This window comes from Leucopleurus acutus, assembly GCF_964270905.1.
Source record: "Leucopleurus acutus genome assembly, chromosome: 5".
Classification (NCBI taxonomy): domain Eukaryota; kingdom Metazoa; phylum Chordata; class Mammalia; order Artiodactyla; family Delphinidae; genus Leucopleurus; species Leucopleurus acutus.
In genome coordinates, this window is record NC_139147.1 from 95,335,088 (window position 1) to 95,911,803 (window position 576,716).

General features: G+C 40.7%; 4 protein-coding genes across 10 annotated transcripts; all 4 read left to right on the forward strand.

The window, feature by feature from the left end:
* The first annotated feature begins 23,270 nt into the window (after nt 1-23,270).
* On the forward strand, nt 23,271-437,760 carry TNIK (TRAF2 and NCK interacting kinase). Of its 4 annotated transcripts, XM_082840052.1 has the most exons (31): nt 23,271-23,669; nt 116,521-116,586; nt 269,018-269,074; nt 285,707-285,832; nt 300,577-300,687; nt 304,290-304,380; nt 307,203-307,333; nt 322,426-322,480; nt 324,432-324,510; nt 332,478-332,653; nt 336,965-337,031; nt 340,332-340,536; nt 359,095-359,205; nt 361,243-361,431; nt 370,389-370,553; nt 379,378-379,617; nt 382,038-382,144; nt 388,706-388,869; nt 390,901-390,998; nt 397,433-397,617; nt 409,939-410,068; nt 415,493-415,657; nt 417,769-417,880; nt 418,681-418,851; nt 420,644-420,787; nt 423,390-423,524; nt 426,955-427,055; nt 429,536-429,685; nt 431,974-432,133; nt 432,375-432,514; nt 434,930-437,760. In XM_082840052.1, the coding sequence occupies exons 1-31, from the start codon at nt 23,613-23,615 to the stop codon at nt 435,011-435,013; spliced, it is 3,972 nt and encodes a 1,323-aa protein (XP_082696178.1). In that variant the 5' UTR covers nt 23,271-23,612; the 3' UTR covers nt 435,014-437,760. The 4 variants fall into 4 exon arrangements, with proteins under 4 accessions (XP_082696178.1, XP_082696179.1, XP_082696181.1 ...); XM_082840053.1 differs by lacking the exon at nt 370,389-370,553; XM_082840055.1 differs by lacking the exon at nt 370,389-370,553 and having other exon boundaries at nt 379,474-379,617.
* Nucleotides 437,761-458,618: 20,858 nt separating this feature from the next.
* On the forward strand, nt 458,619-493,400 carry SLC2A2 (solute carrier family 2 member 2). 4 transcript variants are annotated; one of them, XM_082840335.1, is made up of 12 exons: nt 458,686-458,703; nt 462,020-464,560; nt 466,521-466,613; nt 470,689-470,951; nt 475,777-475,901; nt 478,538-478,653; nt 479,779-479,941; nt 480,430-480,617; nt 483,056-483,160; nt 487,236-487,337; nt 488,003-488,206; nt 488,294-493,399. In XM_082840335.1, the coding sequence occupies exons 2-12, from the start codon at nt 464,474-464,476 to the stop codon at nt 488,492-488,494; spliced, it is 1,647 nt and encodes a 548-aa protein (XP_082696461.1). In that variant the 5' UTR covers nt 458,686-458,703; nt 462,020-464,473; the 3' UTR covers nt 488,495-493,399. The 4 variants fall into 4 exon arrangements, with proteins under 4 accessions (XP_082696463.1, XP_082696461.1, XP_082696462.1 ...); XM_082840336.1 differs by lacking the exon at nt 458,686-458,703 and having other exon boundaries at nt 458,717-462,088; nt 462,529-464,560; XM_082840337.1 differs by lacking the exon at nt 462,020-464,560 and having other exon boundaries at nt 458,619-458,703; nt 488,294-493,397.
* A 43,773-nt stretch (nt 493,401-537,173) lies between these two features.
* On the forward strand, nt 537,174-550,657 carry EIF5A2 (eukaryotic translation initiation factor 5A2). Its single transcript, XM_082839936.1, has 5 exons — nt 537,174-537,189; nt 537,873-538,072; nt 538,616-538,720; nt 548,922-549,053; nt 549,642-550,657. Exons 2-5 carry the CDS (start codon nt 537,908-537,910, stop codon nt 549,699-549,701), a joined length of 462 nt encoding a protein of 153 aa, XP_082696062.1. The 5' UTR covers nt 537,174-537,189; nt 537,873-537,907; the 3' UTR covers nt 549,702-550,657.
* A 14,548-nt stretch (nt 550,658-565,205) lies between these two features.
* On the forward strand, nt 565,206-568,113 carry RPL22L1 (ribosomal protein L22 like 1). Its single transcript, XM_082839324.1, has 4 exons — nt 565,206-565,234; nt 566,133-566,225; nt 566,384-566,505; nt 567,856-568,113. The coding sequence occupies exons 1-4, from the start codon at nt 565,226-565,228 to the stop codon at nt 567,998-568,000; spliced, it is 369 nt and encodes a 122-aa protein (XP_082695450.1). The 5' UTR covers nt 565,206-565,225; the 3' UTR covers nt 568,001-568,113.
* The last annotated feature ends 8,603 nt before the right edge of the window (nt 568,114-576,716 follow it).

Genomic DNA, 576,716 nt, shown 5'->3' on the forward strand with positions numbered 1-576,716 from the left:
ATTATACCGTAATTTATTTAACTGGGTTCCTGTGTTTAGATTTTTAGATTAAGCCCAATTCTAATTCTTCACTCTCAGAACAACACTACACTGAACTTCCTTGCCTTATTGTTCGTTAAGCAGTTTTTATCTTCTCAAACCCTGCGAGGATTCAGAATCAATCATGTTATTGCCACATTTAAGATGAAATACTAGGACAGTGAAACTACTCTGTATGATACCATAATGATGGATGTATTATTATATATGTGTCCAAAACCATAGGATGGACAACACCAAGGATGACCTGTAATGTTAACTATGGACTTTGAGTGATTATGATGTGTTAGTGGACATTCATCAATTGTAATAAATGTACCACTCTGATGGGGGATGTTGATAATAGGAGAGGCTAGCATGTGTGAGGGTAGAAGGTATATAGGAAATCTCTACTTTTTCCTCAATTTTCCTGTAAGCCTAAAACTGCCCTAAAAATTTATCTTAATTATAAAAAAAAAAAAGGAAATAGAGTTCAAAGAGAGACTCTGAGTGGTCCAGTGTCTCAGGGCTAGGGAGGGGAGAGCTGGGCCTGGCACCCAGGGCTTCTAAGTGCATGCCACTGTTCTAGCCTGTCTCAGTCTCATCATTTCTCAGCTTAGCAGAGATGGCAGTTTGGACAGAATGGAGTATCAAGGGATAACAAGTACGTGTGGAGATACAGCTGAACAGAGCTGCCAAGGCTAGGTTAAGTGGGAAGAGTGCAGGCTTGAGATAACACAGGCAGGGGAGTTGTGAAAGGCTCATGGCCAGCAAGTCAAACTGGGATACCACAAGTCAAAGCAAGGGCAGCTAGTGACAGGGCTGCAACAAGCTCTGAAGGCAGCTAGGATGTAAGGATGGGCAGCGCCCTGCTCCCCAGTCCGCAAAATCCTCCACGGGAACTACTTGCCAGCATGGAATTCCTAGCATCTGGAGTCCACCCCTGTACTATGTGCCAATTTGATCACGAATACAGTAGTTATAATCCTATTTGGGGAACTGTTTTGAACAAATCTAACACTGCACATATTCAGCCACAGTAAGGTTAAGTGGGCTAGTTAAAATTCCAGTCTTCTTTGCTTTTTGGCCCAAATGATGTTATCTTGGTGGGAAAAAACTGGTATTTAAAGCAGATTGTCTTTGACCTTCAAACAATACCTTTTATTATTACTTCATAAATACAATTTTTTTTTTTTTTGTGGTACGCGGGCCTCTCACTGTTGTGGCCTCTCCCGTTGCGGAGCACAGGATCCGGACGCGCAGGCTCAGCGGCCATGGCTCACGGGCCCAGCTGCTCCGCGGCATGTGGGATCTTCCTGGACCGGGGCACGAACCCGTGTCCCCTGCATGGGCAGGCGGACTCTCAACCACTGCGCCACCAGGGAAGCCCCATAAATACAATTTTTGTGTGAGGGAAAAAAAGTAAAACATTAGATCCACGGTGGAAAAATAACAAGGGACTCTTCAAAACAAATAGTTTCTAACTTTTCAACCAGTTAATGCTGACTTTTAGCCATTTTTCATTTATATAATTTTGATTAATTTGGGCTTCCCTGAAACCAGAGACTGGGATGAGGACTTGTGAGCAAGGAGCTTATTTGTGAGGTGATCCTGGGAAGCAGAAGTGTGGGAGTCAGGAAAGAAGAAACGCCAATTAAATGCTTGTTAAGGAGTTGCTTTCTGCTGTGAGCATCTGTGGCTCACTACTGCTGAGCGTTTCTAAGGACCGAGTAGGCCATGCCCTGGAATTGTCCCATCAGGGCACGGGAGGCTGGAGAGTTTGTCCATCAACTTCCAGCCCTATGGACTGAAGGTTCCACCCTCTTACTCTCTCCCTCCCTTGCACTTCTGGGCTCTAGGATGTGACTCAGCATCTTCTGTGGCTGTGGAAAAAGCCCTGAGGCTCAAAACAGACCCTGCAAGGCGTGTACGCTCAAGGTGGGCACAGGAAATACGTACATGGAACTGGCCAACTCAGTTGCCCTGAAGTCGAGTGGGCTGAGGGCGTGTGGTTCAGAGAGCACAAGTGTCTGTACATATTACTTTTGTACTTAAATCTCTTCATTTAAAAACAAAACCAGGATTTCCCTGGTGGCACAGTGGTTAGAATCTGCCTGCCAATGCATGGGACATGGGTTCGATCCCTCGTCAGGGAAGATCCCACATGCTGCAGAGCAACTAAGCCCGTGAGCCACAACTACTGAGCCTGTGTTCTAGAGCCTGTGAGCCACAGCTACTGAGCCCGTGTGCCACAACTACTGAAGCCCACATGACTAGAGCCCGTGCTCCGCAACAAGAGAAGCCACCGCAATGAGCAGCCTGCGCCACAACAAAGAGTAGCCCCCGCTCGCCGCAACTAGAGAAAGCCCACGCGTAGCAATGAAGACCCAACGCAGCCAAAAATAAATAAGTAAATAAATTAAAATAAATAAATAAAGAAAAGCAAAAACAGACACACACACACACAGACCCCTACAACAAGGACAAAGCTTTTGTTTCCAGCTAGTGTAGAAAAGCAAATTAATATTTTATTTATTTATTTATTTTTGGATCTATTCTCCATTTATTCCATAACTAAATATTTACTGAGCACCTACTATGTGCCTGACCCTGTTCCGTTCCGTGTGATACAAGGGTGAATCACATGTGCATCGCTTAGTTTTATGTGGTGCCTAAGTTATTCCCTGAGTGGTGTCCTGATGGCCTGGAAGAGGAAATGCAACTTTCAAAAGTGACAGACACCTTGCAGAGAAACTGTCATGGCATGTGGAAATGACTCTCCAGTTTCACACGACAGGATTGTCAGGAAGAAGCTTCGCCACCCTTCCCTAGGCTAAGAGCCCAGACGTCCAGAGGGGTCTCACTTAGACTTCAATCCCAAGCGCGTTTAATTTCAGATTTGTGTGACCCTGATCAGGCTCCTTCATCAAGTTGCAAGTTAATATTTTAAATGCTATATTAAATTTGGAATGTATAAGATGGCTATAATGAAAGAAATGGACAATAACAAGTGTTGACAAGAATGTGAGCAAACTGGAACCCTCATATATTGCTGGTGGGAATGCAAAATGATACAGCCACTTTAGAAAAGAGGTTGGCAGTTTCTCAACTTAAACTTACACTTCCAACATGGCCACCCAGCAATTCCATTTCTAGTAAGAGGACTGAAAACATATCCTCACATGAAAGCTTTTTACACAAATGTTCACAGCAGCATTATTCATAATAGGCAAAATGGAAACAACCTTAATGTCCATCATCTGATAATTGGATAAAGAAAATGTAGCGTATCTATACAATGGAATATTATTCAGCCATAAACGTAAGGAGGTACTGATACATGCTACAACAAGGCTAGACCTTGAAAATATGATGCTAAGTGAAAGAGGCCAGTTACCAAAGGTCTACATACTGTATGATTCCATTAATATGAAATGTCCAGAATAGGTAAATTCACAGTATCATGCACAAAGATTCTGTGGCTAGAGACAAAAAGTAGGTTAGTGGTTGCTGGGGCAAGAGGTAGGAATGAGTTTTAGAATAAGGCATCCCTGGATCCAACACTACGAGTTTTGAAATCTTGGGCATTTTATTTGAAAACTCCTGCCCTCAGTTTCCTCAGCTGAGGAAATAATAATGCCAAACTCCTGTGGCGATTCAACTGAGCAACTTAATAAGGTATCTGACACGAAACAAATTTAGTAATTGGTAATTATTATTATTATTATTGATAAAGAATACTGAGTGAAAAGAGCATAGGATAAGAGATACAAAGGCTGAAATCCAGTAGAGAATGGGCACAGAACCTTAGAGCAAGATCATCTGTGTTGATAATTCGATCATTTAAGGTATCAAGGACTGCTTTAATTGAATTCCAACTATCAGTATGATAAAATGTGTTCAAAGAAGTATGGAGAAAAATTAAAATTAGTGTGGAGAACTAAGAGGAATATAAAGATAATTTCCAAACAGTTCTGGACTTAACAGGTGGAACTTCGGCCTTATACTTAAGACATATCAACAAGTAACTTTTACCAAGCCTGCCCCTGGGCCAGCACTCAGACAGACATTATTTCATTTAGTCCACATGATAACACCAGAGGTAAGTGTTATTATTATCCCATTTTTCTAAATCAAAAAATCAATACTTAGGTAAATTAAAAAGAGAAAGACAATTACCATATATCACTTATATGTGGAATCTAAAATATGACACAAATGAACTTATCTGTGAAACAGAAACAGACTCACAGACATAGAGAACAGACTTGTGGTTGCCAAGGGGGAGAGGGGTAGGGGAGGGAAGGGTTGGGAGTTTGGGGTGAGCAGATGCAAATGGTTATATAGAGAATGGATAAACAAGAAGGTCCTACCATATAGCACAGGGAACTATACTCAATATCTTGTGATAAACCATTATGGAAAACAGTATGAAAAAGAATGTATACATATGTATAACTGAATCACTTTGCTGTACAGCAGAAATTAACACAACATATACTCTATGTATACTTCAATAAAATAAATTTTTAAAAAACCAACAACGAATACTTAGAAGATTTAAAGTAACTTTCCAAAGGTTGTACAGCTAGGAAGTGGAGGTGTCACCATCCAAACCCAGGTCTATCTAAATCCACATCGTGCACTTTACAAGGAAAGGAGGATGCCAAGGAGGAGGCAGAAACGAAGATGAAGGTGAATCTTGAGGAGGACTGGAGTTCAGCTGTGGGCTTTCCTTTGAATGGCCTCATCCAGGACAGTGACTTTGCATACCTCTGGGCTTCGTTCACACTGTGTTCCCCGTGCAGGGCCTTCACTTACATAGAACACATTGTGAGTGGTGGAAGCCAGCTGCCTCCTCCACAGACTTCCAGGTGACTGTGTGTGGTGAGGCTGGAAGGTAGGAAAGCGCTGGGACCAGAAGCCGGGGAATGTAATCAGGAGTGAATTAGAAATAAATGAAAGGGCAGACTGCAGCAGCCAGTTGAGGTAAGGAGCAGTAAAAGATGGGGTTGGCATTGTCAGAAAAGGAAGGAAAGGGTAATTTTGGCTCTGTATACTTTAAGGAAGAGTAGCCTTGGGGAGCAAAATGTCCTACAAGTCCACAGGCTCAGAATACCTGGGAGGAGCTGGGAGTTCCACGAGGTGGGAGACAAGGAGAGGAAGGGAGAAGAAAGTCATAGAAGAAAGAACCTTGCCTACTTTGCAGTTTCACCAAAGACTGTTTCTGAGTTGTTGATTTTGCTGTAGATGGTGAAGTGGAAAAGAAAATAGGTTAGCAATTGGTCTTTTCACTTAAAAAAGCAAGACTCAGGAAGTTTCGATGACTCAGTTATGAAAGTGATAATCGTTTTGAAGTGTAAAACATACAAGGGGAATTTTCTTTTTGTAGTTGTTTTTTTCACCGTGTGTCCAAAAAAAAATTTTTTTTGGAAAAGGGAGCATATATATCTCATTTATGGAAGATGTGACTTCTACCCACAAGTTAGCTCAGCAATAACGTGGTAGATTTCTCCTTTGACTTTGGATGCCTGGGCTTTAAATGTTTCAACAGACTTCTGGAGGCCATTCTCCTGTTACAGCCATCACAGTGCGGTCTGACGTATTTTCACCAAGTCACCAGGTAAATGAGTAGCAGATAGGGCCAGTCTCGAAATCCCAGATATTAAGGTTCAGTCCCAATGAAAGTTATAATAATATTTTTAAATTATGATAAACCCACAATCATATGTGAAAGTATTCAGAAATTCTAAATAAACTTTTAAAAAAGATTTTAAATGGAATGTAGGTCAGTTCAAAGACATTTGAGAAGATGTATTCATGGTAGTTTAAAATCTCATTATGCAGTTAATAGTGTATTAATAATTAGACATTCAAAAATGTATAGAGACATCACCCTTTACATACAGACTTCAAATCTAAGCTAGTGCCTCCAAACCATTTGAAAGCTATCATGCTTTCCAGGTGCATGAAACATGCCACCAAGGTTGCAGGTTGATTGTAGTAAATATTTTTAAGGAGAAAAGCTCTCTACTTCATTGTCGTAGAGTAATTGCACTAATATTTCCCATCTGGACAATGCCTAGACGTTTACACAGCAGCTTCACATGGTCTTCTTACTTATCCCTCATAGTAAAATAGATATTAACATTATGCCTCTTTTACGGATTTTGGGATTGAACAGTAGAGTGAAATGAAGTGGTTTCCAAATATTTTGGCAGCCTAGCAAATTCTAATTAAGAAATCATATATATATAACCAATGGGCCGAAGGTATCCCTCACCCCACACTGCTAGGGCCAACCATACCCAGGAGGTTCTCTCATGCACAGTTTGAAGACCACCAGCGTAATTTGGCAAAAAAATGTGAGTTTTAAATTCAGACAAGCCTCATGTTGAAACCTGACTAAATAGATACAAGCTGAATATTTCTTTGGATGCATTATTTAACTCTCTAATTCTCGGCTTCCAATTTGTAAAATGGAAATGATAATATTGTAGAGTTTCTTGCACTATAAGTTCCTAGGCTTAAACTTGACCTATCTTTGTCTCCCTAAAGTGATTCGCTCGAAGTATTGAAAGAGCAACTTGGAGAATCTAGGTCTTCTGCTACCAAATCTATGGCATTTTCTACTCTATCATGTGATTACAGATTGTATTGTCAGTCGAGTTTGGAGGCCTTGACAGTAGCACAGTGTGCTCTGGCAAGGAAACATAGTAATGTGCACGTCCTGTTGTAGTGAGAGCAGCAGAGTGACAAATCAGTAGGCAACATTTAAAGCGTGTGTTCTGAACCAGGTCTGAGACCCCTTGGATGAGCTCAAGAGCCGTGTGAACTCCCCTGAAAATTTTTAGATGTGTGCAGATGTGCATTTTTCTAGGGAGATGGTCCATAGCTTCAAATTATCAAAAGCATCCAAAATGTAAGAAAAGTTCAGAACCTGTGGACTACGGTGTCATACCTTGATCATGGACTTTGCTGTTTCTTTTACAAAGAAAGCCAGAGGTTGTTATCAGCTCTTCCAGTCTGTCAAACAGGGGCCCGTGATTCCCAAACATTAGTGAGATTAAGAATCATCTGAAAATAATACAAGTATGACTGGGTATTAGATGATATTAGACACTGTTATTTTTGTTAGGTGCTATTCAAGAAAACTTTTCAAATAATTTAATTAATTTTCAATTAATGAATTAATTTTCAAATAATTTATTACCATAAAGTGTTGCCACCATTCAAGGAAAAAGGTCCTACCAAGTTCATTCAATGATTCACTCTTATTTTATAGAAAAAGAGATTGATAATATATTCAATACAGAACAAATTAAAAAGAAAAACTATCTAAAGTTCATTGGACCTTTAACTGGCAGCCAGCTGGATGGGTCAGTAACTATTTCCAGAACAAGTTTTAATTTCATTAAAGTCCGTCAGAAAAGTGCTTAAGAATTTTATCATGAATGTAAGTATTTTTGCAGAAGGTGGCTATGAATTACATTATGCAAATATGTCTGTCTCTGACCTGGTTTGAGACAAGTTTTCTTTCTTTTTTTTTTTTTTTTTTTTTTATAGATTTATTTATTTATTTTTGGCCGCGTTGGGTCTTTGTTACTGTGTGCAGGTTTTCTCTAGTTGCGGCGAGGAGGGGTTACTCTTTGTGGCTGTGCATGGGCTTCTCATTGTGGTGGCTTCTCTTGCTGCAGAGCACTGGCTCTAGGCACGTTGGCTTCAGTAGTTGTGGCACGTGGGCTCAGTAGTTGTGGTCCACGGGCTCTAGAGCGCAGCCTCAGCAATTGTGGCGCATGGGCTTAGTTGCTCCACGGCATGTGGGATCTTCCCGGACCAGGGCCCGAACCCGTGACCCCTGCATTGGCAGGCGGATTCTCAACCACTGCGCCACCAGGGAAGCCCGAGACAAGTTTTCTTTCTGATGTGATAGTGGCATTGTTGTTCTTCCCCTGCCTTTTTTTTAAACTACGATTTTTGTAAGTATTTATTGAAAGGAACAGATGTTTGTTCCCAAAAGTTACTGTACATTTAAAATGAGAATGAGAAAAATCACAAGAGATTGGAATTACATATTTTACTTTTTATTTTTAATTTCTATTTTATTATTTTCCAGCTTTATTGAGATATAATAGATATATAACATTGTGTAAGTTTAAAGTATACAATGTGATGATTTGATACATAAGTTTATATTGTGAAATGACTACCACAAAAGGTTAGTTAAAACCTCCGTCATCTCTTAAAATTATCTTTTTGTGTGTGTGTGGTGAGAACCTTTAAGATTTACTCTATTAACAACTTTCAAGTATATAACACAGTATTGTTATAGTCACCATTTTGTACATTAGATCCCCAGAACTTATTCATTTTATAACTGGAAGTTTATACCCTTTGACCAGCATCTCCCCATTTCCTCGCCCCGTAGCCCCTGGCAACCATCATTCTACTCTCTGTTTCTGTGAGTTTGCCTTTTTTAGATTCCACACATACATGAGATCATATAGCGTTTGTCTTTCTCTAGCTGACATATTTCACTTAGCATAATGCCCTCAAGGCCCATCCATGTTGTCACAAATGACAGGATTCCCTTCTTTCTTATGGCTGAATGATACTCCATTTTTCTTTATCCATTCATCTGAAGATGGACACTTAGGTTGTTTCTGTATCTTGGTTATTGTGCAATGAACACAGAAGTGCAGAAATTTCATTTCCTTTAATCACATTGTTATTTTTTGTTTTGTTTTGTTTTTTGCTATTGAGTTGTGTGAGTTTCTTATATATTGGGTTGGCCAAAAAGTTCGTTCATTCCATAACATCTCATGGAAAAACCCAAATGAACTTTTTGGCCAACCCAATATTTTGGATATTAACCCCTTATCAGATAGATATTTTGCAAATATTTTCTCCCACTCCATAAGTTGCTTTTCATTTTGTTGATCATTTCCTTTGCTGTGCAGAAGCTTTTTAGTGTGATGTAGTCCTACTTATTTATTTTCGCTCTTTTTGCTTGTGCTTATGATGTTATATCCAAAAATCATTGCCAAGATCAATGCCAAGCTTTTTCTCTATATTTTTTTCTAGGAGTTTTATGATTTCAGGCCTATGTTTAAGTCTTTAATTCATTTTAAGTTAATTTTTGTGAGTAGTATAGGATAGGATCCAATTTCATTCTTTTGCGTATGATATCCAGTTTTTCCAGCATCACTTATTGAAAAGACTATCATTTTCCCATTCTCGATTCTGTTTCATAGGTCTGTGTGCCTGTTTTTATGACAGTACCTACTGTTTTAATTAATAAAGCTTAGTAACATAGTTTGAAATCAGGAAGTGTGATGCCTCCAGCTTTCTCAAGACTGCTTTGGCTATTCAGGGTCTTTTGTTGTTCCATTTAAATGTTAGGATTTTATTTTCAATTTCTATTAAAAATGTCATTGGAATTTTGATGGGGGTTGCAATGAACCTATAGATGACTTTGAGTAGTATGGAGATTTTACCAATATTAATTCTTCTGATGCATGAACACAGGATATCTGTCCATTTAGTTGTGTCCTCTTCAATTTCTTTCATTAAAGTCAATAGTGTTCAGTGTTCTGATCTTCCATCTCCTTGGTTAAACTTATTTCTAAGTATTTTATTGTTTTTGATGCTATTGTAAATGGGATTATTTTATTTCTTTTTCATATATTTTCAGGTATCAGTGCTAGAAACACAATTGATTTCTGTATGTTCATTTTTTATCCTACAATTTTTGTATCCTGCAATTTTATTGAATTTGTTGATTAGTTCTAACATGTTCTTTGGTGGAGTCCTTAGGATTTTCTCTATATAAGATTATATCATTTTCAAACAGAGACAATTTTGCTTCTTCCTTTTTAGATTTGGATGCCTTCTATTTCTTTTTCTTGCCTAATTGCTCTGTACTATGTTGAATAGGAGTGGTAAGAGTGGGCACACTTGTCCTGATCCTGATCTTAGAGGAAAAGTTTTCAAATATTCACTGTTGAATATGATGTTAACTGTGGACTTGCCATATTTGGCATTTATTATGTTGGGGTATGTTCCTTCAATACCTAATTTGTTGAGAGTTTTTATCATAAAAGAATGTTGGGGCTTCCCTGGTGGCGCAGTGGTTGAGAGTCCGCCTGCCGATGCAGGGGACACGGGTTCATGCCCCAGTCTGGGAGGATCCCACATGCCACGGAGCGGCTGGGCCCGTGAGCCATGGCCGCTGAGCTTGCGTGTCCAGAGCCTGTGCTCCACAACGGGAGAGGCCACAACAGTGAGAGGCCCGCGTACTGCAAAAAAAAAAAAAAAAAAAAGAATGTTGTATTTTGTCAAGTGCTTTTTCTTCATCTATTGAGATGATCATGTGATTTTTATCCTTCATTTTGTTAATGTTGTGTATCACATTTATTGATTTGGGTATGTTGAACCATCTTTGCATTCCAGGGGTAAATCTCACTTGATCATGGTATGATGGTATGATTGTTTCAATGTGCTGTTGACTTTGGTTTGCTAATACCAGCAAACTGAACTTTTGCATTTATATATGTCAAGAATATTGGTCTGTAGTTTTCTTTTCTTGTGGTGCCCTTATCTGGCTTTGGAATCAGAGTAATGATGTAAAATGAGTTTGAGTGTTCTCCCCTCAGTTTTTTGGAAGGGTTTGAAAAGGACTGCTATTAATTGTTCCTTAAAGGTTTGGTAGAATTCACCAGTGAAACAATTGGGCCCTGGACTTTTCTTTGTTGGGAGGTTTTTGATTAGGGACTCAATCTCCTTACTCATATTGATCTCTTCAGATTTTCTTCTTCATGAATTACTCTTGTATGTTTCTAGGAATTTATCAATTTCTTCTAGGTTATTCAATTTGTTATACTCCTCCCCTTTTTTTATAATAAACTTAAAATTTTACAATAGTTTTAGATTTACCAAAAAGTTGTAAAGATAGTACATAGTTCCTATATACCCCATACCAAGTTTCCCCTATTGTGAACATCTTATATTATTCTGATACCTTTATCACAACTAAAGAACGAATATCCGCACATTACTATTAACTAAACAACACATTTTATTAAAATTTTACTAGTGCCTTTCTCATTATATCTTGTCAGGTGTGCATTCTATCAATAAGACTTATCACTGATCATGTTAACCTTGATTACTTGGCCAAGGCAGTGTTTTCTGTTTGCTAAATTTCTCTGCTGTAAAGTTACTATTGCCCCCTTTCATATTTTATGCTTTGGAAGCACATCACTAAGCTCAACCCACACTCAAATCCCCCCCCCCTTTTTTTGAGATACATATTGAAATATTTAGAGGTGAAATGAAATGATGTCAAAGATTTGTTTTAAAATATTTTAGCAAAGAAGAAAAAAGCATGGGGGAGGGACAGAGAGATAAGTAACTATGGTGATATACTGTAGAAGCTGGTGATGTATATACTAGAAGTTGCAAAGAATTCTATGCAACTTTTCTGGGCTGTTTTCACTGAGAGATCACCAACAGCATCTATAAATGTCTGGAACCTCTGTCCAACCAGCTTTAGGATACTATTTCTTTTCTTCATAAACTGGAGTCTGTCCTGAATTCCTTCCACCCCTGTCAGCTTTTCTGACATCTGTACATTTAACCTAAGTTTCATTATGTTCATTTTGAAGTTGGATTTTGTCTCATGTTGATATGGACTGAATGTTTGGGTTTACTGCCCCAAAGATTCCTATGCTGAAACCCTAATCTTCAAGGTGATGGGATCTTTGGGAGGTGATTAAGTCATAAGGGCAGAGCTCTCATGATTGAGATTAGTGCCTTTTATAGACGAGACCCCAGAAAGCTAGCTCGCCCTTTCTGCCATTTGAGGACACAAATGAGAAGATGGCTCTCTATGAGGAAGCAGACCCTGACTCTGCCAGCACTTGGATCTTGGACTTTCCAGACTCTAAAACTGTCAGAAAGAAATTTCCATTTTTATAAGCCAACTAATCTAAGGTATTTTGTTATACAGCCCAAACAGACTAAGATACTTACAGAGGTATAATCAATACTCATTATTCCTTTGGTCTAAGCAAAGACCTTACCCATCAAAGATGTTCAATAAATATTTGGGAATGGGAAAAAAAATCATCTGGGAGGGTGCTTGTTTAAAAGTGAAGATTCCTGAGCCTTGCTCCCTCAATATTCTGGGAATCTACATGTTAATTAAGCCCTACTTCTCTTTTTGATACAAGTGCCCATGGACCACGGTTCTAGAAACAATGCTTAAATTATAAAAGCAGGGACCATTTTGATGATCCCTGTATCCAATACACGTTTTTGATAACTAGATATATTAAGTGAATGAATCTATACTCTTTGTGAATAGATGAGAAAGGTGGATCCACAGCTGAATTTTATTATCAGCTTTTGACACAGTCATAGCCATTGTACTCTTGGTTTGTTCTCAGAGTCAACTAGTCACGTAAAATCTAACAAATATAAAAATGTTGACACCTAAAGGGCTCAAAAGACTTGTCCAAATTTTTCTGTATTCAAAGGGCCAGTTCTTTATCAGCTACTTCTTTACACTGATTTATTGATTAATCTTATAAGCACCACTTTATTGCAGGCATTATGCTAGGTACTAGAGAAATAGAGCTGAACAAGAAAAGTTGCTTGTGTTCAACAGCTGAATGGTAGAAAAGAAAACCAACAAAATATAGTATCTTAAGTGTTATAAGAGAGTTAACACATATTCCAGTATAGACCACACAAGTCATCCATGTAATTGCACAAATCTCTATTAAATTAGAGATTTCTATCTTAATAGAAGAAATTAAAATTTTAAATTAGAGAATCTCTATTAGATTAAATCTCTATTAAATCTCTAGAGAGGTTTGGCCTCTGCCTTCTTTGACCAAGTGACCAAAACAATTCCTCATTCCTTGTTTTGTCTCCCGGTTTCTCTGCCTTAAAGAACCCACCTGAGCGAACTTCTGGGCTCCATTTTTGGCACTTCTGCACCCACTAGAGGCAATACCAGGCGTGGCACACCCACTCCTTTAGCTTGGAGATCTCAGGCAGCCCACACATTAAGGGAAATATGATTAGTTGTGTACTTTACAGTTTCTTTTAGATAAAAAGCACAGCACAAGTGGATGGTGTCTGGGGTGCAATATGGTATAGTAGAAGGAACAGTGGATCGGAATCTCAGGGAAGACAATAACAGTAAATACAGCCTTTTTTTTTTTTTTTTAAACACAAAGCCTTTAGTTCCCAAAGCTTTTTCCTGTGTTAACTCTGTGACATTGAGCAAGTCACATACTGTCTCTGGACCTTGGTTTCCTTATCTATAAAATGAGAGGGTTGGACTCGTTATCTCAAAGGTTCCTTCCAGCTTTAAAAGTCTGATAGGAACGTTTATGGACGTTTACCTTATGACTTCATGTAAAGATCCAGCTGGGCTACTTCTCCCCTGTCCCAGCTCCGGGCAAACCTGTGGGCCTACGCCATTCAAATATATGGACATGAACTAAAAAACTGAAAATTATTTTGTGTATGGTGGGGTAAGGGAGGCTTAGAATCTAAAATTAAACAGGATACAGTTCTGTAGAAAAGTTCTGTAGAAAAAGTGGGAACTAATTGAGATAGCCAGCAGGAAGCAACATACCACAGGCTTTTGACATGGTCCAGACAGGCCCTGGTGGTCAGAATAGATGTCCTTTTATCATTTCTATTAAAGTATGTTTGGTCATTGACCAGACATGTATGGAATGCTAACTGTTGCAAGACACTAGGTTAGGTCCTAAAAATATTAAGGAAAAATCAAGCTGGAAACTCCATTATTCGGCTAGAATATAATTCAGCTTACAACTGCTTTAAGATTTAAGAAGATCAAGCACTTCCAAAAAAATTATAAACAAACTTTTACAGTAAATAGTGAAAGCTTACAGCTGTATTAAAATTTCTATACATGTTTGTTGCCAGAAATTTCTCAAAAAATGAAAACAGAAAATGCTGTTTTGAAAGGGCTTGCCAAATTTTTAGTAAAAATAGTTTTCTGTATTTGGGGAAAGTGTAATACTGGTATTTTAGATCAAGTGTTGTGTTTGTCTTTTAGATTAAAAGGTGCTAGATAATTAGGAAAATTGCTCTGAACCCATTTAATACAAAAAAGATACAGTCACTTGGCATTATTATTCTGAGGTAACTAGGTTAAAAAAAATCTATCTATCTGGAACAAGAAATGAGAACTATAAAACAACTGTATTATTTTTCTTTTTTTATTTTGGGATTTGATCTCAGGCAATTCAACTCCAGGGACCAGGCTTTTCACCTCAGATCATACTATATGGAACAGAGTATATGGAATTTCAGCCTCCTAAACACTTTGAGGTCCACCATGGAAAGGGAAGGAAGAAAGGGTAAGAGAGAAAACCAACTAGAAAAGAAGAAAGAATGCCACCAAAGGGAAGATATGGGGTTTCTGTGAGGCTAAAAACAGTGGTAATATTAGCAAAGGCTACCAGGAAGCTCAAAGGATAGGGTGTGTAGTTGAACAATAGGAAGTTGGAGTTTTATTCTCTACGGCAGAGCTGTTTAAGATGATGATAAATTTCTGATTGGATTCCTAGGAGTAAGTTTACTGCCCGGAGAGATAAGTGGGATTCTAGTGAAGAAGGTCCAAGAATTGTGAATCTATTTAGATAAATCTGTGACATGAATATTGATATCTCTTAGTAATGTGCTCTGAGAATGTGGTATCCATAACTGCTGCCTTTTGGAAATTATGAAACCTTGTGCCTTGTAGCCTGGTCAAATTTTATCAATTTCCTATGGCAGATTTGTGTATTCTTGGGTTATTGGTGTTGTTTTGCTTTGCTTTTACACACTCTGTTTCTAATAAGGCAATTTAAGTATTTATTCTTATTGTGATATGTTTGTGCTTACACCTGATACATTATTCTCTGGTTGAAAGCAACAGCATAAACCAACTCTGGTTAACATGAACAAAAGGCAAAGATATTGAGGTCAGAGAATTGATTGTATGGCTGGAAGGATGTGCTAGGCTTTAGTTTCCAAAATTACTGCAACAATTTCTTCTGTCCTACATGGTTTTCTACAATGTGACTTAGACACTCCTCCCATCGAAAGGTGGGATGTTCGTGTCTTCCTCTTGAATCTGCGTAGATTTGTGACAATGGTGGAAATGAAGTCACATGACTGCTAACGCTAGGCAGTCATGGCGCTAGGTGATAGAGCTTCTGTCTGGTTCTCATGGGACGCTTGTTCTTGTAACTCAGCCACCATGCCATAAAGAAGTCTCAACAGCCCACGGAGAGACCAACGTGGAGAGGAACCAAACCTTCCAGCCACCAGCCTTGGTGGCCTCAGTGCATAGCCCAGGACCAAATCTGCTAGGTACATGAGTGAGCCATTTCAGAAATGGGTTCTCCAGCTGTAGCTGATGCTCTGTGGAGCAAATGAAACTTTCCCATCAAACCCTGCCAGATTACAGATGTGTGAGCAAAAGGAAGAACTTGTTTTATTCACTAAGTTTTTAGGTGGTTTGTTACACAGCAATAGATAACTAGCACAGAGACCACGCTTGGAAATGGATTGGAAAAAGGCAACTTCTGAGAAACAGGAAGGAGGAAAGGACACCAGTAAACACCTTATGGGTAGGGCACCACAATTGGAATGAATGGTCACTAACCATTTTCAGTCTGTTGCCATTCTTCTCAACTTCCAGGTTTCTGTGAAGGGGCCTTCTACTGTTCTGATTTCAGACACCTATCACCCTTTGGATACCAACGGGCAGAAAACCCAAGGAACAGCTCCAATATCTGTAACCAAGGGGAAAGAGACAATTATTCAAAAGGAAATATGGATACAGGAAGTTGAGTTAGTTTTTTTTTTTTTTAAATCACAGCTGTGGCAAATTACCACAAACTTAGTGGCTTTAAACAGCACAAATTTATTATCTTACAGTCTGGAGGTATGAAGTCAAAAGGGGTCTTACTGGGCTAAAATTATGGTGTCTGCCGGGCCACATTCCTTTCTGATGGCTCTAGAGGGGAACCCACTTCTTTGCCTTTCCAGCTTCTAGAGCCTCTGCCCATATTCCTTGGCTTCTGGCCCCCTTCCTTCATTTTCAAAGCCAGCGATGTTGCATTTCTCTGTGTCTTTCTTCCATTTCATCTCTTCCTCTAATTTTGATTCCTCTTCCGCCTCCCTCTTTCACTGTTAAAGACCTCTGTGATTATATTGGGCCCACTTTGCTTAGTTCAGGATAATCTCCCCATCTCAAATTCCTTAATTTAAGCACACATGCAAAGACCTTCTTGCCATGTAAGGTAACATACAGGTTCTGGGGACTGGAACATGAACATCTTTGGCAGGGGGAGGGCATTAGTCTACCTACTGCAGGATACAAAAGCAGAATGGATGCTGAATGGGCCCCACCACTCCACAAGCATGTCCTTTACACTACATATTCTGGTTTATATTTTTTCTTTTCTTATTTAACTTGAATTCATCGAGTAATCCTTGTTCCTTTTTTTTTCTATTCAAGTAGTTTATAACTTACACGTCTCATTTATATTTGCCTATATGGTGACACATATTTATCTTGCATAACTGACTTACATTTTTTCTGTGTTTAGAAAAAGTATATATATACATCTCCAAATAAGACAAAAATCTTAACATGCTTTTCTCTCTCTCCTTTCCCTTTATCATGGTGATAAGATTATTGTAGTTTTAGATTATCATTTTTTCTTTTTACTTTATGAATCAGCAATAAAACTTATTAAAAGTTTTAGTTTTTATTTTCCGTAACAGGAAGTGTTCGGTTGCACATAACAAAATATGCAACTAAAGAGAGCTTAAATAAAGAGAGAAAAACTTATGTCACATAAAAAGAAGTTCAGAGGTTGTTCCTGGATTAATTTAGTGGCTCAATGATGTGATTAAGGATCCAAGTGCTTTTCATATTCTGCTTTTTTTCTCAAGCCCATCCTAACCTGGTGATGGTTAGGAAGATGGCTGCTACAGGTCCAGCTATTAGTTATCTACTGTATTAGTTATCTACTGCTGCATGACAAATCAAGTGGCTTATAACAACAATAACATTTATTATTTATCATGGTTTCTGTGAGGCAGGGATTTGGGAGCAGCTTGGTTGGATGGAGCTAACTCAGGATCTCTCATGAGGTTGCAGTTAGGGCCAGCAGGGATTGTAGTCATCTGAAAGCTTGACTGTGCTGGAGGATCGACTCCAAGGAAGCTTACATGGCTGGCAAGTTGCATGAATGTCTGCAGGACATGGTAGCTGGCTTCCCCTAGAGCAGTGGTTCTCAACTGGGGGTGATTTTGCTTTCTAAGGGACATTTGGCAATGTCTGGAGATATTTTTGGTTTTCCCAAATGGGAAGTGTTATTGGCATCTGGTAAGTAGGGACCAGGGATGCTTCTAAACATCCAACATTGCACATGACAGCCCCCTACAACACGAGTTATCAGGCCCCAAATGTCAGTAGTGCTGAGGCTGAGAAACCCTGCCTTAGAGCAAGTGACCCAAGAAGACAAGGTAAAAGCTGAAATGCCTTTTATTACCCAGTTTTTATTACCCAGTTTTGGAAGTCCTCTGTATTCTATGTTGGACGGAATGACACAAGAGCATACGCCAGGAGGTGAGGCTGAGTGGGAGCCACCTTGGAGGATGGCTGCCACAGGCAGGAGGCTTTTCCTGGTCTTCCTCTCTTCTCTTGCTTCCTTCTTTTCTTCTTCTTCTTCTTTTTTTTTTTTTTTTTCAGTTTTTTAAGAGGAAAACCATTCTTATACCCCACTTTATTTACTTAGTGTTGCATGATATATCCATGTCTAAACCAAGCATTAGGAGAGAGAATAGATAACTATGATGAGTGTAGACTAGGTAACATTTATTCTTTCTCTGGGGCTGGGGAGAGCCCATATTCTTGAAACACATGGAGGATAAATTCTCAAAATCAGAATTTTGCCAGTAAGGAAGAATGAGAATGACTTTGAGCGGGTGACAAACAGAGTTTGCTACTTTTGCTTCCCATTGTCTTTTGTATTGCATGTTTTCTTTTGTGATTCAGTTTTCCCTTTGGTGGAATACACTTTTCAATAATAATGTAAGAGATGATCAACCATTTGAATCCTTATGTATCTGAAAATATGTCATTATTTTGTATTCTCTCTGAAATGATAGTTTAGTTGGGTAGAGAATTTTGAGTTAAAAGCAATTCCCTTAGAATACTTTGTTCCATTTTCTACTAGCATCCATTGTTGCTGATGAGAAGTAGGTGATCTGGTGAGAATTTCCTTTGTATCCTTGATGCTCTGAAATTCCTTCATGATGTGTTCAGGTGTGATGCTTTTTACTTATACACTAAACAAGAGCTTTTCACCTGAAGATATTGGAACATTTTGTCTCATGTCTTTGAGTATTTCCTTCCATCCGTTCTCTAGCTCTCTTGTTAGAGAAATGTTGAAACTTCTGGATTTATTCTCCATATTACTTAAACGTTTGCTCATTGCTTTATCCTTTCTCCTGCAATCTAGGAGAAAACTGAGCCCAATCTTCTAGCTTACTAATTTACCCTTCAGTTCAGCCTAAGTCAGTATAGCATGGTGAGTAAGAGCCTGAGTTCAAATTCTGGTTCAACCATTTATTACTGTGTTGCCTTCAGTAAGTTAATTAACCTTTCTGTTTTTCGGTTTACTCATCCGTAAAATGAATATTCTAATAATATTGCCTATTTTGTAAGATTATAAAGATTAAATATGTTAATACATGAATGCTTATAAGAGTATCTGCAGCACAGTATTAGTTATTACTGTCCAACTCATTAAAGAATTTCAATAAATAAATTCTTAATTAGTCCCCTAACTAGTTTGTTTTCATAATAATCTGGTTGTTTTATGAATGTAAGATTCTGTATTATACATCTGAGGGTAAAAAAAATATATATAATAAAATCTATTTTTGCTCCATTAAAAATAACTTGGAGCTTTCAATTTGTTTATTGACTGAAATCAGTTTCTGTCTTGGACTTCCCTGGTGGCACAGTGGTTAAGAATCTGCCTGCCAATGCAGGGGACACGGGTTCGATCCCTGGTCCAGGAAGATCCCACATGTCACGGACCAACTAAGCCTGTGCGCCACAACTACTGAGCTCACGTGCCATAACTACTGAAGCCCACGAGCCTACAGCCCATGCTCCACAACAAGAGAAGCCACCACAATGAGAAGCTCACGCACCCCAACGAAGAGCAGCCCTCGCTCGCCACAACTAGAGAAAGCCTGTGTGCAGCAATGAAGATCCAACACAGCCAAAAATAAATAAATTAAAAAAAAAAAAAAGGGCTTCCCTGGTGGCGCAGTGTTTGAGAGTCCGTCTGCCGATGCAGGGGACACGGGTTCGTGCCCCCGTCTGGGAAGATCCCACATGCCGTGGAGCGGCTGGGCCCGTGAGATATGGCCGCTGAGCCTGCGCGTCTGGAGCCTGTGCTCCGCAGCGGGAGAGGCTACAACAGTGAGAGGCCCAAGTACCGCAAAAAAAAAAAAAAAAAAAAAAGAAAGAAAGAAATAAGTGCCTGTCTTTCATAGTAATAGATTTCCACGAATGATTGGTGATTGGTATACTCAGTGTTTGGAAATCTCACTTGCCTATCTGTGGTACCACTTCTAAGTCTGAGTGCTTGCTTTGCTGATTGCAGTAGGAAGAGGGGCAGGACAGGGCATGGTGGAGGTCGGGCGATGTAAGTATGTATAGTTTACCTTCAGCATGTGTGTGTGTGTGTGTGGTCTCATTTCTCCTGGAAATTGGTGGTAGTCCCTTGGGGTGATACCTTGTTTCCTTGGCCCAAGCACCCATTAGTAACAATCCAGACTGAATGATTCCAAACATTTAGCAATATTTGCTTAAGATCTCTTTTTAAAAATAAATTTATTTTATTTTTGGCTGTGTTGGGTCTTTTTTGCTGCACGCGGGCTTTCTCTAGTTGCGGCGAGCAGGGGCTACTCTTCTTTGTGGTGCACGGGCTTCTCATTGCGGTGACTGCTCTTGTTGCGGAGCACAGGCTCTAGGCCCACGGGCTTCAGTAGTTGTGGCATGCAGATTTAATAGTTGTGGCTCACGGGCTCTAGAGCACAGGCTCAGTAGTTGTGGTACACGGGCTTAGTTGCTCCGCAGCATGTGGGATCTTCCCAGACCAGGGCTCGAACCCGTGTCCCCTGCATTGGCAGGTGTATTCTTAACCACTGTGCCACCAGGGAGGCCCTAAGATCTTTTAAAAAAAACTAAATTAGATACCATTGTTGGAGCCTCCTTTGTGCTTTCCCATTCTCTTTCTCTTCTTCCCTTCTCACTGCCCCGAAGTTCATGCTTCTGTATCCTTCCTATGTCCATGCTTTTTATAGTTACCTATTTATATATATATATATATTTATATATATATTTATATATATTTATATATATATTTATATATATTTATATATATATATTTATATATATTTATATATATATATAAATATATATATATATTTATATATATATTTTTATATATATATATATATATAGTTACATATTTAGACAGACATAAACAGCGTATCATATTGTTTTGCAGGCTTTCAAACTGCACATAAATGATAACAATTCTTTCAACCCTTCAGATTACACCAGGAAGAAAATCTCATTTTGGTCAAGTTTTGAATGCCTTTTCTGGCATTTGCTAATCTCTCTTTCAACAAATTAAAAACTCAGGATAGGCAGTTACTTAGAATTTAATAATTTGTTTTATTTTCCATTGTATTTATTGTAATGATTTCCTTCTATTTTTTAGCAGGTGTTGCTAGCTTTCCATCCACAGTAGTGACTTATGTTTCCTTTTAAGTTAAATATGAGAAAAAAAGAAAAGTGTTGATTTAAAGAAAAATGTTAAGTAAATAACAACTGTCCAGGAGGTTTACAGATATGGCAAAACATTAGGAGTTTTTACAGAAATGGCTGAAATTTGATATACACTCGACCTAAAAAATAAAGTTCAAGTTCCTTAAATGGGTATGCAAAGCTCTACCTGATCTGACCTCTGCTTTCCTCCTCAGCCCAGTCAGCACAATTACTTCACCTCCAGCACAAACTGCCTGGAGTTTCCTCCTTCCCTTACCAGCTGGAGGGACCTTGGCTATTGTAATCTCTCCTTTTATGGTATTTCCTGCAACCAGCATCCCTGCCTCCACCTGACTCTCTTATCATCCTCTCAGGCTCCTAGGAAGCCCTCCCCCACTTAGTACACAGCGCTGTACCGAATGTACGGTTTTCTAATCGGATTCTAAACCCAAGGGTAGAATTTAGTGCCGGTAGCATGACACCCTTACGTCCTAAACAGCTGATTAACGCTAAAAGAAATGACCTATTTGTGATGTTTCAAATAAAATTGGGGGTATAAAATGAAGATTCCCCTTGAAAAAAATGTTTACCTCATTTTTCATATGTTTGGAGTTTTAAAAATAGTTCTGTTCATAGATATCAATACCTGATCTTAATTATTTTCTTTCAATATTGAGACAATACATTAACTTGTCATCTAGATTAAGGGTAAAAAAGGCACAGAGAAAGGAAAAATAAGGACGATGAGAAATGATAGGTTTTTACGTCATTTCGACATTACTTGGTGGCTTAGTTACTACCTCGAGCTGGATGATTTTATTAGTAAATGTGAGATCAAATCAAATGTTTTGAATATGACACATTTAAACGTTTGACGTTTTAATGGCAAAAGCTCCTAAACTGTTATGGCCACTGAGATGTTGGAACAATTTTCAAGTTTCATGATGCACGATGCATATAAATAAATAGAATATTATTAACAAAAACAGCAGACCGCATACCGAATGCTGTTTGAAAGTCCCCTAACGTCTGCAGTCCTGAAGAACTAACTACATTGGGTTCTGTTCATTCATTCAAAAGCATTGTTCTGAAGCTGATATTCATACCACACGACTAAAAAACCCTCAGGACACTTGGCCAGAAGAAAATTCTCATCCTAACAGAGGTGCAGATAATGCTTTCGAAGCTACCGCTGTATTGGGAGAAAAGTTCAATTTTAGCGTTTCATCCTATGTATTTCGCGTGGCCAAGGCCGGACAGGAAGGGCTGTGCGAGGAGGCTGGGGGAAGTGACTTGACACTCCAGATTACAGAATGTCAGGTTTACCACTGTAAACGTACAGCCTATAAATGAGAATACGGGTGGAGTGAAATCGCTCTCACGCCGTACATCTTCTGGGTTGCATCGTATCCGCCAGCCAAACTTTCTCTATCAATCTGGGTAGGTCAGCAGCAGAAACACTGCCGGAAAGGACGATGCAGTGTCCTGAGGCGGCGTGTGCTGCCTTATCCAGTATTGCCTTCCGAATTACCTGAAGCATTCAAGCCATTGCACTCAGAGAACAATCCTCGTTTCAGTTCGGTCGTTTCCGTGGGGGAATTGCGGTACGGGTAGGTCCTGGGTGTGGCGAGGCCAAGAGGGAGCTCAGAGCTCCCAGCTTTCCCGCTTTTCGCAAACCTTCCCAGCCCGGAGGCGGCGAGTGACCGGCCCTCGATAACTGCCAGGCGGGGTCCCGGGGGCCGCAGGAGGACCCGACCCAGCGGCAGCTGCAAATTGCCGAAGCGGGGATCTGGGCGCCCGGCGCGAGTGCGCTTCTCCCCCATTCGTTCCGCGGCTGGAGGCGGACCCCCTTCCTTGCACACAAGTCCTTATATGCACCGGTTGCAGCAGCCCGCGCTACTCCAGCCCCACAAATAATTAATGGGGGAGGGAGGGCGTCGCTCTTTTTCTTTTTCCCTCCGGATTTTTTTTCAACGTTGGAGCATTTGAACCCTGCCGAGAACCCCTCAAAATGCGACTGAAGGGCCATTTTGCTGCAGCGCAAGAATTGGACACACAAAAATAAAGTCCCCTTGTCCCTACGATAAGCACGGCAGGGTTCAGGAACAGCTCTTTAGGTCCAGCCCGATTAGCCCGCAAAACCTGGGCTGAAAGGTTGCGCGCCCCTCCCCCACCCACGTTGGTGCAGAGGGACCGGGTCAGGAAGCGCGGCCTCTCCCCAGTAGGAGACCACGCCTCCTCCGCCTCTTCCCCCCCGCCCCCTTTACTCCTCCCAGGAAGCGGTGATAGACAGTTCTGTGTGGTTCTCCACCCCCACCCCCCCAGCTGAGTGGAGGAGTTGATGTGTCTCATTATAACAGCCAATGCAGCCGCCATCCACGCACAAGCAAAGAAGCATGTCCCATTTAAATACACCCACGCAGCCCCAGCGCCCTTAGCTGCTCAGGGCGCACAGCCCACACGCACCGCGACTCCGGGCTTGGAGATCCGCGCAGGCTGGGCTCCCGGAGCCGGCGGACTGACGCGCTGAGGATCGCGATCAGGCGCTGTGGGGCTGGGGTGGGCGGGGGAGGCTGGGCCCCGGGCCTCTGGCGCGACACCCGCATGAGGACGCGAGTGAAATAGACCGAGGTGGAATTTTCAACGGGGAATCTTCGGGGTGGTTTTGGTCCATTTCTCCCGCGAAGAAGTCGACATGGCGAGCGACTCTCCGGCTCGCAGCTTGGATGAAATCGATCTCTCGGCTTTGAGGGTGAGTGGAACATGTTTTCTGATTTCTTTCCAGTGTTTTGGGTCAGGGTGAATGGGCTTGGTGCGTGGAACTGGGGCTCGGCTGGTAGGCAGAGGCGGGCGAATGCGACGCGAGGGAACCTGGATTCTCGTTTAGATTCGGGGGTTGCTGAGGTGCTCTTGGCTAAGCACCCACAGCAGGGGCTGTGCGGTACGTGTCCTCCTTTGGTGGCAGCCAAAGCTCCCCTGAGAACTCGTGGAGCTTATGCCAGTTTCATCGTAGACCGGTGTAAGAGCATTAAAATGAAAGGCTCGTGTGTGTGTGCGTCCGTGTGTATGTACACAAGCCCCGGGCAGTCGTCTAGTGCCAAGGCTCTAGACCCTACCGTCCCTTTCTGCAAAAAGAATAACAACAGCGCGAATAAAGGCACTGGTCCCTCACGTTTTCCAGCTACCTGCTAGATGACATTGTGAGCCTGGCTGTCCCCGCGACGCCGAACCTGCCGCTCCAAGGGGGCAGTTATTGCTATGCTGGTCTTGTAGCTGGCAACTGCCTCCCCTTCCCCCCCTTTCCTGCCGTCGGCGCCCCGACTCCCTCTCAGCGCTCTCTTAAACGCAGGTCTGCCGCTCACCTTTATTTATCGTTTTAACTCAGCCCTGCCTGTGCTTTCTGACTTTGTGGCTGTGACATTTCAGTTTTATGGCTGAACTTAAGCAGGTGAAAGGGATGTGTTCTCTGCTTTTCCCCAATCAGACCGGAACTCCTGGGAGTGTGAGTGTGAGTGTGTGTGTGTGTGTGTGTGTGTGTTTTCTCTGTGTCTGTGGCTAGTCCTTTGTAAAGCACCTACCTCCACCCCGCTCCAGACCCCCTGGTTTGCATTTACCCTCACGTGAATTGCCTCAGAAGCCGTTTCATTGTATTGACTAAGACATCACTGATATAGAATCCATTTTGCTGTTGTTTTGAGATCGGAATACCAGGAATCCTAGTGCAGCCTCGACGCCTCCCCACCCCCCAAGCCCAACACACTCCTTCGGGGAAGGGGGCAGAGCTTTCTTGAGATGTTAATTAGATGCTGCCTGCCTGGAAGGGGGGGAGGGGTGTGGGTGGCAGCAGCAGCGGGGGTCTGAGAAGGATGGGCTACCAATCTTAGCACGGCTTTTTCCTCTCTTGAACTAAAAATAATTTTTTTTAAAAAAAGCTATTGTATATACATGAGGCAGGGAGGGTCGGTGAGACCGAACTGATGGTGGCTATCAACACAGACAGGCAGGATAGGTGAAGCTTGGAAGTTCCCACGCCCTCCTGAAGAATACATTGTTAGATGCTAAATCTTGGGGTTGTATACCTGAATCTTCAGTACTTGCCTTGACATTGCCTTCTTCACTGTTATTTTAAAGAACTACCTTTATGGTCAAAGTGGTACTTTTTCTTTAGTCTCGTTAATCCTCTCTCTCCTGACCTACCCTCCTCTTTTTAACTCCCCCTCCCCTTCTCCTTAATCCTTCCATCTCAGAGGTGAGGTTTCTGGGAGGCAGCCAAGGGGCTGAGAAGGAGCAGAGATGCCATTTGAAATGGCTTTTTTTGATAGTTGGGTAGCAAAAGCTCATTCATGCGTTATTACAGTAAGCTATTTCCCTGGCACCGAAAGGCCACATTCAGAACCCGCTGCCCCCTGGGCCGCTGGGGGTGGAGGTTGGTAACGGGGTGGGTGCTTTGGCCAAGTCTGTGGCTTCCTGCTTTACTGACTGTGTGTGTTCATTTGCCCTACTTTCTGCGCTGGGAGTTTCTGCCAGCGGGTTAATCAGGTGGATGGATGGCCCAGACTTCAGGGTAGAGAAAAGTGGCAAAGCTGGGGAGGAGGACGGGGCGGGGGGATGGGAGTCTGAACAATGGGCAAGTCTTGCGATTTCCCTGAGCCGGAATCTCAACGTTGCTTCTCTAATGGATAGCGCTCTTATACGATTGTAAGTTGGGCTTGGTCTGGTGGTGTCCCTTGTGGGCTTTTTCCTGGGGAAGGTTTTCAGAGATACCCAGAGCTTGCAAGCTTATGAGCAACCACAAGGGCTCCTCGGCCGACCTGGAGTTCGATTCACACCTGGGAGATCTGCGCTTGGGAGATCAGTATTTTGAAAAGATATCTTTGCACAATTCACTGAAATTGCTCTTTGTGGCTTGGGTTTTAGTGCTTTGCCACTGTATTTCTGCCTGCAGGAGGTGTGGAAAGAGGGAGGGATACAGCTTCCAGCTAGCCCAGGAGATGGGGAACTGCTAGCAGGAGGACTTAAGTGCAGATGTGGGGACAATTGCCTCCCAGAGGTCAGGGGTCTGCGACCAGTCTTGTGGTGGGTGAGTTGTGCAGGCCTGGAGCTGAGTCCAAAGGCCACAGAGGTCATCTCCACAAATCAGAGGGCAGATGATCTTTTTCTTTTTTCCCAGATTAAGAGAGATGGGCTCATGTAGATGAGAGGTCTCATTTGTTCCTAAATCCTCAGGAAAGCCTGCCTGCTGAGAACTTCCTGGGGAATGCCTGACCCCTGAAATGCAGCCAAGGTCAGTGGCATCTAGGAGAATTTACTGCAGCCTTACCAGTCCCTTGCTGTTTTGGTGGCTCTTTACACAATCAATGCCCTTTTTGTAAACTCTGTGCTCAATGCATTAAAAGCAGATCCTGTCTGGAGAGGCCTTTATCCTTTCTCACTTTGGGGGCTTATTGTTCTCAGCCAGTGATCCCAGACTGGACCCAGTCTAAATTTTCCCCAAATAGCAACAATGCATAATTTAAACCAGAGCAACCAGGGAAGCACTGATCACTTAAATTATGCAAGATTTGGATGGTTTTAAAAAGTAAGAAAAGAGAGGATGGTTAGAAAAGAGGTGATCTGAATCCAGTTTTATTAGTCCTGATTTTTAGAGCTGTGGAGAACTAAGTCTTGAGGGAGAGGAATGATTTCATAGATTTAGAGCTGGAAGAGAATTGTTGAACACTTAGCCACTCCTTTCATTTAATACCTGGGAAGCTGTAGCCCAGAGAGGTCAAGTCTATTGCCCAAGGTCACACAGCCCTCTCCCTGCTTGGAGGTGGGGTGAGTAGGGGAGGGGAGAAGGGTGGTTTGGGGAGAGGATATAGGTTTCCTGACTTCTCATTCAGTGCTCTAAGTCACATTGTCTGTGGCTAAATCAGATATCAGTAATACATTTTCTGCCTGAGCACAAAAAAAATGGCCGAGAGGAATTATTTCACCAGGGTCATGGAATTTTATTTATCAAAAATAGAGAAGCTGCTTCATGCAGGTAAGCTCATAAAACATTAAACCATGGAGCCTTAAAGTATCTTTGGAATTCATCTTGTCCAACCCCTTCAATTCCTCCTCTGCAGGCAAATGACTGTCTGAATCATCTAGGACAGATGGTTGTCCTGCATGGTAACCTCTCTCTCCGTAACCCTCTTCCATCTAAACATATCTCAAGGGGTTGGTCTAGACATACACGTTATTCAGATGTCTCTGCATGCAAGGTTTATAGAGTTCTATGTATGTTTTCTATAATCTATGTGGATACTTACATTCTACATAGTTTTACGGATATAAACTCTCCATGTGGGTGTATGAAATGTGTGTGTACATACATAGGCTATAGAAAACAATCTACTCATTCAGATGCAGGGCTTGAGTCATGCTTCCTTCAAGATATGACAGTATTAAAAGAAATGAAATGTGCCACCAGTATGCTTTATTGCATAGGAGGTGAGGTCAGCCCAGAAAGCTTTTTGGAGATTAGCATACATCTGAATCTGAGCACCGTGGCTGGGCCCACAGAGTAAGGCAATCAAGGCCAAGATTGGCCGCTGCTGACTTCATACTCTTAAGTTTCTGCCAGGACTCACACTCACTTTTCTATTTGAACAGAATTGGATGACCTCTGCTTGTCTTTCTCCCTCTACCCCTCACTCCCTGCTGGGCCTAGATATTTTTTTTCTCCATTGAAACCTAGGTTTAAGAATTGACCTCATCTGGAAGACTTGCATGTATTCTTCCTGCTATGCTTTTTACGTCTGTATTATAAATGGTATGGGGTTTTCTTTCTACTTGCTCACTAAACTGTGGGCTCCTTGGGGCCAGAGGCTAGGTCTCGTTCATCTTTGAGTCCATAGTTCCAGTTAGTTGAATAAATGAATGAGTTAATGGAGTGGACTGAGCACGGGGCTCTGTGTCCATGTCTTATTAATCCTGTGACTTTGGATCAGTCCTTTGTCCGTAATTAACTCAAAAATGGGGATGATCACAACTGCTTGCCTTCCTCATACACGGGTTTCAAAAATCAATAAGTATTTATGGCAGTGCTTTGAAAACTGTAAAGCACTACACAGATATGCTATTCCATGATTAAATAGAATTTTATGGGAAACTTGATTCCACCAACATTTGATCCCAGTGATTGTGTGTAACAGAAAATGATCCTGAGAAAAAGATATCAGAAGGTCGTGCATCTTTTTAATAGGACTTTTTCCTTTGAATGTATCAGTATGGCCTTATGTTGACCTTTCATGGTCTCTGTCTGACCTGGGTTGACCTTTGCTCGAGGTGAGTTCAGCCCAGAAACTTTTTGGAGATTAGCATATTTCTAAACCAGTATCAAGTATCAGCATTATTCATTGAAAGCTTTTTCTTTTCTTTTTTTTTTAAGACTTTTTCTCCTCTTTATGGATTAACCATTATGCAAATAAAAACACATATATTGTGCCTGTGCCTTTTCAAAGTTTGTGTGTGTGTGAGGTGGGACAGGGAGTGGATGCCTGAAATGATACACTACTAGTCCAGTATTTAAAACCTTCTGGTCAGAGGTCTCATGGGCTTCAAGAAATCTTGCAACATTAGTAATTCATTACCCCAGAGCAATTAATTAAATTTGGTCTTAAATGAGAATTTAGTAACGTTGCATGAATTGCTAAGATAACGGTATCTTAAAATGATAATAGCATAAGTTTTTTAATTAGATATATGTGCTGTTTTTTAGAGATATTAAACAGGTGTTTTCTTTGCCATGACGTTGCCTCATAATAAAATAGGGTGTAGTGGTAGTTATCAGAACATCAGAGAAATATGTGTAATCATTTTCAGTGTTCATTATTAACTGGAGTAATCTTTGTACAAAAGCTAATATAAGTCATGGTTTGCTGTTTGCCAAATTATTGACTTAGGAGGTCATGGAATATTTTGTTGATGAAAGAATACCCAACACTTTTCTTTTATGGGTATATCATATTTTCCCCCCTTATCAGTAAGGCTCTTTGAAATCTCGTAACTTTGAGTCTTGCTGGTTGGCCCTTTCTTCTTTCTGTGTCTCTGTCTGCCCTGGAATTAATCTTCCGTGCCCTTCTTGTTCTACGCCATTCCTTCTTTCAGTGATAGTGGTTCTAAAGCCCACCCAGCTTTGAGCTACTGTGATCGAGTCATGGCAGCCCTGACCAGCTGAGCAGAATCAGTCTGAGTCTGCGTTTCTCATAGAATTTGGGATAACTTGTGTCTGAAAGATGCTTTCATGTTCAGTTGGTTCTTCCATTTCTGGCGGGGGGTGGGGGGGGAGTAGCTCTGTGAGAAGAGGGCCTGAACTAGCAGCGTGCTGAGAATTCCAAGAAAATCTGGGTGATAGTTTTGTAAGAAATGTTATTCTGCACATAGAAATATGAGGTTCCTAGCGGAGAGACAGGGAGGACTTAAATAGAAAATGTTGGATGAATTCTGCTTATAATTTCTTCCATTCTGGTTGGAAGCTGATTTCCCTCTAGAGAAAGCTGATTCTCTATCCACTTTTTTTACATGCCCAGGCTGCCTCTACTTATCTCAAGGGGGTGCCTGGAAATTCTCAAAACACATTTTATTTTACCCCAACCTTAAACATCTTTCCTTAATATCTATTGCCTGGGTCCCCTTGTCTCCAGCCTTCTCCTGGCCAGTTTCCCTTGTGCATTGCAGCCACGTTAGTCTTCCTAAAGCACAGTTTCAGTCTGGGTATTTATTTTATTTTATAAAAAATTAATTAATTAACTTTTGGCTGTGTTGGGTCTTCGTTTCTTTGCGAGGGCTTTCTCTAGTTGTGGCAAGCGGGGGCCACTCTTCATCGCGGTGCGCGGGCCTCTCACTATCGCGGCCTCCCTTGTTGCGGAGCACAGGCAGACTCAGTAGTTGTGGCTTACTGGGCCCAGTTGCTCCGCGGCATGTGGGATCTTTCCAGACCAGGGCTCGAACTTGTGTCCCCTGCATTGGAAGGCAGACTCTCAACCACTGTGCCACCAGGGAAGCCTGGCAATGCGTATTTTTGATTTTTTTAGGAATCCCACCAGGATGACCTCTGGGGCTCCAGGGTCTGGAAAATGTAGGTTGGGAACGGGAGCAAAGACTGCTGAATTGTTAAAAGTATGTTTAAATTAAAAAAAGCTTTTTGTTGTTCTCATTATAAAAGCAATGCATGATCATTGCAGAAAACTTGGAAAATGGAGAAAAAACAAAGAGAATTCATGATTCCCAATGATAACCACATATATATTTTGGTATATGGCTTAGTAGTTTTTTCTACACATAGCTAAATGGATAGTTTAAAAAAATTAAGATTATGTTGTATATATTATCTACAACCTTTTTTTTTAAAACTTAATAATCAGCCATTTTCCATACTATTAATGTTTTTCTATGGCAAAATTTTTAAAAATTCTTTATCATGGGGAGCTTAAAACTTACGTAAAAGTAGAAAGATTGCTGGAATACTCTTACATTGCTGGTGGGAATGTAAAATGGTGCAGCCACTTAGGAAAACAGGTCGGCAGCTCCTCAAAGTGTTACCATGTGCCCCAGCAATTCCAGTCCTAGGTATATACCAAAGAGAATTGAAAACATATATCCACACAAAAACTTGTACACCAATATTTTTAGTAGCATTATTCATAATAGCCAAAGAGGGGAAACAACCTAAACATCCATGAGTTGATGAATGAATGAACAAAATGCATTGTATTCTTAAGATTGCGTATTATTCAGTAACGAAAGGAAGTGTTGATACACGCGATACCATGGATGAACATTATGCTAAGCGAAAGAAGCCAGACACAAAAGGCCCCATGTTATATGATTCCATTTATATGAAATGTCCAGAATGGGCAAATCCATAGAGACAGAAAGTAGATTAGGGGTTGCTGGAGCTGGAGGAGAGGGGGTGTAGGAAGAGACTGCTCGTGTCCTGGTCGTGGTGATGGTCGCTCAACTCCGTGCATTTACTAAAAATCACTTGTATACTTCAAAAGGGTGAATTTATGGAATGTCAATTAAATCTAAATAAAATTATTTAAAAAAGTAGAGTAGTGTAATGAGCCCCCAGATTAATAATTTTCCACTTGTACCCAATCTTATTTTATCTACACCCCCGTCCTCTTCCTCTCCCATATTATTTTGAAGCATCATCATATCTTTTCACTTGTAAATATTTCAGTATTTCTAAAAGATAAACTTAAAAATCACATAACCGCAATACCATAATCATGCCTAAGAAATGTAATTTTTAATTTCTTCATTCAGTCAGTGTTCAAATTTCTAATCATATGTTTTAAGGACCACTTAGCATTTTACTGTGGGGATGCATCATAATATATTTAACCAATTCCTACTGATGAAACCTTTGGCTATTTCCAACTTTTCAACTCATGCAAATGGTGCTTTGATAATCAAACATCCTTATTTATAAGTCTTTGTACACATTATTTTTATACATTATACATTATTTATCCTTATACATAAGTCTTTGTATACATCTCTGTTTCCTTTGAATAACTTCTTAGAAGTGCAATTTACAGTGAAAGTTATAAATGATCTTTAAGGTTCTTGACATTGTCAAATTATCTCCCAATTTCCTGTGAGGTAAGTGTACACATGAATGCATGAGGCTTGGAAAAATCAATTAATCTACCAAAGGTCATGAAGCTTCTAAATGGCCGAACTTACGATTGACCTACCCTAAAGTCAGTGCCCGTAGTAACTCACATGGCCAGTATTTGACCTTGTCATGACATCAGAATTATCTGATGTATTATCTCGCTGGGTTCACAGATTTCCCAGAAGACTTTCGTTTGGGGCACAGGATCTCTTTGATGAGCATAGTTGTGTTTTAAGTGTTATTTCCAAAATATTTCTTCCCTTGTGATTTTGTTTTTTAAATAACCAAGATCAGCTTAGAGCATGTTAATTGTCCTTTTTCTTGTCTAAAAACATGAAAGCATAAAATGTGAACCATTTTGCGATTAGCAGTGGTTTCCTTTTACATTGTATATAAGGTACGTTTATGTTTAATCTGCCCTTCTCTTTGGAGAAGTATCCAACAAGTGTGTTTGGAAGGCATGTGGAATCAGGCTCAAAGGTTTCCATTTTTTAAGAATTGAAGACCACTGAGTTTGCGATTATCACAGAAGATAGCAAGATGGGAAGACATGTTAGAACAGGAGCCATTCTCAAGCTTTTATCTGCCAGATAATTATTAAAATCAAAATCTGGAGTTACGCTTTTTTTCAGACAGATATAGATATTTAAAGATAAGAATGGAGAAAATGGAAGACGGAGCTGGCAGCTAGAAGAGTAAAGAGCCCTGTGTTTTTGACCACAGTCTACTTTCCACCTGGTTTATAAGTAAGAAACTTATAAAATCAACATAACTTTGTGGTTTTCAGTCTTGTGGAGGCCAGCTGCCTTGATCTCACTAGATTTTACAACCTAACCCTCCATTTAAAATGCCTATGAATTATTTATACCTAGGGTAAAAATCTGAGCTTCACGTGCACATGGTTTCATCATTTCTACTTCTAGGTGGTTTTTTTTTTTTTTGGGCTTCCTGTAATCCAATTATAGCAGTGTGGCGGGTGGAATAGGTTGTAAGCAGTAATTGCAAACTGTATTTAAATAATAATATTTAGCATTTATAGAGCACTTTATATCTCAAAGTACTTGCAAACAATATCTAATTAAATACGCTTTCTGATTATAATCTGGATATAAATGCACTTAAATCCAGAACAGGGTCATGAGAAAAGTGTGCATTTGAAGTTAATGCTTTAAAAACCTATGCAATAATTGGAGAGTTAGAGCTTGGGCATCTGTTGGACTGTTTGCGCACATCCTTTTGTTCAGCCTGATGGCAGGTTTAGATTATATCTGCACCTTATCAATGCCTCTGCTTGATTTCTGACCATTAAGGACTGAGTGTTGATCATGGCTTTGGTCCTTACAGACACTAAAATATTAATAATATAAATAAGCTTTAAAATGGGCTCCTTCACCACATTTTGTGCCCTGGCCTCAGATGAAACTCCCATTAGTAAGTGAAATGAAGTGGGGTAGTGAGTGGGAGAACGGCTATGCATTGTGGTTTAGTAATTTCTATCTGAGAAAAATACATTAAACTGCGCAGTAGGATACATCATAAAGAAACGCACTGGAGAAATGAAACGTCTTTAGTCTCACCATAGTAATGATTTCTTGCTGTTTTGGGCATGTGTCTGTGTATTGTCCTCCTGCATGTACGTCCTGTGTTGGCAATTTTGAGAGTGTTTGGAGCAAGGACTAGCATGGCTTATCCAGTAGATAGAAGAGGCTTCTGCGGCTGGTTGATTCTCAGTAAACGTGATCCTGTGCATTGTGATTTTCTAAGAGCTGCTTGACGGGCTAATTGCCTAAACAGTGGTTCTCAAAGTGAGATCCTCGTTTCAGCAGCTTCCACATTGCCTGACAATGTTGCAGAGTAGGAAATAGTCATTTATATAAGGTAACTGCAACTTTTTCTTAAGGCTTGTGGCCTCAAATTGTGGAAGGCACATACTTTTAAGAATGTGGACTTTAAAACTTCACACTAATATTTTATGTGTATGAATTGTTCGTAAGAAAGGGGAATACTTGAAATGGTATCGAGTGTCACCTGATACCATTTCAGCTGATAATCCTGGACTGTTCTTTGCATTGCCATTTTTTTTTTTTTATTAGCAAGTTTATTCAGGGGCCAGAAAAAGCCCCATCTCCATAATCAAGAAGATGCATCCTTCTGGTGTTAATTTCCTGTTTTTCCCTATGGATCTGTAGGGATTCTGTTTAAAGCCCCAGAAGGTGCTGACATTTGCCTAGAAGCTGAAAAAAAGAGTTGTATTCACAAACTCTTTCATCCCTTCTTTTGTTTGCAGTCTGAAATCTTTGGGTTGTTTATTTCTTGAGGCTTGGAAAATGGAATGGACGTTTGGAATCTAGACAGCAGGTTAGAGGATTTCCTTACAGAGAAATCCCACAGACATTCCTTGTAACAACAATCCGTAAACATCTCTGACCTAGCCACAAAGATGCCCTATGTTGTTATTTAATCTACAGTTCTTAGATAAACACACTGCTTATATTGCATGTCTTTCTTTTGGGGGGAAGGTTGATGATGATTAAGGTTGTTAAGGCAGCTTTGTACACAACTTGATAATGAGCATGTATCAACATTTTATTTCATACTCACTGCTGGGGAAGATGCTTTTGAAAAACTGAATTCAAAGAGCCCTCTTGGAACATCTATTTTTAAAGGAGAAAGATATGGTTAGATAATAATCGGTAGACTGGCTATAAAAAATATCTGGGGCTTCCCTGGTGTCGCAGTGGTTGAGAGTACGCCGGCCGATGCAGGGGACACGGGTTCGTGCCCCTGTCCGGGAGGATCCAACATGCCGCGGAGCGGCTGGGCCCGTGAGCCATGGCCGCTGAGCCTGTGCGTCCGGAGCCTGTGCTCCGCAACGGGAGAGGCCATAACAGTGAGAGATCCGCGTACCGCAAAAAAAAAAAAAAAAAAAAAAAATCTGGTTGAAGATGATTATGTTTTTTGCAGTATTGACAATTAGGGGGACATATCCAACTTTCTTAGGAGAGGTTTTAATATTATTAAAATATCAGGGAATTGTACAGCATTTAAATCAGAAATGTTAGTTACTCTTTAGATGGGGGAGTGAATTAATTGCATTTTTCAAGGTGTTCTGTCTGGGACCAAGTTTGGGACAGTTTTGTTTCTAGTACTGGTGGTGTCTTATGTTCTGGGGAAACTGTGAATTTGAAATGGCTTTTTTGCAGCCATTTGCACGGTTGAAAGTGTCCTTTAAGTTTGGGAGTGCTGTGGTTTTCTATTTGAACCCCTAAGACTCTCTTAGAGGCCAGAGACTGGGTAGTCTTATGTTTCATAAGGTCAGAGCCAAGTGTTTGCTGTTCCTAAAAGGCCACCCCCTCTTCTGTTTTCTTTAACTGGTAACTCTAGCACCCGTCAGAGAGAATACAGTTTTCTTTCCATGCAAACAAATAAATAAAAGCACTGCTGAGCTCTCCTGCAGTTTTATCCCCAGGTGCTGCTCTGGGAAGAAACTGCACATGCTCTTTGGTGGGAACAATATGTATGTTCTCTCTGTGAGTGTTTCAAAGATGTAACTCATGCTGGTATTGTAGTCAGCATTTCTTGAATATAAACAGCTTTTATTTTTGGAGAAGAACAGATGTAAAAGTGTGAAATACAGAAGTCTACACATCTTGGCAGGGGGAAGGGAAGGAGGAACGGGGTTTCTTTAAAATCATGGTAACCCAATCTTAGTTACTCCTTTGTTTTCCTGAATGACTGAAAATTAGCAGGGGAAATCTCCTGGAACCTGACCAGCTGGGTACCTAAACCTCCACTTAGCTGATTGCACCAGAAAGAGGGCTAGCGGGTAATTAGCATAGGTCCTCCTAGGTCTTCATCTCTAGGAACAAAACGGGTGCCTCCAAAGGAGGAAACCTGTAGGTGAAGAGAGGAGATCGTACACATTCAGTGAAATTTATATGACACTTTAAGTAAAATGTTAGAGAGACAGAGATCCAAGCCCCAGACAGGGGGGGTGGTTTTCTAGATAGGAAAAGTGTGTGTGGAAAGTGTTTGGTGTCCCTCTGTGGTCTCTGAACCAAAGCTCTTGCCAGTCCTCTGGGTGCCCACCCCCTCTTTTAATTTGTGAGTACAGTATGTTTGTAAGAGGTACCTGGGGTTTTCAAAGCAGCGGGGGCATTCCTGTGACTCTTCTGTGTTCCCTTTAGGCCAGGTCTGTTTCTTTCCTTTGCTGGAAGCAGGGTCTCATCTTTGCAGTTCATCACCTGATACAATGCAAGTTGCATCAGATTTAAAGAAATCGTTCCCTGACTTTCTTTCGGGTTCCTGGCTGTGATGGCTGCCTTCTGCAAGTTTCTGCTAGTTTGTAGGATTGACAGTTAAGATTTTGTCCCCTGGGAAACTCTGTTTAGTGTGGGAAACACATTCTCATTTGTCATGGTTCTTGATAACTCCCCTCTGACAAATATTTTTGTCAAATGTTCTATGATTAGGTCTATGTAGTTTTTTTTGGTATTGTGTTTTGATACTAAATGTTTTCAAGCATGTTTCAAAAGAACATCTCTGATCATTTCTTTTCTAAATTTCAGTGAAATTTGGAATGTGAATAAATTACAAGGCCATAGGAACTCCCCAGTTCACAGAGATGCTAGTTCCAACCTTATTCAGGCTCTGCTTCATGCTGTAATAAATGTGAATCTGGATTTTAGAATATACTTGAGAATGTGGATAAACTGGAATGCTCATATGTTGCTGGTGAGAATGTAAAATGGTTAAGCCATGTTGGGAAACAGTTTGGCTGTTCCTGAAAAAGTTAAACATAAATTTATTATATGACCTAGCAATTCCACTTCTGAATATCCACCCAAGAGAAATGAAAACATATGTCCAGGCAAAAAAAAACTGTACATAGCAGCATTATTCATCATAGCCCAAAAGTAGAAATGACCCAAATGTCTAGCAACTGATGAAGAGGTAAACAAAATGTGGTGGAAGATGATGGAATACTCTTGAGCAGCAAGAAGGAATGAAGTATTGCTTCATGCTACAACATAGATGTGAAAGAAGCCAGACACAAAAGATCATATACTGTATAATTCCATTTAGATGAAATGCCCAGAAAAGGTAAAGCTATAGAGACAGAAAGTAGATTACTGGTTGGTTAGGGCTGGAGAAGAAAGCGGGGAGTGATTGCAAATGGGCATGTGGGATCTTTTTGAAGAAACAGAATATGTTCTAAAATTGGATGGTGGTAACATGAGTGAATTATACCTCAATAAAGCTGTTAAAATGTAATATGCCTGAGACATTACTTCATAGTTGGACCAGCTCCATACACTATGAGGGCAAATTCCCCAGTCTGGTTACTCTGGTGTTTCTAGGAAGTCCTTCTCTTCAATACCTTGAGGGATGGGGACTCTGGTCCTATCTTCTGCTTTCTACTTACCTTCATGTCATCCCTTCTAGAGCTTTATAATTGTTACTGTAATAATTTTCTTCAAGATAAAGTGGATGAGGCCCAGATAACTTATCTCTCCTTCCAAAGAAAGGAGAACTTTGGAGCCAGGACTAGGGTAACTACAGTAGTTCTCTCTTATCCATGGGGGATACATTCCAAGACCCCCAGTGGATGCTTGAAACAGCAGGTAGTACCGAACCCTATGTATACTATCTTTTTGCCTATACACACCTACCTATGACAAGTTTAATTTATACATTAGGCATATAAGAGATTAACTACAATAAGTCATAATAGGCTCAAAGTGAGAGATTGGGTCAAGATGGCGGAGTAGAAGGACGTGCGCTCACTCCCTCTTGCGAGAGCACTGGAATCACAACCAACTGCTGAACAGTCATCGGCAGGAAGACGCTGGAACTCACCAAAAAAATACCCCACATCCAAAGACAAAGGAGAAGCTGCAATGAGACAGTAGGAGGGGCGTAGTCACAATAAAATCAAATCCCATAACTTCTGGGTGGGTGACTCACAAACTGGAGAACACTTATACCACAGAAGTCCACCCATTGGAGTGATGGTTCTGAGCTCCATGTCAGGCTTCCCAACCTGGGGGTCCGGCAATGGAAGGAGGGATTCCTAGAGAATCAGACTTTGAAGGCTAGTGGGATTTGATTGCAGGACTTCGACAGGACTGGGGGAAACAGAGACTCCACTCTTGGAGGGCACACACAAAGTAGTGTGTGCATCGAGACCCAGGGGAAGGAGCAGTGACCCCATAGGAGACTGAACCAGACCTATCTGCTGGTGTTGGAGGGTCTCCTGCAGAGGCGGTGGGCAGCTGTGGCTCACCGTGGGGACAAGGACACTGGCAGCAGAAGTTCTGGGAAGTACTCCTTGACGTGAGCCCTCCCAGAGTCCACTGTTAGCCCCACCAAAGAGCCGGGTAGGCTCCATTGCTGGGTCGCCTCAGGCCAAACAACCAACAGGGAGGGAACCCAGCCCCACCCATCAGCAGGCAAGCGGATTAAAGTTTTACTGAGCTCTGCACACCAGAGCAACACACAACTCTACCCACCACCAGTCCCTCCCATCAGGAAGCTTGCACAAGCCTCTTAGATAATCTCATCCACCAGAGGGCAGACAGCAGAAGCAAGAAAAACTATAGTTCGCAGCCTGTGGAAGGAAGACCACATTCACAGAAAGACAGACAAAATGAAAAGGCAGAGAACTCTGTACCAGATGAAGGAACAATATAAGACCCCAGAAAAACAACTAAATGAAGTGGAGATAGGCAACCTTCCAGAAAAAGAATTCAGAATAATGATAGTGAAGATGATCCAGGACATCATTCTGGAAAAAGAATGGAGGCAAAGATCAAGAAGATGCAAGAAATGTTTAACAAAGACCTAGAAGAAGTAAAGAACAAACACCTAGAAGAATTAAAGAACAAGCAAACAGAGATGAACAATACAATTACTGAAATGAAAAATACACTGGAAGGAATCAATAGAAGAATAACTAAGACAGAAGAACGGATAAGTGACCTGGAAGACAGAATGGTGGAATTCACTGCCATAGAACAGAATAAAAAAAAAGAATGAAAAGAAATGAAGAGAGCCTAAGAGACCTCTGGGACAACATTAAACGCAACAGCATTCGCATTATAGGGGTCACAGAAGGAGAAGAGAGAGAGAAAGGACCCAAGAAAATATTTGAAAAGATTATAGTTGAAAAGTTCCCTAACATGGGAAAGAAAATAGACACCCAAGTCCAGGAAGCTCAGACAGTCCCAGGCAGGATAAATCCAAGGAGAAACACACTGAGACACATAGTAATCAAAGTGACAAAAATTAAAGACAAAGAAAAATTATTGAAAGCGGCAAGGGAAAAAGGACAAATAACATACAAGGGAACTCTCATAAGGTTAACAGCTGATTTCTCGGCAGAAACTCTATAAGCCAGAAGAGAGGGGCACAATACATTTAAAATGATGAAAGGGAAGAACCTACAACTAAGATTACTCTACCGGCAAGGATCTCATTCAGATTCGATGGAGAAATCAAAAGCTTTACAGACAAGCAAAAGCTAAGAGAATTCAGCACCACCAAACCAGCTCTACAACAAACGCTAAAGGAACTTCTCTAAGTGGGAAACACAAGAGAAGAAAAAGACCTACAAAAACAAACCCATAACAATTAAGAAAATGGTAATAGGAACATACATATCGATAATTACCTTAACCATGAATGGATTAAATGCTCCAACCCAAGGACACAGGTTTGCTGAATGGATACAAAAACAAGACCCATATATATGGTGTCTACAAGAGACGCACTTCAGACCTAGGGACACAAACAGACTGAAAGTGAGGGGATGGAAAAAGATATTTCATGCAAATGGAAATCAAAAGAAAGCTGGAATAGCAATACTCATAGCAGATAAAATAGACTTTAAAATAAAGACTGTTACAAGAGACAAGGAAGGACACTACATAATGATCAAGGGATCAATCCAAGAAGAAGATATAACAATTATAAATATATATGCACCCAACATAGGAGCACCTCAATACATAAGGCAACTGCTAACAGCCATAAAAGAGGAAATCGACAATAACACAATAATAGTGGGGAACTTTAACACCTCCCTTACACCAATGGACAGATCATCCAGACAGAAAGTTAATCAGGAAACACAAGATTTAAATGACACAACAGACCAGATAGATTTAATTGATATTTATAGAACATTCCATCCAAAAGCAGCAGATTACACTTTCTTCTCAAGTGCGCACGGAACATTCTCCAGGACAGATCACATCTTGGGTCACAAATCAAGCCTTGGTAAATTTAAGAAAATTGAAATCATATCAAGCATCTTTTCCAACCACAACGCTATGAGATTAGAAATCAGTTACAGGGAAAAAAACGTAAAAAACACAAACACATGGAGGCTAAACAATATGTTACTAAATAACCAAGAGATCACTGAAGAAATCAAAGAGGAAATCCAAAAATACCTAGAGACAAATTACAATGAAAACACGACAATCCAAATCTTACGGGATGCAGCAAAATCAGTTCTAAGAGGGAAGTTTATAGCAATACAATTCTACCTCAAGAAACAAGAAAAATCTCAAATAAACAATCTAACCTTACACCTAAAGGAACTAGAGAAAGAAGAACAAACAAAACCCAAAGTTCTTAGCAGGAAAGAAATCATAAAGATCAGAGCAGAAATAAATGAAATAGAAACAAAGAAAACAATAGCAAAGATCAATAAAACTAAAAGCTGTTTCTTTGAGAGGATAAACAAAATTGATAGGGCTTCCCTGATGGTGCAGTGGTTGAGAGTCCGCCTGCCGATGCAGGGGACACAGGTCCGTGCCCCGGTCCAGGAAGATCCCACATGCTGCAGGGCGGCTGGGCCCGTGAGCCATGGCTGCTGAGCCTGCGTGTCCGGAGCCTGTGCTCCGCAACGGGAGACACCACAACAGTGAGAGGCCCGTGTACTGCAAGAAAATAAAAAATAAAAAAATAAAAAATTGATAAACCTTTAGCCAGACTCATCAAGAAAAAGAGGGAGAGGACTTAAATCAATAAAATTAGAAACGAAAAAGGAGAAGTCACAACAGACACTGCAGAAATACAAAGCATCCTAAGAGACTACTACAAGCAACTCTATGCCGATGAAATGGACAACCTGGAAGAAATGGACAAATTCTTAGAAAGGTATGACCTTCCAAGACTGAACCAGGAAGAAATAGAAAATATGAACAGACCAATCACAAGTAATGAAATTGAAACTGTGATTAAAAATCTTCCAAAAAAAAGAAAAAAAGGTAGCTGCTGCTGTTAATTTTTAAATAAGCATATATATGTGTGTGTGTGTAACTGGATCACTTTGCTGTACACTTGAAACTAGCACAACATCTTTAATTAACTATACTTCAATAAAAAAAAAAGAATCATCTATATTTTGAACGTAATGGGTTGAACCTGCAGAAGGGGTACTGGAAGGCCTCTGCCAGGGATTCGTGTTGGCCATAACATGTTTGTTTTGAAGGTGTAGCTTGGGTTGTAACCGTTTTTAAGAAGGCACCTGGGGACTTCCCTGGTGACACAGTGGTTAAGAATCTGCCTGCCAATGCAGGGGACACGGGTTCGAGCCCTGGTCTGGGAAGATCCCACATGCCGCAGAGCAACTAAGCCCACGAGCCACAACTGCTGAGCCCACATGCCACAACTACTGAAGCCCACGAGCCTAGAGCCCATGCTCCGCAACAAGAGAAGCCACCTCAATGAGAAACCCATGCACCGCTATGAAGAGTAGCCCCTGCTCGCTGCAACTAAAGAAAGCCCACGTGCAACAACAAAGACCCAACGCAGCTAAAAATAAATAAATAAATATTTAAAGAAAGAAAACATAAAAATCATAATAAAAATAGAACAATTCTAACAATATACTGAAACAAAAATTACGTGAATGCGGTCTCTCTCTCAAAATATCTTGTTGTAGAAATTTAATGCCTTTTCCATCTCAACTAAGCACTTATCACACACTGTGGCCATAACTTTTGCAGTCTGAGGTGCACCAGCAAAACTAGTATGAATTTCTTTTTCCTTCTTTGCAGTTTCACAGGTAGAGGATTTGTTCTTACCATAGATCTTAGCAACCTCTGCATACAATTTGTTTTCTTTCCTTATTAAGTTGAGGACTTTCACCTTCTCACTTAAAGGAAGCACTTTAGGGCTTCTCTTTGGCAGATGTGAATGACCACCATGACTAATCTTGCATTGTGGGGCTATTATTAAGTAGAAAGGGTAACTTGAACACAAACACTGTGATAATGTGACAGTTGATTTGATAAAGAGGTGGCTACCACGTGACTAAGGGGCAGATACACTGGACAAAGGGATGATTCAGGCCTCAGCAAGATGAAGCAGGACGGCGAGATTTCATCATGCTACTCAGAGGGTGCAGAATTGAAAACTTATGAATTGTTTATTTCTGGAATGTTCCATTTGATATTTTCAGACCATGGTAGACTGCAGGTAACTGAAACCACAGAAACTGAAACTGTGGAGAAGTGGGGACTACTGTATTCCTGTCTGAAACCGTTCCGTACTGAACGACTTTCAAAATGTTTCAGGCCGCGCCTAGTCCCTGTGCTGGTCCCTCTGCCTGACTTCTCCTCCAGTCCCTACAGTTGACAGATAATCTGTCTTCCCATCCCTCCCCCAGAGGAGACTGTAATCTCTACAAAGACAGGACCTAGGTTTTGTTTTTTCTCATATCTAATTCTCAATGAAATGATTTCTCATGACTTAACAACCCACGGCCAAACTCTTTAATTTAGGAAGGCCTTCTATGATCTGACCATTCCTCACTTCTTTACAATATCAGCAGTCACCACTCCCTCTCTACACACTAACCCAGTGATTTTCAAACTGTAATGAGCTGTGGAGTCACTTCAGTGGGTTACAGCCAGCTTTGGAAAAGAATTTATTAGAATGGAGTAGACAAATATTACTGTGCATGTACTGTATTGTATATGTATGTATTTGGTCACAACTTAGAATTGTAGAATGTATTTCTTACAGGGTACCAGGACCAGAAGTTTGAAGTTCACTGCTCCAGCTCAGTCCATAGGAATGCATGAGACCTATTAGAGGGATTTTCATTTGTAGGTTCTAGTTCAGTAGTTAAGCCGGGGGCCCACAGATCTGTACCTCTGTGGCCCTCTCATAATTCAGATGTGTGTGGTCTGCATTCTAAGAAACTGTAACAGACCGTGGTTGCTAGTTGCTAGTTGATTTAGACCTCTTGTTCATTTATTAAACACCCAGTAGGAGATAGGAGCAATGCCATGGCCCTGGACACAGTGGTGGGACACAAGAGCTACAGTCCAGCTGAAAGATGGAAGAGTGTAGGCTGTGGCTTCTTCTGCTTGGGAACCCCCCACCCCCATCTTTGCTCCATCAACTCTGTGATTTTTTTAAAAAACATTTATTTATTTATTTATTGGCTGCGTTGGGTCTTCGTTGGTGCGCGTGGGCTTTCTCTAGTTGCGGCGAGCGGGGGCTACTCTTCGTTATGGTGCATGGGCTCTAGGCCCACGGGCTTCAGTAGTTGTGGCATGCAGGTTCAGTAGTTGTGGCTCACGGGCTCTAGAGCGCAGGCTCAATAGTTGTGACGCACGGGCTTAGTTGCTCCGCGGCATGTGGGATCTTCCCAGACCAGGGCTCGAACCCGTGTCCCCTGCATTGGCAGGTGGATTCTTAACCACTGAGCCACCAGGGAAGTCCCTAACTCTGTGATTAACAGCTATTCGTCTTTCAAATTTCAACTCGGAAGAGTTAGACATGACTTCTGCTACTTTTTATAAAGTTCAATGACATTGGTATCTGGGTAGAGATTCAAGGAAGATGAGAAGCTGAAAGGAGCTGTGATCACTTGAGAAAAGGGATCCATGAGACCAGAGAAGCTGAGCTCTAGGGGTGACAGTGGGGGACTGAAAGGGTCACTTGTCACAGAGGAATGAGTTGCTGGAAATGACAGTAGCCACTATAGCCATGGAACAGCCTCTGGGAAATGTGGGAAAGGAAAGAGACTTGGGAATGTCCCAGAAATAGAAGAACTGGGAGGGGGCTCAGAGCCAATTATCACTGTGGTCATCCCCCAGGCTGGCATGGCCTTGATCTCAAACAGAGACAGAGGAGGAGCCGTGGACACCATCATATTCTGCGTAGGAAACCTGTAAGGAGAAGCGTACAGGCTTGTACCGTCTGGTATGCGCCAGTGAGGTTGGGGAGAGTACGACCCCTCCTTCTGAGCAGCTGGGATACAGGCTGGAATGGCCATGAAACCAGTGGAAACTGAGCGGAGGATTAGCGTTTGGTGGCTGCTTGTGCCAGGTGTTGAGCCGGGGGCTGGCAGGCAGGTGGCGCAGGCTGGTGGCTCATGCTGGCCTTGGTTAGGGCAGAGATTTGGTCCTCAACTTTGCAGTTCCCAGATGTGATGTAGTCAGGGTACCGAGTTCCAAGTCACACAAACACGTGGATGCACCTGACACTGATCTGGAACACGATTTATATAATAATAATAATAATAGTAATACCAATATTAAGGTCTAATACCTTTTTAGACCACTTGCCGTGTATGGGGCATGGGCTAATTATTATAAAAGTCTGGTCTTATTGATGCTTTTTGTGATATGTACTATATTATTCTTCTAATTTTACAGATGTGGAAACTGAGGCTTAGGTTAAAAGACTTGTTGAAAATGATGGAGCCTGGTTTTGAACTCAGGTCGGTCTGATGTTGAAAAAAAATTAATTAATTGGTTTACATTTGTATCCTTTATTATACCTATCGCATAATTCATTGATGGGCACACTCTTGGGGTTAGCCTGTTTGGATCCTGCAGCTTCACTGGGCACCGAATGGATAGGGGACTTGTTTTACCATTTAGTGTTTTTAGCCTGTAAGAGGAGAAGTTGTGATATTGGGAAATGAAACCTTAAGAAAGTGCAGTGGCTCCAAAGATATTGAAAAACCCATGTACCAGGCAGCTGTGAGACCTAATGTTGCCATTATTTGAACCCTCCTAGGGTCTTAGGAAGTTCAGTGGGAAGAAGCAGAAAGGGGTTTTGAGATGGTGAAATGGCCTTTAATTATTGCTTTTCTATCTCCTCTCAGACTTTAAAGTGGTTCATTAACACAGCAGACTATAAACCTCTTTATAAGCACAGGCCCGGTAAATGGGACACCAGTGAATTTTTATTGGTGACAAGTCACAGTGAATGTACAGCAATTATAGTCCCTATTTTGTTCCATGGACTTTAAAAGGCACTGCATGTGGGCCAGCTTCACCAATGACTAGCAGGAAGGCAGGGTAAAGGACATTGTGTTACATCGTGGTACTGGATAGCTAGCTCCTAATCAGCTGGGTGTCCATCCCCTGGATTTCCTCAGCACCTGTCATTTGTGGCACATTGTGGGCACTCGGATATCTGCTGAATGAAGTCATCTGAAACCTTCTAAGCTTACTTTGGAGAAGTGTATGAAAGAGAAAGATTCTCTCCCTAACCCAGGGGCATCAGATGAAGTTCCAGGATTGCCTCTTGGTGTGGTCAGCAGATGAGGGGTTTCAGTTACCTAATAAGAGCTGGGAATGATGGGGCCAACCCTGGCAGTAGACTCACTGACTGACTGCTGTGGGAGAGAGTTCTGCCCTTGGCTGGTCTGCTCTGGGACAGAAGGAAGGACTGAGCTATTCTTCGTTGGCTAAGGTGCTTGAGTATCTCATGCAGCTAGCTATAAATCCCAGAGCATCCCAGAAGCAGAGGGGTAGGTATTAGCCTAGAACTAAGTCTTGGGGGCATAAGAAAGAAGCTCTTTTCCTTTGTCTGTGCTGAAATCCGTCTATTTTGTTTGTTTTATTTTCAACTTCTAAATATTGATTAGCTTGAGTGAGTGCTTTCTGGATCTTGTGGTCCCTTTCTTACAGATGTAGGGGGATAAGGCCCATGGCAGTTAACTGGCACTCAGCGAACAGAGCAAGCTAGAGGGGGAGCTTTTCCCATCAGGTCTGCAGATTACAGTTCAGCAACAAGCCTATCCCCATGTCTCCATGTTCTCTACCGGGTATTGCCTGTTCAGCTTGGATATTTTTTTGTTTTACAAATGCAGACTGCTGCACTTCACAGTAATTAGCCGATATGACTGTAATGGAGTCTGGCATCATTGGATAGAATCTTTGAAATCAAGTGTCTTAAATTGACTCTTGCTTTCTCGGGTAATAATGAGTAGAAATTCCTGCTATAAACATAGAATTAATAGATTCTAAGCTTTTATAGGCTTTGGGGCAGTAATAAAAGGAGAGGGGAGGGACTTCCCTGGCAGTCCAGTGGTTAAGACTTCGCCTTCCAATGCAGGGGTGCAGGTTCGACCCCTGGTCAGGGAGCTAAGATCCCACATGTCTCGTGGCCAAAAAGCCAAAACATAAAACAGAAGCAATACTGTAACCAACTCAATAAAGACTTTAAAAATGGTCCGTATCAAAAAATTAATTAATTAATTAAAAAAACAAAAAAAAGGAGAGGGGAAATGGCGTGTATACAGCCGCACTTGATTTCATTCTTTTTGAGGTGTGTTGAGATTCTTAAGAACCTGGCCGAGTGATACCAAGGGGGCAGGTGCACCAAGGGCTCTGTGTGAGGATGGGAAAGGATGGCGAAGTGGACCCACTGCCTATTCCGATGCAGATGTGTGCTGGAAAGGTCAAATCTTCAACTTGTTCTCAGCCCTTCTAAAATCAGGGAGTGTCAATGAATGATGGTGGCCCCTGGCATCTGGTTAGGATTCTCCAGATGACACCTTGGCAGTGAATTCAACCGGAACATTTTTGGCAGTTCCACGGAGAGTAACCTGTATGAGAGGTGTCCATGACATAATTTGGGCTTATCTCATTTGTTTTCAGTCACAAGAAGCAGAATGGCTTAGAGGTTACATCAGGGATCAGACTCTGGATTTGAGTCCTGGCCCTACAGCTTAAAAGCTTTGCAACTTGGGGCAAGTTGTGTAAATTCGCTAGGCTTTCTCCACACCTGTTAAATGCAGATAATAATACTATACCTAGGAATACTGTAAGAATTTAAAAAACATATTTCATTACAGCAGAAGTTAACACAACATTGTTAATCAATTATACTTGAATAAAATGAATTAAAAAATAAAAAAACTGTATTTCATATAAAGTACTTAGGACAGTGCTTGCCATATTATAAATGCATGATAAAGTATTCAACACATTCAATACCAGCAGCATTTTTTCAAGTAATTGGAAAGCCCACTATGAATCTGGAGCAGAGAAAGCAACTGGGGGTATGTAGGTAGGTTCACAAGGTATAGGTTCTGCTCTCAAGAAGCCCAAAGTGAGAGTTAGAGACAGATAGAAAAATAGATATATTCATTAGGAGCGCTGGGGTGGATGGTTAGTTGTGTAGAGGCAAGGAATGTGGGGGAAGTGGAATAAGATGGGCACTGAGATGTCCAGGGAGCTGAAATACCTTGAAGAAATTCACAAGGATTCTGTGGTGGGAGTGCCAGTGATACAAAACATTGATGTGGATGAAGTATGGGTTGTTCCTTAGAAGTAGCCTTTGCATCTTTCCTGTGCTCTTCTGCCTTGCTATCCCCACCCCAGAACAAGCTCTCTCTCCTGCTTGCCACCCTCTGACTCCAGTCTTTTTCTCCAGTTTTTCTGTTATAGGATATGAAAAAAAATCATACGTGTACGAAGCGTTGTTTATTAGTAAGCAGCAGTGTATGTGTCCTGCTTTGTATGAGAAAGTCTAAAAATTGCTAATCAGTATGGAACTGAAAACTTAAAGAAAATAATTAATTAATTTGGCTGTGCTGCGTGGCATGTGGGATCTTAGTTCCCCGCCCAGGGATCGAACCCGTGCCCCCAGTAGTGGAAGCACTGAATCTTAACCTCTGGACCACCAGGAAAGTCCCTGGAACTGAAAATGTTTAAGCTTTAAAATATCCTTGCTTCGGTTTCAGGAAATCTGTGAATACAACATATTAGTAGGCCAAAGGATATTAACTCTGGAATTATTTCAACTGCCATAAAAGATATGGGTAAAATTTAGTAGTCATTCTTGATTTAAAGACAAAACAAAACAAAAAACACTACTCTTATTAAACTAACTCTTACTTTCCCTATTACTCTTATTAATAGGGGGATTCTTCTTAACTTGATAGAGAATGTGTCTGAAACCAACAGCCCACCTCACATCTAGTTGTTAAAAACCAGAAACTCTGTGTGGGAGACACTGTTGATTACCAGCCTATCAGCCATTCCCATCTCCTTTCTTGCTGTCAAAACTCTGAGTTTGTTTCGGTTTTTACCCCTCCCGTGTTCTCAGGGGAGTGGACCCCCTCCCCAGCCCCAGCATAGAGGGGGTGGAATAGATTGAGCCAGTCCCTTGGCTTCCGTTTTTCTGTTGTTGATGATGAGTTTAGGCAAGGCACATGACACAACCCTGGCCAGTGAGGGGCCTGGGGGAATCCTTCCTGGGAGCTCCTGGGAAGGCTTTCCTCACTTTTACAAATGGGTTTGTACAAACGAGACTTTCCCTGTCCTGGACTTGGAAATCGTCTGTAAGACTGTGATGCTGGAGCCATCTGGTAACCATGAGGGGAGAGCTTGGAGAGTCACAGAAAAACGGACTCAGGTCCCTACATGTTGGACAGCTGAATTAATCAACCCTGGAACTGGCCTGATTCCAGATGTCATATTATACTAGCTAACAATTTCCTCATTGTTTAAGCCACTTATAGTTGTGTATTCTTTTACTTGAAGTTGCAAACATCCTAATTGATATATATTTCTTTTGAAATCAGGGACCACAGAAGGACATTAGGGTTAAGATAAGGATCAATAATTTTATATATATATATATAGTATGTTCTGAAAATTCTAGCCATTTGAAATAAGGCAAGGCATAGAAGAAACAAGAGTTATAAGTATTAGATGATAGGGACAATATCGTCATTTTATACAAATGGTGCCTTTAAAACTTAGGAGAGTCAACTGAAAAAAATTATTAGAACAGTAATAATTCAGTGTGGTTGGTTACAAAATAAGTATCATAAATCAGTAGCATTCTTATTAGCCAGACAAAATAACCAATTAGAAAATACATTTGAAAAAAATGATAGCTTTAATAACAAAAATGGCAAATATATGGGAATAAATTTACCAAGAACTCTGTAGGACCTATATGAAGGAAAATTTAAATCACAGCAGGTATACAGAAGACTTGAGTCAATGCAGAGATACCCCATGTTCCTGGATAGCAGACTTAGTAATGTAAAGGTATCTATTCTTCTCATGTGAATATGGGATTTCAATAAAAATATCAAGCAGGAATTTGTTTTAGGACTTGGCAAAATGATTCTAAATGTCATCTGAAAGAATTATCAGACAAGAACAGCTTCCAAGCCTCCCGGTAAAACTTGTTTCTGTCATTTGTGTTTGTGTGTGTTATAAATGTCTATATTGTATTATTTGCTGTATAAAAGTTTTAACAGTTATAACTTCATAGTAGATTAAGATTTTTATTAATATAAAAGCACTCTGTCTTAGGTAATGACTTTTTCTAGGAATTATTTTTGGTTTCTTGACTTTTTCTTTGTATTTTTGCTTGATGTACTTGATCTTCCTTTTTTTTTTTTTTTTTTTTTGCGGTACTCCAGCCTCTCACTGTTGTGGGCTCTCCCGTTGCGGAGCACAGGCTCCGGATGCGCAGGCTCAGCGCCATGGCTCACGGGCCCAGCTGCTCCGCGGCATGTGGGATCTTCCCGGACCAGGGCACGAACCCGTGTCCCCTGCATCGGCAAGTGGACTCTCAACCACTGCGCCACCAGGGAAGCCCTGATCTTCCTTTTTATTTCTAGACTTTGTCTTGATTTATTTCATTGTAGGCAACATATAGTAAGATTTTGTTTTTGAACCTAATCTAAGGGTTTTCTTTTGTTTCTTTTTGATTTTTTTTTTGAGTTTTCAAGAGAGTTAAACCATTTGGTTTTATTGATATGTTTGATCTGTTATGTTTTTAATTCCACCTTCCTTAGTGTCTGCTTTGTTTTTCTATGTAAACTGTTTTCAAACATACAATTTAAATACATACTTAAACCTGTGGTTCTCTAATTATGCAAATTAATAGTAAAATGAGAACCTTTAATGTCCTTGTTGCATAATAAAGAGTGAAACCTTATTTCCCCTACTCTGATCCGATGCTTCTCCTGCACTTCCCAGTGTTTAATTCAACCTGATATTACAGATTGAGATCTTCTTTGATCTCAACTTAATACTATATCCTTCTTATTTTTAAAAGATTACATTTTAAATTAATATTTGAATATATTAAAACAAAGTATTGTTTTTCAAGGATGCTTTTTGTGATTTGCATTAGATTGGTTACACTAAATTGGTTGTTTTTTTTCTCTATTATATTCTTGTGTTCCGAATTATGATTTATCAGTTAGCTGGAATGTACTTTCCTTTTATTTTTAAGGAATATTATGTATGTTTGATATTTTATGAGTTCTGGCATAGCTTAAAATTTTTCTTTTCCCTTTCTTCATACACAGCAATTTGGGAATACAATTATTTTATCACAACACTTTCCTCACCAAACTTTGGAGGTGGATCATTGGCTTGTGGTGTTAAATATTGTGAAAGAGAGGTTTGGGGCTGGTGATATTACTTTATAGTTAACCCGATTTTCTGCCTCATTAGTTGTATGAGTTTTAAAAAGTACTTGAAATTACTTTTTTGGGGCACAGGTGGGGTCTGTTTTCAGTTATTTTGCTTGGAACTGAGTGCATTTTTGCTTCTGGGAGCTGGTTTTGGTCAATGCATAAATATTTACCTTTACCATTTTTATTATTCTCTGTTGAATTTCTTCCTGTGGAATAAATATCTATTTGCTTTGTTTGGATCTCTGTCCCCTGTGGTCCCTTTATGTCTCCTTTCCTATCTTCATTTTTTAAATCTGCCTTATAAAACTGCATCTGGTAGTGTTTCATGTTTGTCTTTCACAGCGTGGCTGTTATTTCCACAGTGTTAGTTCTGTCTGTACTACCTCCACTTTTCCATTTGCATTTTAGACTTCCTTGTGTTCTTATTTCATTTCTGTCCTCATCTCAGTCTTTTCTTCCCTTTGGCTGCTTGCTTCAGTCTTAAGGAGGCCATCTCCTCTTGCAGTTCTACATTTTGGGGACACCATGAAGGTGCATTCTAAAATTTTTATATGTCATATGTTTTTTTTGTTTTCTTTTAAGTCATCAGGACGTAATGCAGACTAAGAGAAGTGGACTAATGTCCCAGTGTCACAGAGCTATTATTGCTGTTGTATTTTCTGTTAATACATTCCCTAAAAGAGGTGATGAACGAGTCCCAGGATTTGCCAAAAGGCAAGGTGGAAGTTGCCAGCCTGAGTGACAGCTTCCCGGTGTGTGACTTTAGTGAATTTGAATGGCAGTTTGCATGTACTTGAATCCTGTGTACAATATACTTATTTTCTCTGTGACTCAGTTTTCTTATCTGTAAAATGGGGATAATGACTTTACCGATCTCAGGGCTATTTGGAGGGTTAAATGAGATGATAGATATAAAAATACTAATAAAAAATTATCCTAATTATAGAAATAAGCTACTGTACTATTGCTTACATAAAATATAAAATATGTCCTTAAAAGTGTTTTTTTAGATTTTAAAGTTAATATATGCAGATTGAAAAAAATGGGTGTTACAAAAATAATAAAGAAGGAGTGAAAAAATTATGTGTAATCCTCTCTGAGATGTAACTCCTCTTACTATTTTGGCATTGCCTTTTCCAGTCTTTCTGTTCATTTAAAAAATATATATATATAAATATATATAGTATATATATACACACTATATATATATATACTATATATAGTATATATATATATACTATATATAGTATATATATATACGTGTGTGTGTTTGTGTATACATACACTAAAAAGACTGTACTCGTATGGAACCCTGGACTTTTTGGCAATAAAACTCCAAAGAGACTAGATGTACAAAAATATGCTAAGATCTAATACCACAGTTCACAGTAGACATGAATAAAAGAGTATTTTTTTAGGGATTAAATTGAACATATTGTAATATTGCAAGATATTTTTTACTGTTATTTTTTTTCTTTTTTCCAGGAGGAAAAAAAAAATCATTCTGGGCCCTTTTAATTTAATTGTTCTTAAATATGGTTGTCTAAATAGCCAAAACAAGTAGGGTAGACCAATCAAATAAGTGTTACTCATTATTACTGAATTCCCTGAAAGCATATTAAACCTGGTTCAATTTGACTTGGTTCTACTTTTCATCTTATCTAACATACAAATTGTTTAAAATTATGGTCTGATCATCTTGTGGCAGGTAGTTTTTATTTAGCTACCTTTTCCTGTATTCATCATTAAAGTACAACCTCAGGCCTTTGGAACTATTTTTCCAAAGTTGATATATAAAAGAAGATTCTCTGTTTATTTACTTAATATTAAAATATTTAGTGTCAGATAAAATAATTTATTTTCATGCTATTTAATATTAAATTTAAAATATTTAAATAAGCTCTTGAGTAAAGCAACATTAATTTATTTTCTTGGCTCATGTTAAAAGCTTGCACACTTTGGTTTTTTAGTCTAAATTTTTTCCCTAAAATTAGGGGATGGGAGCAAAATTCACCTGATATTTAATGGGACGATACTTCTAAAACAGTATTGCAAACTCAAGTTTCTTGAGAGACGGCTGTACACTAGATAGTGTCCTTGGTATTTTGCATAGCATTCAGTTGGTAAAATAAAATAATGTAAGGCAGTATTTTATAAGTCAGTGGTTCTCAAATTTCAGCCTGCATTAGCCTCACCTGGAGAGCTTGGTAAAGCAGATTGCTGGACACTAGCTCTAGAGATTCTGATTCAGTAAGTCTGGGGTGATGCCCAAGAATTTGCATTTTAACAAGGTGACGCTGATTCTACTGGTGCCAGGGCCACACTTTGAGAACTAGTGTTATAAGTGACATAGGAGTGGTAAGGTCAGTAAATTCTAGGGGAGGAGTATTGCAGACTGTTCTTGGTTGGGATGTGTGTGTGCAGTTCTAGGGCAAGATAAGGTAGATATGAGCAGGACCTTGATGGGTGTATATGAGAGTCCACCCTCTGTGTCTGCTTGTTCCCTACCTGTGGATTCAACCAACCTCTGATGGAAAATACTTGGGGATGGAAATCCCAGAAAGTTACAAAAAGCAAAACTTGAATTTGCCCCATGCTGGCAACCATTTACATAGCATTTGCATTATATGTACAACTACTTATATCTCATTTATGTTGTTTTCGGTATTATAAGTAACCTAGAGATGATTTAAAGTATATTGGAGGATTGTGGGTAGGTTATATGTAAGTACTATACCATTTTATATAAGGGACTTGAGCATACATGGATTTTGGTGTCTAAGGGTGGAGTGGGGTGTCCTGGAACCAATCCCTCAGATACCAAGGGTTGATTGTACAGGGTACAGAAGAGAAGCTGGAGGAGAGAACAACCAGAGAGTGTACTATGTGAGCAGTGGTGCAGAGGTGAGAATGGGTAAGGTTTGCCTGAGGGGTAGAGAGACCATCTGAAAGGAGAAAGTGTTTTTTGCGGGACATTTGTAAAAATGATAGTAATAATAATAATTGGAATAAAATTGGACAGCTCGGTAGAGACTGGATTTTTAAAAGTCTTTAATATTTTTAATATAAATTTATTTATTTTATTTATTTTTTTAGCAGGTATTCATTTTTTAAAATTTATTTATTTATTTATTTATTGGCTGTGTTGGGTCTTCGTTTCTGTGTGAGGGCTTTCTCCAGTTGCGGTGAGTGGGGGCCACTCTTCATCGCAGTACGTGGGCCTTTCACTATCGTGGCCTCTCTTGTTGCGGAGCACAGGCTCCAGACGCTCAGGCTCAGTAGTTGTGGCTCACGGGCCTAGTTGCTCCACAGCATGTGGGATCTTCCCAGACCAGGGCTCGAACCCATGTCCCCTGCATCGGCAGGCAGATTCTCAACCACTGCGCCACCAGGGAAGCCCCTGTTTATTTTATTTATTTATTTTTGGCTGCGTTGGGTCTTCCTTGCTGTGCTCGGACTTTCTCTGGTTGCGGCGAGTGGGGGCTACTCTTCCTTTTGTGGTGCGCAGGCTTCTTACTGTGGTGGCTTCTCTTGTTGCAGAGCAGGGGCTCTAGGCACACGGGCTTCAGTAGTTGTGGCATGTGGGCTCAGTAGTTGTGGCTCGCCGGCTCTAGAGCACAGGCTCAGTAGTTGTGGTGCACGGGCTTAGTTGCTCCGCAGCATGTGGGATCTTCCTTGACCAGAGCTCGAACCCATTGGCGGGCAGATTCTTAACCACTGCGCCACCAGGGAAGTCTGAAAGTTTCTTTTAAAAGAAAAGCAAGAATAACCAAAATCAGGCCTCCCTCATATACTCTTGTGCTCCCCCCTCCTTCTTCCTTCCTTTCTCTTTCCCTCTTAACTTCTGAAGTAATGTGGAGCCAGTAAATATCATTGATCAGATCAGCAGCATGAAGGAAATTGTTTAAGAAAATTAAGATGGTGGCCTTGTAAAATAAATTGAAGAGGGGAGAAGGGAAGATCTTGTAGAAATCCTAGGCTTAGGAAATAAAAGTTTTTATGCTGGGATTGTTAGATCCTTAAAGTGAACAGGGCAGTTAGAATAAGGTGGAGTGTTTGGTTTGGGCCTGGGGAATTTGACGGGGCAGCATGACTTCTAGCAGGAATGTGCAGTTCCTGGCTGTGGATACAGCGCTGGAGCTTAGGAGACAGGTGAAAACTAAATATAGAGATATGACAATTGATGGATGGATTGATTGATTCATTTGTCTAATCACCAGTGTTCCAGGCACGGAACTGGGACAGTCTGAATAGCTGTACGTGTAAGGTCCCAGTAGTGTGGCTTCAGAGGGACAGAGAAAAGTCAGAGGCTGTAACATCTGAGAGAAATAAAAGGAGTCAGAGAGAAAGGGGAGAGTGTGGAAGGAAGATCACAGCCACCACAGTAAATCAGGATACAGCATCTTCCCGAGGTGAGAATCTGAGGAAGGAGGGGGTTAGGCAGTGCCAGATGCTGCAGCTGTAAGGGGATTGCAGCTGCTGGACTGGATGCTTGGAATGTCCTGGTGACCCTGCAGGAGTGTTGTAAGGAAGGGGAGAGGCGGTGTCTTTTGTGGGAGAGGAGGGAGAGTCCTTAAAGGAAGGCATTGGTTACGGTTCAATTGTGCAGGAAATGTAGGGTCAAGCATTAGGACAGCAGAAAGCTAATGTGCTTTCTTTCCTCTTCTTAAAGTGAGGAAGACCTTTGGGTGGTTGATGACAGGGGCCAGGAAGCAATGGTAGGGGAGAGATAAAGGCATGATCCAGCTGTCTCACCCATTTCAGTAAAGGGCCACTCTGTCCTTCCTTGGGAGTCATCACTGGCTCTTCCCTTTTCCTACACCACACATCGGATCTATCAGAAAATTCTTTTGGTACTGCATTCCCTTCAAAAGTGTATCCAGAATCGCAACCTCTCATAACTACTGACCACCAGCCACTGTCATCTTTCTCCTGAATTGCTGAGATAGTCTCCTAACTGATCTCCCAGCCGCTTCCTTGACCTTGAGTCTGTCCTCGACACAGTGTCTGGAGTGATCCTAATGACGATTACGTTGGATCATGCCACTGCACAGATTTCACCTGGGGTTTCTTCTCTTTTACTAGATCAGAGTAAATGCTGATTTCCTTACAATGGCCTACAGGGCCCTGGCACCTCCCACCCCGCGTCCCCATACACACCTCCCTCATTGTTCTGCTCTCATCTGCTGCCTTCCCGTCACGGGTGTCAGCCACACTGGCGTCTTTGCTATCCCTCAACCCTTCCAGGAATGTTCTTTTCCAAGTATCTGCTTGGCATCTCGCCTCTTTGAGGTCTTTGCTTACACACATGCCATCTTTTAAGTGAGGGCTCCCAGGACCTGCTTTCATAAATTGCACCTCTGTGGGGCTTAGCATCTTCTAACTCATGTAATTTACCTCTGTGTTTTATTTATTGACTGTCTCTGCCTACCTGGCTGTAAACTCCATGAGGGCAAGGATTTGTCCCTTGGTATGGTTCATTGCTAGATTCCCAGTGGCTAGAATGCCTCTTCGAAAGTTGGCTCTAAGTGAATTTTTAATTAATATGAGAGAACGTGTGCGTGGTAATTGAGGGAGACAGGCCTTAGAGGGTAATGATAACAGCTACTATTTGTTAAGCACCTGACTCTGTTGATGTGTTACTGTATTTAAATTTTACAACTGCCTTACACAGTGGGCATTATGTTCCATTTTAAAGCCAAGAAAGCTGAATATTGGCGAGATTAATAAACTTTCATAAGGTTAATAAACTTGTACAAGTTCTTAGATTGTGGAGGCATTGTAATATACCTGACTAAGAAAAGAGGATCAAAGGCAGAGGATTTAGTCTTAGAAATCAAGAAGAATTTTTCTCAAATTAGGAAGAAAGGTAGAGAAGATAGGTGAAGAAATTTAAGAGCTGAGATTGAAAGGAGAGTGTGTGAGCAGTCTCTTTTCTGATGACCTTGATTTTTCTTAGTAAAGAAGGAAACCAGCTTATCTATTGAGATACAGAGGAGGTGACTGGGGATTTCAGGAGGGTAGGGAAGGTATGAAAATAGATCTATCTGGGCAGTCTGCTGAAGGATCTACAGGAGATCAAACAGTAGGATTCTTGAGATGTATTTAGGGCCCAGTTAGAGTAACCAATCAGTCAACAAAAGAATGTTAGCAGTGAATGGCATCTTTGAAATTATTTAATGTAGCTCCCGAATTTTATACTTTATCACTCTGTATCCCTTTTGTCTGCTATCTACCAAGACCAATGGTCACTTCCATTCATCTTTGAAGATCTTACATCAATCAGTTTTCCTTTTTTTTTTTTTTTGGTTTGTTTATTATCTTCATCAAGTCTTTATTTTTATTGAGTTATAACTGATATAACATTATATTAGTTTCGGGTGTACAACATAATGATTCAACATTTGTATATATGCAAAATGATCACCACAATAAGTCTAGTTAACATCTGTCACCATGGTTACAGTTTCTTTTTTCTTGTGATGAGAACTTTTAAGATTTACTCTCTTAACTTTCAAATATGCAATACAGTACCATTAACTATAGCTACCATGCTGTACATTACATCCTCATGACAATTATTTTATAAGTGGAAGTTTGTATCTTTTGACCACCTTTACCCACCCCTTCACCCCCTGCCTCTGGTAATCCCCAGTCTATTCTTTGTATCTGTGAACTTGTTTTTTGTTGTCTGTTTGTCTTTTAAGATGACACATACAAGTGAGATCATAGAGTATTTGTCTCTGACATTTCATTTAGCATAATGCCTTCAAGGTCCATCCATTTCATCGCAAATGGCATGGTTTCTTTTTTATTGTGCGGTAATATTCCATTGTGTGTATATCCATTCATCCATTGATGGATACTTAGGTTGTGCCATGTCTTGGCTATTGCAAATAATGCTGCTATGAACAAGGGGTTGCAGATATCTTTTCAAATTAGTGTTTTTATTTTCTTTGAATAAATACTCAGAGGTGGAATTGTTGGATCACATGGTAGTCCTATTTTTAATTTTTTGAGGAAACTCCATACTGTTTTCCATAGTGGCCACCATTGTCGTCATCATTCTTGAGTAATTATTTGTCCAGGTTGACTACCATTCGACACCTGGATCTTGCTCTTCATTGCCCTGCCCCGCTCCAGTGACCATAACCTTTCCCCTCCTCAGTCACCGGTATCTGTGGCTGGACTTGAATAGTCTATGGCCTTATAAGGAAAGCAGTGGATGGTTGACAGTAGTCGGGTGTTGTGAGAAGGGGTTGACAGATAGATACCAAGGAGGGGAGGAAGATTTGGAGGGTCTAGAGAGAATGGTGCTCCAGTCAGAGTGGGGAGGGATTTGAGGCCAGATAGAACTGAATAAAACTCATTCCTGTTTAAAATAGGCTTATATGTATTCCAAGATGATTTTGATGTTTAAAAAATATGCGTTTTTACATTTATGGTGCTGTCATTTCTTATCTTTTTGATGAGTAGAACCCATTGTTCACATTAAAACTTTTTTGTTTAAAAATGGAAAAAGTTACCAATGAGATGTTTTCTGCATAGAATTAAGGGTTAATATTTACTCTGTAGGTCTGGGTAATAAATATAGCATGAGCGTTAAATATTAATTTCTTAAAATTAGAATTTGTAGATAAATTATGCATACTTATCTATATCTAGCCAAAGAGATGCTAAAAAGTTGGCATTTATATTTGTGTGAATTAGTGTTACTATATATAACATTATGAACATCTATTTGAGAAAAATTGTTAGTTTGTGTAACCATGTTTCGGTATTTGGCAGGTTGCTTAAATTGTGGTTTTCATGGAAGTTAGTACATGCACATTAAAAACAAATATTAACTTCATTGCCTTCTTCTAAAGCACACAAATCAATCATATATATAATTGAATGAGAGTGCACATAAATGCAATATACCAGTTTGTATGAATTCAGATTATGTTTTAATATAAAGAGTTTGGTTTTAAAGGATTTACGTAATTGTAGTCATTTCCTCTATTTAGTAACAGGTGCACAGGTTTATATAGCTGTGCAATAAGAAACTATTCACATATTGACAGGATGCCATGCATTGACTGATTTGCACATTGGCCAAAACGTCTGCCGCTTTAGCCATGGAAAACAGATGGAAAGTTCAGCCTGGTTTAAAATGGCAGTTAGAATCACATATTCTCATTGGAGAAGGGATGTGATTAGCTTCTTAGTCTGCCTTCTCATTTATGCAGAGGAGGATTGCAAAGTTCTGAAGATTTCAACTACTCAAAGCCAACCCATTTGGGAAGTGTTAGAGCACTAACAAGAACTCATTATTATGTCAATGAAGAGAATTAGTTTCATTAAGAAATTTTTTTTTTTCTGGGGCTGAGTGGTGGGAGAAGTGAAGAGATGTTGGTCAAAGGGTATAGAGTTCCAGTTAGAGGATGATTAAGTTCTGGGGATCTAATGTACAGCATTATCGTATTTGAAATACAATAATGTATTTGAAAGTTGTTAACAGAATAGATCTTAAATGTTCTCACCACAAAAAGAAATGGTAATTATATGACTTGATGGAGGTGTTGGCTAATGTTATAGTGGTAATCATTTTGCAATATGTAAGTGTATTAAATCAACAGGTTGTACACCTTAAACTTGCACAATGTTATATGTCAATTATATCTCAATAAAGCTGAAAAAATACTATTAATTGAAAAAATTTTTTTTTAACCACAGTTTCACTAGACTGAACTCTTCAAGGGTTAAAGCTAACTAGGGTCCTCATTACTTACTCATCTTTGTATCTCAGTGTGCAGTACAGTTTCTGGTCCATATTAGGTATTTGATGAATGGATAACTACCAAAAATAAGTTGATTTTCCTTTTTTTAGTTTGAATTTTATTTATTTATTTTTACACAGCAGGTTCTTATTAGTTACCTATTTTATACATATTAGTGTATATATGTCAGTCCCAATCTCCCAATTTATCCCACCCCCACTCCCCCACCCCCACCTTCCCCCCTTGATATTTTCCTTTTTTCTGACAACAGTGCTTTTAAAAAAGTAATAAAACAGAAGAAGATATTCTGAGAAAGTAGAGATTTTGAAAAACAATGAATAATTATTGAATTAAAGCAGACACCATTTAGCTGTTTTTTAAAAGCTATATAAATATTGTTTTCATGTTTATAATCTAATTTACTAATTCACAGAAGTAGATGGCCCAACTGTAAACAGTGTGTGTATATGATTGCATGTATATAAACACATATGTATTTGTGTGTACAATCAAATGGTGGGTGGGGCGGTGCCTATTTGTGGTGTATGACCATGGGCACCAAAAGGCTGATAATACTATGACCTCTGACAGAGAACATGTGTCAAAGTTGAACCCATAGCATCACTTTATACACAGTACCATGCAAGGGCCATGGAAAGAAGTGTGTGTTTTCTAGGTGATAGGCTGGTAGGCTGTCTCCTGAGAGGACTTGCCTCACATGGGTGAAATTACCATGATGGGTCATTTCTGCCATTCAGGCTCAAGAATCTCACTTTGTGTTTTCTGGTGTGTGTGTGTGTGTGTGTGTGTGTGTGGTGGAGTGTTCTGCATCTTGTACAGGATATTGTACCAATTTATTAATTTATACTGAGAACTAGAATGGTCACTGGTGCTCAGTTTATGTACAACTAGTGATGGACGTGTTAACTAACCTTACCGTAATCACTTTGCAATATATACATGTCAATTCATAATAAACACCTTAACTTATACACCTTAAACTTGTGCAATGTTATATATCAATTATATCTCAATAAAGCTGGAAAAATGTATGTGCAATAGTATAAGCATTTTTTTGACCTAAGTGGTGGAGATACTTACTTTACTGTCTAGGCTGGGCCCTTTGTATTTTAGTGAGGGAAACAGGCACAAAGGCTGAAGTGGTTTGGCCTCATGGCCCTTCCGTGGTGGAGCTGGGAGCTGGGGATTGATCTCTGACCTCTCACCTCCTGGTGTGGAGTTCTTTCCTCTGGGTTCGCAGTGGAACTAGGCCTCTATGCTTGGAAAGATGGGCACCACCTTGAGTGTTGCTGCCCTTTTCGCTACCTGCCTTTGTACAATAAGCAGTTTTACTGTTTTTCGTATGGAGAGCTGGCATAGTGGCAAAATTAAAGTGAAAGTAAATTTTTAAATTAGTTTGGGACTGAATGCTAGAATACAGACTCCCTGAAGGCAGGGACCTGCTCTCCTCCTTCTTTGTTGCCCCAGAGGCCAGTACTGGGCCTGTCTTACCAAACACTTATTAAATGCTGGTGGAAATAAAAATGTTCACAAGTCAGGCATGAATTAAGTCAGTCAGCAAATATGGGGGAATGAGTTCTGGGCATAAATCATTGAAGTATTTTGACCACCTGGAAATTTGTTGTTATTCCCCATTGGAACTACCTATGCTAAGGGTCATTTTGATTTTACTGATGTGCCTCTTCTTGAGTCACAGATGCACTCTCATAGGATGGTCAGCTTACGGGTAAGTGGCACTGATTACTGTTGTCAGACAATGGAAAATGAGTGTTTCTACTTATGCACGAGCTGCTAAAAACTTACAGTCACATTTAGTGCCCGAGCTTTGAAATAAATTCATTTCAAAACATAGGTAGCCTGGTCTTCTACTGATGAAATCATAATAAAATCCACAATAGCCATCATTTATTAAGTGCTTGGTGTATGTTGGACACTGTGTATCACCTCATTTAATTCTCATGCCAACTGAGAATGACTGCAGTGCTTTCCCCCACTTCACAGATTAGGGGAACTGGGGGTTAAAAGACTGGCCCAAGGCCACACAGCTATTGAGTGAGAGTGGTGGGATTTAAACCCAGGGCTTTCAAAAAGTCTTTATTCTTTCATCTTTAAGTAGTAATCTGGGGCCATGATTATTTATTTTTTAAAAACAGTCTTATTGGGATATAATTCACATAACATACAATTTATCCATTTGAAGTGTGTAATTCAGTGGATTTAGTATATTCATAGAGCTGTATAGCCATCATCACCACCAATTTTAGAACATTTTCATCACCCCAAAAAGAAACCTCTTACTTATTATAGTCACTCCCCATTTCCCTCCAGCTCCCTCCTCACTCCAGCCCTAGGCAACCACTAATTTACTTTCTGTATCTATAGGTTTGCCTATTATGGACCTTTCATAAAAATAAGATTTATATAATATGAGGTTCTTTGTGACTGGCTTCTTTAGCATAATAGTTTCAATATCCATTCATTGTTGTAGCACATATCAGTATTCCATTCTGTTTTGAATAATATACCATTGTACATGTATACCACATTTTGTGTATCCATTCATCAGTTGATGGACATTTGTCTTGTTGTCCCTTTTTGCCTGGTATGAATAATGCTGCTATGAACATTTGTGTGCAAGTTTTGGGTGGACATATGTTTTCATTTCCCTTGGTTATAGACCTGAGGGTGGAATTGCTGGATCATATGGTTTGGGCCACGTTTTAACCTCTATGGTTACGTGTAGATCATTTTGGAAGTTGCCAGAGTACCCAAAATACATTCAGGTAGCAAAATACGGAAGAGCTACCCAAAGGTTTATGCGGTATTTTTGAAGTTTGATAATCATGTTCCCTTCTCTGTCCCACATAGGAGCACTCAATGGAATTATGGAACCTTAGAATTGGAAAGCAAGTGAGAGGTGACCTAGTCTAATCGCTTTATTATAAAGATGAGGAAGCTTCAGCTCAGAGACTCACTTCTCAAGATTGTGCAGCTGGCTAGACCCAGACCAAACACAGTCTATTTTTCTCCCAGGGCTTGATTTCCACTGGGTTAGCCTCTCAAAGAGGGATTGGTTCTTAGAAATGAGGCTCAGTTGCTGAAGGAAAGATGCTTCATATATAGTTTGCCACTGGCTGAAATCTATCTGGAGTGACGTTCTAGAACTAGGTCATTGTAATTCTTCGGGATGTGCTATGTGGCCTTGGAGAAAACTTGTCTTGCAAAGCATTTTGATTATAGGAAGGGGGTGCATGAGGCCCCAGCAAAGGTAGTGGTCTTGGAGGTTGACACAAAAGAGTGTTAGTATAAAAGACATATCATTGTTGAAGTTCAGTGAGCAGTCTGATTTCAGTAAGGTAGAATGTGAATGTCTCAGAGCCTGATGATCCAAGAAATTTACCAATGTCAAGATTCACAAATGGAAATGGAAATGAAAAAAGCAAGGTGTGAGATGAAAAGCAGAAGGTTAAATGATTTTTAAATGTTATAACACCTTTCATAATACCGGAATCAATTCAATACGTACAAAGAAATAAGCAACTGTAAAATTTCTCATTGAAGAGGGTGAGTGAAGATGCAGTTGATGTGAATGGAGAAGGTGTATAAATCATGATGTGAGGATGATTTGGTGAAACAAGCCTTGTTAGCAGAGTATTCAAAAGAACATACTAAATATTCCTAATGCCATCTCAATTTGAAATAAGGTGTGATACTGACTTACTGAGTCACTTATTGAATTTTTTATACATGGAAAGAATGTTTTGATTTTCCAGTTTCTTCAAAAAACATTTTTTTGAGATGTGAAGAATAGTTTCATTGTTAAACATTTCATGAAATATATAAGAGGCTTGGCAATTGAATGTACGCTGCAAAGTATGAACGATGTATTAGTTCCTCGGTACCTTTTGTAGCACAGAGAGATGCAGGGTCATTTAAAAATTCAAGCAAATAAACAGTCATTACACAGTCTAAATTCAAGAATATTAGTTAAAAAAATTCAACAACCTATGTACCTGTGAGCTAGGTACTCCACGTGAGGCATCGTGTTAGCCTCAAGGAATGCCAAGATGAACCAGGTATCACTTCTACTCAAGGAATTTACAATTTAATGGTTGAAGTAGTATTTAACGAGAAGTATACTAAATGTTAATGGTGAGAGAGACAGAGAGAGAGAGAAATACACAAAAAGAATAATAGAAGTACAAAAGGCAGACAGGCTTAGGAAATACATGTTTCATAATCATCTTGTAAATAAGGATTAACAAGCCCTGTCTCCTCCAATTAACATTAAAGATGCCCTGTGGAGTCTAAGCCCTGTTGAGCTCAGGATATAGATCTTATTGTGACCAGATGTATGTAACTGGAGAAGGACATGATGTATGTGGAAAATACATAATAATTATTTGTGGGTGACTAATGATAAATTGTATCTTGACTTTAAATAAAGCAAATAGGTGTACCTGATAAGGCTTTTGTAACCTATGCAGTCCGTATTCAACTTTTCAGTTCCTCAGTTTTATAGCTATATTTTCCCAATCCAGGATCCAACCTAGTATTTTTATTTTTTATTTTTATTGGAGTGTAGTTGATTTACAGTGTTGTGTCAGTTTCAGGTGTACAGCAAAGTGAATCAGTTATACGTATACATATATCCACTCTTTTTTAGATTCTTTTCCCATATAGGCCATTACAAAGTATTAAATAGAGTTTCCTGTACTATATAGTAGGTTCTTATTAGTTATCTATTTTATATATAGTAGTGTGTATATGTCAATCTTCCAATTTATCTCTCCCCTCCTTACCACCTGGTAACCATAAGTTTGTTTTCTAAATCTGTAACGCTATTTCTGTTTTGTAGATAAGTTCATTTGTACCTTTTTTTATATTCCACATATAAGTGATATCATATGATATTTGTCTTTTTCTGCCTGACTTACTTCACTCAGTAGGACAATCTCTAGGTCTATTTGTGTTGCTGCAAATGTTGCTGCAAACATTTTGTCCTTTTTTATGGCTAAGTAATATGCCATTGTATATACGTACCACATCTTTATCCATTCCTCTGTTGATGGATGTTTAAGTTGCTTCCATGTCCTGGCTGTTGTAAATAGTGCTGCAATGAACATTGGGATGCATGTATCTTTTTGAATTATGGTTTTCTCCTGATATATGCCCAGGAGTGGGATTGCTGGATCATATGGTAGCTGTATTTTTAGTTTTTTAAGGAACCTCCAAACTGTTCTCCATAGTGGCTGTACCAATTTTCATTCCCACCAACAGTGTAAGAGGGTTCCCTTTTCTCTACACCCTCTCCAGCATTTACTGTGTGTAGATTTTTTGATGATGGCCATTCTGACTGGTATGAGGTGATACCTCATTGTAGCTTTGATTTGCATTTTTTTTTAATCTAGAAGAATCTTCCTGTCTTTTTTGATTTTCCTGACATTAATTTTTTGGGGATTCCTGACCAGTTGTCTTGTGGGATGTCCTGCATTCTGGACATGTGATGATTTTCTCATAATTCCATTCAGGTTAAATACTTTTAGCAAGAGTACACTTCATGGCCTGTGTTGAGTAGTTCTTATTGCATCAGATTGGAGCTTGTGATGTCACGTTGTTCTCCTCTCACTTGATGAATGCCAGCTTACTGTCATACATGCAAAACCCAAGAAATAACTTGGCCCTCTTTCCAGAAGGATAGCCTGAGACATGTGATATTGCCTAAGGCACTTCTGAGAGCCCAGTTGGCTGGGGTAGGAGAGGTGTGTAAGTCATTAATCTGTTCTTATCAACTGAATGGCATTAGCTCCAGTGATGTAACCTGTTTGTAACAGTTGAAATTGTGGTTGTTCTGGTACCAGGGATTCTGCCTCCTTGTGCTGTGTCCCATGCATAGCACTCATTGTTCTTTGCATTTATCTTAGTTGTGAGATTGGGTTTTGTTCTTTTGGTTTCATGCATAAGAATCCTTTCAAATTGGAAGAAGTAGAGGTTTTAAACAGGGAAGTTTATAGGCTGCCTTCCTTTTATTCAACACATTTTTATTGGGAGCTTCCTATTGTCGGACACCATTCTAAGTGCTGGTGAACTATACAGAGATCTGCCCTCATGGGGGAGACCACTGATAAACACAGAGAGAAAAAATTTGTCAAATGTCACATAGTGTTAAATACCATGATGAAACGTTACAGAAAGTGTTAACAGAGTATGTGGGGGGATGCTGATGAGATGAGATGGGCTGAAGGCCTCTTTGAGGTGACATTTATGCAGAGGTGTGAATGAAGTAAGGCAGCACGCCATGCAGTGGGGTGGTCCCTGAACAGGTACTCACAGGGAGCATCCTCTGTATGTCTGAGGAGAGCCAGGAGACTGGCTGGGCAGCTGGAGGGCTGTGAGTGAGGGGAGCCTGGTAGAAAACTGGATGTAGGAAGAGTATTTAAATGCAGTCCCTGCTGAGTGTGGTAACAGGAAACTCCTGCAGGTTGGAGCTGTATGCACCTACTTTACTGCAAGAACAAGTATGGAAGACCCTGAAAATGGCTAGTGTAAAAATAGACTTTAACTGAGGTCCCCCACTTAGTCCCATGTGGTATAAACCTGCATTAAATGGCATTTGACAATTTTGCTTTTCATTCCTATCTCCAAGGTACAAGGTACAAGTACTTTAGCCAAAATACAGTTACCAGTGGGTTCTGCTCCTTCCAGCTGGGCATCTCTTTGTAAAGATGTGCAAATAGTTTTAAATCCTGTGGTACCATAAAAGGAGCATTGAACTAGGAGTTGGAAGATTTGAACCAACAAACTGGCATGAGGGAAAGCTCTCGAACCTTCTCTAGCATTCCCATTTATCACACTAAGATAAGCCCTCTGGGTGTCTGACGGGGCTGCTGGAAGGGGATGATGGATTGGATGTGCTTTATAAACTGTGGTGCACTCTGCACGTCTAAGGTATTATTATCATTTAGACCTTTCTTATAGTTTTGCTAAACAGCAGCAGTCTATTATCTACCTCTCATTTGAGAGGGGAATGACAAATAGTTACTTCAAGGTAAAATGCTTCTCAAAGAGCAGAGTCTGATCAGTGCACCTTAAAGGACATAATGAATTATTCAGCTGTTCTTCAAACTGGCATATCTGAAGTAAGGAAATGATCACTTTTCACTCCTTTTTCAACCTCCTGGAAATCAGCATGCTCAGTATGAGATCCTATCTGGAGAATCTTCTTGAGTTTCAATGCCAGATTAATACACTAGAAACAGCTTTGTGCTTCTTGGAGAAATGGAAGTTTGAGAAGGATTCGTGCATCTAACTGAGGCAACTGGCAAACATTCATTGAACGTCTAACATAGATAGATGCATGGATGGATGGATGGATGGACGGATGGATGGATGGATGGATGAATAGGTAGGTAGACAGAGAAATAGATTAGATGGTTGATGATCTGGGGGAGAGAAGAAATGTGTGAGAAATGGATATTGATAATAATTGTAGCAGACATTATTAAGCACTTATATGTATCTGCATGAATCCTCCCCCAAGCCATAGAAGGTAACTAATATTATTATCCTGTTTTACAGGGGAGGAAAATACTATTTAGAGAGGTTAATTTGCTTGCTCAAGGTCATAGAGCTAGAAAATTGGAGAGCTGGGATTTGACTTCAGATTTGCCCGTTATAAACCTATACCCTTAACCATATATGCTCTCTCAAGCTGCATATGGTAGCACTGGGGAGAGAAGAATTTTCTCTAAGGGTAGTTACGTAACAATACTGAACCATGCATGTATGCAGTGGAGAGGAGAAGGCCACACATGTAGGACTTTAGAGGAAGAAGAGAATAGATTACTGGGAGCTGAACTGGTCATGGGAGGTGTCTTAGTTTGTTCAGGCTGCTATAACAAAATACCACAGGCTGAGTAGCTTATAAACAACAGAAATTCATTACTTTGAGATCAGGGTACCAGTATGGTTGAGTGAGGGTCCCCTTCCGAGTCACAGACTTCTAGCATCTTTAGGTGGCGAAAGGGACAAGGGAGCTTTCTGGGCTTTCTTTTTTCTTTTTCCCCTTTTAATTAATTAATTATTTAACATCTTTAGTGGAGTATAATGGCTTTACAATGATGTGTTAGTTTCTGCTGTATAACAAAGTGAATCAGCTATACATATACATATATCTCCATATCCCCTCCCTCTAGCGTCTCCCTCCCACCCTCCCTATCCCACCCCTCTAGGTGGTCACAAAGCACCGAGCTGATCTCCCTGTGCTATGCGGCTGCTTCCCACTAGCCATCTATTTTTACATTTGCTAGTGTGTATATGTCCATGCCACTCTCTCAGTGGGCTTTCTTTTTATAAGAACACTAATCCCATTCGTGAAGCCCACTGTCTTGACCTAATCACTTCCCAAAGGCCCACTTCCTAATACTATCATCTTAGGAGTTAGGATGTCAACATATGAATTTTGGGAAGGATGCAACCATTCAGACCATATCAGGAGGATTGATGGAAGAAGAGGCCCTTTAGCAGAGACTTAAAAGATTGAGGGGACTGGAATGGGAGAAAATGAACAGGAGCTGGTGCTCAGGGGAACGGGCCGGTGCAGATACAGGAGTGGGAAGGAGCAAGGTATATACAGCCAGGGGCAAGTGGGCTGAGGGGCCCCATCCTTCCTAAAAGGAGAATTCCACATGAGGCATTAGGAGAGATAGGATTAGAACAGAAGCCTGCATCTCTGCTGTGAGGTATAGAGGTGGCCAGGCAGCGGAGCCTGGGTTTTACTCCATTAACATTAAAGATCCTTTCACAGCCCTGAAGCCAGCTAGTGATTTAATGAGAGCTGTGTCTGAAGAGGACTTCACTTGGAAGCAGATGTAAGGACCTACTAGAGTTGAAAAGTTTGGATATGAGTAAAAATATATTTTTGTATGATGTTATTACATATTTATGTATCTCTAGGGAAAAGGAAAAGGAAAATGTGTACTGATTCCTTGCGCTATGAACACAGGCTATACAGTCTCTCTCAGAGTTATACTCAGTCCATGTTTAAAACGGGGTCAAGGCTGTAGAGAGGGAGCCCTGCCTAAGGTACAGTCTCCCTGCTGGGCTTGGCAAGGGGTGTTCGTGTTCCTGATGATTCTAGGTTTCCTTCTCTTTCTTGTGATTCATTTGTGTGAGGCTAATCATTTTCCCTCTGGTCTGCATAATAAAAATAGCTATTATTTGTTGAAAACTTATGTTCTGAGAATTCACAGCAACTGAAAGAATTAAGTGTTCTCTGTTTTGCTGATTAGGAACTGAGGCTCAGCGAGGTTAAAAACTAAAGTCACATGACTAGCACAGTAATTGGTGGCGTTGGGAATGATACTAGCTTTATGTAGTCAGAAAACTCCCGTTTCTTCTTCCATCTTTGCGGTAGTTAAAGAGTATGAACTTAATTGTTGACCATCCCCGTCCCCTTGCTTGCTAAGTGCTCTAGGGCAGGTTATTAAATGTATTCGCGCCTCATTTTCCTGATCTGTAAAATGAGGATAGTCATAGTATCTACCTGGCATGTTATAAGGGCTCAAGTAATAGCTCTTTCATGATTAATTTTTAAGTATTATTTTCTATCACCAAATCCTTGTGTTGGCTGTAACTCTCTGGTGCTCGGAAAAAGGCTCCAATTCTGACACAAAGGAAAAAGGAACATCTTTGAAAATTCATTCCAGTTTGTGCATATTAATTTGAAAACTCTAATTAGCTGTCTATTTTTTCCCCGGGATTTTCTTAACCCAGTTTCCATGTCGATGCTGCACACCCTCTTCTCTGTACCCACCACAGGGATCGTCAGCTGCTGCTCCGTGGTGGACTCTGGATACTTAAAGTTGGTGAAGCAAGAGGGAACTTGATGTTGCCTCACTGTCAGTCTTGCCTTGTCCTCAACAGGGAAGAACTGCCTCTCGCCAAAGTGAAAAGGGTTATTCCAGCTGTCCTACCTTATTTGGACCTTGCGGGGCAAGGACGAACTCAAGTGCCTTCAGGATGGTTTGAGATTTCTAGAGAAGTTCCTCAGCAAATTTCTGGCTATTATGTAAACAGACAAGCCAGGCAAAAAAGCTACCTACCTGGTAGCAGTTATCAGGAGAGGGGGAAGACAAAAGATTCAGAGAGTACCAATTCCCACAGGGCTTACTAGTCATCTAAAACTGAAAACTCATCTCCTTGTCCTTTGTGTGTTCTTTAGGGCCTAGAACGCCAGAGATATTCATTCATGAGTCACTGGTAGGGATAAGCTTTGGTGTAATTGCTAAGTTGGCCTTTCCAGGAGTTACTTCTTTCTTGCCTGACTTTAAGGAGCAGTTTTATATACATATGTATTCTCCAGTACTGGTAGTATTGATTTCTGGGTCTAATTTAAAATAACCCAAAGTATTCCTGCTCATCTCAATGACTGTTCACAACAAGAATTCAAACACAAGTTTGCATTGCTAATGTTCTGAAAATCTGTCCAGTACTCATTATCCATTCATTTCCACTTGGGAGACCAGCAGAAGAAGATGAGCAGTGAAATCTTAACAGCAATCAAAAATTGAAATTAGGGCTTCCTTGGTGGCACAGCGGTTAAGAATCCTCCTGCCAGTGCAGGGGACACTGGTTCGAGCCCTGGTCCGGGAAGATCCCACATGCAGCGGAGCAACTAAGTCTGTGCGCCACAACTACAGAGCCTGCGCTCTAGAGTCCGCGAGCCACAACTACTGAAGCCCATGTGCCTGGAGCCCATGCTCTGCAACAAAAGAAGCCACTGCACCGCGTTGAAGAGTAGCCCCCGCTTCCCGCAACTAGAGAAAGCCCGCGTGCAGCAACGAAGACCCAACGCAGCCAAGAATAAATAAAAAAGTAAATAAATCCTTTAAAAAAAATTGAAATTAAACCTATTGCAGCTCCATGAAAATACTAATGGTATTTTTTTGCCCAGAAGACATGATAACACTTGCAAGAGGTATGTAAATTTGATGATTGTCAGTGATTAGAGCCAACTCTTCTACTTCTCTTTCTTTCTAATAACTTGCCCAGCCTTGGAGATCGGCAGTGAAATGAAAACACTGTAAATAGCTAACTCGCATAATTCACCAATACCTCTTTTTATTTCCCAGCAACAAGATTGTGATAACCTGGGGGTGTGGGTATTCACATGTGCAGAAATCTGATCCACTGGAGCTCACTCTGCCATCAACCCTTTGTTTGTGATGGAGACCATGCAAGACTGAGTGTAGTGTGTTAATGCTGGCTTCAGTTCTCCTGTTGAGAAGTAGGGTCTGTACCTCCTTCCCTTTGGATTTGGGTGGGTTTGATGACTGCTTTGCCATGTAAAATATGGCAGAAGTGACTCTGTGTCAGTTTCCTGGGCAAAGGCTTCAAGAGAATGCAGCCTCCACTTTCTGTGTATTGGAACACTTGGTCCACCTAAGAAGTCTGAGTACTCTGAGACTGCCATGCCGTGAGGAAGCTCAGGACACTTGTTTGCAGAGGTTGCGTGGAACAGAGATGCCAATCAACCATCTCAGCAAGGTGCCAGACATGTGGGTGAAAAGTCTTCAGATGATTCCAGCTTTAGCTGGGAAGTGAGAGCCCCTAGAACCATGAAAGATAATAAAAAATGTTATTTTAAGCCATTAAGTTATGGGGTGGTTAGTTATCCAGCATTAGATAACCAGAACAGGGGGATGTTTTATTCTTTACTGTCAGAGGAGAAAAGATGCTTTGGATGATCTAGAATTGAGTATTTCTGTTTCTGTAGTCAGATGCTGGGACCTCTTTAGATTGATGTTATCAGGGTTCTTTTGAGTTTCCTAGAGGACCAAAGAACCCTGTATAAATTTCTGCTCCTTATTGCTGGATTCTAATTTCTTTTTATTTAACTTCACCTTACTTGTTTGTACAGAGTTGTGGTGAATATAAGTTTCCATTCCTCTGGCGTAATATCCGTGAAAAGCTAGTGTTGCACTGGCCAGAAGAAACACTGGAACAGGTAGGAAGAACCTAGAAATTGGCAGAAAGGAGAGAGTAAAAATCATTGAAAATGCTGCTTGTACTAAAAAATGGAGAGAGAGAGAGCAAACTCCAGAAGTTTTGGTTTTGACTTTTTTTAACATTTGGCATGAATGAGAAGACAATTCCAAGTGACTGTTTCCTCTGAAACCCCATGTGGCGTGTATGGTGTTTAGGGGACCAGAAGACACGGTCCCATCCTAAGCTTTGTGTGGGTCCATCCAGTGCATCATCTTCTCAACCATATGGGTAATGAGGGTCGTGGAGACCTTTGTTTGGTCTGTTTATTTTCAACAGCTTGGAATTGAAGACTATATATTATATCTAAAGTTTATATGTGGCCCTTCTATGAATCAGTTAGTGGAAATACATATCAGTAAAATAATGTTAGCGCTTTTCAGATTTAGTGTTTAGCTTTCTCTTTTCACTCATAGGTGATGGTAGATTGAAATCCTGTTTTCCTCCAGATAGAGAAGCCAAGCACTTTGCTAGGTATTGAGGATTCTAAGGCAAGTTTCACTCCAGAGGAACTCACAGTGCTTTTGTTTTTGACGCTTGTTTTTAATTCCACTGTCTGTTTTCCAAATATCTAACTCCTTTTGAACATTGGTGCAAGGATAAACAGATGTCAACTTGCTTGCTGCTAATATTTGTCTTTAGCATTTCAAATTCAGGTTTTCCCAAATTTTACCCCAGAGTATGAGCACAGAAATAAAAGCATTAATTAACAGCACAAAATGAAAATGAAAATAGCTACAAAGCATGGTTTAGTTTCCCTTGGGGGATACTAATATAAAAGTCTATCAACATGTAACAGTAAACAGTGGGTTAGAAAGATGCTTCTTACCCTTATTCCATGAAATTCAGTTGTGTGGGAGAAGTACTGATTGGTACTAATAACTATATTTCTTAATATTTGTATATCAGTTTAAAGCTTTCACATACATTAGCCTTTGTCAGTTTGCAGTCAAGAAAAGCGAAATTTAGAGATGTTTTGCTGGGCATACTACTGGTCTGGGGCTCAGCCAGACGGGAAGTTAAGAGAGAGTGGAAGAGACCTGATAAGTGTTCTATGTCTGGTGCATACCAGAATCTTTAACATGTCGTTTCATTGAATTATCACGACAACCCGCTGAAGTAGGTACTGTTATTGCCATTCTCATCTGACCATCGAAGGAACTAGGGATCAGGTAGATGAACACAACTGAGGCAGCTAATGAGGGCCAGAGCCTGGGTTTGATCCAGATCTGCCTGCTTTCTGGTGTCTTCTGTCCCAAGAGTAGAGAATCTCTGTCTTGGGACACTTAGAGGCAGAATGAGTCTGACACTCCTTTCCCCAAGCTCCCTTGTTGTAGAGGTGTCCTTGGTCTCCTTGTCAAAACTTCCTTTCACAGCTAAATGAGCCACTGTGGTCTTCTTCCTTCCTTGAAGCTAAAGCTTTCCTTATTAAATAATATGAGAAAGATTAGGGCTTCCTTAAATGAATGATCCACTTTTGCAAAATTTTCCAAATTGAGTGGGGGAAGAAAAACCCCTACTGTAGGATTTTAGTTCTCTATGTAGACTTTTTCTCTCCCTTCTGTTTAATGAAGAAATAGAATTTATACCAGGTACAGGGCAAAAACATAATGTGAGAGATGTTATGTTCACTTTGTCCTTTTTTTTAGAAGAAGCTGCCACCAAAATGATTTCAATGGAAATTGTATCTTGTTGTGATTCTTATCATACTGTTAGGATTTTCTCTTTCATCTTTAGTGGTTCCTGGGCATTGTTGTATCAGAACGAGTGCTTCAGAGTAGGTGTGTCCTTCACTGCAGGTTGTGAAAGCTGACTCAGAACCATAGTGGCTGAAGGGGTTGGAGACAGGAAGCAGCCGTGAGGCACCTGAACTGCTTCCTTTCGGAATGGTCAGATGACACTGCGGATGCTCCCATGGGCCTGATGAGACGGGTGGGTGCAGCTCATGGCTCTGGGATGCTCATATGTGTCCCATACTGGGAGATGCGGGTGTCTGAGCGTGCACACTTAGGGGAGCTGAGCCACAGCAGGAACCACACAACACTTGTGAGCGTAAAGTTAAAAACATTAAACCTCTGGATGTTTCTGTTCCCTTGGAAAATGGAGATAAAAGTTCTCCTCTTCTGCTGAAGGGCATTTACTGAGTGCTGATTTGCAGAGGGGAGGCGCTGCTTCCCTGCCTGCCTTCTCTCTTCGGCCAACGGAGAACAGAGTTTGGGAGAGTATCTATCTCCCAGACTGTTTAAGAGTCTATGAACCCAGTAAAAATTGCTGTATTTATAATGGTGGCCAATTGTCCCCCTAACTGCATTGCATTAAAAATGAGGGAAAGTGGACCAAAGCAACAAGGCAATTTTCATTTTACAAGTAAAAGAGTTTCTAAATTTGGAACAGAACTGTGGAAAGTTAATAGAGTCTTAGTGGTGTTGAAGGTCATCTGGATGGATGCTTGCTTTTTTTTTAAAACTTTTTATTTTATATTGGAGTAGAGTTGATTAACAATGTTGTGTCAGTTTCAGGTATACAAAAAGTGATTTAGTTATACATATACATGTATCTATTCTTTCTTTTTCTTTATTGGAGTATAATTGCTTTACAATGGTGTGTTAGTTTCTGCTTTATAACAAAGTTAATCAGCTGTACGTATACATATATCCCCATATCCCCTCCCTCTTGCTTCTCTCTCCCACCCTCCCTATCCCACCCCTCTAGGTGGACACAAAGCACCAAGCTGATCTCCCTGTGCTATGCGGCTGCTTCCCACTAGCTATCTATTTTACATTTGGTAGTATATATGAGTACATGCCACTCTCTCACTTCGTCCCAGCTTACCCTTCCCCCTCCCCATGTCTCAAGTCCAGTCTCTACATCTGTGTCTTTATTCCTGTCCCGCCCCTAGGTTCTTCAGAACTTTTTTTTTTTAGATTCCATATATATGTGTTAGCATACGATATTTGTTTTTCTCTTTCTGACTTACTTCACTCTGTATGACAGTCTCTAGGTCCATCCACCTCACTACAAATAACTCAATTTTGTTTCTTTTTATGACTGAGTAATATTCCATTGTATATATGTGCCACATCTTCTTTATCCATTCATCTGTCGATGGACACTTAGGTTGCTTCCATGTCCTGGCTATTGTAAATAGAGCTGCAATGAACATTGTGGTACAGGACTCTTTTTGAATCATGTTTTTCTTAGGATATATGCCCAGCAGTGGGATTGCTGGGTCATATGGTAGTTCTATTTTTAGTTTTTTAAGGAACCTCCATACAGTTCTCCATAGTGGCTGTATCAATTTACATTCCCAACAGTGCAAGAGAGTTCCCTTTTCTCCACACCCTCTCCAGCATTTATTGTTTGTAGATTTTTTGATGATGGCCATTCTGACGGGTGTGAGGTGATACCCCATTGTAGTGTTTTTTTTTTTTTTTTGAGGTACGCGGGCCTCTCACTGTTCCGGCCCCTCCCGCCGCGGAGCACAGGCTCCGGACACGCAGGCTAAGTGGCCATGGCTCACGGGCCCAGCCGCTCCACGCCACGTGGGATCCTCCCAGACCGGGGCACGAACCCGTGTCCCCTGCATCGGCAGGCGGACTCTCAACCACTGCGCCACCAGGGAAGCCCCATTGTAGTTTTTATTTGCATTTCTCTAATGATTAGTGATGTTGAGCATCCTTTCATGTGTTTGTTGGCAATCTGTATATATCACACACATACGGTCACCTTATTTTTTTTTATTTTTTTGGGGGTACTCGGGCCTCTCACTGTTGTGACCACTCCTGTCGCGGAGCACAGGCTCCGGACGCGCAGGCTCAGCGGCCATGAGCTGGGCTCACGGGCCCAGCTGCTCTGCGGCATGTGGGATCTTCCCAGACCGGGGCACAAACCCGTGCACCCTGCATGGGCAGGCGGACTCTCAACCACTGCGACACCAGGGAAGCCCTGGTCACCTTATTTTTGATAAAGGCGGCAAGAATATACAGTGGAGAAAAGACAGCCTCTTCAATAAGTGGTGTTGGGAATACGGGACAGCTACATGTAAGAGAATGAAATTAGCACACTCCCTAACACCATCCACAAAAATAAACTCAAAATGGATTAAAGACCTAAAGGTAAGGCCAGACACTGTAAAACTCTTAGAGGAAAACATAAGCAGAACACTCTATGACTTAAATCACAGCAAGATCCTGTCTGACCCACCTCCTAGAGAAATGGAAATAAAAACAAAAATAAACACATGGGACCTAATGAAACTTATAAGCTTTTGCACAGCAAAGGAAACCATAAACAAGACGAAAAGACAGCTCTCAGAATGGGAGAAAATATTTGCAAATGAAGCAACTGACAAAGGATTAAGCTGCAAAATTTACAAGCATCTCATGCAGCTCAATAGCGAAGAAACAAACAACCGAATCCAAAAATGGGCAGAAGACCTAAATAGACATTTCTCCATGTATCTATTCTTTTTCGAATTCTTTTCCCAGTTAGGTTGTTACAGAATATTGAGCAGAGTTCCCTGTGCTATTCTGTAGGTCGTTGTTGGTGATCTGTTTTAAATATGATGTTTGCTTTCTTTTTATGACATTCCTGCCAAGATAGTCATCATCCCCTGTGCCCACCTTCCCCCCTTTTCATCACTCGCCACTGTAGACAGCCACCCTAGTTCTCTTTGACTTCTTTCGCCCACTTTCTTCAGCTCAACGACTCTTTCTACTTTTCCTTACCCCACTAAACACCAGTGGAGACCCCTTCCGCCAGTCAGGAGGTCAGGCTTCCTGACCTTTCCTCCCCGACCCGTCCTGGAGGGGCCTCTCCCTGTCCTCTTCTCCTTCTCCCCACTTCCATCCCCTCCACTGAGCGTGACTGGGAGGCCTCCTCCACTCCCATTCTGCCTCTCTCCCCCGCTTTGCTCTCGGTAAAATCTTTTGCTATCTATTATGATCCCTGTCAGCAGTCACTGTGCTATCTAATGTGTTCAGTACAGATTCAGTGAATTGAGGACTATCGCACTTCTGCATGCTTCCATTTTCCATCTGTAAAATGGGGGCGTGGCCACTTACTCTGGCCAGTTAATTGGTGGGATGTTTTCTGGAGAGTCTTTGGCCCATGATTGCTCTGTGTGCAATGTCTGCTGCATGCCTCAGAGCTCTGGGTTCTGTTCAACCCCCGACTCTCTGGCCATCTTGCTCCAGATCCCTGCCAGGTACGCACCCTGGCATCTGATTTCTGTCATCTCGGGAGGCACTGTAATGGAATAGCCATAACGTTCTGCGATGAAGGACTGTCTGCTGGGAGCAGGGACCACCGCCGAACCAATAACAAGTGACTGCTGTGTTGTTTTCTTCTAGCTCTTCTTTGGTCATCCATCACTGAATACCTGATTATTAACTCGGCTGTGTGCTTGTGATCCTAGTATTATATACCCCAATATACTAGTCAACCTATGTTGTAGCATCAAACATAAATTATCACAAAGTTTAGGCCGCACAGTTTTACTAACGGCTGCGTTTTCTCCAGCCCTTTATAGTCTTAGCTCTGTAGAGCTATGGTTCTTCTGAGGAGTCAGATGAATGATTTCTTTGGCTGTAGCTCAGGGTTTTCCTTAAATTCTTACTTACCCTCAACTTGGCCTGTATTTTTCAGCATGAGCATGACTCTTGCGGTGTTCTACTAAACTAGTGCTATTTGACAACTGTGAATTTTTATTTTAAGTAGTGTTTCCTAGCAGGGTATCATACTCTTACTTCTGGAGATTAAAATTGGTTTAAAAAAAATAGAATTTTGGGATGCTGTGGAAGCTGTAGAGGAGAAAATCTCTGAGTCTTCTGCACTGGTTATCAGTCATGGCCAATGTAATCTGCTACATGGAGTAGAGTAGCGTCAGCTTCTCCATTTTCTATTTTGAGTTGTTTGAATTAAATGGATCTATTTTCTCCAGATTCCTGTTTTACCCAGCGGTTGCCTGTATATCAGTGTTGCTCTGATCTTTCACCAAATTGGTATTTGGGAGTTCTTTGTACATTTACTACTTTAGTCTTTTCAAGATATACACTGGTAAACTAAGAGTAGAAAAATTTTAAGACCGTCACGCCGTCCAAACAAGATGGTCAAGTGTCTTATATGATTATTTCAGGGTTACTTTGTTTCCACAGAAAACAAGGGGTAGAAAATTGATAACTTATTAAATGCCCCTTACTTGAGTAAGTAAAGTACTGGTTAGTTCGGCAAAGGACTAGTTATAGGATAGTTTCTATACTGTGAGATCACTTTTACAAATCAACAAAATGGTTATATGAGGGATGCTGACTTATATGTCATTTACAAAGCTAAAGAGAACATTTCTTTGTTTATCTAAAGCATTCCACCTACTGGTTTTTCGGGTGATTTATCTCTTTTTTCATGATTTATCTTTCAATTTAATTGATTATAAGTTTTTCCTACAAAGTTAGACTGCCTGCATTCAAATCCCCGCACTTACTAATGTGTAACCTTTAACACATTGCTTACCCCTTTCTCTGTCTCTATTTCCTCATGTGTAAAATGGAATAATGACTCTACCTACCTCTACCAACCCGTGTGGGCTTATAAAGTCAGCTTTATTGATTATTTTTTTTAAATTGTACTGTTCTGAGGACCATTATATCTGACCTAATGATTTAAAAAGAAGATGCTGGGTTTCTAATTCACATTTCTAATTGTGTTAAAGGTTTGAATTGAGCTGATATGTTATAGGCTTGGCATAGAGAAAATACTATCTAGAGTAAGTACTTAGCTGAGTGGAGAAACTGCCGGCCTGGCAACCAAAAAGTCCTGGTCTCCACCCTAAGTTCTGTCAGTTATGTGCTTGGAAAAATCACTGCTCTGAGCCTTAGATTCCTTGTCTGTGCAAATGGGGAAAATAGTATTTTCCTTGCCAAGCTTACAGGACTCATAAGAGAATTAATTAGCATAATCAATGAGAGAACATATAGGAACTCTTTTTTTAAATTAAACTGTGCACTCTGCAGTTGTGAAGTAGATTTGACTGAAGGCTGGCAGGAATTCGAGATTCCTCAGATTTTCTTTAGCTCGTTTAAAAAAAAACAACTCAAGACTCAAACTATCTTTAGTAACAGCCAAACATGTGTGAGATCAGATTGCTCATGATTTCTTAATGAATGTGTTATGAAGATTCATTAAATTAATGAACTGATGAAAATTAGTTGCAGTGATAGGAAATAAAGTTGGCAAGTTTTAATTTTTATTCTTTTTACTTATTCCTTGTTCCTGAGAACAGTGGTTCTCAGAGGCTTTTGGAAATATGGCATGTGGGAGGGGGTAATTTTTGTTGTCATGATGAGTGGGGCATCATAATGGCATTTGATGGGCAGTGGCCAGGGATGCTAACCTCCATGCAATGAGCAGGGCAGTCCAGCTTAACAAAGAATTGCCCTGCTCAAAATTCTAATAGTGTCCCCATCAAAAACAACTTGTTACCTGATTTCTTTAAAAAAAATTTTTTTTAAATTAAAAACTTTTTTTTAACTTTTTAAAAAAATTAAAAAATGTTTTTTTGTTTTTCTTTGTTTATTTTGGCTGCATTGGGTCTTTGTTGCTGAGTGCAGGCTTTGTCTAGTTGCGGTGAGCAGGGGCTACTCTTTGTTGCGGTGCGCGGGCTTCTCATTGAGGTAGCTTCCCTTGTGCCGAGCACGGGCTCTAGGCGTGCGGGCTTCAGTAGTTGCTGCATGCAGGCTCTAGAGTGTGCAGGCTTCAGTAGTTGCGGTGTATGGGCTCAGTAGTAGTGCGGCATGGGATCTAGGGTGCGAGGGCTTCAGCAGTTGTGGCGCGCGGGCTCAGTAGTTGTGGCACATGGCTTAGTTGCTCTGCGGCATGTGGGATCTTCCCCGACCAGGGGTCAAACCTGTTCCCCTGCATTGGCAGGCGGTTTCTTAACCGCTGTGCCACCAGGGAAGTCCCTACCTGGTTTCTGTATCCTTACATAGGTCCTACATGTGACCTTTTAAAGTAGTACCCAGCCAGTGCCACTTTACAGGAAACAATGGCTGCACTTCATGTTTTCATTAATTGGAAATGCTTCTCTCACTTCTCTCATCCTCACTGATTTCATTTTCATTGCTGTAGTCATGTCCCGGGACGTTTTACCTTTGAGTCTCTGTAGGTGTGCACAGTATGAAGGCCAGGTATAGGTCAACAGTTGTTGCTGTGAAAAACAAAACCAAGTAAAGCTACTGGCCTATCAACACCTTTTAAAAAATATTTAGAATTTACTTTCTTTTATTTATTTTTTTTACTTTCTTTTATTTTTGAGTAGGTAATACACCCCCATGGTTCAAAAATGATAGCAACTTAAAAGGTATACTTTAAAAAGTCTCACTCCTATTCTTGTCCTAATCCACCCATTGCTTTCATCCACCTCCTATAAGAAGCCATTTTTATTAGTTTCTTACTGTGCTTCCATTGTTTCTTTACTTGAGCAAATGTGAATATATAGAAATTTACCTCTCTTTCTAATGCAAAGCTCTTATCTGTTTGTTTCCTTAGTTTCTTATGTGCTCATCCCTGTGTATCCCTTTATTCTTACTCATGTGAGAACTGCCAGTATATTTAGCTACAGCAGGTGTTTAGCTCCTTCATCGGCCTGGAGTCATTTCTTTTGGAGCCTTGAATCACCTCCAGTCCGGATGGCCTGTTGTCCTGCTGTCCTGGGCTTTCCTTTCCCCTTCATCCTTTGGCCCTCTCTGTTGGATCTCCTTTCCTCAATTCCATGTCTACTCTTTCTTAGTTTACTCCCTTATTTTCAAGGTGAGCATCTTTCAGGAGGTTTCAGAGAAAGGGTGGAAAATTTCAGACACTGCGTATCTGAGTATGTCTTTATCATACCAAGCAAAACTAGCCATGTTTTCTGGCTAGTTTTGCTTGGTAAAGAGTTCTAAGTAGGAAGCCATACTTTATTTGTAGATGTGTGAATATATAGGTCATGTGAAAGTGTGTGACTTTATTTCCTCTAAAAGGTGGGAACATTAATTGATTTGAGCCGGATATATTTCAGTGTGATTCTGCCTACCCTGGAACAAAAAAGACTAATGAACAATATAGAAAAAATTGTGAATTTCAGAGAGCTAGCCTTTGATTCTAGTACCTTGTCTCTCCTACTAGGAATTAAGGGTGTTTTTTGAGCATGAAGGAAGGGTACTTTTAATTAGGTGATTAAGTGTTGCTGTAAGGATGTTATTGTACACATTGTTCATTGTATTACTGTCAATTTATGAGGGAAAAAAATGTTCATGCTTCAGTCACAGCAGTACCAGTATTTCCCCTTAGTTTTGGAAACCATCAGTTATTCTGCAGATCCTGTTTCACTCTTTGCATTCACTGCTCTGTGATCACAGCCAAATTTGAGACCCGCTACCAGGATTAAGAAAAGGGACCTGTTTGCATGTCCATTCATTTCCACTGGGCACCAAATAAATTTTCCCCTACCCTTTAGTTCTCTTTAGACTGATGGCCTCACTTTCTTATTTTTGGTCTGTTGTCTTTGCCAACCTCCACAAATCCTTTTCAAATGAGGTGGGAGCAGCGATAATGGAACACACAGGCTCAGAATGTCTTACCCTAAAACAGCCTCACATGGGCTTTCTAAAGGGAGCATTATTTTACACTCTTTTATTTTAAGTCTTTTGGCAGTAGCCATATTTATAGTAAAAATGGTACCAGTTATCTTTAGTCATTATCCCAAGAACGCTCAACCACCAACTATTCAAAAGTATGAATGGAAACCTATAGAAATATATGGTCATTAGCATCTCTTGTTTGGGAGCTTCAACACCCAACATAGTTTGTGAATTTTCCTTTTAACTGAGCGCTAACTGCTGACTTAGATTTCACTAGTTCCTAAGAAACAGGGATCGCTTCACTTGTTTGCAGAAATAAATAACAACAGCAGTAGCAGCAACAACAGTAACAGCTAATATATTGAGCTCTTGTTTTGTGTGAGACACTGGGCTACGTTTAAATGCATGACTTAATTCTTCCAACTGCCCTATGAGGTTGATATTAAATTGCTTCTTTGCTCTTTCATGCCAATTTCTCCTTAACCTCCTACATTTATATTCATCTGACCATCTGCTTCTCATTGGTCTCTGCGCTACTGAGCCCTATGGGGGAAAACGATTCTAGGGTGGACATTGGTGTTCCTAGATGTTCCATAAAATGGTGGTCCCCACCTCTTGCCCTCAGATGTCTTGCCCTGAGCAGCGCCCAGAGACCGCGCTAAGATTTTACTGCTCCTAAAGTCCTCTACTCTTGCCTTCTCTCTCTGCATGACCTTATCCCCTAATTAAGAGAACTTTGAACTCTTTCCTCCTTCAGTTTCCTGCTGTTATGTCTATGAATGTGTTTTCTTCTGTACTCAGCATCCCTTCCTTTCTAACTAGTGATTCTTAACCAGCACGGTGCACCTGAATCAGTTGGGAACTTAAAAAACAAACAAACAAACTCAGCCTGGCCCGTGTCCCCGAAGATGATGGTTTAACAGATCTTGTGGGGTTCAAGTGTGTGGTGGTTGTAATATCTTCTCGGGAGATTGTGAATCTTACCCAGATTCTCTCCCTGGGTAAGAATCAGTGGGCCGGGCTCCCCATGATGGAGTGACTCTTCTGTTTGACAGTGGTCCTCACTCAGGTTTTTGTTCCTAATCCCACCTTCTGTTAGACCTGCCCCACTCTTATTCCCTTCTGTCTTGAATTTTCGTTGACCCCCCCTTTTCCTTATATCCCTCACTGTAACTTCAAACACAGATTGGATTCTTTTCATGCTTTGATGACTGGCCTGTGTCTCTCCTGCCATTCTCAGATAAGCCCTTAAAGAGTAGGTTATATTTTTTACCCTGTGTGGTTCTGACTTCGGTCCAACCTAAATCATTCTGTTAAAGAACATCAGTGCTCACTAGAAGCCAGATCCAGGGGGCAATTTTGGGATCTGTCCCATAGCAGCTTCCTTGGGGCATGTCATGCTCAGAAGACTCTCTTCCTTTGCCTTTTGTGACACCATCCACTCCTAGTTCTCCTAATTCTCTTGCTCAATCTCTTCCTTGTTTTTAGTGTTTCTAAAAGAAATATTTTTTTCAGAAAGATTAAGAATAAAATAGAGGGCTTCCCTGGTGGCGCAGTGGTTGACAGTCCGCCTGCCGATGCAGGGGACACGGGTTCGTGCCCAGGTCCGGGAAGATCCCACATGCCGCGGAGCAGCTGGGCCCATGAGCCATGGCCGCTGAGCCTGCGCGTCCGGAGCCTGTGCTCCGCACCGGGAGAGGCCACAGCAGTGAGAGGGCTGCGTACCGCAAAAAAAAAAAAAAAAAAAAAAGAATAAAATAGAATTTTCCTTTATTTACAGAATGGGGTAGTGGAAGAGCGTTGTTGGGTAGGAACAGTCTTTCTGGCAGGGGTCTGGATCTAGTATTTTTTTGTGAGGAACATGAGGACATCAGGGGATGAATTTGGCATTATTTCTTAAAACCCCTCTAAATCAAATTCAGAAAACTTAAAGTTTTAGGTTTTTGGTTTAATCCTAGGATGACAAGAGAATTGTGGGTACAGAGGTTGGTTTCCACAATTCACGAAAACCAGTCAATCCCTAGATCATTTTTGAGTCTGGTAAATTTACTGGAAGCTAAGTTAGATCTAGGGCACCCTTGTGTGTATATGTGTTCTGGGACCCCGTCAGTGGACCTGCTTCACAGAAACCTGCTGCGCAGTTCCGTGTAGCCCAGAGCAGGACAACCCATCGATCAGCACTCTTCACTTCCTTATGCTTTGATTTTTGTTGTTGTTGTTGTTCCTTCCCTCTCTCCTCCACACAAAAGTGAAGCATGCTTCGTGTAGCAAACTTAGAAAATATTGAAAAAAGGATGGAGAATAAAATAAATTTTATTATCACTCATTATTTCATCACTCAGATATAGACACCTCTAAACATTTTGGTATATTTCTTTCCATTATTCTTACTTATGCAACTACTCATATGCATGTTTTTATCGATTAAATTTGGATCAAACTCTATAGAGTGTTGTTTATTCTGTTTTTTGGTAATGATCTTTATTAGGTCATGAAAAATTCTTATCAACATGATTCTTTTTTTTTTTTGCGGTACACGGGTCTCTCACTGTTGTGGCCTCTCCCGTTGCGGAGCACAGGCTCCGGACGCGCAGGCTCAGTGGCCATGGCTCACGGGCCCAGCCGCTCTGCGGCATGTGGGATCTTCCCAGACCGGGGCACGAACCCGTGTCCCCTACATCGGCAGGAGGACTCTCAACCACTGCGCCACCAGGGAAGCCCCAACAACATGATTCTTTTCATGGCTGCCTAGTATTCTAGCATTGAGATGTTCATAATTCATTTAAGTAATCCCCTGTTGTTGAACATTTAGGCTGTTTCCAATTTGTGCTCTTATAAATAATGCTACACTTAATAACCTTGAACATAATTGCTTGTGCATTGCTGATTATTTCTTTAGGATACCTTTCTAGATGCTGAATGCTGCTGGGTTTCCGGGTAGGACCAGCACTCTTACGATTGATTGGCCTCCAGCTAAACCAGCCTCCAAGAGGGAGGGAGGCTCAGGGGCTGAAGGCATTTGCCTGCTGCTTAAATTTGTTCACATTTGCTTGAGGGCTTCTAGACTGCATGCTGGATTTCAAAATAAAGAATTTTTTCAGGAATCCATAAATGGCAGTTTCTTCAGGAATCCATGAATGGTAAACTTTGTCACAGGTGAAATTGAATACATATGCTTCAGAATAAATTCCTATTTGCTAGAGACTGGGTCTGAATTTTCTCTGTTCTTTGCGTGCTCTGGGTGAGTTCTAAGCTATTTCAAAGAAGAGCAGTAGAGCATCTACTGTTTGTCAGCCAATGTGCTTACCTCCAGGGATACGGAAGTAACTAAGCCCTTAAGGGGCTTACTCGCTGTGCAGGGACAGACAGAGCAAAGGCTTATTGTGGGTAAGAATCGTCGTGGGAGCACAGAAAAGTCTCTGATTTGGGGGGGCTAACAGGGCCAGGAAAGCCAGCAAGGGCCTGGAGTGCAAAAGTGATGTCTGAGCTGAATCTTGATGAACGAGAAATGTTTCTTGTTGCAGAGAAGGTAGACGCTCCAAGGGGAGGGAAGGGCATGTGCAAAACCATGGAATTGTGTTGGTGACGTGACAAGGCAAGGGAACCGTGCGTACATTCCCATAGGTGGCATCTAAGCAGAACTTCCCAACCTTTGTGCCACACGAGGCGACAGGTCTGCGTAGACAGTGATCCCATCAGTCTCAGGGCTGAGCCCCTAGGCCCTGAGCAGGTTCACCCATTTACCTCAGTGCACATCATTGTGCATTGTGAAAAAGCTTAGGTAACATGGTTTGGGCACATGGTACAAGGATAGTGGGGGATAGGCTAGAAAGTTGGGCTGGGAACAGATTGTGAAGGGCTGTGTGGGCCGTGCAAGGAGGAGTTTGGATTCCTTTGTCAGCTATTTTGGGATGTCCGTCTATTACAGGCCACTGTGGAGGTAGAAGATACGGGTCCTCAAGTCGCTTAACAGCTGGCATCCTCTTTTGCTATCTTAGCAATTCCACAATATGCATTCTTTCCCCCAAATAACAATTTGATGCCATTAGCTCTGCACACTGACCTGTTTCACGCCTCTCTGGGGAAAATATTGCAATGTTGGAACTACACGGTGGAAATTTGCAGTTGTGAAGTCTGTTTTGAGCTGGCAAAAGGGGACAGTCTAAGGAGGAATGATTGGAAAAGTGCTAATAGTAAAACACCAGTTATTTTGGTATCTGCAAAAGCTCTGTGCTATTTACTGTGACTGGTGTGAAAAGAATCAGTAAATGGGAAAATTGTGTTTTGGCCAACATATATTAAAGCTCCACATATCACTGCTGTATTTTCTTTTTCCAGCATTTCCTATTCATTACATCGCACTTCATATCTGAGGTCTAAGAATTCCTCAGCAGTGAGGTTAAGAAAAAAAAAATGTTAAGATTCCTAAAGGGATATTAGATAGCCCTTTGCTTTACTATATTTTTGTTTTGTAGATATTGTGAATCTAGACCATAGAACTAAGCAGAAAAGAAAAAAAATGTGCTTATGTCATGTAATAGAATAGTTTCAATAAATAGTTTGATAAACTCTACACACTAGTGTCTGGTGTACATGGATCATCGGAATGAATTTGGATTTTAGGAAATTATATAAGTCTTTGTATATGTATTTCCTTTGAGGTACAAATATATGACAGTGATATCTCTGTTTTTAAAAGTAAATATAACTTTTTGTAAGTTGTCATTTTGCAAGTTTAATTGTTACTGCATGGAGGGATTTCATTTTTTTTCTCCTGTTCTTAACTAATTGCACTTCAAGATTAGGGGAGTAGGGAGTTCCCATGAGTAGCTGAGCAGTCAGCGTATTTTCATAGCACTTGCCATGGGGTATTTAGAATCCTTGCCTTGTGGGACCGACCCCACATCATTCTGAGCAGCGGTATGACGTGAGTCTGAGACACTCAGAAATACCACATTAAAATTCAGAGGCACTTCTGTATTGGCCTACTCAACATAGATAACATAGAGGTAAGTAATGTACTCCTTGGTCTGTCACCTCTCTGTGTCCATCATTCTGGACACGACTCACAAAAGAGGCGTGCGGTAGACCGTGGAAAACAAGGCAGGCATTCAGTAGGAAAACCAGAGACAGGTGCCCTTAGCACTCTTGTATCGAAGGCTTTAGAGACTGACACATCAGACCCACACTGATTGTTGAGGGTGTGAATAGATTTTCCAGATGCCACATTTCAGGGACTCTGAGATGAAGCTTCTGCACTTTAATCTCTCTCCTGCCACCCCCTGCCCACTTTCTGGTCATCATATGATGACAACATACAATGTCAGCATATTCCTGGCAATATAGATTCTTGGTGGGAAGTAGATTTATCTTAATTTTTATAAACATACTCGCTGGAAAATAAGTCTGAAAAAATAGACTATGCCTAATGGGTTGAGATTTCTGTAGGTCTACAATATTGGTCCACTTTTATATTCCCCCTTTAGTGGTTTCATTATTAAAATTACAAAAATGGTGGACCGGGTCTAAAAGAAAAATGCTTTTAAAAAGATGTTTTGGGAGTCCAAGGAGTGAACCAAGAATGGTTAGGAAGTGGGGACGCCTTGATTCTGTTAAGTTCAGTTGTCTTCTTGATCCTGGCTGTCCTGAACAGCTAGAGAATTTCAGTTCTTAGAAGGTGGTGTCTGCACATATGCGAATACTTGATTTGTAACTACTTATAAGGTTGATAAAGCTTGCCACTGCCGTTGAGCATCTACCTTTGGCTGAATAGGTTGCTTTAGCCCCATACGTCATTAATGTCCTTTTATCTTTTTGTCTCCTGGGAATCAGTATAAAAGCTGGTGAACCCAGTTCCTCAAAAGGTTAAACAGAGTTACCCTATGACTGAGCAATTCCACTTCTAGGTATTATATTCCCAAGAGAAATGAAAACATATGGCCACATAAAAAGTTGTATGTGAATGACCATAGTGGTGTTATCCTTAATAGCCAAAAGGTGGAAGCAACCCAGATGTCCAGGAGCTGACAAATGGATAAACAAGATTTGGCATCTTCATGCAATGGAATATTATTTGGCCATAAAAAGGAATGAAGCATGGATACAAGCTGACACGTGGATGAACCTTGAAAACATCATGCTAAGTGAAAATGGCCAGTCACAAGAGGTCACATAGTGGATGATGTTATTCATATAAAATGACAGGAAAATCTACAGAAGCAGGAAGTAGATGAGTGGTCGCTTAGGGCTGAGGGTGGAGAGGATGAGGGGATGGGGGTGATAGCCAAAGGGCATGGGGTTTCTTTTTGAGGTGATGAAAATGTTCTAAAAATGACTATAGTGACGGTTGCACACATCTGTGAATATACCAAAACCCCCTGAATTATACACTTCAAACGAGTGATTGTATGGTTTGTGAATTATATCTGAAGAAAACGGTTTTTTGAAAAATGTAAGAAATGATAAGAAACATAAAATTCAAGGTAGCAGTTGCCGTGGGCAATGGGAGGAGCATACCTCAAGGAGGGTGCTTTCAAAGAGTGGTCATGTTCTGTTTCCTTAGCTGGGTAGTGGCTACATGGATGTTCACTGTGTTCAATTTATTATAATTTTTTTTTTTTTTTTTTTTTTGCGGTACGCGGGCCTCTCACTGCTGTGGCCTCTCCCATTGCGGAGCACAGGCTCTGGATGCGCAGGCTCAGTGACCATGGCTCACGGGCTCAGCCGCTCCGCGGCATGTGGGATCTTCCCGGACCGGGGCACGAACCCGCGTCCCTTGCATCGGCAGGCGGATTCTCAACCACTGCGCCACCAGGGAAGCCCTATAATTTTTATTTAAACTGTACACAAGTATCATAAGCACTCCTGGCATCTATTATATTTCATAAATAAAAAAATCTCTGATGCAAAAAAGCTGGTAACTCATAGAAAAGATCTCTTTTCAATATATAATTTAAAAAAATCAAACGTCATTCCATGGATACTTACTGCTTCATTTGACTGCCGCCATCATCATCATTGTCGTCATCACCATCACTGTTTTCCAGTTTCTTGAGTAGCTGGTGCATCTCCAGTGTCCTATGCAATGTAATGGAGCGTGTAATGAGATCTCTGTGATTGGAGAAAGAGATATTAATAATGCTGGTTGTAATAATAGAGACCATTTATTAGGGGCCTGTTAAATGCCAAGCACTGTTAGAGGAGCTTTATATGCAATATTTAATTTAATTCCTAGAATGACCCTAGGAGATGTGTATGCTAATCCCTGTTTTACTGATGTCAAAACTAAGGCTGGGAGACATTAAGTAAAGTGTTCAGAATCACAGAGCTAGTTAAGTAGGAGAAAGATTTGGAATTTTAACTCAAAGTAATATCAGAGTCTGTACTCTTAACAACCATTCCATGTTAGCCTTTACAATACCAGTGTTCTGTGAGCTTCTAAAACCCATGCTCCACTTTATGAAAATATCATGCCCTCTCTTCCATTGAGAATCACTATCTTTTCTTTCTCCATCTGCCAAGATCCCTTTGTCAAATCTTATATTCTTTAGTTCAGTGAAAAAGGGAGAGTATTTGTTTTCTAGATATAAAATTGTACTGAATATGCATTTTCAAACGACACATTTCCCCTGGACTTTTAGACATACCCTCTCCCTGCAACACACAACCTTGAAAGTTTTGAGCTCAAGGCTCTTTTGCTAATCTCAGAATCCGTTTTCACACTGGAAAGTAGTACTGGATCAGGGCCACATATTAGGGTAGCAGGTAGCTTCCACTGGAGAGTAAATAACAGAATTGTAGACTGTAAGAGAACTTAGAGATAGCAGTCTAAAATTTTCATTTTTTGGACAAGGGGGACCTGAGACTTTAGGAGTAACCAAGAAGACGTGAAATCCTATCTGATTACTGATGACCTAGAAAATCATGAACTTTGTGAACTTGTGAGTCACCCTGTGAACTGAGGAAGACAGTGTCATGAGGTTTGTTCATCCATCCTTTCAATAATTTTGTTTTGATCTCAACTCCATACTGGGCAGCGTCCCAAGGGCTTTGTATCAGAAACATGCAAGATGCAGCCTTTGCCTTCACAGAAATCATGGTCTGTTGGAGGATATAGAGAAAGAACTCCAAATTATGGTATGATAATGCTATAATAAAGCAAGGAGGTTGTGGGACATCAGAAGACGGACATTGGGCTTCCCTGGTGGCGCAGTGGTTGAGAATCTGCCTGCTAATGCAGGGGACACGGGTTCGAGCCCTGGTCTGGGAGGATCCCACATGCCACGGAGCAACTAGGTCCGTAAGCCACAACTACTGAGCCTGCACGTCTGGAACCTGTGCTCCGCAACAAGAGCGGCCACCATAGTGAGAGGCCCGCGCGCCGCGATGAAGAGTGGCCCCCGCTTGCCACAACTAGAGAAAGCCCTCGCACAGAAACGAAGACCCAACACAGCCGAAAATAAATAAATAAACTACCCCCAACATCTTCTTTAAAAAAAAAAAAAAGGAAGGACATTTATTCAGCCCTGGGGAAGGGGAGTTATCAGAGAAAGAGATTTTAGGTAGTCGATACTTGAGCTGAATCCTGAAAGTTATATGGAATTGAGAGAAGTTTGGTACATTGAGGAAAATGCTCATAATTTGGCAGGAGGCAAGAGGAGATGATGCCGAGAAAGTAGCTCTGGGACATGTCGTGGGCCTCTTACTCCTTCCTTACCCACAGCTAAAGGGAATTCATCGGCTCATTTAAATTAGGGGAAGGGTCACATGACCAGAGAGATTGCTCTGATGGCAGTGTCCAAGGATGCATTGGGGAGGAAGGACAAATTCAAGGGGAAAGATGGTTTTACTCTTGAGAAGTATTAAACAGTTCTGTGTGGTGCATATAATTGATTGTCAGATGCTATTTTATGTCCTAAAAGAAGAAAACCAGTATTTTAATTTTCAGCTGTATTTCAGTTCCAGAGATGATACAATGTGAAAACAAAAAAATATATTTTAGAATTGATGAAAGGCAGTCTTAAGTACCTAATATATATTTGTCAAAGAATGGCTGAATGATTTTTTTTCCATCAGTGTCCTGTGTAGACTTGGAATAAAATAAAATACCTGAGTAATGAACAGTACATTTGGCACATGAGTTGACACATTAAAATTATTAAAGAAATGACGGATTTTTTTCCTTGCACACTTGTCCTTTTGTGGGTGTAACAGTCACTCTTGATAGAATATTTTGGAAAAGAGATTTCAGAATTTGCTGAATGAGGAAGTGCTCTTGGTGGGGGGTGTGTGTGACATTATTCCATTTAGATTTCAGGTCAAATAGTGAAGCTGTGTTTGTGGACCTACAACTGTCTCCCTAGGGGACCATCATATGGTTCAAGAGGTAGTGTTTAAAAATCAGTGATAAGGTCCTGGCATGATTAAAAAGAAATACCCAAGGATAATTTACAGGTCTGCCCTTGGGGGCACTCCTGGAGGGAAATTGCTGTTTGTATGCTTAGCTTATGTTTTTCCATGATTGTTCTCTCTTGCTGCAGCTGGGTGTTTCCTGATCCTCAGTCCGTCGTGTCTGCTCTTCCCCCACATTTGCTCAGTGGGATTCCAGCCAGGAATGTCTAAGAGACAAGGGCAGCTGGGTCTGCACTGACCTCGAGATTGCATTTTGCTTCTGTTGCTGTTTCGGCTCCGTTCACACCATTTGGGGGCTCTTCTCCAGGCAGAATGCAGCGAGGCTGCCAAACTTGGATACATTCTTCACATTCTCCATGTGTTTGTACTTGTGCAACCCGAGAAAGCACACTGAGCCTGGAGAGAAGGGGTGAGGGAGGTGGTGGAAATGCTGTCCGCCCTTAGATATACTGATAAGGGGGCCCTTTTACGATGGTTCCTAGAAATGTGACTTATATGGGCATGCCGCACCGTGTAGAAGTGGCGAGGACACTGTTTATTGGAAAAGAAGACAGAAAGGTTGTGGAACCTCTTTCTTTGGGACAGACTAGGATGGTTATTCTTGTGCCCAGTGAAAGGGTTGAAAGTTTCCTCTCTTAGGAGACTAAAGAATGCTTTTAAAAGATCCTTGTATATGACAACTGTATTTTCTTCACAAGGAGTTAGAATAATTGCTGACTGTTTCGGGCAGATCAAGGATGTGCTCTTTTCATATACTGAAAATGCCGCGCGTTAATATGTCAATATGCCTTTCCCTTAGGTGGAGCCCCTTGGACCTTTTGTGGGCGTTTCTGTCACTACCTTTCATCTGGTCTTGCCTACACCAGCCCTCTCCTCCCTCTGCTCACAGCCACCCGTTTGGATATTGTGACTAGAACTTGCTTTAAATGTCCAGCTCTCCACCAGGTCCCTTCATGTGTCCTTCATCTACCCCTGCGCTGAACCTTCCTGCCCAATTTTTAGTCCTGCTGGGTGACTCCTACCATTTACCTTTGTCCAAATGCTGCCTTTCAACATCTGAGCCCAAACTCAGGCTCCTCAACAAAATATTCCTTGCTTGTTGCCTATTGGAAGGAATTTCTCCTTGCTCTGAACTGCCATGGCTTCGTTTGTACTTTTTTGTGTACTCCTTAATTAGTTTCTGCCTTGCATGATGGATACAGGCATTAATTTTTCCTGGAAGCCAGACATTCTGTTGAAAAACTACCTGGGGCAGATTTCCCTTTCTTTAAAAAAATGAGAAAAATGATAATATGTTACATGTTAACTCCAAGCCCCAACCAATTTCCTAAAGTGTAAATAAAACACAGTAGAAATATCTGTAAGTAAGCTCCTTTTTAGGATATAAAATGCTTAAACCTCACTAAGGATTGTTTTGTGCATAGATATGCAGTCAGCAGCCATCCCAGACCACTCTTTGTGCTGACTGAGTTTGGCACTTTCCAGAATCTTCTACACGTCACTCTGATGTTTCACCAGTTGAGTTTGAAGTATAAGTTAATACTTATCTCAGATTGTATTTTGTTTAAAATATTCTTTTGAGTTTTGCAGTAAAAAATTTTTTGTATGTATGCATTGGCCAAGATACTGTTTACTGAGGTGTGTATAGTCTCTGAGGCTTTAGAATTGAAAATCAAGAGGCATCTAGACATTTAGGTTGCTTCCATGTCTTGGCTATTGTAAATAGTGCTGCAACATAAATGTCCACTGACAGATGAATGGATAAGAAGATGTGGGGGGTGTGTGTGTGCACATGCACGCACGCACACGCACACGCACACACACACAGAATGGAATATTACTTAGCCATAAAAAAGAATGAAATAATGCCATTCGCAGCAACATGGATGGACCTAGAGATTATCATACTAAGTGAAGTAAGTCAGACAGAGAAAGACAAATATCATATGATATCACTTTTATGATATGTGGAATCTAAAAAAATTACAAAACAGAAACAGACTCACAGACATAGAAAACAAACTTGTGGTTACCAAAGGGGAAAGGTGTGTGAGGAGGGTTAAATTAGGAGTTTGGGATTAACATACACACACACTACTATATATAAAATAGATAATCAATAAGGACATATTGTATAGCACAGGGAACTCTACTTAATATTCTGTAAAAACCTGTATGGGAAAAGAATCTGAAAAAGAATAGATATATGTATAACTGAATCACTTTGCTGTACACCTGAAACTAACACAACATTGTAAATCAACTATACTCCAATATAAAATAAAAATTAAAAAAATAACTTACTCTAAAAAAAAAGAGGCATCTGGGAAACTGTTAAGGAGGGAGATGGTCTGCAGGTACGTCTGTTCTTGTGTCTCAGTCTCCTCTCCCTCTGTAGTCCCTAAGCTCACTGAGGGCAGGAGGCATACCCGATTGATCTTTGTGTTTTCTGTAAGACCAAGCACAACTACCCTGGGTAGTTGCTTACCATATTTTGGAATGAATTAGTTGACTTTGTGCAGACTTGAAGGGACATTTTGAGCTGTTACTTTGTTAGAATTTTAGTCAGTTATCTTCAGCAGTTATAAGGTGTTGGGAACTTTTAGATCTTGAAGTTCTTTTCTCTCAGTCATCGAGCAGATTTTTCTTGGTGTCTGCTATAAGTTTGTCAAAGTCTTGTCGCCCCACATCTTATGGCCTTATATACAGACATTAAAAAGTTGTCTTACAAGCGTCTTGTGACAGAAAACAGAAATAGATAGTTATGAAATGGAAGGTGCTTTCTTTCAGTTGACTGATCATGGTTATTGTTATATACAAACACCCCACCCCCTAATATACACACATAGATAATACAAGACAGATAAAAAAGATAAAAATAGTTTCTGTCCTTAGGACTTAGAGTCTAGATGAGAGTGAGTCATCCCAGCCAAGGTGATCTGTGCGAGATGAGTCTTAGAGATTGTGGCTGCATCCTGTGGAAAGTTGTGGCTAACGAGCAGGAGGGCCCCCTAACCTCTTCTCAGGTGACTCAGGCGCATAGGCAGTTCAGAGTTTGTTCTTCTCTTATGAGATGCGGGTGAGTGTACCACTAACCCAGCTCATGTTGAAGGATTATTGAAGGATCAACCAAGATTCTGGATATTAGAGCCCTTTCAGATGATCAAATGTTTGGATTTTCTTCCTTCAAAAATTCACGTGCTGGGCTTCCCTGGTGGCACAGTGGTTGAGAGTCCGCCTGCCGATGCAGGGGACGCGGGTTCGTGTCCCAGTCCGGGAAGATCCCACATGCTGTGGAGCGGCTGGGCCCGTGAGCCATGGCTGCTGAGCCTGTGCGTCCGGAGACTGTGCTCCGCAACGGGAGAGGCCACAACAGTGAGAGGCCCGCGTACCGCAAAAAAAAAAAAAAAAAAAAAAAAAGCACGTGCACAATACATGGACTCTGGTTCCAGGAGGTTCACAGGCTCTAATGGACACAGGTTAAGATCTGTTTGATAGATTATAGGGTAGAGGAGGAAGAAGAATTTGTTTCCTCTACCCATCTTAGGTCTGTTGGGGGGGCCCTACAGATGAGATTGACAAGAGAGATTAACAAGACAAAAACATATTTTTAAAAAAAAACATGTACATTATGCATACATTCGGGAGAACTCAATTATGAGTAACTCAAAGGGGTGGTTATAACTTGGGTTTATATAGCTTATTAACAAAAAAGCAGTACATTTGTAGAGAAGAAAAAAGACAAAGAAAATGGGTTTTAGGCTTCCAAGAGCTGCAAACTCTGGGAAGGTAAATATACAGGGCAAGCCAATGGCAGTCAAGGGTCTGTTAGATTTGTTATTTAGATTCCCCTGGTGCCGTCTCTGGGCCAAAAGAATCTAGAGTTGTTTCTGGGGATTAATAAGAATCACATTGCCCTTCCTGGTAGAGTGGAGAGGGCAGAGAGAGAGAGAGAGAGTGTGTGTTTGTGCGTGCCTGCTTCTTCAGTTGTCTTCAGCTCAAAATAATCCTTATGTCAAAGTGGCATATTTTGGGGTGGCATATTCTGAACCCCACGAAGCAGCTACAAACTAGCATACTCATGAAGGGCGGGTGTTAGGTTAACATGCATCTACTCAGCTAGTCAGGGAAGCAGGTTGATGGTCTTGGAGTTTCACCTGAAAGATGCTGGGGTCACCAACATCACCCAGCATCAAGTGCTTCGTTGGAAGCAGAGACCAAGTGCAGTGCGGCAGTTTGTTGGCAGCTTCTGCGAACCTAGCCGAGGCACTTAGTTTTATTAATTGAGTGACTATGTGGGAGACCCTGTGAAATAGGGGCTGTTCAGAGGGGTGTGTGAACCATAATTGCTCAGCCCACGAGGGAATGATGGTGAGAACTGAAGGCCTAGAAAAGAGATCAGATGTGGTTACGGTGACAAAAAACATAAAGTGAGGCTGCGATCTTGCTCCATTATTATTTATTATCCACTTTCAATCCTATCTGTGTTGCTTTCAAAGGTGGCGTGGCAACTATTAACATGGAGTTAACACCGAGTGGGGATCTGGCAAGAGTATATTCAGTTGGGTGGCGTTTTAATTAAAGTGCTGAGAATAATTACTCTTATATGTGGCCGATTGTGTGCACTTTGGGGCAGGAAGAGAGGCACCTTGATCTTCAGGCTTTTCTTGACCTTGGTCAGTCAGTACCAGAAGGGGACAGTTAACTTCTCACATGTTGCCTGAAAGTTGGATTTGCCAGTCATGGCTTGGCCACGGAAGGTGCATGGAAACCTTAACTCCCTTGGTAGTGAGGACCACTTCTTGCACACCATTCACGATGTATTCCTGTTAGGTTGTGTTGTGCTGGGGCGCCGTTCACATAGGACGCCAAGTGAATGGTGCCTTTTGGGGTTGTGAGCAGAGGTGCACCAGGTTGCCAGTCTCAAGATGGACATAATGGGTTGGTGGAAACAAGAGGTTCCTCCAGGGAGGGGTTGGCGGGACATGTGTGATAAAGTCTCAGTGATGGATGACTTTGATGTCTTGATGCTCACTGTTTTGCTGGATGGCAGTCATATTGCTGTTTCATTGGAAACCCTGAGCAGCTCTCTAAGGACTCATTTCAGTACCCCAGGAGGTAGGAGTCCACATGTGGGCTGCTCTTCAATTGTAGCACGAACATTATCTTTGTAAAAGAATCTTCTGCGGCCACATACGTGGCACAGAGCAGGCTGCTCAGTGTTCCATTAAATGATTCATAGGTCCCCTAATGACAGACTTAATGGGCGTGCAACATCTGCCCATTAAGAATATGTGCTCGGAGACACTCAGAAGTACCCACTGCTGGTGCTCTACAAATGCCGGCACCTCCCGGTGTCTGCTCCTGGAAGACTGGGATCGTGACTTTTCATCCGTGGCTCCCCCAATGCACAGTACAGAGCTGGCGTAGAGCAGGCGCTCGGGAAATATTTGGGGAATGATTTTTTCCAACGTGCCATTGAAAAAATTGTTCGTGAGTGTTGATGCAGAATTTGTTGAAATGAGCTTTTTGTTTCAAATTTCCTAAGTTACAGCGCTGACCGACAGAAGTGAACGTAGTTTCTGATACTGCCTTCCATGACTGCAGTCACATCCTCTTTGTTGTTTGAGCAAAAGGAAGGAAGATGCCACTTTCTGAGGCCCTAAAAAGTGCTAGGTGTTCTGCTAGATTCTTTGTAGGCAGGCTGTAGGTCAGTCCAGTCCTGACTTTAGTCACTTGTTTGCTGTGTTTGGGCTTCAGTTTTCTCATCTGTAAAACTGAAATACTCAGGTCCACCTTGTAGAATTCTTGCCAGGATTACAGATAATACATGTAAGTGCTTTTAGCACATAGTAAGTGCTCAAGAAATGAAAACTATCATTCATTCATTCATTCATTCAACACTTACTGAGGAGCTCCTGTGAGTTTTGACACTGTTAGAAGTTAGAGATACCAATATGACTCAGAACCATTTCAAGTAGCTCACTCACAGTTTAGAAGGGGGAGTCGGACGCTTGAGCACATAATTACAATACATGGCAGGTGCTGTAGTCATTTTCTAGAACAAATACTGTGAGAACAGAGAGGAGGAGCACCTAAGCTCTTCTGGGGAAAGGAAGTGGGTTTTAGGGAGGGCTTGGCGGACATGATGCTTAATCTGATTTGAGGGTGGAAACCAGCTGGTGAGGAAGATGCTTGTGAACAGACTAACTGAAGCTGGTTAAAGTAGAGCAAGGGAGTGGTGTGTGTGTGAGGGTGTGTGTGTGTGTGTGTGCAGAAGTGGTAGGGGAAGGAGTGTCTTCTGTGGTAGACACACTTTCTTCCCAAGAAATTTAGGAAACTCCACAAAATAAAATAGCGCATTGAAACTCACATGGGTAGCAAGTAGGCTGGCCTAAAATTGGAACTGAAATGATTTGTGCAATGCCACTACTCCTTCCTCCTTTTTATACCTCATTCTAAATATATGTAAATTACGTTCTTAAGTATGTTTCATATTACTTCTTAGAGCCCCAACCTTTTCAGGAGGAGAGTATCCCTAGTTAATAATTTGTGTCAATGGCAAGTCCTGTGTTATAAAGATGAGGTTCTAAGCCAGACCTTTCAGCAGTGGTTGTTTGGGTGAGTGAGATCTGCTGCGCTTCTCCAGCAAGCCAAGCAGCCACCTTGTGAGGAGGAAATGAAGACCTGGCTTTGTGGTCAGGAGGGATGAGATGGTACTAAAGGATGGAGGCTCAGGGCAGGTTTGCCAGCTCCGCCCCTGGCCAGTATTTCCATTGAGTACTTTAGGGCATATAGAAATCACAAAAATGCACACATGCTGTTTATTTATGTTATATTATTCCTGGAGAGGGTTAAAGTAAGTAAACATATTAAATACCCACGTCGTTCTCTGGTAGGAACCCTTTCTCTACGTTGGAATGGTCTGCCCCATCCCCCAGTCCTCTGCTGTCATTATTGATTAATAATGATTGTACAGTCATTGCTTTGGTTCTCCTGGAGTCCAAGTTCTGAACTACTAAGGCACGTTAACTGTACATTTCACCTGTGGAGAACTTAAAATTATTCCACTTGCACCTATAAGATGCAACTAGTACAAGAATTAGTGTCTTCTTGCCAGTTCTAGCTAGAACTTCACATGCCTCATTCTTAGTGGTTAGACTCTCCTAGTACTACAGTGGCTTTGGTACAAGCCAGATGGTTCCACTCAAGAGGGAAAATTTAATAACATGTAGACTTTTCAGTTGTTTTCATTTTAAATTCATTGTTTGACTTAATAATCAACTGCACAAAATTCTACTTCTTTCTAAAAATATCTTCAGCCACATATTCCCCAAGTCTCTTGTCTCAAATAAGCATTTGAATATAGTGGCTGAGAAGGGCACATGAGAAGGCTGTTTGAAAGAACTATCCCTAGAAAGATTTGGAACAAGTGTGGAAGATGTGAGAGAGAGCTGATATCAGGTTTTGGGGATGTTATCACAGGCTCATTTTAGGTACACATTCACTGGCAAACAGTATGTCAATGAAGTGGATACTCTGTCTACAAATATTATATGCTTAGCATTGTGCTGTATGGTATGGTCACCTACTGAGTGGAATTCTGTATCAGGGTGAGAATTTCTGCACGTAACAAAGGATGCTTACCTACTGGGGTTTTTTTTTTTCTTGCGGTACGCGGGCCTCTCACTGTTGTGGGCTCTCCCGTTGCGGAGCACAGGCTCCGGATGCGCAGGCTCAGCGGCCATGGCTCACGGGCCCAGCCTCTCTGCGGCATGTGGGATCTACCCGGACCGGGGCACAAACCCGCGTCCCCTGCATCGGCAGGCGGACTCTCAACCACTGCGCCACTAGGGAAGCCCCCTACTGGGTTTTAAGTAAGCCTTAGTTTACTGATCTCTGCAGCACTCCTCGGACAGGGAACTGGTATTTTAATTGTTGGATGGCTGCTTATTCTTCAAAATAGAATCTGCATTCTTCTTGATTAAATTATTTTAAGCCTTTTAATTGTGAAATATATACTGAAAAGTGCACAGAACAAAAATGTTTAGCTCATTTAATAAACACCTGTGAGATCATCTTTCTATTTGAGAACTAGAATCATCCTATTTGCCTGACAGAACAACCTCACTAATCCAAAGAATTGGGAGGAGCAGGGGGCATTTTTATATTGGTGAAAAGTAAGACAATAATAATTTGTAAAGAGTCTTAATCCCTTTTAAGTTTAGATGATACCTGTGAGGTACTAGAATGGCAGTGTTAACACAGGTTGTGGAGTGCCGGCTTTAGTAGAGATGTCTGATTGTAATTAGCCAGTGATCGGATGTGAATGGCACTTGACTGCAATGTTTTTTTAAAAATAAGTATTCCTTTTATTATTATTACTATTATTATTATTTTTTTGCTGTACGCGGGCCTCTCCCTGCTGTGGCCTCTCCTGTTGTGGAGCACAGGCTCCGGACGCGCAGGCTCAGCGGCCATGGCTCACGGGCCCAGCCGCTCCGCGGCATGTGGGATCTTCCCGGACCGGGGCACGAACCCATATCCCCTGCATCGGCAGGCGGACTCCCAACCACTGCGCCACCAGGGAAGTCCCCTTTTATTATTTTTAAAATGTATTACTTTCTTAAACCCTATTCTGTATGAGCAATAGAAAATTAAACTGCTGTCCAGCTGTAACTTAAGTAATTGCAAGTTCTGAATGAATAGAGGTGAAATAAAGCACATTGACTCTATTAGAAAATTAGGGATACGGGTAGTATAGGTGAACAGTATACTTCTGAATACTGCATACCAAAACATCCCTGTAAGTGAAAGAGAGTAAATTTGAGCCCCTAGAGATGCTGGTGGGCTGACTGAAGTACCTCCACTGGAAACCTGAAATTTATTAGAAGCTTTCTGCTTTATCTTTAACATGAACACAAACTTATCCATGCCTAATTTAATATATTAAAATAAATATGTAAGTCCTCAAGGAAAATAGGCTTTCCAGGAAGATACATCGTATTCGAATGTGGATTCACAGATTCTCTGGCTCCTAGCTGTGTACTCCTGAGGAATACATGTCCATATCTTCATGATATATAAAGTCTGCCTTACTTTTTTTTTTTTTCTTTTGCGGTACGCGGGCCTCTCACTGTTATGGCCTCTTCCGTTGCGGAGCACAGGCTCCGGATGCGCAGGCTCAGCGGCCATGGCTCACGGGCCCAGCCGCTCTGCGGCATGTGGGATCTTCCCGGACCGGCGCACGAACCCGTGTCCCCTGCATCGGCAGGCGGACTCTCAACCACTGCGCCACCAGGGAAGCCCTGCCTTACTTTTTATTTCACCAATGAAAAAGTAAATAACGGCTTATATATGTTATCTTATTGTGAGTCTTGGTAAAATTATTTATTTACTTAACCAACATTTATTAAGTGCCCTCTGGCCTGGATACTGTGCGAGTTGCTAAGAATATTAATAGGAAGAGAGCCTGGCCCCTGCTTTTTGGGAAGAGGGAGCATAGTTGAGTGTGGACGGACGATGAATGTAAACAAATTACTACAGCAGTGTAACATATATTTGTTCCTTTGTTGCCTGGGAGAAATAAGGCTTCAAACATGGCATTTTGTTAAAAAAAATACTGGCTTTTTATTTGTTATCCCATGTGTGTCTGCCACTGTGTCATAGCTATGTGGGTCCAGTGCTTGAAATCTGTTTGCCTCATGAAATGCTTATGGACCCAAGGTTTCTAGAAATAATCTAAATCATGCTGAATGAGGGTGCGGTCCTATGAGTGACGTTTCCAGGTTCGGATTATTTCTGACGGAAGTGATACATGCAACTAACGTGTATCCTTTAAAAATAATACCATTAGGGGGCTTCCCCGGTGGTGCAGTGGTTGAGAATCTGCCTGCCAATGCAGGGGACACGGGTTCGAGCCCTGGTCTGGGAAGATCCCACATGCCGCGGAGCAACTGGGCCCGTGAGCCACAACTACTGAGCCTGCGCGTCTGGAGCCTGTGCTCCGCAACAAGAAAGGCCGCGATAGCGAGAGGCCCGCGCGCCGTGATCAAGAGTGGCCCCCACTCGCCGCAACTAGAGAAAGCCCTTGCGCAGAAACGAAGACCCAACACAGCAAAAATAAATAAATAAATAAAAAAAAAATAATACCATTAGAAAAGAAATTTCTCCCCTCTGCTAATCTCTCCCTGCTTGTGCAAATCCTGTGTGTATTTCCAAGTCCAGCCTGGTGCCCACCTTTTCTTTTCAGCCTTCCTTGACTGTGTTGTTTGTATCCATCTTCGCCCCCCGCCCCCCAGCCTTCCCGCATCTGAACTCTCTTGGCATTTCCATTGTGTTCTGCTAAACTCCATCGCGTCTCCTTGAGTCGGGTCCTTGAGAAATGGGTTCCAGCAAATGCTGCCTCCTTATTCCTCAGACCCCACAGTACCCTTCAGTCTCAGGCTTCTGCCCCAGTAGACCTGCCTGGCAAACTGGAATCCTCAGGACTCCCTTAACTGTTCTTTCCTAAGCTCTGGAGCTGAGAAAGCCCCAGGTCTGCTATGAATTCCTTCTCCTACGGCTCATGCTGGCGGCTCCTCCCATGCCTTCCTCAGCATTTTCCAAGCCGTAGGTACCCTCAGCTTAGGTACCTTACCATGACCACTGCCTGAGCAGGCAGAGCCAGCTGCCCCCTTTATCTCTCTCCTCATTCCTTCCATTAAAACTCCATCCTCAAATCCTATAAAATGGAATAAGCTGAACATTATTTTGTAGTGGCCCTAATATGCAGTTTTGTCCTTCAAGGATGGCCACCCTTGAGCGTGGGTTCAGGAGTGGAAAATTTGTGATGGGCATGTTTTATTTTTGTACTAATGGATAACAACCCAACTTCACCCTGGCAAAATTCTTTCATGCTTGTGTTTCATTTCAACTTTAGTACAACCCTGAAAGGCAGGCAGGGAAATGGTATTCTTATTTCTACTTTATAGGAGAAAAAACCAAGAACTAGAGAATTTCAGTGGATTTGGTCAATGTCAGAAAAAACTGTAAATGTTGAAGTCAGGTTCAAAACTATGATCTTCTAAACCACAGTCCTTTCATTTCTCTTCATTTATATTACATTTGTTTTCCTCTGTTATTACTAATTAGACATGCTCCTTAAAGGAAGCTCATGTCATGATATCTGAATCTTCCATAACACCAGACAACTCAATTTTCATTCCATTTTATATTAGGGAATTATTAGTATATTATTAAACGTTAGTATACTCTTATCGTTAGTAATAGTTTCCTCATTTAGTGAGGATCTGTTAGGTATCAGGCTTCTTGCTGGGTATTTTCCACAAACTTTCCCTCATTCTCACCATAATTCTGCTAAGTAGGTTTTGATCAGTACTTTTGTAACATCAATCTTCACTCGAATCACCTGGGATCTCATTAAAATGTTAATTTTGATTCAGTAGTTCTGGGCAGAGCCCAAGATTCTGTATTTCTAACCCCTCCCAGGTGCTGCGGACCCTGCTGGTCATGGACCACACTTTGAGTAGCATCTGGTCGCTAGGTGAAGAAACTGTGGCTGAAAGAGATTAAGTAATTTTTCAAAGATTACACACCAGGAAGTGGCAAAGCCCCACTCAAACCCTGATCGGTTGGTACACAAATTACTACTCATGCTCCCATGTCACACTACTGATGTGTCAGGCATCACTGTTAAACATCTTGGGAGATCAGAGATAATGAAGACATAGACCTTGCTCCCTGAAGAGTTGCCTTCCAGGGCAGTAAGACAGACACATTTCAGGCAGCTTTGGGGATGCAGTTTAATGTGGAGTTTACACTAATGCAATGTTGGGAGGGTCTTAGGTGTGAAATATGACTTGAGTTGGACCTCAAAGGACGAGTAAGACTTTGACAGAAATGGGAACAAAGGACTTTCTTGACAGCAAGAACAAGAACACAGAACGTAAGAGCATCTTCTGGGCCTGGTGAGCAGTTGGCTATAGCTGATGCATGGAGACAGGCTGCCTGTGCTTTAAAGATACAGCCTGGGGTTGGATGGTGAAATAGAATAGGCCAGGGGAGCCACTGGGGTTTGGGGGAGGGGTCTACAATAGAACATTGTACGTACTCAGGAGATGGGCCCTGGTCAATTTAATGTGATCTAGTTGTTAGTAATCCACTGCCCATAATATGCTGTTGACATCTCCATAGAATTCTGTGGCCACTTACAGGTCACTTACTCCACGGTGGCCTTTACTATTGTTTGTATAGAGCCATTTAATAAAATCTCTTTGCCGGTGGCAATAAAGGATATATTACTTTTTCCCCCCTTTCCAAATTTTTCTAGGCTATGAAAATGCTGTTTTTCCACAGTCCAGTAATAAACATTCTTCTTAAAAGAAGCATTGTTCCTTTGGTAGCAACTTGTAATGGGAAAAGTGGAATATAGATAAAAATGCAATCCTGGTCTGAATGGAGACCGGTTTTTCTTTGTGTGAATAACCAGTCAGGTTGCCACGGTGATGCTGAGATTATAACTGTTCATGCCAGCAGTCAGAGAATGTTGCCCAATTAGTTATTCTCAGCTGCTAGGTTACCTTGACAGTGGCTCAAAAAGCAGGTTTTGAGTTTAAAGGCACTCAAATGAGCATCAGAGGACTTGTAGTTCTGCTGTTCTCAGTGTGGTACTAGGACTACAAGCCCCAGCATGCCCTGGTTTAGTCCATACAGGATGTGGTCAGCCACGAGAGCGCAAACTCCATTTTTCAATTCGGTTTCCCCCACCCTCCTTAGTAACAAAGGGTTCCAAGGATTCCTGTGTCACCAGTCAGCTTTGTAAGGGTTTTCATTGTTTCCAGGGCTGCCTTCAGATGTTGCAGGTTGGAGACAGTGGGGAGAATGTGCGTTTTGGCGTTGGACACTGATCTTATGTAGGTTACTCTCTTAGCCTCAGTTTTCTCTCTTGTGAACAATCTACCTTACAGGATCAATGCAGAGATCAAATAAAATAATTTTTGCAAAATGCTCTGTACAATGTCTGTGGTATAGGAGATACCTAGTAAAAAGTGATTCTGCTGAGATATTGTTTCAGAAATCGTAAAACATTATACAGTGAGATTATTATTATCACCGTATTTGGGTCATTTCTGTCAGTCAGAACAGGCTAAGACGTGCTGTGATAACAAATAATCTTAGAGACTTAATACAACTAAAGTTTATTTCTTGACCACGCCACATATCCAGAGCCCGTCAGGAGAGACTCTGTTCATCAGCTACCCAAGGATACAGACTAGAGGAGGCTTCATGTCCACATATGCTTCCATAGTTATCAAAATATCTCACACTAACAATCAGATATTCCCTCTGAAAGTGGCACATCACTTACGCTCACATTGCGTTGGCCAAAGCAAATCATGTGGCCACACCCAACGTAAAGAGGGGTGAGGAAGTGTCATCCTGTAGTGTGCCAGTGGAAGGAGAAGAGGAACGTCTGTTGAACAACTATAATATCTGCAACCTCTACCAAAGCAAAGGCTGATGAAGAAGAGTACTTCAAAGAAGTACTGTTAGTTTAACACAAATAAATAAAAATATCTGAACAGTAAACTTCAAAGTAAATGAATTGTAATTCAGCTGTATTGGACAGAAAACCCTAAATATTAGAGAGTTTAGGAAGATATAAGTTTATTTCTCTCTCAATTTAAAGAAGTCCAGATATAGGCAGTCCAGTGGTGGTATGGTAGTTCCATGGCCATCAGAGACTTAGAATCATTTTATTGTTCTGCCATAACAACCTAGCGTGAGGCTTCCATTTGTAAATTCACCTCAGGGTCAGAAATGGCTGCAGGGCTCCAGCCATCACATCTACATTCCAGGGAGCTGGAAGGAGGAGGTTGGAGTACGAAAGAGTGCTTCTCTCAGCTAAGTCAGCTCCATTTGAGCAACCCTTCTGAAAGTCCCACACAATAATTCTGCTTACTCATCACTGACCAGAACTTAGTCACATATTCACCCCTAGCTTCAAGGAAGCTAGGGCATGTAGTTTTTGATCTGGGTGCTTTGTCTCCCAAATAAAATTGGGAGTTTTTGTTACTAAGGACCAAAGGGAGAATGGACATTGGGTGGCACTGGGCCCTTCCTGCTCTAGTAACTTAAGATGGAAGCTTTGCTTAAGCATGAATGAGAAGGGAAAGATTGCTGTGTACCTTATCATTTTCTAACCTGTGCTCCACAGAACACCAGTGCTTAGAGAGACAGAAGGGTCCCTTAAAAAGTGTTCTACAGCCAGAGAGGTTTGGGAATGTGGAAAGCTTGGCCCTCTCTTGGAGATTTCCAGGGCCTGTTAATACATTAAAGGCTCTGAGAGGCCCTGCAATAAAGAAAGAGCTAAATTGCTAACCTTTTAAACTCGGTGTTCCCAAACCTCTTTGACAATGGAAATTCATCGCCTTTGGAAGTCTGGAGGGACACAGAGAAGTTTAGTTTGAGCTTCTTGGATTTGCAAAACTATTTAGACCCTTGAAAAGATGGTCTAAAGCCCCCATTCAAAAAAGTATCCACCCTGTAAAACAAACAAACTTGTATATCCTTAGTGCTAGCCTAGTCATAGGGACAAAAGCCTTGAAGAAAAAAAATAGACCAGATGCCAGTGAAGCCTTGTCAAAAACAATCTGTATAAGGGTTGTTGTTAACCAGCCATCTGTGCCATTAGTGGCGACACCAAGTGATGCGCTGGGATGGGCTCCCACTGCTGTCTTCCAGATGACAGGCCCCTGCCCCAGGCTGATGTTGATGGGCTCTTGGCTGTTTCTCCATGGCTCTTAGCCGTGCTGCCCCTCTCTGGAAGTGAGAGTCATAGGGGATCCAGCCAGCCAATACTAACCTCCTCATCCCACAGAGAGGGCCTGTTGTCCACTACACACACGGTTGCTTATAGGTGTAGGGAGAAAGGCCGAAAATGCTTTCAAGCAAATGTGTGCTGTTGGTGTGTTGGAAGCAGGCGGTAAATGAGTACCTTTGGGGGAAGGGTTAAGGCTCCTTTTTCCAAAATGGAACCTTGGATGCTTTCCTAATCTTTCTTACTTAATTATTTAGGTAATCAGTTCTTGTCTTTAAAGTCCATCTGCTGCAATTGCTCTCTTTTTTCTTCATCTAAGCATCATTGAAAAGGCAAAATGCCAAAATCTTTGCTAGTCTGGTTCCCATCATTTCGACCTCGTGTTGCTGGAAATGCCGGAAAGTTACCTTGTCCTGACAGGCCTAGAGAGATCCCATCTTTGCATATCTGTAAACTGTATGATACATTTCCCCAAACAGCTGTATAATCTCTGAGACAACCTGATGGTGGGAAGGAAGGGGCCGGGGTGGGAGGCCTTTATGTACATATTGACCTTTAAAGCAACTTAAATGTTTGAGCTGGAACAGACTGTGGGAGAGTTGAGGCAAGTCCTGGAAGGTGGAGATCCCTTCCTTGTCCAAAATCTGCCATGTGACCTAGTATCCTGGAGAATTCTCTCTGGCTGCTTCATGAAGTTATGTGCCTTTCCCTGACTGCAGTTGTGTTGGGAATTTTCCCTGAAGAGAGTGGTGGGTTCTGTTTGTTCCGCATGTGCACAGGCAGGTTTGTGGCCACAGCTCAGGGACTCCAGGTCAGGAAGGGTGAGATGGGCTGGCTGGGAATCCCAAGAGTTGACAAAGAATTACAGTACCCAAATTAGAATAAATTTCCAAGTTACATTATAAGCCTTTCTCAGCTCTCTTTTTAATTCTTTTAAAAAAATTATTTATTTATTTATTTTTGGCTGCGTTGGGTCTTTGTTGCTGCGCACGGGCTTTCTCTAGTTGCAGTGAGCGGGGGCTACTCTTTGTTGCGGTGCGCGGGCTTCTCATTGCGGTGGCTTCTCTTGTTGCGGAGCACGGCCTCTAGGCGCGCAGGCTTCAGTAGTTGTGGCACGTGGGCTCAGTAGCTGTGGCGCGCGGGCTCTAGAGTGCAGGCTCAGTAGTTGTGGCGCACGGGCTGAGTTGCTCCGCGGTATGTGGGATCTTCCCAGACCAGGGCTCGAACCCGTGTCGCCTGCATTGGCAGGCAGATTCTTAACCACTGCGCCACCAGGGAAGTCCTCTTTTTAATTTTATGATCCTAATTATGCATGCCCATTTTTCTGATATAAGCCAGCAAACAACCATCAACAATTATGTAGAATTCGTTGTTTTCTCCTGTAAGGAAATACAGTTGATCCTTGAACAACCTGGGTTTTAACTGTACAGGTCCACTTATAAGCAGATTCTTTTCAATAAGTACCTACTACATTACTACACCATCCGTGGCTGGTTGAATCCACGGATGCAGAACTGTGGCTACACAGGGCCAACTGTAAAGTCATATGAAGATTTTCAGCACCCCTAACCCCTGCATCGTTCAAGGGACAACTGTAATTTGGAACTAAGCTAAATATGAGTGTGAATATACAAGGTCTGTGAACTGAGAAAAGTATATTTTGAAAAATCCCATTCATCTATGCTGATATGTACTTGTGACCTAGTAAATTCATTGTTTCAATGATATCAACTTGGCGATGTGTGATAAATCTTGTTACATTGTTTCTGGGTGTGAAATAAATTCACTTCTCAACACAAGTACCTGGAATTTACACCTGAATACTGGTGCCTACATTCCCCCTCCCCGCAGCGCCAGTTCCTGCTCTCTTCCCTTCTAGGTCCACTGTTTGAAAGACAGTGAGTGATTACTTTGGTTTATCAAAGGATTTTACTGAACACAGAGAAAGACTAAAAGTCAAAGGACTTGGGGTCTTGCTACTAACTAGTTGAGACCTTGGACACGCCACCTAAACTCTTCTTGTTGGAAAAACCTATGATTTTATGAGTATATAGGACTTGCCTGCACCTCACTTTGTGCTTCTGTAAAAAAATGAGGAGAGGGATTTTACTGATACAACCTCAGAAATCCCTGCTCCAGATGTCAGAGATCTTATCGTAAGGTGGCTTTTGGTGGTGGAACTGGTGACACCAGTGGGGACATGATTCATCCAGCAGCTATTTATTAAGTCTATAATATTATATATTTATATTAAGTCTATATTTATTAGGTCTATAATGTCCCAGTCACTGATCTAAGTAGTGGGGGCACTGCAGTGAACCAAACCAGTATGTCTTTCCTTCTTAGAATCTGCATTCTATGATAAGGAATTATTAACAAACACTTTTGAGTACTTACATTATGCCAGACATTGCTTTAAATGTTTTCTATATATTAGTTATGTTGTAGTAATCCTTGGAAGTAAGTACTACTATTATCACTCTTTTACAGTTGAGGAAACTGAGGCACAGAGAGATTAAATAATCTGTTCAAGGTCACAGCTAGTAAAGGGGAAAGCTGGGACCAGAGTCAGGCTTTCTGGCTGTAGTCTGTGGTCTTAACTACTATGGTTTACTGCTTCTCACTGCCAATTGATTGGTTAACTGAAAGTACTCAGTGTTCATCCTAGCTGATGGCAAAGTAAGAAAAAAAGAAACGGAAGGTTTGGATGGAAATCTCAGCGCCCACTTGGTCTCCGTGTCTGGGACTCCAGGCTCTGGTGGGAAGGAGGGGCATCGAGCAGCTGTGGTACATTTTACTTCCGGGTCCCCAGCCACTTGCCTGGTTGTCTCTGCCTGGTTTGAGGTTACTGGCCCTTCTCTGGCTCCATGGTTAAACTGCAAGGCCTTCATCAACCCCACAGCCCCAAGTCAATTTCAGCATTGGCCATTTGTAGAGAAGTGAGAAATAGTGATGGGCTTGGATTAAAAATAATCTGGATTTGAATTCTGCCTCTACTACTGACAGTGCTGTCACCTTGGGCAACTTCTAATGATACCAGCAGCAAGGGCGATAATAGCAGTAGCTTTTTTTGTTAAGCACTACTGTGCATAAAGCTAAATGCTTTATATATGTTGTTTCTGATCCTCCGAACAGTCCTCATGGGATGTATGTTTTTCCTCACTTTGCAGTCTGGCCTTGGCTGCTGTTTCTACCACATACTATTTAACCTTGAGCACGTTAATTCCTTGAAGCTTTTGTTTCATCATCTGGAAATTGGGGTTAGTAATATCTACTTCCCACAGTCGCTATGAAGATTAAATATGAAAACGTCTATAAAGCATTTAGGCCATTGTCTCTCCCAGAGACAGTGATAATGACCATTATAGCTTAAGGTCTCACCCCTATTAATCTGAAGAGCCAGGTTTCAGATCTCATTCTAGAGGCTGCTTCTTGAGGACAGGCGGGAGATGCAGCGTCCCGAGTGGAGCAGGTGAGCCGTGGCAGGCATGGGGAAGCTGGTCCACGGCCGCTGGCTGCTGAGTATGAGTAGCCGGTGGAACTGGGACCCGAACAGGAAGTGGGGAGGCTCCAGTCCCCCTCACCCGAGGGCTAGCAGCTACCAGCATTGAGGGCCGTGTCCCTTGAGGTTTGGCTGGGACCATGTCCAGAACCTGCCAGAGTTAGTACTGGTAAAAGGATGCCAATACTGTCTAGCCAAGCACAGCCGTAAGGGGCAGTGGGCATCCTGGAGTCAGCCTGCACTTAGCACCGCCCTTCGCAGAGGACAACCAAGGACATGTGGCATTGGGGAGGTGCCCAGCTTGTGTGGGATACAGCCTTGCAAACACCGCAGGCCAAGCGGGACTCTCCCATTTTACAGATGGGGAAATCAGAATATGAGAGGTCAAATCACACTAGCAAGGAGCAGAATCCCGACGTGAAATCTAACATTTTTGCACCAATCCACTGATAGCTCTGCAGAGCTTAATTTATATAGATGATCAAGTGAGAAAATTCAGCAACCAGTGTTTTAGCTTTATGTTATTTTTGTATGTATTTTTTACTTGAATTATCTGTCCCATTTGAGAGGCATGGCTTGGGCAGTATGTTAATGAAGAGAAATCTGGGCTGTTTTGTAGATCTCCCAGGAGTATGCTCTCGGAGCACTTTTTTTTTTTTTTTGCGGTACACGGGCCTCTCACTGTTGTGGCCTCTCCCGTTGCGGAGCACAGGCTCCTGACGCCCAGGCTCAGCGGCCATAGCTCACGGGCCCAGCCGCTCCGCGGCATGTAGGATCTTCCCAGACCGGGGCATGAACCCGTGTCCCCTGCATCGGCAGACGGACTCTCAACCACTGCGCCACCAGGGAAGCCCTCGGAGCACTTTTAATTTTTCCTGCATGTCGCTTGTCATTGTAATTTAATGACTGTGTATGTGTAGTTATCTGCTTATGTCTATTCCTTCATCAGCCTGCAAACACCAGGAGGCAGGGCCAGTGTACCGCCTGCTTCCACCCCAGACAGTAGGTGCGTGGGAGGGTGCCGGTAGCGCCCAGGGACTGAATATACCCCATTGTGCAAGGCAAGACCTTTCGCTCCTCAGACCCTCACGTTAGGAGGGAGGGTCAGTGAAAAATGCTTCGAGGGACCTGGCCTGGCTGTGAGTGCAGCACGGACTAGAATTGGGGGTGCTGTGTTGAGTCAGCACGATGGTTCCCAGTGCTCTACTTGCTTTGGAATAACGATGGTGTTGAAAAGCCTGAAGGCTCAAGATAAATACGGAAAGTTCTCCTACTGTTCCTGTTTTCTTTGTCCTGTTTTGCTTTTGTAAGCATATGCTTGTCAGTTAGGGCTGAAAGCGAACAAATCAGCTGCTAAATATGGTTCTAAGAGAAATAACATTTTGGTCTTTTTAAGGCCCGTGAGTTTGGAGTAAGCACAGTCTTCTAGCAGATGTCAGTAGGGAATCTGCGGGGTAGGCAGTCATTCTGGGAGCCGTATCAGCCGTCCGTATTCTGCGAGGGTTTATTTCACCCTGACGCAGAACTGGTGACCTCAAGTGAAAGGTCTGGCACAGAACGGCCATGTCTTGAAGAAGAGGAGTTTGGGAGAAGGGTTGTCTAGAGTCTGTACAAGCTCCCAATTTCTCTCTTGATTTCGTTTTCAGAGAAGGGGGAAAGGGCTGGGAAGGGTATGTATCATCGTTTATGATGCTAAGGAAGTAGCCATCCTAGTTATAGATTTAGGTTTGGCTTTTTCAGTCTTTGGGATTTAGTCCAGAGATGTTATTTAGTATTCTGATAAATCCAGTGTCATTCAGGGGACCTGGAAGAATTAAAGTATAACTCAGTGACTGGGAATATTAACTCCTAGATCTTAAATCACTCCACCCTGCTGAGAAGTCAGACTTGAGCCTGCCAATGCCACCTGAATTTCATCAGCTGACAGACGAGAGAATTTATTCCAGCATCCCAGGAGCCCCGAAAAGTTAACACGTCTTTCCAAATGTCTCGCTGGTTTCTAAAGAGACACTTGTTTGTCCATAAATATCTGACTCTGTGTGTTAAGCACGTGGCGATCTTGGTTAATAAACAATCGGTGTTCTTTTACTGGCTTTATGAGTTGAAAATTATTTGCAACACACCCTGAATTTTTCTGCAGCATATTCCTTGTGTATTAAATGAATTCTTTTTTCAAAGGGAAAAAGAAAAGAGGTTAATATTTATTGAAGTCCTATTAAGTATCAGGCCCTGAGCTAGTCTACACACTTTCACAGTCTTCACAGTAACCCTGCCTGGGACATACTATTGTTCCCTTTTTAGAGACGGAGAAACTGAGACTCAGGGCGGTTTTGAAACTTGCCCAAGGCTGGAGAGCTAGCAAGTGGAAAGTCAAGGGCCGGGAATTCTGATTCCGTGAAGCTGATGGGGTGATGAGTGGTTAAGGGCCTGGGGTTTGCAGTCTGACCCATCCTGGCTCAGCCACCCATTGTTGGTGTGACCTCGACTTAGTTCTTACTTTCTCTGAACCTCCGTTTCCTCCTCTGTAAAACAAAGACGAGGACAGCAACCACTTGATAGAGTTGCGATAATTAAATAATCTCTCCATGGAAAGTGCTTAGAATAGTACCTAGCACATAAGTGCTCATGAAATGTTAGTGATTATTGTGATTTTTATTATTACGACTAATCCAATTTGCCTTCCTCAGTAACTTGCTGAAAAGTTACATTTTCTTTCATGCAACAGCGTGTCTTTTGATATGTCGTTATATTTCATTATGAAATAATGTAACCTGCTCTACCATAGAATTAAATGTTCTTTTCAGCCTCTCAGCAAAGGTTAAGATCTGAATAAAGGCACGTGTAGCCAACAGGGATTCCTGACTTTGGTAAATGTCAATGACTTGCTCATTTCTCCTTGGTGTATGTAACCTTCTTCCATGCTGCCCATCCCGGCTTTACGACGAGCCTCTAAGCAAACATGAGAGGGAGGATTAAGCTGATTCTTTTCTCTTACCCTTCCTGTCTTTGGAACATGATCATTAGGCACAGTGTCTTCTCCTTGTTGCATTGCACGTGGCCGCATCCTGACAGCCTGTCTTCTCCACGTACCGGAGGCACAGCTTACAACAATGGCCCTTATGAATTTTCTTTAGAGCTGGGAAGACCATAGGAGCTTATGCATGTGACAGTTTTGTGCAGTTGGGGGCGGGGTCAGGGGAGTGAGGAAGGGGCGGTGGCTGGGACAGCTATGTCTAGATGGAAAAAGAAATGACGTAAGCTTGTTAGACCTCTGGCTCTACATTCTGATCCCCTTTTTTGCGACTTCCTCTACTTATATTGTGGAGCATTGTGGGACATCAACCTTATTGAGTAAATAGTTATGTCTAGCAGTTGTGTGTTGGACACCATGCTAAGTGCTGGAAACACTAAGATAAATATGCTCCGTGCTTGCTCTCAGGCCATTTGCAATTCATCAAGAGAGAGAAATGGAAGAGGGGACCTCACTGGGTGAGAGCGGTTATCATGGAGCCACGCACAACGTGCTATGGGGGCAGGGAGGCGGGGGCACTAGTTTGAGACAGGCTTCACAGAGGAGGTGTCACAGTGGACCTTCAAGGATGGGCTTTGCCTCATAGAGAATAGTAGAAGGAATAATCGTGGCAGGCAGACAGTGTGAACCGAGGCAGAGCGACATGGCTAAGTGTGATGTGTCAGGGAACTGAGGTTTGAAGCGGTTGGCTGTAGCACAAAATGATGGAACACGAAGCTGGGAGTGAAAGCTGGGCCTAAGAATGACAGGACCTTGACTTTCAATTTGAACCACCTTGTGTAGGATTTTAAAGCGTGGTGTGTTGTGTTTAGAAATGTCTATTTTAGAAAGATTGGTGTGAAGGATAGCTTGAAAGGAGGAGAGAATTGATTGAAATAAACAGTCCCAGCAAGAGATGGTGAGGGCTGTTGTATGAAGAGGGTTGAGTAGACGGATATGGTGGACTTCTGGAGATAAAATCCTTAGCACTTAGTGGACAACAGGAGCATGGAACCTTGGGCTCAGCCAACCTTAAAGGTATGGGCAGGAGAAAGAAAAATCTCTCTGAGAGGCTGGATGACGGAAGAGAAAGGAGGGGGTGGATTTCACCAAGAGTGGCGATGCTCAGCAGTGTCAGTGCCTCAGAGGGAACAACCAGGACAGACTGAGAAGAGACCATTACAAACAAGAGATCGAGGTCACTGGTGAGCCAGGAGAAATTACTTTAGAGTCCTGCAAGAATGGAGCACACAGCTGAATGCTTACAACATTCAAGCTATATCAGTATTCCCCAAGAAAGTCTCTGACATTTATATGCATTTGTGTAAGGGAATATTCACAAACATCCAGCTGTCCAGGTACTTGGACTGGGGGAGAGGGAATAGGGAAGCTTAGAGTCAGTGCTAAGTTCAAGTGTCCCTGAACGACAGCTCTGCCTTGTGCTTTCTAGGGTCTCAGAGAGCCCCCTCCTTGCAAACACCATGACTCTAATTGTGCCGTTTTGTCTTATTACTGTCAGTATACTGTAGAAGGTAGATGCTTGGAGACTTCTCTTCCAGTTCCAAGTGGGTCCTCATTTCTAGCCAGGATGCTTGTAGTGGATGCCATGGTGTGTCACCCAGATTCCCTGTCCACTGCTGAGGTGCTCATTTCCACCTGCTGGGAGTGTAGGCGGCTAGCGACGGTTCTCACCTGGGAATTGTCCTCGGCTGAAGAGTGTCCCTTCACCCAAGATCATAACCCCTGGGACGGGGATGGGGGACAGCCTGCATGCAATGACTAGTCAATGGAGGTGGGGTACAGAGGCCCCCATGCCTCAAGGTAGGGTAATTCCGAAGACTCATCCCAACTCCAGAGCTCCTGTGGGAGCAGGTGAAGTCTTTGTTCCACTGCATTGCATTGACTTCCTTCATCCGCTCAGTCCAGGCCTTCTTCAGTCACTCCCCACTGGCGTTGATTATGAGGCACATCCTGGTTAACCCTCTGTGTAAATCTCGGTGATTCTCAGAGTCTGTTTCCTGGGGAACCACCCTAATTTGACGACTGTTTCCGGTTTGGTTGCTTACCCAAGGCGGGATGCCAATCAAACTCTGTAGTCCCTCTGACTTTTGCTTCTGAGCCCGTTGATGTGTCCAGTGGGAAGAGCCTCTCTCCCAGCAGCTGGAATGAAAGTCTTGGCATTGAACCTTCTTGGCTCCGACTGGCTGGACCAATATGCCTATGAATGGACTATTTGAGGAGAGGAAGGAACCTGGGAGTAGGCTGCCTGGCTCATATTGAGACCTGCCCATTACATCCCAGCCCTGAGGAGAGGTCTGTGAGGTGGGGCGATCCCTGGGTGCAGAAGTGGGTCCCGCTCTGCACCTCCCTCTCCTGCCACCCTCCTTACGCTTCCCGGGCTCCTTATGGCAGCTGGTACTCACCATCCTACATCTCCTTTCTTTTGTTCATATTTTTTTTTTAGTCAAGAAAAATGAATGTTGAAAACACAATTGAGGGGCTTCCCTGGTGGCGCAGTGGTTAAGAATCCGCCTGCCGGTGCAGGGGACATGGGTTCGAGCCCTGGTCCGGGAAGATCCCACATGCCGCGGAGCAACTAAGCCCGTGCACCACAACTGCTGAGCCTGTGCTCTAGAGCCCGCGAGCCATAACTGCTGAGCCTGTGTGCCACAACTACTGAAGCCCGTGTGCCTAGAGCCCGTGCTCCGCAACAAGAGAAGCCACCGCAGTGAGAAGCCCGTGCACCGCAAGGAAGAGTAGCCCCCGCTCACTGCAACTAGAGAAAGCCTGCATGCAGCAACGAAACTCAATGCAGCCAAAGATAAATAAATAAATAAATAAATATTAAAAAAAAGAAAACAACACACAATTGAGATATTTCAAGCAAATGTAGGACCTCTCTTGAAATTTGTTGCAGAAACACCACTGCGCAAACAAACTACTGGGAAGCACAGCTTAGAAACAAACAGCAGCTGCTACCATTTGTGGGCCACTTCTCCCCCTTTTCCTCATTTCCTTCTAATCCCATTCATAATAAAACCTGCTGCTCTAATGGCCTAGTAGTTTAACAAACACGATTTTTCTTTCCCATCTTGAGGCACCTCCCAGGTGGCCTTGACAGTGACTTTTAGCTCTGGGGTCTCCGTCTGCAGAGCTCTAGGTCCTTTTCCCATGTTTTCCTGTCTCGTGGTTCCATCTGGGATGATGTCCACAGCTCCCTGACCAGGTGGGGCATAGCTGGAACTTCTGGCCTTCTCCATCTGTCGGGACATGAGTCTGGAGTGGGGTTTCTTGCCTTCCTGTCTTTATAACAATGGATAATGCTAATTGCAGTCTTTGTGAGTGACTAAGTGCTTCAGCTGTTGCTGTTTTGTCCTATTTTTTTCTTTTTTAATTTGTTTTCTATGTGAGATCTTTGAAGACACAACACAAAGGGCTATTCTTGGGCCTGATTTGCTGAAGACTGTCACTTTAAAGAGCTCTAACTTGTCACCTCCAACTCATTTGTCCCCTTCCCTGTGAATAGCAGCCCCTCTCCCTTTAAATGCTACTAGAGGTGTGGGATTCCTCAGCTTAAAAATGATTCCTGCCAGATATTAGATTTGCTGACTACGTGCAGGTGTGGTGCTAGGCCCTCACTTACTCTTCCCCAGAGCTCTGCTGGGTAGATGTCCTCCCCGTTTTATCTGCGTGGAGACTGAGTTGCTCTCCCAGGGGAGAGATCTGGGATCACGCCGCCAGACAAGGCAGAGCTGGGGCTCGGCCCAGGCCTGTCTGAAGCTAAAATCAAGGCTTTCCCCCCGCCTGCTTCTCAGTCACCGTCGCACCATATGGCAGTGCTCTGTAAACCTGTTGACTGGAGAGGGGAAATGCTTTTTAGGCCAGAGGCTGACGTTTTTTTCATTTGTCCCCCAGAGTTTTTTTTAAAGTGAGTTCGTGCCTAACATTTATAAACGAGATCTCACATGAAACAAAATGTTCAGTTTTTCTTCAAAAAAATCTTCAGACCTGGCGAGACTGTGCTCATAGGTTGACATGACAACGATTGGTTCCAGCTGGCCCCCCGGCCCCCCAAAGGGGACGTGACTTCCTCAGTTTGTCACAGGCCCCTGCGGCCCCCCCACTCTTTTCCGTTACTTGCCCAGCCTCTGTGGACATGGATGTTTGTGATTCGTGAGCTAGGCCTTTAAAGAAATCATTTCTGTCCAGTTAGGAATCAGAGGAGGCCAAAGGCACTTTCTGTCTCTGAGTTGAATCTTATAGGCTTTGATTTTTCTTTTCGACTTTTGGGGATGGTAATTCGGTAATAATATCCACGATTATTGGATATTTATTGAGCGCTCTAACACAGCTGACTCTGAGGGTTAGCAGACACCTGTTCGGTGCTAAGAACTTGCATGGTTCTCCAGTTTCGTTTGCATTCTAGATCCTGCCCGGGACTCTCCAGGTCCTGCAGGAACTGGAGGCCAGGCCGCAAAAGTGTATTTAGCAGAGGCAGCATTGTCGAGAGGGGAGATGAATCCAGAGAAATACTTTCTGAGAGAGGAAGTTAGGTTGATTCCATTTTCTCTTGGAAACTGTTGACTTCTGCAGGGAAGATTGCCCCACAACACGGGAGCACTCCTTTCTGAACTGCCAGTGTTCAACACAATGAGCAGCTCAGAAATGTCAAACAGAAGAATCTTCAAAATTGGAACCCCTTCAGGATGGTGAGCTTTTCAGTTTAGCCCGAGGTACCTACAAGTGTATTTCCATTTGACAGTGAGAAATGCATTAATTCTTTTTTAAAATTGTTTCCACGAAGTCTTCTTTCCTTTTGTCTGATTTAAACACATCTCATAGAAATGTAAAATAGAAACAAATAGATTTTGACTCATCTCATAGCCACAGCTGAATTAAATTTTAATGCTCTTTAATATTAACATATGAGAGCCCCCCCCCCAAAGCTAAAGTTGTTATTTATTTGCTTATTTTAAATGCGTGTTTGCTTTTGATGAAGACAACGGCTAGAATATCGTTTTGACTTTTTATTGTTTATTTTCTTTCAGGACCCTGCAGGGATCTTTGAATTGGTGGAACTTGTTGGCAATGGAACATACGGACAAGTGTATAAGGTAAGTTCCTTGATCTTGAACATGGCTTATGTGTGATTTCGGTTCATGAATGCTGAATAGCAGTGCTGTCTGTTCTCACTCATACATGTTTCATAACAGATTTAAAATGAGATAATATACTTGTTAATTGACTCTCCATCTTTTTAAATGTATCTGTAGTCCCACTGCCTAAACCGGATTCTGGGATTTGGGCATTTCCCTTCATTATATATGATAGAGCTTATAGCTGACACATGCATTCTGATGGTGCATATATGAAGCTCTTTAAATGTTTCCTTTCTTTACTTTAATCACTGCCAGAACTGGTTTTCAAAGGCGCGAAGGATGCTATTTACTTTAGAAATTTAAGCTATTAAAGTATCACAGCTGGAAAAGTAGATTTGTTACTGGCCTAGGGCATGAGTTAAATGAATTTAGTGAACAATGCTAGGAGAAAACTGGCCACCTCACAAAGAAAGGCCTAATGGCAGCAACGACTCTTACAAGATAGGAAATACTTAAAAGTTAAACTTGAGCCGAGATTGAGCTGAGGAATGAAAAGTTCTTCTCTCCTTTTTACTAAATTTTTACTTACAAATTCATTCCAAACATGCTTTTAAAACGTATTTTCTCCCAGAAAATGATCTGAAAAAGTGATTGTTTAGAAAAGTGGGTTGATTCTCCTGATTATCAAAAGAAAATGGAAATTAACTTTTTGGACTAAAGCTCAGGGGGTTTTAGTGAATGAGCTATTGAAATAAATGCCTTCAAAACAAACCAACTGTTTCCGCATGATTATTTCAAGGGAAATATCCGTCACTTTCCAGTGTGGTAGTGATATGGGATGGCATTTTCACTACAAATTCTCTCTTGTTGTTCTATTTTTAAAAAATTACTTCTTTGAGTCCTAAACTTCTCTTAGTTGATTAAAATTATTGTAGAAGTCATCCAGATTGTAATATTTCCGATTCTACAGAATGTCAAAAGTATATGTGTGTGTGTGTGTATATATATATATAAATACTTGAGCCTTTATTTACCAGGAGGTACCCTTTGGTGTCCACTCCAGGGGAAAATTTCTCTCTTGCAAGAAATGATTATTTCCTAAAATGTCAACCCCCTGCAATTAGACAGAATGTAGTCTACTCCAGCTGTTCACTTGACACTGATCCTGTCTGACACAAGAAAGAAAGGTGTCTCAGCAAATGCTTTTAAATACTTTCAGTGAAGATAATCAGGTTGGAAGATTGTGCTATTGCATTTTGAGAAGTTGGATTGAACTTGTGAATTAATGTGAGCTTATGAATTAAGCCCTGATTTAGGTAGAGAATTACTTCTGATTCGCTGTCAATTTGGAGAAGCAACTCTGTATAATGCTGTTGGTTTTATAGTGCCATTCCATTGTCCTGTGCTTCCCACCTGTAGAATACACATCTGGGAGATGTTTCACAGCTTTGTCCACTGATCCAAGAGGTAGACTGTATATACTCTTGCAAGGGAGGATAACAAAGAGATAAGGATTCTCAATTAAGGATGAGAATGTTTGGAAAATCCAAAATTAGCCCTAATTTCTTGTTACTTGAAAAAAAAAGAAAAAGAAACAAGTCGCAGGAGGTCTCAGATCTTCAGAGAGGAAAGAAATTCGCCAAGTACGTTGTTAACACTATTGTTCTAAAGGGTGCCCTTCTCTCAGAGGTTGATACAGAAATTTGGCTTCTCTCAAGCAGAGGGGAGACTGCAAAGATGGCCATGGTGATAACATTGGACTTTGAGACAGGAGGCTTGGTTTCTTTTACCAGCCCTATGTATTGTTTTGTGGTACAGCAGCTTTTCTGCGCATTAGTCAAGTGAGAGTGTTTGCTATAAATGTTTTGGGGACTTGGAATGATTTACCTGAAGGATGAATCCTCCGTGCCCAGTTAAGGGTTTGGTTTCTAGACGACCCAGATGATATTAGGTGGCACCCCCTCAAGAACAGAGACACCTGGGTTTTCTGGGTCACTAATCCAGTCCTGCTGTTACTCTGAGCCCTGAAGGATTAAAGCTTAATAAACTGCAAAACCTGAACTCAAATACACGTGAACCCAAAGAGAAATAATTTAGGAAGTGATTGTCCACATTATAGGTTATATTTAACTTTTATGGAATAGGTATATTTCTAAAATAGTGTAAACATAAATATACATTTTTAAGCCCTAGGAACAGATTTCTATACCAAAAAAGTCTGTGATAAATACTTTCTTTACATTAAATATTAAATCTTTGATTTTAATTTTTTGTAACCCTGGCTTTTGTTGTTCCTGGATTTCATAAAATGAGGTATAATTTTATGTACAATTATACAGATGTAGCCTTTCTTTTCTGGAAAGATTCTTATAAGTTTCTTTTAATAAGCTGTCCTAAGAGAGTCATAATATAATTTTATTTACAAGTAGTTTTTAAGAAGTAGACTTAATTCAATACACAAAAAGTATATGTAGATATTAAGAGAGTATTTCTTGAAGTATATCTTCATATAAGCCACTTAAATCTAGATGTGGAAACATATTTTATATAAAGGTCATTAACAACACTTAGCTTTTCAAAGTTGCTTCTAGCCTTACTCCCAAGTCTAGCTTGGTCTGTCTCTCCTTGGAAGGTTAGATTTTTTTATCATTTTGGTCCCAGGTGGTCAAGTGGTAGTTCAGTATCTGTTTTTTGCTTTATTTTCTAGACAGATTGCATAAATAATGAAGAGTAAAGAGGCTCTGTCAGGGTTTTTTATGAGGAAATCATCTTCTTGGGCCTATGGCTCCCATGAAAAAAATGAACCAACCAAAGGCCACATGCCCGTTTGCTAAAGGCTTTGGCTATGCATTGGCATGCCACTTATTGGGACCTAATGGAATCCAGACACATTTTTGTTAAAATAGAGTAATTATTTTAATAGGTCCAAATAATTGTTTAATGTTTATTGCTAAAACACCATTAAATCTTAGCCACAGATTTTAGAAATGAATGTTAGTCTATCCTGTTTCTTAATTTGCCCTTTGGAACTGTATATTGGTTATTGCAGAGATGGAAATGTACTTTATTCTGGGGTGACAATGTGAATTGGGAATATGGTAGATTCCTCAGTATCTCTCAGGTTTCTCTTAAAACCTCCTCTAAGTTGTAAAGTATGAAGTAAAGAGGCCATGTTGGTGGTTATAGTACTTGTTGAGAGAGAACACTGTGACTGAGTGTGTGTGTGTGTGTGTGTGTGTGTGTGTGTGTATGTGTGTGTTTTCAAAGGGTTTCATAGGTCCTTATAGATCTAGCCCAATCATGCCTCTGCCAGCGTCTGTTGAGCCCATCCTTGATCACCTCCACCTGTGTGGGATTCATTACCTCCCAGTCATTCCATTTGCCTGCAGTTCCCTTTGAATGTTCATTATCATGTTGAGCCAAGATTCTCCCTTCCTAAAATGTTTACCAGTTCAAGCTCCTTTCACTCCCTCGGAGCTATTTAAAAAAATAAATGTAATCTTCTTCCACAAGAACATAGTCCTTCAGATACTTGAAGAAGACTTCTCCCTTCTTCCCCCAAACACATACTTGTGTCTCCTCATCTCCAGGCAATGTAGCCACAGTTGCTGAATTAATTCTTCGTATGACTTAGACTTGAGGTCCTTCATTATCCTGGCTTCTGCCCTGAAACGATTCTAACATATTGATAAAAATAATCCTTCATACTTTAAAATAGTTTTCTATGTCATGAAACATTTTGTGTGTATTATCTGATTTCTGATTTAATTTCAATAATAATTTCATGCGAACCTTTTTCTCACCTCAGGGTCTTTCTAGTAATAGTTTCTTCTGTCTAGAGCACTTGCCCCTCAACTCTCTCATGGCTAGCTTTCTCTCCTTCAGGTCCCAGCTCAAATGTTACCTGCTCAAGGAAACCACTTTTCATCCTTGTATCTAATAGAGCCAGCCACTGCCACTGCCTCCCTCCTCCCAATGACTTTCTCTGTCAACTTGTTTTTTTGTCTTCATGGCATTGCCACTCTCCGAAATTGTTTACTTCTTTGTTTATGTATATATTAAACAATTTAAATGCATAATAAGGAAAAAATAAGGGTAGGGACCTAGTCCGTCTAGCCATCACTGTATCCCCCATCTGGTACATAGTAGATGGTGACCTGTGTGTGGCCCAGAATTGAGCTCTGTTTTCCTTGATAATTCTATTTATATTCATTCCCAGTTTTTTCAGCATTTCCCATAAAATGTCAGTCTGCTGACTTCAGATGTGCATATTTGGACAAAAGTCATCAACAGAATTCTCTCCCTGTTTTTTATGGTAGGGGTGTGGATTTTATGTTAAATTAATTGTTGATAGTCTGTAGAAGCAAGACACATGCTGGAAATTTACAAATGAGGCAAATCAATTTTCTGGGGTTCACCCTCCTGGAAGAGGTTCCCAGAGTTTACTATGCAAAACAAATATTTGAGAAATGATGAAAAATGTAGATTTCCAGACCTAACCTTTCAAATTTTGATTCAGTAGGTCTGGCTGGGGTCCAGGAATCTGCACTTCTAATAAGTGTATGGGTTCCTTCTGATGTTCAGGGCCCTGGGGCCACACCTCCAGAAACTCTGCAAAAATGATTGTAGATTATCCTGTTGTAGGGCCACTTGAGTGAATGTTAATCCTAATGTTTTTTGTAATCATTTACTGTAGGGTTTTTGTGCCGACTCTAACATGCATAAACTGAGAAAAGTAAAAACGCGCAAAGATCTGGACCTGAGATGTGATGCCAGCCAGTTCTGACATACTCATTCTGAGATTTGACTTTTGCTGTTTTTATTTGACATGCTCGTGATTACAGTTTAAGGTGGTTTCTGAGTAATTCAACTCAAGACCTGACAATTGATACGGTCAAAAACTGACCTGGCATAGACAGAAGAATCTGAGCCTGTTGCATGAGATTTCCTTAAATCTATATATTGTGATCTCTTAATAAATTTTCTGTTGAAGTGAGACAAAACATTTTAATAGTAGGTTTATTGATAGTCTTGTTATGGAGGTGATTCTATGACATACTCAGGATGCAATGTAGCTTTTCATATTCTGTTCTAATGAATCATGAATTATACTATTCACTTCTTGTTTGGTAAGGAGTGAGTATGGGAGAATGTTGTGTTTCTTAAATAATAGTGGCATTTGTTTTTTAAACAAAAATTCAAATATAAAGAATACATTATTTCACATTTGTTGAGTGCCCGTGACAAAAGCCCTGTGCTTTGTGTGGGAAGAAGGCAGAGCCAACCAAGGTGGTTCCTACTCTAAAAAGTGTGCAATCAGATTAACTAATTACTTAATGTTTAGTTAGAATGCTTACTGTGTGCTAAAGCTTCTCCTATATGGTGTCTTAGTTACTCCTCATGATTTTATAGGGGAGGAAACTAAAGCACACTTATTAAACCACATTATCCCTTCAAGGCGGGGTTTCTCAGCCTTGGCACTGGGTTGAGAAACACTGGGGTCAGATAGCTCTTGGTTGTGGAGGTGCTGTCCTGTGCATTGTAGGATGTTTAGCAGCGTCCTTGGCCTCCACCCATGAGATGCCAGTGCACCCCAAAGTCCTGACAATCAGAAATGTCTCCAGACATTGCCAGCTGTCTCCTGAGGGGCAAAGTTCTCCGCAGCTGAGGACCACTTCTCTAAGCGTAGGAGAAAATAGCAAAAACTCTTGAAATTGATGTGCAAACAGAGACAGTGGGAGCGTAGACTATAGAGCAATATGAGTCAGAGTGAGGACCTGAATGAATTGTGGGAAGGGGATTTGGAAAAGCTTAGAGGCCTCGGCATGTGCATACGTTGGGGTATAATTTAACATTTTCATAAGTGGAAAGGAGTGTAATGGAAAGGACTTAGGAGCAGGACTGAGCTGGCGTCTAGTCTGTTTCTGCCTCGTTCTGGTTTTGTGAAGATGGCCAACTTGCTCTCTGAGTAACAGTACTGTTAGTAATAGTACAGTGTAGGGTTGTTATGAAAACTAAAGTGTAATGTGTGTGGAATCCCTCAGCCCAGTGCCTGACACAGTGTAGGCACTCAGCAACCTTTTCTTCTTCCCAAACACATGCGCCAGGGGGAGCCTAGCTTACCAGCTCTTTCCTTGGTCTTGGTTTTGCAGAAGAGTTTCTGATGTGCAAGAAGCATTCATAGAAGATGAGGTCAGAAACACACACATCTTTGTGCTTCACCTTCTACCTTTGAGTTCTTGGTTTTTTTAGGTATGTTCAGAATTGCATTATTTATATTAAACCCAATTCTTAATTCTTCTTTATGGCATTGGATGATATAATTGCCATTCAGATACTATAGTTGGTCTTTGTTTAAAGAAAGCCAATTTCTCAATAATTTGTAAGAAGAAGTAGGTTGTAGTTGGTCTTTGTTTAAAGAAAGCCAATTTCTCAATAATTTGTAAGAAGAAGTAGATTATTAGAGGACGTAAGAAGAATTGGGTGTAGCATTCTGGGATTTTACTGAGGTGAGAGTGATTTTTAAATAATTATATATTTTACAAATTTGGGGGGAGAATCGACAGTTCTTCCCCTTAAGATTGTGCAAGATCTAAGTAGAGAGCCCTTTTTATGAGATTCGTAAGGAGAGTGGGGTAGTAAGGACCTCACTTAGGAACCGAGGATCTGTCTTTATGGGTTTGGCTCTACCTCTAACTTGCCGTAGCTTTGAGCTTGCCATATCACCATTTAGAGCTTCAGGTTTTCTCATCTGTAAAATGAGGATAAAAATGCCTTTCCTGGGCTTCCCTGGTGGCGCAGTGGTTGAGAGTCCGCCTGCCGATGCAGGGGACACGGGTTCGTGCCCTGGTCCGGGAAGATCCCACATGCCGTGGAGGGGCTGGGCCCGTGAGCCATGGCCGCTGAGCCTGCGCGTCCGGAGCCTGTGCTCCGCTACGCGAGAGACCACAGCAGTGAGAGGCCTGAGTACCGCAAAAAAAAAAAAAAAAAAAAAAACCTTTCCTGATATATCCCATCAGGTTACTGTGAGATTGAAATGAATTAAGGACTATGAAAGTACTTTGTTAAATTTAAACTGCTATGTCCACTTAAGGTTTGATTATTGCTATTGTCTTTTATTTTATTACAAGGTAGGTGGCAGAGTCCTGTATACAGGGACTAGGGAAGCTTAATCCTGAGTCGACCTTTCTCTCTTCATCCTTGTGCCCATTAAGCTGTGTGTTACCAAGTACATGAAAGTCCCCTCTGGGTGGCCTGACCCCAGCTACAGATTCATTCTTGCACCCCTTCTGTTTTGTGATCTTCAGGCAAACAGGGTCATTGGATTGAGTGGAGGTCTCTCTGGCTTTGCCTTTGCCTCACTGACATTTGTTAGCTAGACAGTCACATTTCTCAAAGTGTGTTCAGTGGAACCCCAAGATCAGCTCTGTGAAAAAAGAATAGAGTGACTAAAGAGGTTTCATAGTGCTCCTAACCATCCCTTACTCTTGAATATTAGCATTTATAGTGCTTTGTTCTACCCAATATTTTCCCAATTTATTTAACTGTGGAATCTCCCCTCTCCTCTTCCTACCCAAGTAACTGCTTTTAATGCCTCTTGGAACTATTCCATAGAACACAGAAAATCAGGATGGCTTATGTCCAGGTACCGTAGCTGAGTGTCCATCTCCCCATTGCTGCAGCCTCCGTTTCATCCTTTGCATCAGGGGCATTTTATATAAAACATGGCTGCAGGTCTATCTTTCCTGTTTCCCTATAAACCAGGCTCTTGGGCCAGGTCTAGTATGTCGATCATACTTTAAAAATAATTTTCATACTGTTTATAGTAACAGATTATCTATTAAAATTGATATAGCCCAAGGGTACTAGTTGGTTTCATTCAATGAAAAAAAGTTGTACCTGCCCAAAATACCCAAGCACTATTTTTCTAGGAGTGCAGAAATTGTGATTTTTGACATCAAATAGACATGTCTCTAAGATGCTGTAGCACACGTGCAAAGCATTGTTCTTAGTCATAGGTTCATTTGACTGTAGCTAAGACTTTAGGATTATTTAGTTATTATTATTTGGTCTCAGAAGGTACTTTCATTGCAGTTGGCCAGAATTATAGGTAACAATTTTACTCCTGCCCGATAAGTAGAATCATTTACCCTTGAAATGGTTTGGCTTGATGAGCTTTTCATAAATCCCCATGTTCTTTGCCTCTACTTTGGCTCAAGACGATGTCACCTCATGCTGTGACCGTTGGGTGTAATGAATCAGATGGCTGCCATGTAAGCACAGAGGGAAGACCTTTGTGAGCCCGTGTGCCATATGCATAAGGAAGGTCACTTTCTCCGCTGGGTGGCCAGACCTCCGGAGTTGCTATTAAAACTTGCCACAGGGGACTTTGTAGGATTTCTTTTTGCTACTAGTGTTTCTCAGCCCTCACTGTTTATGGAAATCATCTGGATAGCTTTGAAAAACTAAACATATCTGGACCCTTCTCTAGAGATTTGGTTCTAGTAGGTCTGGTGTAGGACTGTGTAAAGCTAGTTTCCAGCACTTCCCAGATGCTTCTAATGCAAAGCCAGAATTGAGATCCACTGGGCTAAGGTATTGCCTCTCAGGTAGCTTACAGGATCTTTTTGGTCCTGTAAGGAGTCTCTTTGGGGAGAGAGTCTCTTCCACTCTTATCTCTATCCTGGGGTTTTGTTTACCTTGTTTGTTCATTTATTCAACATCAGCCTTTAGAATAAGCATCTATTATCGGCTTGGCACACGTGTGCCACCTTTCCTTAGAAGTGTTTAGATTACTTTAGTTCAAAATTCTTCCCTTCCATCTCATATCAGTGAATTACCAAATAACTTGGTGCACAGCACCCTGGTGATGTGTCGTTTATAGATCTCGTAACACCCTTCATGATTTGGTGATTATAAGGCAGTCTCAAGTAATTAAACAATCAATAGTTACTATGTAATTATTATTTGGGCTTTTTTGGTAACCTGTGAAATGAAACTCGGTCAGGATTACAGGCACAGAATTTAGGGCCATGCACAGTTGTAACTCTTTTAGACATGGGAAACATTTGAGACTCTCTTAAAAAGAATAATTAATTGGGGCCCGGGATTAAATTTCTTATCTTTGTGGTTTAACCTCAAATATAATTTTATTAAGTCCACTTGGATATTTTGCAAATGCAAAAATAAGTATCTACTCTTTGGCAAGCAAGTATGTGTTCTCTATTAAGTAGGAGCGCTGCTCGGTGGTGAGAATCTGGAATGGGGGAGGGAAGCCTTGCCCGGGCCTCCAAATCGGGCAGACTACAGCCTCTTCTATCGAGTGCTGTGGCCTTGGGCATTGCTTCTGATTTTGGTCCTGTTGCTTACTTTCCCAGGCCATGCACAGAACTGCTGTGTGTTTTGTTCCCATGTACGACAAAGGAAGAGAGGATAGCAGCTGGCTCACCGAGAACTCTTAATAAATACAAAATAGCTACCATAATAATAATGATAATAATGAGATCATCTTTCTAGACTGCAGGGAAGAGTTATGAACTAAATTATGTGAAGAGCTCAGTCTCCTTTAGGGGGAAGGTGCTCTATTGTTTTAGAAAACTTGCCCATGATTACATAATATAGCTGGTTGGGACATATAGTCTTTGGCCACTAGCATGTTCCAGATGATGCTTTTCTTCAGAATATTTCTTGAGAAATTCAGTTTTGTCCTGTGCATCACGTTCAGGAACGCAGTAGGAGGCTCTCAGTTGAATTTGCTAGAAATCTTAGTACTTTTTAGTTTTGCCTCATTCCTTCTCTCTCCCTCTCTCCTTCCCCCACCCTCTGTTATTGTGCTAAAATATCCATGCCATGAAATATTGTTCAGTAGCATTAAGTACATTCACATTGTTGTGCAACCATCGCCACTATCCAAATCTAGAACTTTTTCACCAGCCCAAACTGAAACTCTGTACTCAGTAAACAGTCATTCCCTACTGCCCACTCCCCCTCTTCCCCCAGCCTCTGGTCTTCCTTTTAAAAAGTATTCCCAGTAAACTTAATTGTAGAAGTGATGGTTTCCTGGAGAGTTTCTTGTAACACCTCCTCTTCAACAAGGCCGGAAGGGTCCTGCGCATCTGCGTGTCCGTGTGTCCGTGTTCCTCAGGATGACTCACTGGCTGCTTTATCCTCCAGGTGACTGACTGCCCAGCACCTGCAGAGCAGCATCTTGTTCCAGGAAGCTGAAACCGGCTGAAGCCCTTGACTTTTTTAGCCTGTTTATGTCTAAATAAAATGATCCTTCTCAGGTGGAGGTAGAGTAGAGGTAGAGGTCAGTCAATGTGCGAACATCTTCTATGAATCCTAACACAGGGTTGTTAATGTTTTCTCTATTAAACTGGGCTGTGATTATTTTTATCACACTTTTATAATGAGATTCCCCTTTACCTTTAAATGTAGCACCTGTTTTCTCTTTTAGTAAGTAAATTTTTTTTTTCTTCCATACGAAACTCCAGTATTTCATACGACAGCAGAATGTTCTGGAAGGAGGTGGTCAGGGTGTCCCCGATGCAGCTGTCCTTTCTCCAGTGCGCCACTCCCCTGAACACCCCTCCTGCATCCATCCACAGAGCAGATGAGGTCCCCAGGCCCAGATTCCTCAGGACGCGACCTCTATCTCCCCGTCCAGCCTTGTGTTGGGCGGATCCTGACTCACGCCTGCGCAGTGCTATCACAGTGCTAGCAGTTTCTGTTTATCCGTGCCACCTACCCGACAGCCTTAACCCTTGGCTCAGCGGCAGCCCTCCTTCTCTGCACCCTGGGACACTTGCTGACCTCTCCTCATCATCCTGCCCTCACTGTTTTGTAATGTTCTGTCTGGCTGTTTCCACTCTAAACTCAGAGCTCCTTGAGTTCCGGAACATTACTTTACTTTTTCTCTAGCGCCGATACAGAGTAGATGGTTAAAAGTATCAACTTTAAAAAAAAGGCTACAACTTTCATGTTTCGCTGAGCTTGGAATGCCCTATCTCAGTGGAATATGTGTCATTTTTGCTTAATCTCAACTGTTGAAACATATACATCAAGGAGACTGACCCTCAATATAATATTTAATACTAGCCAACAGCTGCTAAATACTGATAAGTTACATCAAAACAGTGTCCACCTACCATGCATTATAACAGAAAAAAAAATAGGATAAGAAAAAAACTGTTTTGCCTTCTTTTTGAAACTGGTTTCATGGACATGATCGAAAACTGTCCCTGTGGCTAAATGGCTACAGGCTGTTTAAACTTGTAAAGACCCTGTTACACACTTCTGGGAACAGAGGTGGGTTTTCTTAGGTTTTCCTTTTGCTCCCCTGTCTCCAGGACTGTGGAATTGAACATCAATATTGATGATTATAACAATTTTTATAAAACCTTCATCTTCATTATTCTATTTGACCTTCACAGTATCCTCACAAGTGAGACAGAAGGGATATGATTATCCGTGTTTTAACGTTGAAGAAGTTAGGTCTCAGTCTATAAATGACTTTCCTGAGGTCAACAAGTAGGCTATAGAGCCTGACTCGTGGTCACATAGCCTAAATTCGCTCAGCTCCACACACAAGTTCCCCAGAAGGAAATCTGGGGCGGGAGCAGGGGATAGAGAATCCCCCTAGATGTTTGGCAGGGATTGGTTTTGCCCTGCTCTTGCGTTGCATGTTTAGAATTCATTTCAAGTAGATCCCTGATAAGTCTGAATATATAATATAAAGCAGTGATGACATAACTTGTTTCAATATATAGTTGGTCTAATCTTTATATCCAAAATACTGAAAGGTGATTGACGGTTGGGTAATTAATCACTGGTTTCTTACACTACGTTTTTATACAACAAGCAAAATTGCTATTTCCCCAGAAAGATAAGAAGGGAATTCTTTTCCATCTACAAAGAGGAACTTGGGCTTGTTACATTTTACAATGTAAAATGCTGCTGTGCTGGTCATCTGAGGGAGGTGGTTGCTCCTTTTCTCATGCCTTGTTTTTGGTGGGAGGGGGCAGGAATAGCATATTTCTAGACGTCTTCAAAAATCAGCTCCAATATCCAGGTGCGTGATTTTTCCTCCAAAAGACTCTGCAATCAGACCGGAGCTTGATAAATGTTTGTTGAATGGAATTGATTTATTCTGTCAGCTGCAGTCGTGTACTTTTGTGAGCAAATGGATGAAACTTACTGCTCTGGAGACCATGCAAATATTTGCCAGTGCATAATCTGTGCTTTTCTCTCCAGTTAGCTGTAGCCTGGTGTGGCATTGTGGTAGATCGCTTACTCTTTGCCTTTGTGTTTTCCCCCCTTGTAGGGGCCTAGGTTTGTGTGTTTGGGCTTGAGGATGGGGAGAGACAGTGAAACAGAGGATAAAAGGACAGAATTTCTGGGTAATGTAGTAGAGAGTGATCTGGCAACAGTATCAAGATACAAACTATTTGTTGAATCATTTATCGTGAATGCAGGTTGGGAATCTCTCTGTAGAGACTCTCGATTTCTGTTTCCATTAAGGATCACACTAGTCACTTTTTTTTTTTTTTTCTTTTCTGCAGATTTTAAGTAGGTAGCGCCCATGACCCAAGAACTCCAGCAGTGCCTCTAAAGGCTATTGTCAGCTGCTTCAATGAGAAGTTTGACCTGTATTCACCTCATTCTTTCTCTTTATGTGTCAAAAGAGTGAAAGTTAGTGAAAACCAAAGACAATGAGTCTTTTTGTTTGGATGGAGGCAGAGTTGATTGTATATTCTCTTAAAGGGAGTTTCAAATTAAGCAGATTCTGATTTCCCCCAGCTAACCCTTCTGATGATTTTAGCAGAAGAGGAATGTTTTGTCGCCTAAATGTTTAGTACTTTTGGTTCTACAATTTTGTACCCACTTACCCACGTTGAGAGATCCTTCAGAACTTTCAAAACCTTTCATTCCCTGAAGAAGCCTATCCCGGAAGCTAAGCACCCAACCTGCTCCCCTCCCCATACGAATCTGCCCGTCTGTGAGTGGTGAAAGGAGGAGGTGCTGGGCACCCAGCCTGAATGGTCTGCAGCAGGTTGGGGATGGGGTGGGATGAGCAGATGCCTGATGAAGAGCGGAGGCTGCCCTCTTCCTTGGGTCTCCAGCTTACCCGTTGCTCAGGACAAGACTTGCTTGAACAAGACTAATGACTACAGTGAATCATCTGAGTAAATATGTTCTAAATTTAAGGTGTGTCCAAGAAACCAGTGTTGGAGTGTTGGTAGGGGATAAGGAAAAACACAAAATAGGGAGGCAAAAACAACAACAAGGCTGCCAACAAAACCCAAAACAAAAATAGTGGCGTCCAGACAAAAAGCTCGTTGTTTGACCATTCCTTTCCAGTCCAGAAGCAAAGGAGATTTATGAATACTGGTTCAGCTGATGAGTAATACCATGGTCAGTTGTGGTCTTTGAAGTTTGTCCTAAATACTACGTATCGTGGTGTTAGTTCTCCTTCAAATCCATATATTTGTGAACGTGTGAAAGTAAGACAGGTACTGACCGTGCTTCCCATCTCACTCCAGTCACAACTTCCATCACCCCCAGCATTCTGCCGTCTGCATGATCAGTGTTGAAGAGACTCTTTACTCCGTGCATTGGTCTCCAGGGAGTGTCTCGGCATTTCCAAGTCTGTGGTTCTCATGTTGTTGTTCTAACACTTGAATCCAGAGATTGGGTGGGGTTATGATACCCATTTGCTGACGGAGACCATGAACATCCAGAGGTTTCAACGTCTTACTCAGGATCTTGCCTCTCAGGAAGGGTGTGACCCACAGAGCTCACGGGCCCACAGAGCTCTCCTAAGGAGCCCTCCTCTCTGCTCTCTGAGGTCCTGGTCAAAGCCCAGAGGTTTTCTTTCCAGATTTCCTTGAGGAACACAGCTCAGGGAGCTAACCACCTCAGGTCTGTGGGCACATGAGGTTTAACTGACTTCTCTGTGGCTGGTGTCTCTTCCAGAGTAAATATGGGGGAGAAAATCCCCTCTTCACAGTTTGTGTTTTGGGTTAAAATAGAAGCAGTTAAGTGCCTAGTGTTGAATATTAGTTTAAAAAAATGAGTAGATGTACAAGGGTATGTATATCTATTTGGTGTTGGTGTTGACAGGGCTCTATGCTTTATTGGGATTGGATTGCTCCCTAAGAAGAGGTAGCAGCTGAGGACAGTTCCTGGTGGTGCAGTGTCACCCTATGATATGTATGTGGCCAGAAAAGCTGATTTTGTTAGGATAATGGCTCTTCATACTAACATACACTTTGGGGGGGATTTGGAGCTTGGAGGATATTTACAGAACATTCTCCAGAATAAAAGTTGTAAGAACTAACCAATATCAGCTTTGCTTGGATGTAGGACTGGAGCATCTCGATGAAATGCTCAAAGCCTGAGAACTGACTTACAGGTAAGGACACAGCCCAGTGACCTGTGTGCCGTGGAAGGTCACATTGAGGAAGAATGTTTCTCTCTTTCTAGATTTGAACCTTAGAGGTTAGGATGCATTCAGAACTCTTGGTAGTTTGTTAAAGAACAGTGTCCTTATGGTTGTTGCCCTTGGTTCCTCTCTTGTGGTTATAGGAGTTTCATAGATTTAACTTGTGCTTTAGGTGGCAGTATTTTTTTTTTTTTAATTGAAATATAGTTGGTGTACAATGTTATGTTAGTTTCAGGTATACTACATAATCGTTTGACATTTGCATATATCATGAAATGATCACCACCATAAGTCTAGTAACCAATTGTTCCATGCAAAGTTATTACATTATTATTGACCATATTCCTTATGCTGTATCCCTGTGACTTATTTATTATATAAGTGGAGGTTTGGACCTCTTTATCCCCTTCACCTATGTCCCCTCTCCCTCTCTCTGGCAACCACCCGTTTATTCTCTGTATCTATGAGTCTGTTTTTGTTTTGTTTGTTTGGTTTGTTTTTAAGATTCCACATGTAAGTGAGATCCTGTGGTATTTGTCTTTCTCTGTGTGACTTATTTCACTTAATATCCTCTAAGTCCATCCATGTTGTTGCAAATGGCAAGATTTCATTCTTTTTTATGGCTGAGTGATATTGAATTATATATATGTATGTACCATATCTTTATCCATTTGTCTATCCATGGACACTTAGGTTGCTTCCATATCCTAGCTATTATAAATAATGCCTCAATGAACATTGGAATGCATATATCTTTTTGAATTAGTGTGTTTGTTTTCTTTGAGTGAATAGAAGTGAAGTTGCTGGATCTGATAGCAGTTCTATTTTTAACTTTTTGAGGAGCCTCTATATTGTGTTCCATGGTGGCTTCACCAATGTGCCGTCCCAACAACAGTGCACACCTCACCAACACTTGTTATTTGTTGTCTGTTTGATGATAGCCATTCTGACAGGTGTGCAATGGTATCTCATTGTGGTTTTAAGTGGAAGTTCTTGACTTTTCTTGTGGTTCATGTGTCTCTTTAAAGCTCAAGGACTGACTTTGTTCTGCTAACAATACAAGCAGTACTGGTATGTAAATATATATGTATAGTGTATATATATAGTACTCATGCCCATTATAGGAAAGGCTCCATTCCACAGCGTCATGAGGTAGATAACTTAATACTTATGATCCCTGCTCTTCAGATGAAGAGTCTGGCCTTAGAAAGCTTGACTTGCCCTAGGTCACTCCAACAACTGGAAGTTGAACCCACCTACAACCTTTTGACACCAAAGAGTTAAGCAGATATAATTCATTGGAAGAATGAAAGCAAGGTGGGGCTGAACTCAAGCATTCAGTGATTTAACCTTTAATTTAAAAATTTCTGGCTTAACAGAGATCTATGGTCCCCAGTTCTTAGGGTCCCTTTTTTTTTTTTTTTTTTTTTTGCTGTACGCCGGCCTCTCACTGTTGTGGTCTCTCCCGTTGCGGAGCACAGGCTCCAGACCCGCAGGCTCAGCGGCCATGGCTCATGGGCCCAGCCGCTCCGCGACATGTGGGATCTTCCCGGACCGGGACACGAACCCGTGTCCCTTTTAAAATGGAGAGGTAACACTAGCAAGCCATTATTCCTCAGCATTGTTTATATACTTTATTTCTCCTCTTTGATCATTTTAAAAAGGTTAAAGAGAATTATTTTGCTGCTTACAAGTGACCTAGTAATTCTGCTAATATGTCAAAATAAGTGTACTTTAAAATATCCCACTTAAGAGGACAAGTGACTTAATGGTAGAAACCCAGCCAAAACATGTTGCTATTCTAGAAGGTTCTTTGGCTTGGTCAATCAAGTAAGCTTGACATCATTTCTGCATCTCTGAGTACATTAAAAACTTATTAATTTTCAAAGAGGAGATGTGGGCTGAACTTGACCTTTTAAAGTGTCTTACAAGAAAGAATTTTCCAAGTAGTTTCAGACTATAAACAGAAGTTTAAGAAGTTTGTTAAAAAACCTGTCCTTAAGTGCCCTCAGGTATTTAAAAACTGCTGTTTATATATTCCTATTGATATGCTAATCACAAGTTGTTCTTCAATATTAGAGCATTTCCTCCAGAGAATTTGTACTGCATGTATTTGTTTCATTTAACTATACAGTAAAATAGTTCCTTATTTACATAGTGGTACCAACTCTCGCATCCAAAGTAGTCTGAGTTAGAGAGGCTTACTGAGTATTAAACACATTTAGGTCAAGGATTCACCATTTTGGAGAATCTGAAATTATTAGTTGCTTACTCTGTGGATCACTGGGCACTAGAGAACAGGTGGCTCAGTGACGGAAGGGATGCCTTTAGCTTCACGTGTGGAATAATGGTCTCTCTCCCTATCTGGAGTGAGACATCCTTGTGGAGTCCGAAAGCTTAAAAAGTGAATGGATATTTCTAAGGACTGTCTAGAGTTTTTAATGCCACATGACTATAATGGAAATTTTTTTAGATCACTATGGATTTGAACCCTAGGTGGGCCTTTCAAAAATTCAAACAAATATCCACCCCCCCCCCCCCCACCCCCGGCTCTTTTTTTGTGCCTCACCATGTGGCATGCAGGAACTTAGTTCCCTGACCAGGGATCAAACCCTCCCCCCCTGCAGTGAAAGGGTGGAGTCTTAACCACTGGACCTCCAGGGATGTCCCCAGAATCTGCTTTTTAATGGGATTCCCCAGATAATTTGTAGGCACATTTAAATTTGGGAAGCATGAAATTAGGCCACTTCATTGGCCCTGAGAACTGGAGACCACTTGATTAGGTGAAACACCTTTTCTAGATAAAGAGAAGGCATAGATCCAGATTCAGAATAGACTGGGTGCCTGAATGGGCCATCTAGCCTCTGTGTTGAACTCTTCCTCCGGGAAGTGAGAAGGCGAAGGCAAGGCCTTGGTGCCCACTGGTGGCTGACTTGTCACGTCCACAGAGATAAGTCACACACTTGGCTCAGTGAAGGGGAGAAGGCAGATCTTCTTAGCTCTGGCGATAACCGTGATGATGGAGCCTTACAGTCTTCAAGTGCAAAGTACGTACAGATTGGCTGCGTATGTACAGGACATTTGACTGCTACTATGCCTTGGAGGTTTTTACTTGGAACTTTTATAAAGTCAGTGATAGTCCTAAAACTCTGTCCTTTAAGATGTTGCAGAACTTTCTCTGGTGCTGTTATATTTCATATTAAAATGAAATAAAAAGAACAAGAACATGAGAGTAAATGAATTCTATTCTTCTCAAAATAAAGATTCAATCAGATCACCTACTGGAAATATGAGAAGGTGATGCACAATGCAGTTTTTGTGTGAACACTTCATATGATTAATCACAGAGTATCTAAGATGGCTTTCTTTCAAGAGTTGAGAGATTTGTCACATGTTTTAGGGTGATGGGATAGAAGCTAGAATCATTCACACGCACATATACACACGCACATATACACACACCTACTTCTATATCTGCATGCATATATACAATGTACATACAAACACCCTTCCTGTGGTTGTTGGGAATAGTAAATGAGATAATGTACATAAGGCATATACGGCACGTAATAAAGTATCCAGTAAGTGGTAATTATTATTATAAGAAGCAGCAGAGCAAAGTGGTTAAGAGCATAGGCTTTGGCATTAGATCCCTTGAGTCTAGAATCTTGACTCTGCCACTTACTGGCCGTTCGACCTAGAGCTCATTGCTTAACCTTTCTGTACCTTGGTTTCATCTGCTGAAAAATAGGAATAATAATAGTACCTATTATTCATAAAGTTCATAGAGTTCATAAAGATTAAATGAGATGATACATGAAATGCATTTAGAAGAATTTAAAAATAAAATGAGTACTCAAAAAAAAAAAAAGTGTTAGCTACTTTCTATATACAGTACAGTCTGTTATCTGGAGTCCCAGTTAAAGGATTGAGTTTCTTTAGACATTTTTTTTTTTTAAAGGAACAGAACTTTAAGCTTTTTACATGGAAATCTTTCACTTTCTCCTGCTTACTTAATTGTAATAGTTAATTTTTCTCATCCCAGTTGGATTTCAACAAGGAATAAAATCAAATATGATCTTGGGTGGCCTTGGCCTGCAGTGGCTTGAAGCAGGGTTTCCGTTGCTGGCCAGAGATTGAGGTTGGGCCGCGGCAGTGAGAGCGCCGAATGCTAGCCACTAGACCACCAGGACCAGTGGCTAGTGACAAGGCCCTGGCCCTTCGGCTTTGCAGAAAAAAATTCCCACAAAGACGGAAAGTAGTGAAGCACGTAAAGTGTTTATTTGGAGGAAAAGTAGTACGTGTGGATAGGCACATGGGTGAACTCAGAGAGAGCCGTACCCTCGTGGTAGTTTGAATCACTTATATGAGGCATTTCTTCTGGGCTTCCTTTGGCCAATCGTCTTGCTTTGTCTGGTTCTGAGTCCATATTTGGTTCATCTCAGGCTCCTCCCATGTGTGCACGTGCATCTCTTAGCCACGATGGATTCTAGTGAAGAGGCCTATGGGTAGGTTGACATCACCTATTATGGGGTGGCACCCCCTCCCTTGTTGACCTCTTCAAGGAGCCTTTCTGTGTGTGTGTGTAGTTGGGAAGGTCTCCTTGACTTCGAGAATGAGGAATATATGGTCTTTTTTATCTCTTTCCTGGGCAGGGCTCAGCTTCTCCTCCCTCCTTGTTATTTTGGAGTATCTATCCACAGGGGACGAACTCCAGCTGCTCGGCCTGGGGCCCATCTATCTCCTGCCTCAAATCCCCCTTGAGAGACATGAACCCCAAGAAATCTTTATTGGGTGGAAGAAGGGTGGAGGTCTGTCTTCTGTAGCTTCTTTAGACTGCTATGGGGCTCGTACACCCTACCTAGTGGGGTCACACAGCTCTCTCCCTGTCTCATTAAGGGGCCCAGGGTGAATTCTGTGTTGTTATTCCAGTAGGATCTGTTCCGAGGAGTGGCTAGAATCTCTGCATCCCTGTCATCTTGTCTGGGAAACCGTTCCTTAGAAAGGATACTTGAATCTGGTATTATTTAATCTCTTCAGATGTTTTACGGAACTCCTTCATCCTGGGAGTTGAGATTAGCTGTACAGTAGCTCCAGAAAATACTTCAGCATTCTGGGTCAAAAAGACCGGTTCCCTCATCTAGATTCAGATTCAAAAATACGTACTGACTACCAGCTTTGTTCCAGGAGTTAAGAACATGACTTTGGGTCTAAGCAGACCTGAGTTCATATCCTGGTTCTGCTTATTACTAGCTACAATATTTTTGTCCAGATACTAGGTGAGGATGATGGTATAGCTAATATTGGCAGAGCTGAATGAAACAACTGAGAATCTTACTTACTCTCCTCAAAAATGTTTGCAGTAGTGTTGTGTTCTATGTCTTATTTGCTTTGCGGTTCTGCAAATGTTCATGAGAAATATATAGAATTTTCTTTGGGCAGCCCTTCTTGCAGATCCCTGGGAAAAATTTCATCGGCCATTAAAAACAACATAAGGCCTTCTTGCTTTGAGAGTAGGTAAGTCCCTTCCCTCTAAGTTAACAGCTCGAAGACATACAGGAGAAAAAAGAAGCGCTAGAATACTACTTTTCGAAGGTCCTGGATGCCACTGGCTGCTTCGAATTCAGCAATGAGTCTATGCTCTGGGCAGCTAAAGCATGCAAGAATGGATTGATTTCAAGTACTAGTGGGGAAAATATCCTTCCCTACCTCCAAAACATGACTGAAATGGAATGGATTTTTGGAATGTTAGACATACTGGGCCAGAACATTATTCTGACTTTCCATCATTGTATTTTGACAGGGCCCCAGACAGGTAGTTTTGGGAAAATGTGTCAAATTTGTGTTGAGCAAAGGTAAACAATCTAATCATGTGATGCTGCCTCTTGGGAATCAGGAGGTGGCTTCCTCCAGACCCTGGAATGATTAGTTTATGCCCCAAGGCTGTCTGACCCTTGTAAAATGATCCCGGCTGGATGGACTGGACTTGCTGATCTCATTTTTACATGAATGTCTTATTCTTGTGAGGAATCTTTATCCCTTATCTGCTTCTGTCCGTACAATGCAAGACTTATGTAGGACCATTTCATGTGCCAGGAAAAGGAGATGCTTTGTTCCAACCAACAAATATTTCTTACTCTCAACATGGTGACCTACTCATTCTGAAAAACAATTATGATATATGATTTAAAATGGAATTAAGCAATCAGACCATTATCCAAATTTCTAATTTTCCAAAAAGGAAACTTTATTGCTACCATGAATGGGAGATCCATTATTTTTAATTACACTTTAATAGGTAATACATACTTTGCAAATTAAAAATGTTAACCATTGTCCCATCACATCATGGTGTTATTTGTACCACCATACTTTAAGAAATATTATTGTCACCTGTGTTTTGAGGTTTACCAGCACAACAATACCAGCTACCCAGGGTCACAGTGTGATTCTCATGGACCTAGGCTCTTATTTTTCCCTTTGTGGTCTCCTGACTCCATAAAAAACATTTTAAGTTAGATTTTACAATTTCCTTGGCATAAAGACAAACATATTAATATTATATATTAAAACATTTACTTTGACCAAAGAGTTAATTGTTTTCTTCTGATTTTAAAATTCGTAGGACATTTTTGTCAGCTGCAAAAAGCATCGTGGGTCCCAGGCGCTGTACCCACAGTGCCCCGTGGAGGAGTCGGCCTGTAACTATGCATCTCCTGATATCAAGAGGTCTGGGGGCTTCCTTCAAGGTGGTGGTGGGGAAACCACAAAAATGAAATATATTTGAAATCTTGTGTTTTAACTTGAAAATTCGGGTGGATTCTGCCTTTTATACATTGGAATAGTTATTGTTGCTTCAACTTCAAATTATCTGAACTTAATTCTTACAGAAAGGTAAATTTAAAAAAGAGTTTTGTAGTTTCCCACCCCTGCTGGGCATAGCGTTACCAAACCAGGTTCATTTGCGCAACGTGCAGCAAGCCAAATGCAGAGATGCTGAGGTTTGCAGCAGAGAAAGGGTTTATTCACGAGGCAGCCAAGTGAGGAGACAAGTCCCAGGTCCGCCTCCCAGAAGGTGAAGGGCTCCGGATATTTATGAGATAAAGAAGCAGGGTGGCCTGAGGTGTGGGGAGCATGGGGAAGGGTGACTGGAGATAAGAAAAAAGTGAGGTAATCGTCGTTCTGCGCAGGCACAACTAAGCTAGCCACTGGCTTCTTCGTGGGACGCATGTTCAGAATATGGTGGCCTTAGCACGCTCTAAGGGTAGAGTTTTTGGCCCTCTGACCTCAAAAAGTCACCTAGTGGATACTGGTGCTTGCCCAGTTAGAGGGTCAGTGGTCCTAACCAGTCCTAACCAAATGGCCTGAGCTCAAACTGGACACAGTTGACTCCAAATTTCTGAAAAACAACTTGGGCAAACGTTTTATTGTTTAGGCTATGTGATGCTTGAAGGACTTGCACGTTTTTGTAAGAGCAATTAAGGCAAGTTTGATCAGCGAAGGCAGATTACAGTTTATTATTTATTAATGGCTGACTGATGACTACCCTCATCAGTTGCTATAGGATGATGTGCCCCCCAGGAGTACATTGTCTCTGGTTTGGAAACCCAGGCATAAGGCATTTAAGGCTTAGAAAGCCTTTTTTTAAACAAAACAAAACAAAACAAACCTATGGTCAAGGGTAGGAATTGGATTTATGATGGATTTATGTCCAAAACAAGTAAACTACAGGTATTATCCTAATCTGTTGTGACCATAATCAGGTGATCTTAAGGTGAATAAAGTCCATTAGGATTCTTCGACGAGCCTAGAAGAATCTATAAAGCACTGTTTGGCTTCACGCTCATTTGTAAGCACCTGCTTTCTTAGGGCCCCGTGAGTGATTTAGACGCTTAGCTATTTCTGGCAAAGAGGAAGAACAGTCACTCCTGATGACACTAAAATTCTTCTTTTCACCTGCTCCTTTTTAAGAAGTCATTTCCCTAGGTTTCCTTGGTATTTAGAGGAGGACGGTTTTTCTCTTTGTCCTCTCATTACTGTCTTATCCAGGGCAAGCTATTATAAAAGCTTTTTGTTTGTGAGATCAGTTCTCTGATTTCTAACTTCCTCTCTCAAACCTAAATGCCACACTTGAAGTTCTCTCAGATTGCTGCTGCTCAGGTGTCTTTGTGTTCTATGCTAAATGCAAGGGTCTTTATTTAGGTACTTTGCTCTCTGGAAAGAAAATCCTAACGGGTCACCCAATTGGCTGATTTCTCTGTAGGTGTGACCAGCTAAGTGCCACGATAATGGAGTTGAAACAGAGTCATCTGGATCAGGAGCTCATTTGTCCCGAGTCTGACGTAGCCTACAGGCTTCTCTTCTCATTTTTTTTGTGATAGCCCCTTCTCAGCCAAAGGCCAGCTTTGGGGCCACTGAGGACTTGAATACCAGGGATCTAGATACTACTTAGAACCAGCCTGACTGCCAAAGAGAAGAGACATACTGTGCTCTGTGTGATTGGTGCCTGAGATAGGATGTCTTGTTCTTTTTTCTTTCTTTTTTTCTCCAGCAAGAACCAATGAATGAAGGGCATTATTATGACTCCAAAAACCAACTATGAGTCGCCCATAACATCTTAATCTCCTGAATTTGATTTCATCACCAAGCTCGGCTGACTCTACTTTCTTATTTCTTCTCAGTTCCCTCTTCTGTTTTCTGTCTCTGCCACCCCTCTCCAGGTCCAGGCAATGCATATCCTCTCATCCGAGTGCCTGCAGTGGATTCTCCCCTGGTGTTATCCCTGCAGCCCTGCATTCCCACTGTGCAGCCAGAGAGGTCATATGAAGTGTTTACTTGACTCTGTCTCTCTCCACCTAAAAGCCTTCAAATGGTTTCCCATTTGATCAAGACCAAACTTAGCCTACAAGGCCCAGCATGATGTGACTACAGCTTCTTCTCCAAACTCAGTTTTCATTGCTTTGATTAATTAAGTTTTGGCTGCATTGGGTCTTCCTTGCGGTGCACGGGCTTCTCATTGCGGTGGCTTCTCTTGTTGCGGAGCACGGGCTCTAGGCGCGTGGGCTTCAGTAGTTGTGGCTCACAGACTCAATAGTTGTGGCTCGTGGGCTCTAGAGTGCAGGCTCAGTAGTTGTGGCGCACGGGCTTAGTTGCTCCGTGGCACGTGGGATCTTCCCGGACCAGGGCTTGAACCCATGTCCCCTGCATTGGCGGGCGGATTCCTAACCACTGCACCACCAGGGACGTCCCTCATTGCTTTCTTTTAATACAGCTAACCCAGTTTGTTCCTGCCCATCTCAAGGCCTTTGCATATGCTGTTCCTTCTTCCTGGAATGCTCCTTCTCCTCTTATTAACTCCTTCATGTCACTTCCTCACAAAAACCTTTCCTCATCCTCCAGAAGACCCCAGTCCCTGTTTTCGGTTCTCATACCCCACCCCCCAAGTCAGGGCGCTACACTCCGATTACGTGGCATGTATAGTGGAATAATGCCTTTCTCCTTTATCTGACTGCAAGCTCTGTGAGGACAGGGACTTACCTACTTTGCTCATCATATTATTCCCAGTAACTAGTGCAGTACCTCGTAAAGACTAGATGTTTAATCAATAAAAGAATAAGTAGAATGTAGTGCATAGATTATGTGCTTTGTATGTCCATGAATAAAGTGTGACACATATATTGGAGTCATCCGAAAAGATGTAATTATGGACCATATCTCTTACAGGGCAGAGGGTTATATAACATAGTTTCAATGATTTTACTTCATAAATGGTAAAAATCAATGTTTTGGGGCTTAAAAGAGTGGGTATTTATCTACAGTGGCTCGATTCCGCAGAGACTGTTAAGCTTTTAGAGGAATTAGTGATCAACCATGTCGAGCGTGGGCTGACTGCAGTGCCTTTGTTCCTGCTGTCCCATCTGCCTGGCATCTTCTCCAGATACCCCTGCTGCTTGCTCCTTCACTTCCTCCAGGTCTCTGCTCAAATGTCACTTTATTAGGGGCCTTCCAGACCACCTCTTAGAAAGTAACACCTCACACTCTGGACCTCGTATTCGTTGTTCTCCTTACTGTGTTTAACTTTTTCTTCCATAGCAATCATCATTAATCTGCCATCCATTCATTCATTCATTTCAGTCTCTGTCCACTAAACTCTTCCTTGAGGATAAGGACTCTGTTTAATGACTACTCTATCTTAGCATCTAGATCAATGCTAGATACCTAGAAGACATCGAAAGCATTTTTTTTTTTTTGCGGTACGCGGGCCTCCCACTGCCGTGGCCTCTCCCGTTGTGGAACACAGGCTCCAGATGCACAGGCTCAGTGGCCATGGCTCACGGGCCCAGCCTCTCCGCGGCATGCGGGACACCCCCCGACCGGTGCACGAACCTGCGTCCCCTGCATCGGCAGGCGGACTCCCAACCACTGCGCCACCAGGGAAGCCCCGAAAGCGTATTTTTTGAATACATGAATGATCATGGTAAAGAAAACCTCAAAATTTTATTCCTTTGTTTCTAAGGAATAGGGAAGGAAAAAAAAGTCCACTTTCATTTTTGATCTCTTTATGCCCTTCGCAAAAAACTGCGTCTTCTCGGGTTTTCTCCTTGCTGATGCAGGAAAAGCAACTCTGGGTTTTCAGGTGGGCGCAAAGGTCGAGTTCCCCCCCCCCACCCCACCAGATTGTGTGCCCCATTTCATCTCCTGACAGTCTGTTAGAAATCTCTAACTCTTAAAGACTTCTGTTTCTCAGATTTCTTCATGAGCCTCAGATACAACTATAAACACACACTTTTGCCTTGTGGCTAAAGTAAAAGAACTCGGGATATTTTCACCTAAAAAATAGCAGCTTGCTCTTCATTAAGTGGCAGCCTACTGCCTGCTCCTGTATTCAGTCCTTCTCCCGGCAAGAAATATAACAAAGGAGGAGGCTGGTGGTCACAAGCCAGGACATTGCAGGGTTCATTAATTACTTGGAAAATGGTGCCTGGGTTGCAGCCAGAATCCCAAACAAAGAAAGGAAATAGCTCCTGTTCTCGAATTGACAAGTTGTTGAGTGAGGTAAGAATGAAAATCATTTGGGTAAGTTAAGAAGGGAAAAAATCGGATGGAAGCAGTATTTTTGTCCAAGAACAAGGATACAATGAAGATGTATTCCGAACCCCAAGGGGGTTGATTCATATCAGTGGAGACCATGGAAATCATTATCTGCTCCTGGCCATGAGACGAATTCATTATCTCTAATAAAGGGATTGGGAAGTCCAATTTAGGAAAAGTGTTGATGGTGTCAGAGCTGGGGCCCGAGTACATGATCTCTGTACAAATGAGTTATTAATCTCAGCAGCTTCTATATTGGTTGGATCCTTATGGCGACTATGTTGTAAAGATACAGAGTTAAATATTCTTACATAAAATAGTATCCATAATTTTGGTAAGGCTAATAATCCTAAACCATCTTAGCAAATTTGTTGTAATAAAATGGGGATAGTTTCAAGTAGGAGGCAGTTAAGAAAAAGGAGAATTTCTTAATGTTGATGTGGAAAGAGATGATTAAGAAAAATATATTTAGTGGGTTAAGTAGTGGAATTTTGTTGTGATTCTATTTGAGGGCAATGTTCGCAAAGCTCAGGCGTTGGCTTTTATAATTCTGAGCTGTGCAAAATACAAAGGAAGGTCTGATCATCTAGTACTTGCCTGAAATGAGGCCATCAGTAATTCCTTTCTTGGGTGTGATTTACACAGTTTTTAGTACTGATTGGCCATAATATAAAACTGTTGCATTAGAAAAAAAGGAAAATGAAAACACACACACACACAGACACACACACACCACCACCACCACCACCACCACCACCACTATCACCACAAAACCCCTACACCTTCTTGTGGCTGTTTCATAACCTACAAAGAATATAAAGAATACTTGTTTATTCAAAGAGGGAGCTACTTTTGGAGTTTGCAGGCAATCTCAAGGTCAAGCCCTTTGGGAGGAGTTTATGAAAACTGCCCACTGAAGGGTCATATGTTTAACTTCCCTGACATGTGAATGCAAAGTGAAAATTAAAATTGTGCTGTAGTCATGCAGCGAGAAATGCAAACGGTCAAGATTCAGGCGTTAAAGGAGAATTGTTTGGTTTGAGGGTCCTTTTTTTGCATCGGGGGCTTGGAGGAGTTGAGAAATGAAATAGTACTATTTCTAGGAAGAGGCAAAGACTGAGAACTGAATTGAGTAATGGGAGAGGAAGGAAGAAACACACTTAGTTTGAAATGTTGATTTCTGCTCAGACCAGGCATGTTGAAAGCTTGGTCTGAAAATTGGTTGGGCAGATTCATGTGACAAAGGGGCTGCCCTTTTCATTTTACTGAAACGAGTGAGGCATTTAAGCTCATTTGTGCCTTTTGAGTAAACCACCAAACAATTCTTAAATAGCTGACTTGGTTGTGATGAGATACTGGGTCTGAGATACAATCAGAGTAATCATTGAAGAAAAAGACTGGAAATCCCGATTATGATACATAACTCTAGGCGACCCTTGGAGAAGCAGGAGAAAATAGGTGCAGTATAAATGACCTCTAATGGAAACCATGCGGCATGCACCGTCACGGTGTCCATCAGTCTACAGGTTGGCTCCAAAGAATCTGCAGAACAAGGCTTAAGTGAAACAAGGCTTTGTTTCAAAAGGGTGGAAAGCAGGTGTGGTGATAGTCATTACTACTGTTCATCCCCCCATTCGGGGTATGCGGTGGTTCTCACATGTCCTCATCACCTTGTCGGTGGGTGGGGCTATGTGACTAGTTAATAACCAATGAGTTGTGGGCAAAAGTGATGGAGTGGAGCATTTAATTACTGGTCTCAGTGCCTTCAGACTTCTCTTTCCCTCGGTCAAGGTGACCAACAACCTTAGAGATGGTGGATGCTCAGTGAGCCTCAGTGTTTTGTTTTTTAATTAAATGAAGTTGGTATTTTATTCGGTTTTCATTAGTTTTCCCCTAATGTCCATTTTCTGTTCCAGGATCCCAGGCAGGATACCACATTACATTCAGATGTTATGTCTCCTTAGGCTCCTCTTGACTGTGACAGTGTCTCAGGGTCTCCTTGTTTTTGATACCCTGGACAGCTTTGAGGAGTGCTGGTTAAGCAGTTCATAAGATGCCCCTCAATGGTCTGATGTTCTTTCCGTGATTAGATTGGGTTTGGGGTGGGAAGATCACGGAAGTAAAGTACTCATCACATCATCTGAAGGGTTACACAATCAGAATGACTTGTCCCTGTTGCTGTTGACATCACCTGGTTGAGGTTCCTCCAATGTACATTTACTCCCTTTGTTTCCATGTTGTCCTTTTTAGAAGGACATCACAATGCCCAGCCCGCATTTAAGAAACGGGGACGTATACTCATCCTTGAGCACAGAGTATCTGCATACATTACTTAGAATTATTCTGCACAGGGGATTTGCCTTTCCCCCTGACAGTTATGTATTTGTTCATTTATTTAGCTCAGCTTGGACACACGGATATTTTTATATTTTGAGTTATACGCAAATACAACCTTATCTATTTTGTTGCTTAAATTGTTCCAGCTTTGGCCATTGGAAGCTCTCAGTAGTCTGCTGTGTCTCTTTGGCACAAGACACCATTTTTTAGGAGGGGAGCATTTCCTTTCTTTCTGGCACCACAAGATACTTCAGAGCGACTGCAGTATGCAAAGCCTTTCTGTCAACCTGTAAAAAAACCCATGTATTCTCATTAAGAAAACAAAACTCTATCAAGCTAATGAGATTCTAGAGTTGTTTGTTTCAAAGTGTAATGTAGATCAGTGGTTCTCAAACACGCAGGTATTTCTGGGTCCAGCAGCATCAGTATCAGTTGGGAACTTGTTAGATATGCATATTCTCTGGTTCACCCCTTGCTATAATGAACAGAAACAGATGGAGACCCGACAGTCTGTGTTTCACAAACCCTCCAGTGTATTCTGACGCACTCTGAAGTTCAGGAACCTCTGATCCAGACTACATGAATTTTGTGAATGGCAACATAAAAGACACAAACTCAGTGAATCTTTTGGTTGTCTTAGATTATTGTATGTTGTTCCAAAGCAAACCTTAAAAAGCTACTCTAAACCAAGGTGGTTGGTTTTCTTCATACGGAAGATGCAAGAAATCTTGAAAATACACTGATGTGAAGGAATATTTCTTAGAGATGGGATACCAGGGCTTGCTGGGCACTGTGTCCATTTTATAGACCTCAGAAGCAGCTCTGTTAATTTCAGGAATTCCTCCTGATTAGGGTCAAATAAGATGGTGGATTCAACAGTGCTTGGTGAACCAGAATGAATATCTGGGATTATTTTTGTGTTGGGCCTCTCCGCCACTAGATTTTAAGCACCATAAGGATAAAGACTTTGTTTGGGTTGTAGCAATCACTAGTGCCTAGAACAATGCCTGGTCTATACATGGATGAACTCATTGAATGTTTGTGGAATGAGGATTCCTACCTCATCTGCACACCACCTGTACTGTTCTATTAAGTTTTTTAAGAATTGAGGGAGAATTTACATACAATGCAATATACAGTTCTTCAGTGTACACTTTAATGAGGTTTGACAGATTCGTCTATAGTGTACTAATTTTCTTGAAGTTGACAATTTTATTCGATTTACAACTATATCAATAGCCATGAACTTGTGGTTTTGTAATCTTTGTTATATATTTTCTAGTCAACATTAAAATCAATGCATATTTATTAAAAGAGAAATATTAATTCTAATATTACCCAAAGTGCTCACTCACCTAAGCTATTTTGAGTAGCATTGCAGAGAAAGGATTATCTACTGCAATGTGAAACTTCAAGCACCGGTTAGTGGATGGGGAACGTTTGAGCGCCGTGTGGCGTCATGGCAGATTGGGCTCCTGCAATCCCCTTGGCATAGCCTGAATTATCAGAGAAATGTCTTAGTCTGTTGTCTCAATGAAACAACGTGTTTGATACACTGGACCGGAGATACCTCACGTACTTCCATCTGCCTCTTAAACAGCTTTCTTCATTCATCCATCTATCCTTCTTCATCCAACTTTTGTTCTGCCTTAGAAGAGGAGGACAACTTTTGTTTCTGAATTTGTAGTTGTTTTTTATTTCAAAAGACCACGGGTCTCTATGCCATTGTGATGAGAGGGACAGGGGAGGGACTTTTGGACCGAAGAAGAGATTGTTTCCATTGGACTCTGCCTGGTTATTTCTTCCATGATACCTTTGGAAGAAGTTGACTGCTTTGGAACGGTTTGGCACATTCTGAAAATTAATTTGCTCCATAGGCATCTTTGGTACACCAGTTACATGTAGGCTCTGCACAGGCACTCCAGGACTGTCCTTAGGGAGCTGATAGCCTTTTGGGAGAAAGGAGTAGAATCTGCAAGTAAGTATAATTAACAGAGCAGAACGTCAGGCATTCCAGAAGACTTGAGCTGTGTGCCGTGTGATCAGGCTGTACTCTGTTCACTAGCTTGAAATAAGATGGGAGTAAATTAAAATTCGAATAGTATTCATCTTGTTTTATTAAATTAGGCTTACTGGTAACCACAGGCTAGTAATTCAGACCCCAGTGGCTGAAAAACTTGAGCCAAGTGCTGTCAAGATGCAGTTGTATCTGCTTTAGTATGTGTTTGCATCAAGAAATTTACTGAGTTTTCATATTATAAAAGTAATATGTGCTTGTTGGTGATATGTTAGAAATTTAGAAATATGCAGAAAAATGTTCATGAGAAACCTTAATCATTCATAATTCAACTGTTATTGCTGGTATTTTTTTAAAAAATGTGTTTTCCCATAGTTAGGCTCATACTGTGTGTAAATCTTATAACTCTGTAAATATTATAAGCATTTTCTTATGCCGTCAGTATTCTTTATAGTATTTTGATGGCAGAATGCAAGCCCATTGTGTGTATCTGCCACACTTTAACAGTTTTATTATTCATTCCAATTTCTTGCTGTCACATCTTTGAACATACATCTCTATGAATTTTACATGATTTTTGTATATAATTATATAAAAATATTTCTAGATAAAACTAGGCAAAGACCAATTAATACTGCCAAACAAGGCAAGCTGGGAGGGTCTGGAATTCATCCCATGAGCTGGTGTGTGCCAACAAACACACCTTGCAGGTGCTGCCAGGAAGCTTAAGTCTGGTGGTCAAGGCAGACAATCTGAAAATTACAACAGACCTGATTCTGGTTGTCACCTGGCATTAGGGGATCCAGAAAGCTTGCAGACCATCCCAAGTCCTCTTAGATGGTCTTAAGACTGGGCAAGAGGGAGTAAGTATCAGGAGGTCAAGTGGGAAGCAACGTGGCCATCAGTCAGCCTGGGCTTCAGGACCTCAGTCTCATCAACCCACAAACATTATTCAGGGCCTACTGTGTACCAGGCACTGTGCTGGGAGCTTGGGAGACCTCAGTGAACAGACAGACACCGATCTCTGCCTTCATGAAACTTACATTCTAGTGAGGAAAATCTTCCTTGGACAGGCACTGACAAAAGCAAGGTGGAACTCTGGTTCTTGAGGAACCAGCATATTGAGTGTATTCCAAGGAAGTCTCAAGTACGGGGAAGGAACAGAGCTGATTATCAGAATGCACAGCCGAACTCACAGCAAGGGTGACTTATCACTGAGTCACAGAAGAGACGCCTGAAAGTGCACCTTGCTGGTCTAAGGTCACATTGGACTAAACAATGAGCACCTGCCTCAGCCTGCGAATGGGGGTCCAGTGCTGGCATCTGGATGCCAATAGCTGGTTATGGGAGATGGAAGTTAGTGCCAATGACTAAAGTGGAGAATTCAGAACTGTGTTACAGCATCTAGCTTCCTGCCTGGCGTGTATCATAGTAGGTTTTGAATGAAGTGTTGTTGAAGCAACTACGTGAATTTAGGAAAAAAGAAAGATTGACATTATGGGCGAGGCATGGAAGAAAGAAAATAAGACTAAGAGATAGTCGTTAGGAGTCTGGGTTCTGGAGTCAGACAATCCTAGGTTCAATTCTTAACTCTTCCATTTTCAAGGTCTTTGAGATTTGAGCTCATTACTTAATATCTCTGAGTCTCAGTTGCCTCATCTGTCAATTGGGCTAGTAATAGTAATACTAAACACACTTTAGGGTTGTGAGACAGTTCTTATAAAGAGCCAAGCATATTTCTGGGCTCACAGTAAGTGTTCAATAAATGTTAGCTACTAAAAACAACAGTAATAATTTTTAAATGAATGGTTTTTGAGGGGATATTATAAATATATTACACATTCTGTGGTGAGGTCCAACTTTTTTTTTTTTTTTTTTTGTGGTATGCGGGCCTCTCACTGTTGTGGCCTCTCCCTTTGCGGAGCGCAGGCTCAGCGGCCATGGCTCACGGGCCCAGCCGCTCCGCGGCATGTGGGACCATCCCGGACCGGGGCACGAACCGGCGTCCCCTGCATTGGCAGGCGGACTCTCAACCACTGCACCACCAGGGAAGCCCCCAACTTTCTTTTTGATCAGTATCCTGACCTTAGAAGATGGAGAAACGTTATTGTTTCTGTAGAGAAGATGAACTATGATGGAATTTGATACACACACACCTCTGTACATCACCTGTTATTCCTACTGAAATGAGGGCTTCTCCCAGCTTAGAGATGAGGCAAGGAAAAGTAGAAGGATTAGCATGTGTGATATTATTCAAAAATTCATTGTTGGTGGATTGAACATAAAAGACTTGGGGGGGGAAGCCACATGATGCATGTATCTTCCTTCAATCACATTATGATAATAATTACAGAAAAATGGGTCCCTATAGGAGAACCTGGTTGAGGAGGCGGATTTAGCTGCTAAATGCCTCTATTGTCCTCTCTTGTGGGAACAACATCTCTCCCTTCTGATCAGGCTAGGATGGTATGAAAGAAAAAATGACCCAGAGCTAGGGTCACTATTTATTAATGTTGGATTTTGGGTTGGATTCCGCTCGTTGAAACAGTGTTGATCCCGAGGGCATTTTTAAGTTCTCACATTGGGAAGGGTCTAGGAATCTTTGTTGGCACAGAATATCTTGAGAAAGTATTTCTAGAAGTGAATCAAATGGCCAGGCATTTCCTTTGAGCAGGTGATCTTCTACCTTTGACTACAGAGGAACTTGGGCCTGGATAAGAATTCTGTTAGGAACGATGCAATCACAGAAGATGCAGTGAGGCAGGGTGAGAGGTATATGTAATTGGCATCTGTTTCTATGGGTGGGGAACACTTAGGTGGGAATAGGGAGCTGAAGTTTCACAGAAAGTTTTGCCCACTCCAAACTCCAGATTGACATATACGTTGACCCATTCACAGCAACATGGATGGACCTAGAGATTATCATACTAAGTGAAGTATGCAAGACAGAGAAAGACAAGTATCGCTTATATGTGGAATCTGAAAAAAAAAGATACAATGAACTTATTTACGAAACAAATAGACTCATAGACATAGAAAACAAAGTTATGGTTACCAAAGGGGATAGTGGGGTGGGGAGAGATAAATTAGGAGTTTGGGATTAGCATGTACACACTACTATATATAAAATAGGTAACCAACAAGGACCCACTGTATAGCATGGGGAACTATACTCAATATTTTGTGATAAACCATAAGGGAAAAGAATCTGAAAAAGAATATATATACGCACACACATATGTGTGTGTGTGTGTGTATTTATATAACTGAATCACTGTGCTATTCGCCTGAAACTAACCTGACATTGTAAGCACCTATACTTCAATTTAAAAAAAAAAACAAGAAATATGGCATTGTAGCTGTCTCTGCACCAACAGGATGCCCAGATTTAAACTGTTTGTACATACATGTATGCCCCTGTGCCCGGTGTTGCTGTGTCTTCATTCATCCTTTGGACTCCGTGTCCCTTCCTCACGCTTGCATATCGGCGGTCTCTTGCCGCCTCCCAGCTCAAAACCTGTTTCTATTTCTCCCCCTTCCTAGGACTTCCTCCATGTAGGCAGCATGGTGTGTCCCTCTGTTCTCACCATGAGGCTGTCATCCTTCTCTCGATCCAGTTGAAGGGGTATTTGTGTCTTTGTTTTTCTTCTTAGGAGCCTTCTGCCTTGGCATGAGATTGTCGTGGATGGACTCCTGATAAGTCAGGCTCCCCCTGGAGCTGTAATAACAGTGGTCTCCTGTAGTCATATTAACCTTTAGGCAGCGCTGGTACATTCTCTTTCCCGTTTGACTGACGCAAAGTGCTCTGAGGTGGGCAGTACGCACTTTATATTATTCCCATTTTATAGAACAGGAAACTGTCTTAGAGCAGTGAGGTCCCGACTGCTGGAAGGGATGGGGCTGCTTTAGAACCGGAGGCTCTCCCAGGCAGGGAGGGGGCCCATGCTTCTCATCCCTGTGAGGGTTTCAGGGAGCACGAGGCCATTAGAATCAACAAAAAGGAATTCTGGGGACTTATTTTGATACACTGCCCTGGAGCACAATCTCTATTCCTGCCCCAATTTGCTGTCCTTAAACATGATAATATGTTCAGGCACACCTCATTTTATTGCACTTCTCAGACATTGCGTATTTTACAAATTGAAGGTTTGTGACAACCCTGCACTGAGCACCATCTTCCCAACAGCACTTGCTCACTTCGTGTCTCTGTGGCATATTTTGGAAATTGTCTCAATATTTCAAACTTTTTCATTATTGTTATATTATGATGATCTGTGATCAGTGATCTTTGATGTTACTATTGCAAAAAGATTACGACTCACTGAAGGCCCAGTGAGTTGATGGTTAACATTTTTAAGCAATGAAGTATTTTTTAATTAAGGTATGTACTTTTTTTAGACATAAAACTATTACATACTTAATCGACTAAAGTATAGTGTAAATATAACTTTTATATGCACTGAGAAACCAAAAAATTCATGTGATTCGCTTTATTTTGTTATTTGCTTTATTGTGGTGGTCTGGAACCAAACCCACAACATCTCTGAGGTATGCTTGTGTTTTGGTATTGTTTATGGCTGTAGAACTAGAACATTTGACTCAGCGATGCATCAGAGTTGGTTGGTAAGTCCCCTCAAACTTTCTGTGTGTCTGGAAATCCCAGGGACATTTATTAACTGACTCTGCCCATCTCTAACGCAGAGCCCTGACCTGAAAATAAATCATAAAATGTATGTCATCAGGTCCCTTGGAGAAGCCTACAGGCTTGATTCTTGGAGAGGCTTTCAGGCCTGTACTCAGAGCCATATGCTTATTTTTTATTATTTTTTTACTTTTTTGCACGGTACGCGGGCCTCTCACTGTTGTGGCCTCTCCCGTTGCGGAGCACAGGCTCCGGACGCGCAGGCTCAGCGGCCATGGCTCACGGGCCCAGCCGCTCCGCGGCATGTGGGATCTTCCCGGACCGGGGCACGAACCCGTGTCCCCTGCATCGGCAGGCGGACTCTCAACCACTGCGCCACCAGGGAAGCCCCCATATACTTATTTTTTAAGTAATTACAGACGCTTGTAGCTGGTTAAACAGCAGATTACAATGGCTGGCGTGGTGGGCCATTTGAGGGGAACACAGAGACAACTGTAACATCCCTGAGAAGGAGGAAGATAGATAGAAAAACTGTGAAGATGAAATACAGACCTAATTTTTAAAGAAAAACATGTAGTTGAATGGTACGGGCAACACGACTCAGTTTTTCCGCAAGAAAATGGTTAAGAACTCTAAGGAGTTGAAGAAGTGTTTAATTCATCTTAGAAATATTCCATGAAAAACAGAGGAAAACAAAATCCTATTTTGTCAGTTTTGAATATTAATCAAAATGTATTGGAGAAATCTAAATGAGTAATGTAGCTTTACTTTTCACTAAAAATAGTTGGTTCCCCAAAGAAGGCACATGCAACCCGTAAGCACATGTAAAGATACTCAACATCAGTCATCAGGCAAATTCAAATTCAAATTGCAGTGAGGTATACTCTGCACCATGCGTATGACTAAAATGAAAAAGACTGACAATATCAAATGTTGACAAGGACATGTAGCCACTGGAACTCTTATACATGGCTGGGAAGTATGTAGAACGATACAGCCGCTTTCCAAAACACTTTGGCAGTTTCTTATAAACTTATTCATACACTTACCATATGATTAGGCAAGTCTACTTGTAGGTATTACCCAGGAGAAACACAACCCATGCTAACAGAAAGATCTGTATGTGAATGTTCATAGTGGCTTTAGTCATAATAGCCAAAAGCTGGAAATGATCCCAATATCTATCAGTTGGCAAGTGGAAAAACGATCTGTGGTACATCTAAGCAGAATACTTCTCAGCAATGAAAATAAACAAACGGATACATATTGATACAACAACATAGATGAATCTCAAAATCTTCATGCTAAGTGAAAGAAACCAGTCTCCAAGGCTATATACCCTGTGGTTTCATTTCCGTGACATTCTAGAAAAGGCAAAACTATAGAGATGGAGAAGAGATCACTGGACTAGGATTACGGGAGAGGATTTGACTGCAAAGGATCATGAGGAATTCTGGGGGGCCGATTGTCATGGTGGCTACATAACTATTTGGGCTGGCCAGAAAGTTCATTCGGGTTTTTGGTACCATCTTACTGAAAGACCCGAACGAACTTTTTGGCAACCCAATGTGTACATTGGTCAAAACTCATCAAACTGTACACTTCAAAAAAGTGAGTTTATCATATATATATAAATTATATGACAATTTTTAAAAATCAAAAATTTTGGAAACTGAATTACTAAATCAATAGAAAATCTACATATGTTCTTATATTTGTCTAGATTTTTTTTTTTTTTTTTGCGGTATGCGGGCCTCTCCCGTTGCGGAGCGCAGGCTCCGGACGCGCAGGCTCAGTGGCCATGGCTCACGGGCCCAGCCGCTCCGCGGCATGTGGGATCTTCCCGGACAAGGGCACGAACCCGCGTCCCCTGCATCGGCAGGCAGACTCTCAACCACTGCGCCACCAGTGAAGCCCTGTCTAGATTTTTAACAAAATTTTATTTCATGCCAATGTTGGCCAGGTGCCGTGCTTGCCCCTAGGGATAAAAATCTCAATAAAACGTGACCCTGCCCTGGCTACTTTTGCCTGAGTTCCAGAGACCCTTTTTGCATTAGGGAGATTCCCCAGTATAACCCAAGTTTATATAAGGTTGCTAGGGACTGGCTTTTATTTATTTATCTTGCATCTGTTTTACTTTATTTTTTTAAATTAACTTTTTATTGGAGTATAGTTGATTTAAAATGTTGTTTAGTTTCTACTGTACAGCAAAGTGAGTCCGTCATACATATACATATATCCACTTTTTTTTAGATTCTTTTCCCATATAGGTCATTACAGAGTATTGAATAGAGTTTCCTGTGCTATACAGTAGGTTCTTATTAGTTATTTTTTTATATATAGTAGTGTGTATATGTCAATCCCAATCTCCCAATTTATCCCACCTCTCTTTCCCCCTTGGTAACCATGTTTGTTTTCTACATCTGTGACTCAATTTCTGTTTTGTAAATAGGTTCATTGTGACTGGCTTTTGGAAGGAGAACATTTTTGAGGGGACATGTCATCTCTGTCTCTAAAAATTAGACTCAGAAAGTCACCTCAAATGATAGTGATCTGTGGTGGCAGTAAGTAGAATAATTCCTTATCAGAGGGGGTGTGACAGTGTATGGTAAAACATCAGGTATCAGGTATTCAACTGAATAGATCAACTATTCACGACACAGGTTTTAAAATTTAATACAAGCTATGTTCCCCATCATACTTTGCTTCTTCCTAAGGAAATTTTTGGCATGTTAGAGGCCCAGTAACAATATGGTGCTGTTAGACTTGGTGAGTAAACAGCAGCACCTGCTCAGGCTTTCATGGGTCTGTCCTCCACCCCATCCCCACTACCCCTCTCTTTCTTGGCAGCCTTAGTTAATCTTTCTTTCTGTAAAAGAAAGAAGAAGGAATGGCCGGAACGTGGCTCCATGCTAGACTGTGTTTAGAAGGCTCTTCCACACTGCACTTGAACGTCATATTTTTGAGATCCTTGCAGGGCAAGGCTTTTTCCGGATGCCCTAGTGTAACCATGCATCAGCCCTTTGGTCTGAAAAATCTCTGGTGCCCACAGGTCCTAATGGAATTGAACTGCGTTCTGTGCACCTTCTGTTCTCCATCATCCTCCTTTACCTCCCCGTGCACCTCTGCCAGTATTCTACTCCACTCACCCCATCTCCTCAGAGAGCGACCCTCCGTTCCAAACAGTCACAGTGGAGGGGTTATGTGTGTGGAGAGAAAGACAGACCCACTAAAACAGCAAACAGGCGGCAGGCTGCTTGGGTGATCTTTCTAAAAGGCAACTCTGACACCATCCCTCCAGTTCTTAAAACCCTTCTCATTCTGGAAATCCAAGCCCTGCTGTGGGTCCTAGAGTTCAACCCCTGTTCCTCTTCCTCACTAGCACCTGCTGCATTAGTTATGCTAAACGACTTGTATCTTCTCAAAAGCACCTTGACACTGTCTCTTTGTTTGCATGGAGGGCCTTCTGTCTGAAATGCATCTTTTTTTTTTTTTGCGGTACGCGGGCCTCTCACCGTTGTGGCCCCTCCCGCTGCGGAGCACAGGCAGGCTCCGGACGCGCAGGCTCAGTGGCCATGGCTCATGGGCCCAGCCACTCCGCGGCATATGGGATCCTCCTGAACCGGGGCACAAACCCGCGTCCCCTGCTTCGGCAGGCGGACTCTCAACCACTGCGCCACCAGGGAAGCCCTGCATCTCTTCTTTTTGTCTTCTAGGTGAATTTCCAGTCGGCCTTGAGGTGGAACTTAAACCTCTCCTTTTCTTCCCTGACCTCTTGGGCCTCTTTCCTGAGGAGGTAGTCAGTCACCTTCCCTTCCCCGAGCTCCGCTGTGTATCTCTGATAAAGGATTTATTAGACTCAGCGCTAATGGTGTGCTTATATGCTTTTGCCACTATTCTTTGATTTTCTTGAAGTTGTCATTTTGTTCAAGACATCACTGAATAAACAGTGATAAAGGAAATGAACCCATTTGACATCAGAAGTTACAGGAAGGAGCTAATAATACCCTGTACCCAGGGACAGATAAGACAACTGATACTTTATTTTCCCAGGTGCAGCTGTCCAGACAGGGACACGTTACCCTGGGTGCAGGGGAAGTAAAATCATATTATTAACTAACTTCACCTTCGTCTAACATTTACCAAGCTTGTGCATGCCAGGACCCATGAAGGACATTTTCACATTCAAGATCTCATGACAACCTCCTGGGAAGCTTGTGAAGGATGTCTTGTTATCCCCATTTTACAGATAGGGAAACTAGGACTTAGAGGGCCTAGGTGACAAGGCCAAAGCCAAAAGAGAGGTAGAAGCTGAGTCTGGACCAGAGGTTGTGGATCTGTCAGGATCTACTTCTTTGGCAGAGTTTTTAATGCTCTATATGCCTTCTTTCTTCTTGGCCCTGTGCTGGGGTAAGGCTTTTGGGTTTGGAGCTTCTGATGGACCTTGTGAAGGTCCTCTCTAGTTTGTGGAGGTGGGGCGGGATTCTTTGTGGAGGAGGCACTGATGCTTGAGTGGTCCAGGGAGTGATGATGGTTGTAATGGTGGAGATGGTGTGGGGGAAGAAACAAGACCATGGCACTGGAAGACTTGCTCTCAGGCTCCAGGAGGACTTCTGGGTTGTCCGGCTCAGTCAGCCAGGGAAGGAAAGGGGATGGCAATTAAAAGACAAACACACTGCCCCAGGGTAAAAATTACCTTTGGCAGGAGAAGTCCCCTGTGTCATATCTCTCTTGTAACTGAGCATGGGTGCAAGGGGGAAGGGCACTACATGGGGCCTTTGTAGAATTTCCCCAGTCTAAAGAATTGAGGAAACCTTTGAAAGACCTTGCAGGAGGATGGGGCTTGGGGAAAAAAAAAAAAAGGATGGGCTTGCCAGGCAGGTAATTCTAATAAGTAAAACTTGTCAGTCTTCTCAGTCAAAGGGGACTTGGCTACTCATTTCCCACTAGTTATTGCTGTGGGAATTTCGGCACAGTGTTGTCAGATCTTACGATTTTTTTGAGAGAAGCCAGATTTCATGTTAAGTTTCCAAATGATTAAATTTGGATTTAAAATTGAAAAGCACAGGGAACTCTACTCAGTATTCTGTAATAACCTATATGGGAAAAGAATCTGAAAAAGAATGGATATATGTATAACTGAATCACTTTGTTGTACACCTGAAATTAACACAACATTGTAGATCGACTATACTCCAACATAAAGTAAAAATAAATTAAAAGTTAAATTGCATTAGAAAGAGACTCCATCCTCCTCCCTACCCTCCCTCTTGTCAAATGTCACTCTTGTCAAATGTCACATTCAAGAATGTCACTGCCGAACGATTCTTATTTCTATGGAACTCACCTGCATATCACAGATTACCAGCACTACATCCCCTCCCATCCAATATTGCTTTCCTTTGCACATAACTCCTAGGGAAACAAAAAACCCAGCTGAGGTTTTTCCAGTATCATCATAGACAATATCCGGCTATCTCTGTCTGTGTTTCTTTTGCTGGGAATAGTCTTGGGCCAAACTCTTGGTAAACTCTTTCTTTGTCTCAGCCATCTTGCCCGTATTACTCCAATTTCAGTGGGTTTTGTTTGAATAGATGCACCTGGCTTTTGGTTTAGCTGAATCAGGAGGTGGTTTGGCGGGCAGGAGGATTACCCGGAGACATTTGGGCATCTCACACCTTTCTTTGGCTCTAGCAGCCCTGACTCACAGTAGATATTCAGTCCTGAGGCGCTTTCCAGGAAGAGCCATAGCATGTGGAACTGGCAGGGTTCCAGCCACTGTGGAAGGTTGTCATATGTGGCGGCAGCGCTTGGAGCTGAGGTTGGGTGATGCTTGCTCTTCAAGAGTAAGTTAATTTTTTGGAAAGCAGTTTGGCCGTGTCTAAAAATGTGCATCCATCTCTGAAGAAATGATCAGAAATATGCACAAGTATATTGCTTGTAAAACTAATTCCGATAGCTAAAAATAGTAAACAAATTAAATGATTCCCAGTAGGAAAATGATTTAAAAAGTTTGGGCTTAGCCATATGATAAGTAGCCCTTTCAAACAGTGTTTATGAGGAATTTTTAATGACACGAGAAAATGCCATATTAATCCAAAGAAAACAGGATATGAAATACATATACACACAAATTTAGATATACATATACCTATTTTCATAGCTGTTTTTCTTTTCTATATTTTTTTTATTTTCCCTAATATTCCACAGTTTTAAAAAAACTTTTAAAGTATTACTTTTTAAAAATATAAACTTTTTTAGAATAGCTTTTCTTTTTCAAAGAAAAGATAGTATAGAGTTCCAGTATACCTTACCCATTTTCCCCTATACTCTATAGAATTAGAATAAAAGTTATTTTTAAATGATAAAAAAGAGCTTTCTGTGGCTTATAGTATCACAAGCCACATAATTATTTACTTTAAAGGAGGTTTTTAAGGAAAAAATATTAATGTTCTTCATTAAAAGGCATGTGGGACCAGCACTTATTTATAATGCTACATTTAACTGAGATCTCAAGCATTTCACAGGCACTGGATGGAATGTTAGAACATTCAGAGACCCTCTTTAACTTTGCTATCTGTCCTGAAGTGATTTAAAAGAATCTGTTGTTTATCATTGACTTACTTTTGGATTTGATTCCAAAATAGACTTGTATTTAAGACAAAAGAAGTTATTCATCCTGCCTCTTTAAGTATTTATTATTTCTTCTTAAACTTCCTTAGTCCTATAACAGTTTTGTATGGGTCTGTAATGGATATGAGTTTAAGATCCAGTCATCTGAAATTGAATTTACCAAGTGGGTGCTATTTTCATACTTTGTTTTGACTGATCAACTCACCAAAGCTGAAAGCTAAAAATTATAAACCCTGTCATTTTAGCAAGTCATCAGAGAAAACATTAAGAAATGACAGCAGTTGGTATTGAGTAGGTTTTCTTTGCTATGTTGTTCCTGAATGGAAGCTCTTTAGGAAAGGGCTGGGAGAGGCCCTAGATCTGGGGCAGCCCCTTTCTTCACTCAGAAAGGAGAGGAGCTGGTTCACTCAAGGGTTTGGGAACTAGTTAACGATCCCTAGTGCTTTGCTCTCAGTCAGGCACTACAAGATGTACTGCAGTTTCAGAAGATCACAAAATCTTGTTTTCATGTCACAGTTTCAAAGGCTTATATTATTCAATTCAAGAATTTTGTCACAACTGGTACCTGCATAGCTTGAATTTTTCTGTTATTTTATGGGATGATTGTCTATGTCTTTTGTCCCTATATTTTGAAGTGAGGCCAAACAGACCCATCCCACCTATTCACCTGCCATTTACTCTTCTTTGGGTAGGAGACTTGCGGGTGTTTTAACTCAGGGGTCTGTTCAGGTAGGAAGAGGGTGTTGTGATGAATCGGTTAGTTGTCGTCATAATTGGGATGGTAGGTCTGAAGGAAAGAGCAGTGAAGGTTCTCCTTTGGGTTAGGTTTGGAGAATATAATGGCAATATCATTTATCAGATTCTCCCAAGAAGATTTTGTCCCCCACATTCTCCACCTGCAGGTTAAAAATACTCCAATTATGAAATGTCCCCATCGCTCCTCCATTTTATAAGGCAGAATCCCTGGCATGTCAAAAACAAAACCAAAAACCCACTCTTTGTTTTTAGAATACTGGTGCCTTCTCCGTTAACATTCTTAACTAATGGAAAATCTATACATTCTATCTCTAGAAGGCCAGCTGGAGAGGGAGAAGAATAGAAAATTAAGAAACAATTTGGTTGGTTATCATTAATCCTTGTTTAGCCCTGTGGGAAAATAAGCTTTTCTTCTTCCATCTTTGTTAGCGGGTAGATTAAATTGGTTAAGAATACTGCAGCCTGTGAAAGAAAAGACAGTGGCACTTTACAAAGATACTCCAAAGCAGCTGAAAATATTTTTTCCTTCAGCTGCTGTCTAAGATTAAATGGCCCTTAAGTGATTTGGGGTCAGTATCTAATAAGCATATTTTTGTCCCAAATGAAAAACCAGCACAACTAGGCCTTCTCCACAGAGCATAAACCTAGGTGTATCTACTGGTACTTCTTAGGAAAAGAAGATCATTCAGTGTTTTATTTTTGCAAACCTTCAGTTGCTAAGATCTGAATCGTCTATTTGGGGCACTCAGAGCTGCCTAATGGAAGCTGCATACTTGAGGGGAATTAAAAACCACTTTGCTTCCAGCCTCCGCATCCCTCCCCCGTCTGCAACAACCTTTGACACTGCATAGATTTTGAAAGTAACACTGTAAGACTAGTGTCAGGGGTCTTTCAAAGGATGCTTGTAACTGAAAATCTGTTTTCTTATCTCTCAAAGCTGAGAGCCATAAAGAAAAGAAGAGAAAATGCTTTTAATGAACAGTCTTTGCAGAATCAGCTCCTTGTAACTTCCGTGGTTCACGTGAATCAAAAATAGCTGAAAGTAGGTCATATTGTAAAAATGAATTAGGCTTCGCTTCACATTTTATTGACTTTACTAGACTTTTTTTCATTCACAGTGGCTGATTGTTAGCTAATGACTGACCCAAATAAAAACGGATTGAGTCTCTTATTTTCTTTATTTTGCCATCTACTCCTTCAGAGTGTCAGTGGAGCCCACTATGTGCTAGGGGATTTTACTTATTTTGTTTCTCATGCTCACGACAACCCTGAAAGTTGGAATTTTTATCCTCATTTTATCTATGAGGGAACTGAAACTCATAGAGTTCAAGGTAAATGGCCCAGGGACACAGCTCATTAGTAAAAGATCTGAAAACTGGACACATTTCTTTGTCCAGAAGCCCTGATGTTTTCAACTACATTCTCTTTATTGAAAAATTTTTTATATTAGATATTTATTAGTGAGAAATACACTGAAATAAAATTGCCCATCTTAATGCCTCATAAAACAATGAAAAATATTTACCGTAATATTAAATAATTTTTGAAAATGACCATAACAGAACATTTATTTGAATTGAGCCTTAGTTTGGTCCAGGCACTGTTTAACTTTCACAGTGATCCAGAGATTGGGTTCCATTTTCTTGCCATTTTACTGATGAGTCTCAAAAAAGTTAAGATGCTTGTCCAAGGTCACAAAGTCAGTAAATGGCAGAGCCGAGACTCAGACCCTGCTGTTGTTGCCAGAATCCTGGCTCTCTGTGCACCAATGCCAAACAGAAATACGGAGGCAGAGTTATGGAGGAGAAAGAAAGAGCGGCTTTATTTCTTTGCCAGGCAAAGAGGGAACACAGTAGGCTAGTGCCTCAAGAACTGTGCCCCCCTCCCTGGGGAACAGGGAGAGGTTTATATAGTCAGGAGTCACGGTCAGAGGTATGTGATAAGGATTAAGGCAGTAACAGTCTTGCATTCTCCTTTCTTCTGCAAGGTTTCAAAGGGGTGGGGTTGCTGACAAGATTAGGGTGTGTGCAGGGTCTCAGGTGGTTGGAGTCTCCTAATCTTCTTATTTTTTTTCATTTTTATAAGTCTCCTAATCTTGATGAGCTTCCCTGATCCCTTTAATCTTGCCTCAGGTGGTTTCCTGACTGCTCCTCCCTTGAAAGCAACTGTTCATATATACACTAATATGTATAAAATAGGTAACTAATAAGAACCTGACCTAGAAAAAATAAATAAATAGAATTCAGAAAAGAAAAGAAAGCAACTGTTTGAATCTGCCCTTTGGAACTCAGGGGCAGTCATGGAGGCTGGAGTCTTGCCTACGAGAAATGGGGGACAAAAAGCCTCCATGCCCGGGAGCCCCACAGGGCCCTGCCCAGCATCACTGTCTTCATAGTCCAAGGGCTTTATCTCACTCCAGCAACTTGAGTTTAACATAAAAAGTGGTCAGTATAAGTGGAAATGAAATGAAATATTAGTCTTGTGAGTTCATGTCCTTATAATATTTTATCATAGAAAAATAATATTTGGGGGCTTAAGTATCAATAATTTTCATGGGCACATCATCACAGAATGTGTTTTTCTTTTAACCCTCTTACTGTGAACAACTTTTAAAGTGGTCTTGAAGGGTTACCCTTTCTCTGTCTGAAAGACTGGTTGAGGATGAAGTTGGGCTCTTGCAGAGTGGGGACTAAGTTCCCTGCAGGGGTTGAGACTGTGGCCTCAGAAGAGATTAGAAAGATCCTGGTAAAACACTGAAGGCAAACCTAGACTTTCTCTGCTTACGGCCAGTCCTGCACTGAGCTAATAGGGGAAAGGTGACTCTCTCAACCTTCTCCTCCGGCTTAGGACATGCTTTCCCATGTCACGTGCTTGTGATTTGGTGGTGGGGAGGGGTTGCTTCTCTAGGCACCCCGCTGGTGTGAACTGGCCACCATACGACTTTATAACGTCCCTTTGAGGGGGAGCAGGCCCTGAGTTACATGTTTTTAGAACACAGCTCCTATACAAGCTCCAGGCTTCCTATATATATGGTATTTTAGTCTATAAATTTGCAAGTAAAAAACAAAGTATTCAGTTCAAGTATATTTTTCTGAACATGAGAAATTAAACATTTTCAGGGCAACTCTTTTACTGCATCTTTACTTTGGTGGCAGATTCACCCAGAATGAAGCAAAACACCAAGCAGTATGAAATAAAAACTGTCCAATCCTAAGAAAACCCTCTCTTATTTGTGTAACCAAGATATCAGGGCCCAGTCCATACCCATCTTTTATGTAAGGCCCCCCAAATACTCAGGTTATTTAAATTCACTAATCTTTGAGAAGACGGGATTGTTCATTTATTCATTCAAAATATTTATTTAGCACCCACTTATGTGTCAGGTTCTAAACCCTAGGGATACATGGATTTCATATGAGTGAGATAAGTAGACAATATGCACATAAACAAGTAATATTTAACAAGTCAGATGGTGAAGCTGCTATAGAGAAAAATTAAATAGGGCATAAGGAGTGTTGTGTGTGTGTAGTAAGGGGTTCTTGCTTCATTGAAGGCCTCAAGAATAGTGTAACATTTGAGCATATACGTAAGGGACGTGAAGGAGCAAGACTTCAGGCTATCTTGAGAAAGGCCGTGGTAGGAATAGTAAGTGCAAAGGCTCTGAGGTAGAGTGGTGGTATTGTATTCAGAATCAACAGGGAAGTGGCAGTCTCAGACAACTCAGATGGGGCTCTTCTGGCCTGACTGAGAGAGAATCCTCAGGCTGGGCTTCCTCAGTGACTTCCTGTGACAGCCCAAGTCCACCCTATGACTGCCTCTATTCTTAAGGGGCAAAATAACTCCGTTAAAGGGGTTGGGGAAAGGCAAACAGAAGCTATACCCAAGCTGGAGAGGGTGGGAAGCCAACCATTTCCATATTTAAATACTCCCTTCACAACCCATAAAATGCATATCGTTTTAATTGAGCATTTAAATCTTTCTCACTGGTAGGTATTTCAAGCATTTCAGGCTTTATGCCAATTATTGCATCATCTTAAAAGAGAAGCTTTTAAATTAATTAAACCCATTACACTTGAATATCTGATTCTTGCCAATACATAATTTAAAACCTTCACTTCAAAGTAATTTGGTAAAGTTTACTAACCCTATCAAAATGTCCTAAACTATGCACCTGGAGTAACATTACCCAGTTTCTGGATAGGAGCCAAATGGCCCTGTGAAAGGACCTTTCATTTTAGCCCCAGGAAGGCAAGTCTGAGGTGTGGTCTGGCCTCAGTCTTAGAGACTCTGATTCAGTGAGTCTGGAAAGGGCACAGGATTCTTTTTCCAAACAAGTGATTTTCTTAATGAGCCAAGTTTGAGAGCCACTGATCTGGGATAAAGAGAATATGGATTCTGTGTTGTACAGAAGAACACTGTGGGCCATCAATCTGGTCTGGCTCAGATGAGGAAGGGGCAATCATTGCAACTTCTTTCATGTAGCTGTATTAGTTAGGGAAGGCTCAGCTATGCCGCAGTAACAAATAACCCCCAAATCTCAGTGGCTTAATGCTCTAAAGTCTATTTCTTTTTTTTTTTTTCGGTATGTGGGCCTCTCACTGTTGTGACCTCTCCCGTTGCGGAGCACAGGCTCCGGACGCGCAGGCTCAGTGGCCATGGCTCATAGGCCTAGCCACTCCGCGGCATGTGGGATCTTCCCGGACCGGGGCACGAACCCATGTCCCCTGCATCGGCAGGCAGACTCTCAACCACTGCACCACCAGGGAAGCCCTAAAGTCTATTTCTTGATCTTGCAAAGTCCAGGGTCATTGTTCTGATGGGTGACTCTCTTCCAAGCAGTGCACACTGCTGACTTTGATCCAGTCACACTGTCCCTTAGGGCCTTCTCAGAGACTCCTGCAGAGACAGCTGAGGAAGGAGAGTGTCCATCCTTCTGGGTCATTTTAGGGACCAGGCCTGGAACTGTCTAGCCCTTCTGTTCATATTCTATTAAGCAGAACTTGAGCCCTCCTAGATGAAAGGGGCCAGGAAAGGTAGCTTATGTGCTCAGTAGTCAAGAGAAATAGTTGATGTTGGCCATGGCAACACACATAGCATTGGGTCTGCAGCCACAATCTATAGTCCTCTCCCTGATGCAATTTGCTACAGGTTCCCGGTGTTTTTCCACCCAGGTCTGCTGGATACTCCAATCCATTATCTGGATTATTGACCTCTCCGCCCTCAACCCTAGTTTGATGTAGCATGAGGAAGAACCCACCCTGGTTCAAACAAATCCCACTGAGATATAACTGTATAACAGGACTTCCCTCTCCCAACCCCAGCCATTCCAGACATCATTTCCTTCTTGAAGTAGGAGTCTCATCCCAGGGATAGCACAGGTTCTTTCCTTTCTTTACCAAAGATTCTCTAAAAATTCATCATTTTTACAATGCTTCTTGTGTTTTTGGCGGCAGGGATGTTTACGGTCCAGAGCAGACATACTGTAGGAGTGGATGACTCTAAGTATGGTGTTTGTGAGTTGAGGACTTTCTAGACAGTCTAAAAATATAAGCAGATGAGATATGACTCCTAGGAAGGGCTCACTCAAGGGCAGAGATGGTTTGCCTCTACGGTATGACAAAGCATAAGTACTCAATATGAACTAATGAATTAAACGATATCATTACCTATGATTCCACAGATTTAGGTTTCTCAAAGGATGGTTTGAACCGGAAGCATCAGCATCACCTAGGAACTTTTAAGAAATGCACATTCTTAGGCCCTATCCCAGACCCACAGAATTAGACATTCTGGGCACAGAGGGCAGCAACCTGTGTTTTGACAGCCCTCCGGGTGATTTTGATGCACATCAGTGTTTGCGAATCACTGGCATAGATTTTACCTGTTGATTGCAGTATTATCTAAATCTTAGTAGTAATTAAGGAGTCTGAATGGGATTTCTTTTCCTGTGGGAGAAAGAGATGGACATAAGCCTTTTAAGGCACTTGTTAGAGAAACTGCTACTCTTTTAGATTAGATGCCTGCTTCTTTTGTATGTCTGCCTACAATACTCTGTAGTGAGAATCAATATCTAGAAAGCTAGCTTGAGGCAGTTCAAGTGCTTAAGATTATCCATTGTTTTTTACGCGTATTACATAATCAAGCAGAAAAAACAGGATAACAAATTTTAAAAACATTTTAGAAGCAAAACTGATTCAAAACGCCTTTGTATTGGGTTGGCCAAAAAGTTCGTTTGGTTTTTTCCGTAGGATGGCTCCAGTAGCTCTTAGTTGTCTTTAACTTCATCTGAAACAATTTTGTTAGATTGTATTGGGAGAGCTGTCATATCAGTGTGCATTTTTTAAGAAAAACTTATCAACTGGTGAATTTTTGTGTAGCCATTTTAATATTGAAGATGGAAGAAAAAAAGCAACATTTTCGGCATATTATGTTTTATTATTTCAAGAAAGGTAAAAACACAAAAAGAAGATTTGTGCAGTGTGTGGAGGAGGTGCTGTGACTGATCGAACTTGTCAAAAGTGGTTTGCAAAGTTTAGTGCTGGAGAGTTCTTGCTGGACGATGCTCCACGGTCGGGTAGACCAGTTGAAGTTGATAGCGATCAAATCGAGACATTAACTGAGAACTATCAACGTTATAGCACGTGGGAGATAGCTGACATGCTCAAAATATTCAAATCAAGCGTTGAAAATCATTTGCACCACCTTGGTCATGTTAATCGCTTTGGTGTTTGAGTTCCCCATAAGTTAAGTGGAAAAAAAACCCTTCTGGACTGTATTTCCATATGCAATTCTCTACTTAAATGTAATGAAAACATAAAACAAATTGTGACAGGTGATGAAAAGTGGACACTGTACAATAAAGTGCAATGGGAGAGATCGTGGGGCAAGCGAAATGAACCACCACCAACCACACCAAAGGCCAGTCTTCATCCAAAGAAGGGGATGTTGTGTATATGGTGGGATTGGAAGGGAGTCCCCTATTATGAGCATTCTCTGGAAAACCAAACAATTAATTCCAACAAGTACTGCTCCCAATTAGACCAACTGAAAGCAGCACTCGACGCAAAGCGTCCAGAATTAGTCAACAGAAAACGCATAACCTTCCATCAGGATAACGCAAGACTGCATGTTTCTTTGATGACCAGGCAAAAACTGTTACAGTTTGTCTGGGAAGTTCTGATTCATCCGCCGTATTCGCCAGATATTGTGCCTTCAGGTTTCCATTTATTTTGGTCTTTACAAAATTCTTTTAATGGAAAAAATTTCAGTTCCCAGGAAGACTGTAAAAGGCACCTGGAAAAGTTCTTTGCTCAAAAAGATAAAACATTTTGGGAAGATGGAATTATTGCCTGAAAAATGACAGAAGTAGTGGAACAAAACGGTGAATGCGTTGTTCAATAAGGTTCTTGGTGATAATGGAAGATGTATCTTTTTACTTTAAAAACTGAAGGAACTTTTTGGCCAACCTTAGTTTTCCTCTTGCTTTTACTGATTACTTTTGGCCACTCTTCTCTTTGTCGATCCAAAACTCTGGTCATGATGACTTTTTAGGGCCCTGAAATGTGTAATCCTATTTATTGGAAGCATTTCCAACTCTCCTCCTCTCCTGCCCCATAACATGCCATCCTAGATGAACAGTCCCAGGGGGAGCCTAGGACGCGATTATGGACCTCAGTCATTGTGATGTCTGGAGGATGGAGGAGATGAAGCTTGGGAACAGAGTGGACCCAACCCTGCAGGGCTCTGGGAATTGCTCTGGGAATTGCTTTCTGGCACAAGTCCCTGATGTCAGCAAGGTTTGCTTCTTTTTCATACAAGTGGTGGAAGCAGATTTAAAATAAAAATGCCTGACCTCCTGACCCTTCTGCAAACATCAACTAATGAATGAATCAAAACTCAAAATAAGCCCCTTCCAAAGTGGTCTTCTGGCATGTTAGAGAACTGTTGTCTGCTTCCCTGAATCTTTAAAATGCCACTGACCTTGGCTGTTTTTGTGGGCCACCACTAAAGCTGCCAAATAAATTACAGGACACTCAGTTAAATTTAAATTTCAGGTAAACAAAAATAACATTTTAGTGTAAGTATGTCTCATAATAGTAAGTATGAAATATTTGAATGTTGACTACTTGAATATAGAATGTGTGAACATTTGAATTTTAGGTAAACAACAAGTTATTTTCTAGTCTTAAGTATATTCCACATTGCATACTTAGTTATGGGACATACTTATACTAAGGAATTAATTTATCTGAAATTTAAATCTACCCAGAAGTATTACTTGTTAAATATTTTTTATTAACCACAACCCATGGCAAAGAAATACTTGGAGGCCACTAAGATGTCCAGGGCTTCTCACCAATCCCTAGACAGAGCCCCAAGTCAGCAAAGGCATTTGGCCTTTGGACTCTTTGTTTATGAAGCCATTGTTACTTTATCACTGCCACTGTGGTTTTGGGCAAGCTCTCCTTTCTCCTCTCTTAGTGTTCAACTTCCTGGTCTCTGCCTTGTTTGCAGAGAAAGGCTGACCTCTTAGAAACAGCACCAGCCAATCTGAGTTCTTCCCTTCAACCGACTAGTCTCGCCCTGAAGATTAGGTTAATCTTTCCATTTTGGAGCTAGGTACTATCTGGATAGTTGTGGGTCAAAAAGCCTGGTGTTTCTGAAAGCTTAGCTAACTCCAGTTCTTTGGTATGATTTTTATCTTTGGTAAATCACAGAACCTCTCTTAACTCTCAAACTGAGTCTTTGTGTAGGTGAAGGTGGCCATCTAATTACCATCAATTAGATGAATAGAACACCTGACCCCCACCAGCTCAGGTCCTAATGAGAGAACCAGTGTAGATAGTGTCAGATACAAATCGCTGAATGGGACTGTCAGCCTTCTGAGTGAAAACAGAGACCTAGCAGCAGCCATGTAAAGTCATTTTGTTCTTTCTGTCCTAGATTTCAGTTGCTGCTTCTCTCTAGAGACTTTTTAGGCTTGCTTAGTTCTCTATCAAGTCAACAGGAACATAGGACACTGAGGAAGCCTGGAAGAGTGAGAGACTCTGACCCAATTTGAATGTCCCCGTAGTTCAGTTACTCAAAAGAATTCAAGCCTTAAAGGCACAGAACCTTGAAGTCACTAGAGCTTCACCCAAAGTCCTCGCAACACAGGGATTGCAGAATACTGCTGAAATCATCTTTTTCCTGTTCCTCTCCTTCCCTTTCATTTTGTGTGTATGGGAATTTCAAGCATATAAAAACCATAATGTGGATTTATTTTATTTGGACACGGAGTCTTTGCTATCTGGGTGGAGTTCTGCTTGGGAGTGACCAGCTGTCACTGCCAATGGCTGCTAGGATTGCCTTGTGGAATTAGGCAGGGTGGTGTTTTGCTTTTAGTTTTAAATGCCATTGTATGGTTACTAGATGGGTAGTAGTCTCTGTTTTCCATGGAACGGTCTTGGTTTTGGTTACACTAAAACCAAATTAGATTAGATACACTAAAAAAAGAGAAATTTGCACTCACAATCTGTTGATGGTGCACAGCACTCACACTTTGACATTAGTCATAAACTGGATCGAGATCTCATCAGAGGCTCAAATGCTCCCTTTGCTCTAAATCACAGCTTATAAAGAACAGTGTGTGAGAACACAGAGATAGTGAGGTCGTGGCAGTTTTTCTCATTGCTACTTGATTTTGGGGTGGGCAGCAACTACACACTCTTTTAAGAGTTTTCAACATGATGATACTGAAATTATTTCAAATCTTTTCTAATCCCACCCTACCCCTCAGACCGTGTTTAGTCCTCCAATCTATACTTTTGTAATTTCTTACAGTTGTAACGAATATCTTGGACTGGGAATCCCTGAGGGCAGAGTTGATGTCCACCTGTTGACTTTGGAATCATTATTACCCAGCACTGACCGGGATCACAGATGCTCAACAGAAAGACGAATGACTTAGACTTTAGAGCAGTGTAATCCATGTCACCCTGACTTCAAGAGCAGATTGTAATATGCAGTGTTTTAGGACTAATCAAGTTTTAGAATGTCACAAAAGAGAAGCTGGAACTTGGTGCACATGGGAATTACCTATTTGCTGGTTAAGAGCCCATTTTCTACTCCTGCCTCCCTTCCAACTTCTGGTCATCTTTACCCACTGAAAGAGGGTCCACATGACTTATATAAAAAAAATCTTTCATAAGTAAGATATTGGGAATATAAATCTCACATACTAAAAGAGATTGGCAAGCTGTTTTTGTAAATAGCCAAATAGTCAATATTTCAGGCTTTGTGGAAATAGGGTTTTTGTCAGACCTACTCAATTACTGCCCTTGTTACATGAGAGCAGCCGTAGACAATAGGCAGAGGAATGAGCATGGCTGCGTTCCAGTCAGACGGCATCTATGGACACTGAAACGTGAATTTCGTATAACTTTCACATGTCATGGAATGTTATTCTTTAAGAAAAATTTTCCCCAAACATTTAACAATGTGAAATCATTTTGAACTCACTGGCTATTACAAAAAACAGGTGGTAGATTGGATATGGCCTGCTGGCCAGAGTTCGGCGACCCCTGCACTAAAAACAAACAGTACCAAAGTTGAAGCTTTGTTGGGAAAAAGGGACATTTTTGCTCTATCTGCTGTATAGCTTTCCTACATAGCTAATCGCTGAAATGAGACACAAAGGAGCTTTTTCCTACTGTCCTTATTTTTGTACCACTTTTTGTTCAAGTATGCACGCATGCATGCTTGCCTCTGTGCCCACGTATGTGTGTGGTAGAAAGACCAAGTTTTATATTGCATTCGATATATTTCCTGAGCCATTTGGGATGGTGAAAGGGAATTGTGGAAAATACAGTATGATCACAGTTTCTTTTTAAAAGCACATTGTGCAAAAAGTGATGTATTTTATATATGCTTGTAAAAAGTTCTGGAAGGTATTTACTAAATGATAACAGTGGTTACCTGTGAGAATTGAGAGCAGGATTGGTCAAGGGGCAGTACTTGACCTTTTTCTGAATTGTTTACTTGAAAATAAAAATGATCCTTGCATTGTTTGTGGAATTAAAATTAGGTGTTTAATTTAAAATATATATTCATGAAAAAGTAAATGCTGCCTGCTTCTGTGACACTGTAGTCTTCTCATATTGATACTTCTCGAAATACAACTTTTCGGAAGTCCCTTCATCTAGGAGAGAATTGATAAATAGAAGTGTTTAGATTTCGTAGGAGCAAGACTGTCTTCTCAAGGGATGCTGATAATTAAAATGACATGAAAGTACAATAAAATCCCACAATCTATTATACTATGGATCCAGTGCGTATACTCAGAGTTTCAGAACGCATTTCTTACTAACACACAAAAGGCCTTTAAAGCAGGTGGTGTCTTTGTCCCCTGATACCAATGTGTTTTAATAAGCTTCCTCTAGATTTTCAAAGTCTTTGGTCAAATTGGAACTGACATTTATGCTAATTAGCTGGGTTTGGGAGCTCAAAACAGGTAAAATTGAATTACAGCGGGTTCCAAATTATGTTTATTTTCAAAATGATGGCTCTCAAGAATATTTGGTTCCATTTGTCAGTTATTTCCTATCTTGCTACTTCTACCATCCTTTCCCTGCCTGGTGTGTTAATCTGGTAATCTGAAATCTTTTTGTCTGCTTGTAACGTGATAGGCTGTTTTCCTGTGGTCCATCTGTCTCCTACAGGAGGTGAAAGTACTTTTCAGAAACGTCTTGGGTTGATGTTATTAATCTTTATAAGCAGAGAAATTCCCTGAATAATTTAATAGCCAAATGGCATGAGGGGGACTTGGTATGAAAATGAATTTTTCTGTCAGCTTTAAAAATCACAGCATGGCCAGCCTTTCATCCATGCAACTCAAATATCAAAACACTGGATGTTTATTCTCTTTTATGCAGGTTTTTCTATTTTGCAACACCTAAGGTGAGGAGGAAACATTTAGAAAATTTGAGTTTACTTTTCTTTCTGTTAAAAAAAAAACACAACAAACTAACCAGCAAAAAGAAAGGCTTTCTTGTTCTCTGAAGCAACAGATGCTGCCTTTGACCTTGGGATTTAAGGGCAAATCTATTCTTGTTTACATGTCTTGAATTTCTTGGATTTGCCAGTATGAAGGCAGCAGTTGGGAATGAGTGCTTTTGAAAGTATATGAATGATTAAAAAAAAAATTAGCCTGCACAGCTGTTGTTAAAGAAATGGTTGTTCTCCCCTCTCCTTCTAGTTCACTAAGATACAAGTTTAAAAATTATTATTATTTTGTCTTCTTTTCTACTTTTAATTGGAATGATCCTACTTATAGGTGTCACAGCCTCTGGGTATCTGGTCTTGCATCTGACACCCTGCTTCCTAATGAAGGTGTCTATGAAGTCAGACACGTGATTTACAGGGTCCCCTTGGTCCTCCATGTTGGATAAGGACATACAGCCAGTCCTGTTTAGGCAAGCCAGCAGGAGTGGGAATATTAATAACCAAATATGTTTTTTTCTCTCTGACACAGCCTCTTTAGAATGCCATTTGTTTGCCCTCTCTTTTGGAAAGTCATTTACAAAGGTGACAACAGCTTTAGAAAAAAATATGAGGACCAGGTAAAATTACTCTGCATGAGGTATGCCCACTTGGGATTAATATTATTTCATTAGAAGACCATTAGCAAGTTTGTTGTTGTAGTTGTTGTTTGAATCAAAACCAATAGATATGCATTAAATATTTTTGCTTCGTTTTTCATGAATCATATATTTGAGAAGGAAATCTTAATGATGAGAAACTCTTACTTTTGAGCCACAAAGAATTAGTGTCTTTATGCTTTCAGATAGTACTGAGACCAGAAATACTTTTTCCCTCTAAGTGTCATAAAACTCAATCACATCTCTTTCCACATTACCTTTTCAACCTAAGGAAACTGACAGTGACATAGATAAATCAATTTCTTTGTTTCCCTTCGTAGATAATTTTACTGAGTTTTTTTTTTTTTTTTAATAATCTTGTAGATTTAACCTTTTATTTGTGGACCATTACAGTGAAGTCCCTAATAGCAGTTTATATAATTTTATTAGTCACTCTATAGACAGAAGACAAGACATATTAGAATGTCATCATGGATATTTAGCTAGCAAATTTAAATCAAAACATCTTTGTTCTATTAACTCTGCCTGCTAATTAAAGAACAGGTAAGCTGCTCAGGTGTAACAGGTCAATGTGGAAGAAGCCAGGGGGCTCATGGAAGGCCCCCTTTTCTCTGGCTTGATCAGTAGTGAGAGAGCAAATATACCAGGGAGGTCAACTTCCTCTGGGAATGAGGTTCTTTTGCAGGCACTGGGTGTCAAATACTTAGTGAGTAGCCACAGGATTGACTGTCCTTTCCGATGCTTTCAGAGTCATTTTATTCTTAAACTTCTCAGAATCCCTACAAATTTTGGTAAGAATAGCTGTTTGAAATTTCAGTGTTTAGAATACTGATTGTCCTTGTAAGGAGATACTTGACACCTTGTCTTCTCAAATTGATGCTTCTGGAAGGCAGTATCAGAATATCTATTAGGGTAGTTAGCATATATATACAGCAAGGTGGTTATGACCTTCTGGAGAATTTCTTTTCTTTTTTTTTAAAGGTTTATTATTTATTTAATTTATTTTTGGTTGCGTCGGGTCTTAGTTGCGGCATGCGGGATCATCGTTGTGGTGCACGGGCTTCTCTCTAGTTGTGGCGTGTGGGTTTTCTCTCTCTAGTTGAGGCGCAAGCTCAGTAGTTGTGGCACGCGGGCTGAGTTGCCCTGCGGCATGTGGGATCTTAGTTCCCTGACCAGGGATTGAACCCGCGTCCCCTGCATTGTAAGGCAGATTCTTTACCACTGGACCACCAGGGAAGTCCCTGGAGGATTTCTTAATGATCTTTTTAGGGCATTTTCCTTGTTAACTTCTGGTACCTTAAGAAGGTCCCAGTGCATCATTTCACTGAATGCCTTGAGAAACTGAAGCTATAAAGGAGTTTTAAGAAACTTGATTCTCTAATCAACTGTTCAGAATTCCATTTTATTGGTTCAGGAATCCAAGATGGTTGCTTAAAATTTGTTTATCCAACCAGCCAATTACCTAGTCAACCAGCCAACCAACCAAGCTCACTGAATATCTTGCCTTGGAACTCTTTCCTAAAACCTTCCCAAATCTTTTCAACAGTTCCAAGAAAAGATGATAAATGTGTGTTCTATAAACCGTAACAATTAGACTTGTTAATTTATCAATAGTGGGAAAAACAACCCTAACTGTCATTTTAACATGTCTTCATGCTTAATTTTTTCCAGACTGTGGTTAGAGATCAACTGGGGAGAATTCTTGCCCAATAGTGAGATAACATTTTCTTAAAAATTATAGAATGTTGCCTATTCTGTAAAACTCTAAAGTAAAAAGTATAAAGCATTCCTCAAGACAGAATTTATTTCCTGAGGTTTTTTACATGTAATTTTTAACATTATGGGTCTAGTATAAATTTTCTTCTACACTCATATTATTGGGATATTTGTAGGTACAATGTTAATTTTTGGAGTCCACTAGAATGAAATATATTGCATAAGTCCCTAAACTAAGGTGTCTTAATTTGAGAGTTTATAAAAGAAGTCTAGTGCCTTTTAGAAGTTGCTTTTTTCAGTTAAAAATTATTTTGGTCTTTTGGCAAAAGGATAAAGTTCATAGGCCATGGGAGAAACTGCAGTTTAAAAATAATTAGCTTTGAAGAGTTATTCTAATCTGTCTTTGTTTGAGTGAGAACATGGCTGGGAGTTTTAGGAGAATGGGTTAGAAGAGGAAATTTACAATATTTCCTAATAAGAACAAGATTATACATAAAATAGGAATTGACTTTAAAGATTTTTTGCTTTGGGGCTTCCCTGGTGGAGCAGTGGTTAAGAATCTGCCTGCCAATGCAGGGGACATGGGTTCGAGCCCTGGTCTGGGAAGATCCCACATGCTGTGGAACAGGTAAGCCTGTGGGCCACAACTACTGAGCCTGTGCTCTAGAGCCCACAAGCCACAACTACTGAGCCCGCATGACACAACTACTGAAGCCCGCATGCCTAGAGCCCGTGCTCCGCAACAACAGGAGCCACTGCAATGAGAAGCCCGCACACTGCAACGAAGAGTAGAGTAGCCCCGCTTGCCGCAACTAGAGAAAGCCCGCACGCAGCAACGAAGACCCAACGCAGGCAAAAATATAAATAAATAACTAAATTAAAAAACTTTTTTCGCTTTGAATTTCTCTAAAACTTTCTATGTCCACCTAAACTTATGTGGGTTTTTTTTTTTTTTTTTGGCCACGCCGTGTGGCTTGCAAGATCTTAGTTCTCCGACCAGGGATTGAATCTGCGCCCCCTTCAGTGGAAGCACAGAGTCCTAACCACTGGACCGCCAGGGAATTCCCTAAACTTATCCTTCTTAAACAGAAATTTAGGAACATTAGTACCTAAAAATCTATATTTTGGAAAATGATTTCTTGGACTCAGTGTTTGGGATGTATTTGTTTTTGCATATGTTTAAATTGTGCTATGCTTGTATTTTGACTAGACATTAAATAATTGAAACACTCATAGTAGATAGTTATACAGATTGTCTTACCAGGTTGGAGTACAATGGCTAACCTGTTTCCAAAGATATCTTAATCCTTTCACGTGGCCAGGTTTAGGCCAAACAATGTAGTAGGAAAAAGCATAGGTTTTAGGTGGAGACAGACCTAGCTCAAACCTAAGCCTCTTGTTAATTAGCTATTTAACTTCATGTAAGTTATCTAAGCCCACTGAAGCTCAAGAATTATACACTTTCTAAATGTCAGGCACTATACTAGGAATAAGCAAGCACTTTTTCTTTTCTTTGGGAGGTTACTGTTCTTTGGGAGGTTACTGTCCAGTGGGAGAGGTAGAATCATAGGCATAATTTTAATATAGGTAGTGGGTATGCGCAAGGTCAGAGAAATGTGCTCAGAGTACCATGGAGTTGGCACCCTCCTGCCTGACAGCTCGCATTTATTGAACATCTAACTATGTGCTAGCATAGTGCTAAGACTTAAATACCAGCATGAGACAGATAAACACAGTTCTGACCCTGTCTTGGAGCCTAAATAACAGAGAGATGACTGTAAATTAGAAATTCTGGTGCCTGCCTTGTAGGGTTTGAGGATGAAATGAGTTGTCTTTCTCCTTCATGCCGTCTCCATCCTGCTTACGAGCCCCTCTGCACGCACCCGATGCCCCATTTGCTTGAGCAGAACTTGCTGGCTGGGGCAGATTCTCTGCGGGTAGCTGTTTCTCTCGGTTAACAGTTCCATATCATGAACTCCTTTATAGGTGAATGGTTGAATACTTCTATCTAAGAATGTCTGCATTATTACCAAAGACCTTTGGAGGCAGCAAGAGCATAAATAAATATCTCTTCATTTGGCAGAGTTGCAGCCGCTGAACAGATCTCCATGGGTAACTGGGGTGTCTCCTTCAGGTCCCACTGTAGTGGCGCTTGGCTGCTCTCCAGATGTCAGTGGTAAGATGTGGGGTCCCTGGTGCTTCGTGGAGAGAACAACAGATGGCAGCCCCACTCCGTCTCAAATGTGAATGTTATTGGTCTGTGGGCTTGCCAAGCTCAAATGCAAACCAAAGGAAAAATATCAGTCTTGATTCAGAAGTTGGAATGCTTTGCTACAGGTGAAAGGTCTTCTTACTGCTTTGATAGAAAAATCCATCTTCACCTGGGCTTTCAATTCCAGGTTATTGTCCTGAGAGAAGAGGTTTAGGATCTGTGACATCACCCTATTCAAGTACTTCTCAGATATGACCTTTTAATTATAAAAGATATATAATTGTATAGTTTATATAATAAAATAATATAAGTGATATAAGTAATTAATAACTATAAAATGTAATCACTTATGTATAACTCTTAGCTCTTTAGGCAAATAAATACATAGTAGATTCACAGTTAAATATAAAATACTACTTGTAGTAATATAAGAACTATCACTTAGGCAGGAGGATAAAGAGAGAATATAAGCATGAATCATATCTATATATTTTTTTCCTTTTGAAGCACAGGTAGGATTGCATCATTTCCTTTTTAACAAAGATCAGTGGCACCTTATTGCACTCAGAACAGCCTGTGCTCAGAGGCCTCTATGAGCTGCCTTTCATCTGCTTTTCATCCCAAGTACTTTCACATCCTTTAGGCACCCTTGCTTCAGCTTATCTGGTCTATTAGCTGTTCCCCTGAAGACCATGCTTTATATCTCGAGGCCTTTGCTCATACTGTTTGGTCAGTAGAGAATAAATTTTACTCCTTATCCATTTATGAGATTCTACTAATCCCACAAGACTGAGTTTAAATGCCTTCTCTTTCATGAAACCTTCCACAGTCCTACTAATCAGAATCAATTATTTCTTCCTTTCTGTTCCTCATTGTGGGCCTATTGTGTGTATCACTACTACCTGTATAGGCTTCTGTCATTCCTGCTTGTATTTAATTAATTCATTCACCCATCCATCCGTTCATTCAACAATTATTTCCTGAATGCTTACTGGAACTGTGCAAGGAGATGGGAATGTAATGGAGAGCAGAAAATAGACGTGGTACCTGTGCTCTGGGAGCTTACGGTGTTAAGGCAGAGATGGGCAGTAAGGACACAATGAAACTCACAGAGCTAAAACTGCACCTGTGATAAGAGCAAGGGAGATAGAGAGATCTGTATATCTCTGTCTCTCTAGACTGTAATCTCCTTAACATCAGTGACAGCCTCTTGCTTGGTAGAGAAGGCAATAAGATAAGCCAGCTATGACCCTGTAGTGGGGTACACGCTCTCTGTTGTGGTTGAATTGTGTCTCCCCAAAAGACATGTGGACGTTCTATCCCACAGTACCTACGAATATGACTTTATTAGGAAATAGGGTCTTTGCAGATGTAATCAAGCTAAGTTGAGGTCATACCTGATAAGGTTGGGCCATAATCCAATATGATTGGTGTCCAATAAGAAGAGGAGGAAAGACACAGATGCAGAGGAGAATACCATGTGAAGACAGAGGCAGAGATTGGAGTGATGAGTTTACAAGCCAAGGAATGCCAAGGAGTGGTGGCAGCCACCCGAAGCTGCAAGAGAGGCAGGGAACAGATTCTCCTTCAGAAGCTCCAGCAGGAACCAGTTCTGGTGACACCTAGATTTTGGACTTCTAGCCTCTAGAACTGTGAGAGGATAAATTTCTGTTGTTTTAGGCCACACAGTTTGTGTTAAGTTGTTATGGCAGCCCAAGAAAATGAATGTGCTCTCATAGAGGGAAGTTCATATGAACTAGGGCCCAACGCAGTAATGTTGGGTAAACGAATGAATTTGGATGAATGATTGGATGAATGAATAGAGTATTGTGTTTGCTGTGTTCAATGCTGAAAGACCAGGGTGAGTTCAGGATATTTTTTCTGTTCCACCTCTCTTTTAGGAGTAAAAAATGTGAATTCACAGTTAACAACATCATCATCAGTTGAGGAGGCTGAACTGAATTACTTAATTGCCCACAGGGCTCTGTCTTTAGAAATAAAGTGTGTTTTGTCACTGTGGCTAGTGAAGGAACTTATTTATTTTATTTTATTTTTTTAGTAAACTTTATTATTCAGAACAGTTTTATTTACTTACTTATTTATTTTTAATATTTATTTTATTTACTTATTTTATTTATTTGGTTGTTCCGGGTCTTGGTTGTGGCAGGCATGCTCCTTAGTTGCGGCACGTGTGCTCCTTAGTTGCAGCAGGCATGCTCCTTAGTTGTGGCATGTGGGCTCCTTAGTTGTGGCATGCAAACTCTTAGTTGCGGTGTGCATGTGGGATCTAGTTCCCTGACTAGGGATCGAACCTGGGCCCCCTGCGTTGGGAGTGTGGAATCTTAACCACTGCACCACGAGAGAAGTCCCTAGTGAGGGAATATGAAAAGCTAAAATCATTATATGTTGAAATAGTAACTCTACCCCTTCTCCCTCCAAAGTAGAATCTTAGTCCTTATGTCTCCATCCCCTGCTTCCTCAGACAATTTGTGTTTGTCCCTCCAGTTGAATGGCTCACTTTAGGATAAAGCAGCAATTATACTTTTTTTTTTTTTTGGTTATTATTAATGAGTTGTTAGAATTTGTGTTTCATTTTATATTTTCACAGCATTTTACAGTTGTTGTTTGAATTCCATAGTCCTCAGGAATTTATGATATTTTAATTTTGTTTTGTTTTTGAAGGAAGAACAATGAAAGGACCAAGATGTTCAGTGACAATTGAAAGCTATACTAATCAGATGTTCATTAATCTGAAGTGCTATCCCACCTTCTTCTGCCTGGAGGCCCTTCAACTCCTTCTGCCTCCTGAATCCTTCTAACTCTTGATCCATCACAATGCCAAGTCTGTAAAGCTTCCATGACCTTCTCAAGTCTTACACATCTCCATTTCACTTTATTTATTTATTTATTTTTAATTTTGGCTGCATTGGGTCTTCATTGCTGCGCACGGGCTTTCTCTAGTTGCAGCGAGCGGGGGCTACTGTTCATTATGTTCATTATGGAGCATGGGCTCTCATTGCAGTGGCTTCTCTTGATGTGAAGCATGGGCTCTAGGAGCGCGGGCTTCAGTAGTTGTGGCATGCGGGCTCAGTAGTTGTGGCTTGTGGGCTCTAGAGCACAGGCTCAGTAGTTGTGGTACACGGGCTTAGTTGCTCCGTGGCATGTGGGATCTTCCCCGACCAGGGATCGAACCCGTGTCCCCTGCGTTGGCAGGCAGATTCTAACCACTGCGCCACCAGGGAAGTCCCTCCTTTTCACTTTATTATATGAAATTTTGTCTGTGTGTGTTTTCCCAAGTAGATTTTGAGTCCTGGGAGGACAGGTAACCAAACTCTCCCAGTGGGCATGCAGGAACCATCTCTTTCATGAGTGATCAGATAAATGAGTCAATGAATGAGTGAAATTCCTAGAAATTCCTGAGTTAGGCCAGGAATCCCCTGACTTTTAGCAGCCACTTCCCTTTTTATATATCTAGGACCATAACCATGGAACTCTGCGGTGAGTCCCCATGCAAGTCACACAGGGGCAGGGACAGGATGGCAGTGCCAGCCTGGAGAACTTCCAGGTCAGCCTTTAGCTCTACATGGATCTCCTAGTCTTGTTGTCCATGAAGAATCGAGTCAGATATTTTCATAGGCTCTTCTCTTGAGACCATTGCTCAGAGGTGCCAGCCGAAGGTCGCAGGGTCGTATCCAGATGGGGCAAGACTGGTCACCGTTGCGGTTCTTCGAACAGAGGGGTAAGGCTGAAGTCGAGTCTCCTAATCTGGAAATCCCTGACGCCCGGAGCTTACAGGCTGCATCAAGGGGTAGGGTTGTCAGGTGACTCAAGCAACAGAGAACGCAGTGGTCCCTTACTCTGCAGAGTGCGACTCATTTTCCTTATGTTCTTTACTTCTCATCTGCACATCTGCAAGATGATGAAAATACCGTGATAGGACACCAAGCGTTCAGCATTTATTGAGCACCTAAAACATTCAGGATAGGATGTTTAAGTTAACTTGCAGCCAGGGTCTGCCTCCACGTACCCCACTCCCACCCCAGCACCTCCTATGCAGCCTCCCACATGTCAGACGATAGTACACATATCAAATGAAGACCAGTTCTCGGGACCACGGTACAGCACCAACAGAAAGGAATGGTCCTTGAGCAGTTAATTTCGTACAATAAATAATTTATCGGAGGGAATACATTTTCAAGAGAGAATTTCTATCACGTTTATTCTCAAGATTCGGGTGGTGGGATTGCAGCTCTCGGGGATGGATCCGCTCTTTGTGTGTGTGTGTTTTTCCTTATTGTTTAAATGTTGGTACCCTTTCTCTCCCACTTCTCCCTGAAGCCAGAACCCTGCTTTGAGGAAGCATGGCTACATTTTTATTATTTCACAATACGCTAATTTTTTTTTTTTTTTCGGTACGCGGGCCTCTCACTGTTGTGGCCTCTCCCGTTGCGGAGCACAGGCTCCGGACGCGCAGGCTCAGCGGCCATGGCTCACGGGCGCAGCCGCTCCGCGGCATGTGGGATCTTCCCGGACCGGGGCGCGAGCCCGTGTCCCCTGCATCGGCAAGCGGACTCTCAACCACTGCGCCACCAGGGAAGCCCCACAATACACTAATCTTTTATTATTATTAGTGAACATCATGCTGTTGGAATTATTTTTACGTTCAAGAATACTCTCATGGCATATCCCTCCAATGACAAAAGGAGCAAGTCTAGATTTTACTTTCTAGGATCGGTAGATAAGGAAAGCAGCAGTAAGCTGTTTCTGGGACCCTCTCTGCCACTCAGTCTGTGTGTCCTTCATCAAGTCACCTAATCTCTCCACATTTTTTAATCCACAATTTTCCTAATCTTTAAAACGAGCTGGTTGAAGTTGAGGGTCTCTGAATTCCCTTCCAGCTCTACTGTTCTGTGACGTTTTAGCTATATGTAATTCTAGCCTTTTTCTTTTCTTGCTTTTTTGGGAGGGGGAAGCTAAAAGTTGGTAAACAGCACCACAAATAATGACAAAGATAAATTTTTCACAATTGGACAAGCTGAAATCCTTAGAGGCAATATTCCTGGTTTTGAATTTATAAACTACCTGCTGGTAAAAATCTCTTGAGTAGTTTCTAAACATTTGTATTCTTACTTCCTTCATTTTCAAAACACTGTCTCCATGATTGCAAAGCGTGTTTCCTGGAATGTACTCTCTTATTCTGTGTAGCATGCTAGGAGCATTCAGGATCCACTCAGAGAAGTTAAGCACATAAGATCTTGAAGGTCAGAAGTACATTTAATGACACTCTGCTCCAATACCCTCATCTTTAAGCATTAGTAATTGCCATGGATACTCAAGGAAGTGACCCACATGGGAGCTGCTGGATTTGGGCCACAAACCAGAATTCAGGAATATGCATCTTGTGAAAGCCAAAGTAGTTAGTGTTGTCAGAGACACATCGGTGATGCTGCAGAATGAATGCACTGGGCATTGTGCCATTCCTGCTGGAAAAAAGTGGGGCAGTTTATTAAGTTTCAATACCATAGATGAAGGAAACTGGTAAGTTTCCTGGATATATTTTAGAAATGTGAAAATTGACAATGAAACAGAAAGGAGACCTCCAGTAAAGGAAGAGTCCTGGGACAAAAGGTTGAAAGCATTCAGTTAAGAAGATCTTCTGACCCATTGGGTACCCACCAAGAAAAGGGCAGTTTGGGCAAACACATCCTAGGTGGTTTGTGTCTGTAGCAGTTAAATCCTCTGATTGACTTCCGTTTTCTGGGACCCATCACAGAGCAGCTGTTCTAGATAGTCAAGCTACCACCTTCTAGTTCCAGCGTTTTTTAAAATTTGAAAATGGAAATATTTAAAATGCTATACCACATATAGTTACATAGATGTTCCTTGTTATAAAAATAACATTTTCTGATAATTTTGGAAGAAGAAGAAAAATACAGAAGGAACTCACCATTGGTAATCCCAATATCCTGGTATAACCTTTTGTTAACCTTTTGATGTATTTCCTTCTAGTCTTTTTTTTTTAACCCATACTTTAAACATAGCAAATATACAATTGTGCACACATTTTAAAAATCATATATGCCAAGCATTACCTGGCCTTTTTTGATCAGGAGTGGCCTCTAGGGACAGCTGAGGGCGTGCAGATCAGTGCCACAAAATGTCTCCCCTCCCTCTTCCTTTCCCCTCAGCCCAGCGGGTGGTGTGTGGGCAGGTAGCTTCCTGAGGAAGGGCTGCACTCTCAGAGACACCCTGCCCACCGTGTGCGGGCACCTTCCCTCTCCATCCTCTGGGGGAAATCACAGGTACTCTTGGGGGCTTTGGCACTTTCTGGACTTGCATGTACATTAGTTCCTGAAATTTTTCCTGCCCCTTCCAACCCAGCTATAAAAAGCCAGGTGGCTAAGCTTTTGCTTATCTAAATTGCAGCAAAGATGATGAGGAAAGAGCACAATATAAATGATGGGTTTTGTTCTCTAAATTCCTTTGTAAAGAAAAGGTATTATTTCATGTATTGTTCCACTTAACAGAACTTGTTAAAATCACAGGGAAAGCCAGGGGAAAAATGCTTGGAGAACCTTTACAATCACTATTTCTGGGTCAGCTGGTGTCAAGTGACACATGTTTGGTTGTTGGTGTCGACTGAAAAAAAAAAAACGCCCAACGTGATAGTTATGAATTAAGTTTTATTTGGGGCAAAATGAGGACTATAGCCTGGGAGACAGTCTCTCAGATAGCTCTGAGGAACTGCTACAAAGAGATAGTGTGGGAGGTCAGTATATATGTGATTTTAGTGAAGGGGATATATGTGCAATCAGGCACATATTTTGGCAGAAGCTTGCTCTAGTCACGAGGAGCAGATGTCTCCGTTAATGATTTTAGTGCTTTTCTAGATATGAGAAGATGCAAGAAATTCGGCTCATAAAATCTTCTCCTGAAAATATCTATCTATCTGAAGGCCTCTTCTGCAAGTTTTTCCCAGAGCACAAAGTGCCTCATTCCTGATCTCCACCCTGAACTCCTTTCAGGGTGTGTTGAAGGTCAGCGACTACAGTGGCTAGTGACTTTATTCTTGTAGAACCAGATGGCCAGTGACAATTGTTAGCTGGGACTGGGAAGGTTCTTGATATTAAGAGGTTGCTCCCAGGAAGCAGCCTAGTATGGAGGAACCAGCACGAGTCTTGGAATCAGATAGACCTGGAATTGAATGCTGGTTTCCCTTTACTTCTCTGTATGATCTTGAGCATGTTATCTAACTCTTGTGACCTTCATTTTCTTCATCTATGGACCACAGATGGTGAGGCATACTTCCCAGGTGGTTAGGGAGCGGAAATGACAATATGTGTGGAATTCCTAGCACATAGTAGGTACTTACTTAGGGAACTTGTTTCTCCTGTTTTCCCTGGAGGTTTCTGGGAAGTGTGCAGAAGGAATACAATTCATCTTTGAGGCAGTGAATGATGATAATAAAATGCCACATAAACACCTTGCACAAAATATTAATCGGCAGAAAGGTTCTCATCATATATTATGATATGAGTTTTCTTTTTCTCATATTACAAAGATTTGGGTGAGAAATTCACTGAATTGAAAAATATTTTTATCTGCTGTCAGAACGTGCTTTTATATTTGTGAATAAAGCTTGCAGTGTACCTTTCTATTACATTTTCACCACTACCACCCTTCCAAAATTTTCATGAGTGGGAATGGTGAGTGGATGTTGGGATTTGGGGGGTCACTTTGAGTAGAAAGATATACACATTTGGGGAAACATCATGATAGTTGGATGATATGCGTAGAACACGTGTTTCATGAGAGCTTGATATATTCCTGGAAGGAAATAAAAAGGTAAATATTTTTGCTTCGTGCTTGTAACAACCGTTCCAAAGAGCAGCATCAGCCTTTTTTCCCTCTGCTTATCAACATATAAGATGAGGGACTACCATAGGACCCAGCAATCCCACTACTGGGCATATACCCTGAGAAAACCATAATTCCAGAAGAGTCATGTCCACAGTGTTCATTGCAGCTCTATTTACAATAGCCAGGACATGGAAGCAACCTAAGTGTCCATCAACAGATGAATGGATAAAGAAGATGTGGCACATATATACAATGGAATATTACTCAGTCATAAAAAGAAACGAAATTGAGTTATTTGTAGCGAGGTGGATGGACCTAGAGACTGTCAAACAGAGTGAAGTAAGTCAGAAAGAGAAAAACAAATACCGTATGCTCACACATATATATGGAATCATAAAAAAAAGAAAAAGGTCATGAAGAACCTAGGGGCAAGACGGGAATAAAGACACAGACCTACTAGAGAATGGACTTGAGGATACGGGGAGGGGGAAGGGTAAGCTGGGACCAATGAGAGAGTGGCATGGACATATACACACTACCAAATGTAAAATAGATAGCTAGTGGGAAGCAGCCGCATAGCACAGGGAGATCAGCTCGGTGCTTTGTGACCACCTAGAGGGGTGGGATAGGGAGGGTGGGAGGGAGATGCAAGAGGGAGGAGATGTGGGGATATATGTATATGTATAGCTGATTCACTTCGTTATACAGCAGAAACTAACACACCATTGTAAAGCAATTATACTCCAATAAAGATGTTAAAAAAAACAAGTGGGTACTTAACAATTACTTACAATAAAATGGCAAGTCATGCTCATAAACAACAACAACAAAAAAGATGAGGGACTCGTAGATTTTTATCATAATGCTTGAAAAGACAAGCTTTATGTAAGTAATAAATAGTAATATGTAACCTGAGATTGCTTAATAATAGTGTATAACAGGAAAAGGAATTGAGAAAATTTCTCAAAAAATAAAAGAAATTAAGCAAAATTCCTTTTTTTCCATCCTAGCTATTTACCTCACTTTTCTAAGCTCGGTGCATTTCCTCTCAATAAACTTAAGTATGTCTCATTTCCCTTGGTGAAGTAACTTTATTTTTATCATTAAACTCGTCCTGAAGGGAAAGACAGAGGTTGTAATACAGAAAGTCCAAAGTTCAATTCCGTCTTTAGAAATGGGTGACAGAGGTTCCTTCAGAAGTCCCACCTGCCCTGCGGAGCATCTGTAGTGATACCCAATATATCATTGAACAGAAAATTCAAATTTTGTCCCTTGAGAAGAGGCATCAGTTTACGAGGAGTAATTATTAAATGCCTATCCTACTAGATGGGGGAGTGGAACAGATAAAGTCAAACCCCTATTTTCTTTTCTCTCTTAGCCTTCAGGAAGGTCAGAACCAGATTTAATGCAGTATAAGTAGTAATTGTAACTTTATTATTTTGCTCATTTGCTTCCCCTTTTCTGTCTCTCAGATTTTTAATTTCTAAATTTACAGTCCTATATTCATTAACTGATTCAGTCATCAAACGTATTTTCTGTGCTAATTATAAGGGAAGGAAAAAGACCTGTAAATCTCAAAATCATGGTGGGCTGAAACCCTGTATGTAAACAAAAACTAAGTTCAACAGAGTCTGTATTCCATCAAGCCCTGACCCGCCATCTGTCGAGGGAGAAGAAGCATACCAGACCTAACACAGGGCTGCACAGGGGAACCTTTTAGTTTGCCAGGCAGAGAGCTATGGGAAAGACATTATAGGAGAGGCAGTAATTTGTTTCTTTTGTGATAGATCACTTAGCATTTTAAAAAGAGCAGATAAATTGTAAATAATCATGAAAAATGAGTAAAGAAGTAAAGGTGATCATTACAATGGGGACAAGTTAAGTAATAGGCAAGGAGGTATGTGACTATGAGCTTCAGTGAATGACCATGGAGATAGCATTTCAGAAAAGGATTTATTTGTAAGAACAGAATGGAGGAACAGTGGACGGTGAATTAGATGAATGCCTTCTCCCCAAGAGGAGAAAAAGCAGTGCCAGGCAAGGAAAAAGCCAAACAGTGGTAAGAGCTAGAGATCGCTGGAATTCTACCACTTAAAGGACAAAAGTTCAAGGATGTTTACGTTTTTAATTTTTAAACACCAGCTGCTTGTGTGACACCATGTTACTACTTAGATTCTGAATGAAAGGGCTCTCTTAATAAGACTTTTACCCCTTATAAAATTTGGTTTCAGAATCCCTTTACATTCTTAAAAGTTCTTGAGGACTCTGAAAAGCTTTTGTTTATGTGGGTTATACCTGTCAATGTTTATTGTATTATCAAAAAATGGGAACTTATAAAATACAATGAGGAGTTTTAAAGTACAAGAATATGCAGGCAGCCATTTCAAACAACAAGGTCCTGTATAGCACAGGGAACTATATTCAATATCCTGTGATAAACCGTAATGGAAAAGAATATTAAAAAAAAGAATGTCTATATGTGTATAACTGAGTATCTCTGCTGCACAGCAGAGATTGGCACATCATTGTAAACCAACTGTACTTCAAAAAATTTTTTTAAATAATAAATCATTACTTATTATTGATTATTTATTATAGAGTGATGGTATCATCTGGAGGGATGTAGCCTCTGAAAAACTCCATTGTACAATCATGGAAGATGAGAGTGAAAAAGGCAAGTTACACCATAGATAGTTTGACTTCATGGACCCTCCTTCCCCCCTGCCCCTCCACCCCAGACAGGAAAGAGTCTCAGAGACCCTCACAGGTCCCCAAACCACTTTGAGAACCGCTCTACACCATCGACATAATAGCCATTTACACTCAATTTGAGGTGATTGTACTAATTCAGTAAACTATCATTCACTTCTTTTTCCAAAATGAATAACTTTGTATGAAGGGTTAAAAATAAAGAAGGTTGAATTTCACAAATTGCTTTGTGGTCCGGCATTGGAACTGCTGGTAGTCAAAAAAGAAAGAAAACTCAACAATAACAACAATAACAAAAGAAAACAGTTCCATGGTTTCTAACTTTTCAATTGTTTTTAAACATGTTAAATTAGATTTATAAGTCAATTGAGTGGAGAGAATGTATTTTCGTCATATATCATAAGCAACTTCTTGACCCTGGGAGTAAGTGAACATGGAATGTGTGTGTGGTCGCCAGACTGGGGAGTATTTAAGAAGAGGCCTTCCCTCCAAGTCCTGGTTTATGTGGATGAGCCTGGAGGCAGGGTTTGGATTGATCACCGTGGCCTGCCAAGCTCTTCCAGCTTTCCGGGTTCTCCCCAGAGAGATAGCGCGGAATAGCAAGTCTGTCCCCACTGCGCCCTCGACCCGGCACCACGCGTAGACTTCTGTGTCTGAAGAGTTCAAAGGCCAAAAGAAGGAATTAGGAAACGTGGTTTGGAGGTTTATGCAAAGGAAGGTTTGGCATTAGGGCAGATTTTTAAAATTTTATTTTAACATCTTTATTGCAGTATAATTGCTTTACAATGGTGTGTTCGTTTCTGCTGTATAACAAAGTGAATCAGCTATACATATACATATGTCCCCATATCTCCTCCCTCTTGCGTCTCCCTCCCACCCTCCCTATCCCACCCCAAGGCAGATGTTTTTGACACTAGCTGCCTTTTTTCTAGTCGACCTCTGACTGTGGCCCTGATTCCCACTGTCAGTCTTTCTTCTGAAGATGCACAGATGAATCTCCCTAAAACGTGAAGCACACTGTTGACTTTGTTCTTAGGGCCTGTGTCTGCTAAATCTGCCCAGTCAGTTCCCATTGCTGCTGGCCGAGATTTCCCCATCACCACGACAGGAGAGCACACATGCCTTCCCTCTTTAAAGAGTTTGTTATTTCAAGAAAAGCTGAGCATGGAATTGCTGGGAATCACTGCTGCTGGGTCTAACCACCGAGAGCAAATTTTCCCTACTGGTTGTTTTTCTTTCTAGTTTCCTGGGCTTTGGTGGTATTTACATTTAGGCCCTGTCATTTCACTGTTTCATGAAAATCCACTTGAGCGAGACACTTGGCATCCAAAAATAAATTTTTTTTTTTTTGGTTCAAATTGAGTCCAAATGTCTAACAGTCTCACCATTGATCACTGAAATGGAAAGATTTTAAAAATTTCATCTGCTTATTTTTTCTGCTTTGAATCTGATAACAAGTCATTTAGCACGCCCTGAGGGGCACGGCTGGCATCTATAACCTGTCTTCTTAATTTAACAGTTGCTTTCTACTCCACACTATCAGATCTGTGATGCAAAGCTATTGAAAGGGTTTCAGATGAATTTCCAAATTTCCACTCAGTGTGGCCCTTTTCTTCGTGGTCTGGTTGAACAGAAAGAAGGAAAACAAGAACACCATATGTGCTGTATAATGGCCACACTAAAGCAAGGTCACATTTAGCTCTCTAAGACCGCCGTTAACCTAAGTTGTCTTAACCTAAGTTAAGACGCTGTTAAGTGTTTGTTCACGTTGTTCCAAGCCCCTTTCTTACTTAAGCTTGCCCACGGTCCCATCCTTCTTAGCCCCACTGTCGTGCAAACGCCTTTGCTTTCCCAGTAGGGCTCTCATATGGAGCAAGGATTTTTCTCCCACTCCTGCGTGCTCATCCAACTGGGCTTGCCTCCTCCCTGCGGACATCCACGCTGTATTCTTTCTGTCTCACCTTTTACATAATTCCTCTCACCTCGATGCCCCTCTGGATTTCCCTCCTGCAAGGTCCAGCTTAGGCTCCACTTCCTCCTGGGGCTTCCTCAACTAAAACGTGAGTCCATATTGCTTGACTCTTCCAGGTCCTCTGCATAAATCCAGTCTACCCTCTACATCATCCTGCAAGTCCTGGTGCCTTCCTCCTGGGGACGAGACCACAGGCTAGCAATGACATTCTCCTTTACCAGACTCAGGGGGAGCCAGGAAGCCACGTCTAGGGTGTTTACTCACACATGCTAGCTTTTGAAGAGTTGGTCTTAGAAGAATAGTTCCATACACATTCTTGACAGACAGGAGACAGCAAAGGAAAAATGTGTGAGTTGGACCTTGGGGTGCCTGGTTCTAAGCTTTTTGTATGAAGTTTGTGCCATATAAAGCCCCAAATTTTTGATGGAAAGACAAGCATTTAGTCCTGTAATCTGAATGTTTTGAAATGTTATATATTCTATATTTCTATATAGAAACATATTCTATTTACATATATATATATAATGTATTTATGTATTTAGAAAAGTAAGGACATGTGTTGGGCTGTTGACAAAATACTTTTCCTTATGTTGATTGAAAGGATACATTCTAGTCCTACAGTGATATCAGATACTTTGATACCTGAAATGTGTTTCATAATGTTAAGTAAAACATCACAGATTATTCATTTCAAAAATGCTAAAGCCATACATTAGGCCAAATAGAGTCTGGAATTTTGGTGTGGAGAAATGAAGGAGGAGGGCTGACTGTCTCCAGTTTCAAATTTTTTCCCAGTAGGAGCTACCTTTTTCTTTTTATTATTGGACAATAAAAGATGAGGGAAGGGTCATTATGATCATGCTCAATTTTAATAGGAATATTCCTTTTGAGCTGTGTGATAAACAGAAACTTTGACTTTATGAATTTGGTGTTGATTGGTGTTAGCTCCACTACCTTTGTTATAAAGGCACTTTTTATAATGTGAGTACTAGACAACCTGTAAAGAAAAACAGTCACTTCATAAGCTGAATCTGATTTTGCATCATGTAGCTGCAACTGGAAAGACTGGTTGATAATGAGAAGGAAACCAGATGACCTGAGCAAGAGAGATTTGGGCCTGATGTGGAGCAGATGGTGGAGGAGATGGAGATCGTAGGGTAGAAATATCTCGGTGTCTTCTGCAGGTGTAAAGAGTAAAGGGCTTTATGAAAGGGCAGAGAAAGGGTGGAAGGTGGGACCTTCCCAAGGCACCAGGACTTGCAGGATAATGGAGAGGGTAGACTGGATTTATGCAGAGGACCTGGAAGAGTCAAGCAATATGGACTCACGTTTTAGTTGAGGAAGCCCCAGGAGGAAGGTCATTCTTTATGTACACATCACATCTTTCGATTTTTCTCTTTAGGTACCGAAAGATTATTTACAAAGAATTCATGACTTTCCTATGAAACATATAGTGTATTCATTCCTATGTGGACTTCTGCCGGCATTTTAAGGCATTTCGTTTTTTTATTGCGGTACGCGAGCCTCTCACTGTTGTGGCCTCTCCCGTTGCGGAGCACAGGCTCCGGACGCGCAGGCCCAGCGGCCATGGCTCACGGGCCCAGCCGCTCCGCGGCATGTGGGATCTTCCCGGACCGGGGCACGAACCCGTGTCCCTTGCATCAGCAGGTAGACTCTCAACCACTGAGCCACCAGGGAAGCCCTAAGGCATTTCTTATTGACTATTCAGCAGAGAATTCATAATTGAAAAGAAAATTTTAAAGTCTAATATTTAGGTTCCTACCTCAGCCAGGGCTTGGTTGGGAGCATGTTTGAGGGCATAGGCACACTCACCCACATTGTCCCAAAGCTCAACCAACACTGTCCTCGAAGTGGGTTACTGAGCATTTCACACTATTTGGTTGTGGAATTTGCGCAACTTTTCATTGGCCTAGATAAGTGAGAAGTTGTCCCTTTTCTGAAGCATACTTGTTTTAGGTCTGTAGGTACAGTAAAACAGATGACTCTCTTCAGGTACGGCACTTGAAGCATCTTTCAAATTAGGAATGCGCCTGGGGACTGTCCCATCATTCAGATGAGGCCCACCGTGTCACAGAGGAGCTTGTGAGGCCAAGAGCACAGGCTTCATCCAATTGGCCCCTTAGCCTTTCTGATTTCTGTGACCCACAACTGTAACCCAAGCTCAGCAAGCTGCTGTTTCTTACATTTTTCTCCTACTTTATTTATTTATTTTTAAATACATACTTATTTATTTACTTATCTTTATTTTTGGCTGCGTTGGGTCTTTGTTGCTGTGCGTGAGCTTCTCATTGTGGTGGCTTCTCTTGCTGCGGAGCACAGGCTCTAGGTGCGCGGGCTTCAGTAGTTGTGGCATGCAGGCTCAGTAGTTGTGGCTCACGGGCTCTAGAGAGCAGGCTCAATAGTTGTAGTGCTTGGGCTTAGTTGCTCTGCGGCACATGGGATCTTCCCGAACCAGGGCTCAAACCCATGTCCCCTGCATTGGCAGGCAGATTCTTAACCACTGTGCCACCAGGGAAGCCCCCTACTTTATTTTTAATGGAAACTTTCAAATTAAGCAGAAGAATTGCGAACACAGTACAATGCACACCCACATACTTTTCATCTTAATTTATCAATTTTGCTTTGTGTCTCTTCTCACATGTAATTATGTATATTCACACTTTTTTTTTTCCTGAACCATTTGAAACTAAGTTGCAGACACCATGCTCCTTTACCCCCTCAGTACTTCAGCATTATCATCGAAGAGCAAGGCCCTATCCCTGTGTAATCACGAAACCATCAAGTGCCAAGGAATCTGACACCAATATATATCGCGATTTAATACACAGTCCTTATTTAGATCTCCCAAGTGGTTCAAATAATTGTCTGTACAACTGTTTGGTTTGCTCCAGGATCGTGCATTGCCTGTAGTTGTTCTCTTGCTTTCGTTTTCTTTAATCTGGAATAGTTCTCCACTTTTTTTGTCTTTTATAACACTGCGGTGCAGTGTTGAAAAAGTTCTCACCAGTTGTTTGGTGCAAATGTCCCACAATCTGGATTTATCTGCTTTCTTCCTTATGATTAGATTCAAGTTAATTAATTTTGTGAGGGTACCATGTAGACAGTATTTTGTCCTTCCTGTTGCCTCATATCAGGAGCCACATAATGCTTGTCCCATTACTGGTGGTGCTGAGTTCGATCCCTTGGTTAAACTGGTACCCACTAGATTTCCCCATTGCAGAGATTTCTCCTTTTCCTTTTTGTAATTAATAAGTAACCTGTGGGGTAATACTTCGAGAACCGTGAGACTCACTTGTTCCCTTCCAAACTTTGACCCAATGGTTTTGACATCCATTAAGAATCCTTGCCTGAATCAATGATTATTTCAATGGTTGCTGAAGTCCAGAACCTTTTAACTAAGCACTACTGGTTACTGTAAGAACCAAGGAAGCTCCAAGGAAATAGAGCTTTAAGGCATTAAAAGCACCAAGGCATTGATTGACCAAACATGTACCTATTCGTCCTCATACCTTTCTGCCTAGCATCATGCATGGCACGGAGAGAGACCTAGCGGAACCTTCGTGATTGAGAGAATAATAAGAGCCCTTACTATGTCTTTTTAATTAAATATAACATTTTCTGCTTAGAACATTAGTTATTTCTTTCAGAAAAACATGGGTATTTGAGTGCTTTATCAATGTGCTCTGTGGTGTTTACCAGCCTGCAGCATTTCTTCCACCACCATCATTTTCACTAAAAGTACAGATTTCTCCTCACCATTCTTCTCCGAGGATCATCTTTAAAGCAACGTATTTCCAAGTCCTATAAGGAACTAATGTGTCTCTTCCAGAAATAATGCGAGGTACTTTCCCCCTTTCTCTTCCTGAGAAAATCTCTCCCTTACAAGCATCAAAATATGTCATGTTGACTTTTACTCCCAATAGGATATTTGTAAACTTGAGAGGAGCAAAACTATACTACCATTTTCTGTGGCACCACAGGGCGTGGCTATACTGTGTCATTGCCAACAGAGAATGCTGTGCATGGTTGCACCATTTTAATAGGTACAGTAGGTTTACCAGTCGCAAAGTTACTATAAGTCTCCTCATATCCAAGGGCTCAAGCCAGGGTGTGTTTCTGGATCTCAGTGCCGAGTCAGAAATATTGCCTGTCTTGTAGACCTTTTGGTTTACATCTAAAGATGGAATCCTGTTTGTCTTTGTGCACCCTCTTTCTCACACAGTTCCTGATGCCTAGTAGTTAATAAGAGAATTTGTGTTCTATTCAGGTTATTAATATTCAGGAAATTTAGCGTTATCTGATTGTTTAATTTGAAAGGAATGATTCGTCCTTGTGATATATGTTTCTGGCTCATCAGAATGGCAAAAATATGAAACGCCACAAATTGTCTTCTTGCCTGTGAGGTAGTGTACTGACTTTCTTGTATGGACTTTTCACCGAAGTCTGTGGCCACCACTCAGCACACTTCAGACTCTGTCACCTTGTGTTGCCACCAAACATCTGAAGCTGGACCTGGGTTGTTGGAGCTTCCTAACATTTGTAAATCTTCTGCTAACTTTTTAAAAATGTTGAAGAGGCTAAAGTGATGGGAAATCAACCTGGCTCATTTGTTCTCCAACTTCAAATTGGAAAGCTGTTTGATAGTTCTGCGTGGAGCCCCATTTCATTCTTTCAAACAGGAGAGGGATGTCCCCCAGCACACGACTGTCTGAATCTGAGCAGCCACTAGTTATCATAAAGCTACCGTTAAATGTGTTAAGTGGTCAAGCAGTCCCCAAGCAGCAGTGTCGCGGCTAGTAGAGCAGTTACTGCACTGGATCACCACACTTCCATAGATTTGGCTCCTAAGGACACAAGGAGCTCAAATGGCTTCAGACATGTATCCCTTAGACAGTGAAAGTGAGATCAGCGTGGCGTCAGCGCCCTGCCTCCCTGGTCCCATACACAGGATGACACTGAACTGGAGGGGCCAGATGACAGGTGGCACTGGCAGTGGGTCGTTCTGTCCTAGAGGAGCCATCTCTAAATTACAGCCAAGTAGTGTTACAGACGCGGAAGCCTGCAGCTGTGCCCTCCCTGCAGGGTAGGGGCATGAGGTGGGAAGTCCTGTATTCAACTGAAATGAGGGAGAGGCTGGGAAACGGCCTTGTGGCAGGATCCCACCCGACTGGGAGGTGGATGAGGACCTGCCGTGTGACAGCCCCCCACGAGGCTGCTTATCTCCCTTCGTTTCAGCAGGAATTGCAGGGCATCCTACCAAGGCTTGGGTCAGACAGCGGATAAGCTTTGCCCCCCGTGGCCGGTTGGAGACGTGCTCGGTTGCCAGGGTGCCGTGATGGAGCCGTTCCCTACACATTGCCCTCCTTCTCATCTCTCAGTGTGGGAGGAAGTTGCAGAAGTGAAGCATCTGGAGTTCTGTGAAGCTGGTTAGGTGAACACTTTAAGGTTTTTGGACTTGAAACGTTATTTTATTCAGGATAGGAGAGATGGGCTGCAGGAACAAATAATCCCATCTTCCCGTGGCTTAACACACAAAGATTTGGTTTTTGTTCACTTTACACATCCAACAAGAGCTGGCGGTGGTGTCGTACCCCATACAGTTATTCAGGGGGCGCTGCTGGTGGCAGCAGCTTTACCACCTTGTAGCTCTAGTGTCTCAAACCTTCAGTCCCCACAACAAGAAAAAGCTACAGTCAGAAGATCTCGTACCAGCTCTTCTACGCTTTGGCCTAAAAGTGACACAAGTCACTTCTGCCCACAGCTTATAGGTCAGAAGTATCACATGGCCCAACCTAACCGCAAAGAGGCTAGGAAGCGTGGGGACAGACAGATGGAGTATTTGGTGAGCACACTGTCTTTACCACAGGCACCCATCTCCCCAGAGGCAACCCACCAGCCTGGCTTAGCGCTTTCACAGGTAGATATTGACCCATAAAAGTTCCGTGAGTGAATGCTTTACATTTTACAAAGTGTTTTCACAATAAATGCCCAGAGAAAGAGGCAAAGAATCAGAGATTCAGAGAAAGGGGCTTGCCCAACACCCGGACAGCAAACGATGGTGTTCCTGCCCTCGGAAAATACCCTTGGTCCACGTGTACTGCTTGGATGGAAACCAACACACGCTTTAGCCTGTACTGATTTTGGTAGAGGCTAGGAAGATAATTCTGTACTTGTTCATATTGAATGGAAATTAAGAGGTAGATGGACACCATCCTGAATCATCAGAGACACTGCTACTCTTGAAACAGTTTGCATTCACCAGGCTGACCCTGGTCTAAAGCGTAAGGAGGTAAACCTCTCTCTGTAGGGGAAGGAAATGAAATGGTATCTGTATGGCAGGTGCAGAACATTTTCCTCTCCACATAAGTCTAAGCAGAGATTTAATTGCTGCTCTTCAGAAGTGCAGAACAAGAGAATGTAATAATTAGAACTGTCATTATATACTTTCTCTTCTTCTGATGCTGATATTAGCTGGTTTAAATGTATTATTTTATTTTTTTTGCGGTACACGGGCCTCTCACTGCTGTGGCCTCTCCCGCTGCGGAGCACAGGCTCCGGACGCGCAGGCTCAGCGGCCATGGCTCACGGGCCCAGCCGCTTCGTGGCATGTGGGATCTTCCCGGACCGGGGCACGAACCCGGGTCCCCTGCATAGGCAGGCGGACTCTCAACCACTGCGCCACCAGGGAAGCCCTAAGTGTATTTTTAACCTTTACTTCAGTCATCATTATTAAATTTTTAACATAAAATTCAAACTGATTTCATGTTTTTACACTTAAAATAATTTAAAAGAACAGATCCTGGTTAATTTAGCTGATGAACACATATGAAGCAAGTAATAAAATTATATTCAGAGTTCATTTTTTCTCAAAGACATGATGGAAAACAGTCTGAATTTTATATGATCTGTCAGTAATAAAAGAGATGTCCAGATTTTGTTGGGATACAAGTAAAAATGATAATTTGGGGAAAGTGTTTCAAATAGCCTTTCCCTGGTATACACAGTTTTGACATTATCATATTCAGCCTTGACAGAGATCACCCGTGAGTCAGTTATATTAATATAACTCGGGGGGAACCAGCAGTTTATGTTGGCGCTATTGGAGCTCCAGTGGGAAACCATCTTTTTCTCTCAGTGCATTACTTACGTGTGAAAGTTGAGGTGAGGATGAAAAAGAAAAGTATATACTGAACCAACACATCACCTTCCTAGTCTCCTCTCTCTGTGGGTGTGGCATCTGTGTTTTGGTCACTCCAGATGTTGAAGAGTCAACGGGAGAAAAACACAACTGTGTGTTGGTGCTTGAAATGGAATGCGGTACATCCCTTCCCATGTCCTCTCCTCCTCCCACCTCCAATCGCTCCCCTTTTGGAAAGAGGAGGTATCGAGGGGCTGACATCTCAGAGCAAGCACTGAGAATGACACCAAATTATAGCTATGTACAGACACCTAGGATCTCGACTGGCCTGTAAGAGGCAAAGACTGCAGTGAAATACACGTCAGGGAGTTTGATTTCTTCCTAGGTCTGAACAGCTGAATGGTAGAAGGGAAAAAAGGTAAAGTCCTTCTTGTTATATTACTAACATCTGAGAACAGCGAAGCCGAAAAGAAATTGTGCTGCAAAATAAGGATAGAATTCCCAATGTGTCCTCTACCATTTATCTGTGGAATAGAAGAGAAAATTGTTCTGTAAAAGGACTTGGAAAATTGTTTATGCTCTAGATAATAAAAAGTGTCCTTTGAAAATTAGTTATAAAAATTTCAAACAAATATGAAAGTAGATAGAATGAATTACTTATATCTTAACCATCTTCAATAAATCATCAATATTTTGGCCATCCTGCTTCACCTACTGTGTCACCACCCCTGCTTCCCTTTTATTTTTTGGGTAGAAAATTTTAAAGCAAATTCTAAAAATTATGTAAAGTGACTTACTCCAAATCTCATCGCTAGAAAGTGGTGAATCCAGGACTCAAACCTCTGGCCCCAGCACCTCATGCTCTGCAGGAACAGACAAGGCAGCTGAGAAGACCAGTTAGATGGTGTTGTTCTTTAAATCAATGTAGCAAACAAATGAACACAACAAAACGTTGTGGGGAAGCTCCAAACTGTCTCTGAATCTAGGTGCTCCACATATTTTCTTAAAAGGGTGTGAGTGTGAGGAGTGTGGATGTAAGATTCAGTATCAGAAGGCTTCTCCACTGGATAGCATTTTATTGGTACACTCGTGAAAGACTTGTTTATTGCAGGGGGTGCTTCTCTTCTGAAACATATTTATAGAAATGAATGCCTGCTGATGCACTCTGCCAACAGTTCGCGAATTTAAAATAGCGGGTGTCAAGCATCGGTCACATGCGAGTGAAGGCCAGCATCCGTGGGTGCCTTCCGCTGTGCTCTGACAAGTGTGAGGAGTTGACTGTTTAATTACAGCATTTTGGGAATGAACAAAGTTTTCACACTTATTATTCTTGAATATACTGTTTTTAGGGGCTTCCCTGGTGGCGCAGTGGTTGAGAGTCTGCCTGCCAATGCAGGGGACACGGGTTCGTGCCCCGGTCCGGGAAGATCCCACATGCCGTGGAGCGGCTGGGCCCGTGAGCCATGGCCGCTGAGCCTGCGCGTCCGGAGCCTGTGCTCCGCAACGGGAGAGGCCACAAAAGTGAGAGGCCCGTGTACCGCAAAAAAAAAAAAAAAAAAAAATACTGTTTTTAAGGAAGATGTAGGACACAATTTAAATCACTGCTAATGTCTCAGTGGTGATGAATCAGTAATTTGAATTGGATTCAGTTACATTTACTGAGCCCAAGCAGAGAAGTCAGACCCTGAATTAAGTCCTCTGTGATCTGTGGAGGTCAAAGAAAAATCCTGGAGAGGGGCATGTCCTGCTTTTAAAAAGCTGGCACCCTTTCTTGAATGAGGGAGTAGCCAAATCAGAGCAGGCCAGATACCCAAGAAGAGGGGTTGGTGTAGCGACAGCCATCCCATCAGGAAGGTCCCACCCTCCCTGTCAGTCTCCCTCCCTCTCCGGTCCGAGGTGGTCCAGGCAGGAGCCACAGTTGTAGCATCTTACTAGGCCACAATGGAAACAACATCCTGAGCTCCAGGAAGCCACTGTGTAAAATGTTCTTAATTTCCCAGGAGGGAAGGGAGGAAGAGCTTTCAATTACCGTGAACACTGGTTACTTTCTCAGGTTAGCTAATTGGACTCTCCAATAGCAAAGACTTTGTGGAGAGGGTGAGAGGCAGGATTGGTAAATGGTGATTACCAAACTGCTAGGAAGGAAATGGGGGGACGTGAGCCTTGAGCACTGTGGAGCTGGAGTGAGCACCCCAGGTTCCTGTGTGGGGAGAAGTCTGCTGAAGTGGAGAGAACAGTTCTGAGGATGGCCTGTCTGTCTCTGCATTTCTTGGGTAGAAGCCTAATACTGGGGGCTAGAAGGTGAACAGGAAGCGGAGACACTAATATCCAGGGTCATCCTTACAAAAGGGAGGTTTCTGAGACAGGACGGCTCCTTCCTCCCCTCTGCTTTGAAGGAACATAACCTAGTACAGAGCTTCCCAGATTTTAGTGCAGTTTCCCGAATTTGATGTTCACCAAAACCCCAGACTCTCTTTCTCCTGGGCATAGAATTAGACCCATTTCCTGGCTTCTGAGAGTTAAGTGTGGTCATAGACTGAGTTCTAGCCAGTGTAATGTGGGCAGATGCATCTACATTTTTTTCTAAGCCTGGCCAATAAAAACCTGCCATACTCTATGACATGCGTCTTCTCTCTCTTCCCTGACTGCTGGCCAGACATGCTCAAAGTGATCTTAGAATTCATGTGTTGAACTTGGTAGAGACTTTGTCATTCCTAGTCTCTGAATGAACACGTGGACAACTACGATAGATCAGAACATCCAGTTGGAATTTTCATGAGCAAGAATTAAGTTCTGTTGTGTTGAGCTACAGAGATTTGGGAAATGGGGGGATATCTGTTATAGCAACTAGAATTATCCAATCTACTAGAAGTCTTTTTCCTATTCTTATCTGTATATGACCAATACTGTCATTTATTATTTTATAATCAATTCACTTTTTGTGAATTTGACTTTTAAATTAAACTTCATATGATTATCACAAATGGAAAACAGTTATCACTACAAATAGAAGGTAACTCTAAAAATACAGCAAGTGTAAACAAAATAATGTTATTCATTTCTAGCTAGATGCTATTGCCTGGAGAAGGTTCTTCACATGAGACCTGCTGTGTCTATGTTTGAAAAGGGGGAAATTAGCCACTATTAGAGGGGTTAAAGGCATATTAGCGCCAAACAGATTTATTCCTTGACAGAATCAGAAGAGTTGTGATTCAGTGCTATCTAATGTTGTGTCTCGGCCACCTCGTGTCATCTGGTTTACCAGCAATGCACACCCTGCTCTTAGGAAACAAAGACCTACTAAGCAGAGATCAGATATAAATGAAGGCTTGAGGGTGAGCTGAAATGCACAATAGAAGATGCTCATTGGCCATCATAAGTAGACCCAACACGATGTGACTCTTGTAAAGGGTGGGGTCAAATGAGATTCAAGTGGGTAAAGAAAGACTTGGCAGCCTGTGGTTCACCATTTAATGTTTGATTATATACATACATATTTTTTGAGATTTTTAAAAAATTGAGATATTTGTGGTTTCCACTCCTTGTATGATAGAATGAGCTTTGAACACACTAACCTTCCACAGATAACAACTATGACTCAGGACAAAATATTAAAAAGTAGCTACCTGAAAGTTCTTGAGAGTGAAAAAAGGCAAGCAGGTTTTGTAGAGCAGTGGGGCATCTGAAAGAAGGGCATCTGAGTTGTCTGTTTTTGTAGCTTTGACTTCAAAGCATTCTTCAGTTGTTGCCAGGCCCAGAACAGCTGAAGCTCTGATGAAACCTGCTGTCTTTCTTGCCTGGGTTACAAAAGGACGGAGGCTGGAGTGACCATAGCTACCTGAAAGTAAGGGGTGGGGGGTGGGGTACCAGGAAGAAGAGAGTCAGACAAGGAAAGCCCCAGTTGTATGTGTAAACTTTGCCCAAGTCTCTGGTTGACAAGCATTGGACAGACTCAAAGCAGCACAGTGAAAATAAAAGAACTTAACTGAGATTTGATCTGTTACCTACAGCAGGCAAGACAAAGTTTGCAGTTTAACAAAGTTAATTACCATTAACATAAACATCAATACTGTTCACGGGAATATAACAAAATGAAGAGTCTTCACAAAGTAGTGTTCAGTATACAATCCAAAATTACTTGGCCTACAAAGAAGCAGGAAACTATGACCCATTCTCAAGAGAAAATGGTCAGAAGCCAACCCTGAGATGATCTGGTTGTTGGAATCATCAGACAGTGATTTTAAAACAACTATTTTAATTGAGATAAAGGAAAATATTCTTGTAACAAATGAATGGAAGTATAGGGAATGTCAGCAAGAAAGTAGGAAACATAGAAAAGTACAAATGGGAAATTTCAGAACTAAAAAATACAATATCTGAAACAAAAATATCCTCCATATGGACTTCATTAATAGCAGAATGGAAGTAAGAGGGGAAAGATTCAGTAAACGTAAAGATAAATCAGTAGAAACTATCCCTGAAGAAAAAAAGAAAAAAGGGATCAACAAGTAAACAGAACCCTAAGGGACAATATTAAAGTCTAAAATATGTTTAATATCCTAGAAGGAAAGGAGAAAGAGAATGGGGCCAAACAAAGGTTGAAGAGATAATAGCCAAATTTTTTTCAAATTTCATGGAAGACATAAATTTATAGATTCAAAAAGCTCAGTGAAACCCAAATAAGATAAATACAAAAAAAAAAAAAAAAATACACCAAAGCACACTATAGTCAAGTTGCTGAAAACTAAAGAGAAGAAGAAAATCTTGAGGTCAGTCAGAGGAAAATGGCACACTACATACAGGTTAACCGATTCAAATGACTGTGGACTTCCCGCCCAAAGCTGTGAAGGCTGGAAGAGAGTGGAACAGTATAAAGTTCTAGAGAGGGGAAAAAACCCTGTCAAACCAGAAATCTACGTCTAGTGAAAATATTCTTTAAGAATAGAGGCCAAGATGTTTTTAAATAAACAGAAACGTAAGAAACTTCGTTGCCAGCAGATCTGTATTATAAGAAATGCTGAAGAAAGTTCTTTAATCTGTAGAGAAATATTATGAGAAGGAAACTTGAATTTTACAGGAAGTAATGTAAGACATCAGAAATGGTAGATACCTGTATAAATAAGAAAGACTATGTTTCTTCTCAATTTGATTAAAATACTTAAGATTATTTACAGCAAAAATTATATCATTATCTTGTGGGCCTTTTAATATATGTAGATGTAATACATTTGACAACCGTAGCATGAAGTACAGTGCATTGGGGGAGGGGACTTTAAATGGAATATATGGTTGCAGGGTTTCTGTATTTTCTGTGAAATTGGTACTGTATTAACCCTAAACAGATGGTGAAAGGTTAAGGATTATATTCTCTAGAGCAACACTGAAAAAAAATAGTGCAGAGAACATAGCTTAAAAAATCCCAATGGGTATATTAAAAAGGAATTCAAAAAATTAATTGAGGCGTTTGTTTTGTGGATAGGCTAACACAGTTAGAGAGCAGGTCTTCTTTGGTTCTGTGGGCTTGTCATAGAATCATCATATTTGATTTACCATTCCTTCCTTCTGCTTCTCTGGCTGCTTTCATTGAATTAACTCTTCCCATAGAGGTACTGCACTTTGTCACCGTGTTTCCCTATTAATGTGTGAGCTTCAGAGTTACACTGCTGTTCCTTCAACACGTAAGGTGATGAGGGTTAGAAAGTTTCAGATGAAGAAAAATATTTAACACGTGTCTTCTGTAGAATACAGATTGTCCTCTCTTAAAGATAACTTGCTGGCAAGTTACAAGCCAAAGATTACTATGGGGGGCTGAGAGGTAGCTCATAATATTATTAGTAGTGGATAAATGAGGTCTGACGTCCAGAATGTTTGAGTTTTCTAGTCAGATTTTGTTACATAATAATCACTGCCATTTATCACGTACCGGTTATGTGCCAGGTACTATACGGGACTTTTTACCTGTCATATATCATTTAACGTTCAAAATAATGCCAATGAGAAGAATTATAATTGCATTATTTTACAGATGGGGGAATAGATGTAGGGAGGTCAAGTAACTTGTTTTAGACCATGTAGTTAATGATGATTGGCTGGGATTTAAACTTACCCTTCACACACATCGCATTTCTTCCCATGTTACGTTTTCAAATTTAAATGTTGACATGTGCTTTGTCATCATCATTCATCCACAGATATTTTTGAGGACTTGAGAATAACAAGTTGCAACAAGTGACATGATCCAGTGGTGATGGTAGATGGTACGTGCCTTCCCAAGAGCCCAAGATGCTAGAAGCTCTTTTTCCCATATTCCTCTACTTCTATCTTAAAGCCTACTTAAATCTCATAGCATTTGTAAAATGACTTTTTTTCTACTCTACAGAGGAATAAACTGAGGCCCAAATGAATGGTAATGTAAGAGCTAGGTGTGAAATCATATATCTGGGCTCAAATCTGAACTGAAGCCTTCTCTTACACTTTAATTTTGAATCCCTATTCTAGAACTTCAGCGGTAAGGACATGTTTTTTGAAGTGTTCCAGGATTGAGCTGGCTCCTGGCAAAGTCAGGGTAGTGAGAGGATGGGAATAGCATTTATATAAGCCTGTCACATTTTCTCCTGTCTCATGTCTGGACTGTCATGGCAGGATATCAGACCGGTAGTGACATTTATAGGAGATGGCACATTTTTAATTGGAAAGACGAAGAGTTTTTAAGACCTTACTAAAACCAAATTCCAAGTTTACTTAGAAGTCTAGCCTTTTAAAGGTGTGAAGTAATCTTACAGAAAGCCATTCTCATACTCTCTTTGTACAGGTGCTTTCAAGACCAAGAGAGGTTTAATGTCCACTTCAGAGGGAGGGACAATTAGTCATCCTAGAACCAGAGCTACCATTCAGATGCCCTAACTCCCAATTTAGGGCAGTCCTAACCACATTTTATTTCCACTTCCCCTTAACCATTCTTGAAGTAATGAGCTCTTCGAGAGGTTTCCCTTTATTCTTCTTGAACTACCTCTGAAAGGGCACTTATAATGAAAATGTACATGTTACAACTTAAATTTTTTAACCCACCTTGGAACAAGTTATCATTTGAAGGAGGTTCATAAGTTTAAAGAGGGGAAGAACTGTAAAGGAGGAAGTTCACTGACTTTGGTAATCTTGAATGTTTTTATCAGTACTGGCAACACTAACCTTGAATGAAACACTCGACAACATTTAAGGCCTTATTTGACCTGCTGTTGCCTTAGATTTGATTAGAATCAAAACTTGTAATCTTTTAAAGCCATATCACTGTGAAATATAGTAAAATTTCTAGTAACTTTCCAAAATACATCATTTTCACTTAAGTGGAAATTTTTAGAAGAGATGGTTGTCACCAAGCCAATCGTTAAAGCCAATAGGCACATAATCCTGTTAGATTCAGGTTCTGTACAACTGGGGTGACCTTCTTAGAGTTTGCATTAAAACCAAAGGAAAATTCATAAAACGAATTGGTTAGATATACTAAGGCTATTTTTTAGATATAATGAATTTAAAGTTTAGCTGTATTGAATTTGAAAAACATCAATGATAAAAATAGGATTTGACATTATATGCTAAGGTAATAGAGTTGAAAACTTTCTCAACAGTTAAAATGAGAATTTTCATCTAGTTTTTGCTAGGAAAAAAGAAAAACTTGCAACAGCATATAATACCCGGGACTACCCTGATTTGGCTTGAGGACCATAGAGGACGCCCCTACATCTGCCTTAACATATTCCTGGAAACAATAGCGCTGAGTGATTTATCTTAAAGCAGATATGTTTTTCTGTAAGAACAATATTATGAAGAGGAACAGCTTTTCTGAATAAAGACTTGGCATCGTATAAACCATCTTACCAACAATAAGCTATAAAAACAGATATGAAATATAGAGTACAACTCTAGTGTCATAAAGCTTCTACAGTAATTGATTATTACAAGAGATCTCCCTGTACTAGAAAGTGGTACACAGCCTACAAACGACAACACTGTGTCATAAGCGAGATTGTGTAAATGGAAGTACTTTGCATGGCTGTGGCTTGTATTTGGTATCAGGTAATGTTACTTGAGTCAGAACACGTATTAAAACATGTTTGCTTTCCAAGGTGATGTTTTTGCCTTTAAAATTTTATGTCTCAATTTACAATGTATACTTTTTTTTTTTTTTTTTGCGGTACGCGGGCCTCTCACTGCTGTGGCCTCTCCCGTTGCGGAGCACACAGGCTCTGGACGCGCGGGCTCAGCGGCCATGGCTCACGGGCCCAGCCGCTCCGCGGCATGTGGGATCTTCCCGGACCGGGGCACGAACCCGTGTGCCCTGCATCGGCAGGTGGACTCTCAACCACTGCGCCACCAGGGAAGCCCATACAATGTATACTTTTGATATGAAAGATTATGAAAGAATTACATATGATTATGAAAGAATGACCTAGACTTTCTGGAAGACGTAGGCTTCTTCCAGAGATGTCGGAATAGGTTCCCCACCTCTCTTTAATTTCCAGGTAATGAGTCAAGGCACTCGTGAGTTACGTCTTACTCTCAGTTTGTGTTCTAAGTACTTACTACAGGAGGGCCTCCTTAGGTATCGGTTATGGTGACGATGATGGTGATGATGAAGGAGAAGGAAGCACATTTCTGAGAATAACAGATAACTCGGATCTCTGACTTTCCCTTTACCATCTTAGTTAATCCAGATGCGCTATTTCAATGGCTCACCGTCAGCGTATTCCCCTCTCCTCCCACCAAAGGGTAACCAGGAAATATTGAATTAAGTATTTTTTTCTCCTTCATAACCATAGGGTATATTTGACATCTCCCAGGAAACCTAAGGCGAATAAGACTGTGTCCTATTCCTGATTCTTTGGGAATGGAGTGGACCAGTCCACTCAATGACCAAGTCTCCAAATAGCCAATTTGTCTCAAACTGATTTTCATAAAGAATTCTCCTAGAGCAGTGTTTGTCAAGCCTCATAAAGCACCAGAGCCACCAATGCCCAGGCCTCATCCCCGGACATTGTGGTCCAGTTGTTCTGTGGTGGGGATGGCAGGGTTTTTTTTTAAAGCTCTCCAGGAGAATCTAATGTACAGCCAGGGCTGAGAACTGCTGCGATGCGCCTTCTTATCTGCCAAATGGAAGAATAAGGATTAATTTCATTAACATCTGACAAATAGATTGAAAATGAAAATGGGTGCTTCTTAATAATTATTATTATTTATTCATCACCTGCTCTATTACATTATCTCTGCACTCTTGCTTTCTCATCAACTTTTTTCTTTGAGTAAATGCAGTTAAAATTAGGCAGGCTAGGACTTCCCTGGTGGCGCAGTGGTTAAGAATCCGCCTGCTAGTGCAGGGCACATGGGTTCGAGCCCTGGTCCGGGAAGATCCCACATGCCGCGGAGCAACTAAGCCCGTGCACCACAACTACTGAGCCTGCACTCTAGAGCCTGCTAGCACAACTACTGAGCCCACGTGCCTAGAGCCCGTGCTCCGCAACAAGAGAAGTCACCACAGTGAGAAGCCCGGGCGCTGCAACGACGAGTAGCCCCTGCTCGCCACAACTAGAGAAAGCCCGTGTGCAGCAACGAGGACCCAACGCAGCCAAAATAAATAAATTTATTAAAAAAAAAAATCAGGCAGGCTAGTATATTAGCTACTGCTAACAAATTCAGCAGCCTGAATATTGCTGAGGAATTTCAATGGCTGATGTGTTTGTCCCAGCCTTGGGTATAAATGATACATTATTAACAGCTTATAAAGATAACAGTTTTATCAAAAATTTATCTGCTTGAATTTTATCATTGAAGACAGGTAATTCCTGTCTATAGAAGATAAATAGTCTGTATCCTTTAAATAATTTAAGGCATATTTCGCGCTAATATTCTGTGTTTGCCTAACGTTTTTCAATGAAAAAGTGTTTACCTAATATCTTAAAGCCGGGCTATTATTAACTTAGTTCTCAAGGAAAGAAGGTTTTAAAAATACTTTTCCCTACTCTACATTTTTCTTACTGTAAGCGTGTGACAAAATCTTGGCATCTATTCCGAATAACTTTTCTGCTTCCTTTCTGCCTCTTAGTCAACGCGTATTTTATCTGAATTCTCCCCCTTTCACCTCCTCACCCTTTGGTAATCTATAGGAAACCAGACCTTACTAATTTGAGTGTTTGCTCCCCAAAGTACTTATTATTGTATTAGTTCATATTAGCTAGAGTTTGTGGAAGATTTGTATGACTCTATGGGTTATAAAAAATGTGTAAAAGACAGGCCTCTTAAATAATGTGCAATTTTGAGAGAAACTGCAAAGATAGGGGAATTTTTAAAAGACTGGCTATTGGCAATAGATTGCTCATTATAAAAGGCTGCATGAGAGGGGACATTTTTGGCAAAGGGGAACAATTAAGTAAAATAATTCGGGAGTGGAAACCAACTGTGGACAGAGGGGTTTCTTCTATTCATGTACCTATCTATTGCCCACCATCCCTCCAGATGTTGTTTTCAAAGCTAAGTTTTGTGATGCTCTAGGATGCTCAGGGGTTCTGAAACTTCAGTGTGCGTCGGAATCTCTTGGAGAACTTGTTAGTACAGAAACGGCTGGGCCCCTTCCAGAAAGTCTCAATCATAGGTCCGGTGTGGGGCCAAGACTTTGCATTCATGAACGAGTTCCCAGGCGATGCTGATACTTCTGATTGGATAATGAGCAAATATTAGTGAAACCCCGAAAGTTTGGGTCTGAGAGATGAGATGTTGATACCATTCAGTTGAATAAAGTTGTGCCACAACTCTGTCCTGCAAGTAACCCAAATTATGTCCACCTGAAGGAACCTTTGGGGGTGGTGGGAGACCCGAAGATGGCGGAGAGGCCGTCCCCACGTTAATTCTGGGGAGATGGGTCTCCTTGCATCCCCATGCAGCGCCATATCTGCCTGGCTTCCTCTGTAATTTGAGGAACTTCTGGGAACCAATTACTGGTGTTGCAGCGCCTGGCAGTTTACCAAGGCTTCCAGAGCCCTATTTGGGTGGTGGGAATTCCTGTTCCTCAGCTGCCGTCCCCACGGCCCTGTATCTATGAAGTTTCTTCCCGGCTACACAGAATTCTAGTTCCTCCTCTCCTTGGTTTACAGAGGACAGGAGTTATGGTTTCTCCTGAATGGCCAGCTTTGTCTGGTTGCCAAAAGCCACTCTTTATTAAGAGTCCTTAATTGGTAGTCAGCAAGACAGAGGGAGCATTCAGTGATGGTGATGGTTATTATTTTGAAGCATTAGCACCAAAGTTTGAAATTCTCCGAAGTGAATAATTTTGGGGGATCTACTTCCTGTAGTTATACAATTGGCTTTCTCATATGTGCATTGAGGTTGCCAGATCTCATATATAATCCTCATCTCCCATCAAAAAAGAAAAAAGGGTAGTTCTATTTTTGTGGAAAAAGAGGAAAGGATCCAGGAAACATTTCAGAAGACTGTTTTCTTAGCTCCTTTTCCTGGTACATATGAAATTCAAGGAGAATTTGGTCAGTTGCTAACATTACATGAGATTTTTAAAAAGTATAAAATTTAGCTTCCCTCCACTCCTCCACAAGGCACTAAAAAACTTCCAGTTTACACAGTTCAGATAAAATTATTCTTCTATAAAGGCCTCTATTTTCTTATTCATAAGAGTTTCCATAAGAAGGTAGTGTGGAAGGGGACCTGTGTGTGCTAGGGTCCCACTCTCCTCGTGTAGCTGACATAAGCTGGGTCCCAGTGTCTGAGGAGCCCACCTACACCATTCCCCTGGAATAATTAAGAACAGCATTTGTCCAAGTCTGTTTGAAGATGAGGGTTCTATTCACCTCCAGGTGCTGTCTCTCCTCTTCCCTCTCTTTCATGGAGGTTGACATTCTAAGTGTCTGCTTTGAATCTTACAGAAAGAAAGTAGTTTGTCTCTTTCCTGAGATTTTTACATCATTTGTCATGAGCTTCAGAGAATAGTTCAGTATAGCTGTTTTGATATCTCTATTTTTCTTTTCAGTTGCATTTGTTATTTTAAAAAGCTTCAAGATACCATTAGGAGAATCCACAGATAGTCCCTTTGGCAGAGATGGTGGTTAAAAAAATACTTTTGGCCCTGCCTCAAGTCAGTGACCTATAAATACTCCCGCTGGCTCTTCTTTCTCTTCTTTGTGACTCACTGGGATGGAGATGTTGGCCTGATGCTGTGAGCAAAATGTTATTTTGACGATAACCAAAGATTGTAATATGTACCGGAATTGAAGACACCGATTGTGGCCTGGGTGATTTCTTGTAGCCCAGACACTCATTGTCTAGATCACGTCTCAAGCCTGTGCTGTGAGTGGGGCACAAGATGCAAGTTCACATAATCACAGTTTTTAAGTTGTACTGTACAGTGGCGGTGAACATTGCCCTTACTGACCTTCAGGTATGGAAGATCCAGAGGGCTGTCTGAGATGTATATAAGTGTGTATATGTATGTGTCAGAGAGCAAAGTAATGTATAGTTTGTACAATTTTAGAGTTAACTGTTGAGATATCAGAAATATGAATGATATTTAAAATGAATTGTTTGCTCATTTGGACTAGGCAGTGTGTTAAGCACTTTATGTGTATTAACTTATTTAATCCTCACAACAGCCCTATGAGGTAGATTCTGTTACTATCCCCATTTGCAGATTAAGAAGCTGAGACTGAAAGAAGATAAAGAACTTTTCCATTATTTCACAGAGGGTAAATAGCAACACCAGAATTTGAACCCGTATCTATCTGGCTTGAAAGCAAAGTTCTTCTGAACTTTGCTACCCTGAGGAAATTTCTGTTTGTGGTCTAACATGATCAAAGCTTGTTGACTGTGTAATGCCATTCCTCTTCCTCCCCAACTTTGGATTTTTCATATGAGAAAGGGCGTGGGAGGCTGCTGCCTGCCTTTCTTCCCCTCTGTTCTAGTGTTTCACCTTCAGAGTACTTTTATTTTTTTAAGGCACAAGAGAAATAGAAAGTAGCTCCCATCCAAGCAAAATTGGGGGACTAGATCTCATCCTTCTCAGTTTAACCAGAATATTGTATTTCCCAATAATAGATAGGAACTATTTGTATTTAATGCTGTGCATTCTATGAGGGTATTATTAATCCCTTGCTTCTTCATAGGGGTACTTCCTGGAAGTGTGGCTGAGTGTTTATTCAGTAGGTTCCCAGCACCATCTGTTTTACTGACTGTTCTAGATGTCATCAGGTATTTCTGTAGAGCCGTAGTCAGCATTGTAGTAACATGAAATATCTATCTCTCTATTGTTTTTACAGTAATTATTGTATGTGATTACATTAATATTAATTATTATAATTAGTTGACTGCATTAATATTAATACATACTGTATTAATGTTGATACTTCATATTTATTGGGTAACAAGTATTAAAATATTAGCCCTAATTTATAGTAACAGCATTTAAGCTGAACTTTATAGATACCTGATATCTATATATCTTACATCTATATATAAGAAAATTTTATATAATATTATGCATTAATATTGATATCTTTTAAGGTGAAGAATGCTTTTATTTCATCTTTTGATACATCTCTGAAGAATTGTTCTTTTGGAGGCACTTTTAATTTAGAGACAGTTTGGACTATATAACATCATGATAATTCTCAAGGTGGGATCAAAAGGAATAACAAAAAGGAGCTAACATTTGAAATGTCTGGAAATAACAATAATTGCTATTTATCAAGAATTTACTGTGTGTCAGGCATAGTGCTAAACATTTTATAAACCTTTTTTCATATAAACTCTATGAGCTATAATTATTTTTATCCTTACATACAGAAAACTGACGTTCAGAGATTAAGCATCTGGTCCAAGGGCACAAGGGCACACAGCTTCTAAGTGGTGGACCCTGGAAGCTGGGACCTTGCACATGATGCTCAATTGCTTCTTAAAACCCAAGAGTCTGTTACCCTGTACAAAAGTCTCATCTACAGTGATCAGATAGAACCACAGCAGGTGTAAGAGCTGTTGAGGCTCAGTTGATGCTTCCTGTGATTATCTGGATATTGGGCAGGGGCAAGACCATCCAAGAGGTGCAAGGCTGAGGGATGTGACCCACTGGTGCAAACGATACGGAGAGTTAGTGCCTTTCTATTCGTGAGTGTCCTGTATCCAGGCGGGAACAGGCAGGCCATAGGTTCTGATTTTAAAGGGAAGAGAATCCAGATGGGAAGGTCCTTGGCTAGTTGTATTTAAGTAAGCTCACGTCTGTAAAACTGTAGAAACTGTAACTGTTTTCCCAAAGGTAGGAATGGATGTGATCTTTCTAGTTTCGTGAATCTTTTTCCATGTGGTGGATGGGTTATAAGCAGGTATGTATTAATACCTGGAAAGGCAAGGTTGATTCTCAAGGACTCTAGCACCAGACTGCCTGGGCATGAATCCAAATTCTACCTCTTATTAGCTTTGTGGGCTTGGACAATTTACATCATCTCTCTGTGCCTTAGTTTCCTCATCTGTAAAATGGAGAGGATAATAATAGTATCCCATCGTAAAGTTGTTTGTTGTATCAATTAAATTAGATAACATATGTGAAATGCTTAGAACAAAGCTATTGTTCTAAATGTCAGTGGCTGTTATCACCACCACCACCATCATCACTGTTGCTGATGAGAAAGATGTTAAGTGCTTGGATAAAGCAGCTCAGACAAAGCCCTGACCAAATTATGAACCATTTTGAGAGTCTTGAAAACAGCAGTTATGGAAATGAATGCCAGTAGCTAGAGTTGGCAAAAGGGTGACTGTCTGGCACAGTCGTATACTGGTAGTGGGAGGGCAAATTGATATAATTCTTGGGAAGTCAGGAGATCTGTTATCAGAGGTTCTAAAAAGGCGCAAGCCCTTCCACCTAGTTTTGCTTCTAGAAATAATTTGACATGTGTCTAAACTGGGTACAAGGATGTTAATTGAAGATATTAAAGATAGAGATTTATGTTTATGGACATGGAAAGATGTAATAATAATAAAGCGAAGAAAAGCAAGGTACAAATACTATGTATAGGAGTCTCCTATTAAAAACATATGTCTTAGTAGATACCTCCAAATGAGTTTGTTTTTTAGTTTATTTAAAGCCAGAGGTAATAAGTTAACACCCTATTCTCAGAATTGGCTTACCCTTTTTTTTTTTTTTGCTAGTTATACACAGTTTTGGCCATAAATGTCTACATATAAACTTTTCATCCAAATACTAAGAATGATGAGATCCTGCTTTTTTTTATGAGTCTTTTTTTCTCCTGTGGAGGAGAATTATGTAGTACTATCTTTTTCATCGACATTCCTGAGGAATGCTGCAGGTTCTAATCAATACAGTAATATTTCTCACTAACTTGGGAAAGTGCACTTTTAAAAGACTCCTCCTACCCTGAAATTTTGATGCAATTCTAAGGGAATGAATCCTACATATTCTATCATCGCACATCCATTGAGAATCGCTGATATGGAATAAAGATTTTTGTCACAAACGTAAGTTCTTTTGAAGGTCAAATGAGTTCTATGCAGAAAGACCTCCTATAATACTGAAGAGGTATGACTGTTTGATGTTCATTTTAAGTACACAATTTAGGTAAAGTCAGCCCTTGTCATTTAGAAGGAATACTGCTATTTTTTAAAAATGTTTTTATTAGCAGACCATTACTTTATTTCCTATTTTCTCTTCCGATAATTTGGATTTATTTCCATGCAGTATGGCAACTTAAAGAACTGTGATGAAAAATTCCAAGGACATGGCATTCAGACCACTGTATCTTTTAAAAAAAAATCTGTAGTATGTGTTTTGATGCCCAGCTGCTGCGTCTTTGACCTAGAATGCTGACTGCTTGTGTTAGTTGATAGGCTTCATTCTAATATCTACTTTGAGATACAGGCAGAAATTCATTTTTATGTGTGCATGTAAAGGTTGCTGTTTTTTTGACAGGTAATGTCCAGCATGTAGCAATAAAAATGCAAGAGCCAGGTTCTTACTGTTATCTGAAAGGTCAGGAGAATTACAATGTGATGACAGACCCTTCCCATTGCTGTATAATGGAGACAGGGATCTTTAACATGCCCCAAACGAGAAAACATTGGACATCAAGTCTTGGGACATGTCTGTTTCTATTAGGTGAGCTATGCTCATAAGAGAGGCAGCCCCCAACTTAGAAACTGACTCTTCTCTAAAAATTGAGTTGACTGTAGATAACATTTCCCCAGAATATCAGTGTTACAAATCAGGGATCAGTGAAAGTTTTCTGTAAAGGGCCAGATTGTAAATAGTTTAGGTTTTGTGGGCTATGCAGTCTCTGTTGCAACTACTTACCTCTGCTGTTGTAGCAGAAAGCAGCTCTAGACAATGTGTAAATAAATGGGTGTGTGATTGTGTTCCAATAAAACTTTATTTATAAACACAGGCAATGAACCAGATTTAGTTTGTCAACACTTGTTATAAATGACCATTCATTTCCCAGACCAGATCACAGAAATTTATTTATCTTGTAAGTTGTCAATACATTGTACATATACAACAATACTATTTTTTTAATTCATTTTTTACTTATAATAATGCTAGTACACTCACAACAAACAATAGTTCAGGACCAGATGGCTTTACTGGTGAATTCTACCAAATATTTAAAGAAGAATTGATACTAATCCTTCTCAAACTCTTCCCAAAAATTAAAGAGGAGGGAATACTTCCAAACTCATTTTACGAGGCCAGCATTACCCTGGAACCAAAAGCAGACAAGGACAGCACAAGAAAGGAAAATTACAAGTCAGTATTTGTGATGAACAGAGATGCAAAAATCTTCAACAAAATATTAGCCAATCGAATTCAGCACTATCAGACACAATGATCAAGAGTGATTTATTCCAGGCATGCAAGGATGGTTCAACATCTGCAAATCAATTAATGTGATACTTACATTAAAAAAATGACGGATTAAAATCATATGATCATCTCAATAGATGCAGAACACACTTCTGACAAAATTCAACATCCATTTGAGATTAAAAGTCTCAACAAAGTGGGTATAGAGGGAACATAACGTAACATAATAAAGGCAATATATGACAAGCCCACAGTTGACATCATTCATACTCAATGGTGAAAAGCTAAAAGCTAACCCTCTAAGATCAGGAGCAAAACAGATTCCCTATCCTGCCACTTGTTTTCATCACAGTATTGGAAGTCCTAACCAGAAAAATAAATAAAAGGCATCCAAGTTGGAAAGGGAGGGAAACAGTCTCTATTTGTAGATGACATTGATTTTATATATAGAAAACCCTAAAGACTTCACTAAAAATCTATTAGAACTAATAAATGAATTCAGTAAAGTTGTAGGGCACAAAATCAGTATGTGGAAATCTGTTGTGTTTCTATACACTAATACTGAACTATCAGAAACAGAAATTAAGAAAATAATGCCATTTACAATTGCATGAAAAAGAATGAAATACCAAGGAATAAATTAACCAAGGAGGTGAAAGATTTGTACACTGAAAACAATAAGACACTGATGAAAGAAATTGAAGAAGACATAAATAAATGAAAAGATATTCTGTGCTTATGGATTCGAAGAATTAATATTGTTAAAATGTCCCTATGACACAGAACAATCTACAGATTCAATGCAATCCCTATGAAAATTCCAAAGGAACTTTTCACAGACGTAGAACAAGTAATTTTAAAATTTGCGTGGAACCACAAAAGACCTTGAATAGCCAAAGCAATCTTGAATAAAAGGAACAAAGCTGGAGGCATTATGCTCCCTGATGTCAAAATATATTACAAACCTATAGTAATCAAGACAGCATAGTATTGACATAAAACCAGACACATAGATCAGAGGAACAGAACTGAGAGCCCAGAAATAAATCCATACATATAGTCAATTAATTTATGACAAAGGAGCCAAGAATATACAATGGGGAAAGACAGTCTCTTCAATAAATGATGATGGAAAAACTGGACCTTAACATAATAAAGGCCTTATATGACAAGCCCACTCAATGGTGAAAAGCTGAAAGCTTTTCCTCTAAGATCTGGAACAAGACAAGGATGGCCACTCTCACCACTTTTATGCCCAGTCTTGCCACATGCAAAAGAATGAAACTGGACCACTATCTTACACCATACACAACAATTAACTTAAAATGGATTAAAGGCTTGAATATAAGACCTGAAAGTATAAAACTTCTAGAAGAAAGCATAGGCAGTAAGCTCCTTGACATCATTCTTGGTTTTGATTTTTTGGATTTGACCCCAAGAGGAAAGGCAAGGAAAGCAAAAGTAAGCAACTGGAACTACATCAAGCTAAAAAGCTTCTGCACAGTAAAGGAAACCATCAACAAAATGAAAAGACAACTTGCTGAATGGGAGAAAATATTTGTAAATCATATATCTGGTAAGGGGTTAATATCCAAAATATATAAATATCTCATATAACTCAACAACAAAAAAACAAAACTACCCCATTTAAAAATGGGCAGAGGATCTGAATTGACATTTTTCCTAAGAAGATGTTCAGATGGCCAATAGGTACATGAAAAGATGCTCAAAATTGCTAATCATCAGGTAAATGAAAATCAAAACCACAATGACATATCACGTCACAACTGTTAAAATAGCTAATATCAAAAATACAAGAAATAACCAGTGTTGCTGAGGATGTGGCAAAAAGGGAACCCTGTGCACTGTTGAGGGGAGTGTATTGATAAATTGGTGCAGCCACCATAGAAAACAGTATGGAAGCTCTTTAAAAGATGAAAAATAGAACTACCATATGATCCAGTATTTCCACTTCTGAATATTAATCCAAAGATAAGGAAACCACTAACTCAAAAAGATATATGCACCTCCATGTACATTGTAGCATTATTTACAATTGCCAAGATATGGAAACAACCTAAGTGGCCATCAATGGATGAATGGATAAAGATGTTGTACACGTATACAATGGAATACTCTTCAGTCACACACACACAAAAAAGAAAATTGCCATCCATCAACATGGATGGACCTAGAGGGCATTATACTAAGTGAAATAAGTCAGACAGAGAAAGACAAATACCATATGATCACACTTATATGTGGAATCTGAAAAAAAAAAACAAAAAAACCCCAAGATCATAGATACAGAGAAAGACCAGTAGTTACAAGGATATGGGGCTTGGGTAGGCAAAATGGGTGAAAGGGGTCTAAAGGTACAAACTTCAGTTATAAAATAAATATGTCATGGGGATGTAATGTACAACATGGCAACTGTAGTTAATAATACTGTATTGGATATTTGAAAGTTGCTAAGAAAGTAGATCTTAAAATTCTCATCACAAGAAAAAAATTCTGTAATTATGTATGGTGATGAATGTTAACTAGACTTATTGTGGTGATCATTTCACAATATATACAAATGTCAAATCTTTATGTTGTATACCTGAAACTAATATAATGTTTTATGTCATTTATACCTGAAAAAATGCCAGTATGCATCTAAAAGCAACAAACTTCTACTTACTACTTCCTAGACTTGTACCCTAATATAACTGCTTATTTCTCCTTTAGATATTTTTTCTGCATATTGCCTTCAGATCTCAACATCAAGGCTTTTATTGTTGTTTCCTAATTTATTAGTTTTAGACATCCATTGGCTTTCCGCTAAGATAGGTGAGAATTTAGTTCACTGATATTCTCATGTGCCCATTCTTCCATACACACAATGTAATTGTTATTTTTTGTTTCTCTACTTGTTACTAAAATAAATATTCATACCAAGAAGTTCACTTCTTAAGTACACAGCTTGATGACTTTTCACTAACAGAATCTTTTAGATTCCCTATTTTGTAAAATTAGGACCTTAGCTCTCCTGCGTTGCCCACCTCTTTTTACTTTTGTGGAACAAGGCTCATAGAATTTCCTTTCTGTAGCTTTCTATTTTCATGGAATTTCCAAATGCAGTTTTTTCTCCTGCCCTTTCGCCCTTTAATCACACCTTCAATTCTGTGATTCCCACAACAGAGTTTACTTCTGTGTAAAGTAAACTGTGCCCTTTTTCCCCAGGTCCTCCTCCCCAGGGTCTTTCGTCCCTCTGCTCTTTAGGCCTGCTGCTCACCTGTCCTTTGGGCGTTTCCTGCTTCAGATCTACTGGTTCAACAAAATCATCCTGTCTTCATTCAATGGCCACTCCTTCATTCTGGTTGTACATATCGTCACTTACCTTTCTACAAAAAGGTGTCTAGGGCCTAACTTTGTGTTTGAGTGTTCGAAGATGTTTTTATTCTATTCTTATATTGGATTGATTATCAGGATGAATATAGAATTCTAAGATGAATGTCATTTTCCTTTGGCTCCATTCTTAGGGATTGGGAGGGTGACTGGTAAGAATGGGGTAGAGGGAAAGAGTGACTTTTCAGTGGGAATGTGATTTTTCTTCAGTCTTCCAGCCTCCCGAAAAGTCTAATTCTTACTCCTCTGTGATTTCTATGCCCCTTAGAGGACCAGTTTTCCTCTTTCCTTCTTTTTAGATGAAGGCACATTTTGTGATGACTTCAAATTCTGAAATTACATCATGATTTTATGAGAAATGAGAATATTTTTCTGATTCATCCTCTATTTAGTTTTTAATTTAAAAAGTAATTTTTAATTAACAGGATTTTTTCTTGCTTACTCATTCTCCTTTTTCTATAGCATTCTTTTCTTGTTTTATGGATATATTTTCTTGACTCTCATTGGGATATTTGAGGTTCTTTTCTATTGCCTGTTTTATTTGTATTTTCTTTAAGACCGTTTTTCTCCCATTTATTTATCTTGTTTGTGTTCTTCCGTGTTGGAGGTTTGCCTCATTTTTCATGTTTATCCATTCATATTGAAGAGTGACGCCACTATCCAGCGGCTTTGTGATTCTCTATGTGAGCTTCATGTGGAGTCTTTTTCTCTGAGGCATTCCAGTTTCTTCATTGAAGATTGCTATAAATTTCTTTTTTGGGTGGGGATGGGGTGGCATGAGGGAAAGAGGACGTTAGCTGGCAGGATGGAGGGGCCACATGGTGGGGGTAAGTGATTGGTCGTTGCATATACAGGCTTTCAAATAATTTCTTTTTCCTGCGCCTCATCTCACTCTCATCCTTTGTCCTACAAGGAATCTCAGGTGTTGCCAAGTTCTGCAAGGTCAGTTGGGTCCTTTCCACGGATTTCCTCATTGTGGACTATTCTGCCGTATTTCATTATCACTCTTCCATCTTTTTTCTGACTTCTAGACTTGTTTGGATCTCCTACCTCCGCAGGGCCCTTTGCATTTAAAAAAATGTTGTGGATTTATGTGATTTTTAATCTTTTAACTCTCATTTTAGTGGGGTTGATTGAGAGACAACCAACTTGTGTGGTCAGTCAGAAGTCACAATATTGTTTTCTACACCTGTAGTTTGAATTGCTTTTAGACAATATTTTATTCACTGTCCATTTAATATCTGTATACGGATTGGCCTGCCAACTTGGCCTTCATCCGTGTGAGAATTAATTGGAACTCAGGATTCTAGGACCATATTTCTAGACTACATTATAACATTCCCCCTTCTACTTCCCTCTTCTTAATCCCTCCTCTTATCTTGTGTGATGCTTGGCAGAAACTCAGGGGGCTGGAGGAGGTCGCTCCTTATTCATTAGTCAGCCAAGAGCTGTCGGTCGCTTCTGAGATGATTTCTACTCCTTCCTTGGCCCCTATCCCTACACACAAGCTGAGAGAGAGAATGGGTTTATCCATGGCTTTGATAATAAATTGTATTTTGATACGTTAGAGTGGCCTACACATGATTGTGTCTTGCTTTTTGGTCCTGAAAATTCCAAACATCCCAAATTAACTGGAGAAGTACAGAAAATGAGAATGAGGATGTTCATGTGTCTTCTGTGCTTTTCCCTCTGCTAAGGCTTTTCCCTGCATGCTAAAGAACGTTCGCTGGCTGGTCTCCCCGTGGGATATAGGACTTTGGGCTGCTTATTTCACCTTAAACACAGAGTGAGGCATTGCTGATACAGAGCCTGCTAACTCACTTCCTCTCTCCCATTTTCTATCCTGCCGTTATGAATATACACGTCTATGTTTTGCAAGAGGACGGAGAGAAATCGGGGGTCTGGGGTGTCGGTGCTCAGCTCCTTAGGAAGACTTATGTCTTATTGATGTACCAGGCTTCTTCATGAAAGTTTAAAGTAAATCAAGCTGTTAATTCACAGATTTTCTTACTCCAGTTACCCTCCTGAGAAAACTAAACATTACAAATAGTTTCCGTGGTTCATTGTCAGTTGTTAGAAAGTCTCTATCCTTCCCATGCCAATTTCTTTAGGCTCTAGTCACATTTTTTATTACATCAAATCACATTAAATAACAAGTTTTTGGTTGGTTGTTTTTTTAAGTAACACACACCCAAGTGGTAAATTTTGAGCTTCCAGGTTTAAAAAAGTTATTAAAAAGCTGTAGACTTTTGCTTTTTTAACTGAAGGTATTTTTCTAAGCCTTTTTACAAACTCAGAAATTGTCAGACCCAAGGTTCCCATGAGGCTTCTCAGATGTAGTCCTGGTGGTGGCCTGTCACATGGAATTTGAGGCCCCATCTAATTCCACTTGAACCCTTTACTCCCTGTGTGAGTGTGGGCTGGTCTTCATACTTCGCTACATCCACATCCCGTATTTGGGTAAGTGTCCATGTGAGCACTGCACATCATCCCCTTCTAAGTGCTTGTGGATTTTCCAGGAAGCTTGTCCAGACTCATCTTTAGAAACCCGGAACATATTTGCTGTTATGGGAAAGCATCTAAGGGGTGACCCATGTCCAGACTGTGATGGTCTTTCCAGTCCATCCCTCTGGACAGAACACTTCTGTCTGAAATGGGAGAATCTCTTTGAGCACAAAGTAGGCTACTGTGTATATTAAACCAAAATGTAATGAGAACTGCGTGGTTGAACTGCATGGTTTTAACCTTGGGGAATGGTTAAAAGGGAGGCAGAGGTTATCAAGTCGAAATACGCATAATTCTGTTGACTACAGGCTACTCTGGTCCCATGATCTAGCGCTCAAATTTGACCTCCGTAAATAGATGCTGGGAACTCCTCTTGGAGATGGCTTTCTATGACAGCCCTGGCCTTAGCAGGTCCCAATTGTGTGCATTCAGGACCACTTGTGTGTATTTAAAAGGGAAGCGGGACTCATCAGACTTTTAAAAGGGGATTACTGCTGATGAAAATCCAAATGAGTCCCTGGAAAATTACTTTTCCTGTGTATTTACTCATTCATCCCACACTGTTGTGCCCACCATAGAACGGCACTGTGTGAGATGCAGTGGGTAGCTTAGATATGGGTCACAGTCCCTGCCCATCAGGGCACTGACGAGCTAGGGCTGACAGCAAGGCAGGTTTTGAAAATAACTAAATAGATTTAAAGTGCAAATATAATATATTCGAATATAATATGGTATATGTTAAGTATATTATAGTATTTATTATATTATGATTTTATATTAAGGTTGTCAGACCAACCCCTATGAAAATATAATAAAATACGTAATATACTCTAAATATATAATAACTTTAATTTAGTGCAAAAGGGGACACATTTAAATTGGGTGAGTAGACTCATGTGTTACCACTGCTTTCTCATAATTATGTAAACAAATATAAACTGATTTTTGGATAAGGTTTGGCAGCATTCAAAATACAACTTTCAAAAATCTTTAATAGACATTTCCAGCTTGTGAAAATGACATAGGCATAGTTTAAAATATGTTGTTGTTTTATTCACTTTTAACTATCACTTATTATCTGAGCATATGTGCATGTGTTTAAATGCAAACAAATTGTAGAGAAGGTACAGTGTAATCAGCGAGGCATGGAACATTGCTCTGATTCACTTGACCTTCTCAAAATCTTTTCTGATTTCTTCTTCCTATCCTCATGTAGCGTAGTTAGTGTGAAAGTCAGTCTTTAAAAGAAACAAACAAAATATCAACAATAAAAATCTCTCAGCAAGGGCTCAAATTGTAGGCAAGTCAAAATGAACAGAGTGCATTTTGTGAATCAAGAGGCTTGGACTCTTTTAAATTCTTCTTTATCTGTGCCTGGAAATTTTTTTTTCCCAGAGTATTCATGATCCCCAATAGGGACACAGGATCGTGGCAGGTATTGCCACATGTACTGGTTAATATTAGCTGCTAAACAAACAAACCCTTAGATGGCTCATATATAATAGAAGCTTATTTCTTGCTTAAGAAAGGTCCAAAACAGGTGCTCCTTGGAAGAAGAGCAGCTATTTTTCCAAAGGTGATTCAGGGACCCAGACTCCTTCCATTTTGTGATTCTGCCACTTAAAAAATATATCTTGCAGTGTTTGTCTGCTTCAAGCCAGTGGAAGAGAAAATACTTGGTTGGGGAGAAAGAGACTATATTGGTAGGATATTACAGCCAAACCTGGAAAGATTGCACATCGCTTTTGTTCACATTTGATTGGCTAGAAATATGTGTCTAGGCTTGACAGCAAGGACACAGGGTATTGTAGCCAGCTATGCTTCCGAGTTTGGAACACCTAACCAATCTCTGTCTCACCAAGTTTTGTGTGTTTTCAGGCTGTGTACACAAAAGTGGATGGCTCTGAAGGCTTTGGTATTAATTCACAGCTGGCTCTTAACTCAAATTTCCTCTTCCCTTGGAATGTGAGTATGTGTGGTAAAGGTATACTGCCCTCCATAATAAAAATAGAACTTCGTACCAGCAAAGTTTGTGCTGAAGGAGAATCTTTTGATGATATAGGTCCTTCACTGACTTTGATACTGCTGTGGGGAAGAGGTGAAGAGTGTTCTAGCCAGGTGGTACTGCCTGGAGCTGATGGTGTGTGTCTCCTCCCAACTCTGAGTTTATTGACAGCACATTGGTAGTTTGAAATTGGCCATGGCAATAGCATTTACACCACAGAAATTGGCAAGCGCTAGGGGTGTTTCCCCTAGAGAGCTGGTTGTAAACGTTTACCATCACACCACTGTTCATGCTTTAAGACGGCTGGAATGGCTCAAGGGCACTTTGCTGAAGACTGGAAGGGAGCATCGATCAACACAAGATTAAACAAATTAGGTAAACTCAAGGTAAAGGCAAGACAATTGTCTGGCTTCTCCCTCCTCAGCCTGAGAGCAGCCTCTTCAAGAACTGTTTCTTCTGGGCTCCCCAGCTGTCTCCATATGTAGGGTACCATCTTAGGGGAGGCCCCTTAGCGACTCGCAGCTAAAGAACTCTAACCCATGATTGAGATGTGGAAATCCTTCTCGCATTTGCTAAAGGCCTGGCTTCTGGGTCCTGGACTTCCTCAGAGGTTGACACTACAATTACCTTCTCTGTCAGTGAAGCCCTTGGTGCTCACATCTTGCCTACAGACCCTCAGTAGGAGGACTTTGGCAATCCCAACACTAGTCATGGCTCCAGTAGGGTGGAATGAGGGAAAGTAATGGTCAGTTCTGTAAGTCATGCATGTGCTTGCATGGCAACCAGGGACCAGCAAAGGGAGCTAGTTTGTCTTTTCTTTCCTCTTGATGTCATCACGCAGCACCCTTACCATAACTAGATGGCGCCTGTAATCTTGTGGACTCCTCCTTTTGACACATTTGCCTGAATTTTCCAGGGAGAAACAATTCAACAATTAAATTCAACACATGTTTTGAGTGCCAGTTGTGTACAAGATGCTTCAGAGCATACAAAGGAGACTTTGAGTCTTATAATTGAATAGTGGGGTTCAGGCAAGTATCTAACACTCAAGGGTAATTCTGAGAATGAAACTTAATTGGAACTTAATTAAAAAATTTAAATTTGCTTGTAAGCAGATGTGAGTATTAGCATCCCAGGCATCAATTGCATTTTTTCCTTTTTAATTCAATTTAAAAACTATATATAGTAGGTTGTGGAACACTGTTCTAGGCACATTCCTGGATACAGACATGATTAAGACATGGTCTCTGTTTTCTAAGAACTTAATATATACATAAATAACTAAAGTCAAAACAGTCACAAGTACTTTAATAAAAACAGCCTTTCTGTAAAGAGTGCTTTGAAACTATATGGGAAGTAGAGATTAATTCTGGAAAGAATTTTTATGGAGGAAATGTTATTTGGTTTTGATCGTGAAGAATAATATTTTAACAGATGGACACGAGTGTTTCCAGAATGAAGGTCGAGTTTGAGCTCAGGCTTGGAGACAGGAAATGGAAGGTGAGTTAGGGGGTGTATATAGGGCAGGTCGTGGGAAATGACCTTGAAAAGCTGAGTCAGGGTCTTATTGTAAAGGAGTCTCAGTGCCAGGTAACGGAACTTAAACTTGACGTTCATGATCTGAATGAAGCCAGTAACCATTTTCTTTTTTAAAATAATAATCAGATTGGCTTTTACAAAGATTAGTCAGATGACAGGGTAAGAGGATGAAGAAGGCAAATGATAAGAATAATGCAGACATGCAAGTGATGTGTAAATGCCAAAACTATTAGAGTAGGCAACACAGTGGGAAGGGGACACATTTAGAAGCAGAGTCATTACAGGACTTGAAGACAGGCTTTGAAACCAGACACAGTGAGGATAAGATTGTCCTTAGGGGAAGCTAGAACCCAACCCGTCCCTGCTACATGTAGTGTGTCTTGATCTTGTATCACGAGCCATGCTCAGAGGATGCAGGGGAAGTGACAAATAGTCTCTGAATTCATCTTAGTAGAGGAGTCAGAAAGGTGAACGAATGAGTGTTATATTAAGAACATTTACAGGGTCCAGCTGTGGAATGAAATAACAGAAGAATGAGGACCATCATTCCAAATCCACCTATGAATGTGCCATTGTCTATTGCAATCATTTTATACCTATTAACTCAATTAACCTTCCTGATAGCCCTATGAAGCAGGAACTTTTATTACCTCTATTATGTAGATGAAGAAACTGAGGCACTGAGCGTGAGAAAACTTCCCCGGGATCACCCAACTAGAGACAGGGTTCAAACCCAACTGCATGCTCTTGGGTTCAAACCCAAGGAGCAGGATTCAAGCCCAGGTGTAACCACTGCACCCTGTCAGGAGTTTGTGTGGTGGGCAGCTGTAAGAGGAGCCAGCAAAGTTGGGGAAGGGTATTTCAGGAAGTGAAATTAACATGTGAAAAGGCATAGAGAGAGTTCAAGGATGAGGTTGAAGGTTAGAGATGAGTTTTATTTGGGGCACCTTTTGACTGCTGCTGTGATATTTAGATGGGATGTCTCACTAAGGAGATGGGTGTTATTGGAGAAGTTACCAGGCGTCTTCCCCTTGGCCTCTCTCCTGTCCGTGTTGGCAGACGTTCTCTAGTGCATTCCATATATGTTTCATCTCTGTGTGAGCAGGGAAGTAGATCTCAAGGAGGAAGATGTAGCACACCCGCTAGCTCTTTCCTAAGGGGTTCAATTGTTCATTGAGAATCCACTCCAATTTAATAATTGCCCAGTATTTTCAGTAACAGTGGATGCTGCGGGAGTGCTGCCATGACCCACTTGCCCCCAACCCTTGAGGACTCACAATTTGGTGGGTGTCCAGCCCAACTGTGGCAGTACCTGAGTAGCTCCTTCCGAACTTGGAAAGGTAGGGTTAACTAAGAAAAAAACCCTTATCTTCTCAGTTTCCAGGCCAGAATTGAACTGCTTAAAATGAGTGTGAATGTGAGTGTGTGCCTGTGTGTGTGGTTGTGAGTGTATTTTCTATTGAAATACAGGAATCAGCATAGATGATTGATCTCATAGGTGAAGAAGTGAAGATCCTTCTAGATGTTCATTATTTTCGAAGTTCTCTGAAACATACAAAACACATGGAACTCTTTGTGGCCCCTGTCTTAGAACAGTTGCTTTATCTGCCCCTCCTTTAAAATGTTTTCACTCTGATCTTAATACAGGAGTGAGAAAAACCATTTCAGCAGTGACTGTCATACACACCACCTTCTTGCTGAAGACGAAAGAAAGTGGAACTCCAGTCTCTCCAGCATAGGTCATTCAGTGGTCTTCATGTAGGAAGTAATAAAAGAACACCAGCCCGCCATGGCTGTGGTTTGTGGAGTGACGATCCCCTAATAAGAGAGAAATCATATTTTGAGACAACCAAAAAAAAAAAAAAAAAGTTGCCATTGTACCCATGGTTCTGTTCTAAGTGGTACCACTGAATTAAAGCTCTCCAAGAAAATTAAGTATTGAGGCGGAGAGGGGGCATTGTGTGATGTATGTTAGCTAAAATACTAAACACTCCAATATAACATCAATATATAATTTGTGTGGTTACAAATATTACTGGCATAAATAATTCATGCTGTTGCTTTTTATTCACTTGATTCACAGCGCCTTTGTCATTTTTATCAGTCATGATGCCATTGCAATCTTGCACATTGTGTTTAAAGAATACTTGGGGAAATGTTTCAACTGTGTGTCTGGATGGGGTAATGTATTTATTCACTTAGTCAGATGAAACGAAATAGTGTTTAATATGCATGCCTGCATTACACTAGATACTCTCTAAATAAATTACAGACAGTATTACTTTCATTGTAAGAAAAATTATAGTTTGATTTTTTTTTCAAGAAGCCACATGCAGCCATTTTGTACTTTTCATTACAATTTTTTGAAGCTTTTCAAATAAGCGTTGAGTAATCCTGAAACGTTTTGTATTGAGTTGTCAATATGAAAACTTCGGTACCTTGAGTGAGCTATATCAGATGAGTTGAATTAGTCTGAAAAAATAGAAAAGTTTTTTATGCATGGGGTTAATATGCTGGAAAGTGGAAATGGCTGTGACATCGGCGTGCCTTTGTATTTGCAGTGCTCCTTGTAGCAGCTGTCGTTCTGGCCACGGAAGCATTCCTGAGAGCTGCCAGCTCTCGTCACTGGCACAGTGCATTTGGTCCCCTTCCTGCTTTCCTCTTCCAGTCCTCTCTCCAGCTCTCTGGAGCTCTGATCTTCAGCCTGTCCAGCTCCTCCTCTTGTGACACACCACCCAGGTCTTCTCACTGCAATTACCTTCCCCCTCACCTTCGCCCAAAAGAAAACTCCAGTTCTTTCCCACAGCTGGTCTCTGCCTAAGCTTATATCTCAGGGGTGATTGAAGTAATTTATGTTCAGGTTTGGGTGACTGGTGTCAGAGAAAACCAGAACTGGACAGTAGTGAGAGCAGTAAAAACAGATTATATTCAGGACTACGGCAGTAAGGGAAAAGAGCCCTCAGTATAGAACTGGGCTCCCCTCCAAGTACCACAAAAATAAGTGGCGATTTATAGTCGAGGAGCAAAGTAGTGGGTCTTTGGATGGAAAGTTACTCAAAGGGTAGGGTGATTCTCGCTAACTGACCTAACAGGATTCTTGCAGACGGCAGTTCAGGGTCATCAGTTATTAGCTGGGGGATGGTGGTAGGTGAGGCAGGTGATCATATATCAAGGGTAGGGGATTCTGGCTAAACCACTGACAGAATTCTTGCTAAAACTGGGCAGAGATGGACATGAAAGTCCAAAAGTTGAGACCTAGTTGGAAAAAGGATACTGAAGAGCTGGACTAAACTTTAGTCAAGGAGATACTCGTTGTCACGGGTAAGCATATTATTCTTAAAAGAGGGGTTGTATATTAAATGAGGAGCAAATCAACTCGACGTCAGGCTCAAGTTGGAGACAGTCTTCTGAGAGGACTCTTCCGAGTGCAGTCCTGACTGTAATGCCGTGCAGTGGGAGAGTTGTTCGCTTCTTCTGATGAAGAGGGAAAGGGGAGATGAGGGTTCAGGGCCATTGTCAAGGTTTGGAACTGGCAGACACTGGCTGTGCAGTCTATGTCTATCTTGCATGTTGTGGAATCCTCAGCCCCCAGGGACAAACAGGGAGAGCTCAGTAAATTTGTTAAATGAATTAATTTCATGGGGCAGGAAACTGGCACATAGAGAGGTTGGAAAACCTTGCTCTGTTCTCTTACACATTTCAGTTCTATGAAAAATTACCCTTATTTTTCCTGCCCTCTCCAAATGTTATGGTCACGAGATAATTGTCAGTACCTTTCTCATGGGTGGCACTGTATGTCATTCCTGCATACGAGGAGATAGGTTGATTGTCATGTATTTAGTCTCTGGAATCAGAAGGATGAAGACAAAGCATTTTACTGTCATATTAATTTATTGTAGCCCAGAGAACTGCCTTGAGAGGAAGATTTTTTGAACTCATGACCATCTCCCATGACTGGAACATTCAGGCTGTAAACATTTAGCCAGCGGAGGAGGGATAAATTAGACCTGGGAATATCTGACTCTGATTTCAGGCTCCTGTCTGCCCTGCCACACTTCTTTTCTAAATTAAGTGTACTCCCTTTACTAGATCTTATTTCACTTCGGAAGAGCTTGGCCCCTCATCTTCTGATGGAATCTGCTGAGCTAGGAATCCTTTGGTACTGTAGTGAACCAAGCCAGGTGAAGGGAGTGCCCCGCCCCGGCAGCCTTGGCTGCCTCTCTGAGAACCCTCTGGCTCCTCTAACCAAGATGTCAATTCTGTATTTACCGACTCTCACATGGTGACTCATCCCTGCCGCAGAGAGTGAATACCACTGTAACACCAAGATGGATCGATCCCAAACTCTCCTTTAATATACGCCCTGAATAATATTTTTCCCTATTAACCCTTAAAAATGAAAAATAATAAAATTAAGTTGCATCCCAAGAAATATAACGTGGATTTATCTGTGCCAGCTTCTTATCACTAGAAAAAGTCTAGTAAAGCTGAAAATGCCGTTTGCCGTGTCTATAGGCTTGCCGTTCTAAGAGAGGCATGTTAAACAGCAATCTGAGAGTGAAATGTTTTTGGATTTTGCACTGGCCAGGCTGTTCTGAACAGACTCTGAGGGAGAATAGTCAAATATGACAATCCTCTGCTTTGGATGAAGCCCGTTTCACTTAAGCTGCAACTGAGTTTTCAACTTGGAAGACAGTGGCTTCTGGTTTCTCAAAGGCCAGGGGAAGGAAGTGTTTTCAAGGCATTCTCTAATTTTTTTCAGGTTTTTTCCAAATTTCTATTCAGTTCCCTTTGTGTAAAATGTACCCTTTTCCAGCTAAGATCCAGATTTTCCCATGTAACCATCCAGATTTCACAACTCGGTTGGATTAGACTCTTGGCAAATCTCAAAGTGTGGTAGAGCAGGGCTGCATTCTAAATTAGCAGGAGGATGGAATAATGAACGCTGAGAACCCCAAGCAGGGATTTCAGATAAAGAGGAGTCCAGCCCTTGTTCTGTGTGCCATGGTGACGGCTTTGGGGGTGACCTTAGCAAAACTCATTCCTCCTTTCTGTGGGAGAAGATGGAAGGAGACGAGAGGGGGAGATGCTCCCAGAAGCTTGGTAGTGGTGGTTGTTCTTTAATGTTCCCAAGTATTAGACCCTAATGTAGGCTTTAATAGAATTTCAAAATATTTATGAATTCTTTACCTCCTGAGCCGTTATGCCCTGAGAAGGGTGGTGAAATGACAATTCCTAGAAACTTGAGCAGCTTACATTATTTTTGTGTTCACTTGGTAAAATTCATGTCCATGGTCCTTTGTCAACAACGATCAGATGTGTGGGCTAGGAACCCCCTTCTTTGCCTCCTTCCTTCCTTCCCCTTTCCTTTTCTCCGTTCTCTTATCCTCTCTCCATCCTTTCTTCCTCCTTCCTGCTCTCCTTCCCCCTTCTTGCCTTCCTCGCTTTCTTTTTCTCTTTCAACTCTGATAGCTCTCTGGGATCCTGTCCCATTTGCACCTGCCCCCTCCTGATTCTAGACTGCATTTGGAGGTATGCTAAACCAGGAAGTATGTTAAATTCAAGCTGCCAAGACAAGCTGGCTGCCTCTGGAGGCCCCCAGGAGTTGCAGGGTTACTGAACAGGCAACTGTAGCTCCTTATCTGATAGTTCTTGCCCTTTTCCAGACTTTACAAAGGAAAAGGGCTTCTTTACAACAAACACCTAGTGATTCAGGCCAGTCTTTCGTAGGACTCAACCACTGCCCAGTCTCTTTTTTAAAGTCCCCCTTTCCTCCTGTTTTCTAGTTAACCTTGATTAAATTAACATTGGCTTGTTGAGTCAGTGGTAGCATCTTCACAAATGAATCACCTTATGAGGATGCTTTTAATTACCATTTTCCTGTAACCTTTAGCCATTCTTGCATATGTGTTGGTTGGGAGCATCTGCTGGAATTGAAAATGCAAAGAAATTAAACACTTGAAGAGTGGCACTCTTCCAATTTTTTTTTTTTTTTCACAAGACAGTTTTGAAATCTGTGTTTCTCCCAGGATGAATGCAGATCTGAGACCACACAGTTCCCGGAAATACCTGTTGTGTCATTAAAAACAAAAGCATCGCGTTCGACTAAGGAAGCTCTTCTAGCCTGTGGCTTTTCTGAAAAGAAGTCAGTGTAGGTTTTGCAAATGAGCATCCACACATCTGAACGTTCACTGCTTAAAAATCCTATCCACGTTGGTCCTAAGTCACAATTCCTCCAGATTTTCTTTTATTATTTGAAATATTTTCAGTATTTGATTCTTCAGGTGGCAAGCAGCCGTCCAGTTTCCTTGGATTCTGTCATCTGCCAGCTTCGTCTTTCAAAACTACGCTGCGCGCACCATATTCTGCTTCTTGGTGCCCGCATTTCGGGAGAACCGGGGTTCACTCGCACGTTCTCACGTTCCATGAGGAACAGCCGCAGGGGCCTCCCTTCCTCTAGTAAATGTTTAACGGGCACGTGTTTTGTGTGCCCTGCCATGCTAGGCACTGACAAGGTTCCTGGCTTCACGGAGCTTGTGGCCCAGCTGTTCTCAGTAGTTGGCAGCCCCTAGGGCCTCAGTCCACCGCCTCTGAAGGGAACCCCACCCCCACCCCCCTAAAAGCATCTCCGCTGTCTCATGGCAGAGCTCTGAATGCTGTGGGTGAGCCTGGGGACCATTCCACAGCATTTCTGCCCCTCTGTTTCCTCACCTGTAACTTGAGCTGACCTAAACTTACCTCTAAGATCTAGCTTCATTCCTCTGTGTGTGCAGTTGTACTTTAAGCTGTGCTCATTCATTTATTGCACAGTGTAAGCTAGTTTTTGGGATCTCCTTCCAATCTGAGAGCCTCCTGAGGTGAGATTTGCATAAGGAATGGGGGATGGTGGGCTTGGGCGTAGGGGAGGGTGAACACTATTGCAGACAAACTGCCTTTTGTTTCACAGTCCTCCCGAGTGCTAATAAGAGCTCCCACACTCCTTAACACGTCTCATGTGATCTGGCCCTAGCTTTCACCTCCACCTTCACAGCTCTCTGCCTCACACCCAACATCCAGCCTCACTTAAACACTGTGTTCCCACATGCACCAGGCCTCCTCTCACCCCTCACATCGGGCCCTTCTACTTCAAGTCTCAGCTTCAGGGTTGCTTCCATCAGGAAGCCCTCCCTGTACCACTCGCTCCAGGCCAGGGTAACAGCCCCTTCTCTGCCCTCTCTTAATCCTTCGGGCTTCCTCCTAATAACGGCTCGTCAGCAATGTTGTAATATCTTTTTACTTCTCTGTGACCGTCACTGTACTGTTTGCTCCCTGAGGAAAAGAATTGTGCTTTACTACATCATTGCATATAGGCAATGCCTGCCAGACACTAGGTGCTCCATACATGTCTGTTGAACAGGTAAATGAATAAGTGCAGGTTTTAAAAAAATTAACATTTTTGAAATGATTTGTTTCTGAAATTACTTTTAAGTCATTGAAATATGAAAGCCATACTCTTTATTTTCTCCTCAAAAGTGTTTTGCTCGATTAACGGAAACGCAATCTGGCACAGTCAGTGCTTGTATTTGTCCTAACTAAGGCCCTTTCTTAAACCCTCTAGTTTTTGATTCATTCCAAAAATCAGATTTTGCAAGCTTTCAGGCACACATATCTCAATCTGCATCCCCCTACGAACAAAAACCTCTCTGATCCCCTGGCAGGGTTTTTGTAGGGAGCATCACCTACATCATGGCTCTACTACCTAAAACAGTGCTACCTGTGCCTTCCTGAGAATCCCACACTTTTTTGAGCTAGAAAGGACTTTAAGACTTATGTGACACAACTCACTTGTTTTTAAGTCTGGGAGTAGCATGGTGACTTTTCAGGGTGACGGAGCTTATGAATTGGAAGGCTTTCAGCTTGTCTGTAGGCTGATTTACTTGGAGGCTCAGCATGGCTGTCGAAGTTCAGTGTGTCCCATGTAGGTGCGATGACGTCCACCACCTGAGAGGGGCTGTTTCTTTCTATGGGTGTTTCAGCAGCAAGGCATCTTTTCCCAGAAAACCTTCAGTAGATTTTGCCTCCTTTCTCATTGGCCAGAAGCGGTCACACCCACTCCTAAGCCAGCCAGTTGCAAGAGGGCTAGGATTATCAGGATAGGTCAGGATTCATACCTTTACTTGGAATAGTGCCGTTTCATGGAGGGGTAGATATACTAGAACAAAATTGGGGTTCCCTTATCCAGAAAGTAAGGGAGAATAATTTGGTTTTGGTAGACAAGCGACTGCTTAGCAGCAGACCTGGAACTTGAATTCCTTTGTAATTCTCCATAGATGTATTAGTATAACTGCTTTCCACAGTGCTTCGACCACAGGGCTTGGCAAATGCTACTCCCCTTGGAATGCCGGGTAGAATAACTTCAAGGTTAGGAATGGGTGACTTCCATTCTCACTTGTCAGTTCTGCCTGGAGCTCGAGAGAAGCTGCCTCCAGACATTGATCTTTCATCTTCCGGAGTATTTTTAAGAGTTGTGTTAGAATTTTTTGTTTTCCTTACGGGCTCTGGGGGGGGCAAGCAGATAAATTGAGATGTGGAATGCCAGCTTTTGTTCTTTCTGTCAGTGTCCAGATGCATGTGATGAAGAATGGCATTCAGGCTCATCGCAGACAGGAGGTGGAGTGAGGTGGGGTGGGGTGTGATGGGGGGGCACATGAGGAAGACAGGCAGAAGCTGAACCTGCTTGTTTTATTAAAAGGTTAGTGAAATCAAACAGAGCAGACAGTTCTTACAAGCAGAACTAAGGAAATGGAAGCCTCTGGGTCAGTTGGCTCTTGCTCTAGGATGGTTAATCCGCAGCGTGGTGACACATCCCTTCAAGAGGTCTATGGTGAGCGGAGTTAGGCCATGCTCCCGCTGACTCCAGTATGGTCTACCACTGACCCCACTGCTGCATTAGGATCAAAAAGTTTACAAACAGGAATACTCATGTTTTATCCCAGTTATTCATACTGTGTTACCCAGGAATCAGCTCAAATGTTACCTCTTCAGAGAGACTTTTTGTACCCAAACCAATCTAAAGTTGTGTGTCCCCTCCCTCCAAACCATCTTGCCTCTGTGTTTCGACTCCAATTTTATTTTCTGAATACCACGTATGTTGATCTGGAATGATCTTCATTTATGTATTTACTTGTGTAACTTCATTAGAACGAGGACCTTGTCTGTCTCCCCTGCTGCTCCTGGAACAATGACCCACAGGATAAGTGCTCAGTTGTTGAATAGATGAGTCATGCTGTATACAAGGAGGTCACACTTTATCCAATGAAGACAGGAAATTAAGATAGATTTCCTTACCTTTGGTATTATAACATGGCCATTTGCCTTGATTTTTGCAAAAATGATATTCGTTTACCCATCCACCTAACAAACATTTCTTGACTACTAACCGGGAACTATCATTGGTGCTGGGGCCCTTGTTCGAAAGTAGACTGACATTTAGTAGGGAAGACAGACATTTACATGTAAATGTGAAGGTATCATGATTAAAATTATATACAAGGAAAGGAGGAAACAATTGATTGTCCCTGGGAAGAAGTGTCAGGAAGACACCAAAAATAATACTTGGGCTGGATCATGAAATATATATGACTGTTTACCAAACAAAAGTAGGGAGAGCAATCCTGGCAGGGAAATCAGCACGAGCTAAGGTGGCATGGCCTGGAAGGATGGGAGAAATGCTATAGCCCTAAATGGCCAGAGAGGAGCCTTGCAAGTGTGAAGGTTGGGGGGAGAGGACATGGTACCAAAGCTGAGATTTGAGAGCTAGACAAAGGGCCTGTGGGGATAGCTTTGATATTACACTAAGGATTTTGACTCTAATCTGTAAAATATATAAGAATAGAATATGAAGCGCTATCAAGAAATTTTAAACTATGCAATGTACTTATCAGTGTTGTGTCTTGAGACATCATTTATGAAAATATACTGGTTAGATAGAGTAGAGCTGGCTTGATTTATGACTTCTCACACAGTCCTGTGCTGATTTATGGGCCATCATCTATCTGGTAGGAGGTTTCTAATGGCAGCCATCCTCTCCTCTCCTCTTCTCCCCTCCCCTCCCCTCCCCTCCCCTCCTCTCTTTGCTCCTTTCCTTTCCTTTTTAAAATCAGTGCCTTTAATAAAGACATTGGAGGCCTAAATATGGAATTTATAGATAAGACAAAGGTGGTGAGGATCGCTAAACTAGGGGTTGATAAAACCAAAATGATCTAATTGGGGGGAGGTACTGTGAAGCAAGGTGACATTGTATAGGGCCAAATGTAACACCCTGAAATAAAACTGAGCAACTCAGGAGAAGGAGAAGGGGCAGCCTTACAACTAAATCTTCTTATAACTGCCTGGGTGTCCTTCATCTCAGGAGAATGAAGAGCCCTGCTTGTCTCTGCCCAGCACTAAGGTTGTGTTTGGGTCTCCAAATCTTAGCAGGGATATTGACCATTGGGGGGTACTTCCAGTGGAGGAAAACAGCCAAAATGGTGAAGAGTCTGGGATTCATATGATATATAATAATAGTGACAGAAACTAGGGATCATTATTTGGGGGAAAATATCATCTGAAACATGAGATCAATCTCTGAAATGTTTGAAAGACTGTCATGTGTGAGAGGGCTTGGAAGAGAGTTAGGATGACTTAGCAAGCCAGTAGAAAGGCACCGAGTGTCTGCTATGTGTCAGGTGTTCTGCTGTGGAGACTGGTAAGAATCATTCCCTGGTGTTAAGGTGCCCCGCGTCTCTTGGTGTTTGTTGGATGTATGTAAGTGTGTTTCGGTGTGCCTGTTGAATGAAGGAAGTAAGAGAAGAGGAGAGTGGACAAATTTGGGGGCTATGTTATAAAAGATCCCTCATGGCATGGTTGGGATGTAACCCCAAATACCTCAGCTCTGCTGGGTTTAATGAACTAAGTTTCCTTTGTATGTTTACTTTGGAATATAGGGAACATAGTCCTAATTCTGAGTCTCTATATAAGGTTGGAAACGGTGATGAAGGAAATATTATTTATGGTGTCAGATCTTATTAGCATTTGCTACAGAGATAAGATTGTATGTTGGAGATATATCAAGTCCTATATTGTATGCAAGAGATTATATGAAAATCTTTGTTAGTTTTGAGTATTTCCTTGAGAAGAGCTGCATTTATGCAGTACAGAAATGTTGAATCCCTCCAATATGGGTAGGATTATTTGCATGTGATGACTTAGAAAAAAAGAAGAATTCATTTACTTTAAAGTAGTTGGGCCATGTAAATAATATATTTTCATGTTTGCTTGGAATAACTATGCTCCCCTCATCACACCTAAAACTTTAAAATGAAAATACCACAATAAAAACAAATATATGACCATTGGTGGAATTGGTACACAAGAATAAGTAAGTTAACTTCTTTAACATCTCCTTAAAATGTACCTGTCACTATTCTGGGTCCTTTATATGTGCTACTCATTTCATGAACATAGAAGCCCTAAGAAATAAGTACAGCTGAGGGTCTGATGCTCATGGAAGTGGAGTATTTTCCCAGAGTCACAGGGCTTAGCGCCTAGCAGACCAGGAACTTCAGAGCCTTTGTCTTTTCCAGTGCAATCAGGAAAGCTTTAGGGATGCAACTGGGATGACCAGGCTGCACCTGGACCTACTGGAAACTCTTGAGGTATACAATGTTAGTGAAAACAGTCAGCAGAATTATAGTCCAGAATATTTTCCGTTATGTGTCTAGCTATCCTTTGCATTAGCACCCTTTCAAAGAGAGAAAAAGATTAATAGATAGACAGATAGATGACAGGCACATGGATGAGTTTACGTGTGGATGGACAGATTGGCAGAAAGTTGTAAGTATCAGTAGTCGTGGGATGTTAGGTTAAAGTTAAAATGATATATGCTAACTTCCCAAGCTTATTGCCACCTTTGCTTCTCTTCAGCATTGTGTAGAAGGCAGTTTCTTGTATATCATATATTCTTCTGTGAAACTGTATTATAAAGACGTTTTGATTTAAATCCATCAGTCCCCTCCCTATCCCTTTATGAAATATAGTAGGTTAAAGGGCAGGCTGGTCTATTCCTTTATGAAATATGTTAAGTTAAAAGGCAGGCTGGTCTATTCCTTTATGAAATATGGGAAGTTAAAAGGCAAGCCGGTCATCTCCAAGCAGTTTCATTCAAAATGGCAGTGTTGAGGAGAATAGTGGTAAATACTACTGATATTATTATTTTTTTTTTAAAATAATTAATTTATTTATTTTTGGCTGCGTTGGGTCTTCGTTGCTGCACACGGGCTTTCTCTAGTTGCGGTGAGCGGGGGCTACTCTTTCTTGCGGTGCACGGGCTTCTCACTGCAGTGGCTTCTCTTGTTGCAGAGCACGGGCTCTAGGCGCATGGGCTTCAGTAGTTGTGGCACGCGGGCTCAGTAGTTGTAACACCCGGGCTTAGTTGCTCCGCGGCATGTGGGATCTTCCCGGACTGCGGCTGAAAGCCATGTCCCCTGCATTGGCAGGTGGATTCTTAACCACTGTGCCACCAGGGAAGTCCCACTACTGATATTCTTACTCCTACCATTACCTGTCCCACCCACACTAGAGAAAGGGGTTTTGCATCGATCCTTATTTAAATCTCACAAAAACTAAAAGCGGCTAGGTTTACCTTCGGTTTGCAAAAACTAAGCAGGCTGCTCAAGGACGTGCACTGGGGGCAGAGCAGACCTTAGACAGAGGCTCTGAGGTCCAGGGCTCTGCTTGCCTCTCCAGTCCACAACACTAAAGTGGACTGACTGTGTCTTTGTAGCTGGTGAGTCTCCAGCACTTACCATCGTGTCTTCTGCACAGTAGGCCTTTGATGGTGGAAGAAAGGAAAGCAGACAAAATCTCTATAAAATATGATTCATATGCTTTAAAATAATCTAGTATTAGTGGTCCTAGATTTTTATTAAAAACTTAATGTAAAATAAACCCTTAGTCTAGGAAAAGATTTAAAAGTTAAGAATCTGCAATATTTCAGTAGTAACCCTAGTTATACTTAAAGCAGTTGGTTTTGGAAAAACACCTCAATTGACCGAAAGGGATTTTGTAAAGCATTTTAGCCATTAAAGGAAAGGAAAGTTCTACTGAGTTTTTTAAATGCTGTGTGAGCCCATTTGTTTAAACTAAACCCTGAAGTGTCTTAGATTTTAATGAAACTAGCTGAACATTTAGCTAAAAACAACTCATTGGGAACCAGATGGTGCAGCTGCCATTGTGAGCCAAGCTCAACTCTCTTGTTTTCTGAAGTGCATGTCAATTTAGCTGCACAGAACTCACAGGACAAAGATACTATTAATTCTGGGAGCCTCTGTACCCTCGTCACCCTCTCTACCCCATCCCTTCCAAATCAACACCTCCTTCCCCTCTTGGGAAGAGCATTGGGTGAAGCACCAGGGCAATGAAACAGGCAATGACAGAGTTCAGAACGATGACTCCATGATATGATAAAGGGTGCCTGGCTAAAAAGTACAAGAAGTGAGTGCTGCTCAGTTGTGGCTGCCATTTTTCAGTGTTTGACTCAATTTCTGCAAATTCTTGGCCTTTAGCCATTTGGTTAGACAGGTGGTTTGTTCTCTTTCCACTCTTTCTATACAGTAATCTACTGGCTTCTTCCTTTATATTTATGGGTACTTGGGTCTTCCCAGCACTTGAGGGAAGCAAACTGCAAAGCGCAAGAATTATTTCAACCCTCTTTCTTCCGGGGCTCAGTGTTAGAGACTCGTCACATCTTCGGTGGTCATGGCTAGACCCCTTTTAAGGTCAGCTTCTAGGCCACCGGGCATAGCTTTCAGAGGTGGTTATCAACTACCAGTTGACAACTACCCATTCTTCCTTCATCCGCAAACCTAAGGCTTCTTCCATCATCCGTGAGATAAGTCCCTAATGGTGGCCCCTAAAAGACCAACATGACTGAGTCCTGCTTAAAGGTGTCAGCACTGTGCCTGAATGTTAGGCCTTGTCTAAAATGTATTCCCTAAATATTTCTTAAGCACCCACACTGTGTGCCAGGTACACACATACACACTTAAAGCACATAGTCATTTGCAAGACATAAGCTGTACTCGTGGAAATCACAAACACAGGTCATTCCAAGGCTGACAGACTCATGGACATTTGTAGGGAGAAATCAAACTTCAGTGGTGTGTGTGTGTGAGAGAGAAGGTGAACTGAGCAGTCCAAGGAGTAGGCAGGGATCATTGGTTACTGCATCTGTAATGAGATCACCGTCAAAGAAATTGTCTCTGCTTATACTTCACAGGGCAGATAAACACCACTCCCACCGTTTCTGAGAGGACCAGGTGAACAGAAAGTAAAAATCCTGGGAACTAGGCTGAAAGGGCAGAAAAGGGGCAGGACAGGGCATGGTGTCCCTGGAAGAAATGGAGAGAAGTCCTAAATGGGGCTTGGTGTGAAAGAACTTCCCTTTCATCTGTTGTAAGCTGGAACTTGGCTGACCTTCACCGAGAGGAGCCTGAGCCGTGCTTTCCTTTCCCAGCGCCACGGGCAGCTGGTGCCGAGGCTGCAGGCAGTTGTTTTGAGCCCTGGCTCCCCGTTGGCTCTCCTTCCTTTGACTGACAGGGGGCCCTGGAAATAGGTGAGGGGAATTAGAAAACAGCTAGAGGGAGAAATAAATGAGTCATCTTCCCCTCTCCTAGGCCTTTATTATTTGCATTTTCTCTCCGAAAGTTGATTTGGGTCAGCTGGGAAATCACGAGCGGCGTAGTGTGGCTCTTCAAGGGTTCCATATTTATCGATGCCAAGGGCTCTTTGGAATGCGCCTTTCCTCTATTCTGTTCCTCCAGAGTGGTGGGAGTTCTAGATAAAATATTAACCATAAAGTTTTTTTTTATCATTTCCAGTTACACAGAGATATTAAGAGTTATGGCCACGAAGCCTTGGTACAGCTATATTTTACTGCCCACGTGTCTTCCCTGAGATGACACATACGCTTTTCATTTTGCTGCCATTATTCTTCATGAGATCTTGGGGGCATCAGTCATCTCTGTGATGGAAAAATGAAGACTAGGGAAAAAAGCACCGGTCCGTAAGCACGGATGATGCGTTTATCTGCATTGGTAAGGGACAATCTCCGAATGCAAAAACCAAAAAAGGCTCTGACCTGTACCTCTGGAATGAGATTCATCAGCGATGAAACCAGAACCCTGACCAGCAGTTGGTATTGCAGAGGTGTTTGGAGAAGCTGTGCTGCTGTCAGCATATGCAGACTTCAATCCCCACGGGCAGTGTACTGCGATCACAGAGTCTGGGCTGTGATGAAAGAGTAGAGATGCCTGCCCTCCAGAGCATCACATGAAGTGCGGCTTAGTTTATGGCAAAGATGAATAGGGGGTGTTAATGTTCCCAGAGAAGAGGCTCTGGGCAGATGGCCTCCCTGGCTCTCTTGGGTACCCGTGAGAACCCAGGCTGGGCTTTACAGGCGGCATGGGTTCTCAAGTACCTGAGATGCCCAGCTTGCTTTTATTGTCATCAAAGTGTTACGTTCCATTCTGAGAAGCCAGATCACAAGGACAGGGTGCTGTGATGAGCATACGTACAATTAAATTAGGTCTATGGTAATAACAATTGTCATCATATCTTGAGGATCTGCTTTGTATTTCACATGTGCCTATCTCCAAGTGCCTATCTGAGATGGGAGATGCTATTATTCTGAGAAGAGGAGAGACCGAGGGTCGCATGACTGGTAGAGGTAGAACTGGGATTTGCATGCCTGCAGTGCTAAATAAATTCACTTGCTGCCCTAATGTGGACAGGTATATGTAATGGCTTAAATTCCTTTGTTGTTGAGCATGTGGAAGGTGAACTGCCAGTCCTACAGCAGCATGTGCCCTGGTCCTCCCCACACACAATTCCCTGATTCTTCAAACACTCCAGACCTCCACAGAGTGCCACACAGCGGGGAGCAGCATCTTCCTTTGAGACGGAACAGGTCTAGCGCTGCCTCTTTCATGGCTTCATTCTCCTCCTGACCATTTCAAGGCAGCCGTTCATTATGTCCTCCCCACTTTAGAGCTGGAATAAATAGTTCCTTGTGGGTGCTGTTCAAGTTTAAAGAAACATGGAAAGGATGTTCAGACCTGGGGAAGTGGAAGTATCTCTTAGCGGTAGAGTTATTTTTTTACTTTCTATTTTTTTGCGGTACGCGGGCCTCTCACTGTTGTGGCCTCTCCCGTTGCGGAGCACAGGCTCCGGACGCGCAGGCTCAGCGGCCATGGCTCACGGGCCCAGCCCCTCCACGGCATGTGGGATCCTCCCGGACCGGGGCGCGAACCCGGGTTCCCTGCATCGGCAGGCGGACTCTCAACCACTGCGCCACCAGGGAAGCCCGGTAGAGTTATTTTTTTTCCTGATTTTTCACACCAAACTGGAAACATGCACGGTCATGCACCCATTCCTTGGTGAAGTGCAGAGGACTCTCTCTGCAGGAAGGAAGCCACAGTTATTATACTGTCCTGCATAAGCATTTAGTTAATTTTGATCCTTGGCCTCAAACTCCAGTCTTCATCCCAGCTAGGCTTCTTCCAAATGCCCTTCTGGTGTCATACAGAAGCCCAGGCATCAAAATGGGAGGGGTTCTGAATCCATCCATCCCCACTAGTAGAAATAAATGGCTTCTCTTTTGTATCAGTAGGAAGTAAATCAGATGGCCCTTCAGCTATTCACCCTCTTTAAAGTGGTATCTGACCTTGAAGCTTAGAGGAAATCAGCTAGAGGTGAATATAGTATTTCCTGAGGTTTCATGGACTAGCTCCCCAAGAGCCCTTTGTCCTTCCCGTCTGTGGCTTTGGTTTCTGAGTGTTTGTGAAGTATCTCAGAGAGGAGCTCCCCAGCATCTCACTTGGTTAAGAAACTAGAGTCTCCCCAGGGGGACACCCTGGCTGTTTCCCAGCAAAATGCTCCGCCTCCCTGGACCGTAGCACATAAGCTAATCAACCTCTTTATAGGTTTTTTTTCTTCTCCGTATTTTAATTCTCAGCTGGTATATCTCTAGGCCCTGGGCCTTGGGAATTGTAGTCATTTGTTGAATTTCTGGCAGTGTGAGAATTTCTAATAGTCGGCTTTTGGTTCTCATGCATGGTGAAGTAGAGAAAATAACTGAGGAAGGAAACAAGACTTGGAAACATCCTGAAACAACAACCATGCTTCAAACAGGCAAGGCGGTGAGGCTGTGGACACTTTTCCTTTTTGCCTTGTGGGGTTTATGTTTTTCTTCTTTTTTCCCTGCATGGCAACGTAGTAAATATCTGTCTTACGGGCTGCTCAGAATACTTTGTTGTCTACTCCTTTCTGTGGTTCTGCAGAACCGCCTTCCTTCTTGTCCCACCTGGGGACCTAGATAACCCTGTATCCACTCTAAATATGAACCCAAGGAGATGTGACAGATTTCAAACCATCGAGGGCTTAGAAAGGACAGAGCAGACTCTTGTGGTGTTTATGACTTTTCAGTGTCCTTTTAACAGAAGGACATTTCTGAAGCACTAAGCCGCAGCCCCACCTGTGGTGTCTAAAGGTACCCGGAGATGTGAGCCGTGACACCTAAGGATATACAACAAAATCAGCTTTGTTCCTTTGGGCCTGTGACACAAACTCTTCCTTTGCCCGTATTCAGGCTCCTCAGCTTGAATTCATCTCATCGTCTGACTTATCAGACAACTTTGTATTTCCTCTCTGCTGCTTTTGAAGAGTCAGTCGAGTGGGTAAGTGGTTAGGCTACCTGAGAACACCTTCTTTGGAAATTTGCCACTGCGAGATATTTTACAATCTGTTGATGAGCAGGTGATGTCTAGGTAGTGAATAGAAAAATAGCTAAAGCTTGTATCTGGAGCTTGCAAAACAGGGAACTTTCAAAATGATTTGTAGTTTGTTTCTGAAACTGCTTTGGCTCTACCTAAGCCGGGGAGCGTTGCTTATCACCAGACAGCATTTGTCACCCGGATTGCTTTAGAAAAATCTACTGTTTCTTCATGGAGAGTTAGGGGATAGAAGTCGAGGGATCTTTTAGGTTTATTTGAACCTGGGATTTTCCATAAACCAAAGGAGTGATTAATAGCATCTCCATCAGTATCACAGGTGTTGTTGGCAAGATGTTTCTTTCGAGAACTTCACTCGTTTATTTTCTAAATTGAATTGGCATCAAATAAAACACATTGCAACTTCAAAATCAGCTCCAGCCCGGCAGAATAAGATGTAGTTACGAACCAAAATTAGGGGATGAGGCTGAGGTGGGACGGGTGCTGCAAATTCAAAGTGATCTCTAGATACATTAAAATGGCTTTCTCATTTTGAATCTTTGGAAAAGCCATATCATTAATCTACGTACTAAATCCCTTTTCATTTTGCTTCTTAGAACACAATTGTTAAAGCCATTACCATACTCCAAACGAGAAAGTACTTATGTTGCTTATTTGAAAACAGTGAAGAATCATAAATATTTTCCATAAATAACATTTCTGTGCTTATATTTTGCATATCACATTCTGATTCTGAAATAGAATTAAAACAATGGGTCTCTTTGGTGTGTTATCTGCCCACAAACTTTATCACAAAATGATGGATTAATGTTATAAAACTGAGATTTTCATTTAGCCCTTAAATCTTAGTTGGAAAGGAATGGATAGAGTCTTCATCCAGTAATAGAAATTTCATTCATAATAATATTGTTTGTTTTCCACCAAAAAGAGAGGCTTGTGGGTTTATTAATATCAACACAGTGTGCAGCTTCTGGGTGATGCTTGTATCTAACTTAATTTATTTTGGTACTATATATCCAGAAACTGAACTTACAGTTGCAGGGAGTCTGGGTTTATAAGAGGAAGTTGTGAGCAAATGTTAAAACCCTAAGAATTGAGTTCTCCGGTAGTCTGGGTAAAGCCTGAAATTCTGTAAATTGATTAATCACCCCTTCGTCTTGCGGCAGCCTGATAGGGGAAGAGTGTGGGTGGTTTTAGGGGTCAGAAGAATTGGAGAATGGACTTTAAGAAAGTCAATTCATCTTTCAAAGACTATTTGGGGATTTTATTCTATAAAATGCCTTTAATAATGGATAGCCTACATTAAGAAGATCAGTGTTAATGAGCTACAGAATGTCTTTGTTGTGTTGTTATACAAGTGCTACAAGTTACTATCATTTCTTGCTAAAATGAACGTATCCTTATGAAAGAGGATACTTAATGTAGTTACTAGTCATTTGTATTTTGGTGTGAATTGAGGATTTAAGAGCGGATTTTTTTTTTTTTTTTAAAAAGTGAAATATAAAGAGAGATTGAGATGGCTGGTTGTCTGAGCCATGTCCAGATCTTGAAAGTTATGAAACATTTCATAATTTTGCCAGTTGTGTGTTTTTATTTTTTTTTAATTTTTAAAATTATTATTATTATTTTGGCTGTGTTGGGCCTTCGGCTTTCTGTAGTTGCGGCGAGCAGGGGCTACTCTTCGTTGCGATGTGCACGCAGTCTTCTCATTGCGGTGGCTTGTCCTGTTGCTGAGCACGGGCTCTAGGTGTGCGGGCTTCAGTAGTTGCAGCATGCGGGCTCAGTAGTTGCAGCACACGGGCCCTAGAGCACACGGGCTTCAGTAGTTGCAGCATGTGGGCTCAGTAGTTGCAGCGCACAGGCACTAGGGTGTGTGGGCTTCAGTAGTTGTGACACACAGGCTCAGTTGTTGTGGCTCGTGGGCTCTAGAGCACAGGCTCAGTAGTTGTGGCGCATGGGCTTAGTTGCTCCGCGGCATGTGGGATCTTCCCAGACCAGGGATCAAACCTGTGTCCCCTGCGTTGGCAGATGGATTCTTAACCACTGCACCACCAGGGAAGTCCCCAGTTGTGTGTTTTTAAAAAGAGGTTATTTAAACAATGGAAGGCCAGCTGGTTACATCTTTTGTTCTGTTGAATTCTCCGGAAGTACTTATTAGTAGAATAAAGACATTTCCTGCCATTTTCCAATCTTCGGTAACTAGTTTTAAACTTAATTTTATGGATTTTGTTCTTTAAGGGAGAAGGTGGCTGGATTCATTGATCAGATTTCCCTGTAGGGAGGATGGTGGAGAAGGTTTGTCACTCGCCTTTACTCTAGGGTCTTGGTGGCCCTGCCAGCCTACATTTCTTCCTAGTTGTGACATTTGAGAGAATTTAAAAAAATAACTGCCCTTTGGTATCTTATATTCTTGAAATCAGGTCTAAAAGAAGGAGGATTAAAACACCCATATGGTCCCAAGCTCGAGCTCAGGGTTGGGGTAACAGAGAAGCATGCCGAGGCTTCATGGCAGGTTTTGTTTTTAGCTTGATTTACCAGACAAACCAAATCCGAAGGTGGAAGAGTGGAGCCTGAGTGAGGGGCCTGGAATGAGAGGCCTTTGCAGCCTCCCACAGGCTGCCAGAAGGGCTGCTCTGAAGTCCTGGCTTAATATTCCCAGATACTTTTGTTAACTCAAAAAGTGAAGGAGAGTGGCTTACTTCTGCCCTGGTAAAACCATGCATTGTAAAATATGAAATGCTTCACTACCCCCTCCTTCCATTTAAATTTTCTTTAAATGCCCATTTTCTCTCTCTGGCTTGGCAAAATCCCAGCTGTTGATTTTCACGTTCTAAGGGAACTGGATGGTGTCACTTGGACCTAGTGTTCCACCCAACCCACCACGCTTATCCCTTTTTCACTTTCTTACAAAACCCAGATTTGTTTTCTCTCTCCTAAAGAGATAAACTAACCAAACTGCTTTCTTACATCAGAGTTACATTATGAATGTCAAAGAACCAATTCTACGCAATGATAGACAATATTGCTCTGATTGAATTCACGCTGGCAGGCCACATGCTGGCTTTAGTACTTTCCCTTCTAAGTGGGGGGAGCAGTGCAGTGCTACCACCGTTATATTTTAATATGCAGGCTACCTACCTTGAATTATCAGAAGACAAATGGAAATTTATGACACTTTCAGGGACAATATGGTACAAGATGCTGGTTCTTTTCATGAGTTTGTTTCCGTCTTCTCCTCTTCCCCCACCCCCAATGTTTAATATCATCTGTTCGTATAAATGAATGCGTAAATTTTCTACCAGCTGCACAAATCCCTTTGGTTTTCTAGTTCTTATGTTCAGAGTATTTATGTAGAGTTAAAATTTGAAGCCTATTCAGTCATTTATTCAATACCTACCATATGCCTGGCACTAGGCTGGAGCCAGGTGGCGAGCACAGGAAAGGTATAGAGGCATTCTCTCTCCATATACTGCTTCCAGTGAAGAAATTTATGGAAACAAACACACACACAAACTAGAGAGTAACACAAAAGGTTTTACAGGTGACCAATTAAGTAAAGAGAAGACAGGCAGACCCCAAAATTTAACTGTGCAAATCAATGTCCTTCCTTCAGAGTAGAAGACTATACCTTTTTCTTTCAAAAATAATGCAATTGCCTTATGTATTTGAGGGCTACCTTCTTTTGGAGATGAGGTGCACAAACTACCAAGTAGCTTTTTGGTCACTTACCATTTTAGCTTTACAGTGCTTTTTTTTTTTTTTTTTTCCGGGGGGTACGCGGGCCTCTCACCGCTGCGGCCTGTCCCGTTGCGGAGCACAGGCTTCAGACGCGCAGGCCCAGCGGCCACGGCTCACGGGCCCAGCCGCTCCGCGGCATGTGGGATCTTCCCGGACCAGGGCACAAACCCACATCGGCAGGCGGACTCCCAACCACTGCGACACCAGGGAAACCCTACAGTGCTTTTATTCAACATGATCCTTCTCCTTCTTTACCTGTTTGGAAAGATATCAAACTCTTTTAAAAAAATCAAATATGCTCTGTAACAAATATAGATGGGTCGTAATTCTTTTTCAATATTCAGAGGAATGTGGTGAAGGCAGTTTTAAAATGATTTCAACATCAATGGTATTAATGCCTAGAGACAAAATCCATTTTCAGCGCAAGTCCCAGTAGTTTTGTTAAATAAAATTGGACACAATCTTTGTATTAAATATCAAATAGTCTAATAGGAAATTAAAGTTCTTGGTAACTTAGGCCCCAACTAAGCGCATATATTCTGTGGGTCTGAGTTAGATGAAACATCTCATAATAAGGAGTGCCATGCAGTGCCCTTGCACCCTGCTCCCACCCCAGCCCTAGCTGCTAACCTGCCTAGGCCAGAGGAAATTACCCCGAAACAGTGGAAGGAAGGTTGATAACTACTATGGCATTTCCTACTCTTCGCTTCTGGGCCCGGCTATCAGTACAGATCATCAAAATCATGACCCAGACACGTTCAGACATCATCTCAGACCTCCAGCAGCAAGAGTGACAAGCCTCATGCTGGAACGGACCAAAGCAGTCGACACTCTTGAAATCATCATCTTTTAAAGGTGTCAAGAAATGATCACTTTTCCCTCCTACAGTAAGTCCTTACATCTGTGTCCTGGCCTCTACTATTTGTCCAGCTGTGCCCAGGAAAACCATGAAGGTTACAACATGTGCTCTGGTTTATCTTCAATACCCCATTACCCACCTTTAAGTTGTCTGGCAGTCGATGTATATAGGTGATACCTTTTGTTGGGTTTACTGGTTTTCCCGCTGCAGTTTAGGTGAGCTTCAGCTATTCCTTGGTCAAACAGACATTTTCAGATGCATCAGAACACATTATGCTCGTGGTCTTTTGCTAGTTGGTGCCTTTGAATAAGATACACTGTATTTGACAGTGATCCTGGACGCCATCAGTGGATGATTGCTGCAACAGAGAATTGTAAGGAAAAGAAAAAGTTTCCAACACAAGCGTCTGATATCACAAATGTAAAGTAATAATGGAAAATTGTAGCATTTTCAGAGCATCATACATTTTCCAAACTTTCATCTGCCAGCTCCTTTAGTTCTTACAACAGCCTTAGGTATCATTACTCTTGTTTTACTGGTGGAAACTGAGGCCCAGAGAGATCGTAGTGATTTGCTGGTGGTCACGCAGCTGGTAGGTGACAGCGCCTGGTGCAGACCTAAGATTCTCCAAACACGGGGGCAGTGTTCTTCCTTCCTCCCCCAGCGGAAGGAGTTGGAGCCCTTGCTGTTCTCTAAGTTGCCTGCGTGGCCTTGGAGGAGTAGGCTGGAAGGGGTTAACATCATTGCGCACAAATGTCTCTAACAGCTCTAACATTCATTTTTGCTAGTCTTTCAAGTCTACCAGGTTTGAGCACATGAGATTAAAGAAAAGACGTAATTCAGATTTGCAGGAATCCCTATCCCTGAACACCTTGAGGAAGCAGGGCTTGGATTACATCTTAGAATTTTTAAAGCGCTGATGCTATTTAACCCAACCTCATTTCTGTGAAGACACTGTCTCATCTGTCAACACCAGTTTCCCGGCAGACAGGCCCAGTTGGTCTCCCCAAGGCCCTCCCCATGAATGTTAGAGGGTGCTGATGCTGGCACAAAGCAAGGCTTCTATCTGGGCATGAAGAAGCTTCCCCTGAGAAAGGGAGTGACCAGTGTGGATACAAGTAAGTGGGGAGCTTTCCCGAACACGTGACCTCTGAGATGTAGAGCAGAAGTTGGGTGAAATCTGGATGGGGAGGTAGTAAAGGCTGAGGCATGGAGAGGGTATGTGGGAGTGGCTAAGAGCCAGGCCTTACCATCTGTGTGATCTTGTGACTGTGCCCCACTCTCCTCATCTGTAGAATGGGGATGGGGGATGGTAACTGTACCTACTTCACGTGGCTGATGTGTGGATTAAATAGCAGTCCAGGTAAAGTCCTAACCTGGCAAGTAATTACTCAGGAAAAGCAAGCTAGTAGCTACTAATAGGGAGAATAGGAATCCCAGGAACAGTTGGAGAATCTTGATAAGCTGGGTTGGATGGGCCTTGGCTGACAGAGGAAAACCCTGCTGCTTCAAGAGTGGGTGAAATAAATAGCTATGGTATAACCGTATGTGAGAATGTGTGAAGAGTATGTTTTCCTGCAGGCTCCTCCCTTTAATAGATAGTAAAGGGCAGTAATAGCTGATGTCATAGGTAGCAAATTTGACATTTTTTCATTTGCCTTTTGTAATGAATTATTCCAGATTGAATTATGTTTACCACCATCGTTCCATCTGAATATGCCTGTTAACGTATAATATCCTAAGGGCTGCCCGGGATGGGGTTAGCAGTAACTAACTGCAGTAGGGCTCTAATTTGCCATTTATGCCCGCCGCCAGCATCCTTAGCTTCCTTGGATTTTCTGGGCTCCAGTGATTCTTCTAAAAGAAAATGGCAGCCCCATTTACATTTGAACAAATCAGGTGTTCACTTTGGGGTATATACCTAAATATACTTGGGTTGGAAATATGTGTTGTTATATCTCCTCATCTTCCTAAATCATCCTAAAGCAGCCTGGTACTTGATAGCTAGTGGGGTATAGTGTAGTGACATAATGGCCGACCTGCCACTTCAGGCTGGATTTATGTTTCATAAGCTAAAATGGTTCTTAACTATTTTTGTTGCCATGTTAGATAGCTATTTATATTTAATGCTTTTATAATAAGAAAACACTGTGTAAAAAGGTACATTTTAACAGAATTTCATAAGCTTCTACACTAGAGGTAATACAGAATACTGAAAATAATACTGTCACTTTCACTTGCATTTTAAATCAGATTTATAGCTTTCTTTTATTTATAACTTGGTTCTAGACTGAAAGCAAAATCACCGTCTTATTATTTCTTATTCAAAGGTTGGAAGAAAAGAGTACCAAGTGAAATGATTTTGTATGAAAAGATCACAGGATTTGGCAGCAAAGGTCTGGATTAAAACCTTGGCCTTGCCGTTAATTAGCTGTGACTTTGAATAAGTCACCTAATCTTTGGCTCATTAGTGAAATGGGATAATATTGATACTATAATTGTATTACTATGACCTGTAACAGTGCCCCGCTCTTGCGACTCACAGCCTGGACTTATCATGACCCAGGTCTGTTCTGCTTTTAAAATCTTAAATATGCAGCATCCCAATCTCAGAACACAGTCTTTGACTCTCCTGTTTATAGTCCCTCACACCCTGCACACCTGCTCTTTATGAATAAACCCTCTGGTCCCTTCTGTCAGTCTTGAAACTTTAATAACTTGTCTATCCAGCCTTGGGCCCCATGATTCCTTATTTTAATCATTGTAAGCCAATATGTGCTATCTCCTGTGCCCTTTGTCTTCCCGAATATCCACCTTGCAGACACCTTACCTTAGATCAGTCCAACCATTTGCTTCCTTTTTCTGCATTTGCGCTGCACGACACAACTCAGGGAAAAGCACAAAACCCAACCCCAGTGGCACTCGGTACCACTTAATCGTCTATGGTACTTACCTACTCAGTTCCTTCTCCTGTTCCTGGAAGAATTACTCCAAAACTTTTCCTCTCCTCCCTTCTGCTGCCCCTGGCTTCAGTACTCTCTGCAGGTGCCCTTCCTGCCTGCCTCTTGGAGAAAGTAGAGCCAGTGGACAGGTATCCCACAATGCTTCTCTCTCCCTCCACCAGCTCATCTTTGCCCACCTACATTCTTACCTTCTTCCATCCTGTCTTGGTGCAAGACCTTTCCCTTCTTCTGTTCAAGACTGGTCCTCCTGCATGGGTGTAGGCTCCCTTCTCCTGTTACTGGGGCCTCGCTCCTCTCAGCACAGACTTCTTCAGTGAGACCTCAGTATCAGTGTCTATCTCTTTCCAAACTGAGCCAACATTTTTCTACCTTCTTTGTCTCCCCTCGGTCACCTCCCATTTTTTCCCTTCCCTCTGTTTAATCTGGCTTCTGTCTCTGCCTTATAATTCCTGCTTTTACCCCAGAGGCCTCATCATTGCCAGATTGAATGAGCCCTTTTCAGTCCTTATTTCACACGGTCTCCTGTAGCATCCAGTTCTGACTATACCCTCCTTTTAGAAACTCACCACACCCTCCTTTCTGAAATTTTCTCGTTCCTTAACTTCCTTTGACATTGCACCTTTCTCTTTTCTCAGCCTCTGGTTATTTTTTCTTAGTGTCCTTTTGTGAGTTCAGCTCAACCCCCTGAAGCTTAGCCTCCTCTTTGGCTGCCTAGTGGGCACACAAGTCTGGTGTTCATCAAGCCCCTGAAACCTTGTATGTTTCAGACTGAAGTCACCGCCTCCCCTCTTCATGTTTTCCTGTGAGTCTTCTGTCTCAGGGAGTGGTACCCTGACCCATCCAGATTCACACGCCAGAAATGTCAGCTCCTTCCTGTATAAAAGTCCTGTTGATTCTCCTTCTTATTTATCCCTTGGATCCATTCTCTTCTCTCTGCCACAGACTTTGTTTCAGATCCCGACTGGTTTAATAGTCTCCAAATCATGGTAGAGGATGGATGAACTGAGTGCTGGAGCTGATGGTGGTGAGTGAGGAGGTGAGGATGGGGTGTGGAAGACACTGACAGTGTGTCCTTTCTGGAATCCAATCCGATCCTGTGACTCCCAGCATAAACCCTTTAATGTCATAGTCTTTAGTATGGCATGGGAAGTTCTTCTTGACTGGGACCCTGTCTATTTCTCCAACCGTATTTCCTGCTGTTTTCCATACACATATGTTGTCACAGCCATACACAGATTCTGGCTCTTCCTAATACTTTGACCAATACCTGTGTTCAGTGCCTTAAATGTCCTTCCCTGTCTTTCTCCTGATCTAGTCCCTTTGATCATTTAGGACTGAATTAAAGTCTTAACTTTGCTACCATTCCTGTCCAGCTCAATCTGTGTTGGCTGCTCTGGCTCCGATTCTGTGAAATATTTGGGCATCTGTCCATCATAATATCAGTTTCTGAAGCTGAGAGTTTCTGAAAACTCCATTTTGAGAAATCATAGCTGAAAACCCCAAATCTTGAGAGAGTAACTAGTGCTAGAAAGACTAAGGTTGCAAGTAAACTCCTGAAAGCCCTGTGAAATATTCTTTGGTTATTAAATGAAGCAATAAAGAAAATGGAGTAAGTGAAATGACCATCCGTGAGAAGCTACATATCTTAAATAACAGATATTTTGGACAAGGTGTGTAACTGCTTTGTATCTTAGTTTCCTCGTCTGTTAAATGAGGATAATACTAATACCTACCTCATAGTGGGTCATGATGAGTTAAGATATGTAAAAGGCTTAAAACAGTGCCTGACATAGTAAGCACTAAGTAGGTATTAGCTATGAATGATACTTTTCACTTACCATCTATGATGACCACATACTGTTTATTATTTCCAGCCCCCGTATTTTTACTGATGTAATTAGAATCTGTCTTGTTTTGAAGTGTGAATATGAAGACACATTTTCTTTTTTGTTGTTTTGCTTTTTTTAAAATTTAATTTAATTAATTTATTTTTTATACAGCAGGTTCTTATTAGTTATCTATTTTATACATATTAGTGTCTATATGTCAATCCCAGTCTCCCAATTCATCCCACCCCCCCACCCCCCCGCTCTTTCCCCCTTGGTGTCCATACGTTTGTTCTCTACGTCTGTGTCTCTATTTCCGCCTTGCAAACCAGTTCATCTGTACCATTTTTCTTGATTCCACATATGTGTGTTAATATACGCTATTTGTTTTTCTCTTTCTGACTTACTTCACTCTGTATGACAGTCTCTAGGTCCATCCACGTCTCTACAAATGACCCAATTTCGTTCCTTTTTAATGGCTGAGTAATATTCCATTGTATATATGTACCACATCTTCTTTATCCATTCGTCTGTCGATGGGCATTTAGGTTGCTTCCATGACCTGGCTATTGTAAATAGTGCTGCAACGAATATTGGGGTGCATGTGTCTTTTTGAATTATGGTTTTTTTCTGGATATATGCCCAGTAGTGGGATTGCTGGATCATATGGTAATTCTATTTCTAGATTTTTAAGGAACGTCCATACTGTCCTCCATAGTGGCTGAATCAATTTACATTCCTACCAACAGTGCAAGAGGGTTCCCTTTTCTCCACACCCTCTCCAGCATTTGTTGTTTGTAGATTTTCTGATGATGCCCATTCTAACTGGTGTGAGGTGATACCTCATTGTAGTTTTGATTTGCATTTCTCTAATAATTAGTGATGTTGAGCAGCTTTTCATGTGCCTCTTGGCCATCTGCACGTCTTCTTTGGAGAAATGTCTATTTAGGTCTTCTGCCCATTTTTTGATTGGGTTGTTTGTTTTTTTAATATTGAGCTGCATGAGCTGTTTATATATTTTGGAGATTAATCCTTTGTCCGTTGATTGGTTTGCAATATTTTCTCCCCTTCTGTGGGTTGTCTTTTCGTCTTGTTTATAGTTTCCTTTGCTGTGCAAAAGCTTTTAAGTTTCATTAGGTCCCATTTGTTTGTTTTTGTTTTTATTTCCATTACTCTAGGAGGTGGGTCAAAAAAGATCTTTCTGTGATTTATGTCAAAGAGTGTTCTTCTTATGTTTTCCTCTAAGAGTTTTATAGTGTCTGGTCTTACATTTAGGGAGGACACATTTTCTTTGACTGCTTCTCCAATCCAAGTGTTCAGTGGCATCTAATTTATTACTCACAGTTGTGGAGTCATCTTAGTTTCCACTGTTGTCTAAAACAAGTACCTTTTTATCTGACTTGGGAAGAGTTTGGGTGATGTTTATCTAAGCAAGTCCAGCTCAGAGTATCCTAGTACGAATTTCTCAACTCCCTCAGGGCTCAGGATTTGCTCTGTCCCGTGACATCCAGAATGTGGCAGAATAGGCTGATCTGGGTTCATTACCCTCTTCTGCAACATTCTCTCTCTTTCCCTGCCTCCCTCCCTCTCCCTTTCCCTCACCTTCTCTCTCTCATTCACACTCTTTGCCATCTGCCTGAAGTTCCACTCTCCCGTCTCTCTTGCCTTTACTTCCTTTATGGTTTCAAGACAGCCCTATACAAACACCTACTTCTGCTTCTTTTCTACTCCCCACCTCCCATTCTCTTTTTCTTACCATTTCCCACAGGACTTGATGTTCGTTTCCTTAAATTAAAATATTCACAATATTAAAAACGTATAATATAGGAAAGCTGTGACTTTAAATTCCATGAGGGCAAGAAATAGCGTTTTATTCATATTTGTATTAGTAGGTATTCAGAGAAAAGTTATCAATAGCAAATGAGACGATCTATGGGAAAGAAATGTACAAATTGTAAAAAACAAATCACTGTACAGATTTTTAACCCCTAATCTGGGTTTTCCCTTTTCCATTATGGAGTACTATAACACCTTCATCATAGGAAAATTCTGTTTTTGTAAAAGTATCTTAAAAAGATGTCCCAACCTCCCTAGGTAACTCTGACCTTTTCATCAAGTCTACTTTATAAGAAAATTAAAAATTTTAAATTATGAGTTAAATTTGTTGTTTCTTTTATTTTTCATATACAAGGTGATCCACTGTTCTCGTGACATTCATATAGTTGATGCCTGTTACTATATATTTTTCTCAGCCTGTTCCTTAGCCTGTGATATCATGAATGTGTTGACACCTTCCTCCAAATCATTCAGATCACTCTCACAGGAACTTCTAACTTCTCTAACTTCAATTTAGGTTGTGGAGTTAGTATTAATTACATATTTACCTAAGTGCAGTGTTGAAGAGTAAAGGTCTAAGGTCTTTGTTTTGTTTCTTTTTGTTTTGCGATACGCGGGCCTCTCACTGTTGTGGCCTCTCCCGTTGTGGAGCACAGGCTCTGGACGCACAGGCTCAGCGGCCACGGCTCACGGGCCCAGCCGCTCCGCGGCATGTGGGATCTTCCCGGACCAGGGCACGAACCCGCGTCCCCTGCATCGGCAGGCGAACTGTCAACCACTGCGCCACCAGGGAAGCCCCTAAGGTCTTTGTTTTATAGAACCCAAATCCCTACACTGCTGGCTCCTTTGTACACGATGGACGTTGACGTTTCAACAGATCTGAATTCCTGTGTCCTCTTATTCCAACTTCTTTTTTCCAAATCATTTGCTTTAATACTGTATTTCCTAAGAGTATCTGAGAATATTGGTAATCCAGAAAGAAATTTTTCGTAAATAATTAATGGTGCAGTTAAGTGCAAAATAGTTAACAAACTTATACAAATCTTTCTAAGTAGCTTCCTTGCTCCTTTTTCATAATCTCATAGTACTTTCAGGTCTCTTGTTGAAGTATAGTCAAGTTCCTATGATATATATAGAGAGAACCAGTAAGTTGTTGTTATCTTACTGCCATTGAATTAATTTTTCAAGTAATTAATCAATTTCAATTTGATTGAAATATATCAAATAGAGGTGTGTCAATTAATAAAATACAATCATAAAGTTCATTTCCATCTGACCTTTGTAACACATAGGCCAGTAGATTAAATTTCAAATTGAAAAACATGATATTTTCTTAATAGCATCTTCCTCTAAAACTGTGGCAGAAATAATATGTGACCAGACTGGAGAGTGATTCTGTACTGGCAAATATAAACTGAAATGCAGGAAATTCCTTGCTGTCATTTATCAAACTGTTTGAGAAAAGTTTTGTTTTTTCAGGAAAAGTGAATATATTTGAGAATGTATTATAATGTTGACTATTTGAGTAAAAGCAATCTTTGATGAGAATAGTATAGCACTAAGCACAAAGTTAAAATTATATCATGGCCTTTAAAAGACAGCCTCTCTTGTGCTTCCCTGGTGGCACAGTGGTTAATAGTCTGCCTGCCAATGCAGGGGACACGGGTTTGAGCCCTGGTCTGGGAAGATCCCACATGCCGCAGAGCAAGTGGGCCCGTGTGTCACAACTACTGAGCCCGCGTGCTGCAACTACTGAAGCCCACGTGCCTAGAGCCTATGCTTCGCAACAAGAGAAGTCACCTCAGTGAGAAGCCCGCATGCAGCAATGAAGACCCAACTCAGCCAAAAAAAAAAAAGACAGCCTCGCTAAAATCTCAATCCTCTTCAATTTTTTTTTTCTGCAGTAGGGTTGTCCTTGGAGGACCTTGCAAAATAAATTAGAAAAGAATATTCTGGATCTAATAAAAACAGTTCTGTCTCCATGAGATAAGGTGGATTTCTTTCTTGCTATTTTTCTTTAAGGTAATTATTGTGTCTTGTAAGGACCACATATATTAGAGATTTTCTTTTTAATGGTGTCTTCACCAAAATAAGATGCCATGACTTGAGGAAGCCTCTGAAAGTGAAACAAACAGGAAAAAAATCCATATTTTTATAAATCTTCTTTTAGGAGTAAACTCTATTAAAATGAACTTAAATTAGTGCAAGAAATTTTAATAATTATGATTATTATGACTCAGAGACTGACACAGCACTTTACATATATAACAGGTGCTCAGTAAGTAGTCTGTGAATTTAAATTTTAATTACAGGCTGCCATGTTGTTCAACTCCAGGAAATTTCCATTTATATAGAAAAGAATGGGATTGGTGTTTCTTGGAGTTGTGTAACAATGTGGCTTGTGACTAGGGTAAGAAGGTTTTTTTTTAAACTTATTATAATTATTATGCCCATTTTATGTGAAATTAGCTTTCCTTTATAAGACCTTTCTTTGTAAAAACTTGACCACATTCCAATGTGTGCTGAAATCCATTTCCATTTATAGAAATGAGGTTTTTTGGAAAGTTTTTTATGGTCTTATTTTGCTTAATAAGGGAATCTTGTACTGATTGTATTTGTGATACGTCGTGAACCCCTGAACAGAAATTGTCAAGGTTAGACAACTCTATTCGACGTTATCATGAACAACACAATGAAATGTTGACTCAGTCAGTTGAGTCATAAGAACTCACTCTATGTGGTTGCTCTTGTTTGCATTTTTGTCCTATAAAACAGGCATAGCAAGTATTTCTCTTTCCCTTCTTTATAAAATGCATGAAAAGTTAAAAGAGATTTGCCTAGAGCCTTATTGAAAAATTGGAAACTGATCAAATTCTGAATAGAATGTATGTACTGTTACCCTTCAGCTCCACTGCGTTTACTATCTTCCGAGGATTTTTCGTCGATTTTGAGTTTGTTTTCTAAAAGGTATTTTTCTCAAAGAGAAAAAGTAAATATTAAAACATATAGAAACAGAAATATAATGTTTTAAAAGTGTAATTCAAGCCTTTTAAGCATAGTATGTACAGTTCTTATGTAGTTTTCAATGGTCGCATCTGTAAATTGTTGAATGTCCATCAATGATTAATAAATTAATACATTGTATTATTACTGGCATTAAAATACTATCATTTAATGGTTTGCTAAATCTAAGACAGATTTTTCTGGTTAGGAGATCTTGAGATGTCATAAGTCACACTTTAATAATGAAAACTATCAGTTCAGTTATTTGCTTAAATGAGCACCATTTTGATTTTCTTACCATCCTTACTGAAGACAGAAGCCATGGATGAAATAAATCATTAATGTTGCAAATGCAAGACTGCTGGGCTAAATACCAAAGAAATGCAGATGTATACTGATATTTTGGCTAATAAGCAAGTACCTAAGGCCCAAGGTGACAGAAATCAGGTCCTGGCGACTAGGTTTAAATTAGATTTGATATTTGAATCTTTGGCCATATGCCTACACCTATTCCACAACTGGAAATGAGGAAGAGGAGGAAGGAAAGGCAATTCTTCATTCTTTTGTGCAGGTGACCTTAGCTGATTGAGGTCTTACAGGTTTAGGTGAATGTACTAGCTCCATCTTTCCACATTTGTGTCAAGGAAAGTTTATCCAGTGTCCTCTTTGGTTCAAAAGGCACAAACAACCTCATCCTTAATTTCTACCTGTAAGGTTGATCTGTTGGCTGCTGCTAGCAGGAATATAATTTGGAGATGCAGTCATCTCCACTTAAATACTTTGTAATGTTTCCATACTCATATAACTTTTCAATCCATGTTGCTAACATTTAAATAGAACAATTATATATGTTTACACAAATAAATCTTCCTAGACAAAATATACTCTGATTGTCAGGCATTTTATTTTATAGCTCTATTCTTTACCCTTTAGCGTTAGGGAGAATTTTAAATAGAATTAAAAAGGAGTAATACATTTTTGCTTGGTTTACTTTTATGCAAGGCCAATCTGAATGGAAAATATGACCTGCAAAAAGTCTGCTTCTCTGAGCCTCAGTTTTCTCATTTGATGACAGTACTTGTTCTATCAGTTGTTATGCCTCCGAATAAGAGATGCTGTGATTTTTTTTATGAGAACAGAGGGACCTGGACAAGTGTTGCCACCAGGGTTGGGGATTCATTCTTACAGCCCGTATTGATTGAGTGCAGGCACTGATCTGCCACTGAAGACAGAGAGTGAACAAGACAAAGAGAAGTGTCTGCCCTCAAGACACCTCCATTCTAGAGTGAGAGCTGCCCAATGTACAAAATAAATAATAAGACTTATCATTTGTTCGATGACAATAAACAGGGGAGGAGGATATAGTAAGAGCTAGGGTGGAGCTGAATTTTCAGATAGGATGGCCAGGGAAGGACTCCTGAGGAAAGGTGATTTTTGAATCAAAATCTGAAGCAAGTAGAGCAAGAAGGAAATGTAAAGTTCCAGGGCTGGGTCGGGGGTCGGGGGTCGGGGGGAGGTGGACAGCAGGAGGGCAGAACAGAACCTTTTAAGTAACACTGAAATATCATCATCATTTACCCAGGCACTATACCACGAGTGTATATATATATTAATTGAATCCTCACAACAAGCTAGCGAGGGAATAATTTTATACCCAATTCATAGATAAGGAAACTATCCACCAAAAGTAATTCTAGACCCAGGAAGTCGTACAAGGGCTCCTCACACCTCCTTCAAAGCTTTTCCTCTTAATTTCCATACTCATCTCTCAGGTGCTCCAAAGCTTCTGCTCAGTTTGGTGATTTTCTCTGAGACTAGTTGAAATCCCTGCTTGAGATGAGAAGATTGGTCGAAAAGTCAACCAGGTGCTCTCCTTGTCCTTCACAGAATCCCTGATCAGTCAGTCTAGGCTGGAAGCATGAAACTGTGGTGGGAGAGAAGAATTTCACTGGAGTCAGGGGAACCTCACCCTCCTTGAGAGGAAGCTACCTGACAGGTCACAGTTGGATCACAGCTAAATTTAGCTGCAAATCAATGCACTTACTAACTAGTCAGTGACCTGCCCAGATCCTGGGGCACATCATATTTACTTAAGAGCCCTCTTTCTTTCTCAGGTGTCATCACCTTTCGCCCAGCCTTATTGTTCTGGTTGGAGGGTGGAGGCTTCTGAGAGGCACATGAGCAGTTCCTCCCAGCAGCTTGCGTCCCAGGGAGGGATGTGTTTGCTGACAAATTGCTGTAGTCCGTGTTGACCACCACTTTGAAAGATTATAAGTATGTAAGGGCCTTCCTGCCTTTATACAAGGCTTTCAGTTTTCAGATGTCATTTTTATCCTCTTGCCCTCCTACCTAAAAAATGATTTGCCTTCGCTTGGAAAGCATAGTTGCTAGTGCGATCTGTGTTGCCGACACAGAAGACCTCCGTTGGCAGGAGAGAGGTTTTAGCCTTTGCAGAGATGCATGTGGAACCATGACAATGACATAATCATTTCATACACTGTTCTGGATCCCTATTTGCGATGTTTTTCTTTGGCCACTTTCAAGAAACTTGAGCTCTTTAATCTTCAGTTGCCTAAAATGGGAGAATGGTGTCATTAATAGAGAATAATATTGCTCCTCTTATTCTTTCTTTTAAAAAAAAGAAATCTGCTTTCCTTATTTCTTGGAAACAGATCACTTACAACTGCAAGCTCCCTACATCCCTTCATTTGAAGAACCTATGTTGGATAAAGGCAAATATCTTTATTCTTATATAGTTGACCTTTATATTTAAGCATAAAGTTTCATCATGAATTCTATTTTAATCAAACAAAATAATGTATTCCTGAATTGAGCTGCCGATAGTTGAAAACTGTAACTAAACATTGGAGAAGGGGGAAAGAACACACACACACTATGGAGGGTTGAGAAGATCTAACAGTTGTTGAGAAATGAAAATAGGATACTCTTTCCAAAATTAATGTAAGTAGCAAAAATTATACTTCTATGTCCAAAGTTTAAATATAAACCAAATTTTATTTAGCCCCAATATTACTTTATCAGTTGTTTTTTGAAATTTAGAAAATGCTGCTTCATTGGGAGACAGTGAAGATTTTAGAATTGGCCTCCTAACACACACAAAAGCCGGATGGGGAGTGGCTTCACAGGCTATTAGGTATTACCTGTGTTCTAAAAGGCCATGGATGTTGGAATTTGAGAAATATGCCCCTCATTTGTAAGTACTGCTAAGCAAAGAAAGAACGGTGACACCTCCACTCTTACCCACCTCCACTGGAGATCCCAGAGGGCAGGGCCTTCTCTTTTGATCTTTGTAACCTTAGTGCCTCTGGGGACTATGACATTTACCAGAATTCAGCATTCATTGAGCACCTAGATGCAAGAGGGAAGAGATATGGGAACATACGTATATGTATAACTGATTCACTTTGTTACAAAGCAGAAACTAACACACCATTGTAAAGCAATTATACTCCAATAAAGATGAAAAAAAAAGTCAAATTCTTTTAAATCGGGGTTTGTCAGTCTTGGCCGGGTTGACAATGGGAGCCCAATAATTCTTTGTTGGGGGTGGGAAATGTCCTGTACATTGTAGAAGGTTACCATCTCTGGCCTCTACCCACTAGATATCGGTAGCAGCACTGAACACTGGTGACCATCAAAAAATGTCTCCAGGCATCCACACATATCACCTGGGGTGGAGCTAAAATTGGCCCTTAAAAGGTGTGAGGTAAAGAGGTTTTTTTTTTCTTTAAAAGGCTAAAGCATAGATAACTATTCAAAATCCCCACCCTCGCCCCCCATCTATATCTACATACACATGCGCGCGCACGCACACACACACACACACACACATATTCTTGCAGAGTTCTTACAGAGGAAGCATTTGGTTGAGAGCACTCATTGCAGCCTTTCTTTCATGGAAATCATTATGACTCCAGTAAATTGCTCACTAAATTTCATCTGTCGCCTGCGTTCCTGTTCAGATACAACTAAAACCTATTGAAATTGATTTTTGTGTCAGCACCAGAGCAGGGATTCAGTGAGAACATGAAAGCTTCCCTCTCATTACTAGTCTTTTTTCCCCATATTACTTTAGATTTGGTGGGCCCTAATTATATTCCAGTGCTGCTTCTGCTGACACTTCTTTTGTTTTAATTAAAACTTCTGGAGGCTTGAGGACACTGTGGAAGAGGGTTTATGCATCAACAGCCCTGATGAAGAGTCAAATGGGTCCCTATTTGTGTTCCTGCCGCCCCAAGAATGATGTCTGGGAACGCTGTGGTCCTTTGCCTTTGTTTTTCTCTCCACCTCGGTGCGGTCCTTTCTCTTGCCGCACAGCTCTGAGCTTCCAGACCCGCTCTTGCTGCTGTACAGACGTTCTAAGTGACCCAGATGGCGCTGTGGGTGGACTGGTTTCATACTAAAGCCATAAATTAGGTGAAATGAAATGCAGTACTGTCTTTTTATTATTATTATTTATCTGTGCCCCCGTGCCTGTTGGTGCCTCGTGGTGGAACGCCAACCCCGCCCACTCCCGACCCCGTGGTTGTAAATCTGACCGCAGGGGCGGGGGCTGTAATTGACAAACCTATGCAAGGCCTGGAAGGAAGACATCATATATCTCCTTAATCTGCAGCTGGGAGGTGGGACCTACCAGAGGTCCTCAGGGAAAGACAGAGTTGCTTCGTAAAGTAGTCCGTAGAGAGGGAGCTATTGATTGGAAATCTAAAAAAATGAGCTGCCCTTCCCCAAGAGGTTGGATCTGTCCTGCCTAGGGCTAGTACTCTTTCAGGAAAAGTGGGGGCAGAGATGGAGGAACTGTAGCAGGGCAGCATCTGGGCCTTGCTTCTCTCCTGTCATACCTTTCTCTTCCTCAGGTAAACTGTGAGACTCTGAAATGCAGAATGCTAAGGTCTCCTCAGGTCTCCAGGATTACTCCACGGCCCGGTGTGGGTGTTCACACTTGGGAAAGAACAAAAGCGAAAACTTCTTGAGCAAAATACTCACATCGGACCAAGTGGCTTCTTCCTCCAGTCCCCATACCGCGAGCCATTCTTACGGTCTCTCTTCCTGCCCCTCTTAAGTAGGCATTTCCCCCAGTTCTATCAAGCTTCTCCCAGATTAAGCCGTGATGGGTCACTGGAGTCTCTCTTCTCTGTGGTTGGAGGCAGCTTACAGGGTCCACTAGTCGTAGAAACTTAATGTTTCCCACTGTGATTTAGCACCTACTCTTTGTGAGATGCTGTCCTTGACGATGTCAGAGGATTAAACAGACACAAGGCAGAGTGCTCTGAGGAGCTTTCACTTTCGATTCTAGCGTGTAGAAGCCATGCCTGATGGACTTAAGGTCCAATGGCCTTAGAGACTAAGGAGGAAAGAGAAATTGGTCCCCATAGCATTCACATGGGTTATTTATTGTAAGCTGTTGAGCACTGTATACATTGTTACATGTAACCTTTTACGGACAGCATCAAGAGCAGCCCATCTTTGTATCTTCAGGGGATTCCTAGTGTTTCTACCATACTGTACCCATGTGTTCTAAAACACCTGTGCCTGACTCTCAGATTTCATAGAGCACTAACATCTCACCCTGCCACCCCAATGAAAAACAAAAATAACTATTGGGAACCAACATAAGGTTGTTTACTTTTCCTTTAAAAAAATTGAGAACATGTAATTAATGGACATTTTAATGCCCCAAATACTAAGAAGCCTGCTTAAGTTGAATACTTGCGGCTTTCTGGAAAACTTTGTCATGAGGTTCTTATTTTTCTCCTTTTACTGAAGTTGGGTAAAGACTTCTTCCTAGACTGGTGTCCAGGAACCAAGGCTTTTAAATGCCATGCATATCCCCACGTGTCACCTGGACTTGGGGGACAGGGAAGGCTGTCATGCTGGGTGGGAAGAGGTAGAATATTGGAGAGGCCAGGGAGCTGGCCGCATGCAAATATTCTATCCCCAGCCTTTGAACCCTCACATCTAGGGGGCTTTATCCTCCCAGAAGTTAATGTACAAAAGCCACAAATGATTGTGATAATTCTGTGGCATAAATTAGATGAGAGCCAGTAAGATCTTCCGTTTTGTGCTCCTTTGGGGGGTTGAGAGAGGAGGTTATTGGGCAATGTGTTCTTGGCTTATGGCCATAGCCAAGAGACTGGTTCTGCTACTTTTTTGAGCTCTCATCACCCCACACCCTGTCTGCTCGTCACTGCTGTCACTTCAGCTGTGTACGCCTTTCCTCGGTACAGGCATCAGGCTCCCTGCCACGGAATCTGCATACATTAACTATTGTCTGCTAAAAATTGTGACTGTTTGATTCTTTTCTTCTAATCATCCATTTTGATTTTTATAAACTGAGCCAAACTGGCAGCCATGAAGACAGAGGAATGCTAGTTTCTAACAAAGAAAAATGAGACACAGTCTTTTCTTCCCTGCCCTGTGTCTGTGAGCAAGGCTCAATTCTCAGTTGGCCCAGCCCCGAACAATCTTGAAAACAATCCATTTTCTGCTTCTCAGAGGTACCACGCGGAGGAATTCACAGTGAGTGGTGTTGAGATGGAGAGCTGTTGCTTGGGAACTGTCCTGTATTGCTACCTTGCTTCATCTTTGCCACAGTCTGGGAGCAGTGAGGGCTGGATCACAGCTCTGTCTGCGTGGGCAGGAGGATTTTTTAAGCCTCACATGAATGGCACATGCAGGCCAAGGAAAAATAGAGGCCCCGTTAACCTGGGGAGACTCTAGAAGCAGACACCGTGCGAAGCATATTCTGTGAACGTTCTTGTTCCTTGATCATACGGATTTACAAAGTCTTTTCATAAAGTTGTCTTGTCTGCCTCTTTGCCTCAAGACATGTTGTACCAAAGAATGGTAGCATTCCTGAAGATGTTCAGATAGATATCCTAACTATGCTTTAATCTTAACTGTGAGTGGAAAATCAGAGTTCATCTTCACTCTCAGAGGGAAAGCTAAGACCAATTTCTAGTTTCTCTGTGATCTCTGCAGAGGGGAAGTAAATTGGCCTCTCTATAGAGTTTAAGGGAACTTCATCCACTAAAATCATCTTCTAATTTATTTAAGAGTGAAATGATTGTCATCCCTACTTACAACCCCACCTCATCTGCTCCTGTACACTTTGTGGCTGGATAAAAATGTGTGTGTGTGTGTGTGTGTGTGTGTTGGCGGGGGGAGGGGAGGGGAATGGAAGAAACTGATGTGGACATATGGATGGTATTGACCAAGAACCTGAATACGACCCTCAAAGGTCACTACTTCACTCAGTCCGTTATTTCGCAAATGTTTATTGAATCCTTGCTGTGTCAAGCACTCTGGAAAACATGGGGGTAAATATATATCCCATCCATCCCCAAGTCTTGTTGATTTGACCTCCTGAATATCTCTGGACTCTCTCTACCTCTCACCTTCTCCATTATTTCCATCCTAGTCCAAGTTGCCATTAGCTCTCAAATGAATTACCAAGCAGTACTGTGTTATTCTTCCATTATCTTGTCTAGTTTCCTCTATTCCCTGTCCTGCATCCAAAGTGATTTTTTCAAAATGAAAACTTGATGACCCTACATTCTTTCTTCAAACCCTTCAGTGGCTGCCCATTGGTCTTAAGGTAAAGATAGAACTCCTCAGAGTGGCCTGTGAGGCCCTGCATGGACTCACTAGACATGTACTGTCTACTCCAGCCATACTGGCCTGCTTTCAGTTACTCAGATGCTCAAGCAACTATACCACAGGACTTTTGAACATGCTGTTCCCTTTATCTGGAATATATTTCCCAATGCTTGACCTAGTTTTTTCTATTCATCCTTTAAGTCAGAGCTTTTCTAAAAACTTCCACGCCATAGTAAGAAATATTATTTTACATTAACACTGAGAATACAGATAGGTAGGTAGGTAGGTAGGAAGATATAAGGATGATAGATAAATAGATGGATGAGTCTTTGATTGAGTTCCCTAGGTAACAGATTCTCAGGGCAGAGATGTGTTTGTACGAAGTGTTGTGGGAGGTACTCTCAGGATCAACACCAATAAGAGAGTGAAGACAGATTTGGGCAGAGGAAGGAGTTGACGGCAGTTTCAAAGCCCCAGGCAATCCCCCAAAAAGGAGCTCTGGAGCTGGGATGGCCCTTCAAAGTTTTCCACTTTGACATAAATGATGTAGGCTTTTGTATTCCTACATCAGCCAATCATTGAGTGTTTGCTGCCTCCGGGTCAGGGGTATTACCTTAGGCAAGGAGCATGACCTTGGGTCCAACTGCTCTCTTTGACTAAGGGTATTTCCTGAAGAAAGACTCAGAGTAGCCCAGTCCTGAAGGAGGGAGCTGGGGAGCACACCACAGCATCCACTACAGTCAATTCCTTATGATGCTTGGATCCATCTGCTTTGCATAATAAGTTCTGGAAACACTTCCTCTGGGATTCTGGCTGGTCTCTTTTCCCAGGCAAAGTTGTGGGAAGAAAGCCCCCACCATTACATATTGTCTAATGGTTGTACCTGTTGCTCATCATATCCCTCCTCTGCTACCCATTTTAATCTCCCCCACCTTGTTTAGCATCTTCGCTGGTCTATATGGCAATCTTGTTGGGGTGACGCACATATTTATTCCTGAGAAGTCCAAGCTTCTGCTCAACACACCTTTCTCAGTCTTGACTGCTGCTGTTGTCCATTTACCAAAAAAAAAAAAAAAAAAAAAAAATGGGTAGAATATAAAAAGACTCTTATCTTCTGCAGCCTGAGGGTAGAAAAAGCTGAGGACCAGATCCAGGCATTAATTATTAGGGTAAAGCAAAAGTTGAATCCTCAATTCAAGTGTGATTGGGAAGGAATGATCTCTGAAACTTGGAATGGAGACGTCCAAGTTGATGCACTTAAAAGCTTGAAACCTCTCATCCCTGGAATCCTCTGCATCTACAGAAGTGATGTTCCCATCCTTTTTTTTTTCCTTTGGCCATGCCATGAGGCATGCAGGATCTTAGTTCCCTGACCAGGGATTGAACCTGTGCCCCCTGCATTGGGAGCACAGAGTCTTAACCACTGGACCACCAGGGAAGTCCCGATGTTCCCATCTTGATTGAAGACACTGCCCAGACCTTGGAATTTAACCTGATCTCCCTTATGATTTTCACACATTGCATTCAGCTGATCAATCACTGTAGCTTTCCACTGTCTTTCGCTAGTAGTCTCAGCAAAAGCCATCTGATTCTAACTTTTTAAACTACTGTTTCCTCAGGACATCGCAAAAGTCTGAAATATTGGACTCACCAGTGTGTTCCCTGGTACCTGTATCCTACTTCAGTTCCCCACTAGTGAACGTGTTGACAGTGACACTGCTACAGCATGCCAGGGGCTATCAGTGAGCCACCTGCCACCAGTGATGGGAGTCTTATTGACAGCTACTCTGAGAGCCTGTCTCCTCAGGCCATTCCTGGTACCAATTGTCTTAGATGGAGTTTCCCCAGGAACAGATCCTGAGATGATTTATATGTACGAATTTTACTGGGGAGTGTAGGATCTACACCTCTGAAGAAAGTAGCATTGTGTAGAGGAAGAAGTTTAACTGTAATGCAGTCCCAACAAAGACCTCACCCATCCCAAGGAGAGGTCAGGAGCTAAGTGGGCTCTTCAGAATTGCCCAACTCTAAGACTAAAGGCCTGAGCCTTTATACTTCTGTATCAGTCAGAAATTGGATTTGGCTGTCTCCAGGACGGAACATGACCTTGGGCTGAGGGCAATTCCCAGAAAGGGCCTTGGCTGAGAATTCTCAGATACTTCAGTCTTGAAAGGAGAATCGGGTGGTACTCTGCAGTATCAATGATAGATAGGTGATCGATGTAACCGTAACAGTTGATCCGTGAAACAACAGCTGCCATTATTACATGTTCTACACTGTGATTTTTTTTTTTCTATTTCATTTGATTTATTTTCATGGTTCTTATGGTGCACATTTTGAAAATCACAATATTGGATTACGATCAGTAGGATAGTGTAGGATGCTGTGAAAACACACAGGTAAGGGCCTTTGCTTGCAATCAGGAAATTGAAGAACTCTTCCTCAATAAAGGTGAGATCAAATCTAAGCTAAGCACGAAGAGCTAGAAATACTCTACCTGTGTGAGTCCTTGGATAAGGAGGAATGGAGACGGTGGGTGGAGTGTCTGCATTTTCCACAACCCTGGTTTGCTCATGTGCTCCGCTGGGAACAAATGTATTTCGGTGACCTAGAAATGAAAGGACTCTCTCTTCCAGACTTGCCTCAAGCTAGCAGTTCTAAAGCCATCTTGCTGTTCCTTAGAAAATAACAGCAATAGCAGAGCCCAGGCTTGCATGGCTATTTCAGACAAAACCATTGTTTTTCTCTTGTACTTATTTTAGGGAGTAGGTAAAGGGGCAACATAGTCTCTTGGTATCTGTGGTGAAGTGGGGGTCAGGGCTGGGTATTGGTTCCAGGACCCCACTTGGATACCAAAATCTGTGGAGGCTCAAGTCCTTTATATAAAATAGCATAGTATTTGCATATAAGCTATACACATTCTCCCATATAGTTTAAATCATCTCTAGATTACTTATAATACCTCATACAATGTAAATGCTATGTAAATAGCTGCTGGCATGCAAAGGATTTGCTTTTTGGAACTTTACAGAATTTTTTTCCCTGAGTATTTTCTGTCTGAGTTGGGTTGAATGTATGAATGTGGAACCTGTGGATACAGAGGGCTAAAGGTACTATAATCCTTGAAGGTACTATAATCCTGAAACGTGAGGTAGAAGAAAAAAAAGAAGGGGAACAGAGTGTGTGTGTAAATCTGTCTAAGCACTGGAATGGAGTGCGCCCGCCTGTTGTCCAACCCCAGCTCATGTGCCTGATGCACAGTGAGACCAAACAGATCAAGATATCAAGAGTTTGAGCAGAGAAGGGTTTACTGCAGGGGCCCAACAAGGAGAATGGGTGGTTCGTGTTCAAAAGACCCAAACTCCCCGATGGCTTTCAGGCAAGTGTTTTTAAAGACAGTGTTAGAGGAGAGGGTCATAGGATATGTGACCAGCTTGTGGACCTTCTTCTGATGAGTTCCTGGTGAGGTTACAGGGTGGTGTTTCTCAAACTTAACCTTCTGGTTCCAACCAGTCTGGGGTCTGCTTGCTTGTGGTCAGCATGTAGTCACCATCCTCCACTTGGGGGGGCGGGGGGCGGTCTTCGTTTCCAGAGAACTACTCAAAGGTATGCATCAGATTATTATCTATCCTCCTTTGGGAGGAACTAGGTGTCCCATGACTCTATTGTCCTAATCATTAACTTCTTGACCCTGCTCTTTGGAACTCAGGGAAGGCCTGGGAGGACAAAGCCTTTTTCTACAAACAAGAAACGGGAGACGCAAAGGGGCTTTTGTACCCAGGAGGGCCCCACAGGGTCCTGCTTAGTTTCAATCCTCTCTTTTCTTTGATACTCCTCAGTCTTGAGGGGAACAGGTGTAAAACTAGAAAGGGAATAAAGTTTTGGATAGAGAGCTTAATCATAAACTCGGCAGAGGAACTCTGGTTTAGCGACACTCAACTTCACGCCAGCCGAGTGACCCCACAGCTCTGCTTTCCCTGGTTTGATTTGACGGGTTTTTTTCTTCCTTTCTTTCAGAGGGCCTCTTTTTATGCTTGAAGTCATGATTGAGGCTTTGGGTCCCACTGGAATACCAATTTTGTTTTTCTAGATTTAGTCTGTTATTTTTGTTATTGTTGGTTATTTCAGTAGAAAACAAAATCTTACTTCATTCTTTTATTAAGAAATGACTCAGCAATTGCAATGTGATGGGACATTTTTCCATAATTTTTGTGGATAAAAAATTTTAACTCTTTGTCTCCTTTAAAGTTTCTTTTCTCCCAGAATTTCATTTTTACTCCTTGGTTGACTATGTAGTTTAGATTCAAACTAGGGTCTATGATTATGTTTTTAATTTCTCTTTAAGTAGAAATAAGTTAAAATTAGGAGTAGTATTGAATTTTCACCTCAAAATTCTCTTGTAATAATAACATCCTCCCCATTGCCCTCAAATTTAAAAAAAAAATTAAATCCTACATGAAACAGAGATGAATGGTTCATGTTTAATTCAAGTTAAGTGAAGTATGAAAAGGTTTGTTTAAAAAAATTGTTTAAATTTTAGTGATAAGAATTTCTAAGTCATGGGCGATTGGGATTGACATGTATACACTGATGTGTATAAAATTGATGACTAATAAGAACCTGCTATATAAAAATATAAATAAAATAAAATAAAATAAGAATTTCTAATTCAGGAGCTGGAAGGTAGAACTGGAACAGGTGAGAAAGTGTCCTGGGTTTAGGTCCCCATTAGTTGTGAGATATTGGCCTCATCTCTAAAAGAAGGATTAGATTAGGCACCTTAGGGGCTACTCCTACTCAATTTATTTGTGACTTTATGAAGTTGTCGCTTTAAACACTGTCTGGACAATGATATGCCTCAGGTTTCTAGTGATCTTTAGGTCAGCTGATTCCTAGCCATTCCCTCAAAGTCTGCCTTCATCTGGATCCTAATTTGGTTTGGCATTTTCTAGTGACGGAAAAGGCAACTCACGCTGGGCAGCCTCCTTTGTGGCTCCCCCATCGAAGGTTGACAGCTCAGCAGCCTTCCTGTTCCAGAGCACAGGACGCCTTTGCTTGGGACTGAGCTGAGGCTGCTAATTGTTCCACCTCCAGGATCTCATTTAAGCCCAAACTGCCATCCCAAAGATGTATATTATTCAGTCATCTGTCAGACCCATCGAGAATGGTTATTTCAGCTTGGAAGGGAAATTTAAAATGGAGAAGTAGGTTGTTTTCTTTTCTAGTGTTATGTTATAAGCAGTTGCTAAAACAAAAACAAAAACGACCCTGTGTCTTAAGTTCAAAAACGTCACAGCTATTTAATTTATTTATTTCAAACCAAGAGCTGCTCAGTGCCCAATGCCATTTACATTTGAAATGTAAAGTGGATTGTATCCTGTCCATTCCCTCCCTGGCTGCTGATGGAAAGAACTAGGTGTTGACATGTCCTTGTAACAAATTATTCGCTCGAAGAAGATTCCGTGTCACTTAAGGAGTTAAAAATAGAGTGTAACATTTCTCAAACTGTGCTGGCTGAGGTGACTTCAGGAGCTCCCCGGGGCAGTTAGGAGGCTGCTCAAACCCCTGCTTGAACAAGGAGGTTGGATGCCTTTCAAGATTTTTGGTGGGAAAAGGTTCTGCTGCAAATGGAACCAGAGGGGAAGTACAGGAGAGAGGGAAGGAGACCAGCGAGGTGGTGGTGGGGGGATTAATGGTCCTTTGGGCTCAGTGCTGTAGTAGAAACATGGAATGTTCATTACTAGCACAGAGGCCAGGGGTGAATCTACAAAGTGAGTAAGCTTACTGGGGAGCTGGGAGTGAAGGGCATTCCAGGCCAAGAAAACACACCATCAGGGAGACAAGAAAACACACCATCAGGGAGACAAGGAACAATGCAATACCTTTAGAGAACGCAGCTGAGTGTCAGGGACCACAGCATAAGAGCAGGTGGGAGCCCACCAAGGTGGCGTGGCAGACAGGGGGTCAGTTCTTGGAGGTCCCTGCAAGACATACCCAGGTGTTCCCCTTTCCTGGCTGCATGGCACCATTAAAAGAATTTCAAGGTGAATCCGCTGTGCGACATCAGCCAGACCCTCTGTATTTGTCTGCAGTCCCCTACACTCCTTTAGTGCTTTAGTAGAGAAATAACCATTGTTTAAGGTATGATTTGTGGCCCTTACTTTAAAGACTTTCTATTCTCGAAGAGAAGCTAATGACTCCTTTGTTAAGGTCACCATTACAGCATCGCAGACTTAACTGGGACCTGGACAACCCTGGAGGTCATTCAGTGTCTTATCAACAGAGGGCACTGTTGCTACTTCACCTTTGTGGGAGATTGACCCAGGCTCTGCAGGAAGTTAGTATTGCTGGCCCCTGGGTACTAAGTGGCAGTAATACTATTCTCCCCACTCAGTCACTGTGAAAACTAAATTTCCAACTAATTTTCCTAAATTTCCTTGGGGTGGGAAGGGGGGGTGTTAACAGTGACACCTACTCCCCCCCACCTCCGACCACTGAGCCCAGGCTCCCCACGTTTTGCAGATGAGGAAACGGGTCCAGATGGGTTACATAACTTGCTCCCAGTGAACCAGCTGGTCATGGGCAGAACCAGGCGTCTGGAATTCCGGTCCAGGGCTCTTGGTGTGGTAATGCTTCAGCCCCCTCCCTCAATTTCTTGAAAGTTGAAGTATGCCTGTGACCCTATTAGGTTACTGATTTAATGTCTTCTTCTTTGTGCTCTTTTCTGAGTGAGGAGGAAAGGGAGGGAGCAGAATGGAGGTTGAAAGGTGAAGGAAGCACTATTAGAATCAGGTAGATCCATACACAAAGCTGAGAGATATGAGAAGGAAAGGGGCAGGCAGCACCAAAGCTATCTCCTCCAGCTTCAGGTGGACATGACTGCACTACCTGCTGTTGTCGTTCATCCATAAACATGCCACCCCATCGACGGGCTAGGCACCACTGTTCCAGGCACTGGAAATACAATGATGAGACACAGTCCCTTCCTTCATGAAACATATAACTTAAGAGGGAAGACAACACTTAAAATTAATCACAAGACAGGACTATAAATAATTATAGCCAGCATCTGCTGACAGCTATTCTGTGCCAGGTACTGTCAAGCACTTTATATACATTATCTCATTCAATCCTCCTTGCAATACTATGAGTTAGGTACTATCATTATTTCCATTTTTCAGACGTGGAAACTGAGGCCTAGAAGGTTAAGGGATTTGCCTAAGGTCATGCGGCTGGGATTTGAATCCAGCTGATCTTGGAAGGTATACTATACTGCATAATAGCAATGGTAGGTAAAATGTATTGTAGAAGCCACATAGAAGATGCATTTAGAAGTAATGGATAGGGCTTCCCTGGTGGCGCAGTGGTTGAGAGTCCGCCTCCCGATGCAGGGGACACGGGTTCATGCCCCGGTCCGGGAGGATCCCACATGCCGCGGAGCGGCTGGGCCCGTGAGCCATGGCCGCTGAGCCTGCGCGTCTGGAGCCTGTGCTCCGCAGCGGGAGAGGCCACACGAGTGAGAGGCCCGCGTACCACGAAAAAAAAAAAAAGTAATGGATATTGACCATCTTTACTACTGTCTGAGAGTCAGATGTAGACTTTATGTTTCTCAAGGAGCAAGTGCAGAGAAAGCTCCTCTTTGGGACTGCCCCCTCACCACACCCTGTTCTCTTTCAATTCCTTGTGGTTGCTGCTTCACTGTGATTGCAAAGACCAGGGATACCTCCTCTGGGGAAGGAGTTCCTTAGGCTCAGTGCTGTCTCTTTGATCACAGATTCGGACTGATTGCTATCTGTTTTGTTTTAGGCCCCCTTTTAAGATGCAGATAAATTAATAGTCTGAAGTGAAGAGAAGCAGAATCATATCCATTTGAGACTGTTACAAGATATTTTACTAATCGAGGAAACTGAAGTTTCTGCGCATACCAAGTGCTTTCCAACCGAGGAGATGCTTATGTCTCCTCCACCCAGATCTAGCTCCCCTTCCATGTAAATCCTCCTCTCACTCAACCCCTTATCTAGCACCTTGAAGAGGAGGTAAAACCAGATTATTCGACATTGTCTCTTTGATTTACCTTGACAACCACTGTGAAAACAAACCCAACAGACAAAGTGATGGAGATGTTTTACAAAATAAACATTAGATAGAGATTGATCTTCAAAGCATTTAAGATTTCTGTGTGTCTGTCTGTCTGTCTTCCCCATTGGCACTCTGTAACATTGATTTATGTAGTTGTTCTTTACAGTTGCAATCTAACGCTAATATTACTCATCAGAACTGAATTAGTTTTTAAATTTTTTTTACAGGGTCGTCATGTCAAAACGGGCCAACTTGCAGCCATCAAGGTTATGGATGTCACAGGGGTAATGTATCATTAGCTTGCCGTCTCAAACTTATATATTTGTAATAGAGAAGTTAGTGATAGAGAAAAATCACTTTTTGGAAATAGAATTTTTTTAGACATCCAAGACCTTTCCCCACTTGTGCTTAACATAAACATTAAGAGTATTCAGCAGCTGACCGAGATGACCATGGGTAAATCACTCTAATTAAATTAGATACCTACACACTGCCTTATGTAGTCAGAGTGAAGAACATGTGTGCCAATAATTTACATAAACACAGCCAAGGACATTTGCAGGTGAAGACAGAACAAGGATTTGAAGGTATTAAGAGAATAATACTGAGATTACACAGAAGAGGTGGGTCTTAACAGTTTTCCCCAAAGTCCACCTAACACTGGAGTAGACAAGAGTTTGGATAACTCTAAAATCCTAGCAGGATGTGTAACATGGATATTTTCCTCCCCAAAATGTTAAAGACCAAATAATCACAATAACTACAAATACTTATTATTATAGAGCAACACTGAAACAAAATTTCTGGCCTGGATGATCAAAAGCAATCTGAGGAATAGACTTTATTTTAAATACAATCTTATGCTTTCAATCCTTTTTGCTAGGTCTATTTAAAATATTTAATGCCTTTTCTAGAGTACAGAGCAAAAATCAGACTTGAAAGGACTTATTGGAAATCAAAAGCATGTTAATGATTTTCGATTGTCCCCAGGGATTTTTCTAAGATGTGTCAGCTGTACGCAAAAGCTGAAAGACCAAAGTCTTCCGTTTGGCCCAGAAGTGGATTATTTAATGTAAAGAGATGTAGAATGAATGGGTCACACAAAGATATCAAGACCAGTATACAAATAAGAAAAACACACAGTATGTCCGTAGGTCAGACTTCGGTCCGTACCTTCTCTGGTCCAGTTTGCTACCTTTGATAAGTATACATTATATGCTACACTATTAACCATGATACTAATCTCACTAATTTTCATTTATACCACACATTGTACTGTCTTCCTTTCCTTACTTATCTGAATTCCTTTTTAAGTTCTATGCATTTTAAAAATTATATGCATTTTTAACAAGAAAAAATTTTGTTCCCATATGTTTAGAAGAACTTAGATAAAGTAATCCTTCCTTTTATTTGTCCTAAATGCATTATTCAAATTTCAGAGCTTGCAAACCAGTTCACATATTTCATCCCAATTAGTTTATTAATTCACCTGGCCTTTGAGTAAGAAAATACATGTAGATTATATTAATAAGGTTTACGTTCTGCCACTTGCAAGAGAGAACTCAAAATAACAGAGGCTTAAGTATGATGGAAGTGTTATGCTCTCTCATGTTAAAGGAGTCTAGGGGCGACAGTCCAGGGATGTGTAACAGCAATGTGATAGAGTAGGTGGGTGTTTTTATCTTTCTGCTCCATTGTTCTGACACATGGCTTCCACACTTAAGGTCAGTTCTCTGATTTAAGGTAACTGTTGGATTTCCATTGATCACATTCCTTGGCAGGCAAAAAAAAGGCAGTGGGGGGAGGGGCTGGGAGCAGAGGGTACAGAAGACAGCCCCTTCCAGTGAAATTTTTTCTACTCGCATACGTTTCTCTTTACTTCTGCAGTCATTGGCTACCTAGCTGCAAGGAAGCTGGGAAATGTGGTCTTTCATTCTACCAACCTGTCCAGTTAATTTGGGTTCTATTATTAGTCAGGAATGAAGAGGGGATGGATACTTGTATTGTTAATTAGCAGGGTCTGACACAAAAATCAAGATCAGATACTATCAGTCTTTACACAGAAACCCATTAGAAATGTGTAAATCTTTTACAAAGCTCCCAGCACAAAACAAATCAGAATTTATTTTGCAATTCTGCTAAAGTCATACTACTGTATTTTCCTTGAATTGAATAGGATCTCCACATAACGTGATGCACTTGGCAGTTGAACAACTAATGGATGTGGATGGAGCCCAAGACATTAATTCTGTAAAGTTCTGTTGTGTGGGTCTGCAGACTACAGTTGAGTTCCATTGACGTCATTAATCTCAGTGTACAAAGCTGTATATTGATGCACAAAGTATGACTTGAGAGCATTGAGTATCACTTTTTCTGGTTCTGTTTGTGAGATTTTAAATTGTTCAAAGAATCATTTACTATTTCTAGACCACCTTGCTTGGAATCAAAAAAGTTACACAGCAATTTATCCCAGAGTATGTATTTTCAGTTTAAGCAGTGTCAGTTAGCCTCTCTAAACTGGGTTTCACAAGGCAACTGAGACCTACAGAAAATGATTTAGAGTCTATTTTCTCAATTCTCCCCAGCATGGTACAGAGCTAGCACCATTTTCAATGCATAGGAGAGTCAGTCCATTGCTTACAATGGACGCTTTATAGTATTTAGGCTTAATTCTCTCGGGGGAACCTCTGTTGAAAGGGCTGGATAGTTCCTTGATTTAGGCACATCATTGACCATTATGTAACCACTGACCCCTAACAAAGGCAAACATGGCTACACATCAGGAAATGGTTTTCTTATTTCCCATGGTGTATGATCCAGCATCAAATGACTTTTGTATCACCCCCTTACACATCACAGTCAACATAAAATTTCCTTTGTGAAACTCATGTGGTGTCCTCAGAAAACAATCTATTTCATTTTGTCATGTTGTCTTTTGTGTATTATGGAACGCTGCAAAAGCTTCTTACCAATTATTATAATTGTGCTCATTATAGCTGCTCTGAGATGAATTCTCAAAGGTCATCTTTGTTAATTGTTTGCAGTGATCTACTGTGAAGTTACTACAGTTTATCGTAATGAATTTGATAAAACTATAAGCTTGAAATCAATTTTTAAATTATTGTTTTCTTTCTATACCGTTTCCTTTTTTAGAAGAAAATAACCATAGAGAAAACTGGATATAATGCTTATGTTCTTCTGTTTTACAGCTGAGACACTTCCAAATTTGCTAATATTTGCTTCAGAATTAGGGCTTAAACTCAGACTCAGTCTTTGAAGTTCTTTTAGTTTCTGAAATAATTATGAGAATTTCTGCATTTTGTCGCTTTCTGGGGATTTCTTCCCAGCTGGATGTGTGTACTTTAATCATCTAAACAAAATTGGGCCCTCTCAGGTAGTGTTCCCCAAGGTGGACAGCCAGCATTTACGGACTGTCTGCACCCCTTGGGGTGTTCATCAGAAAGGCAGATTCCTGGGCTTGCTGCAGAATTTCTGGGTGGAAGAACCTGCCTTTTCTCCAAGCTCCTCAAGGAGCTTCCTGCACACCAAAGTCAGAGGAACACTTTTCTAGGGATTCGTATTTACTGCTTTCTGGCTACCAAGTATGAAGAGACCATGATTCTTTGATGATCCTGCAAATAATACCCATCTTCATTTGAACCAAAATTCCTGATGTAAACTAGTCCCTTTACAATGATACCTTGAAGCCCATGTAGGACTTAATAAGATAATAACTTACTGTCATAGGCTTTCTCATCTTTACAGTGACTGGTTGTGATCATTACTCAGGACACTTTGGGTTGTAGTACCGAAGCCCCACTCAGACTAGATGAAGCTGAAAACAGACTTTATTGTCTTGTGTATATTTAAAAAAAAAGAAAAGGCTCAGCAAGATCTAGGAAGTCACATGACTGATTAGGAATTTTGTATCTCTCCATCTCTGGGCTCTGCTTTCTTTCTACCAGCGGCTCCAGGCTCATGTTCTAATGACTTCATTACCCTTAGTCCCAGCAAGAGTGCCAGTGTGGACATCAGTGGCCCAGCTTGGGTCACCTCACTATCCGACAACCAAACCCTGTTTCTCTCCAGCCACATCTGGGTTGGGTGCCTGGCCCTGGAACCTACCACAGGGACAGAGAGTTGGAAAGGATTCCTCAAATAAAAAACTAAGAACTGTTAAAGGAAAGGGTAGGATAGATGCTGGGCAGGGAAAAACAAGAGAATTCAGTGTATTACTGTAAGATCAAATCATTTTAGTAGATGTATTTAAAACAGACTTAGTCCTTAAGTAAAGTGCCTCTGTAGTTACATTTTTTATATTTCAGCCTGAAATAGTAATAATGGTAGCTAACATTGATGGAGTGATTATTATGTGCCAGAACTCTTTACAATACTTTCTGTATATTGATTCACTGAATGCCCTTAACAACCGCCAGACTCCATTATTAGTTCCATTATAGAGATGAGAAAACCAGGCATACTAAGTATGCTCAATGTAACATGTAAATGGTGGAGTGAATATTTCGACCTGAGTATTTTAACTCTACTCTTTAAGTCCACTCTGTTTCTCACACTGCCATAGGTCTTCATTTAACATAGAAGGAGATTTAGTGTTTAATTTAATATTTATTTGATAAACATTTACTAAACACCTACTTTATGACAGACACTTGAAATTCAAAAGTGACAAAGTGGTTCTTTGCCTGAAGGGGAGCTGACAATAATACAACCTTGCTCTAAATATTTGTAAGTAAAGCTAATCCATTTTATAATAAAGTTGTACAAGTCATAAATAATGTTACATATAAAGTTTGATGTGACAGTGAGGGGTAGTAATTAAGCCCAGGAGGAAAATCAGATGAGAACGTTCCTGGCCAAGAAAACCATCTGTGCCAAGGCATGGAGGCTGAGAGAGGTGGAACATGTTCTGGAAACTATCACATAGTTTAGTTTTAGTATAAAAAATGTGCTGAGGAGAGAGTGATACAAGGGGAATCTGGACAAGTTAGGGTCAGGTCATGAGCGAATTGAATGCTGTGGCAAGGATATTATAAGGTTTTCAAACTTTTTAATTTTCCCAGTAGAACCCTGAGAGCAAAGAGTCTTAAGCAAAAACCCATTAGATAGAAAAGACACAAGGCGGGTTGTTTTTTACAAGGGGCGGGAGGCTGTCAGTCCTGGCCCCGTCCTCACACCACTGCTAGAGCCAGTGTGGAAGCCAGAAGTTAAATAGCAAAGTAACAGGATGGGATTTGCCTACTAGAAGGATCCATCTTAAGCCCTGCTTGATTGAGTTTCTATTTCTGTCTCACTTACTGAATTCCTGTAGGTGAAGCTTTGAGCCAGTCTCCATCCCTCTTTGACGAGTAAGGAAGCAGCCTTCTCCCAGTAGTTTCTGGTAGAGTGCTTTGCCCAGAGTTAACGGGCTCATGGAATGTTTGCTGAAATTGGACCAAAGGAAAAAAAAATCTTTTCATCTTCGGTTACTGGGAGAAATCAGGGGACATGCTGCTCCATGCACATTTGATGCCTCCTTCCCAAAGGGAGGGCAATTCAGTGGAATGATTGGTAGCATAGAAGGTAATATTAGTAACAGTAATAACAGCAACAACGACAGTCAGAGTCAAAAATAAAGATGGCTATCATTGATTGCTTAATGTGCCAAGCATTGTTCTTAGTACTTAATACAATATACACGAACTCATTTAACCCTTGAAACAATTCCCATTAGAGGAGCAGTGCTAATAATATCCATTTTACAAATGAGGAATTAATTGAAAGCAAAAAATCCTGAATAACTTGCCCAAGCGCCACAGACGGTAAATGGCAGAGTTGGAATTCGAATCCAGCCAGTCAGGGTGTGCCCACCTTCCCCACGGCCCTGTTATAAGAATGAGAGACGGGAGTTGGGAGTTGGGGGGCATCACGAGAGCATGGCCATCAGATTCAGATAGAGCTGGGTTCACACCCAGTCCTCTCCTTACTGCCCTTGGGCAAATTTTTTAAGTTTTCTGAATCTCATTTTTCTTATCTGTTAGATGGGAATACAAACATTGCAAACTTTTTTGAGACTAAAATTATATAATGTCTAGTGCTTGGTACATAACAGTTCCTCACTAAATATTAGTCCTGGTAAGAGACAGTGAATGCCTGCATGGGGCAGGCAATAGGAATGAGGAGAGGATGTTACAATGTGCATTGGACTTCTGTAGCTGGGGATGGTAGCCTGTGCTATGAACCACATGCCGTACATGCCATATGTGTGTTAGTTCATCGTCAATATATGTAAATAGTTTGACTCAGCCCTGTCTTCATTACCTCAGTTACGATGTTATTAGTCTTACCCTGAACAACAGGTAACTGTCAAAATGGCTTAGTGTAGAGCAAGATCCAGGAGAGAAAGTGGGGCTGGATTCCAGAAGCTGAAGACTGAAATCACAATAATTCATTTATTCATTCACTTAAGAATGAATGAATGTGCTATGCTCTGGGGTGATAGCGGTGAATAAGACAGACACAGGCGCTATCTTCTGGAATCTTACATTCCAGTGTCAGTGAAAGACATTTAACAAAGAGTTGAACAGTTATTTGACAGTTCTGATTAACTTTCAAGGACTGTACAGAGAGTATTAAGGGAGAATTTAAGAAGGAAACTGACCTATCTAGGTGGCCAGTACGTTCGTTTCCTGATTAAGTAACAACTACATGAGATCAGAGGATGGGTAGATATTGGTGAGGTTGGTAGGGCCCGAGCGGGGCGTTCCCAGCTGTGGAAGCTTGACTCTCAGCAAAGCCTGGGAATCCCCACCCCAGGCTCTTCCGCTGCAGAGACCCTTCTAGACACCTCTTTGGGACTTTTCAAGTAGATAAAGTTAGCAGAAGGACCGGTCAGATAAAGCACATGATGAGAACTTTTTTTTTTTTTTTTTTTTTTTTTTGCGATACGCTGGCCTCTCACCGTTGTGGCCTCTCCCGTTGTGGAGCACAGGCTCCGGACGTGCAGGCTCAGCGGCCATGGCTCATCGGCCCAGCCACTCCGCGGCATGTGGGATCTTCCTGGACCAGGGCACGAACCCGCGTCCCCTGCATCAGCAGGCGGACTCTCAACCACTGCACCACCAGGGAAGCCCTGAAAACTTTTAACAGAGAAAAGATAAACAGATTTTTTTTTTGTCTCCATAATACCCTCCACCTTTGGGGCTATTTCCAGTGTCTCAATTCTGTGTGTTGTACAGCACGTAGAACTTGGAAAGCTTCTAAGTTCTAAAAATGGACAAGCTGAGCTGCTTACTCCATGCACACTTCAGCATTTCTCCTTACATACTGATGACACCCCTTTTGGTGGCTTATGCGTATCTGGGTCTCTGCACATGTGCATGCGTGATGAATGGGTGGCCTTGTAGTATGTGTATGCATGCATGCTCCAGAAATTGCTTAAGAGCAAAAAGTGGACCTGGAGACTCCTGTCTATACCCCACACTAATGAAGGTGAGCACTTAGGTGCACTAGTTGTTAGAAGTGTTTTTCCATTGTGATGGTTTGTTTTTAGTAGTGCCTTTCATTTGTGTACCTCAAAGTATTTGATCAAAACTACAATTTGTTCTTTTATCCCCCTAGTGGAATTGAGATGCATGAAGGTAAGGAGATTGGCCCACAGAGGTTGGGGTGCCTGGAATCATTAAGCAGGCCATTCAAATCCAGATTTGTTATCAAGTTCCTCAATCGTGGACAGTGGGGGTCTCCTTTCGTAGATCCATGCTCTCCTTTGCCTGCCAGCACATCTTTCCCATCTCACATTTAGGTCCCTCTTTTGACTTTACTTGGTTCCCTCTTGTTGAGTTCTTTTGCAGCTTGACCTCCTCATCAACACATTGGCTTTCTGAATGACGGGAAGCTCACCTTTAGTTTTCCTTTTATGAAGAGTCCTCTCTTTCTCATTTAAAGCCTGCTGACTGTAATGAGCCCAGAACAGGAACTGTGCATTATCCATCTTGGTACCTCCTGCAGAGCCTGCTGACCTAGGACCTGGCACATAGTAGATGCTATACAAAATGATACTATATTTGTAAAAACAAGAGACCAGAGAAAATATAAAGACTAGAAAGCCAGATGAAGAAAAAACAGATCCAAATTACAAGGCACAGGGAATTTGATAGTTATTTTTTTCCGGTAACCAAAGAAAAAAGGGAAGACATTATCATTTACACTGTTAATACCGTCAGAAAAGAAGACCCATTCCGATTCCTGTGGGCTGTTACCTGAATTGTAGGTGGAGGATTCTTGAGGATGTAAGCCATCTCATTTATTTATTTATTTTTATTTTACTGAAGTACAGTTGATTTAACATATTGTGTTAATTTCTGTTGTTCTGGAAAGTGATTCAGTTTTATATATATATATATATATATATACACATATTATATATTTTTTCATGTTCTTTTCCATTTTGGTTTATCACAGGATATTGAATACAGTTCCTTGTGCAAGTAGGACAAGTAGGACCTTGTTGTTTATCCATCCTCTATATAATAGTTTGCATCTGCTAATTCCAGACTCCCCACACTCCCAACCCTCCCCCATGCCCCCCAACCCTAGCAACCACAGGTCTGTTCTCTATGTCTGTGATTGTCTCTGTTTCTTAGATAGGTTCATTTGTATCATATTTTAGATTCCACATATAAGCAATATTTGTCTTTCTCTTTCTGACTTCACTTAGTATGATAATCTCTAGGTCGGTCCATGTTGCTGCAAAAGCTATCTCATTTATCATAGATTTTAAATGAATGACAACATTCCTAGGGTTAAAACCTATTTTTAAAATTCATAGTCCTCTTGGGAGTCATACATCAATGCAGGCTTGGGTGTGGAAGGATGCATGTCACCCTCGTGTTGTCTGCTTCTCTAAGGGATACTACTTCCTACTAAAGAGAGAGCAGGTTAGCCTAGTGGTAAAGAAGAGCACTGCAAACTGTCACTCATCTGGGTTTACCCTACTTTTAACACTTCCTGTTTCTCTTACCCCGGGCATGTTGCTTAACCTCCCCTTATTCCACATGTATAAATATGGATAATATTACTTCTCTCATATGTTTAGTGTGAGAAGGAAATATAGTTATTTATAAAGCATTTGAGGAACTTCCCTGGTGGCGCAGTGGTTCAGAATTCTCCTGCCAATGCAGGGGACTTGGGTTCCACCCCTGGTCCGGGAAGATCCCACATGCTGCGGAGCAACTAAGCCTGTACTCCACAGTTACTGAGCCTGCGCCTCTAGAGCCCTCAAGGCACAGCTACTAAGCCTGCACACCACAGCTACGGAAGCCCGCGCGCCTAGAGCCCGAGCTTTGCAACAAGAGAAGCCACCGCAATGAGAAGCCCGCGCACCGCAACAAAGAGTATCCCCCGCTCGCTGCGACTAGAGAAAAGCCCGCCGGCATCAATGAAGGCCCAACACAGCCATAAATAAATAAATAAATAAATAAATAAATAAATAAATAAATAATAAAATAAAGCATTTGAGAGCAATACGTAGAACACAGTGTTTAGTGCACATTGTTACTATTACGACATCTCTTGTAGACATTTTTCATTTTCTCTCCATGGCACCAACGATTCCCATAGGAGACAATATGCCCTACCCTGTCCAGCTACAGGGCCTTGGTAATCGCTGTTTCTCTGCCAGGAAACCAGTCCCTCCTCAGTCACATCACAGTATACTTTTTCTTTCCCCTAACTGGGTAACCTCCCGCATGGCTTTTAAAATTCAGCTCACACTTGGATTTATCAGCTCTCTCCCCTCATGCCCCTAATTACATCAGCTACCCATACCTCTCAAGTTAGTAATTTTGCATGTATCTGTATCATTTTTTGGTTTCCATTTGTGTTCCCCACAAGACTATAGTAAGTTTCATTGTGGAAGAGCTTGAATGTTTTATGTCCATTGTTGCATTACACTCGGCCCTCTGTATTCGCAGTGTTAGTTGAATCTGAGGATATGTAACCCGCGGATATGGCAGGCCGACTGTGCTCTGCTACTTTACATAAGGGACTTAAACATCTGTGGATTTTGGTATCCATGGAGGATCCTGGAACCAATCCCTTGTGGATACTGAGGGACGACTGTATTATATTATTATTATTACTTAGCATTGTGCCTGGGATAGAGTAGCAGATAAATATTTATTGAATGAATCCATTTAGTTTAGGGTTAACATATACAACAAATCCAAGTGCTGCTTGCAATATGCTGTGGCAAAGACCCAAGTTCTATCAGTGCTGCAATGAAGAAATACGAGCTTGGGCAACTCGTTGAATCATGCTAGACCTGTTTCCTTAGATCTGTAAATATATAGTTTGCAGGTGCTTACCCACCTTGAGATAATTTTAGAGGATCCATACATGCTTAAGTCTCATTTAATGTTTCATATATTTTAATATTTAATAAACTGATTTTTTTAAAAAACCCTCAAACTCAATGTTATATATCAACTTTGAACACACTAGAAAATTGCAACTTCTCAAGGGGGAGTGAGGGTGGGGGAGGGATGGACTGGGAGTTTGGGATTAGCAGATGCAAACTATTATATATAGGAAGGATAAACAACAAGGTCCTACTGTATAGCACAGGGAACTCTATTCAATATCCAGTGATAAACCATAATTGAAAAGAATATGAAAAGAATATGTACATATATGTATAACTGAATCACTTTGCTGTACAGCAGAAATTAACACAACATTACAGTCAACCGTACTTCAATAAAATAAATTAAAGCTGTGACAAAGTGAGAGAGAGGCATGGACATATATACACTACCAAACGTAAGGTAGATAGCTAGTGGGAAGCAGCCGCATAGCACAGGGAGATCAGCTCGGTGCTTTGTGATCGGGTGGGTGGGAGGGAGGGAGATGCAAGAGATATGGGAACATATGTATATATATAACTGATTCATTTTGTTGTAAAGCAGAAACTAACACACCATTGTAAAGCAATTATACTCCAATAAAGATGTGAAAAAATAAATAAATTAATTAAAAATAAAAGAAAACAGCAACTTTTCAATTTGTAATCTGGGTTACTCCATTCATGTGCAGAATGTCATTCAGTATGAATTTTCCACTGAAATTTTAAGGCATGCTTTTTAAGAGTAATTGTTACCACTTACAATTACCTATCTGAGGAAATGTAGATTTCCTCTATCCTTTGGAACCAAACCAAAACAGAAAATTCATAAGATATTGAAGCTGATATATGACTTTTTCTTTCAAAAATTCTAAATTTGTCTTCACTAAAATAGCCCCTTTGTTGTCATTGATTAACTTTATATCGAAATATTACATAGTTTAATTTTTTTAAGAGTTTAGTCATCCTTTGTTTCTTTATTTTTTTTGCGGTACGCGGGCCTCTCACTGTTGTGGCCTCTCCCGTTGCGGAGCACGGGCTCCGGACACACAGGCTCAGCGGCCATGGCTCACGGGCCCAGCCGCTCCGCGGCATGTGGGATCTTCCCAGACCCGGTCGCGAACCCGCATCCCTTGCATCGGCGGGTGGACTCCCAACCACTGCGCCACCAGGGCAGCCCTGTTTCTTTTTTTTAAACTATTTATTCTATATTGGAGTATAGTTGATAAACAATGTTGTATTAGTTTTGAGTGTACAGCAAAATGATACAGTTATAAATATACAAGTGTCTATTCTTTTTTCAAATTCTTTTCCCATTTAGGTTGTTACATAATATTGAGTAGAGTTCCCTGTGCCCTACAGTAGGTCCTTGTTGGTTATCCATTTTAAATATAGCTGTGTGTACTACATATGATAGTTTAATTTATAAAAATAAATGTTTACTGATTTTAAAAGTCTAGTTTTTATTGAGGCTGTATATTGGCGTCCTGAATAAAATTTCTGTTGGAGAAAGGGATTTTAGTGCTACAAATTATTAAGTTTCTTTTTTTAATCACATTTTAGAAGATGTTAGTAATCCCTACAAATTCTAATCGTCTATGATTCTTTAACAATAACTCGTCTTCAATTTTTTATCACATTCAGTCAGCGACGAAGGTGAAAATGGTAGACATGTTAACACAAAAACCTGCCTAATGCCAGCAACCACTGTGGAGAGCAGGACAGGTGAGCAGGAACAGAAGTGGTTCTAGCCAGTGTCCGAACCTCAGGGTGTAGTCGCATTTATGAGTCTCTACACCTCATACTTCCTTGAGAGTTCAAACTGACCAGTCCCTTGGACTGTTGTAAGAATTACACAGGTTTTTTCCTCTTCCATGGGTTGAGAGCTGAACGTTGGGCAAAACCCTTCGTTATAGAGCACACTAATATGAAGTGTCTCGTTAATGCCGTGTTTGAATCCTACTATATTGTAGGTGCTTAAAGTATATTCCCCTGTGTAATAAATATGCAACTTAAAATCCCTCCTTTATCCCCTGGAATCATTCATAAGCAAATATTAGTGTGTGCTAACAAGCTCCTTTAATTGGAGGACCAAAGACAGGTTTCTCTTCAGCCCTGGCTTAAGGTGCTCCTAAACTCTTCTTTCATGATTTAGAAGCTTTGGTTTTATCACTGTAGGTAATTGCCTTTCTTCTGTCTAGGAGTTTTCAGTTTAGAATTAAGAGGACTGGCTTTGAAGTCAGACGAATCTTGCTTTGGATCTTAGCTGTAACATTTAAAATAGGAATAAACTCTCTGAAACTCATCTTCCTTATTTGTTCAATGGGATCGTTAAAAACATGTACTTCATAGAGCTGTTTTGAATATTAAATGAGATGATACACGTACAAACTCTGGGACAAAACGTTACGTAAGGTTGGTTTGGCTATATTTTATGACCACGGTTGTGATCATCATATAGTCATCAGAGGCAGCCGGTGGCTTGAAAGCATTGTCTGGGATCATCCGTTTCCTTGCATTTGAAAAGCACTGTCTCTTCACCTGTTTTATCATCTTCCAGGAGGCTGGTTCTCGTTTTTCACATAAAAGTGTTCTCTGCAAGCAGTAAGAGAAGTCCATCCCTACACGTAAATACTTTTCAAGTCTCTGCTGCGTCGCATTTCCTAACGTCCCGTTGGCCAAAGCAGATCACATGGCCAAGCCCAGAGACAAGCAGAGGAAATGAACTCCACCTCTTCAGGTGGGAGGCTGCCACATATCGGGCCGTTTTTCCTTTTAGTCTACCACAAATAGTAAGCAATAAATAGATTCTCGTCATCTTGAGAAAAGACAGTCTTCTTTCTGTTGATAATAAAGCTGTGCTTACATAAGCACTTAATCGTTTCTAAGCCTTAGGAGGTGACATTGATAGGTATCCTTTTTCCCATTTACAGGTGAAAATAACTGGCATTCGGAGAGTTTAAATGGCCGTGCCTGACTTGACATACTAAGTCAGCTTGGACAAGATTTTGAAGTCTTCTGATTGAGATCATGCTTCTTCCTAGAGTATTGGACTTAGCTTATTAAAATCACTCCCCTTTAACATTTGTGACAATTTGGTACCATTACTTTGTTTTTCACTATGACCCAGTGGTCATTAGTTTCCCAGTGAGCTTGATCCCCGTGCTCAATTCTCAAGACATAAGAATAATCCATTTACAAAGCAGAAGATAAGCTTCTTATAACTTTGTAATCTAATTCTAGCCTTAGTTGTTGTTTTGTCCTTTTGAAAGCATCGTAACCCATCTCCTTCAATGAGCCGTATTGTAAGAGGTTGGACTGCTTATGAAGGGGTTAAATGTGTTCTCATGGTCATAATAAGTGCCTCCCTTTCAGTTTCACTGAGTAACTTAAGGCCATCCTTGCACTAGTCTTGAAATCTGGATGAACAGTAGCCCTGAAGGCCTGATAAATTTCACGCTCACTTACAAGGCCATATAAGATCAAGATCAAGGTTATATTTTAGAGCTACGTAACCATGATCCACAGTGGTTCCATAACTGTGTTTGGAATTTAAACAATTTAAACCTAAAACTCAAGTTACTTACATTCCTGCCCTCTCCTACCTTTGTTATTTATTTATTGGTTGAGAAGATTAATAATAATGTTTATTTTGTATTATATTTTATAACTTTCACATACTTCATTTAATTTTCACAGAAGATTGGGACATAGAATAATATTGATACTATTATAAAATCTGTATCTCCTTATAGATGAGAAAAATTAGGCTCCAAAAGGTAGGCTGCTTTCCTGAGATCATGCGGCCAGAAAGGAGTGGAGCTCAAGCTGAACGTGCACCCCACCTGCCACCCCTCATTTTCCTGACTTAAAGCATATGCTTTCTTCATTACCACGTTGCCTCAGTTTACCTTTGCAAAGCCATGGAGAACATGCTGACTTCATTCTGGTCTCCAGTACTGTTTGTTTTGGATTTAATTATATACTGAATCACACTGTTATTTAACTGTTTCGTAAGTTCTTGTTTCCTTAATGATATGGTGAGCTTTTTTAGGCACTTTTTCCTCCTCTCTTTCTCTGGCATCAGCCACCATCCCGTTGGGAACCTGAGGCAGGCAGCAAATACTTGTAGAACCAGCCCCGCTTCTCACTAAGAATGACCCAAGCTGAGTCTGTCCGGCGGCCGCTGGAAAATGACGGGTGTTTTACTGTCTCATGTGCTTGCCTCTTTAATCGAAAGCAGATGCCAGACTGCCCCAGAAACCCTCAGGTTTGTTTTCTCCCCTTTTATCTAGGCTTCCCTAAAGTACATCTGCTCACATCCTATATTCATCCACGATTATCAGGCCCCGCATGGTGGGTTTAAAATAGCTAACATGCACAATCGTCAGACATTTTGGAGGCCTGCTGCAGGACCCTGCAACAAGTTGAAGGGCTGTGAAGGTCAGTCTCTCCTTAGGCTTGCAGTGAAGGCCTAGGCAGTTTCTGGTAGCCGCAGGGAAGATTTCTTTGGTCAGCATGTGCCATCCCCTGCCCCCATCCCAGCCCCTCACTCCTCTCCTCCCCTCCTTTGTTAAGGCCACGTGCTTCTTCTTAGCTCAGCCTCCCAAGCATACATTCTATTTTGAGACTACCTAGTCTTTGACTTAGTTAAGCCACGTCATATGTAACATACTGCGTTCTCCTAGGTTTGCAAACCTCCATTGCTTTTTACTAAAACTTATTTTTGGGTGGTCAGTAAATGTCAGCGTCTCACCACTCTCCTCCTCTTATTTTTACCAGTTCCTTTCAAGCTGTAAGGAATGCTGCTGTAAGTGGTTGGAACTTTATTAGGTATTCATTCTTTTATTCATATTTATTCACAGGCAGTTTGCTTGATGCTAGGATGTTATTTATAAAGAGCAAAAGCAGGCAGGATCCCTGTGTTGATAGTTTTTATGGATTGACAGGGAAGAGAGGCTTCAATCAAATGTTTAGATAGATAAGCGTGGATTGCCGTTCTGGTAGGTGCTGCAGAGGAAGAGACACGTGAAGATCCCTGGGGCTAGAACCACAGGCAGGCAGATCAGAGAACTTTGCTGGGGAAGGGATCCTGGAACTGAGATCTGAAGGCAGAAGAGAGCTTACAAGCCATGGAGAAGGGAGTCAAGTAAAAGGGCAATTATGACACAGTATGACCCATACCTCTGTTCTAGTACCAACAGATATGTGTGCAGGTTTGGGGGTGGACAGGATATAGTGGGGAGACTTGACATTACCCGAGAGAATTAGGGAAAACATCCCTCAAGAGTGTCCATTAAACTCAGTCAGGAAGGATCAGTAGAAATTACGTGAAGAAGAGGAAGGGGAATGAAGACACTCATGGGAGCCCACAGAAGGGCCCAGCAACGTAGAGACCAAGTAGCTAGAGGAGGTGAGGGTACAGACAGGGACACGCCATGAATGGTCTTTCAGGTAATGGCCGTGTAACATCTTACACGCAGAGATTCTTACTGCTGCATCTAAAACAGTTTTCCTGGGCTAGAAACTTTTTCCACCAACCTCAAGAATAAAATACTATGTAAAAGTCCAATTGATGTGTACATCTCAAAGTAAAATTATGAGGGACTTCCCTGGTGGTCCAGTGGTTAAGACTCCACACTCCCAGTGCAGGGCACCTGGGTTCAATCCCTAATCAGGGAACTAGATCCTGCGTGCTGCAACTAAGGCCCGGCGCAGCCAAATAAATAAATAAATATTCTTAAAAAAAATTATGGGAGGACACACACACTCTTCACCAGTGATATCAGGTTCTCTTAAAAAGGCCCAAGTTAGTGGACTCCAAATTGAAACTGGGAATGAGTGAAATCTGAATTAGGAAACTTACTCTGTAGGAGGGTTCTTTCTTTTCACGATCGTGGCACTACCACCTGTCCCCTTTCTTTTCATGTGTACTTTCCTGAAGGTGAGATGGGTACTCCTGCTTTGTGAACATCCTCAGATGGAGGGAACTTACCTCTGCTCCCTTTCCCATCTGACTTTCATCATCTTCCATCAGGGACTTCAATAAAAGGAGACTTCAAAGAAAATGAACCTAACAAATTTTAAATCGAAGAGGCTGTATTTTTTTTCTTTTCACTTTTCTTAATCTTCCCTATACCAGGTATGATCAGTGATAGGTACTTGATGGACATAGTACCCAGAGGCCTAGAGTGAGTTTTATCTTAATAGCTTGTCTACCTTAATCTCTTCCGGGTGAAAGGATGAGGAATTTTTTTTTTTCCCTAGCAGGTTGCCTGCTATATTGGTTTGCTGTACAAACAGAAGACCCCCTTGGACTGCCAATGTGTTATCTTGTAAATTTTTTCTTTGTAGTCAAGGAAGAAAGTCAAGTTATATGGTAATTATGCTTGTTTGTTACCACAGAAGAAAAAACTTAAGAAAGAAATTATTGCATAGTTGATATAGATGGTGATGAAAAACAGAATCCTACTAAAGACACTGGATTTTCATGACAATATTTATTGTTCTAATATAGGATGAAGAGGAAGAAATCAAACAAGAAATTAACATGTTGAAGAAATATTCTCATCACCGGAATATTGCTACATACTATGGTGCTTTTATCAAAAAGAACCCACCAGGCATGGATGACCAACTTTGGGTATGTAGTGCTGCCCAAATTTGATTTTCTTACATAGAAAACACCCAGGACTGAATATGCATTTCTCTATCCTCATTACTGAAATGCATTTCTCTATCCTCATTACTAGGTTCAGTTGTTCTATGAAATCCTTTACTCCATGATATCCATAAATTGTGTTTTTGACGTTTTCTCCGATTTCCTTGAATAACTCTCTATCTCCTATCCCTTAATGTGGACCGTCCCTAAAGCTAGTTGTTAGGTTCTCTGTTTTTTTTCCCACTAATGACTACCTTTATTGAGTTTTTATTATACTTTAGGTACCATGCTGTTTGCTTTTAATGAATCTCATCATTTATTCCAGCTCTTTGAGGTAGACATTATTATTATCTTCATTTTTTTGTATGACGAAACTAAGGTTTACAGAGAAGTAAACTCATGTCCTGTATCTTGGCTTAAACATCTTTGCTGCACGCAGTTTCACCACAAGCAGTTTCGCCACAAAACTCATTGTCCGTAGACAGTTTTGCTGTAAAAGATAAAATAATGAATATAAAATAAAGGACAAAAGGAAACATGAAAAACTAATAACAATTTTTAAAAGATTTTACTGTGAAAAATGAAAGTTCAAAAAATATTTGAATATGTTTAAAAATGTGTGTAGATCTATGGTTATAGTTGTATTCAGGTATATTTTAGAGAAAGCTGGTATTGGATTCAGGTATATTTTAAAGACTTTTTTGATGTCCGTCATTAAAGATTCAGGATCTAATATTGAATGTAAGTTCTTTACAATATAAAAAATACAGAAAATGCAATAATCAAAGTAAAAAATGCAAATAGCTAATTTAAGAAATATATGATGAGAAGGAATTTAGTAGCCTTTAGAGATGAAGAGTTTTTATAAATCAATAAGAAAATATGTGAAATGATTAATAGAAAGATTGAGTTAAGACAAGGCAGCAATTAACAAAGTAATAAATATCAATTACCAATGAAGTGTAATCTTACTGACAATATAAATGCAAAAGAAAACAAGAATTAGATACCACTTCTTACCCAGGAGATTGGCAAAGGTTTTTTTTAATGATATACTCAGAATGGACATTCACACCCCCTGCTTGAAATGAATGTTGGTACAACTTTACACAAGGACAGTTGGAACACACACACACACACACACACACACACACACACACACACACATATATCTATATCTGTATCTATATCTATATTTAATCTCCCAAAGAAAATGCCTTACTTTTGACCCAGTATTTTCACACACAGGAATGTATCCTAAATGAATATTTGGGTAACTACATAAAAATATATGTAGATGCTAACTAATAGGGAATCACTTAAGTAAATCCATTAAGGGACAATATTCAGCCAGTTAAAATGATGTAGATCTATGTTTACAAATGGATGAACGTGAACGATTATAGTAAGGCTTTTTAAAAGCTTTTTTAGAGGCTATGATTAGATATAGTACATTTTCTTTTTTTGTGTCAAAAAAAGAAAGAAAAAGAAAAAAATATATATATACATATATTAACATGATGGGGATGTCTAGAATAATGTACGCCAATAATGTTGAAGATATTTGTTTCTGGGTAGTAATTTCAGTAATTTAATTTTGGAAACTTTTTTTCATGTCTTTCTTAATTGCTTCTCATTGGGCTATCTTTGCTCCTCATATAGACAGGCTCTGAGGACAAGGAATGTGTCTTTTGCATCTCAGTGTCTTCCTCAACACTAGGAAGGAGCTGGGCATGTGATGCTGACAAAATAGTTGTTTTATGAATGAAAGTGATATTATTGGTACAAACTTGGTTGCTATGATTATGATTATTACTACTACTATTACTGGTTCAAACCAATAATTGCTACAGATACTTGTGAGAGTTCAGTTTCCCTGTGGCCTGCATGTTCAGCAGGATACGAGGAGATGGCACCAGTTTAAATATCTCTGTGTTCCCAAAGGACTTTTATACAGCCAGGAATCTAACATTTTAGCAGTGACCCCTGCCTTACTTCAAGCTGCAGCAGATGACAAGAGGAGAATGATAGCTATTTTGATACTGTCTGCAGAAGCATTTTTCGGTTTGGTCAGAGCTATGGCTCCAGATTAAAAGAAAGCATTAATACAGCTTTGGAATCACCTCTGGCTTATCACTTGAGGTAGTACAACTATTTCCAGATGAGTCACACGTAACTATTAATATCATTCCTTTTGTGAGATGGGCCAGACAGGATAGTTTTCTTATTAGGCTGAACTATTAAAATTTGGGTATCTATATTACAAATCACTGGCTGAGGAAGGAGAGGAGTGGTCAAGCAGGGCTTGACTTTTTTTCACCTTTTTCCTAATGCTGAGATTTTTTTAAGCTGGAAAGAAAATTAGTTGTCATTTATTTTACTGGATCCCAGTGAAGCTAGTTGTCTTTCTCAGAGCCTCTGAGCTCATTAATGGATGGACACATGACAAGAATGCAGATGTCTTGAAATGTGACAGTTTAGCTTGGCCTGAAGTTCTGCAAAAGGCACTGGAAGTTTTGGGGTTTTTTAATTTTTTTTTTTTTTTAATGAGCAAAATCTGCAGTCCATTTTCAGACTGGCACTGGTAGAAAGAAGCAAGCCTGTTTGCATCTGCACGGCACAAACAGGAGCTTTTATGCTCTGGAAACAAGTCACTGCCCACCATTTCGCACCCTGGCCAGTGGCTCTTCCCGTGGAGATGGCTGTGGTTGCTGGGAGCTAGGAGCCTGCATGAGTATGTGTTCATTTATTCATCCATTCATTCATTCATCCAACAAATACATATCAAGCACTTGTTAGACGCAAGGCACTCTTACAGACACTTATGATATATCAATGAACAAAAGTGATAAAAGCCCCTACTTGCATGCAGCTTACATTCTTGCTACAGACCACAAACAATAAACATAATAAGTCAGAAAGCTACTCAGCATGCTGGAGGAGGATAAATGCCTGGAAGAGCGGGAACGACTAATGAGGATTGCGGGTAGGTGCTGCAGTGGCCAGGGGAAGCCCCATTATAGATACCTGGAGGAAGGGCATTCCAGGCCCAGTGTTTTCCAGGAATAACAATGAGGCCAGTGTGACTGGAAGATGTGGGAATGAGACCTGGGGCCAGATCAGGCAGGGCCTTACAGGACATTGGCAGGATGTCAGCTTTTACTCTGAGTGAGCTGGGGGCCACTGGAGGGTTTTGAAGATGAAGGGATGGAATCTGACCCATAGAGTGAAGGGGTCCCTTGGTTGCTGGGTTGAGACTAGACCAGATGGGGGCCAGAGGGGGAGCAGGAAGGCCAATGAGGAGACTGTTTCAGCAAGCTGATCCCCTTCCTGAAGTTCACAAAGGGGCGTCTACAAGTAGTGATCACTTCCAAACCTGTGCCACGGGGGGAGGAACTCTGCCTTCACATTCCATTTTCCCCACCTGCAATTAAATGCTGGTGGCAGAATGCAGCAATTATATGCCCCACATTCTGCTTGGTAGACAGAGAGCATCCCTCTTGTCAGATCTGTGCCCATGCAGAGGACTTTTCTGACTGTCCCCACTAGAAATGGTCCATTAGCTTCTATGTCACTGGGGATAAAAATACAAAGCTATGAAATGCCTCATGGGTACAAGAGCATCATTTCTTTTTCTAGTTGTACTTCTTCTATTTGATGGCAAACTAAGGAGGAACTTAGAAAATTAAAGGCAGAACAGAAACATAATAGTGGGCAAATTAACACCAGATCACAATATTGATGGGAACTTGGTTATAGAATATATTAGTGTGTACTTGTTCCAAGACCTCTGACTCACTAAATTTGGGCCATTCTGTGTTAATAACAATGGCAAGTAATATTTAGCACCTACCTACCATGTGCCAAGTCCTGTATTTGTTTGCATTGTCATATTATTTCATTAGGTCTTCACAATCCCTCTACAAATTAGATATTCTCATTATCCCCACTTTACAGATGAGGAAATTAGCCTCAGAGCAGTTAAGAAGTTTGCTTAAGGATTCACAACTAGTGAGTGATGAAGCCAGTGTATTAGCTAACCCCAAGGTGCCTCATGCTAGAATCAGGCCCCTGAACCCTACATTCTTCTCCTTTTTGTTGTAAAAAATAGTTCCAATAGTTGGGAAAATAGTTTCAGAGGTTGGTGTTCCAAATAGGACTGAAGCTTTGCCTTTACACAAATCTATTTTGAGTTCACCGTTCATCTTCATTTGTCAGTTTCCCCAGCTTTCAAGGAGGACAGCAAGACCTGCTAGCTGCTAGGAAGACAATGTTTCTTAAGTCTAAGAAATATACTTTGAAAAGCACATTAAACCTTTTGGGAGTGTTTTAGCAAATAGTTGCAAAGGTCACAGATAGTTGACTCTTTGGGCTAATGGCATTCTGTTAGGATTACATTTATATAAAAATATTATTATGGATTGTATAGAGACAGAGCCTGTAGCAACCAAGCGCAGCACTCTCTAACATTTATTCCCAGTTTTCAGGTGACAGGAACTATTCCCCAGGTATTTCTTTTGCTGTGGCTGGAGGACAGAGGTTTGCACATAGGCCACCAGCCAATATATGTGCTGTTTCAGGTGTCTGATTGAATTATAATCTGTGTGAATTCTATCAGTCTTGTCGTAGAGATAAACTGTTGTTTAGTACCAGCTCTTTGTGGAAATACAACTACTTCTGATAATGGCCAAGTAATTCTCCCTTATCAACCGCTCAGGGCCTGATCCGGAAATCAAAAAAGGGAGCTCTTTCAATAAAGATTCCGATCTCTCCGAAACAAGGCGAACCCTGACACACAGCATGGCCATCTCATTCTGCTGCATCTCAGCAAAGAGAGGCTCTCCACTTTGCTGCGCCATTCAGACACCGGGAGTGAGAAGGCCTGTCTATTAAATGGGTTAATTTCCTAAAGTTAGAAAGTGAAATCACACATGTTTTGCTACCTTTTTTTGATACCACCTCAACAATCACGGGTCTAGACTACCTTATAAAAGGAAAAACATTTCTGATTAGCTTCCAAAATGTAGGTTGGTCAAGTGACATAGCAGATTATTATACTGAGATGACTCAATAAGCCATTTATTAGACTGTATCCTTGAAGACTTGAAGAGCTAAGCATTAAGAAATTATGTTGTGTGCATTTAGGGGAACCATGCTAGCAGCTGCCTGAGACCTGGCCTGGAGTCCAGAGACCTGGAGTCTCACCTTGAGCAGAGGCAGCATCACTGTCATTGGTTTCTTTCTTATAAAAATGATAAATTTGGACAAGTTCTGAGTTTTCAAACTGGCGACCCCGAGACTAATTGCTGCCCAGGTAAATGGGTTTAGTTTGGCCCACATAAGGTGGTGGTGCTTTAATGATGCCAACGTTAGAAGAAAGTACAGCAGGGCTTCCCTGGTGGCGCAGTGGTTGAGAGTCCGCCTGCCGATGCAGGGGACATGGGTTCGTGCCCCGGTCTGGGAAGATCCCACATGCCGCGGAGCGCCTGGGCCCGTGAGCCATGGCCGCTGAGCCTGCGCGTCCGGAGCCTGTGCTCCGCAACGGGAGAGGCCACGACAGTGAGAGGCCCGCGTACCGCAAAAAAAAAAAAAAAAAAAAGTACAGCAGTTCCACACAAAAGTCTCGATTCCTTGAAAGGTTTTGAAAAATCAGATGATCTGGAACTCTTGGGCCTGAAGTCCTGAATATCAGCAGCATGTTAGAGCAGTAGCTCGGCTGCCTAGAGGGCACGCGCCCACTCCAATTGCACAAGAGGCCCGTCACTGCCTGCTGTCTTCCATGCACGCTCCACCTCATGCACTGACATTGCTTGTCCACGCCCCATGTAAGATCATCTGGAAATGAGATACTGGGATGAACCAAGATGTCTTTCAATCACCAATGGGGGATCCTTTCTAGAATCTGCAGTGATGTTGGCCACAGCCCCCGAAATCCAAGTTTCTTATAGTTTGGATTTACATTGCTGTAGCATCTTGGTTTGGCAAAAAGCATGCCTACTAACATTTTTGGTTGTCTTAAGATTGAAATGTAAAGTGCTGCAGATAGTACCATTAAAAACCCAACCACCTGTAGCTGAGTCTCCTGAACAGTTCATTGAAATTTACTCTTTTCTTAGTTCTATGCATCAGAAATGAGGCTTTCATAGGACAGAGGGGGTTAATTAGTGTTTTATAATTTTATTACTAAACAAGTCTCTTCCTTCATATATACAGCCTAGGTCACTTGTCTGGAGAAGTGATTGATTCTTACTATTTGTGAGTAGAAATTTGTAAAGCTGAATTTGGTAAATATAGAAGCGTGCCTGAAATAGTAGGAGGAGGGATTGTAAACAGTCTCCCAGGCTTGGAGCTGCCCCATTGCATGTGTAGCTGCCCCAAAGCTACACCTGATTTAATACTTTGCAACTGGGCTTGAGTTCAGCTTTCATGGAATCATTTTTATGAATTAATGGGTGATTAATTCTTGTCACAGGACAAGAATGTGAAAATGATTTCTTCTTTTATCCCAATGAATTTCATTTGAACTGTGCTTAAACTGCTTTTCACCTTAGCAAAAGGAAGACTTTATATATGCTTACAGTTACTCTGCTAATGGTCTATACAACCCTCTGGTTCCTATTCTAGATTAATTTTGAGCCAAAGTCAATATTCCTGTTTGTGTTGCACTTCTCAAAATTCTCATCTACCAAGTTTCTTAGTCCGAAGTCCTCTAAAGCCAGTGTTGCTTTTACTTTTCCTATTTTTAACTTTCCTGAAAACTTGCTCCCCTATCCCCACCCCAAATTCTTCTAAAACTAGCCTTTAAGGTTAGTTTCTACGATTGAGTCCATGACTCAAGTGGACATGTGGTGATTTATCCCTAACAGGAAATACCCTCCAGAAGATCTTGCATGCATACTGAGAAATTGGAGCACCAGGTACCAAATCCAAGACGTAGCTAACTTCTCTTTCTTTGAATGCTGTCATGCTGACTCTAAGATGGCTCTCTCCTTAGACATGGGCGACTACTGAGCATTTCTAGTTGTCCTTTGAGCAGGCTTCTTGCTAAAAATACCAGCTGGCTTAGGAGATTCAAACTGTGATTGTCATTCTCAACATATAAAGTTGTTCATATCCAGAAACTTTATTGACAAAACCTGAGACTTCACATCCTTGGGGCTCATCTTTTTATGTTTGGAAGACCTAGAATTTGTGGTTATAAGCATTCTGTTTTCAAGTCCAAGAATATAATTCAGAAGCCAAAGGAGTTTTTGTTTCCCCAAATACATGCTAGTTTAAAAATGAAAGCAAGGGACTTGCCTGGTGGCGCAGTGGTTAAGAATCAGCCTACCAATGCAGGGGACACGGGTTCGATCCCTGGTCTCGGAAGATCCCACATGCCGTGGAGCAACTAAGCCCATGTACAACAAATACTGAGCCTGCACTTTAGAGCCCACGAGCCACAACTGCTGAGCCCAAGTGCCACAACTACTGAAACCCGTGCACCGAGAGCCTGTGCTCTGCAACAAGAGAAGCCACTGCATTGAGAAGCCCGCACACGCCAAGGAAGAGTAGCCCCTGCTCACCGCAACTAGAGAAAGCCCGCGTGCAGCAACAAAGACCTAACGCAGCCAAAAATAAATAAATAAAAATAAACAAATAAATAAAATTTTTAAAAATTAATAAAAATGAATGCAAAAGCCAGTATAGGTTGCTTTTCCAAATTTGAAATTCCCCACAGTTTTGCTTTACCTTTGCATCAGTTAACTGAAATGATAAATGTATACCCACCAATTTTTGTACTTCCATACACACATTTTGTATTGTGCAACTTAAACTACCTTTGGCAAATGAAGCAGCATTCTGTAACAAAGTACTGAGTTTGGGTTCTGTTAACACCTTCATAAATCATGCAGATGGGATCTTTGGCTATTCCCAGCTACACATGATAAAAATATCCTGTGCCTTGCTGATGTTTCTGGACCTTCAAGGTCAACAGGCTGATCCTTTGCAGACTTGTGAATTCTTGGAAGTCTATCTTTCCTCTCCTTTTCTTAGATTGCCCCTGCAATTGCTTGGTGCAGACTTCTTTCATCTTAGGTCGACCTTCATCCTCCCTCTCCCTCCTCTCCCTCACCCCTGTCTCCCACCCCTCCTTTTACTATAAAAGAGAAGGAATCTGTTAGTAGTCATTTTTCCTGTGGGTGACTGACTAGTGACATTTGGGGGGAATATGTTCTTGTCAAGATATTCTAGGCTAGTCCTGCAGTTTTAAAATACCTTAAAGCTTTCTTGCTTGTTATAGGAACTTAAAACCAATTAACTAGCACGTGAGTGAATACTATAGGGACCCCAGAAATCATCCTAAGCCTCTTAGGCTGGCTCTGCGAATAAACCTTTTTAAATTCTTTCAGAGGTGACTCGCGTTGGAGAAAGCAAGTTAGAAGTGACCACATCTGCTGATTCCAAACCCATGCCCTTCCCGGTTAGGGGGTGACCTCAGGGAAGGCTCACATAGTGCTTCTGGGACTCCTTCTGGGATCAGCTGAGGCCAAAGGCTCTTTTCTTTTCTTTTCTTTTCTTTTCATTAATTTTTATTTGAGTATAGTTGCTTTACAATGTTGTGTTGGTTTCTCTTGTGCAGCAAAGTGAATCACGTATACATAAACATAGATCTCCTCTTTTTTTGGATTTCCTTCCCATGTAGGTCACCACAGAGCACTGAGTAGAGTTCCCTGTGCTATACAGTAGGTTCTCATTGGTTATCTCTTTTATACATAGTAGTGTATATATGTCAATTCCAATTTACCAATCAAAGACCCTTTTCTTAAATACCGTCCTGAAGGAGGGGGAAAGCACAGGAGGGCATAATAAGTACCCCCTTACCCCACACAACCTCTAAGAGAAAACATCCTTCTCATCAGACAAAAGTATGTGATAAACAACTATGCAAATTGTGAAATACGTGAGAAGCCTTTGTTTTTAAATTTAACCATTTTAATTTAGATAGAAATAACTACCCACATTCAACAATCCAGGCAAGCTTTTCCCTAACAGTTGGGTTGCACTACACACTGTGCTGCTTTTTAAATATTTCCACCTTGACAAGGTTCCAGGTCCAGCCCAGGCCCAGCCCCCATCGTGCCTGAGCGCAGTTCTGTCCTCACTTTAACTTAACCTTCATCCTTTCTTCCCAAGTGACATGCATGTGTATTTTCATTTTCTGACCCAGTTATGTAGGTGATATTGAATGAGAATTTCAAATATAAGATTCTCTTTAAACCTCTTACACCTTCTTCCAACTCTCCAAATAAAAAGATCCAGTGTTTTAAGATGCACTGCTGTGTCTCCTTGCTGTGTGATACAAGCTTGAAAAAAAGACATGTGTCCTTGGTACTCTTTCATTAACAGAAGTTTTAGAAACACATGTGCACCGTGCCCTTTATAGGTGCTCTTTCAGCCATTTCCTCACCATCCAAGTGAAGTGGACCTTGGGGAGCTATTAATGCTATCTTCCAAGCTGGAAACTTTTTTTTTAATAAATACAAACAGACCAAAGAATGGATAAGTAATAGAGTTTGAGATTTCTGGCTACCAGAAGCTTTCCATTCTGTAGAACACAGTGTTCACATCACATATATAAGGCTGATGCTTTTATTTTGTTTTAATAGTGATGGTGGTGGGGTGCTGAGCCCAGCGGAGTTAGGGAACATGCCCAAGTTCATACAGTTAGTACTTGAGAAAGCATGATGCTTTCAACCCTGCCCTGGTTACTTAACGAGTATATATACCATGGATAAGGCTGCAGACCATAACTAACCTTCATTTCCAAATAAATAAAGAAAAGGGAATTGAGGAGAAGGAGAATTAATGAAACAATAAGTGCAAATCACTCAGCCCAGTGTCTGGCACATGGTAACTTCTCAGTAAATGTTAGCAAGCATTGTTGCCCCAGTGTCAACTCTTTGAGGACTTTCTTTCAGAAAGAATATTAATGATGCATTATTTCTTGCCTGTGAGATGTGAAGTTATTGACTTATCACTGCTGGGCTTGGCATGTTGAGCCCTGTTTCTGTTTATTAATGTGATGAGGTTGCTTGTGGTGAGGGAGTGTCCCCGCTGTGTGGTGGCAGTAATTATCAGTGTTGCTGTGAGGTTGCAGGAACCGATTGCTAGCAAAGGCTGGTTTCTTTCTTTCTTTTTCTTTAAAAAAAAATCCCATTACATAATTTAACAATCATTTTGTTCCGTAGTGAGATGGAAAGAACTTAGCAGCCTTCAGCTGGAGCTGAATGGAGAAGCAAATTATAGAAACCACTGACATTAGTGCCTGGCTAGAGCAGGATTGTTTCCTACTGAATATTTGAAAGTATTTTGTCCAATCTAATTTTGAAAGACCGGAGTCACTGGGCTTCCACTGCTTTCCTTGGGAATTATAATTATGTGGCTAATAGAACTCAATGATGGGACATTTTCTCCAGCTGATACAGGAGCAATGGATGCATTTGTAGGAGGTCTGGTCACTGTGTTTTTCAAGGTAGGATTTGGAGAAGGGGCACAAACATGTTTTGCGCACTTGAGAAAATGTTCTTTTCTTTCTACCCAAAGATGTTTCTTTGGTCCATCCTGCTGCTGTTAAACCACAATTTACATAACTGAGATTTTCTTTAACTTTGTATTTATAGAGAATCTCCAAAATACACAAAAGTAGACAGAACAGTATAATGTGCCCAAAACTAGCCCCAACAGTCATCAAACCAGTAGTCGATCCTGCCCCATCTACACAGCCATCTACTTCCTCCCTTCTATTATTTTGAAACAAATCTCATCACCTTTAAAAAAAAAAAATTCGGGTAAAATACACACAGTTTGAAATTTACCATTTTAATAATTTTAAGGTGTATAATTCAGTGGGATTAAGTACACAGTGTTGTGCAAACATCACCTCTGTCTAGTTCTAGAACTTTTTCATCACCCCAAAAGGAAACTCTGTACCCATTAAGCTGGAACTCCCATTCTTCCCTCCACCTAGTGCCTGGAAACCACTAATCTGCTTTCTGTCTCTGTGTATTTGCCTTTTCTGGATATTTCATATAAATGGATTCATACGATATTTAGCATTTTTCCTCTGGCTTATTTCAGTAAGCATAATGTTTTCAAGATTCATCCAATGTTGTATCATGCATCAGTACTTCATTCATAATACTCTGTTGTATGCCTATACCACATTTTATTCATCTGATGATGGACAGTGGTTAATTCCACCTTTTGTCTATTGTGAACAGTGCTGCTTTGAACATTCATATGCAAGTGTTTGTCTGAACACCTGTTTTCCATTTTGGGGGGTATATACCTAGAAGTGGAATTGCTAGGTCATGTGGTATTTCTATGTTTTAACTTATTGAGGAACCATCAAACAGTTTGTCTCAGTTTACATTCCCTCCAGCAATGTAGGAGGGTTCCAATTTCTCCACATTTTGCCAACATATTATTTTCTGCTTTTTTTTTTTTTTTAATTATAGTCATCCTAGAAGGTGTGGAGTGATATCTCATTCTGCTTTTGACTCACGTTTTCCTAACGACTATTGATGTGGAACATTGTTAGCTATTTGTATATATTCTTCGGAGAAATGTCTATTCAAGTGTTTTGCCTGTTTTTAAATTGTGTTGTTTTTATTTTTGTTGTTGAGTTGTAAGAGTTCTTTATACAATCTGGATACTAGACCCTTATTAGATATGTGATTTGCATATACTTTTCTATGGGTTGTTATTTCACTCTCTTGATAGTATCCTTCAATGCACAAAATTTTTAATGTTGATGAAATCCAATTTATCTCTTTCTTTTGTTGTTTGTGCTTTTGCTGTCTTAGTTAAGAAACCATTGCCAAGTCCAAGGTCATGGAAATTTACCCCATGTTCTCTCCTAAGAGTTTTACAGTTGTTGCTCTTATAGTTAGGTCTTTGATCCATTTTGAGATATTTTTTATATGTGGCATGAGGTAAGGGTTCAACATCATTCTTTCACATGTGGCTATCCAGTTGACCCTGTACTATTTGTAGAAGAAACTATCATCATATCATTTTATCCATAGTACTCCAGTATGTTTCTCTAAAATATAGGACCATTTTTTCAGATATCCACAGTACTATTATCACACTTAAAAAATGTCAACCACATTTCCTTAATGTCAGCAAATATCTAGACTGTAGCCTGTCTCAAAAATTTTAGCAGCATTTTAAAAAAAATCAGTATCCAGAGAAGTTGCATCCATTGCAATTTGTTGGTGTATCTTTTTAAATGTTTTAAAATCTACAGATTTCCCCTCCATCTCTCTTTATCCTTCTTGATATATATTTGTTGAAGCAAATGGGCCATTTACCCCGTGGAGTTTTTATTCTAGGTTTTGTTGATTATATCCCCATGATGGAACATGTTCCTCAGTCCTCTGAATTTCCTATAAATTGGTAACTGGAAGTAGAGGCTTGATCAGATTTAGTTTTGGGTTTTTGTTTTGTTTAGTTTTCTTGTTTTTGGCAAGACTACTCCTGAGGTGATGTTGTGTTATTCTAATCAAGAAGCAAATCATAACTGGTTCTTTCTTTTTTTTTTTTATGTTAGCAGTCACTGATCATCAGTGCCTAAATCCACTAGTTTATTAGAGGTTGTGAAATAATGATATTCTAATTCTATTATGTCTTCTTCACTTATTAGATGGAATATTTGTTTCTCGTGAAGAGAAGTTTTACCTCTTTTATTGTTTAATCACTGTGGTAAAACTTGTATAAGAAAGGAAGTGTAAATTCTTCATTCTTTCCCTTTATCTACCAGTCTCAATATAAGAAGTTGGTTCTTCATTTTCTTCAAACAGTGCCGATTATATTCTTTTTTTTTTTTTGCGGTACGCGGGCCTCTCACTGTTGTGGCCTCTCCTCTCCCGTTGCGGAGCACAGGCTCCGGACGCGCAGGCTCAGCGGCCATGGCTCATGGGCCCAGCCGCTCTGTGGCATGTGGGATCCTCGCGGACGGGGGCACGAACCCGTGTCCCCTGCATCGGCAGGCGGACTCTCAACCACTGCACCACCAGGGAAACCCCCCAATTATATTCTTTTTAGGGGGTGTCTTTATTAATGCATTTAGTTCAGCATATTTAATGTGTTTCAAGATATTGCAGTTCTTATTCTTACCGATGCTCAAATTATCCCATCTTTGGCCAGTGAGACCTCTTAAAGTTGATTCCTCAGTCCTTTCTAACATGACATTGTGGTCTTTGATAGCTTCCTGGCTCTCATATATGGTAATTTTACAACTCTTACTGGGTTGGAACGAGGTCTATTGTGGCATTTTCAAATTTCCTTACAAAAGCTCCTGATCAGTCTCCACCGGTACTCTGGAGAAGATTGGAGGGTTTCATTACCCTTTGTAAAATCATAAGAAGATAAATCAGAACAGACATTAGAAACTCATTCAGGAAACTCATTTCATGAGTTTTGATTGTTTCAACCAGACATGCAGAAAAAAAAGGGAACATTATTTCTGCCCAAAGATCTTACAGCCTGGTGGGGTATCTTTTAGGACCTGGTGACATGGTGCTGAGGTTAGGAATGTACATTTGGACAAAGCCAAAACCACCAATGTGATTTCATTATGGCCCCATTTAAGTTCTGTTTCTAGTGTCAAATCAGAGATTGACTGCTAGTCATCTAAAATATTGTCACAAAAAGATGACTTTTGTGGCAGACTTTTTGAAGAAGAGGGAGAATGTATGGAAATGGATGTGTTTCTCTAAACCTAGAAAATGAATGTAAAAGCAAATGGATAGCTTTTCCTCTTCTAGTCTCTACTCCTCCATTAACTAAGGGAGATGTTCATTTTCTGCCTATTTTATAAAGTTGCTGAGTACTGTAATGAGTTTATATTTATAGAGAACTTGGAGCTTTGGGGATGAAAAGTGCTAAATTAGGGCTTATTGTTTTTATTTGATATGTCCAGCCTCCTGGGAACATTTGCTGAAGTTAATTAAAAGCAGATAGTCCTCACTCTGACAGCTTACAGTGCCACTTACAAGCCAATAACATAAACAGTGTGCACTTGAATTGTTCTGACTTGGGATTGCCTAGACAACCACAGCTCGTTCAGACTGGGGAATGATGCTACTTTTACAGGAAAGTTGAGTTTGACCATTGGATAAAAACACAGGGATATTCTCAACTACATCTGTGCCACCTAACTGCCCTCATTTAAAACAAATACTTAGAATATGAAGATTTTCCTAGTTTTCCAGCTATAATTTTCAGGTTGGAAAATTAAAATTAAAGGAAAAATTAAAATTAAAGGAAATTAAAATTTCCTTTCTTTCATTTTGGGAAAAAATTAAGATAAAAATGTGTTTTAGGGCTTCCCTTGTGGCGCAGTGGTTGAGAGTCCGCCTGCCGATGCAGGGGACACGGGTTCGTGCCCCGGTCTGGGAAGATCCCACATGCAGCGGAGCGGCTAGGCCCGTGAGCCATGGCCGCTGAGCCTGCGCATCCGGAGCCTGTGCTTCGCAACGGGAGAGGCCACAACAGTGAGAGGCCCGCGTACCGCAAAAAAAAAAAAAAAAAATGTGTTTTATATATCGTTTTATGGTCACTTTTTCTTTGCAGGAATGGCATTCCAAAGCAGCCAGGTGGGACACCTTATGCTTTCTTAACTCATTGGAAGCCGTGAAGTGTAATGATAATAATGGCATGTTTGCTTCCTTTGCCAGTTGGTGATGGAGTTTTGTGGTGCTGGCTCTGTCACTGACCTGATCAAGAACACGAAAGGTAACACGTTGAAGGAAGAGTGGATCGCGTACATCTGCAGGGAGATCTTACGAGTAAGTGACAACACGGGATACCTTGGGAGATGTTGAACTTTGCACTGACCTTCCACTAATTTGTAAACGTGTTGGAAACCTCCTTAGAGCTTTATTCTGACAGTGATGGTGGCAGCGGTAGTGTGTTGTGGTCTGCTGTAATGGAAGTGAGAGCCATTCTGCATAGGCGTGTGCACTCTCATTTGGAGGGTTAATTGGGTGATTTCTTTTAACCTGGGATTCATTTCCTATGGGGTTTCCAATTGGAAATCTGATTTTGGATCACAGAGATAGTGTCCCACTTAGGAAATGGATTGTTTAGGGATATTTTGATCACTCATTTGAGTTTTCCATTTGTGAAAGTTTATAACTAATTTAAGGCTTGTGTGACTTTAGCCATTTTAGTACATATAACCTAGTTTAATTGATTTTACCTTAAAAAAATTCTCTGAGACAATATCTAAAACCAGTCAAGACAGTGGACAAGAATGTGCCCATTTGCCCAGTTTTGCCCACAGATCCCACAATCAGACAATCTAGACAATAGTGTCATGTATTTGCTGAGTTCACTTCAGGGAGAAGGAGGTAATTGGTCATATTTTAATTTGTTCAGATTAGTTTAATTATCTCTTGCTACTAATAAGGAGGCTATTATATGTCCACTGAGCATTCTTACTAGGTCTGCTTGGAAGCTATTTATTTACTTATTTATTTACTCTGCCTTCTTAGTATAAGGGAACAAAAGGTAAAACGGTTTGCATGATGTGTCCAAGATATGCCTTTGAGAGACAGATTATGTGCTGGGGAAGAAAGGAAAGGAGGGAGGGAGGAAGGCATTAAAAAACTATGTGTATCCCTTTAATTCAACCCACATTAGGAGAAAAAACCAAATAGAAAATGAAATTTTAAAATGATAACACTTGTATTAGCATAAAAATTCAAATACTTAAAAATAAATGTACAGAAACATGTGAGTGATTTCTACACTGGAAACTACAAAATATTACAGACAAATTAAAGAAGACGTTAATAAATAGAGGTGTATATACTATTTCATGAATTAGAACGCTCAATATTATAATGATGTTATTTCTCCCTAATCTGACCCTTGGTATCATTAAACTGCCTATCAAAATCCTTCTAGGTACATTTGTCGATCTTGACAAGCTGGTTTTTAAAACATTGTATGGAAATACAAAAGGCCAAGAATAGCCAAGGCAATTTTGAGGAACAAAGCTGAAGTATTTATGCTGCCCGTTACCAGGACTTATTATAAAGCTGCTAAGTAATTTAAACAGAGTGGTATTGTCACAAAAATAGACAATGGCCAGTGAAACAGAATGGAGAGTCCATGAACAGACCCACTCATACGGACACCTGATTTATGACAAAAGCAGTGCTGCAACACGAGGGAAAGGGTCTTTTAATCAGTAAATAGTGCTTGATCAGTTGAATATCCATATAAAAACATGAAGTTTATACCTGCTTTATATCATATTTAAAAATTAATTCCAGGTGGATTATGGTTATAAGTACAAAAGATATAAAAGACATAAAGCTCTTAAGAGAAAATATAGGATAATAGCTCCATGGTTTGGAGAAGGCAAAAAGATTTCTCAGAGCACAAAAGAAATTTGAGGGAAAGACAATGAGGTATGCTTGCCGAACTCCTTCAAGTCTGACATGTATCTCCAAGCATTGACGTGCCATTGTGTGAAGTTAATTCGGATTTCTGATGTAGAATTTTACTCATTCAGGAAAGCATGACAGATTATTTAGTTATCCAGACCACCCCATGGGTGCCGAGAACCTACTGCGTCTCCCGGGCTGGTTCTGCCCACTCTGGCTTTCTGCACTCCTGGGTAACCCTACTGGGATCAGTCATGTGATCTCCAGGGTTCTAAAAGCAGCAAGGATGTTTCACCCCATGAGTATCTCTCAATAGCTGGTTTTAAAATGTGTGAAAACATGTTTTCTTCCTTCTTCCAATATGTTCTCCCAAATGATAATACTGGTATTTGAGATACAGTGACTCATTGGAAGGGACATTTGATCACCCAAAGGTCCCTAGCCGCAAGATGTTTCAGAGAAGACCCTCCATGCATTTTATGATCTCATTAAATACAACCTTTGGGGCTTCCCTGGTGGCGCAGTGGTTGGGAGTCCGCCTGCTGATGCAGGGGACACGGGTTCATGCCCCAGTCCGGGAGGATCCCACATGCCGCAGAGTGGCTGGGCCTGCGCATCCGGAGCCTGTGCTCCGCAGCGGGAGAGGCCACAGCAGTGAGAGGCCCGCATACCGCGAAAAAAAAAAAAAAAATACAACCTTTGGCTCACTTACGTGCTGTGGTATCTGCTTCCAACCACTTTGATGGTAAAAGAAGGAAATGGATCTTCAGTCCCTCTTTTAAGGATTCATGGAGTGGTAATATGCTGTGAAAACTATACATTTTAATCTAGTTGATGCCTACCTCAAGCCAAATCGACTAGATAAAAAAGGTAATTTTATAAGACCCAAACTAGTGCCTCAAACTGTCCTGTCTCATGGTTTATGTTTACTGATATTCCTAAACACAAACATGGATCTTTTGGGGCATTCATATTCTCATGCTGGATTTTCTCAACAAAAGGGGATTCAGATACCTAGTTCTCTTTTTTCTCTTTGTTTCAACTTCATATTTCATATGGTTTTGGTATTGTGGAGAAAAAATTAAAACTACAGAAAATCGTAAAGAAAAAACAACAACACTTGGGTATCCAATACCTTGAATTAACAAGTGTTAGCATAACATGATTTACTTCAGTACTCCATTTTTAGATTCTTTTAGATTACAGTTTATCTGAGAAACATGAGACCACCTTAGAACAAGTCTGTAGGTTTTTGAACCCACACCACACACACAAAAAAACACCCCAAATCAGAGTAATTCATGGAGAAATGGAACACAATCAGGTTGAGATGTCACTGAATAATTATTTCATATAATGAGCACAGAGTCACAAATATAAAGCACTAAAAATGACAGTGATGAACATTAACAAAGGAAATAGAAGTTGCTGTTTTCCTTTTTTAATGTGAGACATTGGCTAAAGCCAATGGGAAATTTCTTGGCTGGTCTGAGTAATATGCTATTGTGCTGAATTCAAATTGTATAATAACTTTTAAATTCAAAAACTGCACAAAAAAAGTGGAGGCTTCAGTTAAATCAGACTTCTGTACAGACTCTGTAGATATTGCTGTTACCAACTGGCAAATACAGGTGGTCCTCACTATTCACAGTACTGTTAGCTGAAACATGTGCATGTTGAAACGTGCATGTGTCATGGCCTGTGTGGTTCCTTGTTGCCCGAGATAAAAGCTGATACGCAAGCGTTTCATTTAACACCGTACCAGGCGTTGCAATGACCACCTGTATATTTCAGTTTATATTGATCATTGCCTGAAGTTTAGAACAAACAAACATTGTGCTCCATTTAGAATTATGACCACATGAAAGATATAAATAAAATAATGAAAGTATCTCTGGGTGAGTTTAAATTTTTCGGATCATTAACATCCAAAATAATTTTTTACATCTGGATTTATATTCCTATTAACCCTTCTCAACTCTCCTTCATTCCAGGGGCTGAGTCACCTGCACCAGCATAAAGTGATTCATCGAGATATTAAAGGGCAAAATGTCTTGCTGACTGAAAATGCAGAAGTTAAACTAGGTAAGAACAGAATCCAGTGAGCCTAGGAATTGCAGAAAATGATAGGATTGTTTCAGCTGTTTTTTTTTTTTTAATAATGTAGATTTGTCGCTGTAGATTTGGAGGTCATTGTACCTAGAATAGAAAGGAGAATGTTTCTGTGGCTATTTAAAAAAAAAAAAAAACATCTTCTAGGGCTTCCCTGGTGGCGCAGTGGTTGAGGGTCCTCCTGCTGATGCAGGGGACGCGTGCCCCGGTCCGGGAGGATCCCACATGCACATGCCGCGGAGCCTCTGGGCCCGTGAGCCGTGGCCGCTGAGCCTGCGCTTTCGGAGCCTGTGCTCCGCGGCGGGAGAGGCTGCGACAGTGCCAGGCCCGCGTACCGCAAAAAAAAAAAAAAAAAAACCCAGAAAAAGAAAAACATTTTCTAAAAGCTCTTTGAGGAGTGAATTGATATACAATATGGTAAGCAGATCCATGTGCTTAATCGATGTGTAGAAACAATTGAGTTTGTTTTTTAAGCAAAGACCCTTTAGATTAGAAGTGACTGACCTTGGAATGGTTTCCCCTATCTTACAGTTTGTTTATATTGTTGCTGCTATAACAATGATGAAATTTTTTTAATTAAAAATATCCACAGTTAGACATTCATTATTTAGAAAAATGAATTCCTGCTATATTCCCATATGTTTTAAGTTATATTTACATCGATTTCATTATTATCTAGGGCACCTGTACAAAATGGATGTTCAATATTCTACTTCACGTGCATACTAATTATCCCACTTTCATCTGCAGAGTTATCAGTGAGGGAACCCTTTTCTCTGATCTATTAGAGCCCTTCCCACAATAAGTCTGGGATTATCCAGATAAGGTACAGAATCCCCACACGCATTTGACTACTTGATGTATATGAGTAAGAGCATAGATTGACAAATACTCTGTAGGATATACAATTTGTTTCCTACCAAAGAATCACTGTCCATGTGATTGTTCATTTTCAAAGAGATTTAAATGTCTCCTATGGTTATATCCCAAACACTTGCTCTTGCCTTTTTGTTAAAATATACAATTTCCATTTTTTTCTTAGTTAGAATTTGGGGCCAAACTTTCATCTCATGAATATTCCCTTTTAAAACAAAAGCATACATTAGGTAGGGAAAGCAGTTATATATGTACTGACTACAGAAGCTATCCTCAGAATATTCACTCATCACTAATTAACAGTTACTTGTTGAGAGAATATTATATGCCAGGTCCTGTACAAAATGCTTTTAGGTAGATGATTTCACTTAAACATCAGAGCGACACCATGTGAATCTCATCATCCTCATTTCATGGATTTGGAAAATGAAGCTCAAAGAGGTTGATCTAGTAGCCCTAGGTTGCATCACTAGTAAGTGTCAGAAATGAGATGCACATTTAGGCAGTCTGACTCCAGAAACTTAGGTGTTAACTACTTTCTTTGCATCCTCTAAATACTATCCTTTATGGCCCAAGCTTGACTTTTATTTAACACCTCTTTTTGGCCCCCCATGTAGCACTGATGTAACCAGATATAACCCCCTGTGCTTTTCTCATTGGTACGCTTTATCCATTTATACATGAAGATTAAAAGTATACATTCACTAGAGATTATCATACTAACTGAAGTAAGTCAGACAGAGAAGGACAAATATCATATGATATCACTTACATGTGGGATCTAAAAACATGATACAAATGAACTTATTTACAAAACAGAAACAGACTCACAGACATAGAAAAAAACTTATGGTTATCAAAGGGGAAGGGTTGGGGGAACAGATAAATCAAGAGGTTGGGATTAACATATACACACTACTACATATAAAATAGATAATCAGCAAGGACCTACTGTATAGCACAAGGAACTCTATTCAATACTCTGTAATAATCTATATGGGAAAAGAATCTGAAAAAGGATAGATATATGTATAACTGAATCACTTTGCTGTACACCTGAAACTAACACAACACTGTAAATCAACTATGCTCCAATATAAAATAAAAACTTTTTAAAAAATATATACATTCACAATAGTGAAAAGGAAGAAGCAACCTGAATGTCCAAAAGATGAATGGATAAACAAAATGTGGCACCTACATACAATAGACTATTATTTGGTCTTCAAAAATTCAGAAGGAGGGGCTTCTCTGGTGGCGCAGTGGTTGGGAGTCCGCCTGCCGGTGCAGGAGACACGGGTTCATGCCCCGGTCCGGGAGGATCCCGCATGCCGCGGAGCGGCTGGGCCCGTGAGCCATGGCCGCTGGGCCTGCGCGTCCGGAGCCTGTGCTCCGCAACGGGAGAGGCCACAGCAGTGAGAGGCCCGCGTACCGCAAAAAAAAAAAAAAAAAAAAAAAAAAAAAAATTCAGGAGATTCTGATGCGTGCTGCAACATGCATTAACCTTGAGGATATTATATTAGGTGAAATAATCTAGGCTCCAAAAGACTAATACTGTATGATTCCACTCATATGATGTATCTGTAGTAGTCAGATCCATAGAGACATAAAGTAGAATGGTGCTTTCGGGGGGCCAGGGGCCCGGCGGGGTGGGGAGGGGAGGAGAAAGAGAAGTTAATGTTTAATGGCTACAGAGTTTCAGTTGAGGAAGATGAAAAAGTTCGGGAGTTGGATGGTGGTTATAGTTGCACAACAATGTGAATGTACTTAATACCACAAAACGGTCCACTAGAAAGTTGTTAAAATAGTAAATTTTATGTTATGTATATTTTACCACAGTAAAAAAAAATACTCATTCATTTTATCACTATGTAAGACCTTAGATGATAGACTTTATTCATTTGTCTTCCCTTAACTAGTGGACTTTGGAGTCAGTGCCCAGCTCGATCGAACAGTGGGCAGGAGGAATACCTTCATCGGGACGCCCTACTGGATGGCTCCAGAAGTTATTGCCTGTGACGAAAACCCAGATGCCACATATGATTTCAAGGTATGACTTCTTACTTCTTCATTACGTTTCGAAGCATGCCTAACACCTCACCCTAAGACTGGTAGAGAATTCTCTCATGGCTTTGGGCTTGTGATTTGTATAATCCAAAGGGAGAACTAAAAAACATTACTTGAGTTTAAAATTAGAAGACATCCAAGTGAGAATCTTTGTAATGAACTCATCCATCATATCTGATTGCCTGTTGGTAAAAAATGTTTAAACCATTTTCTGTATTCTTTTGAACTTCTCTTGCTTCTTATTAGAAAACATTTCTATTTTGGTTATAGTTTAGATTTTTGGCAAAGTATATATATTCTGAGAGCTTTTCATGTTAAAAGAAACCAAGATATGAGTTTGTTTTTGGGGATCATCTTTTTCTGATTAAAAATAATCATATTTACTCATTTCTACATTGCTCAAAGTTTAATTATTAGAGTTTCTTTTCAATGAGAGAGAACCAAATGGGATGTTGGTAGCTACTTTATGGTGTTTCTGTAGCCTGTTGCAGTGTTTCATAGAAATCTGACTTATGGCTTGATACTTTGTACCATAAACTAGAAATATGCTAATAAATTCAAAGCAGTGTTTAAGTAGAGAGGTGGAAGTTGTCCCCTTCTCCAAGAAGCCCTCCTCTTTTCCATTCTGTTAGGCAATAATCAAACATAATTTGTGTTTACTATCTCATCGATAGCTGCAATGTCAGGTGACATTGTTGTTGTGAATTACAGCTGAAAGTTGAGACCTTAAGGTTGGAGGTAGATGAGATGTAGGAACTGTGGGTGTTCAGATTATCCAGTAGACATAGAGACACCCTGTGGTCTCTGTGTAGATCACAGGACAACCTTGGGGAAAACCTGATAGTCATTTCATAGGTGAATGGACCTTTTTTTCAATTATTTGAGGTAACATTGGTTTATAACTTAAGTTTCATGTATACATTATAATTCAACTTCTGTATACTCTACAACGTGCTCACCACCAGAAGTCTTGTTTCCCTCCATCACCATACAATTGATCCCTTTTCCCCATTTTGTGCCCCCTTTCCGCACTGGTAACCACCAATCTGTTCTCTGTAACTATGTGTTCATTTTTGTTTTGTTTGTTCATTTCTTTCTTTTTTTCTTAAATTTTTTTTATTGAGGTATAGTTGATTTACAGTGCTGTGCCAATCTCTACTGTACAGCAAAGAGACTCAGTTATACATACATACATATTCTTTTTTATATTCTTTTCCATTATGGTTTATCACAGGTAATGGAATATAGTTCCCTGTGCTATACAGTAGGACCTTATTGTTTATCCATTCTAAATGTAATAGTTTGCATCTACCACCCCCAAACTCCCAGTCCATCCCTCTCCCTCCCCTCTCCCCCAGCCTTGGCAACCACAAGTCTGTTCTCTATGTCTAGGAGTCTGCTTCTGTTTTGTAGATAGGTGCATTTGTGCCTTATTTTAGGTTCCACATATAAGTGATATCATATGATATTTGTCTTTCTCTTTCTGACTTACTTCACTTAGTATGATAATCTCATGTTGCATCCATGTTGCTACAAATGGCCTTATTTTGTTCTTTTTTATGATTGACTAGTATTCCATTGTATATATGTACCACGTCTTTATCCATTCATCTATTGGTGGACATTTAGGTTGTTTCCATGTTTTTGCTATTGTGAACAGTGCTGCTATCAACATAGGGGTACATGTATCTTTTTAGTTTTTAACATCTTTATTGGAGTATAATTGTTTTACAATGGTGTGTTAGTTTCTACTGTATAACAGAGTGAATCAGAAGCTGGGACGAAGTGAGAGAGTGGCATGGACATATATACACTACCAAATGTAAAATAGATAGCTAGTGGGAAGCAGCCACACAGCACAGGGAGATCAGCTCCATGCCTTGTGCCCACCTAGAGGGTGGGATAGGGAGGGTGGGAGGGAGACGCGAGAGGGAGGAGATATGGGGATATATGTTTATGTTCATTTATTTCTTATATTCCACATATGAGTGAAATCATACAGTATTTGTCTTTCTCCATTTGACTTATTTCACTTACCATAATAGCCTCAAGGTCCATCCATGTTGTCACAAATGGGAAGAGTTCATCTTTTAATGGCTGAGTAGTATTCCATTATGTGTGTGTGTGTGTGTGTGTGTGTGTATATATATATATATATATATCACATCTTCTTTATCCATTTATCCATTGATGGGCACTTAGGTTATTTCCATACCTTGGCTATTGTAAATATTACTGCAGTGCATGTATCTTTTCAAATTAGTGTTTTCATATTCTTTGGCTAGATACTCAGAAGTGGAATAGCTGGATCATATGGTAGTTCTAGTCTTAATCTTCTAAGGATCTCCCTACCGTTTTCCATAGTTACTGCACCAGTTTACATTCTCACCAACAGTCTACAAGGGTTCCCTTTTCTCCTCATACTCTCCAACTCTTTGTTATTTCTTGTTTTTGATAATAGCTGTTCTAACAAGTGTGAGGTGATATCTCATTGTGGTTTTGATTTGCAATTCCCTAATAACTAGTGATGTTGAACATCTTTTCATGTGTCTGTTGGTCATCTGTATGTCTTCCTTGGAAAAAATATCTATCATCTCCTCTGCCCATTTTTTCAATTAGATTGTTTGGGGGTTTTTTGTTGTTGAGTTGTATGAGGTTTTTGTTGTTTTTTTTTTTTTGTGGTACGCGGGCCTCTCACTGTTGTGGCCTCTCCCGTTGCGGAGCACAGGCTCCGGACACGCAGGCTCAGCGGCCATGGCTCACGGGATCAGCCACTCCACAGCATGTGGGATCTTCCTGGACCGGGGCATGAACCCGTGTCCCCTGCATCGGCAGGCAGACTCTCAACCACTGTGCCACCAGGGAAGCCCCAGTTGTATGAGTTTTTAATATTTTGGATATTAACCTTCTGTAGGATATATGACTTACAAATATCTTCTTCTATTCAGTAGGTTGCCTTTTTGATTTGTTGATGGTTTCCTTTGCTGTGCAGAAGCTTTTTAGTGTGATGTGGTCCCACCTGTTTATTTTTGCTTTTGTTGCCCTTGCCTGAGGAGACATATTCAAAAAGATATTGCTAAGGCTGATGTCAAAGAGTGTACCACCTATGTTTTCTTCTAGGAGTTTTATGGTTTCAGGTCTTATATTCAAATCTTTAATCCATTTTAAGTTAATTTTTCTGTACCATGTAAAATGGCAGTCTAGTTTCATTCTTTTGCATGTAGCTGTCCAGTTTTCCCACCACATTTATTGATGAAACTTTCCTTTATCCATTGTATGTTCTTGGCTCCTTTGTCTTAATTAGTTGTCTGTATGTGTGGAGGGCTCTCCGTTCTGTTCCATTGATCTGTGTGTCTGTTTTTATGCCAATACTCTGCAGTTTTGATCACTATAGCTTTGTAGTATAATTTAAAATCAGGGAATATGATAACCCCAGCTTCGTTCTTTTTTCCTCAGGATTGCTTTTCAGGATCTTTTGTGGTTCCATACAAATTTTAGAATTTTTTATTCTGTTTCTGTAAAAAATGTCACTGGGCTTTTGACAAGGATTATATGGAATCTGTAGATTACTTTAGGTATATGGACATTTTAACAATGTTAATACCTCCAATCCATGAGCACAGAATCGTTTTCTATTTCTTTGTGTCTTCTTCAATTTCTTGAAACAATGTCTTATGGTTTTCAGTAACAGTTTTCACCTCCTTGGTTAAATTTATTCCTGGATATTTTATTCTTTTTGTTGCAATTGTAAATGAGATTTTCTTAATTTCTCTTTCTGCTAGTTTGTTAGTGTATCAAAACACAATAGATTTTTGTATATTTATTTTGCAACTTCACTGTATTCGTTTATTATTTCTAACAGTTCCTTTAGTAGTGTCTTTAGGATTTTCTATGTGTAAAATCAATAGAAGACCAATGTCATCTGCAAATAGTGACAGTTTTACTTCTTCCTTTCCAATTTGGATGCATTTTATTTCTTTTTCTTGCCTATCTGCTCTGGCTAGGACTTCCAATACTACGCTGACTAAGAGTGTAAGAGTGGTGAGTGGGCATCCTTGTCTTGCTCCTGATTTTAGAGGGCTAGCTTTCAGGTCTTGACCACTGAGTGTATTAGCTGTGGGTTTGTCATAGATGGCCTTTGTTATGTTGAGGTATGTTCCTTCTATATCCATTTTATTGAGTTTTTTTTTTTTTTAACACAAATGGATGTTGAATCTTGTCAAATATTTTCCTTTCATCTATTAAGATGATCATATGATTTTTATCCTTCAGTTTGTTGATATGGTGTATCACATTGATTCCAGATGTTGACCCTTCCTTGTATCCCTGGAATAAATCCCACTTGATCCTTTTAATGTGTTGTTGTTTTGGTTTGTTAATACTTTGTTGAGGATTCTTGCATCTATGTTCATCAGAGATATTGGCCTATAGTTTTCTTTTTTTGTCTGGTTTTGGTATCAGGGTAATGTTGCCCTCGTCAAATGAATTAGGAAGTGTTCTAGCCTCTTCAGTTTTTTGGAAGAGTTTGAGAAGTTTAGGTATGACATCTTTGACTGCTTCATCAGTGAAGCCTCGTGGTCCTGAACTTTTGTTTGGGGAGATGTTTTTGATTACTGTTTCAATCTCCTTACTAGTGATTGGTCTACTCAGATTTTTTATTTCTTCGTGATTCAGTCTTGGAAGGGTGTATGCTTCTAAGAATTTATCTATTTCTTCTAGACTGTCCAATTTGTTGGCGTATAGCTGTTCATAGTAGTCTCATGATTCTTTGTATTTCTATGGTATCTGTTGTAAGAGAAATGAACTTCTCTTTCATTTCTGGTTTTATTTATTTGAGCCTTCTCTCTTATTTTCTTCGTGAATCTAGCTAAAGGTTTGTCAGTTTTATCTTTTCAAGAACATAGGCGAATGGAGTTTTCTTTCTTTCTTTTTTTTTAAAACGTTTTTATTGGAGTATAATTGCTTTACAATCGTGTGTTAATTTCTGCTTTATAACGAAGTACATCAGTTATACATATACATATATCCCCATATCTCCTCCCTCTTGCGTCTCCCTCCCACCCTCCCTATCCCACCCTTCTAGGTGGTCACAGAGCACCAAGCTAATCTCCCTGTGCTATGTGGCTGCTTCCCACTAGCTATCTATTTTACATTTGGTAGTATATGTAAGTCCATGCCACTCTCTCACTTCATCCCAGCTTACCCTTCCCCCTCCCTGTGTCTTCAAGTCCATTCTCTAGTAGGTCTGTGTGTTTATTCCCGTCTTGCCCCTAGGTTCTTCATGACCCTTTTTTTTTTTTTCTTAAGATTCCATATATATGTGTTAGCATACGGTATTTGTTTTCCTCTTTCTGACTTACTTTTCTCTGTAGGTGCATGGACTTTTCACCAAAGTACTTTAATGATCACCTTGAAACACCCTCATCTTACAGCTGTGGAAACTGAGGTCCAAGACCTTTGCAAGTGCACACCTCGTTAGTGATCTTGTCAGAGACTTGATCCCACATCTCCCACTCTCTGTTGAGAGCTCTTTCCAATATATTACCCTGCCTCTCTCTGATGCAATCCTATATAAATATCCAATTTACCAACAAAACAGCCTCTGAAGAGTATATTTGGAGAATTCCTCTATTAAAGAACATTTTTAGTTCTCCACATGTGGGGTTATTATGGAAATCAGGTCACAAAGATGCAGACATTGCAATGTCTTTGGGACCCAGTGTCTCAGGGCATTGACAAAATTATTTGCTTCTTTGGAGAAATGCAAGCTTTTGAAGGTCTAAAAACAAAATAATCTCCTGTAAATTTCCTCCTTCTTTCAGAGTTAGTCACTGTAATAACCTGACACCAATCTGTCTGAAAACAGCTGCCAAGTTAAAAATTAATCTCCTGCCAAAGTAAATGTCATTTATTTAAACTGCTAATGATAAGCACATTTGAATAATTTGATTTGCAAATCCCTTCAGAGGAGCCACTACAAAATATATGTCCCAGACCAGATACGTGTATCGTAATTGGCTATAAGCAATTCTTCAAACAACAGTTATACCTAACAAGTGCTAACTAGTCTACATCTGGGCCACAGATATTTTAGACTGCTTTATAACATACCACGGAGAATCAGAGTGTTTCAAACTTTCAACCTTAGCTTAGCCTTTTAAGTATTTTGGCTGGCTGTTGTATATATGGGACTTTTGTTCTGTGGCATAAAATTGATCCCTGTGGGACTTCCCTGGCAGTCCAGTGGTTAAGACTCTGCACTTCAAATGCAGGGGGTGTGGATTCGATCCCTGGTTGGGGAACTAAGATCTCACATGCCACGCGGCATGGCCAAAAATATAAAATATATATATATATATATATATATATATATATATATATATATATATATATATATAAAATAGATCCCTGTGATGTAGTTGTTTTCAGTAGAGTAACTAGAAGAGGACTTCCTCTGGTGAAGCCAAAGCTTGGAATTAAACTGGTATCTTAAACCTCTTTGTTCAGATTAGGACTAAGAAATACAGTTTGGGGTCAGTGAAAAAAATTTTGATCCTAACGCATAACCCTAGGTGTGGACAAAGCCTGATGTATGAATAACCACAGGGGGCATCATGCTGCACAGGGTGATTTCAGAGGTGCTGGAAGCCCTTGTGATTATGAAAGTATCCTGAGACATTAATAAGTTGAAGATTAATTTCTGTGCCTTTTATTAAAAAATAAAGAATCCTGATGAGAGAACAGATTCAAGTCTATCAGCCATTTTCCACCTTAGTATGAATTAGTTTTTTAGGATCGTCATAAATGCAGGTTGTACAAGAGGAAGAAGAAGTCATGGCAAAAATATGAGCTGCACTGATCACTTGTCCTGGGAGCATGACAAAAGGGTAGATTAGGAAGACCAAGCAGAAAGGAAGATTTGGGGGTTCTTTGAAGATTCATTTTAACTACTTTGTAGTTTTACTGTGGATCAGAGAAGAAGCTATACTTTCATCTTTCTACTTCTTCTTTGGCATCAGATCCTATACTTTTTTCTGTTCACTATTCTTAGGAATGTAGCCGGTCACCAGGAGACAGCTTGACAATATATTGACTTTCAAAACCCTTTATTCATTCACTCAGCGTATATTTATTGAATACCCACTATGCAAAAGGAATTAGCCAAGCTCTATCTGTATGTGCAGTTTTCATCTAGAAAGTCCATTTACGACCCCGTCAAAGTTAAATGGTTTGCTACGGTGTGTTTGGTTGTCCATTTGAGCCAGAGTGTATCCCAGCCTCAGAAACTGATGTCAGCATTTTGGGCTCTCACGTGCTGTAGATACTTTCAGCCTAGAGGGCATGTTTAGAATAAAAGATGACTTGAAGGCCACTGGGCTTTGTTAGGTTTTCTATCACAAAAGCCCTTTCTTTAAAATAAAGACAAAATGCAAAAGAGTATAGTTTGGTTTTATTACAAATATTTGATGATTTCTTAATTATTTATTATTTTATTTGTCTACAATGTCTTTAGAAACTGCTATAATTTTTTTTAAAAAAACTGGAGAAATTCAATAAAATAAGAGCCTCTGTGGAAAGTAGTCTGAAGAGCTCATGCTTTTTTTTTGCAATCTGGTTTTGTCTGATAATCTACTGGGCACAGTAAGTAACTGACTGAAAATAACCCCTATCCTAAGGAGGAGTGCCGGAATCTCATTTGCCTGGTGTGTTCACTTTCCCGTAGAGGCCCTTCCTTTCTTGTTTTCAGAAAATCTGTCAAAACACTTCAAGCAAAAGGAAAGGTTTTATTCTCCTGATAAGTACGTGGGGCAATAATGAAAGCTTTCTCATTTAATAATAAGCATTCAAAAGACTTGAAATTAATAAAACTGTTCCAAATTCCTAGGCTGTTAAAACTGTTATTTTTTTAAACTTGAATTTCATTTCAGTTGGATGGGATTTGCCAAGTATTTTATAGTCCTATGTATTTATCGCTTTAACAGAACCACTCACTAAAGAAAGTTCTCCGTGGCCAAAAGCCCATTCATAGGGAATTGGCTGAATAAAGACTGGCACATCTGTCCACTGGAATATTACGCAGCCATTTGAACAATGAGGTAGTGTATATGTTGAAGTTGGGCAGATCCCAAGATACAGTGTTAGGTACACAAAGCAACTTACAGTATAGTACACATAATAGACTCTTATTCTCCCCTACCCCATGGATAAATGGCATGTGGATGGAGAACTTAAACTTTTTATTTTCTGTCCTGGTCTAATTTTTTACACCATAAATGGTCATGCTTTCATAGTGGTTTAGTCAAGTAAAGGAAGTACAGTGACATGGCATACCCCTCAACCCCACCACCCATCCTCTGGCCTGATCTGTGCTAATATCATTTGTCATTCACCTAAACTCTGTTTATGAGACTGTGTACACAGGTGCGATGGACCATTGAAAGTCATAGGTGTCTCCTGCAGGGTTTGGGTCAGTATTGTGCTCTGGCTGTAGAGCAAATACTCATTCTCCAGTGTTATGGGTAATCGGCTTTATTCATGCAGAATGAAAAGAGCCCCTGTAGGTAAGAGGCTCGACTGGAGATAAAGGGAGCAACCTGACTAGTCAGGGGGGCATCACCAAGATGTATGTGGGGTGTCACGTAAGAGCATGATACTCACATCGCAGAATGAGGTCTACCTCTCACATGAGACCTGGCCTCTGTCTACTGAAATTTCAACAAAGGTCTCATGCCCACGCGGTAAGAAAGAAGGATGATACACACACCGTTATTATTACGAGCGGAAGCAAACTTCTATTAAACAGATTTCTCATGCTCCATGTTCACACCCACCTACACAGCATTCCTTAGTCAGACATATCACCACCTCTTCTGGGCTCCAGGCTGATCCCCACGTGAAGGGAATAAGCTATTCTTCCAGTATTTTCCCTCTGGTCAGATAACAAATGTAGTTGAACAAGGGACTCGGTGGGAAATGGGATTATGAATAACTACTCGTGCCTGATTATCCTCAGTCACCCTGAACTCACCACCCTGGTTCTGTTTATATATAATGTAGTATATAAGTGTACGGCCTAGGGAATAAGTCCGCGTTTTGAAGTTGGACAGGACTGGTTTAAAATGTAGACTTCATCTCCTTGCACTCTATTCCTTCAGGGAAGTTATTTAACCTTTCTGAGTCTCTGTGGGAATGACGATTGTATATTACAACGTTATATTAGAATAAAGGGAGCTAACATATGTAAAGGAATTAATTCAATGCCTATTTGGTAAGTACTCAGTATATGATAGTTAATATTTGTGTTTGTGTGTCATGTGAAGGTACGGCCATTTGGAGCCATTTTGACCTAAAAAAAAACCCCAGCAATATCATAGGATTTGAACTGCCTGTTTGCATTATACACCTCTAATTGTCTGCTTACATTGAGCCAGAATCTGTTTCTCTATAACTTCTATCTCTAGATTAAGGTGCTGCCCTTAGGGACCCATACAATAAATTCAATTTCCTTTTTCCAGCTGGAACATTTCCAAAAAGTGAATAAAGAATAAATTACATGACAAAAGACTAATTTCTGGTCTTGGTAAAATGGCTGATCTCTTGGTCTTGGTAAATTAAAACTTGGTAGAATCCACTGCACCGGTTATGCCTGGTATGAAGCTATTGTCTGTCAACTCTAGACCACCTTGCTACCCTCTGCTGTGGGGTGATGGGGCCAGGATTCAGCTAACCCCATTTCTGCCTGTCCCTCTGGGTAGACTGCAAGGCTGGAGAAGGAAGGACACGCCCTTTCCTGTTTGCTTCCCCTGAACTTCCTGTTTGCTCCTGCATCCTCCCAGCAACTTCTTTGAGTACCAGGGCTCCTTGTCAGCTTACCTGACTCAAGTTTGCTGGTTGAACTGCCAGTCAGTGATAACTGGACCTCAGGATCTGTCTGTGCCACTATTTGTTAAATACCCACTATAGACACTGCGTTGTGTTATGAACTTTGCAGATCTTATCTTACTGAATTCTCGATCAACCCTGCAAGACAGGTGTTATCTTTGGGCTACAGGTGAGGAGATGGGTTCAGAGGAGTCGAGGGGCTCGCCCCAGCTCTGCTGGCTGCGCAGCATGTGTTCTTTCTGCCTCTTGGCGCACGCTGGGGCTCTGCTCCTGCCCTTGCCTCTCCTTCCTTGTATGGCTGAGCACAAGGAAGTGTTATTTTCTTCAAAAAGTGAAGTGTTCGTTTCTTCACTTGTTGAGCAGCCTAGCCCCAAGCGGAATGCTCTATCATTACGTTCAAGTTGCCTTCGTGCCATCTGGCCCCTCACCAGCCAGAAGTTGCGTGCTTGCCTCTGCCTTCTTGGAGGCACTAGAATTTGTCTCTGTTCTGTTTGTAATGCACACAGGACTGGGCTATTAATCATGCCACAGGCCAGGCTGCACAGCACCTCTAGAATAATGAATTACCCAGCTCCTGCCAAAATGAGTCCCACCACGGCCACGAAGGAAACTTATCTCTCCCCGACTCTCTCCTCATCTTGTTCCTCCCACTTCCCTCTCTCATCTCCTGTGATCTGTCTTGACAGTTGTAATTGGAACATTTTCTCCCATATTTAAGTTGTGAAGTGTCTCTGGGACTTGCTAATGTATCCAAAGGCTTAAACAAGGCCCGTCAAGGACGTTTATTGCTTTCTAGCATGGGCAGTTAAGCGTAGCTTACAAGCAGCTCTGGGTATATAGGGCCAGGAATATAAATGTTCCTTTTGGAAAACAAGAGAATCCCAGGGGGGAAAAATGATCTTAATGATGATATCAAATGAAGGCTTAAAGAAGAAGTAATTTCTGGCTTGGTCACGTGACAAAGGATGCAGAGGAGCTGGGATGCTGTGACCTTTGGTTTGAAGGGGTTGTTTGGGAGGTTTGGGGAGAGCAGCCTAAGAGAGGATCTGAGATGCTGTGTACTGAATAAAGGAAACATCTCTCTTCACTAGCCCTTCCCTCTTCCTGTGGGATAAATCCAGGACCACCTAACGACTGGGACCTCTCTTTTTCCTTACTGTCGAAATATGCTTTCTCAAATTATTGCTCTATACATATTATCACTAAGAAATGCTTTTAGCTGTACTTACGTTTCTTATGTCACCGGAATTCTGGAGGCAGGCAGTCCAGGGTTGGTGTGGTGGCTCGCTGATGTCTTCAAAACCCAGGCTCCTACCTTTCTGCCCTGTCATCATTAATTTGTTGACTTATTGCCTCATGGTTGCAAGATGGTTGCTGTAGCATGTTTTTATTCAAGGCACTAAGAAGTAGGGAAGAGGTGTCAAGACACCAGCTATATTTGTCACTTATTTCAGGAAAAGCAAAAGCTCTTACAGAAGCTCCTAGAAGCTCCTAGAAGATGTTTGCCTGAGTCTCATGAGGTCACATCCTTAACTGCCATCCTTAGCTGCAGGGAAATCTGGATAAACAAGTTTAGCTTTCCTATACTCTGAAATGGAGGCAGCAAGGGCAATGAGGGCTGAAATGCCTGTTGGGTTAGCCAACAAACAGTACTGGCCACAACCAAGTAGAGGGAAATCGAAGAAGACTAAACTGGGCAGGCAAAGGCAGTCTCACCTCACAGTAGAGGAGAAGAAAATGATTAATATTCTTGAGCCCACTCTATGCCAGGTTTTGTGCTAGGCGGCATACCTCCATGCATACATGCCACAGTTGAAAGCTAAGCTCTGAGCAGTCTTCTGGATGCGATTCAGTTGGGAACCTGGACTTGAATCCAGGTCTGTCTGACTTGAAAGCCTATTCATGCTCCCTCTAGGAAAAGCTGAGCACTGGTTTGGGGTGTGCCTCATGGAATCTCAGCACCTTCATTTGAGTGGCCACACCTTCAGTTACCTGTAGACAAAGTAGGAATCTGAAGCAATTATTTTATGGGCCCCAAAGGGTTTTTTTAAGTGAATTCTCAGGTCCTTACAGTGTGATGATAGTTAAAAAAAGAACTAGCCTGGGAGGCAGGAGACCAAGCTCTGATTAAAACTTGGTGCTGAGCTGCTCAGTGATCTTGGGTAAGTCATTTTTTTCTCATCTGGGAAATGGAAGGTTGGACTAGATGATCTACGAAAGGTCTATCAGCCTTAAGACACTTAGGCTTTGCTCCTTTCTCTCATGCATCTTTCATGTGTTCATTATTTCAACAAGTATTTATTAAGTGCCTGCTATGTGCCAGGCACTGTCCTGGTACTGTGGACCAGTCAACAAAGCAAAGATCCCTGCCCTTGTGGACTTCATGTTCTAGTGTGTGTGTGTGTTGGGGACAGGGACACAAACAATGAACAAAAAACGTAATAAATTAGTGACAAGTCAGTTACACAGTTTTCAGAAGATGACCAGTTCTCTGGGGAACAAAAGTGGGAATGGGGAAGGGATCTGGCAGTGCTGGGAGAGAGGTGGTCCTCACTGAGAACACAGCATCTGAGCAAAGACTTTATGGAGGGGAGGCAGTCAGCCAGCTCCTAAGTGGGCTTTGGTCCCGCAGGCAGAGCAAGTACCAGGAGTTTGCCTGAGTTTCCTGAGCATTTTCTTCCCTGTCTGAGGACTGGCCTGGAGCCTATCTCATCCCAGTTCCATCATTTCCTTTCAGCTGTGTTGGCTTTCAAACCAGCTCAAGCTTCCTAGACTTAAAGGCCATTTAAATTTGACTTTGCTGTGGCAAGTAGGTGCATAGAGCCTGGCCACCACCTTCATAATTTGTACCTCGGTTCACACTGCAGAAACACTCGGTTCCTCGAGATGTTGGGAAGGTGGTGGGAGAACTACCAAGGCCTGGAGTCTTATCAGAACAGCCCAACCCACCAGTTCCAGACTGTTCTTGCTGCATTTCTTGTTGAATGCTTCCTGCACACTAGTGACTCAGGGTTTTCATCATGTTCCCCAATGATTATCTGTGTCAGTCAACCGTAACGTTCCAGGTACAAGAGAGCTGTGTGGTCATCTTTACCGGTGACTGCTTCTGAGCCAGCCTGTGATGGGCGGCCTGGGCTTTCCCCATTAGCTGCAGAAGGAACCGCAGTGAGAAAGGCCAGCAGCCTGCGGGAAGACTCAGCCATTTGCTGGGCTGTGCTGACTGTGTGTGTGTGTGTGTGTGTGTGTGTGTGTGTGTGTTCAGTGACAACTTTGAATACACTTGAAATGGAAGAAAGAGAAAGGACAACAGTTGACTCCTTGAGTTGCGTTCTATGCAGAGAAGTTCCTTAGAATCTGTGGACAGTGGTTTTGCACAGGTGCGTTGTTATCCCCATTTGGACTGAGAACCTCTATGAACTGTAATATTTATGTGGACAGGTTGATGCCTTGTGAATGAAAGAATCCCCCCTTGGTCCTAGTGTGGGGTTAGCGTGTGCCCCAGCCGCCTGCTCTAAGGTAGATCACACTTTAGGCAAGAGTCTAGACCCCATAGAAAGCCCCCTCTAGGTTGTATGGGCCACAGTCCAAATACTGAACAAGGCTGGGTATCACCCACTGGATATTGAGAAGTTTGGTTCTAGGGAATGGCTCAGGGTGGATTTCATAGTTCTCTTCCAGTTACATATCCTTTCTGTGTGACCTTTACATTTGTTTGATGGGAATAGCAAGGGAACTTAATTTTGATCTCTGAAATCTGAGTGAGGTTGCCGGTGAGAGTTGGGAATTATGTACAAAATGCAGGATACATTTAAAATGAAAGGAGGGTGAAAGTCTTCCTCAGGACTGTGGGCCATTGAACTGAATTTTACATGTGTTTTCTAATGGTTTTCCCATCTTTTGATTTGTTTCCCTCCTATGCACTATTTAGAAACTACTGAGCCGTGGACACAGAGTAGGGGAGAAGCATAGTGCTAGAGATGGAGATTGCACAGGTTGAGGTGGAGACATTAGCCTAGAAAATTCTGATAAGACCATAAAAGTCAGTCTGAGAATAAGAAAGACGATAAGGGTATAGGATTTCTATTTTACATTTTTGTCTACTTACAAGATAAAAGATATTGTTCATTCATTCAACAAATATATCAAACACCTACTACTACTGTGGCCGGCTCTATTCTAAGCACTGAGATACAGCAGTAAACACCACCATCCAAAAGCTTCCCTGTCCACATCTTGCCTGGTTACATGATATGAAATTGCTGTTTCTGTAGGTTAAAAACAATTGATTATAAATACAATATGATCTAGCATTTACTCTATGATCCAGCCATTCCATTCCTAGGTTTTTACTCAAAAGAAGTAAGAGCATGCATCCAAACAGAGACTTGTACGTGAGTATTTGTAGCAGATTTATTTTTAATGGCCTTGACTGGAAGCAACCCAAATGTCCATCAACAAGTGAATGGATAAACAAATCGTAGTATATCCATGTGATGGAACACTCCTCGGCCGTGAGAAGGACTGAAGGACTGATACACGCGGCAATATGGATGGACCTTAAATACATTGTGCTAAGTGAAAGAAACCAGAGGATTTCATTTTATACAACACTTTAGAAGATGCACACTAATCCGTAGTAACAGGAAGCAGATCATTGGTTGCCTTGGAACAGGAACTGGGGTTGGGGACAGGAAGGGCAGGAGGGAGAGACTGCAAAGAGGCAAGTGGGACCTTTTGGGGTGACGGATGTGTTTGCTGTCTTGATTGTGGTGATGGTTTCACAGGTGTATACACACATCAGACACTTTCAAATAGTACACTTTGAATATGCCCAGTTAATTACATGACGGTTATACCTCAATGAAGGTGTTAAAAACAGTGGAACAGCAAAAACAATTTCATATGTTTCAATCAATAGATAAATGTTAGTGCTAAATTCATGTTTGAAACCTTATATTCATTTTTCATACCTGGATTGAAAAAACTCACCATGTGTCAGGCACCGTGAAAGTTATTATCGATGGAAAGCGAATGAGGCTGTTCCTGCTTTTAAGCTTAGCGGGCAAAATCAGTTTGTAAAGAGACAGCTGGACAGCTTTCCCCCAGGCAGTTCTGAAGCAATTACCAGGTTTAACCAAGTTATCCTCTGTTGACTGCATTTACGCATGTGTCCGTGCCTTCCTTCTTTTTCAGAGTGACTTGTGGTCTTTGGGAATCACCGCCATCGAGATGGCAGAAGGTGCTCCCCGTAAGTACCTTCCTCTGGGTGAAATCTGTTACTGGTCTGCCCTGCAGGTACTGACGCTTCCTTGCCAGGAGCTGCAGTGGCTTTATTTCTGCTACACCAAGCCCTGCATGGACTCAAGCTGGCATATTGAGAAAGCAGAGTCATCTTAAATCAACCAGGAATCCATTCATTTCAGAGGGGTGTGAGGATCTTGTGTTTGTGAGGGGGAACAAGAAAGCAAAGGGAAGCAAACTTTGAGAGTCTAATCTGTTTCCAGATCTGGTCTGTGGTTTATTCTTGAGCTACTCTTCACCTGTGGTAAAACTGCGACCAAGGCACAAAGGCTGTAAACGCCAACGTAACAAAAATTCACAGCCGAACAAAAATTCAGTGCATGGGTTATGTGAACACCTGCACTCCATTTCTCTCACTCCTATTAAAATACCGCTATTTAGAGTTTTAGATTTCCCTGCTTATTGGAGGCAGAGTGGCCAGGGCTCTGCCTACCTGGAGAACCTCTCCAATTCCTGGAGATCTTGAGCACAGACCCCACAGAGAATCTCCCCAGCCCTATGGTCACCACGAGCATGCATCTCAGAGACTCCACGCAGGAAGTGCAACTGACCAGGGGCAGCTGTTGCCATGACACCGAGGCTGCACCTCGCGAGGGCCACTCCGCACCAGTGACCGAGCGTGGCAGGGATATAAGGCAGACCCTTTCCTGGAAGACAGGGATTCCTTAGAAGGCAGCTTTCACTCCTTAGTTTCCCTCCTTGGTTTCCTTAGAGTGTGGGACAGCCTAGCACACTCCACCTACTTTTTCTCCCTCCCAGCACACTTCATAGCAATCTGACAACTCTCCCAGCCTTCCCTCACTCCTTCTCTGTTCAGACAAGAATTTCCCCCAGTAATATCCTCTCACGTTTAATACCACCTTGGTGTCTGCTTTCCAGAGGACACGGACCAAAGCAGGCCCCCTGTTTGTATGACGGGTCATTGTGCTCGTAGGACCTTTTACCCTCAAGTTATCATAGTTTTCTTATTTCTCATTCCAGAGTTGGTAGCATTCATCTGTAGCATGACTGGAGTGTTTATTGACAAGATCCCCTCATCCACAATGCTGATAGGCATTTATGAATCAGAAAAATAATCCTGGCAGTCTTGAAACCATATCGTCATTCTTAATGAGTAGTAGAGAGGGCTAAAAATAAATTTCCACCCACCGAATCCTTTAGCTTTCGGGGAGAATAGGTTCTTATTCTAGGCACAAAGGAAAAGATACTCCCAGATGAAAAGTAAACTAGTGAAATATTCTGATTAAGATAAGAATGTATGAGTGTTTTCACTAAATGTCATCTTCACAGTTTGAGATATTTTTATCTCTTCTGCCAGACTTCCTTTGCTTTAATCCTCTGGTCTTCCTGGGGCCATTGAACAAAACAAAACCCCCAAAAAACCCATCATGAAAAGCCACTCAGAGTGTTTGGAAATACAGATAGAAAGGTGTTCTGGTCTAGTGCTTTATACTCCAAAAATCCACGAAGGTAACATTGCATTGCCAGCATCTAAGACACAGATAGCGGATTATCAAATATCTTTTATTTTATGATCTGGGATTTTACTAACTAAAAATAACTTACTATCTCCATTGTAGTTGTTATCTTGATGTTGTTTACTTGGAGTCTTAGATGGTTATTTATAGTAAAGCGAAGGTTGTTGGGCCTCTAACTTGTCCTTAAAAATGAAGTGAAACGTAGACATGTTAACAATGTCTAATTGAAATGTGTTGGATTATATGAGACTCCTATAATCAGCTCATGTAGCTGCTCACCAAACGGAAGCTTTATGATCCTCTGACGCCACTCACTGGCCATGCCTGGACTCAGGGAGCCATTTAGCAGCACAGCTAGGACGGGCTTGGCCTGGGTTTGGCCCCCTAACCCGAGCTGGCCCTTGTTTTGGTCTCTTGCAGCTCTGTGTGACATGCACCCCATGAGAGCCCTCTTTCTCATCCCCCGGAACCCAGCGCCTCGGCTGAAGTCTAAGAAGTGGTGAGTTTGGTCTTCAGTGTTTTACAGGTCTAAGAGCAGGGTTTTCTGTGATTCTCTTTTGGATGAGCTCAAATCCTTAGGTCCTGCTGACAAGATTAGACTGATATGTACTAAGACTCGGTGAGTGATTATGATGTTATTCATCTTAAAGTACATATTGAGGACCTGCTATTTGCACAGTAAGACCTTATCTTCACACCTTCAAGGTAAGGAGGTATTAGCTAAAATGGGTAGCAGAACCCAAGTAATAACATGGAAGCGCTTTGATGTATTACTCCGAGTAATATCTTTCCTGGTAGCGCAGAACATCTCATCAGAAAGGGTGATAGTTTGGAGTCAGCCCATTAGCTTGGCTGACGTTCTTCTGTTCCTTAAGACATTAACTCCCTAAATGTGTCTACACTCTCGGTAGCATGCGAGATGATTTTACTGCTCTGTGCATGAGCATCTATAATTTTTATTTTTGCTATTGCTTTCTCTTTACGGCGGGTGATACTGGCTTCTTACTTGGGGCAGTGATATAACTTTCCATCTAATAAACTAATTCACATAAAAAGGGACTTAATTTAAAGAAAAATGCTAAGTGAATACTTGTATGGGTGGTGAAGTGTAGGGTAAAAATTGTGTTGGTAGCGTATGATTGACTAGAGTTTGGGAACAGAGTTCTACAGGTTAGGCCAGGAGCCGGACTTTTGACTATTTTGTGCACTTACATCAGGGTCTTTGTATCTTGTCATTCTGTGACAAAAAATTCATTGCTCCTCCCCTTCCCCCTGTGGATATGGTATATCCTTCTTGGCACATTCTCAGTTCTGATTCCCTTTGCCCTGGGCACAATTCCTGGACCATTTATGACCTCCTACCCTTTTCTAGAGACATATTCTAGGCAGCTTGAGCCTGAAGGGACAAGACTCTTCTGCCCCTTTTCTTTTTTCTTTTTCTTAAAATAAATTTATTTATTTTTATTTTTGGCTGCGTTGGATCTTTGTTGCTGTGTGTGGGCTTCCTCTAGTTGTGGCGAGCGGGGGCTACTCTTCGTTGCGGTGTGTGGGCTTCTCATTGTGGTGGCTTCTCTTGTTGTGGAGCACGGGCTCTAGGCATGCGGGCTTCAGTAGTTGTAGCATGCGGGCTCAGTAGTTGTGGTTCTCGGGCACTAGAGCACAGGCTCAGTAGTTGTGGCGCGCGGGCTTAGTTGCTCCACGGCATGTGGGATCCTCCCGGAGCAGGGCTCGAACCCGTGTCCCCTGCATTGGCAGGTGGATTCCTAACCACTGCACCACTAGGGAAGCCCCTCTTCTGCCCCTTTTCATACCACTTCGTGATCAGGTCCTTGACCGAGGCCCTCATGTTTCTCATGCACCCACCCACAGTTTCACCCTCCACTATACGAGAGCAATCTTAATTAATACCATCATCCAGGAATGACATAGCGACCCTGGTTGAACAAGAGAAAGGCGTACTGCACAGAGAGAGGGAAAGGAAACAGCCAGAAGAGACGACAGCCTGGGAGTTGGTTGCCGAGGGCTGCACAGGAAGAGAGTGAGAGTTGCTATTGGTAACGAGGAGGCAGAGCATCCCTCCTCCCCTCTCCGGAGGGTCACTGTGGTGTGAGACAATCACTCTCTCCCCAGCAACAGCCTTCCATTGGGCACCACACAGCACGTGATCCGCAGGCGCCCAGAGGCACTGCTTCCTCCCTTCTCTCTGGAACAGACTCCTGGGGAGGAGTTGGCTCGGTCCTGTTCCTTGGGAGTGTCAGTGGCACTGTGCAGCCCTCCACTAGCTTCCTGCTTGTGCTTCATGCCACGCCTCCCGGGAAGTGGGGCGGGAGGGCTGCTGAGTCCAGTGGGCTTCACCTGCCCTGTGCCCTCCCTTCCCCCTCTGCCTTCACTGCTGCTGGACAGAAGGACCGTCCACACGTCTGCTGTTTGTCTGGCACGGTGTGGCCACACACCTCATTCCAGAAGTATTTGTGTTGATCGCCAACTTTAAAAAATCTGGCAGTGGAGCCGTCCATGGAGATTTCTGACCTTTTTTGACAAAGGTGCAGCAACACTGTCCTGCCTAGTGGTTCCTGCTCCCTTTTAAGGTGAGAGCTTGTGCTTCTGCCCCAGTCACTGCCTCTCCCAACCCAGAAGCTGGTACCTGTTGGTCACCCCACTTGTCCTGTTTCCTTCTTACCCCTGGTCTGCACCGCCCATTGTGTGACCCGTCTGGCCCCCAGAAGAGTGAGTGACTGGCCCCAGCACTACAGTTTCTGCATTCATTGACCTTGCTCCAAAAAGGGCAAACCCTGCACTGACCTTGTCTGAGAAATACAGACCTGGGGAGAAATACAGGCTAACTTCTCTGCTGTAAACCTTTGGCAATGAGAGCTAATTGTGATAATGCTGTAGGGAGCTGGATCCGTCCAGGAACAGTGAGACCAGGAAGGAAGGAGACCAGGCCACCTTCATCTCGCCAGCCTAAGCCAGTTACAAGCAGGAGCCCCACACTGCTAGGCAGGGGATGGGAGAATGACTTGACTGTTGGAGAGCAAGTGGGAAAAACAAAAGCCCTGGGAAAATACCCTTTTTCTCTCAGAACCCAGCCTTTATAAAGATAGCTGTGCAGCCTCGGGCCACAGGACCCTTGGTGTGGCTCGAATTTCTCTGCAATAGAATTCCAGTGTTTAAGTGAAAATACTTAGGCACCTCAGAGTACTTGTCTTGAACGACCAGGTCCAGAGTGATTTAAAATAGAATCGGGTTTGAGAGGAAGTGAAATATTTCTGTCTGTTTTCCTTTTCCTTCTTTCCCTCCTCCCCCATCAAAAGAAACAAAACTCTGAAATGTTCTTTTATATCCAGCTCTTCTCTACTTAAATGAGTTACCGGATGAAGTATACTGTTCCTAGTGTATATTCCAGCATATGACCAAAGGGGACGCCATTGTGGCAGAGACGGCAGTGAACTCTTCATTATAAGCATTCATTCAGCTGAGGGTCATTTCCAAGGAACTTGACTGAGTCTACAACATACAAGGCATATGTATGTTGTAGACTCAGCAACTTATATGTATGTATGTGTATTTAAGATATATATAAAAATTTAAACTATATATGTAAAGTATATATTTAATCTTTTTTATATATTTTTTATTGAATGAAGGAGACTTTAAATTCTGTAGTGCTTTACGATTTTCAAAAGTTTCACACACATGATTTTGTATAGTCCCATAATAACCCTTTTTTTTCTTAACCACAGCCCTGCCAGACAGATGCTCTGAGTCCTCATTTTATGGGTGAGAGTCTGAGGCTTATGTAGGTTATCCTCCTTGCACTAGGCTGTACAGTCTTCGTTTGCCAAGTTTGTAACCCATATTCTTTCTACTGTACCATTTGACCTCTTAAAGTTCAAGGTTAAAGTGGTAGAGAAGGAGCTGTACTCGTCCCTAAGTGTGAGCACTTGTTCCTTGAGCCTTAACATTAGGGAAACAAAGGCAGTCACACTGTTTCCCCCTTTTGTTATGGGAGGAAAGGAGAGCATCCCTGCAGCAAGAGCCGGGCCCTTCCTTCCCCATCAGCGTAGTGAGAAGAGGCCTCGGTCTAAGGAAGTCCTGTGGTCGGGGCTCCAGTCAGTGTTCACGTGGCTCAGACCTTTGATTGGGCCTCCAGGAGGGTTACAGCCTGAGTTGAATCAGAGGAGAAGAAGGATGCTCTCACCATCTGTCTCCATGTCAACAAATGACCCAGTGCGGTGGGATTCCCATGTTCCCCTCCTGTCTCTACTCCTGCTCTGTGTGTAGTTGGATTCAACCCACATAGGTAACCATCCCCTTCAAAAGATTTCCTCTCCCTTCTCTTCCCACCATGCTCACCCCGGCTCCCCTGCCCTCACACATATACTCCATGCCGTAGCTTCCCTCCAGGGGTCTCTGGAGAAGGATGGAAATGACTCTATTCCTGTGAAAGATGGTCAGTCTTGTCCTTTTCACATGCCCTTTAAATGTGAAGATTCCACACAGGCAGCACTCGATTGAACTCATCAGAAAAGTCCTAACTGCTTATCACTGGAAAGAGGTATAAGATTCCCGGTCCAAGCCACTCGTGCTCCAGAGGGAGACTGGAGGCCTGGTGTGGTTAACTGGCTTATCCCGAGTCCCCGGTTCATGGCAGCCTGGAACCCCAGCCTTCTGCTTTTACCCCAGAGCTTACAACCATTTCTGTTACTTTATGAAACACCAGTTCTGATTCTTGCTGCGTTATCAAGCACTTTTGTTTTCGAAATGACAGTGCTCTTGGGTGGGCGGGGGGGACTGTAAATAAAATCATGATAATAGAAAGGAAATAGCAGAAAATACTTCAAATAGACTGAATTTACTACTAGTAGTGTGACTTTGGACTTTATTGAAATCAAAACAAAAGTTATTACACAAACTTTTTTTAAATTAACCTTTTTTGGCAGTCTCCTTAGAGATAATAATGATCCTGGTGGCTTTTCCTGCTAACGTGTCTAATCCTAGTGTATGTAAAATAATTCCCGTAAAGAACTCTATACTATTTGGTTCAACCCAAGTGGGGAAAATCACCTTCAAATTTCTGCTCGTAGCCGTCAAGGCAGATCCTCCTGTTCTTTAAGCCTGGTAGTGGTCAGAGATGCTGGGACATTGTCATCGTAGTAATAGTAATAATAATAACAATCATAGCAAACACACATACAGCATTTATGATGTAACAGGCCTGGTTCTAACTCATTTGATCATCACGACAGTCTTTTGAGATAAGTACTAACAGTATCCCCATTTGCAGCCAGGGAAACTGAGGCACAGAAAAGTTAAGGGATCTGCCTAAAATCGCACAGTTAGTAAATGATGGAAACTGAAAGAGAGAAAGAGAGTAGTTCTGGGCAAGTGCAAATTTTAAAGATCAAATTGCACGTAGGGAGCCTGGAGATTACCAAAAACTTTGAGCCCCGCTCACTAAAACATTATAGTGATTAATGTCATCATCGTTCAGGCATTTTTAATTCCTCTAACACAGTTTAATACATAAACAGGAAAAATCTGGGAAGATAAAGTGTTCAGTGCCACTGGTATTAGAAGAACTAGTTTCTCAGACTGTAAGTACCCGTCCCTAACATTTATCTCTCGGTGCCAACCCTTGGGAAATTAGTATTACTGATCTTGAGCTTTTTTTTTTAAAGTGACAGAACTAAATTTCCAGCCGCCAAGACTGAAACAATAAAGTTATAGAAATGTACTTTAAACCCATTAGGCCTCTCGGCAAAGAGTCAGGTGATGCTTAAGGTAGGTGAAGTATTTTTACTTTTAATTAAGCATGTAATTAAGCATATTGATTCTTTGGTCACACTAACTTAAATGGAGACAATGAATCTTTCTTTGAAGATTTGTTTTAAGTAGCATTATTTCCTCTTCACTGAGAACCATTTGCAGATGACATGGGATGGACTGCCAGCTTTGTAGTTGTACACGTCTTGGCCCATCCTTTGGGCCCCAAAATATTCTCTTGAATATTTCTTGAGGTTCCTTCTCACCAGGAGAGATAATGGAAAAAAGACTCTGCTATAGGGCTTCCTAGTGGCGCAGTGGTTGAGAGTCCGCCTGCCGATGCAGGGGACACGGGTTCGTGCCCCGGTCCGGGAGGATCCCACATGACGCGGAGCGGCTGGGCCCGTGAGCCATGGCCGCTGAGCCTGCGCGTCCGGAGCCTGTGCTCCGCAACGGGAGAGGCCACAACAGGGACAGGCCCAAGTACTGCAAAAAAAGCAAAACAAAACAAAGAAAACCTCTGCTATAGCTGTTCCCATTAAACTCCCTGAACACTCTCTCATCCCGGAGATGTCTCTGCCTTTTGTGAGGTGTCAGTATCGGGGAAGGGAATGTACAGCCTATTAAGTCTGGATCTCTTTTTAAATTGGTTATGATTTCTTTTATTTATCATCCCCTAATGAATAGTTGCCCTCTATAAAGAACAAACTTTTTCTTCCAAGTTGCAAGCAGAAAAAAAGAACTTCCATTTGCATTCCTCGTGAATATTTAATAGCTTTCTGTCTTCATTTGTTTTTGTTTTCACCTTTTTAATGCTGATTTTCTACCTAGAAGAGTACTGTGTGGAGTTTGTCTATTTCCTTATGCAGGTTAACCTTATTCTTTTCATTTTATTCCTTAGGACAGTCCATTATTTCATTGTGGTTTTTTGTGTTTTTTTGTTATTTTTTTTTGCAAAGTCCCTCTTTAGATGATATCACATTAGTGCTTCCACAGATTAATCCAATGGATAGAAAGAAAGTGTATGAAGTGATATCTTCTCTCTAAGCCTTCATCTCTGTCCCTCAGAAGCACGCATTTGAAGCCACGTTACAGCTCTCGTCCAGAATTCTCACCCGATAACCATCCACGCATTCATCTGTTTGTCAAGCACGTAGTGTGCTCGTGATAGGAAGGTGACTCAGGCAGCTCCCAACTCTGGGGAGAATTTCCAGTGTCAGGGAGGCAGGGCTACAAGCTGAAGGACTTAGAGGGAGATGCTTAGAATGTCCATCCTACTGTTCCTATGTCTAGTCCTCAGTGTTTCCAATCCTGATTCATCCTGAGCTGACCTTCAGGTGACCTTTACTTCTATGTAAAATAATTTAAAAGCTTGAACATAGCCTGGAAATTTAAGGAGGAAAAAATACCAGTAGTTCAGTACTACTTTAAAAACATGGAGTAAGGTGAAAAACTGCTTTGACCGGGGCAGAAATGGAGAGTGGTACGTATAGCAGTGCCCTCTCCCATTTGAATCTTGAAGAACACGCTCACCATTGTGTTCTGTGTGGTGAGGACACCTTTCAGGCCTGAAGGATATATATATACAGAGCCCACTGGAAAGTTTGGGGAAGCTTGCGGAAGCTTGCTTCGGGGATCTGCTCCTGTAACTCCCCAGTGCTCCACAGGAGGGCAACGGAGTGCGCAAAATGGATTCATTCCTGAGCAGGGTTGGGCCACGAGGAGGGTGAGCAGGGTTCCTCCAAGGTCTCCAAGGGTGATGTGCCCTGCTGACAGTGGGGCACCTCGGAAAGGCATGCTGTAGAGTCATGAGCTTAATTATTTATGATGCTGGACAATTTCTTGGAACTTTCAGACAGAACATGCATGCCCAACTCATGAATCATAGCTCAAGTCATCATTAGTATCTACCACGCTATGGACTTGTGCCCTATTCGCGGGTATCTCTCACAGCTTTCCCCTGCCCCTGTGCGTCTCTGGAACAGGGTTTATCTCTGAGGAAATGGTGCCTTTCTAGAAAGAGATAAATTTGCTTCTGGGTATGAACTTAGTCCCTATAAGTTAAATTTCCAAGTCTGTGGATTGATAGCAAACATACACATACATCCTGTTCTTATTCATTGGAAAACAAAGTTCAAAAGTGATTCAAAACTGCCAGTTAAAAAATTTGCCTAATGTTCATTTTACCATATAAGAATCCTGCTCATTCCTACATAATGTACTCCCCCTTACCTGTCCAACCCTGGTTTTACTTTTCCCAGCTTGCGTTTTCTGCCACATTTAGAGAACTCACCTCAGTGTCCCCTGACATATAGTATGCTCAATCCCAGCCTTAGTTTTTCTCTGATTTTCTACTTCCCTGAACTATCCTTTCCCAAGAGTGATTTTTCTCCTAATTCTTTAAGGCCCAGCTCTGGTTCCCTCATTCCAATAGACCTTCCAGGTGTGATTCTTATCGGGGTCTTTCTCTTCTCTGGTGCCTGTTGGTCTTCTGTGTGATATTATGTACAAACTGTGCAAAAATGCTTTCGTGCTATGACTACCATACACTGCCTGAGTTGTGTGTTGACAGCAGTGATGCCTTTGAACCCCATTGTGCCTAATAAATGGCTAGACCGACTTTGTGATTGGTTGATCCCTAAAGTTTGCTTTTCTTTGGATTATCTTTTAATCTGTGGGTTCATCTCTTCTGTTCGGCAGGTCAAAAAAATTCCAGTCCTTTATTGAGAGCTGTTTGGTAAAGAATCACAGCCAGCGACCAGCAACAGAACAACTGATGAAGCATCCATTTATACGAGACCAACCTAACGAACGACAGGTCCGCATTCAGCTCAAGGACCATATTGACAGAACAAAGAAGAAGCGAGGAGAGAAAGGTGAGACACACGTTTGTATTTCAGCGAGGGAAACAAAAGACCAAGTGAGTCATGGGCTCTTGAGGTATTGGAAGGTCGGTGGGGATTTCAAATAGGCCTGCATTGTTCTTTAGTGTGAAGGGCTGCCTCTGAGATCACAGCCTGCGGGCAACACTAGGGGGGAGGCTGCTGAAATGGAATCTTTCATGAAAGAATAGAACCTCGGGAAATATTACCTTTTCCAGGCACTGAACAAAAAGTCATGTTGAGTGATACTATGAAGTGGTTTAATACGACAAGTGATTTTCTTAATTCAAATGAATATTCATGTTTCGAAGACTCAATATCTACAGAAGACAAGCAACCTTAAAAAAATAAACCCATCTAGTTGACATTTTTCAGTACTGGCACTCTTCACCATTTAAGTTTTAGTGCTCTGAGACTCATTTCTAATTTAGTTATTTGGAAGTCAGAATGACTTTTATTACAGTCAAAGCGATATAAAAGAAGTTGCCAAGCTGCTATATGGAACGTCACATTTTCTTCTTTATAGATTCAAAAACTCTTTTCTCTTATGACTCTAGCTGTTAGACTCTACTACCTTTTCACTGCATCACTGGAAAAGACATGAGTCCAAACTTGGGGCCCTGGGACTGTGCCAAAGTTGTATGAATAGAGATGCAAAATTCCTTAACTAGCATCCTGACCAAGGTGAAAACTCATGTGGTCTGGGGCAGGTTTTATGACTTAGTTGGGTAGGAAGGTAGGGGAGGTTGAGGATGGGAAGGAAAGGGGGGGATGCAGAGAACAGACAAGGTGAGAGCTCCCTGGTGGGAGGAGGAGGAGGCAGCTGGCCAGGCTGACAGTGAGGGGGCGATAGAGGGCTGGCCAGGTGAGCACTGAGCATGCGGGGGGGGGGGGGTGCGGGCAGGTAGAGAGCAGAGGGGGAGGCCAGGGACCGAGGGTGGGAGGTACATGGTGATGTGCTTGGCTCCACTTCTGTACTCTCCATCTTTCTCCTCTGTTCTTCATGATCCAGACGGAATGGGGAGGGTGGTGGGCAGCACAGAAGAGAGGGTGCACTCCTTTTATTTGAACTTCGCCTCTTCTTTGCCTCTGCAGTTAATATCTTCAGGTGGCAAGGTATGAGCAGGGTCCTGGGGGTGGGGTGGTGAGCCCTGTAGGGGTCAGGACTGGGCAGAGGTAAGCTCAGCAGAAGCTAAGGGAGGAGAAATCCTCGGTGAAGCTTCAAGGGAAGAGTTCCTTCTTTGCAGCCGGCCTCAGGGACGCAGGAAAATGTGTGATCAGGTTAGACTCGGGAACGGGAGGTTATGAAGCTAATCCAAAAAGGAGGCTCATCTTCAGTCGTTAGCGGCTGGAGACACATGACGTATCAATCAGGGCCCAAGGGGTTGGGAGGGCAGCCCAAGCTGGAGGAACTAAGCTGGAGAGAAATAGATGAGTCAGGTCAAAAAGTGCCGGAACTGACTTTTCAACTGCTACTTATTAATAGTGGTCTTGGGCCCCCCTCCATGAAGTCAGACTTTTAAAGGGAAGAGTGTAGTGTTAATCAACTATACTCCAATATGAAATAAAAAGTTTAAAAAATAAAAAATTTTAAAAATAAAGGTAAAGGGAATAGTTTAGGCAGTGTGTCAGACATGCAGCCCATTAAAGGCCAACTTTTCTAAAAAGAAAATTTATTTTCCTGTAGGTATATAGAATAGGTTAAGTACTCGGACTCTTCTTTTCAGACTCAAATTCTGAATTCAAATTCTACTTCTACCCCTTAATGGTTATGTGAACTTCACCCCAGTTTTCTCATCTTTAAAATAGGAATGGGGGTGTAATAATAATTAGTATTGTCTGGCATTTTTACAAAGATTAAATGAGATGATACATGTAAAATGCTTAACACAGTGTCTGCACATAGATGTACTGAATAAATGTAAGCTATCCTTATTTAGACAATTCTTATTGACCTACAGTTTTTCAGTACCGTTCAGGGTTACTTTCTGAGATCATGTGACCTCTGCCTCTGACCTGTGAGTAAGAGTGGGTAAAGCTTGTGCCTTGGATTGTTTTCGCATTTGGGGGGCACAAACTCTAGAATGTGACTTAGAACTCACCACCCCATGAAAACAGACTATTTTTAATGTGTTCCCTCTCTGCAGGGTAAAGAGTAAGATCCTTGGGAGTAGGCTTACTCGAGAGTTGCATGATGATTTAAGGAGCCTCATTCTGTTTAGGCTTCGAGCCACCAGCAGCCTTCTTTTTTGTCTGCTCCCCAAGAAGGAGTGTTGCTCAAAATGAGACTTCATTCCAGTTGCTCGGTTTGATTAAATGACTTAACTTGCTCCTTCTAATATTTTTTCATTCTTAGTAGCTCTAAGACCAGCTTCTGGTAGAATCAAAAATTTTTAATATGCATTGCTTTGTGATTTTTTTAACCTGATATTATTTTTTCCTTCAGATATTTGCTAATTTAAGCCACTAGTATAAAAGCAATCACGCTGGATTCTGGTGAAGTGTTATGGTTGAGGAGATTGACAAATGAAATTTTTACCCTAGAGAGGAGAAATAATTAGATTAATTGTGTGCTTCTTTTCCTTGATATAATTTACTTTACTAGATAAAATTTCTGCATTTTACTTTGAACTCTGTTGATTCATTTAAGGAAAGTTTGGAATATTAAACTTTCAATGTGGAATACTGAAACACTTTATGAAGGTTCTTTACATTTTCATAAAATAATACTTTTTAAAAAGTAGCCTGAAAACTTCATACTTACCTAAACATATGAAGCTAATTTTTACATGGTTTTTAAAAATACTCTTGAAGTCATCGTGCTATGGCTTCCTTTCATCATCCCTTTAATGGCTAAATAGTATGGAAAGCAAAATGTGTTTATGATCAAATTCCATAGTTCTCATCATGTGACTGCTGCCTCCTGGTGGTAACATAACCAAATTGCAATTTCAGTTTCTTTTCAGGGGTGTACAAATGTCTTAAAAGTTGTAATTACTAACACATAGCTATCAAGGGATGATAGCCCTGTGACAACCTCCCTGCTTAAAATGAAAAGCTCCTCCAAAGTCTCCCCATTGCCTACGGAAAAGTCCTCAGCATGGTATATATAAAGATCATTAAGCTATATCAGACCTGCTGGGCTTTCTCACTCCATCTGTTTTCTCACACCAGCCACTCACAACTCAGTATTTCCTGAACATTCATGCACTATAATACTGTTAGCCTTACTCAGGTGGTTATGTTGCTTAGAATGCCCCTTTCCCAGCACTTTCAGCTGCCATCTGCCTAAAAAAGGGCTACTGATCTTCCAAGGTCCAGCTCATTTCTTCCTCAAAGACTTCACTGTTGCCTTCCCCCATTATGACCCACGGACTTAGCTGCTTTTTTGTCTGATATCTCATTGCTTTTTTTATGTAATTCTATTTAGTATATAATGTGTTGGAAAGAATGCTAATTATAAAGTTGGAAAAATTCTGGATTGAATTCTGAATCCAAATCTCAGATTTATTAGTCATATTACTAAACTGCTTATAATCTTTGCTTGCAAAACGGGTATTATGTTAAAGGATTGTTATGAGAAATACATGAGAGAACCTAAGTATCTAGCATAGTGACCAGCATGGGCGATACCCAATAAAAATTAGTTCTCTTTCTTCATAATCATGGAGATTCTGATTATTTACTTATCTATCTTGACCATTAGATTCTAATCTCCTCCGAAGCAAAGACTCGATCTTGTTCATTATGGCATGTTAACTTGCTTAATATATTAGGGAATTAAATGAACGTCCCCAGTGGGTCAATCAAAACACATTTAACTCTATATTTTTAATAGCACACATTGTCAAAAGCTTCTGTCTGGTATTAAGATATCTAAAGGCAATTTGTGAGTCTATGTAAGTCATAATAAAATTCCTATGTAAAAAATGATTACTCCTTGTCAGTAAGTTAACAGTGGCCCAATAAAAGATTGGGTTAGGTGGTCCTATAAGTGGAGTTAACACAAACTGAAAAGTTATGTTTCAGCTCCTTGTCTTCACTTTTATGTGAATGCCAGGCATTAGGGAGAGAATCTAGAGTTGGCTGGGGCAGTCTTGGATGTTAATTCCACGTGCTTAAATCTAGCTGGTGGGCACTGTTGGATCACAAGTCAGGAGGCCTGGAGCCTGTCCCAGGTCAGCATTAAGGACAACTCTTTGGGCCTCAGTTTACTTATACATAAAATGAGGGCATGAGCTTTACCGAGCTCATGCATCTTTTTGCATCTTTTTGCACACTAATATTCTGTGGGTCTCTCTTTAGATGAGACGGAGTATGAGTACAGCGGGAGTGAGGAAGAAGAGGAGGAGAATGACTCAGGAGAGCCCAGGTAGGCGAGCAAGAGCTATCTTCTCAGTTTCACATTTTGCACTGTGGTTGTGTGAAATTCACGTCCTTTTGATTTATAGGTTCATTTTTAAGAATCCAGCAGGGTGGTCTTATTTAATTTATTGCCCACAAATGTACTCATTAATTTGGGAAAATTTCCCTAGGCAGACTCTTACAAGAACATGGAAATCAGGATATTCTTTATCTTGTCTTTCAAGATTTATTTCCTTATTTGTTTCCTCACCTGTGTAACATGTAGAATGGGTAGAAGGCAATTATCTGGGTAATAGAGGTCTAAAAGTGCCTAAAACTGCAACTCTCTGGAGACCAAAGTGGTATTTTTGGACTTGAGTTATCCAGTCCATTACTTCATACCTTTGAGACATTTAGGTGGCCACTGTCCTCGTCACATGGCGTGTGTTTTCAACACAGCCTAATCCAAGAGGAAACAGTTTCCAGGAAATCAGATTACACTCTAGAGGTGAACCCTAAATAGAAACTTCCACTCCCATTCCTGTTGTCATACGTTGGCCCCCAGAATCAAGTGCTGCTTTACTAGCGTCATCCCTATGTGCTGAATTTCACTTGACTTTGATTCTGACTTTCTTCTAGTCTGTGTTCATAAGTAATTAATGCCAGTGTGCTCACACTGCCAGGATTTCTCTTTTGTAAGAGAATTCAGCTCATGGCAGTTTGGTGAACAAGGGGCGTGGGCATGCACACCAGGGCGGATGCACTGTACATGTGAAGTGAGATTACTGGGGGAAATGCACAAAGCAGGAGGATCACTGGGGTATATGGGTCCCCATCCTCTAGCCATCCAAGGAAGGGACCCAGTACTCAATAAGGAGCAGTTCTTGTACGACTGAGGCAGAGCTTCTGAACGAGGGAAGGGGCCAGTTCAGCCACTGCTGCTAGAACAAGCTAGTGCACTCCTTTTTCTGAGCTATTTCAGACCTGCCAACCTGGATTATTGCTAAAACTACTGGAAGAGGATGGGATTGAGGTTACAGGGCCATCCGTTTTTTTTCTCTCTTCACCTGTTACGGGAATTTTCAAGGTCAAAGACTGAAAGAGAAGTTTTTCCTTCTATCTGGACACTTAATATGTTTTCTTCCCCTTGTTTAGCTGCATAAATATGGTGACTGCCAAGTAGTGACATGGAAAATGAACATTCTTGTAAAGCAAAGGACCAAATGCCTTGTTTTCAGAGTCGTACGCTATTTTTCCAAAGCTCACCCAGACAGACATGTCAGCCCTTCTGATCACTCCACGGAGCTGAGAACCTCACCTTAACTAACACTTGCTAAACCGCATGTTTGGAGTCACTTAGTGGATGACCTAGCCATCTCTTCACATTTCTATAATTGTCACATGTCTTTATGTCACATAGAAGATTATGTTCCAAGTCCTGTTTTCTGGACACATATAATTAATTTTCATGAAATCCTGTAAAATAGAAAGGGATAGTGGTTATCTCGTTATAGAAATGAGGTAACAGCCCAACAGTAGCAATCGGCTCACACACGGAGTTAATGATTCAGTCAGTAATACATCTCGGGTCACCTGACATTGATTCAACATCAGTTAATATTAATGGATCGTCCTCATGTGCATGGGAAGCTGGGTTCCCTAAGCCCCACCACCTTTGCACAGACCATGTGGCCTGAGTAGATAAGCCCCTCCTTTGGGGGGTTGTTTAAGGTTCTACACAAAGGCTGTTGGTTTTAAAGGAGGCGTATGAGTAGAATCCAAGCACTGTCTATGAACCACGCCTTTTGATGTCATTTTATGGCAGTATCTCACATAGCACGCTACCCACTCTCCAAGACAGAATGATCCCCTTGTCAACCACCAAACCTGCTCCTCCCCTTTCATTCCCCATCCCAGTTTGCGTCACCACCACAGCCCAAACGCCAAGAAAAAACCTGCAAGTCATCCCTCACTCCACACATTAGATCCATCAACAGGTTTCATTGACTCTCTCCCCAGATGCCTCCTCCATCCCCACCTCCCCGACCTGGTTAGTCTCTACCCCAGAGCCACTGTAGTAGCAGCCCAACTGGTGACCCTGCTTGCCCTTGTACCCACTGCAGAACATCATTTATTCAGCTGCTAAACAAATCTGATTGTGTTACTCTCCTGTTAATAAGCTTTCCACGTGTGGCCTCCCCAGCCTCATGCTTTTACCCTCTGCTCTGTCTCTGACTTCCTCTTGTACCCCTCTCCCTCTCATTTGCTCTGCTCTGGGAAGACTGCCTGGGCTTCAGACCCTCAAAGAGGCCACCCCTGTTGCCACGACAAGCCTCTAAACTTGCTTTTCCTTCTGCCTGAAAGGTTCTTCCTCTACCTCCTCGTGTGACGGACTCTGCATCATTTGGGGCCTATCTCCACTATCAGCTTCTGGGAGAGGTCTTCCCCGATCACCCCATCTCAAGCAGAACCCTCATCCTAGCCCCAGTGCCTTGCCACTGTCCGTTTTAAACTCTTACACTTTTTTGTCTTCTGTAGAGCCTATTAATATCTGAAATTATGTTATTTGTAATACTTTGTCTGCCTGTCTAATTATTTGCCTGTCTCTCTTCCCCACAAGAGAATAACTAGAGGGAGAGTTTGTTTAGCTACTGCTGTATCCACTAGAGCCTATTATAGTGCCTGCCGCATAGTAGGTACTCAATAATTATTTAATGGATTTATTTCAAGGGGAAGCTGCCAGAAAGATTAGAAGGGCTAGGTCTGTATGAGTAAGTAGGAACCATGTCCCTCCTCCTTGCTGGGCTGCAGAACCAAGGAGTCTGTAGCTTTGTGCTGTTCAAGGAGGTGATGTGGGTGAAGACGATGTACCCATCCAAGTACAGCAAGCTCGCTCACCGCTCCAGATTATTCATTTTTATTCGCTGGCTTAGCTCTTGCCTCTCTTAAGAGTGAAAATAAGCTGGCCTGGGGCTCAGGGCTTGCGTACTCACTACAGCTTTTAGAAATAGAGGGCGAGGGAGTGGTGTGGACGGTCCGGGAGAGAGGTGATGACTTAAGGCATGTGACATCTCTGCGGCGATCGAGCGGCATAGGCATGCAGTAGTCACACTGAAGGCGAGGCTGGACGCGCGTCTGTTACGTGGACTCTGTTTCTTTTGGGGGGTGAGCAGTGGAATTAATGGAGGGTCTGAGAGCCCGTGCTTGAGCATGTGGCCTCTTTCCCCGCAGGTGGGTGAGGTACCCGCCTGGCTCGCCTCCGCCGGGACCCCCGGTAGCGATGGCCCCGCCCTGAGCGGGAGCCTGATCTCTCTCTCCTGCCGCGCAGCTCCATTCTGAACTTGCCCGGCGAGTCGACGCTGCGGCGGGACTTTCTGAGGCTCCAGCTGGCCAACAAGGAGCGGTCTGAGGCCCTGCGGCGGCAGCAGCTGGAGCAGCAGCAGCGGGAGAACGAGGAGCACAAGCGGCAGCTGCTGGCGGAGCGCCAGAAGCGCATCGAGGAGCAGAAAGAGCAGCGCCGGCGGCTGGAGGAGGTGAGGACCCGCTCGGCCGCCTCTGCAACCCGCCCCTTGTGGCTGCGGCCCCCTTCCTGGGTGTCCGCCGTGGCCCGGGGTCCCGCCCGTGAGGTCGAGGCCATAGCCTGCTTGGAGCGCACACAGCTGAACTGCAAAGGAGGCTGCAGCCAGGCGCTCTTACAGGCGGGGGACTTCCCTTGCTGGGGGTGGTGTGACCTTGGCGTGGTCACATCAGGAAAGCAGGTGAAGGCTGCAGCCCCTTCAGGTCTTGCTCAGGTATCACCTTCTTAGTGAGGCTTCCTTGACCCCCTCACTTAAAATCACAGCCCCTCTCTACATCATGTCCTGTCGCTCTTCCCTGCTTAATTGTTTTTATATAGCTCTTATCACCTTCACACGTGTGTACTTAATGTACTTTCGTATATCTGTCTCTCCGCACTAGAATGTAAGCTCCCCGAGGACGGAAGATTCTTTTATCCCTATGTATCTCTACATCGTGTATCTAGACATTAGTGTCTAAAACAGTGACCATCACACAGTAGGCACCTCCTAAATATTTGTGGAATGAATGAACTAATATACAAGTGAATGAGTCAGTGACCAAGCGGTGAAGTATAGGTGTTGACTAGACCACAGTGAGTAGGCAGAGAAGCGAGACGTCAAATACGGAAAAGCAGGGCCTGCCTATTGCTCCTCCTTTGTTACTCCTCTGAACACTGAAGAAAGCATTTCCCGAGTCCTTCCACGCACGCCTTGGTACCCAGGGCCTGTCCCGTAGCTAGTGGGCAAGACCTGCCTTCACCAATAGGTGCGCTGTCATCTGTGTGGGAACCCACAGTGCCAGCCACACTTTCCTGCATGGCTTACCCTGGGCCAGGCTCTCACCCGTGTGGTCTTACGGACGTTTATTAAAGCCTCTTTCCCAGAACTTTGGTCCAGGGCCTCCTTCCTCTGCCAGATAAATCAAAACCTCTAGACAATTAGGAAACTGAGAGACCATAGCTGTTGGGGAAGTTGGATGGCAGATGAAAGCTTCACTAACGGCATGGTAATGGGGGAGTAATTTTACAGTTCTCCCAAACACCATCTTGCCCCTCATTAACGGTTTACAGCAATTCATTTGCTCTGTCAGGTGGCCACTGCAGTTAGAGGGTGGTGAATTGCAGACTCCAGGAGCGGTTTCCTTTTTAAATCGTACATCCAGGTCCAGCCTTCCTGGATCAGTGAGGGCTTCCGTTCCAGTTTGCAATAAATCCCATCAACCTCATTATGTCCCTAGAGTATTAGTATGCAGACCGGCAGCAGTCATACCCAGCAGTTACAATTACTGAGTGACTTCTGTGTGCCAAATACCGGGTGAGGTGCTTTGCTTACACCCAGGATGTCACCGCTATCGTGGATTTGTGTATATCCGTGATCTCTCGCGCAAAGTGTGCATAGCTCCATTTAACAAAGAGGAAACTGAGGTTCAAAGAGGGGAAGAAATTGGTCCCACGTCACAGAGCCAGTACGTACAAAGCCAGGATTCACACCCAGGTCTCCCTTCTCCCAAGGGCCATGCGGGCCGTGATGCACTAAGGGTAGATATGTAATCAGAGCCGTGAACTGTGATCCTCAGAACTGAACCTTATAAGCGTCTACAAACAGCAGTAGGCAAATGAAGGACTTTCCAATCTAAGTAAGTCAGTCTAGGATGTTGTCGGAGGGACGAATGCTCAGCCCATAAAAGGTTTGAAGGTCACCTACCATCCTGTATTCTCAGAATTACACTATAGTAGACGGAGGCATTGTAGTGCTGAGGGGGCAGAAGCCTTCAAAGCGCAGGCAAAGGCAGGGTGAAGGGAGGTGGGTGGTAATTAGCCAGCTCTCAGAAGTAAAGTACAAAGTGTAGGAGTGGAGGTGCCTGCCTCACCTCCGGTTACTCTCCTGGGCACGAATTGAGATTCTCAGACAGGTCCTTGCAGCTGTGCCTCGGTGTCGTTTCCTCCCGCCCACCCAGGCTGGCTGCAGCCTCTTGGACTGGCCCCCAGCTCAGCGCTGCACCGTTTCCTTCAGTCTCTCGGGTCTCCTGAGGACCATGGCCTCTGCTGTCTGGATCCAAAGCTTACTCCTTTTAACTTCTGATCCAGCCTCTCTCCGCAGCCAGTACCCTCTCAGGCTCTGCCCCCCAGCCCTGCCTTTCCTGCTGCTTTCCTGATTTGTGGTTTATTCCTTCCAAGAGCATTTCCCGAGGCCCTCGCCTCACTGGAGCATCATGCCCTGGAAATCTGGACCATTTGCCTTTCCCCTGTCTGGCTAATGAGCTCCTTGCCTGGTGATTTGCTACACTTAGTTTCAGGCTAAAAGCATTTACCGAGGGCTTCCCTGGTGGCGCAGTGGTTGAGAGTCCGCCTGCCGATGCAGGGGACACGGGTTCGTGCCCCGGTCCAGGAAGAGCCCACATGCCGCAGAGCGGCTGGGCCCGTGAGCCATGGCCTCTGAGCCTGTGCATCCGGAGCCTGTGCTCCTCAACGGGAGAGGCCACAACAGTGAGAGACCCGCGTACCACAAAAAAAAAAAAAAAAAAAAAAAACATTTACCGAGTAACCCTAGAAAATCCCCTTGTCATCCCATAAAACGTTTAACATACCAGAGAATGCAAACACGTGTACACAGACACACAAGCACACTCTTATATGAATTTCCTTCTATTTTTTCTTTTTTTTTTTTTTTTTAATTTTAACACAAGAACTCTTGGCCTTTGAACCTAGATCCTCAGTTGGTACAGTCTTTTCAGAGGATACATTGTATTGTTTCGGTTTTCTTTTTTTAGATTTTCTTCCTCTTGTACCTGGTTTGATCTATTTAAACATTATATGGTTTTTTTTTTTCATCAAGTTGCTTGACTAACAATTTCTAACAGGAAGCACTTAACCATAAGACAGGTACTCTGTTCAGTACTTCATGTGAATTGTCTCATTTAGTCCTCACAAAAACCCCCAGTCTAAAGATAAAGCAGCTGAGTCTCAGAGAGGTTAACAACTTGCTAACGGTCACACAGCTTGAGACAAAACGAGGGTTCAAGCCCAGCAGATTGGACTCCAGAGCCCAGCCAGTCGCTGCATCTGTCCTGCCTCTCCCCCGCCAAGCCAGAGTCAGTGTGCTTTTCCATAGTCTTCACCTGGCCTCTGCTTCTGTGGTCTCTTACACTGAGAATTTAAGGATTTCTGAGCAAGGTCAAAGAAGCTGCACTCAGGGGGGCTCATCTTTGAGCTGGATTCTGGCTCTCAGGCTCCCAGTCAGAGCTCCTGCCAAGGCCTCCTCGTGTCTGTTCTTTTGCTGCACTTTCTGGAGCCTCTATCTGGGATGTTTTCAGGCTCAGTGGGGCACAGGCATCTAGTGGGGCACACCCTCTCTGTCCCCACCCCACGGGCGCAGAAGGCGTGCATGGAGACACGTTGCTCTAGGCATCCATGTGCGTGCGCCCTAGCTTCTCACCAGAAGCAGGAATGCTTGTGACCACAGGGCGTCAAGAGATTTTATCCGCTTTATCTTTTGATCCTGTATCTTGCTTCTATTGCGCAATACAGAAAAAAAGAAATACTGAATACTCAGATGACTGTAAGTTCTGAACCCCTAAGTAATGACTGTCCCCGCCGCCCGGCATTCCTCTCCCACCTCCGGTCCTGCTGGATCCCATCCACGTCTCCTGCCCTGGCCTGTGGGGACCACTTCTGTTTCTGATGCTGAGTAGGAACTTGCACTACATTGTCACGTAGAAACAGTTAAAGCCGGTAGTTAGGCTTGTGAACTTCGCTTCATTGTGAGCCAGGTGGCCTTGTGTAGGCATCCTGGGAAATACATTCCCTTTTCCAAATAAAGGCCCTTCAGACACCCCTTTGGTGACCCAAGGCCGTGTAGGTTGTAGCCTCTGACTTCCTCAGTGATCTCAGATGTCACCCCCGACCAGAGTTTCTAAGGAATCCCTGTCTGCCCTTTGCTGTTTATAGGCAACCACGTGGTTTTGGCTAGGTTCTAAACCAGGAGCTGTATATTCTTAGGACTTTGTACACTGAATGTAGTCATTTACCAGTTTCATGAAAAGGACGTGGCTTCAGGCCAATTAAATGGTAGGTACACGACACCGCTTTTGACCAATGAAAAAGTACAATTTATAACTAAGTTCCAAGAATCGGATTAAACCCAGCTAAGATGAATAAGTCCATCAATAGTGAGAAGAAGTACATAGAGGGCTTCTTCTATTTTTATTCAGTTCAGTAGAAGTTTCTGGCACTTGGCCTAGTCAATGCACAACTTGTTTTACTCTCCATCACAGAGTTAGGGTCCAGGAATCAGGACCCTGAGGTGGTGGGGCACCTACTCTGGTCATCTTTTCAGACCAACCTTGGGCAGAAGATTGGTGGTGATGCTTGATTCTGCTCAAGAGTTTTGAAATGATGTTAGTAATTACTATATATATTTTTCAACTAGCTGAGAGCCTTCTTTCTATACCTTCATTGTGGGGAGAGTATCTTTGAGTCACAGAAATGAATCGCATTGACCCCAGGAGTACGAACCTGCTCCATGGTAGCAAGTTTTACTCTTCGGAGAATTGTATTCAGTTCTTTAAGCCACTGAGATCTCATTTGGTGCCTCAAGGCGATCACAACATCATCCAGTTGTAAAAACAACCAGCTCTAGCTGAAAGATATTATACCGCTTTGGTTCAATCACCAGAAAAAAAAAAAGTTAAATACCACCAGTATCTTACTGGCCAGTCATAGTTGAGCACAGATGTACAAAATGAGAGCCTGGAGTCTAAAATTCCCTATAAGCCTCTAGCTTTTTATTGTGAGTGACTGGGGCTTTTAAGGACATTGGGATCAAGTGTTTGTTTAAGTGTATGGTAGAATTAAAACTTTTGTCCTATTCCTACCGGCAGTCACTTGACAAATTTAGTGCATGCATAGCTCCACTCTGCGGACAGCCATGCTGGACCCTGGGAACGGTCTGCCCTTGTGAAGATGAGATCTGTGAGGGAGACAGGCATTCAGCAAATAATCACCCAAATAACCATTTTCACCATCATTGCCAGACTGCTGTGGTGGAAAAGAATGGCGCACTAGGGGAGCAGACCACGGGGGTGGGAGCCTAGGCGGGTGTGGAGGCCTGTTGGTCAGCGTTCACCTGAAGGCAGTGAGGGGCACGCGGGGGTGCTAGGCAGGGAAGCCAAGGCACTGTGTTGCTGGTCTTCGTAAGCCTGGTTAAGGAATTTCATATTTTGTTCTAAGAATAGTGGGAAGACATTGATATGTTTCAACCAAGGGGATATGATCAGATCTGCTGGTTTTTTTGTTGTTGTTTTTTGGTTTTTTTTATGTGATCCTTTTTTTCTTACTCTGTATTGGAGTATAGTTGATTTACAATGTTGTGTTAGTTTCAGGTGTACAGCAAAGTGAATCAGTTATACATATACACATTTCCACTCTTTTTTTTTTTAGATTCTTTTCCCATATAGGCCATTACAGAGTATTGAATAGAGTTCCCTGTGCTATACAGCAGGTTCTTATTAGTTATCTATTTTATATACAGTAGTGTGTATATGTCAATCCCAATCTCCCATTTTATCCTTCCCCCCGCCATCCCTTGGTAACCATAGTTTGTTTTTTACATCCATGACTCTATTTTTGTTTTGTAAATAAGTTCATTTGTGCCCTTTTCTTTAGATTCTACATATAAGCGATATCATATGATATTTGTCTTTCTGTCAGATCTGCGTTTTTGAAATGAAACTTGGGCTGCAGGGAAAGTGGTTGGAAGGAAGCAAGAGTGGATAGGAGGGACCAGTTAGCCCAGGCCACAGAGGGTGGTGCTTTAGGTGGATGGTGGTTGGGTGGGGATTGAGGAAAGTGGGCACATTTGAGAGAGATGGAGCCTATAGCACATGCAGGATGCGGTGGTTGATCAGATGTCTTCCATGAAGGAGCGCAGGTGGTCACAGAAGGTTCTTCAATGTTAGGCTGGAGCGTCCAGGTGGAGGGCCAGGTTTGGGAGCAGTCGGATAAGATCAGTTTGGAATGTAGTGAGTTAAAGCTGCCTATGAGGCAGCCAGTGGTGATGCCACAGATGCAGTTGGATTATATAGTTAGAGCCAGAGAAGAGGGGTTGAGAATGGGAAGAAAAATGGGAAGTGTTGGTTTATGGTCATGGAAGTAGACATCGAGAGGAGAGTCTAGGAACTAGACTCTCTGAGAACTAGAGTAGGGGAGGAGAAGCAAGCAGAGAAGACTAATAAGGATGTAGGAGAGTTGAATGTTGTTGCAGAGAAAACTGCATATTCAAGCAGACGATGGAGTTACAGGACCAGCTCTGCAGAACGCTGCCCAAAGGAGTAAGCCAACAGCAGCCCATCGTTTCAGTGACAAAGAAGACATTTGAAAGGTAGTTTTAGTGTAGTAATCTCTAGAAATGTATCCATTTCGTCTCTGTTTTGGAGAGAAGGAAGCAACCTGCTCGGGAAATCAGAAGGTCTAGATCTGAGGGCCACCGTGCACCACCTGCCCGCCTGGGCGGCTCCCTAAGTCTCCCCAGAGCCCCACTTCCTAAGCTCTACGAAGAGGCTTCTAAGAAAGCTTGTTCCCACCACCAAAGTTGTTCTGAGGATTAACCAGGAAAATGGATGTAAAAGACCTGGCTTTGTCAACCGCCAAGAGCTAGACAGATCTCGCTTTCAACTGACTTGTCAAATCCAGGTTAAACGTGACTAATAGGCCCCACTTGCGCTTACGTTTGGAGAACTTTTCGTACTTACATGCTCATCCATTGTGGTCAGCTTTGCTCCCATCACTTCTCAGTATTCACTTTCACCCAGGGTGACCAGGCCAGTTTCACAGAAGCTGTGGCAGCTGGAGCCCAAATGCAGAAAAGCCACTGGTGGGTATGGTTACTCTTTGGGACCTCAGTAGTTTCTCCCAGGTGCTTTCAGACCAAAAAGGGGAAAAGGGAGATCAAGGGGAAACTGCAGAAGAGTCAGTGAGCAACAGAGCATTTGGGGAAATTCTGCTGAGAGTAGTATTTTGGCTGACGTTATCTTCCTTATTAGATGTAAGTTCTGTAACTTTCCTGTGCCTCAGTTTCCTCGTCTGTAGAACTAGAAATAACAGTAGCATTTACCTCCCAGGGCTATTGTAAGGATTAAATGAGTCAATTCATAGAAAGCCTTAGAATAGCAGCAACACTTAGAACATACTCAGTAAATATTAGTTGTTAGTATTGTTGGCGTGGGTACCTTTGGCTGAAGTCCGAGGTATAATTTCCAAAAGTTTACTCTTTTACATGCGGCGGTAAAACCTTCTTGAATTTATTAAACTAAATGTACCAACAGGTAAACTTTTATTCATACCTTGGGAAGAATATTTTTTTATAATACTGGTAGGGATTTGGTTATGTCATCAAGAGAAAAAAATATATCCAGTTTTTAAGTGGCTGGCTAGCAGATTAGTGTAGGGGCAAAGCACACCGGCTTTGAAGCTGTGGAGACCAAGGCTTAATCCTAGCTACGTGACCTAGAGCAAATTACTTGCCCTCTCTGACCCTCAGCTTCCTCACATACACGATCAAGATACTGTTTACTTGACAGAATTGTTATAGGGTAAATGTAGTCATAGGTACAGAAGGCTTGGCACAGTGCCTGACAGAAGAACAGACTGACATTGGTGGGTGAATATTTTATTGTTATTTTGCAACCGGTGGTTTCAACGTTGTTAGGATTTTTGTTTTGTTTTAAGGGTTTTCTGAATAGATGGCATCTCCCATTGCCTGTCTTCCTTCATTCTCTAAGGTACCTTCCCTGTTTACTTTTCCATCCCTTTTTGAGGGCTCTTCTCTGAGAGCCCTCTTGCTCTTGTCTTGCTGGGGTCTGCATCTACTGCCAACATAGCTAGCAGTCCTGGCCTTCCAGCACAGGGAGGCAGCCCATTCTTCTTCCTTCCGGATGCACCTCATCTTATAGGATCAGCTGCCACCGTGGAAGCTCTCCTCCTCCCAGCCAAGCCTCAGAGGACCCTCCCCTGGGGAAACTCTGCTTTTGGACGGATGCTCTCATCAGTATTTCTTGTTGTCACTTCCCACACTGGGTAATTATGATCCCGTCGTCGCCACCAGTGGCTGCATCGAGTCTCCCCTCCTACCAGCATCTAAACAAAACCCCTAAGAAGGTAGAGCTCTTGGGATGCCTGAAGAGTAAGCTTCTGGGCACCTGGGACACAGCACCTTGGGAGTGACCCTTTCTCCAGGAAGGTAGAAACAAGACAGTCAGGGGTATAGTAAGAGATTGCCTAGGTTTGAATCCCGGCTCTGCCACGTACTGCCTTTGTGATCTTGGGCAAGACATGACTTCTCTGTGCCTCCGTTTGCTCATGTATAAAATGGGAGAGTAACAGTTTCCAGGATTAAATGTTTCTACATACAAAGCACTTAGAATAGTAGCTGGCACTAAGTACCCGAATAATCAAGAAAAGAGTTGCCCATAAGAGGAGCAGCTTTCTTTCCCATCATCCGCCCGCTGTGGCCGCCCTTAGTCATTTCTTTTCCGGGTGAGGGCTCACAGCTGACTGCGGCCTGAGCAGGCAGGAGACGGGAATGCTGCGTTCCCACGCACAGGCCACACTCCCAGGCGCTCAGCTGGAAGAAAACACCGTGCACAAGAATAACTCTCCCATTTCAGGGCCTGGAGTGTTAATTCGCTGGCACTGCTGAGAAGCGGCCTTTAATTCACTTAATCATTAACTGTAGGCACCCTAATGAGTCCTGCGAGCGGCATCCGCCGGTCGGGGGCAGAGCAGCTCTTTCTTCCTGGATGCTGTTAGCGTTGGCACCAAGATTGAACGCTTACTAGCTGGGCTTTTTTTTTTTTTTAATAACATCTTTATTGGAGTATAATTGCTTTACAATGGTGTGTTAGTTTCAGCTTTATAACAAAGTGAATCAGCTATATGTATACATATATCCCCATATCCCCTCCCTCTTGCGTCTCCCTCCCACCTCCCTATCCCACCCCTCCAGGTGGTCACAAAGTACTGAGCTGATCTCCCTGTGCTAGCTGGGCTTTTGCTCTGTTATTTCAATGACTGAACAGAAATTATGAAACAGATGGGAGGCAAGCTGGCAAAGTGGATGCTTTTACTGTCCAGGGCAGGGCCTGCCCACGGCCTCTGACGAGGTCCACATCGGGCACGCGTGTAATTCACACACGTGCTTCAAGAGGTCGTGTGGTTTGCATGGATGTGTGGAACCCTGCTTCCCAGTGGATCCCAGAAAGGTTCCCTGTTCTAACTTACCTGCCATGCTTGCAGGAGTCTGGCTTTGTCCGCTTGGTCACCTGGGTCCTGTGATGGGAGGGGCTTCCTGCCCAGGTGAGGAGGTTGGGCTGAAATGCCTGTACTGCAGCCTAAAATGCTACTGGTATTTGAAATCCTTTTGCTCAGACCCCTTTCTACACTTTCAAGGACTGGGAAAGATATACTAGTATTTTATATTTATAGCATTTCATACTGGAAGAAAAAAAAAATCAGCATTAGGAAGTTTCTGGCCCTGGGTGTATCTAGGGCAGCTTAGGTGGATGACAGGGGTTGCTTTTAAGTGACAGTGAGGAATGGGCATTACGACTGCCTTCAGTTGTCCGGGGTCTTCATGGAATCTCTTTTATTACAACCAGTCTGCATCTCTTACGTTACACCATCATTATTCTTAGCTGTTCCCAACCATAGAACTACGATAACAAAATAGTTTCACAGAAAGTACTATTTCGCATGACATTTAAATTGAATTGTTTTTATTTCACTCTTGTTTTCTTCAGTCAATGAGCGGCTTCATGGAATTCTAGAGGTTGAGGAACATAAGAGACTTCAAAAGTGGTCTAAGCCAGTTCTTCTCTCAAAGCAAGAACCCCTTTGCCAATACTACTCACAGACATTTAACCTGTTTAACGTATTATCTCTGCTTATGCTTCTAGAGGCTTGAGGCAGCCTATTCTATTTTTGAACAACTCCTACTGTTAGAAAATGTATCCTGTTATTGATTCAAGTCCTTGTGCTATCCCTGCATTAATACAAATTATACCAAACAAAACTAAAATGCCTTCCACCTAAGCCCCAGAAATGGTTGAAGGCAATGATAGTGTTCTCGCCCAGATGTCACCAGTTCCTGCAACCTTGCTATATATGATGTAATTCAGCATCTTCACCATCATCCCAGATGTGTGGGAGTGGCCCTCGCTGTAGACATTGTATTGATAAACTGGTTTATAGTGGGCTTGTTTTCATAGGACTCAATGTGAAAGTCTCATATTGAGTCTTCAGAACGACGGCAGAAGGAGTTTGAGAGTTACATCTGCACTTGACTTTTACACTAACCTACAGAATCATAGGTGCTCAGGATGTCCATTGGGCCATCTTGCTCCTCTATATGATACCCAGGAAAACCAACCATTTTCCCCAGGGAAACTGCAGCTCAGAGATAAGCTCATAAGTACACTGACTAGCACCCAAAGCAGAGGCAGGACCAGAATTCTTCATGAAGCCTCCTCGCAGCTCAGCCTGTTTACAACTTTCTTTCCCCGTACTACCTGCATAAAGACCAGCTTGGCCCGCATTTACCCAGACAGTGCTTAGCCTTGGGGCTGCCTAGTGATCAGAAGTTGGCTAGGGAGCTCAAAAGAAGAGTCTCATTTAAGCTGTTAATTTTCTAGGAAAGCTCTGAACAGGTGGTTTATCTTTTTTTTTTTTCCTTGTTATTTACAGTTCCAGCTCATTTGTTTTTTTTAACATCTTTATTGGACGATAATTGCTTTACAATGGTGTGTTAATTTCTGCTGTATAACAAAGTGAATCGATATACGTATACATATGTTCCCACATCTCTTCCCTCTTGCGTCTGGATGGTTTATCTTTAATAGTGTAAAGTACGTGTAAAAAGGAAAGAATGAGGTATATCTAGCTGGTCTAGTTTTCTCAGTGGTTCTCTGATTACTGTCTCTGTGAGGAAAAGACAGGTAACAAAGTGAAGGTAGAGGGGGAAATGGCCACTTGAAAAAGCATTAATAAAACATCCTTCACTTTGTATATATAGACGTCTCAACCATAGATGTCTTTCAAATCCATAGAGGCAGCATGGCAAGAGCCAGATGCAGAGTCTCGTTCTGGCTTTGCACTTACCAACTGAGTGAACTTGGGTGAGATATTGGCCTGTGTGCGCCTCGGTTTCCTTATCTGTCAAGGGATAATGATGGCAGTACATGCCTAAAGGGTTGTGATAAGAACTAAATGAGTTACTATGAGCGAAGGGCTTAGGACAGCGCCTGGCATCATAGTAGGCACTACCCAACTGTTTGTTCTTATCAGGAATAATTATTATTCATTTTTGTGATTCTGATTACTTTGTAGTGAATTCAGAGGTGCCAGACTGCTTAACCATCATTCTCATTCTCGTCCTCCCTATAAAAAAAAGGCTTGGAATCCCAGTGTTAGTTGCAAGGAAACATACCCTTGCCCTGCAGTGGGTGGTATGCAATGGTCTTTCCAAAGCTGAAACGTTCACAGATGTTAAAATGGGCAAATGGGGTACCCAGAAGCTTGAATGCCTCTTGTCACAAGTATGGCTCCTGCAAAGCTTATACAGAACAGTCCTATTTAAGTGAGGGGGCATGTGTGCTGTGCGGGCGATTCGAGAGACCACGCTGGGGCCTTTCATTTTGAATGTCTTTGAACAGAGAGAGCCCCTGTGTCAAGGGGAAGGTTTGAGATACTTCCCAAGGAGCCTGACTTAATCCTGCACTGGCTGCTGTGCCGTCCTCTGGAGGCCCACTCTGGTCTTCCACAGTCAGTGGGGTCTCCTCTCACCACTTCCAGGAAGTCACCCAGGATGAAAAGAAGCAGAGGTCTCCAAGAGCAAGCCAGAATTCTGCTTCGCTTCCCTTCTCATTCTGAATTGTTAGTCGATTTTTGCTTTGCGATGTAGCATATTCTTGCTCAGACTCTTAGAATGAACAGACTTGTAAGATCGCCTAATCTTCCCCCTCATTGAAGGTTTGGGTTAAGGTGACTCATTCAAGGTCATACAACATTCACTCATTCACTAAACAAATATTTATTGAGACTGTGTGGTATGGTCTGCAGTGTTTGTATCGGTGGCAGGGCAGGACTGGAATCTAGTCTTACTATTTCTGATCCAGTGTTCTGTCCCTCAGGTCCTGTGGCCTCTCAGACCTACTCCCCTCCCCCAGTGATATGTCACTTTGCAGCTGTGGGATATTAATTCTCAGATGTGAGTGTTACCTTTGAGTCTGTATAATAGGAAACACAATGTGGGTAAAAGATAGAAGGGCCCAGAACCTTTACACAAAGGCAACTACCCTTGTTTTCCCCAAATCTACCAGAATGTTGTAAGAATCAAACTCAAATTCAACCTGAACATTCAGCAAGTCAAAAAAAGCAGCAGAGTATCCTATCTGGATTGGGTGCCTCTCCAATTGATAGAATACTCTGCCAGGTACTAGGGACTGGGGGGATAGTAGGGCACACAGTGCTCCCCCATTTTCCAGCCGTGTGACATGAAACAGTATACTTCTCTGAGCTTCAATCTGCTTATCTGTAAAATGGGAATGATAGCAATAAACTTCAGAGTCACATTGTGGAATTTAATGAACTGAAGCATGTAAGTCACCCAGCCCAGCAAATACCCGGCACACATAGACAGTGCCTGTTATGATGACTTGTATTCATTCCATGATTTCCCTCAACTTGTTATGTGGCCACTGACAAGGAATTGAACCTTCCTAAAAGTCTCTAAATGAGGGAAATAAAGAAAATGACATTTGCATCACCCCACAGGGCTAATGTGAGGCTCCAATTAGAATAATATAGAATGAAATACTTCTTTTGGTAAAAAACAAAACAAAACAAAAAGCAGAAAAAGAACACCATACACACAGATTACAACCCTGGGCTTTTTCCAAAGATCCTGTATCCTTAGAATGGTGGGTGAGCTGTACTTAGCCATATTTGCTCTGGTCCATGGTACAGAGTTTTAGATTAGATAGGAGATTGGGCTAAGTTTCCCTGTAGGTCCCAGCCAGTTCTAGACATGTTACTGTAGTTCAGTTTAACCACTTCTCCAACGAGAGGGTGTGGTAGCATCAGAGCAAATTGCTCCCCACTTCTGGGAAAATGACATTAACCACATGCTCAGCTGACAGACACAGAGGTGGCATCTTCATGAGTTTAAAGAACCAAATGACAAGTCTACAGTTTCTCGTTTATCTCCATTTTGATCTTCCCAAGGGAGATTTTGAGGTTTCAAAAGACATGGAGGGCCAAGCTATTGTTTGCCTGTGTATACTCTTCTTTATGACTTTTTTTCGTTCCAAAAAGATGCTTTAAGGTGGCTTACAAAGATTAATGCAGAAACTAAAAATAAAATAAACAAGAAAAATAAAGTAGAAAGGAACAATAAAGTTGAAGAGAAAGCAAGATGAAGCCAGGGTAGGGTCAGTTCATAGAACGCCTATACAATGTGGTGTCTGGGTGCCAGAGGTGGGTCCCCGTCTGACTCTGAAAGTCTTAGCAGCTAAGGAAACAGGCAGACTTGAATGGGTCAAGATTCATGTTGTCCGGATTAGAGTAGACCCATTGCTCAGGCAAGCTTTCCGAGATCATTGAAAACCCGTGCACTTGGGCTTCCCTGGTGGTGCAGTGGTTGAGAGTCCGCCTGCCGATGCAGGGGACGCGGGTTCGTGCCCCGGTCCGGGAAGATCCCACATGCCGCGGAGCGGCTGGGCCCGTGAGCCATGGCCGCTGAGCCTGCGCGTCCGGAGCCTGTGCTCCGCAATGGGAGAGGCCACAACAGTGAGAGGCCCGCGTACCGCAAAAAAAACCCGTGCACTCGCCTGGGAATGGTTGAATAGTGCTAGGAATAATGTCTGAGTTATTTATATGAATAAACTCAGCACTTCTTAGCTTTTTTCCACTCTTCTCATAATACTGTAAAATGCAATTCATGTTCTAACAGGTCATCAAAGTCACTTCTACGAGGCCAGAGCACCCTGGTGCAGTACACATCTTTCTACTGGTTAAACTTAATCCAAAAAGAACATTTAAAGGAATAAAAGGAAAGAAGGAGCAACTCCATGGCCTTTGTGATGAACACCCATGTGTATTATTTCTCACAACTTTAATGCAATTTGAATAGTTAAGGGCTAAGATAATATGCTCTTGACGAGCTGAAGGGGACAGGATTATTTCCTCCATTAAAATGAACATACTTGAAAGTACAGCCACACAGCCTTCACCTGGCCGTGGCCTGGGGGGAGCACCCACTGGGGAAGATAAAAACTGTCCTAAAAGAATCATTCTTTAGGAACACCAGTAGAAGGCAAAGGGACAAAAAGACCCCTTGATCTATTCCATAGATCAAGGCAACAATGATTTTAGCCTGGAAAAGTTTCATAGTAGGTATTATCAGTCATTCCCCAACCAGAAAAAAAATTAAGAAACTTGTAAGAACCTATTGAATGTCTAATTTTATGTGCTGTAATTTTTGGAGATGGCTCCAAGAAGTTGTGGATGAAAATGTACTTCGAGGGAGTTCAGTATATTTGGGGCGGGGGAGTGGGGAGTTCCTGCTAAGAGTTTAGAGTAGTTGGTTTAAGCTATTCTTTTGTGACAGAACCACTGTCATCTTTATGCGTAACTCAGTGACATTTAGACATTTTTTCTGAAAGTTCTTTCGGAATTATTTGCGCTGTGAGTTTTATCTTATTTTATTTATTTATTTATGCTTTTTTTTTTTGGCCACTCTGCGTGGCATATGGCATCTTAGTTCCCCGACCAGGTATCGAACCTGGGCCCCCTGCATTGGAAGCTTGGAGTCCTAATCACTGGACTGCCAGGGAAGTCCCTAGAAAAATTTTTATTTCTTCCCTTTTCTACTCCATCCAGCTTAGACTCCTATTCCCTTATTTTCTTTTCCTGCCTTTCTCTAAGATAGAAAATAAATCCCATGCCAGTGCCAATCGTGGGTGGCTCTCTTTTTAGAAAAACACTCCAAGCCTTGTCTATGCTCAGCATAAAAGAATATTCTGGGCCGGGAGGGCGTCAGAGGGTGAAGGGGTGGTCTGAGGTTCTGTGAGCCTTTCTCCCCTTCTCTTGCTACCCCATCTATAGTATATAAAACAACAAACATCAGTGGTACCAGGCCCTTTATGGGATATAGTGAGAGGTAAAAACCAGAGTAGAGCAGAGACCCTGCCCACGATCTAGATTGCAGAATAAATGAGACATTTCAAATAACCATAACATAAGGCATGGTATGCTATAAGCACTGATAGGAAGGGAAATGTACCCCCCTGCCGAAAAAAAATTAGGATGGTACTGAATTGTCTGCTTTTGCCGCAAGTTTCTTACTCGGTTCAATTGAACAAAATCTCTGCACCTGCCAGGTGCTAGGCGCCCCGTGAGGGGCTGGTGGGTCCAGTGGGGGTCAAGCACAGGCCTTGTCTCAGATTGCTACTTCTAGCAAGAGTCATCAGAGCTTTGTAAAGGTGTCTGCTTGAGGCCAGGGACTTGGTCTTTCTCTGACATGTTTTGCTATGTCCCCTCAAACAGTCCCACAGCCAGGAGGAGAGAGAGCAAACAATTTTCCTGGAAAGGTGATTAACACTGAGGCACAGCAGCGAGACATTGGCGAGGTGCCTTCCGCAAGGTTGGGGAAGTGATTTATTTTTCCAGCCTCACCACAGGAACCAAGGCCCTGGCAGATGCCTCCATGCCTTAGCAGCAGCTGATCCAGATGAGATCATTATTAATTACTAGTCACTTTAGAGTGTCTTTTTCAGAAACTGCAGAGTTCTTGGGAAGCCCAGACTCTCCTGAGTTGCAGTCAGCACTATGTACACCTTGCACAGGGACCTGAGTGGCCTGTAATTATAAAACAGTATCGATTCCTGGAAAGGGGGTTGAAAATGTACAAATCCTTCACATAAAAATCAGCTAAATCTTCAAAAGCCTTGATGATATTTTTTTCCTCAAGGAGACTGATGGTGGGAGTAAAAAACTTGAAATGTTAGCTAAATGAGGGCTGTTTCCTGCCAGGAGCCAGATCTGTACACATAATTATTTTATTCTCTGTGCTGACATTGATTCACTTTGGTTGAGTGTTGGAAATATCTCTGTTTTGGGTCTGTAATCCAAATTATTCAGTCAGTTCCTATGATGATGTTTTCTACTCGCATCTTCCTGTATTATTTTTCTGTAAAACAAATAATCACATGTCTGGAACTTGACTCATCCCTGCCCCCCAGCACACCCCTCATTCCCATCCCTAAACTTGTATATCACACCACCTGCCATGCTCCTGGGCCAGGAACTTCACTCACCACTCACCCTCACGCACCCCATAGTCACCAAATTCTGCCCGTTTTATTTTTGGCCTAATTCTAATTTCTGCTTCTAAGTTGGCGTCCACTACAGTCCTGTTGGAATGACTGGAAATCCGGATAGTTTTTCGTTTTTCTTCCTTTTGACTGCGTCTCAGCGTTACGAACATGGATTCTCCAGCTGCCTTTGCTTAGCTCATGGGTGCCCTGTCATTTTCTGTCTGGATCCATAGAATGGCCTCACATTGCATTTTCAGCTTCTAGTCCTGTCCATCCCGTGGTGGGTAGGAGCCCCCTTGAAAATGCAGGTTTGGTCATGGCATTTGATGGCATATAGACTTCCAGCGGCTCCCCACTGCCTACAATCTAAGATGGACAAACAATTCATCATCTGCAAGCGATAGACATTGAGCTTCAAAAGATGCAGTTTATCTCCCAAGTCTCAGAGACTGTTGGAAGAGAGCGGGTCTGGAGGATTGCAGGCACCAGCCACATCAGGAAGGCCACCTCATTCGTGGGCTTCTTTGGCTCTTTGACTATCTGTGGTTGGTTTAGCTGGGCTTGGGACAGAGAGTTTTTGTCCTAGAAAGCTGTTTCCCAGGTTTTATAGAGCTGACTTCTCAGTGAGATACGGTCACAGCCCATTTTATTTTGGATACCTCATGCTTCCTCAGCAAGGCAGTGAGGTGCTGTTGAGACTGTTACAGGGGAATGGACCCTCTGATCGGCCCCTCCAAACCTTGTATTTGAGGAAGAAGAAATCCTAGTGCCAGTACGGGGCTCCAACACAAAGGGCCTGCAACATTTCTCAAAAGAGGCACTACTGGCGTGTGGTACGGGGAAACACTTTGTAATGTGTGAGTGTCCCACACATGCCAGATGCTCCTAGGATTGGGGAATGGTACCATCCCTACCTAGGAAACCTTGGCTCCAGTCACTACTCCTAAGACATTCTCCTTACTGAGAATATAATGGAGGACTGGATTAATTATGACCTGTCACTCCTGTTGCCTCTTCATCTTCTGTATTAATTGAGTTCAGACTGGAGTCACATTGCCTGTCTTTGAAATCAAGCTCCACCGCTTACTGAGTATGACCTTGAATGTGGGCATGACCTCGGACAACTACTTAATCTCTCTGTGCCTCTGTTTTCTCATTTAAAATAGGAGACAGTAGTATTAATTACATCTACCTGAAAAGATTTTTGTGCAGATGAAATGGGATAAAGCATGAAAGGTGCTTGCCATGACGTCCACTTTCAGAGGCATAATGATAGTATGAGATGATGGTGGCTCCTGAGCTTAACATCGTACTCGAGTGACAAGTTGAAATTGACACTTAAAAGTGACTGCCCCAAAACAGAAAGGCAGCAGGGTCTATCAGAAAGTGGAGTGACCAGGTGGGAGTCAGTAGATTCTGTTTTGCCCACAGTCACAGTTACTGTGCAGCCTTGAACACGTCACTTCCCTTCTCTGGTGTTTGCTTTCTTTTTTCTTTTCTTTCTTTTTTTTTTTTTTTTTTTTTTTTTTTGCAGTACACGGGCCTCTCACTGTTGTGGCCTCTCCCGCTGCAGAGCACAGGCTCCAGACGTGCAGGCTCAGCGGCCATGGCTTACGGGCCCAGCCGCTCCGCGGCGTGTGGGATCTTCCCGGACCAGGGCACGAACCCATGTCCCCTGCATTGGCAGGCGGACTCTCAACCACTGCTCCACCAGGGAAGCCCCTGGTGTTTGCTTTCTTGATCTGTGATACATTTGCCCTACGTGGTGTCCAAAAGACTGAATGGCATGAACATTGCGAATGTACTTTAAAGCCTGTAACATCTCACAAACAGTTTGATGATATATAATAAGTAACTGATTATACATCGGTGTTCTACCTACCCCTGATTTGGAAACCCTCCTCAGCCAGCTGGGAGGACGCATTGAATGGGAACTTCTTGGGAGACGTATAAACCTGGGGAGCCCACCTGCGTGGTAAACACCGAATTGCTCTCTATCAGCCCATCCTGGCCAATGCGTCCCCCAGTGGCATAGGCGAGGAGCCCTCAGGCATGCAGGCATGTCGTTAAGAGCTCACAACCACGGTCCTGCGGCTCTCCCTGCTGGCTTCCCAACACCCTTCGCCACTGCCCGTTCCCTTCACGGTTGTCTGCTTGTCGCCCCACAGCAACAAAGGCGAGAGAAGGAGCTGCGGAAGCAGCAGGAGAGGGAGCAGCGGCGGCACTACGAGGAACAGATGCGCCGGGAGGAGGAGAGGAGACGCGCGGAGCACGAGCAGGTACAGCTGGGGCCCCACAGGCGGCCCCACGGGAGCGCCAGCACCAAGCGCCTCTGGGCTGTGGGTCACCTGCTCTTGGGTCTGCTCAGGTTAAGCAGGTTTTTACTCTTTCTCAAGCAACTATTCTCACCTATTCAAAAAGTCAAACGCACAACCTTGGCAAAGCCCACTCATTCAACCTGGCTTCCTCCCCAGGCCGAAGTCCCCTGACGCACCTGGATCTCGTGATTTTCCCAACCCTGGGCATCTACTTTGAAAGTAGCACTGGAGTGTGATAAACAAGACAAGTGCTCCCGTTTCATGGCTTCAGAAGAGCTTTTCTACTCAGGCAACCCTGGTCTCCAGGACTTGGAGCCGTCGATGCGGGCCCTTTCTCTCTTTGTTAGAATCCCATTCTGACAGTGCAGTGGAACTGCAAGATGGTTCCGTTACAAAGGCAGTGCGTGATGGCATTCAACCATTATTTTACCCCTGCTGCTTGCACAGGAGCCTCTGAACTTTATAGCATTGTTAATTTCAGGTAGCCCCTAGAGAGGGAACCTGTCATGAAAAGTTTTTAAACAGAGCTCGGTTCTCCAAACCAAAGAGTAACTAACAGCAAAGCACTGAGCCATCTCAGTCCGCTGCAGTTGCAGGTAGAGGGCTTGTGCGTTTGACTGCATTGAAACGCTTTTGCTTCGGTGCGGGGTACCTTTCCTGTTTAGCGAGGAGGCGTCTGGGTATTTTTTCCCCTCCTTCCTTCCACACTTCACTTGGCAGCTCTTGTCACCTTTGAAATTACCGGTTCTTTTTCTCTCTTTCTTTCTCTCGTTGTGTTCCCCTGAATTCTCTGCCACCTACCTCTCCAGGAGTACATCAGGCGACAGTTAGAGGAGGAGCAGAGACAGTTAGAGATCTTGCAGCAGCAGCTACTGCATGAACAAGCTCTACTTCTGGTAATGGGAAAGCCAAGCCAGCTGACCTGCTCTGTGTTCATCGCACGAGCGCGCGCGCGCGTGTGTGTGTGTGTGTGTGTGTGTGTGTGTGTGTGTGTGTGTGTGTGTGTGGTCTCCTCTAACTGCCAGTCAGGAAGGAGGGGATCCTCCAAGCCTCATGGACCTGGAAAATCTCCTAAAACTTAATTCGTTTCCTGACCCAGTGTGCTGAGTCAATGTGTTTAATATACTTGTTATGCATTCTTTATTAACTCCAGCTATTTGTGAAACTTTAACATGAATCCAGCCTTATTATAAGTTCAGACTGTTTTTGAGACCCACTGTGTTTATTGCAGAGTAATGTTTGAGGTCATTTGCAACATGCTGGAATACAATCACAGCAAAGCGCTCCTCTTCCGTAAGAACCCGCTCAGCTCTGTAGTCATATTTCATTTGCAGACTATTAGTTTTACCCTTACGATGGGAACATTTTGTGTTCCCTGCTCAGACGGCTTCCACTTGAAGTACTTTTTATTATTATTACTGCACTGCTCTCCAAATGAGCTTCTTGGTGTATCTTTTTTTTTTTAACTGAACTTTTTATCCAGTGGCACTGTGATATTTTTTTAGCCTGTACGTGGTTTTTGCTAATGGTTTCGTTGGTCCAAGTTTTGTTAAACAAAAGATGATTTAGACAGTATCTTTAGGTACTTATTTCGTTTTGTACTTAATTGTACATGTTTGAACGATTTAATTACTAAACCAGGAAGTGGACGGTTCCTTATAGGGGTTGCGTGCTGACCACCCAAATGTCCTCATTATTGCCACTTTCTTGGTTACAGTTCACCAAGGGCAAGTCACTTTGCAAAGGGTGGTATTCTGCAGGGGTTGCCGTTAAAACAGTAGTGTTTTCATTAAATGCCACATTCTGTGCAGACGCTAACCCAAGGCTGTAGTTCATCTCTATGGCACATCCTGATGTCCTCTTGTGGTTCTGTTGGTATTAAGGTCCTTTGTTATTTATCATCTCTTTTGGTTCCATTGCATGCTTCACTGGTACTGGCCAATGGTTTCCGTATGGTGATCTAGCCTTTTCTTCGTTCTCCTTTCCTGATCTGGACAGGAATATAAGCGCAAACAGTTGGAAGAACAGAGACAAGCAGAAAGACTACAGAGACAGCTAAAGCAAGAGAGAGACTACTTGGTTTCCCTTCAGCATCAGCGGCAGGAGCAGAGGCCTGTGGAGAAGAAGCCACTGTACCATTACAAAGAAGGGATGAGTCCTAGTGAGAAACCAGCGTGGGCCAAGGAGGTAAGTCAGCAGGCAAGTACAGCCTGTACCTGTGCTGTATTGGAGAAATTGGCCATAATGTGTTTCTCCAGTAAAACAGAGAGTTAAACTAGTGCTACAAGGTTGAAAAATAATTCATTATGAGACACACATGCTTTGCTTTGGGAAGAACTGTAACATTATTTCTCTACCTTAATCCATTTGTTCTTCTTTTTGTAAGTAACAACAGGAAGTAGAAAATCCTTTTCCTTATTGGAATCCAATTGAGTTTGTGGCAGGAGGATTTTTAGTGACTTTTTCATGGAAGAATATGACTTAAGACTTAAGGAATTCTAGGTAGGATCATTTCCTATCCATACCTAGACCCTAAAAGTGATCATTAGTATTGTCACTAACATTCCATGCTCTGTAGTAACAGTGAACACACAGTTGGACCCAGACTTGTGATTGTGGTTCACTTACCGGGTCAGAGGTCATTTATATTTCTTTTGCAAATACTTTCAAAGTAGTGGTCCTTCATTTGCTCAACTACTAGACTAAGAAAGAATTTTCAGGAACTTGACTCTGTGATGAGCTATTTAAAAATCTCATTAAAAATTATTTGAATAGTAGGAAAAAAAGGGTGGTAACCAAACAAGTAAGGCAAACAAACAAAATAATAATTCTCTCCAAGATCAACAACCCTTCTAGGAAGTCACTGTGTCATCTCATATGCCTGACACCCTGGTTTTCAGTTCTGTCATTAATGTGGCAACTAATGATTTCCTTTATTTTCTTGTGAGCATAACTAGTCATTTGAAAGGGTGATTTATATTACTCTGCATTTTCTTCTAGTATCTTCAGATATTTATAGCTAGAGCTTATTTCAAGTTATCTAGACTACCATATTACCAGAACCCGATTTTTTACGTAAGATCCTATTTGTATAATTTTTAATTTTCTGCTCTGTCTTACATATGTATAGAAAATGCTTGAAATTATGTTGTCCTAATGTTAATAATGGCTGTTTATGGGAAGTAGAAACTATAGAGTTTTTTTCTTTAAACTTTTTAATACTTTTATGTATTATGTTTTATGTATTTATGTTTAAATCCTTTATAATGATTTTATACTATTTTTACAAAACTAATAACCTTGAAAACTTAAAAACTAAATCTGTAGAGAAAAGTCATTCAGTGTCAAGAACGTTTTTCATCACTTTCCCTTAGAGTCTATGAATGCGATTTGTATTTACCTATGTCTGTAACAACTGCCTCTTTCTCCCAGGTCAGTAATTCAATTTTGTGATCTTACTCCCAGGCACAGTGCCAACCCCTTAATAACCCCCCTGTTCTTCCAGCTAAGCACAATCACTATGCTGTTCAACAGCAGCTGATGTGGTTCCTGGCTAGCAGAGATGTGTCACCTTCCTCCACTGCTAAACCATCCTTTAGCCACATCAAGTTGAAACCCTCAGCTAAGCCATACTCACAGCTCATGATCATGGCAGGTATTGAGAGGCAGAGAAACTAGCCTCTCCTAAGCTAATGCCAGTAGCACCTGCAGAAATTAATGATTCCAGATCAAGACCCCTGTTTGAGCATCGCTCATGGAAGAAAGGTGGACCAGCTTATCCTATTAGACTTGGTCTTGAAGAGCAACTGAAGCCTCAGCGAGCCTCAAGGACCACAGTGAGATCAACGAAGCGATCTCGCTCCCAAAGATGTAGCCCAGCTCGAGAGTCAGGACTTAAGGTCATTTGTGTGTCCTCTCCCAGCATCTCCAAAGTGATGAGCCCCCAGTTGTCCATTACAGCAAGTAAGGAGGGCCTTAGAGACTCATGTGTACCTCGGGGCAGGAGGGGCATGAATTCATGCATCCGTACAAGTACCTCGACTCCTCTAAGAAGTGCTGCATCACTAAATGACCTCTCTTTGATGCATGACCACCTGACCTTCAGTGCTCCCAGCCCCAAGCATGAGTTTAGGAAAGGGACGCCAACAGATCCCATTGGAGAAGACCATAATACCTTGCAGAGCATACCAGAATTTCTTCTGTCCCTTGTGCAGCTCCCTCATGCACAAATGTACCAGAAAAGGGGGGGGAACATAAAGCAGTTTCCACTTCCTTCTTTCCACCTCTACCCAGCATGTTTTGATTTGAACTTAAACATTTTGACTTCATTATTTTCTAATTACTATTTGTCCTCATCATTAAATTTCCTGGCCTGTCCTCTCTCTTCAGAACTAATTCACAGTTCCCAAGCTTTCAGAAGCCATGCCGTTCCTGGGGGCAAATCTTTGCAGATATCATCAGGGCAGTTTTGTAGACCTCTTAATTCCCCTGTGCTTCTCAGCCAGGCTCCTAGCAGTAAAGGAAACATAGCCAGTGGGAGTGCAGACAGCATGGCTGTGTCATCAAGCACACCCGATGTGAGGTTCCCGGGCCATCCTAAGTCTGGGCCACCTCTGGTGGGTGACATCTTCCAAGGTCCCTGGCTTCCTGACAGCTGGAGTTCTTCCTTTGGGCTTCATGGACTTTTAGACATGTGGGAACATTCTTTTAGGATTTTAGATTTAATCCTATCCTCCTGGGTGTGTTTAACATAATCCAGCTTCCAACTAACCACCTATCCATGAACCAGTTCCCAAGTCTTAGAGTGGGTATTCATATTTTAGAAGAAAGATGAAACATTTAGATGATAGAATGAGTGACGGTGCTAAATTGGGGATTGGAGCAACTGGTACACAAATAAGTACAAATAGTTGTCTGCTTTAGTTTAATTCATCATTTTTTTAACACTCACGTCTTAAAATGGGAATAAAAATGAGTGTGAGAATCCTTATTTTCCTGATCTCTCAATGATTCTAATCAGCAATGTATGAACTTTTCTTCTAGAGCTTTATTTACAGGTTTCTTTTTTTATAGTAGGAGGTAGATGGGGTTGAAAGTAGCCAGACAGTGAAATACATTTCAAGACTTTAGATATGGACAGAATTTCTAGCTCAGCAGTATCTTAATTATCAACCAATAAAAAGAACCTGGGTTAAACTCTCTTTTGGAGGTAGAATAAAAGGTACCATTTTCTTTTTCAAAGGCATCCTCTGCGAGGATATAATTTGAAAATATCCTCACCAGGGATGGGTAGGCAGCAGCTATACCATGGTCTCCTGTGATAGAGGGTCTGGGCTTTTTTGCCCCATATGCCACTGAAGACACCACCTGGCCATCTTCCACCCACAGCAGCCTCTTCTGTAATCTGCTCCCATATTTGTTTCCTAACTCAGCTCTATACCTTCTCATCAAGGTGGTTTTTCCTTCTTTGATTACTTTTCCATCCACTTACTTTTCCTTATTTCCAATCGACATTTTTTTCATTAGCAGTGTAATATTGTTATAATGTTTCATCCTCCGTGTTTTCGTTGCTTCATTTTGTGAAACATAAATCATCACATTTCTCATTTCCTTTCTTATTAATCTGTCAGTTGTAGTAAGAACAAATGAAAATACTTGGTTATTGGCAAATCTTGAGCTCTTCTCTCTCTCCTTTTACTGAGTTTTCTAGTTGTCCTAAATGTTACATTGACTTTGATTTTCAGATTTCAGCCAGAAAGGACCATTAATGTCTCCATTAAAAGGAGGAGTGGGGGGCATTCTCACCCCTTTCAAATTCTCTGCCGTTTCTAGATTGGAAAGGAAGTCAAATTTGTTTTGTGAAAACATCAATATGATATTCTGTTAAACATCAGCAAAATTTGAAGGTTTTTTTTTTCCCCACTGGCATTTTTTGAAAGATGGATATTCCTTTTCTTATAATGCCCTTTCTTTCTAATGGTACAGATTCCTGTTTCTTATAATGGCCTGTGATTGTCTCGGCCTGGCAATAATTTTTTTTTAATTTTCACCAGCACACAGCAGTGACAGAATGCTCTGTCTACATGAGTGTTGCATGAGATGCCATTTTAATATTTTTTTAACACTTCATCGTGTTCTTTCTCTCTGATGCATGCCAGTCATCTGGCCATGGTTTTATTTGGCAAATGACGGGCCAAGATGTCTCTTTATATCCCATCAGCCCATTGGACTTTGAAATCCTTGTACATAAGAACTCTTCTCCACTTGTTTTCTCTGCTCTACACTGATGGTTTTTTATATGAATTATTTTATATATGAGGTCCCATATTACTATTTAGAGAGTTTATGGCTCTTTTCCTGTCTTTCCTCAGTTTCTGCTTATCTCTCTTAAGATTTAACATGAGAGAGACCTGACAGGAAATAGGAAAGAGCTTGTTTGAGTTCAAGTTCTTCCACTTACAGTCTTTGTGACCTGGAAGTCTCACAGTCTTCCTGAGGTGCAGCCTCCCCACCTGTACTTCCTGTCTCAAGGTTGCGAGGATCCTGGGCAACCATGTATGTGAATGTGCCATTGAAACTGTAGGCGCTGTACAAATGCAAATGAAATACATGATTCAACATATTTCTATTTTGCTCCCAAGGCCATTGTTGCCCACAAGGAATAAGTGTTTTGCCTCTGTTGTTTCTGGTTGGGATTTCACATGAGCAGTTCACATGCATCTCCCATCCCTTCCACTTACCTTTCCCTGGTGATAGATACACACTTTTTAATTTCCCATCTCAGCTTGCCAAAGATTTGCCTCATTACTTTTAAGTTATGTGCTCCATTCACATGAGGATCTGTACTTTTCTGTGCAATCAGTGGTTAGGAGTAGATCTTGGAAAACTAGTCCAGGCCCTTATCTTTAGACGAGATTACATTTTAAGCATTCCCTATGAATGAGAGCCTCCCCTGTCCTCAAAGGTGCCCCAGAGAAGGGAGAGCACCAGTCTTCCTCAGCAGCCGTCTGCCCATGTGGTTTTGCCAAAAGGCAGCGTGACTCAGCTCTTCATGTGCCCAGTGAGTGCAGGGTCAGAGTACCTAACGAGGACTTAAAAATCATTGGACTTCTTTCTCTTCCTCCAACATTGCCAGTAAAGACAAAAATCAAATTGTTTTGTCCAGTTGGGGAAAAAATATTCCCATACGATTGTGTTCAATTCACCACGTATTAGCTCTTAAGGCAGGCCTTCTAAGAGCTTCATAAACCCCACAGACCCTACAGTCATATAAAGTATTATTAAAATGCACCCATGTGACATAGTAAATATATTTTGTTGTCAACATTTAAAAAATTACTTCTATAATTTTGTTTTGAAGTTCCCTCTCAGCAGCTATCATTCATGATTGCTAAGTGAGACACTGGAAGCTATAAATTGTTCTCAAATGTACAAAACAATTTAACAGTTGACATTGATATAATGTTTACACTTATACATGTTTCAATGTATTTTTATTTATTTTGAAATTTTTTCAAATCCTGTAATTGACGTGTTTCTTTTCGGTCGTCTGTATTCATGCAACTTTTATATATCTCAAAGGCCTTAGACATCACTCTCAGTACCCAGTGGATACCACAGTCCTGCCTGGAGCAGAATTTTATTTCTGAGACCACAGTTATTTTTTCTTTCTCCCCGTAATGCTGTAATAAATAGTATAGCATTTCTGTGGAAGTTATCCAAACCTCTCCAAAGTTATTTTAGTTTTGATGTTAAAATGATCCTTTTAATAAGAAGAAAACCTGATTCTATAGTAAAATTGATCAGTCTCTCCTAGTATTGTTCTCTGTATTTATTGATAATCCCGTCAAGTGTGACATCCTTTGTTATAAATGTCTTGTTGTTATGGTCTAGCACCTTGACACTGTTTATCTGATGCTACTAGAACACTCTTTTTTGGTGGTACTTAAGATATTCTACAACTCCTTGGCAGCAGGAGGTTGGAGCAAAGGCTCAGCTAATTTTTTTTTTTTACTATCATAAAAGGCAGACTGAAACATATCTTGATTGTAAGCCAGTTTTTAATCACAAAATATTCTTAATCTGGGGGAAAACACCTTCTTTTTTGTCTCACTCACTGTTCAGTTAGTAGCCATAAGATGTGATGAATCAGGAGACAGGCCTTTGCCCAGTAGCAAAATAAGCAGAAGGGCCAGCTTCCCCTCTGTCCATTTGAAACTGTTATTTGGATGTTTAATTCGATATATTTGCTCCAATACCCTTTGGTGCAAAAGCAACAGGCAGCATTATTCTTCCTAAAGACTTTAGGACCAGATTTTCTTGAGACAAAGTAGCCGGATGCCTCATTGTTACACCTGTCACATAGATTTTCAAATTTCTTTGGACAAACTTCAACCCGGGAAATTTCACCACATTGGACTTATCCTGAAATAATCTGCTGAGTATAACAATAGATTATTCACACCATATATTTATGATGGCACAAACGGAAACATAGTCATGGTAGGATTTAGTATTTAACTTAGAGAAGGCATAGCAAATGTTACTAGAAGTACATTAGTGATAGCTACACTTGACTAATCAAACCCATTAACTGCCTGTGAAAATTAGCACCCCACTTTGTGCCCCATTCATTTCTAACAACAGCTTTAGGGCCTGTGTGGCCCACGGTCCTATTGGAGACAAAGGTGCTGCCTTTACTGGAGCCTTGTTACTGGCAGTTGCCGAAAAAATTCTTTATCTCAAATATAATTTCTTTGTTCAAGATGGAGTCTTGGGGGACAGACTTTTATTTTTAATGTGCTGTTTCTGAATGTGGGTTTAAAACAGTCTGAGGATATTTTACAGCTAAAAAAACAATAATAGCAAGTACTCTTCACTCCCTTACAATATTTGGTTCCTAAATGTCAGGTAATAAGTGGCAATAGTTTGGATAGCCAGGTATTTATCTGAAAATGAGTCCAAACCTCTTGGATTCCTGACCTCAGACAGCAATGGTTTGGATGGTGAGAGTTCAGATAGTGAGGGGTACTTATACATGTGATTTATCTATTTAATGATCTTCCCTGGAAATAAGAAAATGGTTAATATTTGACTAATTCCAGTCATCTGGAAATAGTCACCTTCTTTTCAAAGAGTCTAGTATTTGGAAAAGCAATACCTTGCGTGCCTTGGTCTCAGTTTATCTGTGGTTGTCTTTGCAGGACTTTCTCTTCTTTGTGGTCTTATCTCAAGTCAGGCTTTGTTATTTCCTTTTGCTCAATGCAATAATAGCCCATTGTTGCTGATGTAATACTTTGCACACATACACATACAAAGTATACATGTTCTGGTTTATATTCCTGGCTTTTTGCAGCTAATCTTATTTGGTATGTGGTAAGCTTCTGGGACGTGGAATTTCAAAACCAAAGTCAACTAGATGCCAGTTGTATGTACCCTGCACAGCCACGGTCAGGGAAGAGGTGTTCAAATTACCGCTAAGTAGAGGCAAGAGGGTGGTTTTCTACACTATGGCACATGTTAACATGTTAACATGTTTGTAGTTGATTTGAGAGTTTTAAAAACAGACCTATTTTGTGTATGAGACTGAGTCTGCCTCTAGGAAGATTCAAAATAAAGTAGGGAGGATGGGAAAGAATAGCTCTTTTGAATTTTCCTTTCAAATCAGGAAGTAAAATAGATTAAAAAAAGCTCTTCGCTGAGACATACAAATATGTCTTGAGGACCTGCATGTGGGTTCCATGACAGGCTCTTGCAACACAAAGATAGTGAGTCGGCAGAAGAGAGTTACGGGTCATCAGGGTAGGGTGCATTGCCCCCGTGAATTTGGAAATTACAGCTGTCAAATTGACCCTAAAGAAATAAAGGGCAGGACAAGGTGGACCTGGAAGAAAAGTGCTAAACCTCTTAAAGCTGTCGAAGATTTTAAATCATGTCTTGCAGTGTACATTTTGTTTATCTAAAATTTCCTTTAATTTGTCCTCTGCCACAGTCTGTCTGCAGCAAATAAGTTACCAAGGGTAACTTTTGCCTGTAAAGAGAGCCTTCCCTGTAAAGCACTTCTGATCAGTTATCCCCTCTGGGCTGAGAGAGACTCTGCAGAAAGGGAATGACGAGGAAATGAAGTGTCCAGAAAGGAGAGAGGGTTGGAGGAGGGAGAGGAGAGGAGGAGTAGCAAGAATGAGTGCCATGTGTGGAGAAACAGGCAGGAGGAGGGTAGAGGGAGGTAGTGGAGCCCAGGCTGGAATGGAAAGAAGGCGCTGGGACAGTGTATTCTAGAGAGCCGGGAGAGACACCCGAAAAGGAAGGGAGAAAAAGAGAGAAAAAGAAAATGATACGGGAAGTCAGTTTAAGATGGGCCAGGGCTTCCCTGGTGACGCAGTGGTTGAGAATCCGCCTGCCGATGCAGGGGACACGGGTTCGTGCCCCGGTCCGGGAAGATCCCACGTGCCGCGGAGCGGCTGGGCCCGTGGGCCATGGCCGCTGAGCCTGCGCGTCCAGAGCCTGTGCTCCACAACGGGAGAGGCCACAACAGTGAGAGGCCCATGTACCGCAAAAATAAATAAATAAAAAATAAGACAGGCCATGCTTATTGAGTCAGAGTCCCACTTGCCCATGAGTAGGGCATGTGAAGAAATCAATGGCGGTGAGTACGCTCAGCTCATCCTCCTGCCAGCCCTCCTGTGTTCTTTCCTGCCCTGTCCCATGAGTCAGCTCAAAGCAGTTTTCTATTTTCCCCAAGCAATCGTAATGCCCGCCGTAGTTACCTGTCTCCCTCACTGACCCCTGGCTTTGTGACCGATTAGCAGGACGGTGTTCCAACTAACGCACGGTAAACTCTTAAGCAGATCCCTAATTCCCAGCCAATGGAATAGCACGAGATAATGGGTGATGGAAGGATGATGGCTTAAGTGTTCTGTGAGTTCTTCACACTAGTATTTACTCTCACAGAAAGAGCTTTTTGCAAATTTCTGATGCAGAGCAGATAGGGAGAGCTTCAGCTTTCTAAAGTGATTTGATCAGAGGGATACAAAATGGCTGTGCAGGTGACTACAGAAAATCGTAACTAGGAAGTAAATCAGCTTCCATCCATTGAGGTACTCTTTTTTCTTTCTTTCTTTCTTTTTTCATTTTTTGGCTTCTAGGTAGAAGAACGGTCAAGGCTCAACCGGCAGAGTTCACCTGCCATGCCTCACAAGGTTGCCAACAGGATATCAGACCCCAACCTGCCCCCACGGTCGGAGTCCTTCAGCATCAGTGGGGTTCAGCCTGCTCGGACACCCCCCATGCTCAGACCAGTAGATCCCCAGGTACATCCTCCCTTCATTCCACTGGCTTTTTTCAACAGGTATACAGTAAAGTCTAATAAAAGCCCAGGAAATTGTAACATGGATTCAGGCATGGGTCCAGCCAAGTCATGGCTTTTAATATCAAATCTCTAGTAAGATAGGAGACCCCACTGAATGTGAAAGGCAGCAGAAGGAGTAAGAAAGAAAAAAGCACCATCCTTAACTTTAAGCCAACCACAAAGTCACTTCTTGGTAAATTGCCTCTCTGGAGACCCGGGGGAGTTCCTGCCAGGGTCAGAACGAGCATCCTTTTAGTGATAATTACCAAAACTAACATTTGTGTAGACCTTTGATACGTATAAACTATTATATTATCTTTTGTTCCTTGGGATTTTCGCATGAGCCTGAAACTGAAAAAATTAAATGGACTAGGTTAAGTAAAATTGTGTCTTCTAAGCCAGTGGTTTTCAAAGTGTGGTCACTGGGCCAGCAGCATAGCATCAGCCAGAAACTTGGTAGAAACGCAGATTCTGAGGCCCACCTCAGACCTACTGGTCAGCAACTCTAGGGTTGGGGCCTGGCAGTCTGGGGTTTAATAGCCTCCAAGTGATTCTGATGCACTTTGAAGTTTGAGAACCATTGTTTTAAGCTATTTGGAAAAGAAAAGAAGATATCTCCACTTTTAGATAAGGAGGACGTTTCTGGAAGTTTTAGAGGATTTTATATATACCAAAAATGAAATAGGAATTGAAATGAAGTATGAAATTAGATGAAAAATAAAGGTAATATAGATGTTTTCACCCAAATGTCTTAAACTTCTTCCAGGTATCCACCTGTGTTAACATTTCCACAGAATATTCTGAGGTCACCTTTGAAATATGTAATGCTATTTGAACTGGAGTTTAAGAGTAGATACAATCAAGGAGTCTTGGTTTTAAGTTTGCCTTTAGTATATGAGGTCCAAGATTTTTCAGTACCAGCCAACTTGGTACTTGTTTGTTTTTATTTGTATATGAGTCCAGGCCTAACCTTCCATGGCGTACTTTTTTTTTTTTAATAGAAATCATGCCAGTTATAAACCATGGTTATAAGCAGACTCAATTTGCAACCATAACTGCAGCAAATTTCAAGGTTTCTTAAAATTTAATTTAATTTTTTTTTATACAGCAGGCTCTTATTAGTTACCCATTTTATACATATTAGTGTATACATGTCAATCCCAATCTCCCAATTCATACCACCACCACCACCACCACCCCACTGCTTTCCCCCCTTGGTGTCCATACGTTTTTCTCTACACCTGTGTCTCAATTTCTGCCCTGCAACCGGTTATCTGTACCATTTTTCTAGGTTCCATATATATGCATTAATGTACAATATTTGTTTCTCTCTTTCTGACTTACTTCACTCTGTATGCCAGTCTCTAGATCCATCCACCTCTCTACAAATGACCCAATTTCGTTCCTGTTTGTGGCTGAGTAATATTCCATTGTATATATGTACCACATCTTCTTTATCCATTTGTCTATTGATGGGCATTTAGGTTGCTTCCATGACCTGGCTGTTGTAAATAGTGCCGCAATGAACATTGGGTACTTTTTTTTTTTTTTTTTGCGGTATGTGGGCCTCTCACTGTTGTGGCCTCTCCCATTGTGGAGCACAGGCTCTGGACACACAGGCTCAGCGGCCATGGCTCATGGGCCCAGCCGCTCTGCGGCATGTGGGATCTTCCCAGACCGGGGCACGAACCCGTGTCCCCTGCATCGGCAGGCAGACTCGCAACCACATGTGTCTTTTTGAATCATGGTTTTCTCTGGGCATATGCCCAGTAGTGGGATTGCTGGGTCATATGGTAATTCTATTTTTGGTTTTTTAAGGAATCTCCATACTGTTCTCCATAGTGGCTGCATCAATTCCCACCAACAGTGCAAGAGGGTTCCCTTTTCTCTACACCCTCTCCAGCATTTGTTGTTTGTAGATTTGCTGATGATACCCATTCTAACAGATGTGAGGTGATACCTCATTGTAGTTTTGATTTGCATTTCTCTAATAATTAGTGATGTTGAGCAGCTTTTCATGTGCTTCTTGGCCATCTGTATGTCTTCTTTGGAGAAATGTCTATTTAGGTCTTCTGCCCATTTTTGGATTGGGTTGTTTGTTTTTTTAATATTGAGCTGCATGAGCTGTTTATATATTTTGGAGATTAATCCTTTGTCCATTGATTCATTTGAAAATATTTTATCCCATTCTGAGGGCTGTCTTTTCATCTTGTTTGTAGTTTCCTTTGCTTTGCAAAAGCTTTGAAGTTTCATTAGGTCCCATTTGTTTATTTTTATTTCCATTACTCTAGGAGGTGGATCAAAAAAGATCTTGCTGTGATTTATGTCAAAGTGTGTTCTTCCCATGTTTTCCTCTAAGAATCTTATAGTGTCCGGTCTTACGTTTAGGTCTCTAATCCATTTTGAGTTTATTTTTGTGTATGGTGTTAGGGAGTCTTCTAATTTCATTCTTTTTCATGTAGCTGTCCAGTTTCCCCAGCACAACTTATTGAAGAGACTGTCTTTTCTCCATTGTATATCCTTGCCTCCTTTTTCATAGATTACTTAATCATAGGTGCGTGGGTTTATCTCTGGGCTTTCTATCCTGTTCCATTGATCTATATTTCTGCTTTTGTGCCAGTACCATATTGTCTTGATTACTGTAGCTTTGTAGTATAGTCTGAAGTCAGAGAGTCTGATTCCTCCAGCTGTTTTTTTCCTCAAGACTGCTTTGGCTATTCGGGGTCTTTTGTGTCTCCATACAAATTTTAAGATTTTTTTGTTCTAGGTCTGTAAAAAATGCCATTGGTAATTTGATAGGGATTGCATTGAATCTGTAGATTGCTTTGGGTAGTATAGTCATTTTCACAATATTGATTCTTCCAGTCCAAAAACATGGTATATCTCTCCATCTGTTTGTATCATGTTTAATTTCTTTCATCAGTGTCTTATAGTTTTCTGCATACAGGTCTTTTGTCTCCTTAGGTAGGTTTATTCCTAGGTATTTTATTCTTTTTGTTGCAATGGAAAATAGGAGTGTTTCCTTAATTTCTCTTTCAGATTTTTCATCACTAGTGTACAGGAATGTAAGAGATTTCTGTGCATTAATTTTGTATCCTGCTACTTTACCAAATTCATTGATTAGCTCTAGTAGTTTTCTGGTGGCATCTTTATGATTCTCTATGTATAGTATCATGTCATCTGCAAACAGTGACAGTTTTACTTCTTCTTTTCCAATTTGTATTCCTTTTATTTCTTTTTCTTCTCTGATTGCCGTGGCTAGGACTTCCAAAACTATGTTGAATAATATTGGTGAGAGTGGACATCCTTGTCTTGTTCCTGATCTTAGAGGAAATGCTTTCAGTTTTTCACCATTGAGAATGATGTTTGCTGTGGGTTTGTCATATATGGCCTTTATTATGTTGAGGTAGGTTCCCTCTATGCCCACTTTCTGGAGAGTTTTTATCATAAATCGGTGTTGAATTTTGTCAAAAACTTTTTCTGCATCTATTGAGATGATCATATGGTTTTCCTTCTTCAATTTGTTAATATGGTGTATCACATTGATCAATTTGCATATATTGAAGAATCCTTGCATCCCTGGGATAAATCCCACTTGATCGTAGTGTATGATTCTTTTAATGTGTTGTTGGATTCTGTTTGCTAGTATTTTGTTTAGGATTTTTGCATCTATATTCGTCAGTGATATTGGTCTGTAATTTTCTTTTTTTGTAGTATCTTTGTCTGGTTTTGGTATCAGGGTGATGATGGCCTCACAGAACGAGTTTGAGAGTGTTCCTTCCTCTTCAGTTTTTTGGAAGAGTTTGAGAAGGATGGGTGTTAGCTCTTCTCTAAATGTTTGATAGAATTCACCTGTGAAGCCATCTGGTCCTGGACTTTTGTTTGTTGGAAGATTTTTAATCGCAGTTTCAATTTCATTACTTGTGATTGGTCTGTTCATATTTTCTATTTCTTCCTGGTTCAGTCTTGGAGGGTTATACCTTTCTAAGAATTTGTCCATTTCTTCCAGGTTGTCCATTTTATTGGCATAGAGTTGCTTGTAGTAGTCTCTTAGGATGCCTTGTATTTCTGTGGTGTCTGTTGTAACTTCTCCTTTCTCATTTCTAATTTTATTGATTTGAGTCCTCTTCTTCTTTTTCTTGACGAGTCTGGCTAATGGTTTATCAATTTGCTTATCTTCTCAAATAACCAGCTTTTAATTTTATTGATCTTTGCTATTGTTTTCTTTGTTTCTATTTCATTTATTTCTGCTCTGATCTTTATTATTTCTTTCCTTCTGCTAACTTTGGGTTTTGTTTGTTCTTCTTTCTTTAGTTCCTTTAGATGTAAGGTAGATTGTTTATTTGAGATTTTTCTTGTTTCTTGTGGTAGGCTTGTATAGCTATAAACTTCCCTCTTAGAACTGCTTTTGCTGCATCCCATAGGTTTTGGATCATTTTCATTGTCCTTTGTTCTAGGTATTTTTTAACTTCCTCTTTGATTTCTTCAGTGATGTCTTGGTTATTTAGTAACGTATTGCTTAGCCTCCATGTGTTTGTGTTTTTTATGGTTTTTTTCCCCTATAATTGATTTCTAATCTCATAGCATTGTGGTCAGTAAAGATGCTTGATATGATTTCAATTTTCTTAAGTTTACTAAGGCTTGATTTGTGACCCAAGATGTGATCTATCCTGGAGAATGTTCCATGCACACTTGAGAAGAAAGTGTAATCTGCTGTTTTTGGATGTAATGTCCTATAAATATCAATTAAACCTATCTGGTCTCTTATGTCATTTAAAGCTTGTGTTTCCTTATTAATTTTCTGTTTGGATGACCTGTCCATTGGTGTAAGTGAGGTGTTAAAGTCCCCCACTATTATTGTGTTACTGTCGATTTCCTCTTTTATAGCTGTTAGCACTTGCCTTATGTATTGAGGTGCTCCTGTGTTGGGTGCATACATATTTATAATTGCTATATCTTCTTCTTGGATTGATCCCTTGATCATTATGTAGTGTCCTTCTTTGTCTCTTGTAACATTCTTTTTTTTTTTTTTTTTTTTTTTTTTTTGCGATACATGGGCCTCTCACTGTTGTGGCCTCTCCCGTTGCGGAGCACAGGCTCCGGACGCGCAGGCTCAGCGGCCATGGCTCACGGGCCCAGCCGCTCCGCAGCATGTGGGATCTTCCCAGACCGGGGCACGAACCCGTGTCCCCTGCATCAGCAGGCGGACTTTCAACCACTGCACCAACAGGGAAGCCCTCTTGTAACATTCTTTAGTTTAAAGTCTATTTTATCTGATATGAGTATTCCTACTCCAGCTTTCTTTTGATTTCCATTTGCATTGAATATCTTTTTCCATCCCCTCACTTTCAGTCTGTATGTGTTCCTAGGTCTGAATTGGGTCTCTTGCAGACAGCATATATATGGATCTTGCTTTTGTATCCACTCACCGAGCCTGTGTCTTTTGGTTGGAACATTTAATCCATTCATGTTTAAAGTAATTATCAATGTGTATGTTCCTATTACCATTTTCTTAATTGTTTTGGGTTTGTTTTTGTAGGTCCTTTTCTTCTCTTCTGTTTCTCTCTTAGAGAAGTTCCTTTAGCATTTGTTGTAGAGCTGGTTTGGTGGTGCTGAATTCTCTTAGATTTTGCTTGTCTGTAAAGCTTTTGATTTCGCCCTTGAATCTGAGATCCTTGCCAGGTAGAGTAATCTTGGTTGTAGGTTCTTCCCTTTCATCACTTTAAATATGTCATGCCACTGCCTTCTGGCTTGTAGAGTTTCTGCTGAGAAATCAGCTGTTAACCTTATGGGAGTTCCCTTGTATGTTATTTTTCGTTTTTCCCTTGCTGCTTTCATTAATTTTCTTTGTCTTTAATTTTTGCCAATTTGATTACTGTGTGTCTCAGTGTGTTTCTCCTCGGGTTTATCCTGTATGGGTTTATCCTGCACTTCCTGGACTTGGGTGGCTATTTCCTTTTCCATGTTAGGGAAGTTTTCAACTATAATCTCTTCAAATATTTGCTCGCGTCCTTGCTCTCTATCCTCCTTCTGGGACCCCTATGATGCGAATGTTGTTGCGTTTAATGTTGTCCCAGAGGTCTCTTAGGCTGTCTTCATTTCTTTTCATTCTTTTTTCACATTCACATTCACAGCAGTGAATTCCACCATTCTGTCTTCCAGGTCACTTATCCATTCTTCTGCCTCAGTTATTCTGCTATTGATTCCTTCTAGTGTATTTTTCATTTCAGTTATTGTATTGTTCATCTCTGTTTGTTTGTTCTTTAATTCTTCTAGGTCTTTGTTAAACATTTCTTGCATCTTCTTAATCTTTGCCTCCATTCTTTTTCCAGGATGAGGTCCTGGATCATCTTCACTATCATTATTCTGAATTCTTTTTCTGGAGGGTTGCCTATCTCCACTTCATTTAGTTGTTTTTCTGGGGTTTTGTCTTGTTCCTTCATCTAGTACATAGCCCTCTGCCTTTTCATCTTGTCTATCTTTCTGTGAATGTGGTTTTTGTTCCACAGGCTGCAGGATTGTAGTTCTTCTTGCTTCTGCTGTCTGCCCTCTGGTGGATGAGGCTATCTAAGAGGTTTGTCCATGGGGTACATTTTTATAGAAACTTCTCTTTTAACACACAAACTTCCTCTTTAAAAAGCCCCTAACTTTGACCTTTTAGGATACTATTGCCCTGTAAAAGGGGGAAGTAGAGGGAAAACTTATGAAACTCTATTGAAGTGAGTAGGAAATGAAAATGTAGATACCCTGTGACAGCTAATTGGATCAAACATTCTTCAGGAGCTTCAATTGTTGTTTTTATTTTGGAGGCTCTTTTAAAGTAGGTTTGTGTTTTGTACTACATTTTTTAAAATTTATTTTATTGAAGTATAGTTGATTTACAATGTTGTGTTAGTTTCTGTTTTACAGCAAAGTGATTCAGTTAAACATAAACATATTATATTCTTTTTCATATTCTTTTCCATTATGGTTTATCACGGGATACTGAATATAGTTCCCTGTGCTATACAGTAGGACCTTGTTGTTTATCCATTCTATACATGATAGTTCGCATCTGTTAATCTCAAACTCCCAATACGTTCCTTCCCCAACCCCCTCCGCCTTGGCAACCACAAATCTGTTCTCAAGGTCTGTGAGTCTATTTCATAGATAAGTTCATTTTTGTCATATTTTAGATTCCACATATAATTCTACTTTATTGTATTTGTCTTTTTTTCTTTCTGACTTACTTCACTTTGTATGATAATCTCTGGGTCCATCCGTGTTGCTGCAAATGGCAATATTTCGTTCCTTTTTATGGCTGAGTAATATTCCATTGTATATATGTACCACATCTTCTTTATCCATTCCTCTGTCGATGGACGTTTAGGTTGCTTCCGTGTCTTGGCTGTTGTAAACAGTGCTGCTATGAACATTGGGGCGCATGTACTACATATTTGTAAGATAGGCTTTGTTTTCATATTAATACTTAATATATTTAATGATATTTGCCCTTAATATAAATTTGATTGGTTACAGTTCTATTCTGGTTGAAGCATAACATTCCATTGAACTGGACTTTGAGAATTGCCTCTGAACCATAATGAATAACATTGCAGGTTTCAGACCCAGGATAGTCTGAAGAGGCTGGGGCAGGGCTGCTCCAGGGATAAGACCTCAAGGGCAAGAGGAACGGGGCCAGGCTGGTGGAGGAGGGCTATAGAGATGCTCCCCAGCAGTCTGGGCACTGAGATTTCAATCCAGAGAGGGTCTGGTAGGTCCCTTGTACAAAGCAGACACTAGATTAATGTTTGTGGAATTAACAGTTTAATTTAGAAAGTCTCTAGATGTTTTCCCAGCCAAGATTGACTGAGCAGCTTCACATGCCAGGCGTGGTGCTAGGCTCAGAGATAGGAGGTCAGACATGGCTCTTGTCTCCGAGGAGCTTACCTATGTGATGGAGGGGGACTCGGGCTCACATGAGCACAATGAAGTGTGAACGGTGCTAATGGTAAAGGGTACTCTGAGCTCTAGATGTTCATGATTTGTCTTAAAAAGCCACCCTTCTGCCTAAAGACTACATTTCTTCCCTGCGTGAACAACATCAACACATGCCAAATTGTGAGACTTACCACAACTCTAAAAGAAACATCCTGGTCTCGAGAGTTATATAATGTCCTAGCTGGTAAGAGCCAGTTCACCAGAAAGCAGCATAGTGTAGCAGTTAGGCTGTGGGGTTACAATACCGGAACTACAATTAAGCGTATGTGTGAGTTATAATCCAGGCTCTGGCACGTATTAACTGTGAAATCTAGGTTGTTACTTACCCTCTCTAATCCTTACATTCTCATGAGGAAAATAATTGTGTCCGTCTCATGGTCGATTTAGTGAGTTCATAAGAAGTAAGATGTTCAGAGCAATTCTTGTTTCACAGAGCACTCTCTGAAGTCAAAGTTAGGAGGTTGAAAGGAGGAAGTTTGTAACATTAGAAGAGAAGTGCTTGTAAATATATTGTATTGCTGCTCAGTAAATGTTCACTAAAAATCATTATCATGACACTTATTTCACCGACTTCTTAGCAGTCCCAAGTCAATCATGTAACTCTTTGCCAGGAACGCTGGTCAAGCCCTCCAGCTCTAAATGGGAAATTCGGGGGGGCTTTGAAAAGCATGCTGCAGAGAACGGTGATGGGCTCTGTGTACTGTTTCTTTCTCCCTAAAATTTTATTTTCCCTTCCCCTGAGTGAGGTCCTAGCTGATCTGCTTTTTCTTCTAATAACACTGCTGTGATGTTGGTTTGATGCTTAGATCCCACATCTGGTAGCTGTGAAATCCCAGGGACCTGCCTTGACCGCCTCCCAGTCGGTGCACGAGCAGCCCACGAAGGGCCTCTCTGGGTTTCAGGAGGCTCTGAACGTGAGCTCTCACCGTGTGGAGATGCCGCGCCAGAACTCGGATCCCACCTCTGAAAACCCGCCTCTCCCCACTCGCATTGAGAAGTTTGACCGAAGCTCTTGGTTACGACAGGAAGAAGACATTCCACCAAAGGTAATATTACTGGGGTTTTTATCGACATCACCATCATCGTCATCATTGTTTGTTATTATTCTTATTATTACTATTACTGTTATCATTGTTATTACCCCCGTTCCAGACCATTCATAGTATTGAAGAACCTGGCACCAAAGTACCGTCCATTCTTGCGTTTGTTTTGGTCCCTCCTCGTTCCCAAGCTAAGACTTGGATTGTCGTTTATCATTTCTGATCTCCATTTTCCCCAAAGAAATGGAGGCTCAGGTAGACTGAATGACTTGGAACCATATATCCTGTATCCAGAATTAGAACTCGCAACCCCAAGCATTCCAAACTGTTCTTTTAACTATCCATCTTAAGAAATAGAATAATATGGATATTTTCATCGATTACTTAATCTATGTCTAGACAAATTTAAAATTTCCAGATTAAAAAGTAAGGAATTTTTTTATTCCTATTTTTAATAACCCAAAGTGAAAACAGGTTTCAAATGTTCAGAAGATAGTAATGCTCTTGAAATATTTTAGTTGGCTCCACTTAAGGAAAGCTCCTTCTAGGCCAGGTTGTGATTTAATTCCAGCCTTAATTGATTACTGAGGATTAAACTCTAGGGTAAAATGACCAGCCATTCCACTGGTTTGGTTTCATTTGTTTTGTTTTTGCCTATACCAAGTTGTTGTACATTCCAAAAAATGTCCTAAAACGTGGCCATGCATCTCACTACAGACAACCTGGAAACATCAAAATACTGTAGAAATTTTTGCATCAGATTCTTCCCGGTTCAGGATTCCCCTTTCTCCTGAACTCGGCATAGGAGCTATGACAAATGGAATGTCCCACAATTTCCAGAAATCGATGCCATTGTTGATTCCAGAAAGAAATAAGACCTTTTTACCCAATGATTTTCAAATATTTTTCCTCTCAGAAGGATATTATACCAGGATTTCTATTATTTTGAAAGTGAAATTAGCTGATAATGGCTCTTTTGTTGTTGTTCTCATCTTGTGGAAGCAGAGATGCCATCAGAAAAGGTTATTTATGGAGCAAAGTTCAATCTAGAGAATAGGATGGGCAGAGGAGCAGACAGGAGAGCTGGGGAAACATTTGACGTTATGGGTCCACTCTCTAAAAACACGCAGGCACACACTTATAACTCTGGGAGGAAAAATTTAGATCAATACAAAGATTTTAGGTTTTAATAATTCATTAGACTGTCTCTCTCTACAACTGTTTCAGTTGACCAAGTGCAAAAGGAAAACTAGTGAGAGTAATATTTAATTTGAGCAGGTGGGAACACTGATTCGGTTATTCTGCTTCACTTCACTGACTCATCTTTCTAGGTCTTTATCTTAAAATGTATTATAATAGCCAATAAGATCCGTATTGGTGTTAAATATCATTTAATATACTAAACATAATATTAAAACAAAGCATAATTTAAAAATACCTAGTACAAAACATAAACCTACTTTAAAAGGGCCTCCAAAAATAAATAAAAGTTGAAGCACCTCATGAATGTTTAGCCCAACCAGCTGTCACAGGAGATGTACATTTTCATTTCCTAGTCACTTCTCATAAAGTAAGTTTTTCCTCTACTCTCCCCTCATGTTGGACTCCTTTGGTGCTCTTACCAGTATTTGATTTCGTTAGGAAATGTTTCCTAACATGAGGCATACTTGAATTCTACCTTAGGCCCTTGACAGATAAGGTAATGGTACGTTTTCCTACCGTACCTCACAGTCTGACTGGTATTCACATAGTTTTTTGAGGACCTTCCAGTATATTCAGTATTAGTCCTGTTTTGTATCACGTTTGCAAATTGACCTTCCAAAGTTCAGTGTTGGCGGTTTGTTTTTAATTAGAAATTGCAAGTTGATTAGGAAGTAGAACCGTTCAGGATCTATTGCAGTAGTTTTTCTGAGCTCACTAACATGTGGCTTATGTCCCAAGTTCTAGCCTGATACCCTAATTTCTCACCAGATTTCATAATCTCCTTACCTGTTGATCAGTTGTATTGTGAGTTAAAAATGGAACTCGGTTTATCTGGATGTCTCATCAGATGCAATTTCCAATGATCAGCTGAGTTAATGATACCCCAGAGAAATTTCTGATATCCACCACTCTTGTGCAAATGAAGGGAATCAATTATTTTAGCCCAGTGAATCAAAATAATCTGCTTGGTCTGTTTCTAAATTTGTTTTTAAAATTGAGCACTTGGTACTCCCTAATGGTGGCTGCAATGTGCCTCATTGCCTTTCGTTTGATTTTGTTTAGGGAGTTAACTATTTCTTTGAGAAATGCAAGATGTTTCTTTCCTGTTTCTGATAGTTCTGTATCTCCTGGCAGATCTTAGGAAAGGAGTAGCTTGCTTTTCAGGCGGAACCCTGTGGAAGCTATTTTATGGAAAATATCTCTGAATTCTGGTTTTCTTTCAGGTGCCTCAAAGAACAACTTCTATATCCCCAGCATTAGCGAGAAAGAATTCTCCTGGAAATGGTAGTGCCCTGGGACCCAGACTAGGATCTCAACCCATCAGAGCAAGGTAAGGGAAGGAAGATGGGTAAGTTGAAGGGAGAAGTCCCCACCTACCATTGTCATTGTTGCTTTCCTTAAAAAATGTCTTTGTTCTTTTTTCACTTCAGAGGCATGTTGGCTGGCCACCCAGACTGTACGCTTTGGTGGACCAGACACATGTCTTTTATTTCTTCAGTAGCCTTTCACAGAAATCAGTGTACAGTGAGGGCTCATGAATGAACGAGTCAATGAATCACAGGGTCAACGAATGAATCGGCCCAGAATCCAACCAGGTTTACCTTACTTGGAAGTTTTTTAAACGTGGGAGTAAGACTGCAAATAGAAGTCTGGGTGCAGCGCCCCTGACCGTTACTTCAGAGACCATTTCGTGAAGCCAGCCAAACAAAATGGCCTGATCTGAGTTGGTTTTAGCATCAGGCCAAGAAATGTGCCATGGGAGCTATTGAGACAGTAATTGCCATAGAAATGCTGTGGCCACCAGCTGCAGAACTTCCCTAGTTCGGCAAATTACAGAAGAACTAGTTCTCACGAGGAAATCACCTCTGGCATTAAGGAACATCACTGAAATACAGTGATGCTCCCGCTGTTGCTCTGTGCTCTCCTAGAATTTTCTACCGACCCTGTATATTCCTACAATCAGGAAGTTGCGTCCACCTACTGGTTGGTGTCGAGTGCTCAAGCGAGGAAGCTGGAAAATAAACAATATCCTTACAGTATCTGAGCAGATTTTATGTGGTAACAGATGCTGTTTGCTGCTGTAGTCCATCAAGCTTCCCTCAGATTTTTCATGAAGAGTATACTCCTTTTTAGGATCAACTGAAATAGCAAATGGCCTCTGCTGAGACTATAAAAAGGAACTTGGGCAGGCTGTTTTATCCGTCTTCATTGTGTTCATGAGAGCACTCTTGCTAGTCAAAGAGAAGGAGAGACTGAAAATGAAGGTTATGACCATTTGTACAGATCCTAAAATATGGAATGCCTTTGATCATAAAGCTTTCATTTTCCTCTTCACATGAAAAGCCTTAGGAAGGGGTCAGTCCATAAATAAGATGGAGCTGCACTAAAAACATCCATCCCTTGAGGGCAAAGAAGCTAGCTCGTCTGAGTGGAGTTGCCAACGAGCAGTTTTTGTCCAGTGACTCGTCAGGTTCACGCTGAGCTGGTGCTGGGAGCAGCTGAGGAAGCCTGGAGTGGACTGTGACCAGGGAGCCAAAGGAATGTCAGGCTGGATTGCCGGCCTGAACTTTATCAGTCCCCCTCTTTGAGCGGTGATAAGCCCCCAATTATCAGTGCATCTTGCTCATTGGAACCCTGCCTTCAAGGCTGTGTTCATTAGATCAGTTGTTTAGAAGTTTAGTTGCTATAGATCAAGCATCATTTCAACTTTAAATCTTTTTCCCTCTCTCAACCAAAAAGAAAGAGAACTGTCATTCTATAGCCAAATAAAAAGCAGCTCTTTGTTCCCTCTGAAATGTTATTTTAATGATATTAAGGCCCTAAGATAACTGGTGTTTGATGGTCAGTGGTTTGCAAATCATGTGCTTTTCCCTTGGAACCTCTTAAACATTGTACTTTTTACAAAGAATGCAGACCTTGTGAAGACAACTAATGTTTTTCTGCTTACAGAAAAGGTAGAGAGGAAGTGAGCTAAGAGGTAATAATTATTTACCTGCAATGAAAGTCAGAGGCATTGCAGGGGAGGGGGAGGATGGAGAATCCCTATCTCTGCCTTGTAAAACAATCTGCCCAACAAGCCTGTTCCTTGCTGTCACGTATCTCTAAGTGACCAGCATTTAATATGTGAATCAGGGCTTCCCTGGTGGCTCAGTGGTTGAGAGTCCGCCTGCCGATGCAGGGGATGCGGGTTCGTGCCCCGGTACAGGAAGATCCCACATGCTGTGGAGCGGCTGGACCCGTGAGCCATGGCCACTGAGCCTGTGCATCCGGAGCCTGTGCTCCGCAATGGGAGAGGCCACAACAGTGAGAGGCACGTGTACCTCAAAAAAAATGTAAATCAGACTTTGCAACTCTAGATTGGATTGCATTTTAAAACGTTTTGGGATTTGGAATATTTACTGTGCTAGAGATGGCTTTAGTTCACCTTTGCTGCATAATAAAGCATGCCAAGACATAGTGGCCTGAGATAGTAACAATTTCTTATTGTGCACGATTCTGTGGGTTGGCTGCAAAGTTGTTCCACTGGTCTCACCTGGGCTTGCTTCTGCAGCTGCACTGAGCTGATAGGTCAGCTGTACCTTCACGTGGTCTTTCATCCTGGGCTTCTTGACTGTTTGGTGATTTCAGGAAAGCATCCCAAGAGGGAAAACCCCAATACACAAGCACTTTTGAAGCCTTTGCTTCTATCATCTTTACTGATGTCCCATTGGCAACCACAAGTCACGTGGCCAAGCCCAGAGTCAGTGTGTAAAGGAAATACACAGGGGCACAGACAATGGGAGATGTGATTCACGGGTGGTGGGAGCGGAGTGGGAGGGAGGCTGTTAGTGAACATAGAGACTGTCTTACTTTCTATTGGTTCTAATAAAGTCCTCATAGTTCTTTTTGTACCATTTGTCAGACAACTGCCCATCCATAAAGCCATAAAAAAAAAAGGGTTGCTTTTAAATATTTTGTCCTTTGCAATACTGTATAGACTCCCAAATGCCTTATACTGCCTTAAATGTCAAGGTGAACAGTTGAGTTTAAATCATGATTTGATTTGTTCATTTTTTAAATTTCTGTTTTAAAACCTACCATGCACTTTAACATTTAACTTTGATTCATGTGTTCTTTTAAAGCACATTAAAATTTGATTAAACAAGTACATTCAGAGTATGAAAAGATTTAAATTAATCCAATAACACCCAGTCAAAACCCAGTGACTAAATGCTTAATTTCAAAAAATAATTCTCCACCCCATCCCAAACCTGTCTTCTTATGGCTTGTTTGTCCTCATTTGCTATGTCATCAAAGAACAAAGTAAAATGAATTTTGGTGGGCAGCCAGTTAATTATAGACTTGGCCCTAGTATTTGGGCCAAGAAATCACTTTGTAATCCTAATTTTCTGTTTTGACTTTTTTCTATGACTCAAGTAAATGGAATAATTTTCACTTTACTGTGTGTTTTATAGACCAAACAGCATTCTCTGCAGGATGGCAAATGTCTGAGCTAACAGTTAGCATTTAAAGAAATCTATATGAATGTTTTCAAGTTTTTACACATTTGGATCTCAGTAGGCTCAGTTAGTATATGGACAAGGGAAATCTGTTATTTCATGGAATTCTTCTGAAATTGATCCCCGCTAAGAGCATTTATCTCAGCCCCCTTGGCCCCTAGGCCAGACTAAATTACAACATAATAAGGAAGAGAAAAATATGAACAGTGTGACATTTTCTCAAAACACTCATATTTTACCAAAAAAGCAAATAAGGTAGAAAAGCATTTTAAAGGTTTCCCTCTTTCTATGTGTGGTTACCTAGACACTAAACACTTCTTTCAGACTCCAGCAGCAAAAATAGCACCCTATTAAGATCAGCACCCACACTGGTTAGCTCCAGTTGGAGGGGACTTGTACTAACAAGGCCCAGGTCAGGGATTTAATGCCCATGGGATCCAATTAACTTCACACTGAAAGAGGCCCTTGAGCCCCAGTCAGAGACGCAGGCTCATCCCGCTGGTTCTGCTGATGCCCAGGCCACTCTTTTATGCCAGGACGACCCTGGCCTGGGCCTTATCATCTAACGTGGCAGCAGCCTCCTATCTGGTCAGCCTGCCTCCGTCCTGACCAGGCATTCATAAGCTGGCCCATGTTCTCTGCCAGGCTTTAAGGCCATTGCTGCATAAGCCGCCCATTTCTTCTGATGACCCACTCTTCCGGGGTTTCCTAACGCAGACTTGGTCCCCAGTCAGGGTGGCGTCCTCTTTACATCAACAAGCCCCAGGAAAACCCCAGTCGATGTCTGCTCTCACTCTTCCCCCACCCCTCTGAAGCCTAATCAAGTCCTGTCTCCTTCCTGAACCACTGTTGACCACTCTAGGCTGTGTGCCTTGTTTCCTAAACTCCAACACCATTTGCAGATGCTCGCACAGCACATGGAGTTTTGCCTTGCTGGCTGTTGTCTCCACCGCACATGTCTCACCTCTAGGATTATGTTGTACCTTGACTGTCTGCCCTGTGACCTGTACTCTCCTCCATCCCTCAAACTGGTCCACTGGTCTCACAAAGCAGGTATTTAATAGAAAGGTTTTGGTTAAATGATCAAAGGAGTGCTGTATTTGAGCAAAGGGCTGGATCCTGCTACCACACCACAGCTGCCAGGGAAAATACTCAGAACTCACTGAACTGTATTCTCTACGTAGATTGTTTTTTTTCATACAAAGAACACTACATTACATCTCCACAAAATGAGAGCAACCGCCAGGAAACCTTAGTGTGCCCATCACCCTTGACCCGTAATATAATTTTTAGAAAAAATATTTTTAGAATTTATTAATTATACATAAATAATTCTTGACCACTACTGTTTAATGAAAGAGGGCAGTGGGGAAGAATTCATTATTTGGGAATGAAAGGAGATAGGATTGTTTCTTTGGGGAAAAAAAATGAAAAATTTGAAAGGTGGCATATTGCAGAAGTATCACACATTTATCATTTTAGGTATTCTCCAAACAGGAGGGAGGGTATTTCCATTATGGATCCAAATCCATTTCAATCAATTAAATGCTAACAGTTTTCACAAAAATAATTACTACTCAAAGGAGTGCCATGAAAATATCAAGAATTTTTAAAGTTTTCCTTAAGTTTACCAGCACTCACTTCTGCAGTCAGTTTTACTGTTAGGTTGACTTAGCAACCCCTTTACCATAAAAAAATTTAAGAGGTGAATTTTGTCATAAATTCTACATTTGTATGATCAAAATTAATAAATTACAAGGACATATTTTATTTTCACTTGTTTTCCAAGACCACCAGCCATGTCTTCCAATAACCCAATATTTAAGAATTTTTGCATCTCAACCAAATATTTTCGCCAAATACGTTACTGCAAACCAAGACTCTTGTGTTTTCAGAAAAAAATTATTTGCTTTAGTTGCTGCTTTAATGATGCCATTTTGTGGCCAGATTTTAACAGACCAAACTGCAAGTGTCTCAAGGGAAGGGACCATATTATTTTCACATTTATACATGAAGCATCTGACATCCAACACAGTGCAGAGTACCTGTTACCCACTTAATACTCCTGAAATGGGCAGAGCAAAAGGAAAGCATAGAATTACATTTTTTAATAACATCTTTATTGGAGTATAATTGCTTTACAGTGTTGTGTTAGTTTCTGCTGTATAACAAAGTGAATCAGCTATACATATACATATATCCCCATATCTCCTCCCTCTCGTATCTCCCTCCCAACCTCCCTATGCCACCCCTCTAGGTTGTCACAAAGGATCGAGTTGATCTCCCTGTGCTATGCGGCTGCTTCCCACTAGCTATCTATTTTACATTTGGGAGTGTATATATGTCCATGCCACTCTCTCACTTCGTCCCAGCTTACCCTTCCCCCTCCTCGTGCCCTCAAGTCCGTTCTTTACATCTGCATCTTTATTCCTGTCCTGCCCCTAGGTTCTTCAGAACATTTTTTTTTATTCCATATATATGTATTAGCATATGGTATTTGTTTTTCTCTTTCTGACTTACTTCACTTAATTTTTAAAAACTGCACTAAAGCAACAAGAAACAATTTTTTACAAATTAGTTAGCTGTTCATAATAAAGCCTGGTAAGGATTCAGTGAGATGGATCATCTCATACACTTCAGTGAAAACTGGCAGTATGTTTATACATTCACATACATATACATGTGCACATACATACCTAAGTTCATGCCATTCCACCCAAGAATTCCAGTTCTAGGAGAGATGTGATTGTGAATATTTGTATGCATCTAGATGGTTATTTCACTGTTACGTATAATAGCCATGTATTGGAAGCACCTAACAATAGAAGAATGGTTGAACTAATTTATCTATATTATGGAATACTATGCAGCTATTATTGTTTTTAGAAGCATAAGAAGCTGCTCTCAATGCAGTCTAAAGGGGAAAAAAACAAGACACAAAATTGAATATACAGTGTGCTTCCATACATACAAAAGTAAAAAGACTAGAAGATAATATTCCATCCAGTAAAATATAGTTGAATATCTCTTGATTCAGAGGTTGCATGCATTGCTTCCTTATTTTTATCTTGTAATATTTTCAAGCGTTTTACAATGAGAATAGGAAAAGGGGTTTAAAAGAAAGCCTCCTTTAAAGATTCACCATTTCAGAGCTAATACGTTTGGTGTGATGACCCAGGAGTTGGGTCAAGAGTTCTTCCCGTCCAGATGCAGAATCTGGCCAGGAGCTCCACAGAGGATAGCATGACTGTCATTACCATTGACCCCTGTAATGCAAGGTCATATAGGTACTCTCTTTACCCCTTTGTACTGGGGATGGGACTGGACTATGCTTGTGTCTACCAGTGGCAAGGTCTTGAGAGTGTAATCTCTGTGCTCTGCTGTCCATGCAGCAACCCTGACCTCCGGAGAACTGAGCCCATCGTGGAGAGTCCCTTGCAGAGGACCAGCAGTGGCAGTTCCTCCAGCTCCAGCACCCCTAGCTCCCAGCCCAGCTCCCAAGGAGGCTCTCAACCTGGGTCACAAGCAGGATCCAGTGAACGGACCAGGGTTCGAGGTAACGCTTTCCCCTACCTTTCCAGGACAGCATTCCCTGAGGAGAAGAGCCATGCACAGGGAACCAGATTACTTCCTGACTTCTAGGACTTCTGGTCCTGGCGTGGCCACCACTGTGTGATGCTAAAGAGCTGCTTAACTGCTCTCAGCCTCAGTCTCCTTAGGGGAGTGGACCACCATCCCCAGTTATATGTGTGACATCAGTGTGGACTAAATGCTTTCTAATTGCAGACACCAGTGTTCTCCAGGGAGATCACAGAATATTGGTCTTACTTGAAAATGTAGTCATCAGTCACCCGCATTTCCATTTCCATTTGATTGATTGGTTAGAGTTTCATGGACCCCCAGGTATCCTCTTCCCCTTGTGTCAACTGTGTTCAGAATACAAGGTATTTTTCAAAGGGAAAGTTAATAAAGGCTAATGTAGAATAAATTTACACTTGAGAGAAGATATAAAATCTATGACTTAAAAAGTACACTTGACTCTTCTGGTTTTTCCTATTAGAGAGGTAAAAATTAGCCTCTCTGACCATTTAATTCAAGTCATTCTTCATTGCTTAGTTTTCATTAATGAGGAAGCTTGTGAAAAACATTAATGTGTCCAGCTAATTATACATGATAACCTATTGTTTATAGCTAATCAAAATGTACTCTTTCTGCATAATCTTCTTCAGAAGATAATTTGGCCTCCAAGTAATAAAGACCGGGATTTTTTTGAAGTGCCATTTGGAAAACACTTATAAATTACTCTGCCTAATGAAAATCACCAGTTCTTTATTCTCGCTTAGCCTCTTCATTAGACACAATTATACTTTACCTCCTAATATTTCTTTGAGTAAACTCAAATGTATGTACATTTTGGAAAGGTCGATGTCAGACGTGCAATGCTTGTGTCTATGAATTGGGATAGGAACTGGCCCGTGGCTGCCCCTGTGTGCAGTCTTCTGACATCAGTGGCACCACCCGGAGCTATGTATACTTTTGTTGCCTTGATCCAGATATAAAGTTACTTACTTGGAAAACTGCCATTCCCTTACCTTTTTTCTATTCATAAGCAACTTAATTTGCTTAGTTAGAGCAAATGCTAAAGAAAACCAAACTTAGGTATACCATTTTAATTCTCTGATCTGATTCAGGTTTAATTCTTACCTTCTTTCCTTTGGCCTTTAGTTTTCCTGGGTTAAAAGCACTCATATCCCTGGTGTATTCCTACCCAGGAAAGACCACTTTGAAACCAAACAAAAGAATCTCTCCCACCTTAGATTGCTTCTTCTCTACCTATAATCTCATAAATCAGAGGGATGCTCTTCACTTGTAGCTGTCAGGCAGCCCTCCCCCAGCCCTTGCTCTATAACCTCTATTCTAGGGCCCTTCCGCTTTATCACCAACACTCTCCTTCCTGCCCTCACCCTAGACAACTCCCCTTTCCTCCCCCCATTTAAAAATCGTTCCTCCGAATAAAACAGGTTTCTACTTTTTTCTACAACAGTTCCTCAGAAAAACTTATCCTGATGGGTAAGTGGTAAAGGAAGAAATCAAACATAGGATGCTAACTCAGAGGCTGGTTTAGTATAATAATTGAGAATAGGACTTTGAGAAATCATACAGAATCCCAGCTCTGCACATAACTTCAGTGTAACCTTAGGCTAGTTGTGTCATCTCTCTGTGTTCAACTGTCGTACAGGAAAACAGTGCCACGTCATTGCGTTGGAGCAAGGATTCAACGAGACAGTTGACATAGAAAGCGTTTAACACTAAGCCTGACACAGAATTAGTGCTCGGTAAATGGCGGTGCTGGCTAGTTTTTCGTATAATTACCAGTGACCTCCAGGTTATAAGACTAAATGCGTATGGCTGATTTTGTTTGCCTGAACATTTACTGTTTTTTCACGGATGTGCTTGAGGATTTGCCTAAGTGAATGAGGTGTCCGCTGAGTCATTTCCAAGGCTGACTCACCACAGAACTCCAGAACTTGAGCCAGCACCTTCTGACGGTCATTATCTTTCTTGGCCCTCTGTTTTTTTCCTCTAGCCAACAGTAAGTCGGAAGGATCACCTGTGCTCCCCCATGAGCCTTCCAAAGCGAAACCTGAAGAATCCAGGGAAATTACCCGACCTAGTCGACCGGCTGTGAGTGCTTTTCTCTCAAACAGTTTTGAACTCTTTTAATTTCCCAGAGAACCCGCAGGATAAAGTGGTTGGGGATGCACTCATGACTATGAAACAGAAAATGTTGAAATTAATAAGAACGGATGCTAGGAGCATCTGGAAGGAAGTCATACCTGATTAGGAAAGAAATGAACAGATCTTGGGTTGCTTATCTACTCTTGGTTATTTTGCTGATCATTAGCACTGTGTTACCGAATAAAACAGGAAGAGAAATAACTCACATTATTCCATAATTTCTACTCAGCAGCTTTAGCGAAAAGATGTTGAAAGTAACAATTAAGAATATTTGGGCACTTCCTATGGATTTTTCTTGTATATTCTTTTTACGTTAGCCTTTTCCTATATTATTTTCCACATGAATTAATATTACAATTTTTCTGCTGCATTTCTGCTGCTCTAGGACTGTATTTTCTAGACCAAAACTTGATAAGCATGGTCTGATAGGGGGCTGACAACCTGAAATCTAGCTTCATTGCTGTAACACGTCAGACCCCAAATAGCCTTAAAGAAAGAAATAAGAGGATGGAGGTGGAAATTTGAAAATTAATTTGGAATGAGTTATTATATACTTATTTTATTTAAATTTTCCAAGAATATTTTCTGTGAAATGGATGTGAAGATGTTTTCGTTTACTTTATTTTTTTACGTTTTAAAGTAAGGAAGTACAGTGAGGGTAACAATGAAGGGCATTCACACCATTCTGGGTTGAGGTTCTTCTTGCCCTTTTTGCATTTATCGGTTGTGTACTAACAATTTCCATTTTGTGTCTAACCTGCTGCCTTTCTTCCGGCTTTTCCCCCTCATGTGGATTCTTCTGGATTGGTTTCCTCTTATCTCAGAGCTATAAGAAAGCTATAGATGAGGTTAGTATTACCTATTTGCTTGGTCATGCTTTCACAAGATGTAAATATAAACTGACTTCCTGAGGCTGATATTCAGAAGGGTGGCCAATTGGATCACAGATGAAAGTTCATTCCTTTGGAGTGACCTGCTGAGAGGAGAGCCCTTTCACAGAAGCCAGCCTGAGCCCCTCAGACACTGTGTATAGCTCCAGAGACCTTCCTTCTAGCCAAAATGTCACTTTTCCAACGTTCCAGTCTAGCTAAAGATAAGCATCGGTGCTTTGTTATTGGCACAGTTTCTCATCCTAGTATCTTCCAGTAGCAAAGCCTGAGCTTTTAACCTGCACTCGCCAGCCTTGCTAGGGGATGGCAGTTTTACTAACAAAGAAAAGAGACATCATTCTAGGGTCGTCCACATTTATAGTGTGTGATTTGTGAACAAGGAGTTACCGGGTATTGTTAGATTAATTTGTGGGACATTAACTACAGCGTCAGCAGCAACGTCAACTTTAGTTAATGAATCCTGGCGAGTTAAGTAACTTGATTTCCTTATCTGTGGTGACATTTTTCCATTAGAAAAATATATGGCTTTGCCAATCTTAAGTAGCTTGCTAAGAAGGATGACTGCCTCACTGCTGTTTGTCAGACCTGCATGAATACAGCGTAGTGGAGTTGTTTTGGAAGAGAGAGGCCTTCTGCAAAGAGTCCTAACCGCATGGAATCTGAAGGCTAGCATTATGGCTTTAAGGCTGTGCACCGTTTTTGTGAAATGATGTAGAAAAAGCACAGGCTTTGGGAGTGAACAAGCTGCCTTCAGATTCTGGCTCCCCCAATAAATAACTGGAGGGGCCAGTCTCACAAACTCTCTGGGCCAGTTTCATCTGTAAAATGGGGATAAAAACACCTGCCTTTCCTCGCTCACAAGGTTGTTTAGGTTCACTCAAGATCATGAGTGCGGGAGCATTTTCTGAAGTGTGCAGCGCTATGTAAAGCCAGGGCCTGAGGCGCGGAGCTATTCTGGTGGAAGAAGCTTGTTTCTATGTGTCTGATCTTTACCAAAAAGTGTCACTTTTTCAGAATTGTGACCGCCTCACCATTCAGAGTGATTTAGAAAGTCATTATCATAGTTAAAGAATTATTGCTTATATAAAAAAAAAAGATTCTACACGTCTACAATGTGCGGATGGCATTATAGAAAGAAAAAAGGGAAATGTTTTTAATTGCTCTGTGCTACAGCCTTCAGGGATTATCACAAATTTTATCAGTTTTCTCCCAAACAGTTCTGGTGCTCAGGCTGCCAATAAAATGGTCATGTGTGTGCACAGCTCAAGGTTTCCTCTTATGAGTCCAGAAATTAGCTTGGTGGTGGCTGTCATGAGGGAAAGGGCTCTCGTGGATTTCATCTGGTTAACCCAGGATATTTTAGGCTTTTAAAAATTGCTTTATTTATTTCAGGATATACTCTAGCATACTGGACAGAGATGAGAGGTAGGCAACAGAGGTACAAAGAATTGAGGGGGTGTAAGCTGTACACCAAAATCTCTAGAGCCATGGATGACTGGAAAAAGCCCTCCACATGATTCTTCTAACCCTACCCCTTGAGTATCACTGATCCAAAACACAGGATTCCTTGGTTCTACCTAACCCAGTGGTCCTCAACCAGGGATGAGTATCCCCCCCACAACTCCCCTTCCCTTAGGAGACATTTGGGAAAGTCTGGAGTCAGTTTGGTTGTCACAACTTGGAGGTGGGAAGCGGTGCTGCTGGCGTCTTGTGTGTAGAGCGGAGAGCTGCTGCTAAACAACCTGCAGTGCACAGGAAAACAACCTACAATAGAGACTTATCCACCCCAAATGGCAGTAGTGCCACAGTCAAAAAACCTTGAGTTAAATCTCTCTCCCATCTCCATTCCTAGGTTTTAAGATGGCTTCCATCCACCGTGACTGATATGCCATTTAGATAACGCGAGTTTGAAATGAGCAGTCTTAAAATGCCAAAAATATATTGCTTGTTATTGCTAATTTAATTATTTGAGTTCCATAAAAGTCAGTCTGGGGGAGTGTCCATGCATTTGGCATTCCTTCCTATGGGGCATGAGATTGTATAGCGTAGTCTGTGATTATTTAATACAACCCTCCAAAATAAATATTCTTTTTACTTTAGCACAATTAAATAGATGTCATGAAGATTAGATACATAAGCAAACACTGGCTTTACCACCACTTTTGTGTTGTATGTAGAAATCTGACAAATTCCAGAGCACATCCATAGACTGGACAGAACTGGAGCAAACCTTTTTTCCCTCAGTTGAAGATTCGAAGTCAAGTGACTTCCCCAAGTCATATCTTTAGATTTCCTAAAAAGGAAATGAATTATTTTAATATGTAAAGAGAAAAACAACTTTAAAATCTTTAACTATTATTTTAATAGTTTAAAAAATTGAACTAAAATTTGCATAAACTCTATTGTTTTTAAAAAGATACCCAAAAGAGCACCTTTTAAAGCAGAGTATGCATAATTGTCAGATTAAATAAGCCTTTTTGAAAGAAAAATTATATCAAGTTGATTCTAAAAAGTGTTACATGAAAGAAACCTCTGGGTGAGAGCCCCTTAACTATCTTTACTCTCTAGTCAAAAAGCTTAACATTTTGCCATATTTCTTTTTCAGTTATACATTCTCAAATATTTTTATTGTAAATAGCACTTTTTCCTCTTCTTAATACTTTTTAGCTCCAGGCTTGAGACAGTCAAGCAATAAATTACCACAAAAACTCATTATATGGAGAAGATTGGTATTGTCAGAAAATAAAACATATGAAAATGGATCTGAACACAATGGTGTCAGTTTTAGATCATGTCTCTTTCCTATAACTTCGCTATTCTAAGTTTTTCCAGGGTGAATGGACAAGGAACAAAACTTCAGCTAAACACACAGACTATGGGCAATGGAAGATTAATTTTCTTTGGCTGGGGTATTAGTTTTGAGTTACTCATTATTGGTACCTTGGGATTTTCATATATGTCTCACCTGCCAGGCTGTTACCAATTAAACTTAAAAGGAATTTACGATTATTTCTAAAGTTTCAGGAAACACAGAAACCAAAAAAACCAAAAAAAAAAAAAACAACAAACCTCTAATTAAAAGTGAAATTATAAAGCAGGTCAGAGCTTTAAAAGTGTTCCTAAATACAGTGTTTGGAGAAATTTAGGTGATTTTAACAAGTGAGGGTTACTTTAAATCAATGGACTTTGGACCAGCTAAATATTTCTAAATAGTTTTGATTTTTTTAAATCTTCTTTGTCTTGCTTTGAAATGTCAGTGATAAGACCAACCCATGGGGAAAATGTATTATTAATTTAAATAAATCATAGTTAATATTATTATATTTTACTCAGAATTACTGACATTAGAAATAAACTCTCTTAACCATATTCTCTCTTTAAATTATAATAAAAAATTTTTTAATGACAAGTAACATTTTAGATGCTAGTTGTATTATTTGATGAGACATACATGGTCCTAACATAGAGAAGGAAAAATACAAAATAAATTTATCTAATTTTTAATTATTTTATTGGTTTGGAGGATTATAATGTCCTTTTTCATTAATTGTTTTAACAAATATCTAAACTGTATTTTCCCAATGTGCTCAAGTGTAGCATACCCTTCACTTTCTCGTCAATTTGATAAAGATAAACATTGGCAATTGTCAAGGGGAAATAAGAAGTAAAAAGCTGAAATCTGAGCATTAGCTCTTCTTGTTTTGGCCCATCACCAAAGAAACCGGAAATAAATTTGCCTAAAATTCTGTGTGGTAATTTTCCTCTTCATTCATGGTGTACATTATATTTAAACAGTTTGAGTCTTTTTAATACAATTTTATTTTCACTTTCATGGATGGGATAACTATATCCACTGAGACTGAGGCCATGTGTGTGTGCATGTGTGTAAAAGCCCAGCGAGCATGTTTGGGTGGAAAATGCACAATTTGAATTTTCAAAAGCCTCCCTTTTCCAAGGGCTTCAATTCAAATGACTACAGAACAAATGTAAAAGTTGTCATTGCTGTCCCTTTGATTTTTATGAAATTAGAAAGAAATGAATCCTTCACGTAACACCTTGAACTTTCTAAATTTCTAGACCAAATAAAAAACCTGCAGCATTTTCTGTCCTTAGTCTTAACCAATACATTAAGGCCTCACATATAGGCACCAGTAAAGAAACAGGATGATCTGTTGTCTTCTCAAAATAAAATTATATTTATAATTTAATTACACACATTTATCACAACTTTTCTTCTAACCTATCAGGATAGATTATCAGATGTCATTTAGATCACCTATATTGCTCTAACCTTACATCAGGTGAATTGGGCAAATACATTTCTGGATTGAAATAAAGAGAGAATATGGCCATAAGAAAACTGTGGGATTTAGTATCTTCAAATGAGTTTCTTTCTCCCTAATCCCCTGTCTCTCACTGAATGCTCTGATTCCCACATGGGTCACTAATATAGGGAGAAATGGTAAGACTGATGTCAAATTGCTTTTTCTTCACTTGCATGCTGTGTGCCAAGGGCAGTTTAACCCATGCAAATGAGAGCGGCCATGCTTCAGCAGAACTGCTTCCCTCTGCATTGCTCTGAAAGCATGTACAATAAAAGGTAGTCAGATCTTCAGCACACCGCCTGCCATGTGCCTGGTGATTAAATACCACCTCATCACATCCATAAGGCTAAAGGTTTCATCATACTCATGGAAAACTGAAAGTTTACCTCTTCCTTTTGGTGTTTGCACATTCATTTCAGTATTCTCCGCCAGGGTTTCTGCCAGGTGACGCAATATCAAACAAAAGAAAATGAAACACCTATCGTCCTGGAAGAGAACTCTTTTTTGTTTTTATTTGTTTTATTTTGTTGTTGTTCCTCTTGATTAACTCAGCTCTGTGGCTCTAAGTTTCAGTGGCACTGGGCTTTGGGGTGGGCCATTATTTGATGTGGGGCCTCGGCTGTCCAGGGAATGATGACACACCAAATGAGTCATTGTAGCAGCTGGAACCTTGGGAATTGCTCTGTTCTGTGACTGATGCTAGATTTTGGTACAGTAGCAATCATAAGAGGAGAAAGTCCATGACTATGGCTTGGGCAGGAGTCTCAAAATACTGGGGAATAATTTCTAATACTGTGGGTAATTAACTATGAGGGTGGGTGACCAACTTCACCTTCCCAAAATAAAATGTGAACCCAGTGTTTGTATATATGTGTACACACACAGTGCACATACACATATATACACATGCAGATTCAGAACCGAACAGTCTCAGTCTAGCAATTGGTTGTGAACAAAGTTTAAATTTATTTCATCTTTCTTTTCTAGTTTCTCCGCGCTACAAACATCGTTTTCTTGGTTTCATGCAGTAACTATGTTTGTAACAGTTCTATAGAGAGCTTTTTTTTCTTGTTTATTTCTTGTTGCTTGAGTCGGAGACTTGCTGAGAGACGTCGCTTTGGTCGTTCTATAATTCATATACGCTGGACACGCTTTTCTCTTGTAGGATCTGACGGCATTAGCCAAAGAATTAAGAGAACTCCGGATTGAAGAAACAAACCGCCCACTGAAGAAAGTGACGGATTACTCCTCCTCGAGTGAGGAGTCGGAAAGCAGTGATGAAGAGGAGGAAGATGGAGAGAGCGAGACCCAGGACGGGACGGTGGCTGTCAGCGACATACCCAGACTGATGTAAGAGACCTGCATTTTACAATATTGGTTCTGGTGGTTTTTTTGTTTGTTTGTTTGTTTTTGCGGTACGCAGGCCTCTCACTGTTGTGGCCTCTCCAGTTGCGGAGCACAGGCTCCGGACGCGCAGGCTCAGCGGCCATGGCTCACGGGCCCAGCCGCTCCACGGCATGTGGGATCTTCCCGGACCGGGGCACAAACCTGCATCCCCTGCATTGGCAGACGGACTCCCAACCACTGCGCCACCAGGGAAGCCCTGTTTCTGTTTTTCTATGTTTTGGTTTTTTGGCCCCGAGGCCTGTGGGATCTTAACTGACCAGGGATCGAACCCACACCCCCTGCGTTGGAAGGCAAAGTCTTAACCCCTGGACCACCAGGGAGGTCCCTCCCGAGACCTGCTTCATCATTGTAGGTCAGGAGAGGTTAGGTCTCCAAGACAAAAGGACAGGAAATATGAATTAAATATAAGATCATTTATGAGTCTCGGGCAAAGTTGACTTTGGGGATTCACGTTTTTATTAGAGCATAGTTCTATCTTCACCCCTCTCCCTAGACACAGTTACTTAGAATATGTAGCATTTCTAGGACTGCATATGCTTTGTCTGAGCTGTTGTGGCGTTCACCATCCCTTGGGTGATGCTTTCTTGGTTCCTGTCATCTCTGGGCAAGTGATACTGACAGCCACACCCTAGAACTAAAGAGCAAAATTATAGGCAATGGCATTTAGGGGTTAAAACTGACAACATGAGACGTATATTTCACTGTCACCACCACCACTACTGGTGGAATGCAGGAGGCAGCATGGGTTAGCATCCCAGCAAAACAATCAGGAGTCGAACAAACCTGCAGAGAAGCTTCTGAGTGTTTGACTTAAATACACCCCTGATTTTCTACTTCATCTTCTCCATTGTCTCTTTTATGTGATCCTCTTTGCTGCAGCCTGTGACTGCACCACGTACAGTCTTCTTTTTTAGATATTTATAGCTACCTAGCTTTCCCTTAGTATTTACAGCCTTTACTTCTCTTTTCTTTTCCCTTTTTGTCATCAGACTGGATCCTAGAAAAGAACCTCTCCTCTTCCCCTATTACTTCCCCAATTCAAACAAACATATTCATACAGTCACACTCACATACATCTCTCATTTCCTCTCCCAAATAAACACAAGGTGCCCAGCCCTGGTTTGCCATAACGTTGATAAAGAGCAATGCTAACTTTTCCATCTTCACTCCTCCTTCATTTCCATTTCTTTGACTCAGCTACCACTGTTGGTCATCACACCACATTTACTCCCTATAGAGAAGATGTCATTTCAGGCCACAGATTACAGTCCTGTCCAGCAGAGGTTGGCGAGACAGGGCCTCCCAGTCTGCAGGAAATGTCATCCATTGATTAACGATCGTTACATACAAGCAATTCTGAGAGACAAGTCCAATTATCATAGCTGAAAATCCATACTTGTTATTTTACTGCTGATTACCCAGTTATTGACAACCATAAATATGCTAAAATATGACATTTGGAAACAAATTGCATTAAATTGCTTTTTTAACAGCAAATAAAGTTGTTCTAGAGGCAAAATCACTAATCCAGAACACTGCCACAAAATATGCTGGTCCCTTCAGTTTTTGTCTTAACTCAGCATTGGTTCATTCTTCTAACAGATGTTTTGAATTCCCTTCAAGCACTGAGCATACAGCTATGAGGGTGGATTGTGAATTTAAAAGATTGGTAAGACTTCTACTGTGTGCTAGACCCCATACTGAGGGCTTTGAGACATTCAAGAAGTGCGGACGTGAATTCTGCCTTCCAAAAGTTTACATTCTAGTTGGAGAGAGACAAAATTATACATGGAGAAGTTCAGAGTAATATAAATAGTTGGAAGAATAACCAATAGCCTTGGAAGAGATGTTAAATCGCATTTGGTTTTTAAGCCTCCTGTCATATTTTGTAAGACTCTTAGTGGTATTTACCCTCGTATCTCTAAAGGCAAGTCCATCTCTTCCCCCACCTTTCTAAAATGGCCTAAATATACCATGCTGTGCTGCACTTTCTCTGCTGTCTGGCACTCTCTGGTTCCTTTAGAAATCACCTATCACGGCCCAGCCCATACAGGCAGAGCCCATCCCTTCCTCTGTGCTGCATGGTGTCTCCTGTGCATTCCTGCCATTTCATGGAGTACCTTGAATCAGGTTATTTATTACATGTTGTCTCCCTGTCTGGGCTGTGAGATCCTTGAGGGTGAGGATTGAGCCTTATTTACTCTCTACTCTTAACACCTTGTCTGGTGTCTGGAATAGAGTTGGTCTTCAGTGACTTTGATTTACACTTAACTGCACTGCACTGAAATTGCAAATCCTGGCTTCAAAGTGTTTATAGCCTAATCCAGAGGAAAGACGTGTACACAGATAACTGTCATCAAGGTAGAAAGGAACACGGAGTGATGTTAGAATCCCAGGTTGGGGGAGTTGAAGTAAAGGCACAGGAGGTTACATTTGGTGGGAATATAGATGGTATGACGGGGGGAAAGTCTGGACTAGTGAAACCAGACCGGGATCATGTAGCCAGTGGGGAACCGTCGAAGGTCTCCTGAGCTGGGGAGTGACATGATTGGTGCCACGTTTGAGAGAAATCATTTCATCAAAGTGATTTGGAAAGAGAACAGGCTAGATACTGGTAAAGGCATTCAGAGGCTCTATTACTGTAATCCCAAGAAGTCATACATGGGCTCTCGTTGAATACTTACAGTGGAGGCAAAACTTGACGTGGCTCTCGACGAATTGCTAAATTTTAAACAGATTAACATGACTGTCCATTAAAGAACATTTAAAATATGTAATTGTATATGAAACATACTCAGAGAAGAAACAGGATACAGATGTGTGCATGTGTATGTGTGTGTTTATTCCAATTTGCCAAATATATGCACTTTTGTGAATATAAAATATTGGGTTGGCCCAAAAGTTCGTTCGGGTTTTTCCATAAGAGCTTACGGAAAGACCCAAACGAACTTTTGGGCCAACCCAACATATACAGTCTGTTCTGCTACAGCATGAGAAGCTTCATACTATTAAAAAATCCATTGTTTCTTTAGGAATAAGACATTTCGGAGTTAGAGTCCTTCTTACATACATTCTTATCATCTTTATTGTCTACTGTTAAGGTAAACCATCACATTTTGTGCTGTATTTTTTAAAGCAAAAAATTACTATATTATATTAATTATATAAATATATTGCAACACAGTTCACTATCATGAAGTCTATACAAAAGAGCTTTTTAGAAATAGAGCACAGCCATTCCGACAAGCAGCTGGAGATCCTGATGTGCAAAACAACAGCTTCTTCTACGTACAGTGTTGGGTTCATATTAATAGTATGAGGTTTAACCTATAAGAGTGCACATAACTAAGATTGTATTCCATAACTAACCAACTGCACTATTTCCCAGTGCCTCATGCATAGAAAAATAATGAAGGGGAATTATAATAATGGTTACCTGTGGTTGATTTTGATTTGTGGTTACAAATCAAAAGGATTTTATTTTATGTATAGCCCCAATTTTATGTTAAGCATGCACTATTTTTATAATCAGGGAAAACATAAAAGCTTTATAGAATAGGAGGGAGGGAATGAAAGGCACGTAAGCTGATTTGCATCAGCGCAAGCAAGCTGAAGAGGCAGCCTTCAGTATCAGTCTCTTCCCTCAGGTGCCAGCACGTGCTTCGGATCAGTACATATGAGGCGTGGTCTTCATCATCAGGACCACCTATTGCTATTGTAGTCCCTGAGTTTTGCACAATCTCATAAAATGCAGTCTGGACATTGAAAGCCACATGTCCCCTCTTTCCCAGTCTCACTAGAGAGCCATGGTTCTGGCCCCGTTCACCAGCCAGGCTATTGTTGTGCCCACGCCGCCTCTTGCCTGCCGTCCTCTCAGCCGTCCTGTCCGTTGGTTCAGTCTTTGGTCTGAGTCGTGTTGTAGAAGTGTGTCTGTGGTCGTGCTGTATCCCTAGTGCCCTACAACTCTTTTCATTCCTAGGCCCCATGACTGTCACAGCATATGCTCCAGCCGAACTGACCTTCTCATTATTCTTTCCGAATGCCTTGCACTTTTCCAATGTTGTCTTTTCTTGGAATGACCTCCTCTCCCTCTGTCCCACATTCTCACTTACATCTGCCGTGCATTTGAGTATTTGCATTGTTTTTTATGCTCTTCCAGATGCTAATCTCTGTAGTTTCAGGAACCGTGTCTTCTTCAGCTTTTATATCCACTACCCAGTGCCAAACCAAGGGCCTTTCATGTAGCAGGTGTTCGATAAATGTATATTGAATTGAATTAAATCAATACCTGCAGGAACACTTTGACAAATCCAATTAGAGATTATTGTTCTAAACATGTGACCTAATTACAGTAAATTTTCTATAGTTTTCTTTCTAATTAGTTGATGTGTTTTGTTTTTCACAGTCTTAATAGAAATTCAGACAACTGATTCTTCCTACCCAGACTCTATATCAGAAAAATAATTTTTAGAACAAAGGATTATTTTAACTATAAAATGTTATAGTTGTTTTAGCCTTAGCGTTTTTAAACCGTTGCCTTTTAAAATTATTATTAATAAACTGTATTCTTTAGAACAGTTTTAGAGTTACAGAAAAATTGAGCAGATAGTATAGAGTTCCCATGTTACTCCCTCCACCGACTCCCACCCCCTTACCCCTCCCCCGCAGTTTTCCCTGTTAGTAACACTGTACAAAGGTTATATAGAGTGAAGCAGAATCCTGGGGACCAGTAGCATTTAAGAGGAGCTTATGAAGAAAACAGAGAACAAAGGGATAAAAGGAAAACCAGGGGAAAGTTGTCTCAAAATCCAGAGGAGTACAGAAGAATGGGGCGGAGTGATCAGTCATACCAGACACAGGCAAGAGACCAAACACCATGTCAAAGAGCAATCATTGAAACTGAGAGCTTAGAAATGACTTAGGGAGTTTCCTTAAGGTGCTTGAAGTCGAGTATGAGAAGTAGTCATCTGGGGAGTGAACCAGAGTGTGTTAAGGAATAAACTGGAGAACTTCGCAAGGAGAATTTTAAGGAAACAGAAATGTAAGTGTGGGTAGTAAATACAGAATTAGGGTCAAGAGAGATGTTTTAATGAAATGGGAGACAGGAGAGACCTTGTCTTGTTTATTGATTGGAAGAAGGAGACAGTAAAGAAAGAAAGATTGTGAAAACACAGGAAGGAGAAGGAGAGGAATAACTTCCGACTGACGTTGGTCCTCTGCTCTTCTATTTAAGCCTTCTTACTGAGTTAGAAATACTGCATTGCTAAACTAATTTTTTTGTCTTTTGCCGATCACTTTATGTACCTTATTAGTCTCTCAACCTCCATTAGATTATAATCCTCTGGAAGTTTAGGGTTATGTCTTATTTTTCAGATATTTACTCTAGCGTCTGGTACAATGTATATCACATAACAAACTTCTAACAAGTAAATGAATGAATGAATGCACGAAAGAATTTCTAAGGGGTTGATGAAGATTGACGTGGCAGAGTTGGGAGCTTGGAGCCGTAAAAGAAACATACAGAGACAGAGGATGAAAGAACAACCAAGGGAGTTAAGAAGGACAGAAGGAAGTGATCAACAACAACAGACACAGCAAGATGTCTCCTTTTACGATTTAAAAATGTTCTGCAGTTCCTGAAACACGAACTGTGGGCTGCAGTTTGCCTTTTAAGAGAAATGTGTAGAGAAGTACTTTGGAGCACGCAGAAATTTAGGGAATTTACGACATGGTAGCAGAAAAATTAGTGGTGCGAGCAGTTAATACAAGGTACACAGAATGAGCAGGTATACAGAAGATTCACAATACAACAGACAAATCCTGCACAATAGAACAACCTTAAAGTAAGAGGAATTGCTCACTATTTCAGAAGAAAATTGACAAAGGAAGGAATATAGATTATCATCTTTTAGTCAATCTATGTGGAATATTACTAGTAGAAATAATGTAGAATAAAACTCAAAACAGCCCAAAATGATCACCATAAAAATTTATCATAAATGAAGCAGTTCTGGCTCATAAAATTGAAAGTATAAAACTGACTCAGGAAAAAAATAGTCTCAGAAAAATATTCAGCGAAATGTAAAACTGACAGTGGTTAACACTAACACTATTGATTAAAAATTGACAGTGAATCAAATCTTAATAAAATTTACACCTTTAAAATTGGATCTGGTAGAAGTAGTGAACACAGAGCCTTTGAAAGATGATATGGACAAAAAAGCTGACTGGTGTATGAAATTTTTGCTGTAACATTCACATAGAAAAGGATTGGAATCAGTGATGGTAATTTTAGCAAAATTATGATGAAAATGCAAAAATTGGGGAAGAATTTAACTGAGATATATAGAAAATTAATTAAGGAATTGTTGGATTGGAAAGAGCTCTAGGAAATACCTTTTTCATGAAAATTCATCCATGTTGAGATATTTCTGATTTAAATGTTTGGATAGAATCAGAACACCACACTATAAAACTCTTAGAGGAAAATATAGGGAGAACACTTTTGACATAAATCACAGCAAGATCTTTTTTGATCCACCTCCTAGAGTAGTGGAAATAAAAACAAAAGTAAACAAATGGGACCTAATGAAACTTCAAAGCTTTTGCAAAGCAAAGGAAACTACAAACAAGGTGAAAAGACAACCCTCAGAATGGGAGAATATATTTGCAAACGAATCAACAGACAAAGGATTAATCTCCAAAATATATAAACAGCTCATGCAGCTCAATATTAAAAAAACAAACAACCCAATCCAAAAAATGGGCAGAAGACCTAAACAGACATTTCTCCAAAGAAGACATACAGATGGCCAAGAAGCACGTGAAAAGCTGCTCAACATCACTAATTATTAGAGAAATGCAAATCAAAACTGCAATGAGTTATCACCTCACACCATTTAGGATGGGCATCATCAGAAAATCAACAAACAACAAACGCTGGAGAGGGTGTGGAGAAAAGGGAACCCTCTTGCACTGTTGGTGGGAATGGAAATTGATACAGCCATTATGGAGAACAGTATGGATGTTCCTTAAAGAACTAAAAATAGAATTACCATATGACCCAGCAATCCCACTACTGGGCATATACCCAGAGAAAACCATAATTCAAAAAGACACATGTACCCCAATGTTCATTGCGGCACTATTTACAACAGCCAGGTCATGGAAGCAACCTAAATGCCCATCAACAGACAAATGGATAAAGAGGATGTGGTATATATAGACAATGGAATATTACTCAGCCATAAAAAGGAATGAAATTGGGTCACTTGTAGAGACGTGGATGGAACTAGAGACTGTCATACAGAGTGAAGTAAGTCAGAAAGAGAAAAACAAATATCGTATGTTAACGCATATATGTGGAACCTAGAAAAATGATACAGATGAACCAGTTTGCAGGGCAGAAATAGAGACACAGATGTAGAGGACAAACGTATGGACACTAAGGGGGGAAGGCAGCGGGGCAGGGTTGGTGGGATGAATTGGGAGATTGGGATTGACATGTATACACTAACACGTGTAAAATAGATAACTAATAAGAACCTGCTGTATAAAATAATAAATAAAATTAAATTTAAAAAAAAGAATCAGAACACCATTGGGGTAAAAACAGATGTGGAGCCAAAATATCTTTAATCTTTGAACTCAGGTGAGACTCTGAAAGAGAACTTGATTGTACAGTGTTAGCCTGGTGGCAGCCACCAGGCCCATCTAGCCTCTGACACTGGCAACGAATGCCTGAGTGATGAAGGAAACTACCTCCTGTCCTAGGAGACTTTGGCTCTTGACAAATGCTTCATTTACTGATTTATTTGTTTTACACCACCTTACCTTAAACAAGAATTTAAGGCAACTAAAAATAAACTGCATACAAGATAAAACAAATTTTCAAATAAATGAGTGAAGAAATCAGAGTTTTGAGAATTATTCTGATTTGCCAATCTAGCAATACACCAGGAATTCATTACAACAATTTCTTTTTCCGTGTCTCTTGACCACTATTAATAGCTCCTTTCGGGGAGTGAAATATTGAAAATGCTTCTTTGGAGTTTCTTCCCAAACACATCAGTTCTAACCTGTACTTAAATGTATTCAATCCACTGCTCTAGTTTAGTAATTTCAAAGTAAGTGTCTTCCTGTACATTTTTTTGTCTGGATTCACCTCTTCATATTTTTGCCTCTCCATTTTGGATAAAACTCCTTGACAGGTGTCTTCTCTGTCCCAGAGATGTCATAAGACTGGTGTGTTTCTTGTTTCTTAGAGTGAATATTCCATCAAGTCCTTGGACTTTGATAGGATCCAAGAAACTGAAGATGCCTTTTTTTTTCTACTTTTTAAAAACATTTATTTATTTGTTTATTTATTTTAACATCTTTATTGGAGTATAATTGCCTTACAATGTTGTGTTAGTTTCTGCTGTATAACAAAGTGAATCAGCTGTACATATACATATATCCCAATATCCCCTCCCTCTTGCGTCTCCCTCCCACCCTCCCTATCCCACCCCTCTAGGTGGTCACAAAGCACGGAACTGATCTCCCTATGCTATGCAGCTGCTATCCCACTAGCTATCTATTTTACATTTGGTAGCATATATATGTCAATGCCACTCTCTCACTCCGTCCCAGCTTACCCTTCCCCCTCCCCGTGTCCTCAAGTCCATTCTCTACACCTGCATCTTTCTTCCAGTCCTGCCCCTAGGTTCTTCGTAACCATTTTTTTTTTTAGATGCCATATATATGTGTTAGCATATGGTATTTGTTTTTCTCTTTCTGACTTACTTCACTCTGTATGACAGACTCTAGGTCCATCCACCTCACTACAAATAATTCAATTTCATTTCTTTTTATGGCTAAGTAATATTCCATTGTATATATGTGCCACACCTTCTTTATCCATTCATCTGTCAATGGACACTTAGGTTGCTTCCATGTCCTAGCTATTGTAAATAGTGCTGCAATGAACATTGTGGTACATGTATCTTTTTGAATTATGGTTTTCTCAGAGTATATGCCCAGTAGTGGGATTGCTGGGTCATATGGTAGTTCTATTTTCAGTTCTTTAAGGAACCTCCATACTGTTCTCCATAGTGGCTGTATCAATTCAATCACAGCAAGATCCTTTTTGACCCACCTCTTAGAGAAATGGAAATAAAAATAAACAAATGGGACCTAATGAAACTCCAAAGCTTTTGCACAGCAAAGGAAACCATAAACAAGACAAAAAGACAACCCTCAGAATGGGAGAAAATATTTGCAAATGAAGCAACTGACAAAGGATTAATCTCCAAAATATACAAGGAGCACATGCAGCTCAATATCAAAAAAACAAACAACCCAGTCCAAAAATGGGCAGAAGACCTAAATAGACATTTCTCCAAAGAAGATATACAGATTGCCAACGAACACATGAAAGGATGCTCAACCTCACTAATCATTAGTGAAATGCAAATCAAAACTACAAGGAGGTATCACCTCATACAGGTAAGAATGGCCATCATCAAAAAGTCTACTAACAATAAATGCTGGAGAGGGTGTGGAGAAAAGGGAACCCTCTTGCACTGTTGGTTGGAATGTAAATTGATACAGCCACTATGGAGAACAGTATGGAAGTTCCTTAAAAAACTAAAAATAGAACTACCATATGATCCAGCAATCCCACTATTGGGCATATAGCTGGAGAAAAGCATAATTCAAAAAGAGTAATGGGGCTTCCCTGGTGGCGCGATGGTTGAGACTCCGCCTGCCGATGCAGGGGCCATGGGTTCGTGACCCAGTCTGGGAAGATCCCACATGCCGTGGAGCGGCTAGGCCCGTGAGCCATGGCTGCTGAGACTGCGCGTCTGGAGCCTGTGCTCCTCAACAGGAGAGGCCACAACAGTGAGAGGCCCGTGTACCGCTAAAAAAAGAAAAGAAAAGAAAAACAAAAAGAGTCATGTACCACAATGTTCATTGCAGCTCTATTTACAAAAGCTAGGAAATGGAAGCAACCTAAGTGTCCATTGACAGATGAATGGATAAAGAAGATGTGGCACATATATACAGTGGAATATTACTAAGCCATAAAAAGAAACAAAATTGAGTTATTGTAGTGAGTTGGATGGACCTACAGTCTTTCATAGAGTTAAGTAAGTCAGAGAGAGAAAGACAAATACTGTAAGCTAACACATATATAAGGAATCTAAAAAAAAAGAATGGTTATGAAGAACTTAGCGGCAGGACAGGAATAAAGATGCAGATGTAGAGAATGGACTTGAAGGCACGGGGAGGGGGAAGGGTAAGCTGAGACGAAGTGAGAGAGTGGCATGGACTTATATATGCTACCAAATGTAAAATAGATAGCTAGTGGGAAGCAGCCGCATAGCACAGGGAGATTAGCTTGGTGCTTTGTGACCACCTAAAGGGGTGGGATACGGAGGGTGGGAGGGAGACGCAGGAGAGAGGAGATATGGGGATATATTTATATGTATAGCTGATTCACTTTGTTATAAAGCAGAAACTAACACACCATTGTAAAGCAATTACACTCCAGTAAAGATGTTAAAAAAAATTTTTTTTTAATTTAAAAAAATTTAAAAATCTACAATGAGCTATCACCTTACACCAGTCAGAATGGCCATCATCAAAAAATCTACAAACAAAAAACAACAAGAAAAAATCTACAAACAATAAATGCAGGAGAGGGTGTGGTGAAAAGGTAACCCTCTTGCACTGTTGGTGGGAATGTACATTTCTTTTTACTTTTTTAAATTTATCTTTTATTGAAGTATAGTTGATTTACAATGTTGTGCTAATTTCTGCTGTACAGCAAAGTGATTCAGTTATACATATATATACATTCTTTTTTCTATTCTTTTCCATATGGTTTATCCCAGGATATTGAATACAGTTCCCTGTGCTATATAGTGGGACCTTGTTGTTTATCCATTCTATACGTAATAGTTTGCCTCTGTTAACTCCAAACTCCCACTCGATCCCTCCCCCTTGGCATCCACAAGTCTCTTCTCTATGTCTGTGAGTCTGTTTCCATTTCGTACGTACATAGGTTCATTTCTGTCGTATTTTAGATTCCACATATAAGTGATATCATATGGTATTTCTCTTCAGAGACGCTTTTTTAATGTATGAGAAGCAATTAAAAGAAAATAACAAAATGGTAAAAGATGTAATTAATACACCTGAGAGAAACAAATACTGGTGCCTTTCCTATTTTTAAAAAACCCACTTTACAAGAGAGTTGGCTGCACAGTAGGGTAACAATAGGTCCAGCATTGAAAACTGAAGTCCTGCAAGTGGGCCACATTGCCCGCCTGGTCCTCAGTTTCCCACGGTGCTGTGCTCTATGCCAAGGGCCACAGCAACCCTCATTCTCTGCTCTCAGGGCAGAGATGTCAAGATCCTATTGCCTTCTCCCACTGTATCTTAAACACAAGAGCAAGAGACAAACTGGAAATAAATATACCACAGTGTGGGGTGATTACAGAGGTTTTAGAAAGCACTGGACACTCTTGAGTTAAACAGCCTCGTTAATGGGTGCCTGGTATACCAGAATGCCCTTAATTGATATTCTTCTCTCTAAATAGTGTAAAACCCACTTATGAAATGATTATTTTTTATACTCCTACTCTGTGCCAAGCTCTATGCTGGGTACTAGGTATACAGGAATGAACAAAGAGACAATAATTCTGCCCTCACGAGCATCTGTTCTAATGAGAGAGAATAGAAAAGTTAAAAGAGTCAAAAAGATAAAGAATTACAAATTGCAATGGGAACTATTAAGGAAAAAGGATGAAGAGAAAGAAGAGGGGCTAGTGGGATAAGGCACTGATGGGTGATGAGAGAAGGCTTCTCAGGGAAAGTATCAGATAAGATGAAATCAGGTAAATGAGAGGGAACCAGCCAAGAGCCAGGGTGAGAGAGAGCTTTCCAGGCAGAGGGAACAGCATGTGCAAAATTCAGGGCGCCTGCTGGTCAAAGACAGGGTAGGGAGGGCTTAGAGATCATGCAGAGCCCGGTTGCTCACGCTGGCTGCCGAGTGGAGAGTAGGTCCAGAGGGGACGCTGCAGAAGTGGGACCTCAGTTCAAGCATCCGTGCAGCATTAAAGATGAAAGTGGAATGTACTTCAGGCCACTGACCTTTACACTTAAAATGGTAAATTTCATGTTATGTATATTTCACTACAATAAAAAATATTACTGTGGACAGGAAACAGGTGTTCCCTAAACATACACTGTCGTGAATGTTGTTCCTTCCCCTTTCAGACCCACAGGAGCCCCCGGGAGCGCTGAGCCGTACAATGTGGGAATGGTCGGCACGCACGGGCTGGAGACCTCTCACGCAGACACTTTCAGCAGCAGTATTTCAAGAGAAGGGACCTTGATGATAAGAGAAGTAAGTTGGTATAAAAACTGTAGAAGAAGTGCATTTCTTAATTGGTTTTTATATTAGAGCTTTCACAGAGGATGCTTACTGCTTGTATTTTAGGGAATGGGGTGGAGGGAGGGAGAAGGGCCCGTGTTTCTAAATGGATGAGTGATTTTAATTGTCTTCCTTCTTTCCTGCATCCTTCTGAGCTTAATCACATTTGTCCAGATCCTTCAGTGGAAGCTGTGCAAATCGGAATATAGCATTTGAGCCTGAGGATATAAGACTGGCAAACCCAGATGTTTCCTACCACAGGAAAACAGAAATGAATGGTCTATCCAAATAACATCAGTGGCCTTGTTATGTCTTCTCCTCCCCATCCGAGGTTTTATCCTTGTGGATTTTATGTAGAAAATGCTCGGTAGTTCCAAGAAATGGTGATATCATCTTATCTAGTTAAATTAACATTAAAGACTATTAAGCTATGCTGGTGAAAGAACAAAGAAATCCGAAGATGTACTTAAAAATGCACCTGAGCACTTTGAGGAATTTTGTCTTTTTAAACTCTAGGAACATCATTTGGGGGCAGGGGGCACACATTCCCTTGCACCTGTCCCTCCAGCATGCACAACTTCCCCATTGTATCTGTGCCGATAAGAAGGGCCTGGACACATTAGAATCCGTCTTTTCTTCTTTTTCACTTCATCATCACCGTGCAAGCAGGTCTTTTCTTGGAAGGAAAGTAATGTCTGGTGACATTGGGCAAAAGTTACTTGACCTCTCCCTGCAACAATTTTGTCATCTATAAAATTTCATAAGTAATAATATATGACTCGCAAGATGATCGAGGGGATTAAATGAGTTAATGCATCTAAGCATCCAATAAATGTTACCTATTTTATTTCACCCTCTCCATAGTGTCAAGCTCTCCTTTTACTTGATATCGCTTTCCACTCTTCCTTCTGAAACACAAACCTATATCATCTGTCATTCCCCTTCCTCAGCTAGGGTAGATTGGAAAACAGTAATAGCAGGCTTTGCTCTCCAAAAAGGCAGAGGGCATCTCATTTTTGTTAGAAAGAAAGGAACTGTAGTTTTGAGATGAATAAGGCCTTTGAAATAATAATGGGCAGTAGAGCTATAACTGGAAGACTAGTTCACAAAGCAACTTGCTAGAATTTCGTTTTATGGCCTTGCCGAATCTTTCAAGTAGACTTTAAAGAGTCCTTTCACGGAAGCCTGAAATGAAAAATGGACTTGGCTGCTGAAGTTGACATTGTGTCATGCTGGCATATAAATCTCCCAGCGCAGTGAATGGATACTTTCAATGCAAGTGTAGAGGGCTTCTCTCACTAGACCTTGCCACTTGGGAAAACATGAGGGGAAATGTTCTGGAATGAGTTACTCTCTGACTCCAAATAGAAGGACTCCAATTTCTACTGTGGTTTCAGATTTGCTTGAATCTTCAGGACAGAGTCAATACCTTGACATGGATATTTGGGGTTCAGTTGCCAGCCACATCCAAATGGCTCCATATTGTTTAAAGCATTCCAATACTCTATGACCACAGTCAATCACCTTGAAAACTGCGTTCAGCAGTGTCATATGTGCATTTGATCTATGGCGGGCCCTAAAATCTTTTTGTCCTCTCAGTTTCTAAAGTGTTCTTTTTACAAATGTGGGCTTTTAAAGTAACAGCCTGACCTGAAATCCTGAAATCCATTAAAAGTATTAAAAAGATAAATACAAATTAAAGTATGACAAAAGGATAAGAAAGTAAAAACTCTTTATGGTTCAGTTCCCCAAGATGAACGTCGAGGAGAGTCACTTAACTCATACTTCTTGTTGGAGTAGACCAGATGCTTCTATAGGGGCACGCTGGCTCTCCTACCCATGGTCTTGTCAGAGGCAATCCCCCTTGTAGTGCACACCCGTGCCCCTGTGGTTCCGCCTTTCCCCCTCCTACAGCCCCACAGGACCTTTCTTTACTCTCCTAGAATACACCACACCAGCTGTCATCTACCACTTTGTCCACAGGGACCCATCTCCTGGAAGAGCTCCTCTGCCTCCCCCACTGCAGCCCACTCTTCACCCAGAAGACCCCTGGGGGTCTGGCTCAGCTTCCCTTCCTCCTTGAAGCCTCTCCTGGGACTCCATGGGCCTCTGTCCATAACACCTTCCTTATTGCCCAGCTGGTATCTCTCCAGGGTCTGTCCACCCACTGAACGAGGATACTAGCTTACCGTCATGAAGGCTCTTTCGGTTACAAGTACTAGAAAGAAGAACCCACTTGCATCAGATTAAGAAAAAAAGACGGGGTAGGTATCAGAGATTCAGAGGTGTTTCCTAGAAGGAATCAAAAGGCAGAAACCCAGTTGGGACCCTGTATAGGGTTGAAACCAGAAAGTGAAAAGGGATTAGGAGCTCAGGCAGCTTCTCGTGTGCAGATCTCTGGCTCCCTCACCGCCTGTCTCTCCTTACCCTCATCTCTGTTTCCTCCACTTTCTCCCTTGTTGTCTCTGTCCACACACCAGCTTCCTCTTCCCCCTCAAGCACATGCTCTCACGTCTCCATACCCACCCTCCCAATTGCAAGGCGTTCACCACATCCCAGTTCAGCTGCCCAGCAGAGACTGACCAGTATCTCTCAGGCCTAACTGGAAATTCCAATGGGAATCTGATCGTGCTTGGCTCAGGTGTCCACTCCTGGACCGGTCAATCAGCTGTGGCTGAGAGTGGAGCCACATAGGACAGCAGCCGCCAGAGCTGGGCCCTGCTTCCAGACAGCCTTGGTTCAGACCCTGATTTCACCACTTACAACCCATGTTACATGGGGCAGGTTAATTGAATTCCTTACACTGAAGCTTTTCCATCTGTAAAATGGGGATGATATAAGCTAGCCCCCGGTGGAATTGTGAGGAGATGAACCTAAGGTGTTCAGCACGATACCCAGCATCTACTGATACTCAGAACATCCAAGTGCCCACCGCCATGGGACTGGTGAGGGCATGAAGATCGTAGAGCTCTTCGGGGCTCTGTTAATGAGATCATAGAGGACAGAGCTGCTGTTCATTTATCTTTGTGTTCCCAGCAGAATGGCACACGGAAGGTATTTAATTCTAGAGGGTGCTGGTTGAATGAACAAAAGGGTGATGACTCAGAAGTGGGAAGATTCAGGGGTCACTGCTGAATCCCTTCAAGCTTCTCACTGTCTGGGCCATTTCCCTTCTGAGCCTCTTCAGGTCTTTCTTCGATAACCACTGTGTCTGCATTAATTTTTGGCTTGAGGCAGAACACTGCTGATACAAGAGAGACCACAAAACTCTAAAGAGACAATGTGCAATTTATGCTACTGGAAAGTTGGAGGGAAACGGTAAAAGCTTTTCAGTATTTGAACAGAAGTAAGAAGGTGGGAGAAGCTGCCCGGTACACATAAAATAGAGGATAATACAATAAATTAGGGCAGAACCCCTGAAATGTAATTTAGAAGATGAAATGTTCAGATGAGCACTGTGACAAAATGAGTCCAGAAAATGCCCCTCTCCTGGACAGTCGTGGGCCAGAAGTATTGTGCCCAGAAACACAGAGGGCGCTAAGGCTATCCAGTTATTTCTCAAGCTTCCTAGTAACATCAATTACATGCACCCCTTCAGGAACTTGGGAGTCTGTTTCATCTTTCCCCAAAAAGTGCCTCCTTTCACTTCCAGCCAGAGGCAGGTGCAGAGCTGTAACTGCAAGACCAGGACAGGCTCCGGAAGGAAGAAGCCAGGCCAGTGAGGTGGTCAGAGAAACAGCACGAAGCCTTATTGCCATGCCAGCCCCAAACAAGGCAGGGAGTGTGTCTGCGTTGCTTCTGATTGATTCCTTCACAGTCAGCAAAATGCTTCACACTTAGTAGACACTCAGAAATGTTGGGCAAATGAATGAAAAAGAGAAAAGGCAAAGAGGGAATCATTACTTAATCAGGTCTGCTGTAAGAAACCTCAGTGAGCCAGTCATATAAATGTGAAATCAGAAAGTGCAATACTAGCCAGGACTACAGTATGGGCACTGGCTTTTGGGGAGCAGGATTTTCTTTTAATTCTGTATGTCGGTCCCTAGCATCTTCGAGAGGAGGCTTTGCTCTCCACGGCAATGATTTCCAACGTGTTAGGTCATGCAACCTTATCAGTAAGAATTTCAGGGACTGCCACGTAACACAGTGTATTTATTTGTTTACAAATTATGCATTTGTCCTACTGCACTAACATTATATACTTTATAAAATACCTTTAAAGGATATTAAAAAGGAATGCTATAGGCTTCCCTCCACAGCTCAGTTTATGCTGACTCTGGTGGCCGCCTGGAGGAGATCCTGGAAGGGGAAGGGAGGGGAGAGGTGGGCTCTGGGGATGGGTGCGAGGACCCGACCTGAGGTGGGAGGGATTGGCCCCTAGGGGAGGGCTGACCCAGCTGACTTCGTGGCCCAGAGTCTCTCCCTCGCTCCCAAACCTCAGAGGAAGGCTTTGCCCAGGGCACAGATTCCTCAAGGGCCTGGATGGCTCTGGAGGAAGGGCCGCGGGGCCTGAGGACTGGGTTCCTGCCTCCGCTTGCCCACTCGAGCTTCTGGAGCAGGCAGTGGTGTCCAGCCAACACAGGCACACTCCCGGGCTCTGCTGCCTTCCCTGCCTGCTGCCTTCTCTGCTGTGTGATCTTAGACTGCTTATTTAACGTCTCTGAGCCACAATTAATAAATGAGATAATATTTGTGGGGGGAAAAAAGGATGCTATAAACAATATTTCAGATGCTTTGCCAGTCATGATAACTTCATTTTTTTTTTTAACCAGCTCCTGGCACAAGCCACCATAGTTGCTTACCGAGAGATTCAACATTAGTGATAGTGAATGTAAACCCATATTTTGAAATCATCTTTAGATCATTTCCATGTTTTCTTTGTAACTCTCATCAGATGTGATTAGTTAATCACTGGTTTGACCTTGTGATTTGGGAATCATCTCTGCATTTTCTTGGAGTACACTGGGCATGAATCATTAGTGTTACATCTCATCCTACTGCTTCTTTTCAGCGATATTTTAGGTGATGTTTCTGTTTTGTGGGTTTGTGTCTTTGTGATCTGGTGTGTGTGCACAGCACACACGCACACGATGCACAGCCCCCGTGGTGCCCCTCCACCCGCGGCATTCCCGTCTTCCCACAGGGCACCTCTTCATCGTATGTGACCCCTGACTGCCCTTCATGCAGGAGCATAAGGCCCCAGCGTCAATCCATGTACTAAATATTAGCAAAGCTTAACTTTTTTCTTATTTTCTTAGATAAAATAGAAATCAATATCTTCCCACTCCCCAGCGGGACGGTTTGCAGGCCACCGCAGCTGTGCTGTGTGAGGGGTGACATCGCTCTGTGGCCTTTGCCTTCCCTCTCTAACGACCGCCATGTGTTGTGCCCCCTCAGACGTCTGGAGAGAAGAAGCGATCTGGCCATAGTGACAGCAATGGCTTCGCCGGCCACATCAACCTCCCGGACCTGGTGCAGCAGAGCCATTCCCCGGCGGGGACCCCCACTGAGGGCCTGGGGCGCGTCTCCACCCACCCCCAGGAGATGGACTCTGGGACTGAAGTAGGTGCTGGGCAATAGCCACGACAGCTTTGTCCTCCGGCAGGGGGTTCTGAGACCGCGGGCCCCTCAAGAAGGAGGCTTTGCCAAGCTCCCAGAAGCGTGTTTGGTTGGGTTTTAATTATACTATGTAACTACTTATGCATATGATCAAATGGAACAAATCCTAAAAGCAGAGCAGTGAAAAGTTCTCAGGTAGCATCTGGACCAAAGCCTGTTTTTACAGAAGCAAATAGTGAGGCTCAGAGAGGTTAAGTGCCTTGCCTAAAGGCACACAGCTGTTTTGTGACAGAGCTGGGACCAGAACTGGGACCTCCTATCTCCCAGACCAGGAAAGGAAACTTCAACCTATAGAGATTCCAAGGCCAATAGCTGAGGTTCATAGTTACATTAATTTAGTCAAACTAAGTTTGACTTAGGTGAAGTAAGGTTGAAATGATTTGTTTATGAAAAATAAAAATAGATACGTTCTCAAAGTGTTCATCTTCCTAAACTCCAAATCGCACAAGAAAGGGAGAAGTGGGATATTATCTTTCCTACACAGAAAAGAGTCTGGGGGAAAAAAAAAGCTAGAATAAACAATCTGCCGGGAAGTGCTTGTAGATGTCGTTGACCGAGCTTGACCATTCAGATGAGATCACAGTGCTTGGTCATGTTTCATAAATAGTCCTTTGAATCACACATAGGCCCTACATGTGTTTATAATGCATACAGTTTATAACACTGTGTTTGAGGTTGTCCATGCACTGAGTTTTTATGATGCACCATTTGGATTCTAAAGCTATAGAGCAGGTGAACTTTGCCGCAAGGAAAAGAACGTAGAGCACTGTTATAGCTTCATGCACTGTGGACAGTTGTTTTCTGCCTGACTTTGGGTACCAAGGAGGACTCCGTGCGGTCAGACCCTACTCTACATTCTGCTGCTTCCCCAGCTCTAAGTGGGAATGTCAATACTTGCACACCTCCTTCATAGACTTCTAAAGATCAAAGGAGAGAATGTCTGTGAAAGTGCTCTGTTTGGGAGGGGTAGTCCTACCTTATGGAGGATGAAATGGTTTTGATTTCATAACATGAAGGGGAAATCTTGCATTAAAGTCAGATTGGGCCTTTGTGGTTTTCTCCTTATGTGTTTAGGGGTCTTGGGATACTGGTTTTATTTTTAAATAAAAACCTGAAAAAAAACAAAAAAAATTAAAACTTAAAGACATTTATCCCCCAAAAAGATGCTTCTTATACTGAGTGCAGATCTGTTTATAATATTAAAAGGACTTGAGTGTAAGTAGGAGTGGAGATGACAGACAAAATTGGGAGATGGTTATTGAAGCTCCTTTGACAAAACTCATAAATGGAATATTGGGACATGAAGCCTTGATAGTTTACTGTTCCCTAGTTTAGTTCAGACTTCATATCTTAATTGTGCTCTCTAAGCCCTTGAGATTATTTTTTAAGTAAGCCCTTAAGGTGTATTGCCTGCAAACCTAGTATCTTCATGAAGTTCCCACATAGGACATATAAGTATCCTTTTAAGGAAACGATCATGGAAAGGAAAACTCTTCATTCCCTGGATGAAATTGTCCCTGAATTTCAGATTTTAAGGCTTCTTGAGCCAACACCAATCCACCTGCATCACCAGGCCAGCATGGACGGCCCCAAAGGCCCCAAGAGGGAGTCTTTGGTTGATCATGTGTTCAGGATGAAGGATGCTGTGTAGCTATGCTTACTTAGTTTACTGCCAATTTGTGTCAGCTTTTCTTAAAGCCATTTAGTCAGTAGGAGATTGCTTTTACTTCAAGGGAGAAATAGGCTGTGTCACTATAGCCACCTTATCAGATATGAAGGTGCTACCTATGGTCCATAATATAATTTGCTCACTACAATTCTTGCAGTCTGATGATTAATGAAACCCTGCAAAGACATAATGGTTAGTGAGGGACCAGTATCAGTAGAAGCTGGAGAGAGAAGCACACACTTTGACCTGAAGGTCAGAGTGTGAACAGTTGGATGGTTTGAAGAGTTTCTAACAATTTTAAAGCCCAAGCAAAGTAGTATTAGCGTCGTTTGTTGCTACAGTATTTATCTATCTGCTCTTCTTAATCTTCTTGCTTATTGATTAGTATGGCATGGGAAGCAGCACCAAAGCCTCCTTCACCCCCTTTGTGGACCCCAGAGTGTACCAGACGTCTCCCACTGATGCAGATGAAGAGGATGAGGAAACGTCAGCTGCTGGTAAGCTAGAAGGCCCCGATGTTTTAGAAACAGCTTGGTTTTCCTTTCTGATATGAGCTGATAAAAAATTAATTATTAGTTCACTAGTTAAGCTATTAACTGCTTAGGCCCTTTCTTACAGGGAAGACTTTTTATTACTTTTTTTTTTAATAGGATTCCTCAAACAAAGTTCTTGCTATTTTTTTTCATCTCTTCTATTTTGATTCTGGTAGGAACCCAGAGGTATCCAGGGGCCCTAGGAAAAGCTGCTCCTCAGAGATCTCCAAACTCACCACACATTTCTCAGAAGCAATTTCTGGGTACAGTGCTGTGCACGCAGTAGACAGAATTAATGCGTGTTGAGTTGTGTTGAGTTCTAGGTGTGTGCTTCCCACTTCAGAAGTCTGGCTGATTGAGAGGACAGTCTTGCTTTCTAGAATTCTGCAGCTCACTAATCATCAGACTCAACTTAGGCCAGTTTGTCAGTTGATAATGTGGAATTTCAAAAAGTTAATCTGTCCTGCATATATTACAGGAGATGAGGATGGTGTGTTTCATTTTATGAGATGAATCTTAATTCCCTAAACTACTCAAGTAGTGTCTATAAGCCTGTTTTACTAACGGATAAAACACTACTTTTATGAATGACATACTTTATTCTACTAAAAACGTGTAAAATATTTATAGTTTCAGTGTTTCTTTGCCTTTATCATAATGCACACTAAACAAGGAGAAATCATAGTTATTTGAAGCCCCTTTTCCATATCTGCATTGGTTATATTTTAAGATGCCACTGACTTCTCTGATTCTTTTTCTCAAAGCTCTGTTTACTAGTGAACTTCTTAGGCAAGAACAGGCCAAACTAAATGAAGCAAGAAAGATTTCAGTGGTAAACGTAAACCCAACCAACATTCGGCCTCATAGCGACACACCAGAAATCAGAAAATACAAGAAGCGATTCAACTCAGAAATACTTTGTGCAGCTCTGTGGGGTAAGTTGGTGCTTTTTTTTACCATTCATTAATGAATTGACCCTCAAACAGGAATCTTACTATCAGAAGAGTGCTGATTGAATCATGGGTGTTAGAGACCCGATTTGGGACTGTCTCGGCCTCAAGAGAGACCAAGAGCAATTTTATATTTAGAAAGAACTGATACCCTAACTGATACAATTTTATATTTAGAAAGAACTGATACCCAGGATAGCAATGAGATTCAGAGTGACCTTGTCACATAACAGTGATGGGCTAAAGCCAACAACAGAACTACCTACCACTTATATATGCCCACTCTGTGCCCAGCACTGTGTGATGTGCCCCACGTCCTGTCTCTGTGATCCGTACAACATTCTGCAAGGGCAATAATGGCGTGACCTTCATGTGACAGTTGAAAAAGCTGCACAGACTATCTTAGTGAATTGCCAAAGGCCATACCAGTAGTAGTAGCAAGATAAAACTTGAAAAGGACAACAAATGAAGAGCCTTCCCTTTTAGTTCAAAACATCAACCTGCAGTTCTTGTGAAAAAGATCTGCAGATTTTAGCTGACCTCAGACTCAGTGTAGGTGTGATGAGATTCTGTCAAAATCCTGGTCTGTGTTACCATAAACATGACATACAGATCAAGGAAGGACATGGCTCATCTACACCCATCTAAAATACTACACCTAGTTTGAAGCACCACAATTTTATAAGGGCAAAAGCATTTGAGTTGTTAGCACGGATGAGCACAGAGCCTGGAAACCATTTCAGGGGAGTAAGGCTCTGTCCTCTGGAGAAGAGACAATTAGAAGACAACAAGATAACCCTGTTTCATATTGACTAACATGTGGTTGAAAGAGCAGACATTCACGTTACTTAGAAGACAGATGTGCAGTAAGCAAAAGAAGTGGAAAAGTTACCCGTTCCTAAATATAGGCCATTGCACGGCTGAACTCACAATGTGTGCACGTGTCTGTGTGTATGTTGGGAGTCAGGGGTGTTTATTTGCCTAGAGATGAATTTTCAAGATTGTAGCCATCCAGACAAGACCACTTACCTACCAGAGTTTTTGTAATAGGAATTACTGCATGGGAGGTGGGCTGGACTAGAGTTAGATGCCTGAGAAGTCCCTTACAGCAGCGGTCCGCAACCTTTTTGGCACCAGGGACCTGTTTCGTGGAAGACAGTTTTTCCGCGGGGGGCGGGGAATTGGGGACCCCTGCCTTACGGTCAATATTTCTGTGACTCTTGGGCTATTAATACCTGCACTTGAATTGGCTTATCATTTCCCTAACAAAGAGCAGAACCTTAAGGTATGGGATGTAAATTAAGCTCTGGTGTGAGAAGGAAGAAGGGCTTTTCTTCCAAGAGTATGGGAATGGGGCACTCTATTATATGTAGAAGGTGGGTAGGCTAGAAATCACTGAATGAATAGGAGTGGGGTGAACCTTGGGGAAGTCTCGAGGTGTGATTTATAGAGAGAGCCAAGAAAAGGGTGGGTGTTACAGGAAAGGATCTAGCGGCACATCTGCGCCTCAGGCTCCTCTTGAGAAGAACTCTATTTTAGGTAGTAAAGGGCTAATGAATGCTGCTACTACTTTATAAAAGAAAACTAATTTCATTACCAGAGGGACAGTGATTTAATTACTGTCTCAGAGCTCCTACTTCTACACTCCCTACTGTAGTACCTGCTTGCCCATTAGTTTATATTTACAAGTCACAGTTTCTTAGGTTTTAAAGGGACCCTGGATGCGGAAGAGTAAAGTCCGTAAGAGTCAGTCTTGGGATGCTTCTTAAATTTGCAGGTGTAAACCTCCTGGTGGGAACTGAAAATGGCCTGATGCTTTTGGACCGAAGCGGGCAAGGCAAAGTTTATAATCTGATCAACCGGAGGCGATTTCAGCAGATGGATGTGCTAGAGGGACTGAATGTCCTCGTGACGATATCAGGTATGTTGCTGGGATGACCAAGTCCTCCAGGTCTGCACAGGTGGGAAAGGTGATCACCTCACTTCTGAAGGAATAGTAAGCTCTGCCCTTCCCAGCCAACGAGCAGCACGATAAATTATGGCAGTAGGACCAGAATGACATCACCCACGTTCTGTAACTCCAGAGATTCTGACCTTCAAAGGGAAGTCTCTCACCTCTGCCTGAAATCTGAATCAGACAGAGACATACCACCACAGCTGTGTACATATGGGCCTTCACCCTCTGCCGGGACTCAGCAAGGATCCTTTTAAGGTGTCTGTACTCCAGTCATTGCCATCTACTCTCAGATGGAGAATATAAAAATGTAGGCTTCTGGGTGAATTGGGAGATTGGGATTGACATATATACACTAATATGTATAAAATAGATAACTAATAAGAACCTGCTGTATAAAAAATTAAATTAAATTAAATTAAAAATAAATAAATAAATGTAAGCTTCTGGGAGTGAGAAATTTTGTAAGCAGAAATTTCTCTGGTCTCTTTTCTTATAAGAACTGCTTTAGTTTATAGTTCACTGACATTTTAGCAAGTGCAGCTGGCCCATTGGGTGATTGAGTCTGCAAGGAGATTGGAAGGTAGGAATCATTGCCACCCTCTGCAGCTTTCCACTTCCCAAAAAGAGCTTAAAAAAAAGAGAGAGAGACAAAAGTGAAAGCCTTACTACTGACAAGTTAAAAATGTAACCTGAAGGAGTCTATGTTCTTGAAAGTTTTTTCTTTCGGATGGTGTTTGAAGGAGTTTAATAAATAATACCCCTCTTTTCCCCTCCTATCCCATCCAGTATGAAACTGACAGTACCCCTGCACATTAGAACCACCTGAGGAGGTGTGAAAACTCCAGCATGCACCCCAGACTAACGGGTCAGAATCTGGGAGTGTGGCCCAGGTCTCAGAAGCTTTCATGGCTCCTGAGGTGTCTCCACTGTGCAGCCAAGTTTGAGAACCAGCCATTATCTTGCGAAGAGAAACATAGGGCTCCTCTTGGGTTGAACCTTGAATAAAGTTTAACTCTTCAGCTGTACTTCTGTTTTGAGAAAAGGCCCTCATTTGATGCTACAATTTCCTCTTTTGCCTGTCCATTGAATGCTCAGTTTCATCTCTTTTTATTCTCCCCAAATAAGGGTTCACCAAGTAAATTCTTCTTGTATTATCATTTGAGTTTAATTCAGTGTACTCCTTTATTCTGGGTAATGCGTTCTTGACTACAACACCCCCAAATCAAATTTAAAACCGTACCTCTGCCAGTCACCTACCAAAAGTGGAAATGATATCAGAAAATCCATGTTCAGACTTCATTATGTTGTTAGTGACACGTCCCATTTTTAAAAGTGTAACCATTTCCTATTATCGTGAGGTGCATAGGGAGGGAAAGAAGAAAATGAAAACAGAAGCCAAATTTTCTTGAACTGCCCTCGGATCTGTGTTGGCACAGAGAGGAGAAAGCACCAGCCCTCCTGCCCATCCTAGCTATAGAAATCAATGCATATTCAAGGCTTTGGGTTATAAAAAGGAATAGTAACTGCACGTGGTTCCCTTAATTTACGTTATAAATGTACTCTCCTGTCAAATCCAGTGTACAATGCTTTAATGAATTCTTTTCTTCTGGTATATATCACAGCTGCAAAATACGGAACATTTTTTGACACCTAAGAGAAGTGAAAGGAAAATAAGTACCCAAGAAGTATAACCCACAGGCTTAAATTACTGATCACTTAGGAAAAGCTACCCCAAGGGACATCTTCTTATCTGGTACTCAGATAATCTCAATATATTAAATTTTGCCCCTCAATTTAAAACTCCTCAATGTTTTTAAGATGTTTCCTTATCATACTAAGAATTCTTTAGTCCGTGATCTCTTTCCCATCATTTACCAAAAGGAACTTTTGTGTTTTTTTCCCAAGTATACATCTTTTTCTCCATTCTTTTTTTTTGACACTCCTTTCAGGGATCTCAGCACTGTAAACATGTCCAAGGGTTATTTCCTGAGCCCTGATTGCCGTCATTGAACTTGTTTCTCATATCTCCTTAAGAAATTCCTTTTTCTGTTTGGTAAAATGAAACTACTACCAGCTGTCATCTTTAAAGTAATAGAGGAGGCGAGTAAGGGGGGCTCTGTATTAACATATGCTGTTGGGTAGAAGGTAGTCACACATGAGTACGCTAAAATGTCCAGTTGTCAAAACTCCTTCATGTAATTAGATCTGGAAAGTTTTGGAACACTGATCAACCATTCCGTTACAGAATTAGGTCTTACTGAGCAGACACTGCCCTTTGCACTGGGAGGAGAGAATAAGAGCACCTTGCTCAAATAGAAAGCACCAGAAGGTAAAGAAAAATTATGCAATGGTTATTTGCCCAAAACACTTGGACCTGTTTTGATCGTAAGTTCTGGCAGAGACAATACTTTGACGATTCCGGAGACACTGGTTATTGTGCCTTCACACATACACAGACACACACACAAGTGTAAATAAAAATAAATAAAATAAAATGGAGATGGAGAAGGATTGAGAGAAAAAGCTGTCTCAGGACCTTGAAATTAAAGTTCTATTACTTCAACAGGAAAGAAGAATAAGCTACGAGTTTACTATCTTTCATGGTTAAGAAACAGAATATTACACAATGACCCAGAAGTAGAAAAGAAACAAGGCTGGATCACTGTTGGGGACTTGGAAGGCTGTATACATTACAAAGTTGGTAAGTCTCAAGACATGGAATTGTTTGCTCAATCCAAATTATTCAGTTAAGTTTCATTTAGTTTTTTTCCATCAGATATTGATGATGCATTTGTGACCAGTTTAAGACACTGCTGGAACCTTAAATATACTTGCATTATGTCCCCAAAAAGTTAGATTGATGAAGTTCAAAGAATGCATTCAGAATAAAGTCTTAGGCTCCAGTTTGAACTCGCTCCCAAAGACCCATTAAAATAACCATGAAGAAATAAAAGTGCTGTAAACCTACAAGGACAAAGGGACCAGGAGAAGAGAAAACAGATAAGAGATGTCAACAAAATTGAACAAGAATTGTTAGATGATTAGGAACGGAACTAGCTGACCAGGAAATGCTGAATTCTAAGTCTGCTGTGAGGAAAGTCATCAAAATCAATCCAGTCACTCAACAGAACTCAGAAAGGGCCAGGACCTGAGGTCCCAGGTGTATCTGAGGTGGAGGTGGAGGGTGAGATTGAAAATGGGAGGATTGTTGGAAAGTTGATGAACAACAAATCCTCCAGAACCCAGTCAGGCAGCCACCCTCCCTGACAGCAGCAAAAGATGAAAGGTAGTACAGCCAATCTGTTGATGGGGAATATTGAATTATAAGGACACATTGATACACACACAGACACCTCCTTCCCCTGTTTAGCACCCCAAATGTTGCCAGCCATGCTTATACTCCCAAGCAAGAGATTAAAAGATGGTCTTTGGAGAAACTAAGTGGCCAGCAAGAAAAGATGTTGAGGTACTAATATTTGAAATGCCATGGAAAGAGCATGCTATCTAACCACCTTAAAAGTGAAACCCGTCAGTCGATAAGCCCACTAGAGCAGACAGTGGGAAAATCCACTAGTGGGAAGGAAACTTAAACAGAAAGAAGGGACTTTAGAGGAAACAAGGATAATGAGGAGTGGAACAAAAAAATTTTAAAAGAAACTATCAATATACTAACTTCAGAGAGATTAGAAATACTGTTTCCATAAAAGAAGAATAGGTGTTATTTTTTTTAAAAAGATGGAACAGGGTTGGAGAATGTCATTCAGAGACCAAGAAAAAAAATCTTGGAAATTAAAATATATTGGCAGGAATAAATAATGCAGTAGAAGGGTCGAAAGACAAACATGAGAAATGTCCTAGAAAGTAGAATGAAAAGAAAAGAAAAAAGAGAGAATAGGTAAGAAAATAAAAGTTTCAGTCCAAGTGGTTCAAAATATAAGTTACACGAGTTTTACGAAAAAGATTAAGAAGTGGAAGGGGAAGAAAGCATCAAAGAAAGAATACAAGAAAAGTTTCTAGAATTAAGACCTCAAAATCTCAAATTAAAAAGATTCACTGAGGAGTACCTAGTATAGTGAATGAAAAACGACTCACAAGAGGACATAGCAACATGATATTTCAGTACCCAGGAAATGAGAAGGCTCTTAAAGCTTTCAAATTATAAGTAAATAAATAAACAGTTTACATGTAATAGACACAGAATTAGGTGGCCTGGCACTTACAGCAGTACTAGAAGGTTAGAAGACAATGGAGGGGACTTCCCTGGCAGTCCAGTGGTTAAAACTCCACGCTCCCACTGCAGGTGGTGAGGGTTTGATCCCTGGTCAGGGAACTAAAATCCCACATGCCGTGCAGCGCGGCCAAGAGAAAAGAAAAAAGACAATGGAGCAAGGCTTTCAAAGTTCTAACGGAAAAATTTTTTTCACTTAGTATTTTATAACCCATCTGTATTAGCCAGGGCTCTCCAGAGAAACAGAACAAGCAGGATGTGTATATATATAGAGAGAGACAGAGAAGGAGAAAGAAATTAGTCCAGGCAAAGTGGGACAATGGAGGGTTCAGGAAGAGGTACCTACAAGAAAAATAAAATGTTACTAATAGATTACCTGCCATATTTGACTGTACTGACAGCACTAACAGAAAGTTTCCATGTGCTTAGAGATAGATACATAGAAAATAAGGAAGTGAAAAAAATTTGAAAGCAAGAAAGGAATTATAATAACGGTATACTACATGCCTCATCTATGAACAATAATGATTTAAACACAGGATATTGACTTAACCAAAACCTGTAAATATAACTATATTGGAGGTATGGGGAGGAAGAGATGTGTACGTTTGAAAGAGAGATCTAGAGAGAGGAGATTGCTGTAAGAGACTAGACCCTTTCCATTCTCCAGAGTCAGTAGGTAATATCTACAGCTGAAAAAAGTTGTAAATAACATCATCAGCACGTCATTTAGAAATATGGAGGGCTTCCCTGGTGGCTCAGTGGTTGAGAGTCCGCCTGCCGATGCAGGGGACACGGGTTCGTGCCCCGGTCCGGGAAGATCCCACGTGCCGCGGAGCATCTGGGCCCGTGAGCCATGGCCGCTGAGCCTGCGCGTCCGGAGCCTGTGCTCTGCAACGGGAGAGGCCACAACAGTGAGAGGCCCATGTACCGCAAAAAAATATATATATATATGGAAATAAATCGCTGAAGAAGTATTTGAAAGTACATTAAAGACAGAATAGTAAACAGGAGAGGCATGCTACAGAAAAAGAGCTCAGAGAACAAGAATTTGGTCAGTTATCTTGGGCTAAATTCTTTAGGACACAGAATATTCTGTTTGTTCAAACATTTTATAAATAAAAAGACTGCCATGTGTACTGTCTTAGTCTGTTCAAGCTGCTGTAACAGAATACCACAGACTGGGTGGCTCATAAACAACATGAGTTTATTTCCCACAGCTCTAGAGGCCGAGAAGAGCCAAGATCAAGTTGGTGGCAGACTCAGTATCTGGTGAGGGCCTGCTTCCTGGGTCACAGACAGTGGTCTTTTCCCTATAACCTCACATAGCAGGAAGGGAGAGGGATCTCTCTGGGGTCTCAGGTTAAGGGCACTCGTCCTTTTTGAACTCCTAATAACTGGAATCCAAGTTTGAATAGTAAGCGAACAGCAGCCATTATGTCTCTACCCATTTGTTGATTCTTCTACCATCTTGCCATACGGGCTCTCAGCTGCTTACATGTGGGTGAACATAAAAGCCAGGCAAGGAAACATGAAGGATTTTTATACAGATTCTTCTTACAGTAAGTAATTCACGTCTAGACCTAGTGCTTAGAGGCAGTCCTAAGCCAGTTACATCTTTAGATGAAGAAAAGAGCCTTCAGTATGAAGCAAAAGGCCCCAGGTATCCTGCAAACCAAGTACATTAAAGGAAGTTAAATCTGTATCTATGAGAACATCCCACACCAGAGCATTACCCTGAATCAGGATGATATGTGTGTGTGTGTGTGTGTGTCTATATATATATATATATATATATATATATATATATATATATATATATATATAGTGGTTTACACATTCTTTAATACAAAAACTTGAATAAGTTAATGAACTATTTTAATTCATAATTTTTCTATTACAGTCAAATATGAAAGGATCAAATTCTTGGTGATTGCCTTAAAGAATGCTGTGGAGATATATGCTTGGGCTCCTAAACCATATCATAAGTTCATGGCATTTAAGGTAAGTAGGCATGTGATTACCTAACAAGGGCTTGTTTTTTTATATAGTTTAGGTTCCCATCAGTTAACAGTGGTTAACTTACACGTAACACTAGTACCAATTTTTCTGTATATAATAAACCTCTTTTAAAAGTGTAGGAGCTCTTGTTATTCTAAAAGTAAAGACTAGGTATTAGTAAATACTGTTAATTAGTCAAATTAAAATTTGGGTACACCCTCCTCCATTTCAGGTCTATGCATCATCATCTCTAAGTGGCATTTAGCATGGAATGGTTACCGGGCAAAGCATTCATTATGATATTAGGCAATGAGATTTATTATACACCCACCTAACTAGGGCACTCTCTTGATATTTCGTCTGAAAAAGGCAGACCGACAGCAAGCAGCACTGAATCTCAAGGCCGAACTGAGTCTCTAAATCTTGTAATCCTTGTAAGCCTTTTGGGGAAAAGTCGCTAAAACTCACTTGATGCTCATATATCCCCATTGCTGTTGGACTTCTCTAAAATGAATACTGAATGTAGTCACATATGGAAATGGCCTAGTTTCTCTGCATCCTTCAATTTTCATTGCTGTTTCATTTTTTATCTTGTCTAAGTCTGTACCCACTGTGGTTGGCTTGATAACTCATGAGCTTCAACAGAAGTAGGATGGGGAAATGCTGGTCCCGTTGACTCCAGATCATGAAAGCTGACCCCCAAATGCCAGAAGGACCAGTACTTACAGGCACTCTGATGTTTTCAGAGCTGCACAGTCTACCCATAGCCAGTGTGAATTTACCTTCTGTTCATTCTTACTCTCTGCCTACATCTCTCTCTTTCTTTATATCTCCTTGGCCCTCACTTTTTCTCCCCACCTTTATGACTATTATCTTTCTTTGACCCTTTATGTATTTTCTGTTGCCACATATGCCACGTGAGGGCAGAAGCTGCCTTGGGAACATTACAAAGCCCTCTTCAGGGCTGAATCACCCCCGCTTCTATCTTGTTCCTTTAGCAGGGCAAGGAGTTCATTTGTGATATGCTCAGGAAGATGCGAAATGGGCCCCACTCGTTAACCTCGCTTTTATGGAGAGAAATGTTTGGAATGCATTGGGTTAGTAATAACACTTCAGGGATGACTCCTGACAGCTATGGTGGTGCTGCTGTCCCGCCAAAATCTCTCTTCACAAAAGCTTTTCAGTCAAGATCCTGTTCCTGTTCCGGTTCTGAAGTTACTGTCATCAGTGTACTAGCCAAAGTGCAGGATTGACTGCAAAATGCTTTGTTGAGCAAACCATGGCCAACCTAGAAAGAGGGAAGAGCAAAGGCAAGGACTCGAAGAGGAAAGACTGGAGCTGGCAGGGGGTCGAGCCCTCCCGTGGGACAAGGAGATGAGGCTCGAACCTCCCATATATGAGAATGATGTTAGCAAAAGAGAAGGAGGGAGGGATCTGTTAGGTGACGGTGACATGATAGCCGAGGCACTTGTGGTTTCACAGATTCTCGCCCAGACTTCAAGGCCAATACAGGTGGAGTGTGGATTAAATAATGGCAAAGGAAAACAGAGGAACATTGACAGTTAGCTGGGGCGTAGACTCTGGAGTCTCACACACAGAACTTTGATAAACGTGGCTGGAGCCCTTTTTTTCTTTTCCTTTTAAACACAGCTAGCCAGCGTAAGCCATGAGTCTTGAGATGAATCATCCCCACCATCCTCTGTCGCCCAAACCCAAGTCTCAGATCTCAACGTTAAGTTTAGAGAAAGCGCCAGCCTGATGTGTACTCACTCACCCAGGAGAGTCAGAACCAGAGCATGCCTGTTAACCCTGAACAGGCTTAGCACAGGGCTGGCCCACCTGCCCACCCAGTCTGTCTCTGAAAAGGTAGTAGCCATGCCTGGGCCTGGCTGTCCCTTGGGAAGGAGAGGGGCCAGAGAGGTGACTGGATCTTCTTTTTGGGGAAAAGGCCAGAAATAAACAGGGAAGAACAGCAGCACCCAGACACCAATTTTTTTTTTTTTTTTTTTTTTTTTGCGTTACGCGGGCCTTTCACTGTCATGGCCCCTCCCATCGCGGAGCACAGGCTCCGGACGCACAGGCTCAGCGGCCATGGCTCACGGGCCCAGCCGCTCCGCGGCATGTGGGATCCTCCCGGACCGGGGCACGAACCCACGTACCCTGCATCGGCAAGCGGACTCTCAACCACTGCGCCACCAGGGAAGCCCACCAAACTTTTAATATATGATGACCCTATCAAAACAGACAACTGTCAACCAGCTTCGCTGCCCTGGAGCACAAGGGGTAGAAAAAGGGGAACAAATGGATGCTAGACTCTTCCTCCCAGAGTCAGAATATGAATAGCCCTAAAATTGAAAGAACGATTTCCTAGCTTTTCAATTTAAGAAAGTCAGACATTAACTTCCACAGGAAATGGCTAAAGGAAAAATTTATTAAGGTAACGTCTTTGAATGATGTGGGTACTCATGGGGTGATTTTTAAAGTCTTTTGCAGATCTCCAGCACAAGCCACTGCTTGTTGATCTCACAGTAGAAGAAGGTCAAAGATTAAAGGTTATTTTTGGTTCACACACTGGTTTCCATGTAATTGATGTTGATTCAGGAAACTCTTATGATATCTACATACCATCTCATGTAAGTTCCTGGAAGCAGACTGTCAAGACTCTCTGTTCCACAACCTGTGTGTATAGATTTGTTTTTGTACATTTTTAGTGGAGGTCATGCTAACTTTTACTAATCAATAAAGCAGATGGACTTATGGTCTTCACTAAATAGATGAGGCTTTTAAGTCATAAAACCTGTAACTTTAACTGATTTTTATGGCTGCTTAAAATTGAGTAACACGTAATAGCAATTATTTGCCATTTACTGGACATGTTGTCTCATTGGATTTTACATTAAAATACATACAGTGGTTTTTGTTCAAGGGCATAGATTCTGTTTTTTAAGCAAGACTATAGTAGATGAGCTTCTATTTTTAGTTTTTGAAGGAGATTGGTTCATTTTATGCGGGAGAAGTCCAGTGATCCTTTTTCTGCTATCGTTCCTCTCTTCAAGTGGAGGGCAGTGTCACGTGGCGGAATCAGACACCCTGGAGCACATGCTCTGGCTCTTGCATGTATTCGCTTTGCAATAGTGGACACATTAAGCAGCCTGTCCAACCCTCAGCTTTCACATCTATAAAATGGGGCTAAGAGGACCTATCACATAGGGTTATCGTCAGCATTAAGTGAGGTCATACATCTAAAGTAGTTGGCACAGGGCCCTGCAAATTGTACTATTAATATTACTATACTGACACATTGCCTAAAACATGACTTTTAAGGGACGTGCTGCCCATGGTTTCATGTAGTAGGATGAGTGCAGTGTAAATTTTGTTTCCTCTAACGTATGTAGTCCCAAGGCTAACATACAGTAGAAATTATTCGTCAACAAAGTCTGAGACCTAATCTGTTACTGTTTGGTATTTTGAGATTTTAAAGACTTTACTCCAAAGGAGCACAACAATTGAAAAAAGTTGTTTTGGGGCACGGCACACATACGTCATTGGTTGTTACATTACAGCTTTCCTCGTGTGTATATGTGCACACAGGACTCACAGCCCGTGCTCTTGGTGAGGGGACTGGGCTGTCCCCATCATCATCCTCCATCCCCTCTTTCCTGTCCACCATGTACCCACTGGACGGCCATGACATTCTCAACCAGGGGATCGCAGCAACACCACGTCTCTTTTCCCAGAACAAGTCAATCTACACTTACCTGAATAGTATGATTTTTTTTTAGTGAACGGTAATTTTTAATTTTTTTCTCAACAAGCCATTAATTTGGATTACAGTAAGTCCCCTACATAAGAACGAGTTCCGTTCCGAGAGCAAGTGCGTAAGTTTAGTTTGTTCATAAGTCCAACGAAGTTAGCCTAGGTACCCAACTAACGCAATCGGCTATGTAGTACTGTACTGTAATAAGTTTATGATACTTTTCACACAAATAATACATAAAAAACAAACACAAAAAATAAAGAAAACATTTTTAATCTTACAGTACAGTACCTTGAGAAGTACAGTAGTACAGTACAGCAGCTGGCACTCCTTAGCAGTTCCAGCTACATCACTGCTGCTTTTACTCTTGCTTCCGGACATCCTGGGCTTGAAATAATGATACTGTACTAGTGTACTCTATACAGTACTGTAAAAGTAAAGTACACAAAAGCACAACCGCTTGTAGAGGATGCACGCACGTCACAATGTACACCAGGCACGTGAATATTGGACATGCGAACACACGTTCGCACCTTGGAAAGTTCACACCTTGAAGGTTCATATGTAGGGGACTTATTTAGGCACCCAGATAAACTATCTGTATTGACTGTTCATAGCCTGTTTTGGTCCCACCTTTTGGCCCCACTTGGACTGTTTCCATCAGATCCAACTGGATTGCATTCTCCTCCTCTTTTTTGGAAGTAGATAGAAAACACGAGATTTTCAATGTCCACGGGAATGTGCTCAAATCCCAATTCTACCACCATATCCTAGTGCAGCTTTGGTCAAATTACATAACCCCTCTGAGATGCAGTTGCTTCATCTGTAGACAGGAATATCTAGCATGGGGAGCTGTTTTAAAGGCCAGAAGTTACACATGGAAAGGGCCCACACTTGGCCCAGGGCAGGTGCTCCATAGCTGTAGTTGTTGCTTTTAGAACAGGTAAATTGCATTCTCAACCTAGTGCCTAAGTTTGTATTTACCAGGGTAGTTGACAGGTCGGTGGTTAAATTAAGCAAAACAAAACGTCAGTCTCTAGAATGTAAATGGAAAAGGGAAAAGAAAAAACTCTTTTTTTTTTCTTTGCAATTCTTAGAGATTAATAGCTAAGATACTGTCTTATTTTTTAAAAGAATAATGCCTGGCCTTTCTTTGTCTTCTAGATTCAGGGCAATATTACTCCTCATGCCATTGTCATCTTGCCTAAAACAGATGGAATGGAAATGCTTGTTTGCTATGAGGATGAGGGGGTGTATGTAAACACCTACGGCCGGATAACTAAGGATGTGGTGCTCCAATGGGGAGAAATGCCCACGTCTGTGGGTAGGTTAACCATTCCTTATCTCCTTCAGCAGTTACACCCCCCAAATGAAACGAAAGTCAAGAAATGTGAAACAACCATTTGATTCCACAAAAAAAAAAGTCTGTGAATAACACTTGTAAGACTTGCTTTGTCTGTTTATCTCAAGTCGTTTGTCATTTTTGTGGTTAAGATGTGAACAGATGCTGTGAGTTATTGCCCATCTAATGTTTTTAATGCAGTTTTGGAAATTCCTTTTGACAGCCTACATTCATTCCAATCAGATAATGGGCTGGGGCGAGAAAGCTATTGAGATCCGGTCAGTGGAAACAGGACATTTGGATGGAGTATTTATGCATAAGCGAGCTCAAAGGTTAAAGTTTCTATGTGAAAGAAATGATAAGGTAAATCCGTTTCAACATTTGCATTAGTGTTTGCATTTTAAGAGACCACCAGGTACCTGTGAAACCTTCATTTTCCTTTATACTGATTTGAATCACATCTGTGTTAAACAATCAATATTATCTTGAAATGGCATTATTTGGTTTGATTCATGTGAACCCTCAAAATATATTATTCACACATCAAAAAAGACATAAGGGCTTCCCTGGTGGCGCAGTGGTTGAGAGTCCACCTGCCGATGCAGGGGACATGGGTTCGTGCCCCGGTCCGGGAAGATCCCACATGCCGCGGAGCGGCTGGGCCCGTGAGCCATGGCCGCTGAGCCTGCGTGTCCGGAGCCTGTGCTCCGCAACGGGAGAGGCCACAACAGTGAGAGGCCCGCGTACTGCAAAAAAAAAAAAAAAGACATAAAAACATCTAAAAAATTTCTTGTAAACTCTTTGTAACTTGTGTGGCTTGCAGGCCTTAAGATGACTCAGCAAATAACCCAAATTCTCCTAAGCACTTAGAAGAGCCGGCCTCTCATTAGTCATCTCACAGTGGGTCAACTTTATACCCCACTTTTAGACGTTTCACAAAATCACTCTTGGGACGTAACCCATCACATTATATTCGATTTTAAATGTAAAACATTTGACGTGTAGAAATATAAACTTTTTAAAAGTGTCACCCATACCTTAAGGAATGCACAATCGCAAACTCAACTAGTGCCATGTCTTGTGTCATTCCAGCCATGTTTCTTCTGAAGTGTCATAGGGGGACTGTTTTCCAGTGAAATCGGCGGTGTTCGTCTGGCATGATCAGTCGCCCAGAAGGCGTGTTCTGCAGCAGTGCTGCTTCTGCCTTGCCCTCCCCGTAGACTAACCCAGAGTTTTTAGTAGCTAAGCTCTACTGTATTTGTGAATTCATCCTTTGGGACTATGGCCAACTTAGAAATGCTGTCTCCAAAACAGCAGACATAAACATCTATAGAAAAGAACGTGACAGGTTGAACAGACCTGCATCTCTTGGTTCACTCCCGTTCCCCAGAAGCCAGGCTGGTCTTAGTCTGGCCCTGGAGTAGCCAACTACTCTGACCTGGTATGGTCTGGTGTGGTCTGGGTGGACAACAGCTGGGGATGGCAAGGATGGTCCCAGGCCCTTATCAGAATACACCAGAAAACAGACCTGACCCCTAGTAAAATTCCAGCCCCCGCCTAGTCTCTGGGAATCATAAGACTAGGAGTGATCTGGGCACGGACACCCACACTCCAGTTCATTGAAGTCCCACCCCAGAAAGCCAACGTCAAGTCACGACCACACCCTCAGCAGCAGGCTGGGACCACACCAGCATCTGGGGCCTGAGGTTTAGAGCCAGGGCTCACAGAACCTGGAGAGAACAGCAGCCCTTTCTTTTCCTCATTGTGTTCCCGTGGGTCCTCTGTGCTTCCCCGTTTTGATTCACTGACCCTAACAGTAGCTTTACTTACATATGTAGCATTAGCTGAAAGATGAGCATTTCCACAGAACTTCCGAAGAAGTTGTTGGGAGAGACAGCAGTCTTCTGAAGAAACTGTGGGAGTGAAGTAGCAGAGACTTTATACTAATGACAAAAGTAAATGCCTTGGACCAAAGTTTGGTGTTGGCTGACTGAAGGACTGGGCCACAGCCCAGAATATTATTTTGCTGGGCAGTGGTTCACTGATGTTCAGCTCAAGCAAGCAGTACCCCAAATTTTGCTCGCTTCTCTCAGTCGTTTGATAAGATGATTTAGCAGACCCAGACCGAAGGGACTGTGGTTCTCCTTACTAATGCCATGATCTCCTTTGGCCTAGGATATGCATTCATCAGCAGAGAAACCAAGCATTAACTCTTGGAATGCCAAAGTGAATAGGCATTAAACACCTTACCCTCTCTGACCAGAACCACTTTTTTTTTTCTTAATTGAGAAATGAAGTTGTATAGTAGTCAGTAGGCCCCAAATTCCCCCTTGACTTTGGAAATGTGAGAGGATTCTCTTCATTCCCAAAGTCTGCCCTCTTGTTATCAGGGGAGAGAAAAGGGGAGCCCCTGTGGCTTTCCAGAAATTAACAAAGGACGTGTTGTGTCCTAGACCAGAAATCCAGCATATTATCCTAGCACGAAACTCCCTTGTAAAAAGTGAGTGCCCAAAGGGTTGTTACAAGTCAAGATATAGCCCCTTCTGGGTCCCTGAAGGCCAATGCCACAGTCCGTCATAGTAACCTTCATAGGAATAAAGGCAGGGATGTTTACAGAGGATGCACTGTATTAAAAGGCACTTTATAAACACCAGCCATTAAGTCTTAAGAGCTGACACATGGCAAGGATAGGACATGTGAGAGAAAATGGATGGACGGTTGAAGAAAAGAGGGAAAGAAACCATGCAGTTGAACTAACTTCTTTTTAATTTCAAACAGGTATTTTTTGCATCCGTGCGATCTGGAGGAAGTAGCCAAGTGTTTTTCATGACCCTCAACAGAAATTCCATGATGAACTGGTAACAGAAGAGCACTTGGCACTTATCTTCATGGCGTTATTTCTAATTTAAAAGAACATAACTCATGTGGACTTATGCCAGTCTAGAGGCAGAATCAGAAGGCTTGGTTGACCATACCACTTTACCCTTTTCCTCTCCCTCCACCGGTCCCAGTACAGTCCATCTTTCAATGTTGCAGCCTGGTTGAGAAGGAGAGAAAAAGGTGGCAGGAATTTCCAGGAGATCCCCAAGAATGCTGCGTTGTCTGTGGACAAAGGTGGACCATGTGCTCTTCGGAGTTAGGGATAGAAACAAATATTGTGTGCTCTTATGATTAAGCTGTGTTCTGGTGGGTTTTTGAGTTTTATTTTGTTTTGTTTTTTTACCTTTTTTCTTTACCCCTTTACTTTGTAAGAATGGGGAAAGAATGCATACTGAGAAAATGTCTGTTTTTAATTCTGTCTGCCTGCTAGCTTTAAGTATACAATGTGTTGTAAAATTTCCAATTTCGAATGGTGAGAGACAGCACAATAAATGTACCTTATCTCTTTACACTGAAGGCCATAACTACATAGTGGGGTAATTGTAGAACTCTCTTGCCTTCACGAACCCAAAAGGTTGCTTTTTGATAGCAACTGCTAATGGATTTTTAAAAGAGAAGAAAAATACTAGTTTTCCCCACTTTCGGGAAATAGATTTTAAATGGCTAAACTACTAGCCTTAGACTAATAAAATCAACTACCATTTTTGTGAGTCTGGCAGGCCCTATTTTATATGGCCCTGTACAGAACAGAGTGTGTTGAATGGGATAGTAGTGCCATTGAGTTGAGTTGGCTCTAGTGAATGAGGGACTCTATAATACAACATTGCCTCAGCGATTATGCAACAGATCAGGGCAAAAGACGGGATGACAGAGGGGGTCAGACAGAAAGAGCTTCTGGAAACAAGCTAAAAATGTATATACACACACACACACACACACACACACACACTTTTTTTTTTTCCAAATGCACAAAACTTCCCAGCTAAGAGGTCACTCTGTTCGGGCTTCGTTAGGAGTTAAGACTTTGTTCTTTCTGGGAATTGGAGAATAAATAAGATCCAGGCTCTGGTCGTTCCCAGCTTTCTCCTGAGGGTGCCACTTTCCCAAGATGAAAACTGTGACTGAAAAAATAATAATAATAAATGTTTCTGAGCTGCCTGTGTTCTCTCTGGGTTGGTGAGAGAAGGGACTAGACTACTAAGCCTGCCTGAGACCCAGCGGGCATCATTGGTTCAGATGTTATAGAACTAGAAAGCAAGGCTTTGGCCAAAATTCTGAGACCCTAATCATTTTACCTTCCTCCAAATTACCCAACATATGGTAAACAACATTTGTGCAGAATTTGTATGTATTTCGTTCAGGTTGACTTGTGTCCTTATAGACTCTTACGCGGATGATTCGAACTTTTACGTGACTGTCTGGGATTTTTTTTTCCAAAGCTACCAGCATGGCCGCCTGTGGTATCAAGGTGTTGCAAAACGATATCTGTGTTGCGCTTCCTGTTTTAACCTACCTCGTTTCGTTTGTTTTGTTTCACTGTTCATCACAGCAGTGTTATCTCCAGGAGACATATAGAGAGCTCAACTGGCAATCTCAGGTGCACTTGATATTTTAAAATAAAACAGTAGTTGACCAAATTGTTCTTCTTGAAAATTTGAAAAAAAAAAATCCAACAACAACAAAACTAATGTGGCTTGTTTCTGGAGAAAACAATGACTCTAAACAGATCAAAAAAAAAAAATCTATGATCCTACTGATTTTGCCTAAATACATGAGCAGCTGATGTGCTATTAATGAGAACGAAATACACGTTAGGAAAATGGCGCCATTTCAATCTGGTGGCTTGGGCAAGGGGGGAACAGGGAAGGGGAAATATTCTAGTTCTGTTATAGATGATTCTGCCCCTCCTGTAAAGGTGGTTGTCATTTGCATTTATTTTAAGCAGGTAACACAGGAATGGAATTGAGGATTATCTTCAGGCAATCACCAAGATGTCCTCATCGTGGTCCCTTTAGTGCTCAAAAGCAATGATATCCTCCCGTTCTCATTTTTACTGCTAAGGTTCTGCTGCTGAACAATATTATCTTCACAAATTCCGTGCAACAAATTCAGCAATAACGTTGTGGATTGAATTTAGCAACTACTGTAATTGGATGCTGACGTGGACAAGATATATTGATTTGGGTCTCATCCCCGCATGTGATTGCCACCAGCTCTTTATATTGCTGCTGTGGTATTTTAAACCAGAAGCTTCTTTAAATTACGTTGCAAACTGATCTTTGTTTTTATGTTTTGTTTTGTTTTGATTTCTAAGTGGTAAGTTCGAAACACACAGCTTTAAATGATTTTTTTATTGTGGGATTTGGGTACAGTTAAGAAATAAAAGGGAATCATTGTGTTTAAACATAAGGTAGTTTGTGAATGTATTTTTTAAAGCCTAGATTCATTGAAACAAAAAATCATAAGAGAACAATATTAATGCAGTCTTGTTTACAGTATGTACAGTGACATAACATAGAACATGAGCTTTTCTGGTGCCAACAACAATAAAACACAGACGTTAAACATCAAGCCATGCCTTTTATATTTTTGTACAAATATCTTACACAGAGTACAAGGCAAAACCAAATTTAAAAAGGGCCCCCCACAAAGCTGTGCTCCTTAAAAGATTTCTAAAGAATTCTTTGAAGCTTTTATCTCCAAAAATACATTTTCCTCCATCAGGACTGGCCCTAGCCCTGAAATACTGAGGCCTAGGTCATGCAGAATATTTCAGAATAACTATTCTTGGGCCTGTAACAATTCCCAACTTTTTGGTTTGCTTTAATTCTTTATTCTTTTTTTTGGGGGGGGGGGGGCAGGGGTGAGGGGGTGGTTGTGCTTTTCATCCCCCTTAATATCATCTTAAAAATAAAATGAGCCAGTTCTAGAGATAAAATCCCCAGCAGGAAAAAATAAAACTAAAAACTGAAACTAGTTTCAAGACCAAAGAAATTTTTATTAAGATTTCTATACAAAGAGAAACTGAGCCCTCTCTCCCTCAAAGTTAAGTTTCTCTAGATCTCTTCCGTCCTTGCTACTCTCAATTGATAATCATGCAGTAAAATCCACTGCAGCTGCTCACACCATCGTCGTGGGCCGGGGTCTGTCAGGTGACTATCATTGCTGAGTGCTAGTCGGTGACGCTAGAGAAGATTCCTCCATGCAGTGGGTAATGGGAACAGCGGACCTGTAAGATCCCTTCAGATGGGGAGAGTACTCTCTCTCCATGCCAATTACATTCAGACCATTGTCCTTGCACACAATATAAGTGAAGACAGCTTGCACCAAGTGCCACATAAAATCTAATGACTCTATTTAGATATTTTTCTTGAAGACTTTCAAACAGTGCTTCAAGAAGGCTTAGAGCTACTGCAACGGTATAGGTTAAGGCACAGATGACATCCCACAAGGCCACTCAAACAGGGACTCCATTTTTCTAACACTTTGACACAGCTTTCCAAGACACGCTTCTTACATATGTTGCATCAAGTACACATTTTTTAAAAGCATCTTAATTCCTGGTTGTCAAGACCTACTAACAGTTTTCTGTCTGCTCTTGTGACTTATTGGTAATTGGTGTCTCTGGTCCCTCCTGTGCAGTAGATTAGAAAGAGATGTGAAATTCAGGCCGGAGCCATTTTGGTTTTGTCCATTGCCAGACAAGAAGCGGCTGAAGTCTGACCTCACATTCCATGAAGTTTAAAAAAAAAAAAAAAAAATGTTTTCCCTACTAGTATGTGTCCCACTTCCTGTCACTGTATTCTTGAAATGTTGAAGAGCTATTTGTGTTAATAGTGTGTGCTGTCTTTGAAAGTCTGCTTGAACAGGCATCACTTGCATTTGTGCTGACTGCTTTCAGGTATAAGATGTGCTACATTATTTTTAAGAAAGAAGATGAAGTTACTGGTCAAACTTTTTTTAACCTTCTGGAGGAAAATAGGAGAATACCCATAACATGCTGATGGCAATTCTGAATGACGCTGCCATTCTCCCGATGTTCCCAAGTCTCCTGATTCTATGTTCTGACCATCTCAACAGTTTCTGTGAATTATGAGTTACCTTTTAGTTCATCCCGCAAAATTTTAAATCTAACTATATCAAAGAGTAACAAACACATCCAAAGCTGGCTTCCCTGAGACTATACAGTTACAAAATAAAATCCAAAAAGTCTGAATTTGATTTCATTTACCTGCCAGCATTTCTCATAAATACCATTACATTTTGGCCTTGATCAGGATTGCAAGAGAACCATAAAATGTGCTGCTCTCCTTTTATGGGTCCCAAAATGGGTATAAACTGATCTTCTTTCAGAAGCTCCAGCAAAAAAGAAAACCTCCTGAGAATTTGCAAGTTCATAACTGACCATTTGTACATGTCTACCAAATATTTTCTAGTGTTGTTTGATTTGCATACTGTATCACTGTTCTGGGACTTTTTCCGTAGACAATTAGAATATTCAAAAATTTGCATAGCATCAAACAGTATGAGACCATAACTCTCTGCTTTGAACTTCATTCTTCTAGGGCTGTCATTCCAGAAAATGCCAGAATGCACCAAAATAAAACTCATAAAAGCATTTTAAAAGCAAAAATCCCTGGATAAGTTTCGAGATATTCTAAATTCAGACCAAAATCTTTGACTCTGTCCATGATGCCAAACATTTGGATGAAGACTAGAAAATACAGTTTAAAATAGAAATGCTCCAAAGTTTCCAGATTTTTGCTTTGTGTAGATATCTTCAAACTAACTCAACTCTTTGCATGATAGGGTTTGGTTTTGATGGTTTGTTTTTATCACACTAAATTGCATTGCACAGTTGAGGCTGGGCAAATACTGGAGGAAAGGTGAGTTTTCATTTCCAGCAATGGATCATTGTTTGTCCATAGCAAATATCCATGCCCCAGCTGCCTCTTCCTCCTATCTCTTCCCCTGGGGTTAGTATTAAGGAATAGTAATTCTGTATTATGGTTTATTTAAAAACCTCAGACATCACCCTGAATCAGAATTTCAAGTGTTAGGTGACAGCAAGAAATAAATCTGCAGCAGGAAAAAACAAAAAAGGATGACAGCTTGGATGAAGTTTAAAATTGGATGTTGTGAAACTATTTTTGTGCGTTTTAGCTATCTTTTTTACAATGTTAACATAACTGTAGAAATGCCAAATTTATAATATTGGAAGGGAAAACTATCATTTCGCTATGCCTACAAGTGTTTACATTGTTTAAATCTCCAGTTTTCTAAAGTGTTTTAAATTGTCAAAAACGTGCTGAAACTGGCTAAGTCTCACCTGTGTCAGGGTATAAAAGAAGAAAATCTTCTTGGCATATTTTCTAGTCTGAACCTTTTGGTTACTTTCAAGTATTTTTTTTTCCCTGCATTCAAAAAGCCTTCAGTTACTGTTGTCTAAGTTTGTTCCAAGCTGTAGTTAGAAATGATCTGATAGGTTCTAAGCCGGGGTTTTCCCATACTGTGACTGCCACACCCTGGAATATACTATTTTATGTTATCTCTATCAAAATGTGAAAAATAAAATATTGATAGTAGTAGGACGCCTGCTTGTTCTTCATTGCCACTTCCAAACTGTTATCCCTTCTTCCTTCTCAACACTTCAATGCTTTGAAGCTCTTGCCATCAGCCTATAAGTTCTCCAGTTACCTTCGGTCACTCCCCCTCTTTGCTTCAGTATCTTGGTTCTTAGCTCACTGTCACCATCTCCAACACCACCCTTGATTAATTCTTGGTGATTTCAAGAACCACTTAGAGAATCTCTGGCTTCTCAGTTTCCTGATCTTGAACAGTGAAACTTACCAATTACCTCACCACCTCCTAAACTGGTAGCAGGCAATTCTTCCCCTTTGCTCTAGGTGGATCCCATCCACTGTCACCAAATAAAGGTCATCACCCCAAAAATCTTCTGTGTCACCAGCTTGACTCATTCTGTTGGAGGGCTGCACTGCATTCATGCAGCAATCTCTTGTGTTATAAACACCCTGGGCCCCACTACCATCCCTAACTGCCATCTTACTTATCTGTTCCCCTTCACACAAAAAGAACAAATCAGCTTTCCATCCCCACCACAAGCAGCTCTTGCTAAGGACACCAGTTATATCCACACTGTCAAGTGCAATGGCCAGGTCTCTGACTTCGTGCCGTTTAATTTACCTGCAGTCTTTAACACAGGGAATAACTCCTTCCTTCTTGAAGTATTGAATCGTTTCTCAGCTCTGGGACATCCCTCTCGTGTTCTCTCACCTCTCTGACCATTCCTTATTGGTCTCCTTTGCTGAATTCCTAGAGTGCCCAGCACTGGACATCCCCTTTCTAAGTGATCTCTTCTAGTCTTGGGGTTTGAAAAACCATCATATTTTTATCAATACTCATATTTTTATCTCCAGCCCTAATCTCTTTTCTGAGAGCCCGATTTATATGTCTAACTACTTACTTGGCATCTTCATTGGATGCATAATTGACATCTCAAACTCAACATATTTAAAACTACACTAATTTGCACCCCACCTACAGATCTACTCCCATTACAGTCTTCTCTATGTCAGTAAATGGCAACTTTGTTCCTCCAGACCAGAAGATCTTATCATTTCCCTTCATTTTTCTCCTTCACATACCGCATGCAATCCATTAAAAACAAAACACCTTATTCCCCCGCACCGGCCCACTTTAGAAAATACCCATAATCCAAGCTGAGACCATGCCACATTTTACCTGAGATGACACTTTTAAAACATCCACTAATATACCAGTTTAGGCCACTTTTCTGCTCAAGTGGTCAGTGTCTTTCCATCTCACTCAGAATGTCAACGTCCTACAGTGGCCCATAAGGCCCTAATAAATCTGACCTAGCCTTTGCTCCATTCCCAACCACCACTACCACTTCTCTGACCTCATCTACTGTTACCCTAGTTCACTTTGCTCCAGCCACACTGCCCTCCTTGCTTTACCCAGGAGACCCTCAAAGCATGCTCCTGTCTCAGGGTCTTTGCCCTGGCTGTTTCCTCTTTCTGGAAAGCTCTCCATTCATGTATCTGTATCATGTGCTCCCTGCTTCCTTTGGGTCTCTGCACAAATATCCCTAAACTATCAGAGACCTACATAAAATAATTTCCAATCCCCCACTTAGTCTCTGCCTTTCATAGCACTTATCAACATCTAGTCTGTTCACTGGCCTATCTCAAGTACAAATAATAATGCCTGGAAAGTAGTAATCACTCAGTAAGTATTTATCGGATGAACGAATGAATGAAAATAAATAACAGAGTTTGGGGATTTTTTATGAAGGTATAAAACTAAAAGTTCATTTTCATTTCAATATCAAAACAAAAAGCTGTGTCCAGAGTCTATATCATAAAAGCATAGGTCTGTTTTCATGTAGATAATGGAAAACCTAATGGATGTCCTTTCCTGGAAGGCTATTGTGGATGGAAAACACCTCGCTATAATCCTGGCTGTACTTTCTTGCTCCATGAATCATCTTAACAGGCCAAGCTGCAGGGTTGGAAGAGAGGCTGTCATATAGAACCTTGAGAAAAATGTATTTCAAAACCATTACATTTATACAGATAATGATCCATTTTAAGCTACTGGCAGTGCAATAAGTACAGAGTTACTAGAAGTGGGAAGAGGATACTGAATTTTGTTTTCTGGTCTAAATGTTTAAAAATGATAACAACAATTTTTTTTCTAAAACAAGAAATAAACAACATTAAAGGTATTCTGCCAAATGCAGCTTCAAGAAAGCCTAATGACATTCGGGTCTTATGATTCTTCCAAGTGACAATAGTTCTGAGGCTTCCCTGGGCAGCCTCTAACATCTGTATATATTTAGCTCCACTGAATGTTGTTGCATGAAGTTTTGTTGTAGGAAATTGACACATGCCTTCTGACGAATTTATTGTTTCACTCAGTCTTGTAAAGGTCACAGCTTGTAGTTTCAATTTGTTCAATCATGTATTTCCCTGCTCACTTAATAAAAGAAATATTTTAAAAAATAAAGGAAGAAGATAATGAAATGATGTAATATGAAGCAATATAACAGTGAAATAATTTTTTTTGTTCCTCTATTATTTTCCATGCCTTTTCACAAATCTGTTGAGATGAAAGATAATATATAATTCGTGCTAAATAGCATGGGTGATGGTCTTAATCAATCTTTTCCAGAACCAAAGCCATTTCTGGATTCCATGGTACTTAGCTGTAGATTCCTGGAGTCCTTTACAGAAGATACAAAGCATTGGTTCCAGGTACAGGTAGAGAATGTGGAACAGACGCTGAGAAATGCCCAAGGTGTCAGTCGTTGTGAACAATCTAAGCATCACAAATTCCAGTTGTATAGACACCATAAATGATTTTAAAATGAGTTCTCAATAATTTATGTGAAAATATTTGAGTGCTGGTTTTCTTTAAAATGGAATATCACCAGCTTGAAAACATGTTTTTATACATCCATAAGCAACTAAGTTCATGTCCCATGACAATAACAATTTGAAAGAAGATCACCTCCAGCCAAGAAAAATAGTCATCTTGGTTTCCAAAGTTCAAAGTTAATTTACCAGATGGTGTCGTGAGGACATGGACTAGCAGCATCATGGTCTGACCAAATGTTTTAGCCCTACACCCAGTGCTGCATGATCTCGGGTCATCTTGGATTACTAAACTCCTTTAGTAAAAGAGATGCCAGGGCTTCCCTGGTGGCTTAGTGGTTGAGAGTCCCCCTGCCGATGCAGGGGACGCGGGTTCGTGCCGCGGTCTGGGAAGATCCCACATGCCGCGGAGCGGCTGGGCCCGTGAGCCACAACTACTGAGCCTGCGCGTCTGGAGCCTGTGCTCCGCAACAAGAGAGGCCACGACAGTGAGAGGCCCGCGCACCGTGATGAAGAGTGGCCCCCGCTCACCGCAACTAGAGAAAGCCCTCGCACAGAAACGAAGACCCAACACAGCCAAAAATAAATAAATAAATAAATAAAATTAAAAAAAAAAAAAAGAGATGCCAGTTAAGATTGAGGAATTTAGGGCTAGAAGGCATCACTGGACCAGAAAGAAAGAGCATAGCCTTCAGGTCAATCTGACGTTTTCCCCTATCTCACCCTTCCTCCTCACTAGGACAGCCATTCATAATTGGAGGCCCATCAATCTGGGCAGGCCAAAGTTATCACCAGTCCAAGACAAAGGACAACACAGTGAGCTTTCCATAAAGCTCATTTAAAGACAGTCTTTAAGGAGGCAGCATGTTCTCACTGTATAGTGAAAAGATGTATTTGAGAGTCTGGTGATGATATATACACATTCATTTCATTAAATGTTCTAGTTTGGTAAAATTAAAAATTGGCAGTCTTTTTGTTGGTCCCCACAGGATTTGGGGTTGTATGGGGTTTTGTTTTTGAAATTTTCCTGCTTAGTAAAAAGTTTTTTTAATGTGGTAATAACTGCTCTAGAGTACTTATAGAAGTCCAGATCTTTGTTTAGTATAGAAATGTACTGCCCATCTCAAAAATTGAAGGGATAAATATAGAAAGGGGGGAAAGGGGGAAGAGCATGATCCAGCATCAGGAACAAAGCAGATGCCCGCCCTGGTGTCCATAGTTAGACTTCTGACGCTGGCTTTATCCAGGTAAGTGGTGGTTAATTTCAGGCAGAATTCAAACAGCTTCCACAGGCCTAAGTACCAGTGCAGAGTGAACATGCTGTGACAGAAGACATTGCACAACACAGAAGTCATCAACTAACTGCGTCCCAGCCACCTAATAAGCCTGAGTTTCCCAATCATTTTAAATATGATGACTTCCCATCGTAACCACCTACGAAACTAAAAAGCAGCAAAAAGTTCAGTAACACTTTTAAGTGAAACTGCAATTTATAAGCCACACTCATTTGAGAAAAAGTACTTATACATGTGAGTCATTTAGTCTACAAACAATGCTTGGTATATGCTTGGATACTGGACTCTTTGTTATAGATCCACAACCCCAAGCCCTGCTGAGGTCCCTGGCCCATAATTTGGAAAACGTAACTATAAGCATTTTCCCTAAGAATCTTCATTTGTATATTGGTTGTGTTTTATGGCAATGTTTAATGTGTATATATTAACAGTCATTGGTTCAGTTCATCGTAATAAAGCTGCCTTATCACCTTCAAGTATCAGAGAGCTCAAAAAAATTCATCATAGTATTTTTATTTTTTGCCTGTTTATATGCCATCTTATTTTTTAAAGTGTTTGAGACAGCCATGATCTGACTTTTGACAAGCCACCAACACAAACCCACCTGTGTAGAGAAAAGCAAAGCAACCATTTATTTACCAGCTGCTCTATACATAGCAAGCCTCACCACTGGACGCTAAGGCAGAAACAGCAGACGAAGAAATGATCCCTGCCCCTAAGGTGCTGCAGTCTCCTTTTGCTCCAGGGCAGCTGGGGAAGGCAGGGGAGGAATACAAACAGGCACAGAGGCAATAGCAAAAGAAGCAGAGCCCAGCGTTTGACAGAGGAATGCAGGGGCTACTATGGGACTGAAGAGAAGGGACCCTCTGCCTAGAATGGTTACAGAGGGCTTCCAGGAGCAGGTGGCCTTTACCAGGTTGTGGGACAGGAAAAAGGGAGAGAGGCATTCCAACAAGAGGGAGCGGCTTGAACAAAGGCACAGAGGAATGAAGAGCATGTGGGCCTGGAAATGGCAAGGAGTTCAGCATGACTAGAGACAGTGCTGGTGGAGCAGGAAAAACAATCACCTGAGTACATGAGTGTGGAGCACAGTCTTTACACCCCTATGCCAGTCCTCTAACATAGGCCCCAGGGCTTTCAAATTCCTGATTCAGCCAGCTGCCTGGCCAACGTGGGCAATGTTTGATGAATGAATCACGCCGTCAGTTAAGAACGCAGTGATTCCTGTGTGTTTGTGGTGAAACCCGTGAGAATGGATCATTTCGTGCATGTAATTCCCAGCATTCTTTTAGTTGCTGTCTGTAGGACTAAGTCCCCAGATTTCTTCACTGAAGCCCAGCTTTGAAGCATGAAGCTGGCCCGGGCCCTACTCGCCCAAACTCTCCTGGTCATAGGAATCACCCGCATGCTGGTTACTCAGGCAGACCTTCTGGAACACCCCAACCCTGCTCTGAGCAGTAGTCTGTAATTTGGGTGCCCGTGGTCTTGAACCACCCCCAATCCCACACTTTGAGAGACACTATACTTCTGGAGTTTTCCTTTCTTCCCCTTTGAACAATTCTGCATGTTTCCAGTACGTCTAAACACCAAAAGTGCGTGCAAACAACCACCCTGTTGCATGTTGTGCAAGCGTCTTGGTACCATCTTTCGTCCCAAGTAGGGATTGCAGAAGTCTTGCCCAGGTGCTGCTGTGACCAGCCGAATGGGACAAGCTATCTGGGCCACCGACCTCACTCCTCATCTACCATGCTACTTCCCTTCGTCACTGGTGCACACTCTTCCTCACAGCCGGGAGCTTTGCTACCCACGGGGGCCTAAGCCTCCTACTTGGAGACGCAACATTGCAGCCCATGGCCTCAGCTCAGAGGGCCTTGCCGAAGACACAGGACGCCTACCTGCTCTCCTACTCGGGTCATTTTCTTCTTGTTTTCTTGAAGTTAATAACACCTTTTACTTTAAGATATACCCTTTTAAAAGTACATTCTATTGCTATTATTTTTGCCTATTTGCATACACTTTGCTGTTCTTATATGGCTTTGAACTGCTTTTCTTTTTTCATGCTGACCCTCTTTCTATCTCAAAATTTCAAACCTCCATTGACTTTTACCATCTTTTTTATTGTCTCTTAGATTTAGGTTGAGATAAAAAATTTCTATTGCTACTTTAATACTTGTCTTTTTTTTGTTTTGTTTTGTTTTTGTTTTTGGCGGTACGCGGGCCTCTCACCGTTGTGGCCTCTCCCATTGCAGAACACAAGCTCCGGATGTGCAGGCTCAGCGGCCATGGCTCACGGGCCTAACACTTGTCTTTTTATACTCAACTTCTAATTTCTTTTACTTAGCTATTTACTTTTTTAAAACTTTTTATTGGAGTATAGCTGATTTACAGTGTTGTATTAGTTTCAGGTGTACTGCAAAGCTATTTATGTTCTATTTAACCTCTCCCTGTTATTTTTATTTTATTTTATTTTATTTGGCTGCGTTGGGTCTTTGTCGCTGCGCACGGGCTTTCTCTAGTTGCAGCGAGCGGGGGGCTACTCTTCGTTCCGGTGCGCGGGCTTCTCATTGCGGTGGCTTCTCTTGTTGAGGAACATGGGATCTAGGTGCGCGGGCTTCAGTAGTTGCAGTGCGTGGGCTCAGTAGTTGTGGCTCGCAGGCTCTAGAGCGCAGGCTCAGTAGTTGTGGCGCATGGGCTTGGCTGCTCCGCGGTATGTGGGATCTTCCCAGGCCAGGGATCGAACCCATGTCTCCTGCATTGGCAGGCAGATTCTTAACCACTGAGCCACCAGGGAAGTCCAACCTCTCCCTTTTATTCGGCAGTTGTATTGATTTCTGCTTCTTTGTGACTTTAAATCCTTCTTACTTTGCTTTTCTCCTTTGAATATTCTTATGCTTAAATATCTCCATTTACCTTTGTATGTTATTTGCTTTTACGCTTTTTCCTCTTTTTATTTACATTTTGTGCTTTAATCTACATTTATATTCTCTCATTACTCTTAATTTCTTGGTCTCTTGGTTTGTTTCATTGGTCTTGCCTACTTTTTATATGTTCTAATTATTTGTTTCATTATGCATTTTAATTTTTTCCAACATATTTAAAAATTTTCCCTAATTTTAATTTAGAGCTCATTCTGTTTAACCCCCTCATTTTGTGAATGCAGACACTGAGCTGCAAAGAGAAGAAATAACTTGCTCAAGGTCTTAGGGTGGGCAGTGGTGGAACCTAAATAAGAAGCTGGCTCTTTTGGTGACCAGTCTGGTGCTCTTTCGACCAAACCACTCCATCAACAATGACCCTGCAAAGCGCACCGTCCTCTTTAAAATAAAGAACACCTGAGTAGCATCTCATCCAAGAGCATTTGGTTCCTGAGACATCAGAGTCACGACTGTGATTCAATGTCAGTGATCACCCTGGGAGAAGGTTTTCCTTGGCCTTTCACTAAAAGGACATGAGAAAACAATAGGAAAAAGGGAAAGCTGAGAACTGGGACTTTATTTGTAAAATACATGGAAGAACAGAATCTAAAGTCAGAACACAATGTGTGAGCTGGGGGACCCTAAGCAAACAGACATCTCTGAGCCTCTGTTTTCTTATCTCTAAAATGGGGATCATGAAGCCATTCCTACCCTTCTCACATTTGTGTTATGTTGATCAGATCAAATCACCGATAAAAAAGCTCTTTGTAAACTTTGTGCATCATTGTTATTATAATGCCCACAAAATTCAAGAGAAATGTTAGAAGAATAACTACATTAAAAAGAATACCATTTTTACTTTTTAAATATGTATATTGGTTTATCTAAAGAGGGAAAGACTAAGGTGCCTTTGCCACTCTCAATACCCAAAATCATATTTTTCCCCTTTTTTCCTTTTTTAAAAAACCAAATTACCTTTTTTTGACGTTCTGTTGTTTGATGCACATTTCCATTTGGTGCTCTTGGGTTTATAGTCCCGTGTTATATGCCTGCTTCATTCCTTAAGTTTCAATGGTTAAAAAAAAGTGAATAACGCTACCTTAATGAAAGATACTTTATAAGAAAGTCTGTCTTTAGACTCAGATTTGATCTTACTAATCAAGCAGTGACTTCTGTGGCAAACTCACGGTTTCTCCCCCGATCTAGTTCTCGCTTCCACCTTCCCAACAGCACTCTGCTACAATCTTTGTGGAAGTTAACGATGACAGTCGGAAAAAGCATTACCTTGTGCATCTGGTGCTTGAGATGCTTTTTGATTTCACTACTCAGTAAACTTTTCAGACAGCAATCTTTCAGTGCCTTGGCATCTGGAGCGGTGTTCTCCTAGGCAGAGCTGGCTCTGCAGCAGCAAATTAATGGATTAAAATGCTAAGGGAATTCTCACTGGCAAGAAATCTGTAAGGACAATGGATGAGTCAGGTCAGGTGCTACTGATAAGGACAAAAGGATCACGGACATTCTCGTGTTGGGGCCGCCTCCTAGCCAGTGCTATAACCACCAGAAATGAACTAGAATTTGTCACACAGGACACTTAGCTATGGGAACACTCGACCATCTCTTTGCCCTTCATTATGAAGCCATCGGCAAGAAACCTATCCCTATCCTTGCTGCGATCTTACATGTCTTGGAAGGACAAAATTTCAGGGAACTTAGAGCCTAACTCTTCAGAGACCACGGCTCCAAGTCCCTGAGTGGTTCAAGGTGGGCTGGAGGGCTGCATCAGCAGTGCAACAAGAAGGCTCCTAGGACAGCACTCTTTCCTCCCCACCAAGCCACATCCCTGACCCTCTTCATCTTGCTCCCATCAGTGGCAAAACAAAGGCAACAGAGCACACTGTAAGGCTTGGTTGGAATCTTACAGATGGGTCAGGGTGAGAGACCCTGTGCTCTTGCTGTAGCAGAACAAAGCAATTTCCCCCTTCAGCTCAGCATAGGCCACCTGAGGAGCCTTTGGGAAGAGAGAAGAAAAAGGAGCGAACAGAAGTGAGAAGAAAGGCAGGACGCAAACGTGGGGTAGACTCCAGTTGTGAGGGGAGACCGTGGCCACCACAAAGGAGGGCTCCATTCCGCAGCTGCCTTGGACATCCCTGGAGGCTCAGAGGATTGCTTCTAGGACAGTGCACACTGTGTTTTCTACTGCATGGAGGCACCAAGGCCCTGAGCTTCCATTTTTGATGTACTCATTTGACTCACTGATGAAAAATGAAAACAACTTCCTCTCCCCACCAACCACCACAAAGTGCTTCCCCAAACCCAGTCGCCCCGTTCAAAGAGGGAAGATGATATCAAGTTGTAAGGGAGCGAGAAATTCTATTTGGGTTTATTTTTACCAGTCTTGCCACTGACTCTCCAAGTCTCTGAACAGATGCCAGAGCCCACACTAGGTGTTGGTAAGCACTGGGGATTTTCCGAGGAGAATGGGGCTAATAAATTGAAGCTGATTATGTCTCTTAAAGATCTACAAGACAAAAAAGTACCTGGTCAACAACTCACCCATCACCGAGTTGCACCATCTGCTTGTTACAGTACATTCCTGGAACTCCTCTATGTCTGGTAAACAGCTGTCACGAGAACCATTTCTCCCTGACACTGCTTCTTTTATTGGTGACCTATTGGTCAATAACACCGAGCAACATTGTTTGTTATACCTCAGTGATGACCTCATGATCTTCACTCCCACTTTTTTATGTCAACCACATAAGCCTCCCTTAGTACCCCGCAAGCTAGCAGCAAAAGCTACTGAAGGCAGTGGTAGAAAATAGCACACTGTCGGAAAATGATTAACCCACAGACATTAAAGAGACACAAACTCATGAACAGAAAGATGCCCTGCAGAGAGTACTGTGGCCGTCGAGGCACACTTGATTGAAAAATGGTTAGGAACAGAGAATTTTAATTGACTTATTTTAAACTGAGATGACTCAAGAATGGCAAACAAAAATTTTCTGCATGCAGTAGCACCATCCAATTTAGACTGAACTGCCCAATGATTAATTAATTTGGGGCAGAGCCCACTGATAAATTACCATAGGTGCACATCTGTCAAAGGAATTTGTCACAAATTGTCAAACCTTCCTTACGTGAATGGCACAAATCCAGGGAAGTGGCCACTCAGTAGGTGGCCCCTTGTTCTTTTAATGAGCCAAATAACACAAACTCCAGGCTAAAAAAAAGGGAGAAGAGCTCACATAGCTAGTCAACCCTGGGAGTCACAGGACCCTATACTAACTTTTGGAGAGGATGTTAAATTAAGAACAAATCATGGAAACTGACAGCAGAAAAATAATGACAGCTGACATCTACTGAGAGTTTACTATGTGCTGGGCTTTATTCTAAGCACTGTATCCATACTATCTTATTTAACCCCCGCAAAAATCCCATGAATCCAATACAATCTCCGTCTTACACATGAAGAGACAGAGATTATCTAGTTTGTTCTACAGATGAAGTCTAGAGAAGTTAATCAAGACTTACCCATAGTCAAAAGGCCAAACGCTCTGGAGAGGGAGAACCCAGAAAACATCTTTTGACCCCAGTCCAGTGCTCCAAACCCTTGTGAGAGGGTGGCATGAATTCATTTTACAAGGTTCCTTGGGTTCCGAAAAGATATAAAACCATTTCAGGAAGGGAAAGTTTTTCATCCTTTCTAAAGTGATGGCCACCAGGCTGAAGGGGTCAGCCAGATATCATCTGGTCTAGCAGAAGTGGTGACACAGCTGCTCTTCTTCTCATGTTCTCTCTCAGACAAGCATAGGCCTGGGGTGCTGGAAAAGGATATCCAGACACCTGAGGAATTGTGCATCACTTGTCTATGGCTTCTGTGCCATACCAAGGAGGGCAAATTAAGAGGAAGCTTTTTTTTCCTTTTCTTTTTAATAAGTTTGTTTATTTATTTATTTATTTTTGGCTGTGTTGGGTCTTCGTTGCTGTGCACGCGGGCTTTCTCTAGTTGCGGCAAGCGGGGGCTACTCTTCGTTGCGGTGCAGGGGCTCCTCAATGTGGTGGCTTCTCTTGTTGCAGAGCATGGGCTCTAGATGTGCGGGCTTCAGTAGTTGTGGCTCGCAGGCTCAGTAGTTGTGGTGCACGGGCTTAGTTGCTCCGTGGCATGTGGGATCTTCCAAGACCAGGGATCGAACCCATGTCCCCTGTATTGGCAGGTGGATTCTTAACCTCTGTATCACCAGGGAAGTCCAAGAGGAAGCTTCCTGAGGAGTAGTAGTTAAATTAAAACTTCATCCTAACATGGCAGAGAGGACAAATTTGGAGAGGAGACAAAGTGACAGAAACAATTAAGAGTAGAAGATTCAAAGGGGATGGTGGATTGGAAAGACACCTACCAAACTGAAAACAGAGACATCTCTGAGGAGCTATCTTGGTTGAAGGTGGTGGTAGAGGGTTATTTCACCTTTATCTGTATTCTACAAAATTTTCTCAAGGACAGTGGTCTCATGTATTTATGTTTAATTTGCTATTAAAATGAAGTAAATATTTTTGAAAGGAGAAAAAGAGACAAAGGAAAAGTGAGGACAGTGCCTAGACTTGTACAGCTATTGGGTAGCTTTTCATCTGGTACCTGAGACTCCCAATGTGGGTCATTGAAAGGCTGTTAAGGTCAGTGTATCTGTCCAAGAAGCAGACAGTCACAGCCCCAGTGACCAGGGCTACTTCCTCTTCCCTGCACCTGGGGCTAAAGGTTTGCCTTTGGGAGGGGGTTAAGAGGTCCCACAGGCCTCTGTGTACATTTGGGTTTATCACCTAAGATTGTCTGAGTGTCTCCAGGTGACCACTGAGCTAGCCAGAAGAATCTACTAATCCCTTCTTATCCACCTATAGATTCATTGAATTGACGCATTAACAGGCAAGTTTAAAAGAAAGAAAAGAAAAGGAATAAAGGAAATAGGGCAATTTATTGGCTGTCACAGGCAGAACTGGCACAAACAACCTGCCCCATGTCCTTCTCTCCTAGTGCCAGCACAGGACACTCTCCTTAAGATCCTAGCAGGCTCCCCTAGCCATGGATATGGCTGAAGATAGAGACCATCACTGACCTTGGACAAAGACTTGACCTCGCTGGACCTCTGCCAAGGCTCATTTCCAGGGGAAGCCCAAGAGGTCAGTATGGGTCCCAGAGCACGATCGGGAACCATATGCCAGCCTCAGCAGGCCTTCCTGGAGACCTGGACTCCGTTCCTTTTAGCGTCCTCCATCTTTCCTTTTTCACTCATTGTCCCACCCAACCCACACTCACATTACTGTCTGTCAGAGAAATATCTACACTTAATCAAACCCCTCCCTCAAGTCTATTACATCAGAGCTCAGACTTCAGTGCTCATTGGATTATTTATTCCTAAAACCTACTCTAAGAAATAAGGGTCTAATATTATTGGCCCAACTGTCTCACATTGCTTAGGGGCACAAAGTTTAATGAAGGCTTGAATTTGAAACGTTTCGTGGCCACTAAATTGTCTCCAAACTATTTACTTAAATTGTTTAGGGTCTTCTAAAATTAAATAATCTCAAATCCTTATTCTCAATACATTCAGTAAAGTCCTCGTTTTATCTTTTCACAAGGAAAGCTATCATAGGGATTCTTATTAAATGGGTATTCTCCATATGACAGATGACTTTCTATTTGGATTGTAGGTAGAACTGAAAGAAGGAGTGAGTAGGCGTGAGGGTCTCTAGACTGGGCGGAAAACATGACAATGCTTTTGTAGTTTAAACAACTGTTCACTCTTACCCTTAGTGGTCAAGAATCCAGTTATTAATTGTTGAATAAGTTGGGCCATACAGCATATGAATGTAAAGAGAGCCAACGTTCACTGTGGAGTAGATCACATGATGACAAGCTTCAAAAATGTCTTGCAGAACAGTAACAACGATGGTGGGCTATAGCAGAAAGAACTGAAGCTAAAAATCTGGGTTTATATGGAACCTAATAGGTTGTCATTTGGGAAAGTTTGAGCACTCTCAATGTAGGCTCTAAAACTTGGATCCCAATCCCTATAGCATGTAAATTCTTGGAAGACAGGAATCTTATCTGATGGGTTCACTGTTGTCTCCAGTTCGGGCACATAAAAGATAATCTACAAACATCTGTTGAAAGGCTGAGTGAGTAATCACAGCTTTTCCACTGATTAGCCATGGAAACTTGGGATAGATCCTTCAATGCTCTGAGGCTTAGTCTTCTCACAGGTAAATGAGAATATTCTATTTAAATGGTGCTATAGGGATGAAGTGACAATGTGTGAAATTCTGAACCATGGTAGGTGTTCGATAGTTTAGAAAGAGGTGGTAGGAACTTGATGGTTAATTATTTTTCTAACTCCTAGTTCATTTGTGAAGTTGCCTCTTGCCTTGCTGGTTGTTTGTCTAAAAATTGAAGATAACCTTCACGCTCAAAAGACCCAAACCATCCTGAAACCTTTTGAGGAAGGGTTTTTTTTTTTTTTTTTTTTTTTTTGCGGTACGCGGGCCTCTCACTGTTGTGGCCTCTCCGGTTGCAGAGCACAGGCTCCGGACGCGCAGGCTCAGCGGCCATGGCTCACAGGCCCAGCCGCTCCGCGGCATGTGGGATCTTCCCGGACTGGGGCACGAACCTGTGTCCCCTGCATCGGCAGGAAGACTCCCAACCACTGCGCCACCAGGGAAGCCCGAGGAAGGGTTTTTAAAGGCAAGGTGAGGAAGAGGGTCGAAAGGTGCCGGATCGGCTTGTGGACATTCTTCTGATTGGTTGGTAGTGCGGTAACCGGGTGGTATTTCGGGAATCAACATCATCAACCTTCTGGTTCCAGCTAGTCTGGGATCTATGTGCTTGCGGTCAGCATGCGGTAAAGGGTAACTTCTTCCACCTGGTGGGGGTTTTAGTATCTGCAAATCAGCTCAAGGGTATAGCTCAGGATATTACCTATAACCCCCGAGGAGGAACTAAAGGTCCTTGACTTTGTTTTATGGCTAAACTATGATGATCTTCTCTTGCTTGACTATTTTCCTTTGTTTCTGCATTGTCTCACTTCACTGATTAAATTTGCTCTTTGGAACTCAGGGACGCTAAAGCTTTTTTACAAACAAGAGGGAGAGGACACGGGGTGTGTTGTGGTTAGGAGGGGAGTCTGTTCCCGGGAAGGCCTCGCAGGGTCCTGCTTGGTTTCAGTAGGACTGAGTAGCTGAAATTTAAATTTTTAATTAACTTAAGTTGAAATAGCCACATGTGGCTAGTGGCAACTATATTGAACAGCACAGATGTAGGATATTTTTATCATCACAAAACATTCTATTGCACAGGGCTAGTATGGATGGTTCTTAAGGCCATTATATCTGATGAGTTCATCTACAGAATGGATGTAGATAAAAAGAAGAACAGGCCAAGGACTGAGCCCTGGACAACAATACCATTTAGAAGTCTAGGAATAAAGAGGGAGTAAGATAATAAGAGGCAGTGGCCGTTGAGTTCAGGTGATCTTATTGTCATGAGAACAAGAGAAGAAAAAGTTTTAAGAAAAAGGATAGTACTCCAATGGATACAGAATTGTCCATTAGCCTTAGAGAGATGCAGATTTTGGGGAAACCCATAAAAAGCTACTTCAGAGGCACGGTGAGGGACAAAAACCCATTTAAGTTAGATTGAGGAGAAAAGGATGGTGAGTAGTGAAGTGAGTGTAGACAATTTTTCAGAAGAGTTCTGCCATGAAGGGAAACAAAACAATAATTCAATTAGAAGATGAGCAAAAGATATGAAGAGACATTTCACCAAAAAGGATATACAGATGTCAGATAATTAAATTATATGCCCAACGTCATTAACCATTAAAGAAATGTAAAATAAAGCCACAGTAAGATATCACTACACCTTTCAGAATGGCTAAAGTAAAAAATAATGACAACATCAAATGATGAGGGTGCAGAGAAACTAAATCACTCATCCATCCCTGGTAAGAATGTAAAATGGCGGTTTCTTAAAAGCTAAATGTGCAAATACCATCTGACCCAACAACTGCACTCATGGACATTTATTCCAGAAAAAGAAGACTTAATGGCTACACAAAAAGGTTTTTCTTTATTTACATGAATATTTATGGCAGCTTTATTTGTAATAACCCAAAACTGGAGAGGACTGAGATGTCCTTCAAAGGTTAATGATTAAACAGGTTGTGGTACATCCATTCCATGGAACAATACTAAGCAATAAAAGCAAACAACGGATACATGCAACTTAGATGCATCTGGAAGGAATTATACTGAGTGAAAAATACCAACCTCAAAGGTAGCATGCTGTGATGATTAATTTGATGTGTCAACTTGGGGCCACAGTACCCAGACATTTGGTTAAACATTATGCTGACTATTTCTCTGAGGGTTTTGGAGGAGATTTATATTTAAATCAGTGGACTTTATAAAGACGCAGACATAGGGAATGGCCTTGAGACACGAAGGGGGAAGGGTAAGCTGGGACGAAGTGAGAGAGTGGCATGGACATATATACACTACCAAATGTAAAATAGATAGCTAGTGGGAAGCAGCCGCATAGCACAGGGAGATCAGCTCAGTGCTTTGTGACCACCTAGAGGGGTGGGATAGGGAGGATGGGAGGGAGATGCAAGAAGGAGGTGATATGGGGATATATGTACATGTATAGCTGATTCACTTTGTTATACAGCAGAAACTAACACACCATTGTAAAGCAATTATACTCCAATAAAGATGTTAAAAAATAAAAAAGAAGTAATCAGAATGTGACTTGAAGGGTTTACAAAGTGAACTCTAAAAAAACAACCACACAGAGCTGTTTCATGCAGCCCAGAGAGGATCTCTGGGTGATTCTGGACACTGGCACACCTCACTGAGGGACCCCCATCCGGACAACAAAGCGAGAAAAGCCTGACTTTATCCCACAGCCAGGGAAACACGAAGACGCCTTCATGCAATCGGACCCGCAGCTCCTCGGGTGGGCGCTAAGGCAAACTCTCCTGAGAGGTCGAAATGCATTATCAGTTCTCCGGAGGCTAAATCCCAATGCAATCACTGGAACAATTCCTCCACCCTACAGCCGGAGATAAAGTTTCAGCCATCCCTAAAATGTGCAGAGATTACTTATTTCTGAGTAAGAGAACAGGAGAGGTCTGGGCTAAACCAGAGGAAACTGGTCTAGGTGGCTTAAGGTCCAGCGTCCCGGTTAAGCGAGTGGCAGGGCGTGTTTCCAATGAAGAAAACAGCTCCCTTGCGCGCTGTGCGCGCAGCTCCAACCCGGCAGGAGAAGTTAAAGGCTCCACGGCCCCACGCAGCACTCAAGGCCATCTCTTAGAAGGAAGATTCAAACAACAAAGGTTGGTAAACAGAGGGAACTATCTTTTTTGACAGCCGCACAAAGACTTTCTGGCAGAGTTTCCTGTCACTGGAAAATGATTGCTAAGGAATCGTCTCCTGATTAAATACGCTCAGACAATTGGTCGTGCGCATCACCAGCTGAAACTGGAGCAGAAAGCCAGGCTGTGCACTAACAGCAGCGCGGCTACCTGGGGTCTTTAAATTCTGATTTCAAAACTGCTCCCCAAAGCTTGACTCTGCAAGGGAGAGTGCCTTATGTTATGATTCAATGGGTTAATCCACGTAAAGCGCTGAGAGCAGCACCTGGCACTAAACAAGAACTCAATAAAGATTAACTATCTTTGTTAGTAATATTCATTCATGCCTTTCCACTCAGAAATTACTGTATTGCTGTTTATGGTTGCGTTTCTCTCTCCTTATGCATTATGAGCTCCAAAGTGTCATATTTATATCATGCATCTCAGAGCCTGGGACTGTGCTGGGCTCAATAAAAGTTTGTGATTTGAATTGAATGATACTCACTTGCATTACCTTGCAGAAGTGATGCAAATGAAAAGAGTGGGGAAATCAAAGACAAATGAAATCTGAGCCTCCTTTACCTCCTCATTCTGTTTCCTCATTTATGGGGCTGTTCGTTACATCTTCCCTGCTGGACACTGGTTCCAGCTGAGCCTCAGTGGAACCAGTAACACGGTTTGCCAGGCACAGTTCAAGCTCAACCAATTTTGATGTCACCTGCCCCCACCCCCACCCCGAGACTGGACATGGTGGAGGATGTGCAGACGGGCACAAGCCCAAGCCCTGGGAGATTTACTTGAGAGCTCCACTACTGCCTCCTTCAGGTTCCTCTTGACATACACCGAACCAGTAACTGTAACAGCAAAAACAAGAGCAACCAACATTTGCTGAGCACCTGTTATTCACCATGCTAAACACTTTCATATATTACCACATTTAACCCAACCAATAAACAAAGTGTATATTCTGTTATTTTCATTCCATCAGGTGAAAAAACTAAGGCACAGAAAAGTCACAATGAGCCACTTGTTTAAGGTCACACCACCAGTAAAATGGTGAGATTCAAACCCAAGTTCCTGACTCTCCAAACGCATTCAGGTAACCACTCAAGCCTACAGTGACCTCTGGCCACACAGTCCAGCTCTGAAGCGCAAAGCACCACAGAACTGTTTCTCTGCAGGGCAGTGCATGTGGCTCCCACGCACCTGTCTTTCTTTTCCCGACGGCATAGCATGGCAGCCCAGCTTCTCTCATTTTCGACAAAAGACCCCAAAGATTTCTTTTTTCACCTGCCCCTGGTTACTGCCCCATTTAGAACGTGCCTTAAAACATGACCGCCTCTGGTTTCTAACTTACGCCTAAGGGACCTGCTCCCATCATCTTTCCTGGTGGAACAAAGGCATTGAAGCCACAAGTCACAGAGGCAAAGCATTTATTGATTGGATTCCCATCAATATTCGCCCTCTGCCCAGGATTAGACTTGGCCTCATGCCTTCTTTGCTTTGCTCCTCCTACTCTAATGTATAACTAGTCTCAGGAAGCTGGAGGAGGACAGTCAGGGACTGGCCACTGTATCTGCCACACTCACTACAGGACTGGGAATTAAGAGGAGGACTCCAACCCACAAAATGACAGAAGATAAGGTACAGTCGTATTGTGTCCATTTGAGGACATGAATAGGGAAATCTGTTGAAGTCAGTGAGCATGTTGAGGATTTGGGGGATGTTGGGTGTAGCTGTCACAGATCAAAGCTACTTCTCTTGGCCGATTGATAGTTTGGCTGCTAAAAAAATCATATTTTTTATTCAGTAATTGGGACTTTAAGGATATTTCCTCTCTTTTCTGACTAGTCTGTGTAATGTTTTCTCGAGTGGTACTACATAACCATATTATGGAAGGAATGTGCAAAAAAAGGCATATTAACCCAAATCTAACTAATTGTGAAACGGATCTGAAATCTTCAAAAAGATCAATATTCGAAAAACAAGGGGTAGAAGGCCTGTTTTAGATTAAAGGAGACTAAGAAGAACTGATGACCAAATGCAACAAGTGATCTTAGATGGTGGAAGGAAGAAGAAAACAGCTCTAAGGGACAATATGGGGATAGTGAGAAATTTTGAAAATGGTATATTAGATAATGTTTTATAACTATTACATTCTTGGATATGATAATGGTATTGTAATTATGTAGGAGAATGTCTATGTTCTTAGTGAGTACATGCTGAAGTATTTAGGAGTGAAGTGACACAACTATCTGCTACTTATTTTCAAATGATTCAGCCAAAACAACACACACACACACACACACACACACACACACACAGAGAGTTAAACAAATGTGGTAAAGGTTAACCATTGGTGAACATAGGTGAAGGTTATGGAGTGTTCACTGCACTACTCTTTCAATTTCTCTGTAGATATACTTTTCAAAATAAAAACTTGAAAATAAAAAGGGTATAGTGCTGTTGCTGTCTTCTAAGTATCCCCCAACCAAATGCACCCACCTCTGCACACAATCATACAAGTGGGTAAATGCATGTTAGAGTAGGACCTCTAAGTTCTGATCTGGTGTAACTTACTCTGCTGAGCCATCTTTCATGTCAGTAAGTGACAAGGCTAGGAGCACAGGCTTTGCAGTCAGGGACCTGGATTTGGAGTGTGCTGATACTACTTACCTGCTGTGATACTGGGGTTAAGTTATTTAACTGGCCTATCCACTAATTGAGATTTTAAGGATATTTTCTCTGTTTTCTGAGTAGTCTGTATGATTTTCTCGAGTGCTTTTCTCTATTGCAACAAATTAAGAACACATTGGGATATAACATAAGGATATAGTATGGGATATACAGGGATTATAATAGTTCTCTACTGTATGGGTGTAATTAAATGAGATAATATTAGAGAAACTCAGATGACAAACATTTTAATGTCAATAGTTATGTATTTATATAATGTGTATTTAAGGAATAACTAGGATTTCATGATTTCCTGTAACAGCCCAGGATACAGCTAAAGTAGTTAAAACTTTAAAAATAGTATAAAGACAAATATTAAGTTAATAACTATACAGATGGTATGTAGATTTGGCAAAAATTATGAAGGTAGTGTTCAAACAACTGAAGTTTGGTAGATATTGCAAAAAGAAAGGTGCTTAACCACAGTGCCTGGCACATAGCCTATGATCAAGTTTCATATAGAACTATCCTTAAATTCTCTTAGGGGCCTTTAGAAATTGTGTTGTAGTACTTCTCTTGAGAATTAAGGAATTGCCTAAAAAGGGAACCCAGAAAGAATGAGAACTGATGTAAAGCACAATGTTATAGCTTTGTAAAACCACCCAGACTTTGAAAGAAGTGACCTAAGCATGAGACTGAGGGTTAGGAGACCTGGGTTCTCACTCTGGATATACCCAGTAATGCACTGTATAATTCAAAAGACTTGGACTCAGATTCTTCAACTGAAAAAGGAAGAGATTAGCCTAGAATCCATTGCTCTCAAAGGTCCCTTTCAGCTTGAAAATTCTATGGCTTGAGAAGCTCCTGGACTTTTCCAAAGTTGGGTGCAAGATCGCCTTTGGGTTGGTGTACATAGTATTTTGTAGAGGAAAGAGTACAAGCTCTGCTCCCTACCTAGTCAATCAATAGATGCTGAAAATCTGCCTTTTTGTTTAGCAGTGGGAGTTTAAGATGAGCTCTGGTTTCCAATACAAGAGTATCTGTTATTCATCAGCTATGTGTGTTGGGCATACCACTTCATCTCTGAGCCCTGGTTTCCTCACCTGTAAAATGGGGATAATTTCATGTACTTTGCAGTAGTGTTGTGAAGATTATTGGTGATTTCTAAATATTTGACAGGTGGTTGTTTGGCAAGAGTGATAAATGAGATGATAATGATGTGATTAAAGATCAGTTGGTTTTTAGCCCTTTCACTATTTATAGGAAGACCACAGTATGTATCTTATTCAGCCTTTGTAACAAATCTATGCATTAACTATTATTATACCCGTTTGCGGGGTAAAGAAACTGAGATTTGGGGATGTTAAGGGCCTAGCTGGGACTCTTCCAGGTTTTCTGACTCCCAAGCCTACTTGTTTTTCCTAATAGACTCCATCTGATTTCTAAGCCACAAAATAAACACCACATTTGGGTTTTTTTTGTTGTTGTTTGTTTGGTTTTTTTTTTGCGGTACGCGGGCCTCTCACTGTTGTGGCCTCTCTCGTTGCGGAGCACAGGCTCTGGATGCGCAGGCTCAGCGGCCACGGCTCACGGGCCTAGCCGCTCCATGGCATGTGGGATCCTCCCGGACCGGGGCAAGAACCCATGTCCCCTGCATCGGCAGGCAGACTCTCAACCACTGCGTCACCAGGGAAGCCCCACATTTGTTTTATGTTAAGGTTCAGCCACTTGCCCATTCTACTCTTCTACATTTATCCAGCAGCATATTTTTAATTGGATATAGAACATAGTTTCTTTAACTTAAAATTATTAAGCTCCAAATGAAGACAGTCTTTCTAAAAGTGCATGCTTAATACCTTGTTACCTATGAAGAAGTTGAGAGAAAAGGCTTGAATATCTTCTGCCACTTGGTGGATATATGGCCTTTAGATGAGTTCATTACCCTTTCCATATCATTACCTTTTCCCATATGTAAAATGGTATAATAATTTCCACCTACAAGGTTGTTGAGAGAACAGGCAAACCATTTAGAACACAGAGCCTGGACAAGAGTAAGTTCCTCTCTAAGTTCTCACTGTTTTCACTAGCTCCTGTGTACCTATCCTTGAGTCAACCTTTTGGATATTAGATTGAATGAATGGAGGTTAATGGGCCAATTCAAACTTAGTTGTTTAGTAGTTTTCAGAAATTTTCCCTCTCATAAACAAAACTTTCTTTGACCAAGTCTAACCACAAAGAAGGTTAACTACAAATGTTATCTCTTTTTATTTCACAATGGAAAAAGAAATGATGGGAAGCGAAGAGCCAGTTCAAAATGGAGTTCAGAGAAGGAAATCAAACCTGAAAATAAGAGGTACAAAACAAAAAAGAAAATGCAATCAAACAGTTCCAGAGACTTTGATATTTGGTATGATCACTTTGGTTGGGAATTCAAGTGGCCCGATTAACATAAATGAGATTGCTCCTTATCTGACCAACTGGGTGAAATTTCTATGTCAAGGAGTTAAAGTGGGGAACTTCAGGCCATGGGTGGCAGTACCAGAGCCAACGCTGAAAAAGAAGCCAGGGAGACCGGAGGACCAAGACTTTAAGAACACCCTAAGATTTCTAAATGTTTAAAACCTCTCTTATCTCCTTCACAGTGGCTTTTTTGTTATCTCTATAATGTGAGAAAGTGATCTTAGGGGCAGCTCCAATATTTCTATAGCAATGACTTAGAACAATTTAATTGGAAGGTAATGGGACAGGAGTTCCAGAGATCTATGTTTGAAAATTAACTTACACTTTTGTCAGAGCAATGAAGGAACAGCTAACACTGTTGTGACTGAGACTGTCATCTGGAGTGGAAAAGGAAGGCTGATGGAGATCACAGGGGGCCAGATCTGCTGCAGACGCCACCCTCAGCCCCAACTTCCATCTCTGTAACACCGCTGCTCACCATTGCTCACCAGTTGGACTCAAAATAAGAAGAAAGGAGCTATATGCTTGTCTGGTGGGGACAGGAAGAGAGAGCCAGCAGAGAGCAGAAGCCCAGGGATGGAGTGGGAGGGGCAGTCACTAAGACACCAAGTGCTGGGAGACTCTGCCACGGAAGAAAAGGAGATGCAGGGATGAAACTGGGCAAGTATGTCGTAGCCCTGGGCTTGGTGTTGGGTAGGACCTGAGGTTCTTCTTCAGCTGAGCTACAGATGAGCAGTTGTGTAGCCTTTGTTTGCCCTTTTTGATTTTCATCAGAAACCTCACAAAAGTTTTTTATTTTATTTTATTTTATTTTTTGCGGTACGTGGGCCTCTCACTGTTGTGGCCTCTCCTGTTGTGGAGCACAGGCTCTGGACACGCAGGCTCAGCAGCCGTGCCCAGATCGGGGCACGAACCCGTGTCCCCTGAATCGGCAGGCAGACTCTCAACCACTGCGCCATCAGGGAAGCCCTCACAAAAGCTTTTTATGGGTGTGTGAGGAAGGAGGGGATTTGTGTGGTGAGTGGTGGGAAAATGGAAAATGCACTTGGAACTGGTCATTGTTTGGTGATTTGCTTCAGCATCACAATCGGCAAATCCTATAAATATGTGCACTCTTAGTTGTTTTTTTTTCAATTTAGAAAGATTAGGATCCTAGAGTTTCAGACCTGTTTGGCTTGTGAATGTTTGTTTCTGATCAATGAGAAATGCAAAATAACCAAGTAATTAAAAGCGTAAGTTCTGGATCCAAATCATTATTCTATCAATACAAGTTACTGGCTGTAAGACTTTAACTAGTCTAGTTATCTATAAAATAGGGATACTAATGGTACTGTCATGAGGAGTGTGGTTGGCAGAATAATGGTCCTCAAAAGATGTCCACGGGACTTCCCTGGTGGTCCAGTGGGTAAGACTCTGTGCTCCTAATGCAGGGGGCCGGGGTTCGATCCCTGGTCAGGGAACAAGATCCTGCATGCATGCTGCAACTAAGAGTTAGCATGCTGCAACTAAAAGATCCCGCATGCCACAACAAAGATCCTGGGTGCCACGACTCAGACCCAGTGCAGCCAAAATAAATAAATTAAAAAAAAAAAAAAAAAAAAAAGCTGTCCACAACCTTGTCCCCAGAACCTGTGAATATGTTACCTTACATAGTAAAAAGGGCTTTACAAACGCCATTACCGTTATGGACCTTGAGATAGGGAGATTCTGGCTATGAAGATGGAGGAAGGGCATGACTAAACAAGGAATGCTGTAAAGCTGGGAATGGCCCTTGCTTTACAGCTAGCACAGACCCTGGTCCTTCAACCACAAGGAACTAAATTCTATCATCAACCCAAATTTTCCCCTACATCCTCCAGAAAGGAACACAGCTTGCCAACACTTTAATTTTAGTCTGATGAGACTAGTGTCAGACTTCTGATCTACAAAAACTGTAAAATAATAAATTTGTGTTATTTAAGCCACTGCTTTGTTTGGTTATTTGTAATAGCAACAAGAGAAAACTATTTCAGGTAAATGACATAATACACATACAGCCATGAATGGCATGCAGTAGGCAAAATAATCAGTATTAGGCATTGAAGCTCTGTTTGCATTGCACCTAACATCAGATTGTCCAGATTGTAGTAATGGAGATTATCAAGAAGGGGGTTAAAGCCTGCTTAAGGCGCTTCTTGGTCCCCTCATTACTAATGATGCTATCTGTAAATGAAATTCTCTGTCCTTGGAAACAGCTTAAAGGGAAAAAGGATTTAAGGAGAAATCACCAACCAAGTGAATGGAACCTCATCTTAGCTTTGGCTGCCTGAGCCACTGCGTTTTAGATGTCTCCAGTTCCGTTTCAGAGGATAATTCAAAGTCTCTGGTAATCCCACACACCATAACCATACCGTGTGTGTGTATTTGTGTGTGCAAGCACTCGCACATGTGCACTTTTTACATATATTTTATTTATAATTATTTTACTATTGATTATGAATAAATAACTATATATGTATATATGATTTATATCTAATAAATACAAATGTGAATTATATAATTATATGATATATAAGGTATTATATATATGCTTCATAGTTATATGATATTATATGGTTCTTTGGAGATATATATATATCATATTAGCATGTAATTTGGGTCAGCTTTGATGTCTTGTCTTTCAGGGAACAAAGTTACTGGGAGGGAAAGTCTATATAGGGGCCACCTGCAATTAATTCTGAATTAGTAGAAAGAGAGGGAACATACAGATTCCCAATCATCACCCCAGAGATTCCAATCCACTAGTAGATCCGAGGTGAGCCCCAGGAAGCTACACATGTAATAAGCTCTTCAAGTAAAGTCTGGTTTTAGGACCACTAGACAGTAACTTCAAGGGCTCTCAGGGTGGTACTGTGATAATACTTTGTTGATGATGACACTGTGAAATTTCTGATCTCCAGAAATTTAATTGGGGAATAAGGAGGTCTGGTTAATTAGCTATTCTTCATGCTGGAGTACGGGGATTTACAATTATTTGCCAATTGAGAGAAAAACTGAAGATTAAATAGGGAAAGTGGCTTGGGTCACATACCCACTAAGTATCAGAGTGGGAACTGAACGCTGTGTTGATATGACTCATTAATTTATTCAACAAAGTTCCTACTACATCTCATGTCATTTACTTTAAAATTTCAAATTACATAATTATACATGAAATATTTTCCTTACAAAGTGTATAATAATATAAATAAAAGAAAAATACTCTTTTACCCCACCTCTCTAATCTCACATTCCTCCTCAAAGGTCAGCCTTTTGGTGTTTGTTCTTCAAGAAAATATTCTATGAGTTACATAAAACACACACAAATCAAATAACACTTAGGTTTAAGTCTTCTTTTTTTTTTTAGGTTTAAGTCTTTTTAAAAAAAGAATGAGATTTCACAATTTCCTTTGTCACTTAAAAAGTCAGTATATAACAATCACATTATGCTAACTGCTGCATAATGTGCTGTAAGTTTCATGATGTATTTGAATCTATTTGGCCATTCCGTTGAATGACATTTAGGTTCTTCCCACAATTCTTGCTATAACATGCACAAAAATGCATCAGATATCCTTACATGTGACTCTGTATGCATGATCTGATTTCTCTAAGATGGTCAGACATGTAATTATAAGTTGAAAGGGATGGATGCTCTGCCACTTCCTACAGTTTTTTGTAGCTGCGTGAAGTTCGGGAGAAAATAATATCCCTTAATTCACAACTCTAGGTTCAACAAGTTGCAGATCCTGAAAAGTATTTTACCTAGATGTTGATGTGGGTTGTGATGCCTCTTAGATGAGTTTTGAGGTGTTTCTGAATCATGGCAATGTCCAGAAGAGCTCCCTATCTCTTTGTTACTGGTGTCTTATTTGACTTTTCAATGATTTTTAAAATTTTATTTTAAAACTGTTTTTAAAAAACAAAACAAAAAAAAAAAAACAAACTGTTTTTATCTTGGCAGTGTCCTTTAGTCAGCAGCAATTCTAGTTCACAGTCCTGATTTTGAAGCTTAAAAGAATATATACATATATATATATATATATATATATGGAAAAGGATGTCTGATTCCTCCCCTGGACGAAGCTGTCCCAGATTTTTGCTGCTTTAGCAGTGTAGGGGAAATGAAAGGTGCCCACAGTCCCATATGAATGAGCCCTGCCAGGAGCATAGGGCACACAGTGAATGAGTATCAAGGGGCAAGAACCAGCCAGTGGAGCCTGTCAGAAGTCCAAGCTGCAGAGTGATGGGGCGATGGTAATTGGAATTGCCTGGTGTTTCCCAACCCTGTCTTTCATTCCCCACAGGTCACCAGGACCTTGGTTTTTACTGTCTTCACTGCCGTGCTGGGTTCCTTCCAGTTTGGATATGACATTGGCGTGATCAATGCACCTCAACAGGCAAGTGAAACATGCCCAAGTTCTCTTTTTGGTAATTTCTATCAGTGACAGAAAGGTATCTTCTCCACATCCAGAGAGATAAGGTGTGTCCACGCAGGGAACACGGGATAATCCTGGTCTTCTGTCAGGTTCCACATGTGTGGTTCCAAGGCTGATAACTTGGCCTTGACTCCTCACTTTAAAACCCTCACAGAAAAAGAAAGAGTAATAAATAATCCTTGATCTCTGATTCAGCTATTCGCTGAGCTCACAGAAAACTCCAGCTAGAATACCACGTGCCTAAGGATTTTTTTAAAAAAACTTAAGAGCTGATTGAAGCATACATTCAGAGCTTCCAGACGCACAGATGAAAATGCCAGGGAATAAGAGGAAACAATGGAAGGATAAGGTTGTTTCAGTGCACAAACATGTATTGAGCACCAACTCACTGTGAGTCAGGCACTAACATATGCTCTCCCCCATTTGACTCGCCAAACAACCTTATTATGCCCATTTCTTGTCCAGATTAAAACATTTTGGAACCCTGCAGGGGTGGGGAGTAGGCAGGGGAGGGGATGGAATTGGATGAAGGAGGTCAAAGGTACAAACTTCCAGGTATAGGATAAATAAGCACTAGGGATGTAAGGTACAACATGGTAAATATAATTAACACTGCTGTATGTTATATATGAAAGGTTTTGAGACAGTGAATCCTGGGTTCTCATCACAAGAAAAAAAAACGACAAGCAAACAAAAAACACTTAGGAGCTCTAAGACTAACAAGATTCTAGTCCTTCCCCCTACTCCTGTGTCCCATAGGTGATCCAAAGTAAAATAATACAAAACCTTTAAATAATAGTCAACAAGGCCAACAAACTTTGGGTTTTCTCCATGTTGACTATTTGAATGGGTATTTTTTTAAAATACTGAATAATTTCTATCATTTTTCTCATTTACTTTGTGCATCCCTACTCTGGTTTCCAGTGAATAGACAGGAGAAGGATGTCATTTTTCTCAGATCCCACAGCCTGTAAGTGGGGAAACCAGGACTTCGTTCCCTCTGCTCTGAATCAGACTGTCAGGTCGTTTAGGGTGGGATTGATGTCTTATTCTTCTTCCTAGCACCAGTACCAAGCACAATGATTGATGTAAACAAAAAAGCGTTTAGTGAATGAAGAAGAGAGAGAGAAAGAGACAGAGAGAGAGAGAGAAGAGAAGCTAGGGGAAGGGGTGGCATAAGGTGATGGTACAAGCATTTGTTCAGTGCCTTCTATGAATCCATCATATTTCATCTGCTTCTCTTACGACACTGGACTCCAAGGAAAATGTAAGAGACTACAGGGTGTGAACGTGTGAAATGTGTACTTGCCACAGTCCATCTGCTGAAAAGCGTTGCTCCTTGAACTAAAAGATGTGCTCTGGTTAGGTACCACATAGCATCATGAGTGTGGCAGCCCTTCCCAAGGCTGAGAGACTTGGGGAATAACTCTGGGGGCCATATTATTTTGTCTGTGGGTGATGACAACACATGCTAATTTAACAGGATTCTTGAAATTTGGAATTGGTAGAACCTTTTCTCTTCTTGTGGGAGAAGTTTTCAAATCCTTATTTAAAGCATCCTCTTCAGTCTTGGAGGGAAAATTAATCTAAGGTTTCCCCTCCTCCAATCCAAGTCCTAGAGCCAAACCTAAACACAGAGATCCCCCACCGGCATCCGGCTTAGTGCCCTCTCTATAACCCCTTCCTTCTGTATGGAAAGAGCTGCTTAAACACTATTACGCAAGAAGAGTCATTCAGGCCCATTTGTTTTTATTAGCAGAATGACATTTGGAATTGTTTTAGGGTATTTTAAAGTCACACTTTTTTTACAAATATGAAAACTATGCATGCCTGTTGCAGAAAGTTTTAGAAGAAAAAAATTCATGATTATTCATGTAGAGCAAACTGCTGAGAACATTGGGGATAGTTCCTTTCAGCCTTTCTTCTGTGTATATTATCCATATAGAGTGGCCTTCCATGAGGTAAATGTCTGGATCAGACTTCTTTTATTGTAAGAGGATATCATTCTCTCCCTCATCAGCTGATTTTACCACATAGGACTTTGCCCAGGACTGACAACCTAGGGCAGCTGCATTCCGGGTCCTTGTCAGAGGTCCTCCCAGCTCATTGCTGCTGAATAGTGACCAACTCATCCAGAGGAATGACACAGATGGAAGAGAGCCTGAAGGATGTGCCTTTACTCGATTATACTTTTGTTTGATCTTTACCTCTACTGAAACACATTATAAAATATGGCACTGCGAAATCTAGTTTTGAAATTGTTTATTCTGTTACATACTGAACTCTGTGAGGACCTGTACAAGAAACTTCCTTCAGGTCTCAATACCTTCTCAGGTACTACTGAGTTGTTTTTGATCTTCAGAATTCACCAGTATATATGACTGTTTTCCTCTCTTTTCACTGGCTGCTAGGAAGCTTATTAATAAATTTAGCGCTCACCTAAAGCTAGGATACAGCACCTAGTGTTTGAATTTGTATACCAACTTTATTTTGGGCCTCATCTTTCCCAATTTTTATTCTTATACCTACTTTTATGTTTCTATTAAAATATTTACAGAAGCCAATTAAAATCCTGCTATGCAGGGGTAACAGTGGAGTGAAAATATATCTTTTCAACCTGCAGGATATTTTCAATTTGGATAGTTGCCAACCTTTAAAACTTGAAGAATTTTACATAAAAATCCAGATTTCTGGCTTCTCGTTAAAAATTAAAGGTCATAAATAGACATTTCTCCAAAGAAGATATACAGATTGCCAACAAATAGATGAAAGGATGCTCAACATCACTAATCATTAGAGAAATGCAAATCAAAACTACAGTGAGGTATCACCTCACACCGGTCAGAATGGCCATCATCAAAAAATCTACAAACAATAAATGCTGGAGAGGGTGTAGAGAAAAGGGAACTCTTTTGCACTGTTGGTGGAAATGTAAATTGATACAGCCACTGTGAAGAACAGTATGAAGGTTTCTTAAAAAACTAAAAATAGAGCTACCATACGACCCAGCAATCCCACTACTGGGCATATACCCTGAGAAAACCATAATTCAAAAAGAGTCATGTACCACAATGTTCATTGCAGCACTATTTATAGTAGCCAGGACATGGAAGAAACATAAGTGTCCACTTACAGATGAATGGATAAAGAAGATGTGGCACATATATACAATGGAATATTACTCAGCCATAAAAAGAAACGAAATTGAGTTATTTGTAGTGAGGTGGATGGACCTAAAGACTGTCATACAGAGTGAAGTAAGTCAGAAAGAGAAAAACAAATACCATATGCTAACACATATATATGGAATCTAAAAAAAAAAAAAAAAAGGTTCTGATGAACCTAGGGGCAGGACAGGAATAAAGACTCAGACGTAGAGAATGGACTTGAGGACATGGAGAGGGGGAAAGGTAAGCTGGGACGAAGTAAGAGAGTGGCATGGACATATATTCACTACCAAATGTAAAATAGATAGCTAGTGGGAAGCAGCCTCATAGCACAGGGAGATCAGCTCGGTGCTTTGTGACCACCTAGAGGGTGGGAGGGAGGCGCAAGAGGGAGGGGATACGGGGATATATGTATACATATAGCTGATTCACTTTGTTATACAGCAGAAACTAACACAACATTGTAAAGCAATTATACTCCAACAAAGATGTTAAAAAAAAAATTAAAGGTCATGCAACACTAGTCTCACATTGCAACTTCCTCCTTCAGATGGGACAAATAAATTCTGCCAACTCACTATTACATTCTCAAAATTACAGACAGCATTTCAGTCCTCTAGTCATCAAGATCCTTCTTGCCTCCTTCACTTGTTTGTTCCTGTCTGGTTCCTGTTGGCACTGGAATTTGTGACCTCTGTTTTATAGGATATGGTCAACTGAGACAACTATATGCGTTAGTATGTGCATAACACACATAATTGAGATAATCCTGTTTAAACACCTAACAAATATTTTAAAGGAAAAACAAACAAAAAATATACAGAATGTTTGAAATATTGGAGCTATTTTTCTTTATTTTATCTCCTTAGGTAATAATAACCCATTATAGACATGTTTTGGGTGTTCCACTTGATGACCGAAAAGCTATCAACAGCTATGCTATCAACAGTACAGAGGAACTACCCGCAAGCCCATTCCTAGGGGTCCCAACACCAACCCCTTGGGCTGAGGAAGAGCCTGTGGCATCTGCTAGCCTCATCACCATGTTCTGGTCCCTGTCTGTGTCCAGCTTTCCAGTTGGTGGAATGATTGCCTCATTCTTTGGTGGGTTGCTTGGAGACCAGCTTGGAAGGTAGGCAAATTTCATAAACAAGCAGAAACACAGAAACTTCAGTATTTTGGGTGTCATAATTTGTTTAGAAAGAAATCATCTTTCCTTTTGTGGAATAGTTTCAGAGTTGTTTTTTCAACTCACGACCCTATGAGTTAGGTTGGTATTGGACAAAATAATGGAAAAATCTGTTGCAACCATTGGCTTAATAGTGGAGGCATTTGCAGCAAAAGTGAGTTTGGTGTGTATTTCTAGATAATCACTCTGATTCTCTGACTTTGTAACTTGTAAAACATATTGAGAAACCACCGCACAAATGGTTTACTCAGGAACTCAGTGGGGAGTCAAGCGTGGAATTTTTAACCTGGGAGTCGATTGCTGGCTTCATCAAATTGCTCCATTTCTCAGACATCCAGGTTTTCATTTTCAGATTAGAATTTGACATTTGGATCAGTCAGGTCCTAAGGTCCAGTCAATATTCCCAGCTCCCAGTTGCCCAATATACTTGGCGTGGGGTTTTTAGCTGCTGCTCCTTTTATCTCAAAGCCCCAACAAAGGGCTGAAGCAAGTGGTGTCTCCATTTCTCTACTCTCGTTTCTATTATGTGTTTTGGATTAAAAACATCAGTGGAACTCCTTTACACTCAAATTTCATTTAGTCATGTGATGTACTAAAGCTCTTGGATCCCCCCCACCCCCACAGAGAGGAAGTAAAACAGAAAATAAAACGGTTATTTCTTTAGATTTATTTTCTGCTCTTTGCATCCATCTTTTATCACTTTTTATCTCATGATAAAAACATGCAAATATGGAAAATTTAGAAAATGCAAAACCTTTAGAGTTCTAAATGATATAGGCAACTATCTTAGTAATACTGGATTACAATTCGTTTAACTATTTTTTAAAATATTTATTTATTGTATTTATTTTCCTTTTTTTTGGCTGCGTTGGGTCTTAGTTGCGGCACACAGGATCTTTGCTGAGGCATGTAGGATCTTTTTTGTTACGGCACGCAATCTGCTCAGGTTTCTCTCTAGTTGTGGCGTGCGGCTTTTCTCTCTCTCGTTGAGGTGCGCGAGCTCAGTAGTTGTGGCGCATGGGCTTAGTTGCCCTGCAGCACGTGGGATCTTAGTTTCCCGACCAGGGATCTAACCCACGTCCCCTGTATTGGAAGGCGGATTCTTTACCACTGGACCACCAGGGAAGTCCCTCATTTAATTAGTAAAATCCCTACTTTTTGTTTTCTTGGCCACGCCACATGGCATGCAGGAATCTTAATTCCCTGACCGGGGGTCGAACCCGCACCCCCTGCAGTGGAAGTGCAGAGTCTTAACCACTGGACCACCAGGGGAGTCCTAAAATTCCTACTTTAAATTATAGTTTTCCCTCTTTGGTTATTAAATTCTGATAAGTTCTTCCTCTTGTACTGGAGCTTTTATATAGCAAGACTGTAAAAATTTCTCTTAAGTAATGGGTAGCATGGTAATGCAAGTTTTATTCTTACTCTTATTTGAGAGGGACTTCCTCTACCGTAAAAGAAAATGGTCAGTTCTTCAAATTTTTGTCAACTTACTGGTGTTTAGCTGATCTTTAAATCAGTATCCATAAATTATGCAGGTCATTAACTGGCTTTAATTATTTAAAAAATTTAAAAATCATTTCAATTTGCACCAAGTTGGTTTAAGCAATAGTTGGAAATTTTTCTAGATTAATTATGTCTAAAATAAATAAAATTAAGCAAAGCTAAGTTAAATTTTTAAATATGGATAGACCAACTCTTTTAGCAGCTATTGACGTTTTATACTTCTTCTCATCACTGAGGAAAAAATTTAAGCCCTTGTCCCTCATTTAGAGAAGAGATTCTAACAATCCAGTGACTTACTCTAAAACATTTAATTAGTGTCCTGGTGATGGAATCAGGATGCTTGTCTTCTCAAGTCTTAGGATTTAGGGGCGTCCCTGGTGGTCCAGTGGGTAAGACTCTGTGCTGCCAAAGCAGAGGGTCCAGGTTCAATCCCTGGTCGGGGAACTAGATCCCACATGCATGCCACAACTAAGACCCCGAATGCCTCAACTACAGATCCCGCATGCCGCAACTAAAACATGCCACAACGAAGATCCTGCATGCTGCAACTAAGATGAAGCGCAGCCAAAAACAAAAACAAAGGTCTTAGGATTTAGCATCAACAATGTCAAACGACCAAAACAATGTCAAATGACCATTTATCAAATTATTTATTGTGAACTAAAAGTGAGGCTTCCTCCAACTCTCAGTAGAAAAATGATCCTCCTTGAAAATAGCCCTAAAACTCATCATTTTAACTTCAAGATTAAGACAAAATAGTTCAGTCTCTCTCACAAAACTATTTTTCTAGGGAGATTCACTGAGAACTAACATGATGGTCCTTATTGCCAGGGTCATTGCTTTACTAGTTAAAAGGAAATAAAAGTGTACTTTTCCGTTACTGCTTTAAAAAACATCTTTCCTTGTAATTGTGTTAATAGTCAATAGATGTCTATAGCCACTATTTTATAGATTTGGGTTCTCAAAGTGAAATTTTACTTAAAATTTAAGTACCAGGGTAAGGTAGGGGAGACCATGATCTGGGCAATCCACACTACCATGAGTGAAGGAAGGTATACACAGCTTGCCTTTGAATATGTTCTTTCTTTTGTATCAAAAATGGAACTCACCAAAATAAAGCACTAACCTTTGGTTTCACACAGATCAAATCCCAGCTCTGTCACTTAATAGCTATGTGAAAATGAGCAAGTTACCTCAGTTCTCTAAGATGTTTCCCTCCATCTGCAATGTGGGGAAAAAAGTACCTCCCTCGTGGCATTATTGTAAGGATTAAATTAAAGTGAATATAAAAGGTTTAGTACACTGCTTGGCACAAAGTGAGCAGGCAGCAAGTGTAGATGATGATGATGATGAAGAAGCCTATGCCTACAGAAGTATTTAGAGCAAGATTTAAAGAAATATACTTAGACATATATTTCTTTCTCCCTGCTTCAACCATTTCGTGTATTTTTAGATTATTTATTCTTGGCCATTTCTCACGTCTGAGCAGAAGTTAAAATCCTTTAAGGTGTATAGAGTGCTCCAGCATCCACTGGTGGTAAGGAAGAGGGACTTTAGAACAATCCGGCATCAAAAATACTTTCAGGCTATCTATCTCTTCTACGACTTTTTATCTTTTCCCCGCCTAATGGAATATACTGTTAGCTAGCTAGTAACAGTTTCCTAGGGTAAATTATTGAATTTGCCTGCCCTCTGTCCTTGTGTAGAGAAAAAGCACTTCACAGAAGAACACCCCTGTCTTTTTCTACTCTGCAGTTCTGAAGCTGGTCAGCTCTAAAGCACTCTATTTACCTGTCTTTGGGTAGCTGATAACTTGCATATACTAGCTTGCCGTTACTGCTCTAATGAATTACTACAAACTTAATGGCTTAAAACAACACAAATTTGTTTTCTTACCGTTTTGGAGACCCAAATTCAGTTTCAATTGGCTGAAGTCACAGTGTCAGTGGGGCTCATTCTTTCTGGAGGCTCTGAGGAAGAGTCCATTTCCTTTCCCTTTCCCAGCTTCTGGTGGCCACTTCTGTTCCTTGGCTTGTGGCCCCTTCCTCCATCTTCAGAGCCCATCACTACAAGCTTTATTTCTTTCATCACATCACCTTCTCTTCTGCCTTCCTAGTATAAGGATAGTCGTGATTACATCATTGGGCCCGACTGGATAATCTCTTCAATTCAAAATCCTTAATTTAATCAATCTGCAAAATCCCTTTGCCATATAAAGTAACATATTCCCAGGGTCTGAAGATTAGGGTGTGGACCCTTGTGGGGTATTATCCAGCCCAAAAAGCCCATGTTTTTTTGGGCAATCATTGCATTATGAGATTATATAGTTTTATTTTCCACAAAAAAAAAAATCTGTTTGGTGTTTAAGATACTTGCTTAGAAAAAGCTCACCTATTAAAGTTTGAAACACTGACATAGAGCATAACAAGATACTTACATTTCTTTGTGGGACAAAAATTTTCACACCTGTTCACTCAAATTCTTTTATTGGCCTTAGCATCGACTGAACTTTGAAGAAGGTTTTTGTGTACCTCACTTTCCCATTTAACAGGAGGAAGAGTATCAGATACCTGCAAATGTCAATTTTCATATGATTAATTTTGAAAATGATGTTTTTGTTGCTATTGTCAGCTTTATTACATATTTTACATTGGTTGACATTAACTCATAGATTCTGGAAATATGCTGGCATACAATGACAAAATACGGATAACTATAGTTCTCTGTGATAAGGCTTAAAGTAAAAGCATGTTTTAATTTACTTCCAAATAATTCATACTAGAGAAAACTTAACTTTGAAAGTTCCTTTCATGATCTATATCAACTAAAAACTTGTACCATTAAAAGAAAAGAAAAGGGGTGTCATAAGTTACAACTCCAGAATTAAATTTAGCTATCACCAGGCAATTATTCTTTAAAACAATCAACTTCTAGAAAACTTAATTGTTAACTATTTGAAAAGGTGTCAGAAGTGTTATCTTAAAGCAAACCAGTCATCATCACAATTGAATCATCTCTATCAAAATGTGGAGATCAGGTACCTGCAACCCCAATTCTCCCATTATATATATATTACGTATTGTGAATGCTTTAACCCACAGACAGATCAAAGTAGCAATCATGGTTTAAGATTCCCCAACTAGCTCCATCAGCAAAATTAAAATATTCAGTCTTAGGTTAAAAATCTCAGCATGCTCTGAAAGCAAATAATTTCATCAAGTTTTGATGCTAAATTTATAATCCTTGCTTTTCAAATTTTCAGAATCAAAGCCATGTTGGTAGCAAACATTCTCTCAATAGCTGGAGCTCTCTTGATGGGGTTTTCGAAATTGGGACCATCTCACATTCTTATAATTTCAGGAAGAGGCATATCAGGACTCTACTGTGGTAAGTCATGCACACGCACACGCACACACACACGCACACGCACACGCACACTCCCACACAAACACATACACACATCTGAAAATTATTCTGAAGGCAGATGTGGTTATATGTAGAGAATTTTTTTGAGCCTCGAGTGACATCATGAAAGGGAAAGGCAGTAGCATAAAGTTGCAGTCCTGAGTCAGGGAGGTTTGGGACCAGTAAGTGGAGTTGTAAGGGTATGTTCTTATCCACAGCGATGACAACATTTCTAGTCGTACGATCTAAGACAAATTATTTAACTTTGTTTCCTTATCCAGTAAGTGAGAAGGATAACGGTATCTACCTCCTGGAGATGCTTGTGAGAATAAGTGTTCGGCATAGAACGTGACTACAGCAAGCTGCCAAATGTGCTAGCTGTTATCATTACTCCCGTTGTTCAGCAGACAGAGGAAGACTGCTATGCCCAGACCCCTAACTCTACCCTTAGGGCCTACCTGGCCACTGGTGTCTCTGTCTCTCCTATCTGGAAAGACCCTGACATCCTGGCCCATCTCTCAGACCACATTCCCTAGCCCTAAATGCTTCCACATGTAGCTGGTTGAAGGGTTAAAGTGGTGCTGACCATATAGGGAGAGGGAATCAGGCAGAATCAGTTGGTAGAGGAGTTCAGAATGGAGGAAGGGTGCTCCTCCTAAGAACTTCACATCTAAACAGCTGAATCACTATTTCTTAGAGACAGCTTTTCAAACTACCTGAAGCGACTTATCAGCAGAAAGGGAGGATCATGCATTCTCTAAAATAGTCAAATCTTTTGCTTCTCAATCCCAGTGACACCCATTGTCCCAAATCATAGCCACTAATAATATCCATTGGGGGTGGGAGAGGAAAGGTGAGGGCACAAAACGGTATATAAAATATTTTTAACACCTTTACCTGCAAAGAGGAACAGACTATAATTCCATGAGTCTTCAATGATCAGTTGAAACAAAAGTCTAAGATTACTTGTCTCTCTTTGTTATTTTCAATGCTAATAAAAATAACTGAAAGGGTAGCTTGATCAAGGTCAAGAGTCACCCCACTTGCGGAAAAAGCTTTGGATTCAGAGTGAATCGATTCTGGCACTGTCTTTGTCTGGCCTTAGTAACTGAATGTGAGACTCAGTTTCCTCTTCCGTAAAATGCAAATAATAACACAATCAAAGAAGTCCAAATCATGATTCTTCTATCTTTTCTCTCTATTTTTTAAAATATAGCAAGAAAAAAATTACAAAGTATTTTTGGTAAAGTTGAAGATAAATGCTGTAAACATAACATGGAACAACCTATCACTAGCATAGCCAAGTAACTTGTACTCTCCAACCACCTTTCAAAATTATGTCAGATCCTATTATGTGCATTAAAATTGCTAAAAATTATAGGAAATACAATTTGACTTCAGGTTCATGTGACTTCAGACCTGTGAGCTTATCTGCATTTTCTGTTCTTGGGGTATAATGTTAGGCATTACACAAAAATAGTACAGCCTAGAATAGGATCAAACAAATGGGTTTTTTTCCCCTTCTTCTTTAAGATCAACAGACCACTCATTAGAGTTACATGTAAAAGCAGAAATTCAGATGCTGTATCAATCATGCAAATGTTCATGTGATATTAAGAACAATTTGAAGCATTAAAAAATATTGAAAAAAAATATTGAAACAATTCCTCAAAGCATCTTTCATGCATTTGATAGGCAGGCCGTCTCTCTAAGAGGAAGCCTCTGACAAATCTTACTTTTAAATTCTTAAGAAAATGCCAAACATCGCATTCAGCCTTGCTCATTGATAGTCTCTGACCGTTTTATGCACTCAGCAAATGGCTAGATACTCCGCCATTTCCAACATGACTGATTGCATCTGCATCTAGGAAAACTATAGAAGGCAGAATGGCCTAGAGCTTTTCAAATTTCTGTATTCCTTTAAGCACCAGAAGTCTTTATGCAAATAAAATCTTTTCTGAAGTCTATTATTTGGAGAGAATAAAGAAGCTAGGTTTGCTCTGGTTGGAGTGATTGGGGGAAGAGCCTCTGAGTTCCTCAACCCCTTCCACCTTCCCCCTTGGCCTGGCCAACTCAACTGTGACCTTGAGGCACCTCCACAGTGTGGAAACTCAGACAGGGCTTGTAGTTCTCCACTAACACTCTATTGCACTGTGATCTTGGCTAAGTCATTTCTCACCTTTATCAAGTAAAGAAGTTGGCCTAGATAAGTTCTAATTTCCTTTAATCCCACAAATCTATAGTGAGAATATTATTGTGTTTTTAAGAATATTGTTAAAGCATTCTTCAGTCTCTTTTCTGAAGATAACCTAAGGCATTGTGATACAAACTCAATATTAACATGGATTTTTTAACTAAATAAGACAATGCTATGAATAATTGCCAAATGCATGACTAACCATTCCTTTCTATTTGTATATCCAACTACAACTTCATTTGGAGTCCCATCAACAAACATTCTTTGCGTAAACTGTGTGTAATTGTTGGTGACAAGGGCTCTTCCTTCCAATGAACTCAGGAAGGGAGTTTCAGCAGAATATTGACTGTACTTAAACAGAATTATTGTTATTGAGATAGTCCTGGCTACACTTTAACATTTATGTTCATGTTTCATTCAGGGTTAATTTCAGGCTTGGTTCCAATGTACATTGGTGAAATTGCTCCAACCACGCTCAGGGGCGCTATTGGCGCCCTTCATCAGCTGGCCATTGTCACAGGCATTCTTATTAGTCAGGTAAAAACTCCCATCCCCTACCTCACCCATCCTCTACTTTACCCAACTTCTCCTTCTCTGATTGTCCACTCTCACTGTAGAACGACACAGAGGAAAAAGGCAGTTCCACAGGTGGTAGTGGAGGTGGTATAGAGACATAGGATTTTTAGCTCAAAGCTAGAGTACTACTACTCCACTCTTCACTTTTCCCCTTGGAGTTGTGGTAGGGTTGGCACTGGAGGTGACCTGGTAAGCCAAGTCTTGAACTGCTGGAGCTATTCTAGAATTAAATTACTCCATTTAGATTTCAAGGAATAAAAAATTTCAAAATTTTGCCTACCCAGGTTTCCTTTGTTCTGAGCATCTTACCTGCTCAAATTTAATATGCAGATGCTTACAATAGCAGTTCTTGTTCAGCTGGCTCTATTCTTTCCTTCTGTCCTACATTCTCAGAGGGAATCCTAGAACCTCAAACCTATGGCTTTCCAGAGGATAAACTACTTGCAGTCAGGATCACAAAACTAGTTCTCATCAGAGTAATTGTTTTATCTATGTAACCCCATTCTATTTAAGTTCTGGGTAATCTAAAAAGAAATTTTTTTTTTTTTTTTTTTTTTTTTTTTGCGTTACGCTGGCCTCTCCCTGTTGTGGCCTCTCCCGTTGCGGAGCACAGGCTCCGGACGCGCAGGCTCGGCGGCCATGGCTCACGGGCCCAGCCACTCCACGGCCTGTGGGATCCTCCCGGACCGGGGCACAAACCCGTGCCCCCTGCATCGGCAGGCGGACTCTCAACCACTGCGCCACCAGGGAAGCCCTAAGAAGAAATTTTTTTAACAAAGGTCCAAAGATGCATGATTTTTGCTGTTGTTTTAGATATCAAATGTGTGCTTAAAAGTTTGGTTGATTCGCATCCTAAATGTCCCATAGGAGTTAATGAAAACAAATCTAGGTGAATTCTTTGTAGAACAAAGAGTCTATAATTCAGTTCAGATGAGACACACTAGCAGTAGTTTTCATCTTGTGCATACGTGAGTCACAGCTGTCAGGGATTACTATCAAATAGCCAATGTGCTTTTTCAACAAACTGTTCCAGAAGGCAGATCCAGAGTGATGTGCGGTTGACATGCTTCCTCCCTGACTTTTCAGATCGTTGGCCTCGACTTTATCCTGGGCAATCATGAGCTGTGGCACATCCTGCTTGGTCTGTCTGCTGTGCCAGCTGTTTTCCAATCTCTGCTGCTCTTCTTCTGTCCAGAAAGCCCCAGATACCTTTACATCAAGTTGGATGAGGAAGCCAAAGCAAAGAAAAGTAAGTCTATGGGTGGTTTTACTTTCTTCCTATTGTTTTGGAACCATCAGCTAATGAGAAAGAGTGTGCATGAATGGATACTCATGAAATTGATACCAGCGCTTTCCAAATGAAGTCAGTGATTATATGTAAGAAGAATATGCAAGATCACTTAATATGACTGGTGTATGCCATTTTGCAACCATAAACATTCACACAAACCCAAACAGAAAATCCACATACAGAGACTTCTAAAAGACCTTTCCTGCATTATCCTTCTATGATAATGAGGATCACAGTTTTGTTTGTCATAAGATGAAGCGAAATGTTCTGCTTTTTTGAGAAATAAAAAAGCAGGATTTAATTTAACAAGAAAGAATTTCCAACACCCATGCTATTAAGTAACAGAAAGGGCTATGCAGAACTGTAGCTCTTTCATTAACATAATACAAATAAATTTATTTTTGTTTTGACCTGAGTTGTGTCAACCTGATCGTTTTGGGGGACAGGCTTGAAAAGACTCAGAGGAAGTGATGATGTCACCAATGACATCACTGAGATGAGAAAAGAAAGGGAAGAAGCATCAAGTGAAAAGAAAGTCTCCATAGTTCAGCTCTTCACCAATTCCAGCTACCGACAGCCTATTCTAGTGGCATTGATGCTGCACATGGCTCAGCAATTTTCTGGAATCAATGGGGTAAGTTTAAGAACGTCCCCTAACTCTTAAGAGCAAAGTGAATTAAGATAGATGAGGAAAGGGGTTTAAGTTTAAATAACTAAAGGATACTTTAAAATGTTGACGTCACATGTCTTACTGCAACAAATATATTGAATGAGCATTAATTTTTTGTCTTGACTCATCTGCTTCTAAAATCAACTTACAGTTTTTTAAAATGTCAATAATCAATGGTCTGCATGTCTATTAAGATGAAGGTTAAAAGGCAAGTCATAATGAATACAAAAGAGGGAAGAGGAGAATAAATATAACTAGAAGACTAAATTACAAGGGGTTTCCAGAGTTGAGTGTCAAATTTAGGATTTCTGATAGCCTAAGCAAAAGGAGTCCATGATTCCCTCTGTCTATTTAAATGAAGTATACCAGATAGCCTTGTGCAAAGAAGTTTCCTGCCATCCAAGAAACTTTCACTCTATTTGGGGAGATAGCACACAAAATAAACAATAGAGTGAACTGACATGATATTGGTGAGTAAGGGTAATAGAAAAGAAATGACTGAAAAACATTCTGAGTACTAAACTAGCTAGCATTTAGGTTTTGAATTGAAATTCTCGTATTATGCAGACTAAAATTGTTACTGACAATTAGCTACTAGAAGAAAAAAATTAAGTATTTGTTAAGAAACTAGATAAAGAAAATCATTTATCCCCTTTCATTGCTGTTAAAAATGTGGTTTGGGCTTTTATAGTGAGCCAATCCTAGATTCACAAAGACACTTTGGGGGTGACTGATGAATGGGCAGAGACTTGGGGCAAGCAAAGAAAGCAAAAGTTGAAGCATGAGTTGAAGCAAAAGAAGACCTGAGCCTCACTCCACAAAGTGAATGCTGCTCTGCTGTGGTCTCCATCCTCCTTTAACAGGTCCCTGATACTCATTTTTTATCTCTTAACTCTTTATAACTTTGGGGCTCAGAGACCAAATCTGTATCCTCTCTCTCGGCTCTGCTTGTATATCCAAGAGCACAACACTTAATCTCTCTAAACCTCCCTGCTCTAGCTTCCATCCCTGTGCCTGACTTAGAGACACTCAGGAAGTGTCGAACCACACGCTGTCAGGCAGCCTAAAATGGTGGGCTGGTGTGCAGTGAGTAATCCTCTCCTCACTGAACACAGTCTGAACAGTCCTCCTGCGTCAGCCATGTCTGCAGGAAGAGGCACCAGCAGCAGGACATGTTATGTGGGAAAGGAACTGATGGAAGATGATAGAACAAAAAAGATGATGTAAAAGACTATTATAAACATAAGGACATAACCAAATAATAAAGCCTATTAGGGAGGTTGTGAATCAGATTTCTCCATCCACTGAGATTGGTGGAAAATTTTGGGTTACATGCAATGACAACCAGAACTCTATACACACTGGTGAGAGTACAAATCGACACAACTTTTTTTAAAAATTTTTTATTGAGGTATAATTGATTTACAGTGTTGTGTTAGTTTCAGGTATACAGCAATCTGTTATACAAATACATATATCCACTCTTTTTTTAGATTCTTTTCCCATATAGGCCATTACAGAGTACTGAGTAGAGTTCCCTGGGCTATACAGTAGGTCTCCATTAGCTATCTATTTTATATATAGTAGTATGTATGTGACACAACTTCTTTGGAAAACTGTTTGGCAGTATCTATCAAAGCTGAGAACATGCATACACTACAACCCAGCAATTCTATTCCTAGGTGTAAATGTATACATATTTTACCAAAAGGCTTGTACTAGAATGTTCATAGCAGCACTATTCATAACCACTCTAAATGATAACTACCTAAATACTCATCAATAGTAGAATGAGTAACTAAATTGTGGTATATTAATACAATTATACACTAAACAGCAATGATAATGAACAGCCTGAAAATACAACAATATGGATAATTCTCATAAAAGTAATGTTGATGCCAGATACAAAATACACACAAAATATGTGGTTCCATTTATATCACGCACAAGACTAGGCAAAATTTATAAGGATAGAAGTTGAAAGAGTTTCCTTTGAAAAAAGGGTGACATTCAGGGGGCTTCTGGAGGGCAGGAAATGATTTATTTTTGATCTAGACTATACAGGTGTGTTTAGTTTGTGAAAATTAATTGAGCTGTACACTTAAATGATATGTGTACTTTTTTGCATGTATTTTATACTTTAACAAAAAAATAAAGTGCAGATGTACAGTTTCCAGCTAAATATAAGGAGAACTTTTAAGTGACTGGAAGCTTTACACACTGAAGGAAGATTGTGGTTTCTCCTTCCCTGGAGGAAGAGGGTGGATAAAACCTTTTGAGAGTTCTAGGGACCCTGGTTCCACTGAAACACCTAAAAATAAACAAACTAAAATAATTCTTGCTTTAAAGCCATGAGTGCTAGGCTTCTTGATTAAGGCTAAACTATTATTATTTTGCAGATATTTTACTACTCAACCAGCATTTTTCAGACAGCTGGAATCAGCCAACCTGTTTATGCAACCATTGGAGTTGGTGCTGTCAACACAGTTTTCACTGCTCTCTCCGTAAGTAAAATACTCTATATAAATATTCTGCTTGCTCCTCAGTCCAGAAATGGGAGTAAAATAACCTTGTAATATAAAAGTGACCTATGACTTATTGTCCACGTGTGGTGGGTATGTAGATAGAACCAAGTGGGTCACAGGAAGAGTCCTATATGTGAATAACCAACCACTGTATTGAGATTAGGCATAACTGAACAGGTGATCACTGGTTCTCCTTATCTGCTGAAGATGTCATTTGTCACTCATTTGTGAATTAGTAACTCACTTGGGGGCACAGACACTTGGTATTTTTGTGTAAATACCTGGGCTCTTTCTCCTTTGCTCTGTACTTAAGCCCCTTGATATTAGCAAACAGCTTGTCATTTCTATCAGCATTGGATCCTAGATCCTCTCCTTCCATGGTTGAAAATTTTTATCCTGATATCTTAGAAAAAACATTTTTAAAATAAGCATGGTCCTCTCAATTAGATAGCTAAGCCTCTAGCAAAATTAAACTGATTCAGTAAATTCTTATGATGTTAGGCCATTGGGCAGAACTTCCAGGTAGTTCACAAGGCCCTGGCTTCTGGTGATGTATATGACTGTGATATTATGAGAGGATGGAATAGAAGCAGTTTATAACTTGAAATATTATTGCTATTTTTGAAATGTAACTTTTTCAACTGTCAAATGTTATTATACACTTTTGAAAATTTTTCTCAACAAGGGAAGAGGTCATATACTCTTCTTAAGATCAAATACCTTATCTAAGGAACAATTCAGTATATTGACAGTAATAATATTTAATATAACAATCTAAGAATTAAAGTAAACAAAAAACAACAGCAAAACCCCCCATACATCCCAACTAACATAACTCACTTTAAAATGAGGATAATTGAGTTTATCTTTGAATGCAGATGTTAAAAAAGCTTGTGCTTTTTAATTTTGGTCACAGTGCTATATACTCAATATACTTTAGTCACTTGTTTTTCATTCTCTGCACATGGACTTTTAACTATTACCTAGAGTAGTCAATAAATTACAGCCTGGCTACCTAGATCAAAAGGCAGGTTTGTCCAGACCACATTAAACAGAACTGGACCTTGGAAAGAGAAGGAAGAACAGATAATAAGGGAACACCAGTGCTTCCGTAGAAATGCCTTTAGAGGCATTTAAAGGCATTCATGGCCTGTTCAATCCAAAAGGCCACTCTAAACCAATAAAGGCCTGGTACTAGGATGGAATCCAAGGGACTATTCCCATTCTTTTGTCTCCTGAGATAATATTTTTGCAAATCCCACTTCAACATATTTTTTTCATATAGAGACTATGATTAAAACATTTTATGTGTAACAGGATTTGCTATGTAAAGCATCATGTTATCAAGATCAGGGTAACCCAAACTCTAAGAATATCTAACGAGAAAACGACTGCAGAATTCCATTTTTGTCCTCCCCCCCCACCAGCCAACCCCATGGAGTGGGAAGAGTTGTTCTGAAAATAGAGCCTTGATTATTTTGAATCTACCTTTTTTGAACTCATCCTTTTATTCTGTGAACGTTTTTGCATGACTGACATAATTTTTTTTTTTTTTTGCGGTACGCAGGCCTCTCACTGTTGTGGCCTCTCCCGCTGCGGAGCACAGGCTCTGGACGCACAGGCTCAGCGGCCATGGCTCACGGGCCCAGCCACTCCGCGGCATGTGGGATCTTCCCAGACCAGGGCACGAACCCGTGTCCCCTGCATCAGCAGGCGGACTCTCAACCACTGCGCCACCAGGGAAGCCCCCTGACATAATTTTAAAAAGGCAACTCTAATCAGCTGTCTAATGAACCCTCCAGGACTACAGATAACAGTTAACATTTTTAATTATATTTATTTTTGAAAAGTTGTTTTAAAGTTCAAAGAAGTACATAAAGGACAGCCTCTCAGTCATCCAGTTTCTCTCACCAAAATCAACCAAGGTTACCGAATTCTGTATATCCTTTCAAATAAAGATGTGCAATTAGGAATATGTACTGATAACATATTAATGTTTCAACAGTTTGGAAGGAACATAATCAATCTTTTTTTTCTGGATGAGTACTTAGAGAAAGAGATAGACTTTCCCAACTCGATGCTGAATTATGTTCCACATTTCCAGATTTTCTTTTAAACTAATGAGCTGGTAGAAGGGAGCCTGTAATCTTGAGTAAGAAAACAAAACAGGAAGAATATAAAGGGAACTGGAAGGCAGCATAGGTCCAGAGGAGAAAGAGTGGCTCCAAGTAAGCATCCAGGATCTGAGTGATGTACAGTGTCTGCAGCGAAAATGAGAATTAAGATCAGGTAGACATCTCTGGCCCCTGACCAAATCTCACCCTGTATCACACCCTTTCCTGAGTGCTCACCTAGCCCCAAGGAGGGAGTCCAACTCAATTTTCAAGGCATGTAGTTTTAGAGTTTATAATCCTATTAGCAATAATTGTTCAGAAATAGAAGAAACAGACACAGTAAAAGCCCTTATTCCTGAAGAAATCCTCCAGTTTTCTTGGCAGCTTGACATGGTGTCATCAAATCAGATTTAAAAGTCATAATTAAAGAGTCAAAATATATAGAGAAATTTTATGAACTTGAGAAAGGTTTGTTTTTCCCACTTTCTTCTCAACAATTAAACGTGGGCTCCTTGCTTCCCTGGTGGCCCAGTGGTAAAGTGGTGGCCCAGTGGTAAAGTGGTGGCCCAGTGGTAAAGAAGCCGCCTTCCAACGCAGGGGACGCGGGTATGATCCCTGGTCAGGAAACTAAGATCCCACATGCCACGGGGCAACTAAGCCCATGAGCCACAACTACTGAAGCCCGCACGCCCTAGAGCCCATGCTCCGCGACTACTGAGCCCGAGCGCCTCAACAAGACAGCCCACGTACCGCAAACTACAGAGCCCACACGCTCTGGAACCCGCACGCCTCAACTAGGGAGAGAAAACCTGCACACCACAACTAAGAGAGAAGCCCACGCACCACAACAAAAGATCCCGCATGCTGCAACTAAGACCCCACAGAGCCAAAAAAATTAAAAAAAAAATTTTTTTTAATGTGGCTCCTTGCTTACCACCCTGAAGTGATTTGAAACTCTAATACGAAATATCTCTGAGATGAAAGGGGCTTTCATTGTAGGTGAAAAGAAATGTTTCTCAGATATTTTCAGAGCCAAAGCTCACTATACTAAGGGTATTGGATTGCTGTTGCTTTACTGATAGATTTATAAGCCTAACCAATTTACTCACTGAAGTGAGAAATTATGACAGGTAGTTTTTGTGTGTGTGACTCTCCAACCTTGGCAGTATTCCAAGGATCAAGCAAGAGTCTATTCAACAAACTCTGGTCCTGGCTAATTGTAAATCTTAACCATTAGTGCAAAGATCCGCAGACCCACAGGAATCGACACCAAATCTCCCGAATTAGGATAAGGAAGCACTTTAACCTTTTGCTTTAAAGTCATACCTTTTCAAGTGGATAGTTCATTACCAGCACCAGGTACATTTAGGCTCACCAGAAAAATGCGGACCTGACCATTTTGGTAAGGCCATCAAACTCTGTATGCTGCCCCTGAGTGGACACAGTTTGACTTTATTTGCAGTAAGAAAGCTGGATGAGAATAGTTAACACATCAACAGTTGTACTGTTTCAGGGGTCTGCAGTGCTCAAACCCTTGCAATTATAACTTAGGATAATTATCAGAAGGGAAATTAACATCATTTTTATGTAGGACCTTCGTATTTTAAGTCTACAGGAAATATATTGGGAGAGGTCCAAGAGGTCCAGTCTCTAAATATTGCACCCAAAATGATAAACATCAGGTGGTGGTAATGCTATGGTTCTTTCTCTAGAATGGCCTGTTCAAATCAATGTGATGAAAGGAAGCCAGTAGTTGTAAATCACCTCTGTTCACTGAAAACAGCTTTGCCACCCCAGGCAAGAGTCACCCCCCTCCTGAGTTCCACATCTGTAAAACGGAATAACAGAACGGCCTCTTTCCAGCTGTATAAATTAGAATGATCTCTTTGGCAGTAAAAACGATTTAAGTATAAAGCCAATATGTTTTAAATTTTTCCTAGGTATTCCTTGTGGAGAAGGCAGGGCGACGCTCTCTGTTTTTAATCGGAATGAGTGGGATGTTTGTTTGTGCTATCTTCATGTCGGTGGGACTTGTGCTACTGGTGAGTTTGGTGCCTGCACTGAGATTTTTGGTTACCATATGATAGCACTTCTGAGCTGCAGGTTAAACGTTTGAGATTGACTTACGAAATAAAGCAAGAGGAACAGCATATAATACAAAGGAGAAGTGTAAAGAAAAGAGAACTAGTTTAGGGGTTTAAATATAGAACATCAGCAGGTAAACTGTGCTTGTTACCCAGAGAGGCAGTGTATACAATAGTAGAGCACAAGCTCTGGGATTAGCCCAACCAGGTTCTAATCCTGGCTCTGCCACTTGGCTGCCTGTGTGACCTTGGACAAGTACCTAGACCTTTCCAGCCCAGCACCAGCAACCACTACTTTACAGGAGGTCATGCATCCTGTCTAGCAACCTTGGTATGAGTAGAAGCAAAGGTCACTGGATCCTTGCTTTTCCTCTTTCACAGAAAAAGAGTGACTAAGAGTCATGGAAAATCCTAATCCAGAGGATTTCCTATAGCGCAAAAGATTTAAGGATGACTAAAACTCGAATAAACTTGTCTGCGACTAGAATAACATACTTAATTGAGTATAAACACATCAAGAAGGGAGCTGTGTCATCTCTGAGCTCAGTGAGAATCTACCTAGCTGAAGGAAGAAGCAGTCAATGTCAGTTCCACTTTCGCTTTGTTTTTTTTTTTCTCCTCAGAATAAATTGGCTTGGATGAGTTACGTGAGCATGACAGCCATCTTCCTCTTTGTCAGTTTTTTTGAAATTGGACCAGGCCCCATCCCCTGGTTCATGGTGGCTGAGTTTTTTAGTCAAGGACCACGCCCTGCTGCTTTAGCAATGGCTGCGTTCAGCAACTGGACCTGCAATTTCATTATAGCTCTGTGTTTCCAGTACATTGCGGTAAGCAGCCTAATACTGTACAAATTTACTGAACAGAAGATAAGGTTGAAGAGCTGCTAATTGGAACTCTGTTTATTCTCTGTGCAGGACTTCTGTGGACCTTATGTGTTTTTCCTCTTTGCTGGTGTAGTCCTGGCCTTTACTCTGTTTACATTTTTCAAAGTTCCAGAAACCAAAGGAAAGTCCTTTGAGGAAATCGCAGCAGAGTTCCGAAAGAAGAGTGCTTCAACCAAAGCACCAAAAGCTGCTGTAGAAATGGAATTCCTTGGAGCTACAGAGACTGTGTAAAGATAACCTGCTTTTTGACAGGAACAGAAACAGGAAGGAAGCAGTGTTTTTTAAATGACAAGTTTTTTGAGAATTCTACATCTACATCTTGAAGTACTGTTTTATTTTTTAAAGAGATGTTATAGGCTTTGATCAGAAATGTCATCAAATATTACAAAGAAAGTATTTTTTTAACTTCGAGAATCTATTTTGGGTGGTAAGGCTCTATAATTAAGTAAACCAAAAAGTCTAGCTCATTTTGGTACACTAAATGGCAAGTACATTCTAATGTTCTTAGTGCTGTCCTTTACAACAAGAGTATCCTGAAGTTGAAGCAGTTTCAGAGTTATTGCACGTGACTAGAAACACATGACTAGAAACCTGAAGACACAACCAATATTAAGCACGTGACTAGACACAACCAATATTAAGCACGTGACTAGAAACCTGAAGACACAACCAATATTTACATATTTAAATATTTACATATTTAAATACAATTAAGTTGGAATTTTCCTACCTGCAGACCTCATATCAATACTAAGGGAGATATGACTAGTGGCAGTAAGGTCCATGTTAAAATTGATAACTTTTCCAGTTTTTCCCGTCAGCTTTTTTCTTGTGCATTAGAATTTGTGTTGTGCTTAAAAAGTTTTTTCTGTTATTTTTCATGTGGAATAGTTTATTAAGCACATTAAAATATGGTTATAAAGAAAAACTTTTATTTTGGGTAGGCTTACCAAAATCTTTCAGTATTTGGGGAAAAATTTTTTTGTTTGTTACTTTGATGACCAAATGGTTTTTGTAAGATTAAATACTAAAAGGTTTTACCTGGTCATTTAGCATGGGTTATCAGTTAATATTAACAGCTATTATAAGCCCATGTTAATTCCTTGCTGGTTCAATCCTTTGAGCTATAGTTTGTTTTGCATTTTAACTGAGCACAGCTTGGTTTTCTGAGTTGTGTTATAAAATATACTCAAACAGTGATAAATCAAACACTTTGTATATCTCCTCAAACCCCAAATAAGATACAACAGTCTAACCTAGGAAATTGGAAGTAAAAGATTGCTCTGTTTGTTAAAAAATATTTTCTGAATTCTTATGTTTTAAAATAGAGTTGAAAAGGTCAGGTTGGAAGATCCTGAGGGCAGCCTCCTGAAAATTCATGAATGTTTAATTTCAGACTTGATCAATATCCTTTTTTAATTTTCTTGAAAAGACTTGAGTTGCCTAACACAAAACAATCATCCCATTGGACGTTTCTTTTTTTGCCTTAGCAGTATATGGATGCTATCTAAGCTGTTCTCTTGCAATTGCTACCATTTATTGTACACTACCTATGTGCCAGGCACTGTTACAAGTGCTTTTATGTGGACAAATTGGAAATACACAGATAATTGAACAGACTTTCACTTACAGTCAATTTTGCAACTATGGAAATACAGTTCTGATGGATACCAAAGGCTTAGCAGGGAGCTAAAGTATCCCCAGGCTGTTTTCCTCACAAAGCAGAGCACTGAATCAATCTTTTTTACATTTGCTTTAATGTGCATGAAAGAAAGGCACTTTTTAAAAAGTTCTCTTTAAGAGTGGGAAAAACAATACTGAACACTTGGTGGGGGTTGTTTGTTTTTTCTTTTTTTTTTTTCCTTTATTTTTCTTTCCTTTTTTTGACCAAAGGTGTTTACCTTTACGTAATTTGACATTCCAAACAACATGAAATTATTTCTTTTCACTTTGAGTTTTGTTTCCTCTGGGCCAATTTAGGATAAACTACTTTCACTTAGGACTTCAGAACACAGTCACAGTGAGCTTAAATAGTTCAGTAGACCTTTTCGCTAAACTGTGAACTCTGTTAAAAAAAAAAAAAGTAGGGACTCTGAATAGGGCAGGAGCAGGAAAATGGCTCATCTTGCGGCTCCTGTCTTCTTCAGGATGCTGAAGCATCAGCATGCTGATGGCCTTTGAGAAGCCCAAAGTTGCACTGGTAAAGAAATTTAACATATTTATAGGTGATGAATGTGATTTATTCACATTCTTTAATCACTATTCCTGACCTCATTTAGAACAAAGTAGTAAAGGTTTAAATAAAGAACCCAAAAGACCCCTTTTAAGTTTTAATTAATTATTCTGATTGACCACAAATACCAAAAATTCGGACCCTGCAGTTTTCTGCCTCAGAGAAATGTAAATGGCATACATTGTTTCCCTTTCAGAGATACAAGTGAGTTGAAAAGAAACATTAAGATGAAATAAGAGGCTAAGACAAAGGAACTAGCTTAACCTGATAAAAGAAACTCTTAGGTTTTCAACAATATTCATCATAATATATAATAATATCGGCACTAATTAATCAGATTTAATCCCAGGGAAATTAGACGTGTGTTTGAATGTTTAATTTTCATAGTATGCTACTGTTCTTGTGGAATTATTTTCATACTCTAACATCCTCACAAATGTGATTTTCTCTTAGCTTGCTCGGAGCATGATTACACTTCTTGATCTGGCCACTCATCTGCTAGATCTAGTGTTGCCCACTGTCGTGACACCAATGCACGGATCTTCTCTCACTTCCTTCTCCCCACTCTCCTCTACACGATCAGCACAGTAGTGCATGCTGAGTTGAGACACAGTAAGAGAAAGCCCTTCCTCAAGGAGCTCAGTCTATTGAGGAGCTCAGGAAGACCAGGGTATAAACATCCCCATCTTCATCTTTTTCCTTCCATGAACCTCAAACTGAAGGCCTCTTTTGTAAAGAGGGCTCAATCATATACCTACCTCAGAGTTGTTGTGAAGATTAAATGTAAAGTGCTAAGCAGAGTGTCTGGTACAAAGGGGGCGCTCAATAAATGTTACCTAGAATTAGTATTCATGAAGATACTGTTAGGATACAGGACTACCATATATAAGATAGTTCCAATATTTTGCTTTGAATAAAAAAAGTTTTATAAATTCAAGATAATATTTTCTTACTTCAAGCAACAGTCTCATGATGACAAGGGAATGTTAAGAATTAGGGTAGATATTAGGCTATCTAATTCTTAAACACATACCTGATATTTCTAAGTAGGTTGTAAGAGTTTCTATTGTATTTTTTAAACTTGCTTTTGCCTAAGTTATTTTTAAGAGGTCTATATGTAATATTATTTCTTTGGATAATACTAAGTACAAAATAAAATGCTATATATCATATTTAAATGTAATTTAATAGGATTAAATCACAGGGCAAGACCAAATCTTGATAATCCTCAAAAATTGCAAAAGTGTATAAACCAGTATACATGCATAAGCTACTTCTTCTTGCTAGCTTATTGTTGCAAACGTAGCAAATAAAGCAGTATTAGGCAATATCTTGTGCTTACAGTGTCCTAAGCAAAGGTGCTGAGTAAAGTATATATAATTTTTCATTACAATTCTGTATTAGTGACCTGAGGAGAAAAGGTTTATTGTCAACCACTCTGAGCCATCTGCTGGTGTTTTTACTGCTTTCTAATTGAGTGCACATTAGAAAGAATCATCATGAAAATAAATTTGTTTTATTAGTATGTATACACTATTAATATCTATACACATACATAAACTATATGAATGTATACATATTTATAGTATGTATACACTATAGTTTTATGTCAATAAGTATATTTCCAAATACTGTGTTGTTTTATTTTATGTAGAAAATAACCACATTTAAGAAAATTGATATTGGTTTATTGTATATACTCATTTCCTCTCACAGTATCTTTCCTATTCTCATTTTAAAGATAATATGTGAGTTACATTTTAAACCAAAATTTTATTTCCATCAAGCAGTTGTTTTGATTATCAGTAGTAGAAAAAACTAACCTGTAGGCTAGGTAAGAACAATTGAAGAGGAATGAATGACTCCCTTTGATGAAAATAGAAATAATTTAATTCGGTAAATATTGAATTGCACTCCTATTATGAACAAGACACTTTATTAAAGTTTTGTAAAAGAGACAAAGCTTAGAAAACATGGCCCCTATCCTCATTCACCTGCATACTCATAAAGGGGATAAAATTTGAAAACAAATAGTTATAGTACAAAGGAGAGAAAAGGAAAAACTGTAAGTTAGTGGTTTTAAAATTTTTAAGTTAATGTCTAAAATTTTTCATCATATGTTTAAATAGCTGCAAAGGATAAAATTTTTCAAAATATAGTATATATTTACATTTTAAAATTGCTATGCTCTATTTATTCAATAGCATTTAATTACCATAGTAATTTGTTACTCAACATAACCATTTAAAATATATATATAAATATATTTTTATATTTAACAGTTGGAAAATTTACTGCATTATTTTCTATTCTCATATTTCTGTTCCATTTCCCCCAAAGAATTTTATCCTAAAGCAATAAATATACGTGCTTTAAAATATTTTTGATGATTCTAAGTTTCTGCAACAAAAAATATCTATAATTTGAATTTGAATTTTTAAAAATGTCCTGTGTCTACAAATGTCAAAATGTTTAACCTCTTTTTCTTTTCTGGATTGAGTTAGCATTTATGATAATTAGTAGCACATAACTGCAGAAAATTATTCATATTACAAATTTTGATAAAATTATTCATTTTTTATTTTTTAATTTTTTTATTGAAGTATAGTTGATTTACAATATTGTGCCAATCTCTACTTTACAGCAAAGTGACTCAGTTATATACATTTATCATTTTTAAAATATTTATTTTAGAAATTCATCTCAGTGAGAAGTATGGGTTTTCTTCAAGTAATTTAAATATTAATGGATAGGGGCTTCCCTGGTGGCGCAGTGGTTGAGAATCCGCCTGCCGATGCAGGGGACACGGGTTCGCGCCCCGGTCCGGGAAGATCCCACATGCCGCGAAGCGGCTGGGCCCATGAGCCATGGCCGCTGGGCCTGTGCGTCCGGAGCCTGTGCTGCGCAACGGGAGAGGCCACAACAGTGAGAGGCCCGCGTACCGCAAAAAAAAAAAAAAATTAATGGATAGGTATTTCTTATTGCTAATGTGAAACAGTGTTCAACATAAATCCTATCATTACTTTTTGTTATTATAGATGTATTGAAAATCTTGTTTTCATAAATAAGTAGATAGGAATGGAAAGACCAATGTCATTTAATTCCATAACTATTTCTAAGTTATAGCCAAAAAGCACACAAAAATTAATCATCAAAGTAATTTTTAATAAACTATCAGCTAATAACTCAATTGGGCCCTTTAATTTTGTTGAAATCAAAGAACCTGTATTGTGAAAGGACTTGTTATCCAGTTGTTAAAATTATTCTCTCCCTAGTTTCTGGGCAGCATACCAAAAAGGCTTTACCAAGACTTATTAAAAGACTATTAGTTATATTGTTGAATCTTTCACTTAGAGGCAACTTGCTTAACATGATATACTCAGAACGGTTTGGGAAAATTGAAATATAATTAATTTCATGCATTTTCACATATATGTGATGAAATTCTTCTATTTTATCACATGCTCTAGTCACATCAAACCTCAGATGAGAGCTCATATACAGCTTGTTAGCTTGTTCAATTCATGGAAAATGTCTGTCATAACCTAATGGGCAAACTCAGTCCTTATTGTCAAACTAATTTTCTAAATCAGACTTACTTTCTATCTGACTTAACTTTTCACTTCCAATGAGCACCTTAATACTCATTCCTGTGACAGCCATCTCATGTCTGAATTCCAGTGCTTCCACAGGTAAACATAAATGAGTCATGGGTACTGGTCACCAGTCTGTCTCCTGCATTTCTTACAGATGCTTTATATTCTTTACTTTTACTGGTCTTTCCTTCAGGAGCAAATGCACTTTGAAAATAATTGGGTACGGTCTGCTAAACCAAAGTGGTCAGTACCCTGTTCTACAATGTCTGCGTTCAAAATATCCTAACTCAGGCCCAAATATGCTATTTCTTATGCCATCTTAATTAAGGTAGGCGTCACAGTTAAAATCATTTCCAAGTATCCCTTTTTTTGGCACTGCTAGAGGTTTGAGTCTGCAGCAATGCGCCACGGTGAAAGTCAGGATTCAAGGAGGACTATACCTGTCTTTTGTAAAGTAGGAGAAGGATGACTATGAAAAAGGTGTTGGGGAAAGAACTGGCCTAATGCCCAACTGCAGGCACATTACTGAGCATGAAAACATATGTTTTTGTCCATGAATAAGAGATAACGTGCCCAACTCTGACAAGTTATTATCAGTTATTAACAAACTAAATGCTAGGAGGAGGGAGGAGGAGAGGAGAGGAAGAAATGAAACTTAAGAGGATCAGCCCAGAAGATCCAGCATCTAAACAATGGGAGCTCAAAAGAGAAAAAAATACAATAAAATCAAAATAGAAGGAAGGAAATTATCAAAGACAAATCATACTGGAATTTTGCTGAGCTGAAGAACAAGGCTTGAGATTGAAAGTTTATCATGTGCGAAACACAAATAAACAAACAAAGCACAAAATTTCATCATGAAATTTCAGAGCACCAGCAGTTAAAAAGTACATATAAAAGCATCCAGAAAGTAAAGACAGGTCACATACAAATAAACAGGCTTCATAAAAGCATGTCATATCTGAATAGCAACTGTGAAAGCTAAAAGGCTATGGAACAATACCTACAAAATTCTGAAGGAAAATTATTTCCAGCCTAGAATTCTGTTCCCAGACATATTATCAGTTGAGTGTAAAAGTAGAATTAGGCATATTTCCAGACATGCAAGACTCAAAAACTTACCTGTTCTGTACCTTCTCTCATGAAACAAGTGGAATGTGTACTGTGCCAAAAAAGAGAGAGAGAGAGAGAGACATGGAATTCAGCAAAAGGAGAGAATTAAAAATAAGTCTCAAGGCAGGAGTCATAGATGACAGCAAGCTCCAGGGCCTAGAAAGCAACCAATTCAGATTGAAGCAAGAAAAAGAAGGTTCCAGGGAAAAACAAAACTAAAATATTCTCTGATGTGTTTGACCATATGAAGAATAATTTGGAACATTTAGAAAACAAAAATAGTGCCAAGCACATAGAAAACTAAACAAATGCAAATAGGAGGCAATTATGAATTCCTAAGGAGAGAGTGCAGTAGGGAGCAGCATAGAAAGGAAATGTCCTAGTACACTTCTTGGGTCAATGGTGAATAATTATTCACATAATTATGTAAAACACTGGATATTGTTAACAATTCTTACTTTCAAATAAAATTTATAATAGTACTGGACTTCCCTGGTAGCACAGTGGTTAAGAATCTGCCTGCCAATGCAGGGGACACGGGTTTGAGCCCTGGTCCGGGAAGATCCCACATGCCGCAGAGCAACTAAGGCCGTGTGCCACAACTACTGAGCCTGCGCTCTAGAGCCCACGAGCCACAACTACTGAGCCTGCGCGCCACACCTGCTGAAGCCCGCGCACCTAGAGCCCGTGCTCCCCAACAAGAGAAGCCACTGCAATGAGAAGCCCACGCACCACAATGAAGAGTAGCCCCCGCTCGCCGCAACTAGAGAAAGCCTGCGCAGCAACAAAGACCCAATGCGGCCAAAAATAAATAAATAGATTTTTTAAAAAAATTTATAATAGTACTATATTATGAGATATGTGGAGAAGGTGAGAAATTGTGAGAAAGAAGCTCAATTATTATTTATCATAATAAGTTGTCGACACATAACCACCAAAATCTATAAAGCAAAAAATATCCATATAAGCCTATGTGCTGGTAATTTTCCCTGTGCTTCTGCAGATCTGTGTTTACCCTTTCCACCCTGCTCTGTGACTCAGAAGGCTGATCTCTCCAGACTGTATCATCTAGGCTCCTTGTCTTTGGCTTCTAGTTGGGTTTGCTTAATGGGCTGCCCTAGTGGGAAATGGGAGGATAAGAAGAGGCAGAAAGAAGGCTATTGTTTCCTTCACCTTCCAGCCTCCCACCCCCTGGGCAGTGACTGCACGCCTCCACTTAAGGCCACAGCTCCTGTACAGCTACAGCTACAGTTCTTACTGGGTTCTGATAATCATTCCCCCGAATCTTGCCTCTTTTAATCCTAGAGTTGGTAATGGCATCATACTACTGTTAGTTCCACTACTGCTAGTCCCAGGTGCTTTACCATCCCTTGTTGTTTCCTTAACTCGGCCCACTCCTTTGTAAATCATTTCTTCATTAAGCTTTTTTAACACCCCCTTTTCAGGGGGCCATCTGTTTCTGCTGGGACCTGAACAATACAGCATATGAATTAGAACATGGATATTAAAGCTTTAAGAAATAGTTAAAAACTTTTCAAGTATTCACCTCTAAGAAGACTCATGGTTGAAGACGGATGGGGCAAGAAATTATTGTGTTTTTAAACATATGTAATATAAGCCTGTGCTATTCTTTAACCTTTAAATTATAGACATGCATTATTTTATAAAAATTTAAAAATTATTAAATAACAATAAACGTTTTAATTTAAACTATTAAATCAACTGAAAAAATGCTATATAGCACAAATATGGATGAAATTATATATCACAATATATTTTAGATAGACGAGAGAGATTAAGAGAGTAAAGAGGGGTAGAAAGAGAGGGAGAAGAGAGAGGAGGAAGAGAAGGAGAGAGGACAAGAGAAGAATGTACAGTGGTTAGTGGTTATCAATAGGTGATAGGATTTCAGGTAGTGTGTTAGGGTTAGGGTTAGGGTTGGTGTTGGGGTTAGGGTGTGTGTGTTTGTGTGTGAGTGTGTGAGTGTATGGTCCAAGTTTTCTTCATTGTGCACGTATATTATGCTTATAATAGGCTAAAAAAATGTGGGGGAAATTAACCTTCTTTTAGAAATAGATGGTAGAAGAAAAGGGTCTGCAATTTGAAGAACAATACAGGACTTGATTACAATGGGAGAATGTGTGAATATGTTTGTAGACTAAGGGAAAGGAGAAATAGAGAAGGAATTTTAAGATTCATGAGAGAGGATAAGTGAGGCATGGGAAAGTTTGATATAAAAATCACAGGGAGTGCTATTAGAAAGGAGGAGACAGAAAAGTGAGAGAAAAATTTAAAAAGGAAGAATGATATGAAGACATTTTGAGGCAAAGAGTAAAAACGTTGAAGTTTCTTGTATCAGGTTGACTAGCCATTTTCTGCAGAGAAAGTACTAGGTGAGCTCCTACCCTGAGCAGGAATCTTAGAGATCATTGATTCCTGAACCAACTCCTATAAACCAATTGCACCCTAATGCTAACCCCTGATTATAGAGTTACCAGCTGAGTCATCTTGGGCAGTTCACATAATCTTCTAAAGTTTCAGTCATTTGCTCTTAATGTAAAATGAAAATAAAGATAGCACAGATTCTGCTTAAATTATAGGATTTTGCAAGATACAAATAATAATTGTTAAAAAAATTTAATGAAATATGAAAATAATTTAGTTCTCAAATGATGTATTTGTCTGCTTGGACTGCCATAATAAAATACCAAAATATGCCAAAATAAAATGTGTGACTTAAACAACAGAAATTTATTTCTCACAGTTCTGGAGGCTAAGAAGTCCAAGATCAGATGGTCACCTTCTCCCTGTGTCTTCACACGGCAGAAATGGTTCTAGTGCTTCTTCCTCTTCTTATAAGGGCACCAGCTCTATCCAATTAGGGGCTTACCCTTATGACCTCATTTAACCTCCTCACAGGTCCCATCTCCAAGTATAGACACTTTGGGGTTAGGGTTTCAACATATGAATCTGGCAGGGGGGGGGACACAAACATTCAGTCCATAACAACAAATGGTAAAGAACTTTTACCTCCAAGAGAGAAAAACAAAAGACACACCGAGGGAGGGGTAGGGTGGAAAGAGGACCAGCCTGTCTTGGAGGAATTAACATGTTTTAATATTATTCTATTTTGAAGAATGAAAATGAAGCCCATTTTTACTTTCTTTTGCTGGTGTCTTCTTTAATCACACTTAAAAACTTTCCCAAAGCGTCTACCCATCAATTTCTTAAAGGACTCTACTCTTTTTTTAAAAAAATAATGTACAGTGTACATTTTGGAAAAGGAAAAAGACTGGGGGCAGTATGTGTTGCAGATATTGGAATTTAGGGTTGCCAGATAAAATACAGGACACTGAGTTAAATTTAAAGTTTGGAATCTCATGCAATATTTGAAACATGCATATGCTAAAAAATTATTCATTGCGTATTTGAAGTTCAAATTTAACTGAGTGGGCTCTATTTTCATTTGCTAAATCTAGCAATACTAAAAACTTACCATTATAAAATCGTGGCATGTATATACAAATACACAGACTGGCAAAATAGAATTAAAAACTCAGAAACAATCACAACTATATAAAAGTAATTAACACTTGATAAAATGGGTATTTCAAACAAGGGGAAAGTATATATAACTTGATAAATGTTACTGAACATATACATACCAGTTAGAAAAAATAAAGTTAAATGCCTACTTCACACTAACCAAAACAATTTGTTGCCAATGGAGAAAAGTGCTAAATTTAGAAAACAACAACTAGAAGGACCAAAAGAAAATGTGGATGAACACTAATCTAACCTAGGGTGTAAAAGATCTTTCTAAAATAAAGCAAAATTGTAATAATAATAATAAAGGAAAAAAAGATAGCTTTTTCTACCTAAGTGTTAAACATGTGTATGTTTTTAAAAAATAAAGTGGGGGGAAATTGTCAACATATACAACAAAGGGCAAATATTCTTAATGCCTAAAGAATGAGATGTCATTTTTTTCCTGCCAATTTGGCAAAACTATTAAAAATGGTACTACTGAGGCTGGCAAGAGTGCTAAGAGAACACAGCCCTGACACACTGCTTGTGGAAGCATAAATTAGTATTATCTAGAGAAAACATCCTTCAGAGATGAAAGGAAAGAAAAAACATTTTCAGGTGAAGAAGAAATAAGGGATTTTTGTTACCAGTAGACCTGCTCTAAAAGAAATTCTGAATACATTTTCTTAGCATTTCTTCATGCTGAAGTGATAATACAAATTATTATGATTGTAGTGATGGTTTACTTGACTATATATTTGTCTAAACTTACAAAACTGTATACCAAAAAGAGTGAATTTTACTGTATGTAAAATTTATAAAAAGTAAATTTAGTGTTTTTTAAAATTTGGATAAAACAAAAGACAATGAATTTATCATCTCAGGTCACTCGAGGAGAGATTTTTTTCCATTTTGTTCTACCTATGGTCAGTCATCAAAATATGAATCAGCAGAAGAGGAATATGCCAATCATCAAAATCCAGAGATAATCCCAAAGCACGATTTGAGCTTCTCTTCACAGTCTCTGAGCTGACACTCAAAACCTCTTTCCAGAACAGCCAATGAGGCTTGACAGAGTTTCAGCATCATTGCCAGACCTCCCCAGGTGGAGCCATTACCAATCAGTGAAATGGCCCAAAAAGAGAGCACTGAAAGGAACATGAGTTTCAAAAATCTGCTAACTGCATTGTCAATTTCTGAATGATTGAGAACTGAACAGAGAGGCCATGGTACCGCTTTCCCTGGCTCACACACCTACCATGCTCTGTAGCAGAAATCAACTCTGCAACAACAATCTCATGTTACTGTGTAACCCTGAGGAGGCCAGGATGAGGCTGTCTCTGTCTGGAGTTGTGCTGATTGTCACCCGTCAATCTGTACAGTCAGGAATGTCTGCACCCAGAGCCTCTGGCAGCCAGTTCTACTTTAGACTTGTTCCCAAGTGACACTGGTGATTATTTTTATCTCCTAATGTTATTGTTTAACTAATTCACTAATGATTAAGACAATTTTGAAGACTGAGCAAGCCCCACTAACTAAAAGGCTGCTGCACTTTTGTTAACATGCAAAGGGTGTCCACTGCCTGCAGTTAGCTAATAATGCATTATAATTAATAGTACTTGGGGAAAAATATCCTGTCAGCGGGAGCCCTGAGGTTGTTTTCCTAAGGTGCCAAGATGATCTCCATTAGGGTTTTTCTGTTTCATTGGATTAAGTGGTTGGTGCTGTACCTACTCTGATTCTTTTAAATTCTAAAAGTAATTTGGGTTCTGATTCCACAAACTCACAGAATTTTCTTCATTAGCATTTTCTTGAACTGACATGTGGGGTGCTGTGATGATAAAAGTGGATAACCGCCTTCTTATTTACTCACCTCCAATTCTGCCTTGCAAAAGCACATCTATCTCAGCAGGAGGGCATGGGCAAGCAAAACCCAGGGGAAGTCAGAATAATGATTCATCTACCCCATTAAAGATTTCTCCATTTGCTTGCTTCATCTCATGCTCTTCTCACAGTTTTTTTTGTTTTGTTTTGTTTTTTATTCCCCTGTGTATAGGATCTGCTGTGTTCCATTATTCTTACTTGGTGCTAAAAAGTATATTTTGTATGTAGGGAAATCAATCTTGGATGTCTTATACAATTAACTAGTACATCGCCTAACACCACTTTGCTGGAGTAAGAAAACATGTGATGATGGTTTCTGACACCAGAGCTGTTCGGTGAAAGCCAAGAAAAAGAAAAGCAAATAACAGGGTGACAAGATAGCCAAAGACCCGTCCTCATCTCCCACATCATTATGACTGTAAAATAAGAACACACATAGAATATTTTTGGCAATTTAGTGCCCGTCTCCAGATTCCCCTTCCCATCTCTGCCGTCCTCCGTTGCCCACCCACATTCCAGGGGCAGTGGCAGAAGAGGGATGAACAGCATACACGTCCCACATACCACACTTTGCAAAAGCAAAAAGCACCTAATCATGTAAATATGATGGAACTATCAGAAGTGAAAGAATGTGAGATGAGTTATACATACTGTGAAACAAGAATCATTGTTCTTTTGGTTCTGCAATTATATTTCATTTTTATCAAGTTAGAAATTAAATACACAGGAAACCTCTAATAACTCTGGCTTTCAGTCACGTGGTGGTGAGTCTAGTTGTGTAGTGTGTGCTGTGGGGTAGAGTATCCTATGAATGTCAGTCAGGTCAATTTGGTTGATAGTGTTGTTCAGGTCTCCTATTTCCTTACTGATGATTTATTCCTTTACCTGTTCTCTGGCTGCTGAGAGAGAAGTATTGAAGTCTCCAGGTGTAACTGGATTTGCCTAGGTGCATGACCTGTGCCACCATCATACATACACCTCCCCAACATTTTTATTATTCTAAACTCTACTATTATGATGATAACCATTTAAAAATGAGGAAACTGGGGGAAGGGGAGGATAAGTAAATTGTACGAGGGCACTCAAATAGGAAATGTAGTGCAGGATTCAAACTGAGGTAACTTAACTCCAGAGTCCCTGGGACTCTTCAACCCCATGATATTCTGTATCCTGTCTCATCTGTGAATGTCAAGAGCAGGTCAGATGAGGCCATGACTTTCACCGGTTACAATGCATCTGCAGCACAAGTCAACTTCTAGCGAAGCTCAAGCGCCACCCCGCCTCCACACTCTCCCACTTCCACCCCGACTCAACACAATCCAATCCTCCCCTCAAGGAGCATTAGAGGGGAAGCTCTGAAGGTATGTTGTTAGGAGTTGCAGCTTTCAGTGGGCCAGAAGAAAGTAAAAGCCCTTGCTTTGGCATGAAGGGCTCTTTGGGGTTCTTTCCAGCTTCTCTCGGTTCTTAGCTTCCTCGACTTTGGTCTGTTCGGGATGCTGGTGTGGATAGGTCTGAGCCCTGCCTTGAGAGGGGCCTCCACCCCGAAGAAGCCTAGAGGTGGGGAGATAGAGCCAGTACTGCTCGGAAGGGTAGCAATTCACCTGTCTTTGCTTCCTTTTGTCATCAGTGTGGATAAGACCCCAAAGGTCAAGTATGGAGTGTGGGCTTTGAGGAAGGACCTGTTCTCAGATTAGCTTTAGGTTAGAAAGGCAAAAGGGAGTCCTCCTGGTTCATTCACAGTTCACTGAGTTTAGCAAGGCCAGAATGTCTCAAAGGAGTGGGGTCAAAGTAATACAGGAATAAGTAATGTGTATCATCCTGGAATATGGCTTCTGTGTAGAGATCTCCTTGGGACACTGTAATGGTGGGCCACTGGCCACTTCTGTTTTCATCAGAGAAAAACTCAAACCATAAGATTCTCCATGGGAATGGAATATCCACTTCTAAACCTAAGAAGTGTAAATTCCCATTCAGAATGCAGCTGAAGAACTGTTCTGCTGTAGGCCTCAAAGATATTTTTCAGACCTGAAGGCCTTTCTGATGTGGATTAGGGCAAACTTTGGATCCAGTGCAAGACAAGCAGGCCAGTGCATCTGATATCTTGAAAGCAAGAGATGACCAACCACTCTCTCTAATCAGTTGAAGAAGGACTGCGAGGTCTGAACACCAAATCCAAGGCTGCTATCCAGGCACTTTGGGAGACCAGCTGCCAAAGGCACCCAGACAAACCCAGCAAAGCTATCTTGCTGCATTTACCACAGAGTCTGACCTCAGCCTTGTGGGCTCAGAAAATCAGTCCCATAGGGTCCCAGAGCTGCCTGTCTGGCTTCAGGGATGCAATGCATGTAGAGGTAAAGAACAGGGACTCTGAAGCCACAGCACCTCAGTTTGCATCTGGGCTTTACTCTTTACTAGCTGCAAGTTACTTAACTTCCCTGTGCCTCTGTTTCCACATTTAAAAAATTATGATAATAATAGTTAGCTACCTTCTAGGGTTGTTGTAAGAATTAAATTTGAGTTAATATTTGAATAGTGTTAAGACTAGTGTCTGGCACATAGTCGGTGCTTTTTGAGTGTTATTACAAAATTAATAAGAGACTGGTCATAATACCATAGTGGCAAATTATTGTACAGTGAGAAAACAGAGTTGTTGAGCAATCTGGAATTTCATGTTGACCTGACCTGGCTCCACGGGAAGCCAAAGCAGCATGGTTTTTACTGACCATGGAATGTCAGCAAGCAAGGGGAGTTGTTATGACCTGAAGTGTCTAGGAGCATTAGGCTCTGAGATTGCTTCAGATTGGAACATTCCTACTATAGATATGTTAGTATATTTATCAGGCAAGAATTATGGGCCTGGGTGTGTGTGTGGGGGGTCATCTGGTTGCTATACGGTTACCTTGCATATCTCTACATTGATATATTGCAGCAGTTGTAATAATGATGATGATGAGAATAATAATAATTTGGTGACTACTTAGTATGTCCATTATAAACATTTTCTCATTTATTCCTCACAACACTCCTACAAAGTCAACACTTACAGATGAGGAAACCAAGACTTAGAGAGATAAACATGGTCTCTCTGCACTTTTGCCCTTGCAGTTTCCTTGCCTGGAACACACACTTGCCAGTCACCTGGATCACTCCTATTCATCCTTCAAGATTCAGTTCTAGTGTTCCCTATTCTAGAAAGCAGGTCCAATTACCCTTCCTGAAGCCTCCTCTGGGCTAGACACCCTTCCTGTCTTCTCTCAGTCCTCTGCATGACCTCTGCAAAGCACTCACTGCATCGTATTAAAATGTTCTTAGCTGCCTCTTCCACTAGGGCAGGATGTGCCTTGTTATGACTATATCTTCTTTCTTCCCAGAGCTGCTTAGTATCTGGCAGAAATGGTTATTCAGTAGAATGAGTACAGTGCCTGGTACTGAGTAGATACTCAAATACTTGGGGAATCACAAATTAGATAATAGTAAAGGCTTTAAGTATCAAACGGGTGATGGACTAAGGATCGTTTAAGGTCCAGTTGTGAGACACCACAGTTTTGAGATTCAGATTTGAGCCTGGCTAGCTTGAATAGATGATGCCAAACTTCACGGAGAAAAGAAGTGATTTCAAGAGGAAGATAAGGAAGTCAGTTTTGAGTTGAAATGAGAAAAAAAATTACCCCTTCTAAGTTGGTAAACTTATCTAAAAGTGGAGGACCCACTTTTTTTTAAAAGGAAAAAACCCCACAGTATATTATAATGTTATCCTATACTACACTAATTCTAATTTTCAAATGTAAATCTCTACACAGTTGCTAGGCATTATAGTAGTTCGACCCTAGAAATAATCCAACTTGAGTCATATCCTCAAAGAATAAGCTGCTCAGTTACATAACTCAGATTATATATTGAAAGGCATGAAAAGGCCACACAGGAGGGGAGGGTGAGCCCATCCGTATTACCAAATGGCCATTGCAGCAGTAGCAGTGGGCCTGCAAGTTTCCATTCACAGCTTTGATTTACCGTTGACCTCTACTGACTACCCCCGTGATCTTCACCAAGGTGTCTCATGGAGTAGTCATTCTTTTCTGCCATCTAAGGGCTTCATGAACTGTAAATCAATTCAAAACTGATAAACACACATCAACTCCTACTTAAACTCTGTTGCATAGTTGTTTCCATTAGTCTAAAATCTGTTATAAACCTTTCACACTAGGAAACCCATGGTGAGACTCTCTCTCAGTAGAAAGCATATTTATTTCAGTTAAGCCTTGGAAACTAGGATAAAAAGTAACATGGTTTCTTTTGTCTTGTTTCTAATGCTTCTTCATTGCAAGGGTCTCTGGCAGAAGGCTGGTTTTGATTGTCATAACTAGATTAGATGTCATAATCTAAATTTCATTGCATGTATGGATTGATTCAATAGTAACAAAGGAGAATGGTCGCCAATTCTCTGTTATTGAGCAAAGTTTAATCTGAGTGTTGTGGGAATATTAATTCCTTTACGGAATTCAATGCAAGAAAATGTGTTCATGTTCTTACGCAAATCTGTAATTTCAAACTGTGTTTGCCAATAACAGTGTCACTATAGTACAAAATCAAAGTTTAATGTGTTTGTGTTCACATGCTTTCAAAATGAGTTTCAGAGTCCACCTGTAGTACAGATAAGCTCTGAAATCTGCTATTCTGGATTTTATCCAGGGAACTCTCTGCAAACAACAGGCTGTGTGGTTATTTTAACTTGTGAAAATCACCCCTCCTTAGGCTGTCCATTTGTGTTAGACAGCTCTAAATACTGGAAACTACTTCATTAAATTGAACCAAAAGCTGCCTCCCTGAAATTTCTTCCATTTTTCAGGTGGGAATATCTTCCAGGTAAAAGCTACAGGGGCCCAATTTCAACCTATCACAAAAAATAACTTTCTAACAATCAAAAGCTTTGGTGGACAGTGAGCTCCATATTATTCACATGACTACTGCGTGAATTGAGTGTACATGAATTGCATGTATAGATGCTCCTCAACTTATGATGAGGTTACGTCCCAATAAACCCATCATAAACTGAAAACATCGTAAGTTGAAAATCCATTTTATACACCCAACCAACTGAACATCACAGCTTAGCCTAGCCTACCTTAAGCATGTTCAAACACAGGACATGTAGGGTATCGGTTGTTTACCCTCATGATTGCATTGACTGGGAGCTGAGACTCACTGCCACTGCCCAGCATCGTGAAGGAATATCATACCACATATTGCTAGCCTGGGAAAAGATCAAAATTCCAAATTTGAAGTCCAGTTTCCACTGAACGCCTATCACTTCTGCACCAGTGTAAAGTCAAAAAATCTGAAGTTGAGCCATCGTAGGTCGGGGATCGTATACTATATGCCAGACCCTCTTTACCTATATGAAATCTTCTATCACAACAGCATCTTTAAGTGGGCACTATTATTATCCCATTTTAGAGAGTAAAAAAAAGGCACAGGGATTTTAAGCAACTTGCCTGAAATCATACATGCAGATACTAAATGAGTAGAGTCAGGACTCAAATCCAAGGAATCTAACTCCACTGACCATACTGCAAAGCCCTGTGTATTACATCACCACTTGACACAGAAAATTCTAGCAGCAAAGAGGCTTGAACTAAATGACATCTGAAGTCTTTTCCCACCCTGAGAATATATGGCACAGGAAATTCTCGTGCAATGTGAGCATTTCCCCTTAAATGTTCGTCAGAGTCTGGAATAATTGCCTCTCTTCTGTGCCCCCCGGAAGTGTGTACTTCTTCTATAATGGCACCTATCCAATGACTTTATTTATTGTGTTTCTCTCACATAAAACTATACTTCCTCAGATTAATGACTACTTGTACCTTCTTCTTCATTATATCCTGAGTACCTTGCACAGATCCTGGCACACAGTAGGCAATCAATAATTATTTGTTAGATAAATGAATGAAGTATATAATGAACCAATGGTAACATCCTATTGTTCTACAATTTTAATTGCTGTCTTACTGCAGAAATAGATGCTGGAACGAAACCTAGGGAGAAAAAAAAGAAGATATACATACTTGAAGTTAAGGGTCTTTAAAAAGCTTATCCTCTGGCTTCCCTGGTGGCGCAGTGGCTGAGAGTCCGCCTGCCGATGCGGGGGACACGGGTTCGAGGCCCGGTCCGGGAAGATCCCACATGCCGCGGAGCGGCTGGGCCCGTGAGCCACGGCCGCTGGGCATGCGCGTCCGGAGCCTGTGCTCTGCAACGGGAGAGGCCACAACAGTGAGAGGCCCGCGTACAGCAAAAAAAAAAAAAAAAAAAAAGCATATCCTTTTATGCTTATTGTATGTTGCTTACTAATAAAAGAATAGAATATAAATATTTAAGAATAGGAGATTATTTAAATAAATTATGATCTGTTCACCCAGTGGAATATTGTACTTCTATTAAAAATGATGCTGAAAAATAATAATAACATGGAAATACATTCTCAATACATTAAATTTTTAAAAAATTAAACCCATTTTTTGTGCATGTCAGAAAGGAAAAGAGGAACAAAATGGTATATACACATAAACGTTACTGAAAGGATGTTATAGCCCTATATAGCAATAATGTTTTTCTCTGCTGTAGAATCAGAAACCAATTTTTTTACAGGTGAAGGGTTTATTTCACTTATCTCTATTTTCTAAATTTCTACAATAAACATGTATTACATTAGGAAAGGGAAAAATAAAAAGTTTTTGTAAATGCCTTGCACGTGCTGTGTAACTATTCTTAAATTCATGGGCATCAGCCAAAATTTCAGGGCAACCTAAAAGAAGTTTCCAGCCTTTTTCTTTAAAACTACTAAGTTCATCTGTTTTGCACTATTAATAACATAATACAACCACTTCTGCTTTATCTTAAAATTAATGGTATTTATTTGACAACTCAGTGTAACAGCTTGGTATGCACTTTCTTTTGGAAGTTCCCCATTTGTAACATTAAAAACAGGAAAAATGTCAGCTGGTGAATGCATTCATTTTTTTTTTTTTTTTTTAGTTAGAGGGTAGATGAATGGGGGTGAGAAGCATTCTGATTGTCTATAAACAAAGCTTTAATGAAGATGTGTCAGAGCATTATTAAAGTGTGGTTCTACTTTTGCAGAAAAAAATCTAAAGATCAGTTTATATAGCTTTATTTTTTACCTTATCGAAATATACAGAACTTTAATATGCGTATATTGTCTCTGACCTAGTTATAATGTGTGTCTGCATTGCTGTTTAAAATGTCCATTCATTATGTAATGTAATAAAAGAGAATCTTCAAAAATGTATTTAACATGAATGTTATCTCTAGGTGTTGTCATCCTAAATACTGGAATTTATTTTTAAATTATTGAATATAGTAGGTGTGTTTAAGATAATAAATCAGCCTCCAAACAGTAATGTTTAATTGACAATAATTTATTAACATGCTTTGAAAAGTTAAATTGTGAAACAACAAAAAAAGTTTTTGTTCTTGTTTTTTTGCTAAATATGAATAAATTACCTGTATAAAATAATTAGAAAGGAATGGGTTCAACTTACTCCCATGTACTCAATTATCTTTTTTTACCCAATACTTTAGTTGAAATACTGTATATAGGCATGTGTAAGGGGAAGAGGTGACTCTTGGGAAATATTTTTTCAAAGTGGAAACAAAAGCACCATAGACCATCATCACCCAAACTTGACTAAAGTGTTCAGAGGCTACTGTGCTAGCACAAATCTCCTCATGCTTTTACCTTTCTCCACTGATTGTAACAAATGCACTAACTCCCATGAAGTGGTTAAAACCAAACAACCAAACGAGAAGCAATAACAAATTCTTTATAATAACAAGTACCATGGAAAAGAGAAACAAGTGCTGGTTGTAGAAATGAAAAAATCAAACAGGGGTAAGACAGTGATAGTTCCTGGCCTAGAACTATATAATCTGGGGGGAAAATTATATACAAAAATTCCAGGCAAAAACAGTTTTTCTAAATGTTTTCTTTAGGTCTTCCTATTTTTTCCCTCCAATAACATCAGACTTTGCAATTTCTAAAAAATGTTATGCCAAGATTTCAACTACTTAATTTTTTTCCCCTGCCATAACAACAAAAAAGAAAGGGTGGAGGGCTTCCTTGGTAGCGCAGTGGTTGAGAGTCCGCCTGCCGATGCAGGGGACAGGGGTTCGTGTCCCGGTCCGGGAAGATCCCACATGCCACAGAGCGGCTGGGCCCGTGAGCCATGGCTGCTGAGCCTGCGCGTCCGGAGCCTGTGCTCCACAACAGGAGAGGCCACAACAGTGAGAGGCCCGTGTACCGCACAAAAAAAAAAAAAAAAAAGAAAGGGTGGAGAGAGAGAGAAAAACAGGGTAAGAGAGAAGGGAAAATGTGGTGGGTGAGCAGTGCCACTGCTGGCTCTTATAAAGAATTCAATTGTCAGTGATACGGGTAATGATCAGGAAATAGTTTTTTAATGAGGAGGGGAGGATGTGCAGAGGAGAATGCTCCTGTGACTCACTGAGAACTGGCCCTCCTTCCACCTATTTGTGGGAAGGGTTAGACTTCAATGTCCAATATTGGGAGAAGGAATAGAGAGTGGTGGGAGTGATGGTCCAGATGTGAGCATGAAGTAATCAAGAATGTAAGCAGCTCCGTCTCTCCAGACCTTGGAGTCATATATATACACAATAACCTGGGAACAATTTATCATTACAAGACTTCCCTACAAGCCACAGAAATCCTTTGCATTACAAAAACACAGTATTTAGTTAAACCTCCTTCTCAAAAGAAATTGTTTATATTGAGAGACAGCAATGTGTTTACAAAACAAAACAAAAAAACCAAAGTATTTTTTTAAGACAGAGCTATGGTAGGTAAAAGGCAGTAACTTGAAGAAAAAAAATTACGATTGAGAGTTATAACATTAAAAATAAGCATATAGTGGGTGTGCAATCCCTCCGAAGACACTCTCCATCCTAAGAAATAGTGCCTAGATATTTAGCTGATGTGGATAGAAGATATATTGGGTTGGCCAAAAAGTTCGTTCGGGTTTTTCCATAGCATGAAGAACCCAAACGAACTTTTTGGCCAACCCAATATTTGGAGTCCAATCTGGGTGTACAGGGATTGTCCTCAGAATAGCACTATAACTAAAGATAAGCAAATCTAATCAAATATGAGCAATCTGACTGCTTGGAGACTGGGATGTGGCAAGGAGCGATATCTTCTTGGAGCATGTGAAAAAATATATATTAAGAACTACATAGAGCAACATGGATGAATTCCACAGGCCAGTGTAGAGCAAAAGATACCAAATGCCAAAAGGTCCATAAAGTATAGCCCATTTACATGATGCTCTAAAGTAGGCAAAACAAATCTGTGTGCCACAATTAAGGATACTGGTTTTGGGGAGGCAGAGGATGAAGTCTGGTTTTGACTAGGGGGACAAGAGGGAAGTTACTGCACTGCTAATAATGTTCTCTAACTTCATTTGGGTGATGGCAATATGATGTGTATACATTTGTAATAGTTCATTGAGTTCTTAAGTATAAACTTAAAATTTGTTTACTTCTCTGTGAGACTTTACCAAGTTAAGGAAAAAAAGGAAACATATGCACTTTGCAAAAATGGGACACTGTATTAAACAACCTAAATCATTCTGGTTACCAGAGAGACCCACCCCATTATGAGACGTGTGTAGTGCAAATATTCTTATGGCCTTCGTGACATTTCCATCAGGATCATTCCTCTCCCTTTTCTCAGTCTCTTGAGTAGCCTTCTAAATGCTTATTCAATCTCCCAGGAAGGCTAGCACAACTCTGGAGCCAGAGAGACCAGGGTTTACATTTTGCTCTCATCACACTGACCAGTTTGGGGAACTTGGGCATGTTCTCCATGCCTTGGTTTCTTCATCTGTAAATGAAATGCTAAAATGTAAAGCACCTGACACATTGACATTTTAATAAATGTTCACTCATTATCTCGTTTCCCTTCCTAGGAGTAATAAATGCAAATTATTCTGGTCACTGGTATGTACTCCTCTGAATAATACTTCAGCATTACTGTGTGTAGCTGTCCTGAGAGCTGATCCTCCACTGGAGAGACTGGAATGTTCCCATCTCTGGGTTGTACAAAGTTGAGGTCAGACCCCACTGTGGAAAAGGCAGCTTTGTGAGGCCCCAACTGAGAAACCTGCCTGCCTCCCCTCCATCCACTCCCCTTTCTACAGGAACAGCTGATGGACAAACTTTCTTAGGTGACTGATGCTTCTTTCAACCTGATCGTAGAGTGTGCTTCTCCCATACCACCTTCCTGTCCCTTTACACAAATAGTTCCCCAGAACCCATGATGAGCTGCCACATGAGATCAGCCCAAAGTAATCCGTACCCTCCACACATTCCCACCACTTAGCTTACCTGGGAGCTTTTCACAAAGCTCATCAGGCCATTTGAATTTGTATATTCAAAGATAACATTCTGGTGATAAATTCTAGCATTTTTTGTAATTTAAAATAAGAATAGAGTAACTGCCTTCTTGTGTGGCTGGCAGCCTGCTGCTTGCAAAATATCTACAGCTACTGCTGCCCAAATTACTGAGTACTGTTTACCACAGACAGTGGTGGTGTGGCTTGGATGGTGCTAGGCCACTAAGGATTGCTGCGTGCCCCGTGGCCTCTCTATCACTCTCATTTCCTAGTTGCCAATGGCAACTACAATCAAAGTGCCTCTTCAGTGTAACCACCAGCATCTTTTGGCCTAGTGTGGCCTAGCTGCTTCAGCTGAGACAATGACACTAATATGTCACTCATTTAAGACAGTGGTTCTGAACCCTATCTGCACATTAGAATCACCTGAGAAGCTTAAAAAACAATTACCTTTGCCTGGCTCCCCACGTACTCCCATACTGCCCGGGATTCTGGCTTAATTGTTCTGGGATGACATTGGTCATGGTTACATTTTAAAAGTTCCTTAGGGGAATCTAATGTGTAGTCTGGGCTCAGAACTACTGATTTAAGAAGTCTAAAGTCTATCCACCATATATGAATACTGGATCTATCTGGGTGGTGAAGTTACATACAAATTCTATTCTCTTTTCTGTTGTTTTTGTTTACTGTTTTCCAATCTTTAAAATATGAAAATGTTTAAATTGCATATTAAAAATTTTTTTTTCAAAAGTGAAACCTACAAGTAAAACATGAAGTTATTATTATTAAAGTCATATCCCTACTTATCCCTATTAAAGTCATATCCCTACTTTGGAATAAATTTGAGGTACACTGTAGAAATAATAATCAATGACAGTTATCTTTTTAAAAATGGGATTAATATAAACCATACATACTCCATGTATTTAACATGGTATCATGATTTGAAGAGTTATTTTAGAATCCTCCCTACCCACAAATAGCTCCACAGTGTCAGAACTCCCTTTCATTACCCTTTCCACTCCTTCTCTAAGTTAGATTCAGGCTCTTACACATATCTGGACCCCCCTCAGGCCCACTCATCTTAAGGACCTATCTCTACATAGACAGGAAGGATATAAGAGACCCTTTTTTGATGAAGATTGGGCTTAAAATCACTTACACAAGATGCTCTGTTTACTGGTGGCTTGACTTGACTTGCGTAGATCTGGAGCATATACCTACCAACTACAGATAATGAAGTTTTCCAGAGTCCCCAACAAGGGGAGAACACTCTTTGGTGAGATATATACTGAGAATTTAGGGAGAGTTTACATAAAAAGGCATACCAGTCCTAGTTCCTTGATGAACTACAAAATGCCTCTCACCCCCTTTCCTCTCACTGGGCAACTCGCCTTTCTTTATTAAAATTGACATCGTCATTTATTATCCCATACTAGTGTAATTGTTTGTATGAAATAGCTTTCCACATCAAAGAAGTATCAGTCTAATATGCCAATAGTACTAATGTTAAGAAACCCTAGCTTACATATATGACTTTATTTGTATTTTCTGAATGTTACTCACTTGTAAAATGGGAATAAAAATACCTTCAAAGTATTTTCTGACCCTCAAAAATAAAATGATTTACTCAAGACCACTTACTCAGTAAACAATAACACTAAGTATTGTTCCTAGATTTCTAAGAGTAGTTATCGTCCTACTACATTGCAAACTTGGTATCTGCTTGATTTCTCTGGTTCTCCTACTTGTACTCCTGTGCCCCTCTATTCCTGAGCATGGTAACTGCACTTCTTAACCTTCTTTGGGTTCCTCATCTTTTCTGGCCTCTAATACTGTCTTCCCCGTGTCATCGTTTGGCCCTTCCGGTCCCCTGGTTCTGTGTGAGGCCCAAGGACTAGTGTTACAGACTGAAATTTCTTCCTGTTTTACTGAATTTTATGTATACAATAAAATAACTTTTGAGATGCATTATTTTCTAAAAATAAATTTTGTTATTGTTTTCTTAATTAGCTCATCATTAAAACTTAAAAAAAAAAAAAGCAACAGAGAAAACTGAAAATAATCTCCAAACTTAGAAATACCTCTGCCATCACATTCAGTCTTTTTTCTATGGATATATTTTTTCCTTCCATTACAAGGTATTGTGATGTCAACATTATCCTGTAATTTTTTTCCACTTAATACATCAGGAACCTCTATGTCACTAAATATTATTCCCTAAATATTTAGAGAATTCTCAACTCACTAAATATTATTAATGGCTTCATAGCAATTCATCGTATGAATTTGTTTAACCAAGCCTGTATTGTTGGGTAGTGGGTTATTTCCAACTTTTATCTTTTATAAACATGCCCTTCCAAATATTCGTCAAATAAATCTTACAGTATTGTTATCATGTTCTTACCTAGGAGTGGAATATAGGGATCAAATGACAGGCAAAAGTTTAATAGTTTTCACATATAGTGTCAAATTGAATGGAAATTTTACTTCAAATTGGTTAATAAGCCATGGACATCCTTCATCCAGGTTGGTTTCTCGCTATAGTGGCCCCTCATTGCATGTCTGTGAAATGAGAAACCAGAGGAAGGCTGGCAATTGATGGTGATTAGTCAGCACTTTCACCACTACTGTAAACTAGCTTTGAATAATCCTGAAATTCAATCCCGCTGACCTTCAGGGAGTGCCACATAGTACAAACATAAACACAATGTGGAGACTATAAAGACAAACTGCCTACCTTGAAAGTGTTTATAATTTAATTATATAATTATTACATAATACAAAACGTGAAAATAAGAAAATTACAAAGTGCTGTGTGAAGATTTCTGAATGGGTTGCTTGGGAAGATTACATAAAGAAAATGAATTTAATCTGGGCTTTGATGCGAATAAGGTCAAACTTTGTCTAGTGTTGGGCAGAAGGGCACCTTGGGTATGGAGACATATGAAGTGAAACACTCAAGGGCAACAAAGTGTCTAAAATTCATTTTAAAAAAAGGACAGCAATCAAGGTGTCTCATGAGTAGAGATAATGCAAGGCAATAATGGGAGATACCCTGGGGAAGCAGGCTGGTATCAAACTTAACACTTTGCTGAGGAGTGGAAATTATTTGGAATGAAATGGGGAGCTGGTGAAGGGGAGAGAAATGTTGCAGGAAGGTCACTGTGTCTGCAGTGTGGATCAAAGCAGTCTTTGGCGTAGGGAATCATTACAGCAGCCCCAGTGAGAAGTAAATAAGGGCCTGGAAACAGAAAGGGACGGGAGAGAGGCAGACTGAGACAAAGAAAATTTATAGCTGAGACTCTTCAATTTATGTAGAACATAATAATGCAAGAAAGAGTGAACACTGGCAAAATTTAACAGCTGGATTTATAGTCTGGGACCCCTCCCACCCAAATTTTTCCTAAATAAATATCCAATTAATTGCCAACAGACTGTTGGCCTGTTTATTTAGCTATATTTGAAAAGCACGAGCACCACCTGGTGACAATAACTCAGATTGCCTCCCCAAACGTCCTGAATTCCATTTTTTTCTTTCAATTTTTCATATGAAAACATTTCACACATACATAAAAGTTGAAAGAATACTAAAATAAACACCCCTATACCACCGTATACCATCATCTTTATTTACCAGTTGTTAATGTTTTGTCACATTGGCTTTAGCTCTTTCTATATGTGTATATATGCTAAGCCCTTTGAAGGTAAACTGTAAACACTGAAACACTTCAACTCCAAAATTTTCTGCATGAAATTTCTAACAAAAGAATATCCTCTACATAAACATAATACCATCACCTTACCTGAAAAATTAACAATACTTTTACATCATCATATAATATGCTATTCAAATTTCACAAAAAATGTTTTCAAGTTTGTATTTCTTAATCTAAGATCTAATCAAGACTTATGTTTTGCACTTGATTATGTTTCTAAGTACTCTTTTAATCTAGAACAATTTTCACTACCTTTTCTTTTTTTAACTTCCCATGACATTGCCAGTTTTTTAAAGCATCCAGGCCAGTTATCTTGTAGAATGTCCCACATTCTGGATTTGTCTTATTATTACCCTCAAGATTAGATTCACATTAAATATTTTGATAAGAATACATCATAGGTGACTTTGTGTATTTTTTATTGCATCACTCCAGGAAACATAACATCCGGTTGTCCTACCATTGGTGTTGCTAAGTTTCATCACTTGGTTAAGTAGTGACTGCAAAATACGCCCTACGTAAGTAATCTCATGAGTGGGGTGTTACTTTGAGGCCATGTGACTATCTTGACCTTAACAAAATTTTAGCCAAAGGTTTTAACATACAATGACAATCCTTACTTGAATCAGTTTATTATACTTGGAATTGCAAAATGATGATATTCTATCATTCTTTTTTTTTTTTTTTTTCCCCGCGGTACACGGGCCTCTCACTGTTGTGGCCTCTCCCATTGTGGAGCACAGGCTCCAGACGTGCAGGCTCAGCGGCCATGGCTCACGGGCCTAGCCGGTCCGCAGCATGTGGGATCTTCCCGGACTGGGGCACGAACCCGTGTCCCCTGCATCGGCAGGCGGACTCTCAACCACTGAGCCACCAGGGAAGCGCTATCATTCTTTTGACATATATTAAACAGAAACAAATTAACCTAACTATAAATCAATCTGATAAAATAACAAAGGAGAAAATAATTGAGATTCAAGTAGATTTTGACCAAGTACTCTGTACATCCTTAGTGTAATATATTCTAAAGACAAAAGGAACTGAAAAAGAGATCTTAAACCTTACTTAGTTAGTACATTATTAGTAATTATACAGGTATTGTAATTCTGAAACTTTTTAATGTAATTGTAGAATAAAGCAAATAAGCAAGTATATTCATGAAATTAGGAAAAAAGATTTCACTGTAAGATAAAAGAGATACACAAATAAAATAAAATCAAGTATGGAAAAATGTTATAATGTTACATTAGAATTAGAAATATCAATATTACCTCACAATTTAAGAAAAAATTACTTCTTGGTTCTGTCCACTAATCATTTAAACAATGGAATTACAGTAGCAACAGCATACCTAGCACCCAGATCTTGGTTTTTCATATGCTTACTAATCATTTGAATTTCTTCCTTTGTGAAGTGTCTGCTCAAATCTTTTCTCTGTTTTTATTTTTGTTTGTGTCTTATGATGGACTTCTTTCTATGTTCTGAATACGAGTTCATTATCAGATATATGTTTCGTGAATATTTTCTCCCATTCTATGGCTGTATTATTTATTTTATATTCTTATTTATTTATTTATTTTTGGCTGCATTGGGTCTTCATTGCTGCGCGGGCTTTCTGTAGTTGCAGCTAGCAGGGATTACTCTTCGGTTTTCTTTTGGTCTAATAGTCCTCTCAATTATTGAGAGAAGCAGGTTAAAGTATCCCATTATGATCATGGATTAAAATTTTTTTCCTTTTACTTCCATGAAATTTTGTTTTATATTTTTTGAGGCTATGTTAATAGGGGGAAAATATTTTGTAACATTATACCTTCCTGGTGGATTAAAACTTCTGTCACTGTGAAGTGGTCCTCTATCTCAGTGATGCTCTTTAATATTTTCGTGATACATCATTTTTGTTTATTTATATTTAATCTTTTTGTATCCTTATATTTTATTTTATTTTTTATTTTTATTTATTTATTTTTGGCTGTGTTATGCCTTTGCTGCTGCTCACGGGCTTTCTCTACTTGCAGTGAGCGGGGGCTTCTCTTGTTGTGGAGCACAGGCTCTAGGTGCCCAGGCTTCAGTAGCTGTGGCTCGCGGCCTCTAGAGCACAGGCTCAGTAGTTGTGGCGCACGGACTTAGTTGATCCACGGCATGTGGGATCTTCCCGGGCCAGGGCTCGAACCCATGTCCCCTGCATTGGCAGGCGGATTCTTAACCATCGCGCCACCAGGGAAGTCCCTGTATTATTTATTTTCTTAATGAGCAGTTTTTAATTATGATGAAGTGCAATTCATACATTTTTCTTCTTTTATAATTACGCTTTTATGTGTCCTTCCCAAAAAACCTTTGCCTACCAGTAAGTCACAGATATTCTTCTTATATTCTCTTCTAAAAGCTTTATAATTTTACTTTTTATGTATAAGTCTATGGTCTATGTAAAATAAAATTTTGGATGTACATCTTTTATTAAATACCATCAAGTGCTTAATCATCTCCAACTTTGTTTAGATATTTCACATTTGTTGACTACCATAAAACAAACATTAAATGTCAAAATAAATTTTTAGGAACATAGTTTTTTCCTTTTTTAAAATTTTATTTTATTTTATTTTATTTATTTATTTTTTAAGTTTCGGGGGCTCTGGGATGAGCACGGACGCCGCTCCACCTCCCTCCGCCGCCATTTACTGCACCCCGGCCCGGCCCCCGATGCAACCGCACTGACACTGACAGCCTTTCCTTTTTTTTTAAATTGTAGTTGACATACAGTATGTCAGTTTTAGTTGTACAACATAGCAATTTGACATTTATATGCATTGCAAATTGATCACCACAATATGTCTAATAACCATCTATCATCATAGAGTATTATTGACTACATTCCCTATGCTGTACATTACATCCCCGTGACTAATTTATAATTGGAAGTTTGTGCCTCTTAATCCCCTTCACCTATCTCCCTCACCCACCAACCCCCCTCCCATCTGGAGATCATCAGTTTGTTTTCTGTATCTGTAAGTCTGTTTCTGTTTTGTTTGTTTGTTTTGTTTTTTAGATTCCACATATAAGTGAAACTATACAGCATTTGTTTTTCTCTGTCTAAACTTACTTCATTTAGCATAATGCCCTGAAGTTCCATCCATGTTGTCACAAAAGGCAAGATTTCATTCTTTTTTATGGCTGAATGGTATTTCATTGTAAATATATACCACATCTATTTTTATCTAAAGTGAGTCTCTTCTCAGCATATACATGGGTCTTGTTTTTTTTATCTATTCAGCCACCCTATGTCTTTTGATTGGCGTATTTAGTCCATTGACATTTAAAGTAATTATGGATAGGTATATTTATTGCCATTTTGTTCATTGTTTTCTGGTTGTTCTGCAGTTTTTCTCTGTTCCTTTCTTCTTCTCCTGTTCTCTCCTGCTGTGATTTGATAACTTTGTTTAGAGTTGTCTGTATTCTTTCTCTCTCTCTCTCTTTTCTTCTTTTTGTATCTGTCATAGGGTTTTGGTTTGTGGTTACCATGAGGGTCATGTATAGCAACCTATGTATACAATAGTCTATTTTAAGTTGATGGTTGCTTAAGTAGCACTTAGTGCCTCTCTTATAGATAGCATAGAGTTGGGTCTTGCTTTTTTTATCCAATTTCATCATCTCTGCATGTAAGTTGGAGTGTTTCTAGGTGCCTTATTATAATAATGAAATGTAATTATTAATATAGTTTAAGTCTATCATTTCACTATTTTGCTTTCTACTTGTGCTACCTGGTTTTTGTTCCTCCATTCTTCCTTTTCCTTTTTTTTTAGTGAAATATTTTAATTTTAAAAATTTAATTTACCTGCTGCTTTTTAGTTATACTTCTTTGCCTTAAATATTTAGTAGTCACTATAGAGATTACAATACATATCCTTAAATTTTCTCAGTCTACTTAGAGTTAATATTACTCCACATAAAATGTGGTAACTATGCAATCAGTTGGTTCATAAAACCTCTCATCCTTTAGGCTATAGTTGTAATATGTAATGTATTATATTTACATATGTTATAAACTACAAAAGAGTATTATAATGTTTGCTTTAAACAGTTATATGTACTTTAAATATGTGCTTATGTGTACATATATTGTATATATGTATACTTGTGTATATGTATATTTTAAAATAAGAGGAAAAAATAATCTTATGTTTACATACATATTACCTTTTCTGATGCTACTATTCCTTTCTGAAAATCTGAGTTTCTTTCTGGTTTTATTTCCCTTCGGCCTATAGAACTTCCTTTCACATTTCTGCATTAAGTTTTCAGTGGTTACTATAGGGATTACAATATACGTCCTTAACTTTTCTTGATCTACTTAGGTCTGCATGTAAAAAATTCTATTTTACCTTCATTTCTCAAGAACATTTTTACTAGAGAGAGAATTCTAGTATGACAGTGTTTTTCTTTTATTCCTTTAAAAATTTTGATCTAGACTTCTGCCTCCAGTCAAAATTTTGTAAAAAGGATGAGATTTACTCTCTGCCTTAATGACAACAACAACGAAAACCACCCAGACAAAATACATCAAACAACAGTTTTCAAGGTATTAGATAGTAGAAAACAGAGAACAGTAGTCCCCAACAGACAGAAAACAAACAAGGGAAACTAAGGGGAAAAGTCAGAGCCCAGCAGTCTTCCTAAGTTGAGAAGATGGAGCTGAGAGTACAAAGAGGCCACAGTAGCTAGAGTTCAAAGGACAAAATATTGGAGAAGAGAATGCTGCACAGAGAAAGAGCCCCAGAGATCCCATTGAGGATTCCCATCGGTATTCAGTGCATGTGTGTAGGGAAACTACCTGAAGCCATAAGAAGCATATGAAAGGATTAAAGGAAAAAACTGCCTGAAACTTACATAGACCTGGGAATAGTGACTGTTCCCACCAGCCAGACTGCAAAAATTTCGTAATTCGGGGCACTGGGTAAAGCACTCAGGAAGGTGCTGTCTCAGTAGTGGGAATAATTAGCTCTAGACTGAGCACTGCTCTGACCCAGGTAGTAAATCATGAGAGCAAGGCTTGAAAGGATCAAATTGTTTCCAAGTAACTTAATTGCATCCCAGAGAAAAACTCACGAAGGTTTACAGGACCTAACAAGGAAAAGTTTACAATGTCTGGCATCCAATCAGAAATTACCAGTCATGCATAAGAGCAGGAAAACACAACATATAAAAAGGAAAATAATCAATCGCTAGAAACAGATTCAGAACTGATAAAGATGCTATAATTAGCATAGACATTCAAACAGCTTTTACAACTGAATTCCATATGTTCAAAAAGTTGAGTAGACACTTAGAAATACAAAAAAGATCCAAATCAAACTTAGGATCACTGTGATGAATTTCAATGAATGGGATTAATGGCAGATTTGACATTGTAGAAGAAAGATTAATGAATTTGAAGGAATAGCAATAGAAACTAAAATGAAACATACAGAAAAAAATATATATATATATACACACACACACATGCACACACACACAGTGTATACACGAGTTAGTATACATACATTTATTTCCTAGTTTTGTCTAAAGCCTAAAAGCAGCAAGCGTACCTAATAGAAACAAGATCCTGATTTGTAAATAAATACCATTTGATTCTAGGGCCAAGCAGGAAAAATAGAAGATAAGCCTGGTGCATCGTATATCCCAGAAAGTGAGGAAGTACTTATTTTAAAAAAAAGTACATGGGGGCATGTCAAAAGGACATAGGCTCTCAATAGCCAAAGCTGGAAAAATTTAAACTACAAAATAGTAATATTGTTGATTATATACCAAAGAAAAAAATAAATATCCATGAGTCCATATTGATGAAAATAAGCAAACAAATAGAAGGGACAAATCTTTACAGAAGAATTCCAAGTAATAAGTTAAGAAGGGATGAGGGAAATAGAAAATCACCATTAGAATACCACGGTAATAATTGTTGCAGGCAAGATCCACAGACGAATGCTATAATTTGTAGGAGAAGCTTTAAGGAGAGACCAAAGTGCATAGCCTTGAAATATCTACCCCAATGTATTTATTAATAATTGTGGTGCATTTTTAACATATGTCCATAAATTCTTTGATATTTCTCCCACCAAGAGGTGGACATTAACTCCTCTTCTTGAGGATATGCTGGATTTAGTGATTTGCCTCCACTGAATGGAATATAGAAAACATGGCCTAAAATCTTCATGTGTTTTCCATGGAAAAGGCAAGGCAGGGCAAAGGAAACTAGTTTGAATAATGGGTTGACTAGTTTGAATGATGTCAATAGGCTCTGAGCTATAGGGTGTCTGGTACCTGGCCTTGGGTGATTTTAGGCAGGGGAAATATTGGATTGGTATATGAGAGCTAGATAAAGGAGGTGGCTCAGGGTATGCACCCAGATTGGTTCCAAGGTTTATAAAATGATTTTCATGTGCCTGTGAATGCTGAATCACAGTGGAGATGCAAAGAAGTTTGGCCATTCACTTGGCTCTGTGATTAATGGATGCCAAATAGATGAATACAGAATCTAAGAAAACACAGAACAGAAAACATCATATAAACTCATACTGAGGAACATTTTTCAAAATACCTTGAGCAGTACTCTTCAAAACTAAATCATGAAAAACAAGGAAACACTGAGAAACTGTTACATATTAGAGGAAACTAATGAAATAGAATGGTGTGATATCCAGAATTGGATCTTGGAACAGAAAAAGAAAATCAATGGAAAAATTGATGGAATCTCAATAAAATTTCTACTTTAGTAATAATATTGTACTAATGTTAATTTCCTAGTTTAGATAAATGTATAGATAATATGGTTATGTAAGATATAAATATTAGGGGAAACTCAGTGAAGGGTATATGGGAACTCTTTATTCTATCTTTGTAACACTTCCATAAATTTAAAATTCATTCAAAGTAGAAAGCTTACATGTAAAAAAGTAAAATAAATTTCCCTTGACTTCACATCTGACTCTGTTATTATATTTCTCTCCTTTTCTTACCAAAAATCTCTGGAGAAAACTTTCTAATCTTGAATTTTTTTCTAACGTCTCCGTTGATAGTTTTTTTTTGTGTGTGTGTGTGTGTGGTACACGGGCCTCTCACTGTTGTGGCCTCTCCCGTTGCGGAGCACAGGCTCCGGACGTGCAGGCCCAGCGGCCATGGCTCACGGGTCTAGCCGCTCCGCGGCATGTGGGATCTTCCCGGACCGGGGCACAAACCCATGTACCCTGCATCGGCAGGCGGACTCTCAACCACTGCACCACCAGGGAAGCCCCCATACATAACATTTTTTAAAACTATATTTTCCTCCCAATAGTAAGAAGAGTGGCATTGTTTTGTATTTTTGCAAACCTCTCTAATTTTAGACTTAATATAAGATAGCTGGATCCTTTTATCTGCTTCTGCATTCAGTCTGTTACAGTATCACATGTCACAGAGCCTCTGGAAAACTTCACTACATACTGTGAGAAAATGAGAATGAAAAAGGCAAATAATGTAGGAATTTTGTTGTGGTATTTTTATGAAGATAGCTTTGATCCTGCAGACCCCTGGAAAGGGTTTGGGGACTTTCAAGGATCCCCAGACCATACTTTGAGAATCCCTACACTATATTATTCCTTGTATTCTGATGTCTTTTATTTTTTAATTTATTTTGTATTCTTTGTTCTTTTTATAAATTATTTTGGTTATTCTAGGTCCTTGGAATTTCCAATAAAATTTTAGAATAAGTTTGTCACTTTCTATACAAAAACCTACTGGAATTTTTATTAGGATTGCATTTAACCTATAGATCAATTTAGGAAGTACAGACATCTTAACAATATTGTGTCTTCCAATCCATGAGCATGGTATATGCCTCCAATTATTTAAATCTTCTTTAGCTTATCTCCAGAATATTTTTATTATTTTATAGTCTTCAACATATAGGTCTTATACCTATTTTATTTATAAGTAAGTATTCATTTTTTTGATGCTATTATAAATGGTTCCCTTTTAAAAAATATTTAATTTCTAGTTGTTTGTCACTAACATGGAAATATAATTGATTTTCCTATTGGCCTTGTACCCTCACTTATTAATTGTAGTAAACTCATGTAGTCCTCTTTCTATATATTATGTGGAATTTTCAACTAGACGATCATGATATCATGAATAAAGTAACTTCTGATCTGTATACTTTTTCTTATCTTGTTGCACTGGGTAGGATCTCCAATACAATGTTGAATATAAGTGATTATAGTGGACATCCTTGTCTTATTCCTGTTCTTAGAGGACATGGTAGGCAGAATTCTAAAAATGTCCCCCAAGATTCCCATCCCCTGGTTATTCAATCAAATACAAGCATACCTTGGTTTATTGTGCCTCATTTTATCACCCTTTGCAGATATTGCACTTTTTACAGATTGAAGGTTTGTGGCAACACTGTGTTGAGCAAGTCTATTGGTGTCATTTTTCTAACAGCCTTGCTCACTTCATGTCCCTATGTCACATTTTAATAATTCTTGCAATATTTCAAACTTTTCATTATTATTATATTTGTTATGGTGATGTGTAATCAGTGATCTTTGATGTTACTACAACTTGCTGAGGGCTCAGATGATGGTTGGAATTTTTTAGCAATGAAGTATTTTTTAATTAAGGTATGCACATTTTTTAAGATGTAGTGCTATTGCACACTTACTAGACTATAGTATAGTGTAAATATAACTTTTACATACACTGGGAAACCAAAAAAATTTGTGTGACTTGCTTTATTGTGATATTCACTTTATTGCAGTGGTCTGGGACCAACCCTACAATATCTCCAAGGTATGTATGCATGTCTGTACTAACCTAGGTACTGCTGTGTAGGACTCTGAAGATGGAATTAAGGTTACTAATCAGCTTAACCTTAAATTAGGAAGATTATTCTGTTGGGCCCAATGTAATTACATATGCCTTTAAAAGTAGAAGAAGGCAGAAAAGTCAGTCAGAGAGATGCTGAAGGAGCAGTAGATGAAAGACGAAGAAGAATTGGTGGTCAAAGAGATTCAAAGCATAAGAAGGACTTGACTTGCCATTGCTGGTTTTGAAGATGGAGAAAGGGAGCCATGAGCCAAGGAACACAAGTGACCTCTACAAGCTGAGAACAATCTCCATCTGACAGCCATCAAAGAAATAGGGACTCCAGTACTAAAACTGCATAGAACTGAATTCTGCCAACTGAATGAGCCTGGAAGTGGATTCATCCGTAGAGCCTCCAGAAAAAAACACAGCTCTGCTGAAACCTTGAATTTGGCCTGCTAAAATCCAGAGAAAAAACTGTGCAGAGCCACACTGTGCATGTACTTCTGATGTACAGAACTGTATGATTTTAAAATGGGTGTTATTTTAGGGCACTAAATTTGTGGCAATTTGTTACTGCACAATAGAGAAGAAATACAGAGAGAATACATTCAGTCTTTCACCGTTGAATATGATGTTAGTTGTCCACCCCCACCCTACAGGTGTCCTTTATTGGGTTGAAGAAGTTCCTTTACATTTTTAGTTTGCTGTTTCTTTCAGGAAAGGGTATTGAATTTTGTCAAATGCTTTTTCTGCATCCATTAAGATAAGCATATGTTTTTCAACATTTTTCTGTTAATTTGGTTAATTATATTGATTTTTTCTATGCCCTTTTTATTAATATTCAGGAAAGTCATGATAATAAATGGAGTTTTTCATGTTAGGCATACAAAGGAGTAGGCTTACAAAAGGACCCTCACTATGGTATGGCAAAATTATTTATGCTGAGTGGATGAGTATTAATCCCTACTTTTTATCTTTTCTTAAGTAAGAGCTTTATTGAGGTATAATTCATATACCATATAATTCCCCCTTTAAAGTACACCATTCAGTGATTTTTAGTATATTCAGAGTTGTACAACCATCATATTATCTATTTTCAGTACATTTTCATCAGCCCAAAGGAAACCCTGTGCCTATTAGCATTCATTTCTAATTTTCCCCTCCACCCAGGCCCTGGCAACCACTAATCTATTGTCTGATTCTATGTATTTGCCTATTATAGGCATTTCACATAAATGAAGTCATTCAATATGGAGCCTTTGTGGCTGGCTTTTTTTCATGTAGCAAATCTTTAAGGCTTATCCACATTTACTATTTATATTGGGTTGATCAAAAAGTTCCTTCTTTTTAAGTAAAAATAAAAGACACATTTTTCATTTTCACCAGGAAGTTTATGGAACAAAATATTCACCATTTTGTTCCACTACCTTCTGCCATTTTTCAGGCAACTTCATAATTCCATCTTCCCAAAACTTTATATCTTTTTGAGCAAAGAACTGTGCCAGGTGCTTTTTTACAGCTTCCAGGGAATTGAAATTTTTTCCATTAAGAGAATTTGGTAAAGACCAAAGTAAATGGAAATCCGAAGGTGCAATGTCTGGTGAATACAGCAGATGAATCAGAACTTCCCAGCCAAGCTGTAACAGTTTTTGCCTGGTCATCAAAGAAACACTGGGTCTTGCGTTATAGTGATGGAAGATTATGCATTTTCTGTTGACTAATTCTGGACGTTTTTCATCAAGTGCTGCCTTCAGTTGGTCTAACTGGGAGCAGTACTCGTTGGAATTAATCATTTGGTTTTCCAGAAGGAGCTCATAATAGACGACTCCCTTCCAATCCCACCATATACACAACATTACCTTCTTTAGATGAAGACCAGCCTTTGGTGTGGTTGGTGGTGGTTCTCTTCCGTTCCACAGCATTGTACAGTATCCACTTTTCACTGCCCGTCACAATTTGTTTTAAAAATGGAACGTTTTCGTTATGTTTAAGTAGAAAATCGCATGTGGAAATACGGTCAAGAAGGTTTCTTTTGTTTAACTTATGTGGAACCGAAACATCAAAGCAATTAATATAACCAAGCTGGTGCAAACAATTTTCAGTGCTCGATTTGGATATTTTGAGTATGTCGGCTATCTCCTACATGGTATAACGCTGATTGTTCTCAGTTAATGTCTTGATTTGATCACTATCAACTTCACCTTGTCTACCTGACAGTGGAGCATCATCCAGTGAGAAATCTCCAGCACAAAACTTCTCAAACAACTTTTGACACGTTCGATCAGTCACAGCACCTTCTCCCCACACTGCACAAATCTTTTTTTGCGTTTCAGTTGCATTTTTACCTTTCTTAAAATAATAAAGCACAATATGCTGAAAATATTGCTTTTTTCTTCCATCTTCAATATTAAAATGGCTACTCAAAAATTCACCAATTTTTATCAGTTTTTTTTTAATGCATGCTGATATGACAGCTGTCACAATACAGTCTAACAAAATTGTTTCAAATGAAGTTAAAGACAACTAAGTGCTACTAGAGCCATCTTATGGAAAAAAACTGAACGAACGTTTTGGCCAACCAATACTTCATTCCTTTTTTATTGTTGAATACTCCATTATATATAATAGCATATTTTGCTTATCCATTCATCAGCTGATGAACAATTAAGTTGTTTCCAGTTTTTACTATGATGAATAATGCTGTTATGAACATTAATGTACAAGTTTTTGGGGGGCGATGTACATTTTCAATTCTCTTGGGGATATAACTAGATGTAGAACTGTTAGGTCACATGCTGTCTCTATGTTTGATATTTTGAGAAACTGCCAAACTGTTTTCCAAAGCAGCTGCGCTACTTTACTATCCCACCAGCAATGTATGAAGGTTCCAATTTTTCTACATCCTTGCCAACAATTGTTATTGTCTGCATTTTTATTTCAGCCATCCTAGTGGGTATAAAGTGGTATCTCATTGTGGTTTTGATATGCATTTCCCTAATAAATAGTGATGTTGATAATCTTTGTATGTGCTTAATGGCCATTTCTATATCTTTCTTTTTTTGCGGTACGCGGGCCTCTCACTGTTGTGGCCTCTCCCGTTGCGGGGCACGGGCTCTGGACGCGCAGGCTCAGCGGCCATGGCTCAAAGGCCCAGCCGCTCCGCGGCATGTGGGATCTTCCCGGACCGGGGCACGAACCCGCGTCCCCTGCATTGGCAGGGGGACTCTCAACCACTGCGCCACCAGGGAAGCCCTCTATATCTTCTTTGGAGAAATATTTTGTCAATTTTTAAAACTGGGTTATTTGTTTATTTTTGAGTTGTAAGTGATCTTTATATATTCCATATACAAATCCCTTATCAAATATATGATTTGCAAATATTTTCTCCCATTGCATGGTTTTCTTTTCACTTTCTTGATGGTGTCCTTTGAAGTACAAATGTTTTTAATACTGATGAAGTCCAATTTATCTGTCTCTTTTTCTTTTATTCCTTGTGCTGTTGGTGCCACATCTAAGAAACCATCACCTAATTCAATGTCATGAAAATCCATTTACTCCTACATTTGTTGATTTTTAAATGTTGAACAGCCTTTGCATTCCCAAAGTGAAACCCTCTTGACTTCTTGATCATGATGTTATTACCCTTTCATATATATATGGTGAATTCAACTTGCTAATATTTTGTTAAGGATTTTGACATCTATTTTCATAAGGAATATTAGATTATAATTTTCTTGTAATTGTCAGGAGTTGGAAACAGGGTTATGCTGGCTTCAAAAAATGATTTGTGGAATGTACTTTTCTCTAATATCTAAAAGAGTTTGTGTGAAATTGGTGCTATTTCTTTCTTAAAATTTTTATAGAATTCAGCAGAAAACGTCTGGATTTCTTTCTGGAAATATTTTTGATGATGAGTTCAATTTTTAAAAATAGACGTAGGGCTATTCTGATTTTCTGTTTCACCTTGCATCCATGTTGCATTGTTTTAAGGATGTGTTCATTTCACCTAATTTGTTAAAATTATTGCCGTAAGTTGTTCGTTGTACTTCTATATTACCCATTTATTTTGAAGAATCTATGGCACTAGCCCTTCTTGCATTCCTGATGTTGGTCATTTGTGTATTCTCTTTTTTTGTTGTTTAGAACTCTATCTAGGGTTCAGCAATGGCTATTTTCTCTATTTTTAAAGTACCTCATTGATCCTGTGTTTGTATTTATTCTTTCCTGCCTTTTACTTACTCTAGATCATGGATTTGTGAACTATAACCCACAGGACAAATCTAGCCAACCTCTCACAAATTGCTGTGAGAGGTATTTAAAAATACCCAACTGTGATTGTGAACCTGTCTATGTTTCCATTTAGTTCTATTAGTTTTTGCTTCATGGATTTTTAAGCTCTGTTATTAGGCATATACACACTTAAATTATAGATTTTCCTAAAGATTTAATCCTTTTATCATTATGAAATGTCTCTTTTCCTTTGGTAATACTCTTTGTCTTGAGGTCTACTTTATCTGATATCAATATAGTCACTCCTACATTTTAATGCTAACTGTCTGAATGGCATCTAGTTTTTCATCCCTTTACATTCACCTGTATGTGTCTTTATTTTTAAATAGAGCATTTCTTTTTTTTTTTTTTAGATGTTGGGGGTAGGAGTTTATTAATTTATTAATTTATTTTTGGCTGTGTTGGGTCTTCGTTGCTGTGCGAGGGCTTTCTCTAGTTGTGGCGAGCTGGGGCCGCTCTTCATCGCAGTGTGCGGGCCTCTTACTATTGCGGCCTCTCTTGTTGCAGAGCACAGGCTCCAGACGCACAGGCTCAGTAGTTGTGGCTCATGGGCCTAGTTGCTCCGCGGCATGTGGGATCCTCCCAGACCAGGGCTCGAACCCGTGTGTCCTGCATTAGCAGGTAGATTCTCAACCACTGCAACACCAGGGAAGCCCTGTGTCTTTATTTTTAACGTATTTCTTGTAGATGGCATGTATTTTGTGATTCTCCAGTCTGACAATCTGCCTTTTAACTGGAATATTTAATCCATTTATATTTAATGTCGTTAGCATGTATTGTGTGATTCTCCAGTCTTACAATCGCTGCCTTTTAACTGGAATGTTTAATCCATTTATATTTAATGTCATCATTGATAAGGTTAAATTTAATTCTCTCTTTTTGCTATTTGTTTTCTATTTGCCCTATCTAATTATTTGACACTGATAGTATATTTTTAATCTAACATATCCAAAATATCATTTCAACATGTAATCAGTATAAGAAATTATTAATGAGGTATTTTACATTCTTCTAAAAACTTTATATTGAGGTATAATTGACAAAGTTGTAAGAAAATTAAAGTGTCCATCATGACGATTTGATACATGTATATGTTGTGAGAAGATTCCTTCCATCTAGTTAATTGGCACATCCATCATGTCATACGTCATACATTTATCTTTTTTTTTTAATATTCCATGTATAATGAAACCTAAATGCAGTAGTTTTCTTTCTACATCTGGTTTATTTCACTTAGCATGATGCCCTCAAGGTATATCTATGTGTCAAAAGTGGCAGGATATCCTTCTTTTGCGTGACTGAATAATATTTTATTCATTATCCATTCACCCACTGACAAACACTTAGGTTATTTCCATACCTTGAATATGTGAATAATACTGCAATGAACATGGGAGTGCAGATATCTTTTCAGTATCCTGTTTTCATTTCCTTTGGGTATATCCACAAAAGTGGGATTACTAGATCATATGGTAGTTCCATTTTTAATTTTTTGTGGCACCTCCATGATGTTTTCCACAGCAGCTGCACCATTTTACATTCCCCAAAACTGTGCACAAATGTTCCCTTTTCTCCACATCCTGCTAACACTTGTTATCTCTTGTCTTTTTTATGATGGCCATTTTAACAAGTGTGAGGTGATACTCTAGTGATTCTGACTTGCATTTCCCTGATGATCAGTGATGTTAAGAACCTTTTTATGTACTTGTGGGCCATCTGTATGTCTTCTTTGGAAAAGTGTCTATTCTGTTCCTCTGCCTATTTTAAAATCAGTTTGTTTGTTTGTTTTGCCATGGAATTGTGTGGATTCTTTATATATTTTGCATACTAACCCCTTAACAGATGTATGATTTGCATACATATTTTTTCCATCCCACACGTTGTCTATTCTGTTCCTCTGCCTATTTTAAAATCAGATTGTTTGGGTTTTTTGCTATTGAATTGTGTGGATTCTTTATATATTTTGGATACTAACCCCTTATCAGATGTACAATTTGCATACATATTTTCTTCCATCCCACAGGTTGTCTTTTCATGTTGTTGATGGTTTCCTTTGCTGTCCAGAAGCTTTTTAGTTTGATGTAGTCCTACTTGTTTATTTTTTCTTTTGTTATTTTTGCTTTTGATGAAATATGCAAAAACAATCATTGCCAAGACCAACTTCAAGAAGCTTACCCCTTATGTTTTCTTCTAGGAGTTTTATGGGTTTGGGTCTTATGTTCACATCTTTAATCTATTTTGAGTTGATTTTTGTGTATGGTATAAGATAGGGGTCTAATTCCATTCTTTTGCATCTGGCTATCCAGTTTTTTCAACATCATTTATTGAAGAGACTATCCTTTCCCCATTGTACATTCCTGGCTCCTCTGTCATAACTTAATTGGCCATATAGCATGAGTTATTTTCTGGGCTACTTTTCTAGTCCATTGATCTATGTGTACGTTTTTGTACCAATACCATACCGTTTGGATTACTATAGCTTTGTAATATGGTTTGAAATCAGGAAACATGATGTCTCTGGCTTTGTTCTTCTTTCTTTAGATTATTTTGGCTATTTGGGATATTTCCACACAAATTTTAGGATTTTCTATTTATGTGAAAAATGCCATTGGAATTTTAACAGGAACTGTATTGAATCTGCAGATTGGTTTGGGTAGTATGGACATTTTAACAATATTAATTCTTCCAATCCATGAGCATGGAAAATATTTTATCTGTGTCTTCTTCAATTTCGAAGTCTTAAGAGTTTTCCGTGTATATGTCTTTCACCTCCTTGGTTAAATATATTCCTTAGAATTTTATTCTTTTTGATGCAATTATAAATGGGATTGTTTTATTATTTTATTAAAGTATAGTTGATTTACAATATTATGTTAGTTTCAGGTGTACAGCACAGATTCAGTATTTTTGCAGATTATACTCCATTATAGATTATTACAGGTAATGGGTATAATTCCCTGTGCTATATAGTATATCCTTGCTGCTTATCTATTTTATGTACAGTAGTTTTTAATCTGTTAATCCCATACCCCAAATTTGTCCCTTCCCCACCACTTTGATAACCGCAAGTTTGTTTTCTATATGTGAGTTTGTTTCTGTTTTGCATATACATTAATTTGCATTATTTTTTTAGATTCCACATACAAGTGATATTATACAGTATTTGTCTTCCTCTGTCTGACTTATTTCAATAAGCATTAATATTCTCTAGGTCCATCCATATTGCTGCAAATAGCAGTATTTCATTTTTATAGCTGTGTAATATTCCTGTGTGTGTGTGTGTGTGTGTGTGTGTGTGTGTGTGTGTGTGTGTGTGTAATGCCCTATTGTCTCAATTCAACCACCTGTTGACAGACACTGGGTTGCTTTGGAGATTGTTGTTTTAGTTTCCCTTTTTGATAGTCCATTGTTAGAGTGTAGAAACACAACTGTTTTTGAATATGCACCCTGCAACTTTATTGAATTTGTCTACTAGTTCTAACAGTTTTTTTGGTGGAGTTTAGGGTTTTCTCCAAGTAATATAATGCCACCTGCAAATAGAGACAATTTTACTTCTTCCTTTTCAATTTGAATGTCTTTTATTTCTATTTCTTGCCTAATTTCTCTGGTTAGAACTTCCAGTACTATGTCAAATAAAAGTAGCAAGAGTGGGCATCCTTGTCTCGTTCCTGATCTTAGAGGAAAAGCTTGTAGCTTTTTACCATTGAGTATAATGTTAACTGTGGGTTTGTCATATGTGGCCTTTATTATATTGAGGTACATTCCCACTATAAACAGTTGGTTGAGAGTTTTTATCATGATGTTGAATTTTGTCAAATGCTTTCTCTGTGCCTATTGAGATGATCACATGATTTTTATCTTTCATTTTGTTAATGTGATGTATCACATAGATTGATTTGCAGATGTTGAACCATCCTTGCACCCCTGGAATAGATCTTTCTAATGTACTGAATTCATCTTGCTAATATTTTTGTGGAGGATTTTTGCACTATGTTATTTTCCTTTCTTGTAGTGTCCTTGTCTGGTTTTGGTTATCAGAGTAATGCAGGCCTCATAAAATGAGTCTAGATGTGATCCCTCCTCTTCAATATGTTGGGAAAGTTTATGAAGAATTGGTATTAATTCTTCTTAAATATTTGGTATACTTCACCAGTGGAGCCATCTGGTTCTGGACTTTTCTTTGTTGGGAGGTTTTGATTACTGATTTAATCTCCTTACTAGTAATTGATCTGTTCAGATTTTCTATTTTTCATGATTCAGTCTTGGTAGGTTGTATGTTTCCAGTAATTCATCCATTTTTTCTAGGTTGCCCAATTTGTTGGCATACAACTGTTCATAGTAGTCTCTCATGATCCTTTGTATTTCTGTGGTATCAGTTGTAATGTCTGCTCTTTTGTTTATAATTTTGAGTTTTATCTCTCTTTTTCTTGGTAAGCGTAGCTAAAGCTTTCTCTATATTGTTCATCTTCTTTAAAAAACCTGCTTATTTTCACTGACCTTTTCTATTGTCCTTCTACCCTCTGTTTCATTTATTTCTGCTCTAATCTTTGTTATTTCCTCCCTCTAGTAACTTTAGGGGTTTTTTTCTGGATTCTTGAGGTGTAAACTTAGGCTGTTTACTTGGGATCTTCTTTTCTTCTTAATTAAGGCACTTATCAGTATAACTTCCTTCCTAGGACTACACTTGTGGCATGACATAAGTTTGGGTATGTTGTGTTTCCATTTTCATTTGCCTCAAGATATTTGTTATTTTTCTTTCGATTTCTTCTGTGATCCATTGGTTGTTCAGTAGCATGTTTAATCTCCACATACTTGTGAATTTTCCAGTTTTACTGCAATTGATTTCTAGTTTCATACCACTGTGGTTGGAAATGTTGCTTGATATAATTTCAATTTTAAATTTATTAAGATTTGTTTTGTGGCCTTTGATGGATATGTTTATCCATCCTGAGGAATGGTCCACGTGTTCTTGAGAAGAATGTGTTTTCTGCTGCTATCAGGTGGAATGTTTTGTAACTGTTAAGTCCATCGGGTCAAACGTGTAGTTTTTTTTGTTTTTGTTTTGTTTTTTTTGTGGTACATGGGCCTCTCACTGTTGTGGCCTCTCCCGTTGTGGAGCACAGGCTCTGGATGCGCAGGCTCAGCTGCCATGGCCCACGGGCCCAGCCGCTCCGCGGCATGTGGGATCCTCCTGGACCGGGTCACGAACCTGTGTCCCCTGCATCGACAGGCAGAGTCTCAACCACTGCGCCACCAGGGAAGCCCCAAACGTGTAGTTTTAGTCCAATGTTTCCTTATTTGTTTTCTGTCTGGAGCATCTATCCACTGTGAAAGTGGGATATTGAAGTCCCCTACTATTATTGTATTGCTGTCTACTTCTCCCTTTAGGTCTGTTAATATTTGTCTTATATATTTAGGTGCTCCCATGCTGGGTGCATAAATATTTACCAACGTTAATCCATTTTCTGGGATTGACTCTGATATCCTTATATGACTTTCGTTTCCTCTTATTACAGTCTTCGTCTTAAAGTCTATTTTGTCTAAGTACAGCTACCCCAGATTTATTTTGGTTTCCATTTTCATGGAATATCTTTCTCCATCCCTTCACTTTCAGTCTGTGTCCTTAAAGCTGTGAGTCTCTTGCTTTAGCATTAATCACCATCTATATACTGATGATTCACATACGTCCATCTCTATTTAACATATAACTCTCTCCCACAGGAACCTTAAACTTGATCTACCTAAAAGTGAACTCAATTTTCCCTGGAAACTTGTTTTTTCTCTTATATTTTCTATCTCAACAAATGGTGCCACCATCTTTCCAGTTTTTAATTTGACTCTTTCCTCTTCTTCACATCCTGTGTCTCCCTTCCCTTTTGACCCTCAACATTCAATTAATTATGACATTCTTTCCATTTTCTCTTACAATCCTCTTGAATCTGTCTTCTCTATATTCTCATAGCCACCACCTTTGTTCACCAACATTAACTATTTCTTCCTAATTGGTTTCATATTTCCAATATTTTCTCCCCCTTAAAAATTCTCCTTATCACAACCAGAATGGTCTTTCTAAATAAAAAATATGTTCTTGTCATTTTCTTATGTACCATTTCACTGTTTCTCTATTGCCTTTGGGAGAAAATCCAAATTCACCCATTTCTTTTTAGAGTACACACCAGTCACACTAAACCACATGCAGTCCAGGATGATGCCACAATTCTGACACCTATAGGCCTTTGTACTCCCAATCCTTTTGCCTAAAATGACATTTCCAAACTCCTCCTCATTGCTTTCACTTATTTTTCAGATCTCAAATTAAGATATCACCCCCAGAGAAGTAATCTTTAAATCTTCTAGACCTGTGATGTTCGATATGGTAGCCACAAGTCACACATAGCTATTGTGCACTTGAATATGGCTAGTCTTAATTGAGATGTAATCTATAGCAGATTTTGAAGGCTTAGTATAAGAAATGTAAAATTATCTTATTAATAATTTTTATATTGGTGATATGTGAAATAATATTTTGAATGTATTGGCTTAAATAAAATATATTATTGAAATTAATTTCATCTTTTATACTTTTTTATGTGGCTACAATAAAACTCAAAATTACATGTTGCTTGCATTATACTTCAATTGGACAATACCTAGACCAGATGAGGACGACCAAGCCCTTTATTCCAGCACCCTGTAGTTATTTCTTTAGCAGTATTCTATCTGTTAAAATTGCAAGATGGTATCCTGCACTGGTCGGCAAGCATCTAATGAACAAGGGGCTATCTTGGTCCACAGAGTAATTCCAGTGCTGAGAGCGCTAAGATAAAAAGTCAATCCTCATTTTTCATGGATTCCATATTTGTGAATATGCCTAGTCACTAAAATTTACTTGTAACCCCAAAATCAATACTCACTGTGCTTTCGTGGTCATTTGTGGACATTCACAGAATAGCAGAAGATTTGAGTCATCCAATACACATTTTCCTAGCCAGGTCAAACAAGGCAATGCTCTGCCTTCTTGTTTGAGCTATCAAACTGTAAACAAGTGCTCTTTTCACAGTCTATTAGTGCCACTTTTCACATTTTTGTGACTTCTGTTGATGACTTGGCTATATAAAATGGTCCCCAAGCATAGTACTGAAGTGCTGTCTAGTGTTTCTAAGCACGTGAAGGCTGTGATGTGTCTTACAAAGAACAAATATGTGTTAGATAAGCTTCCTTTCGGTATGAATTACAGTGCTGTTGGCTGCGAGTTAAATGTTAATGAACCAATATATATTAAATAAAGTGTCTTCAAACAGAAACACACATAAAGCAAGATTATATATTAGCTGACCAAAACGTTGTCATGCTCACAGGAACGTACTATGTACTTCCTCTAGTAGCAATAGTTCAGTATTTGCTAATTCAATGTTCCAGCAACTTTACTAGAATCAGCTATATTGAATGAATGACGCTGGATCATTCGACCAAATCCAAATCTTGTGTGAATGCAATATATGGTGGTATATAGGCAGCAAGTGGTAGTATACGGTGGTAGCAGTGATTGTGGAGCCAAACTGCCTTAGAGTTCAATCCTGGCTCTCTGACTCGCTAGCTGTGTAATTTGGGGCAAATTACTCAACTTTTCTCTGCCTTTTTCCACAACTGAAAATGTAGACTAAAGAGTAGTTGCTAATGGTTGCCAGGGGCTGGGTGTGGCGGGAGGGGACTGACTACAAAGAGGCACAAAGAAACTTCTGAAATGAGGGAAATATCCTATATCTTGTTTATAGGATTATAGTGGTAGTTACTTAGCTGCCTATGTTTTTCAAAACTCATAGAACTAAAAAGGGTAAATTCCACTTTGTATAAGTTATAACTTAGTAAATTTGAAGTTAAAAAAGGAGTAACAGTCAAAATTAAAGGAATAATGCACTACCTGCTTACATAAATACTCTTTAAATATTTGTAACTGTCCTAATAATAATAGGGAAAGGTTAGGTGGTGTAAGGAAAAGCAGAGTGGACTCATGAACCAGGGTTCTAATCTGGCTCTTTCACATATTAGGTAAAGGCTGAGCTCAGTTTAGAGAGTTCACTTACTTATTGTAAAGGTTAGATTAGACAACATGTGTGAAATACCTGTGAAAAAACTTAGAGCCACATAGGAAAGTGAGAAATGGGATTTTTCATGAGACAGCAATACAAAGTCACAGGGCCACATAAACTGGGGTAAAGGTCACCTCTCCAAGGTAGGGGAATGTGGTGGGTTGTGAAACCACTGAGAAAAGGAGAACGCATCTCTTTCTAAGAATCTCGATCCTGATCCTATTCAAGTCGCTATTGGCTCCACATTGATTCCAAGACAACCCAACTGGTCTAATGAGGTACGGACATACCTCAAACTCAAAGGAATGCCAATGCCAGGAGGAAGGAAGAGCTGCGTCTGGCAGAACATCTTTCGTCTGGACAATGCAGTAGGTGTCAGACACCCATTCGCCTCCAAAGCTCCATAACAGCCTCTGATGTGAAGAGTGAGTTAGGTCATTTCACTGCTGCTTTTTAGGTCGTGGACGTCTCAGGAGTTCCCACCCCTGGGAGCGCGGTGGATCCTGGCGGAGCGGCAGCAGCAGTGGCTGCTGGAATCTCATCATGGGTGGCTAGGGTCCCCCGCAAAACCCACAGCGGGAGCCACGTAATAAAATACTGCACTCGCGCTCTTCCTCGAGGAACAAGCATGGTTTTCAACGCCAAGTATGGCTGCAAGTTGGGCCAGAAGTTGGAACACAAAGTTCCCTCCACAGTCACGAGGCACAACCGTTGAAGGCCCATGTGTCGCGAGTTCTGGCAGCCGTCACATGACAACCGCCACGCACCTGACGTCAAGGGCCACCGAGTGCGTGGCTTGGTTCCCATTAACTTCGACTGGGACCCGAACGTAACGAACCTAAAAGTTTGAGGGAGCAAGTTTCCTTGCCGGCTAGTTTACCCTCAGCAACTGAACTCCAGAAAGTGCTCTTCACACCGGAAGTGCACTAATCCGCAGCACGTGGGGTTGCCAGGGCGCTCTTCACGTGACTGGGAGGGGCCTCGGGAACCTTGTAGCCAATGGTAGCGCGAGAGGGCGGTGCCTATGACGCGCCGGGACCTATCCCGGAAGTAGGGCTGATGTGGGGGCGGGAAAGGGCGGGGAGGCCGGGGTGTGGGAAGTGTGGCGGCCCCGCCCCGTGTCTTGGAACTGCCGAGGTCGCCACCGCTGCCGCCGCCGCAGCTGTGGGAGACTGGCGCGGTTACGCAGGCGAAAGGCGCTCTTTCCCTGCTGAAAGGTGAAGACTCTGGGAAAAGGTGGTGGGGCTGCGACCGGAGCGAGGCAGGGCCGGGGAAGGCGGCCGGAGCCGAGCCCCGACCGTGGAGAGGAGGAAGGATGGAAGGGGGACCGAGGCGAGCGCGGGACCCGCCAAGGCTCAGGCCCGTGAGGCGCCGGGCCGGGCCGGGGATGCCGGCAGGACAGGGGGCGTCTGAGAGGTCGAAGTGACGGCGCTGCGGGCTGGGGGGAGAAGTGCTCTCCCGCTGCCCGAGGGCCAGGTGCTGCTGGCCAGGTCCTGTTATCTCCATCCTTCGTGGGGACATGAGGCCTGGGCTGGGCCCCCCGCAGTGAGCATCCGGGCGGCGGCGGAGGGCCGGGAGGCGCGGCGCGGTGCGGGAAAGTCACCGGCTCCTCCTGCAGTGGGACGGTGGGGCCGGGATTTGCTGCCCCCAGCGCGGGTGAGCGCCCTGGGCGGGTATTCCCCCCCCCTCAACGAGCTCTTCTGCGACTTCCCTCCCACCTCCCCACCGAAGGATGGAAAAGTTTGTAAGGCCGGAGTTAGAAAGTCCCCACTATTCTGGGTGGGTGTTCTATAAATGCAAAAATAATAGATCCATGATGCGTGGCTCGTAACCTCTCCGAAATGAGGCGTTTCCCTGCCTGCATACCAGTTGTTAAAAAGCAAACAAACTTTTTGCATAGTACCCTCAGAAAAGCAACCATCTCCCCAGCCCACCATGGCGGACGAAATTGATTTCACTACTGGAGATGCTGGGGCTTCCAGCACTTACCCTATGCAGTGTTCGGCCCTGCGCAAAAACGGCTTCGTGGTGCTCAAAGGACGACCATGCAAAATAGTGGAGATGTCAACTTCCAAAACTGGAAAGCACGGTCATGCGAAGGTAAATGCCCTTCCAGGTCTTTCTTGGTGTTGGGATTTTGATCATTTGTATTCCATTACAGAACATGAGGTTTCTGTAGTTATAAGTGTATAATGACACTTTTTTTTTTTCTTCCCACAATTACTGGGTGATCAGCTATTTGAATACTGAAAGGTAACATTTCCTTCTTGGGCCCTTATAATGTTTCATTAACTGGGAACTGAAACTTTCCTGAATCCTAGTGACTTAGACAATCTATTCAGTTTACAAATGAGAAAACCTGTTCTAACATTCTAACGAACCTAAATTCATTGTTCTTAATCACTCTTATGATTGAATTACTAGACTATATGATATTGGGTCTTGATATGTCATGATACTGTTTAGTTGTTCACTGCTTCTCAGTTGTATGACCACTACATTTTTTTTTAAGAAAGTAAAATTAGATGACCTTGGAAGGAGAAAGAATCTGTCATAATCAGCTTTAGTATTATGCGTCTGTGTATGTAATGAGTGATATCTTGGCAAAGATTAAACAGTTTCCTGTTCTCCCGTCTCTGTTAGGTTCACCTTGTTGGAATTGATATTTTCACGGGCAAAAAATATGAAGATATTTGCCCTTCTACTCACAACATGGATGTTCCAAATATTAAGAGAAATGATTATCAAGTAAGTACTAATTTCCTTTAGAATGCTGCTTGTTTCCTGAAGGTGCAAATACTTTCTACTGTCCATTGTAATTTAATAAAACCCACAAGTAGTTTTGTAGGTTTTTCTAACCAATTGTTAAGTACCACTTATTTTAGAAATTGGAGAAATAGTGCTATTTAACACTTGGTACCTTATCTAGGATGACTGCTAGTTTGCCACTTTTTAACATTCTTGCATTTTAAAAAATCTGAACACTTATTATTTCTCAAATCAAGTGACTCCATATTGTGAGTCCAATGTTTAGTAAAATTACTATTTTCCATGTTGTAAATTATTTCTCTTTGTTGTAAATACTTTCCAGGTATTTCTTTTCCCTTACCAGACCTAAGACTCAAGAAATTGTTGGAATTTATGTTCCACCAACCAAATTTGTGTGTATTGGTGAATGTGTGTCAGAATTTGGTATTCTTAAATAGGGAAATAAGTTGAAAGCCATAAATACAAAGGATAAAGTGTATGGTCACTGAATATGGTGAAGAAAATACAAAAACTTTGTAATTGTTTTATTTGTATTCAGTGACCATGCTGTGACCTTTTGTTAAATTATAGGTATAAACTGCAAGTTTTAGTTCCAATTATGCATTTGGATAAGTCATGTTTAATGATAGCGTTTTCTTGTTTGGAGTATTGATGGTAACCAAACCACTGACCTCATAGAATGTGGGAGCTCAGATTAATCATAACTAAAGTCTTTCTTGAAAGTCTGCAATTTCTTTATCAAGCATATTATATATAGAACTCTTTTCATTTTACATAGTGAAAAATACAAGTGTGACACTCGAATTCGTTTTACCCAATTTAAACTTGTTCCTTTCTATACCTCATATTGTGTTGTATAATTTTTAAAGAATGTCACCATTAACTGCAATTATCCAATGATTTCCTTTTACTTTTTGTCCATATGTAAACATATTTTTGCACAGTTTTAATCTAGTAAGCAGTTTTATGTTTTCATTTTCCCACTTACAAATGTTTTCTAGGTTGCTTTGAAGTCTTCATAGAAATTTGAATTGTCTTAGTATAATAATAGCAAGATTTTTTTTAAGTCAGGCAGATCTGAGTTTTGATCTAGTTCTGCCACCTTCAAGCTGGGTGATGTTGGACAAATTACGCAACCTCTCTGAGCCTCAGTCATCTCATCTACAAAGGAGGGATAATATGAAGATTAATGAGAAAATGTACTCCATAATTCCCTCAAAGTAGTTTTTTTTTCTGCTTCCCCTTTTTCTGTATAAAAACTTCACTTAATCATTGCATTATTCTTGGAGCACCTAATTTAGACATGGCATATAGTGGATGCTCAATAAACATTTGTTAAATGCATACATGATTACTCAATGAGGTAAAGATAGTACAGCCAACTAAAGCTAAGCATAGAATTTTCTTTTGCCAAAAATAGATTTCTGTTTTCATCCTTAACGTGTGAATGCTTTGAATATTCAATATTCATTAACATTCATTCAATATACAAAGCTTTTGCCCTTGAGTGTTTCAGAAAGATGGTATAAGTAGTTCAGATGACTACTACAGTGATCAAATTAGCCAGTCATTGATTGGAGCTCAAGATTTAACATAAAGGAAAATTTTGGTTTGGGTTTTATTTTGAGATAAAGCAGGACCTGGACTAGGATGAGGGGTATGAGATGAGTGAGGCCCTTGCCTCAAGCACAAAATTTTAAATAAAGACAGTACCAGAAACAATGCCAAGCCACACAGGGGCCTGATCCTGTCTGATATTTTGTTCATTATAGAATTTATGCATAAATTCTAATTTTTAAAAATATTACATTAACCTGATCACTGAGGGGGGTGTGTATGTGTGTGCGCGTGCCACCTTAAATTTTGCACCCAAGACAAGTGCCTCACTTGCCTCGCCGTAGTCCCAGCCTTTGGTATGTAGTCTGTGTTCCAGAGCGGATCAGAGAATGACTCAAGCCTAACAGTCTGGGTCCAGATCCTTGCTTTGGCACTAACTGCATGACCTTGGTTGGCAAGTTATTTAATCTCTCACCTGCCTTTCTTTATAAAATAAGGATAAGAATAATAAACTCCTCATGGAATCACTGTGAGGTTTAATTAGTTAATTCTTAGAATAGTGCCTTGCAGAGTGAGCACTCAGTGATCACATCCCTTCATTATCAAGTCACCATAGAATACTTATTTCTGTTCATTAAAAAAAATTAGTTCCATGAGCCTTTCCAGTTATATTTATTGTCCTATGGTGGTCTTCACTCACCTTTCCAAGTGCCTTGATTAAATTTCTACTTATTATTTAGCTACATGTAGTCCTTTGTATTTGCTGAATTCAGTATTTCAAGTGCCAGTTTGACAGTCAGCTAAAGTGAAATATATATATCTGTTCATTATAATAATTAAAAAGTAAGTCTTTGTTTAGGAAAAGAAATGTATCAATATTTACAATTTTAATTTTACATATTTTAACGTAAGTTCAGAATGAAAGGAAAATTGTCTCCTGAATTCCATTCCAAGATGTAGCTTGGATTGGAATTGCTAATTTCCATCACTTCTCCCAAAAGTAGTTATGGTTATCTGGGGCTCACTGATGGTGTAAAATACAAATACACTCAGACACCTTTGGGAATCCCCAGACTTTTAAATGTAGAAACACTTGTTCAAACTCTGGTACGCACTTGAGTCATATTTCTTTAGAAAGTTCTGTGTTCCTGTGCACTACACCACAAGTGGAATGCCTTTTCTGCATTTACTAAAGTTTAACCTGTCATTTAAAGACCACTTTTCAGAAGGAAAACTAATCACTACAGGACATGTTAAAGTGTATATGGTGCATCTTTGGATTATTGATGAATTGCCAAAACTGTGAATATTAAATCCTAGTATATTCTTCGAATAAGTGGTATGTCTTTTGGATATGGAGTTGAATTTTGTTGTTGCAACTAAAATAGAACAACAAAGAAAATAATGATGCTATGAACTCCTTGTGCCTAAAGTCTTTTTATAATTTATACCTGTTCTGTGGAATCTTTGTGTTCCCTGGTAAAAGCAGTCTTTCTTTGGAGTAGAAAACCTCTAAACCAGCAGATCCCAGTACTGCAGGGACAAGAAACAGATATTTTGCTACAGTATCATTAAGGGTAATAGTGAGAAGAGTCTCCTACCTTTGGTTCCTAGACCTGTGTATTCTACCTATGGGAGAAATAGCACCATATACTGGAATATATTTAACCTGTAAAATAGCACCCAGGCCCAGAGTGTGTCATTCAGCAGGAGGCAAAGATGAGTCTTCAATAGGCAAATGCACACAGGCAAACTGTCTTAGAATGATGGAGGACATGGACCACCAGTGAATTCTCTGAGCATTGTCCTGTTGTCTTTTTATTTTGCCTGTTAAATGAATTTTTTAGCCAGAAATGATACTATGTGAGGTACTGACAGTAATGTGACAGTTTACAAATCCACACATGAGATTTTAGCAGAAGCACTGCAGGCAGCAAAGGCAAGTTTATATGTGGAGTAAGGATCTATTACAGTGAGCACAAACTGCTGCCTCTTCCATGATGGAGGGAGTACAATGTTACCAGGTAGCTGGCTCTTCCCCCGGGGAAATGGTGCCATATCAGGGACTCTGTATTGGTCTCTGCTATGAGGTACCAGCAGTGGCCGTAGTCAGATCAGCCTTGGTGAGAGAAAACCGGTGTCATTGAGCCCATGCCACTGTGGCCAATTGTTCGTGAGCCAATTGAACAAGGACTGGGAAGACTACAAAAAGAAGCTGAATGACATTCACAGGTAGAATCATCTTGTCACCTAATTGTCTGCCTCCTCGGTAGCATGTCCCCTTGGTAAGCATTTATATGGACACATTCTCTAACTATTTGGAGAGGACCCTCCGCGTACCACTTTCCCAGACCTTATTGTCAGCAATTTTCCCATCTTTTTCTTTCAGTTTTGTTGACCTTCCATCCATACTCTTAGCCCTTGCCCATAATCAGTGTAAATCCAAACCTTTGGTTCTCTCTTCTTTCAAGTCCAGTACATGAAGTTCTCATCCCCACTGTCTTTCAGGGCCACCTCTGAATAGTTTCATCAGACTACGCATAACCATCTAGAAACCATTCTGAATTTTGTTTTTCAGTCAGGTGGTAATAGGGAGCTCCCCACAAAGTCATCGGTACAAGTTGAGGGAGAAATTGTGGATGTTGCAGAAGAAGGTGCTTCCAAGTCTCATACAACTTGTTGGTGCTTTCAGGAGCTGCTCAAGTTGATCTCACATATGCAGCTTCTACTTAATGATGGAGTGCTGCTGTGCATACCCAACTTTATGGCTTGGTGTGTCAGATAACACTCTAGTTGATGATAGTGTTATTTCCTTGTGTTGTCTGATAACAATGATCAAACATTCAGTTCCCCCCAGGGACCAGCAGCTCTAAAGAAGTAGTTTGAGAGTGCTGCGGGAAGAGGAAAAGGAAGAAGGAGAAAGGAGGAGGTCTTACCTAAAAGTCTGACTGTTTTGAAATAGATTGAGAAATAAAATTAAATTCAGAAATTAGGGCTAAGCCACCTGTAATGATGCTATTCCTTCTCCAGCCTTCTTCTGTTGTATACCAATAATACAAATACAAGCAAAAAAGTTCCCTCATAATTCTCCTTTTTCATGTTCTTTCTTACCAGACCACATCATGGATAGAATCTGCAGTCACTTACTCTCCCCATATCCTTCCTTTCAGTTCATGCTTTGCTTCCTCAGCTCCCTGTACCCCCAACTATTTAGTGGTTACAGTGCTCTTTCTAGAATTCTGATACACCATAGCATTTTTCTTTTTTACTTTTTATTGTGAACATTTTCAAAATCTGATGAACCTCACGTACCCATCATCCACCTTCCACAATTATCAGTACATAACCAACCTTGTTTCATCTGTACCCCACCATCTATTTTTATTTCCTGTACCCTCTACCTCTTGGTTATTTTGATGCTAATCCCAGATATTATATCATTTATCATTTCATCTGCAAATATTTTGCTGCGCATTTTTAAAAGGTATGGGCTGTAAAAAACAGCATACTGTGGCACCCCCCAAATTAGTAATTCCTTAATATCTTCAAATATCCAATCAATATCTACATTTTCCTAATTGTCTTTGTTTTCGTTTTGCTTTTTCAGATGTGATAGTTACTGTTTTTGTTTTACAGTTTTTCTAAATCAGGACCTAAATAAAAGTCCACGCATTGAAATTGGTTGAGGTATCTCTTAAATCTACTTTATAGGTTCTCCTCTCTCAGACATGCATTTGAGCCTCTCTTCCCTCTCTTTCCTCCCTTCTTTCTCCTTCTCTCTCTCTCTCTTTCCCTCCATTTTTGATGAAGAAACTAGATAAGTTGTTCTGTAGACTTTCACACAGTCTGTATTTTGCTAATTGCATTTCCTTTGTCCCACATATTTCCTGAAAATTGATAATTAGATGTACAGACTTGATCAGATCCAGTTTAGATTTTTATTTTCTTCTTCTTTTCTTTAACAAAAATTAATCCATAGGTGATATTCTGTGCAACCATCAAGTAAATGAGTCTGATGGTTTCTTTTTTTTTTTTTTAATTTTTTTAAATTTATTTTTGGCTGCATTGAGTCTTCGTTGCTGTGTGTGGGCTTTCTCTAGTTGTGGTGAGTGGAGGCTACTCTGCGTTGCTGTGCGCAGGCTTCTTGTTGTGGCTGCTCTTGTTGCAGAGCACAGGCTCTAGGCGCACGGGCATCAGTAGTTGTGGCACGTGGGCTCAGTAGTTGTGGCTTGTGGGCTGTAGAGCGCAGGCTCAGTGGTTGTGGCACGAGGGCTTAGTTGCTCTGCAGCATGTGAGACCTTCCTGGACCAGGGCTCAAACCCATGTCCCCTGCACTGGCAGGCAGATTCTTAACCACTGCGCCATGAGGGAAGCCCCTGATGGGTTTTTTTTTTGTGATGTTATTAGATATATAATTGCCTTAATCCATTAATTTATTAAAGGAGACAAAGTAATCATCTGTTACTTTTTTTTTCTTTAAAAGCCAGAACACTTCTATAAGAGAAGGCTTCCTTCAGCTTTTTTGTTTACCCTGTGGTACAGTGTATAATAGGAAAGCCAATATAAATACTTGATTCTTTCCCTTTAAGTACCAGTTTTCAAAATTAGTTGGTTTCCTGGCATCTACTGAAGATGACCAGTGAAATTTTTTTTTCACTATGAACTCAAGCATTTAAACACATTTATGTTTCAATCCATTGTAGTTATTATCATTATTGATTATCAAATTGTTCTTTCTTTATTCCAGACCTTATTCTGGTTAGCTCCTGAATCCCTTTGATATGGACCTAGTGGTCTTTAATAGCACCATGCTTTCTGATCTTGTATACTTCCTACTGTGGACCTGGAATTATCCATTTTCCCAGGAGCCCTATGGAGAGAAATAGCACCATACATTGGATTCTTTTAGTAGGAAATGACAGATAACCACATTCTGGTACTACTATTTTGGGTGTATGGTATAATTTCAAATGTCATTCAGCAGCTTGCTACACCACTGCATGCCTGAATCCTCTATTACAAGTTTTCTGACTCTGCCCTCTCCTGTCTCCTTGCTTGCTATTAGCAAAATGATTGCTCTCTCTACCAAAAAAAAATTTTTTCATAAACATCTCAAAGTTATCAAATAAGTAGATTGCTTACAGGTGAAGAATCAGAAGGAAATATTTAGAATTGACTTATAACTGTTTTCTTACCATCCTCTCCTTCCAGCTCTACAGCGTCAGAGAGGGCTTTGAGGGAAGATTGAAAAAGTTGCACAGAAATATGCTTGAAACAAAAAAATGACACCATTAGCTTTTTTTTTCAAGATTGAAAATTACAAAAGGGGAAGTGATACCTTGAGAGAGGAAAAATCTTGCAGATACTACCTTAGCCAGGTGATCAAAGTTAATATCACCAGTAATAGGACATAGTGACATAATTTGCCTCTTGATGTGATACTCTGAGGACACATCATATATGTAGTAATCCTTCCAAAAATGCGCTAGCTGACTCATTAGAAAACAAACTCAAACTGAGCAACATTCTATAATACAGTGAACCTGTGCTCGTCAAAAATGTCAATGTCATGCAACACAAAGGGTCGGGAACTGTTCCAAATTAAGAGACTAAACTGACATGACAGCCAAATAAATACAAGGCATGATCCTGGAGTTGAAAGGGAAAATTGTTATCGAAGACAATATTGGGACAATTGGCAAATTTAAATATGGACTATATATTGAATAATATGTTAGCAATATTGCATTTCCTGATTTTGGAAAATAAACTGTAGCTATGTAAGAATATGTCCTTGTTCTTGGGAAAAACACACTGAAGTATTATTGCTGAAGAGTCATGATGTTTGAAACTTACTCTCAAATGGTTCAGCAAAAATAAGAAAAGAATAAGAATGTGTAATGGTATGCATTTTATATATTCCATATATACAGAGAGGGAAAAACAGCACATGTGGTTAAATGTTAACAAAGAGTAAATCTAGGTAAAAGATAAAGGATTTTATTGCATTATTTTTGCAACTTTTCTCAATATCTGAAAAATTTTAAATTTATTTAAGATCAAATAATTCATTTTTATTATTTAATTTTACTTTTCTGTAGCTTAGCTTATTTTTGAAATTTTATTTCTTATAGCAATTTATTTTAATATTTAATATTTATAAATATATATTTTAGATGTTTTATAATATGTCTGTATCTTTTTGTATTTGAAATGCTTTATATTTCATCCCATGGCTTATTTTATTAATTCCCTTTAAAAAATAAAATACCATATAAATACCAAAATATCAGTATTATTATTTGGTTTATGTGGTTCAGTCACTAGTGGAATGGGAACCTTTAACTCTTGAAATTGACAAGTTCTACCTCAGGGAATTGTTAAAAGAGCTGAAATAAAAAAAGATGAGCCTGTGGTTAATTGTTTAAAAATTACACTTCTGTCTCAACCTCCTTGCTTCCCGCTTTTCTGCCAACTACCTCATAAATGTTTGAGTGACCAAAAGATTAATTAAAAGTGTTTGTGGTGGCTCAGTAGGATGGTTTTTTGTTTTTGAGATTGTAAACATGTGTAAAAACTGAAATCTCCGGTGGTAGGTGGGGTTTCTGTGGAAAGCCATTGCCAGAGTTGGTAGTGCCATAGAGGAGAGCTTTGAAACTCTACCTCTGTGGTATGCCTGTGTTATGTCATAGGGGACTAAAGGGGACCAGGGACCATGTCTTTAACTCTTTTTGTGTATGTCAATGGTAGCATCTGGTATGCTGGGTGATTGCCTTTTATAAAACCTGTTAGACAAATGGGACCTAATGAAACTTAAAAGCTTCTGCACAGCAAAGGAAACCATAAACAAGACAAAAAGACAACTCCCAGAAAAAAAAAAAAAAAAGACCACTCCCAGAATGGGAGAAAATAATTGCAAACGAATCAACAGACAAAGGATTAATCTCCAAAATATACAAACAGCTCATGTAGCTCAATATCACAAAAACAAACAATGCAATCAAAAAATGGGCAGAAGACCTAAATAGACATTTCTCCAAAGAAGACATACAGATGGCCAAGAGGCACATGAAAAGATGCTCAACATTGCTAATTATTAGAGAAAAGCAAGTCAAAACTACAGTGAGGTATCACCTCACACCGGTCAAAATGGCCATCATCACAAAATCTACAAACAATAAATGCCGGAGAGGGTGTGGAGAAAGGGGAACCCTCTTGCACTGTTGGTGGGAGTGTAAATTGATACAGCCACTATGGAGAACAGTATGGAGGTTCCTTAAAAAACTAAAAATAGAATGACCCAGCAATCCCACTACTGGGCATATACCCAGAGAAAACTATAACTCAAAAAGACACATGCACCCCAATGTTCATTGCAGCCCTATTTACAATAGCCAGGTCATGGAAGCAACCTAAAGGCCCATTGACAGACGAATGGATGAAGAAGATGTGGTACATATATACAATGGAATATTACTCAGCCACAGAAAGGAACGAAATTGGGTCATTTGTAGAGATGTGGATGGGCCTAGAGACTGTCATACAGAGTGAAATAAGTCAGAAAGAGAAAACTAAATATCATATATTAACGCATATACGTGGAATCTAGAAAAATGGTACAGATGAACCTGTTTGCAAGACAGAAATAGAGACACAGATATAGAGAACAAATGTATGGACACCAAGTGGGGAAAGGGCAGGTGGGATGAATTGGGAGATTGGGATTGACATATATACACTAACTAATATGTATAAAATAGGTAACTAATGAGAACCTGCTGTATAGCACAGGGAACTCCACTTCGTTGTGTAGTAGAAACTAACACAACATTGTAAAGCAATAATACCCCAATTTAAAAAAAAAACCTTAAAATTCTAGGCACACTGATGGTGTACATGCTTTTAGAATAAATTAATGTGGCCTGGCTGTTTCCTCATACCTGTAATGAAAGAAATTCAATGATATCAATACTGTACTTTTTTGCAGGTTAGGTTGATGACTGGTTTTGTTTCATTAATGTCATCAACAAGCTAATGTTTTTCTTTTTTAAAAAATCTAGTGTTGTTAGCAGTGAGCTGGAGACCAAAAATTTTCCACTTCAGTTTGTTCATAATCAAATTATAAAACACATTGTTTGTAATCATGAAAAACTGAAAATAACTTTTATGCCCATTAATACAAAAAATGGTTAAATCAGTTACAGTATAACTTTGCAGTTGTGAAGTGATTAGAGAGACTAAGGTAGGTCCATATTTTCCAAAACGGAAAGATTTCTAAGATATATTAAGTGAAAACAACTTGCTGAAAAATACTTATAATATCTCATTTATTTTTTAAAGCAACTATATATTGTGTACATAACTTCAGGATACTCTATAAAAAAGCCTAAACTGTTTAATAACCTAGAGATTTGTGGGAGGGGAGAGTGCAGGAAGGAATGAACTTATATTTTTTGTCTGTACCTATTTTATGCTTTTGTATGTGTAGCATTCTTAAGCACCAAAAATGTATTAATGTATTACTATGTACTGACAAAAATTAATATAATTGGCAATTTATGTAAAAAATACAAAGGAGTGGGTGTAATCTAATCAGTGCAAATGATATAATTTCTTTCAATAGCTGATATGCATTCAGGATGGTTACCTTTCCCTGCTGACAGAAACTGGTGAAGTTCGTGAGGATCTTAAGCTGCCAGAAGGTGAACTAGGCAAAGAAATAGAAGGAAAATATAATGCAGGTGAAGATGTACAGGTAAAGACTTATGGAGAGATTGTTTTCTTAAATCATTTTATAAAAACTTTGACCTAAACTAGTTAGCATAAAATACTATATGTGAAATACAGCTTTTAAATACTGCTGAAATGTTGAAAATGATCTCTAGAACTAGGCAGTTTTCCCATGATACCTTTTACCATGGCCATTACCAAAGAAAGTATCAAAGTTCATTTTTTACTACATAGACACTGTCAATCCCAAATTTGTTTTGAAGATCAGCCTGAACTATTCTTAAGGATGAGAAAGGATGTTATGGGAATACTAAAGAGTGAAGGTGGCTTACTTTATCTTGTTGTAACTCTCAGAAGTATAACGTCTAATAAGTATTGAAACATTTATAGTTCTTATTCTCCTGTTCCCTGGAAGTTTTCTTAAAAACCACAATTTGAGAAATTTAGCTTTAGAAAACTGTAAAAAAAAGTAGATTATTTGATCTTGGAATACCTCTTTACAAAATCAATATGTATAAAATATCCACAAATATCCAATGTATGATGAATTAACTATATCTTATATATGTATTGCCTTTTGAATACATTTTTGCCTGCATTTTTTTCCTTCTAGGTGTCTGTCATGTGTGCAATGAGTGAAGAATGTGCTGTAGCCATAAAGCCCTGCAAATAAATGGGAACATCAGGCATGAGCAAAATGTTTAGGTCTGGATCAACTGCAGATCTAAAGTTTGGTTCTAAGTTGTCACCAAAGCTATGGCGTTCATAAGCAACCTCATTTCTTTTTTAATTGTTTTGAAATTGTGCTGAGTTAGTTTTGCAGGCAATTCGTAATTTAAAAAAATGATCAAGATGTATAATTCTTTTTTTTAAATTTTGTAGGTGTCTTTCCTATAACTTTCCTGTGGTTTTCAGTATGTAAGTCTAAGAAACAGACAAGATAGCTTCAGCAGATGTGATTTGTCTGAGCAAATCGTTCCTAAATTTTAGTTAAATGATAAATAAACCAGGGTTTTAAATCAAACAATGTAGCATCTAGTGGTATTGAAGCACCACATTTAAGTTGAATTGCTCTGCATTAATTTCGAACTTAATATCATAGAATAAGTAGATTATGGATTGGAATTGTCAGAGTTTCAGCATGGGTGTGGCAAGTACAGATCCTTAAACAAAAATCATGTTATCAAAGAGTGCCAGTTATCTTAGTAACCATGTGCAGCCCACCTGTATTACCTCAGTCATTCTGTTCTTTGCCAAATTGCTGGTAGACTTAATATAACCTATATTATGGGGATTTTAGTACTTTCTTGTGGTTGACAGAGGCATTAAACTGTTTTGTGATTGTTAGCAAGTCATATTGTAAGGAAGACACAAAGGACAGTGGCAAAGGATGTTGGTTAAAGCTATAGGTTTTTATCTGTGGCCTTTGTATTCAACATAAAAATAGGAAGTTTCCATTTGTGTTTTTGCCTTTAACTCTTGTTTTCTCTCTTTATTAAAGGGAGTGACCTGCTTTACAGGATACTATGCAGCACTTTTTATCAATTATGTTGAATAAATGTTGGTATTTTTAGTGGTCACTCCTTTTCAGCCATTTTTAAGTAGACTTTTTTGACATCAAAATATTTGTTAGACAAAACTGGAAATTCTTACTTTAAATTGATTTGGAACATTTGTTAAATTTATGTATGTTTTTTCTAACATGAAAGTGAATCATAGAAGAAAAGTCACTTTATGTGATAATTATTATTTAACTTAAGAAGTATATGTATTTTAACTGATTGTCATGTGACTTAATTCAGTTACTGGTGTGAAATATATCTAGGAAAGAATTCTATAAACAATTATTTTTAAAAGTATTTTAGGTGATTCTGCTACATTTCTGTTTAGTCTTTTGGATCATATATCTATATTTCCAGAATTCTAGGCATTGTCAAAGGGTTTGTGAGGACCTTTGACTCAATACCAGTCATTATATTGCAGTGAAACTTAGAACAAAATCACCATTTCAGTAATAACTTCATTCTCTAAGACTCATTATGAGACCTCTCCCATCATACTTTGACTTCTAAAAGGCCTTTGTACCTATCATCTAGAGGAAAATATGTATGATGCTGTAACTGGTCTACTCAGTGACTGGAAATAGCATTAGGAACAGAAGATCCCAAAGTTTTAGTTACTTAGTTTGCACACACTTTTAAATCTTGTATTGGCCTCAGCAAACCCATTTGGAGAAGAAGCAAGATACTTTAAGGAAATGCAAGAGGAATTCTAAAGCACAAGAAATATTGAGGTTGTAGTTAATCATTTTTAGTATAACATTTTAGTTTTTCCCATCCAAAGCACAGTTAGTAACTAGACTAAATTCTTTCCAGTATTCCATTTAAGTATCTACTACATACTGCTCTAGTTTTTTAGTACTCTGTAATATGTATCTTACTTGGGACTGGTTGGCATTGTTACCCACAGGAGCTCCAAAAAGTTATCAGTCTGTGTTACTTGCTGGTCATTCATATGACCCCAGTTAACCACACTGATGTTCTGGTTTAGTATTAATTCTGGATTGGCATGCCCTTGTTCTTCATAATTTGTCAAACTTCACATAAATATATTTTCAATTGTGAGGTAAGTGTATATAAATTATAATAATGCATCTGTACCTTCATATCTTGAATGGCAAAAGCTATTTATGCTTAAATATTTCATTTTAATTACTATAATGAGTATAAATACTCTTCTGTCATATAATTAATTATAAGTATAGATTTTAAAGATATGGGACTGTTTATTTTCACATAAGTCAGTACATGTTTCTCTAGAACAATATATTTCATTTAGAAAAGCTTTATAAATTGTATTAAAAGGAATCAGGAAACATATTTTTTAACAGAACAGAAGTGACTTCATTCTTTTTTGACATCAGAAATGTTAAAAGTTGATTCCTAGTATTTGTTGTACTTTTTTGTAGCAAATGTGTTAAATGTCAAAGTTACCATATATAGAATGTAGACTGTCACATTGATAGATTATACAGTGATACATTTTTGTCTGTAGGCATTTCACCAATTTATATACAATATTATAGTAACAAGTGGAATATTTGTTTCTTTCTAGAACAACATATTTTATTTCTACTGTGAAGATTTTGTTTTACCTTATTTGCTACAAAGTTGTATACCCTCTGAAATAGATCAAATTATTGCTACTTTGACTTAGCATTTGCATCATAAACATAATTATGATGTTTCTTTTATGCTCCCCTCCAAGGGCTGTCAGTCACTTGAAATTATTGCTAACCAAGCTCTTGAATACGTTTCCATTTATGGTACAAAATTCTGTACCAATGCTTTATAACATTTATCAGAACTCTCCTGCAGCCAGAGCATGAAATCTTTAATAGGAGATGCTGCAATAAAATGTTTAGGCTATAAAATTTGGGGACACAACTTTTCATTATAGCACAATTAGTGTGCATGTGCACACATAGCTTTGTATGTTTGTTCTTTTTACAACGTCATTCCAACTCTTTAAAAGTACTGTAGTCTGGTAGTGCCTCAAATGTTGGTAACTGTTTTTTTTTTTTAATTTACAGCTTTTCCAGAATTTGTTTTTGTACTTTAAAGTTTCTCAATTAGATAATTTCTAGTTGAACTGTAATTTGAATGCATTGTTCTCAGGGCTCTTTGTGCTAAGTGCTGAAGTTTCATTATTTCAAAGCTAACTGCCTGAAAGTATATTGCAAATTTTTCCCAAATTATAATAGAGTGATACATACAAACAAAAATCTATAATATCAACATACTTAAACCATATAGTAAATATTCAAGAAAAAAATGAGAACATTAGTAACATCTATACTGGAATCTTGCCATATTTTTTTTCATTTTAGAAAAGAATTTGGTAGTCTTATCTTAGACCCTTACCCTTAATGATATATCTGAAAGCATTCCTTTGGCCTGGAACCCAGAGATAGTTTTAGAGCCAAACTTTGATGTGATTCTCAAACATATTTAGGGACAACAGAACAAAAATTCATAGTACTTTTTTGGGTACACTAAAATGTTTACATATTGAATTCTGTAATATGAACTAGGAACAAATTTATTATGAGAAAATATGGCTCTTAAGCAGAAAAAGTGTGAACTATAAGCATATTTCCATAAACAGTATATTATATTGAACTGGTCAACAGTTTAAAATTTTCTGATATCATCTAAGCAAAGTACTTCATAGTTTTCAAGCCTATTTTTTTTCTACCATTCAGACAAGTAATAGGCAACAAAAGCTTAAGAAAAATTTATTGTGGAAAATCTTAAAATTGAGAAAATTCAATCTATTAACTTTATTAAATTTTTTTCTCTGAATTGGGTATATGGCATTATTTGATTTTAGCAGGGAACATTTGGATTTAGCTTACGGAACACAGATGTTCTGTGGGAACATGACTTGAAGTTCTATATAATGTTTTTTCATTAAATAACCATCTGAACATCAAGGTAAATACCAAGTGAGGTCAAGTGCCTGAAAAGTGCTGTATACATCTAATTAGCATGTTTTCCTTTCATGAAAGATGCATCTTATAGCAATGCATATCAGGCTTTCACCTTCTAAAAACATACTTGCCAAACTTTACCATCCACCACTATCTCTGTCTCCTTAGAACAGGTCGAAACCTATTTTACAATTGAGAGAGATTGCTTTATTTATATAAAGTCCCTAAAACTGTGTCTTGATATTGGTAGACTTAAGTTTATCTTAGTTCAAGATTGCACATTTTTAAAGCTCTGGATATAAACTTTATTCAGTGATGACTATACAGCTTGTCATAAGTCATAGTTGTGACCATTCTTGAAAGGAATTCTTTATTGTGGTTAATATCTACTATAAATAAGCACTCTTGTGCTTGTTACAAAGTATAGTGCAAATTACTAGCTCTATACTGTTTTTGTCCTCCTCTCCAAAAAGAAAATAGTTGAAATGGCATTGTCTAATCCAGTGGCACTTTATTGGTGATACATTTTATTTGTCATAGGTATAAGAGAACTTATGCTTTTACCTGCAGAGACTTATATGTTTTAGCTAAAACTTTAAAACTGTAAGATATGTAGTATGGGTATTATTATAATCATGTATTTTACATTTCAAAAATGGGTAAAATTAAAATATTAAGCCTTTGTCTATATTAAAATAATTGTGAAATCCTTTAAAATATAGATGGTAAACTTAGCAATTATAATTTTTGTTACATTAAAATATATTTGTCTGTTAACATCATCAGTTATATTAAATAAAAATAAAGTTAATTTAACAGCTTACACTATTCTTGTATATATACATTCCTAGAAACATTTTCATACTAGAAATTAATTTGTATATTACTGTTAAAAGAAAATCTAACTTGTATTTTTATTTTTTTTATATTTTAGGTTCTTACTATACAGCACCCTAGCTTTACAGCTGGGAATGTTAATTTCTAGATTTTAGTTCCAGATTTAGGTACACTTCTTTTAATCTTTAAATTTTTAATAGTTTTTAAGAATACATAAAATACATGGTTCAAAATTCTATAGGTACAAGAATAAATACATCTTCCCATCTTCGTCCTCTTTCTGTGCATTCTTCCAGAGATACACAATGCAAGAGAGTTTAGTGGTCCCTTCCCCACCCCTGATCTCCCAGGATCTGAAGTGTTCCTTCTTTACGAGAGTTGCTGTTCTCTTTCCACAGCGATGTGAATGGTGTGATGAGTCCCTGAAGCAAACTCTTCACCCTTTTCCCAATCCTCACCATATCTAATCAACACCATCTGGACAGATTCATCCTCAGGGGCTCAGCAGTTTCTTCCTTTTACACACTGTACTATTCTAGAACATCTCTGTCACTTCCTGACTTGTGGACCATACCAAGACTTCCAGTGTAGTTGTCACCTCGTATCCATGATCAGTATCACTGTTACCCATAATCTTCCATATCCAGCAAGCATAATTGGGCAGTGGGAGAAGCACCAAATTAAAGTCTTCCACCCGTCAGCCCCACTCTTTTTTGCCACTTGCAAATACCAGTAGCTTGTTTCCCAGAAGTAGGCATGAGAAGGGTAAAAGAAGAGTGAAAAGGGACTAATTGTATGTTATGTATCAGCCTGTCTGAGTTTCTTCTTCCCACCACCCCAACCTCATATTTAAACATTCTATCCAAACAGGAGGTGTCCTATGGAATTGCCACTTTAAAAACCCTACTGCTTGTCTAAAGTGTGTGTTCCACTGGGAGCTTAAAGTATCCATTGCCACAGTACATTCAGCAGGATCAGTTACAATCACTGGATGTGTATCAGCTCAAAAGAACCCACCTACAAGGTTTTATCAATCCATTTTCCAGTTTGAGAGTTATTTCTGAGTCCATTTAAAATAATTTGCCGCCACCCACGGGTACTACCCGGCATCACAATGACTTGTGTTCCAGTGTTTAGGAGGTCCCCAAAGGCTCGGCAACCACATTTGCTATCAGATTCGCAACAAAGATCCTAACTGGGAGAATGGAGGTTTATCTACCTAATAATGATAGTGTGTCTGCCTTTTTTGGTTCACAGTTTATGTGTGTGTTTCACTTAAATTATTGTCACTCTAGTTCGTTGTAATTCCTATACATTCAGTGAGGTAAATCTTGGAGAAAAAAATATATACATGGAACCTTCAGGAAAAAAAGGACATTTAGGACACAAAACAGTTTCTATAAAGTGGAAATATTAAAAATAACACCCTGATACCAGTCCTAAGTGAAATTAAAAACAAAACTAGATGTAGGTTTTGTACCTTGTTAAATTTATTTCAAAATATTTTAAAGTAAAAAAAAACTAGAAAATAAAAAGACTCTTCTACCTGGAAATTTTAAAACCTATTATGTAATTCTATGATGAAAGGGGTACTACAAACAAAGAATTCCTGAAAGATAATGAAAACACTATATATCAGAATCCATGTAAAGCAGTATAGATGAAAATTTGTAGCCTTAACACCTGTATCAATAAAAATGAAAGAATGAACATAAATGAATTAAATTCCTAAATCAAATAACTAGGGGAAAAAAACAGCAAAATAAACCAAAAGGGAGCACAAGGGAAGAAATGATAAAGATAAAAACAGAATTAGGTGAATAGAAAAATAGCAAATTAAAAAAATAAAATTCTGGTTTCTTGAAAAATTAACAAACCACTGGCTAATGTAAGGTAAATAAAGGAAGAAAACACAAATGTAAAAAATGAGAAATGACAAGGAGTGACTAATACAGAGAAAAAAAATTACATGCAGATAAATTTGAAAACCTAAGTGATATAATTTTTAAGGAAAATATGGTTATTAGAATCAACCTCAGTAGAAACAAAGTTTAAACAGAATAATTTTAATAAAAGAAATAGAGAAACTGTTCACAAAAAACAAACCAACAGCCAAAAACCAAAACCAGGCAAATTGTTTCACTGGAGAATTTTACCAAACTTTTAGAGACCAGATGGTTCCAAAGTTACATAGATTGTTTTAGAGCATAGAAAATCAGAACTTCTAAATTATTTTTACAAAACAAATATAACATTGATACCTAAACTTGATAAAGTTAACCAAAATAAATATGAATGCTTATGCAAATATCCTAATATACTATACTAGTAGTGATAGACTCAAACCCCACATGAAGAAAATGATACCCATGCCCACGTGGAGTTTATATCAGAGATGCAAGAATAACTCAATATTATGAAATCTATTAATTCACTCCCGTAGAAACAGGTTAATATCTAGGAAATCTCTCTTAATAGTATTCACTATATTATGAGTCTACAGAGATAGGTCATATTATTTTCTCCATAGATACTGAAAAAAACTGGACAAACAATACCCATCCTTAAAATATCTCTCGGAAAACAAGGAACAAAAAACAACAGGTGGGGCTTCCCTGGTGGCGCAGTGGTTGAGAGTCCGCCTGCCGATGCAGGGGACACGGGTTCGTGCCTCGGTCCGGGAAGATCCCACATGCCGCGGAGCGGCTAGGCCCGTGAGCCATGGCCGCTGAGCCTGCGCGTCCAGAGCCTGTGCTCCGCAATGGGAGAGGCCACAACAATGAGAGGCCCGCGTACCGCAAAAAAAAAAAAAAAAGCAGGTGGATGAATAACATAAATATATCTACGTTTATACATGATAATATGGTATATATAACATTTTATGTGTGTATGTGTGTGCATGCCCACGTGTGTGTGTGTTTGTAAAACTGTAAAAGCTAGCCTTTTACCTAATGGAAAAACACTAAAGGCATTCTCAGTAAGGTCAAGAACTAGCTAGGCAAGAATGCCCACTATCTTGACCACTATTATATTGTTCTGAAAGTATTAGCCAATACTATCGGACAATAGAAAACAGTTAAGACACATTAGACTTGTAAAAGTAAGAGAAAAACTTTTCTATTTTCAGATGATCTGATAGTATACCTGGAAAATCCCAGGTAATCAATGATAAACTCAAAAAATAAAATTATTCATTAAAGTAGCAGGATATAAGATTAACATGCAAAAATCAATAGTTTTTATAACCAAAAATAACCAATTAGAAGATAAAATGGAAGGAAAACCTCATTTACAGTAGCAACAAAAAGATGAAATATAATGAAGAAACATACAAAGAAATGTTCAAAACGTATATGAGGAAAACTATAAAACACTCCTGAAAGACACAAAGTTGACTTAAACAAATGGAAAGATATTCCTTATTCTTGGCTGATATTTCAATGTTATTGAGATGGTAGTTCTACCTCTTTTGATTTATAAATTTAATGCAGCCCCCTCAAAAATACAAGCTTTTTTATGGAGTTAAGCAAGTTGCTAAAAAGTTCTTATGGAAATATAAACATGCAAGAAATAGCTAAGAAAATACTGAAAAGAAAGAGCTATGAGTGGGGACTAGCATTACCAGAAATTAAAACTGCTACAAAGTCTCTATAATGAAAAGAGTGAGGTACTGGCAAATGAACAGGCAAACCAATAGAGTGGAATATAAAGTCTAGAAATAGACCCAAATACATACAGAAATTTAGTATTTGATAAAAGTGGTATTGCAAACCACTGGGCAAATGTTGATTTAGCTAAATTGTGCTGGGACAATTGGGAAAAAATAAATTTGGAAAAAATAAAATGAATTCCATACAACATACACAAGAATAAACTCCAAATGAAGCAGTGGTCCAAATGGAAACAATAAACTAAGTCCTAGAAGGCAGTATGGGTGAATTTCTCTATAACTTGACTTCTTTTCAACTATGACTGAAATTGCAGATATAATAAAAAGATTTATAGATATATAGATATACTGTAAAGAAAAAATAATAAATGGAGCAAAATGCTAACAATAGGTAAAAATCTAAAGGATATATAGACACACATATATTTATATATTCTTTATCCAGATTTTTATGCATTTATATTTATATGTTTATAATGTATGTGTGTGCATTTTGAACTATTTTTACAGTTTTCAGTAAGTTTGAAATAATTTATAAATAAAAAGTTTTTTAAATTTCAAAAAACTATGTATAGTACCAACCAATATTTACAAATGTATGTAATTACTTGTGTAACCCAAATGATATAGATGTACAAATACACATTCATAAACATTCAAGCCCCAAAGCATTAAATAGCTATTTCTAACCAGGTGGGATTTTAGATATTTTTATGCATTATCTTTTTTGCTTCTCTATATTTCCTTTCATGAGCATTTCTTTTGGCATAAGAGGATAATAATTTTGTTATTTAAAAGTTCCTCAAGCATTGTCTATAGTAGTGAAAAGTGGAAATACTCCAAATGGACACAAACAGGTGAATGACTAAGCTAAAAATGACAAGTAATAAAATTAAGCAATGAAAAAAGATACTAGCTCTCATTTTAAAGGCTGATCAACTATTCAGAATTCCTGTGGCACTGTGTAACGAGAAAATCTTACTTCTGAAACTGCAATTGTTAAAAATAATTTAAAAATTACTTAGGTTTTTCTAAATACATACTGAGAGAAGAGATGAATTGAAGCAAGTATACATTTTTTTAATCATAGGTTTTAATGCTTTCCTATCAAATTAGTAAAGGGCAAGCAGCGACTTCAGTTCCTATTTCCCCTGCCTGATACCCTTAACTTTCATTTATGAGTATCTAACGAAGAACATTCTTAAGTTGGAGGAGTTAGAAGCAATATTCTTCAGTAGTAATAAGTTTCTCCTCAGCACTTGACTGTTGTTTGCACAGAAGGGCTATAGCACATCCTTTGTCAAAGCTGTGCAGTTTACTTCCATAGGACTGTTTGTCTGCAATGTCATTTGAGGATTTTTTTTGGAGATGGGTAGTGCAATGCCTCATGACAACATGCTCCATTTTGTAGCACATGGTGCAGAAAGAAAAAATTCCATAAAAAAAATGATGAAATGGTATTTTTCCTACATATACAAAATCTTTTTTTTTAATACAATACTTGAATGGTGGTAACATTGAATACTGGTAGGTTTGGATAAAGGGAAATTTACAGATTCCAGTTTCATAAATAAGCTTCTAGCAAATAAAGTGAGTTTTAATAATAAGTAAATTTCAGCTATGCAGAATACTGTCTACTTTCTATGTTACAGTGTGATCCTTTGTGATGTTAACAGTCCTGAGGTCTTCCAAAAGAGAACGCTGTAAGACTGAGGTACACCGTCTGATCCTGTAAGAAATTTTGTGTGATGCCCAAACCCAGTACAGACACAGAGCTGCAGGAAAAGCAGATGTATGAAATACAAATGCACCATGACAGAAAACTCTGTTCAGAGCCTGTTTGCCTAAATGTCATAACATTGTGTGTGTGTGTGTGTATGTGTGTGTGTGTGTGTGTGTGTGTGTGTGTGGTTCAAAATACATATTGGTACTTACTTGGATAAATGTTTATTAGACTATTACAAACATTCATTAAAATATCTATAATCTTTCCAGTACAAAATAGTAGTGTGGATTTTAAAGTTTTACGTTGACTGCAAGGTTTATGTTTTTGCAGGTGTACATGGATTTGCATATTAGAAAAATAATTAGAAAAAAAATGATGGTTGTGAGAACTTTTTCCCCACTGTTCTTAAGTGCCATTTTGTCATAAATGGCAAAACCACACATTTGTGTGTGCTTATTTCTGGGCTCTCTATTGTATTGGTCTGTAAGTCTAACCATGAAACAATATCCAATTGTTTTAATTATAGTATCCTTAAAATAATCTTAATCTCTAGAGCAAGTTCTCCCACTTTATTTTTCCTTCTTCAAGTATATTCTGGCTATTCTGGTATCTGTGTTTCCATACAAATTTTCAAATTGGTTTCAAGAGAGAGGGAAGGAAGGATGGATAGATGGATGGACGGAAAGAAGGGGAAAAAGGAGAGAGAAAGAGGAGGGAGGGAGGGAGGGAGGAGGGAAGGAAGGAAGGAAGGAAGGAAGGAAGGAAGGAAGGAAGGAAGGAAGGAGGGAAAGAAACATCTGTTAAGCTACTGTTTGTGATCACATTGAACCTATAATTCAGTTTGGAGAGAACTGACATCTTTATTATATTGGTTCTTCCAGTCAAGGCACAATGAATGTCTACTTATTTAGTCTTCTTTAATTTTTCTCAATTATATTTTATAGTTCTGTGTAGAGGTCTTGTACATTTTTTATTTTTTCAAAGGTATTTGATATATTTATGTTATTGAAAATATCTTCTTTACTTTTCATCTTCTAATGTATTGCTGGTTTATAGATATGCAATTGAGTTTTATACCTAAACTTTGTATCCAGCAATCCTGATAAATTCACATATTAATTCTGATAATTTATCTGCAGATTATTTTAAATTTTGTACATATGCAATTGCATATCCACTACAAATAAGGGCCCAACTTGCTGCATAACAGATTGCTGGATATGGTTTTATTAATAATATATCTGTGATTATAGTATATTAAAATAAATATTTCTACTAATATAAACAAGTTGATGACTGAAAGAGTTTGTGTAAACTTGGTGTCTTAGCCTTCATACATTTGGTTTATTTGGGGAAATGATCCCAGGTAACAGAAATAAGGAACCAGGAAGTGGGAAAGGGCAAAAGCAAAAAGGAATGTTCTGGGGACAAGTGAGGCTTAATCCTGCTGGGATCTTCCATGCAATGATGTAGAATGTACTTCTTTTTTTTTTATTAATTAATTAATTAATTTATTTATTTATTTATTTATTTATTTATTTATTTTTGGCTGCGTTGGGTCTTCGTTTCTGAACGCAGGCTTTCTCTAGTTGCAGCGAGCGGGGGCTACTCTTCGTTGCGGTGCGTGGGCTTCTCAACGCGGTGGCTTCGCTTCGCCTGTTGTGGAGCACGGGTTCTAGGGTGTGCGGGCTTCAGCAGTTGTGGCTCACGGGCTCCAGAGCGCAGACTCAGTAGTTGTGGCACACGGGCTTAGTTGCTCCGCGGCATGTGGGCTCTTCCGGGACCAGGGCTTGAACCCGTGTGCCCTGCATTGGCAGGTGGGTTCTTGACCACTGCGCCACCAGGGAAGCCCTAGAATGTACTTCTGAACTGTCCACTCAAGAGAAAGAAGAAGGGAGCAGCAATTTGGGGCAGGTGTAACTTGGCAGTGTCTCCCCATATATTTTCCACCTTTTATCTCTATGGCTTCTCTGAGGAGAGGCGTGGGAATCTCCCTACTAACACTCATTTACACATGTACAACCTGGAAATACAAGGCAGTTAACACCCCATGTATAACCATTGACCAGTGGGGGACAGGAAACTGTGGATAAATGCTCCCCTCTTCTGGATTAAAAGGGAAGCTGACCAAATGTGAGTTTGGGCATAAAAGGTGTCTATTAAAATTAGCATTATTTTTTCCTCAGATGTGTGGTAGCACTCACTGGTGAAGCTATATGGGTGTTTTTCTTGTGGGAAGGTTTTAATTACAAATTCAATTTAGTTAAAAGATAGAGGACTATCAGATAGTGTGTTTTTTCTTGGGTAAATTCTAAGTTGTATTTTTCGGTATTCATTTCTTCTAATTGGGCATAGAGTAATTTAAACTATTCTCATTTTTAATTGTAATGTAACATATACATATATAGAAAAGCACACAGTTTATAAATTTACAGCTTGATGAATTTTCACAAACTACACACACTCATGTAACCGCCACCAAGATCAAGAAACAGAACATTACTAGCACCCTAAGCCCACAAAATAAACATGTTATTTTTTTATACAGTGGGTGTTTGTTTAGATTCACTCACAAGTTAGCCATTTTCTTTGCTCACTATTTCTTTTGGCCCATAGGCCTTCTTTCTAGGATTCTTTTCCTTTATCCTGAAGTATATTTTTCAGAGTTCCTTTCCTGGGGGTCTGCTGATAGCAGATTTTCCGTTGTGTTATCTAAAAATGTCTTAAATGCATCTTTACTCTTGATAGTTTTATACTTTTTAGTTCTAGGGAGACAGCTATTTTCTCTTAGCACTTTGAAGATAATAATCCTCTGCTTCTGGCTTCCATTATTGCTTATGTGAAGTCAGCTGTTAATATAACCCCTGTTAGTAAATATTTTGGTTTTACTTTCGGGATGCTTTCAAAATAATTTTGCGTTTGTGTTTTGAAGTTTCACTACAATGTGTTTAGGTGTGCGTTTCTTTTCAGTCATCCTGCTTGAGGTCTATTGCACTTCCTGAATCTAAGAATTCAGCTGTTATTTCTCTAAATTTTCCCTTTCCCTCATTTTCTCTATTGTGTCCTTTTAGATCTCCCATTTGACATAACTGGAACATTCTTACTCTGACATCCTTGTCTCTTAACCTGCCTGTTATATTTTCTATCTCTTTGCTTTTCTTTTATTCTAAGTAATTTCCCATTCACTAATTTTCTCTGCAGTTGTTGTCTACTCTCCTGTTTAACTCATCCATTTTTCTAATTAAAGATCTTCTATTTTTAATTTCTAGAAGTTCTACTTTGTTCTTTTTTTAAAAAAAAAATTCCTGGCCAATTTCGACTGTCCCTGGTTCCCTTATCGTATTTTAAATAGTTTTAGCTTTTAAATATATTAAAGATACTTATTTGCATTTGCTTCTGCCTGGCACTACCAAGCCAAGCATACTTTTAAACTACATTTTTAGGCTGGAGCTTTCTCATGCTAGTTGAGCAGACCTAATTCTAGCCCTAAACTTGTATGAGCATGAGGACTGGTCATTTCTGTCTCCAAAAAAATTCTTTTACTTTTCCACCAACTTAACCATACATTAGAAATTATTGATAAAACTATATTTTAGCCAGTTTTTTAAGGTGGCTACATATGGGAGGGTTTCCCTGCCATATCCTTCTATGTTTTATTTTACTGCTCTATTCAGGCTCCATTATCATATAGATCCAATGACTGAAGTTTATAATATATCAGAAATGTATCTATCATATATTACAGGATCTTATATTTGAATTGCAGAAAAGACAACTTCCCTCCATTGTTCTAAATTGTCTTGGCTCTTTTTAGAGACCTATTATTTCATATGTTTTAGAATCTATTGTCAAAATAAAAATATCTATGGGGTGTTGACAGGCATTGTATATACATATATACGTACATATATATACATGGAGAGAGAGAAAAAAAGAGAGACAGGGAGAGAGACTCTGTGTAAAATTTGGTTATTTACAATATTTAACCTTACTATCTTATCTGCATATTTCCGGTTAATATATTTTTTAGGTTTTTTTTTTTTCTTAATTAAGAGGGTTTTTTTTCAGTTATAACTTCTATTTAGTTATTTTGGGATTACTAGTTATTTTGAAACACATGTTGTTTTTAATACCTACTTTGTACAAATGGCTTAATAGTTCTTAAGGATTTTTTGTCATGACATGGAAGCCTGCCAAAAACAAGCAACAAAGTAATAAGTGCCTCAATTAATGGCTTATTTTCAAAACATCCAATAGTACAAGGATCATTTCTGCTTTTCAGCCTGGGCAGCCCTCAAGGAGAAAATGCCAGTGGCTCTTCTTTCCCCTTAATGTTTGAAAAACAAATGAAGTCATGGTGGTTCTTAAGGCAAACAAGCAAAAAATCTTGAAACGGATTTCTTCTAGGAATTCAACACCTCTTTTTAGAACCTACACGTTGTATGCTTCATTAAAGTATAGTTCTCACTATTACTAATCAGTGTCATAAAGGAAATACACAGCTGTTGCTTTCTAGGGTCACCCTCCAAATTAACAACAAAAGTCCACCCCATCTGCTACCCCTGGTCCCCCGCATGACAGTTTAACCTCACCAAAAAATATTGCAAAACGCTAAGAGGCATGCCACTTTTCTGAAACGACGTCAACTTACAATCCTTCAAAATTCAAAAACTACTTCTTTTTTCCTTTTGTCATCAAGACTATCACCACTGCACATCCATCCTGGTGTGTCTTTTACATTTTAGTAGTTAGGTCTCAGCAAATATTCCTTGAATATTAACTGCGAGGCATTTTGGATGAAAGTCAGGAGTCCTAGGATTAACTCTAAAACCTATAAAATAGAATAAATTACACACAATGTGTGAACAAGTGAGCACTATGTATTCTTCGCTGAAAGGTTTTTTGGGGTTGTTTTTTGGTTTGGGGTTTTTTTTTTCCCTCAAGAACCAAGTTTGTTTTGGCTCCCTGAAACACTGATTTCCCTCAACAGTCATTTAGAAAACAAGACTAAAAAACATATATACAGAAATAATTTTTTTGGCTGGAAGATTATAATTGCAACATAAGACAGGAGATCCCAAAGGAACCTGAGATATTGCCTTGCCCTGATTGGAAAAAAGATCCAGGCGATTAGTGAAAAATGTTTCCTGTATCCCTCGGGTGTGTGCATCTGGAGCGGCCTCCCAGCAAGCAACCGCAGAGACCTCTGTGGTCAACCACCGTTTGTCGTCACCAGCGTAAAATCGTGAATGGTTTCAGCTACCGCCGCTGGTGGGCGCTCAGGAAAAGTGACTGCCTACTGCCCTCCAGGCTACGCCCCCGGTTTCCTGGGTTACTAGCCTCCGCGCTCCTCCCAAGTTCTCTTCCGGGAGGCGGCGATCTTACGTTCTCGGCGCGTGACGCAGCACGCTTTGGTATAAATATGTGCCGCAGGCCCTCGCTTTTTCTCTGATCGCGCTGCCGGCGTGCAAGATGGCCGTGGTGAGTGACGATGGTCTCGCTGGGAGAATATTACTCCGATGTAGATGATTTTTGCAGCTGGCGAGCTGGGAGCGTCAAACTCTAGGTCGAGGTTAAAAATGGAGACTTGGGTCAGGAACACAACCAGGATGTTAAGATTATAAGTTTCTGACTCCTGGCAACTGCCATGTGGTCTGGAGGAGTTCGAGCTGGGCCCAGAATTGGGTTAGGATGGGCGGTCATGGGAGCGCAGGGAAGGAGGAGGCACGACGGTGAACGAGGCTAGTGGGACAGAATTTGGGCCATTGCTTTTCTTCCTCGTGCCTGGTAACGCCGATGATAACCTGTTTATTTGCACTAGGAAGCAAATGTGGGTAATTGGGCAGGCCCGGTCGAATGGCCTTGCCAGGGCGGAGGGAGACCCGAGACACTCAACTCCCGGGATAGCCGCGGTTGCAGAAGTTTCAGTGAACTTTAAAACTAAGTTGGGGAAGAAGTTTCTTCATTATCTCATAACGAGTTTTTTTTTTAAAGGTGAAAACCACGACTCTTAAGCAAATAGAAAAGGAACATGCTTCAGAGACTTTATATATTAATAAGGGAACCAGTAATACGTTAAAGGCGGTCCAAAGAACATTTGATGTTAGGGTAAAATTGCTGGCTTAAATACGAAAGTAGATGATGTCCAAAGCCCTCTGGGCTTATCTCTCCCCCCAGATAAATTACTTGCCTTTCTGAAGTTAACTGATGCCCCAACAAAGGTATAAATTAACCAGGCAAGGCCAGTTCCTAGTCTTCTCTTTTACCATTTCATGTATATAGCCTCATTGTACAGTACTGCACTGATACAGATCTTTGATTTTGTATATAAAGTGAATAAATTCTTGTAGAGAGCCATAATTATATTAACTTTCTGTAGAAGAAAGACAAGAAGCCTAAGAAGTCAACCTGGAAGTTTAATTTGGACCTTACTCATCCAGTAGAAGATGGAATTTTTGATTCTGGAAATTTTGTAAGTATCACTCTACTCAGCTTGTTTTTTTATCATCTTAAAAATGAATTGAGTATGTAATATTTGATTTTAACCTAAGCTCTGTTCCTAGGGTACCTTCCCTAGTGAATATCTAGGGTTTTCTTCCCTAGTGTGGCATTTTTTCTGTTTTAAAATAGGAACAGTTTCTACGGGAGAAGGTTAAAGTGAATGGAAAAACTGGAAATCTCGGGAATGTCGTTCACATTGAACGCTTCAAGAGTAAAATCACAGTTGCTTCTGAGAAACAGTTCTCTAAAAGGTTGGTATTTGTTTTCCATGGTATTTTTTTTTTTAACAATGTTGGGTGCTTTAATATTAGAATACGTTTGAAGAAACATATCTGTTGTGTAACTTGGGAGTAGTGTCCCAACTTTCTTAGTTTTGGTTGTCTAGTAGAAGCAGCCAATCAAAGGTAAAGTCTTTAACGTTGATGTTGCAGCCAGTTTTCGTTTATTCAAGTTACTTGGCAAATAGTAAATAATACATGGCAGCACTGTTGCAGGACTGAGTAGCCTAGCAGTGAACCAAGCAGACTAAGTACCCACTACCAAGGAACTTAAATTATAGTGGAGAAGAGAGATAATGAAATGCAATATTAAGTAGTTGATAAGTGCTGTGTAAGTGCATAAAGAAGGTTGATGTATAAAGTGGTCAGGGGAAGCTTCATCTAAATGAAATGCAGTAGTGAGCCATGCAAATTAAGGAATTGATTGTTGTGGCTGAGGAAGATGGATGGTGGAAACTGAAGACTTAGGAGCCTGTTGTGGTAGGAAGTGGTGGCTTGGATTAAGGTGGTAGCAGTGCATGTTAGCTGTGGTCATGAATTAATCACTAGGTATTTGGAGATGAAGTATCTGTCTTCAAGGATCTTATAGACATGCAGATAATTGTTATAAATGCAGTACTGTAACTGTTACATTGAAGGTAGAGATTGGTAAAGCAAGAATTTGCAGAGAACCTGAGAATAAGCTTAGCGTTGCCGGTGGAATGAAGTATTTCTAACAGGGAGCAACATTAACAAAGGGCAGGGAGGCTTGAGACGAATGCTTGCTGAGTTCAGGATTGCTGTCAAATGTAAATGGTGAGAATGGCTGGAATGGAGAAATTAGGCCTGCTGTAAGCTCTTTTATAAGGACTGAGCCATATGCTAGTTGCAAGACTGGATAATCTTAAACTTGTGAATTGGATTCAGCGCTGTTGATGGGTTGCCTCTTGTTTATCCAAGGTGGGATTAAGGTTAGGGAGGTTCATAGTGGGGAAGAGAATGTTGACATTTTAGTACATAACATTTGAAGAATAAGATCGTATATTGTTTAAAAAATCTAATGTGGCAGTAAGACTGAAGAGGAAACTACTATTACGCTCTTAAGCATAAAGTTTATTTGGGGAGGGGAGAAATAAGGGTTTTGATAGGGCATAAACTGATTTTAATTGGGGTTGAGATGCTGCCATATTTATATCCATAGCAACCTTGCTATTGCTTAATACAAATGAAAGGAAAGATTTGGAGGGAACTGGGAACACAGAAGACGAATATGACAGTGCATATTTTATATAATAAGCCTTTACACAGTAGGTATTTTATGAAATTCATGTCTTTATTTTGAAGGTATTTGAAATACCTCACCAAGAAATACCTTAAGAAGAACAATCTTCGTGATTGGCTTCGTGTGGTTGCATCCGACAAGGAGACTTATGAACTTCGTTACTTCCAGATTAGTCAAGATGAAGATGGATCCGAGTCTGAGGACTAGATGAAGCCATCCCTTTCAGGGCTTTGCTTGCTAACAAAACAAATGAAGTATACAAGAGAAACATCTGGAAATGGACCTTCAGTTTATCAGTGAATAAAAAACATTACTGTGTATGTTAAGCATTCATCTCTTTGATTTAAGTGTATGCTGTTTATATGGTGCTGGCTTTCCTTTAATACTTTCTTTTGTTTTTCTTCGGCGTGGGCCTCTCACTGTTGTGGCCCCTCCCGCAGGCTCCGGATGCGCAGGCCCAGTGGCCATGGCCCACGGGCCCAACCGCTCCGTGGCACGTGGGATCCTCCCGGACCGGGGCACAAACCCGTGTCCCCTGCATCGGCAGGCGGACTCTCAACCACTGCGCCACCAGGGAAGCCCCCCTTTAATACTTTTTTTTAAAAAAATTTATTGGAGTATAGTTGATTTACAATGTTTTGTTGGTTTCGGGTGTACAGCAAAGTGAATCAATTATACACATGCACTCCTTTTCTTTGTTAAGATTCTTTTCCCTAATAGACCATTACAGAGTATTGAGTAGAGTTCCCTGTGCTATACAGCAGGTTCTTATTAGTTATTTGTTTTATGTATAGTAGTGTGTACATGTCAGTCCCAATCTCCCAGTTTATCCCCACCCCCACTGCCCTTATCCCCTGGTAACCATAAGTTTGTTTTCTACATCTGTTACTCTACTTCTGTTTTGTAAATAAGTTCTCTGGCACTCATCTGTTGTTGTTTTTTTTAATACTTTCTGTAAGCAGTATTTAAATAGCCTATAGCTAGTGGAATTTCTTCCAGGATTTCTGAAGTGTACTAATTTTACAAATGTCCTTGAGTTAAAGTATATAGTGAAAAAATGAAGCACAATTTTGGGTATAACTTTATATAATAAAGTATTTAAATTCTCTTGACAGTCTCAAATATCGTCGTACAGTTTATAAATGAAATCCTGAGTGCCTAAAACAGTTCTGGCACATAGGTGCTCAATATTGAATCACTCCTGCCCTTTGCTTCAAAGGAGCAACTTTCCTAATTAGCCTAAAGGCTCTATGAGTTGAACATAGTACTGCTCTAAACCAGCTTGCCTATTAGAGGTCTCTGTCCAGATGCCTTGTGGGCACTAGAAACTCAAAACCTTCAAATCTGAACTCATTATCTTGCCCAGTACACTGTTTCTCTGTTCCTTGTCTGAATAATAATTCACTCAGACAGTTGGAATCTTCTCTCTCCTCTCAACCCCCCACCCCGATCATGCTAAAAATGGTGGTCTTCTGTTGCTTAAAACTTTTTAGTAGATAGACCCTTTATCCCAAGGAAAGCAACCTTTGAGAGCTCTAAGCAGCATGGTTTGTCAAAATCCAAATTGTATGTGAGAATTATGGGAGCCATATAAGTTTACTTGTCCATTGGTCCCAAGGTAGTATTAGGACCTCAGGCATGGGCTGTGAGTCCTGATAGTAGAATCATGTTGCCAGATCTTGAGTATACCGACCTAATACAGATGAATATAATTGGTTTTGGGAGTGTTAAAGGTTTTAATTCTCTTAAGACCTTGTTTTATGTACTCACCAATGTTACACAGCAACTCCCTAACTGCCCATTTGAATTGTTCATGTTTTTCACCAGTAGTTACCGACATCCTACCAAGTGCTTGCTCTTGAGCATTGTGGATGCAATGGAGAAAAAACAGCCTGTTTCCAGGTATGGTGAGGGAAACTGTCCAAATAATCATGTAAAGTACAACAAAGAAGAGGGGTTTTAAAAAGGAATTTGATGCAGTCAAGGAAAGTAACTGAGGGTGTTTGAGCTGACCTAGAACAGGCCAGGTAATCTCTGGGTAAACAGAAAAGGGTGTTCTAGCCAGAGGGAACAGCATAGGTAAAATTCTTGGGACATTGAGGATCTGGTTGGCATCCAGTGCATCTGGAATGGAATGATTGGTTATGAGAAGAATCTGGAAAGGTAAGCAGAAACCAGCACATGCAGGACAGAAGTTGATGCTTGCCTTTAATCGAGAGAAATGGTAAGCTACTGAATTTTAAGTGGAGTGTAATGAGATGAGCGTTTTGAAAAAGATCAGTGTCTGCGTTACGAAAAATGGTTTTCAGTGGCAGTCATTGGATGCAGGGAGACAGGAGGCTTATGGCTGTATCCATGATGGTAGGTAAGAGGTGTTGGAGATGGGAGAAGTAGATAGATTTTAGAGATTTTTCAGAGGATAAAATTTGTGGGACTTCGTGATGGACATTGGTGGAAAGGGAGAAATGTCGAAGATGACATACAGTGGGCTTAGATGGTGGCCTTTGCCAAGTTTGGTAACATTGGAAGAAGGCAAGAGTAGGTTTAGGCCATGCTGAATTTGAGGTCCAGAAGGTGTCAAGCGTGAAGTTGAATATAGTGTAGGTTTAGAGCTCAGAGGAAGGATCTAGGTGAAGATACCTGCTGGTCTTGTGCACATGGGTAGTACTAAACAGTGGGCATGAGTGAAGCCACCTATGGAGAGCGCAGAGTGAGGATCAAGTGTTGCAAACACCAGCTGCCTCCTTAATTTCTCCCCTAGAGTAATCTTTCAGAAACAGTTAATTTAGCATTTGATGTTGTGTGCTATGGACCTGGGTACACTATGCCGGGTAAGATATGCATGCCTTTAAGGAGTTGGCAGGTTAGTTGAGACAAGCGCATTCATTTAACAAATTTATTGAGAGCAACTGCTTGCGAGCATTGGGGATACTGCAGTACAAAATAGAAACATTTGTCTTCGTGAAGCTTATACTCCAGTGGAGGAAGACAAAGCAAAATGTATGATACATGGTGGTAAATGTTACGAAGGAAAATCAGAGATAAGGGATGTAGGGAGGGAGGCATGTTGAATTTGTCTATAGGGTCAGGAAAGGCTTTACTGAGAAGGGCTCAATTGAGGAAAGACCTGAAGGAGCTAGTGGATCCAACTAGATACCTGGGGGAGAAGCATCCAGGCACAATAACAGAACAAAGGCCCTGAGGCAGGAGTGCCTCTGCTACATTCAAGGAACAGCAAAGGGGCTGCTGAGCTTAGTGTATGGTGGAGAGTAGAAGGATGAGGTAAAGCTAGAAAGATGAAGGGGTATGTGTGTGGCGGGGTGGGCGGTGATAGGGGAGGGTGTGTTATTTCCGTTATGCCAAGCGTAGTAGATTAAAACAGTCAATTTACAGTTTCTGAGGATCGGGAATCTAAGGAGCAGCTTACCAGGGTGGTCCTCGTTCAGGGTTTCACGATATTGCTGTCAAGCTGTGGGCCTCTGGCTGCGGTCATGCAAAAGTTAACAAACTACTGCCTCTTTTTGTAAATAAAGTTTTATTGGAACACAGCCATACCCATTATTTTTTGTTTGCTTACAAAGGTAGAGTTGAGTAGTTTGCGGTAGGGACAATATGATCTGCAAGGACCAAACTATTTACTGCCTGGCCCTTTAAGAAAAACTTTCCTTTTAGGCTTAACTGGAGCTCAAGGATCAGCTTCTAAGCTCCCTCCCGAGGTTGTTGGTAGGAAAATTGAGTTCCTTGCCAGGTGGGCTCTACATGGATCTGTTCATGACATGGCAACTGGTTTTTACCCAGAATGAGTGATTCACGGGAGAGAGAAAGCAACCAAGGTGGCAACTGCAGTGTCTATAACCTAATCTCAGAAATAACATGACATCACTTCTGCTTTATTCTATTGATCACACAGGGCTACCTTGGAACAGAGTGGGAGGGGATTACGTAAGAGTTTAAATACCAGGAGGTGGAGATCATTGGGGTCACCTTCAGGCTGGCTACTACAGGGGATGGCAAGTAGGGGGAGCTTTGTAGACCACTGAAAGGGCTTCAGCTATTTTTCTGAGTTCTATGAGGAGCTACTGAGAGACTTTAGCAGAGAAGTGTCATGATCTGACATTTTAAATGAATGATTATAGTGAAGTATTTTGTTAGTCTGGTAAATTTCAGAAATTCAGAGAATCTCAGACTAGGCATTCTGGGCAGATGACTTCACAGTTTGGAAGTTGACTTTATTTTGAAGGGCCGAGAGAGTCTCGGATTGCCTTACAGGGTCTGCATCAACTGGAAATTGGCTTGTTTTTAACATTATTGTTTTTATTTATTTTTAACTTTTTATTTATTATGGAGAAAGAGAAAACTTATTTACTCTGTGCTCCTATCTACTCCCCACACGCCCAGATTATTTTAAAGCAAATTCCCAACATATCATTTCACCCATAAACTTCTGTTTGTTTCTCTAAACTTCAGTATCTAAAAGATAAGGACTCTTTAAAGCTAACTACCATACCATTATCACACCTATAACAAATTAACAATATTTTCTTATATTATTCATTGTCAAATCAGTGTTTAAATTTCCCCAAATAACTTTTTAACTGTGCAGTTCAGGGTTGTAATTAAATAATGGCTCTTAAACCTCCTTTAATCTAGAGTTTTTCTCTCTGTTTCTGTCTCTCTCTCTGCCTCTCTCCCTCTCTCCCTCTTCCTTTCCCAATTTATTTGTTGTCCAAACTGGGTCATTTGCCCTGTAGAATTTCCCACAATCTGCATTTTCATGATTCCTCACCTCCCAGCCTCAGTAGTGTCATTTAACATATTCCTCTGTCCACTGTGTTTCCTGTGAATTGCTAGTTTGTTCTAGAAGCTTGACCAAATATTAGACTGAAGTTTGATCTGGGGGGGCTAGAATACTTATAGGTGTCATTGTGCACATCTGTTAAGAAGTGTATGATGTTTGATTTCCTCTTGTCACGTTAGTACCACTGAAACCACTGCCTAGGTTCATTATTTCCCTAGAGGTGTCCAAATGGTGATACTCTATCATTCTTTTAAAATTTATGGGCTGAAATACCCTAGAAGAAGTGCCCCTCATCAAACCCAAGCTACAACTATAAGAAAGATAGGATAAGTGCTTCTTTTCTTTTATGTATTACTTTTCAAGTTAATCTCCAAGCAGATTGCTTCTAAAGGTGATCAATGAGGGTTTTGTTTCTTTGGTTTTTTTGTTTGTTTTGTTTTATTTTAGTGTCATACTGAACCTATGGTGTAAAAGTATTGAATATTTGGTATGTTCTAATCCATTGTAATTACTTTTATTGACTCAAATGGTTCCATTTTGACCAATGAGAGCCTCTTCAAATTGGCTCCTGAGTTTTTTTTTGACATGACCTCAGTAGTGTTTTATTTCTTCCATGGTTTCTGACATGATAACATGTTCCAGGCTCTTCCAAATTTCCTTCCCCAGATCTGGAATCATCCATTTCTCTAAAGAGCTCTGGATCATGTTCCAGGTGTCAGAGGTGCTCATTGCTACTCGTTTGATCATTGTTTCTAGACATATTCAGTGGACAGAGAAAGGAAATATATTTTTGTTTTTCAAGACAGTATAGTATACTTAATGAGTTTATACTGATGCTTCCAATTCAAATTCAGGATGACAGGGTTTTTACCTCATCTATTGCATAGACATATTTCCTTTTTCCATGCTGAAAATTTCAGTGACACCAACACCAGTACTCGTTTGCTTTACCTTACAATCCACACATAATAGTCTCAAAAAGGCAATACCAGCATTACTACCTATAATACTTTACAGTTTCAGATTGTTTCACAGTTCTTTTTGTCCTTACGGTATATCCACTAGGAATGAACAAAGTCCTATGTTTTAAAGTCACTGGAGATGATTCATCTCTCCATGGCTGTGGCACAGACTTGATACACGGGTTCATTTATTTCATTTTTGTTTTGATTTTTAAAGTTTGCTTAAAATCTTTTTATGTTTTATAATTCTGTAAAATATTTACAAGTTTCCAAAGTCCAAAACAAAGTATGTGTCTAGCTCCTGTATTAGTCCCCTCCATTCAGTTACATCCCTTCCCTTAACAGGTAGCTATTTAAAAAGGATATTTTGGTTTATCTGTCCTTTTTTTTTTTCTTTTTTTTTGGCTGCGTTGGGTCTTCGTTGCTGCGCCTGGGCTTTCTCTAGTTGCGCCAAGTGGGGACTACTCTTCGTTGCGGTGCGTGGGCTTCTCATTGAGGTGGCTTCTCTTGTTGAGAAGCATGGGCTTTAGGCATGCAGCCTTCAGTAGTTGTGCGCACAGGCTAAGTAGTTGTGGCTTGTGGGCTCTAGAGCGCAGGCTCAGTAGTTTTGGCGCACAGGCTTAGTTGCTCCGCAGCATGTGGGATCTTCTCCGACCAGGGCTTGAACCCGAGTCCCCTGCACTGGCAGATGGATTCTTAACCACTGCACCACCAGGGAATCCTCCATCCATTTTTAAAAAGATATGCACCATTAGTTAAATGATAGCTTACTGTACTCACTTTTCTACACATTACTTTTATTTCACTTAATAGTATTGTGGAGTCATCGCTCCCACGTGGATGCACTGAACTTTATCCAACCAGTTCTCCACGGATGGGCATTTGAGTTGTTCCAAGCTTTTGCTACTATAAATAGTGCTGCAATTAGCCTCATGCACATGCCTTTTCATATTGTTGCCATCAAATCTTTGGAGTGGATTTCCAGAAGTGAGATTCTTAGGTCAAAAGATAAATGAATGTATAATTTCACTATATATTGCCAAATTTTCCTCCATGAGGGTTTTACCATTTTACCCTCCTGCTGGCCTTCCCACCAGCAACATATGGAAATGTCCATGGACTCACTAACAGATTTTGTCTTCCAGTTTGGGTATTTTTGTCTGATGGGTAAGACATTGTTTTCAGGATAGTTTAATTTGCATTTCTCTTATGAGTGAGGTTGAGTGTAATAAGTTAAAGACCATTTGCATTTCTTTTTCTGTGGGCTGCTTGTTTATATCTCTAGGATGTATATGGGATTCTTGGTCTTTTTATTCTTTCTTTTTTTAAAGTTGTTTATTTTTGGCTGCGTCAGGTCTTAGGTGCTGCACGCGGGCTCTTCGTTGTGGTGCACGGGCTTTTCTCTAGTTGTGGCGCGGGCTCCAGAGTGTGTGGGCTCTGTAGTTTGTGGCACGCAGGCTCTAGGTGAGGCGCATGAGCTCAGTAGTTGTGGTGTGCGAGCTTAGTTGCTGTGCAGCATGTGGGATCTTAGTTCCCCGACCAGGGATCAAACCCACATCCCCTGTGTTGGAAAGTGGATTCTTTACCACTGGACCACCAGGGAAGTTCCTTATTCTTTAATTTTAGAAGCTCACTCTATATTAAGGCTATTAAACTCTTGCCTATGATATAAGTTGCACATTTTCTTTTTAATTTGAATCTTTTCCTTATATTTATGGTATTTTTTGTTTTATCTTGTTGAAGTGTTATTTTTCTGCAATTGAATCCTAATCTTTTCCTCATTGTTTCAGAATTTTTGAGTCAAGGTTGGGAAAGTTTTCCCTTTTTCCAGGTTATACAAGAATTCATTCATGTTTTCTTCTAGTGCTTGTATGGTTTTATTTTTAAAATTTAGGTCTCTGTTCTATTTAGAATTTATCCTGGTTTACAATTTGAGAAGTAGATGTAATTTTACCTTTTTTTTCCCTATGTGGCTACCCATTTATACCATTACCCCTGATTAAAAAGTGCTCAGGAAGTTTTGGGCTTCCCTGGTGGCGCAGTGGTTGAGAACCCGCCTGCCAGTGCAGGGGACACGGGTTCGAGCCCTGGTCTGGGAGGATCCCACATGCCGCGGAGCAACTGGGCCCATGCACCACAACTACTGAGCCTGAGCTCTAGAGCCCGCGAGCCACAACTACTGAAGCCCACGCACCTGGAGCCCGTGCTCCACAACGGGAGAGGCCACCGCAGTGAGAAGCCCACGCATCGCGACGAGGAGTGGCCCCCGCTCGCCGCAACTGGAGAGAGCCCGCACACAGCGGCGAAGACACAACGCAGCCAAAAATAAATAATTAAAAAAAAAAAAGTGCTCAGGAAGTTTTGATTAGCATTAATTTTCCTACTTGTCTGGAAATCCTTGTTTGTGGTTATGCTGAAGTGATGGAGAGTCTATATTTATAGCTTTAGTGTGCCGTTCTTTTACAAGGTGGATGATTTAAATGCCAGAAAGGCCACTTTTAAATATTGTTTTGCAGTTTATAAAGGAATTTCTCTTCTCCTTTGACCCTTCAGCAGACCTGTGTGATAGAACATTACCTTCCCCATTTTGTATGTGAGCATATGACCACTGGCTTTCCCAGGATCACATGCCTTCCACCTCTCAGTCCTCAACCCAGTGGTCCTCCTGCCCTAGGGCCGTGCCACTTCTTCATCACACAAGGCCATGGTGAGGCTGAGATGTAGTGGGGGAACACTAATCTGGGGGTCACAAATCCTGCCTCTGCCGCCTACAAGCTGTGTCTCCTTGGACACGCCTCTTTATCCCCCTGGGCCTCAGTTTCCTCATATGTACGCAAATAAATGGTTGAAAATAGATCAGCGTTTGTCAGACTTCAGTAATGCCTGCCTCCCTTTGATAGATACAGATACCTCATGTTTCCCTGCCCCAGTTCTGATTGCCTTCCCCATGATTTGACTGATGTGTAAATATCCCCACCAACCGAGGGTTTTTGGGTTTTCCATTCCAAAACACAAGGAAGTAAAGTCCCTCTTTGACTTTTCCAAATATAATCTTATAATGTCGAATACATTTTTTAAGGCACACAAGCTCCTCGAGATATTCCCCCCTCCCACCATGAGGAGGCACTCTCTAAAGCTTTTTCCTGCCTTAGAGTTATAAGAT

What these genes read in the sequence shown, in the direction of transcription:
- TNIK (XM_082840052.1), top strand. Translation starts at nt 23,613, where the DNA reads ATGGCGAGCGACTCTCCGGCTCGCAGCTTGGATGAAATCGATCTCTCG. An exon ending in AGATGGACTCTGGGACTGAA is followed by an intron (nt 415,658 to 417,768) that starts GTAGGTGCTGGG and finishes CTTATTGATTAG; the next exon opens with TATGGCATGGGAAGCAGCAC. An exon ending in AGAAATGCCCACGTCTGTGG is followed by an intron (nt 432,134 to 432,374) that starts GTAGGTTAACCA and finishes TCCTTTTGACAG; the next exon opens with CCTACATTCATTCCAATCAG.
- EIF5A2 (XM_082839936.1), top strand. Translation starts at nt 537,908, where the DNA reads ATGGCGGACGAAATTGATTTCACTACTGGAGATGCTGGGGCTTCCAGC. An exon ending in GAAAGCACGGTCATGCGAAG is followed by an intron (nt 538,073 to 538,615) that starts GTAAATGCCCTT and finishes CGTCTCTGTTAG; the next exon opens with GTTCACCTTGTTGGAATTGA. An exon ending in ATGCAGGTGAAGATGTACAG is followed by an intron (nt 549,054 to 549,641) that starts GTAAAGACTTAT and finishes TTTTCCTTCTAG; the next exon opens with GTGTCTGTCATGTGTGCAAT.
- RPL22L1 (XM_082839324.1), top strand. An exon ending in TTTTTGATTCTGGAAATTTT is followed by an intron (nt 566,226 to 566,383) that starts GTAAGTATCACT and finishes GTTTTAAAATAG; the next exon opens with GAACAGTTTCTACGGGAGAA. An exon ending in GAGAAACAGTTCTCTAAAAG is followed by an intron (nt 566,506 to 567,855) that starts GTTGGTATTTGT and finishes TTTATTTTGAAG; the next exon opens with GTATTTGAAATACCTCACCA.
- SLC2A2 (XM_082840335.1), top strand. Translation starts at nt 464,474, where the DNA reads ATGGAACCTCATCTTAGCTTTGGCTGCCTGAGCCACTGCGTTTTAGAT. An exon ending in TGATCAATGCACCTCAACAG is followed by an intron (nt 466,614 to 470,688) that starts GCAAGTGAAACA and finishes TTATCTCCTTAG; the next exon opens with GTAATAATAACCCATTATAG. An exon ending in TGTGTTTCCAGTACATTGCG is followed by an intron (nt 488,207 to 488,293) that starts GTAAGCAGCCTA and finishes TTCTCTGTGCAG; the next exon opens with GACTTCTGTGGACCTTATGT.